The following is a 576,716-nucleotide window of genomic DNA, read 5'->3' on the forward strand; positions in this document are numbered from 1 at the left end:
ACATATCTATAGTTAATGTTGCTACCCTGGGAAATCGAAACCTCTTAGATTTGAACATGTATTGAGTAGAAAACGTGCAAGCCTAGAAGTTGATTTGTAAACAGAACATTTCTTTGTTATCTGAACTGTTTCTCAGTATGTGTCTACATGACATCTCTTTATACTGCCTTGCAGTATGTTAACTGCTTCACATTCTCTTGTCTCAGTTGGAAAGTGATTTATGAGTTTGTCTTGTGCCCATTGGTGTGTATTAGCCCTGCACTGAGGTGAGTCAGTTTTGCTTAGTTTTAGCAATTTCAAACATTTCATTCCTAGTGAATGCCCCATCTGAATGCAAGACCCTGTATATTTCACAGAGAGATACCATTGACTTCAGAGGGACATGTTGATGAGACCAATGTCTGAAGAAGCTTTGCAGAAAAAAAAATGGTTGTCCTGGTGGACACCAAGTTGAACATGAGCCATCACTGCACACTTGCAGCAAATAAGGTTGACAGTATCCTGGACTGCGTAGGGAAGAGTGCTGCCAGCAGGTCCAAGGAGGTGATCGTTCTTCTCTACTCAGCACTGGTGAGATATATCTGGAGTGCTTTGTCCAGTGCTGCGCTCCTCAGCAGAAATGAGACATGGACATACTGGAACAAGTGCAGCAAAGGACCACTAGGACGGTTAAAGGACTGGAGCATATGACACACAAAGGGAGGCTGAGAGAGCTGCTACTGTTCAACCTGAAGAAGAGAAGGCTCAAAGGCACCTTATTGATGGGAGTTAGTATCTGAAAGCAGGGACAAAGAAGGCAGAGCAAGGCTCTTTGCAGTGGTGCCCAGTGACAGGACCAGAGGCAGTGAGCACAAACAGAAACACAGGAGGTTTCCTCTGAATGTCAGGAAACCAAGCACTGTCACAGGTTGCCCAGAGAGGTGGTGTAGTCTCCCTTCTTGGAGATACTCAAAAGCTGCCTGAATGTGCTCCTGAGCAACCAGCTCTAGATGCCTCTGCTGGAGCGGCGGTGCGGTTGGACCAGATGGCCTCCAGAGGTCCCTGTCCACCTCAGCCATTCTAGGATTCTGTGATACGGCATAGTTCAATTTTCAGAAGCCATTCTGTCTTCAGTGACAGTTTCACGAGACCATATACAAATGTTATTTTTTTCACTGCAAAATGAACTAAGACTACCAACCCATTATGCATGACAAGAAACATCTGGCAGTAGGCTTCAGACACCACTGGCCTGGACTGGATTTAAACTGGCAACTTAGATGTAAAAGGCACAGTATCACGTTACCCATCCCCAGAGTGCCCGATGACTTTGCAGTGACCCAGTTTGATTTATATTTCAAGAACTCATTATTTACAGATGAGTGTTCAGCTGGAGAAAAAAAAACGAACTAAGAAGACCCAACATTTCTGTTAAAAGCAAAAGTAACTTTTTTTTTTTTAGTCAATAACTATAAGCCATATGAGGATATCAGTTTGCAGGAAGAAATACATTTCAGTTCTTAGCTGCGGTTTTTGTTTTATCAGGATTAAGTAATTTTGAAATATTCTGAATTTCCCCTCTGAGTTTCAATAAAAAATGCAATTATTTTTATCATTAGATTAAAATTGATTTATGACTGGTAAGTCATGTCTATGCCTCTGCTGCAGTTTTTCCTGTTATTTTGCTTAGGTTTTAAATTCGTTCCTACCCAGAGTAATTTTTAAATTGTTATATTGCTCTTTCTCTGTATGAATTAATGCATTTTTCAAGATGAGGTTTTTTTCTGGTAATTTCAGCACATCACTATATGAAGAAAAGGTTCTGGGTAAATTGTTGTCATATGTAATCTTCCAAATTCTTTACCAAAAAAAGAGGAGGAAATCTTTTTAAGGTATGTACAAATCCACGTTAAAGATGGAAGCACATTTTCTCTTTTACAGGATTCCCTTCCCAGTTAAACTTGACATACAAAGCACTTGAAATACCTTTTGGACAATACACAAATAAAAGCAAAATGCTACAATCCATGTTGACGGAAATTAACTCATTTCCTACCTTAGTTTCAGAAAATTGTAAAATTGGAAACGGTGTAGCTTGAGCACTGAGAAAGATAAGCAAGGTGAAGTAAATGGAGATTTTCTTGTTGCATCTGCTTCTCCTGGGAAGCAGGCAGCAGTGTTAAGTGGGCCAGATGAATAACTTTTAACAGCTCTTACACGTTTTAGATGCTATTAATACTCTATCTTTTCCCCTCACACACCTTCTGAAAGAAACAACGAAAATGCAAAACCTTTTACTCAGTAGTATAAATGGCTTCCTGATTAAATGTCTCTGGTGCTCAATGCAAAGTATTGCACTGGCTCTGTTTTCAGAACCAGCGGCGGGTTTGTTTTCCTTGTCATGTATACTGGTTTCGGAATAGAAGTGTCAGGGTGTTCCTCCCCACCTCCCCCCAGCCTCTCTGGCCCTGGAGGTGGGCTCTCCACTCACCCAGATCGTGAATAAAGCTGGAGATTCAGCGATTGTTGAGGCAGGGAGGCATGGCAGGGTGTGTCATGGCAAACACTGCCACAGCTTCTGTGCGCTGCAAGACAAAGGCACAGCTGATGCAGGAGTAAGCCTCAAAGTAGTGTGCAATTATTAAGCTGTTGGTACGTGCTCAGTCCTGTCAACTACCCAAGGAGGGCATTAATAGCGCTATCAATAATGCCATCTACTGTCCGTTTTTCTTTAAAAACACTTGGATAAAAGGGTTTACTGAACACGTCATCTAGTCTAGAAAACAGGTCACAACATACTAAAAACAAAATGAGAAGTTTTTATAAAGGGATTTTTAAACTAGTGTCTTACTGTCCCTCTGCTTATCCTCTTAAAAACCTCTGAAATGTTTTAAAATCCCTGAAAAAAATCTGTTCTCGATTTTCAATAGAGACTTGGAACTGTAAGCCGAATCATTGCCCTAAATCGAGTTCTGTAGGTTCACAAAAGGGGCTAGCAAGTGTAGTTCATATGTGTGTGTTGACCATAAGGAAGAAGAGGAAGTAGGTTCAGGGCAGGCAGAGAGAGGGATAATACACGATTTTGACTCCTTTGCAGTAGAATTGTACATTGTTCTAGGAGTCCTTCACTCCTGATCTCGCTGCACTGAACAAGGAATAGAAGGTAGATGAGACAGAAAATAAGCAGAGCATGTGGAACAAGTTACCAGTCGGCATTTACCTGATTCTGGTTTATTTAAACTGGACATCCCATTCAGTGAGGATAGAACTTTGTACTTTGGGACTGTGCAGTCACACATTTTAAGTGTTTAAACATCAAGGGCCATGTTTATGCTTGGGGTAACTTTGTTAATTAAAATGAAAACCAAAAATGCCCTGAAGGATTATCCAGATGCAGCCTGCTTATTCTCTGTGAGGAGAGTCATAAAGTCAGATTTTATCCAACAATTATTCAAACATGACCTGAAATAAAAGTTAACTGGAGGTTGCGGCACCACCATTTTATTTTCCCTTTGCAACCAAAAGCTCACACTCTCCTCCAATGAGAGGAGTTTGGTGCAGGAATACCTCTACTTCTATCTCATGTGGAGGTCATACCTGCTTTCCAGATACTACTTCCTGTCTCTCCGTTTGCTTTACTTGTGAGGGTTGTGAACATGGCAATGTCTACCATACCTCTGGCTCTACATTCACACAGAGAGACGGGTGTGCTGAGGAACACGTCAAACTCTGCCTGGATCCGATTGACAGTGTTATGCGGTACAGTATTTTTATTCCCCTGCCTCTATTATAAGGAACTTGTACTTCAATCTGCATGGTATTTCACTTGTCCCTTATTTTCATGACCACAGCAGACGTAGTAAGAACAAAATTCTTCTCCAATTAGATGATGAGAGTTTATGTTTTCTTCCCCTGGATGCAAAGTTGCTGTCAAAGGCTGAATAACAATAAATAACTGCAACATGAAGTTCTTGCATTTTTGAAGTGACCAGAAGACTTGCATTGGAATTATACGTGAGACAAGGACCATTTTCATGGCAACTTCCAGCTTGGGGAGCTGTTTCCTGTGTTTGTTCTTGGTATTCAGTGTCATATTTCCGTGCACAATCCATTGCTGTGGTGGCATATACTGATGCTTCATTACTTTTACCACTTATGATGCAGTCGATGGTTTTAAGCTATGTATTGTGTCATCTGCCACCTGTTAATACAACTGTTACGTAGGCTATTCTCACACCAGGAGACAGAGGTAAAAATAAAGAGAGGACACCCCAGTACTAAGACATGAATTCACTGCAAATGACAGAGAATTACCTATCTCCCAAACGCCGTTTTCTTTCTCTGAAACAGCCATAGTTTGTGGTGGAGGTGAATTTATAACTGCTTGTGTTTTTTGTGTTATGGTTTATATCCCATTTTACTGTAGTAGTCTCTATTATATGTATTCTCCCTTTAGGCTTCCGGCATAGTGGCTCCTCTGTCCATCTCCTTCCCTTGAAATCAATTTTATATGCACTTGAATGCCATGCAGACTTGAGGCAGTTACTGCCTCATTGTGCAGCATTACTTCCCATCTCCTTTGTCCTTCTAACACGAAATGAGAGAGAGGAGAAGGAGGATAACAGGCAGCATCTGACCGTTCACTTAGGGCTTCTCGTTTTCTGAGACCAAGACACCTTGTTGCTGTTAGTGCTGTTGTCTGCTGACACAAGCCTAGGGACGTGTCAGCACTCCAGCAGTTCTTGAAGTTTCTCTGAGCAGTTCTTAAGGTCAAGGAACAAAGCAGTGAAGCTGAGCATGGCTGACATCCTGCAGATGTACAAAAAACGGTAAGTATTCCGTGTCAGTGCACTTAAGCATTTAGAAGCAGTAATTAAAATAGGTATTTAAAACTTCACAATTCATTTAAACTATGTAAGGAACAATCTTATCAAAATAAGAGCATTTTACTTCTGCTTTGGAAACCCGTATTAGACCAACTTCCATTGCTGCACCACTGAATGTAACTTTTTGTGCCATTTCTTCACGCCATCCTTATATCCTGCTGTTTCTGTGTGACAGTCAAGATTTAAATCCTGATCATCTTGAGTGCTTATAGGAAAATCATTTACCCTGCGTCATTAATCAAATTTTTCACTACTTCTTGGGAATCTGGAAGATACAGAGATGCTGTGTAGCAGGGCCCAAACAAGAATCTAGGTACATATCAGTGGTGATTTCCCTGAGGAAACCTTTTTTTTAAAAAAAAAAAAAAGCTTGTCCTATATCTGACAAGTTGATTATATTTAGGGATAAATAAATTCAAAAGATATTACTGTCTCTTTCTCCTGTGTCACTCAGACTCACTTCAAAGCTTCTTCCTCATTCCCAGAGCGCAAATGCCAGGTTCAGCCCGCTTGAGACCCAGCCACCAAGCTGCAGGTTGAAGGGAGAAGCTTGAGTTTATTCTTCATGAGCACTCGAGTGATGCGTTTTTTTCTCAGGGTGTGCCAAGCAGTCATTCTGTCCTCTGACTATGTCTGGGGCTGGCGCTCTCTGCCTTTCCAGCTGTGTCAGGTCCCAGAGCACATTAGCACCTGAGAGACATTGCTGCCACAGTCCCGGGAGCAGAAACTAATTCAAAGCAGCTCTTCCAGGTGAACATGTTTCCTTGGACGGTGCACAGGGATTAATAAAGGAGGCAAAATTTTGGCAGGCCCAACTGTGTGAGTGGGCAGCTCATCACCTCTCAGAGCTCGGGTGAGTGCAGCCATTCATTCCTGCCCGCAATGTCCCTGCGGAATACAGCGAGCAGCCTCGCTGCCTGGTCTGCTGGTGTCACTGTGCCTCTTGTGGCAGAGCGCTGCTTGCCTCCTTGAGACTGCTTGTTTTAATGGCCTAACATCTGTCTGATAAGAGATTTCTGGCCTTGGGGAACAATCCCATTACCTCTCTGGTAGCAGGCAGTCACAGCTGGCTTTCTCACCACTTTCCAAGAGTTCATGGTGTTCTCCCTGGAGATGTCCATGTCAGCTGCTTTCCTTTCTGCTTGCCACTGTGGCCTCCTTTAATGTAACTATGAGATCAGCCAGAGTAACGTTAGGTAGGTAAAGTGAATCATGGACGCTAATCCTACAAAATAACAAAGGCATCATCTACACCTCCAGCCACCTCACCTGCCTGAGGCCCATCATCTGGTCTCGCTGGGGCTGTTAAGCCTTTGGAGTGGCTGAGCAGAAAGTGATTCTCTAGTTATTTTTAAACTAACTGAGCTTGCAGAGCCAAATATTTTTTAACTTATCACAGAATAGTTTCTGTGCAGACACAGGATGAACAAATACAGTGCCAGACAGTGACAGTTTCATGAAAAGATCATAATTTTAAACTCCAAAAGATATCTACTGTACAGAATTCACATAATTATCTTTTTTAAAAAAGAAATTCTTCATATGAGATGACTTCATGCTTTGCCGCTCAAAAAGAGAGCAAAAGTTCCCAAGGACTTGCCAGAAGACTGACTCCAACGCATCATGCCTCTGAACCTCCTGCCATCCTTTTCAGCCATCAGCCCCCACATCAGTCTTACCGTGTGCTTCAGTGATGAGCACTGAGACCCATCGAACGACCACGCTCTTTTGAGTAATGCCAGCCTTTATTCATCTGTCTGGGATAAACTGCAGCGCACGGCGCGTGCTCTTCAGCAAGCACAAGGATGACAGTACACCATGTGAGGTTACTATCTGACTTGACTACAGCATTCAGTCCTGAAAAATGGTGGAAAGATAAACGTGACATTTCAGTACATGGTTTTTAACCTTAGGAATACAGAGAGCTACGGAAAATATTCTTTTTTGAAGGCTGCACTCACTACAAGTGTAAACATTTTCAGGAAAGTCATACTCATACTGTCTTTTTGCATCTTCACTGGTGGGGCCTGTTCTCCACTCTAGTTTGGCCAGAAAATACTCTGTCTCACATAAATGTGTCAGCTGTCCTCTGATAGCCCTTACACTTGGTATTCAGTGTTAAAGTTTACACTGGACTCAATCATGTCAAAGGCAGTAACCCATCAACTGTGTGTTAAATGATCCTTCTTGGCAGAGGATTGTATTTTGCCTTTTAAGATTTTAGATAGCAAGGACAATTCGACTTTCCTAAGGGCAAATCCTCGGGGGCTTTTAAATGAAAATGAAACTCAGTAAGTGATGAATGAGCAGAAAGTTTAAAAAATACGTACTTCCATGATGGAGAAAGTAATTTTTGAGACTCAACTGAAGCATCTCTTGCTCTGTAACACATAAATTTCAGCCTGATGACAGGTCTTGCAGACTTGCCTTCAGAGGGCTATGAGGAACCCTGTTAGTCCGTGGAGTCTCTGAAGGCCATCTCTGGCCATGTGGTCTCTCCATTCCAGCAAGGAGCTTCTTCATTATGGGAGTGAAGAGAAGGGAGGAGAGGAGAGCCCAGGGAAATCTGTTTTCTCAAACAGCAGACCTCAAACAGGCAGGTCAAGCAGCCAGTGCCTGGGGGCCTCCAGGCTTGGAGACTGGCAGGCAGAATTAATACTAAATGAAATCCCTGGTCCTATTTATGTAAGTATTTGTGCTTGCAGAGATCATTACAAATTGGCAACAAAATGTTTGTTGTAGGAGATACACAGCTGAATTTTCATCTTTTGCTTGTAAATGATCAGGTACCCAGGAAAGTATTTCCAAGTCTGAATGGGAGACACCACTGTTTTAGGCTAAAGAGATACTTTGCTCTTTATGCCCTTCAGTTATGATTCTTTTTAGATGTCCAGTGCATCTCAGCCACTGCCAGGTTTGCACTGAGGATACCTGTCCAATAGGAATTTGAGTTATGCTGTCAATATTTCATGTAAACCAGCAAGCAATTGACAAGTAGTAGCACTCCTTGTCTGAATAAATTCAAGCCTTTTATTTCCTCCAACCTGAACTGAAATTAAGCAGGCAGGTTTCAGATCTTAATAGTGATGCTCTGAGCTACCTAGTAGCCTGTTTTTATTTTTAATGAGCAATACTTTCTTCTAGTTCACAGCTACATGACTGCTCCTTCTTTCATGTGAATACCAATGTAAGACAAGCAGAGTCCCGATTTCAGCACCACAACAGGAATTATTTTGTGAGTACCGGCAGTGATAGGATCTACCTGCAAGAGTACAGTGAGTGGAAAGCAGAGTGTTTTTAATGTTCTGGAGGAAAGACAGAAAAGTCAAGCTCAGAGAGATTTAGTCTGAAATTCGTGTTCTTCTTCTGTAAAGCCCATTGTGATAGGCTTCCATTATAAAGAATAATTAGAATAACGTACGAAAGGAACAGAAATATTCCTGTACCCCTCTGCATTTTTATCTTTATATCTCTGACTCTCACTTTTCTCTCAAACCTCTGAACCTGCAGATCAGGATTCACAGTGGTCATGGACAAACACCTCAGCAAAGCTGTCCCTCAACCTGGCACTCACTGAAATCCTGATTTTGAAGAGGGGTGAAGTACAGCTAACTTGAAGAGAAGCTCGTATTATGTATACCATTCTGCACTTTTGTCTTTCCTCTGTGTCGTTTGTGGACTCATACAACAGCTTTGGAAGGCAGCTGTCTATAGTGAGGGTTTAAGTTTGGTTTGGGCTTAGGACAGAGGCTGTCCCAAGACAAATGAGTGCTGGGCTCTTGCTAGAGCTCATTCTTCAGCAGAGTTCCTCTGGATCCCCAAAACTCCTGTCTGAAATATCCCAAGGTTTGAAAATTAGTATGTCAAAGATATACAAGAAAAGAGGAAAAAAAAACCCTGTCCATTTGAAAAATACTAGAAAAAGCAATCTCTTAGAATCTTTACTGAAGAACATGAAAAATATGTGTTGCTACAATTGGAAACAGCAATACTTACATGTGTTTATAAATCCCATTACAGAATCATCCTGCTCCCCCCTGGGTACCAGATTTACATCCTTTCCTTCCCTCTGTTTGTGTTTTTGCTAAATGCCATATGATTTCATTTCCCTTCTCAGGCTTTGATGAATTTTACAGACCTCAAAATCTTGACTGATCCTACACATTCACCTCCTTTCCTTCCAAAGCATCAGAAGGTAATCATAGCATGGTGCAGGTTCAATATGTCAGGCTTTCCTAAGTGGCCAGAAACCCTTTGCTGCTCCAGCAACAGACTCCGGATACTCAGACACAATACAGACTGTTGGGTTTTTCACTGAAGAAGAAATAAAGCTGTGGAGTTGACTTATTCTGTGATATACATGCTAGGGAAAACATCCAAAAAAACCTAAACCAAACACAAATCCCAACCAAACCAAACCAACAAAATCAAACAAATGAAAGAATTATAGCAGAGCTGCCAGAAACATGAAGCCAATGAACATGAGGATGTGCAAACTAAGAAACAGGTGGCATCACTAGATGCTGGAAAAGATACTTACCTTTTGCTTTAGAAGTACTTAGTTGAAAGTTTAAAAAAGTAGTTAAAAAGCTTATTTGCTCAGTTGTTATCTTCAATGTTTTGCTTATGTTTCATTGCTTTCCACTGTCTGGAATGGAATGGAATGGAATGGAATGGAATGGAATATTTCAGTTGGAAGGGACCTACAACCATCATCTAGTCCAACTGCCTGACCAATTCAGGGCTGACCAAAAGTTGAAGGAAATTACTAAGGCCATTGTCCAAATGCCTCTTAAACACTGGCAGGTTTGAGGCATTGACGACCTCTCTAGGAAGCCTGTTCCAGTGTTTGACTGCCCTCTTGGTAAAGAAATGCATCTATTTCTTCTCTAGGCTTTAATTGACCAAGGAAGAGGAAACATTTCTCGAAGAATCTCTGTACAGCACTGGTGTATCTCAAGCCTGATGGGAATCTTTGGTTTATATCAAAATGCAAACATTACCAAAGAAAACTGATTTAAGCAAACAAACAAACAAAAAATCTTTAGGGATGTAATTACTTAGCTTTCTTGTGTTTCAGTAGGAGAAATACACTTTGCAGTAATACTTCCTTAAGCAATCCATCAGCTTCTTGGTTTTGTGACAGGTGATCCTGAGTTTAACACATACGTAGCAATGGAGTATTTTTGTGCCGTCTCAGCATGTTGGAAACATAACCCAGGCTTTGGTATGTTGCAACAACTGGAAACATTAGCAAACTCAAAAGAAGGTTATATAAAACAATGACTACTGCATGACGAAAGCATTTGATTAATGACAATACACTTCAGGCTCTGTAACTATTTTTTTTCTCCTCGTAAATTAACGCAACTGTAACATATTACAGGTAGAATGTAAGGCATAATTTGAAGTCTCTGGGACAGACTGGAGCACAAGAATAGGCCTGCCAGGCAGGGGAAACAAAGAGCAGGGCAAGGTCGAGGAGCTGGAAGCTGCAGGTGCAGGCCCATGGCAATGACCAGGGCATAGCCATAGGGTCTAGGACATGGCCAAGATCATGCTCGGACATCAGCCCACAGGTTACCCTAGCTCAGTGGGGCCCATGGCCAGGCAGGGCCCCCTGGTGACACAGCTCAGGCAAGGACCAAAAGCAAGAGCCCAGCTTAAAAGCAGCTTCCAGGGCAGGTGTAGGGGGGATCTCCCATGCTGAGGATTCGACAGGTCAGAGTCTTTCAGTTTACCAGACCTTTGGGGTTTGTTTTCTTTTTCCCTTTGCAAATAGAAAAGAAGTAATTGCTCATGTTGTTTGACTTTGTCCAGAGGACCTGACAAGATGCCAGCAGAGCTTTGCTGTATGAAGAACAAACCATGAGAGACCACCGACCAGTCTCCTCTGCCTCCACAGTGCTGCCTCGCCACTGTCCTGGCACAGGCTGGGGTGGTCTGAGGGCATACATGATGCTCGAGCTCCTGGTTACTGTGAGACAAGGAGGGTGGCAAAAGTTTCCCAGGGCTCGGAGGGAACCCTGGCCGAGGGCGAAAGTTCGTGATTTGGTTCTAGCACCAGGTAGCAGAAGGGAGAAATAAACTCCAAGGTTGTCTTCTCTGACTTCACCTTCCATGCTTTGTCACTACTAAAATATTTTGCTGGTACAAAACTTTTCATAATGTCTCCTCTTGAACTCAGTCACAGTCTCATCCTGGTCTGCTTAGGATGATTGTTATTAGAAGCCTAAAGTGAAGGAGAATGACAGAGTTTAATAAATTAAACTGTACCACTGAAGCTGGGGGGGAATAATCTGAATTTCTGAAGAGCTCTATCCTGCAAACTCATGTGCTGACCAGTCAATGTCAATAGTTTATACTAATGCAATTGTGCATTCTCTGAACAAACACCCACTGGCTGGTCACACTTTGAGGTAGTACAATGTCCTTAACAGCCAACCAAGAATAGTCTTTTTGAAACAAACCGTTCTGTGGGTGGTAGATGTGTATAAAACCAAGCCAATTGCTGCAATCCATAATTTTACATCTCTGTGGGCAGATGGATCGTGTAGATGCAGTTTGCTGTTCAACTAGTACCTGTCTGCATAAACAAGTACAAAGAGGTGGGTTTTCTTTAAACTTCAGTTTATAGAACCTCCTTCCTTGTTTTCATGAACACTGTGTCTGTTTCCATGGGAATAAATCTTTAGCAGGCAGCAAAAGCCAAAAGTATCAAAAACCTAGTTCAGCAGGGAAGTACACAAGTCCCCAAGGTCAGTGTATGGCTAGAAGTCAAATTTAGGGGCTCTTATTTGCAAACTTTTCAGCTTGTGTTAGTCTTGGACTCTTCCTGGTTACTTTCGCTCCTCTCTGTTGTTTGTCCTCAGATCTGGAAGGGGAGGCTTTTTCTCCTTGTGTCTTCTTGTTCACCCTCAGGACAGCAACGGTAATGATAATGCAAAAGCCAGCCTATGAAATGTGCTCAATTCTTAACTAAGATAGTAACTTCAGATGACTGTGACATATCATTGGAGCAGATTTCTTTTTAACTCACAGCATACAGAATGTAAACCTCGACTTCATTTCCAAGAAACTCAAAGCCACTTCACTATATCAACCCAAAGAAATAAGAAGTAATTTATTTCCTTACTTGCAGGTCAAAACAATATTCCTTCCACGACAGAATCGCAGCTGGTGGTTGATCAAAGACTAGCACAGCAAAGCTGACCGTCATAACCTACAGAGCTTTTGAATCTTTTAGTGGTACAGAAATCTGAGATCTCGGACAAGAAAGAGAAAAGCAACCCTTTTCTGCTTCTGCTTTTTCTGCTTATATTCTCTACAGAATGTAAGAAGATACAATCCCCAAGGACATCCCTGCCCAGGACCAGCAGCCTGCACGTGGATGTGGGTCACCACCAGCCCTGGAGTCTCACCCCATGTGACTTGGTACAGTCTGTTGAATCCTATGATGGGATCCCGCTGCTTGAGGAAAGCTTCATTCTGCCTGTGTCTTAATTAGTTGGCATAACAAAGTTAGCTGACATTCAGTGTTGGAAGAGCCTGCTCAGGCTGAAAGAAGTTCCTTCCTGTCCAGTTGACCTCGAGTCTGGAAAGAAGTAGATCTGCTGTTTCCTTTTTCTTTTCTGGCTGCAGCAACTCACTGAAATAAAGTGCTTTGTCTGTGGCAGTGTTTTTGTCCCTTAGTGTCAGCTAAAGCTTTTCTGGGAGGTCCATAACTTTTCTCCTGTATGAAGTTGGCTTTCATGAATATTTATGTTTAGAGATGTACATATAAACTAATTAAGAAAATAAATTAAGCCCATAGAAACCAGTTCTGTTAGGAGCCACAATAGCCCTGAATTTTTATTATGTGTTTCTGCCCAAGCTTGGTCAGAGGGCTTGGTTTTCTTTTTTGTAAGGGTTCAGCTGTGTTGCTTAATCAGGCATTATAAGCAGGTGTCTTTCACTCTCCTTTTTTCCCTCTTATGCTTTATTTCAGCCTGCCATTTCTCCTACTCTGACCTCTTCTCCCAGTTTCCCATGAAGTGGCTTTGGGAATTAACTCATTTAGTTTGGCATCTTTGGTCAACACCATATCCTGGGGCCAAGCAGGCTTAGTGCTAAGTCCTTGGAGCATACACTAAACATCACCACCAGACTGTGACCCATTGAAAGGCATCGTTGCATACAGGCCCCTTGTTGGTCTTCCAAGAGGGAATATACCTCTAATGCAGCAAATTATCAGATAGACTTGCTTTTGCCATATCCCTGTGTTTAGACATTTTTGTTTGTAGCACAGATCTTACAATTTTCCTTCTTTGCTGTTCAGAGGAATTGGCAGTGCCTGAAAGTGTGTTTTTTAGCACTTGAAGAATGAAACGGCAGGAATATCCAGCCCATACTTCCTTCCTGGCACTTCACTCAGCTTTTCCATACCTATTCAATTCAGTTTAATGAAGAATTGCATTCCCACTAGAATTGCATATGATGGTTCAGTAACCTACAGCATCCTGTTGAGCTTCTGGTTTCTATGTCTGATAAGGCTTTCTCTTAGGAAGTGACAGCTCTTTTCACTGACGAAAGTGTGCAAGTTAGAGGAAGGACAACTGCTGAAGAAATTTTATCTTTAAGTAGCATTTCATCAGCTGAAAAAAGTAAAACTAAGGTTAACTCCTGTGTCAGAGTGTCCAACTGATCAGATGTCATGCTCTGTATGTGCATTCTAACAGTTAGTGTACACCTCTCATTACTGTTTCCACAAATCATGACACTGATTTCCAGACTTCAAAGCCATTACTATTTGCACTGAGTAGCACTGACTGAATTCGCTTTTCTCTCCATACGTCCTGGCTGTTTTAAAATTTCTTCTTAGTTTTGCTGACTACTTTGTTAAAGCTTGGTTTTGGGGTTTTTTTTTGGTAGGTGCCTCTGTCCTGGAGTCTAGTCCATATGCCATATGGATGTCTTAATTCTTCAGACTACTTTGTAATGCATTTTTGTATCAAATATATTGGTTCATCCAGTGCACAGCCAACCAGATTGAATGGAAAAGCAGAGTTTATTATGGAATGTGCTCTCAAGATAGCCCTACACTATCCCAATGGCAAAGTTAAGCCAAATAAATCCTAGAGTTGCTGTTTGCAACACGGATGACAAAGAGGTTCAAAATTGTAGCTGCCATGAGTGCTACAAGACTGGCACAAAGAGATTGACTTTTAAGGAAAGCAGATAACTGAATGTCATCCTACAGCTAATGAAGAGTTTGGATGATGACAAATGCAGCTAGCAGAGGGAACAGAGAGCAGCGATTTGTGCAGATGTCCTGGTTTCAGCTGGGACAGAGTTAGTTCTTCTAAGCAGCCAGAAGAGCTCTGTGTTTTGATTTCAGTCTGGGACTTGTTATGAGAAGAATATTGATAGTGCACTGATGTTTATAGTTGGCACTGAGGCCTCAAGGACTTTTCAGCTTCCCGTGTTTTGCCAGAGTGCAGGAGCACAACGGGATAGGGGGGAGCATGGCCAGGACAAAGGGTCCACACCTCCTCTTATGATTTGAACTTAGACTTAGGATTCAGGGACGAATTGGCCAATGTAATATTCCATATCATGCAGCATTATGACCAGTGTAAAAATGAGGGTCAGCCAGAAAGAAGGGCTTTTGCTCTTCCGGGGTTCTCACTCTTGGACTCTCAGAGTGCTCTCTCTCGCTCTCTCTGTTTTCGCACCTCTCACTCATCCGGGATTGCGGTGTCGGGACTTATCTGTTTCAGGATCGTTAGTCCGAGACAGGGTGGGCCTTGGTCAAGGGGTGGTGAGCAATTACACTGTGCGTCACTTGTTTGTATATATTATTATCATTAGACATACATATATATATTCATATATTAATTGTTCTTGTCTCAACCCACAGGTCTCCTTCCCTTTTGTCATTTAATTTCCTTCCTCATCCCCAGGGGGTGAGGGAGGGTGAGCGAGCAGCTGTGTGGCTCTTGTGCATAGCGGAAGAGTGCACAAGATGGTCCAAGAGTTTTTCTCAGAACAGCACAGCTGTGTCAGTACAACGGCAGGGACGCTGACATGAGCCTGCATCTCATAGATTTCATAGATTTCATAGATTTCATAGATTTCATAGATTTCATAGATTTCTAGGTTGGAAAAGACCTTAGAGATCATCCAGTCCAACCGTCCCTAATCCCCATTAAACCATATCCCTAAGTAGTTCATCCACCCTATTCTTAAACACATCCAGGAATGGGGACTCAACCACCTCCCTGGGCAGCCTATTCCAGTGGCTGACAACCCTTTCAGAGAAGAAATACTTTCTAACATCCAACCTGAATCTCCCCTGGCTAAGCTTATATCCATTTCCTCTTGTTCTATCACCCATCACTAATGTAAAGAGCCCTTTCCCTACCTCCCCACCATCCCTTCTCAAGTATTTGTAGACTGTAATCAGGTCTCCCCTCAGCTTCCTCTTCTCCAGGCTAAACAGCCCCAACTCCCTCAGCCGCTCCCCATAAGTTTTATTTTCCAGCCCCTTGACCAGTTTAGTCGCCCTTCTTTGGACCCGCTCCAGGAGCTCAATATCTCTCTTAAAGTGAGGGGCCCAAAACTGGACACAATATTCCAGGTGCGGCCTCACCAGTGCCGAGTACAGGGGCAGGATCACATCCTATTCCTGCTGGTCACACTAGTCTTGATACACGCCAATATCCCATTGGCCTTCTTGGCCACCTGGGCACACTGCTGGCTCATATCAAGCCGGTAGTCAACCAACACCCGCAGGTCGTTCTCCGCCAGGCAGCTCTCCAGCCACTCTTCCCCGAGCCTATAGCGATGCTTGGGGTTTTTATACCCCAAGTGAAGGACTCTGCACTTGGCCTTATTAAAGCTCATGCCATTGGCCTCAGGCCAACTATCCAGTCTGTTCACATCTCTCTGAAGTGCCTCCCTACTCTCAAGCAGATCGACACAGCCTCCCAGCTTGGTGTCATCCACAAACTTACTGAGGGTACATTCAATCCCCTCATCCAGGTCATTAATAAAGATGTTAAACAGAACCGGACCCAGCACTGAGCCCTGGGGAACCCTGTCATAGAAGGTGATCAGGTTTGATTGGCAAGACCTGCCTTTCATAAACCCATGTTGACTGGGCCTGATCACCCAGTTAACCTGTATGTGCTCATTAATAGCACTCAAGATGACCTGTTCCATGACTTTGCCCATCACCGAGATCAGACTGACAGGCCTGTAGTTCCCCGGATCCTCCTTCCGCCCTTTTTTGCAAATGGGGGTAACATCCGCCAGCCTCCAGTCCAGCGGAACTTCCCCAGTGAGCCAAGACCGCCCAAAGATAATGGACAGGGGTTTGGCAATGACATCCGCCAGCTCTCTCAGGACTCTCGGGTGGATACCATCAGGCCCCATAGACTTGTGGGCATCCAGCCGATGAAGCAGATCCTTGACCCGTTCCTCTTGGATCACTGGAGCTTCGATTTGCTCTCCCTCCCTGCTCTCAGACACCATAGGCCAGCTCACCTGGGAACTACTAACCTTATTATTAAAGACTGAGGCAAAGAAGACATTAAAGTTATCTATGAAGTTATCTATGAAGTTACAAGCTATTCTCTCCAAAAATAAGTGTTCTTTATCTACTGTGTTTTTGCAGCAATATGCTTGATATTCAAGACATTTCCAATGCAAGAATAAAGAACAACTTCCCAACATAGGTGATCAAGGATCCAAGGCGCAGAAGTGCTTTGCTGGACCTGATACTTACAAACAAGGAGGAACTGGGATATGAAGATCAGGGACAAGCATAGCTGCAGGGACCATGAGATGGTGGAGGTTAGGATTCTGAGAGGATGAAATGGGGTAAACAGCAGGACCATAACCCTGGCCTTGTGGAGAGCAGAATTTATCCTGTTCAGAGATCTGCTTAGAAGAATCCCATGGGATATAACCCTGGAGACAAGAAGAGTCCAGAAAAGCTGGTGGATATTCAAGGGTTGCCTCCTCCAAGCTCAAGAACGGTCCATCCCAACAGACCAAAGTGAAGCAAAGGGAGCAGCAGACCTGCATGAATGAGCAAGGAGCTCCCAACTAAACTCAAAAATAAAAAGGAGGTACAGGATGTGGAAGGAGGGACAGGTGGCCCAGAAGAAACATAGAGATGCTGTCTGACCATGGAGGGAAGGGCTTATGAAAGCCAAAGCTCACTTGGAGTTGAATCTGGCAAGAGATGTGAACTGCAACAAGAAAGATTTCCAGAGGAACATCAGCAGCAAGAGAAAGACTAGGGAAAACATGGCCCCACTGCTAAACTGGGCAGGAGGCCTTGTGACAAACAGCACAGAATTGGCTGAGCTATTCAATGTCTTCATCTCTGTGTTTACTGGTACGTTTTGTCCTCGGTACTCTCAGGCACCAGTGGGAAAGTCCAGGGCAAAGTGGATTTACTTTCAGTGGAGGACAATTAGGTTAAGGAAGATATAAAGTGGACCTGCAGACATCCATGGGCCTGATGCAATGCACCCACAAGTGCTGAGGGAGCTGGCTTGTGCCATTATGGGCTGCTTGCTATCATCTTTAAAGGGTGGAGGAGAGGGGTGTGATTGGGGAGAGATCTTGAGCACTGGAAGGAAGCAAGTGTCTCTCCCATCTCCAAGAAGGAGAAGGAGTATCAAGGAACTACGGGCTGCTCAGCCTCACCTTGATCCCTGGAAAGGTGGTGGAGCAGCTACTCCTGTAAAACATTTCCAGACATCGTGCAGGACAAGAAATTGACTGCAAGTAGTCGTCATGGACTTACAAAGGCGAAACCGTGCCTGACCACCCTGATCACCTTCCACAATGGAGGCGACTGGCTTTGTGTAGGTATGTAAAAGAGGAAAGAAAGACTGGGAAGTAATTACTCAGAGCAATGACCAAAGAAAAACTAGGTTCCTGCTGTATGTAATAGATTCAAGAAATGTTTACTTAGCATAAATTTGGATGCCTCCCTGTTGGGTAATTTTTATACTAGCGCTGACAGCTGCTTGCTGTAGTAGATGAAAGTACAGCGCTGTTGCCCTCTTTGTGTTTCTTTCTTATTCTGTTGCTGAGTCTCCATTAGCATTTCTGGAGGAGTAAATATGTTGATTGGGAAAAGATGGGTTTCTTTTAAATATTTGACACAGGAGCGTTACTGAGACATCAAGAGGGAAATGTGATGATGAAGGATGTGCTGTTTTGTCAGCATCTCCGTCTTCAAACGCCCACCACTACAAGAAAATCTGCTTTATTTTTAGGAAGAACCATAATGGAGCTGACTGCCACCAAGTGACATCTCTTTTATGAGTGGACTGTTTTCAGCAACTGAGGTGCTTTTTGCTGTAAGAGTTGACGAAATGTTCCTAACCTTTGACCACCTTCTTTTCCTCTTTGGTCACCGTCTCTGCCTAACAAAGAAAGGCAAAAACATGAGTAAAAACTATTAAACTAGCCACCAGCAGCCAGAGGGGGTTGGACCTGTCCTGCTTCTGTCTCTGTTTCTGACAGAATCTTGTATCAGATGTATTAGAAGAACATGCAAGAAAGGCTGTCACTAACTACTCAGTCCAAAAGGAAAGCCTTTTACTAATTTTATCATTCTCATGGTGATGGCACAAGGATTTTTTGGATAGTAATTAGTCTTCACTAGCCTCCTGTAGCAGGATGCCATGCTGCCAATATCTGTTAATTCAGTCCTTCTGTAATACTCCGAAATGATTGGTTTCACTTTTAATTTATGACAATGGATTCCATATGAGCTTGTTCTCTGTAAGAAATCATTTTCTGGTGTTGATCTGAAATGTTTTTCCTTTCAGTTTTTCCTTGTTCTACTATTACAAAGCCCAAATAAACAGGGAGCTTTACCCATGCCTACCATTAATATTTCACCTTTGTGCGGATGTCTTTTGTTCATCATGGGTGAAATCCTGCCTAGGGACAATTACTACAGTGACCTCTTTGGGCCAAATCCACATACATTTTTACCTTGATTCTTGAGCTACTGACTTTCTGCTTGGAAAGAAACTTTGCTTAACACCCCATTGTTCTTTCATTCCTTTTGTTCCTGTATTACTGCTATATCTGTCTTAAGCTACAGTGAACAAAATCAAATGGTTTTTATAGACTGTACCATCACCACAGTTAACAGTATTATTTGATTGGAACAGAAAAAGCTGAGTGTGCCTGAATGGGAAGAAAAAAAGATAGACTGGCAGGTGAGATATATTAGGAAATATCTAAAAAGACTAGTATTTTCAAGTTCAGCCTTTGATTTTCAGTGGATTTCTGAGGTTTTAAATTTACACGCACCTAACTGTGCAGAGGGGTGCTTTCTGTGATTCCTTTTGAAAGCTTAGTCTGTGCAGAAGCCCAGCAAGGTCAGATGTTTCTGACAAATCTCAGTAGGTATGGGACTTCACTGCAGATGCCCAGGTAACCTGTGGCATTTCTGACTTACTGGTGAGCAACACAACACTGGTAGTGCTCTAAGTGCTGCAGATGCCTCACACTTCGGAAAGTCACGCCAAAGCTCTTCCAAGTCAGGCCGTGGGAAACAGAGGCACTAGTGAACTAGCAGCCTTTGTCTGGAAATGTTCTGTTAAAAGATGTTCTCATGAATTGTTTTTCATTGCACGATGCTGTCTTTGTGAAACGGTAGAAGCATGTTCTTCGCTCGTACCAAACTCCTGGATGACTGTCACTCATCTTTCTCTCACCTGTGTTTTCACAGATGAAGGACACCTGTCACCAGAGAAAGATGATAACTTGAAATATTTTGCCTTTGTAGGAGGTTTTGGTCCAATTAACAAAGTAGGTTAATTCAGATTCTGCTGAATGCATTTGTCTTTGTGACACATCCAGGCAGCCTAAGTAGGACAAGGAAAGTAGTGTACTTCTCTGTTTCTCTACCCTGGTCGTGAGGTGACACTTCAGCCATTACATGCTTACCTACTGCTATCTAGTCAAGCAGTAACAACATGTTTGGCCTTAACTGAACACCAATAAAACACCGTTTCTGCTGTGACTAGCTTGAAGTCTTCAAAACAGACACAGGTAAAATTCACAGGATGACCCAGGGAAATCTTCCTGGGATTTTTCCATGTGGCTCTTTCTCTCCTCTTATGCAGTGCAGTGTAGAGTAGATATTTGGCAGACAGAGGACCACAGCTATGAAAGAAGTGAATTTCAGTAAGCACCTGAGGGCATGACTTTGCTATACATTATGGAGGACAACCATTTTTTACGACCTGGGTTTTTTTAATGAGGATGCGCTGCGTTCCTCAGGCTACAAGTTGAAGAAACAGGAGGCTACTGGGAAGGACCTCCTTTGTGTGTGCTGCTTGAGAAGTCCCTGACCTCTCTGACATGAGTGATGCTCTGTTTGCTCTGTCGATGATAACCTAACAAGGAGGAAACAGGAGCACAGTGTTCCAGGATTAGAAAGTTACCTGTTGTAGCGGGGACATTGAGGGAGGTGTGTGTGTATGGCTATCATTTTAAGTGTAAGGCAGAGATCACAGAGCAGTAAAAGAACAAAGAACTAGGCAGTGCAGGTAGTTCATGCAGTATCCTGATAAGAATTAGATTGACTTCTGACTGTAATACTGTCATACAAGCAGTAGGATAAAGGCCTACGTAGAACAAAATGAAAGATGTTGCCAAATGTGTACCTTTATTTACAGCTTTGTCTCCTAGGCTACTTCCTTTCTTGCAAATTTCCATCATACACTGTGTTTAAGTCACGATCATTTTAGACACAGATTCCCATTGGAATCTTTTGTTTTGTTGATCAGGTGCACAAAACAGTATTTAGTTTTAGGTTTTGAGGTTTTTTGGTTGCTTTTTTTTTTTTTTTTTAATTTAAGGGAGATGTCAGTCCAAAGCAATTTCATCCTATGCAGGGTAACACGGCTGGGTTTTGTTACCTGCTTTTAATAGATCTTAAGCTCAGAAGCCACTACTAGGTCACTTACAGTGAGTTCTTGATGCACACCATACAGTTCTGCCCAGCTACTCTGTGTGGGCAGAGTACTACTCTATAGACTACTTGCAATTTGTGTCTAACGAAAGCATCACCTACAGGAAAAAAAAAGAAATCCATTCTTGATCAGGAGAGAGCAAGAAATAAAGAACCCACCACTTCTTTATAGTTGATTCTAGTAGTTAACCTTTGCACTAATTGCAGCAGCTTTACTTTCACCTTCATAAAACAAGCAAAAACTAATCCCATGCCAATGAGCTTCTAAATTCCCTTTTGCGTTAAACTTCAAGCAAACACTATTCCAAGGTAAACGTCTATCATCTGAAAGCATTAGGCTGGATTCACTCTTAGAGCGCAGCTCTGCTGAACCCCGCTGAGCAATGCTGATAATAGCCTCACAGACACACACTGCCTCATCTTTTGCCAGAACAAGGTACACTCAAGGCTTTAATTCACGCTAACTCAGCTCAAGTTTGGCATCGCTGTGCATGAGTCCTTAGCTGTTGCCCAGTCAATCAGATGGTCACTTACTCTGTTTCTGCAGCGTAAACTTGTTGATTAAAACCCCGGTTTGTGTTAGCACATATCCAATGTAAACATTAGTGATTTTGCCTTTAGAAAATTGACCTGCTGATGTATCTGTACCAGTCGAAAACTTAAGTCGCTCCTTTTTGGCACATGGAGGCGGGCAGGAGAAGAAAAGGGTAATAGCACTAAAGTCACTCATAAAACCAATTAACATGTACAAATACAATTGTGGAGAAATAAAGTTAAGCAAAACATAGCATTATCACAGGCCTCATGTCTTGTGCATTGCAGATAAACATTATACCTTTCCTTTTGCCTCAATCTAACAAGGGGGAGACATTATTCAGTGCTAACAGCCTGTTGTGTTAACATTCTCTTCTGATTATGTCCACAGACACTCGTAACAACATGCTGAATACTGAAAAGACTTGTACGTACATGTTTTGACTTCACTTCAGCTGTTTAGTGTTAGACTCACTTTTCAAATTAAAGCAGGTAGATCAGTCCTGGTCTTAATAAGCTTAATGATAATTTAAACATTGATTTCAAAGGAAGCAACACTGGACTTCCATGGAACATGAAATCTAAGATAAAAAATGGTGATGAAGTAAGGCTCTCATTCTATCCTGTCAGTCTGTGCAGTGCATGTATGAATGGAAGGTAGGTTATAATAACGCCTGTCACTATGGAGAGAAAATGATGCACATCCACTTTCTGGTTTGATTTCATACGCATCCTTCATAACATTGTTTGATAATGCATGAAAAGATCCTGGACCACATCCTCTGCTTATGTAAAAGGTATTAAACCAATGACTTCCAAAGAACTGTTCTGGCACAATATTCTTCAGGTGAGGATACAGGCTGTGACATACATTGCATTACAGACAAATAAGCATTGGTGTCCTTACAAGTAAAAAGCTGTGTGCTTTCTTTTTTTCATATAGGGCTAATTTTGTTGAAAGCAATACAGCTTTTCACAGAGTCACAGAATGGCTGAGGTTGACAGGGACTTCTGGACATCAGCTGATCCTACCCCTCTGCTGAAGCAGGGCCATGTGGAATTGGCTGCCCAGGACCATGTTCAGACAGCTTTGCTAACTTCGAGTATTTATACACACTGATAAGATACCTGCTTTACGTGCCTGTGCTTCGATGAACAGTTTGCTATGTGGATGATGTGAGATGCTTTTGTGGTTTTTTTGTTTGGTTGTTTTTTTCTATTTCCTGGCAAGGCAGTGCTAACACCTACTGATATGGAATTTAATTAAATTAGAGAAACATTAAATAGGCTGTGGGTTGTAACTTTGACCATCATGCATGCCAATGTCTCAACACTGCAATCTGAGTAAAAAGACTGATTTACAGGATGTCTTCCACAGGCAAACTCTGAAGTGCTACTATCTTTTGTGAAGAATTCACTCTCAATTTTGGCCGTCTTACTGTAAGCCCAAAATCAGCAAACTGATCCATTCCTTGCTTTTCTTACAGCAGTACTGTTTAAGAAGCTAAATGCTCATATAAGAGCCAAGCTCTGATGTATGTCCTGACAGAGAGACGCATTATTTGAGGGTCCTGTCCTACCTTCCAACACATAAACGTAATTTTTTTTTGAAGTCAGGATACTACTTTTTGGATGCCGTCGATGAGCAGGCTCAGAGACATTGCCCTTTCCAAGGCATTCTCCAGAAGGAAAGACTCTGCAAATGACATGGGGACGTTGCAGTGGATTTCCTAAATGCCTAAAGCTGCTGCCTGTAGCTCTGTCCCACCCCTAAAACAGCCTCGCAAACAGATGCCTTGTACTTGGGTTCTGACAGCAGAGCAAATCAAGGCCAAGTGGTGTAAAGTGTTCCCAGGATTTCTTTCCAGCCCTCCATCTCTTCTGTCAGTCCCATTAGGCTAGATTGCCTGGAAATGTTAAAGTGAGGCAAGCTCGGCATGCACACCACTCCCACCGCACACTCCCCCCCTCCCCCCCTCTTGGCAAACAACCTTTCCAGTTGCTGTTGGAGCTCTCAGAGGTCCCCTTTCCAGGCACCAGTATTCGGTTAATTAATTGGAGGGATTTAAATACCCGGTCAGGCTACATGAACGGGGAAAACCCACAGGACAACTCGGGGGTGGGCACAGCTTGCAAAACGGAGCTCAGGTAATTCAGTTCTTCGGGGCAGCTGGTGCCGTGGTTTAACCCCTTGCTAGTACGGATGGACTGAGAACTGACCCCAAAGCTTTCACGTGAAAACGGTGAAACGTAACGCGAGCCTAAAACCGGCAGATACACCCTTTCTTTCTCGAGCTGGGCAGCTGCTCCCCTCGGCCAAGCCTCCGCTCGCTCTGCCCGCTCCGTCCGTCCGTCCGTCCGTGCCCCCGCCGGGTGTGTCCCGGGGCTCTGTGGCTCTCGGTCCCAAAGAGGGCACCAAAGAACGTCGCATTCGCGCAGCTCCCGGGGCTGCTCACCCGAGCCGGGAACGGAGCCGGATTTTAGCGGAACAGATAAGTGACGGGCGGGGGAGTGTTCCAAGGGCAGGCACAGGGACTCCGAAAGGAGAAACAAACCAAACCTTGAGTCCCTAAAGCCTGTGCAGCCTTTAGAGCCACGGTGTTCATCCCAGGAAACATCTAATTATCATAAGAAGAAATGGAGCGAGGGTGGGAGTGGGGACTGGGGGGGGTGGGGGGGTGGGGTGGTGTGTGTGTTCCTGAAGCAGCAGTGGGACAGAGAACACATCGACACGCAGGATGTGCCGCCTTTTAGACGAGAGTGAAAGCTGGATCCTGAAATCACCGCTTCTAACTCGTTTCCAGCACTTAGCAGTGTTAAGCCCAGTTTATCGTCCTGTCCCGGGCAGGATGTCGTCTGATACTCTCCTTCAGTTATTGTGCAGAAATACAGCATATTTCTGTCAACTGCTATCATGTTTCCTAAGGTGGTGAGTTATGATACAAAAAAATAATCTTCACCACAACTGTCTCATAAGGTACTGTTTTTGCTGGCTAACCAGGGCCAATGTATGATGTAATGTCCTTGGCATGGTAACACTCGTTGCTATCCCAGCTGAAAGCTGCCAGGAGGTCTTATTATATTACAAATCCTGTGCAGTCTACAATAAGCACAGCGTATATTAAAATCCAACAGTTTTCTTCATAAATTACTAGATACAGAGAGATTGAATGTAGGAAGTTGATGAGTACCTCAGATAATCAACTAATATTGATAGCAATAACTGCTGTTGTATGAGTTACTTTCTATGCCATTTTATGGATCTATGTCCATTTGTAGTATAAGCACCTGTATTTGGCTCTAAGCTCTTTACTGATGTTGTTGTGATAGTCAAGAAAGAAATTACAGCAATCTGTAGAGAATGTTTAAAATGCAGAGGGCCAGCAACTAAAGGGAGAAACTAATTATTTTGGATATGATCACAATTCTCTTACCACTAAGTTGTTTTTTTTTCAGAATAATTTGCATCAAAGACTAGAAGAATCCCTGTTTATAGGTACAAAAATCTCTGAATGTCTATGTGGAAAAAATGTCTTTTCTTTCCTTATCAAATGTTGTCTAAATTCCACTTGTACTGTAGTCTTGTGCTACTCCTAACTAACAAGTCTCTCTGCATTTCACTTTAAATCAAATGCAAAATAAATGTGGTGGACTCTAATGCACATCACAGAAGGAAACAGAGTTGCTTCAGTGAATATTTGATTCAATATAAGAATGGAGTCAATTTCAAGAACTTAGCTTATCCTAGGCCTGGTGCTTACACCTAGGGAAACTTTCTCTTTGCTTTTCACAGGGACCTGTAAACCTCCTATTCAATACCAAACCAACCCAGATTAATTTCTCCTGCTCTTGTTACAAAAAGAGAATAGCACAGCAGGAAGGTGTTACCGCTTGCTTTTTCAGGTGTGAGGACACTGATGGGGCTGCTGAGACCTGGTGACGTGATTGTAAAACACATTGCCACAGTTAGGTTTTGAAATCTCTATAGAAAATACTCTATCGCCTTCCTCTAGCAACTTATCTCTCATTGATGCCCAAGGACTGACCGCTGCAAGGCTGAGTGACCGCAGCGGTTCATGTGTGACTGCAGGCTCCCAGCCAGTGATGCCGGGAGCCCGTCTCTGTGTGTCCACTGCCTTCACGCTGGTGTAGCTCCGCTGCCAGGACTGCCCTCTCCCTTCTTTCTGCCAGCAGGAGCCAGTGAAAACTCAGTCCTGGCACACCTACTGCCTCACATACCAGGCAGAATAACGTTAATTACATTCATCAAAGAATCCTCTTGGAGCGTAAGATGATGTTTTGACATTGTGGAGATGATGAAGCTACTTAACATTCAGGCTGCCATCCCACAGTCCTTCCCTACCCACAGAAATCCTTCAGTGTGTGAGCTTTGGTTTGAGCACATACCGTGTTGCATGGCTTAGCTGTTCTGCGGTATAGACAATTAAGTTTATGTTTGAATAGGATGGGTATGTTTGATCTCCCCTGCTTACTCACGCCAGCCTCTGAAGTTGAAGACCTGGTTTATGCATGCAATCTGCAGGGAGTGAGGGGAGGCTGAGGTGCAGACAGCTCTTAGAGCCTGTTCCATGTGTTGGTAGTAGGGTAATTTTGGTACCTCCTCAGATGCAGATTTTTTAGACTCCTCTCTTGCACTCTGGTATCGTGACGGCCATGGTTTCCTGGTAAAAGCTACAGCACAGCAAAGCCTGATCTAGCTGTCTCTGCTTCTAGATATCACTGACCTAATTATTCCAGGTGTTTGTGCATCTTGAAGCTCTGCTGATCACAAGCGGTTAGGGACGTAGTGTGCAAATTAAACTGACTCTCCATCCCCTTATTGTTTTTGCAGGCAGCTCTTACTATGGCATCTCCAGTCTCTCACTCTCTTCCCTGGCACTCCCTAGTCTGTGGCTGCCGTGCTCCCTCTCCTGTATTTTAGTGCTTTCTTATTGCACAGCTACTTGTAAAATGCTTAGAAACACAGAGTAACTTCCCCTCTATTTTAGTTTCACAGCCTTCTTACTGTCTGTATTAAAATAACTGTGTTGTGAAAGGCCTTCTCCTGAGTTGTGGGATTTGAGGAAATGGTTTCTTCATTGAATAACGAAGTGAGAAACAGGCATGTCACTTGTGAAAGAGTTTCTCTTTTCAAGGACTGCACTTGCCTAGGGTGTGTGAGACCAAGGTTCAGCATTTTTCCTCCAATCCAGGAGATTGCTACAGAAATTCTGTGATAAAATCACTGAGATACGTGTGGAGCTGGGATGCGAACCCTCACGTTCTGTCTTTGTGACTAGTGTCCTAACCACGTGCATGCTGCAGCTTGATAAGTAACTAAAGGCACCACCCAAAGTGGGAGAACTCCCAGCAGCAGAGAACAGCCCCATGGACCCCGCAAGAGCCCTGCCTCAAAACCAGGAAAGTATGCAGAGGTGCGAGGAAGCAGGGCCCAGAAAGTGGATCCCTTGTCCTCAGCGGTTAGAAAGAAGGGAGATCTTGCTTCTCTGCTCTTCTGCTCACCCTTGAGCTTAGTGCTGCTTTCTTTACTTTTGTTGCAAAATCAAACATTTCGGTTTGGCTGAAATAAGTGATCAAGTGAAGAAAGATATGTTTGGACTGGCACCAAGTTAAGGATGAGCAATTGCAGGTCTCATTTCCTAACACCAGCAGTTGCCCCACCTTTTCTGCATCTGGCATGTTAAACATTCTTCTGGAAAAAAACTGGGAGCATCCACAGAAATGTTTAACCACATGCTTCATGGATTTCACCTTTCTTTTTTCTTTTGTAATTTATTTTACTGGTTTGGTTTTATCGTTCTAGCTTTTTTCTTTCCCAGCACCCATCACTCATGACCACCCTCCCACGCATCGAAGTTGTCAGCTCATCACCACACCGTGCCTTCAAGCTTTTGAGTTCTGAAAGTGGCATTACCCAGAACGGAGCAATGACAGGAGAATTTCGGGGTTTGGTTTGTTTATTTACGCAACTATTACGTTTCTGGCACTTATGCTGCAGGGAACGCACTGCAGTCCTCACCTGGGCTGAGACTCAAAACAAACAAAAAAAACCTTAACTTTAAAAAAATAGAATCTAGACATCTCTATTTTTTAAAAACCTAGTGAAAAATCTGTTTGTTTAGGTCCTGACTTAAGTTTCATACCTGGGTCTAACAGTAAACAACAGACAAACAACAATAAAACAAGCAGATCCTTTTTTCTTCCCCAGTTACTATACCATCCCTTTTTAAACATTTTGAACTGAAACTGAACTGAAGTAACCTGAAGATCTTGAGGTGAATCGGATATCATGAATAAATGCCATGGAGTCAGAATGTATATCTGAAAAGTTTCTGGATTCATTCTCTCCTTCCTCTTTTCCTTTCATTTCTTTCTTTGTGTCCCAGAGGCAGATAACTGCAAATTGAGATTTTTCAAAGAGGTGCAGAGGATTGATTTTAGCGGCAGATGCGTGGCTAATCCCGTGCAATGCTTTCAGATCTCAAACCCCTCGTTTTAATATCTGGCTGGAAAAGGCTGCAGAGTTAATCTGGGAGCTAATGCACACGTATGCTAAGCATTTCTTTTCAGCACAGACGTCTGGGCACTGTGTACTTTTGGCCCAGGGGGGCTGGGGATCTATTAGACACGGGGCTCCTGCATGTCTGGCTGCAACATCACGGCGTCCCTCTGCAAAGCCCTTTGGCTGGGACTGGGGAAAGCCCCTGTCTCCGGTCTCCCAGGCTTCGAGGCTGGCATGGTACGCATCCCCAGTCTATGCGTGTGTATTGATGCAGTCATGCTCCCTGGACAAAACCACAGTTGCTCTTAAAGGAGGGTCTGTAATGATCTCCATCGTGATCCCAAAGCACCTACAGCAATCTGAGTCCTCAAGAGCTCCTTTTTTTTCCCACTGTAGATCTCCACACTGGGAGATCTGGACTGCGCTGCTTGTCCACCACATGCTGCAGCAAGCCTCCTCAAGAAGCTCGTATCCCACTTCTGCCACGGTTTTGACAGCAGTGCCTTTAACGGGGACACGCAGGTCCCACCGTAGCCTGTCCCTCTCCCTGTTGCTGTGTCTGTCAGAGCTTAGGAGCCCCCAGGGTTCCAATTCCTCTAAAAATGAACCTTTGCTGCATGTTCCTTGGAGGGTGTTTGTGGCCCCATGGGGAGGGCTGGCGTCAAAGGGAGGGCTCCGAGTCCTTGCTCAGCTGCACGCCCTGGCACAGTGATTTAGAGCTGCAAGGGAAAGTCACTGTTAGTAGCTTAGCAGCAGGAGGGCAGTCTTGCAATGAATTAGGAGTTTATGTTGCCTTTTTTCAAGTATGACATTTAATTGTCACTAATAACGCCATGAATCATAATTATGCCTCTTGTAGAGAGGTTCGTCTCTGATAAAGGAAAGCAACAAATGGTGTGAGCTGTGAGGGTATCGCAGCGTGCATGAATCTTGCCGTTGCATCTGGCTGGTGCGCAGGTGACGAAGGATGCAAGGGTGACCCAGGTTCCAGGGAGGGCACCTGAGGCCCAAGGGAAGGGCCAGGAGAGACCCAAACAAGGGAAATGGCTGGGGAGGGTCCTGCCTTGTGCTGTCGGGGTGACCGCCTTGCCTACCTGCCCCTTCAGTGGCTGTGTACCACGCCTCCAGCTCCTAGGGCAGCCCCCAGAGCAGGGCCCTGTGGAGCCTGCTGAGATGGTGGGACAGCAGGCAGGGGGTGGGCATGGCAGCCTCTTCATGGGCGAGGCTTCCTAGGGAGCACGCAGGCTGCAGGAAGAGGTGGGTCAGGTGAAATGAAATGCTCTCAAGGGCCACTGCAACAGCAGTTGGACCCATGTCCTCCAGGGGCTTCTCCTCGCCACTGGCAGTGGGCTGGAGGAGACCCTAGACTTGAACTTGTGGGGCTCCCTGTGGGGCTGGAGGAGGCAGCCGGAGGGTCCTGGGGGTCAAATTGGGGCCACCATTTGGTGACCAGCTGGGATGCACGGGGCCATGGGACAGGGCACAGGTGGCAGGGGAAGGGGGAAAACCTGGTGTCTGTTTCCTACCCAGCTCCCAGTGCCCAGCACACTCATAAAGGCATCAGTGTCCTTGTGGTTCTCATCTCCTCATTCAGATACATTTGAATTCTGCCAGAAGGCTGAAAGCTACTGCAGGAGAGGGATTATTCACAGGCAGAAACAGACAGCTGGATCCCCCTTAGGACTTACTTCCTTAGGACCCAGGCTTAAAATATGCAATTTTCAGCATATGCACCCTTTTCAGATTAAAGGAAGCAGCTACAGAGCTGTGATTGATAGAGCGTAGTTGATTGCCTCAGCAACCTGCCTCCCTGTGAAATGAAATGCCAGCCACCTCAGAGGTGATCCTAAAACAGGTGTGAAGACTTGCTTGTGTCTTTTTTTGCACATTTTTTCACCACCGAGTGGCCACAAGTGATGCATGTTGTGGTGCAAGGACAAGCTCAGCTGCTACCACAGCTTTATCTTTTTTAAATTTTTTGATGGTTTGTTGGTTTTTTTTTTTCCCTTGCAGAGTTTTTTCAGCTGTATGGATTTGTGAGAGACATTTCACTTCCCTCATGTGCGCAGCTGGTGGGAGTTTTTGCGTGAACGGAGCACAGATACATAAGGTGCTACAGCCAGAATTACACAGACTGATTATCTGAGGAACAGATAACTTGCAAATGGCCTTTACCCCCTTAAAATATGTTTAAGAACAGGGAAATGACTGTGTGAGTGATTCCCAAACTGCACAACAAGCCTCAGTGTAATCTTGGAATGTTTTTTCCTCATAGTTGTCAGATGATAATTAGAGAGACAAACAGGCATTCACCAAAAGACGTCTGTATTTATTTCAAACTTAATTACACTAACCTAGAAATAGGAATGGACAATCATCCAGCAGCTACTCTTCAGCTTGTTCAGCTGGCAGCAGATAACCATACTGCAGTGCGTTATTTAGGATATAGGGATTCAAAACAATCAACTCAGGCTTTCTCTTTGGTTTATTTTTTTTTTTTCCTTCCTTATGGAGAGATTCTACCTCAGAGTTTGGAGGAGGCATGTAATCACTCACTGCGAGACGAGAAATTATTTTATGAGAACAAATGCTGGTTGCCATGGTTTCCGAGAGGCAGAAACTCCAAGGTCATTCCCTGAAAATTCTTCACAACCAGAGCCATCAGTGAGGATACTCCCTCACCTCACCCAGTTACCCTCCCTTGCCTGTAAATATGGTCCTTCCATATCCATTGGTATGCAGCTTCTTGCTTAAGCCACAGTAACACCGGTAAGAACATGATGTGAATAACCTGTAATGTGTCTGAAAACAAACAAACTCAAGCCTGGATTTACAAGCCTGTGGGTTTTCCTGGCTGATTGTTTGCTGGCTCCTCTGCGTGTCTGCTGGAAAACCTGACCCACCTGCCGTGTTTGCCAACCAGCGAGTTGCACATGCAACTGCGAAACTTCCGCCTGAAGGAATTGCCAGAGTAGCCCTGCATGGAAGGGCTTACACATGGGCAAGGAAAAGGAAAAAGCACCAAAGATGGGACCATGCATTTGCAGTTCTGTTAGAAAAAAAACAAATGTCTAAAGCTACATATCCTGGGTTTCTCATCTAGATCTGAAGTACAAGGAAGAATGTGTTTCTTTCTGTGACAGAAGCACATGGCATCATTACTGCTCCTGAATGCCTCAGTAATGACCTATGTGCTGGCGACCGTCAAAAAGACGTCTTCAAACACATATGCAAAACCCAGCTCTGTGACCCTTCAGCATTCCACCACAGCCTTTACACTGCTGAAATACTAACCTACCAACACTGTGATTAAATGAAATCTCCCCTTACAATGAAACTGCCAGGTTAAATTAATTAACATAAAATACTAATCAGCTGTTTGTTTCAAACTGTGAATTTTCATTCTGGCATGAATTTACAGGGGAAGGCACATGAGCCTTTTGCTGGTGTTTGCACAAACGCTCAAAACTCTATGTACATTATGCCATAACAAACTACAGTTCACTAAACTTAGCTCATGTTTAGGGATACTAAATGTATCCCTCTAAGATGAGTCCAAAGCCTTATTAGTGTAGCAAGCATATTTCTTTGCATGATGGGGCGTGTATATGGTGCCTCAGACACCAGTGCCATAAAATCAGTGACCCTTGAGTACTTGCTAATTTCCATTTCCGTCAATTTACAACCAGGAAAAATCTATTAAAGATTAAAAGTGACCCAGGAAACAGCTGCATTTAAGTGACAGAAATAACATTTTGCACTGGACCACTGGCTGCATCGTGTGCACAGCTACAAGTCTCAACCTGCTAGGCCACCGTCTCAGCGACTGAACATCTCATGCAGAGGGAAAAGTCTTTGTTATTAGAGCACTGGAGAGTGTATAGGCTGCAACACAACAAACTCCTTTCTGATGAGATTCCTGGAGCCTGATAGGCAAGAAGTCTGTGAGTGACTGGACCTTCTGCTGGCAGCTTGCTATTCAAATCGGAAGAGATCGATGCGCAAGTTTATTATAGAGAAAGAGAAGCACAGATGGAGCTTCAAGGGCTGAATTTCATGAAGGATTTAAGGACTTGAGCTCTGCTGAAGTCCTGGTTTCAGCATCTAAATTCCCAACACTTCAGCACAACTGCCACCCCTACTGGAAGCCTGTTACCTCCATGGCTCCCCAGCTTTGCCATAAAGCTACCTAAATGTGTGCTCTTGCATTTGTGTGCTCTTGCCTCAGAGTAAACAGCTCTTTAATTTACTAACACTTAACTCTGCTTGGGTATTGAGACGCCTGAGCCTGGCTCCAGGTCTTTGGAGGCTTTTATCGGAAGTGCGAAAAGAAATTTTGCAACTGGTAAATAATTATAAATGTTCATCATCTGGTAGTGGCAAGGGAGTCGGTGCACCCAATAGCTGTGACCCTGGCCTTGAAATCTGAACACCACTACTCTGTGTTGGTCCATCTCTGTCTCATTATCTGTCCTTGAAGGAATCATGTTGACCTCTCTATGCCCTGATTTTACAAGCTTTGAAATAACAGTGATATGTTCCCACACTGAAACTATGTGGTTGGAAAGTGTTAACAATTATTTCTCTGTGACCCCCTTGTGAAAGTCAGAGGGACCTCATCTATGGGAGTTTAGATGCTGACCCCTCTTAATTTTCTCTCAAAAGCGTCTTTTGGTCTGTCTTATCTTAATTTTCAGGCTCAGGACAAAATTGTTGAGTGAGCCAGATATATGAGTTTTGACCTGTTGTATCCCCCAAAACGAGTTTTGGTGGGGAAATCCACTTTATACAAGTATAGGTACTTTAATTGAATGTATGTATTCATAACATCTGTACAGGACTTAACTATTGAAAAAGAAAAGGAAAAAGAAAAAGAGAAAAAGGAAAAGAAAAAGAAAAAGAAAAAAAGAAAAAGAAAAAAAGAAAAAAAGAAAAAGAAAAAGAAAAAGAAAAAGAAAAAGAAAAAGAAAAAGAAAAAGAAAAAGAAAAAGAAAAAGAAAAAGAAAAAGAAAAAGAAAAAGAAAAAGAAAAGAAAAAGGAAAAAAAGAAAAAGAAAAAGAGTGAAATGATGAACATATTCAAAAGATGTTGCTGTGACATTTTTGGTTTTAATTATGTTACCTCTGTCTGTAGATGTGAAGTACTTCAAAATCTGCCCCTCCATCTAAAACCAAATAAATCAATATTGAAGACTAGGTTATATTGTTCAGCAATACCGTAGCATTCACACAATTTAGAAATCCTAACGAACAAAGAAGAGCACTGTCTCAGGCTGTCTGTGTAATAAACCAACACATTCTTGTGATCTAAGTATAGAGAAATGACTATTTTAGAATAAACTTTCCTTTCCAAACTTTAAAACAAATAAGTTTGATTTCCATAGAGAATCTGCAGGTAGTCTGTGTTAGGCATTGCAATGGTACCTGCTATGTTAGCAGGGCAAGTAGTTTCCCTCTCTCTCCGAGTCCAAGGTGAAATTCCTGCAGCTTTCCCTTTCTCCGTTTAAGATTTGTATGAGTTTTCTGCTGACTAAATCATAACTTTTCCTGCATAAGGCTGTCCCACAGTCTGACAAAAGCTGAGATGAGAAAGAGAGGGACACATACAGAGGCCATCATCACAATGTAATGTTGCCACTTAATATTTAAAATACCATTAGGCTGTCTCTGTCTTTCCCTTCACCTTGTTCCTATCCAAGTTCTCATTTCCAAAATCATTATTTTCCCTTTTTCCGTCACCTTTTGCCTCTCTCCCTTTTTTTCCTCCTTTAAAAAGCTATTTCGCAACTTAATCTTTCTGCTAGTTTCAGTCTCTCTGGTGGCATTTTCTCACTGCAATAGTCCCCCTTCCCAGGACATGCATTTGCACAACCCTTGGCACTCCTTATGCCTTTCTGCTGATTTTCTCTGTATCTTGGACTTTTCCCTCCCTTTGATCTCAAGGCAGCTCCACTCTCCCCTGCCTGCCCAGCAGCATCTCTCCTACTTCCTCCAGACCCTGACCCTCTCTGCTGTTGCTCGCTTGCTCGTGGGAAGAGGGCTGGTAGGAAGAAGACATTGAAGAAAAAAGATGTGCCCACAAGGCGCTCTCATCTTCTCTGACTCTGATATAACCCAGCCAGCTTTCTCCCACATCTCGCCTGAGCAGTAGCACAACAAATTGTTGGACAGTTTTTCATCACCAATTAACTTTTGTTGTAATCTGAAGTGATAAAGAGACATTTTTGGTTCATTTAAAATTAAGCTTTTAAGGGATTTACTGTTTCTAAATTTACTAACTGATGATGGCTCCAAGTCCAATACTCATCTGATACCCTGTTTGAGTATGTAACTGATTTTTGTCTGGGGAGGACAGGAAGAGAGCAGTGATACAAAAAACAAAACAAAAACAAACAAAAAAACCCACCAAAACCAACAAACCAAAAAACCTTTCCAAAGCAAAAATTAAACCCAGTCCAGCTAAGGGTTTAGGTGTGTATATAATACCAAAAATATATGCATATATACATACAAGTAAGTAAATTTTGCGAAGAGATATATATGTATATACATACTTCTAATATTTTCCATCTTACCTCTGCCAATCATCATTTGCTTACCATCTATACACACCAATTTTCTTGTACAGATTACAGCTGTTCGCTAAAATTACTCTACTATCCAGTAAACAACCATCAGTATGTCAGTTCTGTAATTAAAAAGAAAAAATCTCCCACAGTTTCACAGTATAATTAACAGACTACATCTCCCAGCACAGGTTATGGGCAAGAAACAAGATTCTCTCTGTCCAGCCACCCTCTCAGCATGCACTACAGAAACAAATGCAGTTTTCTCCACCCCACTAATTAACTCTTATTTTCCATGATGGAATAGAAGAGAATTCTCCAGATGCAAATACCTTGAGCTTAATTTCGGGAGGGTTTTATGATGCTGTCATTTGCATCCTTTAGGCTATGAGGTTTTATTAACGTAGATGCCCATGTAATTCATGCCTCTGACCCCAGTTTCCTCCCTTGGTGGTGGCTTTGCAGAGATGTTTGCACATTCACATACATAGTGTGCGTGCGGGGAAGATGGTTTTGAGAATTTACCTGTGTTACATCTGAGTCAAAATCAAAGGGCTTGAGAGACGAGCTGGTTCTGCCAATATGCCACCAATCGTTCACCTATTCTTGTGTGGGAAAGCTGGCAAAATGCCGTGGAACAGCCTTACAATAGTAAATCTCTTCTGATGTAATAAATAGGGAAATGTGTTTTCAGTTCCTGCTTCCTACATCAGAAAGACACATCATGTGGATCAAATCAAATTATATATAAAAAACAAGGGAAGAGGAAGGAGCCAAGTCTATCTGCTTTATGTCGTCCCATAACAAAGGAGAAATTCCCCCATTTCTGATCAATAAAAGTTAATTCAGATGAGTGTATTATATTAATAAAATCATAAATCTCCATAGTTGTTAGTTTAATATTTTCATCTTTTGTTTCCTAGCTACAGTTTTGTTCAAGCCAACTTGACAAAATACTTTTCTGTTTCACACAGAAGCATTTTGGGAGTATCGGTAAGGAAGTCAGTGGAGTTACCTTGAATGTAAAGCAAGAGCAAGAGAGAACCCATCTGTAGCCATCTCCTGTCACGTCTCATGTGGAGCTTAGTCTGGTAAAGAAGGGCTGCTTCTGTGATGCACACCCTGAGTGCTACTGCAGAGGTATGGAAACATCTGCTCTTGATTTGACTTGATGACCTCATGTCAGACCTTAAAAGCTTATGCTGCCATTTTATCCCAGATGGTGAATTTCTGGGATGTTGTCAAGATTCAGTCTTTCACTGGTGTTTCGGCCAGCCACCGTTGCTTCCTCTAGCAGCTGGGCTTTTAAAAATTATCCTTCCTGCCCTGTTGGCCATGGCTACACGTGATTCTGAGGGCAGGATCCAGGAAGGCAGCTGTCATGAGGAAAGAAGTGAATCTAAATCTCTGCTGTACAATGTATTCCAGCTGCCTGGGTAGGTTCGAGGGGATGTGAATGTCTGAAGGGGAGCTTGGCCGTGCCCGCCAATGTCGAGTTGATTACTGTCTATGAGGTGTGAAGAGTAGCTGTAAAAAGCTGGAGGGCCCAGACGCTGTTGCAGAGCGTTGGCAGGAGCAACAGGAGGAAGCTGTTGAGAGATTAGGAGCCTCTGGAAGATGAGGGAGGAGAAGGAAAAGACAGTAATTAAAACCTGTAGTCCTAGGGGTACAGGAGGCCATCTGGTGGTTGTGCAGGTCTGGGGAGCCCAGGAAGTCCCCAGGTTTTCCCAAGCAGGAGAGTGGGACCTCATTGTGAATGGTGGATGCACTGCCATCAGCAGCATGAGAACAGAAGGGGCCGGAGGCTGCACAGGAATTGTTCAGGGGTGGCTCGGGTGATGCTAGCGTTTGGATCACAGGCTGATCAGGGCTTTAGCAGTCCAGAAGTAGAAGTGAAGGTAGTAACGAGTGCCAGTCACCTCCCCAGCACGGGTGTTGTGAACAGCTGGGCATCCCCAAGGGTGCCTGGGCTGGCAGTTGTGTCTCTGGGCCAGGCAGCTGTGGGCAGCAGGGGCTCTGCAGAAGCCAGGTGAAGAGGTCGGCTGTCTGGTTCTCTTCTTTCCAGACGTGTCCTTTATGATGAATGTGCAAAGAAAGGCTGCTAAGAATGGCACTGATCTCTGGGTGCCTCCTGGGAATCCCACCCCACTGCCACATTTCGCTGCCCTGTGGCCTATTGACTCAGGGTACAAAGCAGAGCTCATGGCCCGGACAATCTCCTCTTGTCTTGCCCTTCTGCAGGCAGCTGTTCTCCTCTTGGCTTGCAGAGCACTTAAGCTGGCATTTATCCTCCATAACAAAACAAGAAATGTGTCCACCTTGGCATCTGTCCAGCATTTTGTCCAGCAGCAGTGAAGGGAACAGTGGTGGGCTTGGCTGGAGGTCAGGCAGTGGTGATGGGGAGAATGGTCGTTTTTAAAACACAAATTATACTGTATGGAGCTCCTTCAATGCCTCCGTCTTTCATGCCTGTATTTATGAAAGGCCATAACCATCTTATTGTTTCCATCTCTACAGCAATTCCATTCTCTTGCTCTTTAGCACTTTACTGATCCACCAGCTAGAGGCTATTTGGCCTTTAGTGCTCCCCTGGCAGCGTTATATGGTTAATGCTTCATCAGAATTAGAGGCACTGTACTTGATTTTGTATGATTTGGGTTTTTTCTCCATCTCACTTGTTTTCTTCTGGAAGAAAGCCTCAACCTGAAATGCCAGAACTGGAAGGACGCAAAGACCTGATGCAAAAGCAGATAGTATGAGACTGATGAAGATGAAACAAAACCAAACACCATCATGGTTGCCCTGGTGGTCACGCGTTCCTTCTTCTTGCAAATAACCAGTTTGCCTCCTGTAACTTTTCTGCTTTTCTGCTGTTTCTGTTCCTGCCAGTTCAAAAGACAATTGCCTGTCATTGGAGGAAACGATGTTTTGACATAACTGCTGGATATGCATCCCTTGCTGCCACTATATCAAACTTCTTGTCTCAGACAGAAATCAGAGAGTAGGTTTGTATCACATCTACCTTTCTGCTGTGTATACCTCCTCTGCTTTTTACCTGCAGTGTGCCATGGCTACCAGGCCCCTTTGCCAGCTTTACCTCACAACCACAAAGAGACGCTTCAGAATCTGAACACCAGTGCCTACAGTTCTCCACTAGACTGGTTTATGGCAAGCTGACTAAATGATGTTCATCATCTATCTTCCCTCAGACCACTAAGCTTTGAAATGACAAGAGGTTTTGTTAAGAAGACGTAGGATTCCTTAAGATGTTCCATCTTGGCTTAAAGCCAAAAGCAAAGGGAGTTGAATAACCATTGTTGGCTTGTAGATGCATGTGAGACTAGAGAGATGGGGCTGAGGATGGAAAATCATGTCATTCTGTATAAACATTAACAGTTCTGTCATATCTATTGGAACAAGTTCGCGGAGGTCATGGATTAACTCACAAGGTTTTCCTCTTCCACAGTGAATTTTTACTTAACAAGAATGTGTGTATGTGTGTGTTTCCAGGCAAAAAAAAATATGTACTGTCCAGATTAAGAAATTGGAAACTCAGGAAATTAGAGCCTTTTTTTGTTGACCTTTCTTACAGCATCAAGCAGGTGATTCCTTCTACTCTAACTTGCCAGAACTTGTGCAATTTTGACTGATCTACAGTGCAGTGCTTTGCTTTTAAATCTTTGTCTCACTGCTGTCTAGAAAACGAGCCAAATTTTCAGAAAAATTATGCATAACATCATGAACATCCTTGGGCAAATGATCCAGAAACTGAGACTTCCAAGGCTGAGCATTGGTCTGAGGCTGAGTGAAAGTACCAAACACTCCTGTGCATTCTTAATGGCCTGTGTAAACAAGGTTAGCACTTGCACCCATATTGCCATTCCAGGTAAGCTTTCAGTTAATATGGGTGCCCTTTTACGTTAAAATCCCGAACACAACTCTCCAGGAAAGGGTCTGTTCCTACAGTCAGGCTCCCTCCTGGTCACTGTAATGACTCTGGATTAAGATGTTATGAACCCAAAATGTCAGCAAAGTTGTCAAGCAGCCAGTTTGGGATACACTAGTGAATTTGGGTATGAATAAAACAAACTCAAAATCCCACATGCTGGGAAGAGGGGGAAAAAAAACAGGAAGCCTGCTGTGCAATAAATCCATTCCACTGTGTTACTGGAGAGAGAGAACTGGGTGCATGTTTACCAGTTTCCCCTTAAGTATTGCATCTGTTTAATTTAATATTTTCCTGTGGCCTAATCCCTTTTAGAAGACACCCCTTGGTTCTGTTCTATTACTATTGATGAAATATGACTGTTGCAGCTGTCTGGAACAAGGCATGAAGCTAGCAACATACCTGGAGGATGGGGACATGGTACCAGCAGCTGGAATGCGTGACCTGTTCCCATAGTGAATTTGCAAAAGAGGAGCTCTATTGCAGCCCTGTAAGGTGGACTGGAAAGGTTGTCATTCAAAAGGCCCTATCACAAAGTGTCTTGTGAATTTATACTGGCTTGTGTAAAGTATTTCACCTGCAACTGCAACACTGAAGTGAAGTGTGATGAAAGGCCTCGACAGAGTGCAGGAGGGACTCTACTGCCCCTGGGAGAGCGACTCAACGTGCAGTTGATATACAGCTCAGTTTCCCACACTAAACCACTTTTGCTCCAGCACCATGGGGAAATTGCCTTGGGAACTGAAGACAACTATTCTTTCAGGAATTCATCTCTGTGAGTCTCACATTGGGCTCATCTGATCAGTCTCAAAATCAGGGTTTGTTCAGAAGGAACATAACCTGAAAATGCAGCTATGCTGTACTGACCCCATCTGCTGATCTTTCATCTCTTGCAGTTTGAAGGAAGAAAGAGGTTTTATGATGTATAAATCTACAATTTAACCATTACTTCAACAGAAGTCAGGTGAGTATTTACTTTGTATGTAAACTGTATGCTTTTCTGTCACCTTTTTTCTCTTTAATAAAGGCTGAAGGGGAGGTTCTGACTTAGGCACTTAAAAATGTCAATTCAGATTTCAGCATCAAGTTCATCATTGACACAAGCACATCACACTGTGGTTTTAAGGTGCTGCTGCTGCTTTGGCATGTAGTTTGGTATGTTTCCGGTTCCAGATAGAGAATCATCCACCTCCCTGGCTGTTGGTGGAAGCTGAGTTGATATTAGTGAGTGTTTTTTAATGAATCTTACTAGACCCACGCCTGAGAACAGTTTTATCTGCATTGTGAGTAGAGGAGGAGGGGAAGATACAGCCTGCCAATTTGATGCAGCTGTGTCGTGTAGGAGACTGATTTGCCTTTGTGCAGATGAGTTATACAGCCAAGGAGTTTCCAGCTCTTGGCACAGGCTACTAAACAAGGATAAGCTTAGCATTTCTTTGCTCCCAGCAAGGACCAAGGGACAACTGTTCCATTTTCAGAAGCTGGAAAAATCTGATCTAGAGGGGAGGCCAAAGCCTGCCCAAGAGGCTAACTTACAAGTTGGAACTGATTCTAAATGAATGAAAAAGGAGATAAATCCTTTTAACACCAAGCAATTAGCTCTCCTCTGAGAATGACGCCCATTGCAGTTGACTAGTCTTTATGCCTTGGGCAGGAGACATGAAGTCTGCTTCACACTGATTCTCTAGTTCACCTGTGATTTGAACTAACATGAATCCTTTTAAGCACCTTGTATTTTGCTAAATATTTGAGGGCAATGGCTAGCTCAGTGAAGAAACTTCATTAAAATCTACCTGTCAAAGCCTACATATTTTGGCTGAAGTCAATGTTTCCCTGAGATTATACTGGCCATTTCTCCAATAAGCAATGCAGCCGTCGCGTTCTGTGTGTCATACAGTGGAGAGAAAAGGCAGCTCAGTCTTGCTTGTTGGGGTGTGTTCTGAGTAGCCTGCACCATGCTTCAGACAAAGGAAATACTACACTGTCACCTAAAACCTGAAGAGTTGTGGAAAAATACCCATGGACAAATCCAGAAGAATTCAGCAAGTCTCGGAATTTGTTATCCTCAATTTGATCTGTTATATCTGCTTCATAGATTTGAGCACTGTGCGTGAGATTAAATTGTGTGGCACCTGTGCTAATCTCTAGATTGCAAAGGAAAAATTAATTGCAGCATGCTCACAGAGAACAAAACCTCTCTGGCTCATCGATGTCAGAAGCATCTTGAATATTGCTTGTTCTGTCTGCAGCAATTTTTTTTTTTTTTCCCCTCTCTTAGAGGGGCCCCATGTTGAATAGCATCTCCTGCTGATGAAGCAGATAAAGAAAAGCATCTTGTATCTTTACACGGAGCCTGAATTCCCAGGAAGCTATTTAGGTCTTGGATGACTAGAATGTTTTGTTGAAAATGTCACTCTAACACACTAATGCATGCTAACAATCCAATGAGTTCATAAAGTTTGAAAAAGCACTAACAAAGGACAGATGATGCGAGACAAGGGGAAAAAAAGAGTATTTTGTTTTTCTCAACATAGCTGATAGATGCTTGGAAATTAAACATGGAATACTTACTAGAAGCCAAAATCTTTCATTGTCTTGCTGATCTCTCCCTGTTTGCTTTCTCTTCCTTATTATAAATGAAATGCTGGAGGAATTGGTATACTTAATAACTTACTGTTGTGTTACATTCTACTGAAATCTTACAAGATTTTCAAATTCCTTCTTTTGCCTGCTTAGAATCACACCATGACATTCATGTGGAAGAGGGAGCACAAGGCAGGCAGAAAAACATGTGCTCACCAGCATCACTGAGTGAGCATAGAGGCCGTGTCCAAGTCCTTCTCTTTCACCCAAGCCTACTGAAGCCTTCACAGGAGCACCCTTACAGGAGGAAAGAAACTTAACACCAGGCATGGGCTGGCTTTGCACTACATTGCTTTAGTATATGCCAAGATGAAAATGAATTTAGCAGTAGTGCTTGGGACAGCCGATTAACTTACAGATGCTTCCTCCCTCCACTCTATTTCTTAAGGCTGTAACTCTTTCTCTTTTGGAGGCCAAGTTGATAGAAAGTCAACAGGTGGAGTTCACTGAGCAAATTCCCTCTTCTAACAGAGGCTTTGATTGTGTGGAAATTGTGGGTTTCTTTCCCTCCCCCCCCCCCCCGAAATAGGGACGGGTTCAAATTAAACAGATTCAGGTTGAGACTTTATTTAACTAGATGGAAACAATGACTGAGTCAGAAACGTTACCTTAGAGCAACGCAGAATTATTTTTGTTCAAAATATCTAGCTGCTGGCTGGATTATGAAATAGAGAAAGAGTTGTCTCAGTCCACCTGAAGAGATGAAACACATGTACACTTAGACTAGTTTAGGGCCTCAGCCAGTTCTGACAGTCTAGGAAAAAACAGCATAATTTAAAACTCTTAACAAACACAAATGTCACAAGCAGCATGTCTACATTGTGTGGCTTTTAAATATTGCTCCGTGACTCTACACTGGTAAATAGAAATCTGCTCTGTTCTGGCGAAAGCCTTTATACTTGATACCTTAGTGCAAAACCTCCTAACCAAGCTGCATACTTCAGAGGCAGGACCCACGGGAGTTCATGGCTGCGTGACTGCAGGGCAGCATCATAGGAGGCAGCACTCTGCAGGTGACCTTCCATGGTGTAGAGTCTGTAACCACTTGCTGGTCTATATTCCCTTCTCTTAGGTAGCTGTATTAGGGGGATCAAACCTCTGTTTATTCCATGCTTTTTTCCTTTCTGCCTGATGATTAATATCCATGCACAGGACACAGCAGTGAAGAGTTAAACTAGACACCTGGCTGAGCTGCAGTCTAATCCCATCTGCCTTGCAGGAGGCTTCTAGTGCATCTGGGTGAGGTCAAGGAAGGGAGCCCAACAGTCTCCTATCCCAGTCGTATGACTCCACTGTCATGGATTGGAAGGACAATGCAGTCCTTCCTTTCTTCTGTCTGTACCTCTTTGGCTACCTACCTGGATCCAGGAGCTTTGACTTAAACATGCTAATTGTTTAGCAAGGGAACACTCTGAAAAGCTATTTAAATGACCATCGACTAAAACTTGGCAGCAGACTTTCTCTACAACACAATATACAAACCAGTGAGTCGAGATCTTTGAAGCTCTTCTCCTAGCCATGAGCCCTTCCATCTGTCTCCTCTTCCCTTTTCCCTCTTTGTAGGATTAACTCTTTGTTATAACTCAAGTGGTTACTTACTGGTGGGTTATAAATCCCCCCTGAGTATCCTTGCTTAAATATAAGAATATGGATGTTGATGTATACAGGCAGTAGATGCTAAACTTTTTTTTTTTTTTTTTAACTCTGTGAATCTCTGGCTGAAAATACAGTGCAATACATTCAGGGCAACAAAAATTGTGCGTCCTGTGCAGAGCAAAACCTGGTAAAATCAAACTTGAAGGAACTGTGCTTCTTCTGATACTGTTTTATTCTGCTGATTTATTCAGCTACTCACCTCAAGACAGGACTAGATTATTTATTTTAATGATGAACATTAACATGGAAGACAATTTTGCCTTCTCACAGAAGGGACTCACTGGTCATGGCCAGGTTTTTCACTGTTCCTCCCAATTACCAAAAATAATTATAACAGTAGTCTACCTATGACTCTAGTTATCAAGTGATTGATGAAGGACATACACTGTATATCTGACTTAAATGGATGCCCAGATCACAGTGTTGTATGGAAAGGTTTAGAGGATATGGAGGAAACGTTTACTGGAGTTAGTGGCATTATAGCAGAGTGTCTAAACTTGATCTCTGGAGCTGGAAACTATGGCAATAAGAGAATGGCTCTATCTTTAGCAGAGAGTAACATGCAACATAAATCCCATGCGTGCTACCAAGCTAAATATTTAGGGTTCATACATGAAGAGGACCAGCATATCAGGTTCTCGCTTTTTCTGGAAGAAAGCATTCAGTCCATGATAAACAATGTCTATGTCAGTGAAATAAGCACCATCATTTCACATAAAGCTATGTCTAAGATCCCACTCCAGTTCACTTAAGTAGTGGGGGTATTAAAGAGTACAGAGAAGCACAGTTAAAAGGTCAGTATGCTGCAGAAGCTGCTGTAGGGGCTGAACCTGTCAAGGTCTGTGTACACAGCCATGGTGCCCTTGGAGAGGGAGCTATCATGAGAAAGGTCTCTCAAGCCCTTTGGGTGACCCTTCTGATTTCTGTGGCTTTGTGTCTCAATATTACTTAGAGGAAACATGTTTTTACAGCTTATAAAGCCACTGTTCTGCTGCTTCTTGAACATGGCATAGAAGTATGTTTTCTGCTACCATTAGTTAATCATGAGAGTCATATAATCTTCATCAAATTCATCATGTGGAAATTGTCTATAATATACCTGTGCACGTTGTTACCTTTGACTGATTCTGTGGTTTACATCTCTCAGCATTTGTTCAGATCTTCTGGGTGTCTCCTGAAGATACTTACTGTCAGTAATAAGACTAAGATCTATGGCCTTGTTTAGAGGTTATAAGTTCTCCCTGGAGAGCTAAAGACATCTTGAAAATGGCACTGAGACACATACTAATAGACATGTGTGATTGGCAGTGCTGAGAACCACCAAAATAGTTTTTTAAAGGTGGACTTGCTGCTTGTTTCTAGCTAAGGATTTCACTAGAACATGTTTTTCCCATACTAGTCTACTGTTTTATTCTCAGGATTTTTTTACAAAGCAGAAAAACAATCTATATAAATTTTATTGTGAAGATGAATACAACTTTATCCAAAATGTCAAGATCAGACCTTTGTGTGGGACAAAACTGAAAAGATCAAAAGTAGAATTATGGATTAGGATTAAATTAAACTGGGTTTAATAGTATCTTTGAAATATTAAATAACTCTGCAAGTTAATGTTGTATTTCAAAGTAGTTAGGGGGCCCTAGAAAGAAGTCCAGGGCCTCTGATTTCTACACAAAAAGCTGAAAAGAGGTTGCTGAGGTGTATAATCCTCTTATTACATTGCCAAAATTATTTCAGGGATTGTTCTGTGGAAAAATTTGACCTGGATTTATCCATGTGAAGAGTCTTCCACTGCTGTACAGCTCTGTCCAATCGCAGATAGCGAGATATCAATTATGGAGAAAAGAATATAGTCTTGCATGAAATTACTACTAAACTGCAATCAGCCATTCGTTTTCCAACTTTTTCACTACCTCCAGAAAGGTTAATGTACCACAAACTCTGTAGAAACATGAACATTTAATAGGAAAGGAAAATATTGCAGGATATGTTAAACAATGAATCGTAATCAACCTGGACCTGATAACTTTCAGAGAAGTTGCAGCACATAGAGTTTGCTGATACAGGGACATCACGAGGACACCTGGGAACCATTTCAGTGCTTAGCCCTGGCAACCACAAGGTATCTATCAAATAATAAAGTGTGTAGTCGCTTAAAGTAAGGCTATAGTGAATAGGACTTTGGAGACTGTATTCTACCTTTACTAAATCATCTTTCAAGGGTACACACTATTGCTAAGCAACATGAATTTGGCTTTAAAGACTCTCCAAGTAAAGGCTAATTTAGAACTAACACATAGCTTGCTCTCCACACTTTATTGATGTATGTTAGTCGCTCTAAAGAAAACCTCCCTCTTTTTACCACGGTTGATGATTTTTCTTTTAAAGTAAAGTTGATAGAACTTATTATCTGCTGTCCTCTGAGTTCCAGTAGTACAGGGTGTAAGTCAAGGCACTCTACTCTGACCTACTCTGCATGATCTTTGTTTGCATTTGTACTGGTCTGAAAGGCATTCCCCTCCACTTCTTCACGTTACACAATCATCACAGATTACTTCTTTCTCTGCAGTCTCAACCATTCATTTTTAAAGATTGTCTGAACTTATTTTGCAGAACATACTTTTTCTGCACAGATGGGTTTTGTTCTTTTCTCTCCCCAGTGGTTCTGTACTTCTGTGGAATACCGAGCTGCAAACAACCTCCAGTGAACAGATAATTATACTGAATGGCTTACTTTAATCCTTATTTGTCATCTTTCGTTTGATGGTTACAGTGGTTCACTCAGGTTCTTCCTGAATAGCTTATTAAATTTTTTTTCTATCATGATCACAATGAACATAACTTCCCTTATGTTTTGAGGCAGAATATGCTTAGTTCTGCTCAAGCGGACAATTTCCTAGCATAAGGATGGAGCAGGCAGCCTTTTCATACTCCATGCAACAGAAAACCTGAATAATCAGTGCTAATTTCTCTGAGAAGCAATAACTGGCAAACAGAAAATGTCTATCCACAGACGTAGTGTTCTGACAGTTTTCCTTCCTCCAGGAGCAAGTATGTAGATCTATGTCTGGAGGTCACTCAGTCCATCCTTCTTGTTGAAGCATCTGTCGGGTCAGCTGTGGATTTGTCTGGCTGGGTCCTGAAAACATCCAAGGGTGGAAGAGGGCAAAGAGATCACTTGCGGAAACTTGGCAGAGCCTATTGGACTGGCATCCAAGAGTGATGAGAGAAGTGGCAACTGTCATTGCAAGGGCACTTGCTACCATCTTTAGTAGGTTTCTGAGCTCTAGGCTGCTGTTTCTTGAACGGCAAGGTTTAAAGTTGAGCTCCACAGCTTGAAGTGAGCTCAGTGGCAAGTCTGACACAAAAATGCAACAGATATTAGATGTAAGATCAGAGTATAGTAAAACATATTTTAAGGTAATCATCATGATGGCTTCATCTGTGATGGTTTTGTCAGGTGAATTGTGTGAAAGCTGACACAGCACACACAGCTGTTGGAGTGTGACCAGGAATGTCATCTGTTAGTAGTGATTGAAAAGTATGGTTTTCTGGCTTCGTGAATACAGGTGGTGGTAAAGATGGACTGGGAAACATACCAGCAACCTTCCTGCCTTGATTCTGCCTCTGTTGCACAACACAGCTGCCCAGTCTTAAGGTGAGTGGGTGTAGCTCAAGAAGTTGAAAGTACCCTAGGACTAGCTTAAAACTGCCTTTTAAAATGAAAGCATGGGACTTTGTTCACTCTCACTTCCACATATGTGTGCTGGGGAGGACTGTGTGTGAAAGCCAAAAGGATGGAAGAATATGCCCCTGAAATGTAAAGAGAAAGAAACAAGATATTTCAGACTAGACTAAGTGTTCTGGTTGATTTAATACTACAGGCATCAGGCATACCAGATACTTAGGCAATATGTCAATATGCTAACTAATACAATGACTGACAAACCCAACTGCGTACTGCGATCGCTTTTGTGCTAAAGTATGCAATAGTGAGCTTTATGCAACTGGTGGATATGCTACTGTGTAAATATGGATAAGCAAGTTGCTGGTTTTAGTAGTGCTACAGTAGTGCTTTTAGTACTTACACACTTAGCAAAGCAATCTGAAAATGGAGACGAGCATGTCTAAAGGGAGAACTGAAATTCACCCCAGAACTTCCATCAGTGCGAATGCTGGGTTGCCCCATCCTCTCTTCAAGGTGTCACAGTGGAACAACGTGCTGATAATTTTGCTTTATATTTGAAAGGTTCTGAATCATTTTCAAGAATAAGAATGCTAAAGTTGATTTCCTGGTCATGTCCCTTCATTTGGAATTACATAGAGTTAGTCTTCTCTTTTGTCATTTGAAATGGCTGGCAGGAGATGTGAAGTCTGAACCCTTCTGTGGGTCTACGTTTCTTCAGAATGACACAGAAACACCATCATTTCGTTTCAGTGTTTTCCTCACAGATATATTTGATAATGATAAAGTGTAACTGCTCTGTTACCTCTAATAGTTCAGTTACATCTAAAACAAAACAGTATTTTTATCTGAAGTTCTTAGAGCCTAGTAGAAAAAGTAGCTAAAGATCAGCATGTCCCAGTTTGGTGTGGACATGCAGCCTGAAGCATTACAAGTGTTGCCCTACCTGGACTATCTGGAACACAGCAAAAGGAAGACTAAATTGGACTTTAAAATGTTCAAAATTAGTTGGAAGAATAATGATTGACAAGACATAGTCTGGATAAGCTTTGTTAAAATGTGGTGAAGTTGTTAAAATGGGCTGGTAACATGAAGCTATGCAGTATGTGCTTGTGGTCAGACAGCAATGTTATGGGAAGATCCTATCTTCTATTTTACCTTACCATATTTACAAATGTTTCATCTACTTTTTATTACTACATCTGAAAACATTAGTACCAAAAGCATTAAAGGATCTCATGCTTCACTGGGAGTACAAATATGAATGTCACAAAATGCAAACAGGATTACTTGGATCAAGAACACCTTGGTAATTAGGACTACATGCACTATGCTCATATTTTTTGCTTTTTGTATTATTGATTAAAGGAACTTTGTTTGAAAAAAAAAAAAAAAAAAAAACCAAACCAAACCAAAACATAACTTTGGTCTCTGTCTCTCTCTTCTTAAAGATGGAATAACTGTACCTTTCTTCCCTAAAAATCTGACACAGTGGAGGTTATAATTAAAGACTAACCAGCAGAAATGGTCCATCTCAGTTGACTTGCACAACTCATCCACCTGACCTTGGCAGAAAGTGTGGACATCCTCTGCACTCATGGAAGGTAACACAAGGTGCGCAATGTGGCCAGACAAGTGGGTCAGAAATTTTTAATCCACAATGTATCTTCATTTGACTATGTTCTGCACTAACATCTCTAATTCACAAAAGTGCTTTGGTCAAGAAAGAAATAAGATCATCTGCTCAAGTTGATGTATCCCCAGGTGCAAACCCCTGGCTTTGCAAAAGTGAACTGAACAGTCTCAAACATCCCACACATTATTTGCATGTAAAGTTCAAGCTAAGAGTTATAAAACTCCCATTCCTTTCAGTTGAGTCATCTAGTTTGAAATAAATCTGGACAATGCAAAGCCAAAATACGAGTTCTTGTGTGCTGGCTTCCAGCTCTGCTGCACTCCAAGAGGAAACTCCATGTTCTAAAGAAAATATTTTCCAAAGGCTTGGACCAGAGATCCTCTAGAAACAAGCATAGAGCTGTTTAAAGTGTGAAACAAGGAAAGCAGCTATGCAAAATAATCTCTGCACTGTTTTTCATTTCCTGAATGCAGTTGTTCTACCACAAAATTTTCTTGCCTTGTTTTGAATGGAGAATCATAGAATATCTCAAGTTGGAAGGGACCCATAAGGATCATCAAGTGCAACTTGAGTCAAACTCCGTCTAGTCCAATTCCACTTTCCATGAACATCAAGTGAGCTTTATCTGTTAGGCCTCTATCAGTTCTTAGGCAGTTCTGCCTGCTGTTAAAATTGGATGTAAGTGCAAGTAAGTAATAAAACTCTTGAAATATTTCTGTTTGACTTTCATAGAGAAATAGGATACTTCTCCAGCTGCAAAACTTTGTACTAAAACTGTATTAGGACTCCTAGTTTTTAAAAACTGTCAGCTATTAAACTTCACTTCTGTCAACAAATATCTTCTAGAAACTGACACACCTGTCCTTATTCACGGAAGGCTAATTCTGCTCTCCTTGGTGTTACAAATTGCCTGATACCTGTTTTTACTGATGTAAAGATGTTCTCATCTGCTTGTCCAACCATGCTTGCTGCTTCCCCTGACCTTTAAACTCTTCTTGCAGAAATTAGTATAGCACTAAACTCATATTAAATGTAAATGGGCAGAAGCACTTGCACTGAAGCATTTAAGTTATCCATCTTCTAGAGAAAGAGATTATATGTATTTTATTGGAAATACTGTCATGCTCCATGACAGTGAGTCTCATTGCTATGGAGGAGGTACCAGTTAGGAGAGCTGGAGGACAGAGCTCCTGTCAGAGTATGGGGAAGGGTTTAGGGTAGTGACTGCAGCTACCTGGCTGTTTTCAGTGGCATTCTTGACTATAGAAGTGTCCTGGGCTTTAGTATGTTGGAGGAGAAGCCTAAGCCTGGATGGATCTTAAAGCTGGATAATGTGTTAAGAACTGCCTATATGAAATGTACCTTTTCCTCAACTGTGATGCCTCTGGTAAATCTGTAGCTCTGTGAAACCAAGTCATGAGGGACTCTACCAGCTTTATCATGGGATATCTCTGACCTGGAGAGGAAGACAACACAGATTTGATCCTTTACACAGCCCGCAACTAGCCAGCACCAAGCAGTATCTGTTTCTTGACTGTGTATATTGTAACCTGTAACTAGTTTTAATTTCTAGAAGTCCAGAAAAAAATGGTTCTGTGCTTTGATTTCTAGGCATTTCCCATCTCCAGACAAATTCTGTAACGCGTTCCAAAAGTTGACTGAAATCTTGATAAATAGGGAGAAAATGGATGCACTTCAGTGTGGTGGTGGCTGAATTATATTCCCATGAGATCTTACGTGTACAACCAACTTCTGAAGCATTTCCTACAGCTGACAGCTTCAGCCTCAACACTGCAGCAGGCAGCTAGTTAACACAGATAAACAAGCCACTCCTTAGTGTCCCAGGTTTTTCCAGGAACAGTGTCATTTTGTTTTATTTCCATACCAGCCTTGAATAGTAAAGACTTAACACAGAAGTCACCCTTACCTTCCATCTGTTCCTTTTTCACTGCCTTCCTCTTACTTTCTTCTGCATGAAAACATTACAACATCTATTTAAATAAACAAGATACTCATTCTAGATTCTTAACTTACTAACCAAAGAATTTATTAATAAAATAAAATTAGTTGCTAAAATTTTTTGTCAGGCTATCGCACAAGTTGAATGGATGTATCAGTACATACACTTTGCTCCAAGTTTGAATACATTGGATTTAACTGGAGCTGAAAAAATGGAAATTGTGATTATTTTTTCTACACTAAAGAACTTAATTGCTTGGAAAAGGGTTTAAATTTTGGACTCTTTTGTTGTGCATGTGTAGTAATATAGAAGCACTTCGTGGTCATACAGTTCTTTAAACTTAGCAAGTGTCACCTTCTGTGTAAAACAAGCACAGAATTGATTGTACTTTATAGCAGGAGCTGACAGTGCGCCAAAGGAGCAAGACTGGGAAGTCTGCTGAAAATGGAGAACAAAATACTTCTTGAAAGCTTACTGGGCAGCAAAAGCTGCATTGTCCTCTAGAGCCCTCATGATTCAGGGAGTTTCAGCCAACAGAATTAAAGATTTTTTTTGTAGGAAGACTGTGCTAGCAAGGACTGTTCCCCAAGCAGCTGTTCCTAGGGTCACAGGGCTGGATCTATTTTACAGCATTAAGACCACCCTCTAAGCCTACAGCAACAGCACTGTAAGTGTCGATTTCCCAGTGGCTTGTGGGATGCACTGGAGCATTCCTGTCTCCCCTTTTCTGCAATCCTGTTCCTTTCTCCTTTTCCTCTTCCAGCCAGGGCCTTGGAAGAGCCCTGGGGAACCCTTCAGTAAGTCAAGAGAGCAGAGCTAATGATGATAAAAGGGCAATGCCCCATCCCACATCGTGGTTCTGTACTCACTGAAATAAAAAGAAGACCTCATCCCCTATCCGAGATAAATTTTCTTATTAAATACAGATTGGCAGACAAAATATTTTTAGAATCCCTCTATTTTGGTTTACATATAAAACATGCACATCATCCCCCCTGCCTCTCCCAAAAAGCCCCAAACCAAATCCAAGAAAATCTCTTCAACTAGTAATTTAAGTTAAAAATTAAGTAGGGAGGGGAGCAGGAATTAGTTCCATTTCAGAGACTGTCACTGTATAAAAAGATCTTTCAAGGATGTGTGATGAAAGTCTTCCTCACAGCAGTTACTCGCACAAAAAGCAAACAAATCTAGTGCAAACAGCAAATTAAATGTAGTAAAATGAGATGATGAATTAATATAGAAAAATGTAAGTTCAAGTTCCATGTCATTGGACACAGATTCACAAATGTGTGCAGTAAACATCTTTCAGAAATGCAAAGCTGCATTTATGTTTTTCTGTAATTCACAGTCCGGCAGAATGTGTCTTGCTCCTAAAATAGACAACTTGCTGACAAACTGAACTGTCATTCTACTGCTTGATGGAGTGGAAGAACTGACATCTGTGCCAATTTCATTTGAGCAGTAAGTCACTGTAATCCTCAGCCCTATATCCAAGCCTACATAGTCCTGATTTGTGCAGTAAGCAAAAACTACAGCTGTGTGTTTCAAGTGTAGGACAGCATTTACCCAGTTAGCAAAAACCTACATCTATGAAGCTACAAGCTATTATCTCCAAAAGGAGGTGTTCTTTACTCACTTCTTTTTCAGCAACAGACCTGATATTCAAGACATTTCCAATACAAGAGTATACAACAACTTCTTGACACAGGTGATAAAGGAGCCAAGAGAAGAGGTGCTTCAAGCAATAAAATGTGTGTGATATCTACTTCCCTGGGAGCTTTCTCTTTGTCTCATGGAAAGGTGTCAATAGTGACATATTAAGAAACCTAGTGGAGGACAGTGGGTTGGGACAGATGTCCCAAACTCAGGCTTCTTATTTTCCAGCTCCCAGTGATTTTGACTAAAATCTTTCAAAGACTCACTTGAGTACTTAATGAAAAGCCATGTAAGCAGCTGCAGCCAATCGCAGTGGATAAAGTAAAAAAATTAAGTCTTTCAGAATCAAGTCTATGCAATATTACTTGGGCCTGCAATAAGCTATTTGTCTGCTTGCAAGATGGAAATTATTTTTAACCTGCCAAGGGTAGCCTGTACTCCACAGATGAAAAATTCTATATGAGCACAAAGTGATGCTGTGCGCTGGCATGTCTCCTATTTTTTTCCAAAAGTGTTATGGATATAATGTCAACAGAATTTCATACAGGCTCTCTTTCTGTTTTATCCATAGGAAAGGTCTTCCATCCTCCCCAGTTTTAATATTTCACCTTATTTTTCCGAGACCTTAGATTAAAAAGGCCTGTCTGATCTCTCCTTGAAGCCTGTGGCTTAGAGGACAAAGCACTTGTTTGTCAAAGCACACATAGTATTCACTTAATTTTGGCCATCAGCCTGCTGTGTGGCTTTGGGCAAGTTATTTCATCGTCTGAATTGCCTTTGTAAAATGGGGACAGAGACACCAGCATCCTTTTGAAAGGGCTTTCAGGTGTGCTTCATGTAGGACCTAGTGAGTAAAAACTAAACACGCTGTGCTTTAGTGCCAAAGATGCAGCTTCTCTGTGCCTGGGGAGATCAAAAACTCTCTGACACATGAATCAATTTCAGTAGAGATAAGAACATATTAATGTCATTATGCAAGGCATTAGCAACGTTTCCCCAGCACACTGTGCAAGTTTCTTGTTACCTGTGCTCAGGAAAGATTTACCTAAACTGAAAAACTATAGGACAGGATTGGCAAAATCATTAGGAAGAGGGGACATAAAAGACTTTGTCTCATTTAGTATAGTAAAACCCTTGTTTTCTTAGAGATTATGACTTCTCTAGAGAAATAGAAAGAAGGAGAAGATTTAAACAAAAAAAAAAAAAAGAGAGAGAAGAAATCAATTAACTGATGTTGGCATGGGAACAAATGGGCAGTGCCTGCAGAACTAAAACAGAAATAGAAAGGTTTCTCCCTTCCAGAAAAGTGAGGTTGTGTGCGCTTAGGCTAACAGCGTAACAAGATCACAGGGAAACACCTGGTCTCTTTACAAACAGTATTGCATGATGTGGTTACTGGTGATACCCAGGACAGGTCTCAGTGACAGGAGAAAATGTGTTATGGAGCTGTATTTTCTGTCCCTCTGCTTCTCCTGTTTGCTATTCCTCTCTCTCCATGTCCACACCAGCCTCCTACCTTCACTCGCTGGCAGTAACAACACTGACCTGAGCAAAGGTAAAACATGGGCATCCAGACCCACGTTGTATTAAAGACCATTGTGTGGTAACGTTGTTTAATAGCCTGCTCTAAAAATGTCTTGGGCAAGGGAGGCACAGAACTGAATGAAGCTTGTAAGCATTATAATGACTTGGAATGTATGGTGAAAGCTTTTAACGGTAATTAAATCCACCGGAAATGTAATTTTTAGATGTCTCACCCAGAAGGAAAAACATTTATGCATCTGTATTGTCAGTGCCGAATTATTTGCACTAATCCTTATAAAACAGTCTTGTATAATGACTAGGATTTTACTTTCTCAGTTGACAAAATAAAAAGCAGATGGGATACATGTAGCTGCCACAGATGTGGCTGCTATTTCTTCATAATCTGCCTGCCTTTGAGCAAACTGTAACATAGATGGCGAGATGCTGGATCCTGTCCAATAATGGAAAACTCTCCTCAAATCTACAGTACACTTTCAAGCAGCAAACTTAGTCTCAGCTCTGAAAAACCTGCTTTCACAATCTTGTTTAACTCTATCGTTGCTGGCTTTACACTACTTCAAGTCTGTGACTTTCATGGAAAGAAACATGTGTTTCCCTCTGCCTTCACCCCAAACAGCCGGGGCATTGGCCGTTACAAGCAGTTATGTGAGGCAGTGTCTGATGAGCTTGCTCATGTAACCCATGTGCTGTGGGAGACCCAGAAGCTCAAAATTTCATCCCTGGCCAAAGAGACAAGAAAGTGATCAGATGAGAGGCTGGAGAGTAAGTGGATAGAGCAACAGAAGCGTGTTGGACACATTTGTATAAATTCAACAATAAAATGGAAGGGACAATGAGCAGGGGGGACGGAGGAGGTGCATTTTCCTTTCCAAATTCATGCAAAAATTAGAAAACATAGGAAAACTTTGTAAACAGTTTCAAATTTGAAACAAGCTCAATTTAGACAGTTTTTTGTTTTGGTTTGGTTTGGTTTGTTTTCAGATGACACTTAAGAGCTTGCCTACAGAACAGTCTTTAAACCTAGATTAAAATTAACAAAGCTAATTTGATATTTCCTGCACTTTATACATTCACAGATTAGCATCTGAGCATCCTTTCCCTGGCTGAGTGCCAGCACCCAATTGTGGGGTGATTCAAAGCAAAGTGCAGAAGCCCCAGTAATTGGCAATTACGGAGTGAGCTGCCCAGTGGGGAAGTTTCTTCTTCACTCCTGTCATTTAGTAGTCATATTATGCTTCTAAGCACAGGTGCTTATACACAAAGAGCTTGATGTATTTGTGTTTCCGTGGGCTGTGCCAGAAATTCAGAAAATTTGTTTTCTTAAATTTATTTAATGCTCTTCATTGTCTTCTTCTTTACTAGATCTCCCTGGCTGTGGTCATGATGGAAATGGTATGGAAGAAGCCTAACTCGGCAGTCCTGCCTGAGGGAAACATGCTCCCTCCTATTAAGCCGGCTGTGGCAGGGCTGGAGCTCTGAGCAACTGGAACACTGTTTACTCTGTCTCTACAGGATCACAGAATGGTTGAAGATGGAAGGGACCTTGTCTAGAGGACATCTAGTGCACCCTTCCTGGTCAAAGCAGGGTCAGCTCAAGCAGGTTTCTGACATCTCAATCCAGCAGGATTTTGCATTCTTCCACTGGTGGAAGCTCCACAACCGGTGACATCTGACAGCTCCCTCAGCACTCAGTGCATTCCATCATATCCCATGGATTTGTGCAAGTTTGGTTTGTTTAATGCTTCCTGACCTGATGGTTCTCCACCAAGGGCAAGTCTACATCACCCTGGACGTTCCCCTTGGTCTCAGGGACCTAATATTCCTGAAGGCTGAGGCATAGAGTAACCTGGCCTTTTCTATATTTGCCATCAAATCCCCACTCTATGTAGTTACAGGGCCACATTTTATCTGCAATGCCCTTTACTCCTGGTGACCCTATAGAAACCTTTCTTTTTTACCTTCATGTCCCCTGCTAGATTAAAGTTGAGGTGAGCTTTGGCTTTCCTGAACCCATCCTTCATGGTCAGACAGCATCTCTATATTCCTCCTGGGTCACCTCTGAATGTGAGGCTTCTTCCAGTTGTTTGAAGATGTCCCTCACCTATTTCTTCCTTCTGAGCCCGTGGTCTCTGTAGCAGGCACCCACTGCAATATCACCCACATTGGTCTGCCCTCTAATCCATAAGCTCTCAGGTGGCTTTTTGCCTTCGCCACACACACCCACTGCTCACTCACATCTCACTGTGTAAGAGCTGAAAAACTCAGTTTTGATACAACAATGTTGCTTTCAAACTTGCAGATAAGCACAATGTAGGCTAAAAAGTCTATGTAGTTTTGATTATGGGTTCTCTGTATTTGGCAAGATGGCATCTTTGTGTTGCTCTTTGTGAAGGGCATACATTTCACTTTTCAATACCCAAATCTTAAATGAAATCCTGCTGCAGACATAAATTAAAGCTCATGTCTATAGTTCTATAAAGAAAATGCACAGTTAGCCTGGATTTTTTAACCATTGCTAGATAGCCTTAGAAAACAAACAGGAAGTCTAAACAAGGAAAATAAAAAGCAATACTGACACTATCTGAATATTTAAAATTTGGTTTCTGTGATTAAAGCAGCCATGCAATCCAGGAAGGCATCTTCCATTTTAATGTCTCCCAGAGGATGTGTTGTAAGAGGTATCAAGACAGCAGCTTAAAATTATTTTATGAACAACATGAGGACTTTGAGTGATTCTGAAATGAAACTGACCCTTCAACATGCATGTACACAGAATGGGGCATGGAATAAATGAATGAGTTCTGGCTCCTGTGCTACTGTGCCCTGCAGGCAAATGCAGCAAAGCTCCAGTTCCTTCGCTTGCTCTATTTGGACTGCAGCTTCTTGCCTTTGCTTTGCACAGACATTTCTAAGGCACACATCAAGACCTTCTCACCTTCAAATAGCTGCTCCAGGGTAACAACAATGAGTGAACACCTGCCTCACCTGTGATTCCACACATCCCTTTGCTAAAGGGAAGGGACAAACACTCATAGCAGGAGTCTTCACTCCCTGGGGTTTGCCCCTTTTACTGACCTAGTATCCAGTCGTCCGAAAGGCTCAGCCCTCAAATAAGTGCATATCTGTCTGGCTTCTTGTCACAAGCTGTGTCATCACATGCCTTTGCAGCTGGTCAGGTGAGATAGGAGAAGATGTATAGCTGCAAAAAAAACATATAATTCATCTCACTGCACTGATTTGTTTCTCTGTCCATCTGTGACGTGAATTAACAGCCACAGCAATCAAAATGCTTTGGGAAAACCTTCTGGATAGCAGAAGACTTTAAAAAGTCACTTCAGTTTTTGTGCTTTTGAAGGATGAGGGGGCATGAAGGAGTTCTCCCTATGTCAGCACTCTCCATCCTAATTTCACTGACTTTAGCATGTTGCCATGTCCTCTTTCAGGTGTCTTTGGGGTTAGTGCAATTAACACGCTGAGTGTAAAGAGGGAATTGCTGTTTCCAGTCTCAGCTACATTTCTGGGTGTCACTATCTACACATCGCTGACTTTGTGTGCTTTACTTGGACTACATCTCATCAGCCCTGGGCCTTCCCCTTCTCACAGTCAGGATGTACTGACGCTGTGGTACCGGCCAGCAGCTGGTTTAGTCCTGACTGCCACACTGCATCAGCACCAGTGATAAGCTTTCCGGACAGCAGTATTTCAGGTTACTCTAGATAAGTGTGTTTCTGTGTCACCAGCACTTATTCACGGTACTGTAGTTCAACAGCAGATAGCAACCTGAAGATAGACATCCTTTAGTTTATTACTGATTTTTTAAAGCTCAATCCCAAAATTCCTTTTTTCTTCTGGAAGTCTCAAAGCCACTGTAGATCTACCCAGAAACTGATTCAGGATAAAAACAGTGGAGCCAAATTCATGAAAACATTTTTTTTTTCCCCACGGGCAGTTGGTGCTGTTGACTCACTGTCAAAGTCAGAGGCACTGTCACCTTTGCACTCACACCCAAACAAGGCTACAGAGATAATCAAAGCACAACAAAACCTTGTCGGAAGGATGAATTACAAGGCCAGATATCAGTGAAAAGAAACTTTACTGGATAACGATTGTTACTCAGTGCTACCCAGTGGCATTCAAAAAATAAAATATTGAGGCTTCAAAGAATTTAAGAGTCTGCTGTAGACACAATGATCTCTCTACTAACACTCATATCTTTAGGAATAAAAAGAAGGAAGGACAACTTTGACGGCTTTTTCTTGTTGAGGAGTTACAGCAGAAGGTTAATGTTTAAAAATTCACTTTATCAGAAGTAGCTAGAAGACCAGGATGTTTGACTCCTCTGTGTCTCGTTGTCACGGCTCCGTGCAGTGTATTTCTGGTCACACACAGGAATCAGTGCTGTTGATTTGCAGACAGGTCCATGAGTAATAAATGGGCTCTGCAACAGCCAGCATGTGGTCAGCATGAGACTGCCGCCTCTTGGAAAGTCAGAGGCCCACCCCAAGCCCCATTGCTCTTTGGTGAAAGTTGTTTCAATGAAAGCAGCCAGAACCACTAGCCCCAACCTTTTTTTGAATTAAAGTATTTCTTGGTCTGCTGGGGATGTTAATACAACAGACAGCCAGAGCCAGCACTCAAATTAATCCCAGACAAGGTTGGTTTAACACGCCAGAGAAGTGATGGAAGCAAGGAGTTTTCTCTCCCTCTTTCACCATGATCCCATGGAGCCATGTGTTGCACACTAAAACATCATCTGCTGGACTATCTGATGAGTCCAGCCCTCTTTGCTCAGAAACAAAGATGCAGAGATGTTTGTATTTGTGTAATGGCAAAGCACTGTGTGTATTTAAATAACTGAGCTCTTTCTGTTTCTGCTGGTGTAGGGATGGGGTGAGTGGCAGATGTGTTAAATTCCATCTGGTTTTGCTCAGTGTTACTCACAGCACTCCAAGAGAGACTGGGTGAGGAAAGGAGTGTGAGGAGGCTTACTACTACTTGTCTTTTCTTGGAGACAGCTTTTGATCAGCATATATTAACATGGCTACACCCTTAAAGCTACATAGGGTAGATGTGTAAGGCTAAAATGAAATATTGCTTCTCCTGGAAACTCAGGATAAATTTAATCTTCTTAATGAAATAATGTATTTTTCGAAGTGTTCTACCATATAAGAACTGGATGCTTCCCACAAGTTTAAGACCCATATCCTTCCATTCACGTAAGAGATATATCCTCTCCCAAGTTTATGAAAGAAGGATGCTTCTTTATGGGAGTTTTCTGTGCGCTTTGAACCTGCTTTTACTGCTGCATCTTCCTTTACAGTAGATCCAGCTCTACAGGTACTGAAGCCATGATCAGTTTTGCTGCTGGCTTTGCTGGAAGCAGGGTTAAATTCAGTGTCCTGGAAAAGCTTCCCGAGAACCACTGGCCCACCCGAGCTGGCAAGATGCATGGGGTTGTAACTGAGTACAGAGGGCTCATTAATTCTTCTGAAAATCAGGGGTGGTCTTCCCTGCTGCACGGTGGTGTGGTTCCCCTAGTGCTACCAGGGTGGGGTGGTGTGGGGCTGCCCAAACTTCCCCAGAAGCAGATGAACATCCAGGGGTCACCACGTGGGACACGGCACTGCAGCCACCAGTGGGAAGCTGAACACAGAGAAGAACATCGCCACGGGGAACAGCATGTTGGTGGCGAATACAAAGTGACTAAGGATGTATGACAAAAGCCAGGCTGAATCAAACGGTGAAACTGCCCCAGACTTCCGCAGAACGGAGTCCCGGTGTAGGGGGATGCTCTTCACTGGTGTGGTGGTGACAAGGCACCAGTTGCAGCTGGGGCTGCGGGGAGGTTCTGAGCAGAGGGAGGGGGTCCAGCTGCAGCGGGAGCCTGGCTTTCAGCCTGCGACATGTGGGAGGGGTGCAGACACCAGGGCTTCATATCAGTCAGGCCTGCCAGAAATGATTAGAAAAAAAATTTTTGTAGAGGTCACTGGAGTGGCTTTTCCCTACCCCTTCCCCTGCCCCCTTTATGAAACGCTAACCACAGCATTCAGACATGAGCCTTATTGCAGGAGACGTTATTTGCCCTAAGCAGCTCCTAGGAACACTCTGACCTCCTCTGCCATAGGAGCACTTTCTAGGACTTCACAGTTTCAGAGCAAGATGCAACTGCCCTTTTACTGAACTATTCGGCCATCCCATCCTGAATGAAATTTTGTTCAGGGAAGAATAAATTAAGCATTGTGAACTGTGTATGTACAAACTTGTAGATAGCTCATGGAACAGAATGCAGAGAACACCCTGCATGTTTGGGAATTACGCAGACAACAAAATTTTATTCACAGCATACCAGAATATTTATCTCTAGCCTTTCAAATTTTCATTTTAAGGATTTTACAACAGAAGTAAAGCAGACAGAAAGATCTAAAGACACAAGTCAGAATGTATCTTGTAAGTATTTCATCTGGACAACCAGCAATACTTCGTCTCTTCTGGTGTTAGCAATGTTTTTGAGGAGTTTATTTAACTATACTGAAAAAGGTTTATATGAACATATAATGCATGATGTATTATTATGTGAAGATATAATGCATAATGCAGATACAATGCATCAGCAGAACATAAATGTATTCAGCTGTGATAGACAATTTAAAATGAGGAAACCTTTCTAAGAAAAGAAAGGAAACCGTGCAATTCCTGCTTATGGTTAAAGGAAAATTTCTTACTTCTTCCTCCATTCTCCAGTGATAAATTCAGAAGAACCTGCAACAGCTAACAGGAAGCTGTAAAAAAAAAGAAAGAGAAAAGTAAAATCTTCCCAGGACTGCAATGAATGAATATTTTTAGTATCTTTTCTGCCCACATTTGGTAATACAAATTGCTACATACCTAGTATGTGATATCTAATACCTGATTTCAGGCCTGGGGGTTTGCTTGGCTTCAGGGTAAGTGATCTCTCTCTTTACCTCTCACTCCCAATAGAAAAATAGTAAACACCCATGAAAAAATCTAGAAGTCACTGGAATTTCAGACACAGTATCCTACTTCACTTTGTGCTCTAAAGGGAAAGGTGGAATTAAAGAATGCAGATAAAATTGCACCAGGTGCGCATCTGCCCAGCAGTGCCATAAGGGGAGGGAGGTCAGCATGTATGCCAGGAGCAATATCCTGCTGGGCCCACGCTGCTGCTGCCTGGAGAAGCAGTAGCACTAACCTGTGCTTTTATCAAGCTTCTCTGATTTACTGTTTTTGTAAGTATAGTGCCTGGGCTTCAACACTACTAAAAATTTTACAGACTTTTATGTACTGAATGTTTATGTATAGCTAATGCATACATTTTGCAGTTGTGTAGATGAGCCATCCTGGACACGTACTTGAGGATGGAGTTAATACCTTCAGCTGTACCCTGACTGCTGTCTTGTCGTGCTGCCCACAAGGACCATACAGAATCACATCCTTCACAACTGATGATGTTTTAAAGCTGAAAGTTTGCGCGTGGTGCAGTAAATCCACTTTATTTTCCTATTTCTCTGGGTGGTGTGCTAGGAGGACTGACATTCCAGAACAGCTTCTCTCTGACCGTAATGATTGCAGTCGACAAGTATCAACAATCAAAAGTTCCCACGGAGGCTGTGGCCACCTGTCAACTATCTGCTGGGAGTGGTAGCTCTTTCCCTAGACTTCTAGAAATCTCCACAAAACTGGGTACAGCGAGCGTCTCTTCTGTGTTGTCTTAACAATTGCAAAATGAACAATGGCACTGCAGTATAAATAAAACCCATTCTAGCAACATTTTCAATGTCTTGATTTTGATGTGCTCATTTCTAATACAACTGATTTCATGGCAGGCAGTAACAAATTCACCTTCAAATTCCTCCCTAAAATCAGGAGATTCTTCTTGTTTCACAGGAAGAGTAGAGATTGAGCAATTTGAGAAGTCAGTCAGAAAACCAATGCAAAAGAAAGAGCCCAAACCTCTAGAATCTTAATGCAGATCATGAATCACAGACTCATCCTTCGTTTCCTCTTACAATTGACAATTGGTGAGATTCTCTGGATTATCATTGCATGCCTTTATTGTTTAGAGAAAGTAAATCTCTTAAGAAAGAGATGGATGCAGCAGGGTCTTGATTTTTAAAGAAACTTAGATGCCGACTGTTATGTCATCTGAAATTCTTTTAAGGACTCAGTAATATATTAACAAATTAAGCACCTAGTCTACCTTCATACTTTCCCTACTGCCACTGGGCACTGCATTTAAAACCTGATGATGTTTATTTTCTCTATCAGCCATAAATTCCCTGCAACTTGTGGATGTTAAAAGTCATGCATTATACGCTGCCAATAGTGGGTGCTATACCAGGCAGTCGCTCCACTAGACAAAGCTATGTCAGCCTTACATTTAATAGGATACGGAGAAAGCTTCATCTGCAATGGCTACACCGTGTGCTGCAATCTGCTGGACAATTAGACCACTCAGCACAGCTGACAGTACAAAACCAGCCTGTGCACAACCGCGCAAACTACAGCTGCACCTTTATCTATAGCATGCATGGACTTCACTGCTAACAGACTGAAGAGTGCAACCAATTTAAGGTTTGCTGCATCAGCAATCCCTTCCAGCTAGCAAACTTGTTCACTAGAATGATTTATCAAAAAGGTAAACAAAGAGAAAGAAATTACTGTTGACAACCATCCATTTAAAAATGTGAATAAATATTGCAGAACATTTTGCTGCTGTGTTTACCCAGTGCTGAGCAGGACCAGCAAATTAATTTGAAGATTAAACGTTCTGGAAAGCTTTGCCAATCAGGCATAATCCTCAATATAGCCACAGGGAATAGACCAGTTTCAGTGTTCTCCAGCTCTTCTGAGAAATGCATACTTATGTTTCATGGCCTGCCTAACCAAATTCTGACAGCAGAACACCAGCTTTAAGGCTCTGATTCAAAAGCTATTGAAAATGAATGGGACTCTTTCCATTGACCTCAATGGGTTTTGGATCACAGCCTGAATTGTTTCACTGCAACTTAATCCAGACTGAAGCACCCAAAGCTGTACTCTTTTCCAGCGATTTGTGTTATTCTAGGAGGACAGAGCATGACAGTGAAGATTAAGATACTTCTTGCTCTAGACTGGTCACGTCCCTCCTGGAGTGTTGCTGTAGAGACTGGCACGTCATCTAAGAAAGCTGTTTGATTTCCATCTTTATCAAAAATCTTAAAATTTCCAGTGGCCTTCCAGTCATCAGCCAGTTTGAGCACATCTCAAAACTAAATCACTAAAATATATTCCCTAAAGCTGCTGATAAATTGATAATGAAAGGATTATTTTTTTTTTTTTGAAAGAAAGTTAAACGGAAAGTTTATGATTACTTGTTTAATAAACATACATGTTTATTCCAAGACCAAAGTAAATGCTATGTTGCACTGTGCAGCAAGAGCAAGGAAACAGGCAGATATAGGAGAACTCAGTTGTAAATCATAGAATCATAGAATCATAGAATGGTTAGGGCTGGAAGGGACCTTCAAAGGTCATCTAGTCCAACCCCCCTGCAACAAACAGGGATATCTCCAACTAGATCAGGTTGCTCAGGGCCTCGTCCAACCGGGCCTTGAACGTCTCCAGGGATGGAGCATCCACCACCTCTCTGGGCAACCTGTTCCAGTATTCTACAACTCTCATGGTAAAAATTTTTTTCCTAATATCCAACCTGAATCTACCTCCCTCTATTTTAAAACCATTACCCCTTGTCCTATCACAACGGGCCCTCCTGAACAGCCTCTCCCCATCTTTCTTGTAGGCCCCCTTGAGGTACTGGAAGACCGCTATAAGGTCACCCCAGAGCCCCCTCTTCTCCAGGCTGAACAGTCCCAACTCTTTCAGCCTGTCCTCATAGGAAAGGTGCTCCAGCCCTCTTATCATCTTCATGGCCCTCCTCTGGACCCTCTCCAACTGGTCCATGTCCTTCTTATGTTGGGGGCTCCAGAACTGGACGCAGTACTCCAAGTGAGGTCTCACGAGGGCAGAGTAGAGGGGAAGAATCACCTCTCTCGACCTGCTGGCCACGCTCCTCTTGATGCAGCCCAGGACGCGGTTGGCCTTCTGGGCCGCAAGAGCACATTGCCGGCTCATATTGAGCTTCTCGTCCACCAGTACTCCCAAGTCCTTCTCCTCAGGGCTGCTCTCAATCCATTCACCACCCAGTCTGTATTTGTGCCTGGGATTGCCACGACCCAGATGTAGGACCTTGCACTTGGCCTGGTTGAAGTTCATGAGGTTGGTACGGGCCCACCTCTCCAGCCTGTCGAGGTCCCTCTGGATGGCATCCCTCCCTTCCAGCGTGTCGATCACATCCTTTCACATCCTGTCTCGTCACCTGGCGAACATCCTTTACACCACCACTTTGTAAAGCAAAAAGTGTTACTGCTGGGATCTGCCTTAAACTCTTAACAGCTTGTGTGTAGTTTTAGCGTAATTACAATTATTTTTTACAAATATCAAGGTCCTTTAGAATACAAGCAATTGGCACATGACAATGCTTGAAAGAAAATTGAATCATGTGGTCTAAAGGGTTTCCTTGGTGACTAAATAGCAATGGCAAATAAATATATAACCAGGAGCACTAGTTGGGACTGAGGATATTTGGATCATACATCCAAAGCAATGGAAAGATCAGGGAAAAGGCAAAAGGGAGATATCTACGTGGACTGAGGAAAAGACAAATAAAGTTTTGAACTGAATACTGGCTGAAAGACATTTATGGTTGGAAGAAAGAAAACGGTTCCCTTTAATTTCATGACTTGTGCTCCAAAATTGTGAATGGCATACACTTTTCACTGAGGTAAACATGGTATCAGATGCAGCTGATCACCACTCAGCATCGACTCCTCCTCTCACTCTAGGAAAAGATGTGGAGAGTCCTGAACTTTGAACTCATCAAATCAAAAATGGTACAGAGAAAAAAAACATTGTGTCCCTCTGGAGTTCTACAAAAAAAGACTCCAGGTCTTTCCATTTTCCAAACCTCTGTTTGGCACTAGTGTACCTTCAGAGTCTGGAATTCTTATTCACACCATATAAGCATCATCTTCAAAACTGATTTGAACAGTTCACAAAGCATGGTGTGTTTTGTTTTATAGTATCTAATAAAATCACAAGAATAGTTTTTGCATGCTATTTCATAAATTCTCAGAAATACATAGATACTAAGGTAAGTGAGATTCTAATGTGCTCTGTTTTTAAAAAGATCAACACTTTAGTTGCATGTTGGAGCTATTTTTCAAGTAAGAAACAGGGAAAATGGAGTTATTAAATATTCAGGGCTAGGAAAAAAACTTAAAGGTAACACACATTTTGACAGCATCCTTTTAAGTAATTTTTGTGGTTTTCCTTGAACTACTTCATCAGTTATTTATAAGCCATATCACAAAAATCATAAACCATATGAAGGAGCAATTTACAAGCAATGAAATCTGTATTAACATCTGAAAAAGTATGTTTTCTAAAATCAAGACAAAAAAAACGTGCAGTGCATTCTTTTCAGATTTCCTGCTCCTCCCTCTCCCTTCCCACTGCCCTCCTTGGAATAAGGGAAGAAACATTCACAGAAAATTTTCACTGCATGCCTAGTTCTTCAAAGTGTTGATCGTCCTCTGATTTTCAGATTGACTATCTATATGGGGTCCCTTACTACACAAAACAGCAGATGTTCCTTATGCATACAAAGAGATTTAGGAAACAGTGCCTGTGTTTTTGCCGATGTGTACCTCTTAGCTTTAAGGGACAAAGTCCTTGAGAATTCAGTGCCTGCAATCTCTTGCACCTGCTGGAGTCAATGCAGCCCCACAGCAGCACATAATTCTGTCTGCAGGATCAGACAGAAATTCATCTGCATTAAAAGAGACATGCAACAACAACTATGATTCCTCCACAGAATTAATCAGTGATAACATGGAGAGATTGTTTTTTGAGCTTGGAGGATGTTTCATGGTCCTTAACTACTCATTTACTAGTGTCCTTGTTGTTACTGTCAGAAGAGATGCTACTGGGTTTCAACCTATATTGCCACCTTGCTCTAACAAAGGTGCTAATTATTACTGCATTTTTCTTATATCAATGAATCAAAGTATTAGATGTTAATTTTTATAGTCCTTCATCCTTAATAAGGAAGTTTCCTGAGAAATATTTTACTGAGCCAATACTGGTCGTATAGCAGAGTAGTTCTTTACTAAAGTGAAATCTGTTTTCTTTGTCTTTCTTTTCTATTATTAAAAAAAAAAAAAAAAAAAAAAAGAGGAAGGCACTAGTCATTTGGCTTTCAGTGATACTGGCACTTGCAAAACCCTCAATCTTATTTGTGCCAGTTGGACGAAGTTATATGCCAGAAGACTGGTGCATAGATCTGTTATAAGCCTGTAAATCTTATGGTCAAGCACAAAGCTGACTGCACGAGTCAGAGGATAAAGCTTGGCTGGTTGAAGAAAACGTTTGAAGCAGAGAAGTGTCTTGGCAGGCTGAAAGACACGTAGAGACTACTGTTCCCTGTGACACAGCTAATAGAGTAACAAAAGCCGTAGGGAACAAGGCCTCTGGTTTAGCAATACAAATTATTTAGCATTGTGCTTTCTGCAGAGCTGCTGCTAATAGCAAACTCGTAGGAAAATGTTGTTTTATGCACGGAGAAATTCACTGAGGGATCTCCCACTCTCATATTTAGGAGCACAAAATACTTACATGAGTTGCCACACACAGAGCATTGATTGTATTTCATGGCTATCCAGTTTGAAAATATGAAATAGAAACAATCTTCACCCTTCTGGATTGCAGTAAGTAATATTTTTTCATTAGATGTCAAAGAGTTTCTGTCACCTCCCTAATGATTCAAGGCATAATTCAACCTGACAAAACGAAGATTTTTTTTCTGGACCTTTTCTCCTTAATTGTGATAGGGGTGGAGTATGATGAGGAGCAGCTGCTATGCTGAGAGCTATTGCTCCAACTCTGACGGCCTGTACCAACACTGTGATGTAGAGGGGGAAGGAAGCACCCAGTCTAGTCCACTCTCCAAGAATACTGGTATTTCGTTTAAGGGCACAAGTAAACCTTTAAAATACTATATTATATCACAATGAATTGCTTTGGTTTTGTATATGAAACTAGAATGACTGTCTTGACTTATTCATATTTCACTAAAGAACACACAGAACTAACTCGCATCTCTCAAAATACAAAACACAAAGCTAGAACAAGGGAAAACTGGTGTGAAAATAATCCTAGTCTTCTAGGAAAGTCCAAAGGCAAAGTTAGATAACAGAATCACAGAATGTTAGGGATTGGGAGGGACCTCAAATGATCATCTAGTTCAATACCCCTGCCTGAGCAAGACCACCTAGATCAGATCACACAAGAACGCATCCAGGTGGGTTTTGAACATCTCCAGAGAAGGAGACTCCACAACCTCTCTGGGCAGCCTGTTCCAGTGTTCTGTTACCTTTACTGGGAAGAAGTTCTTCCTCATGTTTAAGCGAAACCTCCTAAGTTTCAGCTTATATCCATTTCCCCTTGTCCTATCATTGGATGCCACTGGGAAGAGCCTGGCTCCATCCTCATGACAGTCACCCTTTACATATTTATAAACATTAATGAGGTCCCCCCTCAGTCTCCTCTTCTCCAAGATAAAGAGACCCAGCTCCCTCAGCCTTTCCTCATAAGGGAGATGCTCCACTCCCTTAATCATCTTTGTGGCCCTGCGCTGGACTCTCTCAAGCAGTTCCTTGTCCTTCTTGAACTGAGGGGCCCAGAACTGGACACAATATTCCAGATGCGGCCTCACCAGGGCAGAGTAGAGTGGGAGGAGATCCTCTCTCGACCTACTAACCACACCCCTTCTAATACACCCCAGGATGCCATTGGCCTTTTTGGCCACACAGGGCACATTGCTGGCTTATGGTCATCCTGCTGTCCACCAAGACCCCCAGGTCCCTTTCCTCTGTGCTGCACCCCAACAGTTCAGTCCCCAACTTGTACTGGTACATGGGGTTGTTCTTACCCAGAAGCAAGACTCTACACTTGCCCTTGTTGTATTTCATTAAATTTCTCCCCGCCCAACTCTCCAGCGTGTCCAGGTCTCTCTGAATGGCAGCACAGCCTTCAGGTGTGTCAGCCACTCCTCCCAGTTTAGTGTCATCAGCAAACTTGCTGACCATGCACTCTATTCCCTCATCCAAATCATCGATGAATATGTTGAACGATACAGGTCCCAGTACCAACCCTTGAGGGACTCCACTGGATACAGGCTTCCAACTGGACTCTGTCCCATTGACCAACACTGACAAAACCTTAAACTCCTTTTTTTCCTGTGTCCATTAATTTTATGTGGGTCAATCTGTGAGAATTCCCATGTTGAACAACCCGTAGAGTGTAGAAAATATATTTTCAATTAAGTATCTTCCTGACTGGTATGGAAGCATCTGACATCATAATCTAAAGGCTTGAGGCTACAATGCTACAAAAAATGCCTATTTGAAACCAGTGAAATTATTTCACTTGCCTGTTACATTCCAAACAGTCAGATGTATTTAAAAGATGAATTTTCCATTTGGCTGAATATGGCCAAAATATTGCTCTCAAAACTCTTTCTTTACATCTCAAATCTAATATGTACGGAAGCACAGCTCTAATGTAGCAATTATTCCTTTGGAACTATTCATGGACTTCTTGAATTCATGTAGCTTTATTACGATGGCTTACTTGCCATCAGGCAAAACATTGGGATAGGAGTGGATTTTATCCTTCACAGACACCTTGGGGCTGAGCAGTTGAGCACTATAGAAGCATTTCCAGTTCAAAGATCTGACAGACCAGCTCTTGACAGCTTAAAATATTTGGGAGAATATCTGTTCTCCAGGATTAGTTGTCTGACCTCATTTTACTCTGTCACTCTAATGAATGGTGAGAAAGGGAATATGATCCTACAAAAATTTGTACCTAATTTGATCTAATCCACACCTGAAGTAAAGTCCTGTAACACAAGGCCTGAACAGTGTAATACCTGCAAGGCACACACATTATGTCTACACTGACAAGAGCAAGTTCTTCTGCCAGGCGAGGGTTGTATCTTGCCCCTTTTGTATTCCTTTCACTTTTCTGTTTGTCTTGGATTCAGAAATTGTGCTTCAAAGTACATCAGGAGTTCATACCAGCTTCCATAAGTACCTTCCTCTTCCCATGGCACCGTATGTTACAACCATCTCTGTTTCCTCTTGCATGGCAAATCTCAGTAACAAGTCAGCTAGGTTAATTGCAAGTGTAACAGTAAGTTTCAGAGCATCTTTAAGGTACTGAAACTAAACTTAACTGATGTAGGTGTCACAGAAAAACAAAAAACACTGATATTTCAAGTAGATATTTAACAAAAAAGAGGGAACAGCTTATGACCTCATCTTCTTTGAAATCATCTTCAAATGGACTTGTTTTTCTACATTGTTCGATCTCATGTACAAGATAGTGTCCTAAGGGAACAAGCCACTTGGGAATGATGTAGCAAACTCAGCTACAATTACTGCAATTCAGGCGGGAGTCAGCTGAACAGTTTCTGTTAGCAACCATTATATAGCTTAAAAGAAAAGCAATAGTCCTCCTCCCTACCCAAAATTCTTCAGAAAACACAAGCTCATTTAGGGCCTCAAAGCAAAGCGGAAGAAACTATGTGAAGCCAATGTTTTAAATCATCAATGTTCTGGGGAACATCTTCTTCTCTAGTGGCAATAGATCTTTCTATTAAACTGTATGCTTGTAAAATTGAACATTGGTCCTTCAAGCAGCACTCACCAGGAGTGCTGGCCTATGTCAACAGTAAGCCACGTCACTTTTTCATATCATCTTGCTCAGATTGGTAACTCTCGGATAGAGGAGAGTATAAAAACAGTACTCCAAATGTCAGAGTAGACGCATAGGCAGAAATGCTCCTGTGTTTAGTGGAGAAACCAAAGTATCTCAACTGACTGTAAAATGGATTATAGGCTTTTAGTCCAGGACAATTTAACCGAATTCCATCCTTCATTCATAGACTTCAAGGAGTTTAACTAAAGGAAGGGGAATGACCTTTCATCACCATCTGTTCACATCAAGTGCAGTTAGGATCTACCAACCAGCATGACCAAGAGCCCTTCCAGCACACCAAATCCCAGAGAACAAAAAGAAAGGCCTTGTGACATCATGCTGTTATAAGGAGCTGTTCTTTGCTTCCGTTTAAGCTGATGGCAGGATTCCCACCCTCACCATTGTGAACAGGTTTAGATATCACCTGGGAAACTTCCCTGACTGCTGGGAGCCACTGGTGAGTGCTGAGCATCTCCTCTTCCCCGTGCCAGGACAGCACTGCTCACTATTTCATAAACCGAGAGTTGAAACCAATTCAGTGACTTACGCAGTTTCCAAATTTAAAGCTGTTTTAAAATATGGCTTGTACATCTGCCAAAAGTTCAGTTCACTAATCCAAACACCATGCTCTCTTTCAGCGTACTATCAGTGTCAGATAGTTGTGTGGATGAAATCACTGAAAAACACAGAAGGCACATGCCACATGCATGACTCTGTGCGACTCCTTGTCAGACAAGAGCGTCCAAAAGCAGAACTTCTGCACCAAAACTGCCTCGTGCAGATTCCTAACTTCTGTCACAGGAACACTGGCACATGGTTTTTCTCTGCACGCTATTCTGTGATGCCTGACATTGGTCCATCCTGCATCTTTGCCCGATGTTGTCTGGTCCCAGCAAAATGTGTACAGACAGACATCGACATCGACGGACAGGAGACTTTATCTCCAAGTCAGATTTATATGCCAGAGTCTTTCAGCATAATTCACTCTTCAGTGTGAAGTCTGTTTCTCTTTAAGGTTTAAATATAAGGAAGGTCTAGAGTATCTTTCCTCCCTCTAGGAGACATTAGCAAGAAGCATGGCATGTTACAGAGAATCTGTCCACGTAGTACAACCAATTTGCTTCGTTCCATCATAAGACCACTGACCTTTACACAAAAAAGTCCTTGGCTCCCTGTTCAACAGCACAAGTGCCATAGACGTAAAGGAGATTTTACTGAGACGGTGTATTGATGTCGTGTGCATTCCTGTGGCTCTACAATGCAGGGATTCAATCCAGAAACCTAATTGCTAGGCATAAGTTTCATTATCATAAGAGATGTTCCCAGGCAGTTCAAAGTTTCAGTTCTTGTTTGCTAGTTCCTGGTACAAGCTCACTCCATCTCAATAACAAACTTGTTATTCTTCATATATAGTCTGGGGAAAAAAGTGTTTGAACTTCTCAGCTTTTAACACCTTTTTTAGAAAGAGCATGCTCAGCTATTTAAAGACTGTTAGTAAATGTAGCTTGATTGCTAGGAAACCACTTATTACATTAACGTGCTAAACAACATCCACAGGCTGCTTTCAGTGTCTTAATCTGCAATTTCTATTATTTAATGTCTGTGTTAGTATACCCATCAGGCACTGATCTCATCCATTGTCAAAAACAGAGCAAAGCTTAGCTTGTTCCTGGATAGTGATTCTCCAGAAGAACAAAATACAAGACTTCACAAGACAGCAATGTCTCAGGAGATGGCATTCTATTATGAAAGGATATTCTATTATTACATGTAGTAAATCTATGGCTATTGAACCTCCTGGCATGAGAAAATATGAAAGGGTCCAATTTATGAACAAGCTAACACACTGCTAATTAAACACATGCTTAGAAAATAGACAAACACCTATGTGAGCAGGAACTGAGTAAGGCCTGTAGAACGAAAACTGATATGGTCCTAATACGTGGAGATTCAATATTTAAGGAAGAAATCCTCAAGGTTTGGGCTATGCAATAGTATTCTTTCCCAGGAGGTTGGTGCCAAGTGCACAGAAATCAGAAGCATTCTGCTGGCCAGCGTTTCTTCTGCCTCGTTATCACTCTCTTATTTCAGATTAGCTGAACTATAGCTTATCTGATCCAATCTTCCTCAGAGACTGAGACATCCAAGAGAAAACATCTTAACCAGGTCAGCGACTTAACAGCAAAAAACCCTGCTGCTTCCCTTGCTCTGTTTTCAGGTGTCGTGTCACAACCTTAGATCCAATCATTATCTGCTCTAGCTTGCTCTGAAACCAGGCCATTGGTGTATGCCACAGTAGAATGAAGCCCATATGGATAGGAAATGTAGACTTACTTATGTTGGGGGTTTGCATTTTGTATGTCAGAAAGGATTAGTCTTTTAATATGGGAATTCACACCTTACAGGGAATAGTACAAGTCCTGGTAAACAAGTTTTGATAAGGAAGAGTCACACTGTTTAGGTATGATCAGGACTATTATTAACATTTCTGAACACAGCTGAAGTTCAAAGTTCCTTATGAAGTTAAGTCCTAAAATCTTCTGCTTTCTTTACTGTCGCAGGCCTTCTTACCTCTTTCCCTTCAAACAGCACTCATCAAAGCAGTTCCTGATCTGGATATGAACCTTGCTTTGCATTGCATTTGCAGGGTGCATCCTTCTGGGTTTAATACACTAAGAAAATTATTTCTGCAAGCCTGAAGCAAAAGACAGCAGAGCACTGATTCAATTCTGTGCTCAGCTTCTTAGCAGTGCTCAGGGTCTGTGTCACATGTTTTCTTTTCAAGATGACTTTATCAGAACATTTCCAAAGTCTTAAGAAAGCAGTTAAGCTTTTGGTCTACAAAAGTCAGCTTTCTTCCAGGCCTTGGCGCTTTAAAAACATCATACAACAACCTAAGTGGAAAACAGAAGGTTTCAAAACTAAGCATGAATTCTGTAAATTCATGCTTAACATCAATTTAAAACATCGAAATTTAAAACATGAAATATTAACATCAATTTCATGACTGGACCTTAACATATTTACATAAAGCAGCAGCATGTCCTTGAGATGTTTTTGGACAGCAAGATAAGAGCTCCGTTGCCCACGTTACTCTTCAAGAGCAGAAGCATTACAGGTTTGATGTGTAATGTTAGGTTTTCTTCTGTAGGGAGATGACAGCAGGGCTAGAAGCCGTACGCGGAGTTAGCCCACTGTTGCTGTCGCTACGGTACAGTCCCTAGCAAGCAGTCTAACACAGAAGTGGAGGGAGCAACACATAGGTCCTGCTTTCTGTGTGCAAGGCAGAAACACGGCGGTTTGTCAAAACTCACAGTCAGTGCCAAAACTGTCCCCACACTCAAGCAGTCCTAGTCCAGTACATAGCCACAAGACTCCTTCCCATGAAAGAAAGAGCTCCTACCAAAATGCTTTCCTTTGGGTCAGGGTGTGCACAAGTGAAATCTTCATAGAAACATGATCTGTGCATTTACAGGCTGTGTGGTTTAAAGACAATCCAACTAAAACCAGAAAATTAGAAAGGCAATTTGCCCACCTGACTTGAAATACCTATTTTTTTCACTGCTTTCGTTTAAACGCTTACAGCCTTCTTATTAGTAACCAGCTCCACAGCTATTATTTGGACAGCAGTGAACTTGACATTGCTCATCTGCCCAGTGCTCTTGTAGCGAAGGTCATTCTGCAGCTCAGAGTACTGTGCAAGGACAGGCAAACAGTATGCTCATCCCCCTCCTTCACTCTCTGTAGGGAAGTTTATCACAGCTGGAGACATCAACAAGTCATCTAAGATACCAGTTGTTTGTGTTAGGGCAGACAAAGGGAAAGCAGTCTTCCTGATTCAGTGTCACAAAAAAAAAAGGTGGCTATCAAAGTCTATCAGAGCTAACTTGTTCTGATTCCCAATTGCAAATCACTGCATGAGAATGGCACAGTTCAAAATTGGTGATTAAATCCAAGCCAGACTCTTGCCACATCCCATACTTTGTTAATTCAAAACTTTCCAGTATGCCTGCTCTTCAGCCTGGCACCCTGAGAGTCATCTCTGCTCTGGATATAAAAGGCACAGCATGCCAAAACTTGACACCAGCAATCATCTGTACATTTAATGTTGCATGAGCTATCAAGCAGCACAGATGAGTTTAGTCCATGGAGGACTGAGTCCTGATGCAATTATTTTAACGGCATTAGAAGGGAGGGTTAAGTGTTTAAGGGAAAAGAGATAAGCCACTGAATTGTTCAGCATGTCCTCCCTCAGAGGTACCCTAAGACTATCGGTTGCTGACATATATAACGGGTAGGAACGCATATAACACAAGCTTAAATTAATTGTTACGAAATGAGATGTTTTAAAACCAGTAAGGTCTGCTCTGCAGGCAGATAACATGTTACACCTGCCGTGATTTTCAGCATGTTCAGAAACCACATTGTTCTGGACCATCATAGTTCCCTAGAAGAAATACATTTGAAAAACAAGTGATGAACTGAGGTATGCAGCCTGCAAAATTTAAATTGTGGTTAAAGTAAGTAGCTTTCCCAGATCAAGTACAAGTCTCATTGTCTATTTCCAGTCCTGATCTCAGAAGAGATCTTTTGAAATTGCTTGGTTACATTTAAGAACAGAGTGTAAGCATCATATAAAGGTAAATACTGTATTCTGTTCCTGCTGAGCAGTTAGATATGGATATACCAGCTATCAATGGACATCCATCTTCACTGCAGAGGAACACAACTGGTTTTAGGGCCGACTATAGTTCCATTAAAGATAAGCAATTTTTGCAGAACTTTTGGACACTTCACCTTCCAGTTTTCCCTTCCCATTACCTTTCTCCTTCCAGGCTTGTACACTATTGTACAAAATACATGTCAGGCTGGCAAAATATGTATCATGAAGAATACAGGACCTTATAAGATCTCTATCACTGCAGCAGAGTTTGGTGTGAAGGTTTTAAGCTTACTGCCTTTCACTACATCTATGTTGAGTCCAATCCAAAACAAGAGACTCCTTATAATCTCTGCAGACTTTCACTTTATTTTTTTTCTGGTTTTTTTGTGTGTGTCAGGGGAGGGGGAGGGGGTCTGTCAAACTGATGACCATGAACTGTCCTTTGACTCTTGTCATAGGAGGCTGCCCAGAGGACAGCTCTGTAAGATCAATCCTTGGTTCTGCCTAGAGCTGGGGCTTTTAGAGTTCAGAACCCAAGATGCTATTTTAAAAGCAAGAGAAGTGCTGCAGGACAAACAAGGCATTTGTATGCGACATAGTATTCTCCTTTTATCTTAAAAAAAAAAAACAAAAACCAAACAACAGACAAACTCTTGTGTGCTTTGCAGCAAAGCATGCAAGCTTCTCTCTTACTGTGGACATGTATAATCCTACAGACAGATCTGAAAAACTTAGGCTAAAATGATTTAATACAACAACCTATAATGAGAAGAGGGGGGAAGACTAATTCCAGTGAATTTAGTGTAGTTTCTAAGCAAGGGGAATACATTAACAATACTGCCTGGTTATAAAAGACTGCAGTTGATATATCTACAAACAAAGCCCATTTGGCCTATGGGGCTTTATTTTGAGCACCAGAAGAAAGTACTAAAGACTATCTTCTACAAAAAAATAAGAATTATCTCACCTAAAACAACCTATAAACCAGTGTGTGCACAATGCCATCCTAGAAATTAGCCCTGAACATAGTATTGTCCTGACAGCCAAGAGAAGGCATCTGGTTTTCTCCTGACAGCAGTCTTTTCAGGCCAGGACCATATAAGCACCACAGTTTTTCATAACAAGGTTAGACAAATTGCACCTTGACAGAAGTGAACACTATGAACTGGAGGGTAAGGACACATATCCTTCTGATACCACTAGTTTTTAACTCTGCACAGAGGTTTTCAAAGGGCCAGATTAAGCAGAAAAGCCTTATGCACTGTGCAACATTTCAACTGAGGCAGAGGCAATACTCTTGTTCAGAAACAGAAATCATCACTAGGAGATTAAATAACCAAAGGGAAGAGAGTGTATCAGAGACAAGATCTAATGATAAAGCCCTCACTCTAAGTCAAAGGCCTAGACCTCTCTCTTCTCAACATGAGGCATGCCATCTTGGGTGCTGCGCAGCAAGTGGTGGTGGGCAGTGGTAGGTCCTAAGCAACATCGGAAGGGAAGACTAAAGATACATCATGATCAGAGGCTTATTCATCTTTAATCACAAAACAGAAGTTTTAATCTGTGAGGGCACAGGGCAATGAGGAGAGCCCCTGGCACAGGACGGGTCTCCCCGCTGGATGATGACGCAGGACAAGGGCGTGTTTAGAAGAGAGAGAGATAGAACTCTGAGAGTCCAAGAGCATCCCCCAAAAAAACAGAGAGAGAGAGAGAGCAACTTCCCATCCAACCCTCGTCTATATACTGAGTATGAAATTGCATGATATGGAATACTCCATTGGCCAATTCGTCCCTCAATCGTAAGTCTAAGCTCAAATCGTAAGAGGAGTCATGGACCCTCTGTCCCGGCCATGCCTCCCCCAGCCTGTTGTGCTCCTGCACACTGGCAAGAACACAGCAGCTGAAAAGTCCTTGATGTCTCAGTACCAACCATAAACATCAGTGCGCTATCAACATTCTTCTCAGAACAAATCCCAGACTAAATCCAAAACACAGAGCTCTTCTAGCTGCTAAAAAGAAAAGCTAACTGTCCCGGCTGAAACCAGGACACATGGCTTTAACAGCAAAAGGTCTCCCAGCATGGTTTCAAATGGCAAAAATCACATCCTGTGCTGTTCAGTGCTAGGCTCTCAACATCCACTACCTACTCATTCAAGTTCAGTAGTTTCATTGTGTTTTGATGAGGCAGTGTACTTACACCTGCCCTCAGGTGCAAACAGGAAAGCAACATCACACAGCATAAGCGCAACACACATACGTTTTTCCTATTCTTTCTTTAGCTCAAGTTTTTACCCTGAGCCTTTTCAAGGTCTTGTTTTTCTTTCTCTAATGTTTTTGTTACTGTTAATGTAGCCAGCTTTTTCAAAGGAGGATCATAGAAAGGGATAAGTTTTAATATATTTTATAGTCAAGAGTTTGCTTATCAGATCCAGTTTCTGTTTTGTGGCAAATCTGCTCTGGCATGCCTTAGAGCATCTTTGAGCAGAGATAGTAAAGGGCACCAGATACAAAAGTCTAATGCCATCTTATTATCCAATAGTTTTGGCACTGATTTGTATAATCCACTTTATGGCTATTTTAGAGTAAGCGTAAAAAAGAAACTGAGGCTCCTCATTATACTTTGCCTTCCTGAAGATGATTTAATAAACCTACCCTTTCTATTAATTTACAGAAAAATAAGTGACATCCATTGGCTTGGTACCTAACCTGCATCCCTGTAAAATTTGGTGGTTGTATTAACTCCCTGAGACGTGAACCATCCTTGTCTTGCTACAGTAGTGATCTCATTAGTAAGTAAAGGCCTGGCCAAAGGGGTAAACTGCACAAGAAATCACTGGCAACTCCAGCTTCCTGGCAACCCTGATCATTTAGATGAGAAGACAGAACACGCCCTCATGCCAAAACCCAGCTTTAATATTCACTCTTCACTCCAGCACAACCTATGCTGTAGGGAGAACAGTGAGCACTGAACAGTGTAGCAAAATGATGGTCTGAAAGTTACTTTGATGATTTCCCTTCTCTCTTCCATCTTCCCATGAAATTCACAGCATTTTCTTTAAAAATCTATCTCCCTCTACTAAACTGTTTTGGGATCACTAAAAAATTGTGTTGTCACAATAGATTCATAGATTCATAGATTTCTAGGTTGGAAAAGACCTTAGAGATCATCCAGTCCAACCGTCCCTAATCCCCATTAAACCATATCGCTAAGTAGATCATCCACCCTATTCTTAAACACATCCAGGGATGGGGACTCAACCACCTCCTTGGGCAGCCTATTCCAGAGGCTGACAACCCTTTCAGAGAAGAAATACTTTCTAACATCCAACCTGAATCTCTCCTGACTAAGCTTATACCCATTTCCTCTTGTTCTATCACCCAACACTAACATAAAGAGCCCTTCCCCTACCTCCCCACCATCTTTTCTCAAGTATTTGTAGGCTGTAATCAGGTCTCCCCTCAGCCTCCTCTTCTCTAGGCTAAACAGCCCCAACTCCCTCAGCCGCTCCTCATAAGTTTTATTTTCCAGCCCCTTGACCAGTTTAGTCGCCCTTCTTTGGACTCGCTCCAGGAGCTCAATATGTCTCTTAAAGCGAGGGGCCCAAAACTGGACACAATATTCCAGGTGCGGCCTCACCAGTGCCGAGTACAGGGGCAGGATCACTTCCCTGTTCCTGCTGGTTACACTATTCTTGATACACGCCAGTATCCTATTGGCCTTCTTGGCCACCTGGGCACACTGCTGGCTCATATCAAGCCGGTAGTCAACCAACACCCCCAGGTCGTTCTCCGCCAGGCAGCTCTCCAGCCACTCTTCCCCAAGCCTATAGCGATGCTTGGGGTTTTTATACCCCAAGTGAAGGACTCTGCACTTGGCCTTATTAAAGCTCATGCCATTGGCCTCAGCCCAACGATCCAGCCTGTTCAAATCCCTCTGAAGGGCCTCCCTACGCTCAAGCAGATCGACACAGCCTCCCAACTTGGTGTCGTCCGCAAACTTACTGAGGGTACATTCAATCCCCTCATCCAGGTCATTGATAAAGATGTTAAACAGAACTGGACCCAGCACTGAGCCCTGGGGAACCCCACTGGTGACCGGCCTCCAGCTGGATTTAGCCCCATTTACCACCACTCTTTGGGCCCGGCCATCCAGCCAGTTTTTAACCCAAAGGAGGGTGTGCCTATCCAGACCATCAGTTATCAGTTTCTCAACCAGAACATTATGAGAAACTGTATCAAAGGCTTTACTGAGGTCAAGGAAAAATAGGGTGCATATTCTACTGAACGATTGTGTGTAAAAATCACATTTCTTTATCACAGCAGTGGAATGTAGTGGGGAATTAACAGAACACTTCTTGGTAGAATGGTACTTTCACTTAACTCCCCAGTAGTAGATTTTGGCTAGTGTTCCTAGACTTGAAGAACTGTCATTTGACAGTGCAAATACATCAGCACATAGAATCCTCTGTTCTGCACTATGCCAAAACTCATTCATTCCTTCCAACCCATTTTCTCTTAGCATTAGAATTCCCTTTCCTCTGGGCTTTCTAGCTTCTCTTAATTCACTCTCTTTGTTCCTATTCAATTTTCTACCCCAAGCTAACCTCTACAGACATACAGCTGATCACAATCTCCTTTTCTTTTCCCACCTCTTACTTACATCTGTTATTCTCCCTACACAAACTCCAGTCTCACCACTAGTCTCTTCTTCCATCAGCACATCAGCTTGTTTCACTCCTTTCATCTCCCTGCTGCTCCATCATGCCAGTATGTGGTGCCCAGAACAAGGATCCCACCCACCATTCACACTTGTCACCCTCAGGTTTCCTTTGCCCTCTTGTAGCATACCCAGAGGATGCACATGCAGCACAAAAAAAAATTAAGCAGCCACACACACAACCATAAATGGCCTCATTCCTAGGGGAGATATATTACAAAAGATAGAACAAGGTATGGAGAACATTCAGACTGCTTCAGAAACCTTCCTACTAGGATCCAGCAGGTATCTCCAGCTAAACCTGCAGAGAGACTCAAGAGAGTTTTTAATCAATGTATATATGAGAAACTGTGTGCAATAGAGTTGTAGGTGTGTAAGGTTCAGAACGCCATTAAAACAAGAAAAGAAAAAATCTCCCTAAACCTGTAGTTTCAAATTTCTTTTGGTTGGTATTCCATTACTTCAAAAGCCGACAAATCATGTTTGAGACCGTTCTAGTCAAACACCAGCCCATAAATGTACCAGTGTAATCAATTGAACATAAAGATCTATTTGAACTTCAAAAGAGTTTGCTGACTTTCAGTTATTGGTTACAATTTTCTGTTCTGTAGAAAGCCCAGTTTACTTTTGCGGGTCTCCTCAGAATGCAGATGTAGACATTTCTGAAATGCTGATGTCTGATTTATAAAATCAGCAAATGGTCCATTCACTCCTTTGATGTGGATTTCAATGCCTTATCAGTTTCTGCAGGGTCAGCCTGCAATGTCAGGTGTGAAAGTGTTATCTACTGAAACATCTAGTGCCATTAAAACCAACTAACTACTATCCTACACATTGCCTGCCTTCTAGGGTGGACTTTGATTTGCCATAACAGATCTCATTTAGATTTTTGATTCTTAGCGTGTCAGAAATTACAAAGTACCCTACATAGGCACAGGTTTGGAAGCAAATACTGCCAAATGGATTGCAAATTAAAAAAGAAATGCAAACCCAAGATACTTACCTATATAAGTACACTTCTCTCATGAGGACCTATAGATAAGGATGCAGCATGAAGCATGTGAGACCCAGCACCTGGTGTACATTTGCATTATAGGCTGGAAAATAAATGAAAAAACATGCACAGTTGATACTGGTATGCATTACATCTATCAATTCAGTGAGAGGGAAGGAAATAGAGAATGACAAAAGAAAAGACAGAAACAAAAGCAGTAAGTATCAAGAAATCTTGTTTGAAAAAATACATACTAAGAAACACACGTTGAATAGGAAGTAGCTCAAAATCTTTCAGAGTAACTCCCTAAGGCTGACCATAGTGGCTTAAGCATGGGTTTGCTACCAGAGAGAATGCAGAAAGATATCGTACCACTTGGAGATGCATTGCCTCTTACTATAGCATTTGCTATGTAAGTATAGCAGGGCTAAGAGCACAGTCCTTCTCCATACCAGTTCACAGTCCCATCTTCCAGCTGCCAGGAGAGAGCGCTAACAGGTTTGGTCTAGTATGAGTGAGGGAGAAGATACCCTCAACATTTTCTGTCGTAGCTAAATGTGCCAGCCAGTGTGTTATGAAAAAAAGGGAAAAGATCCTAGGACAAATGCATTGGCCCCTCATTTGCTGTGCAGGCTGTTAGGCCATCTAGCAAAGCCAGGTCCAACAGAGATGGACAGGATTCCAAGTACCCCTGCACACCATGTCCTACATGCTGTCTCTGCAGCTCCAAGCTGAGTATGCACTACTACTCATCAATATCCCATGTAGGGAGCACACACACCTCGCTTCTGGTCTCAGACTGCAGGATCTCAGACCAATGCCAAGGTCCCTAGGACCCCAGTAGAGGAGTTTAGATCTGGTTGCCCCAAAGACATAGATCTTCAAAGGAGGAATGAAATTTAGACAGCAATAAAGCATGTTCAGAGCCTGGCTGAACTCCACTATGGGGATGAGATGAAAAACCTCTGTCCTGTGACTCCTTTAAGAATGAGGCAGGGGAAAAAACTAACAATAAGAAGACATCAGAGGAAACAATCCTGCATAATGCTGGTGAATTTAACTGAAAGAAGTATCCATTCTTAATCTGCTATGTAGTATGTCATTCTAGACTTTTTATACCTGAGCAGGATTCCACCAGCGCAGGAGACTTACTCCTTTGGAACTACCTGAAAAAGTAGGATATCTTTTTCTTTCGGAAAAGCCCACTTACATTCCTGTAAGCCTTCCTCAAGTACCTCAAGAACCCTCAAGATCACTCTGACTGGAGGAATGAAAGGAACATTCAAGGTTTACAATAATCGTTATCCTCAAGAGTAGGAGAAAACATCAGATGTGGCTGCAGCTTTCGATGCATTATTAATACAAACCACGTGGCAGCATTTGTTTCTGTGAGATAAATTTGATCTGTGAACACAAAAGAAAGCGAAGGAAGACAGCTGGTCAGACTGGTCACAGGAATACCTGCTGAGCCCAATCAAAAGCCAATATTTTTGCACGGGGACCCGTGAAATGTGGACATAAAATAAAGCATAAAGAGTAGTAAATACTTGAAGAAAATGTATTCAGCTACCCATTTCAAAGAACAATTGTAATGCAAACTATAGCAGCAGTTCAGCAACAATGCAGACTAATTAAAGATATTAAACCATGTAAACAAACCTCTTATCAAATAAAGCAGGCACTAAAAAAGATCCTGGGGCATTTATTATGCCACTGGGTTTTCTGCAGGGGTTTTCAGTCTGTGAATGCCTAAATACTTCCCAGGGAAGCTGGACACCTTGCACAACAAGATTGATCCTCCTCCCAGAAGGCTCCCTTTACTTAGCTACCTTATGTGGACCACATGGATGTAATTTCTAGACTTACAGGACGGGGATACACAACGAAAAGAAAAAAAAAGAAAGGTGGGAAACCTCTGGTTTGGTTCAAGTCACCAAAATAGAGAATAATCACTCCTGCAAGAAGGGTGCAATTGCAGGCTTGCAATCTGCACACTGCCATAGCTACATTAATCTGCTGGGGGCTGGACTCAAGAGAATGGGAAATCTGTGACATGACATGTAACAGCAGCTAGGCAGAACAGTAAAATGAAGCAGATGAGAAGGTCACACAAAGCTCTTACATTGAAAATATATGTTTTTCTGTCAAAAATGCCCCTGTGCCAGCTCAGGACTGACTTACTCCCAGACTCCTGCAGAATGACTTCATGTGGAGACGGAGACTAAAGGTGAAAACTGAGATGCAACCATGTGCCCAATGCAGGCACCCAAATTAAGCAGATGACATAGGGTTCTTATTTGCCTTTTGAAAAAGCATTGCTACCAAAAGTAATAACCAAAAAATGCAAACAGACTTCTTTGTGGCATTTAGAATGGATTTGCCACACAAGGACAGGAGAATCAACTCAGAGTATAAATTAAGATCATTAACACTTCACCTTGTGTGAGGAGTTCTGTTCACTCCTTTACAGTTGTTCTTCGGTCACAGTAAATTATCCTTGCCTCGAGTAGGAGAAAGCTGCTGCAATCTAATAATGTTACACCTGAATGGGAGCTTCCACAGCAGTATAACACAGTTTAATTCAACGCTTCATCTTCGCACACTCAGTTGATTTGCCTTAGCTTTCCTGAAAAGCAATTACTGTAGGGACTGAATTGGTCAAAGCAGTAGCCTGCTTTACCAGATAAAACAGGCGAAGCCTATATCTGTAGAGGGAAGAAAGACGGCGACTAAGAAAAGAAGTGGATCACAGAGTCTGGAAGCAGGTGTACAGCTTTCCTCCAGCCTCTCGGAGAGGCCCCCAAAAAGATATGAATGCCTCAGGCTCCACTATCTCATGGCAGAGCACCCTGCCCATCCCCACGCAGGCTCAAGGAGCAGCACTGCTGGCACAGTGATAGGGGGTTCTGTTTGGCTCCCTAGGTCAGGGCGAACTGCATGAGGGCAACTAGAGTATCTTCAAAGCCTGGGGCAATTTGCAGCATGCTTTTTCAAAAAACAGCTGCATGACTTCACAGGGAAGTAGGGAGGGAGAAGTTACCCTAAAAACTCAATACACTAGGACTCCGTACTTTTCTTTCCCTTACAAAAGGGGGAAAATCCATGTCAGTCTACTCTACATCAAGCATCTTTTTTGGTAGCTGCAACTAAACTTAGGTCACTCAGTTTATATCCTTGGTCATCCAACTCTTCTTCAAGAGTAGCAATTTATTTTATGCAGCCGACATCCTCCTTTACTTTCTCCATCCTCCCATCCCAGATTTCTGGGAGAAAGCATCACTCTGATGTACCACCCTACTCACACAGAACTTCTGTAAGCAATATTTACATAATTATCATGTGGTCTATTAATCCCTGATAGACCTAAGCCTTTCTCTAATCAAGTCTATAGCTCCTCTGTCATGCCTTCCTTGCTAAGCAGGTCAGATTTATCTCAGAATGTCAAGAGTCATGTGACTAACTAATTATTATACCTTATCAGTCTTTTAAGAATGACTTCAAAAATCACTGACGATTCTGCTTTGAAATCATATTGTCATCCAAGAAAGAAAAAAATTAGCACGCAAAAGATTTGAAATAAGAAAACTTCATATTTAGTGCAGAAAGTTCATTCAGCCCAAGAAACGGCGTCCAGTAGCATATCATCAGCTTCACATACTTTACAGGGTTTTGCTCCCAAAGAATCTTGCTTCATTGTTTGTCATTTGCTATGTTCTACGTTGTCAAGCATAAATACACATATACATAAACACTCTGAACAGAGAACAACCTCATCAAGAACAACTGGCAGAGATTCTTTCTCTCTGAAAGGAGGAATCCTTTTCTACAACTTTTCAAATCTTTCCCAGTCCCATATGTTTTTTTTCCACCTCCCCCTTTCTGGTTTAGGAAGCATGCCATGTGCTTTGATCATCAGTCCAAAAACGCCTTTATAATCTCAGTCTAAGAGCAATCAGACTCTGAATGGGATAAAAATAACCAATGCATTTGCGCACTTCTTTCTTTTCAAACAAGTATAATTCATTGACACATTGGCTACATGCAAAAGCTCCATTCGTTCAACCATACTAAAGAAAGGCAATCTATTCCTTGAGCTGTAATGGTGAAAATGCCCATTTATGCCTGTCGCTGTCTCAAGGATTGAACAAATGCAAAGGCTGTCATGAATTAGGATTTTAGTTATGCTTACTAACGCTTATCAAAGATTTCCAACCAAAGAGCACCTTACAAAAGAATCAGTTGAAGAAAACGAACTGTCCCTTAACTGATTTCCACAGAGCTCCAGCCAGACCATGTTGTGGGTTGACACACATGTCCTAGAGGACAAACTCAGAGCTATTCAAGACACTTGAAACAAATACCATAGTCTTTAACAGGTGTTAGAGCATTTGCATTAACTTTTCTATTTCTTAATTATCCATACAACAGGTTCTTTTGTATTGATTATCTCCTGTTGACTGGGAAGAGAATTGCTGTGTTAGATATTATGGAGAATTAAAAGCTGACGGCCAGTCACCAGTGGTGTTCTGCAGGGCTCAGTGTTGGGGCCTGTTCTCTTTAACATCTTTATCAATGATCTGGATGAGGGGATCGAGTGCACCCTCAGCAAGTTTGCAGATGACACTAAATTGGGAGGTAGTGTTGATCTGCCTGAGGATCGGGAGGCTCTACAGAGGGACGTGGACAGACTGGATCGATGGGCTGAGGCCAACTGTATGAAATTCAACAAGACCAAGTGCCGGGTCCTGCACTTGGGCCACAACAACCCCCTGTAGTGTTACAGGCTTAGGGAAGTGTGGCTGGAAAGCTGCACAGCAGAGAAGGACCTGGGGGTTCTGGTCGACAGCTGATTGAACATGAGCCAGCAGTGTGCCCAAGCAGCCAAGAAAGCCAACGGAATCCTGGCATGTATCAGAAACGGTGTGGCCAGCAGGAGCAGGAAGTGATTGTCTCCCTATATTCAACACTGGTGAGGCCACACCTGGAGTACTGTGTCCAGTTTTGGGCCCCTCACTTCAAGAAGGATATTGAAGCGCTGGAGCGGGTTCAGAGAAGGGCAACAAAACTAGTGAAGGGTTTAGAGAACTTGTCCTATGAGGAGCGGCTGAGGGAGCTGGGACTGTTTAGTGTGGAGAAAAGGAGGCTCAGGGGGGACCTCTACAATTACCTGAAAGGAAGTTGTAGGGAGATGGAGGTTGGTCTCTTCTCCCACGTTATGAATGACAGGATGAGACGGAATGGCCTCAAGTGGCGTCAGGGGAAATTTAGGTTAGATATCAGGAAGAATTTCTTTACAGAGAGGGTTGTAAAGTATTGGAACGGGCTGCCTAGGGAGGTGGTGGAGTCCCCATCCCTGGAGGTGTTTAAAAACCGTGTGGATTTGGTGTTGAGCAACATGGTTTAGGGACTCTGACAGTGCAGGGTGAATGGCTGGACTCGATGATCTTGAAGGTCTCTTCCAGCCAGACGATTCTATGATTCTATGAAAAATAACTCCTCTCTTCTACAAAATAAAGCAAGTGGAACTAAAAGAAGAATGTGAAAAACCCAACAGATTGTTTATTTGTCATACATACTCATCTGTCATTCCAATTGCTTTGTGCTGACATTATTTTCCTAGTTCTTACAGAGCATACATTACCTTCTATACAGAGACATCCCATATAGTTTTGTGGAACTCAACTGGAAAGATGCTAAATAAAATATACATTGGCACCTGACTATAGCATCAAAGAGAATAGACTTTGTCTAATTTTCTCCTCTTCTCCTCCCATCACTTTTAAGGTGAGAATTGACCCTTGTTATTTTTTCCTGATTTGCAAAATGCAAAAGCCTGTTTTCAGAACCCTGAGAGATTTTCCTCCTGGAAAATCACACTGCTCACTTAAGATGTTTCTGATGCCTGCTATAGGGACCATCTGTATGCAGAATAAAACAATGCCTCTTTTCCCAGCTGGAAACTGGGAAAAGTTTTCCCAGTTCCCATACTGGAACTGCACAAATCAATACACTGTGTTAAAATAATCAGATTTCTTTCATATCTTTAGTTCACTGTTTGCAGCTAGAAGGTGAACAAATCCTGTGCTCTCAGCAAGAAAGACAGACAGCATTTCTTCAAAATACACTGACTGGTTTGTTAAATGTTTGAGAAAGGATTTGATGTATTTAATTGAAACGACATTCCCTTTACTATACCAGTTTGCTGCATGAGATTATGAGAAATGTTTTGTCCAAACCTTTAGCAACTCGATTTTGTTACAGAAATAGCTTAATTTCTATGGTTAACCCTGTGTGTACCACCCTCTTCTTTGTCCAGCTGCTAAGGCTGGCTAATAAAGCTGCTATTGCGCAGAAATGAGGTAAGCCACCTCGGCTCTACACTCCCCAACCCTCTATGGAAAAAGGGGAAGAGGTACATGACAGAGCTGCTATTTTCACTCCCAGGGCTTTGATTAAGGACAGAAAATGGTGCCTTTCAGAGCAAAGGAAATGGCTGTCCAGTACATACATGCTGAAAAACAACATAATGTGACAGAAGCCGATAGCAGTGAACAAAATACACATTGCAACAGTAGCACCGTAACAGTGGCCTGGGTATACACGGGACTCCCCTGGACGTCCACAGGCTGACCAAAGAGAGCAGCTATCAGGGGACTGAAAGATGAAGGGTGAGTGACAAGCACTTATGGAAGAAAATGCTTTAAAGGACCTGGGAGAGAGTCCACACACCCTTCATGGCATGGAAAATTATCTTACAGGCTGTAATACTGGATTTACTAGTGGTTTTCCAAAGCTGTGTCAGGGTAGGAATAGAGATGCTCAGCCCCTGGAGCAGCCGCAACAGGAGTGAGTCAGGCATTAATAGCCTTAGTTCTCCTCGTTTCCTCGGGGGAACATCAATTTGCCGCTGGCTGTGACTATCTTCTCAGCTCAGTGCAGATGACCAACAGCTTGCCTGGGAACATAATGCAGATTTTGAGCAGTGTAACTGTCATGTAGGCAGATACTGTCCTCATGCACAAAGACCAAAAGACAGGTCCCAGAGGGAGCACAGCTAGGATTGCTTCAGGACATTCAATAATGGAGCTCAACAGGACCCATGGCTACTGCCAGCAAACACCAGTCTGTTCACACTGGTGATGTCCCTCAGGGCATCGGCATGCCTCTGAGGCGTATCTCAAGAGGAGCCAGTATGGCTGAGTTAGCACTGATTAGGGAGCAGAAATCCTTTGAAGAACTAGCCAAACAAGGTGCATCAAGTTAAGCCCTCGGGATATTTGTACGAAGCCAGGAAGGCGGCCTTTTATCACCTCCAGCTAAGTGGGAGTCATCCTTTCTCCCCAGATAAGCAGTGGTCACAATGACCCAGGCACGATCACTTCTGAGCTGGATTACTCTAACTCACTCTGTCGAAGGCTGGATGCAGGCTGTGCCAAACTTCTGTTTCTCAGGCTGTGAAAAGCAAATGAAGGCCCTGCTCAGTTTTATCCACGGAATCTCAGTCATTTTCAGAAGATAGCTTACAGCTTTGCTCCTTGTACTCCACACAGCTAATGTGTGGACCAAACAGTTCATAAACAGCCAATACGCCTAAGAAACCAGTTTTCAAACCACCACCTGCTTAGAGGCTTCGCCGAGGCAATGCAGCTCCATGAAGGCATGGGACAGCCAAAATCAAGAGTTGCTCAAATGAGAAGACCCAGGTCTAGCATAAGGCTCTACAAAAATACAGTTAAATGCAAAGTCTCACAGTTTTTAGGAAATTTTCAGAAATCCAGAAAAAAAATTTCTCTGCTTTGGTGGTGCTGGGGATTTTTTGTGTAAACGAACAGCACCTTATCCTCAGAGATTTTATAGCCTTTTCCAAAGTTTGTATGGATTTGCTGACACAATGAAACTTGGAAAGGGAATTATTTTGCACTAGCGACACAATAAGAATTTTTTTCAAGAAAGAAAACCTTGTTTTTTGAAACTCCAGGACAGATTTTCACAGGTAGGAATGTAGCAGTCTGAAGCTCTTCTCTCACATAACCCAGTGCCAGTTGATGAGTGGTGTGATCTGTAAGGCAAGGGCACTCAGCGTCTGTCAGGACCTTCCCATGACTAGTCCTGAGCCGTTGGTCTCCATGCCATAGATTTGCTAGTTTTTTGGGAATGAGATCCAGGATCTCCATGAGCTGTGCAGTTTATAATGAGTCAGAAGTTTATCCATCAAAATCATCTCCCTTGACTAGAGAACATCTTCTTGCTTGCAAGTATTGAACACTGCATTATGAAAGCACAAAGCAGAATAATACACGAGATGAGAACATTATCTTTAAAGGTGTTGCGGATGGTTTCCAAGGAGACAATCACTCTCTCTCCAAGTCCAGAAGACCAATTTGGTTTCAAACCTCATCTTTTGCTTGAGATGAAATTAAGAAGTTTCAAAAGCATCTCTTGCTGTGTCAAGCCCTCATTTTTGGAAAAAGGTATCACTGACATAGCAAGGACTTAGATTAGCACTTCCAACAGTAGAGTGCTTGCTACCTGAATATATTACCTACCTTAATTTCTTTTCTTCTTTTTTTTTTTTTTTTTTTAATTTACTGGAGTATTTTCTCCTGCTGCCTTTAAAACTCCCATTTACATAACTATCCTATGGCCTTTTCAGGTTTTCCTCTTCTCTCTCCCCATTTCAACTATTTTAGACATCTGTCTTGTGAATGTTCTTTGCACATTTCAGAAGCAAGGTAAAAACCCTGCAGCAAGTCAGCAGCAGATATTACTAAACGGAGATACTTCTTCCACGCCATAACAATACGCCACAAACAAGCAACAAAGCTTTTTCTTGTACCCAGGCTCTTACTTGGTCTATGTGGGGGCCTCAGCTGAGGGACTTGAACTAAGACAAGCAATGCCCTGAGATTGTGAAGACTGGAGTTGTGCTGGTTTTGGGGAAAGAGAGGGATCAGAGAAGATTGTGGTTATATTTTAAGTCATTAGAGGGTGTTATAAGAATTGTGTTGCTGTGCTGTGACAAGAAAGCAAAATATGACAAGCACTGGAGATACTACTTCCTCCACCACAAGCTTTGGAGTTTAGTATCAATAATTAATATAAATTATATTAAACCTTCAGTTTAATTAAAGATGAAGTGGACTTTCAGGTACATTTCCTCCTGTACAGTCACAAATACCCAACAAACAATAGCTAATTTTGACAAATTGTCTGCCTAACAAATGAATTTAGCTAAACTAGAAGCAAAGCAGATCCTGCTAGATGTAGCTGAGTTGTAGTCCCTCCACAAGGACATTCAAACCTCAGACATGTTGTTATCCCATTCCCAAAGGAAATTAAGAACATTTACAGCTAACCAGTCCTATTACTTACACAATTAGGAAGCAACATAATGGGCTATAGCTTGAAGAGAATGAACTGCCCAGTTCCCTGAACAGCTTATATTCAAGTTGCTGGCACACAGGAGAGTGTGTGCCACTGAGTTTACCTTGCTTTTTTTATCTACGCTATCTTAAACTATCTGGCACAGATAAACCAGCACAACACTGTATCAGCACCTTCATTAAGCCACAGAGAGACACCCTTCAGTAAGTAGTGAGCACCACCTCTCTTCCTTTCCAAAAGTAAACAACTTAATAATAGCAAAGGCCACTCCTAGATTTCTGCTTATTTTGACACTCTCTCTGTCTATATTCCTTTCTGTCACTGAAAGCAGAATGGATCTTTCCTGTGGAGAATCAAAACCCTCTACACAGGCTACAATTTTTCTTAACAAAGTAGTTGTTACTACTGTTGTCACTACTGTTAAGCGAAGATGCCTCACGGGTCAGCTGCACTTTAAATCCCTGGGCCAAAGAGATCTAGCGTGGCTGGTGGTCTCAGTGGTATGAACTAGTGGGGTGAGGATCCTGGCTGCTTAAAGTGCTGGAAACACCACTTCCTTTTGCAGCATTAGAGGAAGAAAAAACAACTCTAAAGACTGAAGTATTCACTGAGTAGCATCTCTTATCAACATAGGCCTCAAAGCCTGTCTAACTCAGATCCAGAAAAAGTGCCATCTCCAAAATTCCCTGGATGCCTAAGGTCTGTAGCTAGAGAACAGAGCACAAAGCCCCTAAAAATGCAAGGAGCCAGTAAGGTTAGTCAATCATTCTCCACAGCATGCTCAGCTGCTTTTGGGTATCCATTGAAGATACCTAGCAGGAAAAGCTGCATAGTGTAGGCACTGAGCCACGCTCTGGTTGATTGGAATTGCCAGTACATAAGGCAAATGTAGACACTATGACTCGATCAGCATTAATTTGAGCCATATGTTTTGGGAATACCCGTATGTCCATTTGTTCTGGAGAGGTACTCAATTACTGAATCAATTTTTCCTATCAGTTAGAATTATATTACAAGCTATCTATGTAATGTAAACTTTACAAAATGGAAACTGAATAATGACATTCTGGATCACACTAGCACTAATCATTGTCTGTGACTGCTTTAATGGGCTGGCCATCACAAAATAGATTGTATATCAAAGTAGAAAAGCCCCAGATAAAAATCTGAAGATACAGGGTGTCTTTTCAAAGTATTTGAATAAACTTACTTGCTGTCTGATTCTCCTCTCAAGTACACTATTTGTTGCTCTGTAGCTCAGCCGTTGGAACACTTAAGCAGAAAAGCCCCAGATGCAGCTGTGGTGTCTTTGGTGTCCCCAGGAAGACAGCAGAGAAGCAGGATAAATTCCCTTCTCTGTTTTACTCCTTCTCCATCCAGACTGCTGGTGGAGTTGTTCTTAGATCTTGGCAAAGGTGAGAGAAGCCCTAATGCTTTTTCAGTTTCAGTAACATCATCTGCCAGCTCTGTACCATCCGCGTACGTCCTTGTTCAAGAGTCTCCTGACCTGATAGTGCTATTTCTTTCAAAATAGCTGAATCACAAAAGAAAGCACAAAAAGAGCGACATCTGAGAAATTTACCCAAAAGAGCTTGTTTGATAAACAGCGAGATAAAAGACACCTAAGAAACAAAGTTCTGCACAGGTCTCATGGCCTCTGGCTAGTGGCCTGTTTAAGCCCTATCTCAGCATTGTCCTTTTCCACCATATATTTTAAATAATTTTTCCAGAAGTTAATAATTTATAGCTCCTTATGCTGAAAGCTTGCAGTGCATCATCTAAGAAGATTAAAATTTTATAGCCAAAGGAGGAGGATAAAGGTACTTTCATAATCAGTTCCTGGTCAATTCCCTAAAACCATGGCTAATACTAGAACTGAGGAATCTGTGGTGGGTTTAATTAATTTAATATAGTGCCATAGACAAACTCCAATCTATACTTCAAAAATTTGGTGAAGGTTGTAATAAAGCCTAAGCTGTTTGTTTTACAGTGTTTTTAGACTCTGTTGTTAGCCCTTTGCTGTTCTTTGAGGGCTATTTGGATAGCGGGTCCTCACAGCTTATCAACAGCTGTTAGGCATGAAAGCAATGATTGCTCTCCTGATTGTGGAGTCTCCTCTCGCCTTACGTCAAGGAAGTCCAGGATCTGGTCTAAGAAGGTAAGAGTGAATAGGCTGGAGCTGGCTGTATTTTACATCACCTAACGCATAAGTCACATTTTCCTGAAGTTCTAAAAGGGATGTGTGTCATTAGCATAGGCTTCTGCTTGTCACACTCTCCAGTGCCAGTCCAGCTACCTCTCCTATAAACCACAGAGGTAGCTTTTGATTTTTGTTCTGCTACCATTAGCATGCCTAATGAGTGGTCCTCCAAAAAAGAACATTTGGCATAACAATTTGAGAGAAATGGAGTCTGCAGCACACCGCACCTAACATCTGTTTCAAAATCCTCAAGAAAATAGCCATAATAGCACATCTACATGATGGAGTTTTGTTTACAAGTGGTGATGATGATGGTGGCAGTAATAACAATAATAACAACAGTTGCTGTGAGATAGGAAGGTTTGAGCCAAGAGAGAGACTTTCCAAAAGTTCTGCCCTGGAAAGAAAGACTGTGAGGTCAACTCATCCTCTTTTTCAGCTGAGACTGGCAATAGTAGGCACAGTATTAAACGTTTATTGTAATGATGAATGTCTTGAGACTATGGGTTAAATAACATTTAAAAAATCTTGGCTTCTGCTTCCCTTTAAGATATCAGAGGCTATTAATTTGGTTATTGTGCCAAATTTTATCATATGTCACGAACAGGTTTCTGGAATTGCATGAGGCAATACTCACAGCAGTGGATGGATGAATAGTGTGCTCACTGGTGTCCTTTGTCTTGGACAAGAGCTCCTCCACAAAAAAAAACTGCAGAAAAAAAGCTTGCATATAGTTGGCTAATTAGTCCAGTTTGGTGGTCTCAAGTCGTCTAGTTCTCTATGAGTTATCTATAAGGGAAACTAGGATTTGAACTACCTGAGATCAGAATACAATCCCCAGGATCCTAAGGAAAAAGAATGGAGGCAACCTATAATTTGGACTGATTCACTGCAAACAAAATAATTTCATAACATCTAATACTATATTTGGCAATTTTAGCCAAAAGTCACCTTTTTAATATAAGGCATGTTCTCACACAAAATATTGGGACTGTAGTTGTAAAGTTTGTCAAAACATCTTGCAGGGAAGGGGATTCAAACCCTGCAATCACTCAGACTACAGTCTCATCAGAGACCCACATGAAAGGTTGCCTCACCCAGGTGTGTTCTCAGTCAGCAAAAGACTCCTCCAGGTAAGGAGCACAGCCTTTTCCTCAGGAGAGCAGTTAGAAGTCCATCCCCTCATTCCTGCCTCCAAGATCTCCAGTTCACTTGCCCCAAAAAAGGAAGATCCTTGTGGCTTCGCTTGATTCTGTCCTTGTACCTAAGGACCCACCTCTTCCTGCTATTGTTCCCTGAAGCTGCTCCTTAGCTCCTGGACTCACTCCAGCTTTTCTTGTAGAGCTGAGATTTTGACTTTGACTCAGCTTTCAAATATGCCGGGTGACAGGGGTACTTCTGGCCATAAGACGTTTAGGGACAGGAATGCACCCTCGCAGAAATGGGCAATATATCATCTTGAAACAGCAGCTTGAGCCGAAGAATGCCAGAATCACTGCCTATTTGAGATAAAGAGCTCTGCAGCAGCAGGCTTTAAAACCTGCCATGCATACACAGATCAGCATTTTGCATGTAGTGAACCATTTGGTGTGCACCAATGGGAGGGGTCTAAACTTTGCAGGCATTTCACAATTCATTCAAAACAGGACAGTGGGCATGTCTCTGAGTTTATGTAAAAACAGAATGAACAGGCTTATTTTGAGAGACATTATGTTTTCTAGCTCTTAATCCTCTCTATATAAGAAAGAGGAGCGTAATAAAAATAAAAATGACCCCAATATTAAATAAGATACAATATCCAGAAGCTTATTGCTACAATCAATTACACTGAAGGATGTAACCTCTCTTCTCTCTTTTTGCTGTCACCCTGCAGTCTAGTCATCCATCTGCAAAACCCAATATATCCAAGATTTTGAAGTTCGCAGAGCCAGAAACTCATTACAAGGCCATGCTGAGAAATAAAAGCAAAGGGTGGAGTTCCTTCGTTGCTGAAAGGGCTGCTGTGCAATCCAGTTTTATGCAGTAGAATCAGCTAGAAACGGAAGCTACAGATAGAGTAGTAATTTAAGGAGCTCAACATTAAGAAAACGAAGAAAGAAATAGCCATTAGACAGGGAACGAACATGGAGAGGAATGGAAACCTGAGAAGTGCTACCAGGAAGCACGTGTATTACTGGCAATTCAATCAAATGAGAATGTGTTGGAAATGGAGAAGGAGGAGCAAGCAACAGCATGCCCTGATAACCTAGGCAACTGATGTACCTTTCTCACTGATTTACTTTTGGCTCGTCCTCTTCTCCCATGCAGAACAGAGGATGAAGGACATTGTAAATAAGGGCTTACTGTACTGATAAACACTGCTTTTTCTTACCCTCCCAACTAATGTTGGGTTTCACAACCAGCATAAGCCAAAGCGATGTAGAATGCTCACTAATGTTGCAGAACATTTATCCCGCAAAAAAGAGAAAAGCTTCATTTTCACAGCACAGCCACGTAGCTGCTAATGCCAGCACAAAAGGGGTGGCAGGAATGTGTGGTCTGTGAGTTAAGACTATTGTGAACTTGCACACTGCTTATGGACAGGGCCATTGTACTGTCGCTCCAGGAATATTGTGTAAACAGAGAAATGCATGACTGGCTTTTGAGAAGCCATGATTTATCGTTTGCCAAACACTGCTTTGTTCTAGTGTAATCTTCCTCCTCGCTCCCCCAAGAACACATGAAAGTGGCATAAATCGTAAGAAAAGGAGATGGCATTTGTTTCTGCATTAATCATTATCGATTATGTAAATCTCTTCAGTGTTAGGATAGGACTCATACTATGGCTTTTGCACATTTCGTGAGTAAGGTGCTCTGCTCAGTTCTTTTCACATGAAAGAATAAGAAGGTACATGTGTTTGAACAACACTTATGTCAGCAGTACAAACACTACCTACAAAAATATTTTATTTAGTGGATACTCTACCAAAAAGCTGATTTTGATGCTCCTACAGTGTCAATATTTGAGGTTCTTAAACAGATCATATTGTCAGCAGAGAGGCATCTGAAAAACTAAGTTTCTGACTGTTTAAAGTCTGTGGCAGAGATGAATTTGATTAGATCATAGAATCATAGAATCATAGAATGGCATAGGCTGGAAGGGACCTTAGAGATCATCTAATCCAACCTCCCTGTCATGGGCAGGGACGCCTCTCAACTAGACCAGGCTACTCAAGGCTCTGTCCAATCTGGCCTTGAACACCTCCAGGGAGGGGGCATCCACAACTTCTCTGGGCAATTTATTCCAAAGTCTCACCACCCTCGTACTGAAGAATTTCTTCCTAAGATCTAATCTAAATCTGTTCTCCTTCAACTTAAATCCATTTCCCCTTGTCCTCTCAGTGGACACTCTTGTAAAAAGTCCCTCCCCAGCCTTCCTGTAAGTTCCCATCAGGTATTGCAAAAATGGACTATTTCGGGTGCTGTTTAATCGATTTTTACTAGAATGTTCCAAAAGTATCAGAACCCTTTCACAAACAAGGTTTAAGATATGAGCCTCACCTCAGTCAGCATTTTGGTTAACTGAAGATTTTTTACATGGAAATCATAAGCAAAGGTTGCAATGGAAGTTGTCTCATAACTTAGTTAAAAGACATACATGTGTATATATATATTTATATGTGTGTATAGGTACATATACACATATACACACATATATACAAATGGAGAAAGAGAGAAATTAATCCTGCGCTCAAATCTGTCATTATTACTGTAAAATTATTCTCTTAGGCAAATCCCAGAAATGAGATAGGAAGACTAAGGATTTGAGTTAAATTGTGTCGCTAAAATATCTTTGATGAAGACGAAAGCAGCTGATGAAGGTGTCATGTGCCATCCACTCGTACCATAGTATAGCTGATGTTTAAGATGCTGCATTTCCCTAAGTTTTGTCATCTCTATGCGACAAAATGTCCTTGGACCACCATAGCTGAAGCAACACCACAACTAAATAACTTTGGAGATCTGCCTCAGCATTCCTAATGGAGGATAAGCAGAAAAAAGGCACAGCTTCTTGGGCAACTCTGTTGCCTGACAGTTGTGTAGGAAGGTTCATTCATTCACAAGCTGTACTTACGTGCTGCCTAACCCTAGAGATAGTTGCAAATAGCTCCATTTGTAGATAAATTCTTAAATTGGAGGCCTTTAATCAGCGTGCAGCCTTCGGAGGTCTGGCTTAAGGCGCAGGCTGTGCGCCACATTTAAATTTTGAAAAACTGGTCTCCTTGAATCTTAGCATATCAAGGCAGTGTGATACTTACACCTGGATTTGGAGACGGTTATAGGCTGTGGCAGAAAGCATCTGTTAGGCCATGCTTTTAGGCAGAGCTTTCTGTCCTTTTGCATTTACAGCCTCAGGGGAAACAACTGCTAGCAACTGTTCTCAGTACTGTGTGAACTCCCAGTGTAAATAACAACTGGGGAGAAAGAAAACTTTTGAAATTGTATCTTAGACTTCAGCTCTTGATTTAAAAAAAAAACCACAATACAATCTCAGAAATATTTTAACCAGATCTAGAACCTGACCATTTTTTCTCAATATTTGTTAGGAAATGTCTCACTGATAAAAAACTGACACAGTACCTCTTGATCTGACTTCATAAAAAACTAACTTTGGCAGTTTTAATTTGGATTATTATTTTGGATTTTTTTTTCTTAAGTGATTTAAAGCTGTTGTTTTAAAGGTGATTGTTGATTTAAAGGTGTTGTTTGCACCCTAGCTACTAAATCATTGTGAAAGATAGCTCACAAGAACAAGAAAGTCTTGCTAGATAGAAACAAACCAGCTGTTTCCTTCTTTTCTTCTCTATTAAGGTTTTTTAAAAATTATTTTTGGCAACAGAAATAATGCTATCGCTAAAAGGAGAATTAATCTTGTAATAAAAACAACCCCTCAGTTGTTCCACTTATAAATTTTTTCCTTCTTAAAATGAAGTCTTCTCAGGGAGCTAATTAGAAATAGAAAGTTCTTTAACTGATGTGCGTCTGACCATTAGGGCATTTTCAATTTCTCACAGCATCCCAGATGACACTGCTACAGAAAGGAATAACTGAAAGAGAGACTAATTGGAACAATTAATTGAAACAACATACAGTTAATTTCAATTATAAGAATCCTGATGGCTCCCTCGTCCCTTGTTGTGTGGCCTGCTGTTCTGGGGTGATGTTGCTACAGACTCCTCAGCAAAAGCTGCATGAGGATCCCACGTGCTGCTGATTATTCCTGTATTTACTATTTGTATTATCATAGAATCATAGAGCCATAAAATCTCATAGAATCTCATAGAATCAGAGAATGGTTTAAATTGGAAGGGAAATTAGATTAGAAAGATCATATAGTCCCAGCCCTCCTGCCATCATAACACACATCAGCTCTACTTCTGCACATGGTTCCCAGAGTAAGGTGCTCTATAAAAGCTGAACAGGAAGATTCGTGACTGTAGACACGAGCACAGCTTCGCATTCAGCCAGGAAAAAAGTTAAGCCACTCACCTCAATGTTTTGGTTTTTAAATGTCCTTAACTCAAATTTCCTCAAGAAATGTCAAAGGATGCTTCTAAGCAAGAAGTCTGTTTCCAGCTCTGATGCTTACCAGACTCTGGGAAAAGCTCCAAAATGTGCTTTTTAGAGGCAAAGTTTTCATTATCCAATTTGGAGACTCACAAACCTTGAGGTACAAAATCTTACCACCTGCTCATTGTAAAGCAGGAGGTTGCTTGCTGTCATTTTTACAAGAAGCAACTGCACATCACTGTTTGTGGCACCCTGCAAAAGCTGGCTGGGTGTGTACTCACACCCTGTAAGTAACCTCAAAGTGATCGTACTCCCTTGCTCCACCAGTTTCTCCTAGCTGTAGTGATTAACAAAGTTATGATCCTGTTAAACCTATGGCAAGGCTTCCACTCATTTCTCTGGGGCTAGGATTTCATTCCGCATCTTTTGGTCAATTCAGTAGCTTTTTACAGGGTGCACTGATGTCATATTTACCAGCAGAAATTACTGGAGTTCTGGCTCGAAGAAGCACATGACTCTTGCATCTACATACTGCTGGTTTTGGCCTCAAGACTTTACCCGTGCTACAACTTCTTATGGGAGAAACTGTTTTATTTTTTACACCAGCATTAATTTCCTATTCCATGACTCCGAAGTCTGCTACAGGGATCTTATACAAACAGCCTATTCAGCAAGTCTGTGCTCAGTTTGGGACATGACTAATTATAATTTTATATAGTTGAGCGAATCGGGACTGTACTGTTCATGAAAGGGCTGTCTGGAGAGTTGCATTTATTCATAACATTCACCAATATTTTACTTTGCTTTGTCATGTATTGTGCTCCCTGCAACAAATGAAAGAAAATGTTCTTACTCATCTGAAATTAATTTTTCCTTCCATACCCTTCTGGGTCCCCCATACCCTTCTCGTGTGGACTTTCACAGTCCTCTACTTCTTATCCTTCACAGGAAATACAATCTGAAGCTGAGTTTCATATTGACATAGTCTCATCTGCTGGTAGCGGAGTGAGTAACCATCCTGATTATCAACTGTGTTAACAGCTCCTGGGCCTTCAAGTCACTGTGAAGACATGATCTGTGGAAAAGAAAAACGTAAAGCTTGAATAATGATACTGTCTTAAATGTATGTCAAATCCTTAATCTTTTATTTTGCAAACCATAGATCACCATTTGCTGAAAAAGTAGCATTTCTTTGTAAATGTGTTCTACGCAGATGGGCTTCACAATGAGACAATCCTAGTCCTGAACTATTGTCTGAGCGAATAAAAGCTATCCTAATGCCCAAGTATCTACATCAGGAGGACGAGATCTGAAATTTGTACAACTAAGTGTGCCAAATACACTCATTGAGATTGGTCAGGTTGGTCTCATCTGAAAATACAGTTTTGTGGAAGACAATTGTGATCAGTTGTCCTTGGCTGGCTGCCAGATGACCACCCAGTTGCTCTTTCACTCCTCATCCTCAACAGAAGAGAGGACAAAATTAAGATGGAAAAGCTCCTGGGTTGAGATAAAGGTTGAATAATAAAAGAAGCAAAAGCTGTGTGCAGAAGCAAAGCAAAAAGAGGAATTTATTCACTACTTCCCATCAGCAGGCAGATGTCCAGCCATTTCCTGGAAAGCAGGGCCTCAGCACCCATGATTGTTTGGGAAGACAAAAGCAGTAATAAGAAATGTCCCTGCATCTTCCTGTTTTTCCTCAGCTTTTATTGCTAAGCATAACATCATATGGTGTGGAATGTCCCTTTCGTCAGTTTGGATCAGCTGTCTCAGCTGTGTCCTCCCCCAACCCCTTGCTCACCCCCAACCTACTGGTTTTAGGGGTGAAGAGGTGGTTTGGAGAGAAAGCCTTGACACTGTGCAAGCACTGATCAACAATAGTGGAAACACTGTAATGTTATCACTGATGTGTTATCAACTCTGTCTAGCCACAAATACAAAGCACAGCACTGTATCACAGCACCTGATCCCTGGCTGCTCAGGCAATTTATCTATTTCTCCCAACCTACTTGCGCTCACTTCCAGGTAGGGGAGGAAGACAGAGAAATTGCCCAAGCAGCCAGGAATCCATTAGGAAAGCTAAAGTCCTGATAGAATTAAATCTTGCCGGGGACATCACAGGCAGTAAGAAAAGCTTCTATAGGTACGTCAGTGATAAAAGGAGGACTAGGGAAAATGTGAGCCTTCTCTGGAAAGAAATGGGAGACACGGTTACCTGAGATATGGAGGTACTCAATGACTTCTTTGCCTCAGTCTTCAGTGGCAAGTCCTCCAGCTGCACAGCCCAAGTCACAGAAGGCAAAGGCAGAGACTGGGAGAAAGAAGAACCGCCCACTGTAGGAAAAGATCAGGTGCAAAACCACCTAAGGAACCTGAAGGTGCAAAAGTCCATGGGACCTGATGAGATGCATCCACAAGTGCTGAAAGAACTGGTGCATTGAGATGCTAAGCCACCACCCATCATATTGGAGAAGTCATGCCAGTCCAGTGACGTTCCCACCAACTGGAAAAGAGAAAACATAGTCCCCATCTTTAAAAAGGGAAAAAAAGAAGCCCCGGGAAACTACAGGCCAGTCAGTCTCACCTCTGTGCCTGGCAAGATCATGGAGCAGATCCTCCTGGCAACTATGCTAAGGCACATGGGAAAAAAAGAGGTTATTGGTGACAGCCAATATGGCTTCACTAAGGCAAATTGTGCCTGACAAATTTGGTGGCTGCCTATGACAGAGTTACAGCATTGGTGGATAAGAAAAGAGCAATCGACATCATCTACCTCAACATGGGCAAAGCATTTGACACTGTCCTGCATGATATGCTTGTTTCTAAATTGCAGAGACATGGATTTGACAGATGGACCACTCAGTGGATGAGGAATTGGCTGGATGGTCGCACTTAGAGTTGTGGTCAACAGCTTGATGTCCAAGTGAAGACTAGTCATGAGTGGTGTTCCTCAGGGGTTGGTATTGGGGGCGGTGGTGTTTAACATCTTTGTCGGCAGCATGGACAGTGGGATCGAGTGCACCCTCAGCAAGTTTGCTGACGACACGAAACTGTCTGGTGCAGTTGACATGCTGGAGGGAAGGGATGCCATCCAGAGGGACCTTGACAGGCTTGAGAGGTGGGCCTGTGAGAACCTAATGAAGTTCGACAAGGCCAAATGCAAGGTCCGGCACGTGGGTCAGGGCAATCCCAAGCACAAGTACAGGCTGAGTGGAGAATGGACTGAGAGCAGTCTGGAGGAGAAGGACGAAAAGAGGTATTGCTTGATGAGAAGCTCAACATGAGCTGGCAATGTGCGCTTGTAGCCCAGAAAGCCAACCATATCCTGGGCTGCATCCAAAGAAGCGTGGCCAGCAGGTCAAGCTCTGGATGTGATTCTGCCCCTCTACTCTGCTCTCGTGAGACCCCACATGGACTACTGTGTTCAGCTCTGGGGCCCTCAACAGAAGAAGGACATGGAGCTGTTGGAGTAGGTCCAGAGGAGGGCCACGAAGATGATCCAAGGGCTGGAGCACCTCTGTTATGAAGACAGGCTGAGAGAGTTGGGGTTGTTTAGCCTGGAGAAGAGAAGGCACCAGGGAGATCTTCTAGGAGCCTTCCATTACCTAAAAGGTGCCTACAAGAAAGCTAGAGAGGGACTTTTTACAAGAGTGTGTAGTGATAGGACAGGGGCCAACGGATTTAAACTGAAAGAGATTTAGATCAGATATAAGGAAGAAATTCTTCACTCTGAGGGTGGTGAAACACTGGAACAGGTTGCCAAGAGAAGTTGTGGATGCCCCATCCCTGGAAGTGTCCAAGACCAGGTTGGATGAGGCTTTGAGCAACCTGGACGTGTTGTTCAACCTAGTGTGTTCCACCTAGTGGAAGGTGTCCCTGCTGATGACAGGGGAGTTGGAAGTAGATGTTCTTCAAGGTCCATTCCAACCCAAACCATTCTATGATTCTATATTGGCTGCCAGGAGCTCTATCCTGGCCAGAACCAGTACAACAGTACACTAAGTTATCAGCTACTGAAGCGACAATACACATGGATGTTGCCAGATCAGTAGAAATCATATGACTGCCACGAGAACACATCCTAGATCCTACAGTATAACAGAGAAGTCCCTCACTTTATGACAAATGGAATCCTGGGAAGCTTTTTTGTGGCTTTTGATGGGAATTTGAACCAGGAGGATAAACACTTTTCCCTCCTTTGAAACCCATGGGTTTTCTGGAGATTGTCATCACTTTGCATCTAGCATAGGAGTCATGTCAGACCCGGCCTCTGGAAGATCAAGTAGAAGGTTCTTCTCTGACACAGTGCACGGTGAGACAACAACAAACTTTGTGGGCAAAGCGACAATGAACTCTGCAAAATTGCATGTGTAAAAATCACAGAGAATTGAAATACGGGATATAGGAGATGGAAGCATTTCAGAGTTTAACTAGGCTAAGCCATCAAATAACAGGCTACACACTGCCAATCAGGTAAACATTGCATCTTTAAACGCAAAGGAGAGTCTTCTTTCCCTTGTTTCCATCATTACTTTTCCGTATTTTTTTCCTAGTCTACTACATTTCTGCGGTTAGAAGAACTACCTGGAATGTCCGGTACAACTGGCCTACAGATGAATTTTGCTAAAATACCCACACCTTCTGAGCCATGAAAAATCACTAGGAAATTGACTGCAGCATAGAAAACACAAGAGAATTGTGAACTGAAGGATCTAAATGAGAAAATACTTTATATTCTCATGTTCATGAGTGTTTACAGGGTTGGGGAGAGGTCAGGGTTCTGTTAATCTCGCTCCTCTGCTCAATACAGTCTAATTCTCAGGAGCCGTGCGGGAGATTTCACATACTGATGAAAAGTCTTCCAGTGGCATTAGATACAACTGAAGTAGGCCCCATAGACTTGTCAGGAGGTGTTTCTTGTCATATATAGATATTAAACAACAGCACTCAAGATAGGTTGGTTTACATTTAACTTATTTTTCTCCTACCAATGTGTTTCAGTCAGCATTTCTCTGCTATACAGAAGAGAGAAAAGAAAATTGAAAACTTCAAATTGTTCACAAAAGCAGCAACATAAAGATATTAAAATCTCATTTATTGGCATAAATGGATCAATCCCTCACGGAAAGGATTTTCTCTGTGATATACTCCTGTTGCACAATTGGTTACATGCAGACAACAGCAGCTGTCTTTTAAAACTAAAATATGGATTACAACTGTTAATGATAACTGGAATCAATTATCTGATCTGGAATGCCAAGCCATATGGTCTCAAATGTCCAAGGCAACACTACCTTTTAACGCACTCACATCTTTATGTTTACAATATTGTATCCTAGGTACTAACCCAGAAATAATGACTTTTCTGTGAAGCCTTTTAGTAACCTAGAATGTTAGGTATATATTACTTTAATTACAAATAGCCCTTTTCTACCAAGTAGTCACACCTGTATGTGATCACCAGAACTGTGCAAACTAAAAAAAATCTAGAGAAACTATTCTCAGATTTTATAATATGCTTTCATGACTTCTGATAGTCTTAAACAAAATTGAACATTCTTAGTTAGAGGACAATATGTTGTTGTTTCAGTCCTTAATCCATTTTATTTTGTTTGTAGGCTGTACAAGGAACAGAACCTGTGCTTCTAGATGTAACAGAAAATATTCATTGATGATTTATTGATCCAGCTGTAATGATAAAAAAATCACCTAAGCGAGCAGCAAAACCAGACTCTGTGCAGAACTGGGTATTGAGTTTTGCTATCTAAAAGATGCCTCTGCCAGAGTGTAGCACAGGGAAAATGCTGGAAGCCTGGCTCACTGTCAGATAGACGCCTGGATTTGATGCGTGTCAGCCTAGTATCTGGTTCTTTGTTTATTCAATATCTTAGTTAGTGGTCAGCTGCTAATCCTCTTCCTCCCGCACTATTGCAGGTGAAGGCATGAGTCCTCCATCTCTTCATGGCCCTTCTACACTGTGCTGTTATGATAAAGGACCTTGATACTCTAAAAACTGTAAATGGAATTTGAGAGGACATAAATGCATCTTTTGCCACCTTTACTATGCTGCAGTGAAATAAGGTAACCTTTTTGTCAGTGAGGGTTGGTTACTATGCAACTTCTATGCTTGTGGGTAAGACATAAATAATAAGATGAAAAAAGGTGCCCACAGAGACAAGTCAATATCCAGAACACAAGGTTAATCATGCCTCTTTTTGTTAAAATGTATTACAAATATGAACACTATTAGATCAAGAGTCACTGCAGGAACTCAAATCTATGTGGAAAAAGAACAGTACAAAACCTGATGGAGAATCTGGGGCATTGTGCTGGCACTGCCATGCATAAAATTTCATTATTTTTTTGAGTTTCTATGCAGACCTATGACCCACTTCTGTTCCCACTGAAATCCATGGCAGATTTAATAGGTGCTCTATTTTTTCATTTTAATAGGCACGCTATTTATAGAAAAACGTGTAACTTAAAACTATGTGAATTCTAGTCTTGCTTCACCTTCTGCTCCTCGAGGGATACTTCTTACTGAAGAACTAAATGCTACTCCACGGTAGTAACTGTAAAAGTAACCATACATTGTGCCTAAAATGCCTGTCGTAGCATGTTTAGCAGATTATCCTATATTACAGAACAGACTTTTTTTTCCTAGCTACTAAGATATCATAATCACAGTTCATCACTAAGGCTGTGCCTGGTTTTGACAGACCATCCACAAAATAAAATTGAATTATTTTATACTTCCTCATCTTTGACTTCCACCAATCAGTATTCATCAAAGTTTAAGGCTATCAGAAAAGGCACAGATCAGGCGTGAAAGCTGGAAAATGTGGAGCTGCTTCCCATTAGTCAGTATTCCATCCTCTTCTGCAATGTCATATGTTAAAAGTCAATTCTTTGATACACTCCACTTTTTTACTTTTTTAAGGTGATGTGAGAAAAAACCTTTCCTGCCAACACATCTGTGAAATATCAAGGCCATTTCCATTCAAAAGATTTCACTTTCTGATACCACGTTACTTGAGGTTCAGTTTTTATGATGGGCCTAATACAGCTTTCAGGACTTCAGCACAGGAAAAAATAACAAGGCAAGAAAAGTACACATCTGTTTCATAAAATTAAGTATATATACACAGAAAAAAAGTAACACAGAGATATTGTCAAGACAAACTGTGGTGGTACCTAAGCTTAGATTTCAGTTACTCCTATTTGTTGCAAATCAATGCCTCAATCCAGTGTGAGCCAGACTGGGACTCAGAGCAGTGCCCACAACACCTGAGCTATGATGTGGCACAGGAAGGGCTTAGCAATTTGACCTTGAGCCATACAGCCATACTCAAAGAGTGGCAGGCAGCGTGTGGGGACAGTTGTAGAGGCAGCACGGTGAAAAGTGGTGCTGCACTGGAAGGAGCGGTCTCATCCCCTTCTCCCTGCCCACCGCCACCCACACAGCTGCCCAGTGGGCTGGATCTGGGATGCTGCTCAGCTGAAGGCGAGCAACAGTGAAATGACTGGGTTTTAGCCAGGTTAGTCCACCAGCCCAGTTCTCCATGTGGCTAAGCAAAACTCATATTTGCAAAGGCAAGCAATGGGGATGAGCGGCCAGGCACGGTGGAAGGCACGGTGCCATCCTTTTCGGAGCCGCCTGGACTGCAGCTGATTGAGCAGCCGGAGAGCAGCAAGTGGGTAAAACTGTCCTGCAGGTCAGGCGTGCCTGCAAGCCCTACGCTGGACAAGGCAGGCTTAGCAGTATCTTAAGTATGTGTTAACCTACTTTTAAGTAAACGTTTTCCTTTTACTTCCTTCTCATGGCCCTTAAAAGTATTTGAAAGACTCAGTCCACAAGTAATTTACAAGCTTGCTTAATTAAAGCAATTTTGTTCAAAAGAACTCCAGAGCATGCTATTCCCTTTTCTTAACCTCAGTGTTACAATGGATGCTCATCTAGCCCTGGAACACTGGTAAACTCTTAGGGGATGCACATAAATGAGCTACGAAAAGCAGATATGAGCTCCCTTTGCCTGTGCACCAATCTAATTGGCTTCCAGCCAGCTTCAAACTGAAAACTCTTGTGACCTTGTTAGGGTGACACTGTGCCCAAGCTAATAAGCCGTGCTCAGAGGCAGAGCGATATGGGCTGGGCTTCACAAACATGCTTTTGAACTGCAGCTGACTTGTGTCCAGGCAGCTGAATGCACATGCAGAGGGAATTTGTGCATAAGGGCAACCAACCATGCAGACATATTCACAGTATCATCAGACTGAAAGCTACAGCGTCTCTCCGGGAGACCTAAATGTCTGCAAAGCCTCAATTCTAGATTTCAACGTATATGCACCGAGTTTCACTTAACCTTCCCTTCTGAGCCAATGGAAACCTTTTGCATTATACAAACTATCCAGTCATCTTCTGGCATTATTTATTCCTAATAAATCCTAGGATTGATTTGGTAGTCCCTTATTGCAGGAAATACCCATTTCCATATGGTTTGAGGAGTATTTCTCTAATCACCTGGGTTTTGCAAGGTACATGCACCACTATTATGTGTCTTCCAGTTTTGTAACTGCCATGTCTCACAAAGCTAAAGTTTGGCCATATTTCTTGTTCAAGAAACCTATGTGCTATGGAAGTCCTGTTCAGTTAAGCTTGTCTTTTTAAGACATCAATAAACCTATAAATATTTTGATTACATAGCATAATTAAAAAGTGTTTTGGTTCACATCATTACTTCAATCACAGTTCATCACAAATAAAGGCTAATATATTTTCTAACTTGGCCAGTTTTTACCCAGTTCTTACTAGGTACTTCAGCTGGGCTGCTGCAATTATTTACCACATCATCATTGACACGAAAGCAAGCACTTTTATTACTTGCATTGTTTTACATGCACAGCTGGAACTTAACTCCACACTTTCACTCTCTCTCTCTCTCCCTCTCTTTCTCTCCCCTCTAAGACTACTGACAAAGCTGAATGCCCTAATGCTCTGTATCTCTGAAAACACGTAAGGTTATGCAAACAGAAAGCGAAAAAAGTGTAGAAAAACAAATTGAAAAGCAAGACCATGCTCTGCCTACACATAAGAATAAAAGACTATACAAAGTGCAGAGCAGAAAATGACAGCTGTGATTGGATGCTAGAGAGTACTTACAGCAAGAAACAGAAATCTAAAAATGGGCACAGGAGAGGGAGGGACAATTAGGCCCACTGTTGTGTCAGACAGCCAGAAAAGGAAATGTGGTATTTCAAGTGGGGTATAGGCACACCATGCACGTTAGGCAGGTATTCTGACAACTTAAGCATGTCTGGCAACACGCTAGATGAATGTTGAGTTTTCTTTTGAGAAATGAGCGTATACAAATAACACATGTAATATATCAAAACGAAATTCGATACTTTTCTGACTAACTTATGAAATAATTCTGTGCCTTTACTGTGTAACATCTACCTAATGTTAGAAGAGGCCAGCTTTAATATACGATGCTAGGACCTATTTAACTGCGTACACACTTGGTCACAAGCAGTTGCTTCCTTCTTTTTGAAATTGCCTGTATTATTTGTCATTACATATCTTGCAGCCTTCTCAGTATTCATAATAGCTTATTCAAAATTGAATTAGGAAGTGTGATTCATAAGCTGGACACTGTTAAAGCAAAACTATTAAAAGGTACCAGTATTTATGTGTCTTTAAACTGCTGGAAAAACTCTACCGGCACAAAATATGTATTTAAGCACATCACAATGGCACAATGAAATTAGAAACTTTCAAATTCTTCAATTAATCAGCTGAAGTTAATGGCTGAATGCAGTTTGCCTGCAGTAAAGGAAACAGTTCAGTTACCCAAAATCCAATAGCAAAAAAGAAACAATCAATATCTTTCCCCTCTGGGAATGGAAGCAAGTACCAGCTGCCACACTGTATATAAAAGCAAGATCCGTCTCAAGGACCAGAATTTAGATATACATTAGAATTGGCAAGGAGTGTTTTTAAACTGCCTACATGACTCAGGAACTTAAGTGCTTGTAGTGAGAGCTAAACAAGCAACTCACTCGAATACGCCCATAGGAGATGTCTTCAACAGGAACAGAGTTTAATATGAGAACAATGAAGAGCCCGCTATTCAAACGGAGGGATTCCCACCACCTCCAAGGAGGGCGAGAGCTGGGCCTAAATGTACACATAAGCCACCTTTGTTGTTCTTGCAAGATTTGCAGTTTTGCTGCATTTTATGGTAAAAAATTCATGCTAATTTAACTTTGATTATATCACTGCAGTGTACTGCATTAGCAAAAAACAGCTTGTGGACGAGTTTTTAATACGCAGTACAGCTAATCTGGTCCATACGGGAATGTGCACCAGCTCTTTATAGGGCTCTAGTTGTATCACTTGGAGAGAAAGGATCTTCACGGCTGCATCCCAAACACTTTGCTCTGTTGCAGACGTCCTGTCATGACATTGGGAAGGTTATTTAATCTCTTGTGCCTTGAGATCCCCCAGCCTGTAAAGCTGAGGTAATAGAACATACCACCTCCCATCGCTGTCCTGATGGGAAACACAGTAGATACTGAGCTGCTCAGCTTGTGGTATAGGCCATGGCTGATAACTGCAGTTACACCATTATCCTTAATTTAGGCCATTATGAGTAAATTAAGGCTCTTCTGTGTCTTCAGTGTTTCAAGAAACAGGAGTGGGGACACTATTTCTCAATTAAGAAGCAGTTTTCAATATTGTACGCTTTTCAAACTTTCTAGCATTTAAATAACAACAACAAAAATCAAAATTAAAAAAAGCCTGGTTAAGCAGTACAGGTGAGAAATATTAACTCAACTGAAATGCTGTAGCAGTTTGAAATGACAATCTAAATAATAATGAAACACAATTTCTTTAAAAACTGTCATAGATCACTCTTTCTGTACTATGAAAACGCATTCAGCTATCCTACTGTGCTGGATGTTAATATGTAGGTCTTTTTTTAAACTCAAATTAGATTACAATGTTAGTAGGTCATAATGGAGCTATTGTTCCCTTACCATGTACCTTCCTGTGCAATTCTGCTGCTGATAACTATTCAAATCAAGGAATTTAGGTGGAAGGAGAATGCTATACCTTTATGTCAAGCTATCTAACAAACATGAGAGAAAAGAGATGATACACTTAAAACAGCAAGCGCTCAGACAGGTATTTCCTTCTTATGGTAACACTGAAGACAACAATCTCAGGCATCTTTCTGGTGTGGCAAACTATACAAAAACCTGCTCAGTCTGGCCTTTCAAATTGGAGGTATGAGGCTTATCACTGGAAAAGAGAACACCGAAGGCTTTTATGCAGAAGTGAATTCGGCCGTGAATGCAGTACTACCACACTGCCCCAGCATACACAGTTTGGGATGCTGACCTTTCAATGACAGAAATCTTGACTTCCCACATGAACTTGCTGGAACTACTACCTGGAAAAGGCGGGATTGAGAAGGAAGAATGGTGTCCATATACCGTGCCAGCTCTCTGCCCTGTGACCCAGCGCAGTTGGGAATTGCAGTACAGAACTGTATCTGCTACCACAGGGATCAATCCCTTGAAAACAATCATCTAGAACTCGCAGAGGTCCCTAGCACAGAAGTAGCTGTCACTTCACTTTGTTACTGCTCTGTAACCTGCAAGTGCAAAAGTATCATTTAATCGGAAACTCTGCCTTGGAAACAGACACAGGGCACAAGCAGGAACCTGGGAGGGGTCTGGCTGGTCCCCCTGCAGCAGGGTGGGAAGCTGGCATGGAGCAAGTGTGGAGACGGGCCTCACTGCTGAGCACACAGGAAAGGCAGCAAGCTGCTGGCTGCCATCCCGCTCTCTGCCTTCTGGCTAGCAGAGGGTAGATTTCATCACCCGTCTCTGCCATGACTTTTACATGCAAGGAACTCGGCTGGCAGTGTGTACCTTGGGCATTTTATTTGCAGTACTCAGATCCTTTGACTTCTGGTGTGACAGTTTTGCCTAGTCACACTCAGATCAATTCATAAGGTGAATTCGTGCATAATCTTAGGACTGCTTCTGCCTCACAGAACAGCTGTAACTGAAGTTTTCACCTCTGCCAAGCATCCCTGAAAATTTCTTCATATGTTAGGCAAGCACGCTCTAAGCATCTGGCTTGTTTAACCAAGAATAAAACTATGTCATTTAAATTTGCAAAAATACACCCACAGCCTTTCGTTCTTGTCCAAATCATAAGACAAAAGTAGCATCCTTAGCATACTGTTAACTTCCTCCCAATAAAGCTTAATGCATCTTAAATATCAGGAAGAAAACTGTAGAAGACACACTGAAGAGTCAACAATGTCTTGCTGTGGCAGAAAAAGGCCTGGAGTCTCCATCGTTGGAGGGCTTTAAAAACACATTAGACAAACATCTGTCAGGAGCAACATAGGAATATCTGAGCCTTCCCTAGAGGCAGGAGCTGGATCAGAAGACTCTGGAGGGGCTCTTGTAGCCCAGTTTTTCTGTTCTGCCTTAAACTACTTACCTCCAGCTGCGCTTAGCCAGATGCCAACTTACAAAGGCAAATCCTAACTCCAGTCTTTGCTCACTCTCAAGACTGATAAGATTCTTACTGGAAACAATAAAAAAAAAAAAATTTACTTACTGCTATCATCAGTATTAATGATTAATAATAATAATTATGAAAGCAGCTATAAAACAATAACAAATAATAAGAGTTAACTCTGTCACAGCGGTAAGACATTTCTCTGCCCATTTTCGTCATTACACTTTAGGTTTCTAAGAAGCAGTTACACTGTACCTCTACAAATACTTCTTTTTCGAAGCTTTCTCTTCGCTTGGGATGATTCGTCTCTGGATTGTACAACACATATAGAGTGTTGTATACCTCCCCTACACAGGCAGATGTATAGTTACTTACCAACATGTGTTTGCAACACTGACAGAATGTTTCAATTCACGGATATTACACATGCTTTTTGTTAAAGTAATGGACTGCAACATTAGTTAACTCTTCAAAAACAAGAGTGAAACTAATTAGCAAAGTGATCATATAAGTACTTCCCCCAGCTGCTAATGTAAAGCTAAATAATATAACATCCTTGGCCAAAATTGAAGTCTGAGAAGAAAGTCTGTTGCTTCATTTGTATCTGTACCAAAAGCAGAACCACAGCAGCTAGCTGTACCCAGGCAGCTGCCTGGTGTGCCTTTGGCAAGATGCTGCTCTGAGAATTGTTACTGCTCGCTGTTGCACAGGGGTGGAAAGCAAAACACAAGACACGTTTACTGAACCAGAGGCCTGCAGTTAGACACATAAAACTCCTTAACTTTCAGAGTGAGCAGCAAGATGCTTCTACTTAAGGTCCAAATATAGAATGTGGACCCTCGCATTAAGCACGGATGTATAAAAATATGGACTTTATTGAAGAATTTTGATTAAAATTGAACTAATGGGAAAAAGCACACCAGAAACCACATATAAAATACTCATATTGACACTTCCTTAAAAAGGTTGAAACTCAGATCCAGGTAAAGCTTAGATAGGAGCTCAGTTAGAAAGTGTCATTCCAGTTGGCACAGGAGAAATTCGCCACTCTTCCCTTCACCGCCCAGAGCAGGGGGTTGGTCCCTGAAACACAGAGATGCTCCAGTTTGGCAAGGTGTCTGGGAAGATTTGGGTTTTCAGCCCCAACGCTTTCTCCCTCAGACGCACAGCTCCTGGGGATCACTCATCCAGAACCACCTTCTGAGACAATAACTGCATTCAGAAGTGGAAAAAAATAAAACTAGGAACTCCATGGTGCAGTGAGGTAGCAAGAAGTGGGTAAACAACCAGGAGAGCTTAACTTGGCAATTGTCTTCCTGCTGAACCAGTCCTGTGGCTGTCCCTCAGGCTCATCTGCATGAGTTCTTTGACAGAACAGTCGCAAAGCTTGAATTATTGATGTCTGTGAGGCACAGCATGTTGGTAGGTACCAAAGGACACTCTCCCTGCAAAATAAATGAGAAACAGAGCAGATCGCACAGCCACTAACAGCCTGCTGACAAAGGGCTGAATCTTGCTCTGACCTTAACCCTGCAGATGGGCCTTCCAGCTCCAGCTGTAGAGCAGCACCAAAGCAGGTCACTTTCTCATCTGTAGTTAAACAGTCATGTTCCCAGGTTGTAGTTTTTCACTGAGGCTGCTTATTTGGAGCCTTACACTATCTCTGAGCTAACCTTCAGGTTAAAAGCAAGATGTTTCACTGCTTGTTACTCATTCAGAGCAGTGCAACAACCATGAAGAACATGTGCAAACTATCAAGTACCAGTCTCAGTGACACCCACAGATAGCACAGAGACCAGTGCCTGACATGCAAGACCCTGGGAACTCACACACATTGAAACATGCATTTCCTGTCTCTTCCCCATCACAGGAATAACTACCTAGCAAAACCATCAAAGATAAAACAGAGGTCGTTGTTCTTGGTTATTTGCATTAATGAGGACCCAGAAAAGTTGTTATATTTTTCTAATTCCTAACATGAGAGGAAAAAAGATACAGGAATTTTCCCATAGGATTTATTTTGTGTTTTTCCCTGTGTCATGGTTTGGCCCGGCTGGCAACGAAACACCATGAAGCTGCTTGCTCACCCTCCCCCACCCCCAGGGGACAGGGAAGAGAAATAAAGGGGAAAAGGGAAAGAGATCAGTGGGTTGAGATAAGAACAATTCAATAATAACAATAATAATAATAATAGAATATATATATATGATAATAACAATATAAACAAGCAAGAGATGCACAGTGTAATTGCTCAGCACCTGTTGACCAAGGCCTGGCCTGTCCTGGCAAATGATTCCAAAGCAGATTAAGTCCCAACACCACAATCCTGGATGAGCAAGAGGCCCCAAAAGAGACTGAGAGAGAAAGAGCACTCTGAAAGTCCAAAAGTGAAAGCCCCTGGAAGAGCAGAAGTCCTTCTTTCCAGTCAACCTCATCTATACACTGGGCATGACATTGGATGATATGGAATACTTCATTAGCCAATTTGGCCCTCAATCCTAAATCTAAGTACAAATCATAAGGGGAGTTGTGGACCCTTCGTGCCTGCTGTGCTCCCCCCTATCCTGTTGTGCTCCTGCACACTGGCAAGAACACGGCAATTTGAAAAGTCCTTGAGACCTCAGTGCCAACTATAAACATAAGTGCGCTATCAACACTTCTCAGAGCAAGTCTCAGACTAAAACCAAAACACAGAGCTCTTCTAGCTGCTAAAAAGAAAAACTCTTTCTGTCCTGGCCAAAACCAGGACACCCTTGAATGTTGTAACACCACAAGAGCTTCTGCCATATCAAGCCAAATGCAGGTAAGCCACGACCCTAATTTTTTTTTCTCCGAATAACCCAAGTATAGCCCAGATAAATCCCATATCTGTAAACACCTGCTGGAGTTAGCCAGAGAAAGATGGTGTCACTAATATAGCTACAAATGGAGTGACATACATAGGAAGAGGAAACAGGATAGGGTCATACTGGACCTTTTTTACATGCTGGCTTCAAGCACTGCCTATAGCTGAAATATCAGAACAATACATATCTTTTACTTCAACTCCTTCTTAACTGAAGGGGGCCTTTTGGCATCTTGCCACCAGCACCTGTGATGCTTACACATCAGATAAGCAGTGCACTTGAACATAACAATAAAGATGATAATGAGAGCCTACTCGCAAAGGGCTAAGTAAACAGCAGTTGAGAGAAATGGGATATGCTGGGAAAACCAGAGCAGAAAACACAATTTCAATGGAAAATGCAGCAAGATTGACCCTCATCTCACTGAAGCCACTGGGACTCAGGATATCCCATTGGAAGAATGTGATTGGCAGGTATAGAAGGATGTGGGATTTTATGAAAATGTTGTAGAGAAACAGACTGACTTTTGTAAGCTCTTGAAAGGACTAGCAGACGGAGCATCTCATCTACGTCACCTAATCCATCCAGCTCCACTTTGCAGGAACGCCCATGGCCTTGGTAGCCCATCTGCAGTGATGCTGCACTGCCCTCTTGTTCACCGCCCAATTACTCTCATCGTAAGAAACACTTTCTTAATGACTTGAGATTTTCCTGTTTCAGCTTCAGGCCATTGCACCTTGTCTTTCCTTCTTCTGAGAATGTGGATAATTCCCTTCTTTCATTTATACCATTATCTCTGCAATTATTTATAGTCTGCAACTGTAAATCTCCCGAGTCCTTCCTTTAATACAGTTCTTTCAGTGTCTTTTCTGCAGTATGTCTTACTTTTCTATCATCATCCATCACTGGCTTTGTATCTTCTCTATTCTTAAAATATTTTTTACATTATGAGGACTCGATTGCATTCACTCTTTCAAATGTAGCAAAATCACAGCTAAGTGAACCGGAGTCTCATTATTTTAATATTATCACCTGGGAAAAGATGGGAGTGTCTTACATGACAGTGAAAGATAGATTCAAAAGGCACAGGCAACCTCATTTTCAAATGGCAAATCACACATCCTAAACTTGGAAGTACAGAAGCAAAGCTCTGAGTATTCTCAGCATGTCCAAAATATCCCAGGTTTCTCCAACCATGTGCTAAGAAACACAAGAGCAAGCAATCCTTGTTAAATTAATAAATAACAATGAGAACATCAGTCTGAAAGCAGGATGTCATAATAGAAACTAACATAAACCTTTACTCTAGGTGACAGTGATTCCCTTTTACATAAATCAATATAAATTTTAAATTTAAATAATGGAGCACATTTCCCTGAAAAAAGGCCAAAAGCTCAAATAACAATAAGGAAGGGCGTAGACAGAGTCTATTGTACAAAATTGTTGGCATATTTTAAAATTTTTTCTAAATTTTCACTTTAAAAAGAATCTGACGATCTATTAACTGCTGCTCTGAAGATTCAACCATCCAGTCACTTGAGGATATATTGCAGGTCATAGACTGCCTCTATTTCCACAGTGTTTACCACTAAATTACTTCAGCATTTGTCAATCATCAGTAAGTATACCCCCTGAAAATGCCTTCTGACACAGGGAAACATTTTTATCTCTATGTTACCAGGAAAAGAGGCATAGAAAAACTGAGCTGCACAAGAACATTTTAAAAAATTTCAACAAAGGCAAGCCATAAATTGAACCTAGGTTTTCTGAGCTGCTGTTCAGTATCTTCACAGCAATATTCTTCAGAAAAAACAAACAAGGTAGCTGCAATTGAAAAGCCTAAAGAATCACTCATTATATGCTAACAAGATTTATCTTCTTGTATCAGGAGATGCTATGCTGTATCAGCGTTGAAATGACTAATGCTAACTATAGAGATCATGATAAAATGGATCTCCAAGGAATAATAGAGACATGATAGAATAGCAATCATGACAAAAAACACAGCTTTGAAAGGGTACTTGCCTCTATTTTAAAGCATTCAGGTAAAATGAAATAATGGTTATGACAGTGTAGTGGTTTTGCATATTAAAGATGTGATAGACTTCAGGAAAAAAAGAGATGAAAATCAGTCTGGAAAAGGAGGGCTCTAACAGGATAGAGTTGGAGTCTGCTATGAGCCACTAGATACGGCAACAGACAGGCATAGGTCTACAGTGTTCCAAGGTAGAAGGATGTGTCAGGACGGTGTACTACTAGAGAAGACTCGGACTTCCCATACACAGAGAACAAATAATACTGATAGCTGTCAGTTCTGGCTACTTCCAGACATGAGTGACAGGAGAATCTTCACCAAGAAACTAATGAGCCCATTCTGCTGCAGTTAAGTTTCAAGTTTTTCCATTAAGTTTGCCATATCAGATCCAGTAAGTTCTGAACTGAATGATCATGGGCCAACTCACTTTAAATCAAATGAAAAGATACACAGAATTGAGTTCTTTATTGTAAAAGATCAATTTTTTAAAAATTCAGAAAACTAGAATGTTTAAGAGTGTGGAATTCTTTCAAATGCTGTTCATCAAATGTATCAATAAAGAAAAAAGATAATGCATTGCATATGTATTGCATATGAGACTAAGACTAAAGATCCTCTAACTCCATAACTAAACTAATACTTGATTCACTTTTCAATGGAAACGATGACTACACAGTCAAGGGTAGGATGGTTAAAGGAAAAAAGGATATACAGAACAAGAATTACCAAAATGAAATAGAGGTGAAACTCCAAAGATCTTGCAGTGGAGTAGACAGTCTCTATCCTAGGACACATGCTATAGAAGAACAGAATGAGCATTGTATTTAAGGAAGAAAAGGGGAGGAGTTTCTCAAACTGCTCAGCCAGTCAGACCTCTAGTCTGACTTCAATAATGTACAAAGCTTCAAGACAAATATGGTAGACATCATAAACTTCAATTTGCTTGGAAAACGGGAGAAAACACAATGTGAATTTACCAGAATTAGATTGTGCCCAGCTAACTTGAGTCCTTCTTTCCGTAAGTCATCTGAATTTTTTGACAAACTATCTAGACCAAGTCCACATGGGACTCATTAAAGCATCTGACTGAGTCCAGCACAGGAAACCATTAGTTAAGCAGCAAACGCTGGCAATTTGTACAAGAGTTGTCAGATGCGTAACAGATACCTTAAAGGGAACATGAGGAATAATGCTGAAAACAAAACACTATGATGAAGGAAGTTACTAAGAGAGTTCACATGTGAGCAGCCACAGGAACAATCTTATGTAATATCATCACCAATCTTGTTTAATATCATCACCAACAATCCAGCCACAGAAATTAGGAAGGGGTTAACAAAATTAAGGACATGAAGTTGAACAGTAACTGATACATTGAACTAAATAATAAAAATTGCCTAAATGTCTGTGAATGGCCATGCAGAAATGTCCATCTCTCCCCTTTGATTATACAAGTAATCTTGCACCTCAAGTTAAATGCTTAGGGTAGCTGAACACTTACAAGAGAGACCACGGCACCACCTGATGCAGCTGGAAAAACGACACACAGGGTGTCAGTCAAGGCATTTCTAACAAGGAAAGTATTAGTGTCAGCTTAATGTCAGCATAGGAAGCTGGGATGAGACCTCCTGTGGAACTCCTTGCACCCTGGAGCACCTCCTGCCTTTTTGTTCAGTCAAGCCCAGGAAAGATGGATTCAATCTGGGAGAGGGGCTGATGATTCCAAGCACAATGGTTAAGGGGATAGTCTATCACCAGTGAAGTGCCCAAAAGAGTTTGGCTAGTTTAGCTTGGAAAAAAGAGGTCTAAGAGAAGACAGGAGAATGTCAGCCATAGTCACTGAAAGTGAATGTCAGTCTGAGAAGAAATAGAAACAAAATTAACAGAAATAAATTCCAAGTGGAAATTAGAAGATAACTAGGTATCTGAGGAACAAGACATCAGGATACTCTTGATAAGGTTTACAGTATGTGTCATTGCAAAAAGGAAAAAAAAAATATATATAATCAAGAAACCCTCCACAAACAACCTGCTAAAGGGTTGCAACCTGATGCATAACCAATTTATGGCTTACTTGACAGCTTTCCACAGCACAAAATTAGACTAGACTTAGCCTTCTTTCCAGACTTCTATTCATTATTATAAAAAGATACTTTTCCTTCTGAAAACAGTTGTAACGAGGAAATAATTGACCTTGCAAGAATAAAACATATTTATATCTATCTGATTCAGGTACGTCCTAAGACAGCCCAGGTCTCAGAAAGCTGATTTTCAATCAGCAGAATGAGAATTAGAGTCTATGTATTGCTATAGACAGACACATTTATATTATATTCTTGAAACAGATACAGAAACTGTATTTCATGGCGTCATTTCATTTCACAGAAGCAATTTCCTTGTAAGCAGAATCTAACAACATTTCAGCATGCACAATATTATCTTGCAAATAAATGCAAAGACATCAGTACTGATCAATTTCAATGTAATTTAAAATTGAAAGGAAGTGCTGTTATACTGCATTTCCTCAGATTGTAAATCTGTCTACCACTTCTTGACCATTTGCCTGTCAAATATTCCACCTCCTCCCAAATGACAGTATCCAAAAAAAGACTGTGAAACTCAAACACACGGGGAAGAGGAAGGGGTAGTTGATGAAAATGGCAAGAGTTTACAACACCCTTAGAGATGAAAAATAAAATTTACATTTACAATATGAGTAAGCAATGCAGAGTGTGACAACAGATCATTTTTGCAGCAACTATGGGACACAGAAAACACAACCCACTGTTACTCTAAATAGCTGATGAACCCTGGCAGCTCTCTCACTATGTCTTTAATTTATTCTTTTTTCGACCACCAAGCACCACAGCCTCTCTGCCTGGAATAGGAAGAACGCCCTCAGCATAGTTCTCTGCTGTTTACCCTTCTACACAGGTACACTTTTCTGTCAAGTTTGTTACCTTTTCACAGATCACGACCATATTCAGAAATTTCTATATTCAGCCTAATACACTGTATTCTGTTTCCTTATTATCTTCCAAATCTGAACATTCCCAAAATGTTCCAGATCATCTGCTCATACATTCCTGTGAAGGGAAAGTAACATTTCTTTTCACACACCTGCAGTGACAACCTCATCATTTCAGTATCTGATTAAAAACTTCTTTCTAGGATGCGAGAACATTATGGTGCACTCCAAGCTTTCCAGTAACATTTCTTTTGGTTCCCCATCCTATTTCCTATGCTTTACAGGCACAATACCACAATCTGAAGTTTTAATTCATTTAATTAATCATATTCCTTATTTTTAACACACATCATCATTTTCCATCCTTTGCAAATAAGAACACAAATTATTAATATGCTCCTCCACTTAATATAGAGGTTTTGGAACACAGATGTCAGATTTCCCAATATGCATGTGTACCTCCACAAAGGCGAATATATACACTGTTAATCATGAGTGTACACAAAAAAAAATGCAAATAAACTTCAAATTCCTCTTTTTCTACTGGAAAACTTTACAAACATGTACTTCTGGAGGAATTGTAATAAATGTTGGTATTAACAGATACAAATTTCACAGGAAAAACTTAGAATATACTCCAGCTTATGTATACTGAAAATAAATCTTGCAGTTTCAGCAAGATCAATTTATATTTGGTTTATTACTAAGCATATAGAATTGATGTCACATGAGGGTACGATATTTTAAAGAGTATCTCATTTCCAAAGATAAATATTAAAAGGTGGAGTGCAAAACAGTGCAAAATGGGCAAGGCTGTACTTGAAAGCCACATTCTGTCCCACATCTGACAGAAATAGAAGCTCTTTTCCACAATATCTAAAGCTGTATCATGTATTACTGGGAAAAAAAAAAAAAAAAAAAAGCATAGTGGAAGTTTTGGTTCCAATGCATGACTTACAACTCATTTGCAAGTTTATGTATTGCATGCACAGCACAGTACCTCCAATGAAACATGGAGTTGGGTTTTGAAAACAAATTAAATACCTTCAGATTCTGACCCTACCTAACACGACTTTAACTCATGTGATGTCTTCCAATACTGCAACACCGAATAAAATGTATTTCTGCTCATATCACACATGCTAGATCCTCACAAACAAGGGAATCCCATTAGTAAGTGACTATACAAAGAAGATTGACTAATTTGTAGCACAGAGTAGGAAATTCTGTCCTCACAAATATCAGCGGCAAATTCTAATTGATGTTGGCAGGTCAAGAATTGTATCCAATGTTTTTTCCACTGTGAAGAATACATCCAAAAAAGTACTTTCCAACGTCCTTCAGAGAGGTACCTCTTGTACCTTCTTGTGCCATTTATGATAAAAAACAATCATAAAAATTTGTATTAAAGTCACCAGTGAGACATCAGTTCTCTTTGCTTCATTTTTACAACTCAGATGATGATGACAGGAAGGGCAAGGGGGACTTTTTTGTGAGTCTTAACTTACTGTTTTTAGATATCCTGAGAACAACACAGGAAAGGTGCTTTATTAGTGCAAAGCTGTTTGTTTGTTTGTTTTTTTCTCCTTTTTTTCCTCAAAGCTGCAGACAAAACACAGAACATGCACGTGAGTAGCACTTTCAACAACAGTATAAACCTTCACATAGTTTGCAGAGAAGCCTTGCCAAAAAAAAAAAAAAAGGCCAATTTATCCCTTAGATACTTAGATACATCCATGCAATCACATGGATCAGAAGGATTCATGCGCATACCTATTAAATTATTCCCAAAGGATGCGTTCTGTCTGTCTCATGCTCTGTACAGCTCCTCTGAAGTCAGTAACAGAGATTCTGGCTCTGCATTTCCGAAATACAACCAGGAATACGCCTCCTTTGATTACTGTCACTTTAGGCATACAACGATCTTATGACCAGTTAATGTCTTTGATGGCAGCACACAACGAAGAAAATATTTTTACAAGTGACCATAAGGCAAGATGTTACCCCATGATATGTATGTAGCTGCTGCGTTTTCTACCCATGAGGCTTTCCTTTTCTTTATTAGATTAGGTCGCATACTGTAGACATATCCTCACTTCATGTCCTTCATCAGAAGAGCTGGAGGCAAAAGTCCCATTCATTTAAGACCTGAGGGTGAATTAGTAATCTCAGTGCTTCAGGAACTTACTCAGAACTGGATGCTATAGGGTCTTTAAGGCAAAAAGAGAGAGGAACACAAAACACATTGAATTTGTACTATGTGTACTCCAGATGGTCCTTTCTGTTCTTTATCTTCCCTTGTAAGTTGACTTTAGACTCTATAACCAACAAGGTAAATTAATTATCCCAAAGGATCCAAACGTATTATAAGTCCAAAAGCGTTCTCAGGTGAATTGATGATGGAAAGTCTCTGGGGCACCAATATCCACCAAAACTCCCAAAAGGAAAGGTAATACAATGTCATTTCTTGTTACTTGGGTCATTTTTTAAGGCTAAGAGAGTGCCTAACTGGTTCTCTTAGCTTCTTGGCAATCTTCTCTAGCTGTTTTCAAGGGAACATCACTAGACGTTCAAGAATATTCATTAACAGGATACAGGAAACAGGATAGAGACTTGCAGACTTCTCTAAAAAAAAATAAGCAGTAATAAAACTGTTAAGCATAGTACTTAATACCATATACCACTTGACATTTTACAGTTCTTTGTGCACACACGAACATTTTGTTCTGTAGAATAATCCCACGAGAATGGCATGTCCAATTGTCACAAAAAAGAAATTTGCAACAAACCTTCATATCCAGTGAAACTCCACTGAACCCGAGTGTCTGCTCAGTGCAATAGAAGAAGCCTCTATTAGAAAAATGGTTTAGGAATGCTTTTCTCTGGTGACTCAGCCAATCTGGTTAGTTAGAAATTTCTCCTGCATAATGCTTAAGTGGTTTCGGAAACATTAGCCCTGAGCTCTGCACATCACATATATTTATAGTGCGTACTTAATAACATTACTACAAATATATATTAATGAAAATAATAACAGAAGATGGACCTAGACTGCTTCCGGAAGCAGTACAGGAGCAAAGCACCCTTTCAGATTGATCTTGACCGTGGGAACTTTCTTAACTGAGGTGGCAAAGCCAGCTTTCCCTTCACGCTCCCTCTCTGAAGTTGCCCGCTTTCTCATCCATGTTCTGTCAGCAGCTTCCTAACTTCTGAACAGCTGAAGAAGTTCAACTCAGACATGGCAAAACCCAAAGGAGACTGAGAGTCACACATGGAAACAAAGCAAATGTTTAACTTATTTCCCAGACCGATGATGACAGGACTTAGAAAAGAAAGCTCACATTCCCTACCTTTCCTAAATTCAGCACATTTCCTAAACCTTAGACACTCTTAGGCACTTTGTTCCTATGTTATCCCTAGCATAGTAGGACTGCTGTTCTCCTAAGCATGATATTTCCAACAGGATCCCATGGTTTTATTCCAGTTCTCCTGTATAGATGTATTCTGGCTTGTATCCTTGTGCGTATGAACGAAGCGACACTACAATTCATTACACACGCTGCAGATCCCCCCAGACACCTTCCTGTTCCCACATGAAGCAAGCTTTTGCAAGACTATTGCTGCAAACCTCAGTGCAGATAGCTCTCAGCTCCCATAGATCTCATGGATCATCTCGTAGAGGCTGGCAGGCTACTTGCCCTTTTCTTAAAGAGAGTTCCTGTAAGGATGGTGCTAAGGAAAAGACCTTTTCTGTCCGAGATCCTTTCCTGGAGGTTTCACCAGAGCCTGCAAATGATCAGACTCACGCACTTACTTACATGTTTTAACTTAGTTGAAACATCAAAAACTATTTTACAGCAAGTTCTGCTTTGGAGTCCAAACCCTCAGGTGTGCAAAGAGCTAGGTACATCCAAGATAGAAAGTTTCTTCCCTATCACAAAGCCAGATGCAGGTGCTCACGGAGCAGCAATTATGCAGGGGAGAAAGACCACTTTTCCTCCCTCCAGTAAATCTGTATCTTCCATAGACAAACAAGGAAGACTATCAACTACTAGCATGGACTAAGTTATGTCCAGCCCCGTGTTCCTGCATGACGGGAGTCTTCTTGTGTACTGCTGCACACAGTAATGAAAATGTAATGAATTTATTTCTGTAATGAAAACAGGACATTTGTGAAAATGCTGTTCAGCCCAAAGCATAGCAGACCATGCAACAGTGAGCACCCGACTAAAGGCAGTATGTCCTGCTGAAGATCTGCAAGGAGAACGATGCTTTCAGTGTACCACTTACACTAAGCTGTCTTCCTGAGGACGCCGGTCAACCCCTTGTACACATTAGATTTTTCTTGCTTGAAGCAGCATATGTTTGCAAGAACGATGCTGTAGCATCTAATGCCACATACCAGGCAGACTGGGAAATCAGAGTTTTTCTCCTGCTGTCCCTGAGGCCATGACATAAAGAGGCTGTAGGGAGGCAAATGATAGGAACTGCTCTCTTCACGTTTACACACATACCAGAAATACCATTCCCAGATGTATTTCGGCTACATGAAATCAAATCTTGACTTCTTTAACAAGTCTCTGACACACCAACTACTTGCCCATTTGGATGACCTGGACACTCGTTCATTACATGAACTGCAAGACATAATCCACTATGAAGTTATTCATGCAGCAATACGAATTATCTTTGGTGGAGTCATGATACAACTGGATGTGATTCAAAAAGGGCTTCACTCTGCAAAAAAACATGTGAACAAATATGTCACAACATTTAGGAAATACGGAGTCTCAGAGATGCTTGCTTCATTGAAGGAATCATCCACGTTACTGAAAAAGACGTAAAATATTACTCTAATAATTCAAGACTTTATTTCAAACGAAAGAAACAGCAACCACCTTTTTCACCATTTTTGGATGGAGCAGCTTGCTGAGGTTTATGTGTCCACTACAATAGTTATAGCACAGCACACAACATTACCATAAAATAGCAAGTCTAGGAAAAGAAATGAAAAAAAGCAGAGGATCACTAAGCCTCAACGGCAAATTCTAAGAGTGCCGTGGACAAAACCAAATTTGCATTTTACCAACCTTTCTCTTCTTTCTTTATTTCACCAAGACACAATCGGATGCTCGAAACGCTACAAATGTGGAATAAACCTACCAATTGTCCCCCTTAAAATAGAAGGTTACGCTTGTAATTATACGACTTTGGAATGTTATTTTGTGCAATTACTAATTAACTATGATCCCTGATTGGAGGACGCAGAAGTAGTGATTTTCTTCCTCGAGAGCTGCGCCTGCTTCGTTGTAAGTCAAGTCCTGCTCCGAGGGGGGACGGGAAAACCCACAAGCACGCAACCGTGTGCGCGTGGGGCGGCGGGCGGGGCGGGGGGCACCAAATGGAAGAAACGCTTCTTTGAAGACAACCATCCCACAACGCGCGTTTCGGCACGCCTCGCCGTGCCGCCCCGGACGGGGGGCCCCGCGACGCCCCCATCCCCACGGCGGGGCGCGGACGGCGGCACCGGCGTTGCGGGCAATCAGGCGAGACAAAGCCGCCGCCGCACGCCACCCCGCACCCTCCTCCTCCTCCTCCGCCGCCACAGCTCCCTCCCGCCGGGGCTGCCCCACACCGCCGCCCCGGGGGCAGGGCCTGGCAGCGGGGTCGCACCGCCCCCCCGCCCCGCGGAAGGAAGGCCGGGAGAGGGGAGCGTGGGGGGGCTGCTCCGCGGCGCGGCACCGCACCGCACCGCACCGCAGCGCCACTCACCGCGCCGTGGCGAGCCGAGCCGAGCCGAGCCGAGCCGAGCCGAGCCGAGCCGAGCCGAGCCGAGCCGAGCCGTGCCGAGCCGGTGTGCGGGCGCGCCGCGGCGGCCGCAGGTGCCGCGGAGGAGGAAGCGGGGGCGGGCGGTGCTGGCGAGCCAACCGGGGCCCGGCGCGGCGCCGTGAGTCACCAGCGGCCGCGTAGGGCGGCCGGGCGGCGGGTATAAGAGCGCCGCGGGGACACGCTCCCCCCGTGCATGTCTTCGTCTCCCTCCCCGGCTCTCCGACCGCGGCGCCTCCCTGTCCGCCCGGCCTCTCCGCCCTCCCTCCTCCTCTCCGGCGCGGCGATGCGGTCGGACTGCCGGCGCGGAGACCCGAACGCCGCGAAGGCCGGCGGCGGCCCCGGCCCCGGGCGCGGTGCGGGGCGGCGGGCGGTCCCGTGCTGCTGGGCACTGCGCCTGCTTCTCGCCCTCAGCTGCCTGTGTGCTGCTGCCGACGGTGAGTGCGGGGCCTGGGAGGGCTGGGGTGCGCACCGCCGGGGCCGCTGCCGCCCCTCGCCATAATTTCTTCTCCTACCACCCCCCCCTTTTTTTTTTTTTTTTTAAATATCTTTTCCTCCGGTCTTTCAGGCCTGGCGGGAGGGGGGCTCCGCAGAGGGGCCGCCGGGGTGGGCCCGGGCTCCCAAGGGACGGGGAGGTTGGGGGCGCTGCCGCTGGAATGTGCCCCGCCGCCCCTTTTGTCGGGGGACGTGCCGCCTTCCCCGCCGGGCCCCCGGCGGCGCGCAGGGCCGGTGAGGGTGGGCCTGAGCCCTGCCTTGCCGGCCCCCCGCCCTGGGGAGCACCTCTCCCGGGAGCGGCCCGGGTGCCGCGGGAGGGTTCGATTTGCTGCGCGGTATTGAGGGAAGGATCTGCCCGCCTGGGGCTTACCGGGGGGTCGGGGAGGATTGGGGCTTTTTCGTAGAGGAAGGAAGAGGAGCCTTTGGGAAGCCTGCGGCGTCAAAGGTGCTGTCAAACTACTGTGCAAGTTTGGCTTTGTGGCATCCAGCGGCATTGGCAGGGCTCTAGCTCGGGGCCGGTGGTAGCCAACCGCCGTGAGGGGTCGCCACCTGGTGGCCAGGTTGGGTCTTGCCAGCGCCGCGTCCCTTCTTGCGGCCTGGGCTCTCGCTGGCCGCGCTGCTCGTGGCGAGCTCCCGGGGTGCCTCCCAGCGTAGAAACGCTGTCGAAGCCCCTATGGCGGAGGGACCTGTGCGTTAAGCCAACTGAATGGTCTGTTAAAAGCACTTCCCTGTTGAGTGGAGGTGGTAATCAATTCCCTGACTCCTGACTTCCTTCAGGAACTGAGGTCCAGGCTATGCTTCTAGGTGGGAGGTGGGCGATTGATGTCCGCATGGTTGCGTGGCTCTTTATCTCCTGACTAATGCCCTAAAGTAGGCCTAAGTGTCAGATGTTAGCTGTGTTGGCCAAGTAGGCTTAAAGGTAGTCGGACCTTGCAGTCCGAACTGTATGTGGTAGTTCGGCACTGGGTCTGTCGGGTAGAGACCAGGGGATTGTTGCATCTGGTCCTCATACAAGGAGAAGAGGGGAAATGTCTGCCTAGTCACTCTTGCAGTTCCCAGTCACGTAGATTGCTCTCATGTCCGGTCTGCAACAGACATGATTAAACATCTGTAGTATGAAGGGCCAAGCTGGCTGGCACTGAAGCTGCTGGTGCACTATAGTCAGAAATCATAACGAAAGGTACACGGTGAAGGCCAACTCTAGTCCACCAAGTTAGTCTGATTCTTCCCTCAATTTGAGTTAGTGGCCCCACCAGCTCGCTCCTACTATTAGTGGCAATTGCTGGGGTCTGGGGGGAGTCTGAGTTCCTGTATGAGCTCTCAAAAGATTTCCCAATCACTGTTGCAGGCTATTCTGGGACTTGGTGTCAGATGACAGCACACAAGTGTCACATGTTTGAGGCTGCCCAGACAAGTAATCTGACAACTTGCTTAAGGGACTAAGACAAACAGTGACAGCAGAGGTTTGGAGAAAGCTAGTTTAACATGGGTAGTCACTGTAACTGTGTGCCTTCACCCTACATGCATTGCTGCTGCTTGTGAGCCAATTTCTAGTAAAGAATGGTAAAATAGTGTGTTTGTAGTCACAGGCAGTCAGGTTACTGGTTCTCTGGTCTTTTGCCTAAGCTTTATTCCCAAGGAGGAGAAAAGGTGTGAACGTGCTTGTGGTGTATGAGTAACACATCAAGAGAAGCTTTGAATTAGTGGCTAATTGATGATGATCTAAAGATCATCAAACGTCTTAGTGACTGAAGCTGCAAGTGAGGTACGACTCTGTTGCTTCAAATAACAAGGTAGTGTCATGACTAAATGGTTATCTGGCATTGCACGACTGTGCTTGGTGTAAGACAGAGGCCTACAATTAGTTACTAGCTGAAACTAATGTTCATCTTAACTGGAGCTCACTCCAAGTGGCCTTTAAAGTTTGGCAGACATCTTCAGGAGTAGCAACAGGTTATGACTTTTACTTTTGTGCACCTGTGTGGGTGCTAGCTGTTCTTTAGCTGTTTGTGAGCCAACAAAAGTAGTTGTTTTGACATTTCACTTGGTATCAGCTGTAGAAGTGCTGAAACCTTTCTGGAATGGCTTGTTGCAAGGATTGTAGTTGTAAAATTACAGCTGTTACTCCAAGCTCAGTTACTGTTTCTTTAGCCTTTGGTGTAGCTTCCCTGTAGCATTTGGTCAAAGTGATGTTATGTTTGTAAGTTACAAGGTACTAGGCAGTCTTAGCAAGCCTTTTCTGGTTGTTCTAGCTTGAAATAGAGTAACTGAGGTCTGTGGAGTTATTTTGGAATCTCCTGAGTGGCAGGCTTAGTCTAATATCTCTAGTGTGCTATTTTGGGAAAGGTTGACTGTTCCCACTCTGAAGGCCTGGATGGAAAACCAGCAGGAGTCAGTGGTTGCGTATTTTAGGTGGTAGTACAGTAACAACTGGAATAATGTGTGACCAGGCCTTGCAAGCAGAAGGCTATTTCTGTTAGAGGTTCCTGGATAAGAAGGTGATGTCAGGCTTAGAGCAAGCTGATAGCCGTGGCTTCTGCACTTCCTCTAGGCTGGCTGGAGTGTGGCTTCTAGAGCAAGGCAAGCTACTTGTTTGACAGCTCTTGACCAAATAGTAGTAGCTTTACAAACCCATGCTACTAGAAAGTGCATGCTGGTGTAACTCTCATCCTGAAAAAGAAAGGAGAGGGGAAATGCAGAGCACGAGAGCTGATGTTCATTTTTTTTTTGGCACTCTGTGAATACAGTTCTCATGAAAAAGGTTGTTATGGCTTTACTCTGAGTTAGTGTTTTGCTCAACCAGTAAGACGGCTAAAAAGTTAGTAGAGCTCAGTAAGCTGCTGTTTCAAATCCTTTATTTCTAGAATGAATTTACATGAGACACTCAGCAGGTAAAACTGCACGTTGTCCTTGCTAACACTCTGTCCAGGGTTTGCCATTGTCTAGTGCCTGATGGCTGACCAATATAATGTGAAATGGCTGAATAGCTTCCTTCCACTTGGAAACTGTCTTGCATTTTGTGTGTCATACACAGAAGATAGAAAATAACAAGTAATGTTCTACTAAAATTTGATGCCTTTGTGAGCCCTGGAATGCCAAGACAAAGCACCTCTGCTAAATGATGCAATAAACCAAGGAGGAGCAGGAGTCTTGCATCATGCCATAGACATGTGCAGCCAATACTAGTGCATGAGTTTACACACTTGCCTGCATGCATTACATGGAACAGCTCTGGCTTAGCTAATGAAGAAGCAGGCTGCTGCTTTGAATGAGAGTTATAACACTACTTCAAGACAAAGTATGTTTGGGGTATGGGTCACACAGTTTGAACCAAAGATACTGGAAAAATGGAAAGTGGAAAATGCACTCTAACACTAAGCATCATGCAGAAAGCAGTACCTTATTCACACGTACAAAAAGTCAAGACTGTGATCGGTTGGGAGACAAAAGACTGGATTCCAGAAGGAAGTGATAAATTATCTTGCCCTCTTACCATCACATTTGATCTAGCTTTAATAAGCAAGATCCAGATGGGTAATCACTTTTTGTGTGTACTAAGGAATGTCTCTGAGTGCCCTTGTTTGAGGAGTAAATTAAATCACAAAAACATGTTCAACTACAGAGCAGATATCTAAGCTGTCTTTACAGACATCTTGGGGATTCTGCTGTAGTGTATTAGCAGCAGAGTACCGAAATGCTAATCCAGCCTGACATTAGTCAAGTTTAAACCCAGTTTGCTTAAAGTTTGAAGAGTTTTGAGAATGCAGTGCTAAGCACTAGATAGCAGAAGTCATTGTGTGCATGAATCCCTTTGCCTTGCAGACTTGACCCTGCCTTGAAAATGAAAACTCTGTAAGAACACTGAGGTTGGTTTACTGTTGTCTGGGAGGTGGGCTGTCGTAGTGCTTAAGCTCTGCACTTGTACTGTGAAGGAAAGCTTTTCTGGCGCTACTTTCATAATTGAGTAAGATGACAAAGATTTGGAGCTCAGACCTGGCTTCACAGTGCTGTTATGCAGTTTACTAAGCTGGGTAACTTCCCGATCAGCAGTGGAGGAAAGCAAGAAAGTGTTGCTGAACAGTATCAGGGCTTAGGTTCTTTTTTTCATTGAAGGTGCGAGAGCAAAATGTGAGGAATCCCAGTTCCCGTGTAGTAATGGACGCTGTATTCCTTTACTCTGGAAATGTGATGGTGATGAAGACTGTTCAGATGGCAGTGATGAGAATGCTTGTGGTAAGTAATCAAAATGAATAATACCTCTGTAGTAGTACTTGCTAGTTGGCAGTGGGGACTTAACGGTGAATAGCTGGTGAGATGCTCATCCCATCCAACACTTCTGACAGTCAATACAGAATAGAGGAAAAATTCCCTAGACTAACTGGTAGACTGTCTTGATGCCTTGTATCCATCTGAGGCAGCTGAATTTTTGAGTGCTATGAAAGTCTCCTGGAATTGGTGACTGAGAGGAAAGCTTGTGACCAGAACTCTTTATTTGCAAGCATGGTGACTGTCAAGAACAGAAGGCAAGCCTGTTCTCAGTTGCTACCTGAAGACATAGTAGAAACTGTTTGCTAATGCCACTTAGCTGTTGGCTATGCCATGGTTAAATGCCTTGTTTATGTGTGAAAGTTATTCTGCTGAGTCTCCTATTAACATTTGGCTGCCAAATCTTGCTTTAAGCATAGAGGCTGAGATGGATGACTACATGTACTTAAGAGACAAGGCAGAACAGACTCAATATCCAACACTGGTGTAGTAGAACTATTAGTCTGCTCAAGCAGTCCTAAACTGTTGCCTTAGGGTTATGTAGTACCATACTTCTGTAATGACAAATCAAATGCCTTGATAATAAACTCAAGAGTTCAAAATCTGAATATTAATATCAATAGACCTCGCTTTAACTGTCTTCAAGGCAGCAGCTATTCTAGCAGCATAGTCTCCATCAACAATAGCAGTCCATCAGTGCCTGCTTACAGGAAGATGAATGTTTTCCTCTGTGCACAGTATAAGTCTCTAGGAAGTGTTAAACAGTGCTATCATTAGACTGGTGGAGGATGACACCAGACATCCAAGAACTAATGGCATTGCATTACTTTCCCAGGGCAAGGGAGATTATCTTTAGCTCTAACAAAGAAGCTAAGCTCTGGTCTCTAAACAAGTGACTGTCCTTCTCCCTTGCAGTGAAGAAGACGTGTGCTGAATCTGATTTTGTGTGCATCAGTGGTCAGTGTGTGCCGAACAGATGGCAGTGTGATGGCGATGTGGACTGCGAGGATGGGTCTGACGAGAGTGCTGAACTGTGCCGTAAGTGAGCCTGGCTTGTCAGTGCAGACAAGCCTGCAGGGAGTAGTGTTTTGACTTCTTGCCTGCTTGCAGCCCGGCTCTCCTCCTAGAGGAAGGAGGAACTTGTTGTTTTGGAGAGCACTTTTCTAAGTGCTAGCTTGGCTTTGGCCACATTAGGATCTTGACAAGACTTTTTACTGCTTAAAAAGATGCAGGACTGAGTGGGGAGTCTGCACTGGTACCTGGTACCAGATAGAAAGTACAAGGTTTTACTGACAGTCTGTAGCAGCAAGTGCAACACAGCAGGCCTGACCATTGGTGTGGCTTACTCACTGAGTGATCGCTGTTCTCCAAGATAACCAGAACTATGTAGGAACTGACTGACTACATGTTTGGGGGTGGGAAGCAGAAGAGCAGAGGCTTGACTATGAGGTCTTGCAGATAGCAACTCCAGTCTTAAATGTGGTAACTAATCAAGGAATATAGATCTATGAAGCTTCATTTCTCTGTATCAATAGGATCCACACTAGAGGAATACTTCAGCCCCAAGTCCTACTGCACTTTGGCATTACTCCTGCTTACTACTACGTGTTATAGCTCAAGCTTCTACAGTCTAACTAGTGTGCAGTCACAAAACTACCACTACAAAGATACTCTTAAAATACTAATCTATTAGGAGCTGGAAGCATCTTTTTTTTACTGAATACTACACACTAGTGTAACATCTTCCAGGATGGAGCCATCAACTTAGATGGATGCTGGCATCTAGTTAACTGCAACTTTGTCCAGAGCTGAAGCCTTTCAGTCTCAACTTTCAGGACAACTGCTAAAACCCAAGATCAGTAGCTCTTAAATTTCAGAACTCTTAAATTGAACTTAAACTTTTTTCAATAGATATGAGAACATGCCGGGTAAATGAAATCCGCTGTGGTCCTCAGTCAACCCAGTGTATCCCAGTGTCCTGGAAATGTGATGGTGAAAAAGACTGTGACAGTGGAGAAGATGAAGAGAATTGTGGTAAGGGAAGAAACAGTGGCTGCATAACTCTACCTGAAATAGACTTGTCTGAGAAGGATCTAGCTGGGCAGTATACCTGGGAAGATAAAATTTCTCATAGTACCAATATCTCCTTAAGCCTACAAGCCATCTTGTATTGCAGCCTGCTTAAAGCGGACTTGTTCTAACACTCCTCTATCCTGCTAAGTTATGAACTACAGCAATATAAGCTATTCAACATCAGTCTTTGGTCTCTGGATAATTTTGGTAATAGCCATAGGCTTAGTCACATGTCAGGCAGACCATCAGAACTTGTTCTCTGAAGGGTTTCTGAACAGGTAACTCTAGTTGCTGCTTACACTAACAAATGGTCTGCTAAAAATACAGTAGTGACTTGTAGCCAAGGGCACAGCTTATCTGCTTTATAGCCCAATAGGGAGTATTCTGCGTGCTTGTCAGAGTGCAGACTGGGGAAGGTAGGTTTCAGGTGTTGGGGGGGCAACTTCAGTCCAGTCTGCAAGTGAAGCTGCCACTGCCACCATCAGAGAGCAGCATTTCTGGCTTTTTCTAATGAAATTGTGTGTGTATGAGTTGTCTGAGGTATCCTGAGACAAATTTGCTGTAAACAGAGCCACAGGGCTGGCTTCCATCAGAGCCACCTTCCCTGGATGGGCTAATGAGACACAGATCTTCAGACTTCTGCTATGTGTCTGTGGAGCTGCTGCCTTTCTCAGCAAGCAAATATCTTAATCTGGACAAATAAATCTACAAACAGCTACAAATCTACAATCATTTCTAATGAAGCTGATAAAACAATCAGCCTAGGCATACTGAGCTACTAGCTACACTGCTATTAAACCAGCATAATTTGTACTGAGATAAGTTGTCTGAGTGTGCTTAATACTACAGGATCAATTGGTGCAAGATCTTGATCTGTTATCCCCAGTGGTCCAGGTGAATGGGCCACTGCTGTCCTGGGGACCAGCACAAAACACTTCAGTTTCAAACTACAGTGCATGCTGACCATCTGGCTACCTTAATCTTAGTCTGTACTCTAGAGTTAGCAATTCACTTACCTTCTGTCTCTGGTTCACAGGGTTTGAGTCTGTTTTCCAAAAGGCTCACACTCTGAAGCAGAACAGCCTAGCTGCTTCAGGAGATTATTTTTCACTCAGTGGCTCAAAACTGATGCCTGTCACTCATAGCATCCAAAGGCAAGGAGGACAGTCTGTGTGGGGCCCAAATGTCCTGTAGGTGGTCAGTGAGGTTCCACTAGAGCCTTATGCAGGATGCTGATCTTCTGTCAGCTAACAGCTGATGAAGAACCTGCAACACCTTCATACAAAAGTCTGCCTTCTTGTGATAATCTGCTAATCTCTCTTACTCCTGTTACTCCAGGTAATGTGACTTGTAGTCCAGCAGAGTTCACATGCAGCAGTGGGCAGTGTATTTCAAAGAGCTTTGTTTGCAATGGTCAAGATGATTGCAGCGATGGCAGTGATGAGCTGGAGTGTGCACCACCTACCTGTGGAGTTCATGAGTTCCAGTGCAAAAGCACCACTTGCATCCCTATCAGCTGGGTGTGTGATGATGATGCTGACTGCTCTGACCACTCAGATGAATCTCTAGAGCAATGTGGCCGCCAGCCTGCACCTCCTTTGAAATGCTCTGCCAGTGAGATGCAATGTGGCTCAGGTGAATGTATCCACAAGAAGTGGCGCTGTGATGGAGATCCTGACTGCAAGGATGGAAGTGATGAAATCAACTGCCGTAAGTTAACTTCGTTCTTCTCTAAGAGGTGCTGGGTGGCTCCTGTTTAATTTTTTTTCCTTCAGCAGACCTCAGGAGTTTAAGTCTGTAATGGTTATGTCCTCAGCTTCTCGGACCTGCAGACCAGACCAGTTCAGATGTGAAGATGGGAACTGCATCCATGGGAGTAGGCAGTGCAATGGTGTGAGAGACTGTCTGGACGGCACTGATGAAGCAAGTTGCAACAATGGTAAGTGTGGAACTAAGCAGAATAAAGTCTTGACAGAATATCTGTTGAAGCTGGTTGTCACCCTCACAATCTTCATTATCTCAGTTATTCAGTGCTCTGGACCAGGCAAATTCAAGTGCAGAAGTGGAGAATGCATAGATGTCAATAAAGTGTGTAACCAGCAGAGAGACTGCAAGGACTGGAGTGATGAGCCCCTTAAGGAGTGTAGTAAGTGAACAAAGTCACTGCACAATGCTGACCACTAGACACAGATACAGCCTCTCAGATGTCAGTCTAGAATGCTTATCTGCACTTCCTTGGTGGCAAACAACCAACCAAGAGCAACCTAGTCAATAGGCTAGTTTTATCCTAGCCAAACTGGCTATTTGGATGACTTCTCCATGGCCAGAAGGCGCTTGAAGGCATTAGAAACTCTGAAACTTTTGGGAGCCTCAATCTTTGTCTGCTGCTGCCAACTCGTAACACAAGTAACATGCTGATGGCTGAGCAATTACGAATTTGAGGAACGTCTCTTTCATGTGACCTGAAGTACCAGAGTGGTATATCAGATGTGGCAGGCATCATTTGAAAATGGATGGGTGCCTGGTAAAGAACTCTGTGACTAAGACTGTGAGACTAAATATGTGTACTCTTTCAGAAGTGGCCAATTCTTCTCTTCCAGACATAAATGAATGTCTGCTGAACAATGGTGGATGCTCTCATATCTGCAGAGATCTCGTTATTGGCTATGAATGTGACTGTCCAGCTGGGTTTGAGCTTATAGACAGGAGAACCTGTGGAGGCAAGTATCAAGTAGGTTAACATGGACCCTACTGATGGTATTGGAGAGCAGAAAAAAATAAATTTTTGTCTTTACAGATATTGATGAATGCCAGAACCCTGGTATCTGTAGTCAAATCTGTATCAACCTGAAAGGGGGCTACAAATGTGAATGTAGCCGTGGCTATCAGATGGATCTTGCTACTGGAGTGTGCAAGGCAGTGGGTGAGTATTGTCATAAGACTTCTATATCCAGTCTTTAAAATGAGGTAGTAAGTGATGTACTGCTTATGCTTTGGCACTAGTAGTTGTGCAGTTACCAATATAACTGGTACAGACCTGAACACTCCTAACACTTTGATTGGTGCCATGATACAGTACTTAAAGCTGCCTGACATGAACTGCTTGTGTCTGCTCCCTGGGCAGGACTCCCCATCAAGTTGTGGAGGGAGAGAAGGATGAGGTATAGTACAGCCAAGACCTCTGGTCAGCATCCTCTCTCTAGCAAGTGTAGAATGGCAAATATTAAATACAATGACTCTTAAAACTTTTCTGAAAAGAATGGTATGTGAGCACACATCTAGAAGCACAGATAACACTTCCATTCTTTTCACAGGGAAAGAACCATGTCTAATTTTCACGAACCGCCGGGATATCAGGAAGATCGGTCTTGAGAGGAAAGAATACATTCAGCTAGTAGAGCAGCTAAGAAACACCGTAGCTCTAGATGCTGATATTGCAGAGCAAAAACTTTACTGGGCTGACTTCAGCCAAAAAGCAATCTTCAGGTAAATGGACTCAGCTTCTGAACCCTGTTGTGTTCCCTTAAACCATTGCACACTTTATCCAAAATGCTCTAGGCTCTGGTGATGAGAACTAGATTCCTAATGTTCTAAAGACAAAGTACAGTAGATGCAAGTTCCCACAACTAGCAATGTGTATGCCTATTACACTTCCTAGTAACTGCTGCTATAATTGCAGAAAAGGCACTCTGTGGAAAGTCACAAGTGCATCTTCTACATTGCCTGCCTGAGATCTTTGTGCAGTATTTGCTGAGGCATGCCAAGTGGTAGTATCTGTAGAGGAAGGGGTTGAAAGCAAGTAACTCTTGTCTTCCAGTGCCTCTATTGATACCCGTGATAAAGTTGGAAAACATGTCAGAATCCTGGACAACATACACAGCCCTGCAGGAATTGCTGTTGACTGGATTTATAAGAACATCTACTGGTCTGACTCAACTGCAAAGACCATTTCAGTGGCTAGCCTGGATGGCACGAAAAGAAAGGTTTTGTTTCTCTCTGAGCTGAGAGAGCCAGCTTCTATTGCTGTAGATCCTCTCTCTGGGTGAGTATTTGTTCTGGTTCTCTTCAAAGAGCAGACCTACCAGCTACTCCATGTCCTGATAACTGACTTAGGTAGCCTTTGTTAGTTATTGGTCATAATTAAGAGTGATACTACACAGTACTATAGTGCATCATACAACATAAATTCTGCTTCACAGCTTTATGTACTGGTCAGACTGGGGTGAGCCAGCAAAAATTGAAAAAGCAGGAATGAATGGATTTGACAGACAGCAGCTTGTGACAACAGAAATCCAGTGGCCTAATGGAATTGCTCTAGGTATGTTGAACTTGTCTCTGTGCCAGAGGTATTCTGGAGCTTTAGCAATTTGTTTGCTGCAAAAGCCAAGGTCGTCCTTCAGAGAACTATTTTCAGCTTCTGAGAATGGGAAGTTCTTTCATGCCTGGAGACACTAAAACAGGCACAGATCCCACTTCTCAGATACTGAAATGGTAACTTTTCTTGCACTGCTTTTTATTATAGTCAAGGCATAGGCCACTTAGGCAGCACTGCAGCAGCCTTTTGCATCCTGATATGGTAAGAAGCTAGGGCAACACTGCAACTATCCTTGAACCTATGGGTGTTTCAACTTTTGCAGGAGGCTTTAGTGGCTTTCTCCATGTAGGTAGTAAATATGCTTGGTTTTTTTCTGCCTAGATCTTGTAAAAAGCCGTCTATACTGGCTTGATTCTAAACTACATACACTGTCAAGTGTGGACTTGAATGGCCAGGATCGTAGAATTGTACTGAAGTCTCATATGTTCCTTCCTCATCCTCTTGCTCTAACAATATTTGAGGTAAGGATGACTTCCTTGTAGTAATTGTCAAAGATCCTCTTCTTGCTAGTACATGGCTGGCAGTTATGGTGCTGATAGCAACACAGAGGTAATGGGATGCGATGACTCTGTCTTCTAGGACCGTGTGTACTGGATTGATGGAGAGAATGAGGCGGTCTATGGTGCCAACAAATTTGCTGGATCTGAGCTGGTTACCCTAGTGAACAACCTTAATGATGCACAGGACATCATTGTGTATCATGAACTTGTTCAGCCTTCAGGTAACTCTAATACAGTTTATAGTTATGCCAATGTATACTTGTTAGAAGCCTGTCATGCTTGAGTGGTGGCAAATGGTATTCTTTCCCTGTATAGCTAGCTATTTCACTCCTACTTAGAGTGCTTGGAGATTCTAACGTAGGCACCCCCACTGGGGTTGAGAGAGGGTCTGGTTGCAGTTGCTCCTTCTTAGGCAGAACAGGTACAAATCTATAACCTGCAGAGGCAGGTAACTCTACTAGAGCAACTATTGAGCAAATCATTATGCTATACACCTGGAGTATGAAGGCTCACTCCTGCCAATTGCTGTACCAACAGGCAGGAACTGGTGTGAAGAGAACATGGCAAATGGAGGCTGTAGCTACCTGTGCCTGCCAGCTCCTCAGATAAATGAACACTCACCAAAGTATACCTGTGCTTGTCCTCTTGGATACTTCTTGCAGGATGATGGTCTGAGATGTACAGGTATGGTAACATGACTGAAATCTTTTCTGGGACGGGTGGGGAAGGAGTAAGGGTACTGAGCCTGTTGGAGGCAAATATGGCAGTATAGGCTGACAGCTCTGCATGAGTTAATCTGATGTAATTAATCTTGGAGGGGATGGTCTTCTAGCATGCACTAAGCTGGCCTTCAAAGTCTGCAGGTGCTCTTCAAAGTCCATGCTTGGCTTCTGCATCATCATCATTTGCAACAAGACCTTTACCTCCATCGCTTTCTGCAGACAGCAAGCACATGCACAAAACATACCAAGCCCTTTTCTTAATAAACAAGGAATATAAACTAACATGGCTCTACAGTGTATAAATAAACAGGGTTAAAAAGCTGATAAACAAAAAACTGATAGGCTAATCCTGCTGGCCAAGGAAGTTTGTTTGGACCTCCTTTTGTGTTCCAAGCAAACCTGCTTCTGCTACTATCCTGAGCACTGACTGTATGGCAGGCTTTTTTGTCCAGCAGAGTGGGACTAGAAACTCTAAGGTGCCTCTTAATACCTTGCATGTTGATTCTGACTGCCACAGTTATAGCAGTGAATGCAAGGTTGCTGTCCTCAGTTGGCTGCTCTAAAGGGTTGCTAATAGGTATCAAAGACTGCACCTAACCAGTAAACTTGTGGAACTACAATCTCACTCTGAAAACCTGAAATGAGGGATGGGGTAGCTTACTGTTGTCGTGATTCTAAATACCTGTAACTCATGCCTGATGAACTGTCTAAGCTTGTTCTTGGAATTATTTTTGATCAAAACCCCTCAGATGAGCGTGTGCTAGTGAAATAACTAATGTCAGTGTTTCCAATAAAGCTAATAAGCTGCATGATCATTCTGCCATCTGCTAAACATTCACTACCATGGCTCTCATAGCTAAGCCATTGCAGAACTTCAGGATTAACTGGGTTCTTGATCTATAATTAGTTTCAGGTACTGGAACAACTGTGGCTTACACTGAGGCTAAAGATGCCAGCACAACAGAAAAATCTCCAACTGTTGGACTAGTTCCTGGAGGTACTGGTCCAAATAACTCAGACTGCTAAACATTAGAGAAATTAAATGCAAACTGACCCACTAGCCTAATTGAAGTTTTCTCCTTTGCATGCAAGTAGAGAACACAGGCCAGGTCATGTGTGTAGTACAACAGCTGGAGCATGTGATAAACAATTAGTTCACTTATAACAGTATGGAACCTATAGGTTCCATGGAATCCCAGGAGTGTTCAGAGAAGGCAAGCTTTCTACTAATATAGGATGAAGCCTGTTAGGCTCTTCTTGCAGTGTATTACTGAGAAGCTAATACATAATAGCAACTTCTGGGCTTGGGAGGTGCTTACCTCTGACAGTATTTTCCAGCCTGTCAATAAGCAAGCTCACTACTTCAAATTCTCATACAGGATTCAGCATTAATGGTACAACATCTGAAGCAACTGCAGGTGGAGGAACATCAGCAGCTTGGACTGTTATTCCTGTCTGTGAGTACAGCATTCACTAGCCTTTGGGAACCCTCGTGGTGGGACAAGCCACTCATAGTCAGGAGCTTGACTGGACCCTTACTCCATACTTGCAATCTGTTTCTCTCCCTAAAGCATTGCTGGTGATGGCTGCAGTGACTGGCTACTTCATGTGGCGTAACTGGCAGCACAAGAACATGAAGAGCATGAATTTTGATAATCCTGTCTACCTGAAAACTACAGAAGAAGACATCACACTTGATATTGGAAGACACAGCAGTTCAGTGGGACACACCTACCCTGCAGTAAGTAAACCTATTGACATGTCTGAAGCTCCACGTTGATCCTCAGAGTAGATGTAAAGACTGGTGAGTGATATCTGACTTGAGTTTAAGAGAGGTCTCTGCTCTTGAAAGCTGCTGGCTGCAGGCAAACCACTGAGCTGGATCAGCTGAGAACTTACTCTTTTAATCAAGGTTATAGCTTTATTAGGCAACTAATATCCTGTAGCTGGGATAGAGTAATCAGTGCTGAATGTGGTCACTAGTCTGCAAAACCTAGCCCCTGTCTCACACTGCTGTATAGTGATTATATGCTTTGTTTTGTACCTTTTATTAGTATAATTGTAGCTGTTTTGTACCTTTTATTAGTATAATTGTAGCTAACTTGTACCTTTTATTAGTATAATTGTAGCTAACTTGTACTTATTTTTGTACAGATATCTGTTGTAAGCACAGATGATGATACGGTGTGAGCACTGGATCAGCAATCACTTCCGGTTTACTTGTGCTTTACACTCTTTGGGGATAGTAACCAGGTTTGTGGCTGAAAGACTTCCTCCATTCTTGGAAGAAAGAAGATACTTTCTGTATGTATGGAACACTTATGTAAATAGCTATTTTATACAGCTGAACAACAAACTCTGTAAATACCTGTCCACAACAATTCAGCTTTTGGTGGTTACTGTTTTATCAGTAACCCTTGGATTGGTCAGTCAGTAACACCACTGACCAAGTATAAAGCACTTTCCATAGAAAGCCATATTCCAGCCACAACTTGTAACATCTGTACATATGTGTATAGGCCACTTGTAAATGTTTTTCTTGGAAAATCACTATCAAGCACTTTGAAACACTTGAAATGTAAATTATTGTACACTGTCTTTTTAATGATTGGGTCAATGGCAATAGGAAAAAACGGGTTGCTATGATTGCCAAAAATTTGTAAACATAAGTAATTTTGTATCTGTGATTGAAACAATCTTGTCTGTTACCTCTTGGAGGTATACAGGTATGAAAGCTCTTTAAGAAACCACTGTAAATCCTAAACACAGAAGGGGAAAAAATAAAAATAAGAAGATAAAGCAGTTAAAACATTGGTCTCCATTATTACATTAGTTCTGAAGTAAAATAGAGCATCTTCTAAGTCGGGAGCTTTAGTGGACTACACTACATTAAGTTGTTTCAGCAGTACCCCAGACTGTGTAGACAATACTGGCCTGCCAGGTGACTGAGGCTGGTACTTCAGGCTAATACTCTGCTGGGTATTGTTCTGAATGGGTCTCCTTTCATAGGAGTCCTTGACAGTGGCTAAAAATACTCAACTACTATTGGAAGCTCTCAAGAGGTAGCATTGACAGAGATGCACTATGGAGACAGGTCAAAGCATTGTCTGCCAGGTAAGCGTAATGTCCTTGCAAAAGATACTGTGTATAAGCTCACAGTGGTGCCAAACTGTTAGCAGTTATTCCTCATGGCAATGTCAGTGCAAGTTGGATCTTGGTAGCTGATACACCTATACAAAGGAATAGCAGAGTTGTGACTTGACAGCTAATCACAGCAGCCTACTCCTGGAGTCTCAGTGCTGAAAAGCCTGTGTTGCTACGTGTGTAATGACAGAAGTCTCCTGCAATGATCATCAACGAGCTAGTGTCCCCTTCCCTGTGAGAACTCAAGTCATTGTAATGGATCACTTGAAGTGCTGGAGCGTTTCTCTTGGGTGACCATAGGAGTGAAAGATAAATTACACAACTATTCTATGTCTGGGAACATAGATACTCATCTCAATGCTAACTGCTTAGTACCATATTACTCAAGTGCTAATTCTAGTAGCACCAGCTATGTTCCTTATCTACTGTACATGTATAGCTCGTTCATGCAATAGATTAAGGATAAAAGGATTAAGACTGAATTAACTTGCAGGTTCTGTGGTCTTCAGGTATTTTGCTCTGTGATCAAGTTTGGAGTAAAGACAGAGGAATATTTTGATCTTTATGGCATAACTATTTGGTAGTTTCCATGTGGGTAAAAGGTAACTTCCCTAGCCATTAGTAGTTTTCTTAATAATAAATTATTTTTCTGGGATGAAGTTGTGGTTTCTTCCCTGACACTGCAGGATTTTGGCCTTGAATTGCCACACATAACTACTGTAGCAGAGGTGGTACTTCACTGTTGCTAATCCTTCCCCTTTCAAGGTGAAGAATGGATGCAGATTCAAAGCTAAGACATAATTTGGAAGAAGTGAAAACCTCCTGGCTATGTTTTAGTGATGACTCGTTACATCATTCTCAATCAATCGGGTCTCTAAAATAGTAACAATAAAAATCATCAAGTCGGAACTTGGATCAGTTCCTGGGCTTGTTTCTAATGTCTGTTCTTACTGTAGTTACAGCTGGGGTCTGTCCTCGTAATGGTCTTCTGCATATTGTGGACTCCTTTCTTGACAGATGAGGACAGCTGCCAACTGCTGCAGACTTGAAATAAGTTGTTTCTAGCAAGCTGACTACTCTTTAGAGAGTTGAAGCTTCTAGCCAGCTATCCCTGGCAACTCTTGTCTGTCTGTAGGGATTTTCAGTATCTGCAATGCATGTGGACCAATATGTCTTGTGAAGATTAGGATATAAGGAGATGTAAAATTTCTGGCTAAGAATACTGTATGTATTTTGTGGGGTACTTTCTGGGCTAGGGTGCCTTTCATATCAGTCTCATATGTAAGGATTACTGGTTACTGGATAGAATTCAACTTTTTCGGTTAGATGTCTAACTCAAGATACTACAAAGTATTTGTATTAAAGTGCAACATAACCTAAAACAATTCTCAGCCAGCTCGTAGGTTATAAATCTGCGTGGCAGCTGAATACAGGCAAAATGCTCTGCCTTTTTTGTCTTTGTACAGAAGATCAACAGCTCTACTTTTTTCTAAAGTTCACTGCTGTCAACAGTATCATACCAAATGGCATATGGAGTAGACCAATAAAGACACTTCTCTGAGGTTAACATTCAGTTGTAACAGCAACTTAAATCTATTTTGGGAACCTGAGTTAGTTCTTACAGAAACAGGGCTCTGGGAACTTGTTTTCTGACTTTAGTCCAATGTGCTGAACAAAGTGGGGTTTTTTGTTGTTTTGGCACACAAGTAGTTTCTGTAGTCTATGGGAGACTAAACACTTTACCAGATAAAACTTCTATGCCTTCAAATAGCAGGAGGGAAGAGGAGTGGCAGTAGCAGGAGGTAATAGAAGATGATCTGTACTTAGTTGCAGATGTTGCTTGGTTCTTAATCTCACTAGGTTTATTCTACCCTGCCCCTCTTCATTTTTGTATTATGAAATCATGTTTACTTCCACAGCAGGCTTGGAGAGCAGTCACGGATTCCTTCTGTAAAACAGATCCAACTTGCACTGGCAAATGCCTTACTATCTTTGAACAATTTTTTTCCTCTGCCATCTGCAAGTGTTTGACTCTGTTTCATTGTTCTGTCATGTGACTCTTTTGGCATCTAATGAAGGTGGTGTAGCTGTACTGAGCACTCCTGTAGCAGCAGCCTCTGGCTGTGCTGGTGGTCACTAAATGAATTCCCACAGATCATCCTTCTCACCTCCTCTCCTGAAGTCTTGTGCGCTCCCAAAGCAACAGGACATTAATAACCTGTTTGGTCAGGTTTCACTGTTAAGTTGACTTTGTATTCCTCTTGAACAATTTGCTGCTAATAGATACATAAATATGGCTTTAGTTGGTTGTTGAAGTAGTATTCAAGGTACTGGCACAATTTTTGCTTTCCAGCTGAATGCAAAGGCCTCTGGTTATAAATACTGCCTATTTCTGTTCAGTGTCTGCTAACCAGTGTGAGTGCAAAGCTAGCTTTAAAACTGTCTTTTTCTCTCCTTTACAAATATTCCAATTTCTCTACACTGTCCCTCTACTCCTATTTTTTTTTCTGCCTCTTATTTGATCTGCCTTTAAGCAATAATGTAAAATATCTACAATGCCTGCAAAAACAGAGGAAAATTAACATAAAGGGAATTGAAGTTGCTTATGTGATTCACTTCTTCCCCTTATTCCTCTGCAGCTAGCTGCAGAGTGCCTTTTTCTAACACAACTTGTGTTTGATTACATTTTCAATGCACATACCTCACCCCCCCCATCAAATCTCTGCTGAAACAATGAAGATCCATTTATCTGTTTTTATGTAAAAGGAACAGAGACAAGGTCTCAGGTGGGAAGAGATAGGATGGGAGACAGATAAAGGAGAAAAAGCCTACAGCTGCAGAAGCACTCTTCAGTCTATAACCTTGGATGCAAATGAAGGCCTGTCAGTGCTTTCTGTAGATAATGCCACAGTATGTCTGTGAAGAAACATGCTCCTGTTCCTCCTTTGAGCTGGCTCACAACAATGGTTGATACTGTCACTTATTGGAAGAAGGTGCTTGAAGAGGTCTACTCTGTTGAAGTGCAGAGGCCAACTTAATACATTCCTGGCTTGCTGGTTTTCACTTTTTTCCCTCCTGAAGAAGTGTCACAATTTGCCCATATCAAATGAAAAAGTCTTAGGAGGAGGGGAGGGACAGAGAGGCCGTGAAATCACACTTAGGCTGCTGAACATCTAGGCTGTTCAACATCTGAAATAAAGACTGCCTGTGGAAAGGATGATGGTCTTAATTCTCCCTTGCACACACCTGGTCAGGACACTTGCACATCTCTGTAAAGCAGTGGAAAATGCTTCATATCACACATGGGGAAAGAAACAAGCACCACAGCCTGAACAGACACTACTGAAGGCTAACTTAACTAAGACACCCTTTGGTCTATAATGAATTGCCTGAACATAGGGAAACACTAAGTACTAAATCATAGAATGGTTAGGGTTGGAAGGGACCTCAAAGATCATCTAATTCCAACCCCCCTGCCGTAGGCAGGGAAACCCTCCACTACACCAGCTTACCCAAAGCCTTATCCAACCTGGCCTTGAACACTTCCAGGGATGGGGCATCCACAACTTCTCTGGGCAACCTGTTCCACTGCCTCACCACCCTCTGAGTGAAAAATTTCTTCCTTATATCCAATCCAAATCTCCCTTCTTTCTGTTTAAATCCATTGCCCCTTGTCCTGTCACTACACGCCCTTGTAAAAAGTCCCTCTCCAGCTTTCCTGTAGGCCCCCTTTAAGTACTGGAAGGCTGCTATAAGATCATCCCGAAGCCTTCTCTTCTCCAGGCTGAACAGCCCTAACTCTCTCAGCCTGTCTTCATAGCAGAGGTGCTCCAGTCCTTGGATCATCTTCATGGCCCTCCTCTGGACCCGCTCCAGTAGCTCCATGTCCTTCTTGTGTTGAGGACTCCAGAGCTGAATGCAGTATTCTAGGTGGGGTCTCATGAGAGCAGAGTAGAGGGGCAGAATCACCTCCAGAGCTCGACCTGCTGGCCACGTTCCTTTTGATGCAGCCCAGGACACAGTTGGCTTTCTGGGCTGCCAGTGCACATTGCTGGCTCATGTTGAGCTTCTCATCCACCAGCACTCCCAAGCCCTTTTCCTCCGTGCTGCTCTCAATCCATTCTCCACCCAGTCTGTACTTGTGCTTGGGTTTGCCCTGACCCATGTGCAGGACCTTGCACTTGGCCTTGTTGAACTTCATGAGGTTCTCACAGGCCCACCTCTCCAGCCTGTCAAGATCCCTCTGGATGGTATCCCTTCCCTCCAGCTGTCCACAACACCAGACAACTTGGTGTCATCTGCAAACTTGCTGAGGGTGCACTTGATCCCACTGTCCAAGTCACCAACGAAGATGTTAAATAGCACTGGCCCCAGTACTGACCCCTGAGGAGCACCACTCGTCACTGGCCTCCACTTGGACTTTGAACCGTTGACCACAACTCTTTGAGTGCGACCATCCAGCCAATTCCTTATCCGTCGAGTGGTCCATCCATCAGAACCATCTCTTTCCATCCAGAGACAAGGATGTTGTGTGGGACAGTATCAAGACAAATGACTGGTTGGTAAACACCAAATATTTAGTAGAAATACTGTTTTGCTGTGGAGGTGTCCTTTGTAGGAAAACTAAACAATTTTCAGGCCCTTTTTCCTCACCTTCTCTTGATGTGGTCCGTTGGAGTGAAAGTACAGGGAAATGGAAATGTTACTGTACTGTCAGTGCATAGATTTAAAGCTCAAATAGTTGGATAGCAGCTTGAAAGTCTTAACTTAACATTCAGAACAATTATTTCCCTCCAGTGGAAAGTATTTGTTGTTGAAAGGTCTCTTGGAAAGGCTGATCACTGAATACAGCAAGCACTGTAACAATCCAGTGCTATCTGATACAGGGTTCTTTTTGTGGATTTGTGCAAGTAAGAAGTGGTGATTTTGTTTGGACAACTTATTGCTTATTTCTTTTTTTAGCCCTTAAGTATATGAAAACTCACCTGTCCATTTAAATTAAGACCTAGACTTTTCAATTCAAGAAAGTTAGCCTGTGATTTGGTAGTTGCATAATGTATTGTGGTTGCAGTTTTTAACTCATGAGCTCAGCAACAGAGTATGTGCCTTAAGAGGTGTCCTGGTTTCAGCTGAGACAGAGTTAGTTCTTTTTAGCAGACAGAAGAGCTCTGTATTTTGGTTTTAGTCTGGGACTCGTTATGAGAAGAATGTTGATTATGCACTGATGTTTTCAGTTGGCGCTGAGGCCTCAAGGACTTTTTCAGCTTCCCATGTTCTTGCCAGTGTGCAGGAGCACAACAGACTCGAGGGGAGCACAGCCAGGACAGAGGGTCCACGACTCTCCTTATGATTTGTGCTTAGATTTAGGATTGAGGGACAAATTGGCCAATTACTATTCCATATCATGCAATGTCATGTCCAGTATAGAGATGAGGGTTGACTGGAAAGAAGGACCTTTGCTCTTCCGGGACTCTCACTTTCAGACTCTCGGAGTGCTCACTCTCACTCTCTTTTGGGCCTCAAACTCGTCCGGGAATGCAGTGCCGGGACTTATCTGTTTCAGGATCATTAGTCTGGGACAGGACGGGCCTTGCTCACCAGGTGATGAACAATTACACTGTGCATCACTTGTTTGTGTATATTATTATCATTATACATATGTATATATTTGTGTATTAGTAGTAGTAGTATTAAATTGTTCTTATCTGAACCTACAAATCTCCTTCCCTTTTCCCCTCTAATTCTCTTCCCCATTTCCTGGGGATGGGGGACGTGAGCGAGCAGCTGTGTGGCGTTTAGCTGCCAGCCTAAACCATGACAACAGGTTGTTCATTCCCCTCAGGCCTGAATTGAAAAGGTGCTTAGAAGGCTGTGTCTCATGGGGACTTAGAAACATAAGTAACCTATTTGGTGAGGTACAGTTAAGGAGAAGTTCTGGTGTTCTTTATTTGGGCCTTAGCTACTCATTTCCCTATGCCAAGGTACTGATACCACTGTGGTAAAATTTGATGGATGTATTCCATCATAAGAAACAACTCTGCACGCACTGATGGACACATCAGAAACAGTATGCATAGAGTTACCAAGTATTGATCGTGCCCTACTAATCTGCTTGCCTTTAGGCTTTCAACACTGTCTTTCATGGTATTCTTCTGCTTACACTGGAACATTACAGTCTTTGTGGGAGGACAGCTAGGTGGGTAAAAACTGGTTGGATACATGGGGTCCGAGAGTTGTGCTCAAGGGGTTGTGCCCTACCTGGAGGTGAGTGACAAGTAGGGTACCACAGGATCTATCCTGGATGAGTTCTGTTCAACATCTTTGTCAGGAACCCTGAGAAGCACATGGAGGACACAGTCATCAGGTTTGTAGAGGACACCAAATAGGTGGTGGGGCCAGAACCAATGAATACACTCAGTGGCAGAGCTGCTGTCTTGGGGGAACTTGCACAGGTGGGAGGAAGGGGCTGTCAAGAATGCAGTGAAATTCAGCAAGGGCAAAGGCCAATCCCTGCCCTGGGAAGGCAGAGCCCTGCAGGGCTGCAGGCTGGGGCCAGGCAGCAACAAGGGCCAGGAGCACCCATAGTGGTGGCATGAGCAGGACATGGCCCTGAAGGCCAGGGGACGGCAGGGACTGTCACCTCTGAACAATGCTCATCGAACTCTCTCTGAGCACTGCGTCTCTCGTCCTGGGCCTCCAACAAAGGAAGGACATCAATAAATATGGCCAAGTTCAGCAAACAGCCAGTAAGATGGTCCTGGGCTGGAGCCTTTGGCTTGGGAGGAGAGGCTGTGAGACCAGACATGGTTCAGTTGTGTGCTGGGTTTATATGGTGCGGTTTTGGTAGCAGGAGAGGGGCTACAGGGATGGCCAGTGTAAGGGGCTGCTAGAAGCTTCCCCGGCTCCAAGTTGGACCTGCTTCTTGCCAGGGCCAAGTCAATTGGCACCTCTGTCAATAAATATATTTAAGAAGGAACAAAGAAAGCTGCACCATGTGGGACCTGCAGTGAAGAGAGGGAGAAGGCATGGGTGGCTGTCTGTGCTGGACTGTCCCCAGCCCCGACCTTGCCTGGCAGGGGGTTGGCAGCCATGGCTTAGAGCAGCTTGGAGAGCTCCAAATATCCCTCCTCCCATAGTGCCCGCTGGGTGAAATTTGTCCTGCCAGGGCCACCAGAGTCCTTTGGGCCAGTCGGGCCCAAAGCAGCTGCAGCAGAGAGAGGAGAAGACACCAAGGTCAATGAAGAAGGAGGAGGTGGAGGTGAGCCAGAGCTGAGATTCCCCTGCAGCCTGTGGTGAGACTGCAAGCTGCTCCCCTGCAGCCTATGAGAGAAACAGTGGAGCGGTCCATGCTGGAGCAGGTGGCTGTGCCCAAAGAATGCCCTGACTCAGAGAGAAGCTCACACTGGGGCTGGAGATTAACAGTAAGGCAGTCCATGAAGACCTGTGGCCATTGGCGAGGGACCCCACGTCAGAACAGGTGGTTGTGCCTCAAGAAGCCATGACTCCATGCTGGGACAGTTTGCTGCTGAAGGACTTCACCCTGTGGTAGAGACTCATGTAGGAGAAGCTCATGGAGAACTGTCTTCCGTGGGAAGGGACCCCACACTGGAGCAGGGGAAGAGTGTGACGAGTCTTCCTCCTGAGGAGGAAGGTGCAGCAGAAACAGCGTGGGAAGAACTTACTGCAACCTCCGTTCCCCATCCCCCCTGTGCCACTGTGGGAAGGAGGTAGAGCTGGGAAGAAGGGAGGGATGGGGGAAGGTGTTTTTAAGATGTGGATTTGTTTCTCATTATCCTCTCTGATGTGATTTGTAACAAATTAAATTGATTTTTTCCCTGAGTTGAGTCTATTTTGTCTGTGACCAGAATTGGTGAGTGATCTCTCCCTGTCCTTGTCTCAACCCTCGAGCCTTTTGTTATATTTTCTCTTCTCCATCCAACCAGCGGGGGAGGAGTGAGTGAGCGACTGCACAATGCTTAGTTGCTGGGGGAGCTAAAGCATGGCAAGCTGTGAGAAGAGACAGCTGTGGGGCACTCAGCAACATCCTTGCACCAACAGGAGGGAATGGAGGAGACTCGACCAGACTTTTCACAGTGGTGTGTGGTGAGAGGGTAAGAGGCAGCGGTACAAGCTGAAACACGAGAGACTCAGTCTGGAGATAAGGAGAAGCTCTTTCCCCATGATGACAGCCCAGCAGGGGGAATGAGGCCTAGGAAGTTTGGACCTTCTTTAGCCTGGGAAGTTTCATGCCCTGACTGGGTGAAGCCCTGAGCAGCCCAGTCTGAGCCCCCAATGTTGAGCCTGCTCTGGGCAGGGGCTGTGATTGAAGACCTCCCCAAAAAGGTCTTATTTATTTGAATATTGAGGAAACAAAGGAATTGATCAACCATGCAAAATGTTGCTTTTTTGACAATACACTTTTTTCCTAAAATGGAGATAAATATTATACTGGTTGATAAGAGTCCCTGTGGTGGATAAAATGGAGGGCAGGCAGTAGGAAACATTCATACGACCTTTGCAGAGAGTGGTCTAGGTCCAGTCATTTGAGTGCTCCAATTGTTGGCCGCAAGTTAAATAACTGCACATGATGCAATTTTCCACCTCTTGGTTGCCTGTGTTGGTTGGCACTAGTCCACTTGTGTCAGTGAGGTTTCTCCCATGATCCTTCAATCCTATTTTTGCAGCTCTAACTGGCCAGGTAAAGAAAACTTTACCAAGGCAGAAGCATGGCTTCTCAATGGCTAAAAGACCTGGTGCTCAAGGAATTTTGTTTGTCCTTCTAAGGTGGCAATGGTGTTTCTTGGTATAGTGGAAAGTATAATCTCTGCAGAGGATTAGAAAAATCAAGTGAATAACAAAACATTTTTCTCCAATTTGAGCTGAAATGAGTAGCTCAAGAACTTTATACTTCAGTATGTATTTCTGCTTCAGGCTCTTGCAGTCTGCAAGTTAAATGAAGCTTGAAACTTGTTTACTCCCTGGTGAAAGCATTCCCACTGTGTAAGTGACAAATACTGTGAGTTTCTAAATTTCAGCTTGTGCCTCTAGTGGTAAAAGAAGTTCACTCCACGAACCTTTTTCAAATAATGGTGCTTAATAAACTCTCAGTACAAAAATTCAAATTGAATGTGCAATTATTAGTGTAGAAGCAACTTGGTCATTCTGGTTTTCCAAGAAGAAACTTGGGTTATTCTTTAATTAAACAACACCCAACTTCCCCTGTGAATTTTTTTGGTTGAAGAAGAGGACAAAGTAATTGGGGGGAGGGGGGAGGGAAAGGTGGAGTGAAGTAGTGTCCATAGAATTTATATCCAAGTTGTTGGTTGTGATCCCTATACATTATAAAGTTCTTGCTACCAGGTAAAACCTGGCAATTTTGTAATTGTGGTATACCTATTATCTTGCCTTAGAAACAGAGTTTTTTGAACAATTGCTAGATGGAAGTGGATAAGTGGATAGCTGACAGACTGTAAAATGACCTACATATAGAGAAATAGCTAGCTCTTCCTAGCCCTTTTCTTTGGCAGCCTCCACTTCTAGTGTAATTTGTGTAAGTGATCGCAGAGAATGAAAAGCCGAAAAGCTGCTTATTTACAAAGATCATGATTGTGCTGGTTTTGCCTGAGATAGAGTTAATTTTCTTCACAGTAGCTAATATGGAGCTGTGTTTTGGATTTGTGATGAAAACAATGTTGGTAACACAGGGATGTTTCAGTTACTGCTGAGCAGTGCTTACACAGAGTCAAGGCCTTTTCTGCTTCTCACCCCACTGGCGAGGAGACAGGAGGTGCACAAGAAGCTGGGAGGAGACACAGGTGGGACAGCTGACCCCAACTGACCAAAGGGATATTCCATACCATATGACATCATACTCAACAACGAAAGCTGGAGGAAGAAGGAGGAAGTGGGGGACGTTCAGTGTGATGGCACTTGTCTTTCCGAGTAATCATTATGGGTGATGAAGCCCTGCTTTCCTGGAGATGGTTGAACACCTGCCGATAGGAATCATAGAATGGTTTGGGTTGGAAGGGACCTCAAGGATCATCTAGTTCCAAGCCCTCTGCCACAGGCAGAGACACCTTCCATTACACCAGGTTGCTTAAAGCCTCTTCCAACCTGTCCTTGAACACTTCCAGGGATGGGGCATCTACAACTTCTCTGGGCAACCTGTTCCAGTGCCTCACCAACCTCTTAGTGTTGTTGCAAATGGTGTAATGAGAACTGCCTTTCAGTATTCGATACAGTGCATCTACCTGAGAGAAAAAACATTCAAAAAAGCCATTTCTTTCTCCATCTTAAGTGCCAGATACAAATAGCCACCAGCTGCTGAAGACTAAAATTTTGTTAGCTGTCTTCATAATGCGAAGGTCATATGCGAGTAACAGGCTTTCCCTGTTACATGACACCACCTAAAGGTCCCTTGCTGACAAGCGAGAATCTCTAGTAGGAGACTGTTTAGTGCTCCATGTATAAAGATAGTTTACTCTGACGTGACTTTGACAGGAGCTACCCCGACACTTTCTTCTAGCATTCAGCACTTAAAAGGATCCACTTCAGCGTATGGCCTCTGCAAGTGGCTGTGAAATAAATCAACACCAATAATTATAACTGATATTTTGTTCTTCTCCTCATTGTTTGACACTTCAGTAGCAGTTAGTTAATTTAACAAATATTATGTGGCACTTTTTTATATGCTACTGTAGGGACAACAGTAGAGAAAATGAATCTGCCTTCAAATTATTTCAGAATGGAAGAAAGTCAAGCAGCCAGTCTGGTCATTTAGAGCTTAACAATCACACTAATGGATCAGTGAAGAATTGAAATAACTACAACATGTGTAAGTCAATTCATTCTTTTAGTGAGCCTGTTCTCCCCTGGTGGGGTGGAGAGGAGAAAAATGCAACAAAAGGCTTGAGGGTCAAGATAAGAACAGGGAGGGATTACCCATGAACCATGGCCCCAGGCAAAATAAACTCTGCTTGGGCACAAATCAATTTAATTCATTAACAGTTACTTCAGAAAGGATAATGAAAAAAAAACTCAAACAGATCTTAAAAACATCTTCCCCCTCCCCTCCCTTCTTCCTGGCTCTACCTCCTCCCCTCAGTGGCACAGGGTGACGTTGAATGGAGGTTGTGGTCTGTTTGTCACACTCTGTTTCTGCTGCTCCTTCCTCATCAGGGGGACAACTCCTCACACTCTTCCCCTGCTCCAGTGTGGAGCCCCTCCTCACTGGAAACAGTCCATGAGCTTCTCCGACATGAGCCCTTCCCGCAGGATGCAACTCTTATCCATCAGATTGCTCCAGCGTGGGCTTTACTCAGGAAGTCACAGCTTCTGAGGGTGCAGTCACCTACTCTGGTGCAGAGTCCCTTCTCTCAGGCTGCAGCAGGGTGGGATCCTTTCCCATGAGAGACAGTCCTCTACAAACTCCTTTAGGCACAGACATGTCTGCTCAAGCGTGGGGTTCTCCATGGGCTGCACCACTGTTAACCTCCATGTGCTGTGGAGGGGACTGCCTGCCATCTCACCACGGGCTGCAGGGGATTCTCAGCTCTGGCACACCTCCTCCTGTTCCATCTTCACTGACCTCAGTGTCCACGTAGTCATTTCTCTCACATCTCAGTCCTCTCTGCTGTGGCCATGCTGGGTTTGACTGGCCCGACGAACCTCAGCAGTCCCAGCAGATTGAACTCTGCCCAGCGGGCACCTCAGGAGCGGGGCGCTTTGGAGCTCTCCAAGCTGTGCCACTGTGTCCTTCTCCAGTCAAGTAGTGGCAGCCCACTGTGGGCAGCTGCCCATTCAGGATTTCTGGGCAGCCAGCGCCGTGTGTCCTCCCTCTCTTCACTGTAGCTCCAGCCTGTTTTGGATTCCTTTGTCCCCTTTTTAAATAGGGCACTCACAGAGGTGCTGATTGGCTTGGCCCTGGCCAGAGGCGGGTCTGACTGTCCAGAGGCGAGTCCAACTGGTTTCGGAGCAGGGGAAGCTTCTCGCAGCTCTTTACAGGGGCTAGCCCTGCAGCCCCTCCACTGCTACCAAAACCCCATCGCATAAATCCAGCACAACCCCATAGGAAGTGAAGCTTTGCACTCTGCCTCAGGAGATGGGGCTGAGCCATGGATCTGGCATGGGGAAGCTGGTCATCAGTAGCACATATTCCAGTGCCTCTGGTGCACCTAGACACATGGCACTTTCCCCTTTGCTTGCCCTTCCCCTTTTAGTTTTTTTGGAAGACTCTTGAAACTCTGAAATAAGGTCTGTAAGACAGAGGAGTACAAGGTAAGTAACCAAAGAGGCATGAGCAACTCTAAGTTCCCTGATGTCAAAGAGCCTGCCGTGGGCAGTAACTGCAGACTGATGAGTGCACTGTGAGGTGGTGGTCTGGGCTATCTCCCGGTTTTGTTTTTGTCATCCCATACCCTTAGATAAACTCTTAATCTCTTTTTGCGTTGACCTCAACACAAGATTACAGTAAGGAACCTGACCCAATTCCATAGCAATCAGAAGCAATTGCATGGCTAAATCCAAGAACACAAGCAAGACATGCAAAAACCCCAATGCTCGTGTTGCAAAAGGTAGGGCAACCAAAAAAAGCGCAAAAAGTCTGGGAAGCCTCCATAAGGCCTGCAGCAACATTCTTAGGTGCTCTTTGAAGGATGAGTCCCTGCCAGAGAGTCTGGGGCTTATGGAAAGGCTCCAGCCCTCTTCTGAGGGCAGCGCATGATGCCTCATCCATCTGTTAAAACAAAGGAACAAGGAGCAATAAGCAGGCAGAAAGACATTCTGTATTATTTTAGATTTTCAGAAATTAATATTAAAAATTGAGCAGTACATTACAGACTACAGCACAAAATCAGTTTAAGCCAAAGATGAAGCTGCCACATTAATTTGTCTTGCAGGGGATTCTTCTCAGTATAGGCTGTTACCTTATCAGCTGCATTAAGTACGTAGAGGAGAGGAAACAAAGATTGTCATTCTCTAGCTTGACTGTGAACGAAGGTCTGGAAGACCCGCTAGGCACAGCTCAGCTAGTAAAATGATGAGGATTAAGAAGGCCATAACCACTCAGTAGCAAGGAATATACATTACCAATGCTTTAATTCATTTTAGTGCTTTTTATTTGGTACAAATAGGAAGGAAATCAAATCAATATCTGTTTTCAGCTTGGCAAATTTATAGCTTGACTTGCTTGGAACTTACAGTTTGCTTTTGAAAGAAGTACACAGACAAGCGTACCAACAAACACTCCAAGTTTACTCTGTACAATGTTCTTGAGAGAGGAAACAAATGTGCAAAAGTCACAGAAATCCTCAGCCTGGCACAGAAGAAAATGCCTCGCTCAGCAATTTGTCTTCTTAAGCACACAGGCTGACACTGTTAGCTACAAAGAGGTATTGTCACAGGATCCCCTGGCACTCCAGAGTTTCTGTGCTCCAGTCCATCATGTTCAATTGTTTAAGCTTCATGGACCTTAGAGGTGTGACTAGACAATACAGTCCCGTGCTTCATAACGAGTCACAGCTGCCTTCAGATTAGGTACGTATGAAAGGCTATTAAATAGCTCTTGTGGTAAGCAAGTGGAAAAAGTATTCCACTAAGTATTCCACTCATTCTGCTATTTGTTTCCTGTTTCATTTAGGGCAAATCTCTTTTCTATGCCTCAGTTTTTCCACTTGTAACAAGTCACAAGGACATTGTGAATATTAACTAGAGCTTGTAATGCTCTAGAGGAGTATGGGTACATACACATATATGCACTCATACACACAAGCACACCTCTGTAAGCAGATCTCGCTTAAAGATGCCCAATGCCATCATGTAACTAACTTTTAGCAAAGTTTCGAAGTGAGTTCTTCTAATGTTCTGCTACGTTTTTTCCAGAACGCACTGTAGGTGATGTGCACCATAAGAAAATTTACTTCACTGTTAGTTGTAAGATTTTGCATTAAGCATGTTGCCCTTAAAGGGAGAGAAAACAGAAATTACATATATAGGATGTTTGATGCAACCACACAAATTTAGTGTGCATATGTTCATTCAGCAAGATATACTACACAAGTTTGAGATGCAAGCAGCAAGTTTAAAAGCAGCAAGAAGAGTAAACGGAAAATACTGTGTCATTAACTGGATTTCAAATAGAGAATCACAGAAAAATCCTTGAAGGTCATCTAGTATGGCCTCCTGCTCAGAACAGGGCTCATTTCGAAGCTAAATCAGGTTGCTCAGCGCCTTATCTGGGCAGCTTTTGAAAATCCAGGGGATGGAGTTGCCGTGATCTTGGGCCAGTCTGCTGCAGGGCTGTATCACTCACGCCCTTAAGAATTCTGAAGACTTTTTTCTATGTATCTAACAGTTTGCAGCTTAGATCAGACTTCATTACTCAGTTCTTGATCAACATATCATAAAGATGTTAATTTCTTTTAGCAATGAGTCAGTAAGTCTTTCTGCTAGAGGGCCAAAAAACAAGGCATTGTTCTTTGGAATCAGTAAAGGACCCAAATGCAGATATTAGCCACCAAAGTGAGTAAGAAAATGTTATTCTTCGGCACTACTAATATAATGCTTTTAATGAAAGTAAATATACTTCAGGACCTGGCTCAGTGAGACTATTGAATATATGTTTACATGCCTAAGATTTCAGTTTTCTGTTAACACACAGCCTCAGTCTGTAGCTCCGAGACTGATCTGTTCATCTGTTCATGTTCCATGGGAAATTCAAGAGTAATCTGGATTTGCTTTATGTTGTTTGGAAGTCTTATATACATCCCTACTGCATGCACAACATGTTGACACACTCAGCGTAAGTACACCTTCAAAAGCAGCAAGCTAATAGTATGAGCAAAGGCCTTAAGGATGTAGCGTTGCTGACCTTCAGATATTTCTGTTCAATTTTATAAGACTATGTCATTAAAAACATTTTTAAAAAACAGGATTCCTCTTAAATTTGACAAAATCATGACACATTGCTGTGTTTGTGATCTTTACATTTTCATAGTGCTAAACCATCTTTGTCCCAAAGGAGCGGAGATTTTATCAAAAGTGTAAGTTGAAGGAGAAAAAAAGAAACTGTCTTGGGCTGATTAGCTTATTCATTGCAAAGACAAAAAGTAAAAATCAAATTAATGCAACTTGTGTCACTATACTATTTTGTCTTAAGGACAAAGGACACCAGCATAGAAGCTGGTTATACTGTACCAGCTTGTCCATCTGTTGCTGTATTACAAGTGGACAATTGAATAAAATCTACTATTAGAAAATTATTCAATGGCATTAAAAAAAACCAAAACAACAAAAAAAACAGCAATTTGTTACCTCTTTGCTAAAGCTATGCTGACGTATAATGAGATCGGTATTTGCTATAGTGATAAAAGTGTCTGGTTTGTAAGACAAAATTAGTCACTGAGTGTTTAGGAGGCAGGATTTAACAATATGATTTTGTACTAGCAACGCATTCCTTACTAACCACATTAACCTTGGGAGGGAAAGCGAAAGACTGATAAAGGGAACATCCTGACAAAGAAGGCGCTGAAGGTTAGAAAACAACCAAAGGAGGCTTAAAATCAGCAGTTTTCTACACTAACTGGGTGAAGCATAATTCCAGCAGGGGGAGATCGCGACCACCGACTCATGGACCACCTGCCCTAAACATACCCCAGACCCAAAAGAAAGGGCTGGAGGCAAAGGACTGAGCATTCAAAGTAATTTACATGCTAGGCGAGAGAAAATTAACCAATTGCCTAAGAGAATAACACTGAATATGTAAACGTGCTAATACATACTGAATAAACGCACTCTGAGTTTTGAAAGAGGTGTGCTGTTTTGGGACAGGCACCCATCTTTGCGCAAAAATGTAACAAACACCTCGATTCAGTGTGCATTTTGGCGTTTTGCACACTGGGTAAACAAACCCCAGATTTGAGACAATACTACTGAACATGTGAACAGCTCCCTGACTAGGAAGATAATTATTTTCATTCTGCCTATCTTCATTCAAACCCTGCACTGCCTAATCCTTGAGAGCAGGCACATTTCCACCACAATTGGTCATTCTTAAAACAGTCACAATGAAGCGTTTTGCTTCTGTGCTAATATCGTCCTCATGATGCTTGCATTTGTAATTTCTCCAGTGCTACTCTGCCTCCTCAACAAGCTTCTTAGGTCATTAGCAAACATGAGCAGTGTGGGATAATCAGTAATGTAGGAAACGAAGAGATAGCATTCTGCTGGAGGCTAGGTCACCCTTGTACTGTCGATGATAGCAAAGCAGTCAAAGCCTTTTTTTTTTTCACTTTGGAAAACAGTGCTGAGCATTCAAGTTGTCATGAAGAAATAAAACTCACCAAGCCGGGAGTCTGCTCCTCACCTAACTTCTGCCCCTTTGCCTTGCTGCAGTAATGCAAAAAGATCACAGATCTGCCTACAGGAGAACTGAACAAATTCGGAGGGTGTTGTGGCAGGAGATGGCACTTGTCCAGCAGCTCTGCTGCAGCCTGGTGAACCCTGTGCTGAGTGGTACTTCTGTGGGACTGATCTGGATCATGCTGGGGGATTTGGCCAGCCATGAGGAAGCTGAGGAACACAAAGGTTGTATGGTTGCTCAGTTTCCTCCCCCACAGCTGGGACCTGTGCCAAGCACAGGCGAGCCCCAAGGATGCATGCCGCCTCCCTCCCTCCTCCCTGCAGCAGCTGTGCACTCCAGCACCCAAATAAATCTTAATCACTCCATGGTGGCTCTTTTGTTCAACTGTTTTTAAACTTGGAGACCCATTTATGCAGTCAAGTTAACACAGGACTTGGGGCTTGAATCTGCATTGTTGTCTGCTTTGTGCAGTAATTTAATGGGCATGCCAAATGGTTGTGAAACAGCACTAAACCCTGACCAACTTTTTCTATCTTTTGTGTGCAGACAAGTGATTGTACAAGAGACAAAATAGAATAGCTTGCTTGATGTAAAACAAGCTGCAGATTTTGCCATATTGATGTAATTTCCATCTGAGCTACAATTAATTAAAATTCATTTCATGCAACTAAAAAAGAAGAGGCACATACTAAGATATATGTCAGATTGAACCCAGGCTTAACAATCAACATTATGTGTAGCATTGTGCACATTTTAAGTAGAACAAAAATTTTTTTTCTGAATGTTCATGAAAGTTTGCCCTGTTTTCAACAAAATCAAAGCAAAGTTATTTGCTCTAGATAAAGGGAAAAATGGAATGTCACAGATTATAAAAAGAAATGTCATGTATTAGGAATATTTTTTTTTTAATGGATCCTACTTCAGAGTTAGAAGTCGTTTCCATCATACTGAAGTAACTGCGTAAGAATATCATTTTCCATGTCTGAGACTCTACACATGTGATAGGTTTGCCTGGAGTGCGGAGCACAGCTGTTCCTCAAACATCCATAGAAAACCAGGGGAAAGTAGCAGCTTTACAGCCACAGTAACAGCCTGAAAGTAAGAGTCAACTAAGTTCAGCAGAATACATTTTACAGAAGGCAAGTCTCCAGGATCGGAATAGCCTGAATGGTAATGGTAATGACGAGATTATGAAGATGAGTATGAATCAGTTAAATTTTACAGCAAAAGTCTTCCATCTTACTTAACTGCCAGATAGCTTGTTGACTACTCTGTGCAGGATACAACGCAGTCTTTGCACAAGTGGGAAAGATCTATGATGCTGTAAAAGTCTGGAGTGTATATTTTTTGCATAACAATTTAACCTTCTTGATTTGGTGAACTTTGCCACAATTATATCAGCTCAAGAAACCAGTGAAACTTTAAGGTCACACCCTGAGTTTAGCATATCCCTCAGCTTCATGCGAAATTTCCATGTGCTTTTAAGAAACGAAAAGTTTTCGTCTGTTTTTCAGGCTGAGCAATCTATCAGCACACTGTCAAATGCCAGAAAAGATTCTCTTAGAATCATAGAATCATAGAATGGTTAGGGTTGGAAGGGACCTCAAAGATCATCTAGTTCCAACCCCCCTGCCATGGGCAGGGAAATCCTCCACTACACCAGGTTGCCCAAAGCCTCATCCAACCTGGCCTTGAACACTGCCAGGGATGGGGCATCTACAACTTCTCTGGGCAACTTGTTCCTGTGCCTCACCACCCTCAATGTAAAGAATTTCCTTCTTATATCTAACCTAAATCTGCCCTCTTTCAGTTTAAATCCGTGCCCCTTGTCCTGTCACTACACACCCTTGTAAAAAGTCCCTCTCCAGCTTTCCTGTAGGCCCCCTTTAGGTACCGGAAAGCTGCTATAAGATCACCCTGGAGCCTTCTCTTCTCCAGGCTGAACAGCCCCAACTCTCTCAGCCTGTCTTCATAGCAGAGGTGCTCCAGCCCTCGGATCATCTTCGCGGCCCTCCTCTGAACTCGTTCCAGTAGCTCCATGTCCTTCTTGTGTTGGGGACTCCAGAGCTCAACACAGTATTCCAGGTGGGGTCTCACGAGAGCAGAGTAGAGGGGCAGAATCACTTCCCTCGACCTGCTGGCCACGCTCCTTTTGATACAGCCCAGGACACAGTTGGCTTTCTGGGCTGCCAGCGCACATTGCCGGCTCATGTTGAGCTTCTCATCCACCAGCACTCCCAAGTCCTTTTCCTCAGGGCTGCTCTCAATCCATTCTCCACCCAGTCTGTACTTGTGCATGGGATTGCTCCGACCCACATGCAGGACCTTGCACTTGGCCTTGTTGAACTTCATGAGGTTCTCACAGGCCCATCTCTCCAGCCTGTCAAGGTCCCTCTGGATGGCATCCCTTCCCTCCAGCATGTCCACAACACCACACAGCTTGGTGTCATCTGCAAACTTGCTGAGGGTGCACTCAATCCCACTGTCCATGTCTCCAATGAAGATGTTAAATAGCACTGGTCCCAGTACTGACCCCTGAGGAACACCACTCGTCACAGGCCTCCACGTGGACATTGAACCGTTGACCACTCTTTCTTAATTGAAATTATGCAATATATGACATGTTTAAATAGTGACATTCTAAAATTCAACCTGCCTTGAGTGAAAGAGGACATCTTCATATTTTTAAATACTTGGGTAGGATTATCCTTGTTACTTTTTTAAAAAAAAGAAAAGAATCAAAAAGTCATTGGAAGCAACATTTTCTCTTCTGACATATTCAGGCACACTGTTGTCCATCCAGTATCATTGTGAGACATGAGCTGATTTTGAGGATATGTCAGCTAAATAAGCAGAAAGAACCATGTTAGTTCAGGGATTCAAAAAAAAACCTCTATACCTGAATATCAAGACCCATGAAACAGAAAAGCATGTAATTGGTTTAAGGAAAGGAGTTTATTTAAATTTTGTTATTTAACAGAGTATAAACATTTAATGTAGGAAAATAAATATTATTTAATTTTTATTACGTAACAGAGTACAAACATCTAATGGAGGGAAAAAAAAATGTATAGGAAGATAAGCCACTAGCAGGAGCAAGGAGATTTGCACAAATAGCTGTTTTACAGATTTTATTTTCTGTGCTGTACATCCACCAGAGACTAAAACTATGAGATCATGGATGCTTTGCTTATGACACATCATTGTGTCCACCACAGAGGGCAACATGATAAAGCTCAATCAGGCAGTATGTCACCCAGCTGGCAGACAGTGAAATATAGTATTGTCAGAGTGCAAGCCAATAAAGAAGTAAAGACAGAGAGACAATGATTTTCTGGCCTATGACCAGCATTTTAGTTATGTTAATCCAACAAATTAAATGCAAGAAAATCTACTTAAAAGGCAATGTTATGTTCCAGCTGCCAAAAAAATCAAGAAATTGCAGTTTGATGCTGCTTCCAAAATGTTAACTATGTGCCCTCTCCATGCGTGCACGCGCGCACACACACACACAGACACAGACAGCTATGGTTATGTCACGCTCAGAAGTAACGCTGAGTTTTCTATTTAAGGGGAGCCAAATACACAAGTGAGTGAATTTGTGTTGCTAGACCAACTGGAACTAGATTTTTCTCAGTCTTACTCTTTTTAATTTGCTCTTTTACCTTGCTTTAATGTCCTCTTTTCCTCCTTAAGAAAGAGGGGAAAGAAAATCAGGAGATAGTAAGTTTCCAGTTTATCATTTCCATTGTCTTTCACGTTAATGACCTTTCTGAGGCTCACGGCTGCATCTTATGCTGTGGAGCAGCCTATAATAATTCCTCTGAACTTCTAGCTCTTATGCCTGGGTATTAAACTGTAGGCTTAATTCTGCATCAGAGGATAGATCCTTATTAGACTATTTTAACTACTTGTCCACCATAGATCATGTGTTCAAAATTTTTTTATCTATATAGAAATTAACATATAGGATTTCTTTCCCATGATTGAAAAAAAACATTTGATTCTATGTTTCCATGGCATGAGAATCCCCAACAGTTAATTGCAATAAGGAGGCAATCTTATTTCACTTTCTACTACTGTATTTATAGAATATGTATTAAAAGCATTAAATTATTGTTTTATCTAATTAGACTAGGACCATTGCTCCTATACCTGTAGATTTCTATCCAAGTGCTTGCTCGGTACCAGCATAATTTGTGATTTTAAGTCTTTCTTAGGCAAGCTGAAAGGCAGTCACATCGCTAAACTGAAATTTTACTTGTTTAACAGAAAGTTTTTGGGTCCTGTAACTGGTAGTGACTGAGGCCAAGCACTGTGCCACAAAGTTGAATAAAAACCAGCCTCTCCAGGCAGTTTCCTGCTCAAATAATTCAAAGATGGCATGTAAGACATAGAAGCAGGAAGTCTATGAGCTGCTTTACTACTGCAAAGCTGAATCGCTCAGGTAAGCTGTGGTTGTGCTCTTCTCTTCACAGAGCAGGGTGTGTGTCCCCTGTCAGGTGGAGAAGTGTGTGTGACAGGTTTCCATGCAGAAAAACATGCCAGTTCAGCTAAACTGGTGCAAAACTAATTGTGGTCCCTGGTGTTGCTATTTATTTTGGTTGTGTTTAAACCTGCCTTTAACTGGCTAAACTAATAAATATGTTTAACCAAAATAAACCTGATTTAAACCTGAAATACATATGTCCAGACTGATTTATACACCTAATTACACTACAGACAGAAAGAACCAAATAAGTCCATCACGAGGGAAAGGTTAGAGAAAACATGTAGATCTTTGGCTTATTACAGTATCACTACACACAACCTCAACTCAGAGGCCCTCAGCCCTTCAGCAGCAGCCTGGGAAATGTCTGAACCACTGATTTCAACTATTATCAATCTCATGAGCCATAAATCTTCCAGCATTAGTATTTTTTAATTACTAAGATACTTGGTGAAAAAGATTAATTCCTGAACAACCAGCCAAGCATGCTATTGTGCTGGTTTTGGCTGAGATAGAGTTAGTTTTCTTCACAGTAGCTAGTATGGGGCTGTGTTTTGGATTTATATTGAAAACAGTGTTGGTAACACAGGGATGTTTCAGCTGCTACTGAGCAGTGCTCACACAGAGTCAAGGCCTTTTCTGCTTCTCACCCCACCAGCGAGGAGGCTGGGGGTGCACAAGACGTTGGGAGGAGACACAGGTGGGACAGCTGACTCCAACCGATCAATACTCAAATACTCAAAGGGATATTCCATACCGTATGGCACCATGCTCAGCATATAAAACTGGAGGAAAAAGAAGGAAGTGGGGTACATTTAGAATGATGGCACTCGTCTTCCCAAGTAACCGTTCTGCATGACGGAGCCCTGCTTTCCTGGAGATGGCTGAACACCTGCCTGCCTATGGGAAGCAGTGAATGAATTTTTTGTTTTGCTTTGTTTGCATGCATGGCTTTTGCTTTACCCATTAAACTGTCTTTATCTCAACCCATGAGTTTTCTCATTTCTGCCTGTCCAATTCTCTCCCCGTCCCACCAGGGGATGCGAGTGAATGGCTGTGTGGGGCTCAGTTGCTGGCTGGGGTTAAACCATGACGTTGTTGTGTTAGCATGGCGTTGGTTGCGTTCGCATCACACTCAGTGATGTGGTGCCCAAGAGGGAATGAAACATCAATTCCTATCACTGACTCCACTCACCAAGTGTAATTTCAAGTGACTTCATTAGACTCCTTTAAAATAACCCTGGAAAGTCTCAGAGATGAGAGTGAAGAGCTTGGATCTTGGCACACCACTAGGCAGGGGCAGGAGATGCCACTCACCTTTGGGGCTTAGGGCTCTCCACATTGTTTCCACCTGCAGGCAGGGGAACCAGGAGAGGCCCTTCTGTTTCTCACAGATGCTCAGGGAAAACCAGTGGTTCCCAGGGGTTACCTGAGAAAGCACAGTGCAAGTGGCGAGATTTAAAAGCCCTTGCCTGGCTATTTCAGTTAGACCCAAGGGACACTACACTTAGCAGGCAGGGAAGTAAGAAACCTGCCCTTGGGGGCTGTTTGGTCTTCTGTCTTTCTGCCTGGCAGGTAGTCGACTGGGGAAAATTACACCGAGTCTGACATACTCGTACCCCCAGGACAGCTTTTAAGGTGTTCGTGTCTTAAAGAATTAAACCTCCTCAGGTTACTAAGAATGATGAGCCTCTGACTTTTTCGACCTATTGCTAAACCATGGCTTGTCCATGTAAGTCCAGGCCTTTCAGAAACCTTTACTACCATAAATTACTTCTACACTCCCCCAGCCTTTCAGCCATACTTTCCATATCCTCTCATTTCCAGTCTGACTGACACAACAGTTGCTTTCAGGGAATGCAGTCTTTAATTAATCAACTTACTAGCAGATGTTTTCTGCAGGCTATGATTTCTTGTCTAAAAAGACATTTTCTTTAGAAGAGAATTTAAGGCTGGTAAAAAAACCAAGCCAATAGCTATAAAAACTGGTCACTTCCCCTGTCGCAAAATTCATCACATTGCTCCAATGATGTGATTTGGCAGCTAGATCTTCAGGGTCTCTGCTGTGACTGCCCATTAGCGTGCCTTCTGGTGAACGCTGGAGTGTTGAAGCACATTCACAAACAAAAGAAAGGACCACTAACTTGTTTTTCACAGCAATAGCCAAACCACAATAGTAGCAGTAATATTTTTTCCTCCAGTATTGGCCATCATGAAAATTGGAGCAGAAAAAAGGAACAGAGATTTCCAAAGCTTATAACTAGTCCTCTAAACTGTTCATCCTCCTCTACGGATCATAGTTTTAGAGCTATTTGCATATAGAATTGAAATGTGTTCATGTATCCCTAGTTAAAGATTTATCAATGTTAAGAAAGTACAGTGAGCTCCCGTTCCTTAGCTGAGTTTCTTCTGGGTGCTACTATACTGTAAAAGCTGATGAATAATAACTCTTCTATCTTGAAACATAATTTTATGGATGCATCATCTGTAAGACTATCTGGGGTCTGAATGAATGTTGTGATTGACTCTTAGTATAAGGTTACATACAGCCTGTGACTGCAAAAGAAATACTATACAGCATTTGTATAGATCTATTTTTAAAGTTTTTGAGCAGTTTTGCTTACCGCATATTTATATAGCTACTAAAGTCAATACCTATCTTTCTTGCTAAAACTCACAAATCAATCCAACTTATCTGTATATCTATTGGACTTTGTGCGCAGCATTGCAAGGTCAGGCTTTTGCTGCTGTGTAAAAATAATAATAAATAATGATTGGAAATCTGTGCCACATCTCCAGCACACATAGCCTTGGAGAGGCAAGGCCCAGTGTCTTCACACACTGGTGGCTGTCTGCAAGGGCAGTAGAGCTGGAAACCAGGAGTGGTGGTTGGACTGCTGTGGTTCGAACTGGTGGAAACAGCAGTGAGAATCTGAGCACCAGTGACCACACAAAATCTTAGTGCTAATGTCATGAGCCTGGGCTAGATCTGCTTTAGCAATACAATCTAAACCAGAACTTTCAGGCTGTAAAATCTGTCTGTTTGGGGTACTGGCTAATCACTGAGCAGCTGGTGGCCATTTCCATTCCCATTAGCAGTTAACAGAGAACTGGAAAACACAGGATGTAGTTTTTCCTCTCTTTCATTTCCCTGTCTTGCTACTCCTTTAATGCTTTAATTAGGTTCAATACTGTGTGCAAACAGCCCCTGAATGGGAGATCTCACATAAGAAATTCACAATTGAGAAAGGCACGTAGGAGGCAATCCAGCAGGGAACTCCTGTCCCAGCAATCAGGGTCAGAATTCAACTTTTACACCCACAGCAAGTAGAGGGAATTTCGGTCCAAGCTGAGAAATCACACTGGAATTCCTGTTAATAGAAAATGAATTTATATCCCTGGGCACTTTGTAGCAGGGCACAGATGCTTTTCCTATGCAATTCAGAATTAACCACTACAACCGTTCTCAATAAAAACAATTGGTATTTAATTGGCTATAGTTACAACCTGTCACTTTAATGTTGCTGTGTGGTCTGTGTGGCCACTGTATGATTTTATTTGGGACACGTCTGAAGTCTGTAAATTTGAAGAGGCTTTCTCCAAGGCAGAAAACAACAATTAGGACAGGTTGACAACATAGTACCTATTGCACATTAGCAGAGAAAGTGAATACAAGAATGTCATCTTTATTTTGATGTTATTGATATTTTAGCATAGCCCAAAGCTGCCATAAATATAAAGGCTGCATTGTACTAAATAATAGATAAGAACAGGAAAAGTGATTCTACTCTAAGAAATTTCCAGTCTATTGGGAACAGAGTTTAATGCAATAAATAACATTTGGGCAAAATATACAATCATAAAACTCTTGAAGAAAATGCTTGTTTTACTGTCATAACAGCCATGCTCTCCATGCTCAGGACTAGATCTATTAACTGGACTACATATCAGTCCTTAGAGCCTTTGCCTTAGAAGCAAAACCTTCAGACATCATTCCAAAAAGCAGAGCCCTGAGCACTACTAAAAGACTTCCTCCCAAAACAGATGGAGAAGGAGAGAGCTGGGTGTGTCAGGATTTCCTAAACCTGCCTTCCTCCAACAAAAACATAATGATGGCTATACTGTCCTTGAAGTTTTGCAGACTTGTGGTAATTTTTAAGGAGTCTATAGGATTAAGTTAACATGTTTGGTCAAAATATAACAGGGAAAACGGAAATGAAAGCAGCCATGGAATGGAAGAAACATCAGAAACAAAAGTTGGAAAAATGTTATTCAGCTCCAGGCCAAATAAGTCCAGAGCACAATCATATAACGGATTTGCCATATTTGGATTGATGCAGCTGCATTTTAACAAGCAGAACTGGTAATAAGCTGATGGCTGGGTACTTGTTTGAGAATGTGTTTCACAATCATCTGCCGTTCACGCTGGGACTCATACCTGCAGGTGCAGCAAGATCTTCTCTTTCCTTTTGTGGTGGAGTCTCTGGAGCCTAGAATAGATTTGGCACTTGAAGACTGGCTGCCTAATGGTGTTACTTAGACTTAAGGACGTAAGATTTGTTGTTAAGCTTTCTGGGGATATACTAAGGTCACAGATGCTCTATGCCACATAGCATTTTCTTAATGGATTGGTTTTATTGCATTATCCCTTATACGTTTTCTGCCTCCGCTGCTGCTATTGTCTGTAAAGTTCTTTTAGACCTTCTTTTGACTTTGATTTTGTAGGTACCAACTGCTTCACCTCTTCATTCTTCGACCCGAGAACTGCCTAGTAGGAAACTCCACAAGTGGACATGTCTTATGCCCACCCCGCCACTATCTCAGGATTCATCTTCTTTTTCTGCTCAAAAATCTCAGCCTTCAAAACTCTTCCAACATTAGACATGTTTGTGGTTTTGTTTTTCTTAAACTGAGAGAAAAAAAAAAACCCAGTTCTTTCCTCCCCACAGCCCGAACCTCTCCTCATTCTCTTAACTAACTTCCCAATGGTTAGCTCGTATGTGTTCTGTGAAACCAAGGACAGGGCTGAGGAGGCTCAGTTTGCTCATTTTTGCCTACTTAGAGTGCCTACCATCCAGGTAGTGTCTTCCTGTTACCGCAGTTGTGCGAAGCAGTGAGGATCAGCTGTCCTGGAAAGGTGAGACTGGGCACAGAAGGGTCGATAGCTCTATTAGGATCTGGTTTCTGGAATCTATGCAGACTGAAATAAAAAGGCAAATTTCTAGTTGGCCAATGTTTATATTTGCATTTTTCACAGATGTTTAGATGATACCCTCAGTTGCTGTAATTCTGAATTCTATTATTTCTGAATTCTGAATTCTGAATTCTATTAAGGCTTTCTCTTTCAGGGTAGTGCTGCTGATCAAGAGTCCCACTATAGGGCTAGAAGTAGAAATATTTACTGTCTAAGGTAGAAATATCCTAATCAGTAGAAATAATTGCTATTTATATCAATTTTGTATTACTCCTTGTTTCTCTCCCAAGTATTACCAAATAACAGTCACCACTACGAAAACTGTGAAAAAGCTACAAGAGAACAAAAAACCCAGTGAGAAATGCCTGCCTCATTCAGCTGGAGTTTTCACATTGTGCTTCATTTCAGGTTTATAACTGTTAGAAAAGTTGCAATAACACATTTAAAAATCTCTTATATTCTATGCTAAGTTTCTGTCAAATTTCGAAGACTGCACAAATGGACTAACCCAGTACCTATATTGTCCTATAATTATGTTAAATATACCATTGCATTATGTAGAACTTAAGATCCTACAAAGATTTTAAACTGTTTTCCCCCGTCTCTAAGAGGAGCAGCAGCTGAATCACAAGCACCTTGGCCGAACTCCATACGATGTTCAGAAAACGTACATGCACCATACAGTCCCACAAGGGCCTCATGTTCTCATTCATTTCCTGCTTTACTTTGCTTTATTGTGCTGAATAGATGCTCTCTGCCAGCTGGAGACAGCTGTGATTCTGTGATGAATGAAGCAATCCATACACTGTGGGAGCCTGAGTTTACTGGATGATATCCTCAGTTGCTGTAAATTAACTTGAACCCATTAAACTTAACAAAGTAGTGCTGATTTACTCCCTGGAAAAACGGAGATGTTGGTTATTGTGGAGTGTGGCTCTCAGCAGTTTGTTAATGAGGTCTAATGGCATCATATTTTTATACCTCACAGAAACCAGACTGGGAAGACTCACAGTCATTTAGCTGCCCTGAGAGAAAACAGGCTGTAAAGTGTGCTGCAGTTCCTGTACCAACCTCTTGTCTATGAAACTGTTGATTCAAACTTGGATGCTGCAAATGAAGAAAGCCTGGTACCATCAAATTCTGCACATCCCTCTAGTTCTCAAGGGAGCTAAAAAAATGTACACATTCAAAGACCTTCCATCACACTATTCACAGCCAAAAAATTCCTTTCTCAGAGGACAGGAGAGTTGAGAGTTGATGTCAGCTGAGCTTCTCCAGCTGATACATAAACATTTACTGGAACTCTTGCTCTCTTCAACCAGTTTATTATTAATTTTTAATGATTTATACAAAGATTGCTCAGCACTATGCTAGCCATAAAAGTTTTCCAGGTTATCTTATGCCCTACACGTACTGTCAGTATTCAATCTCTTGATTCCAAACTACATTGAGGAATTTCACATTTTGGCCCAAGCAGACATGAGTTATGATTGGTAAACGTTTTACCTCAAGAGTTACTGCATTTGCAATCCAGTGCCAAGCAGGTAATTGTAGCAGGATATTGTGAGATGACTGCTAGGGTGAGTATTGCATTGTTCTCTTCTCTGAATCCTTCATGAATGCAAAACCAAACCCAGACATACTTCCACCGTCACAGTTTGAGTCCCTGAACAGATTGTTACTCTCAGAAGTGAAATCAAATACAGTAAATCGAAAGCACTTTTGATTCTCTCTTACCCTGAGGCACAGAAATGACAAGCGTGCACCTGTGACAAGAGGCACTGATCACTCTACTTTTTCCAGTTTTGCCTTTTGAAGTATTTTCTGCCTTTTCTCCCATGTCTCATCAGTCAAAAATTCTGCAGCTTATTTTTCTTTTTAAGCTATAATTTGAATAGTTATGTGGATAAAGACTTCATGCCAGGAGTGCGGGCTGATAAACCTGCTCTTTGCTCAAGAGCAAATTTTGTTCCTGGTCAATGGCCTCTGTTATTTTTCAGGTGTAGAGCAATGAAGGCACATCCTCCTTTGAGATATTTATTTTATACCATGAGGTGTGCTGAAATAAAACAGTTTTTTTTTTTTAAAGTCTGAAATTCAGAGGAGAACATTAAGCAAAAGTCCCCAAACTGTCTTTTGTTTTTCCAGCAGTTCATTTCATTGTGTCATTCTAGTAACAGATTCTCAGTGAGATGGTGAATGAGTTGTTACATATTTAGGTTACGTGCTGCAAGAAGGAGGAAGGGCCATCTGGAGTCTCATGATAACCAGCTCCTATGAGAGTACTTCATCTTGGCTGTTGAATCAACGGTACACATAGTAACTGACAAGATGGCATACTAGGATAATGCAAGACATTGTGCTTCATTTTTCCGGACTGTTGCATGGCTTAGGTTTTACACACCTGCAGATGTTTTCCCTAATCATGTACGTGTTTTAAAACCATTTGGGAGAAATGTGTTCTCAGTGCAACAAGTGAAAAATGCCGTAACAAGGACAAGGTGCATTCTCACAATTACATTCTGTAGTTCCTATTCCAGACACACCTGTAAAAGATCCCCTTTGACCCAGGGAGCAATCCTCAGGTGTAAATCAGCTTTACCAGGCAAAGGCAAAGGCAAAGGCAAAGGCAAAGGCAAAGGCAAAGGCAAAGGCAAAGGCAAAGGCAAAGGCAAAGGCAAAGGCAAAGGCAAAGGCAAAGGCAAAGGCAAAGGCAAACCTTACCTTCCCATTTCTCAACCAGTAGCAGCTGCAGGCTACCAGCCTTAGCAAAACTTTAAGTACTGCAGGCTATAAAATGTTTCCTTAGCAGAAGAATAGGCTCTGCTTTCTTTTTAAACTAACTCTTTATAACCCTTCATACGACACTGTGCTGAATGATACAGGATCGCAGCGTATATACATTTGAAAGTCATTGGGACAGAAATGGAGCTGGCCCCATTGCATGAGTACCAAATACGGCATAACACATGCGCTGCAACTCTCAGCTACTTATAATTTCTCTCAACGTTGTTTTTTACCTAGGAACCCAAAACATTTACTCAAATCCCCTTGATTTTGTAAACACAGAACAGCAAGACTATTTCTGTCCTCATAACTTCCTGTCAATGGGCAGATTACAGACAACAGATATAGCAGATGGACTAGGTCATCACACGAGGAGAAAATACCAGTTGTGCCAGGGCACATCAGAGATCCATCTAAAGCACTGTCTGGTCCCTGGCAGTGGCCATCTGTGGGTGCCTAGGGAGAATTTAAGGACATCATATAGTGATACTTTGCCAGAATACTCAACCAATTTTTACTGATTGCTAGTTCAAGGAATTTCTCACTTAAATGCAGTGTCTTCTTTTGTAACTTTCTGTTTTCTTTTAAGATTTCATCTAGTCCTATTTGTGAGCCATGAAATTTTAGCATCCACAGCATCTTTGAGTGAGGGGCATCACAGTCTCACAAGCTGTTGGGCAAAGGAGAACCTCTGCAGTTTCATTTGTTGCCCATTTTCTGGAAAAATCTCTGAGCATCCCACACTTACCATCATTGCACTATGCACAATCTTGTCATTGCCCCACCACTTCAGTCATTTCCTCTCCAGGCTGAGAGCTATTGCTACTTCAGCCACTCCTAAGGAACAAGAAATACAGAATTCCTTCATGCAGACAATATGGTCCACATGAGAGCACATCAGCATCAGCTGCCTCACCCCAAATTTACACTATCTGGGGAAATTCAGGCTGGTTTACTTCAGACCTGCACAGACCATCACTCAGTGAACCCTGACTGTGAACCCCCAGCTCTGCCTGTCCCCATCCATTACACACACACATGCAGTCGCACACACGGCAGGAAGAAACTGCTCCAGAGAGAGCAGCAGGCTGGATCTTACACTGAGGGCAGATTATCCCCCAAGGATAACATGCAGGGCTTAAGATCTGTCCTTAAGACAGACGCAAGACCATCCCCATCAAGCCCATCCATGATAACTGGCAGCACAACCCGGGGCTGCATTGGCACTCAATGGACAACACAGGTTTGGGTCAGATGTGAGCAGAGCTTTTAGTGGAGCCCAGCACTGAAGTTAATTTCTCTACAGAAGCTGAGAGAAGGGAATTAGCAACAGAGCAATTTGAATTTCTCAGCTCGATGTACCAGGACACCCTTAGCCTCACATGCAGCAACCTGACTCAGCCTTTGCTCAGCCACATCGCCAAGACGCAGACCTGCCCCACAACTCAGCCATGCCAAGTCATGTCCAAAGCTGGCTGTTTCCATCTATCCACATTCACACTTGTGTTTTCACATGCCGCTCACAGCTGGGGAAACTGCAAAGTCTTGCTTTTAACCATCTCTTTGAGTTCACTAAGGCAGGGAGTCAGACCTTGTCTGGTCTCATCAGTGTACTAAATATTACATTTATCACACAGAGTGCAGCAGTAACTCCAGGGTGATTAATTACCTAAGGTACTCCAGCTCTCAGAAACACAGTAAACAATTAATATAATTTAACTTTACAGCTAATACAACGAATTAAAATACAGAAACAAATCCATTTTTTTCAGTTCATTAGACAGGACATAAACTCTCCTGTGAACAGTCCTGATAAATGGAATTTCCCTTCCGGGCATTACTGATGAGAAATGACAAGTGTAATATTTCTATCTAGCACTTTGTTGAGATTCTGTCAGTAAATCCCCAAACCTTGCAGTTCCAAACTACTCTGAGGGAGATTTTCTCTTTCAGGGCTCTTATTAGGAGCTCCTTCGCTCCTAAAATATATTGGAGCTCTGACATTATAGGGTTGTCCCTGGAAATGCTCTAAAAACCACGAGGTATTGCTTGTCCTCAGGAGATCAAGTCTGGTTCATTAAAAAGAAAATTTTGATCTCACGGGTAGATAAATGTGCTGTGCAAGCATTATGCTGAAGTGCAGAGAATTCTTCAGCTGAACTGACATTTTATGCCATAAAGAGCCAACATTTCTATCCATCTAAACCATCTGCCTATTTGTACCTCCAATCACCATGGCATCCAGTCACAACAATAGGAAAAAAACCCACAAAACCACCTCTTGGTTTGTCAGTCATCATTATCAGCATGTATGAGCCATCAGATCCTGTTTGCATTGCTCATGCAAGTAACCTCTACAGCTCCCGGGGTGCTGTGTCTGCAATCTGAATGCGTAATACTCACTCCAAACTAGAGACAACATGTAATGTGGAACCCTTAAATCCTTCCTCCACTGAATTTTTCTGTTATCGTTGATTTTTAAGGTGGAACTCCACTGGGAGCTTGTATAGGCAAAAGGCTAAAAAGAGATTTGTCTGTCAGTGGCCTTGTCGTGGTTTTTTTTGGACTGAGGGTCGAGACAAGAACCGAAAAGGGAGCACCCACCAGCCATGGTCTCGGGCAAAACATGACTCAGGCTTTCTTCATAAAAAAACAAAACAATTTATTAACAGTTACTAAACAAAAGACAAAAGGGAACGAAACCGGTTACTTGAGAGGAGAAAGAGAAAACAAGGCCCGATCTTAAAACAACACCTCCCCACCCCCTATTTTCCTTTCGTTCCTGGCTCTGCCTTCCCCCCAGCGGCGCAGGGAGACAGGGAATGGGGGAGTACAGGTCAGTTCATCCATGTTGTTCACTGCCGCTCCTTTCTTAAAGGAGGAGGAGTCTTTACACCATTTTTCCCTTGCTTCGGTGGATCCCCTACTCACAAAGAAAAAGTCCCCAAACTTTTCCAAAGTAAGTCCTGCCCGCAGGATTGCAATCCTCCCCATGGATCGCACCAGTTCGGGCTTTACCAGTCTCGGCCTCTTAGGGAGCTGCTGCCACTCGCGTCGGCGTGGGTCGTCCCACGGTCTCCAGATGCCTCCACGACCTCGTCGTGCATTCCATGCCCCATTATCAACAGTACCTGGTCGCGCATCCCCTGCTCCACGACCTCTCCTGGGCTCAGGCATCTCCTTCCCGACGTGGGTTTCTCCACAGGCCACGAGTGGGTCGCTGCTCCGCCGAGTACACCCTGGCTGCAGGGGGGCCGCCTGCCATCTCACACCGATTTGCAAGGGAAGCCTCAGCTCCAGTACACCTCCTCCTGCTCCATCTTGGCTGACCCGGTCGTTGTGGTTGTCTTCTCTTAGATATTAATCCTCTCTGGGGAAGCTCGGCCCGGCGGGCACCCCGGGAGTGGGGCGCTTACCGAGTCCCCCATGCGGCTCCCCGGCGCCATCTTGAGCACATGGCGCCGGCCCGGGCCCAAGCGGCCGCTCGGCCGGGAGCCGGGAGCGAGGGCAGCGCCCTCCTGCTCTCTCCTCGCTCCTGAGCAAAAAGCCCCTTCCCGCCCCTTTGTCCCAACTTAAATAGGGCAATTCGCAGAGGCGCCGATTTGGCTCAACCTCCCCCGGGGGGGATGGGACTCAGATCTGGTGGCACAGGGAGCAAATCCCCTCCCCTGCCACCAGAACACCCCCCCCCACATCAAACTATCACAGGCCTATAAACATCTATTACTACATGTCTTTCACTGTCTAAGCATCCAGGCATTAATTAATCTGAAATGAACTAAAAATCCATCATCCCAGATTCTCCATCAGTATAACTTGTTACCCCTGCAGCTAAAGTTGAGTTCCCTTCTAATGTGCACAATATCATATCGATTTACACTGGTTTATCTGGACACAGGATCAAGCTTGCAGAAGACTTGCTTCTTCTACCACAGCTGAGGGTGAGGTAGGGGGGGCAGCTTTAGCTTCCCTAAATCCAGTCAAGGAATGACTCCCTGTGCTTAAAAATCAGCTGAGGCCCAGGGAGCAGTCTAATACACCTACTTTCCATTACTACCTAACACAGAACCTAAATTAGTTATTTTGTTCCCCCCTACTAACCACCTGAGAGCAGTGGTCCAGCCAGGGTGCAGGTTGAGGTCACAGCAGTGCTGCTCCCTGGGGAGCAGAAGGCTGCGGGTCCCGCGCTGTTGGTGCTGGAGGGAGAAGGTGGTGGTGCAGCTGAACAGGCAGGTTGCCCTCTGCTTGCGTAACAGGCCTTGGCACTCTAAATTCGGTCCCTAGTGCCTTGTAACTTGAACACTTAAATTAAGCGGACTGATTTGTGCCATCTGTTGTTAAATGTATTACGTGCGTGTGTATGTTTCTTTAAATTATAAATCAGGCTACAATCAAGAAAATGGTATTCTTTGTACGCTGCTTCACTTAACCAAATTGGCTATAACGTTTTTTCTGTGATCATTATAGTTTAGTCCCTCTGGACTTATGCCAGCCTAGGATGAGTATTGAATTGCTCATATTGGAGGAGAAAAAAGAAAATGCAAGGAATTGCTAAGCTAAAGATGTATTGCTGGGTTAATTTAAGATCACGATTTAGCTTAAAGCATAGCTCACAGCAAAGCAAAACAAACTGCAGCTCATAACTCTGAGCACAAGGAAAACGGTGAGCCGGGACACTGAAATGTACGCCCAGATGCCCTCTGGTTCTCCAGTGTAGCCAAGGGGTAGCGCATGTCCCCCCAAAGGTATGCAAGTCACTGTAATGGACCATCACAGGTTTGGGAGAGGCTGTGGCCACCAGTGACAGACAGGAGCAGGAAGATGAGCGTGTGGCAAAGTAGTGGGAGTGTGTGAGCTGCCAGAGCCTCAAACAACATTGCCAAACAGTGATCTAATTCTAAGAAAAATACTTTATTTGAAGTTGAGCATGGTACTCCAGTGTGTGTGCAACAGGTTTAGAGCTGCCCTGTGATGCTTTATGACTACCATGTGTTGTCCTGCCTCCAGCAGAGTCTGTGTGAATGCATTGGTTCGTCTCAATGTGGAGACATGGAGAAAGAGCCAGGATAGAGAGTAATAGCTCTCGAAGTCAACTCTATGAAGATTCGGGAAAAAAAAGACTAGGAAAACAATTCAGAGAGCAACTTTCTCTTTAAACATCTCCCATCCTTTTAAAATTAAGCTTTCTTCCCAAGACCTACAAAACCCTCCACAGCCCCAGCAAATGTGAGGTAACTGATGAGCTGTGGCTACTGCTTATTGTAGGGATCATAACCGTTTCACTCCCACTGTAAGCCTTGTCTCATATGTGCATTGCTTACCCCACCTCTAGCTGTATACTCCAATCTTAATTAATTTTGGATAAACCACATTGCTTTTTGTACTTCCTGAGGTTCTTCACTAAGGATGGGTTTTGGTGCTTCATCATCTTCCGTGTTCTTTGGTGTTCGTTCTTCAGTATCCCTTGGCTGCAAACTGTCACTCCTGAGCTGCCTGCTGCCTTCCATTACTGTGCCCTCTGTGCACAGAGTCTGAGCAGCCTCTTGTCATCAGGTCTAGGCTTCCTTACTGTTTTCAACCAGGAAACAGAACAATCCAAGAAGGCTTCTTCCCTGGTTTTGTTCTCTACTTCAAAGATATTAAAACTGCCATTCGTGGTGATGTATTTGTGCTAGTAGCGATACGCTTGGTTACACAGTCCCCAGGAGTAGCTAAAATCCTGTGTCCAAATTGTCTTTATACCATGGAGTAGTAAAAAATCACAAAATGGATCATTTCCTCCTTCAGTGAAAGTGTAAAGAAAAGAATGCTGTACTTAAACATCTCTTTTATTGCTCTCCTGAGTCTTAGAGCGATTCAGTATGATCTCCCCCTATTGCCCTGCCTGCCTGGCTCCCCACTAAATGATTAAGGACTAATATACCTGTGTATCAGTGTGTGTTGGCTTACCTCAGGTCTCCTTTCCCTGCTACTTCTGGTCTTTCTGATCTGCAGCCACTGCTCCCTATCACTTCTCCTCCACACTTAGCTCCCTCTACAACTAAAGCTTGACATCCTCCACTTTTCATAGCTAAATTATGCCTGGCAGATGACTGAATGCCTTGACCCCACGGAGTCAAGTTTTACAGTGATAAGCCATACATGCACACAGGAGCTACACTGACGAGTCAGTGGAGAATTGAGCTGGTAACAAGTAAATTGTTGGATGGAGAACAGTTAATGAAGCAAGACATGATGAAATACAGTTAGTGAAGCAAAATATTGACAGAGAACTGTTCTTCAGGACCCACTTGTCCTAGCAGAGGATTTTAGCAAGTTACTGAGAAAGCAAGCTGCTTGGTACATGTTATGGAAATCACTGAGTGACAGGACATGAACATGTCTATTGGACCATATGGTGTCTGAGGCAGGAAAATATCATACATGCATGTTCTGGAAAGTGCCTGACCCATCACAAGTGACTGAATAATCATAAGTCAAGAATTGCGCTGGAAGGGACCTCCTGGCCATGAACTCCAGCCCCTTGATCCTATAAGCATCACCAAAACCCACATCAAAAAATTCAACACACAGCACAACTACACTTTTCTTTGCTTTCCAGCTTCTAAAGTACATTTCAAGCAGGAGTGCTGACAACTTAAGCAAATCACTGTTTGCTACACTGCCAAGATCTTACATTATCTATTATCAGTTAGTTATGTCTAGATTGTTTCTTGCAAATCTTCCTCATTTGTGAATGAACTGTATACTTCCCCAGCTGCATTTCTCATTCTCCTTTTTGCTGCCTCAGGCCACCACATTTCAAACTCCGGTTTCAGCCAGTCCAGTTTGAGCTGCCATGAAGCCCGTCTAACGCAGGGAACCACATCTCACCACTCATGCCACTTGCTTGCCCTTGCAGCAGGGAAAAGCTCACTTATGCCTGTCTTTTCCTTCTGACTTTCTGAAGTCACTCGTGACCATATTGGTGTTACAGTGAATCACCTGTCTTTACTCTCTTTTACTCTTCTAAGGCTACTTACAGAGGTAAACTGCAAGTCTGCTGATGGTGCTTTTTAAGCTATCCAGATCCTTTATTTCTTCAATCCCTTGTCACAGTGAAGCAGTATATATCAGGCTAATGTGGTAGCTCTGAAGAACTCTCACAGAGTTCCACTTTCACAGGTAGCAGATGTATTTTTCAGATACTATGCCGTCCTGATGTTAGCATGGACTGATTTTCAGTAGAAACAAGAAAGACACAAAGTCACAGTGAAGAATAAAAAGTCCCAAGGATATCTTTTCTCTCCTCTGAACATTTTCCTGAACCTTGAAATCATGTCTGAGCTACTACACTGCCTTGTGGGAACAAGAAAAAGACTTTAGTGCTTCAAAAACATTACTTGTAGGCTGAAGTAAACTGCTGCAATGCCATTGCAATACCAGTATCTCACCTGACACAGTGTGTAGGGGTACGTAGGTAACCAAGTCCAGACAGGTCAGACAGGAGCAGGCTGAGACACTGTCATTCAGCAAGAGTCAGTTTTGATACAGCGAAGCACCACATGGCCTTTTGCATATAGCCATAAAATGCTGCCCAAGGAGGTAGTGGAGGGGAACCACTGCACCATAGTTCTTATTGAGGTTTCTGTCTCTAAACAGGTGCAAAGTACAACACAGACAAGCAACAGTCTTTGAGGAAAAAAGATAGAGACACTCTTCACAAGTGGCTACACCAATTTTTTTTCCCCTATCTGTGGATTCCGTGATCTAATCCATGGTTATCTGCAATGACATTGTGCTTCTGCAGAATATTTGCTAAATACCGTGTTCCAAGCAAATCTGAAAAGAATCATAGAATCATAGAATGGCATAGGCTGGAAGGGACCTCAGAGATCATCTAATCCAACCTCCCTGTCATGGGCAGGGACGCCTCTCAACTAGACCAGGCTACTCAAGGCTCCATCCAACCTGGCCTTGAACCCCTCCAGGGAGGGGGCATCCACAACCTCTCTGGGCAATTTATTCCAAAGTCTTACCACCCTCGTACTGACGAGTTTCTTCCTAAAATCTAATCTAAATCTGTTCTCCTTCAACTTAAACCCATTTCGACTTGTCCTATCAGTGGACACTCTCGTAAAAAGTCCCTCCCCAGCCTTCCTGTAGGTTCCCTTCAGGTATTGGAAGGCAGCTATTAGGTCCCCCCGAAGTCTTCTCTTTTCAAGGCTGAACAATCCCAGCTCCCACAACCTGTCCTCGTAGCAGAGGTGCTCCAGCACCTGGATCAAATTTGTGGCCCTCCTCTGAACATGCTCCAACAAATCTATGCCTCTCTTATGGTGGGGAAATCTTGCGTACGTATGTCTTAGATCACACAGCAACTCCAGTATGACATAAAGCATCATGCAATCAACCTGCCTTTATAGCAAAACTAGCATTCATAGTTGCTAAATAGAGATTCATGACCTGTTTTTAAAACAGCAGGGCACAGTGCATTTTCTAAAAGAACCAATTTTCAGGATGATTTTCTAAATAGTATTTGACGAAGGTAGTGATCAGGTTAAACAGGCACTTGGTACACATCCAAAAACCTTCCACAGCCATGCAGCTCTACTTGTTTATTTCTCTTGCCAGCATCTAAGAGCAGGAGAGCAGAAGGGAAGAATCTCATTTTTGGCAGAAGTTAAAATCAAAGGAAGATTTCCAAAAGTATATTCGTTATTTTGTCAGAGGCAACACCAGCAAAAGATCTTTTCTCTGTCTTATTTACTCTCCAAACAACGACAATTTCTGAGAACACCAAAGAAAAAGAAGTTTTGAGTATTGCATCGCATCGAGCAGAAGAGTACAGAGTTGGAAACCAAATTGTTCCCCTCTAGAAAAGTTTAGCCTGTAAATCAAGCCAGTACCATGCAGTGTGTGACGAGAGTGGAAGAATAAAAGATAACCTGTTAAAACCACTCAACTCTATATTAATGAAATGCCTGACAAACTCACTATATTAAAGTGATTTACAAATGGTACACGGTTGGGATAAGGATAGCAATCTTGCTAAAGATTTTCACACATATGCATAGATATGTGAGTGTAGAAACACACAAAAATACACACACACAATCTGGCTAAAATCCAGGCTGCAAATGCTTTCTCTGCCTCTGAACAAGAATGTGTTCTTTGGTATGCAACTTTGTAGATAGAAAGCTTTATTATAAACCTGTGATTGTTTTTGGAAAATATCTCCTGCAATTTAAAATCACAATTAGATGTGAATGAAGCAGCTCAGTAAGGAGTGAAATATTTTCTACCACTGCACAGTTATCTGATTTCCTCTGAATAGTCCCAGGAGTAGCTTGTTTGTCTTTAACCGATCTTTCTCGTGTGTAAGGAAACTCTAATAATTTTGCAGCTAAACCTTTCAACTTGTATGCTACAAGGAAAACACTATGAACTTCCCAGTGACAGAGCATATTAAACTCTCATAATGAAACTAAGAGATAGGAAAGTCTTCATGAGGTACCTATGCAACTGACTCAAAACGAAGAGTGCTGGTGTCACTGATTTTATGGAAAGACCTGCTGCTGTGAAGCAGATGGATAGACAGGACCAAGGGAGTACAATGCAGATACAATGTGGGCAGAGAAGGAAGCAAGAACGGGCTCTAGAAATAAACGTTAGAAAAACAGAGGTCATGCAGTTCCAGTCTCAAACTGACAGGGAGAGATGTGACATGCATTGCATGAAGCAAACAAAATTTCACAACAGCACAGCCTTAGAAAATCCACTATGGATTATGAATTTACAAGTACGGGGTCAGAAAATCTACTTTAAGGAGTGGCACCCATTCCTCCCCTCCTCAAAGGTAATACTCAGTCTCTGGTGTGACGCTGGAGATATACTTTTGAGTATACTGAGGTGGAGGATGTCCATCCTCTTCCCTATGGACGTGGCAAATGCCAGGCTGTTCCTTCAGATTTGGGATGTATCATAGCATGAGATCTGCATGTGAGGGTAATTCAGCTGCAAAGCAACAAGTAAAGGTTCAGAAGACAGATGATCCATGCGTATTTACTATCGCTTGGAGTACTGGGATAGGAAAGGCTCAGGAGGGGCAGTCATATGCAAGGAAACAAGAAAAAGGAACTATGGAAAAAGTTACTGAAATGGACGTGTTTATCAAAGAACAGAACTGGGAGAAGACTGTCAATGGTCTTGAAAAATATTCCTGGATAGATGCCTTGCATTAAGCGCTTTCCAAGTCTGTGTGGCCCTGTTGCATGCAATGTGCATGCGTGAGTTGTCTTTTTTTCATGTAGCTAGTTGGTTTCAATGAAGTCTACGTAAAGAATCAGCAGTTCTCAGCACAGTGTGTGACAGAATCCGTAAATCCGGAGGAATGGCTATCCAGAGGCCATGGCACATGCATCTATCAGATCACCCTGTAACTGAGTCCAATACAACTCAACAGGGAAATGCCAACAGGGAAAAGGGAGGAAGTGTTGACTGGAACAGCACCAGGATGATACTGCTTCCAGACTCAGGAGGCTCTTTGTGTTTCATGGGACAGGTGGGTGTCCAGCCCACCACAGGATCCTGCAGTCTGAAAACGGAATGCATGCCATGCTGCCCAGCAGGTCAGGAACGGCTGTGTGGACTGAGGAACTACTGTTCCTCAGGATAGACTTCCATCTATGGTTTCCACTTTGTGACTTTACCACCACTGAGTTTTAGATGCCTTTTGCTAGGTATAGTGGCACTATTGTTTGTGCAGGGTCCTTCCACACTGAAAAAAAGAGCACTGTACGCTGTCAGTCAAAAGTACCTTTCTCATACATAAGAAAACAGCAAAAGGAAAAAAACACAAGAGTAAATTCCTGGGAGAGAGTGGAAGTGCAAACACTTTGTATAAGCATGTCCATACTTTCTCCCTTTTGGTAGTGCAAAAATTTTCAAAGTAAAACTGGCAGCTGAACTCTGTCAGCAAGAAAAGTGCTTATTCCCATAAAGGTGTAATTCTCAGAAAACATAAAGCCTGTCAATTGTACAGGTCATCCCTCCTGTATCCTTAGAGGTGTGCTACTGTCAACTGTCACGGTTTGGTCTCTGCTTCCGGCATGTTTCTAGCTTCTCTACATAAAGCTGACATTCATTCCCACTCATTAAGTAAAATTTGTTCTTGCTGCTGCTGTTGTGTGCTTTTTAGTGTTTATTTGTGTTCACTGCAGGCTTGGGACCAGCTGCCCATGTCTGAACGGTTGCTTATGTTCATGAAGCAGCCACTGCGTACAGTAAGCAAGGCCCAGCGGAAATCCCAGCAATGTGCAATACAGAAAATACTGGTTGATTACTCTGCAGCTTGTTTCCAGTTTAAATAACTTTGTTCTTCAGCATCCCATGTGTAAAAAAAGGGTTATTAACTCATTAAGCTAGAGGAATACACTACTGTTCTTTTTTTGGGCATCTCTACTTTGTACATATTTGCTGCTGTAATGCATTGATTTGCAAAAGCGCGTGCTAGATGTATGTATTTCCTCACAGTTTTTCTACTCACGTGAGCCATCCGCCACTTAGCTATGTATGGATATGCAGCCTGCAGAACATCACAGGTACCACTGTTGAGCATGTTAAGACTCATGGGCAGATTCCCCCAGTTTAGCAAGTCATTCCACATAAGCAGAGCTGTGGTCTGTTTGTCCATACCTGTAGCATGTAGCAAACGCAATACACTGAATTTATCTAAGCTTGCAATGCAAGAGGGCTAAGTGAAGTCCAGAGCAAGTCCAGAGGAGGGCCACGAAGATGATCCGAGGGCTGGAGCATCTCTCCTATGAAAACAGGCTGAGAGAGTTGAGGCTGTTCAGCCTGGAGAAGAGATAGCTCCAGGGTCATCTTATTGCAGCCTTCCAGTACTTAAAGGGGACCTACAGGAAAGCTGGAGAGGGACTTTTTACAAGGGTGTGTAGTGATAGGACAAGGGGCAATGGCTTTAAATTGAAAGAGGGCAGATTTAGATCTAGATTTAGATTGGATAATCTAAAGAAGGTGGTGAGGCACTGGAACAGGTTGCCCAGAGAAGTTGTAGATGCCCCATCCCTGGAAGTGTTCAAGGCCAGGTTGGAAGAGACTTTGGGCAACCCGGTGTGTAGTGGAAGGTTTCCCTGCCCATGGCAGGGGGGTTGGAACTAGATGATCTTTGAGGTCCCTTCCAACCCTAACCATTCTATGATTCTATAATTCTATGGAAGTTGCATTATTTTATTATTTTGACACAGTCTCCCACAGCATCCTCACAGCTAAACTGAGGAAGTGTGGTCTGGATGATCGGATAGTGAGGTGGATTGTGAACTGGCTGAAGGATAGAAGCCAGAGAGTAGTGTTCAATGGGACAGAGTCCAGTGGGAGGCCTGTATCCAGTGGAGTCCCTCAAGGGTCGGTACTGGGACCTGAATTGTTCAACATATTCACCAATGATTTGCATGAGGGAATAGAGTGTGTGGTCAGCAAGTTTGCTGATGACACTAAACTGGGAGGAGTGGCTGACACACCTGAAGGCTGTGCTGCCATTCAGAGAGACCTGGACAGGCTGGAGAGTTGGGCGGGGAGAAATTTAATGAAATACAACAAGGGCAAGTGTAGAGTGTTGCATCTGGGTAAGAACAATCCCATGTACCAGTACAAGTTGGGGACTGTACTGTTGGGAGCAGCACAGAGGAAAGGGACCTGGGGGTCCCAGTGGACAGCAGGATGACCATGAGCCAGCAATGTGCCCTGTGTGGCCAAAAAGGCCAATGGCATCCTGGGGTGTATTAGAAGGGGTGTGGTTAGTAGGTCGAGAGAGGATCTCCTCCCACTCTACTCTGCCCTGGTGAGGCCGCATCTGGAATATTGTGTCCAGTTCTGGGCCCCTCAGTTCAAGAAGGACAAGGAACTGCTTGAGAGAGTCCAGCGCAGGGCCACAAAGATGATTAAGGGAGTGGAGCATCTCCCTTATGAGGAAAGGCCGAGGGAGCTGGGTCTCTTCAGCTTGGAGAAGAGGAGACTGAGGGGGGACCTCGTTAATGTTTATAAATATGTAAAGGGTGACTGTCATGAGGATGGAGCCAGGCTCTTCTCCATGGCATCCAATGATAGGACAAGGGGAAATGGATATAAGCTGGAACATAGGAGGTTCCACTTAAACATGAGGAAAAACTTCTTCCCAGTAAAGGTAACAGAACACTGGAACAGGCTGCCCAGAGAGGCTGTGGAGTCTCCTTCTCTGGAGATGTTCAAAACCCGCCTGGACACGTTCTTGTGTGATCTGACGTAGGTGGTCCTGCTCCAGCAGGGGTATTGGACTAGATGATCCTTTGAGGTCCCTTCCAATCCCTAACATTCTGTGATTCTGTGATTTTGCATTTGCTGTGGGTTCAGAGTGTGTGTATAGACAGCCTCCATGGCTCAGCAGGTGACTATCGATCTCATATACCTTGGTAACTTTGACTGTGTCTGCACCCTCATGTTGCTGTGCATTCAGATCACAAAAAATATACCCAAGACTATTTGGGGAGCCTCTCTGCAATACGGTTTCATCCTGTTTAATGCTTATGCTATTCTATTCTCCATATTAGCTCTGTCCTGCCAGCTCTTGCATGGATTGGGAGATACCTGGTATGCAGAGAGGCAATTCCTGTTTTCTTTCCTAAGTGTAAGAGCACTCTAAGTCCATATGTCCTGTCACTGGCAGCCTTTGATTCGCTATGGTATCTCTCTCCTCTTTATGTTGGTGGCTGTATATGTGAGTGAGGTGATTGATTGCCTGCACAGGTCATTAGCACTGCTCTCTTTCTGCTGTCCATGCCTATGCAAAGGCTGGCTTGCATCTTGCTGGGATTCCAGAGAAAAGCTAGATAATATGTGCACATCTTCTTCTGAAGATTCTTCTCTTTCTTCTTTCATGTGGCAATTGCTGTATAGCGATTGCCTGAAGCAGAGCCAAATGCAGACAAAACAATCCAGGACCTTGGATCTTGGTTCGTTTTTGCGTCTCAGGGACTGCATGGGCAAAACTCCTTGGATCGCACGTAGAGTCAAAACACAGGGAAAACTTGGGCTTGCTTTCTCTGTCTGATCCTCCACATGTCTCTTATGCCTCACTTCATCTCTTGTTACAGCATGGATTCTTCGAAATGGTGAATCAATATTTGCTGGCTTTCTCTTACACAGTTCATTGCAAGATCTTAGCCAAACCATACACCTCAAACAATACACAGTTGGGCTCAAGATTTAATAGAACAGGCACCAGTCCATGACAATCTCATTTTTGCTGCCCAGAGATTTGGCCTCTTCCTACCCCCTGGTAGTCATAATCCTTCCGTATTTACAAAAAAGAACTGTTTTATTCTGATATTCTTTAACACCACCTGTATAACAAAACTCCTTGCAATCTTCTGACAGTTTCAAACATGCAGTTCAGGGCAGAATTCAGAGTTTTCAGCTTTGCAGCCAGAATCGTACCTTGAATGTGCCTAGTGCCTAGTAAGAGCTGGTACATACACAGATGCCAATGCACTTCACATGATGCAGGTTTAAGAGCTGGGTTAAGTTGCTCTGGACTTTGGCTGACTAGCTCCCACTGTGTTCCTTGCAGGTAATTCTACCTAAGTATGCTTTTAGGTGACATCATGACAGAGATATTTCTCTGGAAAAGCATCTAGAGACCAGCTACAGTAAACATTATGGGTTTATCTGTTTAAAAAGCTGCAGTTTACAACAATCAGCAGAAGTTCACTGGAAGAGGGAAGAGATAGCATAGAGCGGCAGAGGTGGAAAGTGATACTGGTAAGAACACACTGATTCACAGTCAGTGATGGTACCTCATGTAGCTTGTCGTAGGTCCCTGGGCTCAGGTACATTGCTGCAGCCATCAGGTACACCCCTGCATTTGGTTTGCGTGACAACATTTTGGTAGCAGTGGGGCTACAGGGATGGCTTCTGTGAGAAGCTGCTAGAAGCTTTCCCCATGTTCAACAGAGCCAATGCTAGTTGGCTCCAAGAGGGACCTGCCCCTGGCCAAGGCCGAGCCCATCAGTGACGGTGGTAGTGCCTCTGGGATAACATATATAAGAAGGGAAAAAAAGCCCTGTGCAACAGCAATTGCAGATAGTGACAGGAGTGAGAATACATGAGAGAAACAACTCTGCAGACACCAAGGTCAGGGAAGAAAGAAGGGCAGGAGGTGCTCGAGACACCGGAGCAGAGATTTTCCTGCAGCCTGTGGTGAAAACAATGGTGAGGCAGGCTGTGCCTCTGCAGCCCATGGAGGTCCACAATGGAGCAAAGATCCACCTGCAGCCTGTGGAGGACTTCATGTGGATGCCTGAAGGAGACTGTGACCCCACGGGAAGCCCATGCTGAAACAGGCTCCTGGCAGGAACTGTGGACCCATGGAGAGAGGAGCCCACACTGGACCTGGTTTCCTGGCAGGACTTGTGACCCTGTGAGGGACCCACTCTGGAGCAGCCTGTTCCTGAAGGACTACATCCTGTGGAAGAGACCCACGCTGGACCAGTTCATATAGAACTGTAGCCTGTGAGCAGGACTCATGTTGGAGAAGTTCATGGAAGACTGTCTCCTGTGGAAATGATCCCCACGCTGGAGCAGGGGAAGAGTACGAGGAGTCCTCGTCCTGAGGAGGAAGAAGCAGCAGAGACAACATGTTATGGTCTGATTGCAACCCCCATTCCCTGTCCCCCTACTCCGCTGGAGTGGAGGAGGTAGAGGAAACAGCCATAAAGTTAAGCCCAGAAGAAGGGAGGGGTGAGGAGAAAGTGTTTTCAAGTTCTGGTTTTATTTTCTTACAGTCCTACTCTGATTTGATTGGTAACAAATTAAATTAATTTTTCCCCAAGTCATAGAATCATAGAATGGTTTGGGTTGGAAGGGATCTTAAAGATTGTGTAGTTCCAACTCCCCTGCCATGGACAGGGACACCTTCCACTAGATCAGGTTGCTCAAAGCCTCATCCAACCTGGCCTTGAACACCTCCAGGGATGGGGCATCCACAATTTCTCTGGGCAACCTGTTCCAGTGTTTCACCATCTTCATTGTAAAAAATTTCTTCCTTATATCTAATCTAAGTCAAGTCTGTTTTGCCCGTGACAGTAATTTCTGAGAGATCACCCTGTCCTCATCTCAACCCATGAGCCTTTCGATACATTTTCTCTCCCCTCTCCAGCTGAGGAAGGGGAGTGATTGAGCAGCTTTGGTGGGCACTTGGCATCCAGCAAGGGTCAACCCACCCCAACCCTTTGGACATATACTGTTGCTGTAGCCCTGGTTGACGCAGCCTAACTAATCAGGTTCAAAGCAGTCAACATAACCCCAGTCAGGTTTTGCTGTCTGTCCCTCTGCCTCTTGCCTATGTCTGGAGCTGGATCTCTCTCTGCATTCTCTTTCCTTGTAGCTGCAGACAACACTAATGCATGGAGGTAGGAGATTGCACAGGAACAGGAGCTCCCTCGTAACGTGAGCAGGAGGAGACATGAGCAGCTGGGTGACATTGATCAGTCCACACCTCAATCGTACTCTCTTCCCACTCAGTCTGCCCTTTCTAAGCACCCTCTGGGTGGCCGCAGCAGCAGAGTTGGCAAGGACAAAAAAGCAGAAATAGAGAAAGCAACAAGCAGGGAAGCATTTGTTCAGCAGCAGCATGGCACTCTGAGGGCTGAGAAAGTCTGCCGGGGTGGTAGGGTGCAAAGATGCCTGAAATTACAGAGCAGGAACGATCCTCTTGCTCACTGCTGCTTGCACTTAAGTCTAACTAAACTGAGCTGGGTAGAAATAAAAGGATAGAGTGAAGGTTGCTTCAGCTCTGAGCAGATCTAGTATTTTGGCAAAGCTCTAGTTCAGGGTTTGGGGTTTTTTTGTTTCTTATTTTTAACAATCATTCTTCGTACAGAACTGCTGTGTGGAGAGGCAGACAGAACAGAATCATAATTCGCCTGTTTCCTGAGTCATCCCCCATAGTTTTAGTAGACGCTGTAGCCAGTCAGTCTGCCTTCAGCCCTATTAGGCTTTTTGATAAACAGGACATTGATAATCTCACCTCTGTGCCCAGCAAGATCACGGACCAGATCCTTCTGGAAACTGTGCCAAGGCACATGGGAAAAAAAGAGGTGATTGGTAACAGCCAACATGGCTTCACTAAGGGCAAATCCTGCCTGACAAATTTGATAGCCTTCTATCATGGGGTCACAGTGTTAGTGGGTGAGGGAAAAGCAACTGACATCATCCACCTGGACATGGGCAAACTATTTGACACTGTCCCGCACGACATCCTTGTCTCTAAATTGGAGAAACACGGATTTGGTGGATGGACCACTCAGTGGATAAGGAATTGGCTGGATGGTTGAACTCAAAAGAGTTGTGGTCAATGGCTCGATGTCCAAGTGGAGACCAGTGACGAGTGGTGTTCCTCAGGGGTCGGTATTGGGACCAGCCCTGTTTAACATCTTTGTTGGTGATATGGACAGTGGGATAGAGAGCATCCTCAGTAAGTGTGCTGACAACACCAAGTTGTGTGATGCCTTTAACATGCTGGAGGGAAGGGATGCCATCCAGAGGGACTTTCATAGGTTTGTGAGGTGGGCCTGTGCTAACCTCATAAAGTTCAACAAGGCCAAGTGCAATATCCTGCACATGGGTTGAGGCAATCTCAACCACAAGTACAGACTAGGTGGGGAATGGATTTAGAGCAGTCTGTAGCAGAAGGACTTAGACGTGCTGGTTAATGAGAAGCTCAATATGAGCCAGTAATGTGCGCTGGCAGCCCAGAAAGCCAACCATATCCTGGGCTGCATCAAAAGAAGTGTGGCCAGCAGGTAGAGGGAGGTGATTCTGCCCCTCCGCTCTCATGAGACCCCACCTGCAGTACTGTGTTCAGCTCTGGGATCACGAACACAGACATGGAGCTGTTGGACCGAGTCCAGAGGAGGGCCACAAAGATGGTCCAAGGGCTGGAGCACCTCTCCTATGAAGACAGGCTGAGAGAGTTGGGGTTGTTCAGCCTGGAGAAGAGAAGGGTCTGAGGAGACCTTCTAGGAGCCCTCCAGTACCTAAAGGGGGCCTACAGGAAAGCTGGAGAGGGGTTTTTTACAAGGACGTATAGTGATAGGACAAGGGGCAATGGCTTTAAACTGAAAGAAGGCAGGTTTAAATTAGATGTAAGTAAGAAATTCGTCACTCTGAGAGTGGTGAGGCACTGGCATAGGTTGCCCAGAGAAGTTGTGGGTGCTCCATCCCTGGAAGTGTTCAAGGCCAGGTTGGATGGGGTTTTTAGCAACCTGATCTAGTGGAAGGTGTCCCTGCTGATGGCAGGGGGGTTGGAACTAGATAATCTTTGAGGTCCCTTCCAACCCAAACCATGATGAACTATGATGAATAATTATCATGTTATTAATAATCACCATCAGCAGTATTTTCCACATTGTCAACATAGCTTGAGAGATCACTGGAGATTAATGAAAGAGCCTGGCTGCCATGTAATTTTTCAGTGCAATTCCCTATGGATAGCTGAGCATATTATTTCAAATCTCCAAGATGTCAAAGTAGTTTGAGCCACAGTTTTTAGTATAAAGGCAGAATTACTGAGTAAAATTCTAGGGTCATTGTTCAAGCAAGTCAGAATAGATGATCTCACAGGTCTTTCCTGACCTTAAAAAACTACTAACCTATGAGCAGTTCCGCTAGTGAGGTGGGAACTAATCCACTGAGGCCTTAGAGAGCCATATAAATTCTATGATACAATTGCCATCACGGAGACATGGTCGGATGATACACACAACTGGAGTGTTGTGCTGGATGGCTACAAGCTCTTCAAGAGAGATAGGCCAGGAAGGAGAGGAGGGGGAGTGGTGCTGTACGTTAGGGAGGGTTTTGAATGCCTGGAGATCAGCAATGGTGATGAAAGGGTAGAATGCTTGTGGATCAAAATAAGGGGGAAGGCCAATAGGGCTGGCATCACAGTGGGAGTCTGCTATAGACCACCCACTCGGGAAGAAGATGTAGATGAAATATTCTACAAACAATCAGGGGAAGTCTCACAATCACAGCCACTAGTTCTTGTGGGTGACTTCAATCTACCAGATATTTGCTAGAATTTGAATACAGCAGTGAGGAAACAGTCTAGGAGGTTCCTAGAGTGTCTGGAAGACAACTTCCTGATACAGCTGGGGAGGGAACCAACCAGGGAAGGCTCCCTGCTGGACCTGCTGTTTACCAACAGAGAAGGACGCATTGATGGTGTCAAGGTTGGAGACTGTCTTGGACATAGTGACCATGAAATAATAGAATTTTCAGTCACAGAAGCAGTAGGGAGAGGGGTCAGCAGAACTGCTGCCTTGGACTTCCAGAGGGCAGACTTCAACCTTCTTAGGAGACTGGTTGGAAGGGTCCCTTGGGAGTTGGACCTGAAAGGCAAAGGGGTCCAGGAAGCCTGGACAATTCTCAAGAGGGAAATCTTAAGAACCCAGAAGCAGGCTGTCCCAGTGAACTGCAAGACAAGCTGGAAGGGCAGAAGACCAGCCTGGCTGAACAGAGAGCTCTGGCTAGAGCTCAAGCAGAAAAAGAAAGACTATGACCTATGGAAGAAGGGGCAAGTCACTCACAAAAACTACAAAGATTCTGTGAGATGATGCACGGAGAAAATTAGAAAGGCAAAAGCCCAGCTGGAGCTTAATTTGGCAGCTAGCATAAAAGACAATAAGAAAAGTTTCTACAAATACCTTAACAGTAAAAGGAGGGTTAGGAAGAATCTCCACCCCTTGCTAAATGCAATGGGACAAATAGTGACTGGAGATGAAGAAAAGGCTGAGGTACTCGATGCCTTCTTTGGTTCAGTCTTTAGTGGTCAGACTAACCAAATGGTGGAGATGGAGAGCGTTCTCAAGGTTTCTTTCAAGAGGAAATGGTAAGTGAACTGCTGCACAGCTTAAATGTGCAGAAGCCTATAGGGCCGGATGAGGTCCACCCAAGAGTTCTGAGGGACCTGGCAGAAGTGCTCACCAAGCCACTTTCCATCATTTACCAACAATCCTGGCTAACAGCGGAGGTACCAGCTGACTGGAGGTTGGCAAATGTGGCGCCGATCTACAAGAAAAGTAAGAGAGAAGACCCAGGGAATTACAGGTCTGTCGGTCTGACTTCAGTGCCAGGTAAACTCATGGAGCAGATCATCCTCAGTGTTATCATGCAACATGTACAGGACAGTCAGATGATGAGGCCCAGTCAACATGGATTTATGAAGTGCAGGTCTTGTTTGACCAACCTGATCTCCTTCTATGATAAAATGACCCATTTAGTGGATGAGGGAAGAACTGTGGATGTTGTTTACCTCGATTTTAGCAAAGCCTTTGACACTGTTTCCCATAACATTCTTCTGCAGAAGCTGGCTGCCTATGGCTTGGATGGGTGTACGCTTCGCTGGATCAAAAACTGGCTGGAAGGCCAGGCCCAGAGAGTGGTGGTGAATGGAGTTAAATCCAGCTGGCGGCCGGTCACCAGTGGTGTTCCGCAGGGCTCAGTGTTGGGGCCTGTTCTCTTTAACATCTTTATCAATGATCTGGATGAAGGGATCGAGTGCACCCTCAGCAAGTTTGCAGATGACACTAGATTGGGAGGTAGCTGTTGATCTGCCTGAGGGAGGCTCTACAGAGGGATCTGGACAGACTGGATCGATGGGCTGAGGCCAACTGTATGAAATTCAACAAGACCAAGTGCCGGGTCCTGCACTTGGGTCACAACAACCCCCTGTAGTGTTACAGGCTTGGGGAAGTGTGGTTGGAAAGCTGCACAGCAGAGAAGGACCTGGTCGACAGCCGATTGAACATGAGCCAGCAGTGTGCCCAAGCAGCCAAGAAAGCCATGTATCAGACATGTATCAGAAACGGTGTTGTCGTGGGTTAGGTTGAAAACTTCCTCCACCTCCACACACAGCCGGTCACTCCCCCTCCCCCACCCCCAGGAATGAGGGAGAGAATTAAAGGATAAACGGGAAACTCGTGGGTTGAGATAAGAATGATTTTAATGCAGATGATTTAATACACAGGATAGGTGCTCACCACCCCCTCGTATGCGAAGCCCGTCTCGTCCCAAAGCTGCAATCCCGGACGAATGCGAGGCCCCGAAATAGAGAGGGGCAGAGAGAGAGAGAGAGAGAAAAGAAAGAAAAAAACAGCAGAGCAACAGCGCAGCAAGCGCAAAAGAGCAAAAGTGCAAAAGAGCAAAAGCGCAAAAGCCCTTCTTCCCAGCTGACCCTCACTTTTATACTGGGCATGACGCTGCATGATATGGAATACTAATTGGCCAGTTTGGCCCTCAGTCTTAAGTTCCACACAAATCACAAGGGGAATCGTGTCCCCCTTGTCCCAGCTATGCTCCCCCCTTATCCCGCCGTGCTTCTGCACTCCGGCACACTGAAAAGTCCTTGGCAGCTTGCTGTCAGCGTTCTTCTCAGAGTGAGCCTCTGAGTAAAACCAAAACACGGAGCTCTTCTGGCTGTTAAAAAAAACTCTGTCTCAGCTAAAACTAGGACAGGTGTGGCCAGCAGGAGCAGGGAAGTGATTGTCCCCCTATATTCAGCACTGGTGAGGCCACACCTGGAGTACTGTGTCCAGTTTTGGGCCTCTCACTTCAAGAAGGATGCTGAGGTGCTGGAGCAGGTTCAGAGAAGAGCAACGAAACTAGTGAAGGGTTTAGAGAACTTGTCCTATGAGGAGCGGCTGAGGGAGCTGGGACTGTTTAGTCTGCAGAAGAGGAGGCTCAGGGGGGATCTTATCGCTCTCTACAATTACCTGAAAGGAAGTTGTAGGGAGATGGGGGTCGGTCTTTTCTCCCACGTTATGAATGACAAGACGAGAGGAAATGGCCTCAAGTTACGCCAGGGGAAATTTAGGTTAGATATCAGGAAAAATTTCTTTACAGAGAGGGTTGTGAAGTATTGGAACAGGCTGCCTAGGGAGGTGGTGGAGTCCCCATCCCTGGAGGTGTTTCAAAACCGTGTAGATTTGGTGTCGAGCAACATGGTTTAGGGACCCTGACAGTGCAGGGTGAATGGTTGGACTTGATGATCTTGAAGGTCTCTTCCAACCAGATGATTCTATGATTCTATGATTCTATGATTTTAAGATAATTTTAATAAAAAAGTTCTCATTTTTTTTTAACAAAGACAAAACAAGCATGCTTAACTCTGAAGCTGATTGGCTCCGTGAAAAAGCATTGCAGTTATATAATCTCCTATCCTGGGAAAAGTCAGCATTCCTTAAGATGAAAACTTGCAAAGACTCATCTTATGACTCTTTTCCCTTTTAATTATAGTATTCTCTTGTGAAAATAACTGTTCTCAGGAAGCTGATATCCAGAGCACTGGCTGGTTGATCTGAAGCATTCTCCACTATTACTGACTGTCAGGTTTTCACGTTTCTTCTTCTACCCATAGAATCATAGAATCATAAAATATCTCAAGTTGGAAGGGACCCATAAGGATCACTGAGTCCAACTCCCTGCTCCTTACAAAACCACCTAAAACCAAACCATCTGACTAAAGGCATCGTCCAGATACTCCTTGAACTCTTACAGGCTTGGTGCCATGACCACTTCCCTGGAGGCCCTGTTCCAGTGACGAACTATCCTCTCAGTGAAGAAACTTTTCTTAATGCCCTATCTGAACTTCCCCTGATGCAGCTTCATTCAATTTCCTCATGTCCTATCACTGGTTGCCAGAGGCAGGAGATCAGCACCTCCCCCTCTGCTGCCCTCCTTGAGGAAGTCAGGGACTATGATAAGGTGACCCCTCAGCCTTCTCTTCTCCAAGATGAACAAACCAAGTGACCTCAGCCATTCCTTGTAAGTCTTGCCCTTGAGGCCCTTCACCATCTTGGTCACCCGCCTCTGGACACATGCAAACAGTTTGATGTCCTTCTTATATTAAGACGTGCAAAACCACACACAGTACTCAAGGTGGGGTCACACCAGTGCAGTGTAGAGTGGGCAATCACCTCCCTCAACTGGCCAGCTATGCTGTGCTTGATGTACTCCAGGATACAACCAGCGCTTTTTGATGTCACGGCACACTGTTGACTCATATTCAACTTGCCATCAACCTAGACCCCCAGATCTCTTTCCACAGGGCTGGTCTCCAGCCTTTCATTCCGCAGTTTGTACGTATAACCAGGATTACCCTGTCCCAGGTGGAGAATCCTACACTCGCTCTTGTTAAATTGCATATAGTTGATGATTGCCCAGCTCTCTAGTCTATCCAGATTTCTCTGTAAGGTCTCTCTTCCCTCAAGGGAATTCACAGCTCCTCCTAGTTTAATATCAGCAAATGTACTTAATGTACATTTGATTCCTGCATCTAGATCAGCTGTAAAAACATTAAAGAACACTGGCCCTAAAATTGAGCCCTGAAGAACCCCAATGGTGACTGGCTGCCAGCCTGATACAAACCCATTTACTGTAACTCTTTGAGCCCAATCCATCAGCAATTGCTCATCCAATACATTATCAACTTGTGTAGCTGTGTGCTGGACATTTTGTTGAGAAGGATACTGTGAGAGATAGTATCAAAAGCTTTGCTAAAATCAAAAACCCCTACATCTCCTGGCTTCCCTTGGTCAACTAGATGGGTGACCTTGTTATAAAAGGAAATTAAGTTGGTTAAGCAGGACTTTCTCCTCGTAAACCTGTGTGTTGTCTTTCAAGCGTTTTTCAGTAACTCCCAGAATAACATTCTCCACAATTCTACTAGGCACTGAATTGACACTCAGTGGCCTGTAATTACCAGGGTCTTCCTTCTTACCCTTCTTGAATATTTGAACATTTTCCAGCTTCTGGCTGACTGGGACCTTTCCAGGCTTCCAGGACCATTGAAAAATAATGGAGAGAAATCCTGCCATAAGATTGGCCAGCTCTTTCAGGCCCTATTGGGCCTCATGGACTTAAGTGCATCCAGCAAGAGCAGCAAGTCTTGAACACGTTCAGAGTCAGCTGGGAGTTTATCATTTCCCCAGTTGTGGTCTTCCAATACAGGGCTCAGGGGGTCCCAGGGCCCATCATCAGTGTTGAAGACAGAGGCAAAGAAGGCATTAAATTTCTCTGCTTTGTCTATGTCCCTTTGTGAGGTGACCAAAATGATCAAGTAATGGACCAATGTTATCTCTGATCCTCCTTTTGCTTGACTTTTGACACTTTGGAATTGCCTGCTCCTGAGCGCTTAAGAGATGGCTCTTGAAAAGTGACCAGCATTCATGGATCCCAATAACTTCAAAAGCAGATTCCAAGGGGACCTTACTAACTAGCTCCTTCCACAGCCTGGAGTCTGCTCTTACCCATAAAGAAGATGTTATACAATTCTTATTAATGAGATATACGAAGATAAATCTGTGCCTGGCAAGATCATGGAGCAGATCCTCCTGGCGACTATGCTAAGGCACATAGAAAATAAGGAGGTGATTGGTGACAGCCAACATGGCTTCACTAAGGGCAAATCCTGCCTGACTAATTTGGTGGCCTTCTATGATGAGGTTACAGCATTGATGGATAGAGAAGAGTAACTGACATTGTCTACCTGGACTTGTCCAAAGCATTTGATACTGTCCCACATGACATCCTTATCTCTAAACTGGAAAGACATGGTTTTGATGGATGGACCACTCGGTGGATAAGGAATTGGCTGGATGGTTGCACTCAAAGAGTTGCGGTCAACAGTTCAATGTCCATGTGGAGGCCTGTGACGAGTGGTGTTCCTCAGGGGTCGGTACTGGGACCAGTGCTATTTAACATCTTTGTTGGAGACATGGACAGTGGGATTGAGTGCACCCTCAGCAAGTTTGCAGATGACACCAAGTTGTCTGGTGTTGTGGACACACTGGAGGGAAGGGATGCCATCCAGAGGGACCTTGACAGGCTGGAGAGATGGGCCTGTGAGAACCTCATGAAGTTCAACAAGGCCAAGTGCAAGGTCCTGCATGTGGGTCGGGGCAATCCCATGCACAAGTACAGGCTGGGCGGAGAATGGATTGAGAGCATCATGGAGGAAAAGGACTTGGGAGTGCTGGTGGATGAGAAGCTCAACATGAGCCAGCAATGTGCACTGGCAGCCCAGAAAGCCAACCATATCCTGGGTTGTATGAAAAGGAGCGTGGCCAGCAGGTCGAGGCAGGTGGTTCTGCCCCTCTACTCAACTCTCGTGAGACCCCACCTGGAATACTGTGTTGAGCTCTGGAGTCCCCAACACAAGAAGGACATAGAGCTACTGGAACGAGTCCAGAGGAGGGCCACAAAGATGATCCGAGGGCTGGAGCACCTCTGCTATGAAGATAGGCTGAGAGAGTTGGGGCTGTTCAGCCTGGAGAAGAGAAGGCTCCAGGGTGATCTTATATCAGCTTTCCAGTACCTGAAGGGGGCCTACAGGAAAGCTGGAGAGGGACTTTTTACAAGGGCGTGTAGTGATAGGACAAGGGGCAATCGATTTAAACTGAAAGAGGGGAGATTTTGGTTAGATATATGAAAGAAATTTTTCACTCAGAGGGTGGTGAGGCACTGAAACAAGTTGCCCAGAGAAGTTGTGGATGCCCCATCCTTGGCAGTGTTCAAGGCCAGGTTGGATGAGGCTTTGGGTAAGCTGGTGTAGTGGAGGGTTTCCCTGCCCATGGCAGGGGTATTGGAACTAGATGATCTTTAAGGTCCCTTCCAACCCTAACCATTCTATGATTCTACGATAAGCAACACACTGAATAAGGCAGCTAAAGAAAAAAAAGGTGGAGAAAAACGTCTTTTCTTGTCACTTCATTTTCTTATCTCTCTAGGCTGAGAGTCTAGCAGCTCAGAACCAAGTCTCACCCCAAAGTAAAGAACATAAATAAAGCAATTTTATTTTACCTACTTTGTCAGTTAGAGGCAAGTTTGAGAAGATTATACAAGGTGCGTGAAAGGTACATTCCCTAGAATATCTAGGTCAAAGCGATAAGTCTGAGCAGAAGTGAGGCCAGCGATTTTTCTTGCTTTGCTTAGTAGTGACGATCAAGGTCTTAGGCCAGGTGCATGGGTGTTGGCATCTGAGAGTCATGAAGTTCACTCTGTAGAAGCTCCTGCTACTGCCATACGGTATCAGAAATGATCTTTTGAGTAGTGAGCAGTAAACCTTACTGGATACTTCTCAGAAGTGAGACCAGGGAGCCGGATAAAAAGGAAAACAAAATGCTACAACAGAGACTGGCAAGAGAAATATGGTTATAGTCTACCCTCAATCCTGATTAAGAAACATTCAAAAATTTTAGATAATAAAATGATGGCGTTGCAAACTATGTTTTTTCTTATGTCTGAATCAGTTTGCTTAGGAGAAAGAAAGAGCCTTGAAATTGGACATTAATTTGCATTAAAGTTGCTAATAAGGAACTCATCATGGCATGGTTTAATGTTCAAAGCAAAATGCAAAGCAGATTCAGATCTGTAGTAAGGCACTAACAATCCCTATTAATAGGGGCCTCGTCTTTTTTGCATCAAGAAAACAAATGGGCAGTGGGGACAAATTCATGAAGCAAAACACTTTCAAGCACAGTTAAATATGAATTGCCAATAATCCAGGCCTTAAACAGCGTGACTTGAAGGAACCTTGAACTATCCAGTGTGGTGCACCTGTTAGGATGCAGCCTGTGAGCAAAAGTATTGAAAAATGCTTAGTAATGATGTCTTCCTGTTTGTCAAGAGCTAGTATCTACAAAAGCTACAACCAGGGGTAGGGAAAAGGGAAGAAAGAAGGGATGATTCTTATGGCAATAACAATGGTTTCACACGGGACAACACCAAAACAACAGTACTGGCATTTGCAGGTGCAAAACCATGAGATTAACGATACAAGAAGAGGAGCTTGAGGACAACCAAGGAAAAACACTGCTGCAGGGACTCTGGAATGCGCTGTCCCAGCAGCTTGTGTGAAAGAGTAGGGAGCTGCAAGTGGAATGCAGGCTACAGGATTGCAGACGGAAGGCCTTCCAGACCAGCGAGGGTGCTGCCAAACCCAGCAGTTTTCTTGTGCTTTGTGTCTTCCTTCATCAGCCTGGATACCGGTGGAATAACGAGCTGGTGTTAAGAAGCTGTAGCTCAGGGGCTGAGGGCATGCCGAAGGAGCCATCCCATTACTGTGCATATCCTCTGCTTTACAGCAGCTCCAGCTCAGTCGAAGTGCTCCCAGTGACAAGGGGCAGTAACCTGGCAGTCAGGATGCTTCTTATTACTGGAGGTGCTTGTGTCAACTCAACCAGAGCTGAGGATGAAAACTCCATCAAAACAAAGAGCAAGCATCTGTCCTGTCCTGCTAGGTACCTAGTATGGTTTTACACTATTAAACATGCCCTGCAAGAGAAACAAGAGTGGCTTTATTCTGTTTCTCAGCAGCTCATGAAGAATTTGAAGTGAAGCAGTGTGCTGGAAACCCCTTCACATCCCTGCCCTTCACTTACACTGTGACCAGAGGAGCACAAGACCCACGCTCCTATAGCACAGCCAAAGCTTCAGGCACAGACTGCGATTTTCCTCAGCCCATAAGCAGATGGAGGTGTTCTAACTGGGAAGAAAAAGGAATGATTTTTATTTACCAACCTTTGGAAAACATTTTAAGAGCTACTGTAGTGAATTCCTATCCATTATCTTATAGCAGCTTTCCAGTACTTAAAGGGGGCCCACAGGAAAGCTGGAGAGGGACTTTTTACAAGGGCATGTAGTGATAGGACAAGGGGCAACAGATTTAAACTGAAAGATGGCAGATTTAGATTAGATATAAAGAAGAAATTTTTCACTCAGAGGGTGGTGAGGCACTGGAAGAGGTTGCCCAGAGAAGCTGTAGATGCCGCATCCCTGGAAGTGTTCAAGGCCAGGTTGGATGAGGCTTTGGGCAACCTGGTGTAGTGGAGGGTTTCCCTGCCCATGGCAGGGGAGTTGGAACAAAATGATCTTTGAGGTCCCTTCCAACCCTAACCATTCTATGATTCTAAGATTATCTGCGTATCAACAATTCATTATTTTCATTCAGGAAGACTGACATGCTATACTCATGTACATGGCAGAAAACTGTAATGTTCTCTCTCTCTCCCTCTCTTTCCCCACCCTACCCCTCATACATTTTCGTTTTGAGATTATTCTTAATCTATATATACTTGAATTAGGAAAATGTACAGGGTTTATTAGCAACAAAATTTTAGGGTTTATTTTCCCCTACCAATTTTTCATAGATTTATGGATCCATAATCATTCGCGTCACAGCCTGAGGGAGATGAGGCTGGAACAGGATAATAGCCCTTAAATCCCCTTCTCTAAGCACTCAGATCTTCCCTGTCAGCAAGATTAAAACGGCCAACAGCAGTCTTCATGTGTCTATATCCCACACGGAGCTCTCACAACAACTGGAGTGGTGGCTGGCAGGGAGAAAAATGCAGAACCACTGCTGTGTGTGACACTACCGAGACAAAGAGAGAAGAAAACAGGATTGTCAGCCTTTGTAGTGTTGTAGAGGACTGGTGCTGATTCCTCGGTCAGGTGAACACAAAGAAGAGAGAAGAGTAAGAAAAAATAGTATGTTGCAGTTCAACATGCAGCGACAGTTTCCTTTCCTAACACATAAAGGCAGAGAGAGGGAAGCATCAAATGTCCTCCCGCAGCCCAACAAGGGAAAGGATAACGAAGGCATGCATGTAGACAAGCAGAGAAGCTTTTCTGCTACTGCTTCATTGAGCTCCCAGCCTCTACTGCTCCTTGGACCTGAGGGGAATTACAATTACTACGTGGACGATGAAGATGAAGAAGAGGAAGAGAAAGAACAAGGAAAATGGCCAAGCAGAGACACATTCGACGGAGAAAACAAGCCCTCGTCATCCATTCCTTGCTCCCCTGCCCTTTCCTCTGGAGGCCCAGCCAGGGCTTCCACTTCATCCGTGCTGAACATCAATGTCGGTGGCCAAAGCTACCGCCTCACCTACCAGGCAGTGTCCGTCTATCCCAAGACCCGCCTGGGCCGCCTGGCCACCTCCACGGACCGTCGCTGCCAGCTGGGGCTGTGCGATGACTACGCTGCCCAGGTAGATGAGTATTTCTTTGACCGGGACCCAGCTGTCTTCCAGCTGGTGTACAACTTCTACGCCTCGGGGGTGCTGCGCGTGCGAGATGAGCTGTGTCCCCGCAGCTTCCTGGAGGAGCTGAGCTACTGGGGCGTGCGGCTGAAATACACACCTCGCTGTTGCCGCATCTGCTTCGAGGAGCGCCGTGACGAGCTGAGCGAGCAGCTGAAGGTCCAGCGCGAGCTGCGCTCCCAGGCAGAGGCTCAGGAGAACGAGCAGCTCTTCCACCACATGCGTTACTATGGTCCGCAGCGCTGGCGCCTCTGGAACCTCATGGAGAAACCCTTCTCCTCTGTCACCGCCAAGGTGATGGCAGTGGCCTCCAGCTTCTTCGTGCTCATCTCTGTGGTGGCCTTGGCACTCAACACAGTGGAGGAGATGCAGCAGGTAGACTGGAAGAGCGGGGAGAGTCGGCCTGTCTTGGAGCACATTGAGACCCTGTGCATCGCGTTCTTCACTCTGGAGTACCTGCTGCGCTTGGTCTCTACCCCAGACCTGCGCCGCTTTGCCAGCAGCGCCCTCAATGCAGTAGACCTCATTGCAATCTTGCCCCTCTACCTGCAGCTGCTGCTCGAATGCTTTGCTGATGATGACCAGCCCCGAGGTCGAGGCTCTCAGCATGAGCACGATATCGAGAAGGTGGGACGGGTGGGCAAGGTGGGACAAGTGCTTCGCATCATGCGCCTCATGCGCATCTTCCGTATCCTCAAGCTGGCCCGTCACTCCACAGGGCTGCGTGCCTTTGGCTTTACCTTGCGCCAGTGCTACCAGCAGGTGGGCTGCCTTTTGCTCTTCATTGCCATGGGCATCTTCGCCTTCTCTGCCATGGTCTACACAGTGGAGCACGATGTCTCCAGTACCAACTTCACCAGCATCCCCCATGCTTGGTGGTGGGCTGCCGTAAGTAAACCTGCCTCACCTTACCGTGTAGCCAGAGACCCTCCCTCCCTCCCCCTCCCCTTCTTTGCCAGAGTCGCTGACAGTCTTGAAAACAGCAGGCTCGGATCAGTGAACATCTGCTCTGAATTCTGAGCTTACAGGACACATGCACTCACTCACGCACACACACACATGCACTCATTCACCTCTGTTGTAAGCTTAAATCGAGGCTTAATCAGGCAGACAGTGTTGAAATTCCCATCCGACTAAATGCAGACAGTACTTGCACTTTTAAAGAAGCAGGTAAAGAGACAGGAAAGAAAAGCATTTTCCCATTTAATCTCATCATTAGTGTTGCCAAAAAAAAGAACAACAAAAAGCAGGAAAAGAAAAAAAAGCTTGCATCAGGTTAGCTGGTTGCAGGAGGACACAGAATTTAATGCATGTGCTTTTTGCAGTTCTCCTGTGACCCATCATACAACTGCAAGATGATAAGACATAATTTATAAACCATAGTCTGATCACTCAAAACTTGCAAAGCCAAAGCTGTCCCAGAGCTCCAACTATTAAAAATGCATTAGGACCAACAGTTGTTTTACACACGAGATTGTCTTCTGTTCCGTAGGTGGCACACCTAAGGCGCATAACTGCACACACACAAAACATTGGCGGTTATGCTGTGGCAGACTTGCAGAGGAATAAATACCAAAAAAAAAGCAGAATGGCTCAAGGGGTTGATAATGGGATAAACTGCCTTCTACATCTAGGTCACTGGTTTGAATCCCACATCAGTCAGTACTGAGAGCTGGTTAATGTCACCTTGAATCTGTATTTGCAACCTCTGCCAGGAAGAGTGTGATTTTAGTCTCATCCCAAGCACTTGGAGTGAGGGTAACTGGCTGAGTTTCAGCTGACAAGCCTCAGAAATGAAGACAGAATGACCTCATTTCTAGAAAGTGCCACTGGGTTAGTGCTCTAAGGCATTTGGGCATGTCTTCTTGAGAGGTCTGAACTATCGCTGACCTGTACTACACTGTGTAATGTAGCGGGGTGTTTTTAAGGCAGCATTTCCTGGGCTGTTGGGTTCACATCTTTCAGGGCCATGAAGGTTTAACTGGGAACACAGAGCTGTGACAGTTTAAAGTCCTCCACCTTAGATAAATGTCTCCTGGCTCTCGCAATGTCCTGGTAGAACTGTTGCAGCACCCCAAACTTGGAATTCACCTCAAGGGTTTGAGAAGCAGGTCAGCTCCAGACTTGGATTGCATTAACATCCATGGGTGGACATACATTCACTTATAGAAGGCTAACCAATACTTCTCAAACCATTGTGAGACCAGAATGATAGTTATATCCTTCCAGGTGAGCTGTGAAGACAAAATAAACACTTCTGGGTTTATCAGGACTAGCAGACAATGGAGAGGGAGCTGCAGGCTGTAAGCAAATGCTTAACAATGTTCGTTCGCAAGTACGGCAGTTTCACAACTACCATTTTTACAGCAACTTTTTGGCAGGGAGGGTGGTGGTTTTATCAGTGGCACTGGGGAGAGGGGGAAGTTGATCCCTGCCTGTGCTGCTGCCTGCAGCATTTCAGAGCTGGAAAACAACGGCTCTGTTACGCAGCAGAAGATGTGTGTATCTACAGCGGCCCAGATCAGTTGCAGGTGCTAAGAGAAGGCAAAGAGCCTATATCTTGGCTGTCCATAACTCTAAGGCTTGTTCTAGCCTGTCATCATGTACATTTTGTTTTACAGCAGCTAATGCTGGCCTCCATAAATCCATGTTTATGGCAAAGGCCTCAGAGGCACTTCTGACCCCTAGGTCTGGCTATGGGTCTTCCCTGGGGAAGGAAGCCCATGCAAATGGACTGGAAAGGACTCATGCTGGTTAGTCAGCACAGGCAGCGGATGCACAAAGCTGTGTACAGGGCCCAGAGAACAGCAACCCCAACTCATCCAAGGTGACTTCTCCTGGCCAGCAGCCCTGGGAGCCCATGGCCTGGGCTTATGGTGTAGCGACAGCTGATGAGATGTGGTGGTTTCCCAAACACGTCTGTAGTGATTCAGTACATGGCAGAAAAACTAGCCCTACAGACACAGGTAGACATTCACGTATGCACGTGCATATGTACATGTGCTGAATATCCTTCAAGCTGGAGCATGGGAAAGAGGGGAAAAAATCAGTGAGTAAAGGAAAGGGTCCTGTAACCTTCACAGGTCATCTTTAAGTGATATACACAGATATAAAAAAAATTTGTGCTTCATATATCACTAGAATAAGGACATTGGCCTTATATTTTGTTTTCTGAATATGCAGGATATATGCAAAATCTTTACGACTCACTTCTGCAAGCTGGTGACACCGTCATCATTTAGATACTCCTAAGAAACCTATATGACTGACAACTTAAAAAATGCCTATTTAGCTGAACAAGTGTCTTCAAGAGAGGAGCTGTAGCATGCACATTGCAGTTCCAAGGCACAAAACTCTTTTTAAAGCCTATTCATTCTTTAAGAGTGAATGTTAAGATATCTGGATCACTCGAACTTCATTAAAATCCAACAGCATTCATGTTCTTACACACACGGAAGGAGAGGGATCCCTTCCAAACTCACAGGCAATGTAGAAGACTATGCCAGTGGAACAGAACCTTATCACAGGATAATGGTTTTGTCCTGGCTGGTAGAGATAAACATCTTGCCTTCATCTCCGTATTTATTTTTGGAGATATTTATCCTGTATTATCATTCAAATCCAGTGACTTAATTTCCATTAAACCAAGTGACTAATCCTTTTTATTCCACAGGAAGCACCAGGTGCATCCTACAAATGTGCTTACCCAGTGCTGTCTCATGTACCCTAATGCTTTCTTCATTTGAAATAACATTTTATTTAGCATGTTAGAGGATGGCAGGCTGCACACTGTGACCTTCCAAAGACTTATTTCAGTGCTAAAGCCACAAGGGTGGCTTACAGTGAAGTTCTACTGCCTACAGTTTATTTCTGCCAAAGTTTTAGATTACCATTTCACAAATACACAGAGTGTTGATACACTGGGAAAAAATTAAATCAAATTTATTGGCTGAAAAACATCCCTTGAACAGACTAGGAAGTGCCAGATGGCAGAAGCCTGCAAGTTTTACAGAGAAAAACAAGTTATATTTCTGAAATGTAAAAATTATAAACAATTAAGATGTGTGCAGTGGAAGTATATAAATTAGGAGTTATTTTATGCAGACTGTTTGGGAGTACATAATTCATATGTTACATCTCCACAAGAAAACATTCACGAATTTTTGAAGCTCAGTTTTACAAAGAAAGTATTGTAGGGCATGGTATAGTACTGCACCCGTATAAAACACAGTTTCTTCATACATACGCGGGCTAAAAAAGGGAAAATGCTGACAGCAGAGAAGAAAAAAGTCTGTGAAATTATGTAGACAATGTGATGGCAAGATGTAGAGATTTGTGTAAAGTGGAAATACTAAATTACATCACTCCCACCAAAAAAAAAAAAAAAAAACCCAAACCAAACCAAGCCAAACAACACAACATTTGAAACAACTTCCAAACCCTTATTCAAAGGGGAATTCAGCAAAAATTTCCCACCTGTGTACCTCTCAACTTAAACAAACAAAAAATATTCCCTACTGAAGGCGCACATACATCATGGTTTTGTAACCTCTGACATACCGCTGAGCAGGAAGATCAAACAATTCATCACTATAAATATATATGTTGCGAGCATACACTACGAACAAAAACTTCCAAGCAACAGAGAAACATATTTGTTTTTTCCGCAACTCCTTGTAGGTGTGTAACCATTAAAGGGAAATTTTGTCTAGAAACTCCAAAGTCCTGGTCACTTCTTACTATAGTGCAAACATTATAAAAATTTGTTTCACAATTAGCTGAAGCTTTTCACATGTTTTTCAATAGTTCCTAAAACATATATGACAAACAAAGGTAATACTCAAAGTACAACCCACAGAATAAGTCCCAAAACACCAGTGTTTATAAGCACTCTGGATTTAGACACAGGGCATCTGTTCCAAGTGACATGATGAGGGAGCAGGGCTGCAGTCACCACTGGATTTGCACAGTCAGGGAGCTATCTCTATCTGCTCACTGCAGCTGAGCAAACCCACCTTATGGACAGTCTGATGTGGAAATTGTTTGGAAATTCCCTCTGCAGGACAAAGCTTTTAAAAATCCTCCTGAATGCTGTCGAACTGCACTGTTATCTTTCTTTACTGCATGAGAGGGATTTTTTTTTAATTAGGGATTTTTGCGTAAGATGGATGGTACAGAGAAAAAGGCAGCAGAGAGTATTTTAGATTTATGATGCAAAGTGCAAAAAGGGTAACTTTAAAATTGTCTCTGATCCCTGAACATATCTGTTGGTATGCTTCTCAGTTAATAAGCTGCATGTTGGTTTGCCTGTAGGTCAGCATTTCTACAGTGGGATACGGAGACATGTGCCCAGAAACTCACCTCGGCCGCCTGTTTGCTTTCCTCTGCATTGCGTTTGGAATAATCCTGAACGGCATGCCCATCTCCATTCTCTACAACAAGTTCTCAGACTATTACAGCAAGCTGAAGGCCTACGAGTACACGGCTCTCAAGAAAGAAAGGGGGAAAGTGGACTTCACACGGAGAGCCATGAAGAAAATATCTGAATGCTGCGGAGAAGGTGCAACACACTCCTTGTCACAGCACTGAAACCATTTGTGGGTATCGGGAGGAAACAGAGAAGCCGAAGAAGAAAGAAGAAAAACAGATCAGCAAAGCTAACTGAAGATAAACTGAAAAAAAGTGGATGGTGAAACGTGTTGTGATGAGGTTTGTTTTCAAAAGAAAAAAGGCTGAGACTACAACAGATTTTTTTTTTTTTTTTGCTTTGCTAGGCTGTGAGCCGCACTTAAATGCTTATCAATTATCCAGAATTATATTCTTCACATTAACCACCCAGAAAATCTGAATTAGACTCACATGAAGATGTAAACCCCTGCTACTGATTAGACTCACAATAAAGACCCACCACAGTCAAAACAAAGGAAAACAAATTGCTGCAATAAGGGTCAGTCACCTCACTGCTGTCAAGGCAGTCTCAAAAATTATACAAATATAATACCTAATATACTGACTGCATTGCTGAAATTGGTTTTGCACCAGCTTTCAAAACCAGGAAAACAGCCTAGAGTGTTTACCTGAATATTAGCAGCATCTATACTCCTTAAGCTTTCAGCTTCTGTTTCCACTGTCAGATAGCTATGCTTCACTGTTCCAATTTTATTTTTCAAATGCAGCCCTGCAAATGATTCCCATTTTCATACCCAGGCAAGCAAGACACTGCTTTTTGTATTTCCCTCACCACCACCTCCATAATCGTCTTTCATTATCCTAAGAACTAGTAAGAAGTCTGGTGTGTAAGTTGATAAATATAATTGATCAATTTTGAAAACATTTCCAAACAAAACCTTCTTTAGGTATAGGATTAAGTAATAAACTAAATTGATTTTACAGCATTTAACATCTCTACTTATTGAATTGTTAGAATAATAATAGGCCCGTTGCAGGGCATAAGTGTTAAAGCAGCTTTTAGAAAAACAATAATCAAATGAAACATGTCATGGATAATATCTCATATAGACTTTTCATACAAAGGAATTTATCAAGCACTTATCCATAACCAATTCTAAATATAATTTAAAGTCAAGATACTTTGTCTGGTACATACAGCCACTAAGGACACAACTCTGACACCTTCGCTCACTCCTAGTAGTACCTCACTTCCTAAGATTACTGAGCCTTCTTGCACAGCTGGATGCAATTTCTCTTGTATCAGAAACTCACTCCCAAACCTATGCAACAAATAACAATGACAGCAATTAAATGGAATCAGTTTCAAGTACTGGTTCGCAGCAAATCAGGAGTATTCTTTTTATGTAAAAGTAGTCGTACCAGTTTAGAAATAGTAATCTGAATAACAAATCTGAAAGAATAGTTATTTTATTGATACTCAAATAGCATTAAAAAAGGATAATAAAGAGCAGCAATGGTAGCAGTCACTGATATGACCACGGCTGTTATTCAGTAGCACTCTTGCTGCAAAACAGCCCGATGGCAGAGACAGATTTTAGAGTTCTTGAACTCTCACATTGTGTCTGTGCTGCCCTGCTGAATGCAGATGGCTGCATTCAAAGCTCAGAGCCACACTGGAGTGAGGCTCATTCTTGGGACAGCTGAGGGTGAGAAAGTTCATTAATTTTACCACATTCATGCAAATTGTGTCAAGCTAGGGACATTTCTCCTTTCAACTGTGAGAAGATAATTAGTAACCAAGTTGCTCTTCTCATTCTCTACCTCCAGACAAACATATCATAAGCCCATCTGTCATTTTGTTCTTTAGGAACGACAGTCAGAACATTGTGTGCTGATCAGCTCTGTTAAAAGCTAAACCATGTCTTTAAGGCACAGCTGAGCCCTGGGAGTTGAATGTGATAGATGTTTGCTGTTCTGGACTGCACACAATACAGCAGGCACAATCCTGGCACTCACTGAGAAGAATAGCTTCTTTACTTTGGCTCTAGGGATGGTATGAATTTGCATTGCCTTTCTGCACAGCAACAACAGGACGAAGAACTTCTTGAAATCATGGGATGCCTCTCTCTTAGACCCCCCACTGCAGTGCAGTGAAGTGGCAGATTACAAACATGCAAAAACACAACTGTGCTTTATTTTCAACATGCAGCTTGGGTTAGATTCATTAAGAGGACTTAAATGTTGGTGATTACCCAACTTTTCAAGATACAGAACATCCCACATGAACTTCCCTGTCTGAAGGAACCACTACTTGCATGTACCATGCAGATGCTCAGCCTTGCCTGGCAAGCTCAGCAGCTTTTTGCCACCTAGAGAAATTCAGGCCCTGAGGACTTACTCTGCTGAGGCTGGACTTCCTTGTAGCCTCAGACTTGACACAAATCACCAGCCTCATTTTCCACCTGGCTTGTCTCGCGTGCAGGATCCATTCAAGCAGATGTTCTTCAAGACACGTAAGGTAATAGGCTTTCCACACAAAACACGCAGGAGGAAAAGGATTGTTCTCTCTTTTAATCAGGAGTCAGAACTGAATGTCCTTAGCGAACGCTTTCCTATCGGTTCGACGAGATTTTAATGCACAAGTCCCATAGTACTGCTCTAACGGTTCAAATACAGTTTGGAGTGGGTCTTTCCCACCCCTCTAGCTGAAGTTGTTCCACTTCGTGCGAAGTAAATAATGACCCACCAGGTGGCAGAAAGACAGTTTGCAGCACTCGACTGGGTGGAAAGGTGTGTGGCACAGGCTCTTCTTCAATAAAGAGTTATTAAAGTACCCTGACCAAGCAGTGGTCTTCCCAAACACTCACTCTCCTTTGGCCCAAGCAATCTTTGGTTGAAGGATTTAGTCTGGAAGAACTCCAGACTCACTGCAGCCACATGAAGACAAAACTCTCATAGTACTCTACTGGCTGCTGGTCATGGGTTGAAATACTTCCTGACAGAGAGAAGACCAATTTCTGTCCCGTCAGGAGAAGATAACATTGTAACCAGTACCATCAGGTCCCATCTGGGTGCTCTGAACGCCGAGCCCATCACACCTTGGGCACCTTGGATACCTAGCAGCTGCCTCACTCTTCTTTCTCGGCGCGCTTTTCCCCCTCATCCCTCCACCATTCAGTCCCACCATCTCGCTGATGGCAGCTTTGGTATCTTTTTGAGTCCTGTGTGCACTGACTCCACACGTAAGTGTGACAGTCTGAGGGAGCAGGGTTAGACACTCGATGGACCTAGCTGAACTTAGAGAGCTCTGACTAACGCTAGAACTGACACAAGATACATGGTCAAAGCGTGCAGTCTGGAGGACAGCCCTCTGGCAACTGCCACACAAAATATTAAGCAGAAGACGACACAAAGTTGCTGTTTTTCTGTTTTGTAATGCCAGGCTCGCCTGCCCTGCTGCATTCAGCAGGTGAATATATCCTTAGCGGAGGAAGGCATTTTTCAGCAAACTGGAAGTTAGTGTTTGGGGTTTTTTTTCCTCAATCAGAGATTCATCATTTTCTTCTCTGGATTTGCTTATGCAGATTTCTACATTGTGGTTTAACTAATCTTATTTTAGGCGTGACAAGTGTAAGTAAGTTTGTGTGTTTCAATAGGAAGACTATGCATAAAGTTGAGGTACCACTATACTGGCCAGATGTTTCCCTGAATGCCCAAAGCTCTGACAGTACTAGCATTTTCTGCGGATGGCTGCTAGCAAGATCTTCCCATAAGGTCCTCTCCTCCTGTGAAAGCCTGTCTGAGGCTCATAACGTACAAAGAGAACCTCCAGCCAGCTCAGAGGAAGGAAGGAATTCGTATTCCTACAGAAGAAACTTCTGACAACCTGCAGAAGGCTGTGCAAACCTGTATTGGTTGGTTTTGAAATAGTATGCTGTGGCTTTGCTATTTTTTCCTTGACACAATGGTTTGTTCTGAGATGAACCCTCGGTTAATTTATTCTGCCACATCCACTAAGGCTTTCAGGGGCATCATCACTGTCCCTAGATTACTCAAATGAAACAGTCAAATCGTACACGATAACATCAAAAAATAACACGAGAGCCATGATTGTCTTGGTTACTTGAATGCCACAGGGCTTCAACAATCAGAAAATTTCAGAATAACCACATCAACGGAAAATATGCTTAAACACAACAAAGATGGGCAATACTATCAAAGCCATAGTAGGTAGGGCATAGCTAAGGTTTTGGGGAAACAGAGTGGAGGATTCTCAAACCACTGAGAAATTAGAAACCTCTCCGAATGTGGCCATGCTAAAGTCTTCTACTTTAACTAATTGCAGACATTAATGAGCCCCAGAGGGAGAAGGAAAATATGTTCTATCATTATATTTCACTACAGACTTAGCAAACGTATTGTCTCTGGTAGACAAAGAAACAGTCAGTTTATCTGGATGGCGTGGCTTCATTTTAGGACAACTAAGTGTTGTTCCTTGCACTATGTAGGTGTGCAAATTATTGAAAAAAAAGAAAGAAAAAAGAAAGAAAGAAAGAAAAAAGAAAGAGAAAATTAAGGGGAAAAGAGAGAAAATTAAGGAAAAAAGAAGGGGGCAAAGAAGGGGGCAAAGAAGGGGAAAAAGAAGGGGAAAAAGAAGGGGAAAAAGAAGGGGAAAAAGAAGGGGAAAGAAAAAAGAGAAAAGAAAAAGAGAAAAATAGGGTGGGGTGATAGAAATCTAAAGAGTCAGAGACACAAGACAGTGGAAAGAATTCCAATTAGAATATGCTTTAGCACAAATCCTTGTCTTAGAAGAACATCACTTTTTCAATTCTATTCAGCAGCTGTTTGCTTTTCTCATTCAGAAAGATAGCACTTAAAGGGGTAGCTACAGCAAGCCACAGATTAATAGGCATCTGGTGCTATTCCCAGGCTTCTAAGGCAAATTGTAATATTCCATCTTCAAATATGTATAATTTTAAAAATTACAAACTAGGTATACTTCAAAGTTTTGGGGATTATCAAAAAGCCTAGGAAGGAAAAACTACCTCCATGCTTAAAAAATTAGCTTAAACTGTTTAGAACATTCCGTTTTTATGTTATGTAAAAATATTTGATTCATGCTTATCTGCTATTTACAAAACCTTTATTAACCTCTTTATTCAGTGGTGGAGAAATTACACGGCATTTGACTGTAATCCAGCTCTTTTACTTGTATTGAAACAGGGAAAGGTCAGAGGTACTAGCTTTTTATGTGCTTAGGTAATTTAATGGAAATATGCTGAGAAAAATTAAAGCATTCTACAGGTAGTTCCTGAGATAGAGAATATCAAGGTTTTTAAATAAAACTTGTCACAGTCTAATTCTACTCTATAAAATGACTCCTTACTGTTATTCTAACTTCCAAAGCAGATTTGCTCCTTTTATAAGGAAAAGCATTTGCCCCCTATTAATAACCAGATAAACAAGTACCATACTTGCAAGTCAGTCTTTTGCTTCTGCTAATAACTGTCTTCGGGCCACCACGTACCCGTGCAACATGATTTCCTTTGCTGGTTCTGGTGGAGGAAACTGCCCAAAAAGCATTTCTACCACCAGCTGGCAAAGAGAAAGCAGAACCTGCTTTGGCCGCATGGCTAAAACCAGCTGGCACCGTTGCTGAAAATGTCTGTCTGCAGAGGAACTTTTCAATACCCACCTAAGAACAGCCTTGCTCAGTAGGACACTTAGACTTTTTTTTTTTTTTGTTACCAAAAACTCCATATGGAGCCGAAGGAATGGACTACAGATGAATGCAACAGCCCACCCGTAACAGAAAGGCTGGGCTCTGAGGTGGAGTCTTTGTGACGGAGCCCTGGCATAAGCCGGATCCACACTGACATCAAAGGGACTCCATTCTGCTCAAGTCTGCTCCAGCCAAGTCTTGTGGGTCAGGCTGGTCTGACTTCCAAATATCTTAACATCCAAACATTTCGTTTGGGTAAACAAACAGAAAAAAAAAACAACAGCGAAACTCAAATTAAACCAAAACAACTAATGAAAAAACAAAACAACCACCAAGAAACCACCAAATTCCAGAAATCAAATTCAGGAAATCTCACACAGATTGCTGTGATAGCGGGCAGCAACGCCCCGTAAGAAAGGGCAAGGCAGCTGGATCTGCTTCGGGAAAATGCAGTCCCTTGCATGAAAAATTGTTCACTGCTGCCGCCCAGAGGTTACAGGATGCCAGATTCCCCTTTTCCTTAAAAATATGAGTGCCTGCTACCTGCTACGTTAAGTAGCTCTGCTGCATCTTCTTCAGCTACAGAGCCTGGAGTCCTGTAAGAGTGTTACAATAACGTAAAATTTAATCTGTACTGCAAAATCTGTATTACGATCACTATAGACGAAATGAATGTTCAATCTAATGCTGCATTAATTACACTGAAGATTAATTTCCCCATTCCTTTTGTTTCTTAAAGTCAGCTCCAATGCCTAAAATGTTGCCCAAAAGTCACTACTACAAAAAGAGTAGTGATTCTAGGCAGATCTGGACAATGTCATGATACGTTTAATACTCAGTCTGCACGTTTCTACAACAGTTTAAGCAAACAAAAACGTCATCACTGAACACCAGAAAGTAAGTCAGGGAACATGAAAGTTCAAGATAAAGTTACTTTAACTGTACATTGAATGGATTGTTCTAGGTGAATAGGGAGTATTGTCTAGGCTTTTACTGACAGGATTTAACATAAGCAATCAAAACATAGGTCTCAACCAATTGCCATTCCTCTTTGAGGCACGGCAGGCTTAAAATAACACTCATTTTCTGGGTGTTATTTTTCCACACAGTATAACGCACATTCCTCTAAATCTCCATGCACTGAAGAGCAAACGGTGCTATTTTATACACAAATTTGAAATACAAGTTTGATCATGCAGCTCAGCCAACCTAAAAGATCAATTTTATCCCTGCAAAGGGAAGGTCTGCTCCTGACTAATATCAGAATTCTCACTGCCTCGCCATGCAACGCTGCTGCTTAGCTTGTGCTCTGGTGTTCAGGCAGGTCCCCCTTTGTTTAGTGAATCTTACTAGCTCACTAATAGAAATTAATTCAACACCACCACACACAAATCTCTAACTGGTTTGTAAACTGAATCAGCTCAGTGGACAGCCTGACAAAAGCCAGAGCTGCCATAAGGAAAGCGATGCAGCACCTTCTGTTCAGAAGACACTACTCACTCACGTTGCAGCAGACAAGCTGCTGGATTCAAAATCCTATTTACTAGATCAGCTGAGGGACTGGAGGAGAAGAAAGACATGCAAGGTTTTAAGCCCACTGTTCCTGCTTTACCTCTTTCCAAAGGCCTCCACTACTCTCACGCAGCTGTAATATCACTACGACACTTGCATCGTTCCACTGCACTTTGCTTTGGCATTGCTTTCCAAAGGCATCTTTCCTTCTGCAACAAGTTCTTTTCCCCCAATCCCTCCCCTTTTGGAAATCTGCAGATACCTGCTTGGTTGCAGCTTTAGTTTATCCGTATGGCACGGGAGGCCACTTCCTTTTAGGCCTGCCTTCTCCCTGTGTTTCTCTGCACAGATTCGTCACCTCCACTCTTCATTCAAATTCTACCACAAAATTCACCTTTTGAACAAGTCGGATCCACTTTCTGTGACACAGCTCACCCTTGCAGATGCAGATGCAAGTAAGTGCGGTTTAATGAAAATTAATTGCTTACCTTGTTTCATTTGCACAAAAAAAACCCAACCAACTTTAAACAGGAAACCAGTCAAAACCAACAGCAACAAAAGAAAGCTTCCCAGGTGTTGTGACCCGGTGCAAGTTACTTGTTGGAAAGCAAAGCCCTCACATTACAGCACTTGCAGTCTGAGCAGCATCACACGGCCTGTGAGCAGACACATTTTCCACCTTTCATGCACCATGCCAAGATTAAAGGACAAAGCATGCCCAACAGCAGACAACAGGCGATTTGAGATGCCCTGTTACGGTGCTTATTCCATTTGCTCTGTCAGTAACTCCGTTCATCTCAAGGGCTGCTTCCAACATGCACTTCCTAACACCCAAGCAGCAAACTAAAGAGGCAAATGCTCAGAAGCTGAATCATCTCCTGTGAAAGCAAAGGTCCTCCAACTTGGGTGTGATGCTGGAAATACAATGTTATGCTTGGCATCTGTCACTGATGAAGACATTTTAAGCGGAAATCACTGGAGTTGCATGGAGGCTGTTGAGAAGCACCAACTCTGGAAGGCAGACCCCAGTACCTCTCTCGTGCCTGGGCCTTGGCTAATAAAATACCATGAAATTTGACATGTAAAATTGCCAGTTCAACCATTTTTAATTCTTTTGAAGAGAAATCATTCAGACAATTCTCAAACATCTCTTTAAATTGATACTGCCTGTTCTTTTCACTGCCTACTATCAAAAGACTTCGAATTTGCAACAGGTTTTAAATATTTTACCTCTTCAGATAAATAGAGAAAAAACAGAAAAAAATGCTTAAGCGGAAAAATCGGTGGCACCAATTTGTGAAACAGCCTCTGAAAGCATTTCAACCATAAGAATGATTTTGACGGCCATGAAAACTGGTGCTATCACCATGCCACAAAGATGACTTAATAGCAGGCATTGTGACAACTGATCTTTTTCATCTAAACACTCACTGGGAGCAGAAACTTCAACATATTGAACCAGTTTTCATATTCACTTATTACCTTTTAAAAAAAAAAAAGTTTTATCAGGAATGCTTATAAATCAGTACATCTTTAAAATGAAAAGCCTTAGTATTTTTTTTTTTGCCCCACAAGTATCTTATTTACAGAGAAAAACCTGATGACTTCTTAGTTCAACGCTTCTAGCACCTGTTCGTATATGCCTGTATACCCAGAGCTCCTGTCAGCTCCCTCCCATATGCTTTTTATGACTGTCCCACTATTCTAATAAATCTAGTTAGCACAGGCTGACAAGATACAGCAATTGCAGGCAGAAGCAGCTGTAGAGAAGACAGGGCAAATTACAGAATCTGTAAGGTTTTTGTAAAGCGACTTGTAAGGCACATTCTGACTGAAAGAGCATAAAAATCCAACAATTATACCATCTTCCATGACAGCAGATGACAAGATGACTAAACCTACTGCAACTAGTATGGCCCTCGACAAAACTTTAAATACATGCCTATTGCATGAGAAAAATGACAAAGATATATAATGTTAAATTTGGCATATGTAAGGAATTACTGCAGCTTATAACTAAGATTGAGTTTACCTAGCATATTTTTCCAGTTTTCCAGCCATCAGTGGCTTTCCCTTTCCTCAGTCCCTCTCCATAGTACAGCTTGTAAATGATACTGTATTTGCTTGCTACTTTGGATGCTAAAGCAAACTGGGTGAGGGCCTTTGCATTTTAAAAGTAAAAACCATGTCAAGGAAAGTATGCACTGCTGAAATATGCAGTTTCAGGGATTGGAGAAAAGGTGGAGAAAACAGTATGATACATTCATACTTCTTAAATAGCAATCCTTCCCAGTAATGCTTGTTTCTCTTTACTAGATGGTTAGTACAATGGCATCTACCATTAGCAAATCTGGAAAAAGGTTACATATTGCAAAGTCCAGGGTGTCAAGGCAAGACATAGGAAAAAAAAAACAAAAGGCTTTGAACAAAAAAAAAAAGTTAACAGCGAAAGAAAGTGCCACTTACAGAATGGAGCATGTAAGGGAGCAACTCGATACAAGAGCTTTAAACCCCAAGCAGAAAACAGGGGAAAAGCGCTGCAAGAATAACATTAGTTAGTGTAAATGAACTGTTGCGTTTTCATAAAGCAGCTGAGGAATGCTATGCACACTAGTGAGGAAAAGGGGATGGGTTTTGACAATGATCTTGAACTTGATTAAGCAAACTCTCTAATTGACACTAAAGATTTCTTCCAAGAAGTCAGAAGGAAATGTGTCTTGATTAACGCAATGTAGCCTTACATTAATCTGTTTTAAAGATGCAAGAAAATAAAAAAACTTACTTTTAATATTTGATTAGTACCATTTTAAATTTTTTTAGACATACCACAGGAACAGTGAGAACACTTATGCAGAAACTCTTATGTACCAAGTGGTGTGCATACGTGGACATGGCCTTGTGTCCACTCTGACAAGTCTACAACCCAACTAGACAAGAGATGGACAGGATTTAAGAAAGAAAATCTCACAGCTAATGGGTCACAGTCTGCCTACAATGTGTATATTGTCCCAAAACATTCCTCCTTTTTTCCCAGCTACTTCAATCATTCTGTATTTTAGGCGGACCACACTTTGCCCTCAGTTCTGCACTCAGAAACAGGAACCTCAGAGCCACTGTATACATTTCTGCTTTGAAGAAAAGGTAAGTTGGTGGAGTCAGTGGCAAAGCAAAACACTGCTTGTTCTTGGTAGCTCCTGCTGTCAACAGCAAAGGAGAAAGCTGGTCCTTTTGTACCTTAAACCAAGAGGATACAAGTTTCAACGGTAACCTTCCAAGGTAACGGGAAATACACTACTGCACACTAATACACACCATTACGAAGGTAATGGGTCCCCTGTTTTCTAAGAACCAAAAATAAAATAATCACCACCTTTTCTGTCTTAGACTGTCCTAACATTCACAGTCATTAAACGTTGGCTGTTCACCCTCCAGCTTCTGCTAGGTAAAGTCAGAGGTGTTGGCTCCGGATGGCCAAGGGGTCACTTCACCTCTGGATGACAGCTTTAGAACAGAAGCCCAAGAATTCCTGAGACAGCCTCTCTTCTAAGCGAGTGGCACAGACACAGATACTTACTTGCTGCACTTGCATTTCCATTGTTTCCTTGGCAATAAAAAAAAAAAATACTGCTAGCTATATTTGAGCAGTTTGGATAATGTAAAGTAGGCTGAAGTCCTTGCCAAGCACATTTCAAACAAAAGAAAAATGACACACTGAAAAAAATACTTTTGCTTAAGAGTCATTCAAATTATTTCTCTCTCAGCTTTCACAGTCACAGACAGACTGGCAGCAGACTGGGACAGAAATGGCACTGCATCCAACCAACTTCTTCAGTGGGAAAAATGAGTCCACTCTGTGGAGTACCTTAATCCACTGAAACAGTCTTGAGTACGACTTGAGAACCCCCCATTACCTCCTTTCCCTCTCCTTCCATTACATTATTTCAGAATTTGGTTTCAAATAACATTAAGGACATACCTTGACAGTAAAATTTATGTTCTATCCCTGACAGGAAAATAGTGGCATCTTTAGCATAACCTTAACTAATGTCTACTTAATCAAGAGTGGCGTTTATCAAACTGTGGTAAGGAAAATTAGAAGTCAAATTACTACACGTAATTTGAAATAAATCACATACGCAGTCCCAAAAATGCAAATGAACTGCCTGACAGACATCCAGTTTAGGAAACCGGAGTTAGAGCACATAACCAAAGCATCAGATCGATCCACGTAAGCAGGCGTTCTTACACAGCTTTTTGTTATTTGGTTTATTAGCATCTATCTTTAGCTACGACTTACTTTCACTGCCTCCTTTAATTCTCTTTATTGGAAATACATCTGTCCCAGGTTCTACGCATTATTTTATTCCCCTCAAGAACCTGAAAATTGAGAAGGGCTGTATCAGATATTTTTTCTCTCACTGTTTCACTAATTCAGTCACAGATCTGTTGCATGTTTCATTCAGGTCGAGGTTTTTTGGCAGAAATAGACTGCTGTATGAACAGTTCACTACAGTTTAAATTCATTATCTGTTGCTAATTAAAATGATCTGTTTTACTGTCGCAAAAGAAAATCCTGTTACAGAATCTAATGAGCTGCAACCTTCAGTAACTGAGAGGATATGTTTACAAGCATGAACACTTGTTCAGTGCCAATTAGGTCTAATTGGGATTAACCTTTAAGTATTTATTACTATTCACAAGCTTACGTGGAATTAGAGGGAAGCACAGTCAGCAAAGTATCAGTAAATCAACAGATACAAACAATGTTAGAAACACTTCTAACTATACCATTCACATACTGCCTTAATTAAGCTTAGTAAACTATGAATTAGACTTATGATTTTTTAAAAAAACTGCCTATTCAGGTATCGTAATATTTTTATACTAAAAAAATGTTCCTCCTAGACAGGACCTGTGAGAAGCATGGGACTGTTACATCTAAATAAATAATGTATTTCATTGCTTTGGATAAACAATTTGTACTTAAACATGCACATCTAGAAAAGATACTTAACAATTCCTGCACCTGTATCCATAAAAGTGCTCCCTAAGAATCAGAGCATTTTAACTCATGCTAAGCATGCAAGTCTGAGCCTCAAACTGGGTAATCTGATTTTCATGGGTGCTCCCGATGGACTATAGGAGTTGTAGATCATCATGACCTCTGACAATAAAGTCGGTCATTTAGGAGACTGATTTGAAGCACGTAACATACAGAAACTTAAGCCAGTTTACTTAACCACTGGTACTTCCAACTAGTTGCGTTGTACTTTATGCTGAGGAAGCTGATGGCTGTCTGCTACTAAAAACGGAGCCATATCGTATCAGACTAAGAAAACAGTAGAGTGACTTCTACAGCTGGAGATAGAATTCATTTGGTCCTTTGGATCAGTCTATCATCATGGCATTAACAACCATCAGGGTATTTTATGAATGCCTTACCAAGAAAGTTTTGGGGGTTTTTTTTGGTTTGTTTTTTTTTTTCCTTCCCTTTGCTTAAAGTGAGAAAATAAAATATTGGCTTGATTTTTATAGATCAAAATAGAGTACAGTAGAAATCAATAGGATATCTGTTTGATATCATGCAGAAGTAAATTAATCTCTCCCTTATTACAAGGAAGACATCAAAAAAAACCCCAAATCCCTCTGGTTTATTAGGGCTTAAAAAATCTTTACTTTCAGAAGACTTGAACACAAAACATAACTGTGGTCCATTGAAATAGCCAGCCTCTCCTTCAGGAACTTCTTTGAAACAAGTCAGAGACATCATTTTCATTCTATTGTTAGTTCCTAAAGGACGAGACCCTCCATCACTCCTTCATTGGTTAAGAATAGGATTTGAGTTGTTTTTCTGCTTTGTTTTTTGAGGAAACCAGGAGGGAAGGGGATTAGGAACAAGTGTGTTTGCCCAGTACATAAGACTATCTCCAGAATAGATGCTCATGTTTCTACGGTAACTACAACAACATATATGCAAATTTTAACAAGACTCGAAACATTTTTGTGCAAGTTATCAGCAAAGATTTAACTTCTTGATTACATGTTCAGAAGCTTCCACTAGCTCTTAAATCTTCATGAGATTTCAACCTCTGAGAACAACCATTTACCTCACAACAGAATGACTACAACAGACAAGTTGTTTTAGAAATTATTTAATTTACAAATGCATACACTGCTTCTTAAAACAATCGTGGTGCAAAATCTTACCAACTCTCCGTTGGATGCATTGATATAAATTGTCATTTTAGTTCATGTACACTAGGAAGTCAATTTCTCCAATAATGCTTCTATTCCTTTTACATTTTTATTCAGCTTCAACTTTGGGACAAGTTTTTTCAGTCCTTTTTTGACTGTATTTGCCACTTTTTGATCGGCATTCCGGAGAAGGCTACAACGAAGGAAAAAAAACAAAGAAGAACGTCAAAGGTCAGCACATAGGTCATAGGAAAAGAAGTTGTCTGTGTAAGGAAACAATAACTATTTAGGACGAATATACTCCAGGGCAGATTCTATCCTCTCCTACTGGAAAAAAAATTAAAACTTCCCAGAAACCATGAAACACCAAATTAGAACACAACTAACACAGGACAAATCAGACTGGAAGGAACTGCAGATCCCTACTTAAAGCAGGTTCAAACATTGGGACAGACCAGGCTGCTCAGGCTTCACCCAGTCTGGGCTTGAAACCCCCCAAAGCAGTAGACAGCCCAACCTCCCTGGGCCCTTTCCCCACCACTGGGCTGCCCTCATGGGGAAAAGGCTTCTCCTTATCTCCTGCCTAAGTCTCTCTTGTGTTTCAGCTTGTGCAGTTGCCTCTCACCCTCCAGCCATGCACACACTACTCTGAAGAGTCCATCTCTTCTCCATCCCCTCCAGTGTCAGGGATGCTGCTGAATGCCCCAAAGCCATTCCTTCTCCCAGCTGAAACAGGCCAGGTCCCACAGCCTCTTCTCCCAGGCCAAGTGGTCCAGCCCACGACCATGTTACTCACCCTCCACTAAACCCAATTCAGTTGTTGATACCTTTCTCGTAATGGGGGTCCTAAAACTGGATGCAGTGAAGTACATCTACTATGTATCAAGTACTTTCACTACTGTACTTCTGTGCTTTGCTTACCACAGGACTACAGAGCTGTCATGGTTTGATGTGGAGGGGGGGTGGTTCTGGTGGCAGGAGAGGGGTTTTTCTCCCTGCGAGCTCCCCGGTTTTGGAACCGGGTTAGGCTTAGTTCTGGCCACCAGATCAGACTGCCATCCCCCTCGGGGTTGAGCCAATAGGGCACCTCTGCAAATTGCCCTATTTAAGTCAGGACAAAGGAACTGGAAAAGGTGCTTTGCCCAGGATCGACCAGAGAAGGGAGGAGGGCACTGCCCCTGCTCCCTGGCTCCCGGCCGGGCAGCTGCCTGCGTCGGGCCGGCGCTGCCCACGGAGAATGGCGGCGGTGGAGCCAGCTGGGGAACTCGGGGGCACCCCACTCCCGGGGTGCCCACTGGGCTGAGTTCACCTGGAGAGGACTGAGATCTGAGAGAAACAGCTGCATCGACACTGGGTCAGTGAGGATGGAGCGGGAGGAGGTGTGCCGGAGCCGAGTTTCCCCTGCGGCTGATGGTGAGATAGCAGGCGGCCCCCCTGCAACCAGGACGGCCTCGGTGGAGCAGAGACCCACTCGCAGCCCGTGGGGAGAAGATGCCTGAGCCTGAGGATGGTCGTGTTGGGGTGCACGACAAGGCAGAGAGGCATCTGGAGTCTGCGTGACGACCCACGCCAAAGCGAGTGGCTACACGCTCCCTAAGTACCCGAGACTGTGGTAAAGCCCACACCAGAGCAATCTGTGGGGAAGGATTGTTTCCAGTAGGCTGGACTCACGCTGGAGAAGTTTGTGGATTTTTCCTCGTGGGTAGGGGATCCATTGGAGCAGGGGAAAAGGGTGTAAGGACTCCTCCTCCTTTAAGGAAGAAGCAGCAGTAACAGCACGGAATGAACTGACCTGCACCCCCCCCAGTCCCTGCCCCCTGTGCTGCTGGGGGGAGGAGGTAGAGCCAGGAGGAAAAGGAAAGGGGGAGGGGAAGGTGTCGGTTTTAAGATCTGGTTTTGTTTCTTTCTGTCCTCTCGAGTAATCGGTTTTTGTTTCCCTTTGTCCTTCTAAGTAATCATTAATAAACTGTTTTGCTTTGAGAAAAGCCCCGTCTGTTTTGCCCGGGACCATGGTTGGTGGGTGCTCCCTCTGTTCTTGTCTCAACCCTCAGCCCCTTTGGTTTTTTTTTCTCTCCTCTCCACTTTACTGGAGAAGGAGAGACTGTGTGAGTTTTAGTTGCTGGATCAGCGTAAAACCACGACAAGAGCCTTACCAGTTCTGTTCTTTTTTAGATACTACTTTTGGCAAAGAAACCAGCTTTCCCAGATAACTTTTCTTCCCCCGAAACAAGGAAATTCATCGTAAGCTGTAAAATACTATTAGGAAAAAACAAGGTTCTGCACAATCCAGATCAGCCTAGCCAGTGATTGTTGTTCTCCCCTTCTCCTCTTTGGGTAGTAGTGTAATGTTCTTGGATTATAATAAAAAAATCAGTAGGGGTAATGGTACACCTAATTTGCTACTTCGAAACCATGAGTGAACACTGCCTAAAAAACTTAATGTGTTCTACGTACAATGTGTGCAATCCAGAACAGAATTACAAGTTGCACTGTCATATAAATAAACTAAGATTGGAAACAAACTGTAACACCCAAGTAATAGTACTGAGCAGGCTGCGTGATACTACAAGTCTTCACAATCCCTAGGGCTCTTCCTTATGGCTCCCAAATTTGCAGCTGCCTAAAAGCTTGTTTCTTGCCTACTTTTTAAAAAAGGATTAGACATGGCAAACTGAACTAAGTAAGACTTTAGAAAGGAATTAATGTGGCTTAAGGTGAGATTTCAATTTTGCCTCCTTATGATTCCAAATCCTGTGTAGGGTGGCAACACTACAGAGAGTAAAGCACGGGATGCCCATCTGACAATACCACTATTTTCAGCTACTTTATTCCTACATTTATTTCTAAGGCTGTGACTTAACTACTTCCAGTAGCAGCTTATGTTACACTTTCAGCTATGACAGTACTATTTATCAAGAGGCCTTCTTTAAAACTGAATTCGACACAGGTGAGGGTGATGTTTTTTCAGCTTTTCTGTGAGTCATGTACCACAGCAAGAAAGTCAAGCGAACTGACAAAGGATGTGCTGAAACACTGGTAATTAACAGGGGGAAATTCACATGGTTATTCACTAGGGACACAGAGCATACACAGCAGCAAGCCACTCTGGACTGCATTTTATGTATTTCTAAAAATGAATTGCATTTGCCAACAGCTACACATGTAAAGCTGCTTTCAAAATCTTGGTATCCATGGATACTTCAAGACACTGTATTATTAATACAGAACGTCTACATGTCTGATAATACAGCCAAAAGATCAACATTTTTTTTTTTTTAGTTAATATTCTGAAAGTTATTCCAATATCTGGTAAGCAGGCAACTCTGTATTTTGCAGATACAAAATGTAACTTTCACAGGTTACATAAATAACATGAAAACCAGTAAGTCATTTGGTGAAGTTTGTTTTTATATTTATTTACACTAAGATGGATTATAATGTCTGCAAACAACCCTCTTATTACCTTAGAACTCTTCACGCTTGTACTAGGTCAGAGTCAGGCCCCAGTTTTTTTTTTTATAAAAAGCAAATTAATTGCAAGTAGGGCAATGAAAGGAGAGGGGCCAGAGGATACCAAGTAATTAAGAAATCAAGCACATACAATGAATTGCTCAAAACTGGTGAATAAGCGTAAGAGACTAGAAAGCCAAAAATCTTCAAATGGACTGACTGGGTCATTCCGAGTTTCAGATATCCACTGAAGTGACAGATGGCTTCTGAAAGCCAACAACAAAACAAAAATCAATCACAGCTTCAGGGAGAACTGGTAGCATCTGAAAATTACCTCTGTCTGGGGGATCTGAGCTCCTTTAGGACAAAAGGAAGATTCTGAATATTTTTTTTAAATGAGAAGGGTTTTTTAAAACTCAACCATCATTTTACGTAAAAAAAAATTGCAGTTATTATCTATACCAGAATAAATTAAATTTATCATTGCTGTATGATTTAGGTAACCTCATCTTCAATGCACGCAGTTAAACGACGAGATTTTTTACTACATGCTAGCAAGGTAAGCAAGTGCCATATGAAATGGAATAAAAGCAGCTGGTTAAGTTTGTGTGTTATCAGCTGCCGAAACAAAACGGCGTCATGCCCAAAGGGCCATCAAGAGAAGTTCAAACTACAAAGGATTTAGACTTAATTAAAATGAAAAGAAAGCATAAAACCAAAAACCCAGCAAACAAATAAATAATTCTCCCTGATATGTCTATCTCTCTTTCCCGGTCAGTTAATTTCAGTATTGGTGAAAAAAACGTTCATCTGACAATCTGGGAAATACGCTCCCCTGCCTGGTAAGGAAGTACATTTGTCAAAGCCCCACCCTGTAGTGCCATGAATAATAGCAGAGAGAGGGAAGGACTGACATTCCTCACAGACTTTTCCATAAAATACACCATTCCTGTGCTGTTTTTTCGCTAAGAAGCAATTACTAGTTTCCTCTTTTTTTCTGTAAGTTTTCAAAATCTATGAAGAGACTGTTGTCATGGTGACAGCCAAACAGTTATTCAAGTGTTATACATGGAAAAAATTCCACTAGTTTACTTTGCAACTTTATTTGGACAATCAAAATAGCTGAGTAACTAAAGCAGCAACACTACATTTTAAAGGAACCTCCTCAGTCTCAAGTTAGGGGAAAAAAATTCGAGCATTAATACACTTCTCAGTGAACATCTACGTGCAGGATCAGATAAAGGCATTAGATGTATTCATTGAATTCTAAAGGCCTGCTATGAGAGGCAAAGAAAAAGCATGTTCATCTGCTAAAATGATAAATCTTAACAGCCAGATCCATATGACTAATATGATGTTGCGTAAACTAGTTTTGTATCTAGATTGCCACTACTCTTCCACCACCAATTCTTCTCACTAGTGTTCTGAACAATAATGACTAAACCAAAGTTAGAATCAAACTCAGATTAACTAACAGAAGTCCTATTAGTGAAAACAAGCTTTTGATTCACCTTGCTAAAGAGCATGGACATCAAAGTAGTCTCACTGTAAAGTCATAAAGAGAAGAGATGGAAAGTAAACAGCAACGACTCTAAGGTAACTTCAGGAGAGGAAGAAGTCAGGTAGGAAAAAGGGAGAAGATATTTTTATTTTTCAAAATTATATTGGCTGTTTGAATTGTTTGCCAGTTTTGGCTCAGTGCAAACCTTTATGAGGAGCCAGCAGTGCAACGCTGACCCAGCAGTTCCAGAACACAGATCACACACTTCAGGCTAAAGACAAAACCTTGGGTTTCTATGACCTGACACTGACAAGTAGTAACAAAGTGAAAACAGCATTGATTAACACAGCTGTTCACATTTGATAAAACAAATTATTAATATTAGTCTGAATCCTGTGGGGTCCTTCTGATCTCACTGGTTCCATGGTTCATTGCTTTGAAGTTCTGAGCCAGTTACCCCAGCACAAGCCTTTGCACGGTCTATTCTTTTGTATGGTCTATTTGAAACACTCTTCTGCTTCAGTATGAGACATACTTAGGCTCCATAATCAAGGTATCAACACAAAGCAATAAGATACAGAAAAAAAAAAAAAGACTTTTTATAAAAAAAATAAAATATATATTCTTGTATGCTGCTGCCAGTCACAGGTATTTCAGAGTTATTAACGTAGCTGTTTGTGGAGTGCTCTTTTGAGACCTTTGTGCTTGTAAAACAAGACATAGTAGGCAAAATTTAAAAATAAACCTGATTTTCAATTTTAAGATTTTCCAACATTAAGCTACTTCTTAGTACTGCAAAAGTCTGAGCTCAAAGAACAACCTGTAGAAACTCTGGTTTGAATTGGTCCAGTACCCTGTTCCATTGCAGACCTACCAGTGGCATGACAGTGCACACTGAGCAAAAACCAGCATTTTGGTGGTAGAAATTTCAACTGATGACTTTTTAGCTGTTCAAGAAATTAACACCGGAATCTAATCAGAAACAGCCATATGCCTTACATACCAACAAAGAATAATGGCACCTCGGTTTACTTCTGCCCAGGTCTTCATATTCTCAATACCAACACGTTCCACCAGTGTTCTTCCAAAGCAAACTGTAAAATGTGAGAAAGGGGTAGAGAGAAGAAAAAAAATTAAGACAGTATCTTTAAACAAAGAAGCCTGTTAAAAGTTCTCTGTGATCTAATCAAATAGTTTTTAGCCACCAAGTATTCACAAAGTTTTGCGCTCTCAAAATAATTGACTATTCAATGCAATGAATACCTTCATGCATGTTTGACTACTTTCAAGTATTGCTTAAAATTAGTTAGACAATAAATAGCAGCACTGTGTGACAGTTTACTAGCATAAAGCAGGCAAACTCGCTGGTTCTTTTTCAAAAGGGCATCAAAGGCTATTCGTGCCTTAAAGAAGGCATCCACTCCAAAGAAACAACTCTAAGAACAACACCAACAGAAGAAATAATTATAAGCAATGTACCAATACATACACAACTCTGCTGAAAAATGCCACATTTTTAAGCATCTGACTCTGCAACTTCAGAAGTAATCCTTTACTGATGCATGAAAACCACTAGGAGCCTTGTTTCTTTCAGCAGTACGGATGCTACCGGGCTCTGTTCCTTCGGTAGTTTTGAAAGCTCAAGTTGACTTGCAGACTCACTACACTAACAGCATATGCAAAAGAAAGAACCTAGGCTGACCTCAAGTCTCCAGCTGAATTTGAAGAAATGAACTTCAGGAGAGCTGCTCTTACAACTTGTATACTGAGCAAACTTATCACTAAGCACCCCAAAAAAACTCCACCAAACTCCAGCCTCCAAACAAAACACTGAAGCTGTATTTCACTGTCATTTTAGATCAGAATTTCATCTGAAGGACAGGTCAGTTTTTATACAACTTGTTCCCTATGTGGTAACAATCTGGTTGTTTTCTAATGCCAAATCCATAAACTCAGACCAACAATTCTGAATGGCACACTCTGTGGAGGAAAAGAAAGAAATCAAAGGGAACAGCTTGTGTTTAATATGTAAATTGCGCAATGTTAGCAGAAATAAATCCAGATTAACTGTCATCATTTCAGTTAGGCTAGTCTCTGAAAAACACTCACATAAAACTTCCCCTCTGCACATTTTTAATCATTCACTTGAGAAGTAGCAAAACAGCCTCCTTTCAGAAACATTTAACATAAGCCCAACAAACTCTTAATTTTAAAGGAAACTGAGGATATCTGACTGTAGTAAGAAGAAGAAAAAAATAAAAAATTTGTCTTTGTAGAATTATCAGACTTTGTTAAGTCCCCTACACACAGGGAAGTTACCTCCAGATTATACTATGCCACTCCTATTTCCTTCCATTTTTTGAGGTTTTTGTATGAGAAAAAGTAATCTCTGTTAGGATATGGTGATTCACACAACAAGATTTTACAGTTATGTAATAAAATAAGTTTTAAAGCTAAATAAAGATGAGAACATCTGTGCCCAATATCTGCCTTCTGGGATATAAAATAGCAAAGATGTCCTATTTTTGTGCATGAGTTATTGTAGTAACAGTTACAAAGCATTAACCCAACAGCACTAATGAACACAGTAAAGATTACAGTTTGGCTCAGAAGCACTAATGAAACGAGTCTTCCTGTTAGAAAGACTTCAATTTTTCTATTATTATCCTTTAAATTGCTGTGTAATTTAGCAAAGCTATCAAGACGTTTTAAGCATAGAAATGAGCCCTGTCCCAAATACACAGTAAACCCCCGAGAAAAAAATCCAGGCCAGTACTTGCTTTGCAGAAAAAGCAAACATATCCTTGGCATTCCATTCATACAACAGCTCACAACAGCAAAAAGAGCAACAATCTTACATGATTAATTTTAAATTTTAATAATGAATTTTAAATTTTCCATATATTAGTATATTCAAAGAAACAAATGCGGCAATCTTATTTTAAGTCAAATAAATTACTCTGGAAATTCAGCTTTATTTGATGAAATGATGACTTCAACACACCTTCTTTTCCACTCTCTTTCAGTTTTTCATCTTGCTCTAGTAACCATTTCAAAACTAGATGGCCTGCTGGATGCTCTGCAATGTGAAGCTTTAAGGGGAAGAAACAAACCAAAACAAAATCAAATTATTTAATGGTGATGTTTCAAAATGCAGTTACCTGTCTGTCCATAAATACTCCTGCTTGCTTTATCTACTCTGCCCTTGGACACCACATCACCTATGCATACATCAACAAGATTAAATAAGTGTTCAGATACCTGCATCAAACTGACCACTTTATTTTCTACCACCTTCCCTGTAACATCCAACTTTCAGTAATATAAATCAAATCAACCAATGTTTCATCCATCCCTCCAAGAACTTCATGCTTACTAAGCAGAACCTCTTGGTCTAGCTGCCTCTACGAACTTCCAGGCTTCCCACGTTTTTCAGACCTGAAAATTCATGACAGCATGGTTCACAGAAAAACCACAGACAATATGAGTAGTTCATGTCAAATTTTGTAAAATGTGTATCTTAAAGAAGTGGAAAGACAAAAAATTCAGCACACTGTGAAAATCTGGAGGGCATCTATCTTAAATATAATGTACACAGCTACACAGCATTTTTCCTTTTCTAGTCTGCAGACACATATCTGAGGAGGGGCACCCTTTGAAGAGAAGGTCATACTGTAAAGACAAACAGCTATTACTGTAAAGACAAACAGCTATTATCTAAGATCTTTCCTTGCAAGGAGATACGCATACCTGAAAGCAAAGAGACCCTATCATTCTCAGTATAAACGGTCAAATGAACTATATAATAAATTACTAACTGCTTGATTGCATAGTGATAACATTAAAAGACAGACCGCGTAACGTGACTGCCAGTTATCTTTCCACAAAGTGTTTAAAGCAGTTAAAGATCACGAAGTACCTTGATCTACAAATCAGATGAAATGCTCGTTCAAGCCTTCATCCAGATTCAATAATAATAAACTATGAAAGGAAAACGTCAGAAAACAAAGAGACCCTGACTAATGCACGAGTGCTATCAGGGCAGTATGCTGACGTCTTACGCAAAGGAAAAAGTGACAATAATTCATTTTAGTAATATAAAATGAGCAAATGCTCTTCAAGATCTCACCACCTTGTCCTCTGTTACATTACCTGCCCGTCGCGACCACCTGGAACCAGCTCTTCTGCTGCTAAATTAGCAATTGCATCTAGTGCAGGCTGGATGTCACCAAGAGCGGTTCTTAAGATGTCAGCAACCAAGACAAAGGTAGCTTTATCTATCACTACTTCTTGGGTGTGTTCTTGCAAATATTCTAGCAAAGGTGAGGAAATGGCTTCCAGGAGTTCACGACGGCGGAGTTCAGTGTTCTTCTTACTGATGAAAGAGACAGCACATTACTGTAGAAGATTTGCTCTGTCTGCACATCAAGCAACAAGAAATTCAGCGCACAGACGCTATTTGAGACAGCTGTAAATTACTGGAACATGAAAATTAAGCATTATTCTTCCTTCTGTTTCACATACAATCAAACACGTGTTGCACACACATTTTAAGAACACATGGAGTGAGAAAGTATACAGTGTTTAAAGTTGACTACTTCAAAGCTCAGAGTTCGTTAACAACAGTAATTTAACCTGTTTATTTTCAATTCATTGTTATCTCAACTACTGAGATATATTTCTTAAACAGCTTACTAATCATCTAAAATTGCTTCTTCAAAAGCTGATAAGCATCAATGTCAACAGCAGACTGAATTCGAATTAACAATATCCATGTTTATTGCTATATTTTGAGATATACTTTTACGCAGCTCAAAACAACAATAACGCATATTAAAAATTTTCTGCTACACCAAATTTGATATGAGTTTAAACAAAGAACACAACAAAATTTTTGCCCTTTACAAAGAGGGTAAACTGCTGATCACCAATACATTGCTGGCCACCAATCATAATACACAAATTTTAAACCAAAAAAGCAAAATAAGAACTACAGATTAACATATCTAATAATACTTATGTTTTATTTATATATATTTACATTACTTAGATATATTATGAAAAAAAGCTGAAATTAAATTAATCATGACAGAAAGTTGCATGATCTCTTCTGGACTCTAGGGAAAACAATTTAACCTTCATATCTGAGTTACCTATAGGCATTTCCATCTCCCTGTTGCAGAAGCGTGATGATTTCTGGAACAAAGTGTGCAGGGTCTCTAGGACTTAGCAAATACAACAAGACCTTCTTTCCATATTTGTTGTTTATTATATTGGGCAAAGAAGCATTTATTTCCTGTAAAAGTAAACAAACAGCAACAAAACATTAATGAAATGATAGTTTTGAGCCATCAGTAGTTACTGATTACCTTTCAAATGCAAACTTAGGAAAGAAAAACTACGTAAGATTCATATCTGCTGTGATATTAAACTAAAAACTCTAATCATAGAATCATAGAATGGCATAGGCTGGAAGGGACCTCAGAGACCATCTAATCCAACCTCCCTGATCAGAATGAAAGTTTGGAGGAGTGTAAGAAATAAAAAACTATTAAGGTTTAAAATGTGCTCATCAGTTGCATCGATGTCACTGGTTAGAAAATACTACGAAAGGACAGGATTTGTTTTCACTGATACATACAAGTACAAGAACAACACATGTTCTGGTATGTCAAACACTATACAGATAAAACCTCAGTAAAAGTTATAACCTCAGCAAACCAGACATACAAAGGATCAACTATCACATCACCTAAGAATAAGCACTGATATCATGCTGACTTTGAAGGGAGTGTACATAGGTACCTAGAGAGCACTACAGTTCATGGGAAGGAAAAGTCCATCTTAAACTGACCACAGAACACTCACCAAGAAAAATTAAGTTTCAATACTAGAATAAAGCTGACTTCTGCTGGGAGTAATATTTGCAGTTTATTTGAGCATCAACAGAAAACACAGGGCATTTCCAGAAGTTAGTCCTCGGCTAGGAGAAACCACTTTGTAAACTGCAGAGTGGGCACCTCACAACACTTGTGTACTAACAGAGCTGAGGAAGAAACGCATTAATATGCAGGGGAGGAGTTTTCTTGCTTATAAAAGCATGCTGCTATGTTCTGATGGAAGCACCTATATTAGCCCATCTGTTTGTACTCAAATTTTTCTCAGCATCTCAACAAACGCCCTTTCATACAGCAACATGCATTTTATGCAAGTTTCAAGTACCACAGGAGAATCCCGAATACCATCCAGATACTCTTGAACTACTCTGAACATTATAATAAACCCTCTGGAAAACAGAGTGCTTGTAACATAGTACAGGAAGGCCTCAATGACCTCATACCAAGACAGTGCTGATCTGTCTCAGCTAATTTGCTTGGAGCTTGTCCAGAAGTTATCACATTGCAGACTGGACTCTGGAAACAAAACCCAGCTGTGATTACAGCTAATATACTCGAGAAACAAAAGCTCTCTCCATACTGGGATGCTTTCATCTCTCCACAGTCATCAGAGAGGCACAGACTTCAGGCTCAATCTCCACACTAGTGTACAAAATTCCAATTTCCCCCAATACGAAGTTGCTCAACGGAAGAACTGCTCGTATTTTTTAAAGCAAGCCTCATCATAACCACTTTCCCCTCATATTCCTCCTTGACATGCAGAGTATTCACCTTATCTTTACTCCTTGCCAATGCCTCTCAACCTGTCAGTCTCAAGGGCTACAGCATGAGTACTACTATAAGCACATTGCAACCTATACATCAATGTTAATTATCCTGCTTGCATGAAAATTAATTGTGCACTACCAAGTCTCTTATCAGAGTGAAAACATAACTTTATGGTAATTCATAAACTAAAACATCTTAGAAGTGATAAGATTTGCGTGTAAACATAATCTTAAGTGTAAACACTTTATGAAACCCTATTAAATAATTTTTGGAAGGAAGGTGAGAAAATGAGGCATTCCAAAAGGACGTAGATACAGACTAGATCATACTATTCTTATTGCTTATTCTGTAATTCCATGTAGGTGAAGCAAAACAGCGAGAGTACTCTCATGGTTCAAACATCTATCTGTATCCATTTTGGAAGCAGGATAAAAATATTACACGGATTTTATCCAGAATGTTATTTGTCACTTATTTATCAACATATTAAGCAAAAATGTCAAGTTTTGAGAATTAATGTGAGTTAATAGTTGCAGTATGCAATCAAAAGCCTCCAAGTATTTTTTCTTGTTTGAAGCCATGGTTTACTATATTCGGGCCTGTTGCCAAGTTCCCTATACCTGAAGTATCATTTTCCAAGATGCTACTTCTGCAAAAGAAAAGAGCTAAATGTGCTAAACAACCTTTTTTACAATATTAAGCTTGCACAATAAGGACATTCTATGCATAGATATTCTTGACATTTTAGGTTTGCCTGTAAAATGGATAAGGTGACATCCTCATTCTAAAGTTTTCCACCAATTTCATCTCTTGAAATACTATCAGAGTTCAAACTTCTATGACAAAGACATTGACTTTAAAGAGATTCTAGTTATCCATTAGCCAGAATAAACATGTACAATAAGGGTAATTCTCAGCAAGCACTGAATCTATCTTAAAAACTAATTCAAATAACTAACTAAAGAGAACACAGGAAAGTGCTGAGGTCTTCTATGAAAATAAGACCTCATATATAATAAGACCTCAAATAATCATGATACACAAATACAATGAAAAGGTGGAAAGGAATTAAATGGTTTGAAAAAAGCAATGGATTCCTACTCTTATCCTCCTATACACTGACACTATTTAGTATACTAGGAAAAATTCAATTACTTACTGATATAATTAACTGTTTCACAAGTTTAGTATCATCGATGCAATCAAATGCTGCCAGCAAGACCAGATGAGAAAATTCACCCTGCAAAGATGAGACATCAGAAACCACATGCAGTCAAGTTCTATGAACACACTTAGTGAATTAGAATCAACACTTCTGAGAGGTTCTCTCAACCATGATACAATGTGAACCACAAGCAAATTCTCTCTACTGTCAGAGAATGAGATAAGCCCCACATATAGGCTCTCTCTGAAATAAAAGCTTGTTAAGCGAAGCATGTTGTGAAAACAAAGTTAACTTAAGTCGATCTGCCATTATAGGTTGATACACTCTTTTATTACGTCCAAGTTAGTAACCTAATCTTATTGTAGAATCCTAATTTGAAATCATAGGATTTGCCCTGCAGGAACACTACATGCAAGTTTTACTTCTATGGTGGATTTGCTTAAAACTGAGATAAATCACACACCGTATTTTTGGAGATCATGTCTTTGCAATGAGCCATACAGTCTCTACTGCACTGCTGGAGAGCAAGCCTCTAGCATACTCAAAAGGGCACAAACCCAATTCACTTGTATGCCAGTGAGACCACATGTCAAAGCGAAGCCAGACCTTCAGTGTTCCAATGTTGGTTTAGCTATTCTTTACTCACTGTCTCATAACTCCAGATAAAATATATTTTATAAAACATAAAAACTTATTTATTCTGATACTACAAAAACACAGAGAGAAACATTACTGAGACTAGTGGCCTTCAAAGTGGGATGCACAAAACAATTAATTGTGGTGCAGGAAGAAAATAGGGTTTTTTTAATATCACTAATAAATATATCAAAAAAACCCTGGTTAACTTTTTCTCACCCTTTTTAAATTTCTACTTCTGTGTATGTTTTATAATTTATGTACATATACTACTGTACTAGTATACTTTATACATAAGTATACATATATTGGGGATGCATGCTCACGATTGTGTGATCAAAAAAGTTTGGAGAACATTGATTGACACCACGTCAACTATTAGGAAACAGAAAAGCACAGCAATCAGGAAGGGAAAAAGTTTAAAAAGCTTTTCTTCACAGCTGCAGTTTTGCTTAGCACTATGAAATCTGGTTGCAACTGTTACACTATTGGTGCTGCCGTATGTTTCCAAACAAACATGTTACTCAGAAAAAAAATTCAATATAGATTTCTTCTATGTCTATAGATTGTATGTCACTAAAGCATTAATTCATTTTGAAGCTTCCTGACTTGAAAAAATTCAGCATCTTGTAAGAAATTTGCATATTCAAATGGCCTTTCCAATGACATCCCCAACACATCTTAATTTTGTTCCTCTTCTGTATATACGTTATTTTACTCCCAACCAAGGAGAATTAACCAATGAGCAATATGAAGATGCAACATCAAGTTGGGCACAAAAAAAAAGTAGAAAAAAGTTGACGACTTACAATTAACTCAGCTACTTTAAAGGATAGTACTATACGTAGTGCCCACAATGAAGCTTCTCAGTATTTCTCTAAATATTCCATAAAGTTCAATGTATTTCATATTATCTAATACATCACCACTATTTTAAACTTAGTTTTATTAAGTTCTCATAGTTGTTTCCAGTATCAAAGCACATTCAAATTAACCTTCATCAAATCACTTGTGTTTCAGAGACTATGAAATAAATGGTTCATGAACACTCACCGTTGCTATTTTTTCAATATATGTCTTCATAGTTTTCACAATGACTTTTCTGTCCTATCCAAAAGGAAACAAGAAACTCAAATGAGCCTATAATGCCAGTGATTCTGAATAATTAAATTATTTACACCTTCAAAGATAACCTTCCATTTGCTTACTAAAGCAAAGGCTATTTACCGTAAGTCTTACATTTGTACTTTTAGTCCACATCTAGAAACTGTGAAAAGTTAAACCTGAACTGTGAAAGGCTCAGACCCAGGGAGGTTCTCTGATACGTTTACAAGTCCAGCCCACCAATGGGAGATGCCAAAAAGGGCAACTTGAAAAGAAAAAAACAAACAAACCAAACTACCACATACATTCACCTACATCTTGTTCATTACTTACAGAAGAAGAATGCAATTCATATCTTCATCTGGGAAGAAACTCACTCAACTGGACCTGAAACTTTGAAGTAGCAAGGACTCTAGCCTATTGTAAGACTCCTTTACTAGAATGATTTTTTTGGCAGAAACTTTCCTCAGTGCTTGTATTTTTGGCTCTTGCAATCACTGTTCAGTCTTCTTTAGATTCATTACCACCCCTAGATACTAGCAACTTTTTTTCGTAAGTCAAAGACAGAAGACTTTACAGTATTTCCAAGAGATATGTCATACATTAACACCTAAACTATTTCAGGATACTGTATCAGCAGAAGAAACTAACACTGAGTTCCTGTAACATTTTTTTAAGTCTCAGCATTCCAAAGTCAAACATCATTCCACATTATGACTTCTTTACTGTGTTCTCCCTACCGCCAATTTCATCTGCATTAAGAAATCTATGGGATGAACGAATGGCCAATAATCCTAAAACGGAAAAGCTTTATGTATCACCTCCAAGAACTCTGTTAAAAAGAAAAGGAGGTTCTTTCATAGTGAAAGTTCTAATGAAAGCATTTGATTCATGAAAAACTACTGCTTATATTTGCCAATAGGTAAAGAGCGGCCACTTTTTAACCTTGCTCTCAAATACTTAACTGCATCAAAGTGTGTGCTGGCAGAAGGACCCATGTGAGCAACCATGCTCATAGCCTCAGACTAGACTATTATTAAAGAGGACCAGGTACACAGAAACCAAACAATACCTTGGGAGTGCCATGCCATAAGCAGTGCATGGCTACTCGGGCTCCATCATGAGTGTGTGCCAAGTAGATGACAGCCTCTCTGATAGCTTCTATCATTTCCTGGGGAAGAAAACATGACAAAGCAAAGAGGTAAAAGAAAAGGCCTGAGAAATCTCAAGTCAGGTAGGCAAGGGCATGAAAGGATTTTTCGTCTGCCTGTAACACTAGAGAGAGCATCACTGGCTCTACTGAACCATTCTCATTGCCTTGAACTATGAAAAACAGCCTCAAAAGGAGTCTAAAAGACTGTAAATGACATAAGCTTTCTATCTTCAAAACTACACTGTTCATCATATTCATCCTATGAAATCAGAACTGTAGTGAAGCTTGTCAGTCATCCTATTAAAGAAAATTCAAGAGAGGGTGCTCAGAACTGAGACAGAAATTACAGAAGACAAGGACAATCATTCATTAAGGAAGAAAATCCTTGAAAGTGATGCAATTTATTCCCACATACAGGGTATTAGCCAGAAAGCAAGAAAAACTAAAAAGTCATTTAATCACCAGGTAATGTTATAAATCAGATATGACAAGATTCAGCCAAAAGTTAGTCTTCATATCAAAGGAATGAGGTTCTGAAGCCATCTGACAAACAATATCATCAGCCAAAAAAGAAAAACCAAACCAAACCAAACAACCCCCTCCCAGGTTACCAGACATTACTTCCGTTATTATCTCATAGACTTCTTTGACATGAAGCTCCCACCTGTCTCTCTTTCTATCCCTAGCTGCTTCTCGCTCCCTAGACAAAGGGTCCAAGTGTTTTACTATTGATTTACAAATTGCTCGGTCATAACATGATCAGTATCACTAGCTATATGCACAGGCAGGAACAGATCTACAAAAGGGGCTTCCAAAGCCCAGTCAGAATATCCATATGATACTATTTCTGCACAAAATGCCAAGAAGAGATAGGCCCTTACTCCCCTGATTCACGTACAACTCTGAATCCAGAAGCATTTTCGGACAAAACATGACATGAAACCATACACACAAACATTTAATTAGGTAAGATCTGGACTCAGAACAGGCCATGAATAATCCACCTCACTTCCCATAGCTTTGGGTTTGTTAACAGCAACAAAGAAGAGTTCGGGAGCCCGGTCCAGCAGAAGTAAGCAAGAGACAGCAAGACTAGAAAGCTCCACCTGGCCTGGAGGGAGATGGTGCTGAACTGCAGAACCAGGGCAAGGCTGATGGACACAGCTTGAAGGCAGGTGAAGTGAAGCAGGATAGCAGCTTATACAACATCACATGACACAGATTTAAGCTCAGTTTTCACAAGAATGTCTGGGGTAAGCTTAAAGCTGGAATTTAATACAGACATAGTGACACAAGCCATATGGTTGCTTCAGAAGGAGGCAGAAGACAAAGTTTTGGCTGCTGACAGAAAGGCCCAATCTGACTGTACTTTGATCAGGTGTTTTTTGGACAATGGCTAGAAGTGGTTAAGAAATTCCACAATGGAAAGCTAAACTATTGGAAGCAAAGTCCCTGGCTTTAATTATTTCCCAGCTATTGAGAAGGACCATTTAGCGTGGAGAGAGAAAACATTAGTCATTCCACTGGATTTTTTTTTTTTTTAATTCAAATATCACAAACACTATGGCTTTAGTGTGAAAGCTCACTGTAACTGTAAATCTCCATACAACACTCCTCCCCAATCATCCCTCAGGAATCACCAGATGTGCACGATGTGTATTTTCATCTAGTTACCTTACAATGCTTTCACGACAAGATTAAGAACATTCCACTGAAAGGCAAAAGACAACAAAACCCAAACAAAACCTACTTACAGATCTTTGTTTCGGAAGAGCATAAGTGAAAAAGTCCAAAAATACTTTATGTACCAGTGAGTGCTTTATCACAGCCTCTCTGTATTTGGGAAGAGAAAAACAGGCAGTAAGTCCCCCACGAGTAATGGTTTTAATGTAAGCTAGCAATATTTCATTTGTATTTAAAAAATAAAAAGTTAGGCAGTGTGGTGTGCAGGAAGCACACAAGCCATTCTGGATTACAGGTTTGGCATTTACAGTATGGGGAAGATTCTACCAAAACTCACAAAATCTAAAACCTAGCAAAATATTTCCTCCTAAAGACGACTGGAGGAGCTTACCCAATAACACATTATAAAAGCACACCACACTGCGAGACTTCTACTGATTGTTTGACTGGGGCAGGGATACTTTAGTTTACAGAAGTGGAGCTCAAAATTAAGATAAGAGGTTCGTTATAACACTTTGGACAAAACCATAGTTACTTGCCATACAATACAGCAATGTTACAGCTTAAAAGAGTATCAATATCACTGTCTGTTTGTACGTCAGAAACAAGCCAGTTCATGCTAGCTTGTCACACCTCAAACCAATTTTTGTCCTTACTTTTGTGCCATTGGTGTAAGAATCTGTTTCATTTCATCCAAGATGGCCTCTCTCTTTTCAGGCTGAGCTTCTAACACTTTATCCAGTGTTGGGACAACTGGTGTCTGAAATGAATGCACAATCGGAGGCTTAATTGTTCCCAGTGAGCATCAGAGTTGACAGAAAATTACAACCTTTAGTCCTTTTTCAATCAAAATTCATGAACAATACCACAAGCAAAATGAATTTTCTGCAAAACTTTTTACAATTTTAAAAATAAAAAGCTTAGCTACTTTGAGTACATTAGAAGTTGTATACAAACTGAATATTCATCATTAGCAAACAAAAGCTGCTTCTGTGGTCTGAATCGTGTTTTCCCAATTATGGTCAGCTCTTCATGAGACTATCAGATACAAGGTGAAATACACAAAGTCGGCATTGTGTCAAGGGACTTCTGAGCAAAGCAGAAATCCTGCATGACAGTATGCATATGTCAGAGGGCAACACAGCAACAAGTCAACGAACTGAGAAGTTAACCAAGGACCACGAAATTCCAGTCCAAGAACAGAAGAGGAATATATATCATTCATCTTAAATACAGAAAGACTTCCTGGTACCTCATCTAAACAATTATGCTGGTAACTCTTGTAAAAAAAATCTGTTAGAAGAACAGCCTGTCTAGATAGAAAATTAGAAGAAATATATTGCTAAACGTCCCTGCTGTGGGAGGGAACGGTGGAGAGTTGGAGGCAGGAGGGAGAAAAGCAAACCACACATTTCAAAACAAGGAATTCCAGGTCTTGTTACAGAATAATTTCTTATAAACCCACATACTGTTGAGTCTTAGGTTTGCACCGCAACATGAAGACTACTTGAAGCATTCATGCCAAGAATGCTAGAATGATGGAAACTAACACTGCACTTGATTTCAGAGGCCGTTTTACTCCCAGTAAAAATTACAGCCCACAAACACAGCAAACATGCCTTTCTATTACAGTCCTGAAAAACACTTTAATAAAATTTACAATAACCTGCAAATTAAAAAACAGCAAACAGGTTCTGAAATGAGCTGTTCATTTCTTTTACAATTTTAACAGAAATCTTGGGTAAAAGCGTGCTATGTCATACATCAATGTGCAAAAGTCTCTAGTGTAGTCAATAATTGTGTAAAACAGTTTTGTACTTCCTAGCAAATAAAACCATTTGTGCCTATAATGGAAACCAACTTCCAAAGTCTGCAAGAAAGAAGGAAAAACAGAAGTCAAAAGCAGATTAAGCCTAAATCTTATCTCAGTAAGGATGACCACTTCAGGCTAAACACTATGATACTAAGATAACTGCAACTATATGGTATTAGACTGGTTTTGATGAGCAGAGCAAGCTCATACATGAACATAATATATTTTACATAGTTCAAACTGAGAAAACACAGCAATTCAATCTAGAATAGAAACATGAGAGTAATCATAACATTTAAATGTGCTAAACTAGACTACATTTGGACAGCTCAAAGAAATAAATTTTATCTAAAGAAACAGTAGGTAAAAATAGTTAAGGTAATACTAACACAATGCCCAAGATGCAAAAACACCTTAGACCAGAAAGGACTGAAACGTCACCTTGTAAACCTGGAAAGTGTTCCCATACAGTTCTTCTGTCAGCATATTCCTCTGCTCCAGAATGGCTTTGTCATTATACGCATATTCCACTACAGCAGATGCTTCCGCATGACGGAGCATTTTTTTCACATGGCCTTTAAAACTTTTTATTATTTCTGCAATTTGTGGCTTTGTCCTGTTTCACAAGGAAGGACAGGTAGCAAGAGTTAAAACTTTAGGGATAGGCTGACCTATCCATAGTTTTACTTCTGGAAGCACATTTAGGTGATAAGTTTTAGGAGAGAAACCAGGAAACATATGCATCCAGATGAGTGTTATGGCATTATGAACATACGGTGAGAAAGCCAGGAATCTGGAGAAATCAGAAGGTATTTTCAGGGAAAGAAAAGAAACCAGTGGATAAATTCTACAGAATAAAGGATGCCTTCCTGAAACATGAAGCGGAGAAAATTGTTAAAAGCCAGTTTTTGTACAATGCAAAGATCAACACTGAGCATATATTTGAGCTTTTTTTGGCATACGTTTTCCTCAATGTGTACAGCTTTAGCTTCATTTTTTGCAAAAGGAAAACTGCTGTTAGTTCTCCTGTCTCATCACTATTATAAAGATGTTTCCAGAGACACGTTTTTTTAATCTATGTGCATTGATCATGAATAAGAGCAGCATTCACACTGGAAATGAAACAATGCAACACGGCTAAGCTAATTCACCTCATACTCACCCATACATGAGAAACTTCTTCACAATATTTCTGGAATATTTTGACTTGCTCAACTCTACTAGGCTATCTAGAAGAAGGGAAAAACATTCGGTTGGTTTGACTTTTCACTACATCAACTCTACAAAAAAGAAAGCCATTATTTAAATAAGTTTTAAGAGCTCACTATGAACCATGCATCATTTCAGCAGAAAGTTATAAATATGGAAGAGAAAATAACATGGCTTGTTTTAATGCCTCCTAACAACAATACAGATGCATACAGGGAAAACATAAATGGGAACAAAGTACCTTTCAGTTCTTCAAATGTTTCTTGCCTTTGCTTCTCATTACCATACTGGATAAAGCACTGGATCACTCGAGTTGAATCATGGGCAAACGCCAGCTACAGGACAGAGATGTTTCATTATCTCAGGCCATTCAAAGGGCATTACACACCAAATTTACACACCAAATTTACACACCAAATTTACACACCAAATTTACACACCAAATTTACTTTTAAGGCACTTGCGCTCTGATACAGTTTTATGCCACAGGTAGCATGTCATGCCAATTGTATAACGTAGTCGCCTGTTCATAACAAGTTAAGTTTTAAGATTTTTTACTGCTTTCTAAGCACTCTCTCGAACAAAATATAGACAATACTTGAAGCTGCTGACAATTAAGGACGTTCATCAAGGTTTTAATACTAAAAGAGAACCAGGAAATGGTATCCTGTTTCCTCTCAGGTTCTTTGTAATTTCAGAGTGAGTGTGATGATACACTTCCACTTCAGCATGGAATACCAAGAATCACTTTAAAATCCAACATGTACTACACTGCAAACTTACACAACTTCAAGAATTAAGTGGAAAGACTGTTTAGTACAGTTAAGTATCAAGACATTAACTTCTCTAACAGAAAGTTGCAAAGAAACCATTGCAATTAATCAAAACTCTGAGTGGCTGTTTTTGAACTTCAGTTAACACAGAATTTCACTGGACAAAGCTGCTTGGCAAAACAGTCAGTCTTATGATAGCCAGCTGATAGACAAAGCATTCTAGGACTACTGTCCTGAAATCCAGGTGCCAAACGCAGACTTTCAATCCTGCTTTTGTTCTTTTTCACTCATGGTTTAAAAAAAATTCCCTGTAGCTTTTGGAAGTACAGGTTAGTACTATATTGTTAAAAGTTCATTTATATTTCATCATTCTTTAAAGAAGCTTTTGTGAATGTGTGCGTCATGGCATTAGTCTTTCTTACACTTTTAATTTTTCCATGAAGAAGCTTCTGTAGTTCATTCATTAGTTTTTCTCGCTTCTCCTTATCACATTTCTTCCTACAAGCAAAAAAAGTAAAACAATCTTAACTGTGGAAGCAGTTTTTCTGTAGTAGGATTCACTTATATCTACAAATTAAGAAGCAAGACAACATAAAATACAATTACATTAGCTCCTGCTAATCCAAATTTACATTGCCATTCGTTGAACTTATTGATAGATGTAATTAATTAGTTTCAGTTCCTAGAAACTAAACCATATTTCCACACTTTAAAATTATTCTCTTCTGAATAACAGTATCACTAAAAATAACATAAACTTAAATTTGCAGCCAGCCCAGAGTTGCTTATGGATGCAAAGACCTGTAAGCATCTTACAGCCAAATCTGCAAAGCACAGATGCTTAAAGCAAGAAAAATTAACTCCTCCTTCTCATGTGGCGCCTCAGTTCTAGAATTACACTTGTCCAGAGAGAGTATACAAACCTCCACAAAAAACCCTCACACAGTGATCTCACTGCAAGATCAGGCTGAATCAGAACATTCCCTGTGTTTCAGGATTCAAAAAGTAGAGACAAGTCACAAATTTTAGCCTAGAATACAAGTGAGCTCAATCCAGACATTTCTAGCACCACAGATCATAGAATCCTAGAATGGTTCGGGTTGGACAGGACCTTAAGGATCATCTAGTTTCAATCCCCCTGCCACGGTCACCACACTCTGCTTGAACCACCTACAGAATTGCATTTAATATTATCATTTACTGATGGAATTTCACTGTGGAAATATAATTTCACATAATTACAAAAGGATAAAGAGAGTCTTCTTGCAACTTATGACTAAACCCCAACCAAATGAAAGACAAAAGAAAAAAAAAATTATTATTACCTTCTCACATTTTCCCATATTTGCTTTGATTTTACAATTATGTCATAATTACTTTTATCATTAAGCTGTCTGGTTAGCTTTAACTCCTTCCTTTTCTTTTTGAAGTCATTCCACTTAGGCTTCTTCGAATCTGACCCTGAAGACAAAAATAAGCACATTTTCTATAGTCAACAAAAGAGGAGCAGTGGACTCCTTTATCAGTATAAACTGTGGCAGTTCTGTGACTTGAATTGCTAACAATTCAGGAGCTTTGCCTGCAGTTACCCAGTTAACTAATATGAAAGCATAAATATTTAATAAGTACGCTAAGCTAGTAATTTCTACTTCTAGAACAGTGGAAGAACAGGGCAATCAACGATTTTTCCTCAAAGTTCTGTCGAAAGATGCATTGCAAACCACTTAATAGCTTGAAAATTGACTCAAGATGCACCTAGCAGCCTATGACTACCCCAGGCAATTAATTCTCCCTTTTTAGTTCATCCTATACTCACACATACCTTTCCCTCTCTCAAAAGAAGAGCCTTAACTCAAAGATACATATCTGAAATCTCAGAGAAAGGGAAAAATTAAAGCCTTCTGTAAAGCTTAATCTTTCTATTCAGTCAAATTTCTTAAGCATGGGACTTTACTATACGACAGCTATGCAGTGCCACACAACAAACTCAGTTAAGAGAATTTTATAGAAAGTGCCACAAATGAGTTACAGAAAAACTTCAAGGATTTGATTTTAGTTTTATTCATACCGTGACAAAATCCATCATCTTATATTATGCAGTTTCACAAAAACAAGTCATGCTAACTATTACTTCTATACGGAGCATTAAAGATCCAGCTTTCAATTTTTAGACCTTAAAGCACCGCTTGTTGGTATTCAGCAGCATGCACTTAACTGTCTCATCCATCCAAAAATCATGCTCTTTTTACCAAGTGTTATTGTTTTTTTCTATTACTCTCCTAAAGTAGTAGCGACAAGCAAAACCAGAAAGACTTTGCTTTGAGAGCAGTGCCACTACACAACACACAGCAGCTTTCAGTTTTTCTTATAAACAACATTTAAAGGTTTGTTTGTGGTCGTGTTTTGTTTTTTTTTTAAAGCAGCTCAATAACCAACATTCTGTTGCTACTAAATCTCCAGACACATAGTACACATTCCACATGAAGCCATTCTGCAGACATGCAACAACAGCAAGAACAAAATATTCAACACCTTCTGCTGTCCTTCAAACAACTAACATTTTTCTGCACATAATATTTCACTTCTTATTTTACAGTGCTGTTTAATTGTCATGGTAGATCTTTGCTTCACAGCAGAGGAAGGAACAATATGAAGCTCTCATGTATCAGAAAAAAAGTTTAAAAAGAAATCCATTTACACAGCAATAAAACCATATGTTTATTTAGCTTCTCTGTATAAACACAAAAATTAGCTCCAAAATGTAAAAACCAGTGATAACACCAACCATATATATATTTTTTTTTTTAAAGAGAGGTGACTAGGTAGTTTGGACCACAGAAAAAAACAATATAAAGGATAATCAACTTTGTTGCATGAATTTCTGTGTTCCAAATTTTCTAGTCAGTACTTTGAGAACAGAGGATTAAATTTATAAAACAGTCTCTAAAAAACCCTGTATTTTCCAAATTTGTGTGAAAACAGCCACTTTCCAGCTAGCCGCTTTATACTGTCATTAAAATAATCATAGCTTTATGATGGCATATCAACTACTTAAATTTGCTACTGCATCTTTACCTTTGACTTCTGAGAAAACTCACAACTGTTGATTCTCATGAATTTGGCCTCAAGCTTAGTCAGGTGACATAAGTTTTTCCACAGCAAAGACTAAACATGAAGTAAACCTGGAGTCATTCGGTCAATTTGGAAAGGTGATAACATGGCAAGGGAGCAAGAGGAAGACCTAGAAGGACATGTTTCCTGAAACCTAGTTTCCATTGATATCCAGGCTTAAAAAGCTGCTCACCTCCCTCTTCGCCATCCTGGAGCTTCCTCTTCTTTGCAAACTTTTCTGATTGCTGTTTATTCTTGAATTGTTTGACACTAGCTCTTCCAGGACTCAACTGTCCTTTCACAAACTTCTTGGAAACGGATTTAGGCTTTCCCTCCTCATCTCCTTTGTTAGTAAGTTTCTTTGGTGGACCTGAATCTATTCACCAACAAAACAGCAATTAAAATTTTATGCTAGAGCTAACGTTGCTTCAAAATTACAAATTATTATTCTAACAAGAATTAAACTACTTTTTAGTAGCAATTATATACATAACAATAACTCATATATGCTTCTCAAAACTGGTGTTTTCATGGCAGTCCCTGTGTGTCCCAGTTTTCCCTAAGGAAGTTTTGCCGAGGCATTATTTTCCAGGCAGTGCTACAACAGTCCAGCCATAAAATAATTCTAAAATAAGATTTTCACCACTCAACATCAAAGCCATCAATCCTCAAACGATCTCTTCACAGTTTATGGTCAGAGTTGTTTTGACATCATCTTTTTTAAGCAGAAGAGGGCAAACACTGAAAGGTGTCTTCTCAATCCAAACCCACAGCACTTAGCACATCCTAGCTTCAACTCTCAAATAAACTTCCTAATGTGGGAAAGCAAAGTCTAGAATCAAAACAGTTATCAAGTTCAAATTTTTAATTTAAAAGAGTATTTTAGGTAAATCAAATAGAGCTGAAGGGCTTGCAATGCAATCTATTCAAAGCATTTCAGCCTTACCTTTTTCTCAGTATAGTTCTGAACACAACATAGAATCATAGAACCACTGAGACTGGTAGGGACCTCTGGAGGTCATCTGGTCCAACCCTCCTGCTCAGGGCGCAGGACCACCCACAAAGCTGGTTGCCCAGGACAATGTTTGGGAGGCTTTTGACTGTGTCCAAGGTGGGAGACTCCCTGGGTAACCTGTGCCAGTGCTCCATCACTCTAACAGAAAAAAGAAGTCTTTCCTGATGTTCAGGGGGCACCTCCTGTGTTTCACTCTGTGCCCATTGCCTCTGGTCCTGTCACTGGGCACCACTGAGAAGAGCCCGGCTCTGTCTTTGCATCCTCCCTTCAGGTATTTGTACACATTGACAAGATCCCCGCTCAGCCTTCTCTCTTGTCTATCACTCTCTGGGCCCAGCCATTTAGCTAGTTTTCCATCCACATCACCGGCTGCTCATCCAGCCCGTAATTCATCAACACCTTTGCAAGGATCTTACGCGAGATCTGACAAAAAAGCCTTACTAAAGCCCAGGCAGCCAACATCCACTTTTCTTCACTCATATACCAAGCTAGTCTTTTCATGACACAAGTTTACCAAGATCAAAAATGAAGTTTGCGCATGCCCATGCACAACAAAAATCCCGTAGCCGGGTCTCCTATCGGGAAGGCTTTACTTTCATACCATTATCTTTCTTAAATCTCCTTTTCCCGCGCGGCACTTTTCCACGAGGTGCTTTTCCACTCCTCCCCACGAACTTCTTTTTGCCCTTGGTTTCCATCGTGGCAACACTGCAAACGGAGCAAGAGACAGCATTACCGGAACACCGCGGTTCCCTGGCTAACGACGTGAGGAAAAGAGAGCCCGCGCTTCCCGGAACGCCAGTTAGGCAGCTTGATGGAGCTAAACCCTTAACAGTGGCGGCCGCCTGCCCTTCGGCGGGTGGTGCAGGGCCAGAGAAGGTCGCCCACAGGCCGGTCGGCACAGAACCTCAGCTGAGGGAGACCACGGTTCGCCGGGCCTCGGCGGCCGCGGCCCCACTCCCCACCCCCCGACCAGGCCCGGTAGGACACAGCACGCCGCCGGCCCGCAGCTGGACGCGGAATCCGCGAGGGAGCGGGGCTCCGCGGGAAAGCCGCCCCGCCGCCGCCCCGATACCCCCGCCGCGCACCTCCGGCCCCGCCGCTCTCCCCACACGTGCCGCCCTGCCCGCGCTTTACGGCCCCCTCTGGCGGGCACGGCTCCCCATTGGCCCGCCTGGCCGCTGCGGCGCGACAGTGCCGCAGCAGTGTGCCGTACAGCGCCGCGCGGAAACCGGAGCGGCGCCGCCTCCAACCGCTCCGGGCTGCTCCATAGCAGTTCCCGTTCGCGCAGACTCGCCTTGGCGCTCTGGAAATGGCAGGCTGCTGCGAGGAAGGGCCCCGTTCCCCTTCCCCGTGCTCCTGTCTGTGCCTTCCGCCTGCCTCTCCGCCGGCCCCGCAGCTCGCCGCAGGCCTGTCGCCACCTCCGGCGGCGCAGCGTGCCCGCTGCCCAACGGGAATAAAATCCCGGTTTAAAAACAGCGTAGTGTACTGTACCACGGTACGGATTAAGTCGCGATGACGCTGGAGAACACCAGGTGGAGCTGCTCCTTGTAAGCGATGCAGATGTGACTAGTCGCGTGAAACGTCGGTGTCACGTGTTTTTCCGTACTCGGTTGCTCCATAAGGTCACCTCTTCCACACGGAAAGGGGATCCGTATTTATAAATGCGGTAATTAATACGCTTGTGTGATTACAGTAGCTATGTCAGAGCACAGCAAGTACTCATGTAATACCACCCATTGTATATTTGGCCAAGTAAAGCTTTTTCTTCCGTGCAGCTGGCGGTAGTACTATTTTTCATTTGTCTCCTGGGAAGCAGTGGGAAGCGACTTGCAAAATAGAACAGGCAAAGGCAGAATTATGGTATCTAGTTTTCCCACTCCTTAAAATCTTAACATCACGCCTGTCAAAATTACGTGAATTTGTGTGTTTTAAAGGGGCAAGGAGGGAAACTCTGTAGTGTTTTGAAGCTTGGTTTAGGTCAAGGGGCATAATACCACAAGTTTGCATGCTCCCACAGCCCAAGTGCTTTGTTTGCTTCAGTGTTTGAAACAACCTTGTTACCCAACAATGGGGGTATCAACTCTGCAGGTATTTGAGATAAGTATATTCTCCACGCTAATTACATTTTCCAAGTTTTGGTGGTTTTTTTTTTTTTGTGGTTTCTATGCAAGAATTAAGACCATGACCAATTAAGACATTAGGAAATTTACTGCTGTGTTCAGCTTGGTTGCTGTAATACAAACATCTCCCAGAGAATAAACCAATGAATTTCTGAATGTCAACCAGAGATTTCAAGTCAACTGTCTTACAGGCTCAAACATCTGTCTTTCATAAAAAATAATTAAGGGTTCCTTAAAGATCTTCAGGTACCTTAACACAGGCTTTAATTACAGAAGATAGTTCTTGACCTAATCACATGTCCAGGCCATTCCCAGGTGTGTTCAGAATCACGTATCACCACAGATGTTTCAATGTCTATTTTTCTGTCTGTTTTATCTCTCTTCTGGGTGCTGCTTTGATTCCATGGAGATGAAAATTATTAAAGAAACTAAAAGATAAAAATTCAGAAAAGTGAATTTGTAATTCATGAACAAGACATGTAACGTTGCAATTCACTATTACCAGGCTCTCTAGCGAAAGCCTCATCTCAAGATCCAGATTTACATTCAGATTCTTCGAAAATTGTGTCTTAGTCACATAATTGTGTATTGCTCCTTCAGCGTGAGGTTTCCAACTTGGTATCCTGAGCATGTTTTCGGATACCTTTGAAAATGTGGTTCTGACAAGGTGGTGTGTTTTTTTTTTTTTTAAACAAAAAGAAGGATGATGCTTCTTGGACAGCAAAAACGAGCAGTAAGAATTCCAAGAGCTAGCAGCATGTTTCACTCAGTAGTCATAGGCTGGATAAGATCATCATGAAGTGTCTATGGCTTTTTCTTCTTTCACACAGTGCATCCACATCCATTCGGATTAGTCTGCGTAACAAATTTGTTACAGCAAAAGCAGTGCTAGCGTGCTTGCACTTCAGGCCAGTCCTTGATGGATGTGGCACTCTTCCGGCATTGGCTTCCAGCTCAAGGAGAGCTCAAGGTAGTGCTGAATGCCATACTGCTTTATTTCTGAGCAGACTTTGAAGAAGAGCTGTGGTAAGTATAATGGGAAGTTTAAAAATGGCACGTCTCACATTTTACATAAAAATTCACAAAAATGTGACAATGTCTGCTTATCTGTCCTAGTCAAAACAGGAATTGTGTCATGTCTGTAGTAAAGTCAATAAATTTTATTTTTTTTAAAAAAAAAGGTATTTATTAATGCGTTTGTTAATAGCACATTTATCTGATCATTTTCACATCTAAAAAAATATTTTGGCTCTGTGACGCTATAGATCTGGGCTTTGTATTAAGGCAATTGCAGTGAAGACTGCAACAATGGAGTGCTGCCTGCTGCCTTGGTTAGGACTGCTCTGCGCACTTCAGGGAGCCGCCTTCCACAAGACATCTGACGGTGCAAAGCTGCAGGAAAAATGGAGTGTAACCACAGCCGTAACCTGACTGTTCCTACTACCAAGGCAGCAGGAGAACGTGTACCACAGAACTCAGGTAAAACTGCATCATTTCATTTTCATTTGTGAACGGGACTTTCTCAGTTTCTGAAGGCAGCTACATGCACCTTGTCTAAGACCATTATTTTGTAGCTTACGTTATTTGCAGAGAAGCAGACAGTTCCGCTGTCCTTGTAAATGGATTGATCACCATGCCTTTCGGCTGCTGATCCTCCCTGGAGAGAGCACCACTGTTGCACAGCCTTTCAATTCATTATCTCTCTACACTTCCTACAGAACAGAAAACTTTTTATTTTTTTAATCTTCATGGTCATGACAATGCAGACGTCTGACCTATAGACACACCAGTCATTTGTGTCTCTGCTGCTTCAGTTACAGTGTGCCGAAGACCTCTTCTCTGTATTGCTTCTTAAGCACTGCAGGAAAGATGGTCATTAAGTTAGTCAGCAACACTGGGTATAATTTGCTCTGACTAATTATATCCAACCCTTTCGTAATGGGAATTTTTTTTATTTTTTTTTTTAACATCACTTCATGTGTAGGCATAACTGAATTTTCCTGCCCAAAAGGATCCCCAGAGATCCAGATCTAAAGACAACCTGAACTGGTCGCTCCCGAGTGACGAGCAGTGGAGAGAGGCCAGTTACATCTGCCATGCTGGAGTTGGAAAGGGTGGTGACAGCATATAATGTTTTTATGAGTGACCATCCATCCCCTGCACTACACCATAGCCGAAGAGGCAGCAGAGCCACAGGTATTTCACTGCCCCCACTGCCTACTCCCTATTTTGCTTCTGCCTATAGCTGCCTGCAAGCTTCTTGCATCACGATTTTTAGCTTTCTGAGTGACTTACAATTCAGTGCAATGTTTGTTAAAAGGCCACTATGTTGGAAAAGATGATGAGATGCAATTGTAAAGGAATGACATTCTCAGTAGGAATTACAGCATGTTACTCTGGGATATCTGATCATACTGAGAACCACAAGCTAATTTGCAGTTACGCTGTTTCATTTCCTCACTTAGAACGAGTGAGAGAGAACTCAACTTCCAGTCATTTCCCAAAGTATAGAGACCTAACAGAAGTGACAAAGTGAAAGTAATTTAGCCATCTCTTCAGAAAAATAGAGGGCAGGCTTCCTGTGCATCTTGATATTGCTCACTTGATGTTGTTTCTCGTTAAATAAACCTGCTAAGAGTTTCATCCACATGACAATTTAAGTGAATTACATTTCCCTTTTTCCAGAGTTTGCTCAAAGCACTCGGCTGCAGAGTCATTTATTCTCGCTTCTCAGCCCACTATTTCAAGGGTGGATGGAATGCAGCAAAGAACAAGATTCTTAATGTGCATGTCCGTGCATCAGTATTCCTGAGAGAATTTCTGAGATCCTCTGAAATCCAGCATTATAGTTGAACATTGTGAGTGAAGGCTGCCCTTTTATGTCTTGTATTGTTTTCCATTAAAAGACTATGAGTGCTCTTTGATCTACAGATTTGCCAGACCAAGCCCTGCATTCTTAGCAGATCTTCGGAAGGCACTATTCACTTCAGTCTTCGGAAATTCCACCTGAATTCTAGCAAAACTGGATCCATGTTCCTGCTCTAAGTATGCACTTATCAATTATCTCATATATTAGCAAAGGAAGGCTTGCTCTGTTGGGATTTTGGGTGGTAGCAATTTATTTTAAAGCAAGTTCCACATTCAGTTCTGTGCTACTTCCTGAACTCAAGCATGTTTCATATTCTGTGGTCCAATCCTCTTTTATTACTGCTTATGAGTGTTACTAGATTAATGCACATTTGAGGATTTCTCAAATCCTACGTTACTGTGGCATCTAAGCATTGAAAACCACCCACAAAACTAAAACCAAGTTTCTGCTTCCACCACTGAAGAAGTGTTTGTTAGTTAGTGAAGAAGTGTTAGACTAAAGATTGCTTAGGATTTCTTCGTAGATACTCAAAAATGTTCATGTAGACCAAATTCAAATGAAATGGCAGTGATTTTAAGTGAAAACTGAACACCGATTGTTGTTCAGAGGACATTAAACATTACTAATTATCCTAAGTTCCAGTGCTATTGAGTAATGCTTTATTCACAGTAGTTTTGAATTGTGATCCACAATATACCAGACTAGTGACTGACCAGTTAGCTAAGGGACATCTAAAGCTTCTTGTAAATTAGTCTGAAGTCCCAGCAAAATCAGGCTGAAGTCTCAGCTCAATGTTGCAAGATGACATGCTTGACAACTGGCCAACCCTGGGAGGGGCAGCCACTTCGAGAAAGACATTTTTCTCACTCCTTTGTCTTTGTTTTTCTTCACTTTACACTAGTTTCTTCTTCTTCTTCTGTAAATATATGCATCTGAACATCACTAAAATCAGGGTGGGTCAAACATGGTGAGCTGAACCTGAACAGTTAATTTCAGGTATTTGATACTCTCTTGGGTGCTTCCCAGAAGAAATTAAATTTTCAGCCTGCACTTCCCTGTTGAACTGCTCCTGAATCTCCAGCTGCATCTTGACAGTGTATCTTTCCCCTGTTTTAGCTCTGCACTTGGATCAGTGCAGAATTGGAACTAAGTGTGTTACATAACCAGGAAGAGCGAAAGCCTGTGTACCACATGCCAAGGCTTAAGGAACAATACAATGCATACTGTCTGGAGGCTTGTTTTCCAACCTCTAAAAGCCTTCCCCCCCACCCCAGCCTTTTTTGTTTCATCTTGAGAAATAGCACAACTCATAGAAACTTAGCTAAGCAAATTAACACCAATTCCATTGTGTTTCACTGCACTTAGATCCAGATGCATCAAGACTGCTTTTGGCTGTCATAGTTGTCATAAGTATTATAAAGATTTCTATGGGTCTAGTGCACACAATATGCAGTAAATCACTGCTTCTCTTAGCAACCACTATAATAATAGTAACCACATTGAATTCCTATACTATTCCTAAGGACAGAATATTCTAATCATCAGTTCAGATGGGAGAACCCATACAGACAGACGTTCAAAATGAAAGTCATTACTACTGAAAATGCAATTTAACATGAATTGCTATGAATATATGAGTGCTTACAAAACTTTAAATGCATCTCTCTGGGGTGAAGGTAAAAGAAAATAACCATACACAATTGTTGAAAAATAAGTTGTTAAAAGCATTTCTTACTGCTGTAATTTCTTGAAGATGAACCTTCTAAATGACCATGGATCCAACAAAGCGTGAAAATTTGTAGCTCCTTAATATGATATGCAGTGTCGCTCCTATTGTGCCTTTTGAGTCTATGGGATGCAATACAACATGTCATTTTTCAACAGGATTAATATAGCCTCTTTAAATAAGGAAACACTACTATTTCATACTGTGGTCAAATCTGTTAAAGAGTCTTACACTGTAAAACTACATCATTGTTGTTTGCTCCAGCATCCCCACAGTTCTGCTTTAGCTTCTCTACATTCTCTAGAATTCATTAATGCTGCCTTTATAAAAAATTGAAACAAAACTCCAGCACTTGTATCAATAAATTGTCTTCATTGACATGTTGTTTCAAAAAAACTTTACAAATATATTCTCATATTTATACCCAGAAAGTCCTGTAAGGTGAAAAGAGTATACTGCAGTTCTTGAAGGTAGACTCCTGTATACTTCAAAATCACCAACGCTTCAAAGCAGGAAAGAAGAAAATGTTAAATGATAAGGAAGTTTGAACAGTCACCGAACCTTATTTCAAACTGCAAGTGCTACAGTATTTGATGTCAGTCTTCTCTTCGGTTTTAGCATACAATTGGGAATAAAGTCAATTCCTGAAGTATAGAGAAATGCAAGTGCCAGTCCTGGATCATCCAAATCACTTCAAAGTAGCAATCACTGTGAAATATTCTTTGTACTCATTAGTGGGTAAGGAAACAATCTTTTCTATACGCGTTGAAGGTGCAGTTATAAGTTACGTATACAACCTGACACTGCTGTCTACTGCTGTTGGTTTTCCTTCCCTTTATTTACTTTCTTCCTTAACAAGAATTGAAGTTTCACAATGTAATGTTTTTGCCTATAGAAAATAGAAGTCTTAGATATATAGATACTTTTAGAAGATGTTTGAGACTGAAATAGGTGATCCAGACAGACATGCAGGTCAATAGGAGACATTACAAATCTATAAGCTGAATTCAGATCCAGATTTCATATACTCCATTCATAATTGCTGAGAAAAACTTGCCAAACTAGAAAACTCTCAACTACAGCTGCCTGGTATTTGGATTTGGACATTCCTGGATTTGTTTCCTTCTCTAATATAAGCAGAAAACCACCACCGTACGATAGGAACAGGAACGACAGATACCCAAACATCAGACGTTGCATCAGAAATCTAGTTACACTGCTTGTACAGGTTCAAATTATAATTTCTGTTACCATTCTAAGGCAGCAACCCAAATTAAATACTATTTTTTAATATGTACTATATATTTGTGTAACAAAACGGACTTTTTTGTGCAAAGTATATTTTTATACTAGAAGTCTCTCACCTGCTATAATAAATGCTACTGGAAATAACAAGGCAATCACTTTCTGACACTAACTTCAATGGTTTCTTGGCCTCAGCCACAAAGTTCATGTTACTTTTACAAGTTTCACAGTTTTAGGGGCTGCCTTCCATGATCTCATAAACCACCTTTAAATAGCTGCAAATGGCTGTTGACTTGGAGAAAAACCTCTGAAACTACAGCTGTTTCTTAATGACTCCCAGGATGGGTCAGTTTTCATGGGGTTTTTCGTTCAAACTAGCCTTTCAACAGTGTGTGGAAGGCTAAAGGCTGATTATATCTTGCTAAAAATACTACTACAGTTATTTTTTTGGTAGTAAAATGACATATACATTTCTGATTTGACTCCATTAATTCAGTATAAGGCATATACTTTGAACAACAAACACATTATATAGAAGTCACTATGTGCTCTTTATGCATAACATTCTCTAGATATCTCATTAAAGTCTCTACTATTATAGTCTTCCTCGTTTGCTAGGTACACAAGCCAAAAATACATCTTTATATGCCTTGGACTATCAATACTTCTCACAGAGCTACAGAAAAAGTGAAAGTCACACATATCCTGTCATACAGTTTTATATGCTCTATGTATAGTGCTGGGAGTAATTTACAAGTGTCTCCTGTTGCACTTCTATAGGCACAGAGAAATCTCGAAAAATTTACAAAGTATGTGCCAAATGCCTTTAGGTTCATATCTCAAAATCAACCAAATTCATGAGTCTATTGAGAGAAAATTGAAGTATTTAACACACTGCCCTGGTGAGGTAGAAGATTTAACACCAAACATTGAAATATCTGGAAATAAGTGCTGACTTTTTAAAGCGTGGATACTACATACAGTTCAAAGATTTGTTGTATTGCATATGTAAATATGAGGTAGGTTTTGTTCCATAACCTAGAATATTGGTAAGACTATTAAAAAAAAAAGGACCAATGAACCAATGTGAACCTACTGTAAAACAGAAATAAAAACAAACACAGAGAAACAGTTGCTGTTTTATACCAAATGAACTTTCTAGAATAAAGTTGAGTCTGCTGTGATTCAAGTCCATAAATGTGAGTGCAGGCTAAATTTCAATTAAAATAAAAAAGGGACAGAGCCACAATATTCCCTTCTCATATGACTCGCATACAATTACAAGTATGTACAGTTACAAATTGATTTTACACACAGACCAGTAGGCCTACTAAGAACTGAACTGATTTCGGTCTCACTGGTTACTCAGCGTGGTGAGAATCACTTCAGTTTTCAGATGCCATATTACAATATATTCTAGGCATACCTGAAAATGGATGAAAGAATAAAACAGTTAACTATAAAATACAGAATTCTTTGATAGCTTACAGCACTAGCTGAGCTAAGCAAACTTATTTGCTAGTTTGCTTAGCTAGTTCTAGTAATTGCTATGGGAGGGCAAGGGCAGAATGGAGAAGGATCAATAAACAAAAAACCATAATGGAGCCTCACAGGGGAAGCCTGTTAAATAAGGTTAGTGTGTTGTAGCAGGATTTCACAACCAAGCACTCTAAGAGTGAATGTATAAAAGAATAGCAGTCTTAAATTATTGACTTCAATATGGTTACTTGGCTAACAACCATGAAATCACACAGACATTTTTACATTCAATTTTCAAACAAGAATACAGCTTCATATAAACTGCTTTCTTGGAAATGATTGATAGCATTCTGTACATTTTATGTAAGTTAAAAACTCTTAACAAAAGCTTTTTTTGCTTCTAAATTAGTAGACTTGTATCACCTTTGAAAAGTCACTCACACTTATTTAATGAGTGCTGAAAGTATGGAGATTTTAGAGGACCAGTAAATTTATTTGTAATCATTCTCACAAAAAGCTTTTAGATTTGAAACCTGTATTAGCCAAACCAGAAACATAAGCAAGCTAGACACTGTCCATGCCACAGGTCAAATCTGAGGAAATTCATCTCTTCCAGTGCATGATTTTATTTATAATTATTGAAAATCATCCATGAACAGTCTTTATTACAAAGGATTACTGTGGAATTTCCATGTATGTCTGAGTCAAAAAAGTTGGAAATAGGAAACACATAATGAACAAGGGAAGTGTTTTCATTGTGTACCTCGGGGGGGGGGGGGGGGGGGGGGGGAAGTCAATTCCACCAGCTCTATTTGCCTATTTTTATGCCAAATACAGCATAGGAATGAGAACAGAACACAGCTGTATCTCTCAAAAATCTTTTTTTCTTTTGGAACAATTGATGGCTTCTTCTTCCTGCTTGTTTTGATCTGTAATTGACAGCTTTTCCCAAAATACAGTGCTGTAGCAACACCTAATGAAGGTCCCTGCTCAGTTGGAAAGGATTGCAGCAGGTAGATTTTTTTCCTCCCCTCATGTTTAATACAGAAAGGACAGATCCTTCATGTCAAATAGTAATATCAATTTATGTACTTAGCAGAGGGGATTTTGGCATATTGCCAGTTCCTCAAGAGTCACAATAACACATATCACAGAACAGGAAATAGCAGAAGATTTTAAGTACACATTAGTTCAAGTAAGTAAATGTCTACTATTTTGTCACAGCACTAAATCGTTACAGATAGTCAATAAAGCTTTTTTCCCTTCCTCTTTGTCACATAGCCTAAATAGAATACTGGCTTATATAAGTAACTACTCCTAATACAAAACAACGTGGCCCTCATACCTGTAGAAATAAAATAAACTGTAAGAGGTCAAAAACTTATTCTTCCTGTCATACAAGATGTTATCTCCTACAATGGTATATTTTAGTCAAAAGCATTTCTTACCTAAAAAACGGATTCTTTAAATCAAGAATGTTACCAGATTTAAATCCTGTCTGGTCCACCATAGCCACAATCTGAATATCATAACTTTGTCTGCATCGGAAAGAAAAGTATAAAAAAGGAGGTAGTGAAACAAAAAGAACTATAACATCTTGTGAGAAAAAATACCAGTGTAGTTACTGTCAGAATAATAACTTAGTGTAACAAGCAAAGGAAATTTATTTGCAGAGGTATCAGTGCAAGGGTATGATTATTTAATCATCTCTGAAGCAGTAAAATTTACAAGATGCATAAGAGATGTTAAGAGTGTGCATCTGAAAAACATAATTTCGCACTAATTATGTTCAATAGTGAAAGGTCTTTTTCCCCTCTCTCTGACAGAAATACTAGAAATTTCAATATTAGCAAGTACAATCAGAGTATTATTTCATGACCAAAAATATCTAACAGCATCAGGTTCACTCTTGCCATAATCCTGGATTTCACCAGAAAGGGTATTTTCCACCGGACTTCTTGCAGCGAACTGAGTTTACACAGAAAAGTAAAGAGGACCAACTGAGGGCATACCAAAACCCTGAAGCTGACCCAAGCTGTTCCTCCTGTACAGCACCGCAACTGCAGTTATGCAGAAGTGCCATGTTGATGCCGAAAGCAGATTAGCTTTGTGACAGGACTTGTCACCTCAGTGCTAACACATTGCTAAAGTGCTTCTCATTCCCAGTCTGGCGTGGTCGCTAGCTCAGGTGTCTCTGAGCCATGCTCCATTGTAGACATGCCTTATGCATTGCAATGTATACAGCAGTGGCTGCGTGATCACTTTGCGGTATACAGTGTTCCTCTCATATATTAAAATACAAATACATTTTATGTTTGAAGGAGATGTATCAAGTTCTGTATTATTTATTTTCTCCATGAGGAGTTTCTAAGCAGAAGATCTGGAAATTTGACAAGTCCCAAATCAAGTATTCATTGCTGATGTGATGAAAGAGCCCTGGAAATATTGCTGACAGCTTTGATGTCACTGGAATCACCTGACTAGTCAGCATGCTTCCCAACCGGGAAAAAAAAAAAAAGTGATTCACCATCTTACACCGAGGATGCTTTGTTTTGTGATAAAACTATGCATACACTAAGCAAGTAAGACTGCAACCTGTGTGACCCAGCACTTGAGGATTGTTTTCAAAGCAAAGCATAGGAGTGGAGTTTCCAAACATTTGATTGACAGCAGGAACTGCAGAGAAGTCTGGTGAGGAAACACCCTTCCAAAAGCAGCCATGTGTATTAGCCTCAGTGAAAGGACAAAAAACACATGAAAAGCACTATTCTTAAACAGAGGAGCCCATTGATAAGGAATTCTTTCACAATTGAAAACGTAATGGATTTGGGCTCAACCCTGCTTCTCCTCGTCTCTGCACAAGACTTGCTGAGAGACAAAGGATGTTGGGGCTGCAGGCAAACAACCAGGCTGCTGACGAGGACTTGGCCAGAGCTTCCACTACCTGAAGAAGGTGTGGAAAATGACTGGACTTGACCTAAGAAAACTGTTGTGTGTGAAAGATAGTGGAGTGGAAAGCTGACAAAAACTGCAAGTAGCACTGTGAGGGAAGGCAGGATGTGACAGGTGCCTAAGGAGAAGGTATGTGAGGATGAACATCACAGGTGAATGAAGTGGAACATGGGGAGCTTTTGGTGAGCAGAGTCTCACAAGGTCAACAGTGCCTACGTAACTATCAGTGATACCATATAAATTGTACTAGAAATAACAAATGTGGGTACAAGCATACCCAAAATGAACTGGTGTCTTTTGGGTACCTCTAACAAGAGCAGCCACACTACAAAATCTGCTTGGGAAACTTTTACACTTACCGCTTATTGGCAACAAGCAAGACTTTCCCTGAGAGAGTCTCCCCCTCTTTAGCAAAGAGGGGTGTCTGAAGAAGGCAGCGTGCTTGATACCAGTGAGTGAGAGGTTCTGTCGGTGCAGTGGAAAACCAAACAGTAACCCTAAAACAAATGGGAAAAAACTATCTAGACTTTCTCTCCTGTCTTCCCCTTTCAGATACAATTTTAAGTTGTTAGACCTTTATGTATGTGGGGCCTCAATTGCTTATAATAAGCTTCAAACTGCCTTCAAGTAAACTGGGAGAGTGATTCTACGCTATGTTGGGAAATCAATACGTTATGCCTTGTTTTCTTTCTTTATCTGTACTGTGCCTGTCAGCACCAGATCTGTATGCCTAAGCCAATTATGAAGATTCAAAAAAAAGAGTCTTCAGACTCCTGTTTTCTCTTCTTTCCACACTGCCAGGTCAGAATAGTAATTTCTCTTTCCTCTTACCACTTAATTTCAACAAATTAGTTGAAATAAATAACACATGTAACACCGTGAGCCCAGTCCACTGAGATTTCAAGTGCTAAGACAACGAAACTTCCAGAGTTAAAGAAACATGAAAGAGCAGCTGACTACACAATTGCCTACTCCAAAAATGGAGGCCACCTCTGCAGAGGATTTCAGTCAGTTCCTACAAGTCTGCAATTTTCTCTACCGTTTTAACTGATGTGGAGTTACTGGTTCCTCTTTTAAGCTTAAAGATTTTACTATCAGCTGTTAAACTAAATACAAATGAACATATATCCATTTTCTTTTAATGGATATACTATTCTGAATTCTTGACAATCCTCATTACAAAGGCTAATAAAAGACACTTACAAACACAAATATATAGAACTACATTTTTCAATTTATTGAAAAAATCACCTCATCTAAAACTAGATCAATTGAACTGGGAAATCAACAAATCTTATCTGAGGGCTAAATACAGATAGCTAAAATCTGTGTATTGACTAGCTGAGCAAGTTTATTTAATTTTTACCTGCTTACTATACCAGATGAATGTTCCCATTTTGAAATAAAACCTGGTACTACAGTGAAAAATTTTCAAAAGCCTGGTGAAATTTTCTCCATTCCATTTTGTTACCTGGAACTTGCATCCTGCTCTCCTTTTTTCCTCACAAACAAGACCCGCCCAAATGGGAAAATTCAACTTGTGTTCAAATGTTTCTGCTTTACTTACAAAGTAAAACAGAAAGGTACAAATATTACAATTACCACTGTGTGGAACAGTGTGTTTTGAACTTCAACAATTCCTGGATGTGGTCTACCATAGGTAAAGTGCACCCCAATCAATGGGAAGCAAGATCACCACTGTCTAGTCACACTGCTAGCACTAGGTTATCACACTTCTTGTGGTCTCTAGAAGGCATAATTTCTTTAATATGAAGAAATTGCATTACAAACAAGGTCAGCACCAGATAAAGGTCTATTTGGGCACAGTTTGCATGAAAGACAGGATTTTTCCCCCTGTAGTTAGTATTTCATAGGAAGAGGGAAGAAGTACTTACAGTGATCCTACAAATGCCACATCAAACCAGAAGGCCAGGCCATGGATTAGTCCAGACTGCATCATTTGGAAAACAAAAGGGATTTCCACTCTGTGGGAGAAAAAACAATATGTTGCCAAAGTAATTTCCAAAAAGTACTGGAAATTCCACCAGAAACCTACCCTGTACTTATTAATGTTTTTCCATTCTTATTTATCAGTTTACGTCTGAATTTTCCATATATTTAAAATTATACACTCTCTGTGTCAATACAATTAACCAATGACACTGATTCATGTGGGTTTTGTGTGCCTTATTTGATGGTAGAATCAAATATGGCACTACACGTGTTACTGCGTCATTTGTGGCAACATTGCTGACTATTGTAAGTACAGTGGTTCAGTCTTTCCAGTGGAAAATATTCCATTCCCAGTGAAAGACTTGGATTTAGCTTAAATACTATTTTGAACAGGAAAACCTTCCACTACAAATTTGACAAACAGAACTACAACTGGAACCAGAAGAAAAAATTGAGCTGCTTGAGCCAAGACCGGGAATATTTTCCCTTCCAAAAGAATTATTACTGGCTATGTAGTTGAATCCAAAGCTCACCCACTCTTGCAGAAACATATCATAAAATTAGCATCCAGGTATGAACATTAGTTCTGACAATTACTTGAAGGAAGCCAGTGCTAGACAGCTGAAACTGGAAAGCAATTCTCCAGCAGTTTCCTCCCTCTTAGCGCAATTCTCCTCTCTCACTAGACCATGTCATTTATACAATTTTTTGTGAGTCATGTTGAAACAACATGGGTTCAGAGTTTCAAAGACAGTCTGTGATATTTTCCCCTTATAACAGTGTCTCGCAAGGACATGAAGTACTCTCTCAAGTTGTCCCACATGGTAAATTTTACTTCACTGATGTACTGAGAAGGAGGCTTCTCTGCAGTCATTCTGGGACACAGAGGCTAAAGGTTGGTTTATATAAAAGACTTTCCAACTAAAGATGTGAAGGAGCTCTGGAGGGAAGTAAACAGGTACAGCTGACTCCTGTTAGACTGGGAAACATTTTTAAAAACAAAAGATACATGAGTTCAGCAAGGCAGCTTGCGATGATTTGACAAGGTCTTTTTGGATGTCTACACAGAAAAATACAAGTTGCCTTGCCACTAGATTTAAATGTGTCTCAACATACAATGCTAAGAAGTAAACACTGTCCTCCAGAGACCATTTGATGCCTTTCAGAGGGAAAATTTTTGGAACCAATGTCTGGTGTTTCACAGGCTCGCAAACAGGCTTCTCTAATACTGGACAAACCGTCATGCAGGTGAACACTCCAGTCCTTTATGAGTGGTGTGCTAATCATTCGGGTGTACCACCTTCCCTCTTCCACATCCACCACCAAAGCTTCCTCTGAGCATCAAAGATCAACAGACAGTTACAAAAATGAAAGAAAGAGTACATTGCTGGTGTCTGCTGACCTATGCAAATCTTCCTCAGCAGCCTCCATGAAGTTCACGGTGTACTTTACTGTCCGGGCCATCAGAATACTCACATCAAAAGTGTCCTATGGGTGTGGGGGGGGGGGGAGAAAAAAAAAAAAAAAAAAAGAGTTGCAAGTGTTATTCTGTCTTGTCAGCATATAAACTTATTTCCTGCTAAAAAAATGGGAAAAAAAGACGAAAATCAACCTGCACTCTAATAAACTTATATGTTTCATTTTTTTAGCATCCCTTAGAACAGGTAGATTTTGCAGTATTATCAGGATTTAATATATTTCATAGCTTGAATACCTATCAATGACTATTTTACTCAACCTAGAAACAACAAAATTTGTCCAGAAATTGATAACTTGTTAAAAAAAAAAATAGGTTTATTTGGCTGGTTTGTTTGGGGTTGTATTTTTTTTCTAAATTACACACATTTTAATGTGCTCTTTTGCACTGCATAGTTGGGTAAGTCAAACTATGGAAATATTTGAAAATTAAATTATGAAGTATAGGAATCAAAATTACTTAATATTGACTGCCCTCTAGAAAAAAATTAAGAGTAACTAGTCAGTAAGTGAAAGTTTTCCCTTCTTAAATCACATGTACTAATCCTAATCTATCATTTTTCACAAACTCTGCCGTAAGTAAAGCAAACTCTTACCATAAAGGCTTGTATCACATCCCTCCCAGGGAAACCATCTAAGAACTAAAAATCTGTCTACACAGTAAGAGGAAGCCAAGGAGATATGTGATTTTTTTAAAAGAAATAATAATTTAATGTGGCTTTAATTGAATTGGCAATGTACTTCCAACCTTCAAGGGAGGAAGATTCTAAGCTGAGAAATTAAAGCCAAACATATACTTCATACAGGATGCAACTATATATGTCACAGTCCTACAGATTACTCCATTCTCTAACTGAAAGCCAAAGAGCCAGCACTGAGAATGACGACAATACAGTCAAGGATAAGGCTGAAATTTATGAACACAAATCAGAGTTTTATCTTATTCAAGTACTAAAAGCAGTTGACTGCAGAAGGTCACATCAGTAGTCTGATATGTCTGGATGGTCTTTCCAGAATTCTGGGCAGGTTGCGCAGGATCTCTATGCAACAGCAGCTACACTGCTATTGTTGATTAAACTAGTTAGCCCTAAGCTAGCCAAGATTTGTTGCAGTCAAATTTCTGAGAGCAAACCTTTTAATTGCACATATGCTGAAGCATTATATTGAGGAAGGGAATACGGGGTGGAGATTGTTTTCCCCAGAGAGGTGAGAAGCATTTCTCCCACATTCATTCTAACTAGGTACCACTTAGACTCTTACTGAAAAGAAAGGAGTAGAATGGCAGGTGCTAGATCCAAGTTACCAATAAAATAAGGATATTTATATATTAAAAAAAAGTTTTTTTCATAATACAGAAACCTGTTTGCTTGGCTGCTTTCTCTTTTGCTTTAATTTGTGGATCGGAGATGGGAAGGGAAGAATCAAGGTCAAGTCACTTGTTTAAGAGACTAGGAACGAACACTGAGGGAAGCATGTTAGGAAGTCAGTTGTTCACACGCTGTGGCTTCCTAATGTCTGCGTATCTCTAGACATCAGTTACTCATAGCAAAAAGAGGAATATAACATACAGTAGTTAACCTTTGACAGCACCTCCGTTCACACTCATGGAGTTAGTTCCTGGCTCTATTAAACAGGCTACTGTACCTGTAGAATTTTGTGGAGAGGACAAGATAGGGAGAGGGAAAAACACAAAAAATAACTCCTGGACACACAAACCTACCACAATAGGTTGTCGGAAGTACTCATCCACAGCTGCACTGTGCAGACTGGACAAGTTGACCCCACAAAAGCATTCATGGTACCTAGAAACAGTAACACATAACATGTTTAAGGAAAAATGTTTTTTCTGGGCTCCAGCCAGACCCAGGCAAAATACCTATAAATGGCATAAGGAGTGTGGCTAAGCACCTCTTTCCCTTTCTCCTGTCTGCCAAGAGGCCAAATTGCAGCCCTCCTTAGCTTGCTTTCCCTTCCTCACAGACATCCTATAAAGCACTGAGGTGACATGATCCCCGCAATGGACATACAGAGACATTTCACACCATGCTTGTGAAAGAATCCACACAGCAAGCAGAGAATAGGGAGTAGGGCTGAGGCACTTTTAAGCTACTTTTGTAATCTAGGCTATACCAGAATTGCAAGTGGACTTTGTATAACAATCAAAATAGTGATGAGGACACCTGTATTACAGGTGACATCAATGAGGAAAATAAAGTCATCCTATACCAACTAAATGGGGAAAAAAAGTATTTGTATATTACCAATTTATGCAAACATCCATTTAATGTACATTCAGACTATTTCCTATGTGAAAATTGAAATAAAAATATACAGGCCTGCAGTAATCTTCTTCATGGGTACAACCTTCTTAACTCATAGAAAAGTTTAATAGGTGTCTTCACTTCCAGATAATGTAAACAAAAGGGGATAAAAAGGGGAAACAGCAAAGATGATCAACACCTTGTGATGGAAGTGTCATCTAGATACAAAAACATGGTCAAGACTTCTGAGTCTCCAGAAGGACTTTAAAAGGGAAACTTTAAAATGTTTGTCCTCTTTTCAAAGTCGATGAGTTAGTCTAAACCAATCTGACAATATCCCTCTAATACTGATAAATTCTGGATTACTACTGCTGTGTTAATGGCATAAAGGGAAGACGCCCAGATGACTATCCGAGGAGATATGTTTAAGGGAAGAACACAAATAAGCACAACAGAGTAAATCAGCTGACACTAGTAACTGCAAGTGATCTTTTACCCCTTTGCATATGTTTGCTGTACTGTATAATTGAGTTGCTTATTTATCACTGACGAGAAACAGACAAAATGCACGCTATTTTTAACCATTTGCTGTATATTTATCCTTTGTATCTTTCTATCTTTGCAAGGTTTTCACCAATAAAGAGAGCAGTCTGCTCTTCTATGGTAGACTATACATTATCACATTTTAGGAATGATGACTGGTAAATATAAATTAATATTCATTCAACTCTGAAGCACAACAGTAAGCCAATCTGTAGGCCTGAAAAGAAAATATACTTATACAGTCTCATAATTATTATTACCGTACAGATCCAAGACAATAATTTTAAGTGTACGAGTAATGTGTAGCCTTTCCTTTGTGTAGTAAACAGGCTATGCTAACCGCTGCATCTAATCTCAAAACATATAGCATGATTTTTGCGTAGGATTTTGAAAGTTTTTTAAAGTCCTAGTGTGTTTACCAGATCGAAGTTCAAATTGCAAATCTAGATATTTCTTTCAGTCTTTTGCTCTATTACTATCATCCAACTGGATGCAAAACCATGTCCAGTCTCTAGGACACAGGATATAGATTTAGCTAAATAGGAAAGAATGTATTACACACAAAATACATCTTCTGTTCCGAGTAACAAAGCTGGACAATGAATGAAAGCTGTTTCTTGAGACCTCAAATTTGAAGCTTAGCAAATCATAGGCTGTCACCAACTAGTTCCTGACGGTTTACTTCAAACGTTCAATAAAGCACTGAGAAGATGCTTTGTCTGAAATAGGACTTGCATAGCTCTGGATCTATCAAGGATATTCAGACCTTTTAATATTAAGAACATGAATGTATTAGAATGGTGCAGAAGCAGAACTACTGCACTCTCACTCTGAATATTTTGATCCCACATCTGGTTGAAGACATTAGCAGAACTAATTTGTTGGTCTTCAGAGCACTCAGTAACCTTAAGAGTATACAATCAACGTCCTGAGCATACATCCATATAAACTACAATTATGTGGACTGACAGGAGGACTCATACAATAGTCCTCTGCTCAGGGAACGTCTCAAGACTGCAATAAATTATATTGTAAGCTCACAAACTATTTTGTCTAAGAATATGTAAAACAGAACCTGATATACAACAGGTATCATCACAGGTAAATGGTGACATTTCTATGGCTAGTTTGGTTGAAACACTCATAAAAATTAAAAGTATAGTTAACACGAATACACCATCTGCATTTTAAAAAAATTATTATATAATTATAAAATGAGAACTTAATCTGTATGTAGCTGGTATGATTTGGTTCCAGATATAAAAAGATCTGTTCAAAAAGGGGAAACATCCTTTTGCAAAGATGGGTGGAGGAAAGACAGCAGTATGTTGCGATTTAGACACCAACCTGACCGCTATCACAATTACAAAGTATTACTACAGTCTGTAATAATCATGTCAATGACAAAAACATTCCTGGTGCAAAGAGAAATTAGTTACTAAAGCAAACTTGAAAAATCTCATTTTCCTCTTTATACAATTCTTTGAAAGCCTTGCAGTGATTGACAGATAGCTCAGCTTAGTAAATGTATGCATGTAGAATATCTGGAACCGAATCATACCAGCTACATATAGATTAAGTTCTCATTTTATAATTATATAATAATTTTTTTTTTTAAATGCAGACGGTGTATTTGTGTTAACTATAAGAAACTAATCTAGCTGGACTATTCAGTCCCAACTGTACAATTCTTAAACAATAACAGACAGCAGATTTTTTCCCCACTACCACCATCACTACCCTATAGGCCAGTGTTCATGGAGGTACATACATATACACTGTATCTACCTTGCAGGTACTCCACAGAGGTCTTACATTTATTACAAATGAATATGAAGCATCCCAAGCAGTTTGAAATGAAATGCTTTCATATTGACAGTAACATTCGCTCTTGTATAGACCTGGGGAAAAAATCCGTATTTCTGCTTCAAACTCAAACTACTAGGAATGTATCTATTTTCTTTATTAAGTGATGAAGAATCTGCATTGTAGTCCAACACTGTGCTTCAGTCTTGTAATTTACAGTCTAATATATATAATTGACATGCCATGTATATAAGCAAAAATAACAGGATCTTTGGGAAGAGAGACCAGAATGACAGTTAAGATGTGAAAACTTAACAGAAGTTACTTCTATCTTCTTTTTTCAGTCTTTTGACATAGAAAAATGCTGTTGCAGTTTTTGTGACTGTAAACATACTATGCAAACATTTCATAAGTGGCTCAACTTACAGTGAGATAGAAGAGCACAAACTGGCAGTATAAAGTAACATTGCCAGCAAAGGATTCAGCATGTAAATCACTCAGATTTCTCACTGCTTTAATCTCTATAGAAATAGTAGGATTTTGTCATACGTCTACTTCAGACGCATCCAGAAGAAACCTTCTGAAGTACGAGCAGTTATACTGTAACCTGGGCTTTGAAGAAAACTTTTTTGATCTAAGAAACCAACCAATAGGTTTGATGAAGACCACTTAATGTTCCCATTCCACACTGTAGGCTGAAAGACAGTTGAAAGACTGCATTTATAATCTTCCAGAAGATTTAAAAATAATTAACTCTGGAGTTCCACAGTACTTTTTATCCATAACCTTTAAATAATAATCTATAAATGGCTAATTTGTACATTAACTGATCTGTATCACATGAAAGACTGGAGATTTTTGAAAATAAACCTGCCCTTTGCTGAAATAGAATAATCTCAATTTCTCATTAGAATATCGCTGTAAATGTTTCCTCCTACATAGAGCGCAGCATCAGCTCAACAGCTCCAAGGCAAAAGGAATACAACTTCTAGTTAAACCCGTATGAAAAGTTTAGTTGGACAGAAAGTAACTACCAAATTGGGAACTGTTCAGGACAGGGGAATTAATACTTATTATCTGTGAAGACTACCAAGGAATCTTTCCTGTGCTCATGCATCTGAGATTTCGGGCAATAAAATGATCACCACCTGCAGCATACTGCGCTTCGGTGTGGCAAAGGAAACACTAGCACCTGATTCACAGTCAACTCTTTCTCACCAAGGATGCTCGATGGAGCCAATTTCTCGTTGAAAAAAGAGACCCAGCCAGCTCTAGCACTCCCTGAGAGATCCTTCAGACTTATACAGTAAACAGTATGACTATAGGCCAGAGCAGAAGTGAACATGGAAAACATAAAAGCATCCTCTTTCAATGCTGACAGATAGTTTACACTGAATCAAAAAACTAATTTAATTCTTAACTTCTACTGAATCTTTGATAAAAATAACACAAATAATTATTACCAAAAATTGGCTCTGGAGTAGTGTTCCAGGTACAGCTGCTCATCGGAAAAAGGAGCCAAATGAACGTCACTGTACGTTGGGAACATCATTCCTAGTAAACAAAAGACAATATAAAGTAGAAAGGCACGCGTTCAAGAAGTGTTTGGACAATGCTCTTAAATACATAGTTTACTGTTAAGGTTGCCCTGTGTGGAGCAAGGAGTTGAACTTGATGATACTCATGAGTCCCTTCCAAATCAGGATATTCTATGATTCTGTAGTCCCACAGACATCTCTACAGGAATGTCTTCACTAGTGAGAAACCACCCACTAGTGAGAAACCACCAGTTCAGAAGCAGCAATTGTCATACGATTCAGATATTTTAATATTTAGTTTCATTAATACATGGGTTACGGAAATGTGAATGCTAAAGCAGTTAGTAAAAAAACTCAACCCAGAACAACTTATAGAACAGACTTGAATACGTCTGGGGGAGTTGGAACTAGATGATCTCTAAGGTCCCTTCCAACCTAAACCATTCTATGATATTTCATAAAGTCCTAATAATTTTATGGTCCTATATAAAATACTTGAATTATTTAGCTTCCTTCAAATGAAGTGAAAGGCTAGCTATTAAATACCTCTCAACACTCTCCAGTGGAATTATAGCACCTTCTTTGCTTGTAGCTAACCTAATAAATATAACATCTGTGTGAAGGCTTTGCATTAAAGCTCTGAGTTTTAAACTGCTGGGTATGGTTTTGGTCAAATTTGGAAGAACTGCTATTAATGAGCAAAGGAGTTTTAGGCACTTCACTCTAAAGACTTTTATCCAGGAAATTCATAGCACTTCAGAGCAAATATAGAAAATTTTGCAAACGGAGTCTGATGGAGTTGAGAAACAGAATTTTATTTGCATGAAGTGGCAAATTAGTGACAGAGCAGGGAATGAAATCCTGATCTAATCGTCTGCAAGAATGCATTTGCATTAGGAACTTACACTCTAATGGCTCAGGAAACCAAAGGAATTGCCTTCCATCGTTTTCTGTGGACAGTGCATCAAATTGCCTAGCAGCTTAAATGCAAGCCCCTGTATTCTATTTCGCATGAGTCAATGCAAGCAGGAAACAAAGCGTAGTCATTTTCAACTACACTTGAGCACACTTCTTCACCCTTTTTTGATCTGGTATAAAATATAATGAAGAGGAGAACAGGTAAAGAAGGGGAGGGAAAAGGAAACATCTTTCCTTTTGTAAGTACATTACGTAGGAAGAGCCTACAGGAAATTTAAATAAACAATACCCACTCACAAAATAGACACAGTTTTTAAAGACTGTGGGGAGAATATTAACAAGTTTGCAGAGAATTTGAGACAAAAGTTTCCAAACTTGTACTAAATATTAGGAGCTTACTCAAATTGTTACAATTTTAGCTCACTTCTTAGACAATCATTAAGTTTAATGATCACTACATAAGGTGGTGACATCCCAACTGTACAAGTGAGCAATCAGAAAGTTAGGCACATATCTTTAAAAGCATTCTCTCCTTGAAAATTGAAAAATCTGCCAACTCATCAGTTTTCAGAAGCTCTCCTCTGAAAAAGGGCCCTAAGAATCTAAATGGGAGACTTCATATCAATGGCTGACTTGAAAAATACTGCCAAATGTGCTTTGCAAGTTTGAAACAACTCAACAGCAAAGTCATTAGCTCCCTGCATTGAGGCAGATTCAGCCCATGCCAACTTCCAGAAACTTCCATGCTGCAGTAATTTTGCTTGTGAAAGGTCTCTTTTAAGAGAGACTTCAGTTCATGTTCAGCAGTTCATGTATAAAGATTTATCATTCAGCTATTGGATGCTCAGATTTGCCTCTCAAAGAGGATTCTCATGAGGCCCTGGAATTTAGAGATTCCCTTCAGAACTCCTCCAAATAGAGCAGGGATGAAATACAGAGTACTGTGAATCTCTCACATGTCACTCAAAAGGCAACATTCCAGAACTAGAATAAGGTATTTGGGAGAAGCCCAATGAAAGGACGACAAAACAATTTGAACATCACAGTTTTCCCAAAGACGATATATTAGGGGTTTTCCAGAAAAAAAAAGCTCATCCTATTTGACCATTCTGCTTTTATCTACATTCTACTATCTGGCAGTTGAGGCTAGTGTGCCATCATCTACTGTGATATGTTCAAACAGAGATGCAATCATAGTGTATATAGCAGTAGCTTAAGATTAAAACACAGGCAGAACTCAGCGGTGCAACAGCAGCATACTCAAAAGCTATTTCCACCATGATAAGCAAAAAGTCACAGGACAGTACAATAGCAATGGTGGCTGCATCATTGTATTAATTCCCCTGGGCCTCCTAAATGTTGATGGTAGAGCTAGAACAAGGTATAAAACCAGAGAGTTCCAGACTACTAATTGTAGTCTTTTTTATTTCTTTCAGAAGCTTTTTATCTTCCTTTCTCTGTGTAGGGGCTAACTGTGGTGACGCACTCACCATTTGACTTCAACCATTTTTTGGAATGGAGGTAACTTTCCAACATCCTTTCATTGAACAGCATACAACCCATAGGTTCAGAAATTACCACATCAACACTCTCGGGCAGGGAGACCTCCTCAATCTTTCCATACAGAACTGTGATCTTGTCAGAAAGGTTGTTGCTTCTCACCAACAGCTGGAAGAAAAACAAAAGAACACTGAAAGTGTTGACTCCTTTGATTAGCAGAATTTATATCAGAGATCTTTAATTAGTATTAAACCCCTTACAGTGTAAACTACCTACCTCAGTCTGTTAAACAGAATAAAATAGAAAAGTAACATATCTTTCCTTGCTACATCTAAATTTCTAAAGACTAGGGATCACTAGAGTAAACTCAAAGAATTGCACTGTGTGGAATCAGCAAGAGACAGTACAAGTACTGTTGTCCTGTGAGAAATAATTTTAATCAATATCTACAAGAAAAAATATCTACCATGAAAAGGTGGCTATTTTAATTCAGTGCAGAAGACTACAAAGAAAGAGTCTTCATAATTCTCCAAATTTTTAAAATTACTATTCTTGAGTGAATTACATAATCATGAAAAGATGAAGAAACTCAAGACCTGAAGAGTTCACAGTGAGTAGTTTCTAAGCATAAATGGAGCATAGCAGTATATTCACATAAACACATTCAAATGAGCCAGTACTTAGAGCCAGGATACTGGAGATTTATCCGATTCTATGTACATAGTGAACCTCAGAGCAAAACGTTTAAAGAACAGAAGAAATGAACCTAAAATTATACATTTGATACAGCAAGTTATTCAGCAAAAGAACATTTTCAAAGCCTCTATATATCTGCATACAGATGTGTATGCTACTTAGCTGTGCTGTACTCAGACATACGGGGAAGTATCTAAACTTCTTATGTTTAAATAACAAGTAGAATCTGGGTTCTTCTGGCACAAACTCATAAAGAAGCAATTATTTCACACTAATCTGAGGTGTCTCTTGGGAGATTCTACAAAATTTGCATCATCACAGTAGGAGATTTGTATTAATGTCCAGAGATACCACGAAAAGCAAGTATACACAATCCAGTAAGTAACAGAAAACACTTCCTCATAGAGGTACTTGCACTGGTATAGTTTTAATATCGATAGAAGTGCATAATCACTTCAGTAAACCTTTTCCAAAACAGACTGGGCCTTAGGTAACACCAGTTAAACTTAGACTCATTGTAACTAGAGAAAGATATACTAATATTGCTACTAGCTAGTTAGTTCACTGAAATGCGAATATACTAAAGCAATTAATAAAAATCCCAACCCAGAACAACTTACGGAACAGACCAGAATAATTCATGAAGCCCTAATAATTTTATAGTCCTATATCAAATATTTGAATTATTTATCTTCCTTCAAATGAAGTGAAATGCTAGCTATTAAATACCTCTCAACACTCCCCAGTGGAACTATAGCACCTTCTTTGCGTATAGCTAACCTAATAAATATAACATCTGTGTGAAGGATTTGCATTAAAGCTTGAATGAGAGATATAATTAATGATTTTTCAGCCATAACCTGCCAATATAAACTACATGCTAACATGATAATAAAACTACTAAACAAAACAAAAACCATTGTACACTAACATGCTATCAATTAAGTAATAACATTGCTGCTTCTTATGACAAGTGTTTGTATCCATTTCTAAGAACAGGTTGACAGATCTTGTTTTAGAAATTCTTCAGATCAGAGACTATGCGAGCAGACACGTGATGTGATTTCATTTGGGAAGTGAAATTAACATTTTCCTCGCAGGTGAATTCTGAATCTAAAAATAACTGTCAAAAAACAGCTCAGCAGCAGCATGATGTACAAAAGCAAGAAGCCTAAACCATTTGAGATCCCCACAGACTGCGACGGATAACTCAGGTAGTTGGCTAGAGGGCAGCAGAATATTATATCATCTCTATCACATGCAGTGGAGATTTATGAAAATTTTTACTTTTACTAGAAATAATAGCATGGAGATAAATAGAAAAGGTTTTTCACTGGTATTCTGTATTATTATTATGACACAACTTTAAAAAAAAAAATGCATGTTTATTTGCTACTTAGATACAGCAAAACCAAACAAAATTCAAGGAAACACTGTCAGCACCAAGCCTCTCCTTCAGAGTGTAGCTATGACTTGGGAAAGCTAAAGTTCCCTATGCTTCCTTCCAAAGCTTAAAACAGATAGAAACAGCATTTTTGAAAGGAATTTAGTTGATGTCAGTTTTGGCCACAGAGTCTCAGGAAACAGACACCTCTGCTTATTCACACAAGATTCTTCTCAGTATCTCACCAATATGCTCTGACAGTGGTCTGAAGAATCAAGGCAATTCTGCATCTGCCAAAATCTCAGCTTGTGTACCAAGGTTGTCAGGAAGTCAATGAATCTCAGTTCAAGCAAGTATTTTTACATGCATATCGGAGACAAAACAGGTTAAGACATTCATTTATTTCAGGGAGAAGATCACTTGTCTTATGGTAGCTATTTTTTTTGTGATTTTTACAGCTGTTTAATTAGAGTTAATTAACAGTTCATATCTAGCTGGATTGGTGACAATGAAAAGCTAGTTTTGAAAATTTTAAACATTTAACTTTTTAAAAATTATTTTTTAAACAGACAGATGATTTTTCTGAAACCGAAATTTACCATGCATTTACGAACTGTGATTAGCGGGTCATTATCACATGAACAGAAGCAGAAATCAATTAATTGACATTAAATATCGGAGAGCTACAGTCTCCCACAAATTCCATGCATCTCTTTTGTACAAGAGGAAGATTCTACAGAACTAATAGAAATAATTTACAACAGACACAGAACACAAGTGTATTATACCAAATGCACAGAAAATACTACTAACTTTTACTCCCAGGCAATATTAATCCGAAACTGAGATTTAAAAATCAATCAATCACTTTGAGAAGGCTGTAGGCTAACAGCTATAAACAAGCTCTTTGTCCCATCTAACTCCATCATCTTTGAACTGACCTTATTTTTGACAGGATTATTAAGTTAATTCACCCTCTGCAGCATATTCATGAATTGAATGTTTTAAATATAGAAAAATTGAAGCTTCTTTTTAAAATATTATCAGGTTTTGTGCCTTTTTAAAAAAAAGTCTTACCGGCAAATGAAGAACAAGCAGCTAAGGGTGATAGCAATAGAGCTTTTTGACTCAGTGTCTTTGGGAATCAATAGCAAATCTGCAGCAAAAGGAGATGAGCTATATCTGAGTGGGTATGTTGACAGTGTTTTCACCTCCCACACAGTACTTCATAAATTCCTGCAATCACCAAGTTATGGTCAACACAGTGTGTTTGAACGAAAGGAGTGAAGTAGTTTCAATATTTCATAGCTTTAGTGAAGGAAAAAAAATCCAGTGAAAAATATATATTTCACTTAGTATCTTACTATTTTGTTGATGACTGAAAGGTGTTACATATTGTTTTCAACAGCCACACTCTCTTGTGATTGTCCTGGATTTCAGAAGACTTTGAAAGCAGGACAAGATTACAGTGATGGAGGATAAAATAGATACCTTAAAACAAAATAGAAACAGTTCAATTTGTATCTAGTACATGCACTCACTTCAAATGAGTTGCATTAGTCTGCCACCAAACGTGGCCATGTTGCTGTTCTGGCTAATTTTTCCTTTACCTTTTTTCATGCAGCATTCATGAATATTAAATGCTTGAAAATCTTTGGTAAAATATTAAGGGCTTGTTTGAAAAAAGACAGATCAAAACTGATCTCTGTAATACATACAGGTAAGCAGAAACTTCTCACATATCTCTCTTTGTGAAAGGTCCAGTTTTATATCCAGTCACAGCAGATATCTCACCCAATAAAACAAAGACACAAAGAGGCCCAACTGTTTTGTGAGCCCAAACATCGATGTCACGGATCACATAAAGCTATGAATAATTCAAGCCTTTTCCATATGACTTCCCCCAGAAATACCATGAAACACTATAAAATATCATAAAATGTTTTACATTTTGACACCAGGATCCACCTTTAATGAAAATCAAGAGGCTGTTTTCTCTGGAGTCCATACAAAACTCTGCAAAATTCCTCATGGAACAAAACCAAAACTCTCAAGACTGCACTCCCAAAGGACTCCCAAAGCTTGCAAACAGATCAAAGTATTTTATATAGATTTAAAAGATAATCTGTGCAAGCACTGCTATAAGAATCCTGCCAAAACAGTAAACAGCATGACGGTATCCTTAATACTGAAATACAGATAGTCCAATGGCTTTCTATCTAATTGTGCAACCACGTACTTTTTAGAGATTCTTAAGAACTATGCGTGTTAAAGTTCTGCTGTAATTAAACTTATTAACATATGGAACGCTGGGGGATAGAGAAAACAGAGTAACTATTTTCCACTATATAGAAGACTACGAGAACTGATGTAGGTGAAAACATACATGTGTTAACAGCATGCCTTTGTGCAATACTTAAAAAAACCCATATAGAATTACAAAGTTAATTTGACATACACATTCTCTGTGTATTTTTCAAAAGTAAACAGCAAGACTGACTGACAGCCCACTGAAGACCCTGAGCAAAAATCTGACAGAGCCTTTAATTGGCTGTAACCATCAATTGTCATAGACAAGAGTACAGTTATGTAGCTGCAAAAGAAGGTCAAATTCGTAGAGTCAGTCTACACAGAAGCTTTATACGACTCCACCTGCTCAGATTTTGCATCTCAGCAGCAGCTGCATTTATCCAAGATCCTAAGTCACTTTTCTGACCTCACCTGACAGGAGCTTTCAGGAGTAATTATGCTTACATCAGAACTTAAAATAAAAGGCTTGGTCAACACTTTGGAACTGCCAAGCTTTTTAAATATAGAGGTAAACTAAGAGTGTACGAATGAGATGTTTACACTAGTTCCAACGAATACAAAGAATCATAGAACCATAGAACAAACTGGGTTGGAAAAGCCCTGTAAAGGTCAGCTAATCCAACTCCCTGCTGTAGGCTTACACACCTTCTACTAGATCAGGTTGCTCAAAGCCCCATTCAAATCAACCTTGAACACTTCCAGGAATGGGGCAGCCACAACTTCTCTGGGCAACCTGTTCCAGTGCCTCTGCCTTGAAAACAAAATCTGGTTTAATTTTTTTTTCCATTCTGAAAGTAAAAAATTTAATCACACTTATGACTGTTCACTGTTTTTCACAGAAAAAAACAATACTATGGTTTATTTATTTGACACATTAGAACATTTAGAACATCTTCCAAAAATTACTTTCCAGAAAGCGCTGCCTGTTAGAGACCTGACAACTTAGAAAAAAATCACACTGAAGCTTTCAGCATTAGTCTTTTTAAGGCATATTTCTAGATCCCTTAACATTTTCCACTCTACACCATTCTAACACTTAGCTCAGCTCAAAAAGACTTACCTCCGCATATTTTGCCATTGAACTGGCTTCAACTGCATAGACTTTTCTAGCTCCAGCCTGCACTGCAAAAAATGAAAGAATTCCTGATCCGCAGCCAACATCTAGGACCACCTTGAAAACAAAACGCAGACCAAAAGAAACAAAATAAAAGAGGTGTCAGGAAATGACTTTTTAAGTAACTAAATTTTCATAGCCATACCCTGTGTTTAGTAAGCCTGGCATTATGCAAAAATATTACTAATTTCACTTGGAAAACTGAAAAGGCTTGTTAATCAAGAGTTTTAATGTCCTTAATCTTTATTTTAGGAGCAACAGTGTATTTTTAAAAGACTGGATTATTTTCATGTGTAAATACGTGGTTATAGTTTGGAGGAAACAGATTTTTGCAAACTTTCTTTAGGAGAAAAAACTGAAAACCAAGCATAGTTTGGATACACTGGGAAGGAAGGGAAGGCATGACAATAATCATCCTTTGAAGGACTACAGAATCTTGGATAAAATCAAACTATGTATTTTTGTTTAAATATTGGTTCTTCTTGCTGACTTTGGTATTAGACCTTTAATTGCACTGCTTGATGCAGTGTATCTCAAAGGCCATCAGTTAAACATAAATCCCAAAACCTCATTTTCTCCATCAGCCAGGTGGCTCACTTGTTGCAAGCCAAAATACTGACCGAAATGTTTGAAAGGATCAAAATTTTTGTTTCAATATATAGTGTAACGCAAAGCCAGCAACTGCTATGATGGTCCAGACAAGCCTCTAGTTCCTAGGTTCGTTCTGGTATACAGGTCACTGAACACTGCTGCAGAGGCTTACGTACATGGAGAGAGAGGTTAACTGCTGGAGAAATGGTTAAGATGATGTGTCTGATGTGCTCTTTGATGCAAAGTCCACTTTTATATTGCACAACAGAATTAGGCTAATACCAGTACCTTGCTTCCCCAAAATTTTAATACCAGCTTTGAGAAAAATCTTCCAGAACAGTTCACCATTTGGGTTCCTCCTATGGGTTTGTGCTTGACTGAAAACAAGGAGCAACAGTTTTCCTGTCCCTGTGGCTGAAATTCTCATTAAATTTTTATCCAAGATACAAAATTCACAAGCCCTTTAGGTGATTTAAGCCACCTGGAACTGGAACCTCCTAAGATTTCAAAGCACTTCAACCATAAAACAGAGCTACAGCCCTGATCCAATCTCAAGAATCAAAAGCAAAGAAGCTTAAACGTAATACAGATTTAGAGTAATAATGCAGCTTAGTATACTACCAGCTACCCCTATTCATTATTGCATCTTTGCCCCAACTTCCTATATGATGCATATTGCTTGCTGGCCTTTAAAAACATGAAGAAAAAATTTTGTGTATTCAAACAGAATAGTTCTGACAGAAAAATTATCTTTTAGAATGAAGGACACATTCCACTTCCCAAAAGCTACTACAGAGTAACTATGACATTTAGGTTATGTATTAAAGAATGCAGTCTAACACACATGGTTTGAATCTGTTGCAGATAATACGATTATGTGTTCCAGAAATACTCCCCTGTAAAATAAATTAACATTGCTCTGATATTACACATAGTCTCGAGTTTGGTGTAGAAGCCAGAATCTTGCCTTTAATAAGATGAAAGATTTTATTAAACTCATTTTTTATATCATAGAAGACAGGCTACTACAGAATCGGTTTTCTTTCTATGCTTTGGCAGGTGTTAGAACACACTCCCATGCCCAGAGGAACTAGATCTTCAGAACAATAAGCGACAGTATTGGTTACTTAAGTAGGGAGGGAGACAATAAAAAGTCAAGGTCAATTTAATTGAACCATAGATCTGACAGAGGTTTAGTAGACTATTCCTCAATACCCAACAGGAAACACAAATATAATCATGCTTTCTCTCTACATATGTGGAAAGTATAAGGAAGAGTCAACTGCTCAAGTTCAACATAAAAAAATCCAATGGAGAAGTATGGCTTTTTGCACCAGACCTAATTCTAATGTCATTTCTTAGACTACACCTACGTCTACATCAGCAGGTGGTACAGTTGTATTACAACATTTTTTTCTGGATTATTTACTAAGACTAACTCTAGTCTGATTCTCTTCTAGCTTAGACCAATTTCATCGAAAATTAATCCAGCTTGCTTACTCTGAGACCACTCCACAACGTGAACTGAAGCACCCTGAGTGACCATGATAGAAATCCACTTCAGAACCTCATTCTTGACCCATATTAACACTCTAATGAAGACAGAAATGAGCATAGCAAACTGAAGCAGCTGACACAGAGGTAGCATTTGTCCAGTAAATTAGTGAATCAAGGGGAAAAGGGGCTCAGAAATCATGTGTGACACTGTGGGAATTGCTGGAAGCTGCATGAGAAGGCACAGGCATGCCCTGCAAGACTTGCTAGATCAACAGCTCTTGGCACACTGGAGACCTTGATGCAGGACAGAACTTGCAAGGGAGGACGATGCTGTGTGGCTGCTGGGCTGCATGGAATGGCTGATGTCTCTCCCTGGGGCTGGGATTCATGGCTTCACCAAAGGCAGATCGTGCCTGACCAACTTGGTGGCCTTTTATGATGGGGTGACAGCATCGGTGGACAAGGGTCGACCAATGGATATCATCTACCTGGACTTGTGCAAAGCTTTTGACACTGTCCCGCATGACATTCTTCTCTCTAAACTAGAGAGGCATGGGTTTGATGGATGGACCACTCGGTGGATAAGGAATTGGCTCAATGGCTGCACTCAGAGAGTAGTGGTCAACGGCTCGATGTCCAAGTAGAGACCGGTCACGAGTGGCGTCCCTCAGGGGTCCGTGTTGGGCCCGGCCCTCTTCAACATCTTTGTCAGTGATGTGGACAGTGGCATGGAGTGCACCCTCAGCAAGTTCGCCGATGACACCAAGCTGTGTGGTGCCGTCGACATGCTGGAAGGGAGGGATGCCATCCAGAGGGACCTCGACAGGCTGGAGAGGTGGGCCCGTACCAACCTCATGAAGTTCAACCAGGCCAAATGCAAGGTCCTACATCTGGGTCGTGGCAATCCCAGGCACAAATACAGACTGGGCGGAGAATGGATCGAGAGCAGCCCTGAGGAGAAGGACTTGGGAGTACTGGTGGACGAGAAGCTCAATATGAGCCGGCAATGTGCTCTTGCGGCCCAGAAGGCCAACCGCGTCCTGGGCTGCATCAAGAGGAGCGTGGCCAGCAGGTCGAGAGAGGTGATTCTTCCCCTCTACTCTGCCCTCGTGAGACCTCACCTGGAGTACTGCGTCCAGTTCTGGAGTCCCCAACATAAGAAGGACATGGGCCAGTTGGAGACGGTCCAGAGGAGGGCCACGAAGATGATAAGAGGGCTGGAGCACCTTTCCTATGAGGACAGGCTGAAAGAGTTGGGGCTGTTCAGCCTGGAGAAGAGGAGGCTCCGGGGTGACCTTATAGCAGTCTTCCAGTACCTCAAGGGGGCCTACAGGAAAGATGGGGAGAGGCTATTCAGGAGGGCCAGTTGTGATAGGACAAGGGGTAATGGTTTTAAAATAGAGGGAGGTAGATTCAGATTGGATATTAGGAAAAAATTTTTTACCATGAGAGTTGTAGAACACTGGAACAGGTTGCCCAGAGAGGTGGTGGATGCTCCATCCCTGGAGACGTTCAAGGCCAGGTTGGACGAGGCCCTGAGCAACCTGATCTAGTTGGAGATATCCCTGTTCCTTGCAGGGGGGTTGGACTAGATGACCTTTGAAGGTCCCTTCCAGCCCTAACGATTCTATGATTCTATGATTGATGGTGACCTACAGGAGAGGTGGGCTCTGGCTGAGGAGAGCCACCAGGCAACAGGTGAAGAGGAGCAGACTGTGAACCATGGGGGAGGCTGAACAAGAGATAGTCAGGATCTTCACAACCACTTTTTAGAGGCAAAAGCCCTGAGCATCAACACCTGGCTGTGCAGCTGGTATCACAGAGAGAAATTCAGCTTTTACGAGCACAGTATCCTCTTGAGCAATGAGGAGTGCTGCGGAGAGACAGGACTATCCAAAAAAGAGGGGTGAGAGAATCTTTGCCATCAGTTTTCCAAGCTAAGAAGAAAGACTGAAAAACTAGGTACATGTTGGGGGTCATCATAGTCTGAAGAGAAGGGAAGGCATGAGGGGAACTGTTCAGGACATAGTGGGATGAAGGGACCCCATGCACCCTTTGTAAAAACAGCATGACAGAGGAGCTGAGATGCATGTACACAAGCACAAATAGCATGGGAAACAAATGTAAGGAATCTAAAGTCCATGCACAGATGCATGGCTTTCATTTCACAGGGATTACAGAGACACAGTGATGGGATAGCTTGCACATCTAATGCTGCAGGGGATGGCTACAGGCTGTCAGAAAGGATAGGCTGGAAAGGTCAGGATGAGTGGTTGTACTCTATGCAAAGAATGACTCAAGCGCATGGAGCTTTGGAAATAGGCAATGAACTAGCTGAGAGCTTACGGGTAGGGATGAGAAGACACAGGGTAGGGATATAAATATTATTGAGGTAGGCATCTGTTACAGACCACTTGATCAAGAAGAGGAGGGAAATTCTGCCTTCTGGAGGAAGCCTCATGATCATAGGCCCTGTTATTCATCAGGAAATTCAACCACCCCAATTCCTACTGGAAGGGGTGGTATGGTGAGGCACAACCAATCCAAGGGATTTCTGGAGTGTTTTGATGATAATTTCCCCGATAGCAGTGATCAATAAGCTGAGCAGGGTGGCCATTCCACTGAATCTGCTGCTCTCAAACATTCCCAGCCTCTGGTGAGGGGATGAGTGCGAGAAAGCAGCTTTGTGAAAGCACAGAGACCTAAGGGTTCTCCTGCTGAATGACAAGCTGCATACAAGTCAGCCCTTGCAGCCAAGATGACCAGCTGCATACTGGACAGCTGCTGGAGTGAGTCCAGAGGAGGGCCATGAAGATGATCCAAGGGCTGGAGCACCTCTCCTATGAAAACAGGCTGAGAGAGTTGGGGCTGTTCAGCCTGAAGAACAGAAGGCTCTGGGGTGATCTTATAGCAGCTTTCCAGTACTTAAAGGGGGCCTACAGGAAAGCTGGAGAGGGACTTTTTACAAGGGCATGTAGTGATAGGACAAGGGGCAATGGATTTAAACTGAAAGAGAGTAGATTTAGATTAGATCTAAGGAAGAAATTCTCGGAGGGCGGTGAGGCACTGGAGTAGGTTGCCTAGAGAAGTTGTGGATGCCCCATCCCTGGAAGTGTTCAAGGCCAGGCTGGATGAGGCTTTGGGCAGCCTGGTGTAGTGGAGGGTGTCCCTGCCCATGGCAAGGGAGTTGGAACTAGATGGTCTTTGAGGTCCCTTCCAACCCTAACCATTCTATGATTCTTGAAGGAGAAACATGGTGATAGGACAAGAGGCAACAGATACAAGTCGTTACACAAGAAATTCCAACAGATATAGTGAAGCTTTTTCACCGTGAGCATTGTCAGACACTGGAACAGGTTGCCTACAGAGCCTGTGGCATCTCCATCTTTGGATCCATTCAAAATATAACTGGATACACCTTAAGCAACCTGGTCGAGTTGGCCCTGCTTTCAGTAGAGTTTTGGACTCTAGAGATGTGCATAGGTTCTTTCTAACTTAAACTACTTTAAATCCAATGAACTTGTAAAAGTACACCTTGATTGCCAAGTGGCATTGCTGTTATCGCTGGCGTCTCCTACAGAAAGCTTTGCTCCTTCTAGATAGGAAGAGCATCCCAACAGAGTTCTAAGAGCAATCATTAAGACAAAGTGCTGTGAAATAACAATACATGGTACTAATATGCTTCTTCCTGAAAAGCGGAATTTTAAATAAGTAATAGTCAGATAGTTAGGTGATCATCACGTCATGCATATTGAGAGGAAAGGTGGTAGACTATATGTGCTTCAGTATTTATTTCAAAATGTGAATGCAGCTACTTCAACATTTATCAGAAATAACCTATACCCTACTGTCCTGACCACAGTGCAGTACTGCTCCTGCTTTCACCTACACAGATAATAGCTTTCATAATGTGAATTTAATGGGAATTACTCACATGTGCAAATATGCTTGTATGCTTGAGTACTTGCACAATTAGGGTCCTAAAAAACACTTTTGAATAAAAGCGGTGAGGGGCAGATTAAAAACAAGGACAAGGAACAACAGGGTGAACACATAAAACTAAAAGCAAATATGTCATATCTACAATGACATTTATTATTCAAAATTACTATATATCAGGAAGATTATATACAGAAAATATTTTTTTTTAGCATGTGCCTTTCACTGTATAATGCAAATAGTTAATTTGTGTGGTCTTTCATCCAGGATCATTGGAGATATTCTAATTCTAGTTGCTTTGAAGTAAACTATTCACAAATTGCCTACAAATTAAAAAATTCAAAAGGCTCAGAACTTGAGACTTATTTTCAAAGGAAGTAGAAAAGAGTCAGGCTTTACTCAGTTTGAAGCAGCATTATACATTGCCACTGTAAAATTTAGTTATGAGCCCTTTTTTTTTTAGTATAACCAATTAAAACACTTTTAACTCTCTCTTTTGGCTTGATAACAATTCAAAATCTAAGAAAAAGTTTTACAAAAAAAAAACAGTGAAAGCTCTAAGGTGACTCCTTGTGAGAGTGAGTATAAAGAAGTACATGCCAGTAAGAATTACCATAATAATGTGAATAATCCAGCCTCAGATTCTTTAGCTTCTGAATGAGTTCTTATTGTCTTAAACTTCAATAGACAGACATAAACGGTCAATCCAAGCACTACTCCCAGTTTGTCCTACAGTAGTTTACCTATGTGTTTGAATTTATCACAAAGGACGCTGTCAAAGGGTCCAGAATTAATTTTGTGCAGCACAACCCAGATATCTGTATGATAAAGTGCAACAGGTTAAGTTTTCAAAAACAAACAAAGCCTAGAATGAGAAAAAAAATACACTTTTTCACTAGATATCCCTTCACTATAGGCAAAATTGTTTGTATAAAATCACTACAGAATTTAGAGAAGGAGGCAGCAAAGGTAAAGAAATACGTTGAGGAGTGCAGTATAGGCAGGAAACAATAAGACAAACAGCAATTGAACAAAACTTTTTCCAATAATGGAGGTATTAAAATAATTATGTCTTTTTTGCCTTTATCTCCTCACTGCTGTAAAATGTTTCTGCCTACCTTACAGTTTCTGGATGTAGGATAAATATAGTTGCTGTATTTCCAACAGATCAAGTCTCAGCACAATGGGTTTCTCAGGTTCTGATGGGAAAGCATTTTGCCACAATGTAGGTAGTTCCATTTTTTCAGCTACATTTATTCTGAAAATTGCCATTTTTCAACAGGTTCAGGAAGAAGAGAGACCACTTTCTAGGTGGGTGGCCAACAACAACCAGCTTGTAATAGCCTTACTATTAGGTATGCTGAAGACAAGGAACCTCCAACAGCTGGGAAAATAAATAAACCAAGCGCAAAAGCAAGCAAGCTGTACAGCTGCACAGCAGCAATATTTCACACAGAGGCAAAGAGTGCAAAACCTGAATTCCTTACTGCAGGCACAAAAACGGAATGGATATGTTACCTACAAAGATAAATCTGCCTTTTGCATTATAACATGGAAGCATCCTATTTGGCAAGAAGCCAATGGCAAATAAAATCCTCTCTCCTGTTTCCTTCACCATATACTCAAGTTACACATTCCAATACAAATTTCACCAATTAATGACACAGTAGCTCCACTAACCCATCTGGTATCATCTAATACCAGATGCTCTGGGGTTTGATTCCGATGCCTATAAGAAATTGGACCTGCTCTGTGCACACCACTGGTTTATTAACCTGATTGAATTAAAGAGGAGAGGATGATTGTCTTAGGCCTGAAAGAAATTACAGAGACTGAAACCTATTTGTTTCATTTCTATAAAGGTTTGTTTCATTTCTACGAAAGTAAATAGGTAAGTGTAGTTTTTTAAAGAAACACAGTTTACCTACATTGCATGGCAAAGAAAAATTATCAGCTGCACTTGAATTTATTAAACTTAATTATCAGTTAAAATGTAATCATTTAAAAACAATTCAGATAAATTTCACACTTACAACTCTCCTCATTTTGGCCACAAATATGCTACACGTTTAAAGGGAAATGTTTTGTTCGGTATTTGCTTATATGTTACTGAAGACTCTTCTCTGTGATGTAGTAAAGCCATTTGTGCTCGTATTGAGTTGAAGTCAGAGGCTCCTTTTAAAAGAAAGCGCACACAGAAAGATGAGAGAAAGGAAGCCAAAAGGAGAGAAGACAAAAAAAATGACAACAAAGTAAAAAAAAATAGTCATTGCTGCTTCATTTTCTTCATTGTTTTTGTTTGCAGTCTGCTGCCCAAACATCATAAACAGAGCTCACGTGTTCTCAGCTGGCATTCTGAGATCTAGAAAACATTTCTGCTAGGCTGCTGCTTACAGACTGCCTGTTTGCTTACAGAAGGTGGTTTTTATTATTTTATTAAGAGAGGTGAGCAGTTTCATAGCAATATATGCAGATGACAACGTCCAGCGACTAAAGAGCAGAGAGAGCTAGTGAAAGAAGGCCACTGGATAATGCACAGATAAATTAAACTTGGTGCTGATTAATATAACTTTGTGGAAAATCTGAACTGTTCATGCACTGTTCTAAATTAATCACTATCAACAAAAACTAAGAGCCTAGGCACCATCATGAATTGCTTGGTAAAGATCACTGCTCAAAGGACAGATGCAGTCCCAGGAAAAAAGTCAAGATTTATGAGAAGTACAGTAAAGAATATCTAGGAAGTTCGAATTCTGCAATCAATTCTATGGCATTGCCTACATTACCACGCATAGCTCCTGCCAATCCTTCTCAAAAGAGGTGCTGCAGAATTAATGGTGACACTGAGAAAGAGGGCAAGAATGACAACAGGGCATGTGCAATTTCTTCATATAGAGAAAGACAGAGAGGACTGAGAACACTGACCTCAGAAGCAAGACTACTTAAAAAGAGACAACAAAAATTGACACAACGGAGGAACAAAGTAAAGAAAATTAGGAGTTCAATACTCCTTTACCTCACAACACAAAAGCAAAATGACAGAATCAGAAAGCTGATAAATCAAAAATATTACTAAAGGAGATATTTTTCTGCATAACATATGATTATATTATGGAATTCATTGCTGTATTAAGGGTGGAATTAGAGAAAAGTGTGCACAAGGACTGGTCCTACAGAGGGGCAGAAAGTCTCTAGTTAGTGTGACTCATTGCAATAGGAAAAAAAAGTTAAAAAAATTATAAAATATACTAATCTTATGCTTTATGTTTCAAGGAGTCTAAAACAATGAAATTAGAAAACTACATCTGTGACTGAGATACAGATTATCCTACTTCTCTCCAATGTAAATTTTCTTTTGTCTTTGGCTGAAGTATCTGGCTTTGACAATGTGAGAGGCAGAGGACTAGATAAAGTAGTAATAATCATTGTTGTACTAATTACTGTAATCTTCAAGATCTATATACATATTTTAGAGATGAATTTGACATCTGAAGTTTTAAATCATTGTTTCCAAATCTTTGCCTTGTACAAATGGAGTCACAGCAGCCACTTATGTACTTCCTCAGTTTGCAATGACTGTGGGGTGCAAAAACACTCAGTGTAGACCTCCATAAAAGACACAAACTCGAACACCTTTGCAGACATTTGCAAGAGACTGTACGACACAATAGCAAATACACAGTTAACAATTAATATAAGGAAACTAATATTGTGTATGTGCTCCAAGATGCCAAATGGAATGATGACAGCCCACAATATCAAGAAACATATACATGTAGGTTCTCAGAATGTCCACAGAAGACAGTAGAGGAATTTGTAGCTCGTGTTTGGATCTATGTTTGGCGCCATTCACCATCAGGATGTACCATCACCATCATGCATTATCATTCATGTGCTTAACAATAACATTAATAATTTAAAGCACATATGAATTAGTATATTCATGCACAAAGTCTCAGGTGAGAAAAGGCTCCAGTGTTGCTCTACAGGGCAAGTTGAAGTTTAGAGCCTAGGCAGCATATGGGAACATTTAAGACTCTTAATAGAGCTTACCTTGTCTGCAAAATCTATGTGGTTCTGTAGGATAGCTCTGTGATAAGTGGCTGTTCTCACAAAATCCTGCATCATACTCTGTTGTTGAGACAGACAACCATAAAACTAAAAGGAAAGGAGCAGAAGAAAAATAGAAGATGAGCTGTATCTTTTTTCTATCAATCTGACCCTAAATTATTTGGTATTTAAATTACCAAGGTCCTGACCACCTTCTGAATAAACCTAAGCTATCTTTCTAACTGACCTGGTGACTAAAGTCAAGCAAACAACAGTAACTTAGATTTCACAAACTGGCACTGAAGTTTCATTACCTGAAAATATTGAGCAGCATATGCTTCATCTGTTCGCTCACTGAACACAGAGTTCTTTTGGCTACGGCATCTCTTCAATGCATTTGAAAATGTGTTGTATTCTGGAAAAGAAAAAAGACACAAACGTAGCAAAAAACACAAGGATAGTAAATTAAGATAAACATCCAATGACAAGAACACATTCAGTCACACTTGAGAGGAATGCTTCATTTGGCTTATGGTGTTCATAAACACACAGTAAACAGTTTCAAATCTCATTAAACAGACAAGAGCTGTTGCAAAGATCTGGCCTGCATCAAGAGATTTTAAAAAGCACCTGGATGCATTCAACAGTGTTGCCAAGGATTCTCTGTTCAGGTTGGTGAACTCTAACAGGAGTGAGTAAACATAAGTCTCAACCTACTACTTCAGGTTAATCTACACTAATCCAAGCCGCACACAGAGAATCACCTAGGGTTATTATGAAACACAGATTTGAGTGAGAATCCAATTATTTTGAGAATAAACCACTCAAATTTAATTGGCCTAAAACACCAGGCTGAGGACCATGTATCTTCCTTTAGAAGCAGTCTAGCTGAAAAGCTCAGAGTTATAGCCCTTTGGCTTCTGTGGACAATATCACTTCTGACATTAGATGAGTAACAGAAAAAAAATCATGTGGACCTAAAACCCAACCAACCAGTCGACACAAGGGCTTTTGTCTCCATCTTTTAAGATCAAACTAACTCCCCAAGCATAAAGAAATTCCTTGATGTCCAAATGAAAGTCAAATGCCAGTAAATGAAGAAAGTATCTAGAAAAGGCACTATAAGGAAAAACCATCAGGAAGGAAGCATAGATGACAATAATAAAATCGGGATGGAAGTCTTACATCTTCTGTTCATACAAAGACAAGAGAAGATAGAGAAATCAGACCACACTAAATCCATAATTTGCTAAACCAGAGAGAGACAGGAAACTCCTACAACAGTTCACAGATTTTCAAATAAAAACAGCAATTGCCTGAGGCTTGTAACTGTGCACTGGGAAGTACATGCTAGTGCTCTAACCATTTGGAGACAATTTGATAATTCAATATTTTGAATAGCCTTTGAAACAAAGGGTCTGAAAATAAAAGAAACAAATAATTAATAAAATCATCAATACACTAACCAAGGAGAATTTCCCTCATCATTTCAGGAAATTTTGAAATCCTCAAAACAGAGATTTGATTGCACTGATTCCTTTTCCACTGCAGAAAGCTGGCATATCCAAGAGGGAAGAGATGTAAAAGATAGCAAGTGACTTTTCTTTTAGCTTTGGAAATCAGGACGAGCTCAATGTCAGGCTGTTTGGGAATGAAAACAAAGATCCATGTTTACACAACCCAACATAAGTATGGTTGCTGCAAAGTTATCTTTAATGGACCAAAAAAGTATTTTTGAGTAGGGTCTTGAGACAGAGATCCTTAATAGAAAATTTTAAATTCTTGGAAAAAGTGTATAATAAAGACAGCATAGAATTCAGCAAATTCATCACATATTGCTATTATTGTTATACAAGCTGTCCAGTCTTTATACAGCTAGATATCACTAAAACTGGATGGTAAAAGCTCCATCTTTGAGGCAGTCATATATTGTTTCATCGTAAGAATTTCACAACAAAAATGTGATAGACATACTTCCTCAGAGAAGTCCAAATCAATTGAGAGCACAGCTCCTTGAACTTCTGGACTATCACTCATAACATAGTCCACTTATAAGTGTCCAGAGTTCAAGCCATTTCTCCCAGTTGAAATTATGAGAAGTCTAATGTACGCAATGAAATAATTTTGTTGAAAATCTGGAACAATAGCTCTAAGAAGCATCACAGCATTAGTTTGCTGTGAATGAACAGGTCAGTTTGACCTTACTCTAGTAGAAGACTGTTAAGGGTGGAAGAAATCGTAAAATACAACTCACCATCTTATTTAAACTCACTTCAACTGGTGAGGAAATCTGTTAGAGAGCTGATCTGTTGCCACTCTGTAGAATATTCCCATTTAATTTCCAGGTGGGAGAAAGTCCCACTTTGTAACTTCTGGCCTGTCAGCTCTGGGAAGAAGATGCCACACTCAACACCTGAATTTGGGGTGATATGGAGGTCTCAAAATAATTAAATCATTCCAGAAGTAATTGTAAATTACCATGAAAATGTACAAATGCCATCGACATGCCCTTTTCACTCCCACACAGGGATGATGGTAAGAATAAAACAATGAGTGACTGGATCATGACAATGAAGAGTGGCCCAAATTACAGATAATGTCAATTTTCTGCTAGAAGATGCAGAAACCAGCTTCAAACAGATCAGTCCCTCTTCTTTCTCTGCATGAAGAAACAATACCAGAAAAAATTCTGACACTGGATAGTGGAGATTTTTTACCAGGCATCATTCATTGTCTTAAGCTTCTCTCACTTTTTTTTTTTTTAATCCAAAGGTAAGAGATCAGATCCAGTGACATGCTTGACTCCTTTCATTTCTAGCCACTCTTCACACGTTATTTTCATACCTCTGCAGAGACGTTTTGGTAGCTCAGAACCACATATTTGGCAACTTTGGCATCCAGGACTGAGAATGGATTTTGAAACCACAACACTAAGAAAAACTGGAAAAGCTTGCCTAGAGAGGTTATGCCATAGAAGTTTTTATCCTTGGAAGTTTTCAAAACATAACTGTACAAAGCCCTGAGCAACCTGTGGCTGAACCAGCTTTGCAAAGAAGGCTTCACCAGATGACCACAGGAATTCTCTTCCAATTGAATTATTCTTTGATTCTATGAAAAAAAAAGTATTATTTCCTTGTGATACAGTACTTCTTCATATACAAATAAGACGTTTGTTTCTGGAGCTCTTCAGAGCGCTTACAAATTACAAAACTAGTACTCACTGAGTTGAAGGGAACATCAAAAATTGTGGAGATCAGGGGACCTCCCAGAAGATTGGAAGATGGCTAATGTCACCCCCACCTACAAGAAGGGCTTAAAGGAGGAATCCAGAAAATTATAGGCTTATGAGTCTTACTTGAATCCCTGGGAAAGTTATGGAACAGATCCTCCTGGGGGCTATCACAAGTCAAACGAAGCACATGATTGGGAAAAGCCAGCACGGATTCACCAAGGGCAAATCATGCTTGACAAACCTGATCATCTTTTACAACAGAGTAATCTGCTCGGTTGATGCGGGGTGAATGGAGGACATTGTCTACCTGGATTTCTCCAGGGTTTTTGATCGATTTCCCACAGCCTCCTCCGAGAGAAACTGATGTGTTATGGTCTAGACAAATGGTCTGTGTGGTGGGTGGGGAACTGGCTGACAAGCTGCACCCAGAGAGTAGTGGTAAATAGCTCCTTTTCAAACTGGCAACCTGTCACAAATCGGGGGTCCCCCAGGGATCAATACTGGGCCCAACACTGTTTAACATCTTCACAAGTGATCTGTGATCTGGATGATGGGATCAAATGTGCCCTGATGAAGTCTGATGATGATATCGAACTGAGTTGGGAAATAGACACTTTGGAAGGGAGAGCCATCCTGCAGGAAGACCTGGATAGGTTGGAAGAGTGGGCTAACAAGAACCTTAATGAAGTTCAACAAGGAGAGCTTAAGGTCTTGCACCTGGGAAAACATAATCCAGGAGTGCAGCACAGGCTGGGAGCTACCCGGCTGGGTAGCAGCTCTGTGGAAAAGGACCTGGGGGGTCCTGGTGAACACCAAGCTCAGTATGAGCAAACTGTGCTGCTGCAGCAAAGAAAGCCAACAGGTTGCTGAGTTGCATCAACAAGGGCATCACCAGCAGAGATAAAGAAGTCATTATTCCACTCCACACCTGGCACATTGTGTCCAGTTTTGCTTCCCACTATACAAAAAAGAAGTAGAAAAGCTGGAGAGGGTCCAGAGAAGGGCCACAAAGATGATGAAAGGACTGGGAAGCCTGTCACATGAGGAAAGGCTGAGAGAACTGGGTTCGTTCAGCCTTGAGACACGAAGGCTTAGGGGACACATTCTGACCGAAGAGTGAGGGAGCTGCTGCGTGGTAGGTTAGCTGCTGGCTAGGCTAAACCACGACACTAACACTGTGAGAGAAAACATCTGAGCATAAAAATACAGATAGACATTTAGCTGCTGTTGTTGGACAGGAAGTGAAAAATACACTCTAATGAAAAAAGCAACAGCAACCAAGAGCACTGGTTTACAACATATCCACAAAAACTTAATGATTCCACTTTTGAGAAATCCTCATAGCCATGATCCTGTACTGACTGAATAAATATAATGCAAAAAATCCCCTTACAGCATGAATTTGCTCCTTTTTCCTATCTGTTCAGTGGATGTTCATTTATCCTCAACATTTACAAATAAAACATTCGCAAAAATCTTTTAGTTGCTTCTACTTCCTATTTGAGGACAATTACAGCTAAATAGCTACAAACTACAGATCAGGCTGTAAAGACGGAATTACTGTTGCAGATGTGAGTTTGGGATTTTGTTTTTCTTTCGAATGCAAACAGTCAAAGGTTCCTAAAGGGAAACCTCTTACAAAATGCAAATTGCCTAGGAATTATTCGTAACAATTACTACCAGTTTCAAATATTGTTTGAGAGTTCAGATACGCATTCGTTTCTGTGACAGGGCAGTGTCAAAAAAAAAATCCTTAGCATCTAATATAGAAAAATGGAATTATTGTGAACACTCTGCACATGACACAGACACAAGAAACAAATTCAAAAATAAGATATATTGAAGCTTTAAGAAATTATCCCAGATAAAAACCCCCGCTACAGAGAAGAGAAACAAGTTCGTCTGTCTTTAGCATGGACAAGGAACACCATGTTTCTTCCTTTTTTAGACTGTCCCAGAAGAAAGAAAATAAATTCTCTCAAGTCTGTTTTCTATATCTAGCAAGTCTACTTTTTATATACAGCATAAATTTACAATAGCCTCTCTTCTCTCCATTTGCTTCTGCATGCAAATACACTAAGCTATTTCATTTTATATTTTCTGTAAAGAAATTTATTAGCCAATACCTGATCCTGCTTGTGATACGAAACATGGCTTCATCTGCATATTGATCAAGGTCCTTAAAATTAAATTAAATGTTGATCTTCCTAAGGATCTGAGAGTCTAATGTGTCATATATAGAAATATATCCAGAACTGATCTTGGCTTTCATGAAAATCTGATTTTCTTCTTTATTTAAAGTAAGGGGACCAGAAAAGGATCTACACCAAAACCAGCATGGCTCACTGAAAGGCTTGAATACTGGTGGTTAACATACTTTAGAACTCGGTATTTCGCAGCCAGCAGTCAACCATACAGAAGTGAAACTCAGTAAAATATTTCTCAAGGACAGCCAAAGAATATTTTTTGCTAATCCCCAGTATTACATTCTTCATCAAGGTTGCAGCACTGTATGTATCCTTTCCTTTGTTGCTGTAAGGAATTGATTTTCTTATTTCACAGAACAATCAGGCTCTTCAGATCTTCTATCATCTTTTCAAAAGCAAATTCAAGCATAATACTTTTTTACTGAAGAGTGTTGCTTAGTAATCTGAGTGTGGTGTTTCAAACGTCACCCCTTCAAGAGTCTTCTATCCAGTCCCAAGAGATTCCACTACCTTGAACAAATCGTGCAGGCTTTTTGCCTGTTCTCTCATCTATACTGAGAAAGGTCCTGCTTGATTACAAAATTTTCTGGGCTATCAGGGTTCTACTCAAACAAAGATTAATCTGTCCTTAAAATCCAAAATTAATGTGCTTGAGGGGGTAGGGAGAGCACAAGTGCTTCTTGATGAAGTGCTTCTTTATGCTATGCACAGCCATCTTCCTTTACTCTCAAAACTCTTTCTTTTGCTTTATTCTTTGAAAGAACTGCAAATTGGAAAGATGGCCATGACTCTTCTTGAATGGTTTTGGCTGTCTTCAGAGAAATAGCTTACAATTTCCACTGACTGAAAAACAAATCCTTGTGCCCTCACCACCCTAACCACTTAAATCAATCTAAAGTTTTCCACTAGCAAGTTCAAAAACCCTTAAAACTTTACAAGTGTTACAGCTGTGTTCCAAGATTGGCAAATTAATGAAACAAGGCTTTAAAATGTGTTTTACAGTGTATTTACTCTTTTTCATCTATTCTAAGACCTCCAGCAACTACTCTAACAAGAATGACCAAATGTACTTGAGGATACAAGTGAGCAGATATATTTATTGCCTTTTTATCCATACCTTTACAGTACCTGTCTAACTCAAAACTGCTCAAAAAGCCACAGATGCTTCTCTTGCAAGAAGCCTCATCTGAAAATTGCTCTGAAAATAATGGAAAATATTGGAATGAAGACCACTATGAGTATGCAGTCTAATCTAGTTTGTATTAGCTAATGCTGACACTAGTTTATTTCCAGCACAGTGGAATAGGCTGCAAAATTTGCCCAAGTGCTGGGTGCATCTGAAAGACCTGCAGTCACTACAGTAAGTACAACACAGCACTTATATCTGTGCATTTTACCTGCTGAAATAAACTGTTTTAAAACATCTGTATTTTTAACTGGATCAAAAACCTCCTTAAACTCTTTGATGTGAATTGAAGCTAGTGTTCTATAGTTCATAACACAGAAAAAAACTATATCCAGCAAGTCAAACTGACTCCATTTTAAACATAAGAAAAAAAAAATAGAATATGATTTAAATTCATTAGGCAGTCTTCAATAACTGCCTATGAGCAATTTCTTACTTCACAACAACTAAATCTCACAAATTTTCATAGATTTCATAGATTTCTAGGTTGGAAAAGACCTTAGAGATAATCGAGTCCAACCATCCCTAATCCCCATTAAACCATATCCCTAAGCAGTTCATCCACCCTATTCCCTGGGCAGCCTATTCCAGTGGCTGACAACCCTTTCAGAGAAGAAATACTTTCTAACATCCAACCTGAATCTCCCCTGACTAAGCTTATACCCATTTCCTCTTGTTCTATCACCCAACACTAATGTAAAGAGCCCTTCCCCTACCTTCCCACCATCTTTTCTCAAGTATTTGTAGGCTGTAATCAGGTCTCCCCTCAGCCTCCTCTTCTCCAGGCTAAACAGCCCCAACTCCCTCAGCCGCTCCTCATAAGTTTTATTTTCCAGCCCCTTGACCAGTTTAGTCGCCCTTCTTTGGACTCGCTCCAGGAGCTCAATATCTCTCTTAAAGCGAGGGGCCCAAAACTGGACACAATATTCCAGGTGCGGCCTCACCAGTGCCGAGTACAGGGGCAGGATCACTTCCCTGCTCCTGCTGGTCACACTATTCTTGATACACGCCAGTATCCCATTGGCCTTTTTGGCCACCTGGGCACACTGCTGGCTCATATCAAGCTGGTAGTCAACCAACACCCCCAGGTCCTTCTCCGCCAGGCAGCTCTCCAGCCACTCTTCTCCGAGCCTATAGCGATGCTTGGGGTTTTTATAGCCCAAGTGAAGGACTCTGCACTTGGCCTTATTAAAGCTCATGCCATTGGCCTCAGCCCAATTATCCAGTCTGTTCAAATCCCTCTGAAGGGCCTCCCTACCCTCGAGCAGATCGACACAGCCTCCCAACTTGGTGTCGTCCGCAAATTTACTGAGGGTACATTCAATCCCCTCATCCAGGTCATTGATAAAGATGTTAAACAGAACTGGACCCAGCACTGAGCCCTGCGGAACCCCACTGGTGACCGGCCTCCAGCCGGATTTAGCCCCATTTACCACCACTCTTTGGGCCCGGCCATCCAGCCAGTTTTTAACCCAAAGGAGGGCGTGCCTATGAGGGGTATGCTTCCTCACATTTATTGTACACCATGTAATAAAAACATTCGTGCAGGCAGCTACCAGGAAACAACAAAAAGCCTAGTTCATATTCTAGTGTACCCCATAATAAATGCTTCTTCAGAACAAACCTCGTCTTACAGAATGAATTAGTAGCTTTCAGAAGAAAAGTGTCAGTTTCTCCTTTTTCCTTAGCCATTCAGAAGGCAAGGAAAACTCCTCCTCTGTGGGCTGAAGTGCTTTCACAAGGAACTTGTTAAGGAAATTAAAAAAAAGATTGCCTTGCAAACAATTTGGAAGAACATACAAAAATTTAACTCTCAGACATTTTTTGAAAGACAAGGTTGCTAGGATTTTTATTTATTTTTCATTTCCCCACATTTTTTTTCCCCCAATTAAAATCCAAAACCAGAAAGTAATTTGAAAACTTTTACCTTGACAGAGAGCTGTATCATGCTGAAAAACTAAGGCATTTGACTGTAAAGTTTTGACTAGCTAAACAACTCAGCTAACTAACATTTGCTGTTGGACATTAAACTCAAGCAAATCAATTATAAAGTTTGATAACTTTTCAAGAGATATTCTGCAGATACTACTGCACTGATAGCCTGAAAACTAAACTGTGCAGTTCAGTTCCGAAAAAGGAGGGCAGAAGCCCTAGACCTCTGGAGCACTTCCCGCAGGTACATACATTCATACACCATTCCTGGTAACTGCTGTACTGATTTCTCTTTAGAAGATGGTTGTCTTCACAGCAGAAGACACAGACACACAAACAGAAGCTATTAACATACTTCACCTCACCCATCTGCTCAAAACAGGAAGTCTCTCACTACTCCAAAGGGGAAGAGGGTGGAGAATGAACAAGAAAAACAACAAAAAAGGCTCCAGTAATAATCCTGGATGGCTGTTCAGGAAGAAAGGGAAAAAACCCCAATCCAACGTACAAAGGATAAGGGAAAGAAAACTCAATGGGGAATAAAACCCCACAAACTCCACCCAGCAGCAATCTAAAACAATGCTACTTCCAATAAATCAGTAAATAAATATATTTTATCAATTGTTAGATTTTCTGATCTAAGGAGATTAGCATAACATTCATGGAGCTGCGCTACGTCCCACTTGCTGCAGCCTACTATTAAAACACAGCACCTGCATTAAGCAGTAAATCTGGCCTGTAACTGATGAGAGGTGAAGTCATAACTTTGACCACATTTGAAAAAATGAATGGAATTCCAAAACTTATCACAAGACCATATCAAATGACAGATAGGTCAGTCTGTCTCCTGCTAAAGAGCGGCACACAGTCTTCCATTTGGAATAACAGAATTGCAAAATACCCAAATAATAAAATGCCTGTTTTGCAAAAAAGTGAAACATGCAGTAAAAATATAGCAAGTTTACCAAGGCCAGATTACTATCTGAGATCTCTGAGGTTGGACTATTATTTCCAAATGAGGAACAAAATCTTTTTGCTTTTATTTAGTTGTAAGCCTTAGACTTCAGAAATCCACAGTGACACCTATTATAAGCACCCTAGTAAAATTCCAACAGCATTCACCACAGACTCAAAAGAAAATACTCCCAGAAATCCTTGGGTTTAATGCATTTGACAGTATTTATAAAAAAATATTTTTCTCTTTATGTTACACATTTCAACCAATTATACAACTTTTCATTGCCATAAACAGATTAGACTAACAGGATTATGTTCATTTTAACAACTCATTTACTAATATTTCAATCAGCGTCAGATCATTTTGTTGTGAACATTGCTGAATATTAAATCACAATTTGCAGACTAGGTCACTTGCCACAATACTACTTCATAATTGAATTTCTGCAGCCTTCTTTCAAAATTTTTTTAATGAGTCTGGATTTGTGGAATAGGAATTATTTTTTCCCAAACACATTAGCGGGTGAATCATTTCAAACGTCAGCACAAGACAACTAAATGCTTAGAAATTCACTCAGTAAGCACTTCATCAGCACCGAGGGTACTCAATCAGTTGTGCGTTTTTACAGGAAACATGACTGATGGCCTTGTGTCATTCCACATCAGGAACTGGATGTGCCACATATTCTAAATCTCATTATTAAGTTTCCTAAATCATACTTTTCCCAAAGCAAAAACATTTTCTATATGCAGCACCAGTAACATTTGCTTTCTTTGGTAAGCACAAAGCAAAATACTGTATCACCTCCAAGCTAAACATCTTAACTAAAGCAGATTTTCTAACAGAACATTCCACCCATTAGTAAGTGATACACCTTGATATAAACCAGAAATTAAGCCAAATTCACAAAACAGTTATTATCAAGAAGAGTATTAAAGGAGTACCTTTAATTTCAAGCTGCAACCACACTCCAAAGAAAGCAATGTGAACTAGCAGATGCGAAAGCTTCCCCCACTGTGTCAATCTCACACTAAAAACGTTACCAAAAGAAGAGTCATGATTTGTAAAATGGCATTATAAAGTATCTAAATATAAATTTTCACTTTCTTTAGAACAGCCATTAGAGTTGTATTAGACAGAACAGAAATGGGGTTTTAAGTTGTAGTCAAATTTACATAAAGGTTGTATAAATTATTGTGATATTGCAAAACTGTTTAAGTTAAGCTATACTTTGGGAACTATTAAACTAAGCAGCATTAGATCCTTTCTTTTATTCTTTCTCAAAAGAATGGATGATTTTTATGTAAACAAGCTTCCTCAGAATACAAATTACACTTTAGTAAAGGATGATTATTTGGCTCAGTACAGTATAATTGGATGAAACGGAAATACTGAGATGGATATGCTTGATGCATGTGGTTCGCTTTTGTTTTCTAGTTTTAAATAGCCAGAATGCTGAATGTCCTGATACACTGATAATCCAGCAGTGCTTAGCGAGATCCTCTTCTGAACTGGTGGCCACATGCCTCACATAAAAACACTACCTGGTACCTCTGAATCAGCTGCTATTAATTTTCAAAATACTGCCAATGTTTTCTAAGACATACCCTTGCCTCACCGGAATGAAGTACTGTCAGTTTTAAGTAATTATCAACCCACCCACCCCAAATCTCTTCCACTCTTACCAGAACACAAGACATTAGAACTAAATGGATTTTTAAACAAATTCCCAATACAAGCATGTTGCCACCTTGAACACAGAACTGGAACTGCAATATTGTAATTTACAGGCAGGCAGATCTAGCAGTATTCAGATCTAGCAGAAAGGAGTAAAAAAAAGTCTAGAAATTTAAAATCCTTCATATAGTAATTTTTTCTAAAACTGTGAGAAAATTATGCTAAATTACTTGCCTATAGAAGAACAGAAAAATTATCACATCATATGTGGAAAGCCAAACAATAACATTAACTAACAAGAAAATAGCCCAGAATAATTACAATGAAAATACTAGAACATTAACAGTTACTGAAAAAACAGGGAGAAGTGACTGACCTTTTTCCAATCCCCTTTATTTTGTCCTCCCAGAAATCCAGATCAATCAATACTTGAAAATGCTAATGCTAAAATCATTCCCACAGAAATGTTCAGGGGAAGTCTGGAGGAACAAAAGGTATTGAAAACAGTGCCATTAAGCAATTAGGTCTCTACATTCCCTATATCCTACTGTTACTGATACTTAGAATTTTAGTAATTAGAATTTAATCAATAGTTTGTGATTAATATAGGTTGCAATTGATTTTAATAATATAAAGCTATAAGAAATATTTCAATGAAAAGTATGCTTGTACAGTAACCAGATGCTGCTATGAAAGCCTTTGTATAATCCTGTACCAAGACCAAAGGGATAAGTTAGAATCATGTAGAAAGTAGATAACGAGTACAAGTTGACCTACCAATTGATTTATGATACTTACATAGAACTAGAAGAATGCATGTAGCTATCAAGGTTTGGGTTAATGAGAATGAAGAAGGCCAGCCTTAACGAGTTATGGGTACTTGCCAAGAAACCATGAGGTAATTACCAGAAACTGTGAACTTAAGCAAAATGTAATTCCAGCAGGGGGAGATCACGACCACCGACTCATAGACCACCTACCCATATTATACCCCAGACTCATTTCCAGATGATTCTAAATTTTATTGCGCAGAATCGGAAATAGGAGAAGAATATGCTAATGATTTTCGGGAAATAATTTGTTTATGCATGTGTAAGCTCTATATAAGAAGTTTAATTTTGGTGCAAGGTGCGCACGCTAGGAGGAGATATCCCCCGTGCACCCGGCGCCGCAATAAAGAAGTGTCTGCTTATCTACATCCCATTGGTGTTGATAAGTTTCTTATTCCGGATTTTCGGTAACACTACCACCTCGAATACACTACATGAGTCGGTTCAAAACACTGCAAAGCTTCTGAATGGCTGCCTCTAACCAGATCAAGAAAAGTAACGGCATAGAAAACCCAGAGTGAGACAACAGCAAACCCAGAGGTTTGAACAGTGAGACTAATGGATACAGACACAGCAGAAGGCATGGTCGGTGGCAGCCTTCTCTGTTAACATTTGCAAATAGACCAGCAGTCTCCAAAAATCACACCATGGGAATTTTTTCTGCATGCCACAGTCTCCAGAGATTATCAGAGACTTAATTCCATTGAAGATAAACAGGTCAAACCAATTGCTGCATACCCACCCAGTGTTTGGGACAGTCACATAAATTAATCAACTCAGGCAAAGCACCTACAAATCTTTGAGCCACTTTGTGACAGTGGAGTAATTTAGAAACTGGAGCATGACACAGAATCGAAGTGTCTGCCTCAGAGGTGAGAGGTTAGGGATGACAATTGTGCACATAATATGGCTCAAAAGTCAAAACCTTTTTGGTTTTTTTTAAGTAATTCCAGCAGTAGAAACTCCTACCGCTCTTTTGAGATTAGCAAATGCTGGACTTCAGTCATTGAGAATTGCAGAGGTACAACGACAGTCACTGCACTGAGTAAGTTACCCTCTCAACAAATTGCACCTCTTTGTTTATGCAATAAAACTCTGCAAGAGTTTCAAGCTGCAAGATTAAAGACATTTGTGAATTTAACTGATTTCTAAATTAAGTCAAATAAAACAAGATTCAGGCAACCAAACTCTTCTTTTTTTCCTTTTCTGAAACACAGAATCATTACTTTAAACAAAAACTAGCAAGTAACCACAGAGTCATTTGGTCTTTTACTTCACAGAATTTATTATTTGACACAAATTCTTAGATTTAAACTGCCAAACAGCTTCCTTGCAATCTATGGGTCTCAAGGTATATCATTTAGTTGTCTTCATTTACAGTGCTTTGGTTTGCATGACTGAGTGGACTCAGTACACACTAACTGGAATCCTTCTGGATGAAATTAAACCATACTATGAACTTCAAGAATAAACTTCCATAGTCAATGGTCATTCAGTCTGTATGACCAGACTAGATCTAGTTCAAAGTAAAACACATCCTCCATTCTTGCCTCCTTCCCAAATGAGTATAGTTTGCATATCACGGCCCCAGCACCAATTGTTCTGGGCTACAAACTTGTTCCTTCTGGACTGTGTCATTTGCTAACAGAATCATAGCTCATTAGATGCAGACACCATTACACAAAATAATAATTTGGGGGGGGAAAAACCCACCATAACACATACCATGTTACTTTGCTTGAATTATACTGCAGTAACAGCATGTACATTTACAAATACAAAATTCAATGCATGCCTTTAATATATTTCACATCTCTCTCTCTCCAGACACACACACACACTCATATGTCTCTAGCTCAGTTCTGTATGTGGAAATCCATAAGCACTATATGCTATAAGTAACTGAAAACTGTAAAATAACACTTTTTTTTTCTGTCTGTATTGTGTTTCTATTAAGCGGCACAGCTATTAGAGCTGGCAGACAAGTTCCAAGTTGTGCTTGTAAAACAACATCTACAGACCTCAACTACTGGAATGCCCAATGCCTGGGTGCATTGTGAAAGTGGCTAGAGACCAGGATTATCAGGTTTGAAAGAGAAGAAAGGAACCTGCATTCTACCAAAACCCTGAAAGAACAATTCATCCTGTGCTCATGAACGAATTCCGTGCTCAATTAAGCAGGCCATTCCCACCAAGGAGCAGAGAGCTACATGCGAAGTCTGCCACAGATGAGTTACAGACTGGTTGGTTGGTCTGTTACAGATAAATGATCTTTGGTTTTGAAATAAAAAGCCTTTTAGTAGGCTACTACCTTTCGTTTTCATTGCCTCCTGATCCTACTCAGATGTTGAATATATGTTCAGCAGGAAATGAAAGATACAGTCTATGATTTATGACTGTATAAATGCTGAAACCAGAACAGCAATTCTCTGTGTGGGCACAAGCAGGGCATGAATTTCCCTCTCTCCTCGTTCCTTGCTCCTTATCTTCCTCTACCTCCCTAAAAGACAGAGGACTTGAAAAACTGAAGACTTTTACAACGCGTTTTCGTAACTAACACTTCTAACATACAAAAAAGAGTTTTCAGTCCATTTTTTAATAACAGCATTATTTTATTATACACACATACACATTTGCAAGTACATAAAACTGAGAGCAACACCTACACTTGTGTCGTGGTTTAGGCCGATCCAGCAACTAAACTCCACACAGCCATTCTCTCACTCTTTCTCCAGTAAAGTGGAGAGGAGAAAAATATAATAAAAGGACTGAGGGTCGAGACAAGAACAGAGGAAGCACCCACCAACCATGGTCCCGGGCAAAACAGACTCGGCTTTCTTAAAGCAAACCAATTTATTAACAGTTACTTAAAAGAATAAAGACAAGCAAAACCAGTTACTTAAGAGGATAAAAAGAAAACAAGGCCAGATCTTAAAACAACAACTCTCCACCCCCCTTTCCTTTTCTTCCCGGCTCTACCTCCTCCCCCCAGCAGCGCATGGGGACAGGGAATGGGGGAGTGCAAGTCAGTTCATCCCATGTTGTTACTGCTCCTCCTTTCTTAAAGGAGAAGGAGTCCTTACACCATTTTCCCTTGCTCCAGTGGATCCCCTACTCACAAGGAAAATGCACAAACTTCTCCAGCGTGAGTCCTACCCGCAGGATGCAATCCTTCCCCATTGGATTGCTCCGTGCGGGCTTTACCACAGTCTCGGATTCTTCGGGAGTTGTTGCCACTCGCTCTGGCGTGGGTCGTCACACAGACTCTAAAGGTGTCTCATGCTCTACCAACTGAGCTATCTGGGCATCTCTTCTCCAGCGTAGGCTTCTCCACGGGCCACGAGTGGGTCTCTGCTCCACCAAGACTGTCCTGGCTGCAGGGGGGCCACCTGCAATCTCGCCACCAGTTGCAGGGGTAAACTCAGCTCCAGCACACCTCGTCCCGTTCCATCTTCACTGACCTGGTGTCTGTGTAGCCGTTTCTCTCAGATCTCAGTCCTCTCTGGGTGAACTCAGCCCAGTGGGCACCTCGGGAGCAGGGTGCTCCCTGAGTTCCCCTGGCAGCTCTGCCACTGCCATACTCAGCAGGTGGCACCGGCCCAGCGCGGGCAGCTGCCTGGCCGGGAGCGGGGGCAGCGCCCTCCTCCCCTCTCCTCGGCAAAGGCACACCTTTCCGGTTCCTTTGTCCCAATGTAAATAGGGCAATTCGCAGAGGCGCCAACTGGCTCAAACCCTGAGGGGGATGGGAGTTCGATCTGGTGGCCAGCACCTGCCACCAGACAACACCCCCACCCCCCCCTCCCCCCGCCAAATCAAACCATCACAACTTGTATACAGCAAACAACAAAAGTTTAGCTTCTGCTTTATAGCCTTGACTTCTTTGTAAGATCATTTAACTTTCTCAAGACCATGTGCTATTTGATACACTCAACATGTAGAAGAAGGTACCAGCAAGCTATTCTTATGACGTGGGGAAACAATATCCTACAAGTAACTTCCAGTTTAACACAGCACTCAACACATTCCATTTGATATTAACAGGTTTGTTGTTTATACTGAACAGACTTTGACCAATCCATTACTTTCACATCATTTTATCAATGAGTTGGTGCATGGACTAACAGGCTATTTCAATTTCTTTTCCCCTGAGTTTTAAAGACGGAACAAATCTAGAAAACACTCAATTTTGTCATGTTAACAAGCAATCAGCAATGGTAAGTCTCTTATTTTATCTATACTGTTATCTATTTCACAATATGTAGCTATATAAATAAACTAAACACAAATCACCAAGGAATACAGCGAAGAGAAAACTGAATTTACTACTTAACCTTCAAGGTACTCCTCAGGAAAAATATGGAACTGTAGAGAAATCAGCTGCATTTTTTCCAAATACTTGTTTGTAAAGGTGAGGAAAAGCACTAAGAGAAACTTCTTTTTCCTTGAGATCTCAAACTATCAGTGCCTTTTGGAATCAGAACTTTCCTAGGTAGGCAAGATATGGTAGATTGCAGATCGAAGAGTACTGAAAACTTGCCTGACTCCTTAACTATTAGTTATTAATAATCTCAGCAGTGAGCTAGAGAAATAACTTAATGGAAGCACAATACTGAATTTTTAACACTCAGATACATAGATTAAAAAAACAATGGACACTCGCAGTCATTCTTAGCTTATATTCATCTTGTTTTAAGTAATGTAAGAGATTGAAAATGTGAATAGTTTTTTCTTGATGAATACAGATGAAACGCTGTAACCTGGTAAGACTTCAAAGGCCACCAAGGTTTAGCACCCAACTGAAAAAAAATCAGGATAGGATAGTCTAAAAACTATTTTCTAGTAGGGTAGGACTCAAGAGTTCATGTATTGTGTCTACATGACATAGAACTAGCAACTCAGTGCACAAACCAACTCATCTACTTCTGCAGTCTCAGCCCTTGATGCTTTGAAACAGGTATGTGTCTTTAAATAAGCTGCCAAAAATCAAAACTAATTGACCTGTGCCTCAGTTTCCACATATAAAATAGAAATAATTATAATGACCTCCTGGAAATCACCAGACATACTGAGGCAGGCCATTATGTAATAACTTCTGGTTATTGCAAGAGAGGAAGCTCTGTGTTACCTATACTTACACAATTCAAAATAAGTTGTGGCCATGTTGCACACTACTCAAAATAAATAGCCAGCCTTCTGAATTTCCTTCCATAAAAACTAAGAATGCTTTTCCAAAAGCCAATATGAGGACATGAGGATAGCACATACTAAAAAACTCCCAGCTGTTGAATTTACAAAAACACAAGCCAGGCGGAACTATAAAAATACAGATCTCAACATTCTACTAGAATACAATCACGTTTCCACAAGAGTGAGTTTTCTTTTTCAGCTTCACTATGCACAAAATATCTATCCTAAGAACTGCAGGTATTCTCAATTAACTATACAGACAAAACAGATCTGCAGACAACTTCTGAATGGAGAGCAACAAGTGGCAGATTGAGCACAGAAAGCATTTCATTTACCAGTTATCAGAGTTTATGAAGTTAAGTCACATGAATGCGTTATTTGCATTTGCTTTCTTCAGAAAATGAATCTGCAGTTGTTTTGCAAAAGCGTTACGTGCACTGTGTGAATGGTCTACACTCCACAAAAGGCAACTGGAGTGGGTTAGGCAAATAAAGTTACAAAAATCATCATAACAAAATGTAATATTTAAATAGTCAACATGAAACAGAGGTAGAAGACAACACATTTTAAAGCAAACTTTACGAATACAGTAGCATGGCAGGAAGGAGAAGATACTCACAAATGCAAGATGTACTTACCAGCTTGTGATCTGAACTGCAGCAAGGCACTGCTGTATTCCAGCATAATTAACACAGACTGTTTTCCCACACGACAGTATTCAGTGTCTCTGTTAACCAGGCATTTAAACACACAGAGTCCATCAGCTGCAGGGAAAAAAATACTTCAGAAAACTTTTAGCAGTTAAAACCAAAACCATATAAAGAACTGGATGCCTCTTTTGATTAACAATATACATAAGTATGTATCTGAACTACACAACTCCATGAAAACATGCTTTTTCCAACATGCTGTTGTAGTGACCTACATTTTCCATCCCACTTACCATCCATACTTTCTTGAAGTTGCCCTGTCCTCAGAAGAAAGAAAGAGAGCTGACTAATTTTTACCTAGATCCTAATAAGGTCTTAAAATAACATTTTTTTCTACTTCCTTTGCTTCCGTAATCCTATGTGCTAATATCCCGATAACCTCTAGAGATGCTGCTCCGGCAAATGAAATGGCAGGGTAATGAGTCAGGGAACAATTACATTGACTAAATGAGGAGAAGTAAACTAGCTTTTTCCAGTAAACACACACTATGTACCACACCATGAATGACAACAATCAATAAATCTACCACGTGAGAAAAAATAATGCCATTTTTCAGACAATGAAGAACACATAAGTACTTCAGAGCTAGGAAGAGACGCAGCAGAGGGCAAGCCTGTATACTGCTCCTTGGGGAGGGGGATCCAATATCAGAGGCTTAAGTGGTGCAATACATTAGCATAAACTGTCTCATTATCAGCCTTGCAGCTGTCAGGCGGCAACTTCGTGAGCACATCAAGCAAGATGCACGTTATCACTTTCAGAAACCTGACAGAGATCTGAAAGGGAACTTGATGGAAATGGCAGCTACGGACATGGGCTACAATAGGTAAAGCTTTTAAATTATGAGAGGTTTGTGCTATATATATCTTCATCACTCAAGCAACAAAGCTGCAGGACTTAATATCCCTGGACCATTCTTTCATGCATTTTAGGCACTTTGCTGACAACAAGTATTTATAATGCTTCTCCCATGCACATTTTATCCTTCTGGAAATTAATGAAAAAAACAAAATTTAAAAAAACACCATCAAAACTAGAAAAAGTAAAACATTTAAGGCAAAACAGAACAAAAAGAACTAAAAGCAAAAGTTCACAAATTGACAGTAACACAGAAAAGTGATACACTGCAATATACTAAAAATTGAGCAAGAGAAAAGAAGGAAAGCCAGAACGAAGAGGAAAAAAATACACATCTTGAAAAGCAAGACACATAATAAATAAATTATTAAAAGCTCAGTAGAAAGCTAATGATACTGAGCTATGCTATTCTGCTAGCAACATTTAAAGGACCAGAGTGAGAAGGCATACATAGACACACACCATACAGTCACCCAGTGCATGTTTTCTAAGCCTTACACTTCACAGGATCTGCTGTGATGAGAAGTGAACAGAACAGATGATGTTCCACATGTCAAGCAAAGTTTAATCAGGCAAAAAACGTTGCCAGGAAAGGGTCTATGTCCCACCTGGGCTGGCACACTTTTACATCTGCACACTCCTTTGTAGCCTCTTCCATAATTTAGGCTTGTGAACAAACTGAAGGCAGACAACTAACTGGGCTTGCTACTATCTGTCACCATTGTTTCTTTACCAGAAGGCACGCTCAGCCTTCCATTCCCTGGGCTGAACAGAGCCAGATCCTCTGGTGTACTCTTTTTGTACACCACGTGCTGCAGTTCCCTAACTATCTGGGCTTACTACAGCTTACCAAAGCATTTAATAGTTTTGCAAAGTCGTCAGCACATGGACTTCTAGTGTTCCAGAAGTCCCAGCTGAAGCACATGTCTTCTTACATTTCCCAAAATGCAAGCTTTTCTTCCACTCATAACCATCAATGCCATCTTCCATGTGAACTTTTAAAAACATGTATATGCTGCATCAGCTATTTAGAATAATCAGTACTAAGAAAACACTTCAGCTAGTTAAAGCAAAATACTCTCAGAGATAAAGAAGTAAATCAACCCATTTCTAGCTCACACTGTCTCTTAGCACACACGTGAAATTGTCTTTTTACCTGTGTCTCAGTTCATTCATATTGATCTGTGCCTGGATTGGAGCAATCCCAAACACAGATATAGATTGGGCAATGAGTAGATTAAGAGCAGCCCTGCAGAGAAGGACTTGGACCACATTGGTGGAGACCTTACAATTGCCTTCCCATACTTAAAGGGGACCTAAACAAAAGATGGGGAGGGACTGTATCAGGCAGTGGAGCAACAGGACGGAGGGTAACAGCAGGGAAATTAATGGCCCTGTCCTCCTTTGGACCCACTCTAACAGGTCCATGTCTTTCTTGTGCTGTACTTAAACATGGAACTGCTGTCTACTTATGGCAGCCCATTCCCCTTGGAGGTGTCACAGGAAGGGCTCATTGAAAAGTTCTAATACGTTTTTGTTACAACTTGTAAGGTCATTTTCCATTTGAAAAGCTGGCTCTTCACTTAAAAAGTATGTGGCTGCTGTTTCTTGGTGGTTTTTTGTGTTGTTCTTTTTGTTGTTGTTGTGGGGGGGTTTTGTTGTGTTTTTGTTTGGTTGGTTTTTTTTTTTTTTACTGTGAGCTGTAATTCAGCAATCATCATATAGCAAACATTTTGTTTGTTCTAAAGTCTCTCACTCAACATGTCTTCTGCCATGTACCAGTTGCCAATTACAATCAATATATCACAGTTAAGTCTTAAGCATAGTGAAATCAATTGCCTGCTAACTTGGAATATTCTACATGTTCACTGGAGCTCCTGAGGATGTTCCCCACATGTCTTCTGACCTGTAGGAGACAGATGGCAAACACCCAGATGCTGAGATCTTTCCTCCTGCCAGCCTGTAAACTATATAGTATAGCAGCATCAGTAAAAACGGATTTACCAGGTATAGATCTGTACAGATCTTTCTTCACCTTGACAGACAAGCAGCATAATGCTGTGTTATTTCAGCACAACAACAAAAGAAAGAAAAGCACCAGCCTCTGTATTTTGGTGTCAAGATTTAAGGCAATAAAGACCGTGGCCAACATCATACCCCGAAGAAGTATTTGAAAGGTTAAGAAATACTTCCACTCCCTTCCCCCTAGCTAAAATGGAAAAAGAAAATAACACACTTCAAACTCAGTACACAGAATCAATACCATATCAATTTGTTGCTTTTGCGTTGCACTGAATATGACAGCTCACTGCATGGCAGCTTGCTGCATGGCTGCAGCAGCCAACAACTACAGAAGACTTCAATAGGACTAGCAAGTTGTTATTGCACACGGACGTTGCTGACAGCACTTCTTTCCCCACTCGCACATGCCAGAGATTATCTGTGATAACCTCCACTTCCTCAGCCTGGCTTTTAAAATAATTTCATAGCCATTTTGGGTGGAGCACACCCCCAACATCTATGCACCACTGAAAAAAACTAGACCTATTTCCTCTGTGGGCCCTACGTTCACTCTCTCATTAGGATACGTTTCAGGATACTTTAAGGACACATTTCACTATATTTAAAAAAAAAAAACCACACAAAAAAATCCAACAGTTTGTAAAAGAGTTTATAATTTTATTGTAAATAATTATATTGTACTGTAATTAAACAGGAGAAACAAAATTGTTCAAGGAAACTTCTCACTTCCCAGCTACTGGAACATCTACAGAACAGCAAAGTAACTGTATATTAAGCTTTGGGAGGAAATTCAGCATTTCAGAATGGCATGTCTTTTTCTCTTAAAGGACACACAAAACTTACACGGTCTAAGGCAACATAAGCAGGACTCTCTCAAATCCTAAACAAAGCTCCAAAGAACAAGAAGAAATTCCCCGCACAGAGCCCACTACTCCTACCCAGCCTTAAAAGAGTTGGCTTCTCTTTGCTTTTCCCTCTCACTTTTTTCCTCTTACATACCCACTCATTTTTGGGTTTTGTGCTGTTTTCATTTTAAGTCATTTGATGCCATCATGCACCACTGCATGGCTTTGAGCCGGTCAGGATGCTGCCCTCCACCAAGACAGGTGCATCACGGATGCAGAGAGGAAGCCCAAGCAAGAAGGCTGTGTGAACACTGCCTTGGAAGTTGGCTAGCTGCAGGAGCCCAGATGCCAGAATGACTTGTTTTCACTCAGACTATTCCCACTTTGTTTACAGAGAGAGAAAACAGTCTAGCAGGGAAAAAGGTGTAAGAATTTTTTATTAGGTCACATTTCAATTACAAGAGTTTTCTCCATTCCAGTGGCATCCTTCCCTTCCAAGGCATCTCTCTTCTTACTAGTTTAGACTTTATAGTGGAAAACAAATATGAGGCACCTAGATTTCCAAGCAAGCTCATTGATGATATGGTAAAGCAGAGACAGACGGCACTATTGTACTATCTAGTCTCACCAAAGTGTGTGAAGTTTCTTCTCTCCTTTACATAGAAACTCCTTTTCGATTTGTTATTTATAGTATTTACTACATAAACTTTGTAATACTATACTTCTAATTAAAAGTGTTAAAGTTTAAGAAGTCATTGGGTGAAAAAAAAACAAACTACCACACTCTGGAATTTCTTTTTCTTAGACTACTATTATTTCAGTGGCAAAAATCCTTCAAGACTCACACATGTGCTTGTTTAAACCAAATTACAACAGTTGTTGTAACAGAAAGAATGTTTCACACAACTCACAACTAATTTCTTAAATGTATGCAATATAGTGAGTAAACGTAACAAAGGCTCGGGAATAAAAAGACATTAAATTAGGAAGAAAGAGGAACAAAGATTCATATAGTAATGTTACATACTCATTTGAAACTAACTCTTAACTTCACAACTTTTCCTGATGTTGCCAGATGACTGTACCCAATGGCTGCAGTGTAGTAACGTGGTGGTGTGGCACAACGTGGCTACTCACGGGCAGTTTAAAATACAAGTATTAAACTATACCTGCTCTTCTAATACAAAGAGAGAAAAAAGTGTTCTACCTCTTTTCTATATCAAGAGCCACCATACTCAAAATGTCTAAAAAATTTGCTCTTTCACTTAAAGCAAGTAAGGAAAAAGACAAAGGTCTTCTGATATTTAAGCCTTGGAGTATTGCCCAGTTAGCCATTATATTACCTTAACACTTCAGTTGTTCAGAGCTTTAACATTACTATAACTGTAGGTAAAAAGTCCTAAGATACTGTTTTGATGACAACAGCGTAAAACTGTTGTCAGTTTTATGCATGTGAACTGGCTGCAATCTCAATGAGGAGTACAAGCCTGAATTCTGTGTAATTTAAGCACAGGTGTGTTACTACATGGAGGCCTAGATTCTTTCAAGCTCAGAATGAACAGTTGCCCTCTTAGGTAACTAATGAGTACCATTTTCTTGCAACAGGAAGGAAAAAAATCCACAATCACAATCAACTAAAAAAAAAACACTAGTAAAGGCAAATTTCACGAGGAACTACGTATTTCGTAGCATTATCTCCTACCTACTTCACAAACAACAAACAAGCCTAATCAGTATAGTAAGCTGATCTAACTAAATATATTCCTCTAAAATCAATACTTGCTAAATGATTTCTAGACAGAAAAATAACACCTGATTAATTTATTGAAAATATTTTCCTTATTCAGCATATTAATAACAAAAAAGAATGAGTAGTAATCTTTTTACAAGCTTACTGCGATTAAGATGTTAAATGAACTACCGAGAATTATTTAAAACCCATCAAACTGTTTTTTAAATACTTCCTAGATACACACTTCTTGAAACTAACTGTTATTTAGCTAAAACATTTAATCATCAGAAAAGGCATTTGTCTTACAGAATGGCTTTTCCTAAACATAAGAATGCTTTCAGGAAATGCAAGACTTAACATTTGCTGATGTTTCCCTGTCAGTTCTCCTGTACTTTATGATAAAATATTTTTTTCTTTAAGATTTTCCCAACCTTTGTGGTTAAGAGGAAGAAGAGGTTTACATTAATTTAATAATTACTGCTATTGACTTCAGAGCAAAGATAACCTGAAAATTACCTACTCCTGTATGCCTTTCAGTTGGGTTTTTTGTTCCCTACACCTGTATCCCATTTTGAAAACAGATCAGCACATACCACGTGCAGAAGACTAATGCCAAAAGCAAATTTCCAAGCACATCATCAACATTTCAACATCATCTTGTCTTTTGCCATTTATGCGAATACAAAATGAAAGAAACACATCCCCATCAATAGCAGGCTTCAAATACACCTGCTTACTAATTACTTACACTACACTGCCTATTCCTTCAGCTGATTCACAACACCCTTTAAAACACCAAACACAACAAAGAACTTCTACCCCACACAACTAAGTGCAATGTAAACATCCCTCTAACAGTTAACTGAAGCCGGCACGCTCACACAGCAAAAGACATCTTCCAAAGACAGTGAATCAAGTCTGGAAGTTATCTACAGGCAACAGTCTTGAGTTAATATGTAACCTGACCTTTGAAGGCATAGCTGGTTTTTTACAGTGCACCTGTCAGGGTGCTGGTCTGTCAGCCTCAAAACGGAGCTCTGCCTTTATCTGCAGTCATGCAGCTTAATGAATAGAACATGTAACCACAGGCAATTCAAGAATCACTGACTGCAAGGAGTGTAAAAAAAATACTGTGGTTCAGAAGAATTTGTGCCAATTAAAAGAGTATTCATATTTATTTGGTCAGCCTCAAGAAGATTACGAGTCATGTTGCAGTAACAACAAGAGACTAGAATAAGTTACCTCTTCTAATTACTGGTGTATCTGACACATCCAAGTTTCAAAAGCGTATCTCTCTTTATAAAAAAAACTTGAGACAGGAGGAAAAGTTGGTATTTACAATCACGGGCTCTAACATTTTTCTGATACGCAAGCACCAAACACCCACCTCCGCCTGTAATCTCACTAGCGATACCTCCCCTAAGTATGAACTGCACCATTTAAAGCCTCACACGTGACTAAAACTGGCACCAAGAAGGTGTAAACAATCTCTGTGACATGGATTGACCATGGTGACAATTTAGGACAACTGCCCTCTTGGTATCCTAACTGTCTTCAATGTAATTTATAAGGCAGTCAGAGCTCAAGCAAATATTCTGAAATAACCACCATGAAGTATGATTTAAGGCACAGAATAAGAGATGCACTTTTAATTGTACTACAGCAACCTTTGGTGAGATCAGATACTTTAAAAAATAATATCAGTATCTCTTCAGATAGATATTAAACTAGAAGTGGTTTGAGTCTTAGAAATTTATTTCTCAATTATACACTTTATATATATATAAAATATATATATTATATACTTTATATACTATACTTTAAAAGTGTTAAAGAATTTCTTTTCTACTATAAACAGGCGTGGTTTTGTTAACTTCAAATCAGCACGTATTAATCTCAGACTACCGTGGTGAATCGCTGCAGCTTAGAGACACTGCAGCAATAAAGCACTGGGCTTTCAAGTAAGACAGGACACAAAGACTATACAATGGCAGCGTACAAACTACTTCCTTGTACTTTTAAAGGACTTAGAGTAAGAAAAATCAAGAACAGCATATCATAACACCTCGCACTTCTGGCTGTAAATTGATTTCGCACTATTCAGCTTGACATTTAATGAGTCAGTGCATCTCCTTCTTTATACAAGGAGATCTTGGAGGAGATAGGGCCTCGTGTAAAGTTACCAGATTTGCAGAAAGAGAAGGCCACGCTTGTTTTCTTACTTTGCATCTCCTTTTCTTTTCTAATAGCAATATAAATTTACTTTTACCTTATTTTTGCTAATTTTATGTCCACACATTTCTGAGAGCATCATTACATTTCAACTATAGTTTTACATAAATAAGACTTAAAAAGAATAAGTTACCATAAAACTATCAAGGAAAAGTTGTGATACAGGACTTTTGACCACTTGTATTTAAATTGTAACCAAAAGAAAACAGATTGAAACATACAATAAAACATTGAAAAATACAATATTGTCTGGATTTAAAAGCCCAATATACTCAGCAGCAGTATTATTTAAAGAATTGGTGGGTGCAGCACAGCAAAAAATTCCAGCAGCAATTAATCTGTATCACTTTGAAATAGAAGCTTCTTTTATTTTGCACTGAGGACTAAACTAACATGTTAAATCTAATGTCTAAATATTTAGTGTCTAATGCAAAGCATCATCAAATGTAAATTTAAAAAATCAAGTTTGTCTTCAAAACTTCATCATTTAATACTGAAAAAGAAAAGGAGAGCAGTAAATTAAGAATCTCTTATCCACGGATATCTAATGGAACTAGCCTTCTGTTCATAAGTGACAATTTTAAAATAGGGACATTAAGAAAGTGTCGTCACTGACCAATACACATACAGGTTTTGTGACATTTTAATCAACAAGTCAGATGTATTCTATCTTTTTAAGCAATGGTGAGAGAGAGCAGGGAAGAAGCAAAAGACACAAACAATCTTAAGTCATCACTAATCACTACTGCCTTACCTCAGTACCCTATAGGTACCCACGTATCCTGTAATTTTCAGCCATCTCCTTCTGCTGCTTCCAAAACAGCAGAAATACTTTATTTTGTTACTTTTTTATATTCTAATTATACCCGATATATTTGAAGTAGTTTTCCCATTTCATGAATGCTTTTTTTGCTTCGCAATTATTTTTTTTTTTTTAACATATTATTTGCCAAACATTTATCCAGAGTCTTACTTAACATTCTACTCAGAAATCAACAGCCATTGTGCATGGCCGAGTGCCAAAGCACTAAAACCAGAATCTAGTAACTCATAATAAAGACTGATGAATTCTAGATTTGGACAAAAAAATTGGAATGTCTTTCCATTAAATAGTCACTGCATATGTTTGAACCTGTTACCACTCTGTCTGCACCAACACTACCTTGCACTCATTTTATATTGTGCCACTTTGGAAATCAAATAAGCAGACCTGCCTTTAGGAAAACTGAGTTCCTAAAATAGCATTTCTGCTACAATTTTGGAAGCCACAGCAGAGTCCAGGGCATATTTGGAACATTCCATACGTGTGACAGTGTGAAATGAATGGAAAGCCTCTCTCTAGTGTACACTCTTTAGCTGCCAGAAAAACCTGGCATACAAGCAGCTGGCACTGAGATAGATGATCAGGCCATCATGACCTCAGCGCAAATGGTTTGCTTTCCAGATGTCTATTATTAAACAGTTGCAATTTGTTTTCTGGATAAAGAGAACCTGATTCTATGAACACATGCAGACATAGTGCCACCCATGCTACTTCCAGGAATACTGCCAACTGAAGTCAACAGCGATAAACTGCAGAGGCAAAACTACTAGTACCCATTTTTGCAGGATAAGATTTGTGCCTGGCTCACTCATAATTATATCGCTAAACACAAACGGATGCAAGTTTTTCAAGCTGCACTTTCAGATGCAGAGATAATAATTTATAATAATTAGTTTATAAGTCTATAAATTAATTAAGATTACTGAAAGAAGAAAATAATTTACGTTTAGATTTGTTTACTTCAAGATCCTAATATATTTGTACACAGCTTCAGTTTTCCTTGCAGATTAAATAACTTAAAATTCACCCACAGAAAATTCAAGACAGAAAAGATCATAAAACCAAGAGCTACAGTGCAACTCTTAGTATGCTAAAACGAAGATGTGCAAGGGTCCTTTGAGAGCAGGATTATGACACTACTACTATACAGAAATACTTCCATGTATTAAAAAACTAATTGAGTCATCTGCAGCACACAGAACAAAACAGTACTTGCTTTTGGGGTACAAGAGTCAGAAGTGCCAGTCCATTGCACTAAATGCATTGCTGAGTACAACTCTGTCAGCTATGGAAACATCTCAAGTGATCTCAGTTTTCAGATTTCATGTTGTTGCCTTTACGATATAAACCGATTCCTTTAATTGGCGCTGGTTGGAGAAAAGGGACAGGCAGGAGCTGATCCAGGCTCCCTTTAAATCAGTAAGAACCTTTCCACTAATATCAGCAGCCTTTAAATAAAACTCTTTTGACATTTATCCGCTCATTTTCTCTGTGCATGCAATTTAGGTAATTTGGCCATGTCCCTACAAAACTGAATAACCTCTCCCCTGAACAAACCCAGAAAAGTAAACCTATTTCAGTACTTTCTCCTTCAATAAAAAACATATCCTAAACTCAATCTAAATATTTACTGCAACACTTACTGGCTGAGTCCAAAATTTGAAAAACTTTCTGGTAAAGTGTCTTTTTGCTTAGCTTAGTGATCTAAAAACTAAAGGTGATTCTTCTTTCGTTCTTCTCTCATTAATTTCTACATTCTAGTTTGGCTGGGAACTCCTTAAGAAACTATTGCTTTTAATAAAAATATCCAAGCAGCACTTCAAAACATTTAAAAGCAAACACATACAAGCTTAAATGGGTATTTTCACTGATGTATGTTGCCTACCTATAAAGTAAGGAGAAAAAAAAAAAAAAAGAAAAGCATACAAAAATGGAAAATCATGCATAGTTTTCCAGGATATCGATTTCCACCCACACTATCTCTTCTTTACATAAGCACTGGATATTTAAAGTTCTAACTTACTTCAGATCAAGCTGCAGCAGAAGCAACAAAATCCAAAAGTATCATTATTCAGCAAGGCATTTAATGTATTTGGGTTCATTTCAGATTGTTAATTTATCGCTGTGAAAAGAAAATGTCAGTTTCATTTAGGCTCGAGATACTTTAAAACTCTTTCTTCAAGGCCGTTATTCAAAGTTTCTGTTCAGAAAGATCTACACTTATCTTATAAACTTACTCAAGAAGTCTTTAAACCTTTGCAAACCAGCCAAAGAGAATTAAGTCTCAAATTCTTCCTAGAACGCTCTATTACCAGTAATTGGATAAGGGCTATCAAACTGGAAGAAGGAATTGGTTCACTGAACAAACACAGGGAAAGGACGATAAGCCCAGACAAATCATAGAACGGTTTGGGTTGGAAAGGACCTTTAAAGATGAACTAGTCCACCCTTCCCGCAATGGGCAGGGACATCTTCAACCAGATAGGTTGCTCAGAGCTCTGTCTAGCCTGACCTTGCATGTTTCCAGGGATGCGGCATCTACCACCTCTCAGGGCAACCTGTTCCAGTGTTTCACCACCCTTGTCATTAAAAATTTGTTCCTTATATCTAGTCTGAATCTACTCTCCTTTTCGTTTACAACATTAACCCTTGTCCTATTGCTACAGGACCTACTAAAAAGTTTGTCCACATCTTTCTTGCAAGCCCCCTTTAAAGTAATGAAAGGCTGCAATAACATCTGTCCGGAGCCTTCTCTTGTCCAGACTGAACAATCCCAACTCTCTCTAGTAACTGACTTTTCCCCACTAGGAAAATGAAGATTTTTCACAGTGGAAAGGAAATAGCAAATTACAACAAGTTCTGCTGTTTAGAACTATTGGCAGTGATTGCCCTCTGCCACCACATTGAGGCTGCTGATGCTAGTAGCATGTGTGCAATGCATCTGAATGTATAGTATTAGAACATAAACATTCATACTATTAATACATTTTACACCACATCCAAACCTGATACTTTTGAATTTCAGCTAGTAAGTGATTTATTTCTTATTCTCCTAACATTTTAGTATTTAAAACTGGTCTCAGTATTGGATAGGAAAAAAGGTATGCAATACATTCGATTGAAAGGTACTGACTGCATGGAGTGAACTAAACACAGGCCAAGTAAAAGAATGTGAAGTTTATCCCTTGTGGTTAATGGTTTGCATCCAGTCCAGCTCAATAGTGTCTGAAGCTCACCATGAATGTTTTGTTACCACTGAGTTGGTGGAATTGGACCGGCAGTGATGAAACTTCCAAGCTGTAAAGTTTTAATTAACACCCTTGTTCTGAAGCACAAACAGAACACAATTCTCCTTGAGTCCAACAGTGCTGCATACTTTCCCTTTTATGTAATTTTAAAAAAGCTAAATATATGGCCTATAATACCAGTACTTAATAAGACAAAAAGCAGCAGGGTTTCTCTGTAACTACCATATCCTGTGAGAGTCAATATTCCCTACTGCCCATCTGGCTTGTCTGCAGTTTGTATTCTGCCACAGCTGGGACATGACCAGCATATTTGAAGTCAATATGAATTTTCCATATGCTTCTGGGGCACAGGACTATGTCCCGAAGAGTAGGGGGACATCTCTAAACAAAAAATGCAACATTATGAATAACTCAGTCAAAAATCAGGTATCATTTCTCCCAGAGTTCAAAAGTTGGAACTTTTTTTAAGACAGGCAACTTTTAAAGATGATGTGAAAGATCTTAAACAAATGTAAGTAAAAATGTGGTAAAACACAACAGACTTTCCTCGGGGCTTTCAGTTAGTGTACTAATTCTTCCAAAATCCATAGAAGCTCATACTTTGTGAATAGCAATAAACTGCATTTAAAAAAATAATTAAGCATAACTGAAGACACTGTAACAACAATCTAAAAGGACAGCATTTAGCCAGTAGTCTTTCCTGTATATGCAATGCCCAAGTTTTTTCTTCTTTTTTTGACTTCACCTAACACATATAAAGAACAAAACACAAATTTGTTACAGACTTTCTAATCCTCTTTCAACTGTAAACAGATAGAGAGAAAACAATCTGCCACCCTCACAATTCTTATGTCTGTCATTTACAACTAATAGGCTTATTGCAGATACTGGAATATGGAAGGTAAGGGGCAAAAAAAAAAAAAAATCAGAATTTAAAAAAATAGACTGCTCATTTTTTCAAAACAAAAATGCATTACTCTTCCAGTTTCATCTAGCTCCTAACCAGGTCCTCCAAATAAAAAGACAGTTTGCAAAGCAGCAAAGCTATTTAGGTATCGCTGTGTTTATTCTGAATGTAGGTAGAGGGAAAAATCACATATTTTGTTGTTGAATTTTGTCAAAGTACAAAGTATCTGCTGAATCAGAAAAAAATACTCCTCTCTTCCCCTCCTTCTTCCCCCTGCCTCACTCTAACCTATGAGGTACAGCCAATAACCCTTTCCTAAAAAGATAGCGGGAATTTTGTTTTTCCAAGTAAACTCAGGCAAAACAAATTAGTAAGTGAAGAGCTGTTACAACACGCTCTTTTGCAGAACTTGCACTTTAATGCAGAAATACATGTATGCTGCAGCTGCTAGCTGCCAGGTTCCTGTTCTCAGCTCCAACAGCTCTCAACCTTTTTTCGTATTCAAAGCACCATGACCAAACACAATGTGATCTACTTCTGTTAGGTAAGGGAGAGTTAGATGTGTTTTGTTCTTTGGAAGCCTAAATCCTGCCTATGTTTATATCTTTGACACTTGTGAGGGGCAAAAAAGCACAGTAATACACCAACAGAAGGAACCAAAAATCAATACAAGATCCCAAGGATTTTACAGTATGTTTTTAAAAGTATTCAGGAGCTGTCAGATAAAATGGGGGAAAAAAACTTCAGAGAAACTAGCTAATGGTCTGTCAGAGGAACTAAACAAGAATATTACAGAATTAAAGTTGAGCTGCTGTGGCTACGAGAAACCTCCAGACTTTGCCAACTTTTGAAGCCTTCAATTAGAACTTCATTGGCCTCAGCTTAGAGCACCACCTGTTTACATAGCAATTAGCACAGGAAAGGGAATTTAAAAGGTCTCCCAGCTCTGGGGAAGCCATCACACAGCATGCTACATTTGCATCTTCCGACATTCGGCCACCTGCTCTTAAACTTCCCTTGGTCCAAGCAAGTTGCAGCCCTGGATTTTCTTTTGGTCTCACAGGAATGCTTCCTGGACACCAATTTTCCACTTTCTTCCCAGAAATTCCCACTGTTCATACCAGAACCTTTGCAATTCTATTATGATCATTCCGTAAACCAGCTATAAATTAGATTTTTAATATCCCATCCTCCCAAAGCAATGTAATATGTCAGTCAACAGGATTTCTTCTTCTGTTCAGCACCCTCAAAAATATTTTGACTCAGGGTCAGAGTTCTCTCAGGAGCAGCAAGCTACCTTTCAAGAGTAGTTTTGCAGACTACATTTTCCTTTCCAAATCAGTGATGAAGAACTGTCACAGAAAATCAGTAGGAACAGGTGATCATCTATCTTATTGATGACACCTTTGCTCCACAATAGGCTTCAGTCTCCAGCTCTCCTTGGTTTCGCAGCTCAGCAGAAACCTCCCAGAAGGACACTTCTCTCAAATGGTTTTGGCTGCAGCTCAGCACTGGCCCCACCGCACAGCACTTCAAGCACACTCACCTGCTGCCTTTGGCACCTGTACCTTAGGAAGTCCAGTACTTCTTCCCACTCTACGTATATTAATACTACATTGTGGAGATTCTTGCTTTCTCCTGTCCTACAGCTGAAACAGATCCATTGTCTGATAAGGCATCCTCCTTCATTTTTCCTTGTTTTAACATCCTGTATTTATTTGTCAGTTTCTGCATCTCTCAGGATCATAACCAGTTGTTGCAGAGAAATTCTACTGCTTCAGGCTCCTTCCTGGGCACCACAGTGGGTGTATAGATTTCCCTTGAGTTTAGACACTGTACTGCCCCGGTGTGTACCCACATGAGAGGGAAAGATTAAGGCTTGAGCTGCTGGAATTCTTACTGATGCTGCCAGTAAGGAGCACGAACTCCAGCAGCTGATCAACCACAGCAGAATTCACTCACACATGTGCCTTTAAAAAAAATCACTGAGTACCAGTGACACACCATATACTATACACTATACCATACAATGTATAAGTCTACATTCTTACTTAGCTCTATACTCAATTACCATTATTACATTACAGACAATAACAGAACACGTTCAGGCAAACAGAGAAGTGATAGATAAAGTGTAAAAACTACAGATAAACTGAATGCTTTAACAAGGGTAAGAGTGCAGTCCTGATGGACAGTCTAATCACAGATCTGCAGTCACAGTCATTTTGACCAGGGGTATTTTATCACTTTAAAATACACATAAAAAGTGTATGCTTCATTCTCAACAAAAACATTTCCTGACAAATATTCCCTTATCAGTGAAGAAAGCAGAAGGTATCCTAAATGATAATTTTTTTCATTGTTGTTGTTTTTTTTTCTTTTCTGAGTAATCAGAAAAGAAACAGCAACCCTCCTTCAAGATGTATTTAAAGAATCACAATGACAATAACCAAGTTATTTTTTCCAAACATACTCCAATACATGGCTTTGAGAGACATACTCACTTAGTTTGAAAAGAAAGTAACTTTCACCACTTCAATGTGAAGCATGGAGAGAAAAAAAAAGTCAACAATTCAAATTACACCGATTTCTTTTACTGCTTAAATAACCTTTATCTTACCAACAACCACAGTATGATCAATTCTATTCAAGATTTGTAAGAAAATTGTTTTTTCTTCTCACAGCAAAGTTATCCATCCTAGGTGAGACAACATAAATAATAGTTAAGATCATTCTAATGAACAAATATTGCTAGAAAAGCACAGTACATTGGTAGTACTAATAATATGGTATGTTATCTGTTTGCAGACTTTTTCTCTCAGCTAATACACAAAATATTCAAGCATTAAGTTACCGAACTCCCAGATACCACTAAAAAGATGTGTTACACATACGGTCTGATAGGGCACAGCTTGACCATCTTCATACGAAAGGAAAAAGATGAAAGGAGACAGCTTACACCTCAAAACAGTTCGCAAAGTTCCCCTCTTGGCAACAACAATACACTGATACCTCATCCAAGACTTATCAAACCAGTCTTTAGTAAAGAACACTCTAGTGTTGTCAGGCATAACAAAAGAAAAAAAATCCTCTCTACATGTCGAAGTTTGCAGTTGTGTCCCACATGAGCCCTTCCAATATATAAAACAACCAAACTGAAGATTTTGAATTTCACTCTGCTTCCAGCAGATCTTTCATTCACATGTATGCAAGAACAAGTGTGTATGAAAGGAAAGACCAAGAGAACAGTAACTACAGACCAATCTTCAGATTGGTACAATGCCACAGAAGCACGTCTGAACTGTGACTAGTGGCCAGTTCTTGTCACTCATGCTTTCTTAAATGACATGTTAAATGACTGATAGCCCAAGCAAATATCCAGTATCAACTGGCATATGAACTGATTTACTTACATTGCTGACGAAAAAACAAACACAACTGTAATCCATCTATTCCAGCAACCCTTTCAGAAGTTACTGAGATCACATCTGAAAAATCAAAGTCACAATAGGTACCGTATGTCTAGACCTGCTCAGGATTGGTCTCACGTTCACCCATCTCACTACGAGCATTTATAACTACTTCCTATACATACTGCAATTTCAGTTTTTCCCCAGTCTTCTCGCCACCCAGATTCAAGAAATTTTATTTTAAAACATCAGCTCTGCTACTACCCTCTAAAGACCCAAATGCAAAAGAATGAATGCTTTGGAGAAAGTCAGTAAAGCGTGTGCATGCAGACATCACCTGTGCGTCTTAAGACAGCCCACCTGGAAGTAGCAGAGACAGAGAGAATTCCTTCAGGGCTACACGCTGCCCTTCTGGAGCGGTCTGGATTTTTGCAGCAGCGCAGTGCATCCCGACACGCTGCTGTGCTCCGCTGCCCTCTCAGCACAGCAGCGAAGCTGGCAGCAGCAGAATTAAAACAAACGTAGTTGTGTTCACACAACTACGGAACGCCTCCTCTACCTCCTCCCCTTTCCAGTCCTGTCATTTTGTCTCTCATTTGGCTCCGTAGGAAGAAATCAAGATTTCCCCCTACATAAGGGGGAAAGACCTCTTCTGACCATCCCTGGCTAAAGTCACAAACTCGACAATGCTCGAGAACAGCGAGGAAGAACGACCTTGACGTGCCAGCCCGTGCCGTTCCCGACAAAGCAGCTGCTTCTCGCCGGCAGGCAGCTCCACGCCGATAGGATTTAACCGCAGCAGGGAAAGCTGTACACGGGGACGTGCACACGAGACCAGCTCCCGCTCGCTGCGTTCCTGACACTCGCCTGGAGTTCAAGCTGGCTCCTCACCATGACTTTACCGCTACTTCATTCCCACGTCCACCCCAGAACCCGGCAAGCCCAGAACAGCCACCTGCTCCAAGAACTGAACCGACCCCGACGGGGCCAGGGCAGGTGCCGAGCCCCCGGCCGACCCACACCGGAAGAAACGCGGCCCCGCCGCCCCCAGCCCGCACTGCCACGGCGCCGGCAGCGCTGAGGGAAGGCGGCGGCAGTCCCCCGCGCCGCGCCGGGGTTACTTTCGGCGCTGACGGGCTGGCGGGCCACGGGGGCTCTTCCCTGACCCCCCCATCCTTCAACGAGAAGTGCTCAGCCCCCTCCAGGAGGGGGTGGGAAGCGGAGAACGCCCGGGGCGGCGAAGCCGGCGTCCCCCCGCGAGCAGGAGCGAGGCGGCCGGCAGCGGCCCGGCTCGGTACTTAACCATCTGTCACGGTCACGTCCGCGTCCTCCTCTCCCGGCTCCACCTCCAGCTGCAGGGCTTTCTGGCTCGGGGTGGCGAGCTGCAGCCCCGCCGGCAGCTCCTCCCTGGCGAGAAACAGCCTCACGCTGCACCGCAGCAGCTGCTGTACGTGCGGAGACGGACCGGCCATGATCCCGCCGCCTCCTTCTGCCAACCCCGGCAAGTCTGGCTCTGGCTCCGGCGCAGCTGCTGCCGCCGCTCCCGCCTCCTCCTGCCAGCCGGGGGTAAAACGGCTGTGGCGGAGAGAAACCCGCTGAGAAGGCTTCGTCGACAGGCCACCTCCCCAGCATGTGCACCACAGCCTTACCCCCGCCCCTGAAGAACTCCTCAGCCACTTAACCGCTCCCGAGCGCGTTAGGCGGGGCGGGGGGCGGCGCTGGCGGCGGCAGGCAGGGCCGGGCCGGGCCGGGCCGGGCCACCTCCGGACCGCAGCGGCCGTGGGCCGGGCCCTGGCCCTGTCGCTGCCGCGCTGGGAAGGCAGCGGGGACGCCTGGCAGGGAGGCGGTGACACCGGAGCAGCCTCCGTTCCGCCACCCCGCAGCGGCCGGCTCGGGCGGGCGGCGGCCGCTGCGCACCGCCCCTCCGGGGGGCTGGCGGAGCCGCCGCGGCGCCGGTGGCGGGGGGAGGCTGCGGGCAGCTCTCGTGTCGGCATCAGGACTGGAAGTCTGTGGCAGTGATTTAAGGAGAAGGTTCACTAAACCCCAGATAATTTGGCTTTTCCCTCCCTGGTGTTTCCCCCTCTGCTTTATTTCCGAAGAGCATAAGGGCGCGACTGGAACATTACGCAGTAGGTGTCGCTCTTTTGCTGGAACAGTTTTCCCTGGTGGTTTGGTTGGTTTGTGGGGTAGGTTTTTTTTTGTTTTGGTTTGTTGTTTTTTGGGGGGGGGGGTTAGGTTTGTGGTTTTTTTTTTTTTTGTAGCTAATCAACTACAAATTAGCTACTTGATCACCTTTTTATTTTTTTAAAAAGTCCATCCAAACTTTGAGGAATGTTAAAACAAATTCATTTTAATAGGAAAAGGATGCTTAACTGTGGTACATTATTCAGCACAGATATTGTAAGATATTTTGGCAATTTTGTCAGCAGAAACATCCTACAACAAGACACTGTCTTGTCTACCTGTAATGCAGAGGTGTAGTACAAACATGAATTTGATTTGCATTTGCCAAAATAAATTGATGAAGGTAAAGTGTACAGACAGAAGGAGCATGCTTTCCAAAGACACACAAAATGGACCCTCTACCAGAAATCCACAGGGAGGAAATGATATCTTTAATGTAGTGATGATGAGCCATATTTATGGATAAAACGTTTTTGTATTTCACACACAGAGCCAAAGTAACTTCAGAACCATTGTGTGTTTCCTTCCTGTGGAAAAAAAATGCACCTTTGAAAGCTTTGAGGGTAAGTATGGTTGCAAAAGACATTGTGTGTCACATCTGTGACCACAATACTCACACGCTCTCAGAAGTCCTTTCAGAGAAGTCTGCCTTGACCCCTGAGCAAGGAGACAGCTGTGCCTAACCATTGTGAGAGAAAGCATCAGGCAGCTCTGTCTGAGCTCTAAAACAAGCAGGCTTTGGGGGCATCTCTTTCATGCAGAGATGAGATCCATGAGTTAGGTTGGAGCATTATCCCAACAGCTGAGCAACATCAAAGTGACATCTTTCCTGCTTGCTATGTCATGCTATCGACCCTAAATGACTTTGATATCATGCTGGTCACTGGTGGATCCCAGATAGAAGTCTGTCTTCTGTGACTCTGAAGCCAGTAAAAAAAAAAGATCCATCAAGAGCCTGAGGAGCATGCCATGCTACTTTAGCTCCAAGCCTCTCTTTGCTGGTGAAAGTGGGCTTTCCAGTCTAGGGCTGCGCCACTTCCTTGCTATGTCACTTACTGCATGTCATGGTTTGATGTGGAGGGGGTGGGGGTTCTGGTGGCAGGAGAGGGGCTTTGCTCCCTGTGACCTCCCCGGTTTTGGAAGCGGGTTAGACTTGGTTCTGGCCACCAGATCAGACTGCCATCCCCCTCGGGGTTGAGCCAATAGGGCGCCTCTGCGAATTGCCCTATTTAAGTTGGGACAAAGGAACCGAAAAAGGTGCTTTGCCCAGGAGCCAGGAGAGAAAGGAGGAGGGCACTGCCCCCACTCCCTGGCTCCCGGACGGGCAGCTGCCTGCATTGGGCCGGCGCCGCCCACTGAGAATGGTGGTGGCAGAGCCGGCTGGGGAACTCGGGGGCACTCCACTCCCGGGGTGCCCTCTGGGCTGAGTTCATCCAGAGAGGACTGAGATCTGAGAGAAACAGCTGCATCGACACCAGGTCAGTGAGGATGGAGCGGGAGGAGGTGTGCCAGAGCTGAGTTTCCCCTGCGGCTGGTGGCAAGATGGCAGGTGGCCCCCCTGCAACCAGGACAGCCTTGGTGGAGTAGAGACCCACTCGCAGCCTGTGGAGAGGAGATGCCTGAGCCTGAGGATGGTCGTGTTGGGACGCACGACAAGGCAGAGAGGCATCTGGAGTCTGCGTGACGACCCATGCCGGAGCGAGTGGCTACAACTCCCTAAGTACCCGAGACTGTGGTAAAGCCCACACTGGGGCAAATCCGATGGGGAAGGATTGCTTCCTGTGGGCTGGACTCACACTGAAGAAGTTTGTGGATTTTTCCTCGTGAGTAGGGGATCCACTGGAGCAGGGGAAAAGGGTGTAAGGACTCCTCCTCCTTTAAGAGAGAAGCAGCAGTAACAGCACGGAATGAACTGACCTGCACTCCCCCAGTCCCTGCTCCCTGCGCTGCTGGGGGGGGAGGAGGGTGTCCGTTTTTAAGATCTGGCTTTGTTTCTTTTTATCCTCTCACGTAACTGGTTTTGTTTCCCTTTGTCCTTTTAAGTAACCATTAATAAATCGTTTTGCTTTTAAGAAAAGCCAAGTCTGTTTTGCCCGGGACCATGGTTGGTGGGTGCTCCCTGTGTTCTTGTCTCAACCCTCAGTCCCTTTATTTTTTTTTTTTTTTTTCTCTCCACTTTACTAGAGAAGGAGAGACTGTGTGAGTTTTAGTTGCTGGATCAGACTAAAACCACGACACTGCACCTTTTGATTTTGGCTGTTTGGCTTTCTTGGGTGAAAGCGGAGGAAGTAGGGGAGTCTTAGGCATCAGAAACTGTTGAAAACCAGGGAAATAAAAGGATAAAGAGATTGCTGCCATTCTGAGCAAAAGGCACCTTGCCACTGACGTGGGCCGTTAAATTCAATGCCTGTGTTGCAACTACTAACAAAAGCTGCTTTACAGACAATCCTTTGTGACCCTAACTTCAAGAAATGTGTTTTTATAGCAGCTTCTTCAGCTGGTTTTGCAGTCTTTCAAGATTGGTGGAAGACAACACAACCTCCAATTACAGCTTCTGCAAAGGACCAGTTCACGAACCCTTCTTCTAAAGTGCACACTAAAGGGTATTCAGATATTCCTGTTCACAGTAATACTACTGGTAGCTCCCTTAAACTGTGCTTTAACAACTGAGGTATTGTAAATACGCTTCCACCAGTAATACTTCATGAAAGAAGACAAAGAATCGAAGCACTCTTGTGCCTTCAGCAAGTTGTCAGGACTTTTTAACCAACACATGTCTCCAGCGGCGGCGATGTCAGTCCTGACCACTTTTAGCAGCAGTTTGAGCAAAGGTGGCGAAACCAGAACTGTGCCAGGACACCATCTATTGTTGTGGCTTCATTGTGGGGAAAGGAAATATCCAGCTGCAAAGAGAGAACAGCTTGAGGCAGCAATTTTTTATATACTACTTCCAGCTAGATGTCCAAAAGTGTGTCCGATTTAGTAACTACCCAGTTACTAAATAAGTACTGACCTAGTGTGTCTGCCCTAAACTCTGATAATGAAAGCAGCGGCAGATTTTGTGCACAGTGGAAAACGTCTATATGCAGAGTGATTCTTACTAGAACAGTTCTGCTTTTAAAATTGCTTAGAATAAACTGTAATCAGCAACACATTGTGGTCAAAGAGGGGTGGTTTTGTTTTTTGAATAGAAAAGTCCTACTGGATAGGTTAATTCAGGTATTGGGGAAGAGCATATACAATGGGATTCAGCAAAATTTAGAATGACATCAGCAGAATCAAGTGAATAAAAACTCTCTCTAGCATACTGTTAACAGTACCAAAAATGGACCAAGGTTTCTTCCTTGCCTGGGTCAGATGCCTTTGTGGAAAAATAACTGGCTTATATTTCAGGTGGCTTTTGGCATAGACCTTGATATGGAACTAAACAACTGATGCATATTAGATTGTTGCAGGCTGTATGGCATTTTACATAACTGAAGTAACTGCTTTAGATAAGTCTAATTAAATGCACTTAAAATAACTCCATATAGAATGTATCTTATTTATTTGCTATCATTAACACTGTGCAGAAAAATACCATAGAGAAGTAATAAAAATAAGCTTCACTTATAACCCTTCTTACACTTGTGTTTTCTTTCAGTACCCAGTATTTCCAAATTTCTCCTACATTTCAGTTATGCTTCATGCTTTCAGGTCTGGATCGTAGCACTCTGGGATGCTGAACTGAACTTCCATTGGTTAACTAATTAAACAACTTTAATTAGTATCAACAGCAGCAGACATTTAATTCTGCAGGGTCTTCCTGTTAACACTGTCAGTAACGTAGCCTGTTGGTTTTATTAACTGTTAGTTGTGAGATCCCTCCACAGGGAGATGTCCTACAGACTGTTTTCTAGTGCATATGTGCTAGAAAGGAGCAAGACCTTTGTAGTCTCAGCAAGGGACCAGCTAGGAAACGAAGTCTTAGTCTTGATTAGCAAACCAATTAGGAGTATTCTGTAAACAGGTGTGGCTGGTCACTGGTGTAGAAAATTTATAGTCCTGTTTGGTTGGAGGTATGGCTGCAACCAGTACTGTACTTACTAAGCTTTTGGTATTGATTCGAAAATAAAGGACAGGCAATGAATGGACCATAACTTAAAGCTGAACTTTCTGAAAAAATAAACTTTAGGGTGCAGGTTTTCTATCTTTACCACAGTTTTGTGTGAAATACCTGTTTCAGTCTTGGTATCCAATAGCCATTTTGAGATTCTGGTATCTATTACTTGGTGGGTCCTCCCCAGTTAAAACAACATTCTGCATTTCTTTATATGAAACAGTGCCTGCAACACCTACTAGAGACCCGTAAGATTCATGACTTGATAAGATCAGGCCTTTGTTTATGTTTTGTGAAACTGCCAAAGCATCCAATGCATCAGCATACTGCAGAATACAGAGAGCAAAACTGCAGAAGTAGGTTCTGCTGGTAATGAACTGACACCACTAATTCCTGGAGGCCAAAGTCTGCAAGCTCCCTCACTGACAGCTGTTAACTAGTTAAATCTGTAATGGGAAATTATAGTTAGTATTTAAATTAATAAGTATATTATTATCTGTATTTACTGGGAATGTGACAGCTACTTAATTGGACTGATACTTCAAAGTATGAGTTTCTTTTGCACTGTGGGACACACTCATTACTTAGTTCTGTTGCTAAATAAGACATTGTGCTCTTATTTAAAAGGTCTAAGTTGAAATAACTTTTCTCTCAAAATAAATAGTACCACAGTCCAAAATATCTGGCTATATAAAAACTGAAGCAATTCGGATGTGTTTGTAACAAGAAAACAAATTTATTGATTTTAAAAGACAAGACACAATTTCGTTTTGAAAAACACAAGAAAGCTAGCCTGAGTTCAAGTCTGAAATATTCAGAAAAATCCTACTGTCTTTAGTATGTTCCAGTCATTTTTTTAAACAACACACTAAAAGTTAATATATATTTTTATAATTATAAAAGTTCCCCAGTTATTGTACAGTACACAATACAAATTGCCCACAAACTATTATTTAGCTCCTGCCAGTTTTGAGAGGACATGATATACTAAAAGATTTAGCATTTCTCACAAAAATCACATCAGGAAATACGTATTTACAAAATCAAATACATTATACAAAAAAAAACCATCACGTTATTCTGTAAAGATGTCTTCTTTAAATAATTAAAAAGTATATTCAACTGTAGTCCAAAAACTGGAAAAGAACATTACATTATCTCACACATACAATCTACAAAAAGTTGCTTACCTCATTTACATAATATATTCAGTCAACTGGAAAATAAAAGTTTGACTATGTCCTAGTGTTAGGATGTTTCTGTGCTGTGGGACTGAATAATGTAATCTGCCACTTACTAAGTGAAATTTAAATGATGGCACTTAAAAAAAAATACAGTGTAAAGTAAATGCAACAAAGGAAGTTTCCTAGAAGGTAAGAAAGCCCTGAGTGATGATAAAATTACTGATTGGTAGCTCTAGAATTAATCTAATTAAAGTTTACCACCTCAGGCACAATTTTCCAAGTTTTTGAAAGGCACTCAAAGTTTCTTTAACAGCCTCATTGGTTATTAACTGTAAATCCAAATTTTCAGTGAAGATGAGTGGCGATGGGCAACTTGCTTTGGTACAAAGTGGTATTTTCCTAGCATATTTTAAATTGCTTAATTGGGTTACTTTAAGATGGATATTTAATGTTTAAATACAAGGCAATACCTTTGATATTGTATGGAAGGAAACTTTACTTGGGGAACACAACACAAAAGTATTCTTTGTGTAAAAAGCTCTTGCTGGTAGCAGTGAGTCAAAATTAACTGAACTGAGTTCCTGGTAAATACCAATCCATGCGAGGTTGTTCCTCCGAAGTCTGAATTCCTCTAACAAAAACATTTATTATTTCAGAGTAAAATTCATCCAGAACTGAAAAATCCTGTAAGATGTTTGCACCATAATGAAGAAAGTGCTTAAGAACATACAAAGAACATTTTCCTGATTTAGATTTAAGTGAGGCTCATTTGATGCTCATAGGCTTGTTCTGGGCCTTCTTTTCTGCAGAGAATTTCAGCCTTAATGAGCAATCTACAAGAACAATTTTACCAAATATTTAACAACTCAGGGCTTCCAATTCCAAAACACCAATTTATTTTTTCAATAGCAAAAGGAAAAAAAAAAATCAGAATAAAATAAGAGTTAAAATGATCATTTTCAAACTAAGGCATATTTTACTTCAAACAAACACCAGGCAGTCACTTTGTAAGTGGCTTTTACTATTTCTTAGTTAAACTGGTAAATTAAACTCAGGTCTACTGGCACATAAAATCACTAGCAGCAATGATCAAGGCATGCAAACTCAGAAGCATTTACAGTAAATTATGAATAAAAAAAGTTGTTGAATTAAAACCCTTTGAGTATTGCATTTATGTTAATTATGCATTAATTTGCATTAACTGACTAAAAATGTTTACAGCTTACTTGCACTATACTACTGACATAATTCCATTAAATAAAATGAGACCCTTTCTTTTTTCCCCTCAGCTAGACTTAAATTTAAGCACAGCTGCACTTAGTGTTTGCTGACTGATTGATATTGCAAGAAACCAGTAGAAAATGTATTGTACTCTCACTTAGTAAGGTGGCCTTCCTATCTGTAAGTTCGAAGAATATCTACTTGCTACTACACTTGTTCCCTTGTTCTTGTAAGCAGTATTTGTAAGAACAAAGGGGCTTTTTAAAATGGCAAAAGGCTTGTGCAATTTCTAGGTTGCTTTTAAAATTTTGATAGTCAATAAGGGCCATCCAAACTGTACCCATGTAAATGAATAAAATACCTTCCTCTTTTAGCTAGTCATTATTGCAGTGACTGAGTTTTAAAAGGACTATCAATATAATCATGCGCTTTTTGTTGTTATTTATCAAAAACACTGCCGAAGATTTCAATGCAAACATACCAAATATTCTGTAAAATTTATTTTTCTTCACAGAAAGCGTTCTTTTAATCCTAAAGATTCTCTTTTACAGTACCAGAGTATGTCAATACTAACCTACCTCAGGAGATTTTCAAAATAGCCCGAATTTATTTCCTAAACCTTTATCTTCTAAAGGCATCTCAAAGCAGACAACTTCATATCTGTAGAAAAACGTTTGATTTTCTTTATATATTTATGCAATTACGAAAACAAGGGAGCTGAAGTGCTGTTTTCTATTATACACATCAATGGCAGTATCTTCCCTACCTCTATTGAGCCTCCTATAACAAAACCATTCCCGTATAGTATGCAAGTATTTGCTTTAGAAATAATTTAAAAAAATTCTACAACACTGTCAGCTATTTCAAAGTATATGCTCAATGGACTAATTACATTATCTAAAAAGCTTTGTTCCCATCATGTTACTTACAATGCTCAAAGGGTTAATGCAAGGCATTATATCAAATTAATTTTCTAATACTAGAAATAAGCACTGTTTATGCTTCTATTCCAGTTTTTATTGTTTGTTTGTCTTAAATCACCAAAGAAATTAGCAGAGATACTAGAATTCCATTTATTGATTTGTTTTAAACCATACACAAAGAGGATGTCCTGTTAGAGAGAAAAGGGCCCAATTTTCAGAAATTCATACTGCTCCCTCAAATGAATGTTTTACACTGTTGTTGCATGTAAGTACCAAATTATACTTACATTACTAATAAATCTATTTTTTTGTCAGCACTTTCATGGCTATCAATGGTTGTTTTTATTTTCTAAAAACATTCTGAATGAAATTGGAATGCAGTGCATCTCTAATATAAAATTATTTCTAAACAGTGCAGATGTCAATTGGTCAGAATGACAAAGATATCAGATCATTTCTCCTAGGGAAAACAAGGTGAACAAAATAAGTATTTTAGATATTTTAAAATACCTCCCTTAAAATTAAATTTGTATAAAGGCCTATACATTCCTGAATGACAGAACGTTATCTGTTTTCTTATTCTTGAACTAAAGGTAGTAATGCTGTAAATTATCATTTTATAGGTAAATAATTTAAAATTTATTTTCAAAATTTTTTATGGAACTTTTTTTAGTAGATGATGCTTAAAGCATGCTACAATACAAAAGCAAAACAGAAATAATAATTGAAAACAGAAAAAAAAAAGCTTTAAAACTGATTTACTATGAGAAAGATGAAAGTGTACCAACAAATTTTAATAAATATAAAACTTTTGAAAATTGGGCCCTGTGTTTTGAAAAGGTAGTTTAACAACACCCATTCCCCCACGCTGTTCACTGTGCTATATTTGCTAATGGGGGAAATGCCTCTAAAGTAATTATTTTGGATTCCATGTCAAGATTAGATAAAACACATGAACCATGTCAACTCTCGTAATGTCTACCCTGTGGAGACATGCTACACCTCCCCAGTGCACTAACAACAGGCTTCAGAGCTGGTGTGGCAATGCAACCACATGCCACGCATTACAGAGTACAGACTGAGGTATTCGTATCTCTGTAGTTTAATGATTACTAAAACCCAACTATTAAATAGCAAGAGTGTGCAAAATGTTTTATCTAAGTGTTTGATTAAAATTTCAGTAAATGTAAAAAGAAAACAGAAGACCCCAAAACCTGTAAGTACACAATGCAGCTTACAGCAACATAGTTCTTCTAAAAAAGTCAGGTAAAATCTTTAGAATTTAAGCATAGAAATACAGACTCCATTCAGTTTTCTGAACCTGGGATAGTTCCAATTTGTTTTGATAACTCATTGTTTTTAGAAGCTATGAAATACATTCCATTTTTGTATTCAGATTTTTGTTCAGTTCTGTTTTGCACTTTGTGAACAGTGAAAAACTGAGTGGAGTGGGGAGCTAAATTATGAAAGATACTCAGGTCCCACCTTTTTCAGCAATCTAGATTTACCTATTACAATCGTACTCTTTTCTCAGCAACAACAAATCCAACATTAAACCAAGAAAGGACAATAATAAGAAAACATTATATGCCTGTCAACACAAAAATTGAAACAAGTACTACAGTATTAAAAAAAGCTGAAAATGAAAAAAAAAATGTTGAATTATTTTGCTTTATTTTTCTTGTAAACATCTTATAATGCACAATGAAGGGGAGTAAATATTTATCACAGCTTAGTTTTAGCATTTTTGGTGAAGGGTACACATGTGCTGATTTCCAAGGAAAAATCAGGACACACTGAGCGATATATGTGAGAACAAAATATATAATGAGATTCAGTGCATTTATGAGTTTAGAAATAATGAATATAAACCTCACTTTCACTTTTTACTGAGGCAAAAGCCATCTACTGACATTAGTAGGAATTATGCCTATATAGAATGAGAATGATGGGTTCACCTCCCAATTCTGCAAAAGAATTAATTTTGTACACCAATGTTAGGATGTTTTAGTTGATGTGCAGCTGTATTTGGAGCATATGTAAACTCTAGCAACAAACTTGTTTGCTATAAATATGCTGTTTATTTTACATGCTCTTCTCCCATTTGGTATATATGACTTTAAAGTGATTTTCAGACACACTGGATAAACCAAAATAAAAGAATCTCTAGTTTTCTTACACAGTCTTTTCTGTAAAGTTGATCTTTTTGTGCTCTACTTCACTTTTTGGCTTTTTTTGCTTATTTAATTCCACTATTTTAGTGTAGCAAATTCATGTGTCTGCATAATGAAATGTTTAAGAGAAAAATTTGAGTTGTTTAATGTCAATTAATATGGTCTCTATAAACTGTCATTATTTAACCATTAAAATGTAATATCTGGCTGATACCCCACAAAATATAGAAATCGAAAACATGCACTGCATTATGTACCTGCTCATTTATTTCTTTTTAGTTTTTAAAATTAAAACTAGGCAAGGGTTTAGAAAATATATAATCATGCTTGGGACTATGGTGAATCTATTTTGACATTTGAAGTTGGTATTAAAGCTAGTTTTGCTTTGCAAATTCCCAAGCAAATTTTATTTGTAATAAAGTGAAATCCAGCTAGAAATGAGAAAAAAATAGGTTTATCGTCATTCTAAGAGGGATATTAAAATCATTTAATAATAAAAAAATCCTTTTATTCTTTTGAAGGCTATGTAACCTGCCCTTACTTCTTAGGGAATTTGAAAATGACAGGCACACCTTGTTGAATTATTTTAAGAGTTAAGAACAACAAAAAGTACTAAGTCTTAGCTTCAGTTCTGTTTAAGGCACCATGTAATAGCCGAGGTACAATGATCCCTGATGTACATTCTTAAATGGCAATGGTCCATCTAGCCACCTATTCAAATTCTACACAATTGGGAATAAGTACAAGTGAGGTGTGCCAGTTACACTGCCTTATCTAATTTTGTAAAAATTTAAACCCACTTTAACAACAAGGAAATATTTTTGAACGGAGAATTATGCATGTTGCTACATTCCTTGCATTCTATAAATTATCTTTTCTAAGAGCAGCAGACTGAACCATTAGTAGGAAAAGACCTGGAACAGAAGAAAGTCATCCAAATGGAATGTTTTCCTGTATGTCCAGTTCAGCATAAGTAGCACGTACACATAAAATTAGTAATAATAATCAAGTCACTTCTTTTTTAGCTTTAGTTTCTAATAACTACAGTACCACTCAACAGCCAGAAACACCTGTTCAGTGGCCCCACATACAGAATCAGTAGTCTTCAAAACAGAGGAACTAGTATGCAAATAATATCTGGAACAGTTGATTTTAAAGGAAGCTTGCATTGTTTACATGATGGTCAGATAAGAAGGTACGTTTATTACGTACACGTTACCACATTCTGTTACAATTCTGTCACTTAAACTTGCTTCTTTCTCACAAAAAGAAACTAGGAGAAGAAGAAGAAGAAGAAACTTCCCAACTCTCCAGCATTATTATTACAAAAAATCCCCTTGAATGCTCACAATTTTATGAAAATAGTGTCTTCTCGTTGTCCAATGAAAAGCACCTTTTATAACAAATTTGATACATCTGCTGTCAAATAAGTATGCCTCCAGTGTAAATCAAAGAAAATAGTTCGTTTGATATTTCACAGAAGTGCATCTAATTAAAAACTTATCTATATGAAATCATAATAATAACAACTAATAATTAACATTAAAATATTTTTTAAAAAACTATGAAAAAAATTTAAATTATAAGAGGACAAAACTATTAACATTAAGCTTTGCAAAAATCTTCCTTGCATTTGATACTAAGAAAATTCTTCATATTGAGCGGCCAATGAAAAATGATTCTGTTTACAAAAAAATCTCTTTTTTTTTTTTTTTAACAGATCTGTCAAAATACATACACCCATTCCATTTAACAACTCCAATAAAAGAAAGTTCAGCACAGCTAAAATTTGACAACAGTCGACTTTTGGACTTATTATCTTTATTTATTTTTTCATATTAAACCCGAAGGGCTAATGTAATGGGGTGTGTGTTGAGGAGGGAGGTTTCACATTAGACTGCAGTGTATGTATTTCCAGTAGCACTGCATTGTCTGATAGTCTGAGTAGTTGCAACAATGTGCTCATTATGAATCGGGTTCAGGAGGTTCTGCTGTACTCCGCTCTCAAGCACTGGCTGCATGCAGCCCACCTGGAATGCCTGGTTTAGCTCTGTTTTCTCTCTCTTGGCTTGTGGCTCTCCATTTTCATCCAGCTCTTCATCTATTTCACTTTCAACTTCGCTGCCCTCATCTGCACAAACAAACCACCATGAAACTAGCACAAAGGGAAAAAATTCTAATACAAGATTCGTTATTTTGCAAATAATAGTAGAAATACAAAAAAATACAGGGAATACTAGCGAGTTGATAAAGCACAAACTGAAAATTTTAAATTTTAATGGAAAAAGTCAATTATTATCTTAAAATAGGTTAAAAGACTCGCAGCTTTGATCACTTGAGTTACACGTTGTTGATACAGTATGAGGAAAAAACAATTGCAATCTCAAAACCAATCTCTATCAATGTTAACTTCATATTGCAAAATGCCTCTCAACTCTAAGACATGATGAACAAAAGAGGCGTTACTCTTAATTACAGATAGGCAAACTGAGGTGAAGAGATTGGGGTGATTTTGTCACCCTAAATCACTCAACTAGTCAGTATAAGAACGTATGTCAAAATATGGCATTAAGAGGTTATAAGGAACTAATTTCTTTCCATCCTTTTCACTGACGAGTTATCTGACAACTACTTGCATGCAATTCTGCCTTCTTCACTTAGCAAAACATTTACTACAGATAAACATACATAACCATACTCCTGTCTTTATTCCCACAGCTGTTACACTCCTTTGTCCTATCAGATACAACTAAATCTGAGTAAAAATTGGAATAATTCTTGTGTCAATAATAAACATCTTTAAAATACATTCTTATTTTAAACCAAACCTACAATATTCTAGTCATTATTATATGCTGCATATTACATAGATAGCTTATTGTATCTATATATTAATGTACCCATATAACATATACATGCACTTTAAAGCATGATACAGCTCTAAATTATGTTTTACTGCATTTTTAAATCATAAGGACGTATTTTGCTCAAAGAGACACATTAGCTCTATACAGAGTTATACACTGGAGAGATTAAAATGCTTACCTTTATCCATATTTCCAGGGGACACAGCATTTAAATCACCAAACTGCAAAATAAATAATAAAAAATCTGGACACAGTCTTAAGCAAATGTGAACTTAAGAGTATCTGTGATGGAGCAGATCTGTGCTCCACTGGTTTAAGGCTAGCATTCAAATGCATGAACTTGGCTGCAGCCACATCCACAGTACAGCAATTCATTTTCCATTCCATCCTAGTCTTGTGCTTATTAAGACAATTATCACTAAGTAAACCCTCAAAAATTAAAATGGGAAAGTATAAACTTTTTTAAGATGACTTTGTCCAGGTCTTTGATGCTTGAAGTGAGCTATTTCTGTGTTGTATAAAGCCAGAAATGATGATGGATATCCATTCTGAACTGTCAGTATTTTAACAAAAAACTTTTTAAAATTTCCCAGAGATAACTTTAATTGTGCTGGAACAAAAATGAAGGTGTGTCGCAGTCTAGCAAATCTACCTGTAAGGCAGCTGAAAGGCACTGCTGAGAAAGGGTATACAATCTGATAACTGATTTACTGACATCAAAAAAAGACCTTTTTAAAAAAAAGTTGCTCACAAGCTAGATGTATAACCTTCCTCCCTTTCCTTCCCCAAATTCTCTAAGTTTCTCTTAAACAAGAATCAGGGCAAAATGCCATCAATGAATCTCAAATGAAAGGAGTGCATTATTTAGGTAAATGAATTTTATAATCATAAATGATGATACCAGTCTTTTTCAGAAGAATTTTGCCAATACCTGTGTCCCAAGCCGGGAGAAAAGGAAGGGAGAAAAATGAGAATGCTTTTCTCAGCTGCAACACCAGTTTCTACTGTCTTACAGTGTTTGTCAGACCATAGTCTTAGACTTCCTCATTTTATTTCAGTCATGGTCAGTGAATACACAGAAACATAAAAAGACACTAATGAGTATTTACTACTTCTATTCTGCCCCTCACCTCCAGAAGTTTCAGGTTGCTTACTTCCTACTAATATCTCCATCTTCAGTTTGGATAAACGTTTTAGAAGACCCTACACTACATATATGTCTAACATACACAATGTCTGTTAAGAAGACAAGAATGTAGTAACCGTGTAATTGTGCAGTACCTTACTGCAAATATAAGGTGACGCTTAAGCAAATATACTATTGGTGGGTCACTAAGCAGAAACAATGTTATTTAGTTTTTCTGAAACAGGTCATGATACATGATATAAAATCATTTGGCAAATAAAGCTGAGACATTTCCAATTTCTCTTGAAAGTATAGGATCTATTTATAGTATTTAATAAGCCTATCAGTACATCTTGAGGGAAGAATGCTACCTGATGCCAAATCAACTTGTGAAATGACTTGCAATTTCTCAGTAACATGGAATAGGATACAATCATTCCCAAGTGTAAAAATGTAACAAGTCTGTCCCATTAACTATCTAGCATATTTTCAAACATGAATTTTCCAGCACTTTTGTAGTGTAATTCTCTGATGAAAATTCTTGCACTCCTCACTATCTCCTTCAAATTAAAAGGTTAGATGAACTACTGGGAAAAACAGAGAAGAGATAAATGTTGCCTTGTAGATGCCATAGATGAGTATAAAAAAGTGGTTATGAATCGAGACTCTTGTTCTGGTTTTCAAACCAAGGATCTTTGAAACGCATGTATGAAAATCAACTACGTTGTAAATCTCTGTGTATGTCTGTGCTGGTTTTACCACATGCATGTGAACAAGCCAAAATTCTACATGCAAACCATTCTTCTCAAGCCAGTGGAGGTACTCAGCTCACTTGTGTTAACATCCATGTGGGAATTCAAAGTGTGCACAAATCCATGCAAAAAGATCCATGTAAAGGAACGTTCTCCTATTACTCTGTTCTTTTTTTTTTTTATTCTCACATAAAATATTCTGTTCTCAAAAACTAGAAAGAGGTTTTATCTTGATCAACATTTTTCAAACTGTGCATATGAATGAATCTGTAAACAGACTTGGAAAGGAGCAAGCTCATTTGGAAATAATTGGTTGTTCGAATTCATTGTGATTTTAGTACTCTAACAATCGAACAAGTTTGAAACTGTTGTATGTATTTGTAACCCAATCTATTGTTACATTGCAGAACATTTTACAGCTCCACATCAATTTAAAAAAATTTGCAAAGACACATACCCAAATTCATCACTAAATCTATCAATCTAGTCTCTTATATATTATCTTACCTCTCCCATAACTGCAATAGGTGTCTCTCCTGTTGCCTGAGCAACACGATGTTCTACTAAGTAAAACATGTATTCATCGTAAAGCAAGCGGATCAGATGAAAAGAGCCAAAGCTAGCAGCACTGCGCAAGGTTAAATCTCGAATCACCATTGAGCTATTCGAAAATAGAAAAATATATATATTTATGTATTACATGTCATAGTCATTTTAACACTCATCCATGTAGACATTTCACCTCAAAACTAATATTCTCAAAAGCAACATTACCCACAAATGTCTGATTTATGGTGTCTTCAGAAAGAGATGTCCAGGAAGGGCAATCATTTGCTTCTCTCCTTTCTCTGAAGGTATTGTTGAACACCGGATTACATAACAAATAACCAGATTGTTTTGTTTTCCATTTTTCTTTGGGTTTATATATGCATAACTACCAGTACTTGAGCATGTGTAAAACCTAACTTGAAAGAAAACTTTGTTGAAAAAGAAAACTTTGTTGAAAACAGAAGTAACTAAATTGGTATGAAAACTATTCGATTTTAAACAAACTAATGCTTAAATAGTGTCTGTTGTGTCCACCTTCACAGTACAAAGGTTTCAGTTGCCATGATTTTAAAACTTTGAAACTTAAAATTACAAAAAGATAGGCTTCTGTGTACATATTATATTGACAAATTCTTGTATGTTCAGCAAGTAGTTGCTACAGTAATTTTCAAAGAACAAGGTTTACTCTGATAACTGTTTCAATAAGCAGCTAACATGGAATGCTTGTCTTAATGTTCTTTCATACATTAAAAACAGGTTTTGTCTTCCATATCTAATGAACATAGATACCACAGTGTTTTAATAAACAATATTAAAAATAGTGGCTTAATAATTGTGTAGTTATTCAACCCAAGTATTTCATATTATATTTCTAACTCAGGACAAAATTCCACCTGCATTCATTCACACATGGCCTTTAAAACAATAAACCAGGATCGTTTAATTCCCTGCTGATTTGCAAGCAGACCTGAGTTCAAGGTTAACAACAATAATTTTCTCAAAAAAACCCCACGTTTTTCTTGACTTAGTGAGCCAGCCACTGTTTGATACTACATCTGTCAATTTTACTAGAGTGAACAATTCAGCAAATAACAGAATAGTTAGAATGTTTTGGAAGTCTATTAAATACTACCTGTAGAAAGACCATTTTAAGAGAAATTGCCGTGCTGCTTTAGGAAAGCTGGGTCTTCCTTCATATGGTTTCAATGCTTGCATCATTACATTATCAAGCCAGGCAGCCCACTGCTCCAGAGTGCTCTGCTGTTGAAGAGTCATCTTGAAATCTGTTTCTAGTCTCTGAACCATGTTGTCATCACACTGGCACACCCAGGAAGCCTGCTCCTGTTACAGCATATGGCAACTCTTGAATTAAGGATATATAAGCCAAAGCACAGAACGTAATTCTTTCTCAAAGATTAAGCAATTCAATGGATGTAAAGGAAAAAAAACCCCACTTACTAGGCAAACTAAGAAGCAGTTTTTATTTTTATGTCTATCATAATTTTGTTGAAAGCAAATGGGTGAGAAAAGCATAATATATGAGAGAAGACCAAATAAAGAAATGAGGACAAACAATAGAAACGTCACAAGCATGTAGTAGTTTTCCATATTCATTTTGAAAAAAGAGTTTTATTTTCCTCATTCATTATTCTTCTACTGAAATATTTGGGACTTGTCAGTTTTTTCTGGAACTGCAGGCAGAGCAAGCAGGAAGAACAGCTAAATGGGGGGCTGAAGTAATAAAAGAAGTAGCAAGAAACAAGTGAAAGGTTCCTTTCACTCTGAAGAAGTTAAGCTTAAAGACAATTTCTGTAGTATCATCTTATAAAAGAAAGCTGTGTATGTAAAGAAGGATTATTTTGTTTGCTGACTATAGTCAGCAACAGAGTATACATTAAAGTACAACATAAACTGCATAGAATTGGAGAAACACACTCTGCATACAATAATAAGCAATTTAGTCAATGTTATCAAATTTAAATAAGGCTAGCTGGTCAATTCAGAAACTAAGAGACAAAAACGAAGACTCACTAACTGCAAGCCATGTCCTTAAACTCCCGCTATCATGTGCCAAGTTAACACCTCAACATTCACAGACTCTGTACCCATGTTAACATATTACAATACTTAATATGTTAACATATTGCAATACTTAATATTCTGTCTCTTTGGTCAAGTACTCTTGACTGACTTTTGTTAACGTTATTAATAAGTACATAAACAAGGATAAGAGAAAAACATGCAACCACCAGTAGTCTGGAAAATTTCAATTTGCTGGGCAAAAGGAAGAAAAATACTTTTCCTCAGAGGAGCAGAAACGTGTGGAGAAATTAAGCTCAATGAAAATATAAACTTACATTTTGTAGCTAATTGGAAATTAGTTCTAGTCTGTAGTAATCTAATCAATTACTCACGAGATCTTGTAAATTTAAGCACAGGCACTTAGGTACAGTATACTAATGATATTGTCTTTGAAATAATGAAACAGTCTCTACCAAAAACAATGTTGTGCATTTAATAGCTTTCAGAGACATTCAAAAGCTACGCTGCTATCTGAGATCTAATTCTAAGATATAATTCATGCTATTACTAAGACATCGTTCATGGTACCCATTCTAAGAATGCATTCGCTCTACACTTGCATAGAAATTGGAAGAATATGTACATTTCAAGGCACTAAATGGAAACAGATAATGGTTCTGAGCTGTCACTATCTTGAAGTGTAAGTTGTCACATTTGGACTGAATCATTGCATATCTAAATCAGTAAAATGTTCACATTTCTCTTTCTGGATAGAATAATGATAACTAACACTAAACTTCAAAATCATAGAGGAAATAACACCTTTTTTGTTAAAAAAAAAAAAGTCTGTTATTTAAAGCACTGTTTTACCTGAACATTGGCAAAATCAACACGGTTAAGATCATTGAGCATCTGGTTGATCTGAGAAGTATTCTGAAGCACAGCACGAGCTGCTTGAGCCAGGTGATTAAGAGATGTGTATCTTCGCAGAGTCTGGGCAAAGGCACTTACAGCGGCAACCTATGAAGAAATTAATTTATTTTTAAATATTGTACTCTTTATCTGTAGATTAATTCTACAGATCAAGTGTTTACCTTCATTTTAATATTCTATATTAATAAGCCCTCATATGTGGCTTATGTCCATGTGGCAGATCAAATAATGTTTTCTTCATAATTTTTTTGATAAAACTAAGTTATTTCCTCTTCCATTATTTGATGCTTAATGCTAAACATGAAATTTAGCATTAAAGTTAAAATGCTGCTGCTTTTAGATGCTACTGCCCACTTGGTTTGCCATTGCAAGAATAATACTGCAACAGTTTTGTCTACCTTGGTTTGTATCATCCTCTGTGGAATATTGTTCATGGCATTTGAAAGCCAACCTTCAAGGCTTTTTGCAAAATTGCGAATGGCTTGGGTCAAGGCACCTGTGCATTAAAGAATAAAAACAGAATGAAAAGAAAGCAAAATACCTGTCTTGAAATGTTTTGCATCCTCAGTACTTATGTACCCAATGTTCAGGTCCACTGCATTTACTTACTGAAAGACAAATTCACTCTAAGTTCAAAATGTCTCATTCAGATATAGACTATGCAATTACTATTTTAGTTTTGGTTTAATACGCAGTTCTGACTTTCTCACCTAACAATATTTCAAGAAGTTTGTGACCAGCCGTATTGTTTTTGGCCTTCCTATAGAAGAATGTCAGTAACTGCCGCAGTTGTTGTGATGGAAATTTCCATCACAAACTTCCAGCTTTCCACTTCATCTAGGCACCTCTTTTAAAGAGCAAAACTCTGGGAAAAAAATTCCAGTTATCAGAATACTGCAGTTTCATCAAATAAGTCCAAAGCAACCTTTAGCCAAGTCATGGTGCTGCTCACTCCAGTTTTAAAGAACAAAATCCAACATGCAGTGCTTAAGGATATCACCAAAAACAAGACGTAGGAGTGTATTTCACTGACAGAAAGTGAGATTATTCAAATGGCTGTGGAATCCCTGTGCGTTTTTTTCTCTACTATAGCACCCACGGAACTGCTGAGTGGCTGACAGAGATTAGAGAGAAATCGAAGAAGCCATTATAGCAATCTCCACTACTCAGAATTTAAGTTTTAATTTTTCAAAGGAGGAGGACAGGAAGTATTTTCCCAAGGAACTGTGACTGGAAAAAAGAAAATCATATCTCCTGAGTAGTAGAAACCTCACTTTCCTATACCTATCATTTGCTCATTGACACAATAGCATCCACAGTTGCAAAACGGAGCAGACAAAAAGAAAAAACTACACGTTTCTAAAGACTAGTAGAGAATGAATGCAATTACAAAAGTGAAGAGGAAAAAATTAGAAAGAGGAAATCATATTTCTTTTTGAACTCTCTTAGCTACATGTGAGAAGATGCAGTCCAACTAAAGATGACTGGATTCTGTTTATAAGGCTGAATACTCTGGTAAGTAAGAAATAATACTGATAGAACTTGTCTTTAAGAAATCCTCTTTTACTGTTTGTATGATTGATGATTGCTTTTTTAATAAAGCTTTCTACTAGCAGTGCAAATTTACTAAAAGAAAAAACGTATTCTTCATGACATCTTTTTTATGTCTTCAAATTTGCAGTTATAAGCAGTAGAATCCATATCGGCAATTTATATAACTGACCACACATTTGGATGCTTAGCTGAACACAATTTAATTCTTACCAAGTATCTGTATTAGCTGAACACTCTATGGAAAAAAGTTTTTTTCCCCCTTGAGGTTTCCTCATGGAGAACAAGCTTTTTTCTTCAACCCTGTCAATCACCTAGCTCATTTGTGCTGCTTTATAAATAATTTCTGTGCACTTACTAATTAACTATGTATTCACTCACGTTTTCTTACCTATAGAACAAGAAAATGCAAAGTGGAAGGAATAATGTAAATACTGTATGAATGATACTTAGACATTTAAAGAAAATATTACTGCTTTTTCACTTCTAATTTGCTTTTTACTCTTTTTCACCCAACTATATATTACAGAATTATTTGCATCACTGTAACGTTGATTTCCTTTAAAAATAAACATGGAAAAGCAGCTCAGGTCTTAAGAAAGGCTGGGAAAACTAGGAAGAAAGAGGAGCAAATGAAAGGAATTCTAAGTTCCAAAGAAATAAAACAGCTAAAGTAGATAATCGGCATCAGTATTGTATAGAACAACCATGAATTTCTAATAAGCTTTGGAGATACCATATTAAATACAGAATTTTTCTCATACTCCACCCTTAAGTACACATCCAGCCATTAACAAAACCTTAAGTACCTACATCCTCAAAGCCTTCTTCTAAGTTCCTCTGGCTACCATAGAAAAAGAAGAAAACCCTTTCAAAGAATCACATGGTGAGTGTAGTGCATAATAATTGGCCTGAGTTAGTTAAACATCACTAGATACACATTAAATGATGTAGCAATGGCAGTTACAGATAGGAAGTTTGATTTGGATAAGCACCTAAAAAGCTGGAGTTCTCAGCTGAAAACACTGACATGCAAATCTCATAATAACAAGGCTTTACAATCTTTCCAGTACTTTAAATTTTTGTCTGCCTGGAATTGTGCAATACAGTGTAGAAATACGTTTAGCATAAATTGTCCACGTCTGATATAAACTAACTCACAAGCAAGTTTGTTACTGCCCATTCTGTTACTTGTGAAGATGCAAAAAGTCCATTCTAAAACATAATAGCTCTGGTCCATTGCCAAAGACATTAGATAATTATGGTCTTTACTCCTGACTCAATGGATAGCGTTTCACTTTTCTTAGCAAAAGGAAGTTTGCTGTTTTAGGCACAGCAATTCTTCCTTCATTCTGTGGGTACTAAATATTTCAGCTGACAAATTTAACATAGAGGTTAAAAATAAAACATTTTTTTCCTCAGTGGTAATTTTTTTTCTATTCCAGTAATATGTATCATGCAGCTGAGTAGCACAGTTAGACTCTTCTAAAAGAAAAACACTGAAAATCTAGACATGAAGAAAGATAAAGCCTAAAAAATCATATGCTTACTTCAAGCACTTTCCAAATTATTTATTTTGTCTATTTTGAGCAGCTGCTGTCAATATCTTACCACTTATTCAGGAAAAAAAGTCATAATATGCTTTTCATGAAGCATTTACAGTACTCTTCCATCTACAGAGTCCAAATTTCCTATAAACTGCTATTTTCCCACAGAAGACCATGAATTTGTCTACTTCACCCAGCTCCATTATTGTCATAGTCAACCAGTAAGCACAATCTTAAGCCTTCCTCTTGCTGTCTTGTAATGGCTGGAGATATTTTAATTAAAAAGCAGGAGTTAAAACACTAATAATATTTTAAATATTTAACAGTGAAGAGAGAACTTGTATGGACCATCATTGAAGCAAGGCTGACTAGAAAAAGCATTAGCTTGTCCTAAACATAAAAATAAGAAAATATAATATCTGCCTTCCACAGGTAGCTCAGTGGCTGGACTTCTGACCAGAAAACCACTCGACTGTTCACAAAATAAGAGGCAGATGAATTTATCCTTGGATTAGATCATGTGTTTGCATCGAGAATTCTGATAGTCATCCTAAAAACAGGAATGTCAAACACAGTAGGTATGAATTATTCAAATATGACTGGTAATTCTGTAAAGAATGAAATAGCATGAAAAGGACCTGATGCCTGTAGTTATTGATATGAAATGATAGTGTCCCATTTTCTTGAAACTCTGTACTGGCAATGCCCAATGTATCTCATGAAACAAGGCAAGAAGACACCATAAGCTGAGGAGCTATCATATAGAAACTTCTTTAGAAACTGCCAGGCTGTGTAGGACAAGCAAGTGAAAAGAAAGGTGAAAGGCAGGTTTGATGAAAAACTGTGTTTGCACCACCTTCTTATTCAGAAAATAATGTGCTTTTGGAAGAGAGAGATTTAATTCAACCTATTAAATGTTATAATTAAATTATGAGGGTTTTTATCATTGCCTATTCACTTGTTATAGACTATATTACTCTGAAAATAACATCCTGCCTACTTACATTGTCATTACATAGAAAAGGAGAACAACAAATATAAACTAATGCAAAATAATCTATACAAGTATCGGCTGGCTGTCAATAATTGCACGTATTTGAGAAAACATTTTTCCTTTATTCTTCTACATTGGTTAAAATAAAAAATACGTCAATCTCTTACTTACTCTGTCCTTACAAAAAAGGTAAAACTGCCTTTGCAAATGGTCAACTTCAGATTTTATATATTTTCAGTTCCAAAAAATTTTTTTGTATCATGCATAATTTAATAAAACCTAATTTTATTTCACTGATAAGGAAAAAGTCAATAAAACTTTTCTGCAAATATTCTCATAGAATGCTTACTACTGCTGGAGTCACTATAGCAGAAGAGGTGTTCACAGCATGAAAAAAGCTTTGTTAACTGCAAAGTGACTTAAGGCCCTGATTTTTAAAAAAATATTAATCCTACTTTATAAAGTGAATACTGTTTTTTCAGAGAAAGGGTATAATATATAGGAGTTACAAAGTTAATAGTGGGTTGCTAACATGATTTCTTTATAATATTTAGCACAACATATGCGAGGAGTTCATAAAGGAGTTAAACTTTTTTCACATACATTCATTTTCTACCAAAAATAGCTGTAACAATACACCGCTGGAGAAACGATGGATTCTAGTAAAATTAACTTTGAAAAGAAAGATGTACTCCTGGTAATGGTTGAATGGCTGGATAGTTACTGACTCTTTCATGCAGGATGTATGACAGAAAGAACAGTAGATTGGAATAATAAATTGAACTACAAATTTCAGAGTTAATTTTTCATTGTCTTAACAGTCATTAAAATTGATTTCAGCAGCCATTGATGAGGAATAAAAGACTAATTGTCCAAAAATAGTATTACAAAGATTTTTTTTTTTTTCAGACTAATCAAAGCTTAATAGGTAATGTTTAAACTAAAAACTACTGAATTTAGTGGAAAGACTAAGTGACATTAATACACATTGGCTCAGGGTCTAAGTCTATCAGGTAGTCTAGAGCCAGGGTAAAAGGAAAACATTTTTATCTGAAAATACAACACATAGAGAAAGAAGTACCTTTAATATGAAACTATGTCTTGAAAACTAGATCTTCCAACTGCACTGAAATCCTCAGTTACTTTTAAAATACAAAGGATACATCAACTCTCAGCACAACTTCCTACACAACAAAATTAAGGATAAATGATACCCAATACATCCTAACTTTCAAACTTATTCCTAAAGCTGCCCTGTGACACATAAGACCACCACCACAATACACATGCATGCACAAAAATCCTTACAAAATGTTTGAGGTGTGCTACTTACTAGGAATAGGTCTAAGGACATCAGGAATGAGAATCTCCACCAAAGCCTGGTACATCACATGGTCACAGTTACACATCCATTTCAGAATAGACTCATTCTTGCACAGAGTAATCAGCTTTGCTTTTGGAAGTCGACTTTCTATTTCACTCAGATTGCTGGTGTGAAAAAATGTAACAAACAAATAAATGACAATACACTTATAGCAGAAAAAAAACCTGTAATGGGTGTTAAAATGTATTCTTTTATGAAGATGTCATAGATGTCTCAACTACACCCAACATAACTTCTTTCTGCAATGGATTTCTTTACACATATTTTACACATGGAAATGGATTTTTAAAGTGCCTCTATAGCTCTGCTAAGGCCCATAAATTATGCAGAGGTACGAATGATCCTTTTGGCTTAAAAGAACTGGACAGAATACTAGGAAAAGACACCTCTACTGCACTTGCTCAAACAAATTAAAAAATGGACGACACAATTGTTTCAAGACTGCACTTTGGCATACACTCAGCCTATACAAAAATGCCAGACAACATGAATTTAATCTGAAAAATTAGCATTTTAAAAAAAATATTTATCTTCAGGTAAAACCAGTAAGATTTTTTTTTACTTGATGCCTGTATCATATTATCATGAGAGGCAGTAAGCAAAAATAAACATTTACTGACCTTGGTTCAGTAACAGTAGTGCCATCAGATGGAGCAGAGGGAGAATAGCGCCAGAAAGTTTGCCACAATTTTTCTATCAGGCTGAATTGAAGATTCACAACCACATCCAGTATTGCCTGAGAAAATAAAACACGAGTACAGATTGTCTTCTACCCAGCTTGCCCCTACTCCCAACTCCAACTAGATCTATAGCTTTTTTTCCTTCATCATGTAGTGGAGCAAATGTAAACTGTACATTTCTCAAGTTACAAATAATATCTGTTTTAACACTTTTGATAGCCATAAATTATCCAGCACTATAAACTGGAGCGCACAAGGATTTGAGTAAGGCCCAGTGCACACATGTGGCAGCCTCCAGAAATGAGCATGGCCTATGTAAACATAGCAGAGGAATTCACCAAAACAACGTATTTAATGCTACTGCAAACACAAAGGAAAGCTGCCATTTTGATCATTTTCATAGTTCAACAAAGGTAAGAAAGCACCTTAAAAAATAATTTTCAAAGACATATTATTCAATATCAAATGTGGCTTAAGCACCTCAATCTTTCTTTAAAATGAGAAAAAAGTTACTGCTTTTAATGTAAAAAATTATAAATTAACCTGATTTACATTTCCTGTTGACTAAACCAAAGAACTGCACGTACAATCTGACGTCTAGTTTCTCTAACATTGTGAAAACATACACATAACTACATTTCATTCTCAGTGTCTATTCTATATTATTTATTTCCCCTGTAAAGGGCACCCTCCAGAAAACCCTTTTTACTAATGTCCTTTCCAATTAAATAAGCAAAATATCCTGGGGGAGGGAAAGTCACACACCACTAAAATGGCTGCAATATATTTTGCATTACTGTCTTGTACTGACCTTCACCAGAAATCGTGAACTTCAAAAAATAAATGGTTTATAGGAAATACCTCACAATGCTCCCGATAAAGAGTCTGCAGTGATTTGATGTCCTCAAAGGTAGTACCATCTGGTAGAGAAGATATTTCAACTTCTCCAAACTCTGGAAGTACTCGAGATGCATCTGTTTCCAAGAAACATAATGAAAGAGGGCTATTATGAACACTGCCAGTTACAGTATGATTAAGAAAAAATTTAAAGATGATACAAAGATATGAATTCCAAAGGGTCATAACGTTCAAAGAGAAAAGTCTTTCATACCTGTTGTATGTTGAAACTGTGAACAAATTAAGCCAGAAGTTGATGAAGTTCATCTTACTTGTTTACACAGCAGTATAAAACCTGCTTTCTTACCTAAAAACTGTTGGTGATGTTGACTTTGGGCAATTACAGTTTGCTCAACAGATGTGCCTGTCTGTTGACCACTTCCTGTGAAGCCATCTCCAACTCCATCCACTTTCTGCATAGGCTTATACCTACAAAAATATCAAGTATAAAATTATCCTTTCTCTTCACTTCTTCATAAATAAGATCATACAATCCATATTCACTCTGGTTTCTCCATCTCAAAATAAAATTTTGAGGAAAAGTAACAAAACAATTTACACATTTTTATTTATTTTGTAAGTAACAAAAGAAATAAGTATTAAGGGAAGCTAGAGCATTAACTATGCATTACAGAATTCATAAAGGTGATGTTACAGCACCACTACCAATTTCTTGTGGAATTTAGCTTAGGGATAGCATACCATAAGACCAGTTAATTTACACCAAAAGGAATCAAATCTTTCCCTTTCCAAATAGCTCGACTTCCCACTAATTATGTAATTTAAAAATAATGCTTCATTACCTTAAGAAAAAACAACACTACTGTCTGAGGATAGTGAAAGACTTTTCAAATCAAACAAACCTCTCTCATAGGCATAGAAGGCCTGAGAAAGCTACTTGGAAACCTAAACTCTTCACTAGTCAATTCTCAGAATCTTTTGCAAAGGACAAAAATCACAATGATACAAATGAGTATGCTGGTTCGGATGGTCAAATGTTCTCTTGACAATTAGTCTGACAGGCTGAAGATCACGCCTCTCACTTCCAACGCAACTGAGAATTTCCTCTGTCCCAGGACTTAATGGAAACATCTTGGATGCCTTGTACTTTTGAAAAAGAATTGTAGACATTGAAAAAGAAAAGAAGAGAAACCCCAAAGCTAAATAAAGTGTGTTTTAATGATCACTCAAATTGGAATCGTGCAGACTGTAAAACTCCATGCTAACTTGAGAAATGGGACAAGAAATTCCACTCTTGATGCATCACTTTGAGAAGCAGTTTAGTCAGTTGGGAACATTTCATTTTGTTTCCAGTAAACATAAACCAGTATTGTCTTGTGTAATTACTGTGATTTTACTTCAAAAGGAAGTTCCCACGAAAAACATCAGTTCAATATTCTGGGTGTTCCTGATATCAATCTAAATAGAAAATAACAAAAGACAGACAGAAAGGTCACTTCTCAACAGAAAGACTCCTGGCCTGATTAACAAATGGTTTTACAACTTTAGGAATTTCAATGTGTCAAGGTTTAACACAGCTGGCAACTAAACGATATGAAGCTGCTCAGTCACCCTCCCCCACCCCTGGAGTACAGGGAAGAGAATTAAAGAGGAAAAGGGAAGACTCGTGGGTTGAGACAAGAAAAAAAAAAAAAAGCTATAATAATAAATGGAGAGAGATATATTAAAATAGCAATAATATACACAAACAAGTGATGCATAGTGTAATTGCTCACCACTTGGGGACCAACAACTGTCTTGTCCCGGCAGGTGACTTACCCCAAAACAGATAAGTCCCAACACTGCAATCCCAGATGAGTGAGAAACCCAACAAGAGAGCGAGAGAGAGGGAAGCAAGAGAGAGAGACAGAACTCCCAGAGACCGAGAGAGAGTCCCACAGAAGAGAATGCCATCAGAGGAGCAATACCCAACTTCCCAGTCAATCCTCATCTATGTATTGGGCATGACGTTGCATGATATGAAATACCTCATTGGCCAATTTAGCCCTCAATCCTAAGTCTACATTCAAATTATGAGGGGATTTGTGGATCCTTCTCCCACCTCCTCCAGCCTGTTGTGCTCCTGCACACTGGCAAAACACAGGAAGCTGAAAGGTCCTTGACGTCTCAGTACCAACTATAAACATCAGTGCGCTATCAACATTCTTCACATAGTGAATCCCAGACTAAATCCAAAACACAGAACTCCTCTAACTGCTAAAAAGAAAAACTAACTCTGTCCCAGTCAAAATCAGGACACAATGCTTGAGAAAAAAGAATACATCTATACCTATCCTATCAAAAGGAAATTGATATCAATTTTTGATTTCTGTAATGGTGCAGTGTAAAATCCTATGCCTGTTGAAGACAAGTGAAACTCTAATCAACTTTAACAAAAAATAAAATTTCATCTATGGTATCATGGTAGCACTGAATTCTTCTGGATGAGCCTGTTATTATTTGATAAATCTACCTGCAATCCAAGCAGTTCATCTGGGAAGAATTGTTAAGTTCTCTCTCATTATACAGTATAATTACAAATACCAGGCAGCGGATCAACTTCTAGAAATATTTGTAATCTAAACTATACTTTAAGATAGTCCCATTACTTTACGCAAAATGTATTATTTTACTGACCCTTCAGCTCCTGAAACAGGATTCAAAATGTTTTGAATACATAAAAATAACACTCCTCTAAGAGTTTTTCAGTTATGCAAAAAACCCTTTTAATTAAAGTATAAAAGCCAACTTAATCCTTTGTTGCTAGGAATCAGGATTATCCACCTACTGACTCCACTGTGCTTTCCTTAAAATATGCCAGGCAAAATTCTTAATTCTGGCCATATAACAGGTAACTGGAGTTAACCAGTTTCGATAGCATGAGAAAATCACTGGCAAAACAATATCAAAGAATCAAAAAAAAGAAAAAAAATTCTTCTTCAGAAGCTTCAGATGAAACATAAGCAGACCATGGTTCATTATTTTAGATGTGCTATCTTTAATATACAAGTAGAACTTTGGCAGTTTGGACATCAAACAGCTCTCCAGAATTCTTTAGTTAAATATGGGCCATTTTTGGTGAATAGAAAAAGCTACAATTTCCTAACTGCTAAGAGTTACATTTTCTAAAATTATCCAGACTTCTACTCTATTTCCCTATTTTACACTCTGCTCACCTATACCTTACCTAATCTTTCACTCTTTTCTTTTAAATTACTAGGTGCTAGGAGATTGGGAGCAGAAAATAATAACTGACCTTACATGAATATTACAGCTTTCTAATGATATGTGACCCAGAAAGGACACCATCTTAATTTTACATAGGTTAGCATAAACACAGTAAAAGTTTGCAAAGACTTCAGTGAAAAACAGACATTTTCGCAATTTATGCAAAGTTATGAAAATAAAAAAAAAAACCTAAACCACTGAAATCAGAACATGCAATTGTTACTGATACTTAGAATTTTAGTAATTAGAATTTAATCAATAGTTTGTAATTAATATAGGTTGCAATTGATTTCAATAATATAAAGCTATAAGAAATATTTCAATGAAAAGTATGCTCGTACAGTAACCAGATGCTGCTATGAAAGTCTTTGTATAATCCTGTACCAAGACCAAAGGGATAAGTTAGAATCATGTAGAAATTAGATAACAAGTACAAGTTGACCTACCCATTGATTTATGCTACTTACATACAACTAGAAGAATGCATGTAGCTATCAAGGTTTGGGTCAATGAGAATGAAGAAGGCCAGCCTTAACGAGTTATGGGTACTTGCCAAGAAACCATGAGGTAATTACCAGAAACTGTGAACTTAAGCAAAATGTAATTCCGGCAGGGGGAGATCACGACCACCGACTCATAGACCACCTACCCATATTATACCCCAGACTCATTTCCAGATGATTCTAAATTTTATTGCGCAGAATCGGAAATAGGGGAAGAATATGCTAATGATATTCGAGAAATAATTTGTTTATGCATGTGTAAGCTCTATATAAGAAGTTTAATTTTGGTGCAAGGTGCGCACGCTAGGAGGAGATATCCCCCGTGCACCCGGCGCCGCAATAAAGAAGTGTCTGCTTATCTACATCCCATTGGTGTTGATAAGTTTCTTATTCCGGATTTTCGGTAACACAATCAGGTAATTCAGAAGTTACACTGAATGATATGCTGGTCTCAATTCACAGTTAATTTAGAATACAGATTCACTGACTTCTATAGTCTGTGACATAATTTCATTAACAGAAACTTCCTCTCTCACTGTAGAACAGATTAACAACTTCCTGACTAAAATTCATGTGCAGCAAACTATCCATAGGCATTAATAAAGTAAAGCAGAAAGGGGAAGTATAATAAAATGGCTGCTTGATTTGAAACACACATATGAAATCGGTAGGGAAAAGAAACAACCTGAAAACTTTCAAACTTATGAGAAGCCAAAATGGATCAGCTAAGTCAAAAAAACAGACAAAAAACAGAAAGCAGCTTTTTCAGATAAATTTTCTGCAGATTTTGTTGTTTGCGTGTACTGTTGTCATGCTGCCACTATTTGGATTTTTCTCTAAGCCTTAGAATCTAGTATTTTTCTGAATATTTCCAACTCATTCTGTTAAGCAATTTATAATATTCTCTCTTTTTCTTTTAAAGCTAAGGTTTCCATCCTTCTAGCTTGCTAAAAAACAAATTGTAGGGTTCTAGAAAGAAATAGAACTAAGCTCTAAGTATTCGCTTCTATTTTATTTTTATTTTGAATCTATTATTGTGATTTATCACTAGGAGTTCACTGAAGTCTGTGAGAAGTGAGTTAATGTACCAAACTATGGTACCAAAATGGCACCAAAAATGGTGACTTATGCATAACAATGTGTGAAGTAGTTAAAGCATTTTACTACTGTATGCAAATAAAATGTTACCATTGATGCTACCAGGGAAAAAAAAAAAATCAGCTTTTTAAATTAGCAGAAAACAAAAGCTGACTCAAACAGCTTGCATCACCACAGGCAACACATACTAAAGCTGTTAACTACAGGAAAACTGAAGAAACTCAAAAGCTTAAAAAAATTATTGAAGATGCAAAACCTGTAAATAAAAAAGAAATACCTGAAAAGCATTCGGATGCTATCAGAAAGTTTTGGTGTGTAGACCAAGTTTGTATTAGTTTCTTTCTAGTGTTGAAGAAAATAAAAACACTTCAGAGTATACTGTTGTGCATACATCACAATGTCTCAAAAATAATGTGGAGGCTATATTGCAATAAAAGCATGATTACCTAAAATCAAGTAAGGTGAAATTGTCAAGAAATTTGAGGAATGAAAATTTCATATGTATGCTTTTAAAACATCTCTCCTTGGTCCAACAAGCATTGTTGAGATACTTCTAATCTAAAAGCCTGAGCAGAACTTCCTAGATTTTAAGGCACCATCACCTCAGCATCATAACCACACTGTACACAAAATACCTGTGGTTGTTTGAGAAAGACTGTGATTTTTTTCTGAACTACTCCATTAGGAAGTTGTTTAGTAGTTTATCATATGAGTTCTCTTATTATCGTTTTAGGACATTGTGTCTTAACAAACTGGTAGCTCAGTTTTAGAGATGACAGTATTTGTTGCACTATGATACCTTGCTCTCTGTCTTCAAAAATAGTACCACTATAAAAATGCATAATTTCTCTGTTGTCCATAAATTCAAGCCCGTTTTTAAAAACATCTATTAATACTTCATGATTTGGACTCACAGTGGCTTGGTTTGAATGAACAGTATATCCAGGAAACATGAGAATACAAGAAAGAGAACAGTAGAAAAATACATATTATTTTCTACATAAAATAAATACATAGGGTAAACAACATCTATAGAAAGTAGTGATTAATGATTTCTGGTTAGAACAATAATATATGTGTTAGCTGAATATTATAATGTACAGTAGATAACAATGCAGCTATTGTATTTATTAAAAAAAAATCTTAGCTGAATGTTCAGCTCTCATAAATGAAAGCAAAAAGGTATAATCATTGTGTTCTAGAACTGAAAGATATATTTGAAATTAACTTGGAAAGCTAGAGGTTTAATTCCGGAAATAGAATTTAAAATATACATTGCTATGAATGCCCTAAAGAAAAGACAAGTATTCCTGTATCAGTTTCCCTAGACTAAGTCATAAAAATAATTCAGCTTCTGAGGCACAAGCTTCCAGTCACGGAGAGCTAAATAAAAACAGGCTAAAAATGGAAATTAACTTGAGGAATTGTATCTCTGATACATTTCCCTTGAACGGTCTGACAAGGAATGCTTATGGAAAAGAGATTTCATAGTAAGATTGTACTAATTTAAAGTGGCAAGTGTTTAGTGCCAGACTTAAAACTGTGCAAATATATTTGGCATAATATTTGGGTTGGATATTATTTCTTCCTAGCAATCTTTGTCTGATGTCCATTCGCTTTTAGACAGGACTGTGTTTGATCCAGAACTGATGAATAATATAACCGTTCAAATATCCTGTTTTTTCCTACCCTGGAAAATATCTAGGAGCAGGATGACAGAGGCAAGCAAGGCCTTCCCTTCCAAGTCTGAGCCCTACAGCCGGTCCAGTTGAAAGGCAGGCTGTTAGCTATTATCTTCTACCTAAGACTAGTCATCAGTTGTGCACTTCTTCACTCCAGTTCAAAGGTACTTAAAGTGTCTTGATATGTGGTTGTTGATGCCAAATCACTGTCTCAGCTGGAAGATAGGACTGTTGGCATCTGTGATCTGTAGTTACTCTGTGTTTTTTCCTTATTGGAACAAAGAAAGAGTACTCCCACAGCTTACCCTGATCACAGCCAAGACTAAGCAACTAACAGCGTTACTTTCTATCTGAAATTTACGTCTGATAAATCTCAGACCTTTGAATTCAAGCCCAGAAGAAACTCTGAACATGAACATACAAGAGCACTTTGGGATATTCAAGTTATTAAAATAGAAAAGGTGCATGACTCTCAAATTAAGAAAAGGAACAAATCAAAAGTGATCTGTAGCATACATTCAGTCTACAGTCTTTGTCAAAATGGACTAGAAGTGTTTATCCAATTAGATGCGTCTGACAGAAGTGGTAGAATTGGTTTTACTACACAGAAAAAGCATATTGACTGGAATTTACCCCTGATTTAAAGGACAAAAGAAATATTAGAAATATTAATAAAGCTGGAGAAAAAGCCATGTTGCCCTAATCATGCAAATTATAATATTCAGTCCTTTAATTATCTCTTAATAAATACTGCTAGGATTTTTCAATACAGTAGGATAACTATGATTAAAAATACATACAGATCTATATCAAACATTGAAATTAGATACTAAATATGTTCTGTAAATGTGGGGAAAAATCTAATTTCAAAAACACAAGTTCACTTTTTAAATTATGCATTGGAAGTTTTAAGTCAAACCGTTTTTACATTTAGCTTTCCTTTTTTTCCCCAAAACCCTAGCTTCTGAGGGCTACAAAACACAAGCATGTCTCAGTTTCCATTAAGATTTACCAAGCAAAATATACAGACATTTTTTTTTCAAGAATGTGGAATAAAGCTTAACATTGTGTGATCCAAGACTACCCTAAAATTAAAAAGTAAGGCTACAATGAGAGAAGAATGAACTAAAGCTCAAGATTGCTGCGTGGTAGAGAGTGGCTGTAATGAAGTAAACAGGCTAGACTGTGGAATCATTTAATACATTTGTTAAATCTTTTTCTAAAATTACTATTATAATCAGCACATTCCAATGAGACAAAACTGGAATCATCACACTTGGTTTTAAAAATGTCTGTTTCTATTAGAAATTTTTGTAGTTTTCAGGTTTAGATAAGCATGAATAAGAAAGTTAAAGTAATAGTGGCTCATGATTTTCCATTTTTCAATTAAAATCTCCTATATCTTTTTGGATAAACATTTTCATTCTGAAAATTTCTATATCCTATTCAGTATCGCTAGTATGTTTGAAAGTATGCAAAGCAGGGACATTTTTCACAGTGCAATTGTCAAAGTCTGACTAGCCCCTTGATCTCTGAATTTTACGTATTCCATGTAACAGCTACCTATTCAGCAGAATTATCCAATGTCTTGTAGTTCCCATCCTTATCAATATCTTTACAGATTCTCACAGCAGAGCTTAAGATTGGTATGAATTGAGTATGAATAGGAGCTTGTGCATGTATGTGTGTGCATGTGCAAAACATGGGTTAAAAGAAAAGTAAAGTATGCATTAATCACTACACAATGCCCTATGTGTGATTTCTTTTAAATACAATCACAAACTGACATAAAAGAGAATGTTAAGAAAACGTCAACAAACGTACCTAGGTAAGGAAAATAAGGGAACTACATAAGGCATATAGTGGTATTAAACAAAATAATAAAGCAAATAATAAAGAAAAGTAGTATCCACTCCTACAAGTTACCTAATGCAAGTTCAAGATCACTTTGTCATTGTGAATCAAGAAGAAGACAAGAGAGGCAATGATGATTACGTAACTGGCATAATTTCTCCAGAAACAATTTCACAGAAACAATTCTAGTTAGAAGATCGTGGCATACATCTTGGTGCATACATGTGATTTTGAGTGTGAGTGAACAAAATCTGTAAGTGAATGAGTTTGAGTGAGTGAAAAAATCTTGCTTGGATATTTTGTAAATATCTAACACCATTTCTTACCATATAATTCTGTGGTGATTTTTGTAACAAGAATTTCCTGCCTTATTATATTGGGAGACATCTCATGCTTCCATATAATGCCCAGCAGATAGTTAAGATCACATGAATTACCATGAATATGTATTTAGTGCTGTAACTACTTCTGGAAGCGATAGTAAAATTATTCCAGATTAAAGTGATATCTGTGTTTGAAGTTAAAGGTGTTTTCCATATCCCAAGTGTGTGCAAGGCAACAAAATATGCTTAGTACACTATAGTAAGCTGTTCATTTAATTGGATTTGGCAAGGGCAATAGCTCTAAAGATGTTTTGCTTGGTATGCTGCTGTTCTACCTATGAGTTTCAGGAAACCATACAACTTGGATATTTAACTTAAGGGTAATATGGGAGGCTTGTGACATCAATCAAATAAAAATTAATTTCCAAGAAGTCTACTGATTTCCACTTCTTTCCTAAAATTTTCTGTTCAAGATAGTTTTTCATATGCATATTCACACATTCTGGCACCACCAGCATAGCCCTTTGTGGTCACTGTGTCACTGCTTTCAAATACTCCTGAGCTTTCACAGGATTCTCAAGAACAACAGATGTTGAGGGAAAATACTTAAATCAGCTTACAGGTAAACCATTATGGTCACATTAATTCTTCACAAGGAGAAGAAATAAACACCAAACTGAAAACCATATGCTCTCTTAAAAGCAGCTTATATGAAAAATGTTACAGTAATGAAAACAAACAGGAAAATTTCAAATTCAAGCTCTTACTGCTTTTCTTCAGCTTTGGGATAAGAACTCAGGATGGTTAAGAATAGTCTGTTCATATCATATCTCACTTTATGATTATTACTTCTGCAAATTTATGGCAATTTCTAGGTAAGTATTCTTTCATGTTGTCTGATATCTAACTTCAGCAACCTCAACTGACTATCCAGCAAACCTTGATTTTTCACAGCAGAGAAGCTGAATAAAAGTTCCTTTAGAATTTCAACTCAAAGTAAGGCTTTATGAACTAAAAATACTAATAAGTACTCATGTTCATTTCACAATTTACCTCTGCTTCTGCTGCATGGGCTGTTGTCTCATAGCCATATATTGCATGTCTTCTTGCAGTCGATTAAGAGGAGAGTCTGGCTTGACACGAATCCCATAGTAATGATATTTGGAGTTCCCTCTTTATGAAAGAGAAAGAAGTAAAAGAACAGGAACGCCAGTTTTATGCATCTACATTACATTTACTTTACAATTTACATTGACTGGAAAATAATACCCACAAATCAGGTCTGATTCTCCTTTCATACTGTTTCACATCAGTGTAATTTTACTACCTTTAGGAAATTAATTCACTCTCTTAAACAATTAATTCACTCTCTTATCCGGTATTTTAACTTGTAATCCTCTTCAGTAAGAAAAATAAAATGCAAATAAATATAACTTATCTGGTCATGGAGAAATACAATTCTTAGTAATTTCCAAACAAGCTACATTTTATTAGTACTGATAAAAATCTGCAGTGTATTTATCAAAATGTAAACACATAAAAAGACAAAAACAGGAGATGTGAAAGTACAGTAACATCTGGAAAAGCACAAATCTGTTTAAGAGACAGAACTGACAGAAAACCACTGCAATATTTAAATACAGGTATTATTTATTTTTTGACTAGCAGCCAAGTTTCCTATTCATAATTATTACTTGTATTTTCTATAGTTCAGGATTTCAGTAACACAAACCTAGTTCCAAGTCTTCTGGTTCGTAATCCCATGAAGATTGACCGTATGAGTTTTCCAAAGGAGGCAGCATTGACTGGATCCAACTTGTGTTCCTGACAATGTCGTAAGTAATGGTTGTAAAGAGTACTTCTTGGAAGGCTCACTCCTTCTGCAGTTTCATAGTTGTCTAAAAGCCATTGAAGCTATATCACATACAAAACAGAAAAAAAAAATCATTATTACTTTAATAAAAATAGTTTAGCCATACAACATCAACTTACAACGGTTTTGAAACCACTCTTCAGGTATATTAAATAATTACTTCCTTCTTCAGAGATTGGTTAAATGCTAGCTATACTGTAGTGCTTTAGGATCTTCAGAATTACCAGGCAAAGGCAGAACTCATTGCACTTGTGACCTCAGGCAAGTGCCTACTTCTTATAATATTTTTGATTCAGTACCACACACCAATACTTGATAAAGGTATCTAAAGCTTGGAGACAAACTTAGTGCTGCAAAGAAATTAAGCAATCATGAACACAATTCACATAAATTGCAGAATACAAACTCCTTGGACTAGGAATAGTTAGGTAATATATTTGTAAACCTGAATATTACACTGTTTTTCTTTGTCAGTCTCACCTCTGTGCCCGGCAAGATCATGGAGCAGATCCTCCTGGCAACTATGCTAAGGCACATAGAAAATAAGGAGGCGATTGGTGACAGGCAACATGGCTTCACTAAGGGCAAAGCCTGCCTGACTAATTTGGTGTCCTTCTATGATGAGGTTACGGCATTGATGGATAGGGGAAGAGCAACTGACATCATCTACCTGGACTTATCCAAAGCATTTGATACTGTCCCACACGACATCCTTGTCTCTAAACTGGAAAGACATGGTTCTGATGGATGGACCACTCGGTGGATAAGGAATTGGCTGGATGGTCGCACTCAAAGAGTTGTGGTCAACGGTTCAATGCTCAAGTGAAGGCCAGTGACGAGTGGTGTTCCTCAGGCATCAGTACTGGGGCCAGTGCTATTTAACATCTTTGTTGGTGACATGGACAGTGGGATCGAGTGGAACCTCAGCAAGTTTGCAGATGACACCAAGTTGTGTGGTGTTGTGGACACGCTGGAGGGAAGGGATGCCATCCAGAGGGATCTTGACAGGCTGGAGAGGTGGGCCTGTGAGAACCTCACGAAGTTCAACAAGGCCAAGTGCAGCGTCCTGCATGTAGGTCAGGGCAGTCCCAAGCACAAGTACAGGCTGGGCGGAGAAAGGATTGAGAGCAGCCCTGACGAAAAGGACATGGGAGTGCTGGTGGATGAGAAGCTCAACATGAGCTGGCAATGTGCGCTTGCAGCCCAGAAAGCCAACCGTATCCTGGGCTGCATCCAAAGAAGTGTGGCCAGCAGGTCAAGGGAGGTGATTCTGCCCCTCTACTCAGCTCTTGTGAGACCCCACCTGGAATACTGTATTCAGCTCTGGAGTCCCCACCACAAGAAGGAAATGGAGCTACTGGAGCGGGTCCAGAGGAGGGCCATGAAGACGATCTGAGGGCTGGAACATATCTCCTATGAAGACAGGCTGAGAGAGTTGGGGTTGTTCAGCCTGGAGAAGAGAAGGCTCCAGGGTGATCTTATTGTAGCCTTCCAGTACTTAAAGGGGGCCTACAGGAAAGCTGGAGAGGGACTTTTTCCAAGGGCATGTAGTGATAGAACAAGGGGCAATGGCTTTAAACTGAAAGAGGGGAGATTTCGATTAGATATAAGGAAGAAATTTTTTACATTGAGGGTGGTGAGGCACTGGAACAGGTTGCCCAGAGAAGCTCTAGCTGCCCGCTCCATCCCTGGAAATGTTCAAGGCGAGGTTGGATGAGGCTTTGGGCAACCTGGTGTAGTGGAGGGTTTCCCTGCCCATGGCAGGGGGTTGGAACTAGATGATTTTTGAGGTCCCTTCCAACTCTAACTATTCTATGATTCTATGATATTAAAAAACAGTATGACACTTAAGTGAATAGGATATTTTTTACTCTCAGATACAAAAGAAAAAAGCTATTGCACATAGGTCAAAGAGCAATCTAGATAACGTTGAAAATAACTGATACATCTATAAAGTATTAGGGGTACAATCCCTTTCAGTTGTAGCCTGTTTTCCTTTGACTTCCAGGACAGACAGAATGAGATTCTTCAAAAAATATTAATCTTCTCATGTAATTGTTTTGTGTAATTTTAGACCCATGCAATAAAAGACTTTTAATATATCATTGGACTTTCTAAGAAGTGCACACTCATGAAACACCTCTAGCTGTCACAAATATACAAAAAAGTAAAAAGGACAGTTTAATACTCCTAGCTTTAACATTACAGGAGAATGACAAAACAGATAAAAAAATAGTATAGGTCGAGGATGCATTTAAATTCCACTTTTTAAGTTTTTTGATATGCTAATATTTTCATTATCTTTCCCCAGTACTTGCCATGGTTTCAGTTCCCTGGAACTTTCCTTTAGATATAGCTTGAATTATTAAAAAATCATATTTTCTGTTTGATTTTTATTTTCCTCTGCTTTCCTAAGTATTTATACCAAAATAGTACAATGGGAATATTCAAGCTTGCTGGGATCAGAGATCTTACCAAAACTGGATTTAATTTGATTATCTAGTGAAAATGCAAACTGAGGTTGTTGTGTCTTCAAGACTTGCTACAAACTTTCACTCTGAAAAGCCAGATATTCACACAAATATGTAATAATTTTCAATTCAGTCCAGCAAAGCAATAACTAATATAACCAAAATACAAATTATTAATTAACAATAAAAGATAAAAATGGTCTATGTGTTATTTATTTCTTTGCAGAATTATTTTCTGTTAGAGCAGTGCACAAATTCTGTTCCATCAATGTTCAGTGTAACTTATCATGCAAAGAACATGAATAGTTTAGTGTACAATAGACATGAAATGTTTCAGTCCCGACCTCTTCTTTATCACAAAACTGTCATGTACTAAAGTACAGATAACAAATACATTGAATTTATAACTTATTTAGTCAAAGTGAGAAATTCTCCAATACAAATGCAAAAACATTACTACAAAATTTACTCTAGACCATTCAAACACCATTTCCATATTTGCTTTTTATTGAAAACATGTCCATAACTTTTCCATGGTTCTTGACATAAGGTCTAGAAAAATATACAGAAGAAAGATGTAAATGTTTCCAAGACATAAAATTTTTAGCTCAGTTTGCAGGTGATTTTGCACTTTATATACACAAAACTAGAAATTGTAGATGCCCCATCCCTGGAAGTGTTCAAGGCCAGGTTGGATGAGGCTTTGAGCAACATGGTGTAGTGGAGGGTTTCCCTGCCCATGGCAGGGGGGTTGGAACTAGATGATCTTTGAGGTCCCTTCCAACCCTAATCATTCTATGATTCTATGATAAAACGAAAAAGAACAGTCATCATCTTTGTATCAGTCATCATATCATTATTTTAGAAGTCTTAACATTGCCAAGTGTTCCCAAATCAAGCATCTGTCATTTTGAAATAAAGCTGAAGGAAAAGTATAATCATAAATATCAGATTTTATCTGAATGTATTAAACTTATTTCACTAATGACATGACACAAGCATGTCTGGGCTTAGAAACAAAGGTAATTTCATCTTTCAACTGTTGCCTTTTAGCTATATTTAAAATCTATTATTACATCTATATTTATACTATATAGATTTATATAGCATTTGTTATATATCATTAAATCTATAATTTAATCTGAACAGATCTGGAATGTGAAGTATTTCTCTTTTCCCCAAAGGGAAAAACTTTGTCAATCTCAAAAGACTGACAAACAAAAAATAATTATTTTCCAATTAAGTTCTACATGTAGCATTAAAGATATTTTCTTCCAGATGGCTTCTAACCTATTATGAATCACTTTAAGTGCACTTCATTAATTATACGAATTTCTAACAGATATTATGTCAACTGTGACTTGCATTATTCAACACCAAAAAACCTAAATCAAAAGATAAAAGCAATATAAGAATTTTTCCTCCCGGGTGGAGTTACTTAGTAGCAAAGGCTTGAAGTCATTACTTGCTAGATTATAGCCTGGAAGAAAAAGTACAGTTAATATATGATTTTAAAAGGTAAATTATCTCTAAACATTATAAAACTATTGCAAACAACTTTAAAAAAACCCACATTTTTCTACCAAGATGAAATGTAATTCTGAAACTGTGCAGTTCAGGTTTGAATCTTGGCTTTTTAATTTGTAGTACTGACCATACCATATGAGTAAAATGGGTAAAGGTACAAAATATTTACAGAGTCAGACCTATTAAACTGACTGTGACTCCAATTAAGTTGCAATGTTTATAAAACATTCAACAATCAACTAATTAAGTCGATCTCATGCAGAAATAAAACAGGAAAGACAAGAAAACAGAGGAGAAATGATGAACTCCTTAAAATGAGCACACGTGAATTTAAGGGGAAAAAAAAATCGTGGAAAACCTCATTGAGGTATGATAGAGTGAAAAACCCAATCCCCAAACTACTATTTTCCCAGAAATTAATATATCATCTGCAAAATAACTTAATTAAACACACAATTTAGAATTCTATTTTAAAATGTATTACACCAAATGATTTTAATAACTGCCAAACCAAACCATAAGAAGACAAAATCAACAACAGTTTAAAGAGCCAAAGACTAAACCTATACTTACACTTCCTACATACTGTCCTCACTTAAGTTTAAAGACAATAAGTATTGCTTTAAAAACAGGCAAAACATTCATTTCATCTAGACTGTTAACTTCCTCCATAATGACTAAGGCTAGGAAACACTGATTGCCATGAAAATATGTACAGCAATTTTTGTTTGTTTGTTTTCCACAAAAACACATCCCTATCAGAATAATTTTGAAAAATCCTTCACTGTCAAGAAAGAAATATCATGATAAGACTTATCAGTTGAATCCAATTTTCATTATGAGGAACACATTGTGAACAATGCATAGCACCAGGAATGAGTGGAACAGAGTTTACTGGGGCACAGTAGCTTATCTTGTAATTCTTCTTGGTTTTATACCAAGATTTTGGACTTCATAATAGGATTAAACACAAACTTATCAACAGTTCAAGCGTTCCAAGTCTTAAAACAAATTTCTGACACTCTGCCAAAAAAAGTTATGGTCTCTTTAAAAATAATATTTAAATAGTAACTTTTATATTATCTGTCTAATACTATCTATTTCTAAAGGGAAAAAAAAAAAAACCAAAACAAACCAAAAAGTTTGCTCAAAATTTCCAGAAGACAATTCTATTTTTGACTTTGACATAACCAGACCCATACTAAAACATACATTTTTAATTTGATTTCTGAGGGATAGCCTCTACCACCATATTCTTACATTAAGACCATAAACCAAATTTAAATTTATTCTTTAAAACAATAAAGGAATTTGAATTTCTGGTATTAGTAAAGCTGAGAAGGCAAAAAGAAGTAAGATGAATACAAACCAATCGACATGGCAAAAAATACAAAATACAAAAACACAAATACCAACAGGAAAAAAAAAATTCAGGAAAGACTAGCAACTTATGAAGCTGTATAATTATTTATATAATAAGTTTAAAACTATCTTTGGGCTTTTTTTCTGTTATTTTAAAGGTACATATAATGGATTTATCACTATATTTGGAGATCATGTTTTCACTCAAATATCTTTTAGCTTTGTATATGGAAAGTTCTTGACTGTAAGATTTGCAGAATAAGAACAACATAAAAGGCAGCTGAATAAGACATTTTTGTGTACTTCAAATTAAGATAATTATTTTTTTTTCCAGGTCATCATAAGGATCTTTAGATTCTTAAGTAAATAATTTCATAATAAACTCTCTATTCAGAATAAATGAAGAAACATCTAAAAATAATCTAAAGATATTATTTAGGCATGCATGCTGTTTGTTTCTTCTCTTCTTCTTTATATGCCCCAAAACTAATATAGGGTACACAGACTTGGCTTTGTAGACAACTTTATTTAAAACGTCAAACACCAACTAATTGAGAATTATTTCAACTTTATCTTGACATTTACACTATAAACAGCAAAACAGTCAAATGTCTTAACTTGTCTTAACACGTGTGTAGAGCATAGTAAACAGGTAACACTCCGCAATATACCATAAAGACATTTCATCTGATAAAGTAAAGCCATGGGAGATGTAGTAGAAGATTACAAGCAACTAAGATGAGAAGATTAAGCGCAAAAAGTCGTAAAAAAATAAAACAAACATGTAGAGGCAGGCTAAGCATGCAGAACAAGCAAGAGAGAGCGTATGTGAAGAAGAGACAACTTACATGGCTGTTGAGAAGAGAGCTTCTGTGAGTGGACAGACCATCAGACTTTTGCAGTGTCTCAATCGCCATTTCAATCTGATAATAGATGTCATTAAAAAAAGGACTCAAGACGAGATAGTAAAAAAGCCTGATCAGAGAAGTTTTGACAGATTGCTTACAGATCAATAGAAATGCCTGCTTTATTCCTGGCTAGGGCATATGTTGCACTAAAAGGCCTCATTCCAGAGTCCCAGTGAACACGAAACTCCCCAATGAGGTCAGAGAGGCATTTTGCTCGCATGCATATAAACTGCAGGATCACAGCCTCAAAGCCCAACCTGCCAGCCTGCTCAGGAAATCAAATGACTGGATTTACTAGTGAGCTACACTGAAACAAAAATAACTCTGAGTGAACAAAAATATAATTAATAAAATAAAATAAAAAAAGAAATGCCTAAAAAGAACTTTACGAAAGGCCTCTCCGTATGTTTTCCCTCCAACTATATCAGAAAGAGATGCCCACAGCTTCCAATAACAATTGAGTTAGAAACAAAACTTCAGCTCTCTGGAATCACAGAATCAAATCCCAAACCCAAACAATTCAATAGGTTTTCCACCATTAGCTTCACTCAGACAGGACATCATCCTTACTGCCGCCAACACCCTTTGAACATCCCCAGCTGTCAAAGTAAACGGAAAGTCAGGAGTTACACAGATTGCAGGATCCAGCCTTTGGAAAAGCAGATTTGTTCACAATAATTTTCCCTTTCAAAAGGAAAATGCATCGCTAACAACATACAAAGTAGTATTTCTTCACATGCAAATGTACGAATACTGTCATCCATTCCAATTCTTTTCTTTTTTAGTATCAATGGATATTTTGATTAGTTTGACAATGACAGCATTAAAGAAAAAAACTTAGAACCTACATGTAATTTATCTGAGGAGCCAAAAGAGCAAAAACGACAATGAAAATGACAGAGACAACAGGATGTGCAGTAAGAAAAGGCATGTGGTTAATTACGTACATTAAATGGCCAAAATGACAGCAATGGAAACCACTACCTATACTTTTAAAAACATTTATCATTCTCCATGTAGACATTTTTTAATGAGCCCTCCCTATCCTACTTCAAATATTACAGTACTATCCACAATTTTAGTGGTATAATTTATCAATATTGGCTGAATTCACTCTGTATAGCACTGCAGTTGATATTTGAATTTACTGTACATATAAAATTAGCTTCTCCCTTTCTTACAAGGCAACTGACAAGTATTTTATTGTGGTAACTGTGAGGAATTACTTCTTGTTTCTCTCCTACAACTGTTTAATATTAGCTATAGGAGCCTTTTTACAAATACGCAATTACTATGTAAGAAAACAGATTCTTAGATCACAATAATGTGGGGTTTTTTTTAATATTCTGATTTCTTCTTGTTTCAGTGGAAAATACTATAAGGTCAAAATATTCAATCACAGAGGAAAGATGAAATTTTAAAAGCATGCTGCATGTAAACATCACAAGCTTAAAACATCATCATAGTAAAGTCAATTTGCTATATACTGTAGCCACAGAATTTCCCTTCCTACCATCATGCTACAATCAAACAGTGAAGGCTGTATACACATTAAAATCCTAATTCTGAATCTCAGGTTACTTGTTCTACAACGCTTAATGCAAGCAGTACTACAGCACTGAAGTTACATCTCCTGCTGCTCATTCCCACTACTGGACTACTCTCATTTTGTCAGTGCAACCTGTGGCCTTGTTTGTTCAGAGAACAGTCTGTTAAAATGTAGTTCTAATTGCACTTATAAAAGAAAAGTCATATTACAGATGACACTCGTTCCTCACTGCCATACTGATCCAATGCCTTTTGGTGCTATGCAATGTGCCAAATAAAAAATTGTTTCTTTTTCGTCGTTTAAGGGACTTTTTTGCTGGAGTTTCTTCTAGAAATAAGTTTAACCAGTATGGCCATTGAAGACAATGAATCCATGTTTACTTTTACTGAACAGCATAAGCCAAGCAGTGTTGGTCACCACTATGCTAATTACTAAATGCTAAAACATGCTAATTACTTCATCAAGCTCAGAAAGATATGTGATCTATATTTAAAATGAGTCTTCATCATATTCTACTAGGATAAGCTTCTCAAAATAAATTGTCCTCACTACTAATTATTTTGTTCATTATTTCTAGCCTAAACTTTCATAAAATGAACTTTCAGCTTTATCTGACAGATACATATCTCTTTAATGACAGAAACCTTCCTATGTAGCCTATACATTTTAACTATTTTTGAGCATAAAACATGTTTGAAGACAGGTTTTCCAGACACTAAATCATTCATCTTGCCCATTCTGAAAATTTCCAGCTACTTCTTGTTCTCCTCTATTAGTGTTCCTCAGGGCTCAATTCTAGGACAGTTCTGTTCAATATTTTTAGGAATGATGTGGATGCAGGAGTTGAATGCACCATTAGCAAGTTTGCTGATGATACTGGACTGGGAGGTACTGTTGACTCTCAAGGGACAAGAGGCCTTGCAGAGGGATCCAGATAGACTGGAGCATTGGGTAATCATCGATAGCATGAAATTTAACAAAAACAAATACTGAATTCTCCTCTTGAAACAGAGAAATGCCAGGCATAAGTCTACATTGAGGGAGGAGTGGCTGGAGAGCAGTCCTGAGGAATGGGATCTGGGGTGCTGGTCAACGGCAGGCTCTACATGAGCCAGCAGTGTGCCCTGGCAGCCAAGAGGGCAAAATGCATCCTGGGGTGCATCAAACACAGCATAACCAGCTGGTCACACAGCTTGTGGCAACTCTGCTTACCTAAATAAGGTGTATACGCATCATGAACTAACGTGAAGCTACAGGATAAACGGACTCAGGGCTTTTGAAAATGTGACACTTTCACTCTTCAAGGTGCCACAAACATGCATCATTTATGACAGTTTTCAATTCTGTTTCGGGACAGAGTGTTCATGTATGTTGTACTGGTATCTGAAACTTTTCCTAGAGGGTCATGTTAGGCAGACAAGCTTGCCTAGCTGGAAAATCAAATAGTATTGACAACACTAAGACAATTCAGGTCTAGCCTTTACAGATGGAAGAATTAAACTTCAAAGATTTATCTCACAATAGACGAAGCATGGCAGCACAGCTAAAAATTTCTTTTGAGAAGCTTATCCTAGTAGAATATGAAGACGACTCATTTTAAATATAGATCATGTATCTTTCTGAGCTTGATGAAGTAATTAGCATGTTTTAGTGGTGATCAACACTGCTTGGCTTATGCTGTTCAGTAAAAGTAAACACCGATTCATTGTCTTCAAAGGCCATACTGGTTAAACTTATTTCTAAAAGAAACTCCAGCAAGTTCTTGTAAACAAGTTCTATGAAATGTTGCTCAAGAGAATAAAACAGTACTATGAAGACAGAAAGATACTTTTTTGTGTCTGTTGGAATGAAAGAAATGTAAATACGCAGAAAGACAAGAACACAAAAAGATGGAAAATAAGTGTGGTATTTTTCATATTGTGACCTTAAAAGAATGCTGACAAACCTTAGGAACTGTGAAAAAAGCTTTCCCCCCCCCCCCTAAAATTAATTTGTAAATGTAAAATTCAAGTTTAATGTATATAACAGATATTGGTCAAAATACCTGCTGCAAATGCACACCTCCAGTAGTCTGCACATACCCAGGGCATGCATACTGACTAATAAATATAAAATATTCTCTAGTGATTACCAAAGAATATATGGAGTCAATATAGGGGGAAAAAGCACACCTAAGAGCCATAGGTTAGAAACATAAAAAATATTTGGAGTTTAGGTCAGATTACTTTCTCTTTCCAAATTTTCAAATGAAACATTGCTGCTTGTGTTCATGTTCCTTGATGGTAGTTCTCAAACATATGGTCAAATTGATCAATTCACCATCTCTCCCCTGGATCATCCAGTTATTTGTGTACCTAATCTTTATTATATACATCTTCAAACAGATTCTAAACTTTTTTTCTTTGTGGGTGTTTCCCCATATTTGGTACAAACATTTAAAGGAAAACAAAAGAAAAAAATCCCTTGTCAAGCTGATTGTAGGAACTTCTAGAACATACACACTCTACCTAACACTGAAAAACACATGGAAACACATCAGAGTTACTCACACCAGAAAACTGGAATTGAGAAACTAAAAGGAAGTTTAGTTCAGATTATTATTAAAACGAAATCTGAAAACATTTATGGCAAGACAGCCTTAAAGAAAGGTAGAGTGGCCATTTTAGAACAAATGTTTATTTAATCAGAAACAAAACCATCCAATCCTTTACAAAGGTTGTACCTCCATGCCATTGACAATAGGACTTATGAGAACACCAGCGGCAAGTCATCTTGAATCCAGCTTATCTACTTTCAAATAAAAGGAATTAATAGAAATTCTTCTCACAGATTCAAAGACACCTACTTTTAGTATCTTATGATATAAAAATAATTGTGTTTCTCACAATATTTTTTAATCAGTAGTTGGAATGCTACATTGGAATAAACTGAATTTCCAACAACACTACATCTTGATTTTTGACATGCAAATACCAGAATATATATTCAATTGCCAAAACTGGAAAGAACCTACGAGGTGGTAGAAGGCTTTTTATGCAGAAAACACACCAAAAGCCAAATGACTGAAAGCTGAAGCCAGACAGTATCAGAAGGGAAACAAGGAGCATAGGCGTGGCTGACCTTAGTAGGGTCATTCTCCCTTTTCCCCACATTACTTTTCTTGTGAAAAGGGCAGAGTCTCAACTCAAGACATTACAGTGGAGCAGCAAGGCACTCAAAAGCGCAGAGAAAGACATTAAGTTATTCTGGCCACACTGCTACACTGAAATCTCTCTCTTCTGGGAGAGAGAGGGAGAAGGCATGATGCTCCAGAGCTCTGAAGGAGAAACCAAAGCAGGAGGAAAAGTCTTAGAGGCAGAGGTTTATAAAGGCAAGATCCACAAATGCTCTAAAATTCTCACCCCCTCCCCCAGTTAATTCGTACCACATAAATGGGTTTTTAGCAATAGTAATTATTAACTATTCTTATGACTCATTTAATAGCAGAAAAAAAAATTATCTGCTTTCTTGTATCTGGAAATGGATGCTTTTTTTCCACAAAAGATGTCACTGTGCTTAGTTGAAGAAGTCATAAGTAAATGTCTTGCCAGTATAAGAGGTCAGACCAAATGATCTAACAATCTTTTCAAGCATAAAAATCTGTGCCTCTTAAATTTGATCATAAATGGTTTGTTTTATGCTAAGACGGTTCCAGCTAAATAAAAATTACTGAGAAAATTTGGAATAGAGGAAGAAAATTTCCTCTACCAAGAAAGAGATTAATAAATGAAACATCACCTCAAACTATTTTCTGAATGATAACCCCTCCACTTTTAATGGACCATTTAAACATTTGTTACTTTTTGTTCCTAAAATAATCATAATACTTCCACTAAAATTATATTATCAGGATATGATATTTACAATGGGCATTCTTCTTGTTGTTGCTGTTCTTCCTCCATTACTTACAAGGCATTTTCGGTAGGTACCATTCTTCCTCTAAAGTTCAGAGCAAATTCTGCACACTGTGCTTACTAACAGAAATAATAATTTGTGGTGATACATTATATACATCTTGCTTTTGCTTTTATTTTCATGTTCATTTAGATTTGCACTGAAATAGGATAAATTTCTCCAACAGCATGAGTGGAAACTGCCTATGGTTGGTGATGACTGATGAATGACAACTGTAATTGTAGATCAGTCATAAAGCTTGTTAGAAAATGAGAATAATAGATGGGAGCCTCTCAGTGGCTGGCAAGCATAAGAACACGTTTATCACTAGAAACTATATGATTTTTTTATCCTTGTGATATTATGAAATATATTGATTAGATCATCCTGGTTTATCACAAAAACAGTCCTTAAGACATTTACATATGAAAAAAAAATTGGAAGGTGATTTAGATTTTATTATTAACATGGCAATCCGGTTTTCTAGTTAGTTTCTTAAATACAGCTGCCCCATCTTTAATGGTAGCTGCCAATAAACCAAATAGACGACTCTCTCATACAGGTTTCAACATGTAAATTCATTTCAAATAGACATCCAGCTAGGTTAAATCACTTCTTGTTCAATGCAATCACAATTTATTCTTGACCAATCCACATATATTCATATGAAAATGGTCATTTTGGAAAGCTGTGTATCTACCTAATATCTTATATAAAAGCTCTTGTAATCTGAATGCCTTTCTGTTTTAGTGAAAAAAATCCTTTTTAGTAGGTAGAGTAGTAGTTTAGCAAAGGACATAATGGGAAGAAGCAATGAAATCAATGGAAATGAAGCCAGTAAAGAAAATGCTAACAAATGTTCTTCATGCATGCTGACATAAACCACTAGTGCACATATGTTGAAATAGTTTTGATAGTTCTCAATTCTTAATATTTTGGCTATAAAAACACTGCTATTGCCTGCTATAGCTTAAGCAGGACAGCTTTCTTGTACGAATGTTACAAAGAAAACACTAGCTCTTTATTAAAACCAAAGCAGAACTCAGAATTACATTAAACCATAAAGAAAACAGTGAATATAGAATTAAAGTAAAAAGTCTGAATCTCTTTTAATGAATTCTGTCTAAACAAAATAGCATATCTGATGAAAAGTAAATTAGATTTTTAACATTAATCTAAGACACAGTTAATTAAATGGACTTTTTTTATACATCTGACTTTTAACCTGCAACTGGTTTGTTTGTTTCTTTTAACTTAAGCTAGATATATCAGAAATAGATAATATCAATAATAGAATTCATTTCCTTGTTACAGAAGGCAATGATTTGTTCAGTGAAAGTGAACAACAACAAAATAAATGAAGTTATCAGTTGAAAAGAGGAAACAGAACTAGTACCTCTATGGCAAAAGCAAAGAAAGCTTGTGATGACCATGTGTTAGTAAGTAAATTCTAACTTCTTTCTGCATCCTTTGTCTCCATATAAGAATTATTCAAACTAATCCAAAATTTGGAAATATTTTCTGGGTATTACACTAGCAAACCATCCTGAAAACATGTTATTTGGATGACTCCAACAAATTCTCTATACAGGAATGAAAAAAGTTATGATGGTAAAGATCAAATGAGGATCACAAGTGAAACAAGCTCTACCTATCTAAGGTGTAACCCAAATAAAATATTACTTTGGTCTATTTTGCACAGTTTAATTATGCCCTCTAGTAAAAAAAAAAAAAAAAAAAAGAAAAAATAGTGCTTTAAATTTACAGTTTAAACTGAACTTTTTGTGTTTCAGTTGACTCTTGAGTATTTCAGCTGAACTATACATACCGAGCCTAGAATTATAAAATCTATAATCATGTAGTATCCCACTTCCTTAGCAAGAAATGCACTTCTAATATATTCAAAAGTGTCATCCTTACAGAAATATACTATAGTATAGAAAATAAATAGCATTTTAAAAAACAGAGGAAACTATTTTAGTGTTTCAAGTGCAATTTAATAGTTGCAATTTAATTAACACTATTTTTTTTCTATTCTTAAGGCAAGTTGATACAGCAGTATAGAGCAACTAAACTAGAGCAACTAACTACCTAGCGCAACTAAAACAGGCCGTTTTGTTGACATATGAAGTAATCAAAAGATGTTGCTGAAGATGTGAACCTTAGATTTTTGTTAAATTTTTGCAAATATGACTTCTAATTTTGGCAAAAATCAAAAAATCAAAACCATTTTTAATTTGCAAAATATAGCATGGAGTTTGGATATCATTACAGTAATTCTAGCACATCCAGCTTCAAAGTACATCTACTATTCTTCATTTGTGTTTACTGGATGCATTTAAGCCTCACTTGATTTCACATTCTGTTAAGCTTTTCCACTGACTGAATTCTGTTGTTGGTGAATAAAACAAAACCTATAGCATGATATGCAAAACACAAATTCATTTGTTCTTATTTGATTAAGGAGAAAATTGGCATGATCTCTGAAAGAGGCAGTATTTGTATTCAACTGTAGAACAATTTTTTAAAAAAACTAAGAAATCATAGAATTATTACCATTCAAGTATTTAAAGAAACATCATTTTTCAAATTTCATTCCATCTATAAGACTTATTCCTTAGTGATGCCTATAGAAAACTTTGTTTTGTCTGTGCTTGGCAATCATAAAGTCATGTGAAAAATTCCACGAAATATCTTCCAAATAAGTAAAATGAGATAGTACTTTAAAGGAAAACAGAAAACAGTCAAGTTAAAGTCTTGATTTTAACTGAATGAATCTGAAAGAGGAATGCTGATCTTTTCAGAAACTCTGTTTTCCATTAACGTCATGTAAAATACAGGGAAATGTTAATAGACACTTTTCCTCTTTTTTTTTTTTGTAATTCAAATATAAAATTCTTTGTTGCTAGCTGAAAGCTCCCATTACATTACTGATATCTATGCTATTCATTAATTATGACTCTTTACAATTTTTATTCTTAGAAAATAATACTAGTTTATAGATGAAATCACAATTTTTAACATTGTACAAAAATTTTGTATTTATCTATACCACCTAGATTAAGAATCAAAATTAAGAGATTTTATCAGATCATCTAAATTATCCAATGCTATTGTAAGCATTCATCATAATTCCAAACAGAAGAATATTAGATTTGTACTCATTACATTGGTTCCTAAAAATAAAGTCCCCTAATTTCATTGACCTTTTGAGCACTGATGAATCTATATTATTAATGATGCTTTATCTCCTTTACTATATTTTTCAACTCTTCCTACTCTATGTTCCACAATTCTCTTTCCCATTACTTCCAAATGTCTATGTTCAGATCAGAACACCCAGAAGAATTAGTATTCATTAGTGCTATGCAGCAAAGCTAGACTAGGCATAAACCCATTTTCCTCATTGAAATAAGGGTTGATTGAATAAGCTGTTATGGCAAAGTTCTGTGTTTAAGTGTCCACAATATTATCTATCACAGCTGTGAAAGAATGTGTTACCCCATAGCGTTGTAAGACACTTCCACAATGATCTTTTAATTCGGGACAGACTTTGGAGACATACCATAGATGAGTAAGAACAAAGTATTAAAAGGTAGTACCTCAGTATTCTGAACAATTGGAAATATTTTGAATTAAGCTACAAAACCTACACTAAAATCAAACAAACAAACCACAACAAATACAGGCAAGTTACAAATACCCATCTGTAACTTACATTATTTAACATTTATATCTAACATAGTTATACTCGACAACACTATGTTTTCCTTATGTTTTTAGAAAAAATACAAAATGCTAGAGGAGGCTAGTTTAGTTCCCAACCTGACAAATATCTAGCTCAGACAAACTATAATGTGAGCATTCCCAAAGCATTTCACTTGAATGCAAAAATTTAACCTGTGAAATGTAAATATTTGTGAGCTATCAAGGTAAAGGTCTGCCTTCATGTTTAAGATTTCACAGTATTTTTACTACTGTATCTTATTTTACAAAAAGTACTATGTAGTACTTATTCTGAAAACATAATATTGCTATATATTCTGTCACAAAAACCATGCCAGTCTGCAAGGACATCTAAGTTACTAAGAAACTAGTCCCAAAGATTTTGCATCAGTCTGATATACTTACTGTCGCTGGGGAGGCCCGCGTTGTATGAGTCACTGAATGGCCAGAATTTTCCATTGAATTGCCAATCAGATAGGTCCCTCCTGAGCTGCTAATGAGTTGTCCTCCTGTGACACCCATCTGAATCCCTCCAGTGCCCACCATGCTATGAGATGAGACCACTGTTGTCACCTGTGCAGAACTTCCTTGAGTATCAAAATAATTTCCTCCAGTGTTTTGGCTGTACATCTGGGTTTCTGTGTAAGGATAAGTTGTTGATCGGCTTCAAGAAAAAAAAACAAAAGGAATTATTCATATTGTTCATTTAGCTGAGGGAAACGTTATAATTCTAGAAATGTATGTACAATAGCTATAACCAAATTAAGTAAGATTGGCGAACAATCCGTGCCTCCTCAGGGAATAACATTTAAACAAGTTAAAGCTCTAAATAAATAATTCAGTCACAATGTTAAACCAATCATCCACCAAACCTTGCATAAAAACTCGTCAGTTTTACCTGAAGATGAGGAGAGAAGGGAAGTATGGCAAAAATTGAGGAGAGAGGCAGAAAGAGCTCATCCAATTATTAATACATTGCAAAACAATTTATACAGCTCCATCTATTTTAACTTCTTTAATCTGACAACAAAATTTTGAATTTTAGTCAGCTATAATATATTTTGCATACTGTGCATGTTGCAAAATTGCAAACAATTAATACAAATGTCAGCCAAAAAAGTCCAATGTTCAAGCATCCTGTTATCTTGTTTTTAATTCATTAAAGCTCTTGGCTGAAGCTTGAAATTCTGAGTTCACTGATATTTTGGGAAATGCGGTTATTTTTACAGCATGAATTCAAAATTCAACATGAATTCATGTTATGATAAAAAACCACATTTAAGAAATAAAATCAAAACAGAACTATGACTTGTAAAAAGGTCACAAAGATTGAAGAAGTTAAATGTATGCAACAATAACATTTTTAACATCACTTTCAACTACGAAACATTCATGCCTCATTAACCACTATACCCTACAAAATTATTCAGTTACTGAAACCTTCTATCATATGTTTCACGTTGGTAATTACTTATCTTGAATCATTACTCTTCATAGATTACTATCTGTTTATAGTTTTGGAATGTGTATTTGTTCCCAAGTACTAAACTTGATCTTCAAATCAATGTCTTTCAAAATTGCTAAGTAAATACTATTCAATATTTCAAAGGCCAGATTCCTCATTTTGGAAAAGTCTATTTGGAAGTTTTACCCTTTTTCATGACTGCTAAGTTTTGTATCTTAGCAAGCATGATAACAGAAAGGTCAAAAAGCAAAAACCAGTCAGTTTACCCAATCATTAATTTTCTATTTAAGCACAAAAATATGTAATACTGCTTTCAATCACCAGGCAACACCATTTTGAAATTCAAGGCTCTCCATTAACTTGGAGTTGCATATGCTGAAATGCACTTAGTCCAAGTAAATAAATTTTAAAAGTGCTATGATTCAGAGAAAACAGAGAGCTGCCCAATCTCTGCATAAGTCTTCAACTCATTTAATAAAATCAAATAAAACAGGAAATCATGCAACATCATGAAACTAAATGAGTTCAACAAACAAAATCAGACACTTTTGTCCAAAAACACAACAACAGGAGGAAGTAGTGTCCACTTTTTGATGCAGTAAACTGGTGTTTATCACACCTATCCAGAACTTGAAGTCAGCCTTTTTTTCCCTTTGCCTAGACAGGGATTAGCTTCTTACCAATATGTAGAAAAAGTCATGGGAATTTACTGTTTGTTTTTGTGTTTTTTCAATAATGAAAACTTACAGAAAATTAATTAATTAGTAAACAATAGACTCAGAGAAAATTATTCCTTCTTTGGCTTCAGACAATCATTGCTTTTAAATAACTGAAGAACTTATGACTCCTTATCAACAATCTGTCATGGTTTGGCCCAGCCGGCAACTAAACGCCACACAGCTCCTCACTGACCCTCTCCCAAGCCCAGGGAATGGGGAAGAGAATTAGAGGGGGAAAGGGGAAGGAGATTCGTGGGTTGAGATAAGAACAATTTAATAGTAGTAGTAGTAGTAATAATAATAAAAATAATATAATAATAAAATTAATATAATAAAAATAAAATTAATATATTAATACCTTCCTAAATATGTACAATAATAATAATATATACAAACAAGTGATGCAGTGTAATTGCTCACCACTCGGGGACCAATGCCTGTCCCATCACGGTAAATGATTGTGGAACAGGTAAGTCCAGACACTGCAATCCTGGATGAGTGAGAGGCCCGAAAAGAGAGCGAGAGAGAGAGAGCTCTCCGAGAGACCGAGAGACCCTGGAAGAGCAAAAGCCCTTCTTTCCAGTCAACCCTCATTCTTGAGTTCTTGAGGCCTCAGTGCCAACTATAAACACCAGTGTGCCATCAGCATTCTTCTCATAGTGAATCCCAGACTAACACCAAAACACAGAGCTCTTCTGGCTGCTGAAAAGAAAAACTAACTCTGTCCCAGCTGAAACCAGGACACAACCAAAATCAGAACTTCTGTTGTATTAATTACGGCCACAACAGCTTCTCCCTTCCTCTTCAGAGACTTCAGAAACTCCAAAACTTTAGTTTTAAAATCCTAAATGTTTTATAAGCCTGAAACGACATTATTTGTTCTCACCTCTCCTTAAGCCACTTAAACACTTTCCTTTTTAAGGATTTCAAAGGCCTCAAGATCAGCTACTAGAAACTTGTAAAAGTTAATCTGAAAGAAATGCCTTGCAGTCTACTGGAAACAAAGCAAAATAGTTATTTTAGGGACAAGGCTCAAGTAGATAGTTTATTAACATTTCTTCTAGAGAGTTAAAATCAATCTTTGCATCGTAATAACCTATGTATGTGTTCAGGTACTGTTCAGGTCCCAATTAATCATTTTATCAAGCCAAGGTGTCAGTGTGATACCTTGTGATACAACTGTGATATTGTTTATCTTGTGATAAGCAAGATAACTGCTAGCAGAGCTGGTGTTGCATCTGTCTTAGAATCACACAATTTACAAAATGTGAACAGTGCTATGCAGCAGAGGACAATTTTGGGAAATATAGATGTGGAAGCTGAGGGGAAACAGTTCATGCAAATGATCCTCAAGGGACCGGACACTGTAATTTCTCCCAAAAGAGAAAATAAAAACTTGTTATCAGTATCAGGTATCAGTAAGGAAAGGAACAAAAGGACAGGCCATTGTTGACAGTAAAAATATACATGGCTAGAGGAAAAAGACTGTTCAAAAGACGTGAGGAGAACAAATCTCACTTGCAGAAGTGGAATTCAAGATGCAGTTCTTTGAAGCAATGCAAACCCTTGAGAAGGCTCAAAATTTCACAAGAAAATTAAGTCACAGACTTAGGGTGGAATAGGGAGAGAAAAGGAAATGCTTGTTTGCCTTTACCTTGTTTAGATCTCCATATCATGTATAGTCTCTAAATAAGGACTGACTGTATCACAACACCTACATCTGCTTGTAACAGTTCTTCATATCAATGAAATCATTCAATGGATCAAGAGCAATCATTGGGGTATACCAATGGGTCACACTCCAAGTTAAACACATTCTTCCCTTTGTTCCAACAACCAGCAGGTTCTTCTAGAACACCTGATTATTGGAGATGAGTAAGCAAATCTTTAGCAATAGAGACCAACAGAGATAAAACCATTATTATTACAGGCAATAATAATTGCAACTTAGCAAATAGTCTTTTAACTTAACCAAAATACAGACTAATTCATCTGAAAATTAAAAATGCAGCTGGATGAGCTGATGTTTTGGAAAGCAATGACTCAAAGGTTTTAAGGTCATTGCATACAATAACATGACCCCTCAACATAAAACTGCAGCAAAGAGGAAAATACGATGTTACATCCTTTAGACACACACAAGGAATAACTTGAAATAAGGAAGTGATCATAGAATCACAGAATAGCATAGGCTGGAAGGGACCTCAGAGATCATCTAATCCAACCTCCCTGTCATGGGCAGGGACGCCTCTCAACTAGACCAGGCTGCTCAAGACTCCATCCAACCTGGCCTTGAACACCTCCAGGGAGGGGGCATCCACAACTTCTCTGGGCAATCTATTCCAAAGTTTCACCACCCTCGTACTGAAGAATTTCTTCCTAAAATCTAATCTAAATCTGTTCTCCTTCAACTTAAACCCATTTCCCCTTGTCCTATCAGTGGACACTCTTGTAAAAAGTCCTTCCCCAGCCTTCCTGTAGGTTCCCTTCAGGTATTGGAAGGCAGTTATTAGGTCCCCCCGAAGTCTTCTCTTTTCAAGGCTAAACAATCCCAGCTCCCGCAACCTGTCCTCATAGCAGAGGTGCTCCAGCCCCTGGATCATCTTTGTGGCCCTCCTCTGAACACGCTCCAACAAATCTATGTCTCTCTTATGGTGGGGGCACCAGAACTGAACGCAGTATTCGAGGTGGGGTCTCACAAGAGCAGTGTAAAGGGGGAGAATCACCTCTTTTGACCTGCTGACCATGCTTCTCTTGATACATCCCAGGATGTGGTTGGCCTTCTGGGCCGCATGAGCGCACTGCCGGCTCATGTTGAGCTTCTCATCTATAAACACCCCCAAATCCTTCTCTTCAGAGCTACTCTCAACCCACTCTGTGCCCAGTTTGTATTTGTGCCTAGCATTGGCTCGACCCAGGTGAAGGACCTTGCATTTTGACTTGTTGAAGCTCATGCAGTTAGCACTGGCCCATTTCTCAAGCCTATCAAGGTCCCTCTGGATGGCATCTCTTCCCTCAAGTGAGTCCAAGGCATCACACAGCTTGGTGTCATCGGCAAACTTACTGAGGGTGCACTCAATGCCATCATCCATGTTGCTGACACAGATGTTGAACAGCACAGGACCCAGGACAGACCCCTGAGGGACACCGCTTGACACTGGTCTCCATGTAGACATCGCACCATTGACTACAACTCTTTGAGTGCAACCAGCCAGCCAGTTCTTTATCCACCGAGTGGTCCACCTGTCAAATCCATGTCTCTCCATTTTAGAGACAAGGATGTCATGTGGGACAGTGTCAAACGTCTTGCACAAGTCCAGGAAAATTACATCCGTTGCTTTACCCACGTCAACTAGCGCTATAGCTTTGTCATAGAAGGCCACTAAACTAGTGATCTTCTAATTAGTGATCTACTTCTCCACAGGACTCAAAGCACAAACACACAATACTTTCTCAAATGATGACATACATCATATGGGCAGTTCTTTCCCATTGCGAAGGTTGCAAAAGTACTGCTAGCTCTTCTTTTCTTCAAAAGCTACATATACAGATCCTCTAGGTACTAACCTCAGTGTATCACAGAATCATAGAACCATAGAATGGTTTGGGTTGGAAGCGACCTCAAAGATCATCTAGTTCCAAACCCCCTGCCATGGGCAGGGACACCCTCCACTACACCAGGCTGCCCAAAGCCTCATCCAACCTGGCCTTGAACACTTCCAGGGATGCGGCATCTACAGCTTCTCTGGGCAACCTGTTCCAGTGCCTCACCACCCTCTGAGTGAAAAATTTCTTCCTTATATCTAATCGAAATCTGCCCTCTTTCAATTTAAAGCCATTAAACTAAAACCTTCTGGCTCTTTATGAGAAGACACTGGTGATACACTGTGGCTTGAGATGCAAAGTAAGCAACAGAATCTAATAGTTCCTCCCATAAAAACGCTGTGAATTCAGTGTTTACTAGAACACCGCATTAGAAAGTTCAGAGTTACTAATAAGTTTGAAGACTAAGTAGTTAGGCTGCAGAATCCTAGTTTCCAGAAGGCTGTGCAAACGAGTTGATCATAGAATCACAGAATGGCTAGTGTTGGAAGGGACCTTAAAGATCATCTAGTTCCAACCCCCCTGCCATGGGCAGAGAAATCCTCCACTACACCAGGTTGCCCAAAGCCTCATCCAATCTGGCCTTGAACACTGCCAGGGATGGAGCATCCACAACTTCTCTGGGCAACCTGTTCCAGTGCCTCACCACCCTCAATGTAAAAAATTTCTTCCTTATATCTAATCGAAATCTCCCCTCTTTCAGTTTGAATCCATTGCCCCTTGTCCTATCACTACACGCCCTTGTAAAAAGTCCCTCTCCAGCTTTCCTGTAGGCCCCCTTTAGGTACTGGAAAGCTGATATAAGATCACCCCGGAGCCTTCTCTTCTCCAGGCTGAACAGTCCCAACTCTCTCAGCCTGTCTTCATAGGAGAGGTGCTTCAGCCCTCGGATCATCTTCGTGGCCCTCCTCTGGACCCGCTCCAGTAGCTCCATGTCCTTCTTATGTTGGGGACTCCAGAGCTGAACACAGTATTCCAGGTGGGGTCTCACGAGAGCTGAGTAGAGGGGCAGAATCACTTCCCTCGACCTGCTGGCCACACTTCTTTTGATACAGCCCAGGATACGATTTGCTTTCTGGGCTGCCAGCGCACATTGTGGCTCATGTTGAGCTTCTCATCCACCAGCACTCCCAAGTCCTTTTCCTCAGGGCTGCTCTCAATCCATTCTCCGCCCAGCCTGTACTTGTGCTTGGGATTGCCCCGACCCACATGTAGGACCTTGCACTTGGCCTTGTTGAACTTCATGAGGTTCTCACAGGCCCACCTCTCCAGCCTGTCAAGGTCCCTCTGGATGGCATCCCTTCCCTCCAGCGTGTCCACAACACCACACAACTTGGTGTCATCTGCAAACTTTCTGAGGGTCCACTCGATCCCACTGTCCATGTCACCAACAAAGATGATAAATAGCACTGGCCCCAGTACTGATGCCTGAGGAACACCACTTGTCACACTGGCCTCCACTTGGACATTTAACCGTTGACCACAACTCTTTAAGTGCAACCATCCAGCCAATTCCTTATCCACCAAGTGGTCCATCCATCAAAACCATGTCTTTCCAGTTTAGAGACAAGGATGTCGTGTGGGACAGTATCAAATGCTTTGGATAAGTCCAGGTAGATGATGTCAGTTGCTCTTCCCCTATCCATCAATGCTGTAACCTCATCATAGAAGGCCACCAAATTAGTCAGGCAGGATTTGCCCTTAGTGAAGCCATGTTGGCTGTCACCAATCACCTCCTTATTTTCCATGTGCCTTAGCATAGTCGCCAGGAAGATCTGCTCCATGATCTTGCCAGACACAGAGGTGAGACTGACTGGCCTGTAGTTCCCTGGGTCTTCTTTTTTCCCCTTTTTAAAGATGGGGGCTATGTTTCCCCTCTTTCAGTCATTGGGAACTTCACCAGATTGCCACAACTTCTGAAATATAATGGATAGTGGCTTAGCAACTTCATCTGCCAGTTCCCTCAGGACCCGCGGATGCGCCTCGTCTGGTCCCATGGACTTGTCCACCTTCAAGTTCTTAAGATGGTCTCGGACCTGATCTTCTCCTACAGTGGGCGGTTCTTCATTCTCACAGTCCCTGCCTTTGCCTTCTGTGACTTGAGCTGTGCTGCTGGAGCTCTTGCCAGTGAAGACTGAGGCAAAGAAGTCGTTGAGAACCTCAGCGTTCTCCATATCCCGGGTAGCCAGGTCCACCGTTTCCCTCCAGAGAGGGCCTACATTTTCCCTAGATCTCTTTTTATCACTAACATATCTATAGACGTTTTCTGTGTTGCCCTTGATGTCCCTGGCCAGATTTAACTCTATCAGGGCTTTAGCTTTCCTAACCTGATCTCTGGTTGCTCGGACAATCGCTCTATATTCTTCCCAGGCTACCTGTCCTTGCTTCCACCCCATATAGGCCTTCTTTTTGTGTCCGAGTTGGTCCAGGAGCTCCTTGTTCTTCCATGCAGGCCTCCTGGTGTTCCTACCTGACTTTCTCTTTGTTGGGATGCACCGCTCCTGAGCTTGGAGGAGGTGATCCTCCAAGGAGGAGGAGGTGATGTTCACCCCTGAGAGTAAGTCACACAAAGTCGGACACTGTGAATTCAGTTTAGATTAAGCAAGCCCAGAGCATGTGTCCAATGTTGAGATTCCACACTGGAAATTAATGAAACAAGCATGAGTTGGACTAGGACAGCAAGGTACAGTTCAAGCCATCACCTATTATGCCTTATTGCTTACATACTTTATAACTATTTGCAAAATATAATGCTAGAAATAAACCACACGGAGTTGTGGTAAATAATATTTTTTGGCACATGAAAACAGAAAATAACTAATTTCTAAGTTCAGTAAGCCCCAGCACTGTCACACAAATTAAGTGCAATGTGTTGCACTATATTAGAGACACTGACATAACGTTAGTGAGCTTAACTTCTGGAGACATTTTTGTCTCTTCAAAGACATGGCACTTTGAAGAAAGAAGAGAAATAAAAACAATGGCATAGAAAGAGTAAACCTTGTTGTCCTCCCTTAGTTTTCACTAGGCACATGCATACATTTAGTCACTGTCTTGGAAAATTCAAATCTTGGGTAAAATGCAAATAAATCTACCTTTTTATTTGGAGATGTATATCTTTTATACTGTAACTTGAAATACCAGCATCCCTTCACCCTGGCTGTACAAGAAGAGCATCTTAATTCAAACAAGAAAACCATTCAGTGTAAATTTTTTTCTTTTTCTGTAATTCTAATTCAAACAAACAAGTAACATAATAATTATTATCTTATTTATCAAGTAATAACCTCAGAATTACTCTCGTCAGTTTTAGTATGGATTACCCACATAGCTTAGCTGGCAGCAGTAAGCAGTAAGCTTTTTTCATCTCTGTAATGAAAGTTAGCCTATTATGGTACTTAATTAACTAAGGTATTTCCTGGGATATAAATATGATAAACATTAGATGAAAATAAACATTACAAGATACTCTATTATTTATATGCAGAGTAGCTAATGCTCACGATTAATGCTATGGTATTGCAATTTGGTAGAAAACCTCCACACATGAAAGTCAAAGAAGTCTTTCATGCTAGAACAATATCCTCAAACTCCTTTAAAATTTTAGTATAATCCTGTGGTCCTAACGCTGATAGTGAGCTTCACCGAAACTAGAGAGAACAGGCTCCTTCGTCCAACACTGAGAGAAGACTTTATCACAGCCAATGCACTGCTGCAGCCTCTGTAGGTGGTGCATCATAAGCAATGGGAAGCAGAGGAAGCACCACACATGGTACCACTGACACAACAGAACACGATACAGCAGCCAAATGATAATGGAGAGGGTTAAATCATCTGTCTCACCCTGTCTCATACAACCTCCTGCCTCCCCACAAAGAAACCTACTCCTGTAACCAGAATATTGACTCAAGACTTCTTAATAACAGAACAAATCCCAGTAAAGCAATAACTTTCTTCCACGAAAGCCTTCTCAATTATCTAAAGACAGAGATGGAAGAACTGATAAGACAGTAAGCCATCGTTTTCTTTCACCAATTCCCTTTCATCAAACAAATTGATAAAACCAAAGATCAAAACCCTACAGTATGAAAGGGCAATTAATGCATCTATAACCAGAGAACAAAAATTCAAAGCAAGCAATTTCCTCTGTAATAGTTCACCTGCTTTATGCATACACTTTTTCTTTACATGGACAACTTAAAATATATAAGCCAGAGAAAGCTTTACAAAATTTACCTGAAATAGAATTGCGTTACTCCATATAAAGAAATTCTTACTTGTCACATTGAAAAAACTAAAGTGAATATGTTACCAACAGGCATTCATTATCAATAAAAAAAGAACTGAGATCTTCAACACTCAGTCCAAGGTCTTTTTCCACATGGAAATAAAGCAATAAAAGCACACACAATGCACAACTGCAGTAAAACTCTGTAAAACCAAGGAATGAAGTAAATGAAAACAGAGGAGAAATCTTATAAATTATATTCTCAGGTCCTATAAATTAGAAAGTTAAGGGAACATGAGTTACAGAACTCATGAATTCTCATGGAGTACTGCAGACATATAGTCCAAAAAATACATTATTGCCACTGTTAGGACATGTCACATCTGCAAGACTTCAACACTTGGGCTGCTCAGGCTTCCTTTGTCTACACTTGTCTGCGCTAGCCTAGAGCTTTGTTCTAGCTTAGCCATAACAGTAATTGTAAAACAATTAGATTAATGTTACTTAATCTCTTTCTGGTTTAGCTTAGCTTTCTACGATTGTGTGGTATAAAACCTATTGTTAAAATGCTGATGCATTGCTGTAACAGACAGTAATATCAAATAGCTATTTCGCATACAATAGACAATCCATGACCCTAGACTAAAAATGTTGCAAAGAGGATCACGAGTGTGGGAGAACAGTATTCAAGGAGCATACAGCAAACGTAAACACCATCATATGTTGTAAATTCAGATGTAACACATAAATGGAAACCAAAGAAGGATGAATAATGTCTAGACAGTGCTAGAAAACACATTAAAAATAGCTGCAAGGGGACTCAGTGTGAGAAGAGAGCCCCCACCATCCATTATACTTCTCCAGACGAAACGCCTCTGATGGCGGTAACTTGTTGTAATCCTTTTCAGATGGAAGCCACCGACCTTAGTATACAGAGGGGTAGTTAAAAGGGTCAGCATAATGTCAGAGAAAATGGGATGGATACTAGGAAGTACTAGGAAGGTAAATTCAACAATTCTTTGATCTGACAGTTAAGATTTCAATTAGAGTAATACTAAATTATTGGGTTTGGATATAAGGTGTGCTTTGCCCACATAAAGCACACAAATTGTAGTACAACAAATTGGTGAAGAATGCAGTTCTTGCACGATCCCAGCAATTGCAACACCAATTCTTGGACAAGACCAGTAATTTAAATCCTCTTTGCCATACCAGAATTACCAGGTAAATAGCTGCATTTGATTAATACATTACAATTCATGTAAGAAGAAATTTCATGTCTACAATAGGGGACTCACTCAGCTTCTTAATATAGGTGCAGCCATAATATTCTTTATCTATTCCAAACTGTGAGGTAAGCCTGTACATGTCATCGCAACAATAATGCATTTTTGTTTCAGGATAGAGTGACATGCTTGACAAGCAAAATTGTTACTAACCAGACACAAATGTAGACAATATAATTCAAATATTCTCATATTATACAACGTATGTGACAAGTTGTAGGTTACACCCCTTGTATTATCATTATGACTACAATTATAATAAAACCAAGTAACTTTTAAGTGTAGACATATCATGATATAAAATGCGTGGGAAGAATTGTGTTATAAAAATACAACAGTTACACTTGACAAAGACTGTGAAACTCAACAAACTTCTTACCTTTACAATCAAAAGAATTAGGTAACTCTTTCCTCCTATATATTCTAACTGCATCCTTTGTTACTATCCTATATTGACTTAAATCATTGCTAGTTTGCAAATGCTTTATTTTGAAATAAAGAATAATTCTTTCATCAGACGTGCTGTAACATTTATTCCAGAGATGCCTGTACACTGAATTAAATGTCTTCACCCTAACTGTGGGTTGCAGACTTTATTACATGGTGAGAATAGTACTGTCATTTGATAAGATTATGGAAGCATCTTATATCTGATTTTGAGTTAGAATTAAGATTTTGATTTGCTATGGTCATAAAATAAATCAAACATACAATCATAGGAAGACAACCCAAAAGACAAACCAGTGATTACTCTAGTCCATCACATAATTTACAAACCTAATCCTACTTTCTGAACTGTCTGTAACACACTTCTGTGAATCTGTCAGGATCCACAAGGCTCAGCTTTCACAGATTTCAGTATGAAGAACAGAAGATGAACTACAATCTGAACATTTGCATAAATATTGTAGCACAAGAGAGGATGGCCTCTGTGTTTTCTGTCACAGCAGAACGCGACACAGTCTATGCCAGCTTTGTTTAGGGACATACTAAGCTTTTTGTTCACTTCCAAAAATTCTGAAATGTCAATCCCACAATGATACAGCTCTGAACAAGCTAATCCAGTGGCAAAACAAGAAGAGGAGAAACAAATATATATTTTTTTAAACCACGGAACTTAGGTAAGGATAAAAACAGCACACCGAAAAACAATTCTTTAATCTCTGAAGGAAGCTAGCTGTCAGCAACCTAGAGCCCTGTTCTCCTTCATCTATTAAATAAATGTCATTATAACATGTAATACATATATTCAGTAACTTTAATTTAGATAAATTACATTCTTCCAGTCTTAATCTGGAGTATAAAAGTATATGGGAAATGTGTTTGACACATAGTCTTTAAAAATTCTGAGTAGAAATACAGATTGGTGTCATCCTCCATGGAAGAAACCAAAATCTTTAGAAAGGTTAATATTTCTAAAAGTATTGAACAAGAAATTGGCTGTTCACAATGTTGTTATTCACAACAACATGGGTAAACTACTCTTCCACAGGAGGGAAAGATACCTGGCTTAGGCTCACCTGCTAAGAAGGGCTTTCTTATTGTGTTAAGGAAGTCTTTTATATTCTATCGACTGATTTTGCAGATACTGACAAAGAGATTCAGATATAGAAACATAACAAAATCATGGAAACCTGAAAGTTCATACTAAGTAGTCTGTAACATCTGGTTCTGTTTTTTTCCAAGGGCTGTAAGCAGTCATGTAGTACACACCTCATACACTGCCAAAAATATATGTGCCAACGGCTCACATAAGAACTTACAAGTGATAAATACAACGGAAATTTGAATAATATCCTATATAAGAATGACCTCTTTTGAAGGCTAACAGTGGACTATAGTGGTTGCATTGAAGTCATGCCTCCACTGAGCGCTGCTGTACAGGACATGACAGAACTCCACTATGAAGTAGAGTCAAAGGCAGCCAAGTGGTATGCTACAATTGATATGCCTAATGCGTTCCTCCTAATTCCTTTAACAGCAGAGTGGAGGCCACGGTTTGCTTTCATTTGGGAGGGGTATCCAGTATACCTGGAATCAACTGTACCCAGAGGTCGACACACAACTCTAAGATCTGCCATGCTCCCTGTTTTGCTGTACATGTTAGAGACTGGTTTTGTTTTGCAGTTACAAAAATCAAGTAGTGATTATTCTGACCAAGAATAAAGGAGTCCTGTCTCCAGCCAAGTGGAGAAAAGAGACCACAGAGTTTACTGGACTGTGTGGGTTCAATGGCCGGGCACATCAGCCCCATGGGAGATATCTTGTGCATGGAACTTGGGCTGGTCTGAAGAGGACGAGAGGCAAAAAAATATGCTTTATACCACAGCCAGGGACCATGGTCCCATGCTGGATGACAAAAAGGACTGCCATGTTTTAACCTCATGTCATGGGTTAGGCCGCTCCACCAACCGAACCCCACACACAGCTGGTCACTCACCCTCCCCCACCCCCAGGAATGAGGGAGACAATTGAAGGAGAAACGGGAAACCCGTGGGTTGAGATAAGAACAATTTAATACAGATAAGTAATACACAGTGTAGATGCTCACCACCCCCTTGTATGTGAAGCCCGTCTCGTCCCGAAGCTGCAATCCCGGACGAACACGAGGCTCCGAAATAGAGAGGGGCAGAGAGAGAGAGAGTACTCTGAGAGTGGGAGTACTGGGAGAGAGAGAAAGAAAAACCAATAGAGCAAAAGCGCAGCAAGCGCAAAAGAGCAGAAGCGGCGAAAGAGCCAAAGCGCAAAAGCCCTTCTGTCCGGCTGCCCCTCACTTTTATACTGGGCATGACGCTGCATGATATGGAATACTAATTGGCCAGTTTGGCCCTCAATCTTAAGTTCCACCACAAATCACAAGGGGAATCGTGTCCCCCTTGTCCCAACTATGCTCCCCCCTTATCCCGCCGTGTTTCTGCACTCTGGCACAGTGAAAAGTCCTTGGAGTCTCACGTCCAACCACAAATATCAGCTTGCTATCAGCATTCTTCTCAGAGCGAGCCTCTGAGTAAAACCAAAACATGGAGCTCTTCTAGCTGCTCAAAAGAGGAGCTAACACTGTCCCAGCTAAAACCAGGACACGCCAGCTGGCAACTAAGCATCACACAGCCGCTTACTGGGCCTCTCTGCCCCGCAGCAGGATGGGAGGAACAATCAGAAGGGTAAAAGTGAGAAAACTCGTAGGTGGGATAAAGACAGTTTAATAGGTAAAGCAAAAGCCACGTGTGCAAGCAATCAAAACAAGGAATTCATTCACTACTTCCCATCAGCAGGCAGGTGTTCAGCCACCTCCAGTAAAGCAGGTCTCCACTGTGCGTAACGGTTACTTGGGAAGACAAACATCATCACTCTGAATGTCCCCCCCATTCCTTCTTCTTCCCCCAGCTTTCTTTGCTGAGTATGACGTCATATGGTATGGGCTATCCCTGTGGTCAGCTGGGGTCACCTGTCCCACCTATGTCCCCTCCCAACTTCCTGTGCACCTCTAGCCTCCTTGCTGGTGGGGTGGGGTGAGAAGCAGAAAAGGCCTTGACTCTCTGTAAGCACCGCTCAGTGGTAACTGAAACATTCCTCTGTTATCAACACTGCAGCACAAGTCCAAAGCATAGTACCAGACCAGGTACTATGAAGAAAATTAACTCTATCGCAGCCAAGACAAGTACAATAAGGAAGTCTAATGCATATTCAAGATACATTGTATAGGACTTACAAGCAGGAATAAAACAGACAAGACAGTATGTGAAAAATTAATTAACTAAAATATGCTAGTAGAGATGACTAAAGAAGGCTGCCAGTGTTAACATCAGAAGTCTCTGATCCAAATAATACTGCTATTTGGAATTGCTTTTGGATTACCAGCAATAAATAAGTAGCTGCAAACAATAAAGAAGCTTTCTAAATGGTATTTCTTTTTAAAGCCCGTAACACAGCAAAAATGGCAGAAGGTAGTAAATGAAAAAGTGAGGCAGAGAAAGAACTTCCCAAGCAACATGATCCTAGTTTGAGCTGAAGTCAAAGCTGCTGCTGCTCCAAGTCAGGGATTAGATTAGGTAACCTTCAGAGGTTCCATCAAACCTAGATTATTCTTTCTATGTTTCTAAGCTTGCCTATTGGAGCAGGGAACTTGATGGAAAAGCATGTTCAGGAAATCAGGAAATGCACAATAACATGCAGAAAAGAGGCTAAAGAAGCAGCAAAAGCAGATAATGTTACTCTTCTTCCTCTGCTGCTCCTCGTTCCTCTAGAAAAAATTCTTGTTTCATTTTATTAAACACAGGAATGAAACTACATTATTACTTTCTTTAAATAATAATACAGGTAATGCACTTTCCTATGCATTTGCTACTAGGATTGCAGACAGGTAGACTTGAAGGCCCTGCCTTCTGTCTTAAGCATAGAAGTTATACAGTACGTCCTACGGACAGAAGTTGCTCATAAACTGAAAGGTACTTTTTCAAGCGACCCTATGCTGCGTATGTAATTTAATGTAAGTCTAACTAAAACAATCACAAGAATTCCTTTTACACAAAAACTCTGCCTTAGTAAAACTAACAGGTGAATTCAGCTTTTCGTTCAAAAAACTATTCTGATAGTAACAGAGGTTTGATTGAATTGTTTTTCTTTCGAACTTAAAATACACCAGTTGGTAGAATCTAACTGAAAATATCTGTTTACTTCACATTTTAATAAACATTCAAATTCCGATGATTTGCCAACTTACATAGCTCCATTAGTGTAGACTGTGTCACTCCCCTCCACATACTGAACCTGGGCTGGGTAGACATGCTGTACCTGTTGCACAGTCTGCACTTGCTGTACCTGAAAACAAGAACACCAGAAATTTGGGGTATTGTAAAGAAGGCTTCAATGCACCTAATGGCTTCTAAACAATATTGGATATCTCTGTTACCATAATTATTAAACGTATGTCATAGCAATAGCAAAGAAAGTTACTGTTCTTACACAAGATTTGTGCTAGAAGTGGTAAATGGAGGCCTAACATTGAAGATGCATGCTCATGGAGCGTACGTATCATCAGTGCCTAAGACAGAACTAACTGGAAGGCATAATAAGAATGAAACGAAGTCTAACTATGCTTTTCACCAGGCTGAAGAATTACATTTACTACAGAAGAAAGTACCATTTGGCCACATGTATGCCTTTACTTATTCCATTTCAGCCCTGAAAATTATAAGCCTTAAAATCACAGCTCAAATGTGTTGCAGGAAGTTTAGAAATACAGGTTCACATTAAGATAGTTCAGCGCTTGTTTAACTGGAGTTTAACTCCAGTGATACAAGCTTTTTTCTCAGTAATGCTTTCCCCAAGTGTACAATCATGGATCAAAACCCGCAATCTGAGTAACCCTTTTCCCAGGATATCATCAGCTGTAACAAACTCCGACAAAACCTGGTTTTACATCAATGAGATAAACAACAAAAGGCAGTAAGGCATGGATTATCTGCAGATATACTGCTGAGATGGCACGCCTGTTTTGTAAAAGCATATCACTAGTCACAAATCAATTCCTTGGATTCATATACTATGTAGGGAAGCTCCAGCTTATGCAAATTTCCTCTCCAGTCTTAATTTTTCGTCTTCTGCCATGGTAAAGATTAAGAATTCCATATTTTACACCTGCCATCATTTAGAGAAGCCATAAATTGGTTTAAGAGCAGTCCAGAACCTAAAAGATGTAAAAGGACTTAGAGATTTCACAGACTGGCGCAATTTTATCTAACAAACTGAATCAAGAAATTGACAATGCACACATTTAACATAAACGAACTTTAAGTGACTGTTACTTTTCTATTTTGTTATGAGACAACTTCAGCCTGATCCAGTTGGTCCTAAAAATTGCAAACATCGTAATACCAGATTAATCCGTTTCATGCACTTGATGGATCATCTTCAAGAGCTCTTTGAGGATACCCTAGTTTAATACCTTCAACTCTGCTGTATTTTAAAAAGTTCTATAAATAAGCACCTTTTTCCTAGTCTTTTATAGTATTGACTCAGACTCTGAAAGGAAAACCGAGATTTTCACAGAAATCTTCCCTTAGGTTGACATTAAAACCTGAATTCTGGAAAAAAAACCCAAAATCACCTATGGTTCTGAATGCAGCTATACTGGCATGATAGAAAATCAAATGTTTCTGTCTATTAAGAGCAATGACACACAACATGATGGTTAAAATATATATGAAAATGCAAAGTTTTCTGATTTCTCAAATGAATCATTACATAAATTGACAAATATATCTGAAATACAGTTTCTCAACTTCTAAAAATATGAAGATCTTTTCTAATTATTAAGGTAAGGTACAGCTATGTGCACTTCCTCTCCTAATAATATTTAGTTATTTAGCAGAAAGATTCAGTTCTAAAGTCAACACAAAAAACTTTCATCCAAATTATGCATGTTACTAGGCTTTAATTTTTTGAATTAAAAAACATAAATAGCTGCATTCTGCAAACATAGTTTCAAAGGATTAAACTAATTCTATTTCCATCAACTTTGACTTCACAACTTGAATAAATTCAAATCATAATTTCATAGAATGAGCTTGATCCAAATCCACTATAAGACAGTTACACCTATAAGCTTGCTAGCAATTAGTATCTCCTGATATCCAAATTTGCCAATCTGTAACACAAACATCTACTCATGCAATAATTGGCTAAAATGCGTAGGTGCTTTACTGTGAAACACGCATGCAACGTATTATGATAGTTTTTAAGTATGACTCTAAAAATATTTCTTCCTCTTGGGTGACTCAAGTTCTACGAACTTTAATCAACGGGAGAAGGGGAGTCATTGTTGATCAGTCTATTACAGAGCACCAAACTGGTCTACTTAACCTGTACAGTGAGAAAACATCTTGAAAGCAGGCTTTGCTCTTCAAACCAATAATTTGTCACCTGCCATCTAATGGACATGCTCTGTTTTCTGTCCCAGTAGTACAGCTGGGGAAACACTGGAATAATGCTGTTGTCAGTATGAATTCCATGTTCGTGGCCAAGCTCTCCCAAAATGCACTTCTTTGCCTATTCACACACACTGGATATGGCTTACTTCCTCTTGAAAAAAACCCACACTATTTTTCTATCAGTAAAGGAAACGTGATTTCTCCCTGCAACCTGCATACCGATAAAACGGAACTCTACCATGCATACAAACACAACACGAAAATCTTCCTATCAGTAAATGTAGGTCACATTCCCATTCTAGATGGGGTATTATATTCTCCCATTATTCTTGGATACAAGCTGCTACCATTTCAAAACCAACAGATTCAGCACAGCGCCAGACCTTTACCACAGAACTGAGAAGATGCTGCAGGGATGAAGGAGTATAGTGTGTATCAAAGCTCAGTGTCTATTGGATAGGAATCTGAAAAATTCCAAAATGTGTTCATTTTCTGATTTGGAACAACAACAACAAATTAATTGACCATAAACCAAAACATAAAAAAAGTTACAATTAAACTTTTGTTGATTAATTTCAAATTTTCACCAATTTTTATATAAATTCTTTATTAGCCTAATATCCAGTAGTACTAGAAACGTCATGACTGTTTATGCAAATAAAGTAACTTAATTTTTCATATCAGCATTTAAGAATGGCTACACTATAGTGCTATTAAAACATCTAATCTACTTTTGCAGATCAAATGTTTTTCCTTAAAATTTTAACAATGAAGTTCAATACAAAAGGGCTACCAAATTAGGTTAATTGTTTTCCAATACAGTAATTAAAAAAGTTAATAAAAAAAAGTTATTTCGCTTCAGCTTCTCTGAAACTCAGTACTGCTACAGCTACATTGATTATGGTGCCCAAGGAAGCTTTAGTCACTACATTGTATTGCAATGTACGTAACAACCTTAAGGTAGAGAAAGTCAGAAGTAAATATTTTTCCTGTCAAGCAATGACAAATAAATAAGTAAGCAGCCTTTAGGATGGCCTTGTATATGAAAACTCTGCCATGCTGAAAATCTTTGTTTTATGACATCTCCAATACTAATTTTATTTTCTGTTTTACTTCAATTTGGAAAAAATGTTTTCAGGAGAATCAAATCTAGTGCCTCTGGAATTTCTTTTTAATCTTACAATGACAGGAAGAAATGAAATGCATATATCTACTCTCCATGAGCAAAAAATTATTCGAGAAGTTGGTTATGAGGAAACAAAACACCAACAAAAACCCCACCATTTTTTGTGGAAATAATGAAAAAATGTATTTCTTTCTTCTCTTCTGTTTTATTTATTCTTCTCCTTGCACCTTTTAATAAGCTGTTAAAGGAATTGTATCAGCTATGTTCTTTAGTTTTTGGGGCAGAGCAGAAATTGGAGATTTCACCATTCAACAGAGAGAATATTCAACAGAGATCTAAATATAAACACTTCAAGAATTAAATTATTTGAATTCTTGAAACAGAAAACAACAAAATATTTATTAAAAAGTGACAGTATGCAAGTTCACAAATTGTATGTTCTGTGGTGACTGCTGAGCTAGTTGTGGTAATTGCTGTTATTGTCTGGCTGGAAAACAGAAAATTAGAAAATAATGAGTTAAGTAGGGTCAGACAGAAGATCTTTCATTCCTCTTGTTTCAGTGATTCTAGCCTGAAATAAATAACTGGAATAGGATTAGGAGTAAGCAGTTGAAATGTTCCAGGAGAACAAGAGGTGATTGAAAACTTATTTCAATATACACATGAAATTATAATTGCCATTTGATGGAAAAATAAAAAGGAAAATAAATTATAATCTTAATTATACTACCTCAGAGGAACAAATGAGGGACTAAGTTCTATTGTATCTATGAGAGTTTGTCAACAAAGATAAGGTGCATGAAAGCCTATCGTAATGCCAAAATTACATTGAAGCATAAAAACAAAATTTAAGACAATTTTGATTTCCAATAAAAAGTGCTTATGTTCAAAGTACTGCTAAGCAAAGAGTTGAAAAATAGGGCAAAATACATCTGGATTTTTAAACCCCATTTAAAAAAGAACATATAATTACCCACAGTGCCTATGCAAACGACCTGGATGTGCATATTTTTCTGTTCTCAGAGATAAAAATAATTTTTGTACCTTCATTAGTCTGGATTACTTTTGGCAAACAACATATAAATAGCACATGCTGTAATATTCTAAGCACATTCGTATTTATATAATGGCTAATGTCAGTTCATGATTATGGTTTTCATACGCTAAACATGATTTTCATTAAGAACAATTTTGATTAGCTAAAGTCTGCATCTCCAGCTAATGAAACAATGCTTTGTGAACACAATTGCCCTCATGTATGGTGAATATGAAGAAATGTTTTCCTCAACTTCTGATGCACGGATATACTTTTATAAAATAGATTATATGACTATTTTTAGGTTTATTTCTCCAATCTTTCTACATTGCATGCAATAAATACAGAACGAGATTAATTTTGAATCTTTAGAAGTTTATGCACTGTGATAAAGACTGCCTGTTGAAAAATCGGTGATACATTAGTCAAAAATCCCCATATCTGAGGAAACAAAAGACTAAGAAAATTCCTCAGAATTCCTTAAAACAGAATTTAATTACACTCCCACCTTTTTGGTCTTACTCTTGTTGCTTTTTGCTTACATATGGTCATGTTTGTTCCCTCACCATTACCCTCTATCCCATCTCAACAGTGACAGCTGCTGTGCTGCATGAAACCAGCTGCCACTAGTGCCACTTTTACCAGAGGCAAAGCCCAGATTTTCATTAATGGTAGCTTTCTATTCCTACTTTTGCAGCATCACAGCAGACTTTTATGAGATTCATATTTTTACTAGCTATATGCAAATTAGGGATTTGTTTTAGCTGAAAATGTTAAAAGCTACTCTTCCACTATTCACTCAAAAGACAGGATGCTTCAGTATAAACACAGCTGCAGGAAAAAGGCTCTTAGTCCACCTTTTTGCTTATTCAGCTTGCCCTTCTTCAGGGCAAAAATGCTTCATTTTGGAAAAGTTGTCATACATTTTGTAAGTATAAATAAAACACTGATGCCATGAAAACAAACCCCAAATTAATACATGCATGAGATGTCATTTAAGTATGGTGTATATGCAGGAATGGAAACATGGGAAACAAAGATCTCACTTGGAAAAATGAAATACTGTACACCGCTTTAATATGAATTAAAAGAATTAATCTAAAATGGCATTATTCACTAAAAAGTCCTAATAAATTACTGTAAACATGATAATACAGAAGTTTCAGCTGATGAGAAATTGTTGCATATACACAGACATTTATGTTCCTGTATCTTTAAATTTAACAAAATTCAAGAAGTGCCCTATTGTTTCAGTAAATTATATTCACAAGAGAATATAATCCAAATGTGAATATTTACACATAGTTTGGATACAGCTTAAACTATTAAGTATGTCTCATAAACCATAGAAAAAAATGAAAGCATATCTTACATACTATGCACCTAAAACCTTCCCTCCAAGTTTCAGCATTGGTAATGGTGAACATGCAGAAGTAATAATCCTTCCCTCTGCCATCAGACTAATGACTTCATGAAATTAGAATTCTTTCTCCTGATTTTCTTTAGATGAATTGGCCCATTCCTATCAAATGTACGTAAAGCCGATACTAACTTCAGGCAAAAGCGACCTATACACAGGTAATTCCTCAGAGCAGATCACTCCTACAATTTCCTCAACACAGTGATGGTTTCAGTGTTTGATATTCCTTTTTCTATTTTTTTTTAACCCTGCAACTGAAATTACCTAGCCCACCAACATTCTTCATCACATTTCTTGCTGGCACACCACATGCACATCTTCACTCTTTCTTTTCTCCTCATCACACATCCACTTCTGTAATCCATTCTGTCTCTCTACACAGACCTCCAACACATATCGTGCTTTAATCACTGCAATACTGTCTGCATTGGATTTCCCAACATTCTTGTATTTTCAGCCTCTGCAAAATTTTGAAGAAACTCCTTTTCCTTGGCCGAGTTGATTCCTTAGCTTTCGTTTCTGAAACATTGTGCTGATTCCTATGGTCAGTGTTAAGAGTCAACAGGAAAAATATAAACGAATATTCCCATAGGGAAAATAATCCAAAATAATGATGGGGTATTCAAAGAAAGGGAACACTCAGAAGCAGCAGTACTAAAGGAGATGTATGTAAGGTTGACCAGGGACAGTTTTACACACTCAGGTAGTGCATTAAAAAAAAAATGCGCTTCCTGTTCTCATTCAGCTATAATCAAGAAAGAAAAAAACAATCTGCTCCCGGGCTTCTGTGTTTTGATGAGTCTTACATTAATAAAGGGCAAGTGAAATAACTTCAGAAAAGATACAGACAAAGATTACTGCATTATTTATGTAGGAAAGTAAGGAGTCAATTCTATCCTACAAGTTTTCAGAAAGTTAGAAATTTTGCACAAGAAAAGTTTTTAAAACACAAAGCCCTGCTCATTCTCCATTTGCTTATGACAAAAGCAGAATAGAAATGCATACAAGGTCCTATCCTTACAGTTCAATCAATCCAATGATTAGAACTACAGTACTATAAAATATCCTACATGTGACTAACTTGTTACCAGTCTGCAATCCCTCACACTGATCAGTACTTAACATAAAATTCAGTATGTAATACTAGACTATCATTACATGCCTATTTAGCCTATTTGATTAAAACAAGCAACTGTGTAGCACTACCAAACCGCCATCTCTTATCTGAAAAGTTGAAATACAGGAATGACAAAGAACAAATCACATTAAACACATGTCATCATGAAAGAACATAAAAATCTGACAAATTATCCAGATCATATTTCATAGAGAAAAAAAGTCTTGCACTTCACAAACCTTACAAAAAAGAGTTAACCAGACAAAATCTCCTACAAAGGTTAGCTAAGTTCAAGCGTCATCGAAGCCTCAATTAAAACCAAACATAGTATTCAAAAGCTTCTATCCTAACCAACATTCAAGTAAAGAGAGAGCGAGCTATTTCACAGTCTGATCTCAGGAGAAAACATTTCAAACAATTCTTGATTCACTAGTGGTGAATTCTGAGCAAATACACAAAGAAAAATATTTCAATAAAATTTTAGAAGTCCAACTTCAATTCTTTTTTAAATTAGTTTCTTTAAAAATAAGCTTGCATCCTAAAACATACATGAACTTAAGAAAAGTTAGCAGAAATTATAATAATGGAACTATGACCATTATAAACTGGGTCTGTATGAGACTATGGAACACATACATAAAAATGCACCTCGTGGAATTTTAGGACTAAATTTAACAAATGCTGAAGAATTTAACTTAGGGAAAAGCGCTCCGCTGGCACAGAAACAAATTACGTCATTTAATAAACTAGGTCCAGTTCTCATATTACTGATTCTGAAACTGGGAAGTCAGTTTTTGATGAAAAACAACATCAAATGTCACCCAGAGTATCCGTCACATGGACAGCTAATTTCTGTGTATTCCAGAAAAGTCTTGGACAGCTGTCGTGGCTTTCACATTCAGCCCCTGTTTTCCACCTCCATACTTTTCCTTTTTTCCTCCCCATTTTCTTCGGCCACCGCTCCTTCCAAAGCTTGTGGGTGTTGCATAGGTGAGTGACCGTCTCATGTAACAGAGGTGTGGACTGTGCTGGCTGCTACAAAAGTCTTCTTGTTTCCCTGGCAAGTGCACATCATGAATTATCTGTTGTCATATCACAAATACTTTCATGACATTGTGCAAAAATCTGCAGTAAGTCAATCCCAGAGATGCAAAGGACAGTGCTTTTTTGTTTTTACATTTGTATTGCACTTAACTTGGAAGTCCAAATAAAAGGAGGAATGATATGGCAAATAATATCAGAAACATTCATTATTCGTGATTTACAAGGAAAAAATGTAAATATTCAGTAACACAAATTAAAGTAAATTTCTATGAGCTATTAGAGGAATTCTGTAATAACCTACAGTCAGAATCACCAATGTGTACTGCTGGTGTTTGGCAGATGCTCTAGTTAAGGAACAGATCCTGAAAACAGCTTGCTTTTCTCTGGCTATTTTAATTCCAGCAAAATAAAATCGATAAAAGCAGAGCAAGAGAGTTCATTTAGCAGCCTTCTACAAAATCAAGTTCTTCACTATGTTGTGAAGAACTATGCTTCCTGATGTTTTTTTTTGATCTTGCCAAAACTAACAGCCACCTACCTGTTGCTGAACTGGTACTTGCTGTACTACCTGTGTGGGCACTGCTGCCTGGCCAGCCACAGACGTCTGTAAAGTCACAGTTGAACCTGTATCCGACCCAGTCTCTGATGTCTGCATCGTGATCTCTGAATAAAATCAAGAAGTAAAATTAAAAGGTTAGTGCATTAATTTTTTTTATTTTGTTACATTAGCACACAAATTTGTCACTTATCTGTATTTGGATCTTAAAATAAGTGAATATCAATCTTGGCAACAGCCAAAAAGTTTTTCCCCTTACTAGTATATGAGTCAGCACAAATGGGTTTTTATTTTACTTTTATCTTATATTCAAAATATCTTTTATTTACATGCGCAGAAACATGTATCACTTCTCTGAGTTTTGTCACTTTAGGATTACAAAAAATCAGCCGCAACTCTTCTCTCAGCTTATAATAACTGATCAGCATTCAAAATGCTTTTTTCTCTCGCTTACTGAATTACACTAAAACCTCTATACATTCAATTCAGAGTTAAACTTCTAGCAGGCCACAGAATGAAGGGTTATACTCTGAAAAGCATTTAATGAGTCACAGTAAAAAAGCAACTCAAATAACCTTCTTCAGTAGAAAGCATTAAAGAAACCACTGCAGTCAAAATCTAAGAAGAAACTTTTTGACACTACAATTGTACAGAAATACACAGGTGGTAGAAAAGTTCCTAAGATCGTGGCCCTGACATTGAAAAGGAACAATGGAAATTTGGATAGAATACAGAAATGGTTTGAGAATGAAAGAAAACGCCTTACAAAGAAAACTTCTCAGACAAACAACCAAGGACGACTTATGCCTTCACAGGAAAAATACACTGGGAACTACGGGATCCCCCAATTTTGCACAGCAGAAATGGCAATACAATTAGCGGGGTGACAAACCAAAATTAATTCAAAATCAGGAATTAGACTTTTTTTTTTTTAAGCAGTGGATAACTAGCAGGTGAAAATAATAACCTGATGAGACAGGTTCTTCACCTGGTACTCTCAAAACAGAAGACTGTAGGGTTCTGTGAAGAATTATAGTAAACAAATATAAATCACTAGCCTTTAAACCGAACATTCTGTGAACTATAAGTTTTACTGCTCTTAACTCTATTAATCTATATTAGCTACAGAATACCTTGGCAACCTGAGGACCAATGTCACTAAAAATGAGTAGCATTATCATGCATAATAAAAGAGGTTTCTATGCAAAAAATCTACAAATACTTAGAATGCCCTATCCTGGTGATTTTTTAGTTTAACTGAACAGACCCAGATGGCTGACAGGGAAGAAATTAGACTTTAATCTCCTCCTGCACCCCACTCCTCCCCAAACAAATAACAGCCTCCCCACCAAAAAACTCAATATTTTTTGAGACAAAACCATAATAAAAAATGTGTCCATTTAGGGACATACCAATATATAGTAGGAGGAATTCATTACTCTACCAAAAAACTTCAGAGCCTCTCAGAAAATTCAGTATTCTCCTTGCTTGACAACTGAACCAGCTGCAACAATAGACCTTCCTTTTGATGCTGGGTTCCACAGCAGTTGCTGATTTGAAGTTGGTTTTCTGCAGTCCTTCTCTCCAACTACCTCTGGCTCACTTTGCATTCAAATATAGTCAGTGCAAAGCAGGAAACCGCTATATAGATTTTGGATGTGGGTGAGGGATAGAGGCAGGACCTTGCCAACTGGGACCATCATTGGTTTAAACTCCACGGAACCATGCCTGTGGTACCCGAGAGATTTAATTGCTTCTTCAGAAATACTCAGACTGACAAATTGTTGATCGAACCTATTTGAGATTAATCAGCAGACTCTCAGAGTTATCATGTTGACTGAACCCTCTGTTTCTTTCTATCATTCCTTGTCGGGGAAGTTTCCTGGCTGCTACATGGGAAGCACCTGTGCCTTGTTGAGACAGGTGCTGTGAGTCACGTTGGCCAGCCGGAGACCACGTGACCTATGGGAGGCTTAAAGGCGGGGCACTCCCCTCAGGGAGTGGGGCATTTCCCTCCTGGAGATTGGAGAGGTAGGAGCCCTTGGAGAGTGGTGAGTTGGAGCTCTCTGTTGGAAGCCTGTGGTTGTGATAAGGACCTTTGGAGTGTGATAGAGCCTTCTGATATATGAGGGGAATCACAACAGCCTTTTGGGTTGTGATTCCTGAAGACGGGATACCAGCGGTCCGCGACAATTCCTGACAAAAATGAGGATACAAAATGAAATAAAAAGGGAATAGAACTTCACAAATTACTAATGAAATGCTAACCATCCTAAAAATGAAAATGGTTGTCCACAGGATAAACATGGAGGAGGAGTTGGAAGTTGGTGTTTACTACAGGCCGACCAGCCAAGAGAAGCCTATTCATGAAGCCTTCTAACTCCAGCTACAGGAGGCATCGCACTCACAGGCTTTCGTCCTGCTAGAGAACTTCAACTACCCCAACATCTGCTGAAGAAGTAGCAAGGCAGGAATAGGGAAGTGATCCTGCCCCTGTACTCGGCACTGGTGAGGCCGCACCTGGAATATTGTGTCCAGTTTTGGGCCCCTCGCTTTAAGAGAGATATTGAGCTCCTGGAACGAGTCCAAAGAAGGGCGACTAAACTGGTCAAGGGGCTGGAAAATAAAACTTATGAGGAGCAGCTAAGGGAGTTGGGGCTGTTTAGCCTGGAGAAGAGGAGGCTGAGGGGAGACCTGATTACAGCCTACAAATACTTGAGAAGGGATGGTGGGGAGGTAGGGGAGGGGCTCTTTACATTAGTGATGGGTGATAGGACAAGAGGAAATGGGTATAAGCTTAGTCAGGGGAGATTCAGGTTGGATGTTAGAAAGTATTTCTTCTCTGAAAGGGTTGTCAGCCACTGGAATAGGCTGCCCAGGGAGGTGGTTGAGTCCCCATCCCTGGATGTGTTTACGAATAGGGTGGATGATCTACTTAGCGATATGGTTTAATGGGGATTAGGGATGGTTGGACTGGATGATCTCTAAGGTCTTTTCCAACCTAGAAATCTATAATATGAATCTATGAATAAAACCAAGAGCAATTGGTTGTGACAGCTGAGCCCTTCCCAAGGATATGTCCCTGCTGAGATATGCACATTCTGTCCTGTCTCTTATTCCATGGCGGCCAAAAATCTTCCCAGAGATATGGAATGAACAAAGTATAGATTCAGCGAAGATCTATCTGAACTCCTGTAAGGCTGTTGACAAGGTCCTCCACAACATTCTTCTCTCTAAATCAGAGAGGTATAGATCTGGTGGATGGGCTGTTCAGTGGACAGGGAACTGGTTGGACGGTCACATCCAGAGAGTAGTGGTCAATGGCTCAATGTCCAAATGGAGATCAGTGACAAGTGGTATCCTTCAGGGGTCCATATTGAGACTGTTATCCAACAATGAAGGGGTTAAATTTTCATGTACAAATTTCATGAAGGGTTTAGTAGGCTGTTTGCACATACCTAAAGATTATAATAAGATGACCATCCTTGAAGCTGCCAGAAGTGATTAGGAGGGAGACTCTTCATCAAGGACTGTCTGCCCTTGAAGGGAACATCCCAGAAATGTATAAACTTTGTTCTCATGTTTTTCTGAATTGTGAGTATGCACAGTAGTAACTTAGGAAAAAAGGTAATTCTGGCAGGGGGAAATCGCAACCACAGACTCCTAGACCATCTACCCTAAACATAACCCAGATGCAAAAGAAAGAGGCGGGGGACTGAGCCTGAAAAGTAATTTACCTGTAAAGTGAAAGAAAATTAACCAATTGTTTAAGAGAATGACTATGTAAACAAGTTATGAATATGCATGACTGTAGCTCATAACTAAGGTTCTGTCCAGGGGCCGGGGGTGCAGCCAGGAGGAGATATCCCCCGTGCACCTGGCGCCGCAATAAAGCAATGCTGCTTCCTAACAGTGCAATTGTGTTAGACAGTTTCTGTCTCGATTTTCAGTGACAGGACCAGTATTGTTTAATATCTTCATCAATGACACAGACAGTGGGATCAAGTGCACCCTCAGCAAGTCTGCAGATGACACCAAGCTGAGTGGTGCAGTTGACACACCTGAGGGACCTGGACAATTTCAAGAAGTGGGCCCATGTGAAATTCATGAGGTTCAACAAGTCCAAGTGCAAGGTCCTGCACCTCGGTTGGGGCAATCCCCAGTATCGATACAGGCTGGGGGATGAAGGGATTAGAGCAGCCCTGTGGAGAAGGACTTGGGGGTATTAGTGGATGAAAAACTGGATGCGAGCTGGCAACGTGCGCTGGCAGCCCAGAAAGCCAATCATGTCCTGGGCTACATTAAAAGAAGCATGGCCAGCATGTTGAGGCAGGTGATTCTCCCCCTCTACTCTGCTCTAATAAGACCACACCCTGGACTATTGTGTCCAGCTCTGGAGTCCTCAGTACAGAAAAGACACAAACCTGTTGGACTGGGTCCAGAGGAGGGCCACAATAATGATGAGAGGGATGGAACACCTTTCCTATGAGGAAAGGCTGAGAGAGGGGCACTTGTTCAGCTTGGAGAAGCGAAGACTCTGGGAAGACCTTACTGCGGCCTGAGCAAAGGGGCTCTGAGCAACCTGATCTAGTTGAAGATGTCCCTGCTCATTGCAGGGGGCGTTGGACTAGATGATCTCTAAAGCTCCCTTCCAATCCAAACCATTTAATGATTCTATAATTCTATGATAAATTAACAAGACATTGTGCCATATAAGACATCCTTAAGGGCACCAGATCAAACTCATCCACAACAGAAATGTAAAATAAACTGAGTCAGAGATTTAGAAAATTATTTTTTGTAAACAAGGAAAAAAGGGAATTTATGCTTTATATACACATGCCTAAACATGTATATGGAAATAATAACCAGAGCAGTGATTATTACACCTTTTGAAGAGAGCTGCAGCACAGCACAATGGGATATCAAATACTTTCTGGGGTTTCCAAAACATAACAAATGACAGAGACAGTGGCAATATTCCTAATGGAATACTAATGAGTTGAGTATTTTAGTTTTGTAGTTAAACACTGCAACTGTTTTCTAAATTCGAGTAATTCACGTTTTACTCAAGTCCTTGCACAGCACAGTCACTGCTAACAAAAATGAACCTAAGTTGTAAAAAGATCAACATTCTTAAAGCAAGAAACACAAAGAAACTGGCTTTTAAGGGAAACTATGAACGTCAAGCTACATTTAACTGACTTGTAAATGATCTTTCACTTAATGAAGTCAGAGATTTTAATAAATAAATATTCTTTCTATTTAGAAAGCAAAGCCAACTGTTATTTAACAAAAGCTAATTTCTTTATACTGAAATTATTTAGAAAACAGTATCTTTTTGTAATTGCTGTTTTCCACAATCATACAGCAAAGTCATTGGTCAATGTTTTATGCATAAATATTGAAAAATAAAGAGAAGAAAAAAAATGTGGAGTGTAGACACAGTGCTGTTTGGTTAAAACAACAGTTCTGCCAATTAAGAATTTAAAATTTTTCAAAAGCATCAGAATAATTCTATGGATATGTCTACTCAGTTAGGGATCTACCTTCACCTCAACTCACTAATCATCAGTACTTTTTTCTCAGACCATTACTTTTGACTTGGAAAATTCCTTCAAAATTGAAGCAAAAAAAAAGTCAGCTTGTCTGAGCAAGCCTGGACTCACCTTTATATATGCAACCCAGACAAAAACATCGGCAAGCTGGAAGAATGGTGGAAATCAAAAGCTAAACACTGAGTAACTTCCTAAACCACCTCTCTGCTATAAAAGCACTTCTAGTCTGCTTCAGAGCACAATTAAATGGGTCAGTTTAAGCCATCAGTTGCAACAAATGATCATTTAAGTTACTGCAGCCCCAATGGGAAGCAAAAGTGAACAGCTGAAAAGAATTAAAAGGCCTTATTTTATACCAGCCCTTAGCTTTACTTGACTGTATGTTGTTTTTGTGGTTACAGTGTACAAACATGTCAATCACTGGAAGTGAGAAGCAATGCTACTACAGTCAAATACAGTTTTGACTGGCAAGAGACTGTTCTGTATTGCCATATATCTGTAATCGCTACGTCACATCTCAGGCAGTACTTGATCATTACAGCTGCAATTCAAGATGCTCAAGAAACCAGAGCCATGTACTCTCATCTAAGTAAGGAACATAATGTGTTCATTTCCTTCTGGCAGTTGTCATGGACTGTGCCTGGCTGACACTAGCGTTAGCCCTTTAGCAAAAGGAGCAGCTTCATTACAAGACCAGAGGATACCTTGGTTGTAAACCAGCTGTCAGTCACTGCAGAGAAGCTTTGAGATGGGCAGGCTGCAAGTCCCAGTGCCAGCTGACAGTCTGCTGTTAGGTGCTCAGGGACGCTGAACAACGATAGTCAAGAAATGGGTATTTCCTACCCAGTCTTGGAAATGACAATGCCCAGAGATATATTAGGACACATGACAGAGAATCCAGGTTTAGGTGGGAGAGAACCACCAGAGAGAATTGGAAAGACCTGAGAAGACCCCATGGCCCAGCCTTGGACTACCCACTGTATAGCTGGTGCTGCTACACAGGCCTACCAAACTTCACATTATGTCATCCCGTCCACAGGACAGGGAAGCCATGTAATTTGTAAATTTCACATATATTTTTGATTGAAGCGTTTTGGTGACTAAGACCACTTTATCTGCACACTGTCAATTTGGTGACAGCCCCATATTTAAGCATACAATCTGATGTGCTTCTCTACCTCAGAACTGTAATACACTTTTATTAATAATCTTACAGACAGGTTAACTGGTTGCTCTACAGACTTGATTTATCAGTAGGTAAACTAGAATAGCTAAAGCACAATTGTGGAATGTAAACTTTGCCATCAGTTTTGCCTAAACAGAAATAAACCTAATGACTTAATACCAATTTATTCAAAAGTCTTCAGGTTGCTTCCATTATTCTCATCTAAGTCTCTATCCTCAATGCAACTATTACTATAGCTCACTACACAGTACAGATTTTTCTTTGTAGATGCCATACCATGTGTTTTGACGGTCAGACTTTATCATCTTCCTGTTTTTCTAGCATCACCTTAGTGAGGCAGACAGTGTAATTCTTTTACATTGCATCGACATTCAGCAGTTATACGAACACATTTTTATAATCTAAATGAAGTCTCTCCCTTTTTCACTGACACTGCATGTAAGTAAAGGAACTGTATATGACAGTAGAAAAGATGTCATCCTTGCCTAATGGGATTGTCAGGTGTATTACAAGCAACAGATGAATGTTTGACAAAGATCCTTTTTATTCCGGCTCATTAAGCAGTTGGACACATGCGCTTGTTAATGGTTTTGCTTTGTATAGCCAGTGCTTGTCGCATCACGTGAACGCAAGCTAAACAGGCCATATTCTGAAAGAAGGCTAATTAACCCCGCCAAGTGGGAAAAAGATACTGCCCAAGCCCAGCTGCTGAATGTGACAGGATTAGTATTTCTTCAGTCTAATGGGCAGAAGCCAGGCAAAACTACTATGCTGAAAATTACCCCTTTCCGGTATATTCTGTGCCATCTCATGTTGTCTGTTAAGTTCCCTGAAGATTTTTTAATACACTGAAATTCTCAGTTGTAATCTCCTGTTTTCTAGACTTCAAATATCAAGACTGAATGGTTTAAGAGTCTAACTTGATCAATTACTTATCAAATGAGATTGTTCAAATGTGTCAGATTAATGATTACTGTTTATTTTGTTCCTGGACTACTTCATTCTGAACTAATTTACTTTTTTAAGCTATCAGAGTTTGTGAAGTTTTGTTCTGCTAGATATGCTTTATTGTCTAGATCAAATAATGTAGCAGGCTTTAATTCAATGCAGAAAATGAAAGCCTGTAATTTACTTTCAAGTGCAGCAGGAAATTTCTTTTTTCTCCTCTAGAAGGCTAAATAAAACATCACAGAAGGTAAAGCAATCTCTTAATCACATGCAGTAATGGCAGGCTTTTAATGGTCAGAATAAAAGGCTAATCTTAAGATCTATCTATTTGTAATGATGAATCACCGATACACTCATTAAGATTTCTGACAACATGTTTCACAATAAAGGAAAAATTCTCAAGAACATCCAAGTTTCAACAAGCAATACAGAATGCTTGGTTCCTGAACAATAGTATAAATAGAAACAAGTTTCAATAATATACGAGTTTAGATAAGCATTCCTTTTCAATTTTTGTGTAACCAAAAATTTAATGAATAATTACCTTCAAACAAGTGATGTTATGAATTCAAAGGTATCATACATATGTGTTAGCAGTAAAGCAGAAAGCAGTTTACATATGCTATTCACAGGGGAAAAAAAGAGAATATTATAAACATTTTTTAGATATTCATGTATTTTCACGTTAGAAGACCAGTTTCTTATTACCGTTATTTAATTCTTTGTCTTCTCTTAAGGTTCTTAGAGATACCAAAGTAGGCGGCTGGACTCTGCTGATATAAGGACTAATTGCTAAATATTTCAGCTAGCAACATGAATGTCCTTCTTTTTTCAGCTTTTCACGGATTTATGGGAGGAATAATAGTTAACTGAATGGCACAGAATGAAGTATATAAACTGATTATCTGGATTCACACACAATTTCCCGTAGCAAAACCCTACAATAGCAGAGTAACAGAAGGGGGAAGGACAGATAAATACACACTGGAAAGGACCAAAGGAAGCGGTAACTTTTGGTAACTCCTTCAAAGAAAGTTCCTAAGATCAAAAAGCAATGTCTTCACAATCAGATTATTAAGTACCTAATAACAGTACTAGTCAACAATCGTCATAATGAAATTCCATCTTTCCAGCAGATCACAGACAGTACATGGATGCTTAGGCTGAATGACGGCTCCATGACTCTCTCACTTTGATCTACGTACTAATTTTACATGCAAAACTTCAAAATTGTATTTACTCTTGGTGGACAATATGTCAATATTACACATCAGCCCTACTCATCAATACTCATCAGCAACAAGATTACATTCACAAACGACCAGGACCAACCAAAACTTCAGAGAGTTTTTGTTGTGACAAGACTAGCAAGTACAACCGTCACAAGTACAACTGTTACAAAACTAGCAAATCATCAAACAATTGTATTTATGCTATTCTAAGGCATTAGTTTGTCCACTGGAAATTCTGTGAATGGAAAAGCCCAGGTGATGTTCTTCTTTATCCTGGGTGAAAGGGGTGTGAAGGAGGAAGGCACTGATACTGCGTGTCAACAATTGGTTGTGGAACTGGCACTGGTAACAGTGTTTTGGTTTTTATGACCATAGGACCCTCTGAGGATAATGTCTGCTTAAGAGAGATGGGATCCACCTCACTAAGTGGGGCAATGGTATCTTTGCCAGGAGGATGGCTGACCTGGTAAGAAAGGATTTAAACCAGGAACAATGTGGGGAGGGGAAAGAGCTGTCAGCAGCCCTGTGAAGGAGTGGTGGACAGCATTGACAAGCAAAGGGCCCAGGGTGATGTGAATGAAAGGAAACCTATAATTCACAAAATGGGGCTTAAGCAGGGTCACCTCAAGCATTTGTATGGGAGCAAGGAAGTGGCTACAAGGCATCTTTATGATGAAACCACCCAAGATCCTATCTGGGAAATGAGTATGCTGAGGTGTCTCTCTGAAGTGCTCATATGCCACGGGGTACACAAAGGCCTCACACACGGCATGATGAATTAGAGGAATTAGAGACCTGTGTCCAATTTGTCTGTATTTGCAAGGCTATAATCTTGCAGGGATCACAGAGACGTGGTGCGATGGCTCAAATGACTGGAGCGTTGCAATGGAGAGACACAAGCTATCTGACTTTATAGTTTGTTTCTTCTAGAAATGAAAATGTCTCTAGGACACAATCTTCACTAGGATGAAGTTCATGGGAACTTCCTTGCTGGGATAGGTTATTTCGTTGTGTTTAACCAAAAACAAGTTTTGATAAAAGACCTAAATAAATTACAGGACGTTTCTGTAAGTTGACTGTGCTTTCTAAGTTAATGTTTACACTGCTAAGTCAAAGGTACTAGGGCTTTTAAGTCACAGTTAGTCAAGTGTTATCTACCTTAAACAGTATTCAGGTACTTCTCCTACACTGAGGCGCCTGTCTTTAACATTATTAACATAACTTTCATGGGCTGGGATAAGCATGTCCACGATCTCCCAAAAATACCTCTACGCAGAATGATAGTTACAATATCAAATGGAATTTCTAGCTTGAGCCAAAGTCCTACTCTGCTGCAGCACTAATATTAGCAGAGTTAATCATGAAGTCTAACATGTATAATGCTGCTACTTCATACCTTTCAAAATACTTCAAAACAAAACGCAGTTTTATGAAATTTTGTCATTGTTTTAACCTCCTGGTCCATGGCAGAGTGGGAACAAGACATAATGTAATGCTGGAAGCACTGACCATCACCGCTTAAGGCACTTCGCCTAATAGCCAGTGCTTTCAGAGGTACAATGTGAAAGCAGGAGCACCACCTGTATAAAACAGTTTCTGTCAATTCTGCATCAATTAGATTGTTCTGAAAGCAGATATATATTTTGCTTGGCAAGTGAGTTCTGGGTTGGTTTTTTTTTTCTCCAATATGACATTGTGCTGCAGTTCTTTCATCAAAAGAGTGAGTGTGAACTTGATACTAAGAAAACAAAGGTAGAAAATCGATGTGAAAATGGAGGTGATATTTCTTTCATCACTCAATAGATCAAAACATAAAATGAGAAAGTCAAAACATTATAGCTGGAGCCATATACTTTATTGACAGAATGAGCAATATTTACAGGAAACAGTTTCTGTTCTCTGTGTGTTACCTCTGTGTTACAAATTTTCTGTTTGTGATGCTTCCTGTGTTCTTCCACTGAATCACAGTGTGGTGCCAGAGGTTGGAAGGGACCTGCTCATGCAGGTCCACCTATGGTCTTATGTCCAGGACCATGTGGTAGAGTGGTTCTTGTAATGGTGGAGTTCAAGATTCTTAGGGAAGCAAGAAGGGTGCACAGCAAGCTCACTACCCTGGATTTCAGGAGAGAAGAATTCAGCCTCTTCAGGGATCTCCTTGGTAGAGTGCAATGAGATGAAGCCCTGGGGGAAAGAGGGGCCCAAGAAAGATGGTTAATATTCAAGGATCACCTCCTCCAAGATCAGGAGTGGTGCATCCCAACAAAGAGAAAGTCGGGTAGGAACACCAGGAGACCTGCAGGGATGAACAAGGAGCTCCTGGACCAACTCGGACACAAAAAGAAGGCCTGTAGGGGGTGGAAGCAAGGACAGGTAGCCTGGGAAGAATACAGAACGATTGTCCGAGCAACCAGAGATCAGGTTAGGAAAGCTAAAGCCCTGATAGAGTTAAATCTGGCCAGGGACATCAAGGGCAACAAGGAAAACATCTATAGATATGTCAGTGATAAAAAGAGATCTAGGGAAATGTAGGCCCTCTCCGGAAGGAAACAGGGACCTGGCTACCCGGGATGTGGAGAAGGTTGAGGTTCTCAATGACTTCTTTGCCTCAGTCTTCACTGGCAAGAGCTCCAGCGGCACAGCCCAAGTCACAGAAGGCAAAGGCAGGGACTGTGAGAATGAAGAACCGCCCACTGTAGGAGAAGATCAGGTCCGAGACCATCTTAAGAACCTGAAGGTGGACAAGTCCATGGGACCAGACGAGGTGCATCCGCGGGTCCTGAGGGAACTGGCAGATGAAGTTGCTAAGCCACTATCCATCATATTTCAGAAGTTGTGGCAATCTGGAGAAGTTCCTAATGACTGGAAAAGGGGGAAACACAGACCCCATCTTTAAAAAGGGGAAAAAGAAGACCCAGGGAACTACAGGCCAGTCAGTCTCACCTCTGTGCCCGGCAAGATCATGGAGCAGATCCTCCTGGCAACTATGCTACAGCACATGGAAAATAAGGAGGTGATTGGTGACAGCCAACATGGCTTCACTAAGGGCAAATCCTGCCTGACTAATTTGGTGGCCTTCTATGATGAGGTTACAGCATTGATGGATAGGGGAAGAGCAACTGACATCATCTACCTGGACTTATCCAAAGCATTTGATACTGTCCCACACGACATCCTTGTCTCTAAACTGGAAAGACATGGTTTTGATGGATGGACCACTTGGTGGATAAGGAATTGGCTGGATGGTCGCACTCAAAGAGTTGTGGTCAACGGTTAAATGTCCAAGTGGAGGCCAGTGTGACAAGTGGTGTTCCTCAGGCATCAGTACTGGGGCCAGTGCTATTTAACATCTTTGTTGGTGACATGGACAGTGGGATCGAGTGGACCCTCAGAAAGTTTGCAGATGACACCAAGTTGTGTGGTGTTGTGGACACGCTGCAGGGAAGGGATGCCATCCAGAGGGACCTTGACGGGATGGACAGATGGGCCTGTGAGAACCTCATGAAGTTCAACAAGGCCAAGTGCAAGGTCCTGCACGTGGGTTGGGGCAATCCCAAGCACAAGTGCAGGCTGGGCGGAGAATGGATTGAGAGCAGCCCTGAGGAAAAGGACTTGGGAGTGCTGGTGGATAAGAAGCTGAACATGAGCCACAATGTGTGCTGGCAGCCCAGAAAGCCAACCGTGTCCTGGGCTGCATCCAAAGAAGTGTAGCCAGCAGGTCGAGGGAAGTGATTCTGCCCGTCTACTCTGCTCTGCTGAGACCCTGCCTGGAGAACTGTGTTCAGCTCTGGAGTTCCCAATAAAGAAGGACACGGAGCTGTTGAAGCGAGTCCAAAGGAGGGCCATGAAGATGATCCGAGGGCTGGAGCATCTCTGCTATGAAGACAGGCTGAGAGAGTTGGGGCTGTTCAGCCTGGAGAAGACTCCGGGGGTGATCTTATAGCAGCCTTCCAGTATTTACAGGGGGCCTACAAGAAAGCTGGAAAGGGACATTTTTACAAGGGCATGTAGTGATAGGACAAGGGGCAATGAATTTAAACTGAAAGAGGGTAGATTTAGACTAGATATAAGGAAGAAATTTTTCACTCTGAAGGTGGTGAGGCAGTAGAACAGGTTGCCTAGAGAAGCTGTGGATGCTCCATCCTTGGAAGTGTTCAAGGCCAGGTTGGATGAGGCTTTGAGCAAGCTGGTGTAGTGAAAGGTGACCCTGCCCATGGCAGGGAGGTTAGAGCTAGATGATCTTTAAGGTTCCTTCCAATCCTAACCATTCTATGATTCTATGATTCTATCGTGTGAAGGCCTATTTGTGAAACATATCCTTTTCTTCTTGCTCCCAGATGTAACACAGCTTTCATTGAAACAGGAAATGAAAAAAAAATTGTTTGTCTTAAATCCAGACACCTAAAAGATTGTTTGAATTAGAATAAGTACAGTATTTCGTCATTATTTGCTTGCTTGGCATAGTCTGTAACTATTTGAAGGTAACAGGTGACTGGAAAGTAGTCTGCAAATAGTGAATACTCCTCTGAAGAAACCAAATAGACCAACACCTATGAGAATGCCTTTGGACCAGACTGGTCTCAGCCCACAGAGAAGTTTTCAAATGCCAGCAACACCCAGTGGAGCCTGGGGAAAGAGAAAAAATGCCCAGTTTCAGGCCAGGTTTCCATGTCAGAGAGCTCATAAGCCTGGTCATCTTGACCTCAGAGACTAAGAACCGTCAAAGACAATAGCCATCAGAGCCAACAATAACCATCAGAGCCAACAATAACCATCAGACTTATGGTGCTGTAAACTTATGGCTTAGCTAATGTATTTGATTAATCCTCAGTTCTTCACTTTTCACAGACTAATTGGCTAGTAGTTGAGCATAAGCAAGCACTTGCCTGAAATGTGGAGATTTGACTGGTGTCTCTCAGAACATTCCACTAAAGCAGTCCCCAATTACCCAGCAATAATAGCTCCAAAAATTCACACTATAGCGGCACCTAGAAATCGGCTTGGTATGGTGCCAACTCACTGCAAAATGGAGAGAAAAGCACAGGGAATGCAAGATATTTTTGAACTGCAATACAACCTAAAACAGACTTAGGATATCAACAAGCAGGGAGTGTGGAAGGGGACAAGGACACATAGTTGTATCCAGATGGAACTTCATCATACTCAATCTACATCTTTTGTCATTCTGCACCTGGCAGGTGCCTAGCCAAACAAGCCTTGCTATCCTTATACTTTCCTCCTAATCTACCCTTATATCCTAACTGAATTTCTGCTGAAAGAGCATATGAAAAAAAAGACAAGAACGTTAAAGTTACGTAATACTTAAAATTAAAAAAATATTGCCAAGGGTAGAAGTGCATTCTCTTCAGAAACAGTGACTAAAAGAATAAAAACCACCAGAAACAAGGTAGAAATTACATTGGACGAGCCAGAGTTTTGTGAATTGAATCACTTCGGTGCAAAGCTTCTTGATCACAATGAGATGTGAATATCTGGAATGCTCTGGTCAGGGCCCATGAACTCCTCCTTGGCACCAGAGTAATTATCTCAGCCTTGGAGCTTCAGTCAATCCTGAACACTGGCATAGTTTGCTCATCTCTGCTGTATCATGCAGATGTATCCCTCTGAATTACCAGCATTGAAAAGCATTTTTTTTAACTATTTCAAGGGAACAAAACCTTTCTGGTGTAAAGAGCTGACCAAATAATTCACATGAAGATCTGGAACCCAAAAGCATGGAGGTTACAACAGAAGAATTTTTAAAAATTAGTATTTTGAATAACTTCAGGTCCTAAACCAAGAGCAAACTGGTGGCTTAGGACTTGTTATCAGGAGGCTTGTATGTTTTTAAGCCATTGTCCTGGTTTTATCTGGGACAGAGTTAGCTCTTTCTTTTTAGCAGCTAGAAGAGCTCCATGTTTTGGTTTTACTCAGAGGATCGCTCTGAGAAGAATGTTGATAGCAAGCTGATGTTTGTGGTTGGCCAAGGAATTTTCAGTGTGCCATGTCTGGCCTGAGTGCAGAAGCACAGCGGGATAAGGGGGGAGCATAGCCAGGACAAGAAGGCCACGATTCCCCTTGTGATTTGTGGCGGAACTTAAGATTGAGGGCCAAACTGGCCAATTAGTATTCCATATCATGCAACATCATGCCCAGTATAAAAGTGAGGATCAGCCGGGAAGAAGGGGCTTTTTGCACTTTGGCTCTTTCGCCGCTTCTGCTCTTTTTGCGCTTGCTGCGCTTTTGCTCTATTGCCTTTTTTTTTCTCTCTCTCCCAGTACTCCCACTCTCGGAGTACTCTCTCCTGTCTCTCTGCCCCTCTCTATCTCGGGGCCTTGCGTTCGTCTCGGATTGCAGCTTCGGGACGAGACGGGCTTCGCATAAGAGGGGGTGGTGAGCATCTACACTGTGTATTAAACCATCTGTATTAAATTGTTCTTATCTCAACCCACAGGTTTCCCGTTTATCCTTTACTTCTCTCCCCCATCTCTGGGGCTGGGGGAGGGTGAGTGAACGACTGCGGGGGGAGCGGTTTGGTTGCCAGAGCGGCCTAACCCACGACAGCCATAGTCTGATATACTTTAGTATCAATGGACAGTGTCCCTCTCTCTTCTTAGAGGACTATTTATGACTGTCCCTGGCTTGACAACATTTGCTATAGTAGAACATTTGTCCCTGGCTTGACAGCATTTACTATAGTAGAACGTTCATCTCTCAAGATACTCTGAAAGCTTTATTTTATATTGCAAAGAGAATTTGCAAGGACTGAACTGTTTAGTGGAATCACGGTGGAATAGCTATTAATTTATTTCTGTGAAATTTGAAAGGTACATAGCTCAGCATATTATGTGAGTCTAGTCTAACGAAACCATATAAAAAAAAGATTCTCATATGCTTATTTGTGGTGGTAGTGTAATTATGCATGACATTAATTTGTTCCATTGAAACACATACACACTGAAGTCTTTCTGATCTCCCTAAACAACCTCAATGGAGTATGTATTAAGTGCTGACATATTTAAAACTACAACGTATTTAGACACAACTGGCACTCTGTAAAGAAAATGGGAAGTTCAAAGATAGATATATCCTTGCAGCAAAGATGACCTACAGTAGCATTGATTAGGAAGGATGTAGTCAGCAAGTGCCTCAGTTCCACACTTGAGACTTCATCGGGAATGCTCTGTATGTTTTCAACTCTCCAGTAAAAGCAAAAATATATGCAATTAAGTTTATCTGAGGGTCACCAAGATGCTCAGGGGCCAAAAATATTTGATACGGGACGAAAGGTTGACCAAACTGGACTTGCGCAGCCTTGAGAAAAGAAAGCTACATACACACAATTTCCTGAAGAAAAGATGCCCAGGTAAATTGCTTGCCTCCTAAATTTCATGACATACCTTTATAGCTTCAGAAAAGGTGCATCAAAGTACTTTTAGTGGTAAATACAATTATTTTGGTTACCAGAGCTTTTCTGAGACAGACTGCCCACATACTCAGCCTTAAAAGGTATCAATTTCCAGGTGACACGTACTCTAAACGCTAAAGATGACGCTTATGTAGCACGGTGGCTCTAATTCTCAAATACATCAGTAATCCCGCAGTTTTGCTAAAACGACCTAGACCTTGACTGAAAAAAGGTGAAAAAGCTTCAGCAGAATGCTTAGATTTCTTAATCCAACCTAAGAAATGCTAACAGCATTCTTCCCATAACTCATTCAACTCTTCTTAACTCATATAACCTCTTTGGGAAAAAACAAGTAAATCAGTAGCTACTGAATAATACATTAACCTATATTCAGGTTAGCTAGCCATTCTGAGGCTTAGCCATCGTATTTTCTTAGCATCAAAAGAGTGGATATTGTATCAGAAAATCTGGAATGTTTTAGTTTCTTATAGATAGCTTCACTTACATTTACACGAAAAGTGAAAAAACATACCAATGGCTGCAGCAGCTGACAAGGTTGGTTAAGGAGAGAAGGCACTCAAAATCAAACTAAGAGAAGTTACTGACAGTTTGGTTCTAGATTATACTGGGCTTTAACAGTGAAAACAGTTTGTCTGCATCTGATGCACTGTGGTTGTACACAAAAGAATGGCAGGACACAAAAATTACGCAAGTAAACTGGAAGGGTAAGTTTGAAGCACTACACATAAGAAAAAAAGATGTAAGTTTTTGAGGTAAGAAAATTTGGATCTGTACATCATCTTCACAAATAAAAGATGAAAAGAAAGCTCTTGGATAAAAACGCAAAGATGTCTCAAATTCTCCACCATTGGACAGGTGGAAATCATAAGAGCTAGTTCAAAAACAGCTGGTAAGGTGTAAGAAATAACTTCACATACTTCCTAGTTCATGTAACTTTGCCTTATTAACAAAGAAGTTCACCATCCACTACGTTTTCATTCACCTTGTTTGCATTATAGCATGATACCTTCTGTCTCCAGCTAAAAAATACATGAGAATTATTTGTTCTTTCACTGCTCAGAACCTTACCGCACTACAGCAGCAGGCCTGTTGTCCTTGGTAAAAAAAAACTGGTTTATTTCTACTGTAATTTTTCACACAACTTTTGTTCCATAAGAAGGCTTAATCTCTTATTTTGAGTCTCCCTTACTTTCCAAAACCAACACTGATTTCTTTTCACACAGAAAGAGAGCAAACAGCCTGACGCCAACATTTGGAACTCGTACCGTAAAAACGAATGCATATGGACTTTCAGTACAAAAAATAGTTTTATTGTTATAGAGCTAATATTCCAAGTCTCCAATTTCACCCCTATTTCAGAGAATGAACTACTTTTCCTTCCTAGAAAGAGCAAACAGTTCTTACTTTACCTGCAGCATGTATCAGTATAGAATTTTTGTCGTAACATTAGGAAGACAAGTGTAACATGAAGAGCTAAAAGCCCCAACTGCTCTCAACTGTTCGTTCATTTAGCGCATCAAGAGAGAAGCTAAGATTCAGCGAAGCACGAAAAAAATGTCCATCATTACACAGGGAGTTCCTAGACTGCAAAATAAAACTGGCTCAGCTGTCAGACCCCACATAAAAACCGATGTGTTTTAAACAAGTTTTCTGAAGTGCTACTGCTCGATGCATATACGCCAATGCAGCTATTAGATTTACAGTTTAATATCTGAGATTAATTGGCAGGTAGCACACCGATTACATCATGTCAGAAAAGTGCTATTTCTGGTGAAGAGCAGCTTTCTTTTAATTCTGTGGAATGTGATTCAAGCTTCTGCTACAAAGTAGAATAAAGGGTTGAGCTACTGCAAGATTTATTTCCAGCTTAAGCAAATCAAAATTTATTTGATATGTTGCATTTGTTATTCCAAAGTAAACAACACTTCCTCCGTATCAAATACTTATTTGTCTCATTCTAATTTTCCACATGAAAAACTAAACAGTTCCCTGTATTATGATCATAGAATCATAGAATGGTTTGGGTTGGAAGAGACCTCAAAAGCATCTAGTTTCAACCCCCTGCCACGGGCAGGGACACCTTTCACTACATCAGGTTGCTCAAAGCCTCATCCAACTTGGCCTTGAACACTTCAGGGATGGGGCAGCCACAACTTCTCTAGGCAACCTATTCCAGTGTTTCACCACATTCATTATAAAAAATTCCTTCCTTATATCTAATCAAAATCTCCCCTCTTTCAGTTCAAAGCCATTGCCTCTTGTCCTATCAGTACATGCCCTTGTAAAAAGTCCCTCTCCAGCCTTCATGTAGGATTTGTTTGATAACGTCAAGCATCATAATGACATGACAATGTCAAGCAAACAAAATTCCCTTTTCTATTCCAAGAAAAAAAAAAATCACAGAACTCAATCCAAGTGAGTCTTGATTTTTGGTGAATGAAGATAATGAGAAAACTACCTCAATTACTTCGAAAAGCAGGAGAAAGATATTTAGTTCAACTGACACTAATATAAATAAGCTCAGTGACAATGCTTACAGGAGTTTAAAAACAGAAGGATTCATGCTCTGGTTCCTATTATATTCATTTATTTTAATAATGAATATGTTTGCAAATAAGCCAAATTTAAATGGTTATTCACATCTAAAATGTCAGGGCTGCTTATTAATGAAAGAAGCAGCCGCCAGCCATATTCGCTACGTTTTCAATTACTCAGTTAAGCACTTCAGGCAAAACAGAAATTTCCTTATGAAGTGCAAAGTACACAAATCTAGAACATCAGGACGAATTGCCACTTATCACACACTGCAAGAAAACACACTAGCAAATACTAATGAAATTTTCTTCCCTTTTATTTACTAGGAGTAACACAGTGCATCTCCTAGAACAAGACGAAGCCACATTAATACCTTGATCAGAGTGTGATATTTGCAAGAACAGGTGTTTTGCTCTTCTTACTCTTCCCCTCTCTCCTCACACCTTCCCAAGATTCTCAAGTTCTGGAAACAACGTTCTCTACCCTGCAGAAGACTACCTGCACGTTACTCCTATCTAAATCAAACCTTTAAAAATACAGGAGTTTTGAACTTTGAAAAAAATTCCATTGCATATTTTCCCTCTTGGTATCTCAAATGTCTCTGAAATGTGCCACATCTTCTACCAATACAGACAATTCAGCGTTGGTGAGGTCTTCATTTACAGATGATGCACACAAAGAAACTATTACGCAGTTATCACTTGACCAGATACAGCACATTAAGATGTAAGAAGGTGTCTCAAGTATTCAGTGCAAGGTGTATGTGATAAAGTTAAAATATTCTCACAGGTTTTAGTGGAGGACCAGAAATTTCCTTTAAAAGATAATAAATTGCATCTATTCTACACAGTATAAACATAATTGGTTGTTACACAGAATAAAATATTAAAAAACAACATGGAGTTCTGTGCAGAAATAAAAAAATACGTTCCTGAACTACAGAACAGAAAAAATCAACAAGAACAGTTATGTACATTACTATATAACCTAAAAATAAATAAATAATAAATAAAGTTATGAGCTTGAGGTTAACTGCTGCCCAAAAGGCCACCGAAATAAGGCTGATATCCATCCTGTGGAGCAAGGGCATTCCCTCTCCAGGGCGTTTGCCGTCGTTGTCGTCCCTGGGCAGCGGCTGGGGCACGGACCCAGAGGCCTCTGTGCTGCCACCAGGGGCATCTGTGGCAGCCCCAACCCCACTGTGGCTGAGGAGCCCCAGGCGCTGCTTTCCGTCCGGGCCTTCTGCCAGTGCCCACGCACAGCGGGCAGCCTCCGGCGGGGCTGCGGACGTCCCTTGCAGTGCCGCCCTCGAGCAGAGGCTTGGCTGGCGGGAGTGCTGCGGATCACGTGTGGCAGCTGTCCCAGGGCCGTGGGCTCTTGGCACCTCTGAAGGCTCCCAGCCAGCTCCATCAACTTCCCCGACTGCCTCCTGCAGGTACCCTCTGCCAGCTCAAGGTGCGCTGGTCTGGGGGAGAGCACGGGACGTGGGGGATCCTGGATGAGGGTTGGCATGCTCGGGAGGAGCGAGGGGGGCAGACAGGTGCGGAAAGCAGCCAGGGGGCTGGCTGGACACTTTCCAGCCTGCGAGGAGACCCTTCTGGGAGGCCCTGACGTCCCTCTCATCCACCACTTTCTGGGGCTTTCTTTGCTCCTCTGTTCCCAGCGTCAAAAGCTCAGGCACTTGCACGTCTCTCAGCAGGTCATGGCGTCAGATGCTGAGGCTCAGCAGGACAGCAGCTCTGTCCTGTGGCTGGCACGAGCCAGCGGTGGCAGGAGGCAGCGGCCAACATCGGTGCCTCCTCTGCCTGCGCGACGTGGACAACGCAGCCTCCCTTGACCCTGCTCGCACACCTTCTGCTTTGACTGCATCCAGTGGTGGGCTGCCACAACAGCTGCGTGTCCACTCTGCAGGCAGCGTTTCCAGCGCATCCTGCACACGGCAAGGGCAGATGACAACTACCAGGAATACATGGCTGGCTCATCCACCCGCCGGCAGAGGACCGTGCCGGGCAGAGGGCGCGCAGCAGATCCCACAGCATCCAAGGCCCAACAACAACGAGCCCACCGCTGGGAGATGGAGGCCTGTGAAGGGGGACCCAGCAGCACAGTGGAACACAGCTCCAAGGACCTCTGATGCCACTGCTCAGCAGGCTGCAGGGCAGCACTGGCACTGGGCCAAACCTGCCCACGAAGCTGTTGTCCACTTCAACGTGCAGGAAGTTCTGATGTTTAGTGTATTTCTTCATATATTTTATTCTATATTTATATATATTTATATATTTATTCAGATACTTTGAATACAAAGTTCCAGAATCTTCTCATAACATGTGTCTTTCAAAATTACTTGGTATCCTGTATGTGAACACAGAAACTGGTTGCAAGGGGGAGGTACAGTTTTATCTCCTCCTCTAAAGATAACAGTTGGATGTGCGCTATGGAATCCATTACGTAAGCAAACACTGTCATTTACCATGCCGAGAGAGAGAGACTGTAAAAAGGTCATTACATGGTGTAACTCTAAACCTTATAAAATGAGTCTTAAAGAGCAGAATCAACTCATAACCATTCCTATGCTTGTAACGCAGCAACTTGCTGAGATGCAGGACACTACGTAAACTCCATATACTGTATTGCTTACATTTGTCTATTCTGAACAGGAAGTTGACAACAAAGCAGATATTTAAATTAAATGAGGTTTACAAATACACTCATATATCAGTGAAATTAGTTACTGTAATGACCCATGAAAGCAATTTTGTTTCAATCAGAGTGGCAGTGTGCACTGAACTACCTCTGAGTCAATAAACATCCCACCTTCAGCCTGCCTCCTGCACAGAGCACACAGAGGCCATGTGGACAGGAAAGGCAAGACAACAAACTCTCCTTCAGGGGGTCACTGAAGTGCTGAAGCACAACTCCAGAACATGACACCCAAAGAACTAGCACAGCGGACAGCACCATGTAGTGTTCTGAAAGGTCAGGAAAGAAAAAGGATGAAGATGGATTGCAGAGCCATATACGAGGGGTACAAGGACAGCACCCATCCTGGACCGGATGCACTGCTCCTCAGCACCCAAAGAGAGATCTGCCCCTTCCACCTGTCACCACCACCACTTGCCTCAAACTCCCACATCCTCTGTCCATGTCACTGACTTGCCGCCCTCCTTTTAGGTCCCTTGGAGCCACGATTTTGCCATCACTGTCTCCCTGCATGTGCACAGAGCGCTCTGGGACCAGCTGAAGTAGCTGCCCCCAAAAGTTTGCCCAAAGCCCCTTCAAACCTGAGAATATCTAAAGATTGGAACATTTTTATCAACACCCCGACTGTGCTGAACGTCCCATCTTCTGTCACAGGTAACACAGCAAACCAGGATCTCTTACAACAATTAAAGGTGAACGAAGAAAACTGAGAAGCACTGTACACAACACGTTAGAAAAGAAAGCTACCTAAAAAGCCCAATGCCTCACTCTGTAGTATTTAGTGTAATAAGTCATCATAAAAGCTTTTAACATTGTTGTCTATCTTGTCCATTTAAAAAGAAAAATAATCAGAGGAATAGTCAAAGACAAACTTTCAGTTGGGTTCTAAGTTTTAGTGACACAATACATTTATGAATAGCATTACAAGAGATAAAGGTAAGGATTTTCATTCATTTTATGCTGTTTTCTTTATAACAGGATCACAGGGCAGGGCAACAGCTGAAAAGTTGATGACTGAAGCTCTGTTCTGAGGGTTAGCAAGATGGTTCATACATTCCATTAACATTGTAAGGGATGGTAATAATGGTATAATAGGACCTCTGCAGTGTATACTGCCACACCCTGCTGTTTCAAAGGTGCTGTCTTCTCTGGGATTACTCCTTCTGTGCAGGTATTGTATTTCTGCCAGTCTCACCTCCTACTTGCCCAAAAGCTTCAGGGGCCTCATCAAGCCTACGGTTAAATCAGAGATGTTTTGCAGGAAAATTCTGGTGCTGGGATTGCTGGCTAGTATAAGGCAGAAACCGCCATCTGACATCCTTATTTTACCCCACTCAAACACTAGTCACTACATGTCCCAGACTTGGGCTGCTGTTTCTTTCTTATTTAACTTTTGCAGCAATGATTTTGTCAGTTTTGTAGATTCTGTCCTCACTGGGATTCACTTTTTGAAATTCTTCAGGGTAAAATGCCACCTCTATTGATTCATGACCACAGTCTATGGAACTGCATGGGTGGGTACCCGTCCCTTCCCACAGTTCCAGCTATTAAGATTTCGCCCATGAACATCTGATGATAACCTTTCTCAAATCTCTTTTGTTACAAACACTGTGATGTGGTCTGCCTTTTTGAGCAAAGGCACATATTCTTTAATTTTAAATCAATCCTTGGATTTGATTTTCCAAACACTCACAGAGTTTAAAGGGATCACATCGACAGGCCTGGCTTTGATAGCTCTGTGGAAGCTATGATTATATCCTTTACACAACCTGGTAACACATCAGTGTAACAAAAGCCTTGCACTCTAAATATCTCCACATGTTAGTTTTAAGCAATCTCTTAAAACATCCTGCAGTGGAGGCTTTTGCTTTGTTGCTAGTAACAAGATGGTGAACATTAAACAAGCTGTTAAAGCACTATAAAGGCTGGTTTAAAAAATCTTTCCCCTATCAGCCTGTAATTTCTGACACAGGCACTCTCTGCTAAAAACAGCTTTAAAAGCTCCAGCTACATCAGAATCCATTTTGCCTTTTAGACCAATGGCAGAGATATGCTTGTGTAATATCTCTAGCACCGTACTTAAGCTGTACTTAACAGCAGTGTCATGTTTGGAAAACTACTGCACGTTCTCCAAGTCTGCTGATGTCGAGCATACACCTCTGCCACGACCACCTTGTTTCTCCTGAAGTGCTTTCTTGGTGTCTTGCATAAGATCCAGGTATCCTGGTTTGGAAGCCCAGTAGCCACTTGGCTCCAGTTCATATCAACAGCCAGGCTTTTAGCAGCTTCTGAGAAGGTATTATATTCCACAAGCTTCCCATCCCCAGGAGCACAGCAAATGCATCGAAAGAGAAGCGGCAGCATGGACATCTCTATTGAAATACCATCACTACACACATACAAGAATAAAACACTTTACCACAATTTAATTCATGCACAGAAATACTTTATTAACTGGTTATGATGGGTGTCAGCCGTTCTTCAGGCCTTTCCAAGTTTTTGTTGGGGTTTTTTCTGCTCCTCCGTCAAAGCCATTGTCCTTCCTGTGCTCATTCTCTAACTGCTGTAGGCCCAGACAGGAACTTTCTGTCTTCTGCCTCCTCAGCCAGTCAGCTGGAGCTTTTTAAAATATAAGGACATCAGCCTATGGATAAGGAAAGAAATATAACACAAGCCTGTACTTCACAGTGATTAAAAGGAACTGCACAGTTCCCCCAAAGCAGTGGGAAAAGGCAGCTCACACCAGCACTTGCCCTTTCTCTGTGACACTTACCTGGAAGTTGTTTCACAGGCCTGTCAGGTTGCTCATCTGCTTCATGTGGTCTTTTTCTGGGAGTCCTGCTGGGGCTCCTCCTTATTGTCTCCACACCTATTTTTTTCTTAAGTTGGCCTTTTTTCTGGATTTCCACTTCTGCAGACAGCGATGCCTGTGTCTTGCAACACAGTCCAAAGCCTCAAAGCTGCCCCAGTAATAGACAGTGCATGGCCATCCTGGCAGGCAGTTTGGTTCCAGACGTGGGGCTCCAAGACTGGTATCCCTTTGCACATGGCAGGGGATGCACAGGGGCCCCTGGGTGCGACACCTCTGAGGACAGGCAGGCAGCCCCTGGGCGTGTTCCCACTTGGTCAAACCCCTCTCCCAACCCTGCCCTACTCATACCTCCTCCTCGTCCTTTTGTACCACCCCGCCTCCAAACACGTCAGGATTTATTCAGGGGACTTGTGAAGTGTGGGGCCCCAACCTACTTTATGCTGTTATTTAATTACACTTTCCATTCACATTTAACCTTTAATTAATTAATTTAATAACATCTTTCTAACAAATGTCTTTACATGTTATGCATACAGTTTTATGTAGAGAGAGAGATATAATTATGTATCTTTATAATATATAAAGCATATATGTGTCTATACTGTATATAGTATTTCTATAAAGCTATATAAGGTACATCAAAGTACAAGTAAAAGATGTATTTTTATATCTCTGTAAAGCATTTTATATCTAGAGTTACTATGAATATACGTACCTATAAATGGACATATTTTTATTTGTGAACTTTCTGGTCCACAGGAAATAAGCAACCAGGAAGTGTGCTGAGGTGACATGCCTTTGATGCCGTCAGTGCTGGCAGCCAGTTGCACGGCAATGTGTAATCACGTGGGTTACAAAGCGGTCGGGCAGGATGGCTTCCTGCCATGAGATGGTGGCTGAAGCAAAGTGGTGGCCCCTCTGTAGCAGGAGGGGACCTCCAGTTTCACCTTGCTTTGGGCAAATCGCTGGGAGTGGCTGCTCCAGTCGGTCTCAGGGTGCTCTGTGCACATGAGGAGACAGCGATGACAAAATGGTGGCTCCCAGGGGAAACAAGGATAGGTAGAATAAAACACTGTGATAATTTTTAAAGGGCATATTAGTCTTTGGTAAGAGTTTCAGTCTGTCTTCTGAAAAGAACCTTCCATGAACTCCAGATACTGAAACAAATTGCATTTAAATGTTGATTTTTTTCTTTTTAACACAAATGTTCCTTGCCTTCTATTAGATTACTGTACGCAGATAAATTGCACAATTTAAAAAGCAGGCTGATTTCGTTGTTTTCTGTTTTAATAGTTTTCCAACAAATGCTACAAGTTTCTAGGTATATCTAAGCAAGGAGAAAAAAATAAGAGAAATCAGTGAGGAAGTGAGTGATTTTAAGCAGGAAGTACACAAGTAGTATACAAAATGCAAAAGTAGAATCTGACCTCAAGCAAATAGGGGTACGCTTCCTTTAGCAAGCTACGGTAAATTAAATGGTTACTGTTACCACACTCTGCAACAAATGTCAGATAAAAATATATTCAGGAATTAAATATTAATTATTAAGACTCGGTGTCTGAGTGCAGGGAGGGAGAGCAGATCGAAGCTCCTGTGATCCAAGAGGAACGGGTCAAGGATCTGCTCCTTCGGCTGGATGCCCACAAGTCTATGGGGCCTGATGGTATCCACCCGAGAGTCCTGAGAGAGCTGGCGGATGTCATTGCCAAACCCCTGTCCATTATCTTTGGGCAGTCTTGGCTCACTGGGAAGTTCCGCTGGACTGGAGGCTGGCGGATGTTACCCCCATTTACAAAAAGGGCGGAGGAGGAGGATCCGGGGAACTACAGGCCTGTCAGTCTGACCTCGGTGACGGGCAAAGTCATGGAACAGGTTATCTTGAGTGCTATTAATGAGCACATACAGGTTAACCGGGTGATCAGGCCCAGTCAACATGGGTTTATGAAAGGCAGGTCTTGCCAATCAAACCTGATCACCTTCTATGACAGGGTAACCCGCCTGGTTGACGAGGGAAGGGCTGTGGATGTAGTTTTCCTGGACCTCAGTAAAGCCTTTGATACAGTTTCTCATAGTGTTCTGGTGGAGAAACTGATAACTGCTGGCCTGGATAGGCACACCCTCCTTTGGGTTAAAAACTGGCTGGATGGCCTGGCCCAAAGAGTGGTGGTAAATGGGGCTAAATCCGGCTGGAGGCCGGTCACCAGTGGGATTCCCCAGGGCTCAGTGCTGGGTCCGGTTCTGTTTAACATCTTTATCAATGACCTGGATGAGGGGATTGAATGTACCCTCAGTAAATTTGCGGACGACACCAAGCTGGAAGGCTGTGTCGATCTGCTCGAGGGTAGGGAGGCTCTTCAGAGGGATTTGAACAGACTGGAACGTTGGGCTGAGGCCAATGGCATGAGCTTTAATAAGGCCAAGTGCAGAGTCCTTCACTTGGGGTATAAAAACCCAAGCATCGCTATAGGCTCGGGGAAGAGTGGCTGGAGAGCTGCCTGGAGGAGAAGGACCTGGGGGTGTTGGTTGACTACCGGCTTGATATGAGCCAGCAGTGTGCCCAGGTGGCTAAAAAGGCCAATGGGATACTGGCATGTATCAAGAATAGTGTGACCAGCAGGAGCAGGGAAGTGATCCTGCCCCTGTACTCGGCACTGGTGAGGCCGCACCTGGAATATTGTGTCCAGTTTTGGGCCCTCGCTTTAAGAGAGATTGAGCTCCTGGAGCGAGTCCAAAGAAGGGCGACTAAACTGGTCAAGGGGCTGGAAAATAAAACTTATGAGGAGCGGCTGAGGGAGTTGGGGCTGTTTAGCCTGGAAAAGAGGAGGCTGAGGGGAGACCTGATTACGGCCTATAAATACTTGAGAAAAGATGGTGGGGAGTTAGGGGAAGGGCTCTTTACATTAGTGATGGGTGATAGAACAAGAGGAAATGGGCATAAGCTTAGTCAGGGGAGATTCAGGTTGGATGTTAGGAAGTATTTCTTCTCTGAAAGGGTTGTCAGCCACTGGAATAGGCTGCCCAGGGAGGTGGTTGAGTCCCCATCCCTGGATGTGTTTAAGAATAGGGTGGATGAGCTACTTGAGGATATGGTTTAATGGGGATTAGGGATGGTTGGACTCGATGATCTCTAAGGTCTTTTCCAACCTAGAAATCTATGAAAATCTATGAAATATTACATGAAAGTCACAATATAGTAACATTTCATCATTTCAATTTTTGAGAGTTACTGTCCAACTTCTGTATGAAGATTGATCTATCTTTACGATAACCAAATTATTAAAAACTTCTGTTGTATATTAGTTTATGATAAGCAGCACACTAATTGAAGCAGTACTGTATCAGAGTCAAAAGCAGACAGAGAGAATAGAAGGAGAAGGCAAATAACAATGAACACAGACTATGAAACTGGCAAGGAGCAACTGAATCCTCTGCAGTGCATCTCATGTACTAGAGAAAATGAAATGAACTTTATTCATATCCTTCCATCTTGTACAGGAAAAATAAAAGGATAAAAAATATAATAGCTTAAGAGCTGATTCTGTCATCAAGTTTCTAGGCTGTTCAGTCACTACCAGCAATTCATTGAGACTGGCCTCTTACCAAAGCTTAGATCCCATATGAATTTGTGACTCACTCCAACATGATGTAGTGAGAGCTTCAAGACAAGAAATAAGGAAAAAAAGGCTGAGAAAGATTTATATAATACCACTCATGATTTTTAACTAAATCAGAAACTTAGTTAATGAATTAATAAAACAATAAAAAGCAAAAGGAAAAATACTGCTATTGATGACAGCATAAGCAAGGAAAGTGAAAGTTAATTAAAGGATTGCATCTAATCTGATTAGGAAATGGATTTGGATAATTACAATCTTGTGTGTCAAAAAAATCAAAGATTTAGGACCCTCCTCTCCTTTCCTGTCCAAAAAGGAAATCAAGTTACTTTGGCAAAACACCTAAAACTTGGTACCACCATGGCATCAGAACCACACTAGCATAGCCATCATTAGGGGGAAGGGTGGGGGAGGCGGGGGAAAAGTGCTAAAATATGAGATCTGTGAAAAGAGAGCAATGAAGATTACAAAGTTGTTTCAACAACTGTTGCACAGACAAAGAAAATGGTTTTGGATCAAAAGAATGACAGGTTAAGACCTGGTACGATTAAACAAATCTGTGGCATTTAACAGAGACAAAAATTACTGGAGAAGTTTATGATAAAAGGAGATTAAATTTTGAATTGTAGCTCAGAAACTTTTGTTATACATTATAGGGAAGGTTCAGGTCTTCATGGATATCATAACTGCCACCTTTCTTTACTAAGTAGTCCTAAATCTGCTTGTTAGCATCTTGCTAATTGTGCCATATACTGTTGCATGCCACTAGAGGCTAAAAGGATTTCGTTAGCAGAATCAGCCTAACACGTGTTGTATGAATTTGATACAGATGCCTGTCACACAATCATAGAATCATAGAATGGTTTGGGTTGGAAGCGACCTCAAAGATCATCTAGTTCCAACCCCCCTGCCATGGCGGGGGACACCTTCCACTACACCAGGTTGCTCAAAGCCTCATCCACCTGGCCTTGAACACTTCCAAGGATGGGGCAGCCACAGCTTCTCTGGGCCACCTGTCCCAGTGCCTCATCACCCTCAATGTAAAGAATTTCTTCCTTATATCTAATCAAAATCTCCCCTCTTTCAGTTTAAAGCCATTGCCCCTGTCACTGAAACAAGTTATACACACCTTCAAGTACCTCCTGTGAGTGGCAGATATTCTGTATAAGGGTACAGATGCAACAGTAAGACCCAGAGAGAATCCTGCTCTAATGACCTCTTACAACTATAAAATGTGCATCTTCAAGTATGCAAAGTTCTGAAAGATGTATCTAGTGGTATACATATTTCAAAATAAGAGCTCCAAATGGATTTTAACAACAAGATGGAGTTGTCAGCAGTGGCACAAAGTCCAGCTGCAGGCCAGTCATTAATTGAGTACCCACAAGGATTGACAACCGGGGTACGGCACTGTTTAACATCTTCATTAACGACCTAGATGGGGAACAGAGCACACCTCAGCAGCTTGTGGGTGATACGAAACTGCAAAGACTGGTTTATAGCTAGTGGCTGATAGTGACTAAAAGCCATGATACAATCATCTGCTTTTGAATGACCTCTATACTTTACATTCTGGCATTGACAAACACTAATAAGAATCAATCTTTGTGAAATAAATGGATAAGATTAAAAAACCACTGATACGAGTTTCAAATATTTTTGGAGACTGATGTATGCTAAACAATTTTAGCCCTCACTTAGCCTTATTTTGTCTCTGATGATTAGACTACTATCAATTTTGTACCAATATATTATTTTCCTCAAATGGAAGCTCTTCAATCTGATTGGTAAAAGCCCCGGGAGTAAGTACTGATGAAAAAAAAGACTGTGAGCCAAGACTCTTACCTCCTAAATCCTAGCCATTTCCTTCTAAATTCAGCAACATGTGTGAGATGCTAAATCACAATATAAAAAATTGTCATGTGTGTTGACAAACTTAAAAAAATACACTTTAAAAAAAAATAATAATATAAATTAGTACTTAAAAACTCTGAACAAAGATTATCTAAGAGGAATTAGATTCCTAAATACCCAAAGGTATTTAGGCCTTAACAACTTGTTCTGGACAACAGATAGAGAATCGGCGACACAGGGAACAGACTGCAAGTTTCTAGACTAACATTCTTATTTCTGGATCTTCTTTTGTGTTCAACTAGACATGAGACATGCTAGATCTAAGCTTACAATTTAAAAAAATACATTAATGTACATCATAACCACCTCTCAATAAAAACACTAGTCTTAAATTACTTCATATCAAACAGTATGTTTTAATATATACATTTATACTCCTGTGCCTTTCCAAGTACATACCTGGATTAGTTTGACATTGTTATTTGGTTTCTTTCAAATGGAGTAAAAAAATGTTATTTCAGAGTATACAATACATATTCTTTTCTCTGTAATTTCCATTATTGGTAGTGCTTACAAAGCTCTGAAAAGAATTCATTTGCAAAGTAATATTTAACCATTGTTGTTTCCATATAAAAGCAACTGAAGTGGTAAACACTTCAAAATTACATTCTGAAGTTTTAAGGATTATACATTAAAGGACAGTTTTTAGGCTCTACAACACAGCTTTTTCTTGTAGAGAGGAATGTACCTGTCAATCATTCCTTCTCTTGCAGCACAAATATGCTTTGCAGCTTTTACTTGTCACTCCCATTACACGTAACGTAGGCAGCTTAGCACTAAAACAATTTAATAAACTGAAGAAGGTAAACACATGAATTATTATGATGATGACAGAAAAAGCAATGAATGTCTTGCAGCTCCATTTGCTTTCTCTGTTAAGGAAGAAAAAGCTAATTATCTGCAGCTGTCAACCATGAAGACCTAGACCTATTTAAGTCAACGTAAGCCTTGGACAAGCTAAAATATTTTTCACATATAAACTCCATATTTCTTCTCCTTTTCTGGAAAGCAGGATTTTATTATAAAACAGTAAGTATTTATACAAGAGTGAACAAAGACACAACAGGCATAAAAACTATAAGGATTTCATTTTTCATAAACAATTCCCTGTATTATTTTAAAGATTAATATGCCATATAGAATGAAAATATTCCTTTTTTCATTATTGCATCTAGAATTTTGACAGTTGTAAAGAATCTCTATGGATATTAAAAAAAAAATAAATTGAAAAATCACAGAAAGAATTGTGGTTGCAAATTTAAACTTTATGCGGCACTGTTCAATTTTTAGACTAGAAAGATTGGGTATCCCACAAAAAATGGAAAATATTGCAATTTATATTTCAATTCAAACTTCAAAGAGAAACCTAAAGTCTTGTTAAACTATGAAATATATGTATAATCTTTCCTTTACAAGGTTTTAAGAACACTCACCCAAGGTGTGAGCTTTTAAAACTCTCCTTTTACTGTCGTCTTCTATCACAATTCTCATCGAAAAAAGTATAGGAAAGGGGAGAGAAAGGGAAGGCAGAAAGGGGAGAAGGAGGAAGGAAGGAAGGAAAGGAAAGGAAGGAAGGAAAGGAAAGGAGGGAGGGAGGGAAGGAAGGAGGGAGGGAGGGAGGGAGGGAGGGAGGGAGGGAGGGAGGGAGGGAGGGAGGGAGGGAGGGAGGGAGGGAGGGAGGGAGGGAGGGAGGGAAGGAAGGAAGGAAGGAAGGAAGGAAGGAAGGAAGGAAGGAAGGAAGGAAGGAAGGAAGGAAGGAAGGAAGGAAGGAAGGAAGGAAGGACGGAAGGAAGGAAGGAAGGAAGGAAGGAAGGAAGGACGGAAGAAGGAAGGAAGGAAGGAAGGAAGGAAGGAAGGAAGGAAGGAAGGAAGGAAGGAAGGAAGGAAGGAAGGAAGGAAGGAAGGAAGGAAGGAAGGAAGGAAGGAAGGAGGAAAGAGGAAGGAAGGAAGGAAGGAAGGAAGGAAGGAAGGAAGGAAGGAAGAAGGAAGGAAGGAAGGAAGGAAGGAAGGAAGGAAGGAGGAGAAAAGAAGAAAAAGTATACCTTCTGTCTTCACCTTTGTATCTGGTTAAACTACAAACGTTGTTGCTCTAGAGCTTTCAGAAAACCTATTTATTTTTCCTACATATTTGTCAAAAACCAAAGAATTACTACATTTTGTAAGAATCCATCTATGCTACAACAGTTGCCAAATTTTTCCTTCCCTATGCTTGTACTGAACGTCCCAATCCTTGCCAACTTTCATCTATAGCACATACTTAACAAACGTGCTTTCTCTATTCACTATGCTGTATTCAAAGTCGGACCGATCAGTCTCGCCTTCCCTATGTCTGTTTCCACAAACTCATTGATTCCCCTGAACAAAACCTGATTTTCCAACGAGATCTTCTCTTTTAAACCACTGTCATGATCGGTCAACTATCCATAGAGAAAGTTGTCCAAGTACAGGACAACAAATGAACAGACCACTTTGTCAGGTAATCTTCTGAAAATTCAAGCACTCGGCCACTTTTAAACCTTTGTTCTTCAATTGACACCATTTACTACTAAGTTAGCTGAAGAAAAACATGTTGCTAGAATCCTCTGAAATTCCAGCCATTGATACTTTCATATTATTTCAGATGCAGGCAAACATGACATGAACAAAAAAATACAGCAAACTTACTCAATTCCATCTTTAAAATTACCCCTTCTGGCAATCACATGTCTTACCACTGTCAAGAAATGTTGACTAAGGTCTTTTGCTTGACACTTTTGTGCTAAAATATTCATCACTTACTTCTATACTTTTTCCAGCCAGCTCATCAGCAACACAGCTCAGAAACCTCATAGTTAGATTAGTGACTGTCCTTCCAATGGCATACACATGTAGACATCAAATTCAAAGCTTAATTCTAAACACCAAGTATTTGAGGAATTTTTAAACTTCTGAATTCCATAAATAGAGAAAGTTAATTAAAATCTTGATGTATCCAGAGGGGAAAAGAAAAAAAAAAGATTATGAGGAAGATGTAAAATTAACAACTAGATGATTATCAAACGTATTCGCTAATGACACCAAGCTGTGTGGTGGACACGCTGGAGAGAACGGATGCCATCCAGAGGGACCTAGACAGGTATGACAGGTGGGCCTGTGAGAACCCTCGTGAAGTTCAACAAGGTCAAGTGCAAGGTCCTTAACGTGGGTCGGGGCAATCCCAAGCACAAGTACAGGCTGGGCGGAGAATGGATTGAGAGCAGCCCTGAGGAAAAGGACTTGGGAGTGCTGGTGGATGAGAAGCTCAACATGAGTCAGCAATGTGCGCTGGCAGCCCAGAAAGCCAACCGTGTCCTGGGCTGCATCAAAAGAAGTGTGGGCAGCAGGTCGAGGGAGGTGATTCTGCCCCTCTACTCTGCTCTGCTGAGACCCTGCCTGGAGAACTGTGTTCAGCTCTGGAGTTCCCAATAAAAGAAGGACACGGAGCTGCTGGAGCGAGTCCAAAGAAGGGCCACGAAGATGATCCAAGGGCTGGAGCATCTCTGCTATGAAGACAGGCTGAGAGAGTTGGGGTTGTTCAGCCTGGAGAAGAGAAGGCTCTGGGGTGATCTTATAGAAGTCTTCCAGTACCTGAAGGGGGCCTACAGAAAGCTGGAGAGGGACTTTTTACAAGGGCATATAGCGATAGGGCAGGGGCAATGGATTTAAACTGAAAGAGGGCAGATTTTGATTAGATATAAGGAAGAAATTTTTCACTCTGAGGGTGATGAGGCACTGGAACAGGTTGCCTAGAGAAGCTATGGATGCTCCATCCCTGGAAGTGTTCAAGGCCAGGTTGGATGAGGCTTTGAGCAACCTGGTGTAGTGGAAGGTGTCCCTGCCCATGGCAGGGAGGTTGGAACTAGATGATCTTTTGAGGTCTCTTCCACCCTAACCATTCTATGATTCTATGATTAGTTTAAGTCAGTAGATAGAGAGCAGGTTAGCTTGCATCAAATGCAAATGTAATAGAGTCGACAGCCCCACTGGAACATAGAGTGAAACAAAAATTCAATGCTTTTGCAGGACAATAACTCGATTCCAGAACAGACACCTGAAAATAAACACCCCTGCTTTTTCACCTTCTCAAATTACATACATACTTCAAACTGACTGGATTAATTCCTGCTGGAACACTCAGTCTTCATGGGAATCAAGGAGAACACATCCTTAAATGTTTAATTCTACAGGAAATGAAAGTGAGGCAAATGGTATAAGCAAAGTGTAACATTTTCTCTTATCCAAGAATTTTATGACTACAGAGTATTTCCAGCCGAAGTCAAAATTCATTCCTGTATTATGTCTACATATGCTTCTGGTAAAACTTGTTTACTTTAAGAGTACTGCTTGGTTTGATTTGTGAGAATAAGTTAAAGTAACTTTATTATTATAAATGAATTGAACTACATACATTCTGCTGTCTTGAAATGTGTATTGTAAGAATAGCAATTAAAATTATGTCTTTTCATCTTGTTGATCTGCTTACAAAAATTCAATAAAAAAAGGGGATAGAGATGAGGCCATTAACAGAAATTTAATTGATTAGCACCCCAAGACAACTAAAGCAAGATTTAAAATACCAGGAGGAGTTTTATTCTTTTCCAGGAAATGGATGAAGAATCCATTTTAGAAATAAAACAAATTGGCCACAGGGTGGCAGAAAAGAGACACACACACACACCCCCCAAAAATAATCCAAGAAAAATTCCTGAATTATACTTGAAGAAAAATTAGTAGCTTTAGTAGAACTTCATCTATCAGTCCAACAAAAAAAAAGATCATTAGAGATGAAAATGAGGTAAGGTAACATTTATTCATATGGCTTGCTTACATGTTCACTTACAGCGTGGAAAACTAGTTAGGTAGTATATTATACCATAGTAACCACGCAATTTAAGAAGATCTCTATACAGTTTCTATATAGAGAAGTATCTAGACATGCAGTTTAGTAAGCACAGCTCTTTCCAGAAGCATGTTCTGTGTTACCTTTAAAATAAAAATACTCATTCCTAAACTCTAGAGTTTCTGACAAATCATCATTATAGCAATGCTGTACAGTTTTAGTTTTAGCATCGGTATAGTGGTACTCCAGTTCAACCTAAAAAATTGCAGAGCTGGGGTCTAAATGTTTCCAAGAAAAGCAAAAAAAAAACCACCCCAAAAATAACATAGGACTTAACATTTCCTAACTAAAACGCCATCAGTGCTATCTGTATGGTATCTAAATGATGTCCTACAGAAGCAACACAAAGAAAGCAAACCAGTTATTCAGAAAGTATCCTAAATAGTTTATGGCACAAAGCTCGAAAGAAATCTTTAAATTCCGTGAAACCTTAAACACACAAGTGCACAAAAATGTAATAGGCTAGTGGGGAGATATTTCACTTGAGAATACACTGACATACCAATTCTTATTCTAAGACTAGCACCTGTTAGAAATACTACACACACTTAGTAGTTTTTAATTCCAATACATGCCTGTAAGAAGTCTACAAACACCTCATTTTTTTCCCGCCTTTGTATAATTATGATAGAGACAGATTGATATCTATACTGAATTTGAAGCCATATGTCAAATATTTACATAAATTGGATTGTTTCATTGATTTTTCCTGTGGCAGCATGCCGAAATTTTTTAAAACATGAAATATTTTATATTAATGAAATATGACGGAAGATTAATTAAAACAAAATCATAACTGTTATGTTCTTTCTTACTTACATATCATTTTAAATGCCTTTGAGTAGATATCTCTCAGACTAGATCACACTGATAAATCAGTTATCTGGCCATCAAGAAAACTACTACATTAACGTTCCCCTACAGTGATTGAGCACATGCAACTTACTTCTTAAATTCAGTTAATGAAGATATTAATAGGTCAAACCCCAATAGTATCACTGAAGACAGCTGATAAACTGATTTAGCTCTTCCTATAATATGTTATGATCATAGACAAAGATAAATTTAAAAATTCCTTAATTATGTTAGCTTCTGAAATTTAATTATGAACATGTGAATTACACAGACCCTAATACGCCAAGAATGTAGCTAAGCTGCAGCTAATCCTGCAAGTTCTAGTCCACAGAAACTGTATTCTGGCTGCTTACTGACTTCATTTTAGGATAAGCTGTGGTGGCTTATTTTGCTGTTTCAGTAGATCTGCTGATTTAAACAACTGCAAGATCATTACAGAAGAAATGCACTGTGCAACGTGATAGAAATAATACCTAACTGATTAATAAGATTTAGATTATTTTAACCAATTATTTCGAATGCAACAAGCGTACTAACCCACTTGCTTTTCTCATCACTTTTTAGAAAGTTTACAATTCCAACCCTCTAACGGATGATACAAAAGAGATTACACTCATCTTAGCGGGTCAAATTCTGATCTAACAGAAGGTAGTCCCTTCAGGTCGACACTCTAATAATATACACAACAATGACCAACTATCTCCATAAATCATTTAATGGTTTCCAGAATGTTATATATTTCACTGACTTAAGGGTAGAAAAAGAATTCTAATATATCCAGTAGACAACGTATTTCATTCCATATGTAATCTCTAGGCTAGAAAGACCAAAGTAACTGTCAGGAGAGTCCTGGTGCACGCAGTGAAGATCCTTTCCTAACAGCTGGAATCTTTAACATTCACTACCCTGCTTTCCCACATCCTTTTCAAGATCTTTGGTATGCACGGTACCTGCCTGAGTTTCAACCTTCCCACCTTGAAATGGAGAGGGCTGTATTTCTCTGTCTTATAGACATGTCAGAGAAGAAATACACTGACATGTATCTGATCCACTGAGATCCAGTAGTAAAGAAACGGCAGCATACAGCATTCGCAGATTTCTAGGACTGAAACTGTTGACTGGAACAATTGAGTTCTGATACATATTTCCTATCAAAATATGCTCTGGTTCATGCTTATGACTGATAAATCAACTCCCAAATATCTTGTCATTGAAATTCAAATAGCCCCAGATGGACACAAGACACTGATAGCAATTATATGATCTGTAAAACTTATATTTCCAATTTAAAAGCAAATCAGCAAGAAGAATAAGCTCAGTGCTGAACAGCAGATCACTTAGCAAGATAAGCAGTGACAAAGCCTCAAGTATGTTGACAAGTTCAGTAACCTTCTTTGTCAAACAGCACAAATGAAAAGCAAGGAATTGTTCTACACAACTTACTTTTATCTAGACTATCACTGTGCTCTGCTTTGACTCTGCCGTTTAACCAGATTTAGCTCAATAGGTTTTAAAATTAAGTTACTTAACTGACTAAACTCATGAAATCCAACCTGCTGTGGACTATTCTATTGCTTTGGTTTACTTTCTTGTATCAGTCTTTTACTAGCAGAGTCTCAACTATCATAATGCATCTTTAATAAACCAAACCAAATAGCACAACAGCCTTGAAAGCATCTAACTAAATGATATCATGTTGTATTCAAAATTAACCTCGATTTTCTGAAACTCTGATAACCACATAACTCAATTATCCAATCCTAGAACAGCCACAGAAGAAATGAAACAGAGAAATAGTCAAGATTACCAGTACCTCTCTTCAATCAGCATGGTACCAGAAAAGTAAATATGATGCTAAGCAAAGGTGAATACTAGATATATATCTATTAATCAGAAAAAAAAGTTTAATGAAATAGAGTAAGACGGGAAGAAGATATAGTTATTTTTAATGAGAATAAAAACAATTCTGTCTCTGTGATAATTGATACAAACTGCAGCATGGATCAAAAATGCAGCTAAAACACATATCTCCATCCCCATCCTGCGTGTTTTTTGAACTGATCAACCTGAACATGCAGACAAAATGGTAAGTTAGTGTTCCATTCCAGCTGCAGCCATTTGACATTATATGCCTAAATTAACCACTAGGGAGGACACAGATTCACTAGAGAACAGGCTCCAAAACTATAGTTTTCTTTTATCTTCTAGTTTCAACATTATGAAGCTGATTTTGCAGTGTGAAAAACTGTAAATTAATCAGAGACTACGCTCAGAGTTTGGCACAGATTTGAAATGTTAGCATCCAGTTCAACAGTTTTCCAGATGAATTTATCATTTTGCTGTCACTGTATGCTTGTCTTCAGTCTTCACCCCACTCTCCAGTCTCAAGGCTATGCCAAGATTTCTTCCAAATGCCTCATGCTTTTCCACCGGATGATAATGGGATGTTCTGTGTTGTGCTACTGTCCAGACATCAGGGAAGTCTGGACTGCTACAAAACCAGTATATTCAAACTTACTGTCAGGAAGCACGTGAACAAAAAGCAAGATAATTTTGTTAATCTTGACTGATTCAAGAATCAGTTAAAACAGGCAATGAAATTGTCTAGAAATTCTCATTTTCCCTTGTATACAAAAAGAAGAACATACTGAGAAAGCTGCACCACCACACCCAATGAGGAAGCTATCAGGGGAACACCTAGGAAGGAAACAGTATCCAAAATAGATTACTAAAAAAACCCCAAAGATTAATGCTCTGTTACTATATATTTTCACCAATGAGCCAGAGCTGGAGATCTGCAAAGTGGTAGAAATGGAAGAACAATATTACACCTGCATCTCAAAGAACCAGTCTCCAAAACCTAGTGTTGACTTACACGGAACTGATGGGCAAATTATGCCTTTTGATCGCTGTGAAGGCCCTCATGCGCAACCTCGTGCATCTCACATAATGCACCAATTTCACCTTCGGTCCTTTCGCCAACTGCAATGCAAGCACTTCAAGACCGAAATGGAGACTGATAAGATTATGGAATGATATAAACAACACATCTCCAAGGACAAACTACTGTAAAATAAACAGGTTTTTTCTTCAGATTACTGTATTATTTACTCATTCAGGAGCTTCAAAAGTTCTCCTACTGAAAGAGATCAATATGAAGTCTCAAATCACTGGAAATTCAAAGGACAGAAATCCGTTCCCGAATTTTGTCTATAGAGCAATGTTATGGCAAAAGCCTGAAAGTTAAGCAGCAGATCTAAATATCTCCCAGACTGTTACATTTGTAACAGGCCTCCAAGGCTTCTGGAACTGCAGCCTGACAAGATTCAACCAAGTCTAACACAATCAGAAAGCCATATTGGTAACATTTGAAGGTGCACTGTTTCCCCTTTAACTCTTTCTTATACAACACATACATCTTCAAAACTGCCTGAAAGACCAATTACCTCTGAAAAAAAATACAGTGTTATCCTCACATCTGAACACCAGGTCCTGTCCAATGAAGAAGTCAGAGCTACAAACGCAAAAGTAAGAAACTAAGATTTTCTGTTTCACGTTGCTAAAAACCCACTAAAAACCTTCAAAGTATAAGTAAAAACACTAAACATTATGACACTGCTAAAAGATCCTGACAAGTACAAAATGCTAAAAACTGATACAAGATTCCATCGCTAAAGAACATTCTGGTTTGGAATTAACTGAAGACACAAGTCTCTCTGAGCCAAGTAACTCAACGCTGACTTTGCTGGTAACGACAGGCTGTACTGATGAAGACAATACAAATTTTGAAGTGTGTACCACAGTCTAGTTATTACAAAGGGTTCATTCACGAGAATATTATATGTATTATCTTCAGGAACTTTATTAGAAAACTCAAGACGGTTCCAAGAAAAGAATTATTCTATTCTCCATTTATCACCCAAAAAAAAAAAAAAAGGCAAGAAAAGAAAAAGAAAAGGTTTTCATTCTCTTCTCTTTGGTGGAGTAGTATAGTCGTTTACCCTGTTTGCAGGTCGAGGAATCAGTACTGTCTGCCAAATGACAGTGGATCTGTAACGCCTAGTACACCTCCAGCGGAAACAAATTGAGGAAATGGAACATTTTAAAGACAAATATACTTTGCATATACATACTTATGTATTACAAATGCACATAGACATAATAGCTTTCTGCATAATGAGGCATAAAATTCCTCAAAGCTTATAATTTAAAATAGAAAAAAGTTCATTTATCCTTATACAACAATGAACTATTGGTAATTAACTGCAGGAAAGATCTATTTGAAAGAACAGTCACATCTGGCTTAAAGTTATATATGTTCTTCATTTCTGTCTAGAGTGAAATTTAAGAAGAATAGGGACAACTGGCTGTCCTATTCTAAGTAATTCTTTCTTCCTCTCTCCTCTCTCCCCCCCTTTCTTTCACCCTCTCCATCTCGTCCCACCCCTTGTCAGATACAGAAAGAGGAAAAAACAAGCTACCCACTGTGAAGACAACAGTCCGAGAGAAAATGGCTGACACATATATCAACTCTGGATCTGTTCTGTGAAGAACATCAGAAAAAGGAAAGATACATCACAGGAGCAAATACAAGAGCTACTAGCAGACTTCAATCTCCATGTACTCTTTCTCTTCAAAAGAGCAACTCAGAGAATCACAAACCTCTGGAGTTCATCCAGTCCAACTCCTCCACAAACAGTAGAGGCAACTAGAGCAGACTGCCTGTGGCCACAGACAGGCAGGTTTTGAATATATATTCAAGGAAAGAGTCTACACAATCTCTGCACATCTGTTCCAGGGTTCTATCACCTTTGCAGTAAGAAAAGTGTTTCCTTATGTTCAGATGGAGTATTCATCAGCTCTTGTATTTCAAATTTTCATGGCCAATTCTGTGTCACTGGACACAACTGAAAAGAATCTGGCTCCCTCTTCTCCACACATCCCCATCAGGTATCCATGTACACTACTGAGCCTTCACTTCTCCTGGCTGAGCAGTCCCAGCTCTCTCAGCGTTTCAATAGGGGAGATGCTCCAGTGCCTTCAATCATCTTCCTGGCCCTTTGCTGGACTCAGTCCTGTATATCCATGTGTCCCTTGTACTGGGGAGCCAAAGGTTGCATTCAGCACTATGTATGTCTCTCATCAGAGCTAAAGTGAAAGGAAGGATCACCTCCCTCCACCCACTGGCAATGTTTTCATAATGCAGCCCAGAAGGCTTCTGGTCTTCTCTGTTACAGAAGCACACCAGTGGCTTGTGGTCAACTCATTGTCCTCCAGGACACCTTTCAGCAAAGCTGCTTTCCAGTCAGTCAGTCAGTCAGTCAGTCACCTCCTGCTGTGTAAGGTTATTCCTTTCCAGGTGCTGGACTTGGCATTTCTTTTTATTGAACTTCATGACATCCCTGTCAGTCCATTTCTCCAGTCTGTTGAGGTCCCTGTGAGTCCTCGCAGTTTTGTATTGCCCAAAAACTTGCTGAGTGTGCATTCTGTCCCACCATCTCTAGGTCATTAATGAAGATGTTCAAAGAGTACTGGACCCAGTATCAATACCTGTGGCACACTGCTGGTGACTGGTTTCAAAGCTGGCCTTTGTGCCTCTGATCACAACCCTGTGAGCCTGGCAGTTCAGTCAGTTTCCAATTCTTCTCTGTGTCCCCTTGTTGAACTCATACTTCCCAGCTTGTCCATGACAATGTTACAGGACAGTGTCAAAAGTCTTGCTAAAGTCAAAACAAACAAGATCCTCTGCTCTCCCCTAATCCAGCAAGTCAGTAGTCCCATTGTAGAAGGCTACTGAGTTGGTCAGATGTGATGACTTCCTAGTGACCTTCTTTTCCTTGTACAGTTTGGAGATTGTTTCCAGGATTATCTGCTGCAGTTAAGGTGAGGACGCTCTGTGACTCGGTGAAGTGACTAACGGTACAATTTGAGAGTCAAATACTAAACATTTAGGGCATCATTACCTGGTAAATGTATTTTTTCAACACTACAATGGTTTTTATTTCAGATATAAAACAGTAGTAACAAAGAAAGCTAAATAGTATTAGAACGTACATGGAAAAAAAGAAACAAAGCTCAAACATATGGCAAAAATGACATATTAATAAATTTTGATACAATAAGTTAGCCAAACAATTTAAGGAAGTAGAAGTTGTTTAAAAGGACTGATGTATATCTGAACTTATAACACTGATTTTTTTTACTGAGCATTACCGCAGTTATAAAATAATATTATTTTAAAATAACAGCGGCAGATACTTCCTATGTTCGCCACCTTGCATAACAGCACTGGCATGCCAACTTACTATTCAAAGGAACTACACTGATTTTAATGTCATATTTGTCATGTCAACGCAACTTTCAAGTTCAAAAGAGATTGTGTCTTCTGTAGAAAAGGAAAAAACAGCCCCAGCTACTGACATTTCAATTAACTACAATATTATTTATCTAATTATTGCAGGTTTAATTTTTTTAATTTCAATCATGTAAATGAGTGTAAGGTGGTATCACGGCTATTCTCATACACATACAAGAACTGAATGCCATATTTTCTCAAGGTAAGAATAATCTTGTGTTACTGACTGTGATTTTGGTTTGGTAGCTACATTCCATGATCCACTAAGAGAAAATTTGAAAAAAGTTTGCCTTATAGGTCAGCATCTTCAATCACTGTAACAGGAAATACCTGTGCTTCTAAAAAGATCTACAAATTACCCAAGTTCCAAACACAGGACTTTTTGGTTTAGCATGCTTCAAAATCAATCCTGAGAGACAGCAATTCACACCACTATTATCCAGAAATTCTTGAAAGAGAACTCCTTACCGACAACGTTCTCATCAACAAACTAATACAAAATAGTAGCAAAAATTATTTTGCCCCAAGAGATACATTTAACGTTGTATCATCATGGTAAGCATTTTCAGAGTAGTCAAAAATTCTATTAAAATATCAACAAAATGAAATGCAATTAATTGCATCATAAGTGCAATACCCTCTGAAGAGGGTCCAGAGGAGGGCCACGAAGATGCTAAGAGGGCTGGAGCACCTTTCCTATGAGGACAGGCTGAAAGAGTTGGGGCTGTTCAGCCTGGAGAAGAGGAGGCTCCGGGGTGACCTTATAGCGGTCTTCCAGTACCTCAAGGGGGCCTACAGAAAGATGGGGAGAGGCTGTTCAGGAGGGCTGTTGTGATAGGACAAGGGGTAATGGTTTTAAAATAGAGGGAGGTAGATTCAGATTGGATATTAGGAAAAAATTTTATACCATGAGAGTTGTAGAACACTGGAACAGGTTGCCCAGAGAGGTGGTGGATGCTCCATCCCTGGAGACGTTCAAGGCCAGGTTGGACGAGGCCCTGAGCAACCTGATCTAGTTGAGATATCCCTGTTCCTTGCAGGGGGGTTTGGACTAGATGACCTTCGAAGGTCCCTTCCAGCCCTAACCATTCTATGATTCTATGATTCTATGAATTAGTACGTGAAAGTATGAATGTGAAGCTATACGAAATATTCAGTGATATTATTTAGATATCCTCCTAATTATTACACTTTTTTTGCCATTCTGCTTCCAAATGTCTTTAACATTTTCCTTCTTTGAAGCCTAAAGAAATCTGAGAGTCTCAACTGCCAGAAATCCAAGAAAACACCAAAGCAAATCAGTAAGCTTGGGCACTCAGAATTTTCCAGTACTGAAAACCCCTGTTAACAAAAGCAAAACATGCACATTGTGAAGAGTTACTTTCACAGAAATCCCATCGTGTCTCCTTTCAAAACAAATGAATTTAAGGGAAAGGAATCTAACAACGACAATTTAATATGAGCAGTAGATCATACACTAGCTCACTGGGGAGCACTGCCGAAAGCACCTAAGCAATAAGTGAGCAGAGGAACAGGAAAGAACGAGCACAAGCACATGTGCACATAAACGCAGATAGCCCTCCTCAGCACAAAACTGCAAGAAAACAGTTGGAGTAAGATGGCAATGGACTCCTTTAAAGCAGCTCCCTCCCTGTCTACTTTATATTTACACTGCCAAAGGCCTAAACAAGGACTATTCATCTGACAGAAGCCACAACTTCTTCCTGTGACTGCAATGCACACCAAGGAAGCTAGTACATCCAATAAGGCACTGCACGATGGACCATACAATTTTTGGTGTCCAAAAGAAACTTAATCAAGTTAAGTTTTTTGTTGGTTTCCAGTAGAACATACACACCTAACACCATTTTCAAAAAGAGTTTAAATATCTGAATAAATACCATTCACAATTAAATTTTGCAACACTCACTCCAAGTTGAACACAGGTTCCTCAACCTAAAGGAAAGTCAAAGGAAAGCCTACAACTTATGGGTTTTAGCATTGACCCAACTCTGATTTCTATTTGTCCACACAGTCAAATCCTTGTGAGGCCACTGTTGTAATTACTGTTTCTCTTTCAGATAACATGAGCGACATACAAAACTGCCAGATCCCCTTCCAAGGTCAATACTATAAATACACAAAGCTTAAAAATCAACCCACGTTACACTTGAAGATTCTTTATAGTCTTTTATGAATACCATAATCCAACAAAACTTTATGGCTTCATTAGTCTTTGAAATATGTGGTCACTTCTTAGCAATTGAGAAGCTAGAAACATTAAAAAGATTGTTTTCCAGACAATTGGAAAGCAGGTACACAAACCCATTTACGCGTTCTTGCAATTAAATACCAGTTACTTTTCTAATCAGAAAGTGCTGTCCTGGACTTGAACCTAACAATGACCTGGCTTCACCCACAGTAGAGAAAACTTAAGTGCTCACATAATGCTCCCACCTTATTAAGTCAAGAGAGAGACACCTATACAATGGAAAGAGTCATCTTCTTTTAAGTTAAAAGTAAAACTAAAATAATTTCACAATAATTTTTTGATTAGTTCTCTAGTTGCACAAATGTCCAACGGTGTTCTGAAAATTCTGCATTCCTTCTGTACTTGTCCCAGGTCCAGAAGCAAATTCATTTTGTTTAGCTCATTTCCTGAAATGTAATCTATAATTTTTTAAACTAACAGACATGAATCTACCAACTTGAAAATTCCAACTACCTCTTCAAAAGATCAGCAGCAAGATTATTTTTTGTACACCTTTGACCTCTTTAGATAAAAGCAGGGCTGATTCACAAGAGTACTGCATTGTAGCTTCCTACACTTACCTTTCCCATACAAGTCACTTTAAAACCTTCAAGGACGTATCAAGAAGAGATACTGACATACACAAAAAGAGCTTCAACGCACAAGCAGCATTCTGTACTTATACATGATTAATGCTATGTTTATGTGATGCAAGGCCATTAAGTTGGGTATTCAGTATTTAATTAAGCAGAAAAACAGCTCATTTACGTTCCTCACTTCTTGGCAGATAATTGTGCCATAAATACAGTATATGATCCCACCGTGAATATTGTATATTGATTAGTAAATTCATTCAAGAAGAATATCATACATACTCTAGTAGCATATAATGGCAGCTAGGTCCCAGAAAATTAATTACATCTTGTAGTCATTCACACGACAAGTACATTTAATGTCAGTATAGGTTTTTGCTTGAAAACATTCCCTACTTAAAACTCTTTCGTCATTAAACACTTGTATTTTTAAACACCTTGCAATTTTACACAGCCTTTCACTAACACTACATAAACTAACATCGTTGTTTGTATTTGTTATTTTAGTCATGATTAGAGTATTGAGGAAAGGAAGACATCACTACAAAAACTAAACAGAAAGCAGATGAAAAGTTTGTTTCAGAATTTGTGTCTGTCCAATTATTTCAAGGTATGCTTTTTAACATACATTAAGTAAAAAGAAGACAAAAAATCATTTCAGCTTCAACACAACTGTTCTTACACTAAATCAATATGAGAATAAAACATGTTAACATGAAACAAAATTCAGGAAATAAATTTGCATATCAACAGCAGTAATTAAAAAAGAAACTAGGAGTAAGCTTAAAATGCGATGCCACAACACATGAAATTGCATGGAAATTCAGCTGGAGCAATAGATGCACAGGCAATTGAAGCACACAGATTTTTTTGCCAAAATTCTTGTTTTCTATTGTCCTTCAAACTTTAGTGACTTACTTCCTCCCAGCCTATTATTCTACATTTCCAAATACTTAAATGAATTTCCCAAACTTACACATTGTTGTATTTAAAAATAAATAAAAATTACAAAAAAAGGAATAAGCTAATTTTATTTTCTCTTTTGCTTACCTTCCTTTTTGTTCCTCAGTCTCCAAGATTTTCCATTGTTAAATGCTACAACACTCTACACACAAGTGTTTTCTGACCTCTCACTTTTTAGTTATTACCTTAAATACTGATATTTTTTATTTCACTTTTAGAAAAATGGTGAAGTTCTAAGAAACTCCAAGTATCTTTTCACATGCAATTTTCACTCGAGCTCCTCTGAAAACATAGGAAGCAATGTAACAATCATTACTATCATATTTGGCAGAGTGCATTAACTAACCTCTGCTTTTTTGTTTTAAATGGGAAGGTAGTTTTGGTGGGTTTGTTTCAAATCATGAAGTAAGAAGCCCAGTAGGTTAGGTCTGGATGCAATGGAAGCATTAACCTGCAGTTATCCAGGTAAGTCCAATCAGAAAAATACTAGGAAGTAACCATTACTAGGAAGCAACATCTTCTGGTCTAGAAATAAAGATAAGCACCAATACAATATACAGAAATTCAGCTATTTGGGAGAAGGGTCATGGGGAGTTGAACAAAGAAGATGATTGCAGTGCTAGAAAGTAAGTTATATCCTTAGAGAAATTCTGAAAGTAATCTACACAACTTGGGAACGTGTATTTGCCATAATAAATACTGGATACTATTTCTTATAATGTAAGGTTTAAATGCTTCAGGTTCCTCTGAAAATGTCACAACTGTACTGTTGTACAAAGCAACTCTTAGTAAAAACACCTCTAAAAGAGTATAATCTATAAATCTGAACACTGTAAAAAGTATGTTCTTGGGGTTTGTTTCTTTTTTTAATTTCTGCTTTCTATATACTAGCTAAAACTTCTTTATTATATTTTAATCTCTTTCTAAACTATAAGCATCTAGTTTTCCTAAATCTTTCAAGCTCTCCTAGCTTTTCAGCTGTGGCAGGAGTAGTTAACCTTACCACATAAATACCTCTGTAATGCACAAAATTAGCTAGCAATCCACAAATGCTACTCCAACGCTTTTGAGCAGGTGTACTCAGACTAGATCACAGTGCTAAATCAGCTTTTTAAAATTTTAAAATTCCAGAGTTTAAATGAGTTAATACTCTAAACTATGATAGAAATTCACAATGTTTTTTCAGACTAGGACTTGACTCCCATTTAAACTAACAGAACTCACATACCTGAAACTTAGCACCAGCTGAGCAGTTTGCCTAAAGACTGCTCAGATGAACCAAACTACCTTTATAAAAGACATTTTTCTAGATTTGGATCTATATATGCAAATTTTAATATAATTTTAAAATACAATCATATAAAACCATCTTATTTCACTGAATATATCTGAAGTATCTCTCTGCCACCATATTAATACCCTCTGCAGTGAGGATTCCAATATTAAACTATGCAGAGGAAAACCATTCTGAGGTGAACAGCAAAGCTGGAGGATACTATCTACACAGTCAGACCTAAGAGGTCCATTTAAAACAAAAGCTTTTTTCAGAACTCAGTTTTTAAAATTCCTGTGATAAAAGAAAGCACTACTGATCAACATCTGAATCTACTGAAACAGTGGAATCCAGTGAAACATCCCAAGTCAAGTCTGTAACATCTAGGTATTTACATTTCCTAATTTTCTTCTACACTCTGTAGCGCCTAGAGTTGCCGCTTTTATCAACAACTAAAGATGTAAATTTTATACTCTTTGAACAGCTTTCACCTATTCAGATAAAAAACAGTGCCATCTTAATGTTACAAATAACTAACTCGGGCTTTCTGTTAAAGTAACTGGCCTCTACCACAGTGATGCTTCAACCACCATTCCCAAAAGTAGACATGGGAACTGAAGATGGGTGTTTATCTAGTGCAGATCTACATCTTTACTCAACAACCAGTGTTTCAATTTTCAACTTAGTTAGCCAGGCCAAAAAAAATAGCTCAAATTTAATCATCCAGAATTACATCTATTACTATTTTGCAAGACAATTTCTGTCTCTCATCCCAAATCACCTGCTGCCCACATATTTGTACCTTTCACAAAAAACAGGTCTTGAACACCAGGAATACTGACAGATTAGCACGATGTAAACTTGTCTGGTAGTTTTGTTCACTACCCTTTTTTACAGTATCTTCACAAGACATATTCAAACTTTTCTAAATAACATGTTAGAATTCTAATGATTTAAGAGAACCTATTTTATTGTGCATCTTGCAACACAAGATCTTTGTATATGGGTTTTTATATCAACATGTGCCTCCAAAAAATGGAAACTGCTGCATAGTATCTGATAGCTGAATCAAGAGAAGATACCAGAGCAAATACTAACATCAGAAAATCCTGACTATGACTAGCAACCACTCTCCAGCAATAGCTGATACCACATGCTCCAAAGATAGATGCTGTGAATCCAAACACCAGGCAGCTGCAGAATAACCTCCCTTGGGGAAGCCTCTTTTCAACTTTGTTAATTCGAGTGTAACTGATCACATTCCTTCCATAATATGCATCTACTTGTATAGCCAGGCACTTCCACAAAGTTTCAGTACAGATCAATTTATAAAAGAAGCTGAGATTTTCAAGTAATTTAAATTGGGTATTAAATACCCTCTTTTCTTGATAACTCAATCAATGTTTCTTTGTTTTCTCCTATGTTTCAAACTACTAGACTTCAAAGTCATGAATTCTAAGCAGCTTTGCCAGGGTTTTGATACCACAACTTTTCAAAAGTACTTTCATTTTGTGAAGAGGTTCGCCACTTTGAGAAACAGAATCTCCCTAATTTCAGATGAGTTTATTATGAAAAGAAAACCATGACAACTGTTTGTACTCTTGCTTTAGTATTACATCCGGCCTGGTCACTATTGGAAATTCAATCTATTATTGTTGCTAGGAGCCTGTTGCTATGCAACCTAAAAGGGTTATGCAGTGCTTTCAGGCTGAGAAGCATTGAAAACACTGAAGGCCTCCCCCTATGGCTCTAACCAGTTTATTTAAACAGATCAACACTCTCCTCAGTCAACCCCTAAACTCCAGACATATCCATAAAAAAAAAGTTACAATGACAGATTTCAACAATGCAAACAAATACGAAACCAGAAAAACTACACAAAATCAACACATCTGATCTGTACTGCATGCTACAGCAAAGTAAACAGCAATATTTCCTCTAATTCATCATTTAAGAAAGTTAAAATCCATAATGTCGAAATGTTTCAAAGTTTAACTTTCAACAACTAGTGTAATGGAGTTACACAACATGCCCTGCACAAATATTTCATAGTAAGCTTTGACAGAACAATACATTATGTTTCATACTCTGGATCACGCAGTGGCATTTATTTAAAAAAAAAAAAATAAAGCCCTAACAATAACTTCTAAATGGCAGAATAATACTTAGTATTTATTCTCTATATCAAAAGATGTCCAACAGGCCCGTAAGTTGGTTTTAAGACTCTGCAGTCAAACTGAATTCTGCCTTCACGTGTCTGCCACCTTTACAGATTACGCAAACCAAGTTAGACATCTACGTACACCTCTGCAGGTTCATTTCTTTTGGCAATAATTTTGCAAATCTGCTGGAGAATGGCTAAGAAATGACATGCAGAAGAGTTGAATATTATGTTTTTTCTCCACTCTTCCTAATAATCTGAGTCTGCTCTAGCCTGCACCAAAGAACAAGTTGTTCTACAGCACCAGAATAAAGAAAGCCGTGTTTCCTCCAGCTTATCTTTTAAATGGATCCGTACTACAACACACTAGAACAGGTTGTGAGTGTTTGCTGACTGACTCAACAGAATGCTGGGAGTGTAAATGAGTTGTAACTGCCTTTTCTTCAGTGGTAGAATATAATTTTTCTTACATTCCCAAACTAATTATTTTGTTGGTATCCACTCTTCTGAAACTTTATTCCTCTTTCAAATAAGATAGCCACATCAGAAAAAAACTGTTTCCTTAAGAGTACAGCTAAGGACAGAAAGTACAGTACAGCTAAGACAGAAATACACTGTCCCAAAAGTTATTATGCTAAGATCAACTGCCTATGCAATAGCCATAACAGCCAGCAACACAAAATGGATTTCAGAAGTCAAATGCGGAAATCCTAGGGTTTGTCCTTCCTAAAACGCTTTACAGTACTTGGTGGTTGGGGTTTTCTAGAGGAACCTAGAAAACAGTAACAAATATGAAGACTATTCTGAAGACAAAAATGGTAAGATGGCAAACATCACCAGAATGCATTCATGAATACGAACTCTTCTAACCAGAAAATCGCTGCTTCTCTAGAATTTGTAAGCTTGCAGAATCTTTTTCTAAAGCAAAGTCAAACTTCTCATCTCTTTTAAGACAAGACTTAGACCACAAAGACGTTGCCCTATCCCCATACTTCGGGGATTTAGCTTAGTAAAGTTGACAGTCACTACCCTAGTAGAGTCCACAACCAAATATCACAATCACTTTCCATCTACTTCCACAGTAAAAACCATAAATCTAAACACTTATTGAGTTTGATCACCATTGCTAGTTTACTTTTTATAATTTTACAAAGAAAAGATCACTGTAATGTTAAGTTATTCTAGTGGTTGCGACCTCAAAGATGACAGGCAGCTTGGAAAACATCAACAGAAGCATAGATAGAACAATCTAAGCACGTTATGCTGTAAAAGTAACTACTGGTTTGTAATTAAAAACTAGATAATCAATATCTGAACTAAGTTTTACAGTCAACATTTTGTTACAGCTTGTTAAGGGCTTCCGTGTTGCCCAAGGATTTATTAGAGACAGGAAGGACTTCGACAAAGAGAGCAGAGATCCAAAGCTATGTCCATCTACCATTTTCCTTAAATAACCTTTCTTAAGTATGATATTCCCTTCAAAGTCACCGAAGCAAATAAAGCTTGCAGATACCAAGGGTTTGTTTACACAAAACAGAATAGACCTTGATTTATTAAATCTGTTGAGACACCTGGTTGTCTTCATTGACAGCTCAATAAAAGAAATTTGACCAGAATCTGGCCATAATAAACTTAAGGCCTAGCCTAGCATTCCTCCATCCTTTGTTATAGAAGATACCTCACCTGTAGGACTGGCCATTCAAGGAAGCTGTGCAAGCTGAATATTCCCTCAGCAAGCAGCAAATTAGCTCTAGGAGACAGTTCCACATTACCAAGCTGATTTAAGAAGTTAATGTCGTCTTCCATAACTCTATAACCCCTATTCTTAGGATACAATTGACTACCACCATAATTATACTAGAGAAAATGCACACAGAACCACTCCCCTATGTTTCCTGTTCAGAACAAAAAAATTTTAATGAATGACACAAAGTTTGTAAGCTGCGGCTACTGCTACAAGCAAAAAACCCTGCATCATTTAAGGTGGTAAGAAAGGTTGCTTCAGCCTTCAGACACAGTGCATGGGGGTAAGGGATCCTGCAGAAAGTCTTTTCCACTAGTTTCTTCTAGATGTCGAATCACTTAATGTAGATGGACTAAATTTGGTTCTATGTACTCCCTATATACATAAACAAGAGATACATACATACACACTGTCACTCTGCTTACATACATACTTTATGTGCAAATGTATATACATAAACATACACATATATATGCACAAAACAGCTGCTTCATGTGTATATAATACACATACATTCAGCCATCCAAACTCAGTTGCATATAAGCTGTTACCCATTCTTCACATTTTGAACGTTTTCCATTATACTACTGTTTTCATTTCATTGTATCTATAAAAAAAAATTTAAAAAATCATACATAGTTCCTGTAACCCTTAAGTGGGTTTAAAAGATTGATGTTCTCAGCAATGCTGAGAATAAGGTACAGAAAAATACGTTGTTTCCTGTGTGTACTTAAATATGTGCATATTTTATGATATTTAAAACCCAACTACTTCAATAGTAAGTTTTAGTAAACACACAAATTCCAAAAGTAATTTATATGTGGCATAGCCATGAAACCTCATTATCAGAAACTGGCAATACCATGCTTTTAGCTGTGACTCAACTAAACTGCTAAATTTCTCTGGAGATAGTGTTAACAATGCACAAATTGCTCACATAATCATCTTCTGCATACAGACTACTGACACCATACCCTCAGATCGGTAAACAAGCCACTAGCTGATGCTAAGATTTTCTCCCAAACTCCTTTCCTACAAATTTATTAAGGTGTTTAGCCCTAAAGTCAATCATTGCAAAATTTTAGTTCCTGTATCCCCAACACTCCCACAGCTAATATGGAAGCAGCGTGAAGGAGAAGTGGAAGACAAAGAAAAGAACAAAGGCAGGATGAGTAATTGAAAAAGACCGAGCACATAAGAGTGATCAGGAGAAGAGATGTAAAGTAGAGGAACAGCCATCAGCTGAGAGCAAGTGAAAGCTAGCAGTGAAAAGCAGGGAAGATAGTTGGAATTAGTGCATATAAATTAATGGTTCTCGGCTTTCTGAAAATTTCACCTTTCCTTCTTTAGAGCTAAAAAGAAGCAAAAATATTTTTAAAGATATTGTCCATATATCCTCAAAATGCTTATGAAATTTATGCACTGTACACAAGGAAAAAAGCAGACAGATTGCAGGCACAAGTTTGTATTCTCTATATTTGGAATAATCAATGACAACACAGAGAGGTCATAAGTGTACAAAATTTACAGTAATGAAGCTGTATTTCACTTAAAAACAAACAAGACTAGAAATGTTTCAGCAAATTGTTTATAGTTCTGACTGAAATGTAATACAGTCTTAATATCTTCATTTATTAGAACTATATCATTGTGTTCAATCACATCACTTACCATTTGCAATAGGTATTACATTTTCAAGACAGCGAGAGCTAAAAATTTCATATTCAGAAATAACAGACTTATGAGGACATAAGACCAAGTGCTACAGGAACAGTGACCGCAGTGAAATAAAAACTATGCCCTTTTCACTTCATACATACACAGTGCTGTAAAAATAATGTATTTGTGTCTGTTACTAAAAATTCAGAAAAATTTAAAATTATAAAGGTTTTTCAATATTATAATCAACCATATGAAAGGATAAGGTATTCTTTTCATATCTCCATACATAAAAGGATGGCCTTAAACAAGGCTTGTGTATTCTATAAATGATCAATAACAAAAGAAAGCAAATTTTAGTTTGTTACGGTTCCACCGAAAACTAGAATTTGTTGTTACAATGACAAAAGTCTTAGTCTAAATTATGAACATAACACCAAAATAATATACTCTGACATGAAATGAAAATTATGATTGTAAATTATAAAAAAAATAAAATCTTTATACCTCTGTGTATGGATAATGCACTCAAATATGAAAACATACATTAAAATTTATTACATATAAAGGATTATGAATATGTATATGACTACAAAGGATTGGGAGAATCCAGAACAACTCTTAAAGAAATCTGGATCTCTAAACACACATAACTTCTCATCCCATCATAATAGAGTTCCAAACTGAAACAGAATCACCCAATCTCAACATTTCAAATCCTAAAGCTCCGTTTTTCCTGAACTAAGCAACACTGAGCTAGTACCTTGAAGCTGATCAATATGATTACACTTGCTTAAATAATTAAAAACTACTGTGGATGAACTGTTCAAAACTTTGACCAAGAAACATCTATGTGTGGAAAGAAGTGTAAAAAATTATGGTTGTAAAGAGTATAATAAACCATGATACCTTGGGATTAGTCACAAAAATTTTTCAAAAATTAGCCTCTAATTGCCTTGGAGGATTGTACATCTGTTTTCCAGGACAGATTCTGACAAACCCAAGCAAGCAGTAGCAACAGCTTGCTTCCTCGGTCAGCCCTATCAAGGATGGGAGCTTGGCTTTGCCATTCCACAAAGGTGGCAGGTTTCAACAAGCTCTGCAGAAAATCTTCATAGGTGTCAAGTGAGCACACTTTTGTAAGTTCAAAGTGATAAAAAAAAAACCAAAAAAAAACCAAAAAACACAACCCAAAAAAAAAAAAAAAAAAAACCAAAACAAACTCAACACCCAAATAACTCAAGATCTTATTTTAAGATTTCCTTGGACCTTCCCATACCTTAACATGATTTCTTCCTGAAGTCTAGACATTTACCTAGCCTCAGGTCGCTGGTAAAAGAAATAGATTCTGAACTTCTTAATACATGTTCTTTCCAATTATATAAAATTGACTAAAAGAGTGTTCCTCAGAATATATTTTTTTAAGTGTCAATTTTGTGTATATTGACATGAAGCAGGCTAAAGCACCCTGAGAGAAAGCTAGAGATCAGCAAACCAGAAAGTACAGTGGCTGTTGGCAAAGAAAGAATCACGCAGCCCTTGGAAGCAGCGCTCAGTAGTAGGCTGTCCCTACAACCCAGACGGATGTATGTCACCGATGTGTGATGCTTAGCAGCTTTGTCACACACCACTTATCTCAGGTAAACTGTTAAACATTAAACCACATGAAAGCCAGGCATCCAACAAGGAACAGGAAAAAACAGTGGATAATGAACTGCAGAGCTTGATAACTAAAAACAGTGCCAAAAAATACTGAAAATGTAACTGTAATTACAAACTATACACAGATATCACCATCATCAATGATAATATAATAAGCCAGCAGAAAAGGACTAGATCACAAACTGCAAAGGAAGAAAAAATGTTGACATAGAGGAATATTTAAAGAGTGATATGTACTTTAATTTCCTGTCCAGGAAAAGAGAAAGAAAAAGGAAGAAAAGAAAATGAACAATCAATCTTTAAATATATATATAAAGAAAACTTTTAAACAAGTATTCACAGAGAAATTACAAAATCTGGTACACATGTAGAAAAAGCTACTTATTTTAAAACACTGCTTTATGTACTAAAGACATCTTTCACCCTGCCCCATCATCTGAATTTTTAGTATCACTTTTAAAATACACTGCTTTGCTTTGTACACATATGTTTAAAATACAATAATTGTAAAATTAAACTATCATTTTCTTAATACTGTATTAAAGTTGGCTCAAAAGGAAATCAAACAATCTCATCCTGCTTTGGTAAAAGAATATGAATAAAAAACAAAGACAGATGGTAACTGATGATAAAAGTATCCGTGTCCTTTGCCATCTGAGTATAGTTGTATGAGGTGACTAATATGTCACCGTGTTTACAAGGTTCTTTATTTTTTAAAGAAATATATATTCAAGTTAAGAGCAATTCTACAGGAAATACACAAGAAATGTATTATGTTGGAAGCAATGGCAAAGAAATACTCCCATGGTAAGAATATTATTTTATCAAACATGCTTGAAATTGAGTATCACACAGGACAACAACATTTAAGATACTCATTTTAACCTTGTTTGCTTTCTCATGTGACTTTTCCCAATATGTTAGCTTTCACAAGCACATATTTATTCACAAGACACTGTTATTACCAGAAATGTTTCAAAAATTGACTTTGGTGTCTCATGAAACGTTGAAATATTTTTAATGTAAAAATATACACAAATTCACACACCCAGAAATAAATCAAAAAAAAGCCATAAGTCAAACATGCCAAAAAACTTCCACATGGCTTTTTGACCACCTTGCAGTAAAACACACTCACTTCCAAACAATACATTCTGTTCTGTTTTTCCAACCTAACAGTACTCGGCACCTTAAAACATATTGATTTCAACAAATCTCAGCTTTTAATTCCCAGATAGATATGAATATTTTACTTTTTTTTCCGTGTAGGACCCAAAACCAACCACTTCTATGTTTGTTTTTAGATTGCAGGCATATATTTATAAATAATATTCTAGAATTGTTAAAAACTCCTTACTTATCTCCGCACTTCTCCCAGCGAATCAGTTCTCCAAGTTCTTAGCTAAGATTGACCCTAGAAAGCATGTGAAAACAAGAAATTGTGGGAAAAAAACATGTATAATGGTTCTTATTGGCTAGGATCATCTACCATGGCTTTTTTTCTTCAAAAGAAAAACCACTGAGATAGAAAAAATACAGTGTAAAGCTCAAATGAAGTAATGAATACTAAACAACATATCAGCCCACAGAAATGGAAAAAAAAATTATTAGGGGGAATCCATTAATTATAACAAAGAAAAGAATGTCATTAATCAAACTAGTACTGCACAATGTGAATAGTTAACAAATCTCTATGTTTACAGTAACTGTACTTGCAGTGCAAATGGAATATCGAGAATGGCACAATTGGATCCAAAGCATGTTTGTTTGTTTTTCTAGCTTCTAAGGTCACAGAACATTTCTAACAGACACTTTCATATTATCTGACAAAAAGCTTGATGCTCAGGTAATGGAAATACTATTACTTTCAAAAGATCATTTAACAAAAAGTAATTTTAACTGATTTTTATAATTGTTTAGTAAGATTTGTTTTAATAAGCTCCATCCTACCACACATAGAGAGAATCAGAAAACAATTCAAATATAATAAAGAACATTTGATGGCAATATTTATTAAAGGCATATGCCATGAACAGCAGAAACTGAATTTGATTTGTAAGCCTTAAAGTAAAGGTATAAGACAATGTAACTTGCATAATTTCATTGTTTTGCATAATCTCCAGGTAACAGTAAAATAACATTATCAAATAGTTACTATTAGCTATCTTATATATACTACAGGAACATAAAAATATAAACTGTTACTGTGTTAGATCTTTTAGGACGTTTCAAGTTTCACTGTGCAGTCAGTTATTTAGTTCAATCAGAAAAAGGATTTTTCCCAGGGAAAAAAATGCACTGCAAACACTTTATTGAAATCTTATGTCCCTATTCCACTGAAATTCTGAAATCTGATGGAGGTAAGTTTAACAACTTATGAAAAAAAAATCAAAATGCAGGTTCTGAATAATGTATTTATTTGTTTATGCCTTTATCATTGAATTCAATTCAGCTAAGAATGAAACATCTGCACTTAAATAAAGGGATTATCTTCTAATACTGCCTTGATTATGAAGGCTATATTTCTCACAATTAGTAATATGTACATATGTCTTTTCTTATCCCTTTTACTCTTGTTCAACACAAGCAGTGTTGAACAAGAGTAAAAGATACATTAATTTTGCTATAGACCTTGGCATCTAAATGCCCCAAAAAGATCAAATCCCAGCCAAAAGAAACAAACACACACCCAAACAGAAACACTTCAATCAATGGAAGCATTGATTCCAAAATTTGTCTGATTTCACCAATAGTAGTTACTGCTATACACACTTCCTTAGACCATTGCTCTTCATTTCCATCATTGCTATTCATTTTATATTTGCAGCTATATGATAAAGTAAACATTTTTTCTAAACAAACATCTCTTCACACACACTCAGAAATGACCATCCTCGCTTCTCAAATCCTTTTTTTGGATACAATCCGGTTCTTAATGAAATTAACAGGAATAGCAGCAAGTTATACGAAAATAATTTTGATATTCTCATTGCAAAAAAAACACCCTCCTCAGATTCCTGGTCATTACATTTGTTGAATACCACTTACAAACCACCAGGCAACTAGCCAAATACAGAACGTTTCTTCAATGCCCCTGAACCGGTCTCAACAAACCACAGAAACTATTCAATTTATTTCAAAATTTTAAATAATTTCCAACAAAAATTATAAGTTTGCTGCTTTTTCTCTTTTTATTTTCCTCTTTTTCTTTATTTTCCTCTTTTGCTGCACCAAAAGAATTAAGAACTGCAAATTAAGACCCTAATAAACACACGCAAATAAAAGTCCACGGAAATCAACAACTGGGGTTTGGTTTTGCCAGGTATTCAACCAAGGTCTTGTTGTCCTCTTGTTTTTTAAATCCCTTGTTCATAGTTGCCTTCTCCTGGAGAGACCTAACAAATTTGTTTTCCTTCTCTCGCAGTTTTCTCTACTGCTATTATTTTTGCAGGGCTCCAGTGAAAATTCTCAAGGTTTCATTGTAAAATATTTTATAATTAAATGCATGGAATCCAGTCTATGTCCAGTTCTGAGTTTGTGAAATCCAGAGAACAAGTATTGGACCAAAATAACGTAACTGTAGAAATGTACTAAAGGAAAAAGGAACACAACAGTTCTGTGTTGTTGGGGAGATCATCTCTTGGGCACCCAAACTATGTCTTTATGATGTAACTCAAGACAATTATTTTGTGATTTTAGCTCCAGACACTATCTCTCCCCTTTCACCTCCAGAGGTGAAGATTCCATTGCAGTTCTAAGAAATGGAACTGGACAGCAAGAAAAAGAAGACAAAGTAGATCACAGTCTAGGAACTTCTTCTGTAGAGCAAGAATCACAAGTAGACCCATAGTACAGTTCAGGCTGCCAAGGCATTTCAGGAGCTCCCAACTCCAACTTTCATCTCAAAGCAGGCTCAGAGTTGGCATCAGACCAGCTCCTCAGGACTTTATCCAACGAAGTCTCAAAAATTTCCAAGGGCAGAGATGGCAAAACCTTGCTTGGCCCCAGCTGCATTGCTGGGCTGTCCTCAGGGGGGAAAAGATTTTCCTTATCTTCAGTTTAAACCTCTCTTGTTTTGATTCATGAATGTTGTCTCTCATCGTTCCACCATGCACTGCTGTGAAAAGCCTGGCTCCACCTTCTTGATGACCTCCTTGCAGATATTAGGGAAGGCTGCTGTTAAGATCCCTGAAACTATCTCTTCTCCAGACTGAACAAGCTGAGGTCTCTCAGTGTCTCCTCACAGATGTGTGTGCTTCAGCTCCTGACTGTCTTGGTGGGCCTCTGCTCAACTTACTCTAGTTCACCAACATCTTTCCCATGATGGCAGGAGGGTGAGGGCAAAACTAGATGTGGGTGCAAATGTTGCCTAAAAAGTACAGAGAGGGATGTGATAGCCATTTCCTTCAATTTTCTGCCTATACTCTTGTTCATACTGCCCAAGAGATACTGCTCGTCTTTCCTACCATCAAGGCACGCTGCTGGCTCATGTTCAGCTCACTAACAACCAGGGACCCCAGGTCCTCCTCCACAGAGCTGCTTCCTAGTCACTCTGTCCCCAGCCCATAGTCTACAGACTATTTATTGGCTGAGGGTCTGTGAAGACTGAGACGGCTGCACAGGACTGGTATTCCTCTCCCTTTTGGCCAGTATATTACTGTAGAAGTAGGTTGAAAGAGAGTCGTTTTTTCAGTGACCACTTTTGTACTGGATTTCACTAAACACAAAAACACCACGTTTGTAACAGATAATCTATACATTTGTTGTAAGAAAAGATGCACTCTTTAACACTCTGTGAGGACGGTTAACAGACTATCTTAGAAAATATACTTAATACAGAAACAGCATGATAACAGTCAGTAGTGTGAAAACCCTGTTTTACCCACGGCCGTAACGCAAGTAACTCTGACAACGCTGGACTGCCTAGATTAAAAAGCGATGTTCTGCAAGACAATTTTCACTCTTACAAAATTACCTGCCACATTTCTTTCTCTGAGAAAAAAAAAAACAACACACACCAAAAAAAAAAAAAAAAAAAACCAACAAACAAACAGGACACCACACAGCACTGAGTGCCCTAAGCATCTTTTGTTCCTTTTGTTTTATGGCAAAACTAACCATTTCCATACTAGCAGGTTAAATGCTGCAACTACAGTATATAAAAAGCTTCTGAATCAGTACATGAAAGACAGAAGTACTTTATGTAGAATAAATATATTTTAAAAAACAAAGCAGAAACATTAGCCAATGAGAGCATATCATCGGGAGTTCAGAAGCACAGCTATAAAACAAAGTGACGCTTGTGACCAGGCAGCTTGGTTTATGGAGCTGGCACAGCTAATTTATTAGACGACTTAACATATTATCAATCAACATCTCAATCCCCACTAATTACACCCAATTGCACTTTCAAGATATTTTCAATGGCCAAACCCTGCTATGTTGCCCTTCCTATACAACAGACTTTGGAAAAAGTACTTTAGCATTTCTGATCAAAGCTTCCCCCCCACACCCCACACCCCCTTTGTCATAGATGACCGAAACATAACTTTCTATTTCCTATCTGCCAGATACATCTGTTTTTCTGCCTTGGACATCACACCTTTTCCCATATTATAAAATGTGGGAAGAAAATCTTATACTTTATCAAAACATAAGTTATTTTCAGCATACAAAACAAAATGAACTGCTGGCTCCAGCTTAACCTTGTTTCAGTAGGCTACAGATGGTCAGCCTGTTGATGTTGAGCTTTCAAGAAATTCAGCTGTGTTTGAAGAGTAACCATCCTTAGATCCTAACATGTAACCAACAACAGAACTATGCTGACATAGGAACTTTTGAATATCCCAAACTTACGACTGTGCTGAGGACACAAGCCATTAACGGCTGCTGAGATTTACAGCACTGAGTTTTTCCAGGTCTCAACCATATAACCTAGTATGTCATCCCAAAATCAAGCAGTGGGAATCCTTAAAACACAGTCTTCCACATGCAAAGTAATCCTAAAACTCCTGTTATTCTCAGTTGCCTGAAATATGTTTATGACACACAACTTCTGACTCGAGGCCACAAGAAGAATATATCTTCATTAGTTTACGAAAGCTGGTTACTGCGCTGAAGTCATGATCCTGTGTCTACCTTCTTCCTTAAGTCAAGAAATAGCACTTTCCTCAGAATTCAATCAGGAGATACTAAAGTAAGGACAAGCAGTGAAGATACTCAACACCTTCAAGCCCTGTTAAAGGCAGGCAACGGGACTCAGTAGCTTGTATCAGGATGGCGGCAGGTAATTTTAGTACCTGAAATTTAAATCTTTGTAAGACCTGCCTCCCCAGCCAACCATTGATATAAGACAGTAACTGAAATCTGAATAACCTAGACTGCACAAATTCATGAGGTTACACTGTTTGACTACTGACCATCTGGATGACTTGAAACAACAGCATTAAAAAAAACAACACACCAAACAGCTGCAACTGAACCAGCATAAAAACACAACCTCTAAAATACTAGGAGAAGTTCTGTTTCATAAAGCAGAATCACTACTTCCACGATAAAGTATGTTATTGCTTTGTAGGACCAACTCTAATGCTCAGTCTATTGCAAATAAATCTTCCCTTGGTTGGACATAAGTTTGCTAGTGAAGAGTACTTGAGCCAGAAAACCCAAATTCTGTGAACCAGTCTGAGGTCTGGAAAACCCTAAGCCTCTCTCATCTCCACATAACTACAGACCCAGTGCACTAAAATTTCTACAAATTTACCTGCCCACTATTGTTCCTTGAAATAACCTGTCAGAACTGTCCTCCTTACAGTAAAAAGGAGTTTCAGAGAGTTGGAAAAAAAACAGAGCAACAACCTTCAGTCTGAAAGCACCTGGAAAGCTGGGAAGAGACAATATCATCAAGAGTTGTGCTTTCATCTTAGCTCACTCACACTTGTTTCACTTCAAAACTCAGAATCTGAGCACAAAAGAATTTCCACAAAATAAGGGAATGGATCTGTATTTCTGTGCTACATACCTCCATCCTAAAGCTAAGCACATTTTACTCCCTAAAACAACCGTTAGGATGGTATAGCTCACAGAATAGCATTCATGCCTTTCAGAAAGTCCAAAGAATGATCTTCCTAGAAGTTACAGGGAATTGCTATTACTATTACACAGAATCAAGTCTGAGGAGTCAAAAAATGTACTGGATTCTACATTTCCTCATTTACTAAACCTGACAGAAAACAGTACCATGAACATGGAAGAGTTATTTACCAACTGTTTCACAAACTACCACTCAAATGAAGTGGTTTAACACACAGTGGACCAAATAAAAAAGGAGTGAACTAAATACTAAACAGAAACCTGCATGTTGACTTGACCTTAGCTACCACATGCTCTATAAACTGGCATGTCAATTTCACTTCATGGCTAACAGTTCATTTGATAAGTCAGCTACCATGCAGGTAGTTCAACTGCTCCTCACTAGCTACGGCTAACGTAACTTTGAATACAGCCAGACTTTTCTGCAGAAGCAACCCAAACAGTTTTCATACACCACATCTTGATTTTATAAATGGGTGTAATGGTCTGTAGAGCTATAGAAGATTAATGTTTAACTAAACATCTATAACTGTAAAATGTCTGTGATCTGATCATGAAGTTATTTTACATTTTTTAATCAGAAATTTTGAGTAAATTTATTTTAAAAATGGTGATTATAGAACAACTCTTTCCCTAAAAAACACTTTGAAAAGCAAGCATGGGGTTTTAAGGCAAGAAGTTTTAAGGAAAGTTTTTTTTCTTTACTGTATCTTTCCTAATTCTCCAAGAGACCCAAAGCAATGAACACAGAACCCCAACAATAAACAAAGTATATAGAAACTTAACTAGAAATACAAGTTAACAACCCTTTGTGTACAGCCACACATCCTTCCTCATGGAAGAACTACAAAGTACATCCCATCAACAAGAATGTGGAGTAGGAAACATTCTTGCTTCACTAAATCTGTAACTCTGTTGTCTCTCCTGCTTATGCCAAGCTACGGAACTATAAAGAGGTATGAATACAGCATACATCTTATTGGAAAAAAAAAGCAGTTAGGGCTCTAGACAGGGAATTCTGGAAACTTCTTCCAGCAGTTAAATAGAAGGTACCCCACCTGGAATAATGCATTCAGCTCTGGAGTCCCCAACACAAGAAGGACATGGAGGAGCTGGAGCAAGTCTGGACCACGAAGACGATCCGAGGGCTGGAACACCTCTGCTATGAAGACAGGCTGAGAGAGTTGGGGTTGTTCAGCCTGGAGAAGAGAAGGCTCCGGGGTGATCTTATTGCAGCCTTCCAGTACTTAAAGGGGGCCTACAGGAAAGGTGGAGAGGGACTTTTTACAAGGGTGTGTAGTGATAGGACAAGGGGCAATGGATTTCAACTGAAAGAGGGGAGATTTAGATTGGATATAAGAAAAAAAATTTTCACTCTGAAGGTGGTGAGGCAGTAGAACAGGTTGCCTAGAGAAGTTGTAGATGCTCCATCCCTGGAAGTGTTCAAGGCCAGGTTGGATGAGACTTTGAGCAACCTGGCGTAGTGGAGGGTGTCCCTGCCCATGGCAGGGGAGTTGGAACTAGATGATCTTTGAGGTCCCTTCCAACCCTAACCATTCTATGATTCTAAGGTGAATCTTCAAATTTGTAAGACCTTTAACATAAGACAGAAATCCTGACATCCACCAGTCCTTTCAATGGCAAGAGAACTACAATTATTTTTAAAGGCAGGTGAAAGCAAAAATAATTAGTAGACTTAGTACTCCTTAGTAAATACTAATTACTTTTTGTAGTTCAACTCATCTATGATTTGTACTGTCAAAGTGCACTGTCAGCTGTTTGCAGTGCAGAACGATACCAAGAGATAAGGAAGAAACACTCAGGTGATAGTATCTCATTTTGTTTAGATGAGGCTACATAGGCCAACAGCAACTTTTTTAAGTGGATAATGTGCAACAGGTCATACTCAAAGACATAAGCTCAAACTCACAATCCTGGTCATCTAATCCACTAGCAAGTACACCCTTCAGACAGCCTATAAACATCCAGCATCATTGTCAGATTAATGGAGCCATGTAAGCAAGACTGTTCTCCCTTCTCCCCCTCAGATTTAGGTACATTTTGGGGGAGAAAAGAAAATCAGATCAAAGGTACTCCAGAAACAATGCATCACTTGAAAATTCAGCAAACATGAACTAACTCATTGGAGCTAAAAATGTATCTTCAAATCTTAGCTCCACAGAATTTACTATTTCCATAGTAAACAGCTATCTATAAACTTCATAAATATGTTGTAAGTGGTTCTGGCTCCGAATCCTATTACTGCTTTTCCAATTCTTTGTAAAAGAAGTATTGTTAACAACACAGAAAAAGAAGTAACCAGACAAGAAGACAGAATAGCTTAACTGAAGTAAAAGAAAACTGAATCAATGGCACCTGCAAAGTGACATACTGCACCTTTTAACAGATTTGCTTGTTTCTATTTATACTTTGCAACATTACATGATTTAACTACACTGAGTTTAAGTGTTTAGAAAACACCCCTGAGGTGGTGTGTAAGAGGAAAACTCAGATTAATTATTATGAGGTAATAAAACAGAAGAGAGAAGCCATTTGTTTGGCAGATAAACAGTAAACATGACTTTGAGTCATTAGTCGTAGCAGCAGCATCCAAAGCCTGAACTAAATCAAAAGACATGGTTCTTGTCTTAAAGACCTTATAAACTTATTTCAAATAAGACTTCAACAAGAAAAAAATGAAAGCATTAAAGAAATTGTTTAGTCAGAGAAGGTCTAAGAAACTGAGATATACTCGATGTACTGGGTCCATGGGGGGATGAAATGACCTTTAAAAATAGCAATAGATTTTTTTTTCCTCTCGTTAATGAATGAATAAAACTCACAAATGTTACAAGCACACTCAAATTTAGTGATTAATATACGATCTTTGGTGTTGCCATAGCAGTGTTACGGGTGCCATGTAAGAATTTAAACAAGTAAGATAGGTTAGAAATAAGTGAGGAATTTACAGAGGAAGTCTGAATTGCTGGAATTTAAACTGCCCAGTCCCATTAAAATTTATATTGTAAACCAGGAAATTCCTTTATTAAATACAACTTACAACATAGTCCATCCATCACCTCTTGATTTTGGGCCATTAAAGCTGAAGTTAGCAGACTAAAGACAAAAAACTTACCATGGTGGAACAGGACAGACAACTAAAAGTAGTGTGCAAAACCAAGCAACGCAAGGTGTATTATCCCAGCTCTGGCCTGCACCTTTTCATGTGCTTTCAAGGGGAAGTTACACTGAATGAGACACCATTATCCATCCACAAGCACAAAAAACTCTCCCTTATTAATCTTACAGTGTATGGAAAAACAACAGATATTATAAAACAATAGAAGTTACAACAATGAAATTCTAATCTGTTGTGTTCATATATCCATAGAGAAATTTCTGAAATTAAACACAATGAAACTCATAAATATGTAGAGGACACTGTTTTGGAGGGTTTGGGGTTTTTTTTTGGGGGGGTGGGGTTTTTATCTTTCCCAGAATTAATGATTGATGGAAAAAGATACCTATCCCAATCAACTAAAGCTCCTGTCTGTTTTGCAGTTCAGAAGTAAACAAGCAAGCTTCAACCTCCATTTCGTCCAGGAAGAGTTTCAGCGAGAAAGCAAAAAAAATCTTATATACAGCAATGGATTTTTCAAAAACGATTCAGCTATAAATGGATGATTTACATAAAACGTGAATACAGACTTAAAAATGAAAAATATTACATACAATAATAAATGTCACTCCAAAATGCATGCATGTCTCAGGTAAGTTCATGTAGCTTTTCAGATGAGCAATAATTTATTTCAGTAAATATAAACTGTTTCAGCTATATGCTATATAGACATTATATCTATTTGTTCTCTTTCAATAAACAGAGAATGTATTTTAACTGTGTGTGTATATATACACTCTGTGTGTATATACACACACACATAGACATAGTCAGATATGGAACAGCCAATTTCTTCCACGATTTTTAGGATGATATTGCCAAAATAGCAAGTTTGCTATACCGCAATGCACAGAAAAATGTCGAAAACTTTCAGTAAGATTTATTCAAATCCCATACACATTATCAGTATATTTCAATGAAAGAATTTGAAGAATTTTCTTTGCTTTTTGTATTTCAAATAGCATAGCACCCTCTGGTGCATCTACTAGAAAGAAAATAACTAAGAATACACACCAGTCATTGTTTTTAAAAAGACAACATTAAAAAAAAGGAACTCTTAGAAACAAATAATACCTAAGAATTGTTAAAAATCAAATTTCAATTTCATTCTTTCCTATTAAAATATTTTATAACTGAGAAAATTTTAACTATTGAAGAATAAAATTAAAAAAAAAAAGAAAAAAAAAGAAAAAAAAAAGAAAAAAAAAAAAGAAAAAAAAAGAAGGAAAATCTGCACGTCTGCTATTATAGAAAGCTACCAGACAAAAGGACGGAAGTTTGAAACTAATCCTGTGTTCTTAATAACAGATCATTTTTAGTAAAAATATCCTCAAATGAAATATTACGTAGGAAAAATCGTAAAGATAAGTAATTTAGCAAAACAAAATGTTACACCAAGCAATAGATCTGCTCTTGGTCTTGCAAGAATGAAAATTATTAGGACTACAGCTAGCCACACAGCCATAAACCGCTGAATTTCACACTCAAATTGTCACATCTCCTTTAAAAGTCCAATGAAAAAAGAATTTAAAAATAATATGATTGTACTATATGGAACACTTCAAACTCTGATACGACATGTTACCTATTAAAACACACCTAGTCACTGGGAACATATTTTCCTACAAAAGTACATTTTGCTAATCACAAAAGCAGAGATCACCACCTGCTTTAGGCAGCTCTTTTGTAAACCTCTGGAAGTCTCAACACAATGCACAAGAAATGAAAGTGACACCTGTTTAAACCAGCCATCTGTCCCTAACGAAATAGATTTAGACAAATCAGTATATGTACTGCTCCTTAAATTTCCAAAATACGGGTATACATAGCATCTGTGAGAAAAGAGAAGGATTGTTATGACTGAAAGCCAACTTTACCAGAAATACGTAAATAATAAACTTGTGGCTAACAGAAAGACATCATCTTAAACATCAGCCTATTCATTTTAAAAGCCTCATTAATTTTTCAGTCCTCAGTTAAAAAACAAGTAGTTTCATTCATAATTTAAAGACATTCTGCTTTTAGTTTTCTAACACATTCATTTGACAAAGAGTTTGATTTTGAAATGGAACTCCAACTACAAGGATACTACAGTTCCACTGAAAGCTTACTTTTTTATTCTGTCTGTATTTGTGATGCACTCACAACATGTTGTTCCAACTGCAAATAATTTTTAGAAAGTACTTTAAGAGTCACAGATCTTATGTTTTTAAAAGCCTGTTCATTTTTCAGGTATTCCACCTGACAATACCTGTAGCTGGTAAGCTTTGGGAGACTGCAAGTAAAACCACAACTAATACGGAATATTTTAAGAGGGAAGGAAGCTTTTCATAAGAGGACAAAGTAAAGCCTGGAAACCAGAAACACTAGCTAGAACACCAAAAGGAACTGCAATGATAAAAGATTATTGCGTTTTAGATACTTGCTTATGTTTCAAGTAAGAAGAGAGGAAAAGAGTAACGGCCTTCCCTCTCAATTTAAAGACCAGTAAATGAAAAGAAATGGCAACATTTATTTCTGTAGACAGTTTTGTGATTAACAAACTACCGTAACAGGCGGGAACAAGAAATGGGAGAGAGCTAGCAAATCCCAACCTAATTATAAAATAAAGGACCCTGACTTTAAACTCTGTAACAGCATTGTACCTTTGACTCTCACTTCGTTTGCCTACGCTACATTACTGAAAGGGTTTCTCCACAGCAGCACAATGTAGGTTAGCTCACCAACAACACAACAGAGCATAGGATCCAGAAAGCCTCATTAGGATATGCTGAAACACGATTAGATAGTTACACAGCCTAAGTCATGAAAACCTATGAATAAAAAAACAAACAAACAAAAAAAAACCACGAGCCACCCTTTTCAAACACTAGTTAGCACCACAAACACTAACTATTTTGATAGCTGTGGGCATTAGGGAGTCAGAATGCATAATGCAGATCTCATCTGTGATTATTAGTATTTCCAAGAGAATAAAAAGTCAATACTTTTCTCAGTAAAGTCCATAATATTAAGAGAAGTGATTACGGCTGCACTGTTATTTTCCAAATTGCAGTCACCGCCTAAAGAAAATGTGGCTAAATGGTACTAAAAAGGCCTTTGTTTTTAGATAAAGTCATGTACTTTTAATCTAATTTTTAAGAAACATCTGTACGTCTCCTCACACGGTTAAACCAGAACGTTTGTCTCAGAGCCCAGGCACACACTTTTCTTGGCTACCAGGGGTCTGGATACATGTTCTCAAAGACAGAGTTTAACACCCAGAAAGGACTCCATCCTGAGAAGTACTCTGTCCTCTATACGATGGTTACTCAAGAAAAGCATGGTGCAAAACTGACATCCTCCCTTTTCAACAACAGTAAATGCCAGGAATGATTTCACAACCAATGAATCACATAAACTACCCGATAAAACTAAAAACAAACACATTAAGACTTAAATGTGTCATGTAACTGATACAGTACTATAACTGACACCAAAAACTCTCAATGTCTTTAGAACCTACTTGACAGCAGGACACAAAAAATGAGCACTCACTGGTTTCGTCTTGGTAAAATCATAAAAAGAGGACCACATGGAGACCTTTGGTTATTACTGAAAACAATGTATTTTCTAAGTTCTTGTTGGCCCATGAAATATACATTAAAAAAAAAAAAAATACATCCAATATGCCTTAGCTCAAGGAATACTAATATCAGCAATGCACTAACTACTTTGCATATTTTGTTGTTGATAGTTGCTAGCAAAAATTGCCCATCACATTCGTTGGAAATTCCAATGTGAGAGAAATGAATACATTGTTGTTGAAATTGTAAAGAAAAACCTTCCATATTACACAGGGTTCTACAGATATAAAAATTAAAAAAAGTGTATATACAATTAAAATGTAGGGTTTAGATTAAAAACAAGAGCATCCTTTTTCCTAACTATTTTACTAAACAAAGCAATAAGGAAATAATTAACTTATCACTTAAAAATCTTGCCAAAACTACACATGATTTCACAAGTCAAAGAGGAGAGTGCAACTGGACATGGAGATGTTAAAAGAGAATTTAATTGCCAGAACAGATGTCAAAAATTCACTTTCTCCAAAAGAATTTTGAAAGTATATAAAAAAAGTACGATTTGATGCCACTGACAACACAAATCTTCAGATCCTAAGCAGCAATCACAAAAAGGACGAAGAAAACAAGCATTTTGGATTGAGAAAAAAAAAAAAAGCAAAACATCTTCACTAATAACAGTTTCTACTACTGCTCCTTGAGAGGTAAAAAGCTGTCTCTGCCCCCTTTCCCAAATGTACTCTCGAAATACAGTAGTAATAACGAAAATCATGGAGACTTTTTTTTAATACTATTTCTTGCTTTCTCCTTTCTTTGCCGCTCCGCACACAAACTTGCAGTCAATATCTTGGATTTCCTTCATTGTGGAGAGTTTAAGGAAACTGAAATGGATTCTCTCCACTGTGCATAATGAACTAGATCTACACATGCACAGTTCCATACTACACTGACAGTCTGGAAGCATCATTTAGAAAATAATCCCCTGCAGAAGGAGTGCAAGAAGAAAAAACCCTGCTACTCTGTGTGTGTATGGGAGGGGGTATTGAATAAACAAGAAAACACTTCACAATGCAAAGAAAACACAGCTTGCACTAAAATAAGCAGCAACATTAATTATGAATAAAAGAAAATATTCCATGCCTACATAAAGCACAGAAAAGTGATTGATACGATTGATACCGCCAGAGCATCATTACAAGACACAGCAAGTCCACAAAAATCTGCAACACTCAGCAGTCGCATCAAATCAGAACAAGGCCCCTGTAAGTGCTAGGGGAAAAAACAGCCCCCGCTCCTCGGTGTGCTACAGGATCCGTCTCCAGCTGCATCCTTCCTCCCATCCCCACGTTTTTTTTCGGGTTTAAAGTAACCTTAGACGGCGGCTGGCATCTCGTTCCTCGATTTCTACATTCCCCTATCCGTGCAAAAGAGAGACGAGGGAAGGTGCATACCCACCGCATCCACGCAATTGTCCTGGCGGTCCCAGAAGCGTGCCTGCGTCCCCACCATCGCCAAGCCTCTCTTCCTCCTCATGTCGCACCGCGGCCAGCTGCCCTGCCCGCCCAACAGCCACCCCCATCCCAACCGCTCCGCCGACGAACGCGCTCCCTGCCCAACCGCAAAGCACGCCCCGGGGCAGCGGGGCCGTCGAGCGCGGCGGGGCGAAGGACGGGGCAGAGGGACAGCGAGGGGGAGGCAGCGGGGGAAAGCGGGGGAGCCGGGAGGGCGACCCACGTCCCCCTCGCTGCACCGCCACCGACGGCGCAGCCCGAAGGAGCAGCCTCGGCCCGGATGCCGCGAGGAGGCGGGGGGAGACCGCGGCTGGGGGAGGGAGAGCGGAGGGAGGGCCGGCGTGCGCCCGACGAGCGTATTCATTCACCTGGGCTGAGGCGGGCTGCCGTGGCGTTCCCGCTGTCGTTGCTGCTGGAGGTGGCTGTTGTTGTTGTTGTTGTTGTTGTGGGTGACGATGAGGAAGGGGGTGAGGAGCAGCGGCAGGAGGAGGAGGAGGAGGAGCAGGAGAGGAGCGGTTGTTGTTGATGGGTAACAGTCGCCAGGACTACGGTGACTATGGCGCTTGATTCACAAGGCAACGGTTGCTATAACTCACAAAAGGGAGAGCGAGCGAGGGAGGAGGAGGCGGCGGCCCAGCCGGAGAAGCCCGGAAGAGGCGGGGCCTGCCCTAACGCGCAGCGGCGGGGCGGGCGTGGGCGCCTTCCTCAGCCAGACCCCTCACCACCGGGGCCGCCGGCGCGGCCGGCCGGCCGGGCGGACAGGCGCAGGGGCGGCGCTGGGGCTGCCGGCGGCGACGGCGACGGCGGCCGGTGGCGGCGCGGGGCCCGCGGCGAGGGGCGTGGCCGCGCCGGTGCTGCCAGGGCCGGGCCCGCGGCCGCCTGACGCCACTTCCGGCAGGCGGGGAGGAGGGGGCCGGGCTGCGGCGCGCCGCCCGCCGCGGGGGTCGCCCGGCGCCCGCCGGGAGCCGGGAAGCGCCGCCAGGCGGGACGGGCAGGGAGTTCGGCCCGGCGGCGGCTGCGCTTCCCCCTCCCAACGCCGCCTGTCACCAGCGCCCCACGCCTCCTTCCCTCGGGAAATGGCAGCGAGAGGCTGCTGGCGATGGCGGGGCTGCCCGGATGCCGCCATTTTAAGGCAGGCAGGGTGACGGCGGCGGTCGGGCTCGCAGCCCTGTGGCGCCGCGATTGCCCTGCCCGCCCGGGGTCTTCTGCGGCGAGGAGGCGCAAGGCCAGGCAACGGCCGAGCTGAGGCCCTGGGGCGCCCGGTGGCCGCCCTAGGCCCGCCTGGCCTTTCCGCGCCGACGGGCCTCGACCCCGTGCGGGCAGTGGGGCCGTGGAGGCCGTGGGTGCGGTGCGGTGCGGTGCGGACACAGCTGTGAAAACCTCTCCAGCTCTCCTCCTGCCGGCGCGGTGTCGCCGTTCGCTCTGGGTGTGTACTGAGGGACAGGTGACGTGGAGGAGTTCGGCGGTTTTCGGGCTCTGTACAGTGCCCGCGCATCTAATGGCCGCTGCAGCGTGCGTGTGTCGTGCCAGTGCATCCTCGTCGGCGGCTCTTCGCTGCGTTACAGAGTATCTACAGAGGCAGCTCTACGCACGGCTGGTGCTGTCTGTGCAGAGCGTAATGCTGACCTGGGGTTTTCATATATTACATAATTCCCTCAAGACTGTTCCCTGGCTACTGGTGTGTATCCTCGCTTGTTCCGTTACGAAGACATGCTTTAACAACCCTTTCTCATAACCTGTTGCTGTAAGCACCTCACCTTTTACTCACGTACCCTACAACCACTCTGCCACACCTGTCCCTACAGGAACAGATGGAAATTGCTCTTCTGTACCACAGAAGCGTTTTCAAAACATTAACGGATGCACTGTGATTTTCAAGGTCCCGTGTAACTATCATAGCCATGACAACTACTTTACAAATAACACTGAAAAATCTGCAGGTGTATGTATATAAGAAACACCCTTAACTGATGGCATTTTAAGTCTGTAACAGCACAATCTTGGGTTAATAAAACTGCGTTTCTACAGCTGAAGCCTTAGTGCTTCCTACTGTGAAGCTGAATCTTCCTGAGATGCTAAACTAGTAACTGCGCTGGTGGGATCTTCAACCTCAGTGGATGCTTGCGTGTTTTAAGAGCTCACGTTCATTCACTTGCAACAGTAGCCTTGTCAATCAGAAACTCTTAAGATGAGACACAGCCATAAGCAATCTAATTTAATAACAATACATAGCAAGGCATTTAAGCAGTCAATTTATTTGAAGGTAAAAGTATTAAGCATCTTTCATTTGACCTATCCAGCAAATATAGGTAGTTTTGTTTAGCTGCTAGTACATTAAATGGTTTGAGGATTTGTGTTTTCATTGAATTCTACATTTAATGTAAACAATATAAAGGACAAAAAGGGGTATTGGACACTGAGTAGTCTACCAGAAAATTGTTGCCAGAGCCATGTGACTCAATTCCATGGTAAAGCTTTAACAATGTTCATCTCATCCATGTTGCTAAAGAAAGTGATCTTAGTTTTTTTTTTCTTCTTGATACTGTACTGTCTTTTCTGTCATGTCAATTATCACTTGCGTGCTTATTTGCTTGGCAAGATGAACAGGGTGAGATGTGGTAAATGTCATAATGTTGAAGGATAAAAGCACTGGGCTGTTGGTTTACATTCTCAAATCATGGAACTTCATGTGTTGTCTGTGTGGAAAGAAATATAAAACATACACATATAAATATCACTATAGTTCTTTCCTTGAGCCACTGTATTTGCCAGAATATTTTAGTGCATACCAGAGTTTCAGTCTGTAAATACATGACCACTTGCTGTGTCAGAAAGAGGGTAGTAAGGGAAATTGCTTAATCATTTCCATGTTTTGGTGCTTCCATCTATGAAATTAACTTGAAGTTACCCACTTAGATCAGTCAGGGCCTAATGGAAACTGAAGTTATGTTTCAAATAATTTCAAAAACATTTCTACGATTTTTTCGTAGACATTTTCAAAACTGAACAAGTTTATCAATTGGTTCTTTATCAAAGAACGCATGTCAATTTTTGAAGAGACAATCTCTTTTTTTTTAACGTGTCAAAAGTTACTCATTGCAAGATAATTAATAAAACCGTTCCATCACTTCATAGAACTTCTATAGCTAATGACAGTATTAAACAACCTCCCAAATTGAAATATGAAAGAGCTATTGATTAAAAGTGATTGTACTGTTTAAAGCCTTGTATTTTATATTTAGATGCAAAATATGCTGTATATCTCAAAATAATTTTATGCCTTCTTATGTGGATGAAGAATAATTAGAATATAAACAAAGTTTTTCACCAGTGAACTAAATCAGGATTGGACAGAAATTTTTCATGTACTTTGAAAAGTGTCCCTTTTTATTGTCAGAATCAAAACTTTAGCACTTCTGAAAAAAGAATGGGTTTCATATGCAGAAATTTATACCTCAATTTCTTATGTTGAAAATGATAATGGAAGAACAGCTATTCTTATGAACTACTTTTTTTCCGATACTAGATACGTAATGCTTTCAGTTTTTGGTCTTCAACAGAATTACATTTCCATCCCTTAGGACTTTTCCAAAATACAGAATCTTATAGAGCTTGGATATTTCTTATACTGTCATAATTAGCCTGTCTAGTAAGCTCATACAACATAGCCCATTTTTTTTTGCTAAATCTATTTCATAGATTGTTTGCATTTCCAAATGGTTTTCAGATACATTCTGTCATTTGTAGCATATCTGAAACATACCATAAGGCATTCCTATCAGCCATGTTGTGCAAAACGCAATATCTATATGTCTTATGAAACAGTATAAAGACAATACAAAATACTAAAGTGAAGTGTATAAGAGCAATGAAACTGATTCAGACCACGGATACATCTAATCCAATATTCTTATTGGCCCAGTTCATGCAAGTTAATACCAAGAGAAGTGCAAAAACAAGCACATACGTGCATTTCACGTGTTAACTTTGCCCCCCTATGACCATTTTCAGCTCAGAGATTTTCTGAACCCTGCATGATTCGTCTTTTTTAGAACCTTCAGAAAATCTTTTCCTAGAATTTGTCGAGTCTCCCCTTAAGTTCAAGTATAAGCTTTGCATTTGCAATGTCTTTTGTCAAGAAGAGCCAACTGTCTGGCAACTGCTATGTGAAGAAACAAGCCCTTTTGATTTCTCTGAAGTCTAGTTTCTGTCTTTACCATTCTTGTGAGTGCCAATGATGAGGAAGAGAAAGCAAAGGAGATATGTACAGACATTGGTGTTAAGGGATAGGCAACTTAGTGCAGATCTTAGTGCAATAAGGTCACCCCAGAACCTTCTTTTCTCCAGGCTGAACAACTCCAACTTTCTCAGCCTTTCGTTATCAGAGAGATGTTCATTCCCCTGATCATTTTTGTGACTCTCCTCTGGACCCACTCCAACAGGTCTTTCCTTTGCTGAGGACTCCAGAGCTGGACGCAGTACTCCAGGTTGGGTCTTACCAGTGCAGGGTAGAGGGGGAGAATCACCTCCCTCGGCCTGCTGGCCATGTGTCCTTGCCATTCAGGAACACCAGGGTTCCTCTATCAGTCTGTACCAGACAGTTGAGGAACCGGGACTTCTTTTTCACTACTGACTCAGCTACTACTGCATCCTGCATGTTTGACTTTGGAGATGGGAACAGATGGCCACACTGCTTTGCTGGGCAGGAGGCTCAGTAGTGTGCCCACCTCGTGGCTGCCTAGGGCCTCTGTTGTGTGGACAGTACTGCCATGCTACTCTGGAAGTCTTGGGTTCTGATGCAGATAAATTTATATCTTTTCCACACAGAAATTACTTCATCTTCTTAAATTATATTTTACCCTAGCTGCTGGTCCCACATCAGTGATTGATGAGATGATCACTGGCAAACCATCAGTTTGTTATCCTCTTGATACTGCGAGCTGTCTGTCCACACAGTTTTACAAGAAGTGCACTTTCCTGCATTCCCTGTAGTTGCCCATGTGACACCCGGTTGACAATTCCAAGACATAGAAGACTTGGACAATATCATCATTTGCAGGGATGAGGAAGGAACAAGATGGCAAGAACTGACCGTAAAGGCTGACCATAAAGAGCACAGGTAAAACTGGTGACTCCTGACCTTTTATGTGCATGAAAAGCAGTCCAGGATGAGAGATTGCTGCTGCTATCTCTGTGCTTGCCATACACTGGAGGACTTAAGGGGTGCAGCCCACTCACTGAGTTGATTCTACTGCATCCACATCAGCAATTGGAACATATTATGTGCATTCGTGAAATGCATCTTCCAGTTTGGTTGCATTGGAAAGGTGCCTTGAAAAGGCGTGTGAAGTTTGCATACACCAAGATGGCATCATGAAGAGAATCAAAGCACGTTAAGTGGGGATGATAAAGAGATTTGCCTTGACGATGTGCTGTTGATATGAACTAAAATGCTGTAGTAGCCATATCCATAGTTAATTTAAAAGCCTGACATAACCAGTATTTAAATTCTCTTACAGTTTGGTTACACTGAGTTCGTAATAAACAAGAATCATATACACAAGTATCATTAAAGGTTTGTTAAAATAATGTTGAGATGTATTCCTAGAGCAGCTTTACCTATATAATCAGTAAAAATAGTCCAGTATAAAAGAAATTCAGTATTCATTCTTCAGTATCTGATATAACAAATGTAAAACACACCAAATAGGCGTATGTTAAAATACATTGTATTTTAAATAAACAAATACAGATTTGTTTGGTTGCCGTGAAAAATCTGAGATTATACCAGCCACCGAGAATCCACTTTTCTTTAGGAAAATTACTGAACTATCCAGCCCGAATTCTGGAAGAAATTCTTTTGATTACTGAATTCAGGATATGCAGTTGTTTAACTAGAATTAGGATAGTCATTTAAACAATTTGTACAAAAATAATTTTGCTCCAAATTTCTGATGTCAGGGAATGGTGCTAAATTGTTGTGGCAATGCAGAGGTTCCTGAGTCTAAGCACTGGCTTTTGTACAGACACCAGAGAAAGTGTTCAGCGGTCTGGCCACACAGGAAGCTTTAAAATTTCTCCCTTATGCTCAAAGACCATAGTGGAGAAGTCTGTGTGTTGGATGGAATTATCCCCTTGATGGATGGAATTATCCCCTTGATCTGTTGTGATTAAATCAATCCACTCCAGACAGTGACAAAGGATAAAGTAATTAATTGTCACTTTCTGCACTTTGGTGTCCTGCAGAGTTAGTGCAAGTCCTTGCCTTCACCAGATTGTGGCTGAACTTCATAACTGCTCTGAAGACCAAGTGACCATTGCCCTTTCTGGAAGAAACAGTTCAGACAGCTGAAGTAGTCAATGGATGTTTTTTTGATAATGCAACACACAGTACCCTTAGTGAGAACTGTACTACCTACTCCATGAGTGGGTAATTTTGCAGATGAATTTTTAAAATCTAATAGCTCCTCTAATACAACTTATCTACCCCCAAGAACATATGCCTAGTAGATCTTAATTTATATTCAGCATACAATTATAAACCAAATCATCCACTTGTTTACATAGATTTGGCTTCTTTGTTGAAGTCAAATGAGGATACTTCATCACTAGGCTGGGCTAGAGTAGACCAATCTAGGGTCTTTTTGTGGGCTTGGCATTTGTAAACAACAGCCTTTGTTTGTGATGCAGCACTTCGCATATTGAGTCAGTTAGCTAAACATATACAATGTTATGAAAAAACAAATTTGCAGTGGGAGTTGTGGTATATGCTCAAGGGCGTTGTGGCCTGCTTTTGGCATAAATATGTACAGTTTTGCATGACACTTCTTTCCCCCATTGCAGTGAGCCTAGAGAAAACATTTACTTGAGCCTCTTTATGTGTATTTTTATTTCTTTCCCAATTTGTACAATCAAATCTGTCAAACTCAGAACCTCTTATATACCAAAGCTTAAAATCTGTTGCTATTTTGGCATTGATTTTTACTTTTTAGTGTCATCTAAAATTACAAGCAAGTAAAAAGACTCAAAAGTGCATGGCCCCTTCTGCACAGGCCAAGTCCCATTTATTTCACTGAAGCTCTGTGGGGTTCCTCAGCTCATTTTCGCTGTCCTGTGATACCTTTCCTGGAGTCTGATCCTACACGGTACTCAGAGCTGGCACAACTGCTTTGTGTCCAAACCACGGGTTTGTAGTCTGACTTGCAGACCCTTGGGTTACAACACTCTGCCTGACACAGGGGTGGCTTTGGGCTCATCAGTCTTTGTGAGAACCCTTGCAGCTCCTTGCTGGCTCTGAGCTGCATCCCAGCAAGCCAGGCATGGATTTGTTTGTGGAGGTGGGGAGCAGGTGAAGATACAGGGGGTGCCCACTGGTGGTGGCTACAGGGCTGTGAAACAAAGGCGGATGTGTCTGTCCTGGCAGCAGTGGTCAAGCAAGGTGGGCTGTGACTGCCCAAATGGCTGTCACGAGGCTTGTTGGGAGACTTGGGCTGCCAGACTGTGACAAACCTGGTACTTGTTTAAAGCAGGAGGAGGCAGAAAGAGCAGAAGTAATATTTCCAGGAGTTTGGTAATCAGGGCATGTGTAAGTGCTCTTTAGCAGCCTGCTCCATAACCTTGGTTCATCACCCTAGGGATGAAGCAGGCTCCAGTGCTTTGACAAACGTGGGTGTGAACTCCCTCCCTGCTGAGAGCATGGCATGAGCTTCCTCAGCAAGGGCCCTCAGAAGCACGGGACCGGCTGTGTGGGCCAGGCTAAGCAGGGGCATCCCAGGCGTGCAGAGCCCCTCACCCAGCTTCTGGCGTGGGGTGGCAGTGCAGCAGGGGAGCCAGCACAAGCCCCCTTGCCACAGCAACTAGGAAAGGCAAAGGCCAAAAGTAAAAGGTCAAGAAAGATGAGTCAGACTACTGTCAGAAGACAGAGGCAGAAAGAAATTTTGGTCTTGTCCCTCTTCAAGCTAAACCCTTTTTTTTTCTTCCACAAGTGCTATCTGAGTTTGCTCAAAGTGCATGATGTATAAAATGAAAGACTACAGATCTCTATTCCATGTGCTCCTGTATCAAAATATCATGTTATTTTACAAGTTTATATTATTTTGCATTACATTCTGTCAAAAACACTTTAGTATATTTCTAAATCATATTTTTTTTTTCACGTTTTCCTAGGATTTAATGAAGTACTGTACCTAAAGAAGAGTGTAAACAAGAGTTTTTTTCTGAAAATTGAGAAATTTGAAAATATTAAGTGTTACTGATTTCTGGTGTAAGCATTATTTTATTTTATTCTTTCTTTATGTAGATTATTTGTCAAAAAGATATCTCTCTGTCTTAAAAAAATGAGCTTTGAACACTAGAGTCATGGAAAAGATAATGAAAAACCACAGAGAGTTTTTAAAAAAAGACCATTTAAAGGCCTTTGAACTGAACTCATTATGCTGAGCAATTAAATGAAATAATTAAATTACTGAAATAAGGAAATAATATGCTTAGAAATAAGTTAAAACAATTGATTTCTCATGTAGGATTTTTTTGTTTAGATGAAGATATGCAGTATTAATTACAGGCTTCTTACTGTGATGTAAATTTATTTTCCACCTAAAGGAAATGACTTTTTAAGAAAGAACTCTCATTTGACCTAAGAATTGATGAAAGAGGTGGTGCTGATGTGAATAATAAAGACTGTAAATAAACTACATATTCTTGGCAAAAGATTTCGCACAATGTTAATGATTATGTGTGTCTGCCTTCTGAAGAATAATAAAGCATATCTGCATTTATCACTTCATGCTATCAAACATAGACCAGTGGAAAAAAATCGAAGTGCGGTAATTCAGCACATAACTCCCAGAAACCCTACATTTTATATGTTCTTAGATACGTTGTTTTCTAAATGCAAATTTCAGATCCTATTCCTCCTTGCTGAGACCATATTGTCAGCAGCACAGTGTGGCCAATTCTTGTTCGTGTGACTGCACTGTGCTACCTTCAGGTCTCACTGAGGTTCCAGCCACAGAACTGCAGAAGCCTTGATGCTGACTGGCACCTCTGGAGAGTGCTCAATCCCACCTCTGCCCAGAACAGGTCAGCCACAGCACGTTGCTCAGGGCTCTGTCCAGTCAAGTTTGAGTATTTCCAGGGAGGGATGGAGACTCCACAGCTTCTCTCAGCAACCTATTTCAGTGTTCAACAACCCTCACAGTCAAAAAAGTTTCTTATGTTTAAATGGAATTTTGCGTACTTAGATTTGTGCCCGTTGCTGCCTCTTCTATCACTGAGGAGAGTCTCGATCCGTCTTCTTTACGCACCCCATTGGGTATTTATATGCAGGGATAAAATCTCTCTGAATCTTCCCTTCTCTAGCCTGAAGACTCCCAGCCGTCTCGGCCTTTCCTTGTATGAGAGATGCTTCAGGCTCTCCATCGTCTTTGTGGCCTTTTGCTGGACTCACTCCAGGATGTTCATGTCTCTCTTGTGCTGGAGAACCCAGGACTGCACACACTGCTCCAGATGTCTCTCACCAGGGCTGAGCAGGGAGGAAGGATGACATTCTCTCACTTGCTGGCAACATTCTTCCTAATGCAGCCCAGGAGGCTGTTGGCCTTTACTGCAAGGCCACGTTGCTGGCTCCCAGCCTACCCATCCTCCAGGACCTCCAGGCCCTTTTTGTCAAAGCTGTTTTCCAGCCAGTCGGCCCTCAGCCTGAGCTGGTGCGAGAGGTTATTTCTCCCCGAGTGCAGGACTTGGTATTTTATTTTCTTCAATGCCATGGTGTTCCTGTTAGCCCTTTTCTCCAGCCTGTCCAGGTCCCTCTGAATAGCAGCACTCGGTTTTGCATCACCTGCAAATTTGCTAAGACTGCACTCTTGTCCCACCATCTCTACGCCATTAGTGAAATTGTTAAACAGAACTGGATTCAGTCTCAATCCCCGTAGTGTACCTGTAGTGACCACTTTGCAGCAGCTGGACTTTGTGCCAGTGACCACAACCCTTTGGGGCTGGCAGTTCAACCAGTTTTCAATCCACCTCTATTTCTGTAGCCCACGCTTCATCAGTTTGTCTGAGGATGTTACAGATGACAGCATCAAAACCCTTGCTGAAGTTGAGATAAGCAACAGCCACTACTTTCCACCCATTAGAGTCTGCCCCCTAGTCCTTACCCATCAGTTCCCAGCCACCTCATCATCCATCCCAAGGCAGAGATCCATGCATCCCCACTGCTCTCTCACGTAAGAGATGATCTCCTCTCCTCACCTTCCCAGTCTGTCCTTCTACAGACCCTGCATCTGCCCATTGCAGCACTCCAGCTGGTGTGAGCCATCCCAACATTTTCTCTGCTCACCACTTCTTGTTTCAGGCCTTATATTTTTATATTGCATGCTAGTGCTTCTGAGCATTAAGTAACTGGCACTCTCACGATGGCTGAGGTATTGTCTTGATCCTTGTGAATCACAGAGATCCTATTGCACTTCAGTACTTGGACCGTATTTCACAAGATATTAAATGTAATATATCAGGTAAGAACGCAGTCTGGCTTTCTATCCCTTTTAGGAGAAACAAGGGTATAATTTCTGAGTTTAGACTTCTCTTCTACAGAATTTCATGTAAGATTTTAGATTAATGCATTTTAAAATGACCGTGATTAAGTGGATGTATCACAAATTAGAAGTTATTTCAAGAAACTGTAGCATGTTTTATCTTTTATTTTTGGCAAGATGTAGGGGGAAGAGTAAGATCTAGATTGTGCAAGTTGCTTACTGCCAGCTTCAGTGTCTATTCAAATACAATGTTACCATCCAAAGGAGAAGAAACACAGTTTTTGAAGACAAGAGAACAGAAGCATGAAGAAGTGTAAAGATTTTCCAGGATCACACACTGAGCCAACAGAAGATGGAGAAATTTAGACCCTCATACTCTGCACCTTGGTAAGATTATTTAACTTCACCTGTAACTGGATAACTATTACACAAGTTTATAAGGCACTACTTAAAAGCAGACGTTTCATGGCAAAGTTCTTCTCTGAGCTTCATGATATTGAGGATTGGACACTGTTATTATCTCTATGACCATTCACCGAGTACAACCTGCAAACTGTGTTCACTGGCTGCAGAGAGACAAGAAGCGATTCTAGCATGCAGTCCAAAAGCCCGCAACTACTTTTACAAGTGTCTCAAGTCATGGTCTCACAGTGGACAGAAGGGAAGGAATTCGGCTGAAATTGTGGGTAGCTCTTGTCCAGACAATAGAAAGGGAATGATGGTGGAAGGAAAGACACTTTCAGTTAGATCCACACAGAAACATAAATGTTGCAAAAGTGAGTATGTAATGCCCACCAAAAGCTGAAGCTAGGGTTCTGGCTTGCATGTTGAGGGGTGCCCATGGAGAACAGAGGAAGATTTAGGTACCACACTGTCCCTGCTGAAGGCTGAAACCTGTGCAGCTCTCTGCTGCATGCAGTTCACAGTGTTGTGCACTTGAGGCTTACCTCCTGGTAAAGCCACAACATAGACCCACAGAGCCATGAGACACTTGACTGATTCCCCCTGCTCAACATTCACTGGGTATTTGAGAACAAAATCCTGGGAAGGGGAGAAAAAGCAGCATGAAGATACCAGTTTCTGCAAATAAGAATGAAGAGGTCTGTAGGAGGAGGGAGAGAGAATATGTCCTAAAGCAAAGCCTAAAAGCAGACAAGAAGAAATAAATTATCTCCAGGGAGACCTTCTAGCTGCCTTCCAGTATTTAAAAGGGGCCTACAGAAAGGTGGGGAAGGACTCTTTATCAGGGAGTGTAGTGATGGGACAAGGGGTAATGGTTTTAAACTGAAAGAGGGGAGATTTAGATTAGATCTAAGGAAAAAATTCCTTACTGTAAGAGTGGTGAGGCATTGGAACTGGTTGCCCAGAGAAGCTGTGGCTGCCCCATCCCTGGAAGTGTTCAAGGCCAGGTTGGATGAGGCTTTGAGCAACCTGATTTAGTGCAAGGTGTCCCTGCCCATGGCAGCAGGGTTGGAACTAAATGATCTTCAAGATTCATTCCAACCCAAACCATTCTATGATTCTGTGATTCTATGATTCTACAAAAATTAAACTTTGATTCCGGCATTTCTGGAATTCTAAGCATAACTTCACAAATTCAATATTCTTTCAACCTGTTTATTTGTAGGGAATGTCAGAAGAGTAAGCATTAGAGATAATTCTATTGTCATGTATATTCATAGAATATGAAACCAGGACAATAGACAATTAGGGTCTCTTTTGACTTTTAAAATACTCATATATGATTATGTGTACTTTTCTGTTTGTCTGCAAACCTAAAGAGCCAGGAGGATGCTTTCAGAAAAATTTAGTTTACATATTTGTATACTTTCTCAGTAGTTGAGGGAAATGCTTAATAAAGGGATTCTAGAAAGTAAACAGTGTCAAAATATACATTAATTCTGTTATGTACTTTCTTATAAATATAAGGTATCATGTTTTCAATACTAGAATGTTTTCTTTTTACAAGTTCTCACACAATAATGCTTCTTTTATAATTACTTTGCGTTTTTTCCCTCTCACTCTTCTTTTTTTGGGGAGAGTATGGGGGAAGATTAATTCCCTGGAGATCTCAGGATTATTCCTCTTCAGCCAATTTCAGCTGAAAATAATTTTTTCCACATTTTCTTTTTTTTTTTTTAATTTTAATATATGATGCAAAATCAATGTTATTCTATTGAATTTTTTCTTCAATATATATTGCGTTTTCCTTGTCTGGATTCAAACAGAGTTAATCAAAATGTAAGAAGTAATTTCTCTGGTGTTGGCCCTCTTGATTAAGTCTCTAGGCTTCCTTCTTAGGAAATCTATGAAGTTATTAGTTTACTTAGCACCATAGTTAATTTCAAAGTATGATCTTTTCACTGTACACCAAATAAAATTCCAGTTTATACTAATAATTAAAGTACAACCCTATTTGAAAAGTGACTATATAATATGGCACCTTTTTTATTAGACAAGGACTCTGTGTACAGATGAGACACAGATGCAGTGTGAACCCTGGAGATCTCATAAGCACATAGAGACAGAGGAAGAACTACAGGAGAGAGAAGGAAAAACTAGCCTTCACAGGTGCCTGTAGACACTGTAGGAGGTCCCATCCTCTTCTTGAGAGAAGAGCCCAGTGATTGTTGCTGCAAAAGAGAAAAGGATTAAAGGAAGAGCCTGAGGTTTTGCAGTGTTTCCTTGTTTTTATGCTTCAAGAGGAAGCAAATGGCTTAGGGCCAGCTCCGGATGCGTTTAGGCATCACAGAAGGTAGTGTGCCAGGCATTGACTTTCTCCAGTGCTGCTTGGCTTTCTGTCCTTACTGGCATGTGTTTCTACCTTCTTAGGAAACATTTTGACAATGGCGACTAAAGCATGAGTGACTGCAGTGGTAGGAAGGCAGAGGCTGAGTAGCGTTTAAGAGCTATCAGAAATAAGTAAAAGCAGTAGAGGAAAGCACTTCTGTGATTCTGCCGGGCTCAGCAGCTGCATTGTGGATGGTAGCATGCTGCTACCAATGCAGACTGCTTTTTCAGGGAAGGCCCTCCCTCCCTCGCCCTAGTAAGTCTGCCTGGCAGTGCCTGAGAATAAAAAAGTTGCACCGAAATTTTGAATGCATAAGGCTACAAGTAGCCTGAATATTCTTTTTTGGTAAGGTGTGTTTGTGTGAGTAAATCTCTCCAGACAGCGGCTGCAACATGGCCCACAAGTTCTTTTCTAATCAGTAGTTGCTGGAATAATAAAGGGAGAATAGGGAAGCCAGCTCAGCACTTCCATGAAACCTCCCCAGAAGACTCTAATATTGTCTCAAAGTCATTCTGAAATCTGAGAAAATTGGAGTTCTTAGATCAGTCCAAAGCAAAGTAAGCATAAAACTGTCAAGCCTTCTGCACCAAGCTTCCACAGGATGTGAAGCTCTAATCATGGAAAACTGCCCTTAAGGCAGAGGTGATTTCTGCCAGTCCTGCCCCAGCTGTTTCTAAAACATGGAAAAGCCTTTTTTTTCACCCTGAAAACTTCTCTGTTGTAACTTGTCTGTGCAGGTTAAGAACGAAATAATGCATGTCATTTTCTGGTATTTTAAAATACCTATATGTATATCTGTTTCTGTGTAACTGAGAAGTATCAATACTGTACAGGCATTAAGGAAATTGTAGTGCTGAAAACCAGCTAGTGCTGAAAATGTAGAGATGGTGTAAGGAAGCATTTTGAGTTATCATAGTTGCAATTTTGTCAAAGTGTCCGTTTCATGCAAAAAGCCACTGGGAACATCTATGATATGTAATCAACATCTGTTTTACAGCTAGACAAAAAAATAGTGCCTCAGTATCCAGGATCAGCACCACCAAATGACAGAGCAGGGAGCAAATCAAAATGAGTACGTTGATAATGGCTCTTTTATCTTCGGAAAATGGATGTATAGATTCTGCTGCGTCTCTGCTAGGAGAAACTGGGGTAAACTCAGTCCTGACCCTTCCCATTCGGCAAGGCCAACAACCATGAGGCACCAGCTGCCTGGTGGGTCAGTGTCTGTACAGCCTGTCAGCCCCTGGTTTGCCCCTAATAGCAGCACTTATAGGAGTCAGAGTGAAAAATTTATATGCCAGTCTTGGGTGGTGAAAAGAACTAGTGGCAGAGTATTTAAGACACTTCCAGCAAAACTATGTGGAAAACTAAACTTCAGTAGTCCTGATGCTGCTAGCACAATTTTATCTGTTTTTACTTTCAGAAGGCTAATGTAGGAAGAAATATTTAGCAGCAGGACGGTGTATCATCATGTTTTTCTTAACAGGTTAATCAGCCAGAAAGTGTCTGCTACAGGAGAACATTAGTTTAGTAGTAATATTTCGACTTTCACAGGAGTAACAGCATGTCACAAAGTCCAGAGAAAAAGTGGAATAAATTAAACAGATGATAAGAAAATGCTTTTTCAGATCTTTTACGTGCCTCTTATCCCTATGATGGCATTTGTGGATACTGATTTAAAAAAATAATATTGCAAACATAGCGAAGTGAAAATAACTAGTCAGAACCCCTGAAAAAGACTGGGTTTGAAATCTTTAAGACATTTAAAGAGTCTATGCTTGTGCAGCTTCAGTTTACCTTTGCAAATATTCTTCCTCAGCCACATGCTTCCTAAAGTGAAGTAACTTTTAAAGTCAAAATAGAGCCTTAAATACAGTGAGATATTTCCTATTGTTGCTGAAGGATAACTCTTTTAATCCCCAGGCTTCTCAAGACAAAGGAGCTGCTTTTCCATCCTCCTAAATATGATTAGTCTCTTGCAACATTTTACTTGGTCTTGCCTCTAATAACGTTGCAGTCTTTTCTTCTTCATGCTCCTCTATCTCACTTACTCACCTCTTCTTTTCGCTTTAGGCTCCCAGTGTATATTTTCCAAAATGTCTTTTACTCCTTACACTCCCTGTCTCTTAGCAGCATTTCACAGTGCCCCTGTTCATATCCCCTTGTCCTCTCCCATGCACAGAATAACAACCAGTGCTGGTAATTGAGGTCCTCATTTCATTAAAAACAAAAACCTGTAGCAAGCATCTTAGGATCAACTTAACTTCTAAGTATGCCTGTTTACTGCAGATCCAACTCTGCACTAATTTAGCACATGTAAGCATCCGTATGGAAAATCTCTGGCTCAGGGCAAGCAATGCTTTGCTTTTGATCTAGCAGAGCAATATCAGGACATCATAGTTCAGAGGCTGCTGCTGTAATGCAGCAACTGGACTTGGGATAGCTTTTCATTCAATTTGTGTGTGTAACCTGCATGCCTTTTTGTAGTCTGAATTTTCAGCTGAACTTACTAGCGTACATGGCTTAAGCAGAAAACAAGCACCAGTTTGAGAGAGATGTGTAGAAAGCGTGTCCATCTAGTTGACTTCAGCCCTACAGACGGTAATGGAAATGTGTGGATGTTTGGGGGGAAAAAAGGAGTCTGCTGAGCATTACCTGTTACATTCCAAAACACACACATCAGGGTTTGCCATTAGTGTCAAGAATAAATGGAAGTAAAGAGCTAGGATGCCATAGAAAAAGCTGGAGCCTGTCCACTTGCAAACGTTGTGCATTGTCATAATAATAAAAGAACTTCAAATTCAAGCCAAGGTGGAACTAAGAAGCTTTTAACCATTTCTCTTCCAAGAGGATTCTGTGAATTGACTGAGGGATGAGACAAATAAGAGCATTTATGTAGGCTTAAGAACCGCACTGAAATAGTTAAAATAGTTCAGAACAGAAAAAAAAATGCAAAGGGTTTTCCGTGTAGTAGAAGACTGTATAAATTTACATTGGAGGAAACCCTGCTAGGGCTCGCTGAGGTTTAAGTGGTTACCTTAGCAGTTGATCTATGTCATCCATTACCAGCTGTACTGCGTAAAGGGAATGGCTCATCAACTGAGCCTGACTTGAGGCCGGACAGGCTGCTTGCGAACCTGCTGTTCACTCCTAACTAGTTTAAATGCCATTAGCTCCCAATAAATTAATAAGAATATTCGGAGTCACTGGAACAAAACCTACTGCTATGATTATTACTGTTACTGCAGTAATAATCAACAGTTCTTTCATAGCGCTTAAAATTTTGAGTCCCTTTGGCAGAAGGGTCCAAAAAAGCCAATTCATGATCAAAAGGTGAGAGGAGAGGCAGACATAGCAAAATCAGCTAAAAGCAGGAATACTGTCATTCTGTTACCCTTCTGATATACAAATTTAATTAGATATTTGTTTCCCTTGAGTTTTAATTTAAGCACATTTATTTTTCTCGTTCTGTGGCAATAGAGGAGATGTTGATATGAAATGACTGAAGGAGTGAAAAAGAGTGGAAAATGTAGAAGAGATCTTAGTAAAACCTGCAAAAACTCAACCTGTTGGAGTTAAGTAAATGATGAGGTTTCTCACTGGTCTTTCAGTTTTTCATAGCAAGGGACTCAGGTGGAGGCCTGGGAGAACAGGGAGGAGGAGGCAGATAGAGCTGTGATTTACAGTCTTCTTCATGGTCTGGCCCTGAGTGTGCAGAAAGAGCTGAGAAGCTTCCAAGGTGCAGCTCCTTCAAGCAGCTCCCGCTGTTTCCCATGGGGGCTGTGAAACAGGAGGCCTCGAGCCCTGGTGCTCTTGGCTAGTCCCTGCAGTCTGATCTTTTCCAATTCCTTCTGTGTTACACTTAAGATTGAATTTATTGTGCTAAGAAACTGGCCACGGATGTGAAATTAATAACGAAATAATTAGCAGAGACATGATTTCATTTCCTTCACAATATTAAAATGAATGTTAGTTTAGTATTTGAGAGTAAAGGCCACGATTTTAAATTAAAATGGAGAGTGGCAAACTAGTTGAATCAAGCACTAGCTGTCACCAGGGACCTGTGAACTAGGTGGCATCACACCTGATGAGCTCATATGGCAGAAGAGCTTCATGACAAAACCGTCATTAATCCTGCAAAAACTCAGACATGCGTATTTTAAAAACCAGGAATAGTTTAACTAAACCCAGTGGAATGATCATTGTGTTTAAAGTCAAAAATAAAATGAAATGAAATAAAATAAAATCACAGCTGCAGAATAACATCTGCAAATATTTTCAGTTATATGACTAAGTCCTTTTTTAATGAAAGTTAGAAAAATGTTTAGTAAGGACTGATCCAAAACTTAATTGATTTTTCTTCCATACTTGTAGAATCATAGAATCATAGAATGGTTTGGGTTGGAATTAATCTTGAAGATCATCTAGTTCCCACCTTGCTGCCATGGGCAGGGACATCTTCCACTACACCAGGTTGCTCAAAGCCTCATCCAACCTGGCCTTGAACACTTCCAGGGATGGGGCAGCCACAACTTCTCTGGGCAACCAGTTCCAGTGCCTCACCACTCTTACAGTAAAGATTTTTTTCCTTAGATCTAATCTAAATCTCCCCTCTTTCAATTTAAAACCATTGTCCCTTTTCCCATCACTACATTCCCTGATAAAGAGTCCCTCCCCACCTTTCTGTAGGCCCCTTTTAAATACTGGAAGGCTGCTAGAAGGTCTCCCCAGAGCCTTCTCCAGACTGAACAGCCCAACTCTCTCAGCTTGTTCTCATAGGGCAGGTGTTCCACCCCTCTGATCATCTTCATGGCCCTCCTCTGGACCCACTCAATCAGATCCATCTCTTTCTTATGTTGGGGGCCCCAGATCTGGATGCAGTACTCCAGGTGGGATCTCACCATAGCAGAGTAAAGGGATAGAATCACCTCCCTCAACCTTCTGGCCACGCTTCCTTTGATGCGGTTGGCTTTATGGCTGCAAGCACACATTGCCGGCTTGTGTTGTTTTTCATCCACCACTACCCTCAAGTCCTTCTCCTCAGGGCTGCTCTCAATCCAGAAATCACCCATCCTGTATCCATGTTTGGGATTTCCCTGACCTGTGTGCAGGACCTTGCACTTGGCCTTGTTGAACTTCATTAGGTTCAATTGGATCCACCTCTCAAGACTGTCAAGGTCCCTCTGGGTAGCAGCCCTTCCCTCTAGAGTATCAACCCCACCATTCAGCTCGGTGTCATTCATAAACTTGTTGAGGCTACACTCAATCCCACTGTCCATGTCTCTGACAAAGATGTTAAATAATACTGGTCCCAGTATGGACTCTTGAGGGACCTCACTCACCACCGGTCTTTACCCAGACATCGAGCCGTTGACTGCAACTCTCGGAGTGTGACCATCCAGCCAATTCCATATCCACTAAGTGGTCCAGCTATCAAATCTGTGTCTCTCCAATTTAGAGACAAGGATGTCGTGCAGGACAGTGTCAAATGCTTTGCCCATTTCCGGGTACATGATGTCAGTTGCTCTTCCCTTATCCACCAATGCTGTAACTTCATCGCAGGCGGCCACCAAATTTGTCAGGCATGATTTGCCCTTAGTGAAGCCATGCTGGCTGTCATCAATCACCTCCCTTTTTCCCATGTGCCTTAGCGTAGTCGCCAGGAGGATCTGCTCCATGATCTTGCCGGGCACAGAGGTGAGACTGACTGGCCTGTAGTTCCCTGGGTCTTCCTTTTTTCTCCTTTTTAAAAATGAGGGTTATGTTTCCCCTTTTCTAGTCACTAGGAACTTCACCAGTTTAAATGAAAGAATATCTCCTTTAACCTTTACTAACTTTCTTGTTTGGCCTGATAGCAACTTCACCTTCTCTTGGGATTGCTGGTTTATTTGTAACAGAGCAAGATTCGTCCCTCCAGTGTAACAAAGCTAAATTAGATTGTATTATAGTCTCATTAGTCATTATTATAGTCTCTATAGTCATTAAGCGTACCTAGCACAACTCCTTTCATTGCTGGACATTTGTAATTGATTATAGAATTGTCCTCAAAGTATTTATAGTTATCTTCAGTTCTACTCTAAATATGTGGTGTCATATTTATCAAAATGTTCACAGCACTGCACACTGTTACAGCTGTTACTCCTACTTTATGTAACCATCCCCAAACAAGACTAAACATAGGAAAGTTACTTGTTAGAGTTAGCTACTTGTTAGACGCAGTCGTGTCCAAAAGAAGATAGTGGGTATTATAAAGTGTAAAAACCCTCAGCAGATATCTAGACAATTAGTCTTTAAACCCAATCAAATTCATGTGGATTAGGTTCGCATGTAAGACATTATAACACTCTGAGCTTTGTTACAAAGGACCTAAAGGTAAAGTGATAGTCTGTTGTGCATTTAATATACTGAGACAGGTATAATTTCTAAAATATAGTCTATATTCTATAGAACAAGGAATAATTAAATCCGATTCTACTTGGAATCTGGCTATTTAATTAAAATCTGTTCTGTCATTTGTGTTTATCATGCTTTATTATTACCTCTTTGAAGAGTGCTGATGAGGGTATTGGACCATTTTACACTTTTCTATTGTTAAAGTTGTCAAAGATACTGTGCAGTAAATAAAGAAGCCATCTTAGAACATATTCATAGATAATAGGACTTTAAGGAATTTCCTTGCCATTTTGGAGGATGTATGTATTCCAAACTACAGTCTAAAACAGTTTTGAGAAATTAACTAGTAGCTTTGTCATTAATGCAAATTATTCCTTAACTACACAAAAGGGTTAGATGAAATCTTACCTTAGGCCTTCATGAAAATTACTGTATCACACATACCAACTAAAATCATTCAAACGTGTAAGAGATCATGCTCACGCTGTAGGAAATGCACATTTTTATCTACCTTTTGCATGGGACATTAAGATTTAGAAAATAAAGGTGAAAACACATTGGAATAAAGTAAATTCCTGGCGCAAGTTAATGAATTAATTGGGAATAAAAGAGAAAAAAAGGAAAGTATGGCTAAGGTTGGAATATACAATGCTTTCTAGGACTTCAAGCTAAAGGATTTTTCATTAAGAGTAAACATTATTTTTCCAATCTGCTGTATCTCTATTTTTTCTTTTCATTTTATGTCATGACATCCACTCAGGACAATGTTAAAGAAAAAGTAAAAAACCCTGGTGGATAGGTTCAGAATAAAAGCATTCAATACAGCTGGAAACTCTGTTCCCTCTACCTTAAGAACAAGTAGCGTAGTAGAGTTTTTGTTATAAAGTGGGATATAAACAGATAACAACAGTAAGTTAAGAAATTAGGCTTCTATATTAATGCTGTTAACCTAACCAACTAAAATAGAAACCTTGTGGGACTATTGCCTTCTGCCCATTCGTGCTGCTCAAAATATATTATTTCAACATGAAAGTGCTTCAAAGTTTTTATTATGATATTTGATCTTACATTCCTATCATACCTAAAACTCTCACAAAAGAAAGGCAAATCAATTATGATGTTAAGGAATATCACCCTTGTTCAGCTATTTATCATTACGATACTGAAGCATGTCACTTACATGTTTAAAATTGACTTCTGACAAGGCAGCAGTCCTACAAATGAGACTTGGCTATTGAACACTAATGAATAAAGAGCTCCACAAGTTTCCCCATCTGCTTTTCCAATTGTTAAAATACAAATAACAAATCTGAATGGGAATGAAAATGTTACTTTATATAATGTTGTTCCTTGCAACAAACGTTTTTGGAATTGTTGAGTTAGAATTTCTTCATCTGAAGTCTCTCTCAGTGCTGATCTCATCATGCAAACTTTATTCTATTGAGATTGGTCTTGAATAATAGGGGTGCTATTTGACAGAAGCTTAAATAAGGCCTGTGCCTTATCACTGAGTAACAGAGGTGATTACGTCACATGCCCCAAAGATCCTGATGTCAGCTGATGAGCTGTGGTGCCAGGTCCAGCTTCTTCCTGGCAGAAGAAGAAACAGAGAGAGAGGCAGAAAAATATCCTCTGTGGTTTTCCCCTAAATTGCTGCCAATGTTTGGATTCATAGCTGCCAGGACATTTACTGCAGGATACTCAGTTCACAGGGATACACTGAACCAATAGCCAAGCAACATCTGGAACTGAAAAGAAGTATTACTTACAGGTTATCCATGTAAATTAAGTAACCAACTAAACAAAGTGAAGGTGGTAAACTGGTAGCCTGAAAGAGTAGCCTTGACCAGTAACCTCAGCCTCTTGATACTTTTCTAGTAATTACTAATTGGATCAAGGTTAAATGTGGAACAGAAGTTACTTCTCAAAAACGTGCAAATATTGGTGTATCCACCAAAACAAAAATAAAGTTTTATCTCCTGGGCTGGAAGGAACATCAGCTGAATACCTACTGATTTCCTTGATGTTTAGTGAAATCAGTGCTGGCTAGAGATTCTTTGCTGGAAGAAGCACGAGCCCCGGCTCTGAAGCATTCATAAGAGAAGCCAAAACCTAGTATGATTAGAAGAAACAGCAAAGACAATCTGAAAACGTTGCTCAGTAGCTGTGACAATGTAGATGGAATTGTAGCTCAGGAGCATAAATTTTCCTTTCACTGAGGCTAGCTATAGGAAAATAATAACAAAACTGTATAGTTTACATTGTTGTCCCCACCTTCTGATTGTAACAAGGCCACAGCTTGTGGATGGGGTGTGTATTACCTGAAGGTCTTGCAGTCACGCACTGCATCACTGGCACGATGGGCTCTGACTGTCTCTGTTGTGCTTTTCGTTTTTTTCCTGCAGCAACTGGCACAGGCAGCTCCTGTCTCCTGTCCTCTGAGGAGGGTTGAACATTGATGGTCATTGCAGCAAAACAAGTGGAAGGTGGCTTACAGCGTTTCCCAAGCCCAAGCAGAGGAATGGCACTCTGAGGATAGATGTATCAACCCTGCACCTCCATAGTCTATTGAACGCTGCAGTGCCTTACTGCTCGGAGCTGCTTTCAAGCACCACCTGTTGTCACATGGATATGTATGCCAGGTCCTCATTAGAAGTGTCTGTCTTGGTTATTTTAGAAATCATAGCATGAGAAAGGTATCAGAAGACTTGAGCCCAAAGGAACTGCACGTGTAACCAGCATAGAGAAATCAAGTAGCGTTCTGTGCGTAGTTTTGCTCACCATAGCCACAAATTAAACTCTTCTTTGCATTTTGCCCTTTCCAAGGAACAATAAAAAAATCTTCAAAGATTTTGACTGGCTAACTTTGTACAGCTTATCAAATAGAAATATATGTGGTAATCAGCCTCTCTGAGTTTTTTAGGCATATTGGAGAAAAGATTAGAAATTAGGATGCTGGAGAAGGCTGTATGGAGATATGTAAAATCAGAAGATGATGTATGTTCTATGTGCCCTGTAAACAAATCAGAGTTGCTGATTTTACTGTGATATCCGTGACTCTCAGGGCAGGACTGGCTCGTTACTCATAGCCAAAATTATTCATTTTTTGTTAAAGATTTGGTGTGTGGCCTGCCATGTGAAAAAAACTGAACGGTAGTCACTCAGCCAGAGTCAAACTTGAAGATGGCAGCCAGAGAAACTTCCTTGGGTTACTTATTCAAGGCCTCAGAAATAAAGCAGACATGAAATTCTTCATATGAAACAAACTACAGTTCAGACGTGTCATAAATTCTTGCCATGACTATTCTTCACCTTATATGAGTGATTCTCAGATTTTTTCATACCGCATGCGTTCTGTCAGTTAATCAGATTAATCTCCCTTTTAAAATAAAGACAATAGATTGATCACAGCTGTCTGTACAACTTCAAGCTGAGAGACGAAGCTGAAGTACTCTCTAGTAATAATTAGATGATCTGCATATTTATTTCACCAGAACAACAATGAAAGAAAAAAAGTCAGCCTGATTGTCATCTGCAAAGATGTACTTCACATAGCTCAGCACTGAAGATGATGAAAATAGACATATTTACGTTACCACCACCTTCAGTCCAAGGGTGCTTTACTGTTGCGTACAAGATGCTCTGGAGCTAAGTGTGTCACTTTAAAATGATACCATTCCTCACGACCTGGGTGGGGGAGGGGGGGGAACAAAAAACGACAAACCAATAATAAGAAGAAATAGACAGCTTGTGCTGACAAACACTGTCAGTTCTGTGTTCTGTCTTCTCCTGCCTTGTGCACTTCGGTAACATGATGTAAAAGCCGCATTCTTGCATGTTCATGTTTTGTTCGAGGACCATCTGCCAGGGACGGGGAAGAGCTGAGTGAGTGTCTGTGAATGCAACTTCCTTCTGCGCAGAAACTTCTCTATCGGCTGCGGGAAAGGCAGCTCCACCTGCTGACATCTCTGTCTGTCTGCTCTTTAAAGGGCGGAGGCATTACTCAGAAGTGGCATATATAGTCTCTCTGGAAATGCTGTTCTCCAGAAACGTTGAGCAAGAGGTCCACATTAGGGTGGGTTTTCTGCCTTAGGATGTCTCGGTCATTCTGTACTTAAAACATGACTTTGTGATAGTAGAAGATCTGCCAAAAGCCGTATCTCAGTACATCTAAAATGAGCTATTGCCTGAAATAACATAAGTGTATCTGTTTACTTTTGATCAGGTCATATTTTTCTGTGTTGCAGGTGCCCAGATGTTTCTCTTTGTAACCTAGAGCATACTGTGTCTTTCAAAGAATTTTTCCAGAAACTGCAAAATTTGTCATGTTGGTTTCCAATGCAACATTACTGCACTTGGTCCATCAGGGTTTTTTTTGAGACAATACTTAATGCATGCTCAACCCCATTGAGGCGAATAACACTCTACTTGGGTGGAATCAGGATCTGGATGTGGATAACTGACAACTTCTGAGCAAAACTTGGTCCTTGACCTCACAGGGACTGCTTCTGTCCGCTGTAGTGCCAGTCAGAGGAACTGAAAGCACACCTTTCAAGTGGCCAAATATGGAAAGGATGAGAAAATCTGTTGTGCCATGAAGAGCTTAGACTGACTGCTCTAATAAAATGTTTGGCTGGGAATGCGAGTTAACTGAGCTTGATCTGAATGCTGATGTAGCCCTAAGTAGGGTTGACCTGATTTCTGCTGACTGAGTGGACAGGAAATGCACTTTAAGCAACCTTTATTCTGCTTTTTCAGGGGGAGTGTAGGGAAGAGGGATACTGATATTGATATCAAACACACACACATACCTGATTCTTGGGGAAAAAAAAGAAATACACTTTTTAAATTCTGTATGACACATTCACCATGCCCGCAGATGTCACAGAATTTTGAATAGTTTGGCTTAAATCACTCATTTTGAAACTTCTAAGTCAAAACAACCTTACCTTGCTGATTTTTGTTCCCTGTGCACTCCCTTTCATTAATTCAGTCTTTTTTTCAGAGTCTGATTCACACTTACAGAGGTGAAAATTACCCAGCATTAGTGATAAAGTCTACCCTCCTCAGCCCCACAAAATACCTAGTAGATAGCTGTTTAGCTAAAAGAGGCAATTAGTAGTGACATATTGATCACAACTTGTGAGAGTTAGAACCTTGCTTGCTACAGAGAAGAGCTGCAAAGGCAGAAACGAGAGAGTATCCTAGTGCCAAATATGGTGGTGTAAGTATTAGCTGGAAAAATAATAGTGCCTGACAGACCGTAAAAAATCATCTGGAGCCCTGTGTGAATTCTCCAATAGGATAATGCCCAGTTCCATGCACAAAGTTCTCAGGCTGAAGCTGTATACAGAGGTCAGAGACTGTCCTGTAGTTTGAGGGCAGGTGCCTGAGAGCTTCACTAGCAGCGGGAAGTCTTACTGCAGAAGTGCCTTCAGCCAATAGCTGAGAAATGACAGACTCCCACCTCTCTGGCTGGGGATATCTGCAGTTTGCAGCTCCTGAAAGCTGCAACATTTTCAGACGGAGAAAAAAAAAAATAGTGTTGCCAGTCAGAGGTGAGGAAAGGTTGGGCAAAAAGAAGGGATAAAAAGAAACAAAATAGTGAGAGGCTAGATTTAGGGAATCTTCTCAGATTTAGAGCTACTGTGAGTGAGTCCAGGGAAACAGGTTAAAGGTAATAACTCCCTAAACAGAAATAAAACTGTTTAAGAGAGCAAATTAGAGCAGACAATCAGTAATCCAGTGGAGACTCTGCGCTGAGTACAAACCCACTGGAGAGGGAGGAAGGGGCTCTTCCTTCATTTTAACTGAAAATGCTCCTGAAGATCCAAACTGGTGAGCAGAGGGAATGCCACCTGACAGAGCTGGCACAAGACTGGCACCACCACCAGCACAATTGAATCTTGTCATCTTGAGGATGGGATGACAAGGCCCTGGCTGCTCCCACTGTGGGAGAGAGAGAGAGGAGGAGAAGGGCAACAGTGGGAGCGCAAGGCAGATGCTGGGTGAGCAGGCAGGATCTCAGAGGCTGTTTCTGCCTGCCTCACCCTCCTGGTGACAGTCATAGGGACCCAGCTCTGCCAGGGTAGCACTACAGTATGACTGGCTATGCACAGCTCTTGCATGAGACAGGCCACTGCCACTGCCTGTTTTGGCTACATTTAGTGTTTCAGTGGCAGTTGAGAAGTCCCACTTTTAACACTGAAGAGGTAAACGTGCCAGCACTTTTACTAGGGAAATATCACAACTGTTGTCAGTTTAGTGTGCAAATGGGTGTGCAAATGGTCCAACCATGCTGCTGTTGAAAGCAAAGTTTGGAAGAGACCTCCTGTTTCTGTGCCTCAGAGACACAGGACTCCCATCCACCAAGGCTGTGCTTGTTTGCTGAGTAGCTTTGTGTGCATTAGTTCATCATCGTGCTGGAATGGAACTTAAAGAGTGCGCAGCGCAAGAGGAACTCATTATGGTCCAAGTCTGGAAGTGTTACAACAGAATAAAGTTAACACTTAGTACTTCTCTATTACTATTTGTTAGGCAGATGTGGTACCATCGGTTTTCTAGGACACAGATTACGCATGTGAGTGTAAAGCTTTGGGAGATACATATGGCACCTCTGAAAGGCAAAACAATTTTTCCACTGTTTGTCAGGTGATTAAGCACAACCATTTTGAAACTCGTCTGTAACGAAGTTGTGTCACTGTACAATTAGAATATTCATTGATTAACTGAGTTAATAAAGCCTTCATTTTCAGAGAAATAAGGCAGCACTGTCTTTTTTCCATTTGTTTTTAAGCAGTTTCACAGAAGCAAGGCTGATGTTCAGAATAATTTCAGTACGGATCCAAGTCAAGAAAGAAGGGATTAAATGCAGGTGCTAGAAAGGAAGGCAAGAGCTTGATGATAGACAGGCAAATTATGCAAAATGATATAAAAACATAAAAGCTAGAGTTAAAAAAAATAATTTCACTCCTCCCCATAAGATTCATCTGTGTAAAGTCTACTAACACCACTGCTCAATGAAATAAGATTTTAAAATATTTTATTAATATTTTTCACCAAGGCTTACCAAATTATGTCACTAGTTTTTTATCAAAACTGAAAACTCTCCTGCAGATCTCTAAAAATGTTCTGTTATGTGAATAAAGGACATGAATATTAGCAAATGCTTTCTAAGACACACTAATTTTATAAAATCAAATATAATGAATGCCCTCATATTTCTTTCTCATACAGTTCCTGCCTCTTGTATCTCTTCCAGTTCTTTATCCCCTTCCCTTCACATGCAATGTTACTATTTCCTCTTCTGTCTTAGTAAGAGAGTTAGGAACTTGAATTTTGCTGTTGGCTTATGTTGGGTTATTATTAAGTCACAGTGTGAGATAGCTTAAGTTACTGCAGATCCACCGACCTCCAGAAGACACTGCTCCAGAAGAAAGTGTGGATCCATTGCTAGGGACTGTAATGAAAACGAGGACAGTAGTACATTGTCCACAGCAGTTGGATTCAATAGCTTCAGAAAGGCTCAGGAAAATATACCATTACATCATCAGCTGTTGAAGAGTTCCTGAAGTTGGTGAGAATTTGGTGCAGAGAAATGATGAAGACTAAAACTCTTAAGTAAGTTTACCTTCTACGAGTTATTGTTATGACACGTCAAGAAAATGAAGGTGTGAAAATTCTGCATAGGTTTGTAAAAATCTGTTTTTTTCTATTCTCTCCTCCTCTCAAGCCCCAAAAAGATAAAAGATTTTGTGATTTTTATACTCCTACTTTGCTAGCCTTCAGTTTCTTGAGAATCTTTAAACTACCAACAACAAGAAAATAGTTTGTTTAATCTGAAATCCTATTTGAAATAGATGACAGAGAATCACATTGTAAAGTGTGTACACACTCTAAAGCGTATACTCTGTCATGGTGTAAATTCTCATTTGATTTTCTGTCTTATTTCCCCATTCTATTTTTTTTCCATTTTTGCACATGAGAGTGTTGGTTGTTGCCATGGTAATTCTAATTGGTTTCTTTTTACTGTTTTTGCAGCCTTTCAGAAGAGAAGCCCTTTTTAATAACCATTTTAATTACTGTTGGACAAATGATCATAGCATTTTCTATTCAGGTCTATAGTGTGGCAGCATCTTCAACATCATCTTTTGTCTAGACCCTCAAATTCTTCTTACAACTAACTCTTGCATATACTTTCTGAATAGTGTCTGAGGTAACGCCTTTCTTGCCTTTCCACACAGGTAAGAAATGTCTTTTGGGGCTCAGAGCCACCCTCTTTTTCAACTGTAATTATGTCAACACTCTTTTCTCTCTGAGCAGAGCATATGTTGTTTCCACTAACATCTCTCATGCTACTGCAAACATAGTTTTACTAACTTGCAATTTTAATCACCTGCGCCCTGCCACACTGGAGATTTCTCTTTCACCAACTGTAAGATACTGATTTTAATTTTTATAGCTCCTTCCAGTCTTACCCCCATGTTATACTTCTTCACTCTCAGGAATTCAGCTCCTTCCTCTAATCTGTGCATAGTAGTAGCCTTTGTTGTCTGTTATTTGTACATACTAATAGACATTTTCACATAGTTTCTCCTTATGCTTGGAGAGACCTTTCAGTAACCATCTAAGGCAATTCTCCATTGCAAATGTAATTATAGAATTAAGGACATCTTCAAAAACTTCTGTAGAATTGTCCTTTGTCATTCTTTGTTTTAAAAATGCAATTAAACATGAATATCTTTATTTTGGTATTATTTCAGGCATGAAATCACAGAAGCGAAACAGAACATCTCATGTATTGTGCTGCTATCCATACTTTGCAATCTATCGTGGTTAGTCAAGCACAAGCATTCTAGCTTTGTGTAATGTATACACGCACACATATATAGAATTATAGCTACTAATGTGTGTGTATATAAGTATACATTGAAAATATATCTCTATACATCTATTTTATTTTTTTTAAGTTCTAATTTAAGTATACATTTAATTGCTTGCAACCTGTTGGGGGAAGTGTGGTTATCTTCCTTGTGTGTGTTAGCTCATTGAGAAAATTCAAGACTCCCTTGTCACTTCCCACACTGAAAGCACAGAGCATGACAAATTTCTTTCTGAGGTTTTGCAGCACTACGACCACTCTAGTCTTGTCATCTTCTATGTGTGCTGCAGAAACACTCTGTGGCCAGTTACTGTATAGACTGGTTTAGAATAGGGAATGATGAAGCTTTAACACCATTAGTCACATTATGGTTCAATATGTGAGGATAATTCTTTTCAGATTCACCAAAGTTACCAAAAGGGCTTGTCTAAATAGAGCTCGAATGTCTCAAAAATAAATCTAAGGCTTTAATGCTCTGTAATGATCTTGTCTAGCGTCTCATCTGCCACTTAATCTTTCATGCTTTCTCCTGATCTTTTCACTGTAGGGGGCGGTTTTACTGTTTTTAAAACACATATCTCTTCAAACAAATTCTGGGCATTTTTGAAGTTTTTTTTTCTTCTGAAGCATCAAAAAATTCACTTGAAGGAAATTAGTTTTGAATCTTCACATAGAGAATATCGCTGGATATTTTAAACTTGAAAATAGTACTTACGTTATTGCATAGGAGTTCCTGAATTTAAGGCAAAAGCAGTTTTCAGCTTGCTTAAAGCACAAAACGGTAGTTCTATTACTTTCCTCTGTTGTTGTATACATAGTTTTGCTGCCAAGATACAGCAGCATTAAACTGGCTTTGGAAGGTGATTTTGTGGAGACGGGTTTCTAGATTTATCTAAGACATGAAGTGGTGCTGAGTCCCACACAGAATGAGATGCATTGGTTCAGCAATGTTGCCTTAGAGCCAACACACCATCTAAGAACCATGATTTGGCTTCATTCTATGTTTGAGTGAACTTTTCACTCCCATTTTATAATAAGTAATCTGTAATCAGTGATAACTTCATCAAAGCTGTTGTTAGAAGTGAAACACTTGGCCTAGTACTTGGTTCCTGGCTTGTTTTGACAGAGTAACTCTTCTCAACCACATACCTAGTGGGGTGGTAGAGGGAATATGGTCCAGCAAGATGGGGAGGAGTGGGAAGCAGCACGTATCAGCCTGTGGCACAAATGTGCTTGGTTTGGACGGCAGTGTGCTTCTGGATTGCCCCTGAAATCCCAAAATGCTTGAGGTTTGGAGCTTTGCTGTCCCTGCAGAGACCAAGCCAAGGCGTGCAGATGAACAGGTGGGCCTCCTTCCCCTGCAATGGCTTTTGCAAAGAAGGCAGCCTGTCCTCAGAAGAGGATAGCAACCCCTTCTGCCTCCCAGCCAAAGCCACAGGGTTCGGAGCTGTGGGAGTCGGGCTACTGTTGTAGAGGTGTCAGAAAGGCTCAGAGGGCTGTGACTGGAGAACGATAATGGCCATTTTGGTGTGGAGGCGCCTTGGACAGCTTTGCTCCATTGCTTGGAAGGGGGAGGCTGGGAGAGTGTAAGTGAAAGAGGCTTTGTTGCAGCATTTACACTAAAGAAGTTTACAGAACACTCCAAGACATTCTTCCCTTTTGTTTTCGTATGCTGTTGAGTCGCTGCTAGAAAGCATTACCTGCAGTGTCTTGTGCTTTGATTTTGAAAGAAACACTTTGAATAAAATTCCAGAAGCTTTTCTAAGTGTATCTGAATAAATATATAAATATAGAATAAAGTATATAAAGAAATACACTAAACATCAGAACTTCCTGCATGTTGAAGTGGACAACAGCTTCATGGGCAGGTCTGGCCCAGTGCCAGTGCTGCCCTGCAGCCTGCTGAGCAGCAGCATCAGAGGTCCTTGGAGCTGCGTTCCGCCGTGCTGCTGGGTCCCCCTTCACAGGCCTCCGTCTCCCAGCGGTGGGCTCGTTGTTGTTGGGCCTTGGGTGCTGTGGGGATCTGCTGTGCGCCCTCTGCCCGGCGCGGTCCTCTGCCAGCGCGTGGACGAGCCAACCACGTATTCCTGGTAGTCGTCATCCGCCCTTGCTGTGCGCAGAATGCTTTGGAAACGCTGCCCGCAGAGTGGACATGCAGCTGTCGTGGCAGCCCACCGCTGGATGCGGTCAAAGCAGAAGGTGTGCAAGCAGGGGTCAAGGGAGGCTGCGTTGTCCACATCGCACAGGCAGAGGAGGCACCGATGGTTGGCCGCTGCCTCCTGCCGCCGCTGGCTCGTGCCGGCCACAGGGGCAGAGCCGCTGTCCTGCTGAGCCTCCTCAGCACCTGACGCCATGACCTGCTGAGAGACGTGCAAAGTGGTAAGGGCCTCCCAGAAGGGTCTCCTCGCAGGCTGGAAAGTGTCCAGCCAGCCCCCTGGGCTGCTTTCCGCACCTGTCTGCCCCCCTCGGCTCCTCCCGAGCATGCCAACCCCTCATCCAGGATCCCCCACATCCCGTGCTCTCCCCCAGACCAGCGCACCTTGAGCTGGCAGAGGGTACCTGCAGGAGGCAGTCGGGGAAGGTGACAGAGCTGGCTGGGGGCCTTCAGAGGTGCCAAGGGCCCCGGCACCCTCCTCAAGCCCACAGCCCTGGGACAGCTGCCGCACGTGATCCACAGCACTCCCGCCAGCCAAGCCTCTGCTCGAGGGCGGCACTGCAAGGGGACGTCCACAGCCCCGCCGGAGGCTGCCCGCTGTGCGTGGGCACTGGCAGAAGGCTCGGACGGAAAGCAGCGGCACAGCGCCTGGGGCTCCTCAGCCACAGTGGGGTTGGGGCTGCCACAGATGCCCCTGGTAGCAGCACAGAGGCCTCTGGGCCCATGCCCCAGCCGCTGCCCAGGGACGACAACGACAGCAAGCCCAGAAACAAGGCCAACGGTACCAGCACATGATGAGAAGTTACTGCCAAAAAATAGACGATGGATGCACGAGAAGCGTGGCTTCAAGAGTCAAAAACATAAGGATGCAGGCAAGAAGTCCGAGTCCTTGAAATGGACAGTAAGACATCAGAGCTGCTGACACAGTCTGGAATAACGATGCTAGAGAGGACCGACCGGGAACTTCTGAGACGCAAGACTGATTCGCGCTTTAAGCTTGTCACGCCAGAGAAGACATGACTGACTGGTGCTCTGACAATGAGTATGGGCATTCAAAACCCCAGAGATGGCACTCAAGACACTGCTGCGCTCCGAGTGCAAGGAGCACATCGAGACCTGAGCAAGGTCTGAGACACAGAAGACAGATGACACAAACTACACAACACCAGACACAAGCTGGAACTGCCCTGTCCAGCACACGAGTGTTGTGCTGAAAAGCTCCCTTTACCTAGACAACCCTCTCTCCTACACTGACTTGAAAACCTCTCCCTGCAACTCCCCACATTGTTCCCTCCTCCCAACCCCTCCCCAGCCCTGGTCCCTCAACTTATCTTACTTAAGGATCAAAGATCAGAATCCATCTGTGACAAAAGCCACATCATCTGACCAGGATATTCCTCCAGTCACCAGGTTCCTCTTCATCATCTGCAAAGACTGTCAGCTGAAAGCATCCTGTTGGTCGACACCGACCTCTTCCACAACAACTCCTTCCTCAAAAGCACTGTGACATTCCACTCACCTGCTCCGTGCTGATTCCACAGTCAGACACTGTGGTCATCGTTGCTTCTGGCACCTAAAATACCAAGAGACAAAATTACTTCTGTGCTTGTGAGAAATCACCAGCCCCATGCTTCTCCTTTCTCCTACCCAGCTCACCTCAAATGCTCATCCAATTCCAGAGGTGACCCACACAGCACCAGCAAAACCAAAAAGAATCGCTTCACTGAGTTGCCACAGGATACTTTGCTCTGAGACACCAGTCCAGCCAACACTTATCTCACCTTCTTGGACTGCTTGTTGATGTGTAGCTCCACCCCTCCGAGCCAGCTTGCAGCACCTGAAAACAAGCAGACCAAGAGGCACATGCTGAGATACTGCCCAAAAACGCAGCCTGCCCGCACCACTTTGTCTCCTGCCCCTTTACCTTGGCTGCTCGCTGGCCAGGCCTCTGCCATTTACAGGTTGCCACATGGAGGCACAGGTACCACCTGCAGACCACAAACAAAAAGGCATGCTTAGAACTTCACCAACAATACCACACCTGAAAAGCCACTGCTACTTCAGCCCACTGGTTATTGTTCACCTTGCCCAAGACACTTCTGCTGCTGTTATCCTGCTTCGCTCACTGCTTCTGCCTTCAAAGTAATAAAAAAAAAAACCACAAACCAGAAGCTGCTCTTATAGCCACCAGTCACATCTTCCCTTTGACACCACATCCAAACCCACCTTTTTACGGTGACCACTCATCGCCTCTGTAACCCTTTGGTGTACGGCTCGTCCCTCTGCATCTTAAAAAACAATATTGAACAAGTCACCCAGATGCTGAGCAAGAGGCGAAAGACTCCAGAGGTCTCGTTTCCATTTAGGAGAACCATCTGGATTCCAATAACAGCTGGCCGTAAAAGTAAATCAAATATTAATCCCCACAGATACAAGCCTTAACACCTTTGAGATTCAGTCTCTTCAGCTTCCACTCGAGCAGCCTCTCCCAGATGGCTCCGAACATCCCTTCAACAACCTCCACCTGCTGCAGAGAGCTGCTTGTTTTCGGGAGTCCCCGCCCACCACTTTTCCCACAATGTCCTGGGAAAGGGGAGGGGACGACCACCAGGAGGCACGAATGGGGCCGGAGGAGCGGTTTCTCCTGATACCTGAAAAGGAAACTGAACTTTCCAAGACTCATTTTGGAGTTTTAGAAAGCAGGTATTCTTTATTGCAGCGCTGGGTGCACGGGGGATTTCTCCTCCTAGCGTGCACACCCAGCTTCTGGACAGAAAATTAGTTATGCACTACAGTCATGCATAATTCATAACATATTTACATATTCTTAAACTATTGGTTAATTTTCTCTCACTTTACATGTAAATTACTTCGCATGCTCAGTTTTCCTCCTCCACCCCTTTCTTTTGGGTCTGGGGTGCATTTAGGGTAGGTGGTCCGTGAGTCGGTGGTTGCGATCTCCCCCTGCCGGAATTACCTTTTCCCCAAGTCACTGCATGTTCACAGTTTAGAAAAACATGAGAACAAAGTTTCTGCAGTTTCTGGGACGTTCCCTCCGAGGGCAGACAGTTCTTGATAAAGAGTCTCTGTTTTAATCACTGCTGACAGCTTCAAGGATGGACATCTTGTTAGTTTCTTTAGGTGTGTGTAAATCACCTGCTGCCGACTGAACCCTTCATGAAACTGTTACACAAAAACTTTAACCCCTTTATTGTTGGGTAACACTCCTCTGCCCTCGGCTCGTGCAGTGTGGGTGGGTGGCTGAAGGGAGAGAGGGAGAAGCCCACAGAGAACCTGCCTAGCAGCGATGCTACCGGCTCCTTTACTGGCGCTACAGCTATGGCGTAAGTGACATGGCCGGGCAGGTAACTGCGCTCAAGTTTGCGGATGTCACGGTCAGTAATGAAAGAAAATGGCTCCCTGAAGGCTAAGGCAACGTTAATATAAGAATTATATGATTCAACTTGCGGAAAGCAAGCAACAACGTTATGGGGTTACACTTACAGAATGACGGGGAGGGGATGCACGTGCTGGGAGTTCTGCCGGGAGGGGTTGGAGGATTTCCGGGAGCACAGGGAAAGGTCTCTGGACGCACGAACAGACTGCCGGATCATAGAGTTCCGCCGGGAGAGGTTGGAGGAGTTCTGGAATCAGAGACAGTCCTCCTCGTCACAGACAGTCTTCCCGAGCCTAGAGTTCTGCTGGGAGGGTTGGAGGACTTCCGGGAATCACGGAGACAGATCTCCGGAGCCACAAACAAGCTTTCAGATTATAGAATTCCGTCGGGAGCGGTTGGAGGAGTTCCGGAATCATAGAGACAGTCCTCCGGAGGCACAAACAAGCTTTTGGATCATAGAGTTCCGTGGGAAGCGGTCGGAAGATTTCAGGAATCAAAGAGACAGTCCTCCTGTGTCAAAGACAAGCTTCCGGATCATAGAGTGCTGCTGGGCGGGGTTGGAGAACTTCTGAAATTATAGAGAGAGGCAGACCTCCGGATGCACAGACGGGCTTCTGGGTCGTAGAGGTCCATCAGGAGCCGTTACTGGGAACTCTCGGAGCGCTTACTGGGAGTTTTTACTGAGCATACTGGGAGCCATTACCAGGGTTCCACACCCATCTCTTCCCCTCCAGCCCCCTCATTCACAAGCTGTTCCTCTCACCTGCTCTGCACGATTCTGCCGTTTTTGTTTGTGGCACCGGAGACACCAAGAAACGAGATTTTACCGTTGTGCCTCAAACAGGGAGAGAGTGTGGGGCAAAAAGGGAGGAATTAAATATTGCGGAAAGAGAGCCAGGTAACAGAATGGTGACAGAGAAATTAAATAGCAACGGGGTACAAGAAATACAGGGAAGAAATAAAAAAATCCAGAAAGGGAGGTTGATGGAGGGCAAAGTGGAAAGAAAATGTAACAGCCATCTGGCACCAGAAACGGGAATATTGAAAAAACAGGGAAGTGGGTAGAAAGAACCATAAAAAGGTAATTTGTAAAGCAGCAAGGTCCAAGTAACACAGGAAGTAATGAAAAATTAGGGACAGGGAAGTGAATAGAAGGAAACAGAAAGAAAATTTTAAAAGTGAAATTTAAAATTTCAAATTTTTTAAAAAATGAAAGATAAGAAAACATAGGGAGTAAGGAAAAGGAGATGGATGGAGGATACACAGAGAAAGCAGTGGAGAACAGGAAATTAAAGACAAGACAGGGAGAAAGATAGAGGGAGAATGGGGGGGTCAAAAAGAGGGTAAAATTCACACAGGTGAGAATTAAAAAATAGGGCCAGGGAGCCAGAGAGACACACATATAGATAAAGAAAACTTTAAAACCACTGAGGTAAAGGAAAGAGCAAGAAGAAAAAAAAAAAAAACACAGGAAAAGGGAGGTATTAAAAATTAGGGTCAGGGAACTAGTTACTGAGAGACATGGAAAACAATTTAAAAAGCAGCATTTTAAAATTTAAAATGTTCCTCATCCACAAGGCTTCCTCTATATGCAGTGGCTCACGGACATAGCCAACAGAGGCTCCGAGCTCCCGGTGCCATGTGCTGGTGTCTGCTGTGTCAGGGATCCTTCCTCACTGCAGAGACTGGCTGTTCCTTGCTGGATGCACCTGCTTGTAGAAGAAGCCCCTGGATTCACTCCTCAACCAGTCCCCCTCCCTCAGGCAGATGTGCCCAAGCAGTCCCTTTTATAGCCAGAGTCCTATCCTTAGCCTCACTGGCCACACCTGGAGCTGTCCCAGCCCCAGATGGAGCCCGTTGGAAAGTGGGGCCATTGCCAAAGCCCCACAGCACATTGACCCCTCCCCTGGACCCAGCAACAGCCATGAGCTCTGCACCCAGGGGCTGCAAACACATCCAGGGGCACAGAGGAAGCAGGAAAAGTTTATTCATTAATGCACATCAGAAATCCTGGCAATGAGTTGGCTACAAGGCTCAGTGTGCAAACGCAAGAGGACAGAGGAAGAAAAGAAGAGAAAATCAGGAGGAAGGACAGGGGGACATAGTGAAGAAGTGTGGGACAGAGAGCCAGAAAATGGGGTGCTGCGAACATGAGAGGGATGGGGAGCAGGTCAGTGGTGTAGACAGAAGAGAGCAGAAAGACTGTGGAGAAAAACAGGTACAGAGACAAGGAGGAATGTAGCGTACAAACCACACGGACTCTGCAAATGCTAGGGACAGAATAGAAGTTTATTTTCCGTTTACCATATTTATAGCATACAGAGCCCCTTCCCAGGCTCCAATCAACAGTGGAATCGTGTATTTCTGTATTTTTAAGTTTCACGCAGCAGTCCAAGCATGTACACAGCTCCCTGTTTATTCCAGATGTTCTTGTCACGGGATGTGCATGGCCTTGATGCTGACCTTGCTGCTTGTTCCTTAGTCTCTAGAACATCTTCACATTATTGCAGGGCTCAGAGATGAGCAACAGTCATGACAACCCTGTCTTTTCACAGAGCTCAGAATCCTTTCCTCTATCCACAATTCCCCCTTTTTTGTTTATAGGAACTCCGTTGATTACTAAAGCCACCGTGATGCATGCTTCTACCTTTTGTGCTCATCATGTATTGCAGTCCAAGGAAACTGAAATAACATTAGAAATAAAATTAACAACAACCTCCAACAGCAATAAGAATCTACGTGTGTAAGTTAAGGCCAGAGAATAATTTTTTTTGATTAATCCAGGGTAAATCTTAGCTAGTGTAATACAACTTGAAAAGATAGGATTTTCTGAAAACCCTGTAATACTATTCATTACTTAGCAATATATTTAAAACAGAGATTAATGCCAACACATAAGGATAAGAAGTACATATCATTACAGAGATATTATGTAATAATGTTAGATTCGCTTGAGTGCTACTTTTCGCCATGTGTACTTGAAACACCTGTCTGTCAAAAATGGCAAGGTTAATCTCCAAGCTTGCTCATGAGCGGAGGACCCATGATATATCATTTTCAAAAGAGACCTGGAAGACCACCCACCATGTCATGCTGACGAATGACAGCCATGGTGGAGCAGTAAAACAGTCTCATTACCATCCCAAAACATTCCAGATGGGCCCCAATCTATAATAGAATCATAGAATCATAGAATGGTTAGAGTTGGAAGGGACCTCAAAGATCATCTAGTTCCAACCCCCCTGCCGTGGGCAGGGAATAATCCAGTTCGTTTTATCATTTCATGTCCTTAGTTGTTTGATTGGTTGTTGGTTTTGGTTTTGTTATTTTTTTTCCCAGCTGAATTGATCTATGCTCTTCAGTTTAGTGAAGGCACAAGAAGACACATTGGGAATATGTTTACTCACTTGATGGCTACTGTTATTAAGCATAACCTCTTTCTCTCTTAAACTGCCTTAATTTTTTTTAAAATTATTTGTTTATTCATTTATTTTAATTTTAATGGAAAAGCACAGCAATATATATATTGTTCTGTCATAGCTTTGTGAGAAGCGGTTACTACCAAAAGCGCAACGGTATTTAGTGCTCTATTATAGCCTTGCAGAAACAGTTACTAGCATATTGTTCTCCTTTCTGGGAGTCTTACCATCCCGACTACGACCAATATTCCACCGAGCAAGACGGTGTCAATTTGTAGGGTCATCGCGGAGAAGTGAGGCAGGCACAGCACCTTCAGGGTGTCCCCTGTCTGTCCATGGAGTGTGCTCTGTAGCCTCCCCAGATCCATTCGGAGCCACCTCTTTCATACCCTCAACAGAGTCTATGGAAAGGTACTGACGCCTGGCCAGTGCGTGCCACCAGGCCTGCCAGGTATGTGCTATGCTGGCTAACAGCGGCTTTTGCGGATCGCAACGTGTTGTTCAATAACAACCCGCCCAGCTCCCTTTTTCAAAGTTACGTACTCACAGCTGAGTCCAGTTTGTAATTTTTCGTCATTAATTTGGTACCAGTCAATTATTTCCCTTCCAGTTGCTGTGGGAGGAATCCATACACCTTCCGACCGGGAAAAAACCCACAAAGCATACATACAAACAATTTTCGCAAGCGTAATGTACCAAACAATAAGAAACATAAAAGCAATTTATATATTAGCATGAAAGCTTCTATTATGAGTCTATCCATTTGAACCATTCTCCTCGTTCGACGTTTCTGTGATCCGTTTGCTCTGCTAGTTCTTGAATCTCCCTTTTTCTACCTGTAGTTTCAAAAGTCCTGGCTGGCTTTACGTTTCTCACCGGTAACCAGTATGGACCTGTGGGAAGAAGAACACAAGCATATCCTTTTCCCCACGTGAGCAGAGGCACAGGGCCGTCCCAATGAGTTGAGCCAAGTTCCTTATAATATACCTTTGGGTTTTCTACAAAAATCACGCTGGTTTTAAAATGACGATCCACAGCCGTAGTATGTTGCCCAGAAGCAGACAAATTAAGAAAATTTAAAACATACATAGCTTTGTCTAAGGATTCCTGTGGGAAAGTATACGGAAGGCTCCCCCTTTTCTGTTTATCAAGCATTTATTTTAACGTTAAATGAGTTTGTTCAACAATAGCTTGTCCCGTAGGTGAATGGGGGATACCAGTAGTGTGGGTCTTTGTTTGGTCTCCGGAGCATCTTGATATTATTGCAGGGCTCAGAGATGAACAACAGCCGTGAGAATCCTGTCTTTTCCCACAGCTCAGAATCCTTTTCTCCGTCCACAGAGGAATAAATAAGAGAGGTGGGGAGAAGAAGAGAGAGATGGAAGGAACCAGCCAGACAAGAAGACAGAGACAAGGCAAAGGACAGGGAAAAATTCTCAAGTGATAGGGAAAAAGAAACATAGGCAAGAAATACAAAGCAGAAACAGGGAGCTGGACAGAGGTAGACTTAGAAATAAAATTTTGAAAAGCAACAGGATACAAGAAACATGGGCAAGAGCTAACAAACGGGCAGGGAGATAGAACAAGGAAGATGTAGACAGAAAATGTAAAAAGTGATGGGGAACAGGACAGAGAGGGAAGAATTAAGAATTAGAGACAAGGAGATTAATAGAGGGAGACATAGAAAGGAAATTTTGAAAGTGACAGGATACAACAATCATAGACAAGAATTAAAAATTTGGTACATGGAGCTACATAGAGGGAGACGTAGGAAGAAAATCTGATGAGTGACGGGGTGCAAGAAACACAGGCAATAAATTAAAATTAAGTCAGAGAAACAGAGAGAGAGAAAGGTAGCAAGAAAATTTAAAACACAACTGGGTTCAAGAAACATGTGCAAGACTTTAAAACATAGAGGTGAAGAGGTAGAAAGAAAGTTTCAAAAGTGATGGTGAACAAGATACATAGGGAGAATTAAAAAATAGGGACAGGGAGCCTGATAGAAGGAAACTGCGGTGGGTTGTCCTTGGCTGGCTGGTGTGTGCTGACCACACCACTCTGTTGCTCCCCCTGGTCAACAAGACGGGGAGAATTTACAACAAAGCAGCTTGTAGGTCGAAATAAGGACAAAGAGATCTCTCACCAACTGCTATCACAGGCAAAACAGACTCAGCTTGGGGAAATTAATTTATTGTCAAGTCAAAATCACGGTAGGGTAATGACAAATAAGCACAAATCTAAAAAACACCTTTCCCTTGCTTTTGTTTCCTGGGCTTGTCTTCACTCCTGACTTCTCTACCTCCTCCCTCTGAGAAGTGCAGGGGGTCAGGGAGCAGGGGTTGTGGTCAGTTCATCACATGTTGTTTCTACTGCTCTTTCCTCCTCACACTCTTCCTCTGCTCCAGCGTGGAGTCCCTCCCATGGGGCCATAGACACTGATAGGAACCTGTTCCAGTGCAGGCCCTCCACAGGGTCACAGCTTCCTTCAGGCTCATCCAGCTGCTCTGGCATGGGGTCCTCCACAGGCTGCAGGTGAATGTCTTCTCCACCATGGACCTCCACGGGCTGCACGGGAACAACCTGCCTCACCATAGTCTCCATGACAGGCTGCAGAGGAATCTCTGCTCTGTCCTGCAGCACCTCCTCCTCCTTCATCTTCACTGACCTTGGCATCTGCAAGGCTGTTTCACACTCATGTTTTCTCTGTCACAGCTTCTGTGCAGTATTTTTTAGCCCTTCGTAAATACATCGTCACAGAGGTGCCACCAGGATTGCTGGTGGGCTCAGCTTTGAACAGCAGCAGATCCATCCTGGAACTGGCTGTGCCCAACATGGAGGCAACTCCTGGTGTCTTCTCTTAGAACACACCCCTGCAACCCCTGCCTCCACCCCCAGTTAACAAAACCTTGCCATGTAAACCTGATACAACCGTTTTCAGCTGCAGAGCAGAGGGGCTGAGGGGACTGAAGAGTAGGCAAAAGAAGTCACAGAGAGAGAGAGGCAGAGCGGATTAAAAATAGTGATGGTCTACAGGCCGCAGAGGAGGAAGTGACAGTGTCTTCTGGAGACATTGCTCTTTCAAGAGTGAGACCTGCATTTATGGAGTATAAATCTATTCAAGGGCCAGCTCGCTGCCACGAGGACAGGGTTTGGGAGCAGTCTGTAGCTACGGGACAGGCTTCAGGGGAGGTCCTGGAGCTGAGTGAAGCTGCATAGAGGGGGTAGGGCTGGAGTAGTTTAGGAGTTAGGGAGGCACCCAGAGCATTTTCCAGGGGGTGGGAAAGCCTCCAGGTATGCAGAGGGGTGGGGGCAGCCATCGTCCTGTCTTCCTGCTTCTTCTCCACCAGCTCTCAAAAAACCCCTGTGAGCTGCCCTGATGGGGTCCGACTCTAGCTGATCATCAGCTTGTCAGTTGGAAACATCCCTGCAGCTCATCCGCACTCTCAGGCAGGTGTGCCCCAGCAGCACCATCCGCTTGGGCTGCAGCCCTTTTACACAGAGGAGCCATCACCATCAGCCTCGCTGGCACCACCTGCAGCCCCTCCAGCTCCAACCCACAGCTGCAGCCATGGCCCCTTACACCCACTATGTAACCTGCTCCCCTGGACTCTCTGACAGCCACTCATCGCCTGCAAAGGACTACAAACACAGCTATGAGTGCAAAGGAGAAGACAAGTGTTTATTTGTTAATGCTTGTAAGTTGCAGGAGCAATTCCATTCTGGGGCTCAGTGCCTGTAGACTCACTCTTTCCCTGGGACAACTCAGCAGTCCTTACTGGAGCAGCAGATACAGAGAACAAAAATAAAACGATGGGGAGCAGGGCAGAAGAACAGGACGATAAAAACAAAGTGAGGAAGAAGGACTGAGAAGCAGAGAAAGATGGTACAGGGAAAAGGACAGTGAGATGGAGAAATCGGTAAAAGCAATGAGGAGCCCTGCAGGGATGTGGCAGAAAAAAACATGGTCAGGGAGCAGGACAGAGGGAAAGAGACAAAAAAAATATGAGCAGGGAGCAGAACAGATAGACTGAGACAGAAATTGAATGTGAGGAATAAATAAGGAGGGTGAGAGACAAAAAAAAGGGAACATGCAGAGAGTTTAAGGGGGGGGAGGAGAGAGAGAGAGGCAGATCAGGACAAAGAAAGGAAGAAAGAAAGACCAGAGCTGGGCTGCAGGATGAGAAGAAAGGCCAGGGGAAAAGGACAGGCGGGAATAACGGCGAGCTGGGCAGGGGGATATAGCGAGAAACAAGGGCACAGGCAGCAGTGTGGAGATATACAGAAAAAACATTAGGGGGAGGATGGAGTAAAGAGTAAGGGAAAAGGGACAGGGAGCAGGGCGGAGATGGGGAAAGAAACATTGGAGACCAAGGGAGGAGGAGAGTGCCAGTACTGAGGCAGAGAGATGGAGAAAGACAACAGTGATATGGGTAGCAGGCAGAGCAGTATAGAAAACGTGAGGGACAGGGAGACAGGAAGTGGGATACTATGAAAAAGAGAGGGACAGGGAAGAGGATGCTGAGATAGCGAACAAGAGGACAGAGGGAATGACAGACAGTTGGAGTGCAAGAAAAAACAAGGACAGACAATGGGACAGGTGAAACAATAAATAATAGGGATAGGGAGCAGCACAAAGGGTCAGAGAGAGTAAGAGATGAACAGGAAGGAGGACGGGGACAGTGAGATACAGAATGAAAAACAACAGTGACAGTGAGCAACATAAAGAGATAGAGACAGAAAAGGAAGGAAAAAATAGAGACAGGAAGGCAGGGGCACAGAGCAGCACATACAGGCACAGAGAGGAAAAGACCACCAGGAACAGGCCAGTGAAATTGTGAGGGAAGAGACAGATGCAGATCACGACAAATAGATGGAAAAGAAAAAAACAGCAGTGGGCTACAGGACAGAGACAGGATGAATAAAAGGAGGGAGAGGGAGCAGGAAAAAAGGACAGAGAAAAAATAAAAGGGAGCGGGGCGGGGGGACAGGGGACAGAAAGAGGGAGCAGGACATTAAAATGGAGAGAGGTATAGGGAAGGAGAAGGGAATAAAAATCACAGTAGCATAGGAAAGAGGGGGGCCAAGGGAAGGGCAGGGATGCACAAGAGCAGCGACAGGGCCCTAAAGGCCAGGTCTCACTCTTAGTGGTGCTGGGAGAATTTGACAGGTAAGATGCCTCTTTCTCTCCTCCCTTCCTCTTCTGTAACTCCAGTCACTTGGCTGTCCTCCACCTATGAGAATACACGGGAATCTCACAGCTCTGATGAGACAAGGCTTCCTAGACACTGGCCTTGCTCGCCCGTGCATTACACGGCCACACTGCACTTTGGGTTGTGCATACAGACCCTGCGGTGCATGCTGGTGATCTGGCCTGCTGCAGATAACAAAGAGGGATCTTTCCACACCTGGAGAGGCAAGCTCTCTCTTGCCTGCAGCAGGAGACAGCTGCCAGCCAGATGACTTCTGATGTCTTCTTTACCTTTCTCTGGCCTCTCCAGTTTCAGCCATGGCAGCTCCTGTCTGCAGCCAGCAAGTGCTCCGTATGGCCCGTTTTCCCTCAGCATTGCGAGGACAGTGAGGCCGGGCAGAGACAACCCAAATAAGGCTGAGGGGGATGCAGTCGACGGCAACCCCATGGGCAGAACAGACAACTGCATCCTCAGTGCAGCCTCTGGGAGAGGGAAAGAAGCAGCAGCAATTGTTATTATTGTAGCTTGTCCCTGTCTGAATCCTGTCCTTCTACAGGAGTGCAAGAGCGAGTCTCTAAGCAGCCTCTCAGACACGGAGCCTTCGTCACTCCAAGACTGCCTGTCAATCAGGTCTTTAAATAGATTGACTATCTACTCCTAATATAAGGTTAACAATAAAGATATATATTAAAGTGTGTTTTACAGGCTGCAGGCAGAGTTAGAAAGGTCTAGATTCTTGAAATGTTACCTTTAACTGTTTTCCTGTACCATCCTGTCATAGTTTAGCCCAGCCGGTGACTAAGCTATCACGAGGCTGCTCTCTCACTCCTCCTCTCAGTGAGGTGGAGAGGAGAAAAATGTAATAAAAGGACTGAGGGTTGAGACAAGAACAGAGAAGGAGCACCCACCGACCATGGTCCCAGGCAAAACAGACTCGGCCTGGGGACAAAATCAATTCCATTTATTAATAGTTCCTTAAGAAGATAACAAGAAACAAAGCCAGATCTTAAAAACAACACCTCCCCCTCCCACCTTTCCTTTCTTCCTGGCTCTACCTCCTCCCCACAATGGCACAGGGGGACAGGGAATGGGGAGTGCAGGTCAGTTCATCCCATGTTGTTACTGCCGCTCCTTTCTTAAAGGAGGAGGACTCTCCTTACACTCTTTTCCCTTGCTCCAGTGGATCCCCTACTCACAAGGCAGTCCACAGACTTCTCCAGCATGAGTCCTACCCACAAGATGCAATCCTTACCCATCAGAGTGCTCCAGTGCGGGCTTTTACCACAGTCCCAGATTCTGAGGGAGTTGCCACTTGCTCTGGTGTAGGTCGTCCCATGGACTTTAGATGAGTCTCTACTTTGTTGTGAGTCCCATTCTCCACAACCTCTCTCAGGCTCAGACATCTCTGCTCCAGCGTGGGCTTCTCACAGGCTGCGAGTGGGTCTCTGTCGCGGACTGCCTGTGTCTTCTTCCGATGGGTCGCAACCAACCGACTGTTGCGACCACAAGGTATTCTACAATCAGAAGGCTCTTCTAAACTCACTGCTACCTTAATCCAACAGAGAGCTCCAATTCACGCTCTCCCGAGGGCTCCTACCTCTCCAAACTCCAGGAGGGAAATGCCCCACTCCCTCTTGGGAGTGCCCCACCTTTAAACTTCCCATAGGTCACGTGGTCTCCGGCCAACCAACGTGACTCACAGCACCTGTCTTGATGAGGCACAGGTGCTTCTCATGTAGCAGCCGGGAAACTTCCCCGACAATTCCCCCTTTTCTTTAAAAAAAAAAAAAAATTGCCTCGCAGCCTTTAGGGGTTTCCAACGTTTCAATTCCATTTTCCGTCGCCGTTTGTTAAACACCTTGGGACCGGGTCATGGGGAAGTCGTTCTCATATTTTTTTATCATACCACGTTGGCGGTGGATATATCCATTGTTCTGACGACGATGGATACATCCACCCTGGCTGCTCTGGCTGCTTTAGCATTCCCTCTGCGGTCTTTTCCGGACTGTTCTGCGGCTGTTGCAGCGTTCCCGCAAAGGGCTTGCCTGGGCCATAAGACGTCTGTACACGCTTTCTCTTTCTGCTGTTTCCCGGCCGGCCGTTTGATTTGCAGTTTTGGCGAGATGACCTATTCTCCCACAAATATAACATCTTTGTTTAGTTAGAGCAGTGGCCAATGTGGTCATCTCGCTTTCTACGGGCCCAACTTTGGCACATGCAATCACCATTTCTTCTAGAGAGGGGTCCCCCGGCAATACTTCAATGACTCTCCGACAATCAGGGTTGGCATTGTCCTTTGCCAGCTGTTTTGTCAACAGTGCCCGTAGTCTACTGTCAAATATCTGCTTTTCTATTGCCCCCTGCAATCTCTCAACGAACCGTAGAAAAGGTTCGTTGGCCCCCTGTTTAATTGTTGAATATTTTGCTTTAGGCTCAGCCATTTCTGCTGTACGTAATAGTGCCTGCATCCCTATTTGTTTAACCTGTTCGAGGATCTGGGGATGCCATTGAGCCTGTATTGCCGGGTTACTAAATACTTGACCCGTTCCCATCAATACATCGGTACCTATAGCATAGCATGGGTCGCTTTGGGGTAATTGGATATTCTGTAATGCCTGCTGGTCGGCCAATTGTCTCCAAACATTTGTGAAAACGGAGCGCTGCACCGGTTGGAACATGACCTGGGCTAGATGTTGAAAATCGTACGGCACCAAAATTTCTAAGTTTAATAATCGTAATAGTTGTGTTACCGCCGGTGAGTTTGGTCCGTATCGCGCTACCGCTTTCTGCATGTCCTGGATCACTTTCCATGACCAGCCCAAATGTTTATTGGGCTGGTTGGCACCCGGGAGGGCCAGTTCTACGGGAAACGCACTCGGCTCTCCTTCCATTTTCATTACCGATAGTTTTTTATTACTAACTGGTAACCCCAAAGCTTGTATCAAGTTCCAGTCCCCGGCCTCTATTGCCTCTTTCTTAACTTCGTTCCAGAAAAGTACTGGATCACGATGGGCTGTCATGGCAGGCGGGGTAATTTCTGTTATTTCTAACTGTGGAGCGGGGGATAAGCATGTCTCTAGAGGGGCCGGCGGGGCGGATTTTGGCGACTTTTTCATTGGTGGAGAAACCGGTGGAAACTTTCTAGCTGAACTGTCGCTTGCTTTAGGGGTTTCTTCTGAAATTTCTTTCACTGCAGGGGGGTCATGGCCTGCTGCAACATGTTCACTACGGTTGCTAACTGCTGGGATATACCTTGCAGCATTGTCATGGCCTGTCGTACTAATAACGGCTGCATTGCTCGTACTTGTGCCATGTATGTCGCCGGATATGAATTTGCCAGGGGTGGGGTTATTAAATCAAACGGCGGAGCTGTAGGCTCGATACCTCCTGAGGAGGAAGGGGGGGTTGCTGGGGCAAAGGGTGGGGGACGCTCCACTATCTCCTGGAGGGTGGGGCAAAGTTCCTGCATAGTCCCCGCCACTTTGTTGACCTCTGTGAATAGTGAGGACACGTCTAGTTCATTGTCCACACTGTTTCCCTCAGACAGTTCGTTGCCCCCTTCGTATCCTTCGCTTGCGGATACATAATCTGTAAATTCCTCTTCCTCCTCTTCCTCCTCTTCTGCTGACCCCTTTTGAATTATATTATCTAGGGCCTCCCATGTACGCAGAAGGTCGGTCCGGCCTCTTTGATTAACCACGGCTTCATAGAGCAACTTATCCCCCAGCTTTTCCAAAGTTCTAGGTTAAAGGTGCAGGTAAGGCTGAATAGATCTTCGTGCCCCGCTGCCCAGTTAAGTAAACTATATAGGTCTTCATTACCTATGTTGAGCCCCGCAGCCATCCCTGCAGATTTGAGAAAGGTGAAGGTCTGATTCTCCTTGACAAAATTCTGGCCCATTTTAGCTCCCAGCAGCTCACCTTGTTTCAGGCGTCTAGGTTGAAACAGATCAATTCACAGCTCTCCTGCTGCTCTCGAGCTTCACTGGGTTTTATCTCCACCGCAGCTCACCCTGCAGTCCAGGCAGTTCGCGTTTCGACGAATCACGTCGGGGTCACCAGATGTCACGGACTGCCTGTGTCTTCTTCCGATGGGTCGCAACCAACCGACTGTTGCGACCACAAGGTATTCTACAATCAGAAGGCTCTTCTAAACTCACTGCTACCTTAATCCAACAGAGAGCTCCAATTCACGCTCTCCCGAGGGCTCCTACCTCTCCAAACTCCAGGAGGGAAATGCCCCACTCCCTCTTGGGAGTGCCCCACCTTTAAACTTCCCATAGGTCACGTGGTCTCCGGCCAACCAACGTGACTCAGCACCTGTCTTGATGAGGCACAGGTGCTTCTCATGTAGCAGCCGGGAAACTTCCCCGACAGGTCTCCACTCCACCAAGTCTGTCCTGGCTGCAGGGGGGCCACCTGCTGTCTCGCCACCGGTTGCAGGGGAAACTCAGCTCCGGCACACCTCGTCCCATTCCATCTTCACTGACCTGGTGTCTGTGTGGCCGTTTCTCTCAGATCTCAGTGCTCTCTGGGTGAACTCGGCTCAGCGGGCACCCTGGGAGCGGGGCGCTTCCAAGTTCTCCAAGCAGCACCAGCCCGGCACAGGCAGCCCCCGGCCAGGAGCTGGGGAGCGGGGCAGCCCCCTCCTCTGCTCTCTTCTCACTGCACATCAGCAGTTTGTACATTACTGTACATCAGCATTTGCCATAGGAGAGTATTTCGGTTGGCGTGCTGAGATTTCCCATTTTGTTTACCCTGTGGATGAAGGAGAATCTTCTCCCTTCACGTAGCGCTCCTGCTGCAGGTGGACGTTCTTCCCTCTCACGGTGACAGTTACCAGGGGATAACCTTTCTGCAGTGTCCAAGTGTCCATCATCGCCCTCACATCAAGTGTCTCTCCTTTAGTCCAGTGCTGGTTTTTAGCAAGGGAAAAAGAAGACACATAAGAAGAGGAGGAAGATGGGAGTGAACTGTCAGTGAAACAGAAACGGGTACGTAAGAAGTCTCAAAGCTGCTGGGTATTTGTAAGCTCTACATAGGTATGTTTAGACTGGATGTGATGACATCTGCAGCTGGTTTTCTTGTGGACACTTTCATATAGTTCAAGACATCTCTTTAAGTACTGCTGTATCTCAGTCAGCCATCGGCAGAGGAGTAGGATTTCTGTCCAATCTCAGGAAAAAAATATTTCCAGTGGAACAGAAGAAACTTACTCTCTCTCTAGAACCATGCTCAAATGGCAACAAATGCTTTTGGAAGGTGCACGTGTCAATGCCACGGCCCAGAATGGTAACATGAGAGGGCACAGATCCATGTCAAACGCCTAAATACTGACGGGTGAAAAACCAGATGCTTACTGCAGTTGAGGATGACTGTTGGCTGCTTCTGCAAAAACCATCACCCTGTAGTTCGCTTTTGTCACTCCCTACTGTAGGGCAAATCTGAGAAAGAAAAAGTTTTGGTCATCTCTCTTTGATGTCATAATCATAAGTACTGGTCACAGTCTTCAGTAATTATTAAAGAGACACATTATTCATGAGAAGTTATGAAATCTGGAAAAAAAGAAGAGAATAAGGAATACTTGCATTTGTCATGCTGTTCCACAAATCCTCATTTTTTGTATTCTGATAGCTGTATTTCTGCAGGTACTGGACAAGTCCAGCTTTAAACACATCAGCAGTCAGGTAGTCCCTCAGCATATTTAATATACAAGACCCCTGATAAAAAGAAGGACAAGGTATTTAAAAAGCTACTCCTTAGGTGGCAAGACGCTTGTTGCAGGAAAATTTCCACATGCCACTAATCTACATAATAGTTCACTTTTGTATGTCTCTCTAAGTAAAAATAAATAGGGTTTTATGTATATTGAAACAGTACTTTGGATTTTGTGATCACTACTCTTAAAACTATCACTGAATAAGTCATGTTATTTTTTTAATTACTATGAAAGGCAGCACCATACAACGCTCTAGTGAAAAACACTACTTGAGTTAAGCAATGATTTAATTTAATTGATACAGAACAGAGAGAAGAAGTAAAGGCTTCCTCATTTTAAAAGTGGAAAAGGCAACTGCCATTTGAATCCCCCAGCTGTTTTGGACAAGGAATTATTCAAGTCATGAAACCATTCACACCATGTGTCAGGGATATCTTATATGTAGGGGTGAAATCAGTAAAATACAGTTGTACAGTACAAGCAGTACAACTGAAACCAACAGCAGTTATGTATTTTACCTTCTCATAAGAAACATTATCAAACATTTCTAAAATTTGAGCAGGGTCTTCCACAGGAGTAGATATAGGATGTGATGAATTTAATGCATCCACTGCCATGGCATCAAAACATCTCCTTAAGAAATAATCTTCCTAATAGGAGGTAAAAATGAATATTACTACTAAATTTTGCTCAGTGACCACTGAATCCCTATTAGTTCACATCTCAGTCCATTCCCCATGATCTTTACACCATACAAAGAAAGCAAAACACATCTTTTTATTCCAGAGCATAAAGACCCCCCCAAAACAGTTAATACAGAGAGCCAAACGAATTCTAGTGTTCTAAACTAACTTAAATATTTGAGCTACTGAGACTTAAAAATAACTGCAAAAAGACACCCGCACATTCCAACAGTTTGATGACAGAGTGGTCAGTAACCATAAACCGATTTTTTTTAAAAAATGGTGAATTTCCCGATTATCATGACACTGTAGTGCAATGGCAAAATTCTGCCCAGATGCATGTTTCATCTCACTTTGAGAGAAAATTTCACTTATCAGACTTCTGCTAAAGCTAGTGGGAAGATTTTAGTGTTTTCAAGCCTGACCCTATTTATTGAAACAAGGTAATTTCTTGACATTTTTGGAAGTCTAAGTGTCTTTAAAAAAAGAACATGCTTTCACTGCAATCACTAACTTCCATCGTAAATTCCTGAAAATATTTACATATAGTTAAATCAACATTCCTACCCATCAGAGGTAACATCAGACAACCCTCTCAAAAGAGAAATTTAAAAGTGGTTCACAGCACAAATCTGCTTGATCTTTATCCTTACTAATTAGTGGCTTTAGAAGGCAGTTATAAAATAAAAATGCAGTAATTGCTGCTTACGACTCTCAGTTCTGGATGGGTAACACTGACTGACACGATCTCCATGAACTTTGCGAACCCTTCATTTAACCATAGATCATTCCACCACTCCATGGTAACAAGGTTGCCAAACCACTGTGAGGAAAAAAAAAAAAAAAGCGCGAGCTTCTGAAATTAAATACACAATTTATCACAAAAGCTGCTACTGAGCTGCATGAAACTGCATTTATAGTGTGTTGTTGTCCTCTACGGAACCTTTTTTTTAGTGACACAGTTTGCTCTGGCCTCTTCCCATTTCATTTCTCATTTTAATGGTAATACACTAAAACATTGGCTCCCACTCACATTCCATGAAACCTCATAAAGAAACCACGTTTGGTGGGAGTGCCACATAGGAAATAGCCAACCTTTCCAAACTTTTATGTTTGGCGGCCTGCGATTAATTTCAAGGGCTGACAATGGTGCAAAGGCCCCTCAGCGCTGGAGCTGCCGAACCAAGTCATTTATATTTACAGCCCTCCACGTCTATGCAGCCCTGGCAGGGTTGCACGTGGCCCTCTGGAGCCATGCTGTTTCCCAGGCAGCTGGAGCAGCTGTGCTGGGCCTCAGGGGAGTTCGAGAGGTTGGCCAGATTTTGACTTGCATCTGCTCGGGCACAGTTGTACCTGGGTGTGGGGGCCGGTTCTTGCCTCTTGTCTTCGCATCACTTGCTTTTGGTTTTCTTTTTTCTTTTCCTTTCTTTTCTCTTTTCCTTTCTTTCCTATTTTCTCTTTGCTTTGGCTTTCCTTTTCTTTTGCTTTCCTTTCTTTTCTGTTTCTTTTCTGTGGCTTTCCTGTTTCTCTCTTCTTCCACGTGTCCTGTGCTTATGAAAGGACTTTCATGTCACCAGCTCCCTGACTTCTACTCCCTTTCCTCTTCCCCAGCCCAAGCGAGCAGCTGTGTGGGGCTTTGCAGCCCACCAGGGTTAACCCTCAGCACCGAGGCATCCCGCCTGCTTTCAGTCAGTCACTCTTGGTGATGAGCTACACTCACCTTGATACCCAAAAAGTTGGTGCAATTGAAATTGAACTTCCCAAGACTCATTTTGGAGTTTTAGAAAGCGGCATTGCACTGGGTGCACGGGGCATATCTCCTCCTGGCATGCGCACTTGGCCCCTGCACAGAAACTTAGTTATTCACTACAGTCATACGTATTCATAACGTATTTACATAGTCATTGTTATTCTCTTAAACAATGGGTTGGTTTTCTCTGGATTTACATGTAAATTACTTCACACGCTCAGTTCTCTCCTCCAACCCTTTCTCTTGGGTCTGGGCTGTGTATAGGGCAGGTGGTCGGTGAGTCGGTGGTCGCCATCTCCCCCGGCCAGAATTACCTTTTCCCTACGTCACTGCTGCGCATGTTCACAGCTCAGAAAAACACAAGAACAAACGTTATACAGTCTCTGGGATGTTCCTTTCAAGGGCAGACAGTTCTGGATAAAGGAGTCTCTCTTTTAATCACTTCTGACAGCTTCAAGGACGGTCATCTTGTTGTATGCTTTAGGTGTGCGTAGATCACTTATTACCTACTAAACCCTTCATGAAATTCTTACACAAAAACTTTAACCCTTTAACTTTGCATTAATCGGGAGAGAATTGTACTCTACTCTCAGAATGGCAGGTCCTTGGAGGAAAGACGTAATCTCTCTGGGAGGATTCCAGAGCTGAGACAGTTCGCAGAAATAAGAGGTTCCCCCACTCTTATTTTTTTCGTTTCCCTGCGACTTTAAGCCGAGACGTCTGGTGGGCAGAACGGTAAAATGTAAATATGTTATGAATTATGCATGACTGTAGTGCATAACTAATTTTCTGTCCAGAAGCTGGGTGTGCACACTAGGAGGAGAAATCCCCCGTGCACCCAGTGCTGCAATAAAGAATACCTGCTTTCTAAAACTCCAAAACGAGTCTTGGAAATTTCAGTTTCCTTTTCAGGTATGAGTACAGATGCACTTCTACTGGGCTATCAACCATGTCACCTTTCTAGAGGAACACGCTCGAATTGCTCAGAGACATTTCACCGGTGTTTCCCTCCTGGCTTCTAATACGTCAGGAAGCCCTGTCTCTTCTCTGTTGCTCAAACCTCCATCCCCTTCCCCTGCTCAATCTAGTTTAAAGCTCTCCCTGTCAGCCTGACCAATATTGTTGGCGAAGGCCCTCTTGCCCCACTCGGTCAGGTGAATCTCATCAGCTCCCGACAGACCCAGCTTCTCCAAGGTAGAGCCATTAGCATAGAAGCCAAAACCTTGTGTATGGCGTCAGCCATGCAGCCAGGCATTCACCTTTTCAGTTCATCTCCTCCATGCTAAACCTCTTCCTTTGACTGGGAGGATAGATGAAAACACCACCTGTGCTCAAGTTCACGTTAACATTGCTCCAAGGACCATGCAGTCTTTTTTCATTCTAAGTCACCTCGTTGCAGTATCGTTGGAGCCTACGTGAAACAGGAGTGGATAATCCGTTGACTTTGCCAGGCTCAGCAGCCTCTCGGTAACATCACGAATGTGAGCTCCTGGTAGGCAGCAAACCCCCCGAGACAAACTGCCTGGATGGCAGATGGGTGCCATCTCAGCAAGGAATCTCCAGTTACAAATATGTCATGTGCTTTTCTGGTGACGCTGGTTCTAATGCAGGTGGGTGGTTGGATCGACTTCACACGGTCGGCTTCTCCTGGATCCTGTCTGATACTCAGGTGCTCTTTGTCCTTGTCGTGGTTTTAGGCTGATCCAGCAACTAAAACTCACATAGTCTCTCCTTCTCCAGTAAAGTAGAGAGGAGAGAAAAAAAAACAAAGGGACTGAGGGTTGAGACAAGAACAGAGGGAGCACCCACCAACCATGGTCCTGGGCAAAACAGGCAGAGCTTTTCTCAAAGCAAAACAGTTTATTAATGATTACTTAGAAGGACAAAGGGAAACAAAAACTGATTACTTGAGAGGACAGAAAGAAACAAAACCAGATCTTAAAACCGACACCTTCCCCCCCCCACCACCCTTTCCTTTTCCTCCCGGCTCTACCTCCTCCCCCCAGCAGCACAGGGGGCAGGGACTGGCGGAGTGCAGGTCAGTTCATTCCGTGCTGTTACTGCTGCTTCTTTCTTAAAGGAGAAGGAGTCCTTACACCCTTTTCCCCGCTCCAATGGATCCCCTACCCACGAGGAAAAATCCACAAACTTCTCCAGCGTGAGTCCAGCCCACTGGAAACAATCCTTCCCCACAGATTGCTCTGGTGTGGGCTTTACCACAGTCTCGGGTACTTAGGGAGCTGTAGCCACTCGCTTCGGCGTGGGTCGTCACGCAGACTCCAGATGCCTCTCTGCCTTATCGTGCACCCCAACACGACCATCCTCAGGCTCAGGCATCTTCTCCCCACGGGCTGCGAGTGGGTCTCTGCTCCACCGAGGCCGTCCTGGTTGCAGGGGGGCCGCCTGCTATCTCACCATCAGCCGCAGGGGAAACTCGGCTCCGGCACACCTCCTCCCGCTCCATCCTCACTGACCTGCTGTCGATGCAGCTGTTTCTCTCAGATCTCAGTCCTCTCCAGGTGAACTCAGCCCAGTGGGCACCCTGGGAGTGGGGTGCCCCCAAGTTCCCCAGCTGGCTCCGCCGCCGCCATTCTCCGTGGGCGGCGCTGGCCCGACGCAGGCAGCTGCCCGGCCGGGAGCCAGGGAGCGGGGGCAGTGCCCTCCTCCCTTCTCTGCTCGATCCTGGGCGAAGTACCTTTTCCGGTTCCTTTGTCCTGACTTAAATAGGGCAATTCGCAGAGGTGCCCTATTGGCTCAACCCCGAGGGGGATGGCAGTCTGATCTGGTGGCCAGAACTAAGCCTAACCCGGTTCCAAAACTCGGGAGGTCACAGGGACCAAAACCCCTCTCCTGCCACCAGAACCACCCCCCCCTCCACATCAAACCATGACAGTCCTCCAACCCAAGAGCATCGTCTATGTTATGTAGGGGCACATTAGGGGGATGGGGGACGGTTCCTCCTTCTACCCGCAGCAGAGCCGAGGGTCCAGTCTCCTTCATCTGGTGAGTTCCTCACGTCAGTCAGCTCGACGTTGAGTTCCAGCTGACCTTCCCCTTGCGCAGCTGCAAGGCAGGGCTGTCACTCAGCCTGGGACAGACGCAGTGCCACGTACCAATTGCCCGCTCACGTTCCTGGACACTGCGCTGCCTGTGGAGCCCCTGTTGTAGCACAGCTACTTGTCTGAGGCGTTCTTCTGGCTGGGTAGGCTTGCAGCCGTGAGATCCACCGCTGCCTTCAGAGGCTCCGTGGCAGTGCTGGGAGCACTCCAATGGACTCTGTCCACAGAGCAGAGGAGTGTTACAAAACTTTGACAAAATAATCAAGATTTAATCAAGTAGAAAAGTTAGGTAGAAAACTGAAAAGTAAAATGCGCAAGTTAGGATTGTTAAGTTTAATCAGTAACTATAGAGACCTCACGAGGAAATTACAGGATCTTTCTATGCATTGTTTTAAACCGAGGAACCATGTTTTAAACCTCATCACCCAGCTCCTGCGTTTTTCTGTGTTTTGTTTCAAGAAGTTAAGGAGACCATCACGGACGCCAGCTATGTTGCTTGGAAACCCCCTTGTCCCTTCCCATCTTAATTCGAATATCAAGGATTCTAATTAGTAAAATTAAGTAGAATAACCAATGATTGTTATAGAATAAGAATATTGATACGGTAACATAGCTCGCAAAACCCATCGCTTTAAAGGTCAAAATTAAGAGCGAGAATAATATACAATTTTATGTAAAAGAACTTATGTAATGATGATTCAACAAAATAAGTGTATAAAAACCTATGGATTTTGATGCCAGGGTGGACAGGAATAAAGGAGTGCCTGTTTATCTGCTTTGTGTAGATTAATTTTCCTCCTGGCTGCTAACAGTTTTGCTGGTAACTGGAGGAAGGAGCTGTGGAAGAGCACAGCGAGGAGCAAGGAGCGGCCGAGAGAGACCACGGCAGCCCGACCCCAGCTGGCAGTGCCACCAGCCGCTGGCAAGGGGACAGAGTGAGCTGCAGCCATAGCGAGGGGAGCCCGCGCCCCGAGGGACCTGCAGTGAAGAGAGGCGGGTGGCAGGAAGCGGGAGGCGGGAGGCGGGAAGCGCGAGACGCTGGACTCTCGCCCCGGGGTGGGCGGCTGCCCACTCCGGGCCGGCGCCACCTGACCGGAGATGGCCACCGCGGCGGGGCTTGGAGAGCTCCAAAGTGCCCCGCTGCCCGGGCACCCGCCAGGCGTAGTTCATCCTGCCAAGGCTGCCAGGGCTTGTGGGGCCGGTCGGGCCCGGCGCGGCTGCAGCACAGAGAGGACTGAGAGCTGAGAGAAGTGGCCAGGTGTCAGAGTGCAGATCCTTGAAGAGACTGCACGAAGGACTGGAGCTCTAAAGTTAGGCCTCAAGGGCAGAATGTCCCTGAAGTTAAGGATAAGAAAACTATGCAGTATGATAAGGGAGTAGTGTTTGCTTAGAGCAGAGCTTCGCTAGGCGGGTGTCTGTTTGAAATAAGCTGTTAAATATGACAAGCATATGTATCATCCAATAATGGTGTAGAAAAGGTGTGGTCTCAGGATTATTGGCAAATACTGTCTATATAAGCAATAAGAACTGCGCAATAAACGAGACTTCCTGCAGCTAACTCATATTGAGTCGTCTCAGTACTTCTCCAAATCCCTTCTCTGCAGCCAGGCAGTCAGCAAGATCAGTGATGATGTTGTCCCAAAACCGGGGGTTCATTCTCCTGATGTGCGGGTGATGTGCGGAAACAGACTCCACAACTCAGAAAGTTGTAAAGTAGGTATGTTTATTGCAGCGCTGGGTGCACGGGGGATCGCTCCACCACAAACGTGCATGCCCGCCATAGCAGTTTTTCTTGTATTTATACAGACACACTCATCACACCCCCCCCAAAAGGGCAGTCTCTCCCAGGAGATCATTTCCATAGCCTCCGCCTCAGGATCCGCCTCAGGCTCCTCCTTGACACGCCTCCTGGTGGTCGTGGGCAGGGGTCTTTGGGATGAAGGCTGCAGGTCTTCCTCGCTGTGTGTTTTCACTTCTTCCCTAAAATTCTTGTCTTGGCTGGGCTTGCAGAGCCAAACCGTTTCCCAGCCTGGCCTGGCCTTGAGTGGACACCTGGTCGTCTCCTACTTGTTAATTGTTTGAAGACAAATGTTAGTTCTTGTTAGTCCTTATCTCTCCTCTTTCTCTGTTTTTCCCCCTATGGGTCATGAGTTACAACCTTGCCATCATTTATTTTGTCTCTCTTACCGGCCTTCTTTTCGGGTAGTTAGTGTTTCAAAGCAGGGATTAGTATTTGATAACTTCTAACAATTCACAGAGCTATTTCACAGAGCTATGTATTTCCCAGAGTCTTATGCCATCTTATGCCTATTCTTATACCTATCCATAGAAATAATAGCTAATATAGTCTTATGTAGTCTTATGCCTACTCCTATACCTATCCCCGTATCACGGGAGCGGGTGCAGGATTTGATTTCAGTGTAACAAAGATGGAGCAGGAGGAGGTGTGCTGGAACTGAGATTCTCCTGCAACCCGTGGTGAGACAGCAGGTGGCCCCCCTGCCGCCTGTGGAGATTAACGGAGGAGCAGAGATCCACCCACAGCCCATGGAGAACCCCACGCTGGAGCAGACATGCCTGCACCCGAAGCATTTCATAGTCTCTGTGGGAAGGACCCCTGGGTCAGCTCCCCTGGGAGAGCTGAGACCCCAGTGGGGGCAGAGAGCCCTGCCCCTCCCCCAGCCGGGGTGGCGGGTAACAATAGAGACCTTTGTGACCTAGCCACCTGGCAGCTGGTGATGCCCAGCACTGGCACGGCAGCCCCTCAGTGTCCAGGACACTTTCATGAGAAGAGGACATGAGTGATACAGCTCGTGCAGGAGCCCCTAGGGGCAGAGCTCGTGCAGGAGCCCCTAGGGGCAGAGCTCGTGCAGAAGCCCCTAGGGGCATTGCTCGTCCAGAAGCCCATGGGGGCAGAGCTCATGCAGAAGCCCCTAGGGGCATTGCTCGTGCAGAAGCCCCTAGAGGCAGAGCTCGTGCAGGAGCCCCTAGAGGCAGAGCTCGTGCAGGAGCCCCTAGGGGCAGAGCTCATGCAGAAGCCCCTAGGGGCATTGCTCCTGCAGAAGCCCCTAGGGGCAGAGCTCGTGCAGAAGCCCCTAGGGGCATTGCTCGTGCAGGAGCCCATGGGGGCAGAGCTCTTGCTGGAGCCCGTGGGGGCAGAGCTCATGTTTCCCTGCAACCCTTGGCACGTGTTCTCTCCAGGAACAGGGTGTTTCCGCAAGGCTCCACCATCCCCACCAGGTAAGAATGCGGGGCTGGGGCTGGGCCAGCATCACAGGGACCCCAGGGGACCCGAGGCTGGCAGATGGGCCCTTCCAGAAGGGGCCGGGGGCAAGAGAAGCTGGTGCCAGCGCCAGCCTAGGTAGGTGGGGACTGCCTGCAGGAAAACAGCATCCGGCAGCAGCTGCCCCCGTCGCTGCCCAGCTCCTCTGCCCCACCCTGCTCCCTGCTCCAGCCAGGCAGCACCAGGATGGGGCCACTTGCCGTGGGCCACCTGCCCCCCACCCTTATCCCTCTTCTCTGTCCTGCAGGATGGTGAGCGATTCCCCCGACACGAGACGTGCACCCAGGGCAGCAGAGGCTGAAAGGGCTGGGGTGGCCACTGAGAACCATCAGCGGCCGGACAGCTCCAGGCAACGCCAACTGCCCAGGCAGGACTTGGGCCCCGACAGGGGTGCGTATCGACAGGACCCCAGCGGCCGCCTCCAGCCGCGGGGCACAGAGCAAGGCGGGGAGAGGCAGCTGGGCTGTCAGGAGGCAGCGGTGCTGCAGGGCTGCGACCTTTCCCGCCTTGCTGCCAGCGGCATCCCAGGCAGACGGGGCATCAGCACCACGACCCAGGGCTTGATGGGTGCAGAGCAACAGGCGCACGGCTGGAGAGAGGGCCCCGCTCTTCCCTCTGCACCTCCTACCTCTGTCTACAGCTTTCCCTGCCCTTGTTCCTAATCAGGTGCAGATGCAGCTGCCTCCAGCGGCCAGTCAGAGAGTGAGAAGGAAACCCGCAAGTACTTCTTGGCTTTCATCGAGGGCACCAAAAGCGTAAGTGCAGATGTTGTCAGCAAGGGGCTGCCTGTCGCTTCCAGCCGGGTGCTGCTGCGCCCGCTGCCTGCACACGCGGGCTCTCGGAGGGCTGCTGGCTGTGCGGAGCTGCTCCCCTCCCGGCCCCCTGCACCATTCCCGCAGCCCCTCGAGCCCCTGCTGGCCGTGCCTCTGCCCCCTGACCCTCCCTCTCTGTCTCTCTTCTCCCTGACCATCAGGACAAGGACTCCAAGCTGAGGTTTCTGGCCTCCGTGCGCATGCTCTGCAGAGCCTGGCTGCAGGGCAGCTCCCTGCCTCTTTTGGAATCAGCAGACAAGCTGCTGGAGAACATGAAGGTGAGGGGACCCGCGTGGGGCTGAGGGAGAGGGGCAAAACTGGCCAAGCACCGGCCCAGCAGTAAGGACGGCACTCGGGCGTCTGGGGACAGCAGGAGGCTGAGACAGGCCTCCGTGGGAACAGCCCTGCTTGCCATGGGGCCGCGGCAGAGCCAGGGGATCCTCTGGGTGCCAGTGCTGGCCTGGGGGCAGTGGGGCTCTGCCCGCCCTGCAGACTGGTGCTAGGTGCTGGCAGCTCCCATGCCCGGTCCCAGCCCTGCTCTCCCTCTCCAGGCACGACAGAAAGAGACGGAATCGCTCAGCTTGGACACAGTGATGTGGCAGCAAGCCATACTCGCCATCAGTGCAATGAGGTACCTGCCCCAGATGCTGGCTGGCCAGGGCCTCCCTACAGCGTGGGCCTGACAGCACCAGGCATCTCCCAGCCTGGCAGAAGCCTGGCAGCACTCTCTTCGGGCCTCTGCTCTCCCTTGCGCTTGGCCCGTCACCTTCCCAGACGTGGAAACCCCAGCATCCCACTGGCATCTTAGAGAATCGTAGAATGGTTTGGCTTGGAAGGGACCTTCCCCTAGACCAGGTTGCTCAAAGCCTCATCCAGCCTGGCCTCGAACACCTGCAGGGAGAAGGCAGCCACAGCTTCTCTGGGCAACCTGTTCCAGTGCCTCACCACCCTCAGAGGGAAGAACTTCTTCCTTGAATCTAATCTGAATCTCCCCTCTTTCAGCGTAAAGCCATTGCCCCTTGTCCTATCACTCCGTGCCCTTGCAAAAAGCCCCTCTCCAGCTTTCTCCTAGGCCCCTTTAGGTACGGGAAGGCTGTTAGGCAGTCTCCCCGGAGCCTTCTCTTCTCCAGGCTGAACAAGCCCAACACTCTCCTTGCAGGAAAATGACGCCAAACCTGCTGAACCAGCACCTCTGCTTCTGCATCCGCAACATCTTCTCGCTTGTGCAAATGGACAGCCCGCACGATTCACTCGATGCTCAGGTAAGTGCGGGCTGAGCTACGGAGAGCCTGCCAGTCGGTCCCTGGGCATGTTTTCCTAGTTAGCTTTGGCTGCTGGAAGACGGTGGGAGGAGAAGGAAGACCAGGGAGACCCTGAGGCCTCTCCCAGGACCAGAGGGCAGCTGAGGCATGCTTCAGGTGGAAGGCATTTGAGCCAGCTTCCGTCAAGGAAGAAGGGCCGGGGCAAGCGTGTCACCTGCTCTATCCTCTTACAGATCCTGGAGACGCTGGACAGCCTGCTGGAGGTGGTGATGCACGATATTCCACCGAAGCCCTCCATCAAGCTGGTGGATGGAATCTTGGAGGTCAGGCATTTGCCCAGAGCAGAGCTCACGGGCTCTCTTCCTTGCCTTACTCCAAAGAGATGCGACCCTCTGGAGCACGCGTGCCCCAGCTGGAGCCAAAGCAGTGGAAGGAGCCCAAGCATCCTTCCCAGGCCACTGCTCTGGCAGCTGGCGCTGCTGAGCCACTGCCCTTGCTGCCCGTCCCGTTCATGCCCTCCTTCCGAGGTGGCAGTGGGGTGGAGATCTGCTGGGACGTGGCCACGGTGCCAGGGGAGCTCAGCCCTGAAGCTCTCTGCTTCTGGCCTTCCCATGGGCCGTAGCCCGGCCTCCCTGGTGCAGGCCCGCCTGGCGGTTCCTTGTCCCCTAGAGAGGGGAGATGTGGCCATTTTAGGAGGAGTGCGTGGAAGGGGGCAGAGGTGGGGGGAGAGGGCGGGATCCAGCTTCCTCCCTGACTGCCACAGTCCCTGAGCTCGTGAGACGGCCGGGCCTCGTTCCAGGCCTTCCTCCTGTTCGGGGGGAGCCTTAGTGGCACGTCGTGTAAACCCCACCAGGCGCTGGGCAGAGCCACTGCTCCGGGAGCCGCTGTCACGTCCCAGGGCACAGGAGCAGCTTTTTCCCTTCTCAGGTCCTGCTGCCCTCCACGGCATCCCACAAAGTGGCTAGGCGCCGGAGGGCTGTGGAGAGGATCGTCAGCCTGAGTCGGTGCTTGAAGCCCGCTTCGATGTTGGAGGTGAGGGGCTGCGGCTCAGGGCAGAGCCCTGCGGAGCTCTGGCTCACTTGGCCCAGGGCTGCTCTCAGAGGGTCGGGCTGTCGTCCCATCGGCCGCAGCTCGGCCCTGACTGCTCCTTCCTCTCTCCCACAGGCCCTGCCCTTCTTAGGAGACCACCCTCTTCTCTGCGAACAGAAGCCTCTGCCATTCCTGGGGCCGGCGATGGCGTACCTCACCCTGTCCTGTGCTGAGGAAGACCACCAGATCAGCTGCGGGGCTCTGGCGGCGCTGCGTGTCTTCCACAGGTTCATCCTGCAGCGATACGGTGAGAGACGCTGGGGCGGGCTGGGACCTTCCAGCCACGAGGGCCCGGGCAAGGCGCCGCACCGCCTCGGTCCCCTGCTCTGCTACAGGAAGGAGCGGCCAGCTCCTCTGAGGCTGGAGCAGGGGAGCAGCCATGCCACGCCAACGCCAGGGCCCAGGCAGACCGCCTTGGAGTGGCCCTTGGGCTGGAGAGCCCGTGGCAGCAGCGTCCCGGGGCTTCTCTCCTCCCCTCGAGCACAAAGCCAGTCAAACTCTCCTGCCCTTCTGCAGCCTAAGAGGCGGTTTCCCCTCCTCCCCCTGGCAGTGGGCCCACTGCCACCCTGGCACATCTCCAGCTCCCCACCCGACGGAGCACCAGGCACAGAGCTCTCCTTGCTGCCCTCGCCTGCTGTCTCCAGCTCTCCGGCGTTCCTGCCGCTCACTGTCTCTTTTCCCTTCTGCCCAGACTTCGAGTTAGCACGTCTGGAGGGACAACTGGAGTGGGAAACGCCTAGCACCTTGCAGCCCAAGGAGCCCGCTGACGACACGACGGTAACAAGCTCCTCCTTTGCTGGGGGTCTTGGCCGTGGGGCTGGCGGGAGACTCGAAGGAACCAGCGTATAAGCCGTCGGGGGCAACGGCACAGCTTCCCGCCGATGGGCCTGCAGGATCCCACCACTTCTCTGCAGGGCGTAGCCAAAGGCTTTAACCCAGCGTGAGCGCAGCAGCTCCAGCCATCCTGGCCACCGGCAGGCTCTGGTTGCCAGCAGAGCCAGCGCACAGGGACCCTGCCCTCTCACCCCCTCCTTCAGCTCGCTCTCCACCCCCGCTATGGCTGCAGGCACCCCAGACCAGCCCCTGCTGCCAGCACTTGTCCTGGGGCAGGGGGCCAGCGCTGCCCGGCCTTCTCACTCCAGAGGCACCCCCGCTGCTCGGCTGTGCCCTGCCACCAGGGCACTCAGTGCGACCCCTCTTTCCTCCCTCTCTCCCTCAGATATTTGGGAGGTTCTTCCTCCCGGAAGAGAGGACCGACTTCATCCTCACGCTCTTGAAAAACATGGCGCACCTGAGGGTCTCTGACACCCGGCCAGTCGCCAACATGCTGGACGTTATCTTGAGAGAGCCCCTCTTGGAGTCGAGCGGGGTAGGCAGCGTGCAGCCGGATTGCCCTTATGCGCCTGTGCTCCGGGGGCTCTTCCCTCCGCCCTGCCCCGAGTGCAGGGCTTGGGAGCACCCGATAGGCGGCCTCTGAGGCCAGCGAAGAGCAATGGGAGGGAGGCGGTTCCTGGTGGCAGCTGGGGCCATGGCTGTGCCTCACCCCGCTCCACCCCCTGCCTCTGCCAGGTGGACGACATCGTGCAGACCATCTATCAACAGCTGGCATCTGACAGGCAGAAGCCGCTCCAGGACATCCTGAAGAGGACCCTTCTCCAAGTGGCCCACTTGCACTCTCAGAATGTGACAACCAGCCTGCTGCAGGTTTCGCCACACTGTGACAGGTACGTGGCACATCAGCCTCGGGCACGGCGCAGGACCTCAGGGGCCTGCCCAGGCAGAATGGGTGGTGGCTGAGGTGGCCCAACTGACAGTGTGCTCTGGCTCTGCAGCACTTCCAGGTCCATGTGGAGCACGTTGGCCTCCGAGCCTGCTGTTGCGTACAACACGCTCCAGGCGCTGCTGCTGGTCCAGAAGCAAGGCGCCGGGGATCACGCCCTCAAGGGAAGATGCGGCTGCTGCTGTTTCCTGGCTGTGAGTGTCTGGACGAGGCCTGCTGCTGCTCCGCCCGGAGCTGCAAGCCCCTCTCCAGCCCCTCTTGCCCTCTCCACCTGCCCCAAACCCAGACCTCCCCAGGGACGCCAGGGCCAGGGGCCTCGGGGCCATGACCAGGCAGGGCTCTGCCTGGGCATCTCCCTCAGCTCAGCGCAGCACCTCAGCCCCCGCGCCCCCAGCCCCTGGCAGGACCGCGCCGCAGGGACATCTCCGCAGTGAGAGCGGTATCTGGGTGTTTTCTGCAGGTACCCGGTGCCATGAGCGAGATCTTCCTGCTGCCCACCAGCCAATGCAGCGTGCTGTCGCTTTTCAACAAGCTCTTCATGGCAGCGCTCTTCCTGATCTCCCTCAACTTGTGGAGCTCAGAGCAGGGCTGCCACAACTGTGGCAGTCAGGGCAGGGAGGCCGAGCATGAGCCAGTCTCCCCCCTCAGGTGCTCCGTCCCGGTCCCCTGGTGTCTGCCCCAGGCCCAGAGCCAGGGCCAGGGCTCCACGTGTGACCGTGCTTTGCTCTGCATGCAGGAGCTCGGTGAGCGCCATCAAAGCTCTCTTCGAGTGGCTGGGCGGTGCCTCCCTGGTTAAAGGCATGGAGAAGAAGCGTATCTGGGACTTGCTCCTGAGCCCTGACAGCTACCACGACGGTGTCACCAAGCTGACGAGGTGAGAGCCTCATCAGTTGTCCTTGTCTCCCCCAGCATCCCTTCCCCTGGAGAGCAAGGGCCCCCACACGATCCCCTTCCCTGAGGGCAGTGGGGCGCAAGCAGCCCAGGCGAGGCACTAGTGCAGCCGTCCCCGTGTGGCCTGGCCTGCGGGGTGATGGCTGGAGCTGGCAGTGCCGTCCCAGAGAGGTTTGCCTGCCCAGCTCGGTGCCGCCAATGCCTTCTTCCTCTGGCCAGGGTGCTGCAGCGTGCAGGACCGCAGCTCTGCTACTGCGTGTCTGAAGAGGCAGTCATAGGCCTCCTCCAGAGACAGGCCTACCAGAACATCGGCGCCATGACCGTCTTCGTCGAGGTGGGCCCTGCTGCCTCCCTCCTGGGCTGGGACCAGCCCTGGTGCCCTGCCCGAGCCGTCTGGGAGTTCTGCTGGGTGTGCTGGCTCTAACTCCGCTGCTGGCTGCGTTTCAGCTCCTCGACTGCACCAACTTGGAGCATGTCAATGACCAAGTCCTGCACATCCTCCGGCTCCACCTGCAGAGCGAGGACGAGCTGCTGCGCCGGATGGCGGTCACAGGCCTCATGAAGCTGTCTGGGAGACTCGAGGTGAGCAGGGGCAGCCGGCCCAGGCAGGGCGTCCGCCTGGGGCTCGGCTGCAGGCTGTGGTGCACGCAGCGGCTTGCTCGGCGTTCGCCAGGAATCGGGAGTGGCGGGAACGGTGCCCACTGCCCCTGGTGCCCCGTTCAGCAGGCCCTGAGCACTCCAGGCCAGGAGCTGGGCCACATTGCACGTGGAAAGACCTCTGCCCGACGGGCGCTGCGCCCTCTACGTGCAGAGCGGATTTGCCGGTGCGGTCCTCGATTGCGTCACAAAACGAAATTGTGTTTTTCACGTAGGCAGCGACTCTGCAAGGCCTGCTGCCAGCGGTCATGCAGAAACTGCAGGACGAGGACTGCGCCACCAGGATAGGGGCCCTGGCTTTCCTCAGCAACATGCTCCACCGGGCAGACAGACAGACAGCTGTCCCCCTTGCTGTGCAGCTGCTCAAGATGCTCCTGCCGCTCTTTGAAGACGTAAGGCGGCGGGATAGCACAGGCTTGGGTGGCATGCCGGGAAGGGACGCGTGCGCGTGGCCTGGGAGTGGGGCGTCCCGATCCGCGTGTGCCCACTGGCCCGTGAGTTCTCCTCACTGCAGAGGGAGAGCCACAAGGGTTCATCACCTCACCAGGAGCCAGGACCGACATCCTCCCCTCTTCCTTCTCTCCTCCTAGGGCTCCAGTTGCATTCGAGAACGCTCCATCATCCTCTACAGAGAAGCCAGGGAGGTCGCAGTCACCACCCACAAGAGGCACATGAGGAAGGACGTGCAGAGGAGCCTGATACCCCTGTTCTTCCACCTGTTCGACGAGGACGACAGCGTGGCTCAGGTAGGGATTTCTAAGCCTTCTGAACATGCCTCCATTGGGATGCAACCTCCGGAGTCCCTGAGGAGAGCTCAGAGCCCCTCCCTGCCTGCAGCTGCAGAGCTGGCGGCACCTGAGAAGGCAGGCAGGGACGTTTCCTACACCTGCCCTGCCTGATCCAGCAGAGCTCAGTAGTGGCGCGCAGCCACAAAAGACCTAAGTGCTGGAGCCCCCGCAGGCTTCCCAGCGGTGCCTGCACATGTCCGAGGCCCGGGTTTGGACCCCCAACCCTTGCCACCTCCCTGCTCTGCCCAGGGATCCCCATGTCATGTTCCCTGGGCAACAGTGCCATCTCCCAGTCTCTGCTGCTCTGCAGGCCTCCAGGAAAACCCTGCTTGGAGCTGCCAAGTTACTGAAGGAGAGGCAGCTCTGGAAGCTGGTGGAGACGAAGCAGGAGTGGATGGTTGGCGAGTGCCTGGTAAGGATGGCCGCGGAGCCTCCCCACCCAGCCTGGAGAAGCCCCTCTCCCCCAGTGCCCAGCGCATGGGGCTAGCCGCTGTGCCCCTGCCCGCTGCGGCAGCCCAGCGCCACCTGCACTGCACGTGGCCTCCCTTTCCCTGCTGGAGCCCCAGCCTAGCTGGGCCTTGGCGGCAGAGTGGCACCACTGCACCCCAGGGAGCACCCTGGCCTCCGCTCCCTCCAAACCCCAGCACCAGCCAGCCGCTGGCTGGGCGTCGTGGGTGCCCAGGCAGGGGAGGCCACAGTCCTGGTTGTCGTGGGAGGGTCTGTGCCAACCCTGTCCCCTTGTGCTCTCTCCAGCTGGCACAGGGCAGCAGCAGAGCGAATGAGTATGTGCAGCAGAGCCTGCCGTACCTGCGGAGCCCACAGGAGTCCTTGCGCAGGGAGGCCGTCAGGTTCATCGGTGAGCCACCACCTCGCCGGGGGTCCCTCCCTGCCCCACTGCTGCCGAACCCGTCGTGCGGCTGCAGGGCCCTGACTGCCAGATGCGGGTCGGGTGCCCGCAGGGCTCCCTGCCGCCTTCTGCCATCCCTGCCCACGCACAGCAAGGGCTGCTGGGAGCCTCGTTGCGTCCCTCGCAGCCTTCCTGGGCATGCTGCTCAGGGACTGCCCTGGGCTCAGCCTTGCTAAGGGAAGGAGGTCGCGGGGCCACCCACGGGGTCCGGGGTAGGGGAGCGGGGCTGCTGGGGTGTGCACCAGCGGGATCTGTGACGGACTGTGTGTGCCTAGGGCTCGCCGGGCGACAGCTGAGGAACGGGCGCCTGGAGGAGCTCCACGTCATCTACAACAGTGAGTGAGGGCAGTGGGCTGTCTGCGGGGGCTGGGCGGGGGAGGAAAGGCCCCTGGGTAGGGAGCTCCAGTCGCTTTCCTGCCCGGGGAGAGGGCTCTGCTCCCTGTGCGGGTAAGGGGCGCTGCGGGCAGTGCACAGGGAGATTTTCGGGCACGTGGGGCATTGGCAGCCGGCAGCTTCCAGCTGACCCCGGTGCCTCCGCCTGCCTCCTGGCCATGGGAAGTGCTGGGGGGCAGGCATGGCCCTGGCCCAAGGGGCTCCCGAGGTCCCGCAGATGCAGGCTCTGACCACAGCTCCGTCCCTTTCTGTCCCAGGCCTTCGAGGCATGCAGAATGACAGCAGCCCCTCGGTCTTTTCCCTGGCCATGCAAAACCTGCAGATCCTGTCGGCCAAGCCTCCCTCCAGATCCCGCCTGTCAGCACTGTGGGACCGACTCTGGAGGGCGTGGAGGAGAAGGACGCCGGCTCGAGATGACAGCGGGCTGCGCTGACGTTGCTGTGTGTGGAGCTGATCCCGGGGTGCTCTGTGTGCTGGCACCACCGGCGCAGCTGCACCTGCTCCCTCGCCAGCAGCCAGGGGCCGTGCAGGACACGCCACGCCCTACGTCATGGCCCCGAGGCTCCAGCTCCTCTGCCAGGCTGCACAAAACACAGAGGAAAGCTGGAAGAAAGACTTTGCCTGCCCTGCCCTGCCCTGCCCTGGAGGACCCCGACCTGCATGCCTGCCTGCTCAGCGTAGCGATCCCGTTTTGTGGGGATGGGGACGCATGGGCTCGGCCTGCGGCTCCAGTGGCTGTGCTGGCCCTGGAGCCTGAAGAAGCAGCCAAACACCGAGGCAGAGCAGCAAGAGAAAGGAACACTTTGGATGGCGGCCCAGGAAGGAAATGGGCATCCCACAAGCTGGAAGCAGAGGCCATGGCACAGCGGGCCTGCCTGTGTCTCCCGGTCATTGATTAAAGACTGTGGAACTTCACGTGCTGTTTGAGCTGTTCTCCCCTGTCCCCCACCCTGCTGTTCCCCAGGCCCCCAAAGGCCCCTGGCAGGGCTGCACGTGGCCCTCTGGAGCCATGCTGTTTCCCAGGCAACTGGAGCGGCTGTGCAGGGCCTCAAGGGAGTTCGGGAGGTTGGCCAGATTTTGACTTGCATCTGCTTGGGTACAGTTGTACCTGGGTGTGGGGGCCAGTTCTTGCCGCTTGTCTTCGCATCACTTGCTTTTGGTTTTCTTTTTTTCTTTTCCTTTCTTTTCTATTTTCTCTTTGCTTTGGCTTTCCTTTTCTTTTGCTTTCCCTTCTTTTCTGTTTCTTTTCTGTGGCTTTCCTGTTTCTCTCTTCTTCCACGTGTCCTGTGCTTATGAAAGGACTTTCATGTCACCAGCTCCCTGACTTCTACTCCCTTTCCTCTTCCCCAGCCCAAGCGAGCAGCTGTGTGGAGCTTTGCAGCCCACCAGGGTTAACCCTCAGCACCGCGGCATCCCGCCTGCTTTCAGTCAGTCACTCTCGGTGATGAGCTACACTCACCTTGATACCCAAAAAGTCGGTGCAATTGAAATTGAACTTTCCAAGACTCATTTTGGAGTTTTAGAAAGCGGCATTGCACCGGGTGCACGGGGCATATCTCCTCCTGGCATGCGCACTTGGCCCCTGCACAGAAACTTAGTTATTCACTACAGTCATACATATTCATAACATATTTACATAGTCATTGTTATTCTCTTAAACAATGGGTTGGTTTTCTCTGGATTTACATGTAAATTACTTCACACGCTCAGTTCTCTCCTCCGACCCTTTCTCTTGGGTCTGGGCTGTGTATAGGGCAGGTGGTCGGTGAGTCGGTGGTCGCCATCTCCCCCGGCCAGAATTACCTTTTCCCCACGTCACTGCTGCGCGTGTTCACAGCTCAGAAAAACACGAGAACAAACTTTATACAGTCTCTGGGATGTTCCTTTCAAGGGCAGACAGTTCTGGATAAAGGAGTCTCTCTTTTAATCACTTCTGACAGCTTCAAGGACGGTCATCTTGTTGTATGCTTTAGGTGTGCGTAGATCACTTATTACCTACTAAACCCTTCATTAAATTCTTACACAAAAACTTTAACCCCTTTATTGCTGGGTAACAACCTCTCGCATTTCGTGTCCTTACTCTGTGATAGTCTCGTCAGGAACAACAACGGTGGAGGGAAATCGATCACTGGGTTTCATATCAGGGGACACCTTCCACTAGATCAGGTTGCTCGAAGCCTCGTCCAGCCCTTGAGCCCTTTCAGGGATGGGGCAGTCACTGCTGCTCTGAGGAGCTGCAAACTGGCTGAGGCAGAACGGAGGAAGACGCCCCATCTAGAAGAGACACTTCCAAGAAAGCCAAACACTGTTTGTCTTGCCCAAAAGGAATGGCCCCTTCTCTCTCTGCAAAACGTCCTTCTTCCTTTGCGTTACTCGGCAGAGAATTGAACTCTACTCTCAGAATTCCAGGTCCTTGGAGGAAAGACGTAATCTCTCTGGGAGGATTCCAGAGGTGAGACAGTTCACAGAAATAAGAGGTTCCCCCACTCTTACTTTTTTTGTTTCCCTGCGACTTTAAGCCGAGACGTCTGGTGGGCAGAACGGTAAAAGGCCTGTCAAGGCCGGTAAAAGGCCGGCAGCAGCAAAGGCCGCTCTTCGGCCCCGGCCTGAACAGAGCACAGCCGGCCTTCCCCTTGGCTTCCTTCGCCTGCTCCAGGCGGAGCCCCTGGCGGCGTCGGGGCCGGGAGAGAGGCGGCGGCGCGGCGGGAAGGGCGGGCGCGCGGAGCGTGCTGGGAGGCGTAGTCTGCCCGCGCCTGAAGGCCGGGCGGCCATCTTGTGCGTAGCGGCGGGCCCGGCGGAGCGGCTCCCGCGCCGGTCTCCATCGGCTGTCGGGGCGGCAGGCTCCTCTGAAGGGGGCAAGAGAGCTGCTTCTCGCCTCTGCCTGGGCCGGGCGCGGCCGAGCCCGTCCCCAGCGGCAGCGGCAGGATGGCTGCGGAGACCCTGCCGCCTGGCCACGGCCCATTCCCCGGCTCCTTCTCGACCGCCCTCCCCTGGTGCTCGGCGCGTGCCCGCCCGTTCCGGTCGAGCGCTGCGCGGTGATTGGCCCCTCGGCCGTCCGGACCGGAAGCGGGCGCCGCGGCCGGGAGATTAGAACGGCAACGGCTGCGCCGGGAGGCGGCTGCTGAGGAGGTGAGCGCTGCCGCTCGGTGCCCGCCCCGCCTCTCCTTCCCCCGCAGCCCCCGGTGCCGGTTACTGCTAGAGGCCAGGTGGCAGCCGCCGGCCCCCGGGCGGCAGGGGCCTGCGGAGCCCCGGGGCCGCGTTCGGCGCCTCTCGCCGGGCGGGCCCGGCCCCGGCTGCCGGCCGGGCGCGCCGCAGAGCTGAGCTCCGCTGAGCTGCGGTCGGCGTGAGAGCAGCGCCGAGAGCCGCCGCTCGTCCGGGCTGCCGCCCGGGCTGGCGCCGCGCCGTCCGCTTGGTTCTCTCTGCCGCTTCTGCAGAGCAGCCGCCCCGTCGTCGCCGCGGAGCCGCAGCGAGGAGCCCGGGCGAGACGGCAGCGCCTGCGGGCGTCGGGGCTCGGCCGGCCGGCCCGCTGCGGGGTGCGCAGCCCTCGCTAACGAAAGCGCGTCGCTCCTGCGCTCGTTTGGGCTGGGGCAGGATTAACTTTCTTCCCAGGAGCTGGCACGGGGCTGCGCTCTGGATCGGCGCTGGAATCAGCGTTGGTAACGCCGAGATGTTTTCGTTATTGCGGAGCGGCGCTTCCGCAGCGTCACGGCCTGTTCTGCTTCTCGTCCTGCCCCACCAGCGAGGGGGCCGGGGGTGCCCAGGGAGTCGGGAGGGGACACGGCTGGGACAGCTGACCCCGGCTGACCCAAGGGGTATTCTAGACCGTGGGACGTCACGCTCAGCACTACAACGGAGTTGGGGAGCGAGGTTGGCCAGGGGGTGACTGCTCAGGTACTGGTTGGGCACGTGTTGGTTGGCGGTGAGCGATTGTCTACAGTTGCATCACTTGTCTTTCTTGGCTTTTATTTCCTCCAGAGACGAAGAGTTTGTTTCCTGCTGCTGCTCCCTGGAGTCATTCAGGACCACATTCTTGGGAACAATCAAAAGTAGAGTCAACACCACATGTGCCCGGTGAACACAAACTGCTGGTTCGAGTCTTGCCTTCCGCGCTGCTGGTGTGAGCTGTCGCCAGACGGGTGCCCGAGCTCCACAGGCATGGGCTGCTTTTCCTCCCTCCCTTCTGCTGCAGCAGCAGGTATCTTGGCATGGCAAACAGAAGCGGTCCGTGAAATGCCCAGCACCACACGGATGGCGGTCCATGAAATGCCCAGCACTGCACGGATGGCACAGGGGCTTCGTGGGAAGATTCTTGGGCTATGCTGTGTTGTGGTTTAGGCCGATCCGGCAACTAAACTCCACGCAGCTGGTTTCTCACTCCAGTAAAGTGGAGAGGAGAAAAATGTAATAAAGGGACTGAGGATTGAGACAAGAACAGAGGGAGCACCCACCAACCATGGTCCCGGGCAAAAGAGACTCGGTTTTCTTAAAGCAAAACAATTTATTAATGGCTACTTAAAAGGACAAAGGGAAACAAAACCACTTACTTGAGAGGGTAAAAAGAAACAAAGCCAGATCTTAAAACTGACACCTTCCTTCCCCCTGCCCCCTTTCCTTTTCCTCCCGGCTCTACCTCCTCGCCCCAGCGGCGCAGGGGGGCAGGGACTGGGGAAGTGCAGGTCAGTTCATTCCGTGCTGTTACTGCCACTTCTCTCTTAAAGGAGGAGGAGTCCTTACACCCTTTTCCCTTGCTCCAGTGGATCCCGTACTCACAAAGAAAAATCCACAAACTTCTCCAGCGTGAGTCCTACCCGCAGGATGCAATCCTTCCCCATCGGATTGCTCCAGTGCGGGCTTTACCACAGTCTCGGATTCTTAGGGAGTTGTTGCCACTCACTTCGGCGTGGGTTGTCACGCAGACTCCAGATGCCTCTCTACCTTGTCGTGCGTCCCAACACGACTGTCCTCAGGCTCAGGCATGTCATCTCCACGGGCTGCGAGTGGGTCTCTACTCCACCAAGGCTGTCCTGGTTGCAGGGGGGCCGCCTGCCTCCTCCCCACTGGCTGCAGGGGAAGCTCAGCTCTGGCACACCTCCTCCCGCTCCATCCTCACTGACCTGGTGTTGATGCGGCTGTTTCTCTCACATCTCAGTCCTCTCCGGATGAACTCAGCCCAGTGGGCACCCCGGGAGTGGGGTGCTCCCTGACTTCCCCAGCTGGCTCTGCCACTGCCATTCTCAGTGGGTGGTGGCAGCCTGACACAGGCAGCTGCCCAGCTGGGAGCCAAGGAGCCGGGGCAGTGCCCTCCTCCCTTCTCTCCTTGCTCCTGGCCAAAGCACCTTTTCTGGTTCCTTTGTCCCGACTTAAATAGGGCAATTCGCAGAGGTGCTGATTGGCTCAACCCCGAGGGGGATGGGAGTTCCAATCTGGTGGCCAGAACCAGGTCTGCCCCGGTTCCAAAACCAGGGAGGTCACGGGGAGCAAAGCCTGTCTCCTGCCACCAGAACCCCCAACCCAAATCAAACCATGGCATGCTGATACCTTCAGACTGAAGCAGCTTTTCTGTTACGTTGCTTGGCACTGGAGAGGAGGGGGGTAATGGGAATGTTGGCTGCCAGTCCTGTTCCTGGAGCCATTCAGCCCTCCCGGTGGGACTGATGTGCTGGGCTCTGGGTAGGGGCAAGGTCTGCAAATTGTCAGAGCTCACCTGCGGTTACATGAGGCTGCAAGTCTGCTGGTGTGGTTCATTGTACAGTTAAAGCAAATCTCAATCCAATTGGATCATTAGCTCCATAAGAACTTTTCCTCGCTGCGGTCTCCTGAATAATCAATAAGGTATCCTCAAGCTCTCCAAAGCCTTCTATAAGCCAGCAGCTACTGGAGACAGTAGTTTCTGCAGCAGTCTCTGTGCTCTGCTTCTGGGGCTCCTGGACCTTCTGGAGAGAAGGTCCAGCATCTCTGGTAAACACCTGGGAGCTGCCTGAGGAACTTGAGGGTGCGTGCTGCTGCCAGGCAAGGAGAGGGCCAGGGGGGACCCAGCTGTGGGCCTGGGGAAGTTCTGGTAGCCTCTAACGGACTGCCCTTCACCCAGGGTGCCTGGAGCTCCTGCTGCAGCTGCCCCCTGATTAGGGAGGGTCCATCACGCTTCAGCCATTTACATGATAGAGTGACTCCAATCTGGTGGCTGCCACGGTGGGGAGCAAGCCTGTATCATAAGGGTGCCATGCTCATTGTCTTGCTAGCGCAGATCCGGTCCCTTTGTCACCCCTGGGACAGTATGCAGTGCCTGGCGCTGGGGCAGGGTGGACACTGTGCTCCTGAGCTGGCAGATAACGAACAAAGACGGGTGGAGAGAGTTGGGGTTGTTCAGCCTGGAGAAGAGAAGGCTCCAGCGAGACCTTCCAGCAGCCTTCCAGTACCTAAAGGGGCTACAAGAAAGCTGGAGAGGGGCTTTCGACAAGAGTGTGTAGTGACAGGACACAGGGCAATGGCTTTAAACTGAAAGAGGGGAGATTTTGATTAGATCTAAGGAAGAAATTCCTCCCTCTGGGGCTGGTGAGGCACTGGAACAGGTTGCTCTGGGAAGCTGTGGCTGCCCCATCCCTGGAAGTGTTCAAGGCCAGGTTGGATGAGACTGAGAAAAGATGGTGGGGAGTTAGGGGAAGGGCTCTTTACATTAGTGATGGGAGATAGAACAAGAGGAAATGGGCATAAGCTTAGTCAGGGGAGATTCAGGTTGGATGTTAGGAAGTATTTCTTCTCTGAAAGGGTTGTCAGCCACTGGAATAGGCTGCCCAGGGAAGTGGTTGAGTCCCCATCCCTGGATGTGTTTAAGAATAGGGTGGATGAGCTACTTGAGGATATGGTTTAATGGGGATTAGGGATGGTTGGACTCGATGATCTCTAAGGTCTTTTCCAACCTAGAAATCTATGAATCTATGAAGGTGCGGAGGGCATCTGTAAATCTCTCCCAGAGCATGGAGGGATGCAGCACTGGGAATGTGTCAGTGTTGGTTTTTGTCTCTCCTCCCCAGGCTCTCTCAGTGGTCAGATCATCCTTCGGCCAGGCGGGGACCTCAAAATCCACGGATGTCACGGTTTGCCTTTTGTAAGCCAGGCCCTTGGTCAGGAAGGGGTGCTCCTGCAAAGAGTCAGATACCCAAATAACAAGAGAAACGGAGCACCGCAGCTGTGTTTACCATTAGCTGCTGGCTCCAGAGCGGGCACAGGGCAGTCGGGGCTGATCCTCCGCTCCCTGTGCCCAGTGCCCCCCGTGCTCTGCCCCCTTCTCCGGGTTCATACTGTGATGGTCCATCCCTGCCCATCCAGCAGCAGGGTCGCTGGAGCCCTGTTCCTCCTTGGCGCCCTTCGTTGGGCAAGGCTGGGCAGCTGGAGCTGGGGAGCTGCAGGGATTCCCTGTGGGGCCAGCAGCGGTGTCAGGGCACCTCTTAGGTGCTTCCTCAGGAGGAGCCTCCACCCCAGCCCAGGCACTGCCCAGCACTTTACACAAGGCTGTTCCGCTGCATGCACATGCACACATTCTCCATGTGCACTCCTACCCAATGCCTGTGCAACACAACCCCAACGGCATGTGGGAGCTGAGCCCTCCCACCCCACCAAGGGATGCTCGCAGCTGTGGGCGCAGGCAATGCCAGCAGCACGTGTCCTGTGGGAAGCCCTGTGCGACTGACATGCCTTGAAAGGGTAACTTGGGCTGTGACGGACAAACAGACGCCAGCTGACGTGAGATGGTCACCATGCCTCCTGAGCAGGACACGCGAGAGGAGGAAATGCCAAAATACAGTGCCTGAACTGAGCATGAGGCTGTTGGGGTCTGGAGCTGGAGTGCTTAGTGTGTGGATATGGTGACTGGTCAAATTGAAATGCATGCTAAGGAATGATGACTGATAGGAAATGCCTGGTGCTGTCCTGGTTTTAGCTGGGACAGGGTTAGCTCTTCTTTTTAGCAGCTAGAAGAGCTCCGTGTTTTGGTTTTACTCAGAGGCTCGCTCTGAGAAGAACGCTGACAGCGCACTGATGTTTGTAGTTGGCACTGAGGTCTCAAGGACTTTTCAGCTGCCGTGTTCTTGCCAGCGTGCAGGAGCACAACAGGATAAGAGGGGAGCATAGCCGGGACAAGAGGTCCATGACTCTCCTTACAGTTTGTACCTGGACTTAGGATTGAGGCCAAACTGGCCAATTACTATTCCATATCATGCAGCGTCATGCCCAGTATAAAAGTGAGGGTCAGCCAGAAAGAAGGGCTTTTTGCCCTTCCAGGACTCTCACTTTCGGACTCTCAGAGTGCTTTCTCTCTCTCTCGCTATTTTGGGCCTCCTGTTCATCCAGAATTGTGGTATCAGGATTTATCTGTTTCAGTATCATTAGTTCGGGACGAGATGGGCCTCGGTCAAGGGGTGGGGAGCAATTACACTGTACATCACTCGTTTGTATATATTTATCCTTGTACATATCCGCACATATATATATTGGTAGCGGTAGTAGTAAATTGTTCTCAATCTCAACCCACGGGTCTCTTTTCATTTTCTTCTTTGATTCTCTCCCTCATCCCTGGGGGTGGGGGAGTGAGCGACTGTGTAGGGTTTGGTTGCCGGAGTGGCCTAACCCATGGCAAGCACCAAGGAAAACAAAATGAGAAAAGCAACCCCAGGAGACCCAAGAAACTACAATATCTCCAGAAATTTAAAACAAACAAACAAACAAACAAACAAAAAAACCCAAAAACCCAAAACAAAACCCAAAACCAAGAACAACTTAAAATAACCCACAAGAAAATAATGAAAAAAAAAAGAAAAAAAAATGAAAAAACATTCCAAGAAATAAAAAACCACCTCCTGTTGCAAATGACAATTTAGACTGCTTAAGTAACCACTGTCAAAGGCACTAGCAAAAGTGGTTTTATTAAAATACAATGTTGTAAAAGCGCGACTTCACAGAAGTTCGATGGCAAGTTTCACAAATTATTGTATTGCACCATCATTTGAATGATGATTCAAAACTACCAAAGCAGAGTCAAAGTTACCAAGACAAAATATTAGTGCACTATAACACAAGGTTACCACGATTTGTTACCAAGACACAAATCAAAGTTACCATACTACAAGGTTAGGTGCAATATGACCAAAGATCTCCTGTTGGTGAATGAGGAGCAACCTTGAGAGGTGTCCCAGCTCAAAGGGAGATCCCTGCCATGCAGTCAGGCTGCTTAGCAGGGAGAACTCAAAGGCAGCTCACTTAGGCTATCATATTTATGGAATAAAGTGGTTGGCTTGCAGTCAAATTACATTAAACGGAAAAGGTATGCATGAGAGTCCTTGTACTCACAACTTTCTTTGTTCTTTGATAAAAGTTTTGGAAAAGCCACATGCTATTTATGTGTTAATCACATGATCAGTGTTCCAAGCTCATATGCATCAATGCTTACTGTGTCACTCTGCTACTTTGCAGGTTTTATTGGAAATAGACAAGTTCTTGGTCCGTTTAGAGCTTAGGCCTTTACCTCCTTTGGAGCCCGTACCAAACTACTGCTAGTTTGGTTAAAGAGTTGAGCGCACCTGTCACACCCCTCCAAGAAATAAATTCAAAAAACCCAACACATTAAAAAAAAAAAAAAAAAAAAGAAAAAAATGAACGGAAAAACAAAAACCACCCCCAAGAAGTCAAAAACCACAAACTTAAGCAACAAAAATCTCAAAATCACTTTCAAGAGATTTAAGAATAAAATATACGGAAAACCAACACCAAGAACTTAAGGAAAGAAAAACCCAAACCACCAAAGAGACGCGAGGGAGGGTGAGGGGCGGGCCAGACAGAGGGAGAAGGTGGAAACAAGGCATGAGCGAGCAGCAGGTGGGAAGAGGGAGCGGACCGTCCGGTCCGATCCTCACCCACAACTCCCCAGCAGCCACCTCCACCACACTGCATCCATGCACTGTATCCGCACTCCGCCGCACTGCATCTGCACACTGCATCCTCACCCCGCCGCACTGTATCCACACTCCGCTGCACTGCATCCGCGCACTGCATCCGCACTCCCACGCACTGCATCCACACTCCGCCACACTGCATCCGTGCACTGCATCCGCACTCCCATGCACTGCATCCACACTCCGCCACACTGCATCCGCGCACTGTATCCGCACTCCACCACACTGCATTCGCACTCCGCCACACTGCATCCGCGCACTGCATCCGCACTCCGCCACACTGCATCCGCGCACTGCATCCGCACTCCGCCACACTGTACCCACGCACTGTGCCCGCACTCCGCCACACTGCACCCGCGCATGCGTCGGGACGGGCGGAGCGCGTCAGCGTGCCACTGGCTCCGGGCGGAACCCGGGGCCCTGCATTGCCGTTCCGGGAGGGGGGCTGTGGGGGGTCGCTGTGAGGAAGGAGGCTGCTACGGGGCGGGGGGTTGCCGTAGGGCTGGTATGGGGGTTCTGAGGGGTTCACATGGGTATGCTATGCGCAGGGCATTGCTATGACGTCGCTACGGCGTTGCCATGAGGCAGGGAGCTCCGTGTGGGGCCCCGGGTGCCTGGGGCGCCCTCACGTGACCCTCCCACGTGCGTTCCCTCCGCCTGTTCCGGTGCTCGCAAAATGGCGGCGGCGATTCGGGGGCGGCGTTTCAAGTGGTCGTTGGAGCTGGCGGCGGCGCCGGGTGGGCGGTGAGACTCGGAGGATGGGCTTTGGGGGGGATTTGGGGATTCCGGGGGGGTCTCCTCGGCCTCACCTGTCCCCCTTCTACCCCCACCAGGCCCCGTGGAGCCGCCGAGTGCCGCGGTCCGCTGGGGTTCGCGGAGCGGCAGCTGGGGGAGGGCGGCGTCCACGAGAGCGACAAAATCCTCATGGAGAAGGTGAGCGGGGCGGACTCGGGAGGCACTGGGGGGAGGAGGGACACTCCCTGGACGCCTGGGTTCCCCATGGGGGGATGGTCTTTGTCCCAGATGCTTGGGCCCTGTAGGAGGGCAGTGCCCCCCCCCCCCCCGCCATCCCGGTTGCTTGAGTCCCTTCTTTCTTTGCAGCGCTGCTGGGACGTGGCACTGGCGCCGCTGAAGCAGATCCCCATGAACCTGTTCATCATGTACATGGCCGGCAACACCATCTCCATCTTTCCTGCCATGATGGTCTGCATGATGGGCTGGCGTCCACTGCAGGCCCTCATGTCCCTCTCTGCCAGTGAGTACAGCTCTACACGGGTGACAGCTCCCCGGGTGTCCCTGCATAGCCATCCCCTGCCACGTGACAGTTGCCCCATAGACCTGCAGCAGTTCCCTGCCCTGCATCTCACTCTGCAACGCCATCCCCACGTATTCCCCAGCAGTCATCCCTACAACAGCCATGCATGTCCCCTGCAATAGTTGCCCCTCTGTCAGTTGTTCCACTGTGTCCACCAGCAGTCACCGCCATGTCACTCGTCTGCATGCATCCCCCTACGGTTGTCCCTATGACAGTCAGTCTCATGTCAGTCATCCACACACACCCCCCAAAAGTCACCCCAGTGATAGTCACCCCCATGTCAGTTAGTCCCATGTGTCCCCCAGCAGTTGCCCAAAAGCCGCTCCTGTGCCATCCACCTCGCATCTCCCCACCACTCTCCCCGTGATGGTCCCTTGCCAATTGCCACCCGTCATTTCCCACTGTCCCCCATCATGCCCGGTGTGTGGCACGTGGGTGACAGTGACAGGTCTCCCCATCCCACTGTCTCCCCTGCAGCACTGAAGGCACTGGAGAGCTCAAGCCGGCGGGCACTGCAGGGGCTGGTGTTCCTGGTGGGCAATGGGCTGGGGCTGGCACTGGCCCTCTACAAGTGCCAGGCCATGGGACTGCTGCCCACCCGCCCTTCTGACTGGCTGGCCTTCGTGGCCCCCCCACAGGTGCGCCCAGACACTGGGGTCTCCTGCCCCTGTTCCCTCAGATGCCAGGGTTCTCCCTGGCCTGGACACCAGGGTCCCTTCTCTAACCCTCTTTCTCTCTCTTCCCTTGGCAGCGAATGGAGTTCACTGGTGGAGGACTGATCCTGTGACACAGTGCGCCCATCCACCAGTAAAAGCAATGGCATGCTGGTGACATGATTCTGGGGGGAAATGCTGAGGTTTTGGGAGCTCAGCCCAAGGAGGTACTGGGATGGGTCAGAATGAAAACCCTTTACTGGTGGCATGTGCTGGGAGCACTGGGGCCTGTACTGTTAGTGCTGTGGCCCATACTGGGAGTGCGCTGAAGCCTGTGCTGGGAGTGCCCTGGGAGCCCTGCAGCCTGTACGGAGAGCCACACTGGGAGTGCACTGGGGCTGCACTCAGAGCCTCAGGGCCCATAGTGGGAGCCTTAGGGTGCATACCAAGAACACTGGGAGTGCACTGGGATCCTTGGGGCTCATACTGGGATTGTACTCAGCTGCATCCCAGACTGGCACTGTACTGGGAACACTGGGTCCATACTGGGAACATGGGGGCTCATACTAGGATCTTGCTTTACTTGCAGCTCATGCTGGCATCATGCTGGAAGCACTGGGGTCCATCCTGATCATGTGACTTACAGCTGTGGCTCAGGGTAGCGTTGTACTGGGAGTGCTGGACCCATACTGGGATTGTGGTGGGTGGGCAGCCATGGCATGTGTGTGGTACTGGGATGCACTGGACCATACTGGTTTACTTAGGGGCTGGGGTTGGGGTCCCTGTTCCCCACACCAGCAGCCACAACCCCTGCATCAGCAACTCCAGGTCTGACCCACATGAAGGGCCTGACCCATAGCTGCCCCCCACTGTCCTGTGACTGCCCCTGGTTCCCCCCAGCTGTGCCACATCTGCCCAAAACTGCCCTCAAATTGTCCCATTTTCCACTTGCCCCAAAACTGCCCCTCAGCTGTTGAAGTTCTTCATAACTGCCTTAGATTCCCCCCAAGTGCACCATAAGTGTCTCCCAGTTTGCCCATTGCTGCCCCCCCACCCAATAACCACTGCCAGACACCCCCCCCACTGCCTCATTTTTGCTTTTTTGCCCCATTTTGGCCCTCTTTTGCCTCAGTTTTCTATGAGTTTGCCCCCAGTTTTATTCTTTTGCAGTATTTTTGCACCATTTTGCCCATTTTCATCCCATTTCCTCCTATTTCTTCTGGGTGTTGCCCCACGTTTTCCTGTTTTTCCCTGCTTTTATCTCATTTGCCATATTCTGGCCTGTTCTCCCCCATTCTTGCCCTGACCCCCATAACTCTCTGGTTTTGCACCGTTTTGCCTTTTTTCCCCTGGTTTTGACCTGTTTTGCCTCATTTGTGCCCCATTTCTTCCCTCCTGTTTCCCCAGTTTTCCCCATTTCTCCAATTCTTCTCTGTTTACCACAATTTCTCTCTCTCCCTGTTTCCCATTTTTTCCCTGGTTTTGCTCCATTTACACCATTTCTTTACCTTCCCCCCATTCCCAACCCATTTCCTCAGATTTTTCCCCATTTTCCCACAATTTTCCCCCTAAGTTTTCTTCTCTCCTGTTTTCCCCTGGCTTTTGCCTGTTTCTGCCCCATTTCCTGATTTTACCCTGCTTTTTCACCAATTTCCCTAATTTTCTCCTGGTTTTCTCCACTCTTTTCCCCCACTCGTGCCCCATTTTTCCCTGTTTTATTTTTTCTCATTTTTCCCCTTTCCCTTGTTTATTTTTCCTCATTTTTGCCCCTATTTCTTCCCCCATTGCCTCCCATTTTCTCCTGCTTACCCCCTTTTCTCATTTTTTCCATGTTATTTCACATTTTCCCCCATTTCCTCTTTTTTTCTCTGCTTTTTCCCTACTTTCTCCGATTTTCCCTGCGTCTTCCCCCATTTCCCCCTGGTTCCCTCTCTGTTTTCCCCTATTCCCCCCATGTCTGCCCATTCCTCCTGTTTCTCCTCCCATTCCAGTTGCAAGCAGCAACAGCCAGCCCCCCCACCTTGTTCAGCCACTCTGCTGCCTGCATGAAGTGCACATTCCCCTTACCCAGCACCCACCTGTATGCACCACTGCCCATTGGTGTCCCCCCAGCATTGCCCCCCAGAGCAAGGCCAGAGCCTCCTCCTGCCTCCCAGCGCAGTCTACAGCCCCAGAATCCTTCTACCCAGTATGCACCAGTGCCTTCTCATGCCCCTCTGGATGGCCCAGAGCCCCAGATCTGTAACTCCCAATATGGACCAGTGGGTCCTGGTGTGGTCCAGCACCTCTTTCCCACTATGGCCCAGTGACTCCCAGTACAGCTCAGACCGCTCATACCCCTGCCTTGCAGTAGGGACTGGTGCCTCCTAGCAAATCCTGGTATGGTCCAGTGCTCTCCCTAGGACTCTCAGTATGATCCAACCAGTAGTGATTCCCAGTATGGCCCATTGCCCCATCCCAGCATATCCCACTGCCTCCCAGTGCACCCTGCTGCCCTCCCACTGCTTCCCAGCACACCCCAACACCTCCCAGTGCTCTCCCATACCACCTCAGTGCCCCTATTTGCGCTCACTGGGGCTGGAGCCCAAGCAGATGGACCCCCCTCCTCCTCCTGCCCCACACTGGGGACCTGCAATGGGGCTGGACCTCCCTCTGACATCATCAGTGTGGTCACACATGATGTCACACCTCATTGCATCACCCCTGCTGTGGCATGTCATGGTATGTCACTGTGTTTTGTGGCCCACCTCCCCTCTTGCAGGGGGCTGACACAGCAGCCCTGAGTCCCCACCCCCTCCCCAAGTGTGGTATCATGCGATATGATGCCCATGGCATGTTATCATGTGTCACCACGTGTCGTGTGTGTGTGTCCCCAGATCTGGGAGCAGGGGCAGCCCTGGGCCTCTACCTCTCCAGGTCCATCATCAGTGTACTCTTGTAGGTGTACACTGAGATGTCGCTGTCGTGCTGTGGGAGGGTACTCCCAGTGTGGAAGCACCCACCAGCACTATAACGTGGGTCTGGGCAGGCAGCCCCTTCAGCAGGTGATGGCCTCCAGCAGCTCCACCAGCCCTCCCCTGTAGCTCTGCCCATTGTTCAGACAGCCCCCGAAGTCTACAGTCCACCCCTGCAGAACAGCTGCCTGGGGCCATATACACCTGCCATGAGAGCTGCAGGCTTTGCTGCCTCTGCCTTCGCTGCGCCCACCAATTCATACCCTCTCCCAAGGCAGCTGCTGCCCCTCAGAGTCCCTCTTCCTAGTTGCCCTGGCCTGGGAGGCTCAGCAGCTCCAAGATGGGCACGGCGCCCAGGGCTCCTTCCTCCTCCCTCCTCCTCCCTCCTCCTCCCTCCTCCTCCCTCCTCCTCCCTCCTCCTCCCTCCTCCTCCCTCCTCCTCCCTCCTCCTCCCTCCCAGGGTAGCCTTAATTGAGGAACCCCTGCTCTCAGTCAGGTGGCCAGGGCCCAGCCCCTTTCACGATGGCCACATCTCCGCACAGCCTGTCTTGCCTCTCCAGTTTCCTTGGCGAAGGAAGCCCTCCATTGCCCCCATGGGCCTTTCCCCTTCCACAAAGTGCCCCAGAGCCCCGCCTCTCTCACGAGGCCCTGCAGGCCATGCCATGTTCATGGGCAGCCTCTCCCCTAGAGCCGTCACCACATGCACTCTTCTCCCCGAGGTGCTGCCCACTCAAACATTCCCGGCTCCCCTTCCACCACTTTGCCACCCCTGTCCTCTGGTCACACCTGTCCCCACAGCCAGGCCCGTTCCCGTTCCCCCTCCAGCCTTCCCTCCTGCAGCTTCCCACAGTCCCAGGTCCAGTCCCACCCTGTCCCTGGTGGGCCCCACCCCTTATAGCACCCTGACTTCCCAGGAGGTCAGAGCAGTAGCAGTGGTGAAGACAACACTGAGAAAGGAACATGTACAGCCCCAATGGCTCTCCCTGCCTCAGGGCCTGGCACCCCTGACAGCAGCCGCAGGGGGCAGCCCTCTGCCCCACCCACCCATGATGGCAGCAGGAGGTGGGGCAGGGGATCCCATCCCCACCCCTGTTGCCTCAGACACTGGGGTACCCCTGCACTCACCATGGTGAAGACCGTTGTGGCAATGTCACGCAGAGATGTGATGGTCAGCACAGTCTGGAGGGGATGTGACCTCTGACTCTGCTGTGACCCCTGGTCCCCTATTACCCCTTACCCCCCTCTTGTACCACGGAGTGTGACCCTGGCTCGAGCTCAGGCCAACCTGCACCTCCCTCTCAGGGTCATGCTGGTTCAAAGCAGATGACACCAAATAAAAGTCATTATAGAATCAGTTTTGACAGCTGGCACAGTGTGTTTCTCTGATGTTTTATAAGTAAGGGAAAAGCGTGATAGAGGTTGGTGCTTGCATACCTGTTTGTATTGGGTTCATGTGGCAGGGTACTACCAAAAGGTAGTGGAGAAGGGGCTACAGAGGAGGTTTGTGGGAAACTGCTAAAATCTGCAGCTTCAAGGTGGAACCACCGCTGGCCAAGGCCAAGGCAATCAGTGATGGTCATAGTGCCTCTGTAATAACATATTTAAGAGGAGGGGAAAAAAAACAAACTGTAGGAATCTGCAGTGGAGAGAGGAGGTAGACACGGGCAGCTGCCTGTGCTGGACTGCCACCCCTCACCTGGTGACAGGGCAGTGGCTGCAGCAGCCTGGCTTTGCAGGCTCACACATGGCCTCAGGCCATGGAATGGTTCCCCACAGCCCAGCAATGTCAGCTAAGGATCTTCCATCCTGGGTTTATGTGGTGGGGTTTTGGTAGCAGGGGAGGGGCTGCAGAAATAGGCCCTGTGAGGAGTTGTGAGAAGCTTCCCTGCTCCAAAACCGGTCAGACCTCTGCCTCTAGCCAGGTCAGACTCCATCTCCCCTTTGGCCAGGGCCAAACTGCTCAGCGCCTCTGTGAATACCATATTTAAGAAGCAAATGAAGGAGCCTGAATGAATCCAGACCTGCAGTGAAGTTGGAGGGCAGGCAGGGCACTGGCACCTTGAGCATCCCACGTGGACAGCTGCTCATGCTGGACAACCACCACTTGAGTGGAGATGACCGAAGCAGTGCAGCTTGGAAAGCTCCAAAGCAGGACGCCTACTGGGCGGAGTTCATTCCTGCCGGGACTGCTGCGGTCTGGGCCCAGTGTGGCTGCAAAAAAGAGAGGACTAAGACCTGAGAGAAATGACTACATAAACACCAAGGTCAGGGAAGACGGAGCAAGGGGAGGTGTGCCAGAGCTGAGATTCCCCTGCAGCCCATGGTGAGACAACAAGCTGTCCCCCTGCAACACATGAGAGAAACCATGAAGAAGAGATCCATCCGCAGCCCATGAGAGGACCCTGCGCTGGAGCAGGGATGCCCATGCCCAAGCAAATTCTTAAGAGGATTGTCTACGTGGGAAAGACCCTCCATGCTGCTGCAGACTGCCGGTGAAGAGAGCTGTATCTGCAGTCTGTGGAGGAGTCCACACCAAAGCAGGTGGCTGCACCCTAAGAAGCAGTGACTCTGTGGGAAAAGCCCATGCTGGAGCAATCTAATGGGTATGGATTGCATCCTGTGGGAAGGACTCACAGATAAGTTTGTGGACTATTTTCCTGTGAGAAGAAGCCCCATGTTGGAGCAGGGAAAGAAGTAAGAAGTCCTCCCTCTTTAAAGAAGGAGCAGCAGAAACAACATGGGATGAACTGACCTGCAACCCCCATTCACCATCCTCCTACATGGCTACAGGTAGGAAGTAAAGCTGTAAAGAAGGGAGGGGTGGAGGGAAGGTGGTGTTAAGATCTGGCTTTTTTCCTTGTTATCCCCTCTGAAGTAACTGTTAATGAATTAAATTGATTTGACCGAAAGCTGAGTCTGTTCTTCCCCCTGGGGCCATGGTTGGCCTGTTCTTCCCTGGACCCTTAAGCCTTTTGTCACATTTTGTCTCCTCTCCATCCCACCTGATTGGCAAGAGTGAGCAAGCAAGGGGCCAGGTGGTAGCTCAGCTGCTAGCTGGGCTAAACCACAATAGCTTCCTACCCCTAAATCAAGACTCAAGGAGAGTGAGAGGCAAGAAACAACTATGCAGACACCAAGACTAGTGAAGAAGGAGGGGGAGGAAGTGTGCTGGAGCTGAGATTCCCCTGCAGCCCCTGCTGAGACAGCAGGCTGTCCCCCTGCTGCCCATAGAGGTTAACAGTGGAGCAGAGATCCACCTGCAGCTTGTGGAGGACCCCATGCTGAAGCAGGTGGCTGCACCTGAAGAAGGCCATGGCTCCATGAGAAGCCTGCACTGGAGCAGTCTGTTCCTGAAGGACTGCATCCCATGGGAGGGACCCACACTGAAGCAGTTCATGAAGAGCTGCAGCGTGTGGGAAGGACTCGTGCTGGAGAAGTTTGTGGAGGACTATCTCCCATGGAATTGATGTCAAAATACTATGGGTTAGAACTTAACTCTACCAGACTTAAAGAAATTGTGGAACTAGGATCTTAAAACAATGCCTTTGTATATATTTGTCTAAAGCAGAAGTTTGAAGTGATGATTACTGGCTTAATCAGCAATCCATGATGAACTGTTTAGATTTGCCAAAAGAAATAAGGAACTAGGGGAAAGGTAATTCTGGCAGGGAGAGATCAGGACCACCGACTCACAGACCACATACCCCAGTTATACCACCGACTCAAAAGAAAAGGATGGAGAAGGACTAAGCATGAGTACTAATTTACATGCTAGGCAACGGGATTTTAGACAATAATTTAATAGAATAATAATGTATATGTATCAGGAAGTTGACTACATTAATGCTTTGCGCATAAATAACCGTCAATTTGGAGTCTTGGTCTGCTGTCTTGGGGTGGGCACCCGTAAACGCACATCTGTGTAATAAAAGAAAATACCTCCACTCTGTGCGTGGATTGGCTCTTTGCACACTGGGTGACGAACCCAAGTTTTGGGACAACAGGAGGAACCCCGTGCTGGAGCAAGGGAAGAGTGTGAGGAGTCCTCCCCTCGAGGAGGAAGGAACAGTAGCAACAATGTAAGACGAACTCACCGCAACCACGGTTCCCTGTCCCCCTGTGCCACTGGGAGTGCAGGTAGAGTAATTCAGGAGCAAAGTTGAGACTGGGAAGAAGGGAGAGGTGGGAGGAAGGTGTTTTTAAGATTTGTTTTTATTTCTCATTATCCTATTCTAATTTGGTTGGTAACAAACCAAACTGTTTGGTTTTTCCCTAAGTAACTTTTTTTTTCCCTAAGTCAAGTCTGTTTTGCCCATGACCATAATTGGTAAGTGATCCCTCCCTGTCCTTGTCTAAACTCTTCATTGTATTTTCTCCACCCCATCCCACTATGGGGTGTTGAGCGAGTGGCCCTATGGTGCTTCGTTGCCGTCTGGGCCTGAACCACGACATTGTTGCGGTAGGCATTTCTTTGCTGAAACAGCTGGTGATACCTCATTTTCAAAACAAGTGATAACTCTGTTAGTGATGGAAGCCCTGCTGTTGCTATCTCTTTGCTTGCTCAAGTTGTTTTGCTGACTCTTATTTTATAGCCTGTTCTTATTCTTCTATATTTGCCTGTTGCCTCTCCTGAGTATTGTTACCTGCATTCTTGCACAGCTATCCATCTATTCTTTTCAACTCTTGTACCTTTTTTCTTACAAAAGTGTTTGTCTTCTGCTGTGCATCCTTCCAGTGATGTACAGACCCTTCTCCCGCATCTACTGGATTGTGTTCAGGCATGAGCTTTTTCTCTCCTTCACTGCTCTTCTCCGCTATTTCCAATCTCTGTGTCAGAAACTGTGTCCCAACAGCTTTTGTAGTTGCCAGCTATCCCTGCCAGGTACTAAATCATAGAATCATAGAATCATAGAATGGTTAGGGTTGGAAGGGACCTCAAAGATCATCTAGTTCCAACCCCCTGGCCATGGGCAGGGAAATCCTCCACTACACCAGGTTGCCCAAAGCCTCATCCAACCTGGCCTTGAACACTTCCAGGGATGGGGCATCCACAACTTCTCTGGGCAACCTGTTCCAGTACCTCACCAACCTCAATGTAAAGAATTTCTTTCTTATTAAAATAATTTCTTTCTTATAAATCTCTCTTACTTGTTATAAACTTCTCCACAGCTGTCTCCTCCGTATGTCATCTTCATTTTACCTTGCAACTCTGAGTCAAAGAAAACAGATTCTAGTATAGCTGCTTCTCAGATGTGCGTTTCTTTTTGCCTTGGAAATCCCTCTGTCTATGAGTTGCAAGTTGTATATGTTTTAAATTTTCGTGATAGAGCACAAGGAGGCTGTTTTATCTGGATTAGACTTAGGCAATAAGGTGGGAGCAGAAGGCCCATTGCCAAAATCAAAATCTTCCTCCTCATTATCAGTTTTCAGTGTATGGATCTTTTCAACAAGCTCGCTTTCTAAGACTGGGTGCGTATGCTCTTGCTCTAGCTGTCATAAAGCCAAGGTCTAAAGATCATTTTTAATTGTTGAAATAATTGGCTATTAACATGGCTGTGAGATTCAAAGGCAGCTGCTCATGCTTCTGCATTCTCCGCTCACTGCAAAGTATCTTGTAATGCGTCTTAAACTTTCTGCCTGGAAGACTTCAGTAAAGCACCTGACAATGCCTTTGCAAAAAGCCCAGTGAAGGCTCCCTTGCTTTCCTTTGCATTATATGCACAAATTTTCTGCACTCCTGAAATTCTGCTCACACTGTTTCCCAATCAGAACGATTTTCAACCACTCGGTTTCTGTCCCACCCAAGTGTTTCGCATCACTTATCCTCTTGCCATTTTTGCTATTCTGCTGCTGCCTCATCCTAAGCATCCTAGGCTGTGTATTTTACAGAATCCCACTTCTGACACCAACTATTGTCATGACCTAAAGTATTACCTGGCCCTTATGATCTTTACATAGCCACAGGCTGGGTAACTCTTTAGGTCATGGCATTAATGCTTCTTTGTTCTTTGCTCTCTTCTTTCCTGGATTGTGGCCTCAGATGGGACCGGTGGAGCAGTTTCTGGCAAAGAGGGAACAGACAGCTAAGCTGCCCTGCAAGACCAATGGAAAGCACAAGAGAATGTGTTCAAGTGAGCACAAAGCCGTCACAGAAACGGTGCTTGTGCCTTTGTCACTACATGGCAACGGACAATACTGCAAGAGCCTTTTTTTACTGTCTTCTGGAGGGGCCTCCAACAGCAACATGGTGAGTTGCCCTGCTTGCCAGCACCCACTGTACATGGAGTCCTTTCAGCTGCCTGGCTCTGGACAGGACAGAGTTTTGCCTTTGTGCAGCCTTGGAAGGGAAATGCTGGAGTCAGACCCCAACTTTTTCCTCTGGTTTGCCTCCTCCACATCAAGGGACATGGAGCACTGAAGCAGGCCCTTAGAACAAGGGCCATTAGCAAGGAGATGGTCTGAAGGACCACTGGACCATGTTCTCGGAGCCAGTGTGACTGTGTTAAAGTGGGCATCACCAAGGGGAAAACAGGCTCTCCTAAGACAGATGCTGGAAGTAATGGGGAAGGGCAGCACTGGCCATGGGCTCTGCGTCCATGCTCATGTGCTCTCTGCATGCTTCCTCAAAGGCCCTTCTAAAACTGAATGAAGTGGAGGGCCCAAGGAAAAACATGGAGAAGAAAGCAAATTTGATCGCCTGCTTTGAAGAGGCTACCTTCTTCAGCCTCAAAGGGGAGGTAAAGAGACAGGGAGGTGTGGAGAGATCTCCTAGGGGATGGAGCTGGATGCCTTCCCTAGTTGCAAGGGACGTCCCTGGCAAATCCAGCTACTGTCTGATTTCTGCAAGTCTCTGTAGGAAGCCAGTCTTGGGTAACCAGTTCCTGTCAGGCTGTTTCCCTTCTCCTGTGCAGATTTACTGTAATATGGGATGCACAAACTTTAGGTAAAGAAAATGATCAGTGAGGCTCTGAGCTTGCCAAAAACACAGCTCCCCTGGACTTCGAGCCTTTGTCAAATCTCTGCTGGAAGAGCTGCTGGGGGCTGGTTTTGTCACAAACCTCCACAGGAGGTTCAGCAAGAAGCAGAATAGAGAACACAGAGGTGGAAGAGCCATTTCGTACCTGGTCCCAGGCATTCGGGTTGAGACTTTCCTAGGCTTGATGCCATACCAAACCTGACACATAGGCCTTAATGGGACCGAGGCACTAACGAGTAATGCGTGGGTAGAATGGGGAACGGCAGAGCCCCACACTCGTCCTGTGCAGTCACTAGAACAAAGCACGCCCTTCAGTAAAAGGCAGCTTGTTAGTGAGAGATGCATCTGTGCCAGCATGTATTGGCTGCGGTGGGGACTTGGTGTTGGCTGGGAACAGACAGCTGTAAACAGGGAGTATAGGCTAAAGAGGGGCAGGGAGCCCGGAATTAGGACCAGGATGTTGGGAGAAAGTGGTAGCTGGAGGTGAGGCATGAGAATGAGGAACCTCAGAGAGGATGCCCCTTTTCCTGCTGGTGCCTGGCTTTGCTTGCCCCTCCCAGCACTGTAGTGTCAATGTGCCCTCTCAATTGGTCAGCTTCCCCCAGCAGCACTTCCTCATTTGGTCCCTTCCACTCCAGCAGCCTTCCTTGCATCAGCTCCTTTCCTCCTGCCCATGGCAGGGGGGTTGGAACTAGATAATCTTTGAGGTCCAATCCTAACCATTCTATGATTCTATGTAACTGTCTCATCTGCTGCACTGCTTTCCCCTCCACCCTATCTGATTTACAGCTAGTGCCTCTGGGTCCAGCAGTTTCTCTTGTGTGGCAGGAGGAAGAGGCCAGCCTCGCTGCTGCCTTTCCTTACCAGAGCACCTCTTCAGCCTGGAAAGCACTTCCAGCACACAGATGCTCTCCCACCTGGCAGCACTCATGAAGGCCAACATTGGCAATGCAGCCATATGCCTTATGACTAGATTGAGCAGAACTCACTTCATGCTGAAGCATAATCTAAATAATTAGTCGAGTCTGCTTGTAACATCATGGGACTTTTTCATAATGAGTCTATTAAGTCAGAAACCACTGCCTTCGAATGCTTCAGGAAGACATTTTCTAACACAATAGAAGAGCCGTTCAAGCATTTGCTGGACCCTTCATGGTCTTCCTAGATCCCATTCAGAGAGGACAATCACAACCCTCTTCACAAACCAAGCTGCTTCTCTAAGGAAATAACCCTTATTTTGGTATCAGCATCAAGCAGTACAAGGTAAGAATATGGCGGGCCGCTTCCGAGTAAAGTAACACTGGTGAACTACCAGAACACAGCGATCTGTAATGGTAAAGAGTTCAATTCAAGATACGAAAAAACATTACAAGCACCCGCATGAGGCAGCAACGGGCACTGTAAAAAGTCTGGTATGACGAAAATTCAGTTACTAGCTCACAGAAGAAATAGGCATTGTTCCTGCTTTACTCTGCAGAAGTTGAAGATCCAGGAGATTTTAATTGAAGGGGAAACTGGCACAGGCCTGCTGGATAAAGCTGAGCCACCCTTCCTGCTTTTATTTCCGAGTCTTGACCACGTGTTCATGTTTCACAGCTGAGTTGCTACACATTTAGCAACCTGAAAAACACAGGATTGCCTTGTCTTTTTCACTCTCCTTTGCTTTTCCTCAATACAAGTTGATTTTAAAGGTGAAGGAGAGAGTGAGTTTAAGACAAGAGCCGGGAAATACCAGATGACCTCTAGTTTAAGTGATTATTAAAATAAATCACTACCAGAATTAAGTGACACAACTGCTCTTCCATTTATTTAAAATCAAACCGCTTGTGAACTGAATTAATTAAAACCTTCCTTTTTCATACAGACAGGTTCAGTAAAGTTGATAGCCATAGCATGTGGCAGTTTAGAGGTAGCTGCATAACAAAGCAACTTGCTAGCACTTAACACTGCATACAAATCGGAGATGGATGACTCTTTTCCAAGCAGCACAAGAAATATTCCATCAGAAGTCATTGCTTGATGATACTAGGGAGTATTGTGTGACCAGAATTCACCTGCAGGGACAAAAGACATCTTCCCCATACTCCCAACTCGGCTATCATTCTCAGGTTAGATATGCATAAGTGAAACATTTGAGAACCATTTAGTACTGGATGTCTGCCTCTGGAACAATGTTTAATGAAAAATCAGGGGAAAGCAGCTACAGTCCATTTTATATTTTTATATACTGGGTCTTCTTAAGTGTTCATATACTGTCCAGCTTCTTCAGGATGAAAGGAGCTGAAAAGAGAAAATAAAGCAGCATGAACTTAACTCAGCTGAAGATAACAAGAAGTCTGCAGTGAGCCTGCGATGAAACTGCAGCACATTCATACGGCGTCTGAATTCAGACTCCAGGTGAGATACCACCCTCACCCTCTGCTTCCCACATTGTCCCTTCTCCCTCTGTGTGGTTACTTTAATAGGTGAGGCGGCATGCTTCACAGGGGGGAATCAGGTATGCATGCTCGTGCTGCAGGTTAGAGCCTTGGGCCGGCTCTCCGAACCACTAGGTGGGCAGGGGAGTGAGAGAAGAACGATTCAAACATGACCCTTTGTTTGCTGAACTGAAGGGCATCCTGAAAGGGAAGCTGCAAGCTTCTGATGCAACACACTAAAACACTGCCTACAAGACACTCAGCACGGCCCTGTTCTTTCACGCTCCAGAAAAGCACAGAAGCACTGCTGTTCGTCCAAGCCCAGCACTCCAGCGGCCTCCGGCCCTCGCCAGCGTTCTGGAAACGCTGCTGGGATGCCGAGCCTCTCCCACTCCCCTGGGGCCGCGCCAAACCCCCGGGACACGGAGCCCTGCGCCGGGCAGCAGAGCCTCTCCCCTACAGCCTCCACGGGCAGAGGCCGTCACGAGGCTTCCCCACGCAAAGACGCCCCTGCGGGACTGGAACAGACGGATGGGCCGGGCCGATTCCCACCGGGCGCGCAGGCTCCCGGCCAGCCCCAGCCGCCACACCGCCGTCACCGGCGGCCCGCGCCGGCCCGCTCCAAGCACTTACTGATCCGCAGCAGCGCGACGTAGATGAGGAAGTTGCGGACGGAGGTGAGGACGTCGCGGCGCATCTTTCGCTTCAGCTCCTCCGGGTCCATCTTAGGCCCCAGGCCCTCGATGCGGAACATGCCGGCAGCTCCCGGCGCCCCGGCACGGCTACGGCTCGCGAGGAGGGACACGCACGGCCGCGGGCTGCGAGGCCGCCTCACGTGACCGGGCGGCCCTGGCGGCGGCGCAAGCGCAAGGGGCGCGGTGAAGCCGCGGCCGTCAGTGGGGCGGCTCTGCCTTGCCTTGCCCTGCCCGGCGGCCTCGGCACAAGCGGGTGGATCGGACGCTGCTCTCGCCCCGCAGGGTCGGCTTGCCCGGCGGCCTTCCGGAGTGGAGCGTAATGTCGCCGCTAGGCCGGGAGGGCTCCGCCCGCCCGCCCGCCCGCAGTCGCAGGAGGTGCGCTGCAAACGCACTCGCGGCGTCCTCCCGCCAGGGCTGCGGAGGGGCGTCCCGGAAACGCGGCCCGCGCCTGGGCTATGGCCTGCCCCGCGATGCCTTCCGCTGGCGGGAGGGGGCGCGGCGGCCGCCTTACCCCGCGGTAGCAGGGCTGGCTTGTCCCCGGCCCGGGCAGAGCTGGGGCGGGGGAGAGGCCTGGGGTTCGCAGTCTGCCTCTTCTGAGGGGTGCTGGCAGAGGTGCTGGCTGTGGTTAGACCTGCTTCAAAAGCACAGACGCGGGGTCTGGCTGGAGGATGGAAGGCTCAGAGAGTCCCTGCAGACAGAGTTTCTCTGGTCCTGCCACCAGCAGCGTGCGCTCTTTTTGCTCCTGCCAGGTTGCAGACAGTAGTGTGCTGTTTCTTACGGTGAAGAGGGCAGAGAGGCGTCTGATGGGGAGCTGTGCTGCTTGAGTTGCCACTCCTCCGGGGCTAGAAGGCAGCTTTCTCCACCCTGGGGCTAGGACTACAGCAGAGCAGCCTAGAAGCTGCCTGGTCTGGTTGCCCTGTGGGTGTAAACTCAAGGAGCCTTTGTGCAGGCAGCACACTGGCACGAGCGCATGGAACAGGAGTTCTTGTTAAGTGTAGCTGTCATTGAGGGTAATCATGCAGACCACCAGGAACCTCTCTTTTCAGCCCAGTGCCTTCCCTTAGAAGGTGGAGAGCAGGGAGCAGACATAGAAGAGCCCTGCATAGTAAGGCACAGAGAAACTGTACAATGCTACAACCAGCTACAGCGCTGGTTGACGTGGGTAAAGCAACGGATGTCATTTTCCTGGACTTGTGCAAGGCGTTTGACACTGTCCCACATGACATCCTTGTCTCTGAAATGGAGAGACACGGATTTGACAGATGGACCACTTGGTGGATAAAGAACTGGCTGGATGGTCGCACTCAAAGGGTTGTTGTCAATGGTGCAATGTCTACATGAAGACCAGTGTCTAGCAGTGTTCCTCAGGGGTCTGTTCTGGGTCCAGTGCTGTTCAACATCTTTGTGAACAACATGGATGACGGCATTGAGTGCACCCTCAGTAAGTCTGCTGATGACAGCAAGCTGTGTGGTGCTGTGGACTCACTTGAGGGAAGAGATGCCATCCAGAGGGACCTTGATAGGCTTGAGAAATGGGCCAGCGCAAACTGCATGAGCTTCAACAAGTCAAAATGCAAGGTCCTTCACCTGGGTCGGGCCAGTCCTAGGCACAAATACAAACTGGGCACAGAGTGGGTTGAGAGTAGCCCTGAAGAGAAGGATTTGGGGGTGTTTATAGATGAGAAGCTCAACATGAGCCAGCAGTGCGCTCATGCGGCCCAGAAGGCCAACCGCATCCTGGGATGTATCAAGAGAAGCATGGTCAGCAGGTCAAGAGAGGTGATTCTCCCCCTTTACTCTGCTCTTGTGAGACCCCACCTCGAATACTGCATCCAGTTCTGGTGTCCCCACCATAAGAGAGACATAGATCTATTGGAGTGTGTTCAGAGGAGGGCCACAAAGATGATCCAGGGGCTGGAGCACCTCTGCTACGAGGACAAGATGCGGGAGCTGGGATTGTTCAGCCTTGAAAAGAGAAGACTTCGGGGAGACCTAATAGCTGCTTTCCAATACCTGAAGGGAACCTACAGGAAGGCTGGGGAGGGACTTTTTACAAGAGTGTCCACTGATAGGACAAGGGGAAATGGGTTTAAGTTGAAGAAGAAGAGATTTAGATTAGATTTTAGGAAGAAATTCTTCAGTACGAGGGCGGTAAGACTTTGGAATAAATTTCCCAGAGAAGTTGTGGATGCCCCCTCCCTGGAGGTGTTCAAGGCCAGGTTGGATGGAGTCTTGAGTAGCCTGATCTAGTTGAGAGGCGTCCCTGCCCATGACAGGGAGGTTGGATTAGATGATCTCTGAGGTCCCTTCCAGCCTACGCCATTCTATGATTCTATGAATGCCTGTCGACTGTGTTGCAAGTAATAGCACTTGGAGTGTCTGTTATTGACAAGGTCTCTGACTAATGGTGGTCCCAAGGAGCATCAAGGTCCCAAGGAGCATTAAGGTCTGAGCAGTGAGTACCAGGTGCTTCTCTTGAGGATGGGAATGCATCCTACAGCTCTGTCTGGGAGAGGTGGACATAGGTGGAGCAGAGCCTCCTTTTAAAGCATGTCACAGCATAACAGCCTCAAACTCAGCAGATCTGGCCATGTTGTCACATTCCCTTCTGCAAACCCCACTGGCTTGCCAGACTCTGTGATACTACTATGTAAGATGTGCATGAGAACAGTCCTCGAGAGCAAACTAGTCTCAATGTGCTTGATCACTAGAGAGAGAGGGTTATAATATAACTGCACCAGGCAGGAGCAGAGGTTGCCTTGCTGGCCCCTCTGAACTCGGTTCTGAGCTCCTTCATTCTGGGTAATCTATTTACAATAGGACTTAATTGATACCTGTTTGTCTCTAATTGCAGTAAAGAAGTCATGTGACTGTGAGTCAACATGCGTCTGGCTCTGCCAGCTTTCGTGAATCTTGCACTGTCTCCTGAATTATGCATCACTATCTTCCGTACTGTCGTGGTTTAACCCCAGCTGGCAACTAAAATCAGAAGAGTAAAAGTGAGAAAACTTGTGGGTTGAGATAAAGACAGTTTAATAGCTTGTGCTGGGTTTATGTGATGGGGTTTTGGTAGCAGGGGAGGGGCTACAGGGATAGCCCCTGTAAGGAGCTGCTAGAAGCTTCCCTGGCTCCAAGTCAGACCTGCCTCTGGCCAGGGCTGAGCCAGTTGGTGCCTCTGTGAATAACGTAGTTAAGAAGAGACAAAGAAACTTGCACCGTGTGACTCCTGAAGTGAAGAGAGGGGGGAGGCAGGGGGCATTGCCCCCAGCCTCGTGTGTGGGCTGCTGCCTGCGCTGGGTCACTGCCACTCAACTGGTGGCAGCCGTGGCGGTGCAGCTTTGAGTGCTCCAAGGTGCCCTGCTCCTGGGGCATGTGCTGGGGAGAGGTCGTCGTGTTGGGACTGCCAAGGTTCATTGGGGCAGTCGGCCTGGTGCGGCTGCAACAGAGAGAGGAGAGGGATGTGAGGGAAACAAGTATGCAGTTAACCAAGGCCAGTGAGGATGGAGGAGGAGGTGGAGGTGTGCCAGAGGTGAGATTCCCCTGCAGCTTATGGTGAGACAGCAGGCTGCCCCCCTGTAGCCCATGGAGATTAAGAGTGGAGCAGAGATCTGTCTGCAGCCTGTGGACAACTCCATGCTGGAGCAGGTGGCTGTGCCCAGAGGAGTTTGTAGAGGACTGTCTCCCATGGGAAAGGACCTCTTGCTGACGGAGATTTAGGGTGGAGGAGAGATGCATCTGCAGTCTGTGGAGGACCCCATACCGATGTGGGTGGCTGCACCCTAAGAAGCCATGACTCTATGGGAAAAAACACATGCTGGAGCAATCTGGTGGGTAAAGATTGCATCCTGCGGGAAGGACTCACACTGGAGAAGTTCATGGAGAACTGTCTCTCATGGAAGGGACCCCATGGTGGAGCAAGGGAGGAGTGTAAGGAGTCCTTCCCCTTTAAGGAAGGAGCGGCAGAGAACACGTGTGATGAACTGACCACAACCTCGATTCCCTGTCCCCCTGTGACGCTGAGGACAGGAGGTAGAGCTGGGAAGAAGGGAGGTATGGGAGGAAGGTATTTTTTGTTTCTCATTATCCTCTCTGATGTGATTGATAAGAAATTAAATTGCTTTGTCCCCAAGTTGAGTCTGTTTTGCCTGTGACCATGGTTGGTGGGCAATTCCTCCCTGTCCTTATCTCGACCCTTTTGTTAAATTTTCTTGCCTTCATCCCACCAGTGGGGGAAGGAGTGAGTGAGCGGCTGTGTGGTGCTTAGTTGCTGCCTGGGGCTAAACCACAGCATAGGTAAAGCAAAAGCCATGCACGCAAGCAAAGCAAAACAAGGAATTCATTTGCCACTTCCAATCAGCAGGCAGGTGTTCAGCCATCTCCAGGAAAGCAGGGCTCCATCATGCGTGATGGTTACTTGGGAAGACAAATGCCATCACTCCAAACATCCCTCCCTTCTTCTTCCCCCGGAATTATACACTAAGCATGACATTATATGGTATGGAATATTCCTTTGGTCAGTTGGGATCAGCTGTTCCAGCTATGTCCTGTCCCAGCTTCTTGTGCACATCCAGCCTAGTTACTGGTGGGACGGTGTGAGAAGCAGAAAAGACTCTAGACTCTGTGTAAGCACCGCTCAGCAAAAACTAAAACATCCCTGTATTGTCAACACTCTTCTCAGCACAAATCCAAAACATAGCCCCATACCAGCTCTTTTGAGAAAATTAGCTGTATTCCAGCCGAACCAGCACAGGTACCACCGCTCATGTGCAGAGTTTGTTACTGCTTCAGCTAGTAACTGACTTACCTGTGCTGCTTTGTGTAGTACTCAGGAGCCTTTGCCCCAACACAGAAGTACATTGTGCAAGGTCTTGTACAGCGGCAACCCCTGCTCCCAGACAAGTCCAGGGACACCATTGGAGGCTAGTAATATGTAACAGGTACAAAGAAACTCAGAGTGCCAGGGATCTTGGCTTTGAGAGGCCCTTTGCCAACCACAAAACCTCCCCTTCAGGAGATGGAGGTCACAGGGAGCTGGGCTGTGGATGGGTTTCAGTCAGGATAATGGATGACCATGAATGCTGACTTGAATTGTGCCCTTTTTTAGAGATAGGAGCTTGTTCAGGCCTGAGACCAGACTTACCCAGAGAACTGTGTACGCAGCTCTCAGTTCTCACTCTTGAGCTCTGTCTGCGTCATACAGGCTTCAGCCAGCCGAGCCCTACATTTCCTGCCCATGGCAGGCAGCCACAGTGCTTTCAGAAGCGCTTGTCAAATGCCAGGAATATTGTCAGAGATGGGCACAGGTGCTCGTGATGCCTGAAGAGGATCAAGCAAGCAGACAGTGTCTTGTGGTCTCCCCACCACCTCCACAAGACATCTGGGTTCTGAAGCCCACCCTGCTCTGTCTGTGCACCTTGGGATCAGCCAATGCACAGTAGGCAGATGATTAAAAACCCCCAGGTTTCTCTCAGCTAAGCTGCCTATGACCTCAGGCAAAGCCAATTACAGAGCAGCTGCTTTCATTATGCCAGTGATTAACAGGGCTAATTGCATCTTCCACTGGCTGGGGAAGCTTTCCTGCTTTTCTGCACTACCTCAGGGGCCCTCCCTGACTTTGCAAAGGATGGCTAAGGAGGAGTGTTCCCAAACCAACCCATTCCCAGCACATTTGTAGAACATCCAATCCCCAGTGCAAATGCGGGGCAACCTTTCCTGGTCACAAAAATTGTAAGACAGCCCTTGAGAGCTTTACAGCAAGGCCCTGGAGGAAAATACAATAGGGCTGCTCAGATGTGCAGCTGACATAAACTAGCCTTGTTCCCCTGGCTTCCAGGAAATCTTCTTGACTTACTAGAGGTTTCATTCTGAATGATGGATTTCTGTGGTGTTTGCTAGCAGAAACAGATTAGCAGGTCCCAAGCCCATCTTGGCAGAAAAGCAAGGAGTCTCATCCTACATTTCCAGACTGTTGGTCCTCTCAGTCTTGGTTTGGGTTTGAAAAGCAACATTGAAAAGTGACAAACATTGCTCTGGAGAAGATAAAGGACAAAGATAACTTGAGCAAATTTGGGCAAAGCTAACTCAAACATGACACAGTACTGAAAAGAGAGTGGAGTAAGGAAAAGACAAAAAGATGCTGTTAAGGAGCAATGTGAGTGAGGACTTTGCCAGGACATTGACTGGGAAGTTGTTGCCACAAGTTTTTTGACTGGAACCACCCCATTCTCCTTGCCTTTTGTGAGATGAGGGGATGAGAAAAATATCCTTTGGGAAACATCCACATTGGATAGGCAGAAGACTTCAGGTGTGGAGTGACTGGCAAGGAGCAGAAGGCATTGGCTTCGGGTTTTGACAGCAGCATGAACAACCTCCTGAGCTGTCCTTGAAATTTTTGTGGCATTTTTCCAGAATTCCCTTAAACCTCCAAACTCTGTAGTTTTGATAGCTCATGCCGTGTCCTTAGTTTTACTCAGTCCCGTAATTGCATGAGAATTTTACCTTTCATTTCCTGGGGCTATGGGCAGATTACTAGCCACTGACTGGGCACTGGCTTGAGGTTAAGGTCTCTGAACAGAACATGAATGACTGCATCACATTGTATATGAGATGGCTGCATGTGGCGGGTAACCATGTGAAAAGCTGACAAAAGTTGCAGATAATACCACAAGGGACAGCGGGATCTCCCAAGGGCTTATGGAGCAGTGATGTGAGGAAAGGCCAAACTTCACAGATAACTGGAGAGAAGCACTGGGGTCCTTCTGGGACAAGACCAGCAGTTCCTCAGTAACTGTGTCAGTAATAGCACATAATGCCAAGATTAGCTAGGTATCAGAAATACCAAACTGGACACAGATGTTTAAAAAAAAAACACGATACCAATGGGGGGAAAATAGAAGCCACAGGTTCCTTTGGGAGGAGACTGGGATAGACAAAGGAAGTACAAAGACTGCAAAAAAGAGGGTCAAAAAACAGCACAAGAGAGTACCAAGGTACACAAATGTTGTGACCAGTGCTGCGTGGAGGAAGGAGCCAAGCAGCTCTGCATGCAATCACCATTGCTAGAGCAGGATCTTAAACCAAACCTGTTATTTTCATCATAGCATACATATCAAACCTACGCTCCTGGTCAGGAGGACGATGGGGAAGGCACGCTGCTTTCCCTAACAGACTCGAGAACATCCAGGTGAATGGAGTGCACGTCCGGGTATTACCATGTAGATGCATCTTCTAGGTGTGATGGCTTTGGCAGCTACCTATCACTTCCTAACATTGTTTAAAAACAGGTTCAGCTTTTTCTAGCCTTGCTGAGAAAATATTGACAATAATATGAATTTGCATTGGTTTACGTACCAGCCTGGCCAGGAAACCAGTCCGCCTGTCAACCTGTTAAGGCCCACATAAGCCAAGGTGCATTTTGTGTATTGAGGATAGGCATAGTTTGGCTGCTTCTTTACCCCAGTGGCAAAATCACCAAGAAGCAGGCCCAGGTCCTGGCATGCCCCTGCACGCATAGTAAATAAAGAAACATTCCCTTGTGCCCGTAATTCAGATGACTTCTTTGTGCCTGAGTGAGGAGCTTTTGTTCTGGCTGCTTCTAGCCATTGCTGTAGGTGGACAGAAGCTATCTGAAAAACTGCACGATCCAGGTACAACGAAGCTCTACAGGCCAAGGAACAGAGAGTCCAGGTCAAAGTGGCAGGGTTGCATGCTGGGTGGGAATGCAGAGAAGAGGGGCTGGCTGGGCAGGGCTGCCTGGGGACCTCAGCTAGGACACACTAGTGAAAACTTGGACTTCTTGCCCCAAGGGTTCTCTCCCTCCCATGAGGTGCTGGCACTGGCACTGGGGTAATAACAGCTAGTGCAGATGGCAGGCAAGAAATAGTGCTCAGAAATTAAATCTGCCCTGATCACTGTTTTTGAGACCTCAGGCAGGTTTGTGGGGGAAAGAAATGCACCAAGATGGCTTGATCCTCATCAGTGAAGATGTTTTCGAAACGTGGCCTCCATACAGTGTTCTGGGGTGCTTCTCCAGGGCTGCTGCCGTGTCCTGGAAATGGCTCATCAGCTAGCTGAAAGGACAGTATGCGTTTCGCTTACGCAAGGCAGCATTAGCCTGCCCTGGCCCCTTGAGCATCTACTGGTAAGACTGAGAGAAGTGCCAGAAACCTGCACTTCTGGAGTTGGATAAGGATGTTTTATCACTGATGAATATTAAAGGCGTTTTAGAGGCCCAGGGGAAGCCTTGCGGAAGCACTAGGGGGAGACAAAGTAGATAGTGCTGGAGCCGTGGTGCTACCTGCCATCAAAAGAATGATACATATACTGATGGCAGCATTTGCCTTTGTGCAAACAAGAAGACTTTATCTGACCAATAAATTTCAGCTTGACATTCTGTAGTCTCTCTGTAAGGGCTCCACACAGTCGGTCAGACTGTGCAAAGATATTTTTTCTGGGCTTCATCAAACCAGCCCGAAAAGCAAGTTAATGTGTCAAGTCAAGCTGAAGGGACAGATCTCACCCACCCCACTCATGGCCAAAGACCCAAACGGGGAAGAAGATCTTTGCTCATGAGCTGGCGAGGCTCATTGTCAGAGCTTTAAACTAGACTTGAAGGGGGAAAGGCTTGCATGTGACAAGCTAAAAGCACCTGAAGAGCAGCAGGAAGGAATTCCAGCCACTCCAGCCAGGAAGTCAGATTCATCAGGATCTCAACTTAAATGCGCCTATGCAAACACACGTAGCACAGGGAATAAACAAGAGGAGTTAGAGGTGTGTGCGCCTGCAGGGCTGTGATCTTGTTGGCATCATGGAGAGGTGGTGGGACGAATCCTATGACTAGAGTGTTGGAATGGAAGGATACAGCTCTTTAGGGGGGACAGGCAGGGGAGACGAGGAGGAGGTGTCTCCCTCTATGTCAAAGACCAGCTGGAGTGCATGGAGCTGCACCTGGGGATGGATGAGGAGCTGACTGAGAGCTTATGGGTCAGGATTAAAGGGAGGGCAGGGACAGGTGATGTTATAGTGGGGGTCTGCTACAGGCCACCCGACCAGGAAGACCAAGTAAATGAGGCCGTCTATAGACAGATAGGAGCAGCCTCACGTTCACAAGCCCTGGTCCTCATGGGCACTTGAACCACCCCAATATCTGTTGGAGGAACAGCACAGCAGGGCATAAGCAAGCCAGGAGGTTCCCAGAGTGCACTGATAAGTTCTTTCTTCAAGTCACAGACGAACCAACAAGGAGAAGTGCTTTGCTGGACCTTGTTCTCGCCAACAAGGAGGGGCTGGCGGGGAATGTGAAGCTCGAGAGCAGCCTTGGCTGTAGCAACCATGAAATGGTGAAGTTCAAGATCCTTTAGGGTGGCGAGGAGGGTGCACAGCAAGCTCACTACCCTAGACTTCAGGAGAGTAGACTTTGGCCTCTTCAGGGATCTGCTGGGTAGAGTACCATGGGATAAAGCCCTGGAGGGAGGAGAGGCCCAAGAAAGCTGGAATATTAAAGAATCACCTCCTCCAAGCTCAGGAGTGATGCATCTCAGCAAAGATGTCAGACAAAAATGGCAGGAAGCCTGCATGGATGAACAAGGAGCTCCTGGACAAACTCAAACACAAAAGGGAAGCCTTACAGAAGATGGAAGCAAGGACAGGTAGCCTGGGAAGAATACAGAGAAATTGTCTGAGCAGCCAGGGATCAGGTCAGGAAAGCTAAAGCCCTGATACACTTAAATCTGTAGGAGATGATCAGGTTCGAGAACATCTAAGGAACCTGAAGGTACACAAGTCCATGGAACCTGATGAGGTGCATCCGCAGGTCCTGAGGGAACTGGCAGATGAAGTTGCTAAGCCACTATCCATCATATTTGAGAAGGGGGGCAGTCTGGTGAAGTTGTGCCAACTGGAAAGTGGAAACATAGTCCCCATTTTTAGAAAGGGAAAAAAGGAAGACCCAGGGAACTACAGGCCAGTCAGTCTCACCTCTGTGCTTGGCAAGATCATGGAGCAGATGCTCCTGAAAATACGCTAAGGTACAGGGAAAATAAGGAGGTGATTGGTGACAACCAATACAGCTTCACTAAGAGTAAATCATGCCTGACAAATCTGGTGGCCTTCTATGATGGGGTTACAGCATTGGTGGATAAGGGAAGAGCAACTGACATCATCTACCTGGACTTGTCCAAAGCATTTGACACTGTCCCACACAATATGCTTGTCTCTCGATTGTAGAGACATGGATTTAATGGATTGACAACTCTGTGGATAAGGAATTGGCTGGATGATTGCACTCAAAGAGCTGCAGTCCATGGCTTGGTGTCTGAGTGGACACCAGTGATGAGTGGCGTTCCTCAGAGGTTGGTATTGGGGCCAGTACAGTTTAACGACTTTGTTAGCAATATGGACAGTGGGATTGAGTGCACCCTCAGCAAGTTTGCAGATAACACCAAGCTGTGTGGTGTGGTGGACATGCTGGAGGGAAGGGATGCCATCCAGAGGGACCTTGACAGGCTGGAGAGGTGGGCCTGTGAGAACCTAATGAAGTTCAACAAGGCCAAGTGCAAGGTCCTGTACATGTGTTGGGGCAATCCCAAGCACAAGTACAGGCTGGGCAGAGAATGGATTGAGAGCAGCCCTGAGGAGAAGGGAGAAGGACTTGGGGGTGTTGATCAATGAGAAGCTCAACACAAGCCGGCAATGTGCACTTGCAGCCCAGGAAGCCAACTGTATCCTGGAGTGCATCCAAAGAAGTGTAGCCGGCAGGTCAAGGGAGGTGATTATCCCCCTCTACTCTGCTCTCATGAGACCCCACCTGCAGTACTGTGTTCAACTCTGGGGCCCCCAAACGTAAGGACATGGACCTGTTGGAGAAAGTCCACAGGGAGGCCACAAAGATGATGAGAAGGCAGAGCACCTCTCTTATGAAGAAAGGCTGAGAGAGTTGGGGTTGTTCAGCCTGAAGAAGAGAAGGCTCTGGGGAGACCTTCTAACAGTCTTCCAGTACTTAAAAGGGCCCTATAAGAAAGCTGGAGGGGGAGTTTTTACAAGGGCATGTAGTGATAGGACAAGGGGTAATGGCTTTAAACTGAAAAAAGCTAGATTTAGATTAAATCTAAGGAAGAAGTTCTTCGCTCTGAGGGTGGTGAGGCAGTGGAACAGGTTGCTCAGAGAAGTTGTGGATGCCACATCCCTGGAAGTGTTCAAGGCCAGGTTGGATGAGGTTTTGGGTAACCTGATCTAGTGGAAGGTGTCCCTGCCCATGGCAGGGGGGTTGGAACTAAATGATCTCTAATGTCCCTTCCAACCAAAGCCATGCTATGATTCAATGCCTCCCAGCTTCTCAGGCCTGGTGTACAGGGCCGTGCCATCTCTCCTAATGCACAGATGAACAAATAGTGTGCATGGCCCTTGCTGCTGTAGTCTGATGCTCAGTGCATTGGCTCTCCAGCACCTTACAGCTAAAGTATCTATACTCAACTGCCTTCAGTTCAGCTGTTTTAAAACCAGATGTGGCTAAACCCCAGATGTACATTGAGTCTAGTACTGATGCATCTACTACTGGCAGTGCTGCACAGGCACAGGAGAAGATACGGGTATCTAACCTAGGCTTAACCTGGGCAAAGAGTGTCTGAGTTAGGCTGGTTCCTTTAATGCAAAGCCTCTGACTATAGACAGTCAGAGCTTTGACTCTGACTCAACTAATTCCAGCCAGAAGCTCTGGCAGGCATGAATTGCAGCTAATGGCAGATGCTTCTGGCCACAAAAGTCAGAAGTGCCAATCACACCTTTCCAGCAGGACTCTTGGTGACTGTACAAGGGGGAAGACTCTCTGGCACAGATAAGTTCATTGAATGACAGAGTCCAAAATGGAAACTGCATCTACTTCTTCTAACACTGTGCTGTAGCAGAGCTGTCAACTGGATGGCTAATCCAAAAGGGAAGCAAAATGGCAAGGAGCTTAAGCAGAGAAAGATTTTTTAAAATACATCTCTGTGATCTCTTCTAGGAACAAGGTAGGAGATTGCATAGATTCTTGTGCAGGGGTACATTCAGCATAGTACTGCTGGGGAGAGAGACATCCTTAGCTGACGCTAGGACTGTGGGAGAGGTGTTATTTTTCTTCAGAGCAAGTAACAAGAGATAAGGCAGCATTCAGGCCCACAGGGTATCCTGGTGCTTATGTAAACTGTGTGATAAAAAGCAGCAAACCCTTATGAGGAACGGCTGAGGGAGCTGGGTCTCTTTAGCTTGGAGAAGAGGAGACTGAGAGGGGACCTCATTAATGTTTATAAGTATGGAAAGGGTGACTGTCATGAGGATGGAGCCAGGCTCTTCTCACTGGCATCCAATGATAGGACAAGGGGAAATGGATATAAGCTGGAACATAGGAGGTTCTGCTTAAATGTGAGGAAGAACTTCTTCCCAGTAAGGGTAACAGAACACTGGAACAGGCTGCCCAGAGAGGCTGTGGAGTCTCCTTCTCTGGAGATGTTCAAAACCCTCCTGGACGCGTTCTTGTGTGATCTGATCTAAGTGGTCCTGCTCCGGCAGGGGGATTGGACTAGATGATCCTTTGAGGTCCCTTCCAATCCCTAACATTCTGTGAGATTCTGTGTGAAACCCACACAAGAGCAGACACTCCAGCAATGTAAATCCATATCATGTTGTTAAAACATAGCAGAATGACTCCAGAGCAGGTACATTCTCCAGAGCAAGTATATTAATGCCCTTACATCACCTCTGCATTGCTGTGGGCACCGTGAAAAGGCGCAATGGGGCCCAGAGAGAATGGGTGTGAAGAGAGCGTGCCAGCCACATGAACGACTGAGTCTGTAGGGCACCTTGGGCTGGCAGTTTCCAGCTTCACAGCAGTGTTACAGTTCTACCCTGCTCTCTGATCCCCTTTGCTGTGGGTTCTGTCTCCCCAGCAGCATCACCAGCTACATCCTGCTTGGTGGGGACCTGGGGCAGGAGAACAGTCCCTGATGTGTAGCAGGAAGAGAAGGAGCAGCAGGACAGTGCTCACTCAGAGCACTGGTCTGGCCTCTGCCCTGGAACCCTTACATGCTTGCCACGTGTCTGGGCACCTGGGGCTCAGCACCTCAGGGGCCAGACTGTGACACAGAAATCCACAGGCTGATTTTGTCTGTCGTAGGATTTCCTTTACCATCAGAGGTCACCATCCCACCATGCATCCCCAGGCCAGCAGTCTGCCAGCCCTGCCCCAGTGATGGCAGCTGTGTGTATGATAACACTGGAAGACAGATTGGCTCTCAGGCAGCAGAGCTGAGTTTGCTCCTCTCAGAGGGAGCGCACCTCTGACAAGGGGTTCTTCTGCTTCTTCTGTCATCTCCACATGCAATACTCAGGCCACCTCTGGCTCTTCTGTGAAGGCCTGAAGCTGTACCTGTGGTGGTTGCTCTGCAGAGCTGGAAGGAGACCAGCACAGCCTCAAGCCACAGGATGGAGGGGGCTAGTGGCGATGCTCCAGCCTCCTCTGCCTGCTTCTGCCAGGCTGCTGGAACTGTCTCACCAGCAAAGAAATCATCTGTGACTGCTCCCTATCAGGGAAAGCTGGATCTGGCAGCCCAAGAGAGGTAAGCCTGCTGCACCCCGACCAGCCAGCAGCAAGACTGAGTGGGTATTACTGGAAAGCACATGCACACGCATGCAAACCCTTACAACACACAGTTACGTATATATACATGTGTTTTAGTTAGGTTCGGGGATTCAGCAAGAAGACACACACACGCAGCAAAGCTCAACACCAGCGCTATTTATTGATTGCTAAAATAGCTCATTCACTCTCATTTTTCAGTCGCTTCGTCTGTCTCCAGCTGTTTCCCTCGCGGGAGATCAGAACCGCGGATCAAGACTCCGCACTCGCTTCGTGCTGTAAGTACATCTCAGTCTCTCACACACAAACAGGACAAAACACAAGGGTTATATTGATTATGTGTGTACCTAGAAATGTACACATGTACCTACAAATCCTACAAGCAGTTTGCCTATATGCTGTTTTTGCTCAAATCTACTTACAAACTTGCCAGCACTACTGCTCCTGATGTGATGACCATGGTTGACCCTTGGATATTGTTGTGCTTCGGGGTGGAGGCTGACAGGCACTTCCCTCAGCAGACGTCCCTGAGGAGACTTCGATGATGGAGTGTGTCTCAACCTGTTACCCCTGTGTGGGCTATGTTATACCCTTCGTCCTTCCACGAAGGGCCAGCACGCGGCAGGAGGAATGGCATTCCGCTTCACCTTTTTTGTTGTATAAAATTCCTGCTGTCGCGCCTGCATCGTAGCTGGGGGGTCATTCCGGTGGTCCGCCTTCCTCACTAGAGTCTTCCTCTCCTCAAGTTTTGCATATTCACTTCTTGCTTTTTGCCAAAAGCCCCGAGTTTCTGCTTACTCAGTTCTGGAAAGTCTCAGGTTTGCTTAATTGGTTCTGAAACATTGTGTACAGCTGCCCACAAGGCGCCATTGTGCCATTGCATCCAGCTGTCCACAAGGTCTTCCTCTTCTCACGTTCAATGTTACAACTTGTGAGCCGCCAGTTGCATACTCGCTGGAAGGTCCTGAGTTCCTCCCAATCAGCACAGCATTATTTAATCAATGGAAATTAACTCAATCAGTAGAAAGTCCCCAAACGACATTTGTGCGTCAACTCCTTACACCCCCTTACAAGGCTGGGCAAACACATCAATGGAGACAGACACCTCAGGCACTCATTCAAACACAGATAGCACAAGCAGCCTCAACTGCACCCCTTTCCAGGCTGAGACCACCATGAAAACACATGCACACTGTAGAGAGTACCTCAGGAAAACTACTAGAAGTGGAGTTGAAGGCAGCAGGACAAGCTGCGGTGACCTGGCACAAGGCATGGCTGGACAAACATCCTGACCAGAATACTGGTTATATGGTGCCAGCCCTTTTTATCCCCTTATCCCTCTGTTTTCCCACATTTGTTCTTCCCAGACCATGTTGATGCATGCCCCACATTTGGTTCCTTGCCTGGGCATCCTGTAATAAGCCTTATGCTATCTGAGAATGCTCTTCCTCTGCACCCTGTTGTGTGTCCTGTACCCCTGGCAGTGGCCCCTGGGTCTGTGAGGTGCTCGGGAGAGGGTGGATGTCCCCCAGCCCATAAGACTGAGGTCCTCTGGGACTGGGAGGTGCTAGACAGGGGCTCATGGCTCTGAGGGTGTCACTGTTCGTCTTCTGCAACTTGGGGGTCTTCTTGTGTGTGCAGATGAGCTTTTGATGATGAATGTTAGTATTCCTGAGCTGTGAACTTTCTTCTCTGAGAGAGACAGTACTGGAAACAGTGTTATTTGTCCAGTCATATTGGAATCCGCCTCAGTCAGCCCATGTGAGGCCAAATAGTTTGAAATCGCCCATCAGTTCTCAATTCAGACATGCCAGGCATGTCCCCAACACTCCAGGTCTTTTTTGCCACCCTTCAGCCAGTCCTATCGTTCTGTTGTGATCTGAGACTGTAGCACAAAGGGCTAAGGGTACCCTGGCTCTCCTGGCACTCCAAGGCAAGATTTCTTTTCCTGCTGTTTCCTCTTAACTTTGGGAGGAGCAGAATGTGGCCCTACCAACAAGTGGCCCTACCACTCATGGAACTGCACAAGCTGCTGCCCAACACCCTGTGCTGCTTTATACAGTCAGGTGGTGAAACCAGCCCTAAAAGCTACAGTTGGAAGCCAAAAAAAAAAAAGCTAAAAAGCAATGTCAGAGCCTCCAGGCAAATATTTCAAACTTGCCATCCATTTACTTGTGATCTGGGACCGGGAGAGGCAGAGCTAGCAGGAAATGTGATCCCCTAAAAAACTGTGACATGTAACCACAGCATCTTCTGCCTGTCCACCAGGTGGTTGAACACGATTTCTGATGTCTTAAAAAGGTTTAATGCACTGACCTTATGCTGAAGGGAACCAGAAAGGGGACATCATTGGTATCATTTGTCTGTATTGCTTTAAGAAGCAGTTGCTACTCTAAGTAGAATTAGAGCATGTAGTAGACTATTACTCTACCTGTCTGCACAGTTTGAGTGAGTTCAGACTACTTTAAAGAGAAACATTTCTCTGATCTCTTACATCATTAACAGAAGTTTTTGTCTTCTAGCACAGACAAAAGATTGTGGTTTTTTTTTTTTTTTTTGAGCTCTGTGTCATTGAAACACATTTTCGAAGATGCAAGAAGGAGGACAGAAGATTCAAGGGCAAATTGTGGGCTGTATAGTTTGGCTATCATGTATTTGACCATTTTTGCTTCATGAGTTCATTTGTCCATTCCTTGCTAAGGGATCTGAAACTGTTTCCTTAAAAAGAGCTTGGTGAGGGGTGCCTGCACAGCAGGCTTTGGAGCTTCTCAGAAGCCAGCTATTAGCAAGAGCATTAGCTTGAGCTGCAAACAGGCAGGACATGCCATTCTTAGGCACACAGAGGCAGGCACTCTACAGGAGAGATTCAGAGAGATGCTCTGGGTCAACCTGCAGCCTGGCCTGCCAGACAGGGCTTCCCACTGGGGAGAGAGAGCTGGTGCACACAGAAAGGCTTGGACAGACGCATGCCCTCGTCACGGTGCCATTTCTCTGAAGGGACTCCAGTGCAACCACCTCTGCAAAATGTCCTTCTCACCTCGTTTGCCTTCTGAGCTGTTTTGTCTTCCTCTGATCACACGTGAAGGTTGTATTTTAAGAAGGTATCCTGGGTGTCTGTCATGGTTTAGCCCAGCTGACAGCTAAGCTACCTACCCCACTGCCCTTCTCCCCAGGTGGGGTGGGGAGAGGAGGAGAGAAAATGTAACAAAAGGCTTGAGGGTAGAGGTAAGAAAAGGGAGGGATCAACCACCAACCATGGCCTGGGGAGCAAAACAGACTTGGCTTGGGGACAAATCAATTTAAATCATTAACAGTTACTTCAGAGAGGGTAACGAGAAAAAAAGCCAGATCTTAAAAACACATTCTCCCCACCCCTCCCTTCTTCCCAGCTCTACCTCATACCCCTAGCTGTGTAGGAGGATGGTGAATGGAAATTGCAGGTCAGTTCATTACATGTTGTTTCTGCTGCTCCTTCTTTAAAGAGGGAGGACTCCTTACTTCTTCCCCTGTTCCGGTGTGGGGCCTCTTCTCACAGGAAAATAGCCCAGGAACTTATCCGTGAGTCCTTCCTGCAGGATGCAATCCTTACCCATCAAATTGCTCCAGCACGGGCTTTTCCCATGGAGTTACAGATTCTTAGGGTGCAGCCACCTGCTCTGGCGTGGAGTCCTCCACAGGCTGCAGATGCATCTCTGCTCCATTGCCTCCAGCAGCATGAGGGTCCTTCCCACAGAGACAATCCTCTAAGAACTCCTTTAGGCACAGGCATCTCTGCTCCAGAGTGGGGTCCTCTCTCATAGGTTGTGGATGGATCTGTGCTCCACCGTTAACCTCCATGGGCAGCAAGGGAATCTCAGCTCCGGCACACCTCCTCCTGCTCCATCTTCACTGACCTTGGTGTCTGTGTGGCTTTTTCTCTCAGGTCTCAGTCCTCTCTCTGCTGCAGCCATGCCAGGCCTGACCTGCCCAACGAACTTTGGCAGTCTCAGCAGGACAAACTCCATCCAGCAGACATCCTGGGAGCAGGGCACTTTGGAGCTTTCCATGCCACTGTGGACATCTCCAGTTGAGTGGTGGTGGCCCAGCATGGGCAGCTGTCCCTATGGGAGGCTGGGGGCAGGACCAGCCCCTCCACCTCCCCCCTTTCTTGACTGCAGGTTCTGCCTGGCAAGGGTTCCTTTGTCCGCTTCTTAAATATTGAATTCACAGAGACACTGATGGGCTCATCCCTGGACAGAGGTGGGTCTGACCTGGCCAGAGACAGGTCTGACTGGTTTTGGAACCGAGAAGGCTTCTCTCATCTCTTTACAGGGGCTATCTCTGCAGCCCCTCTCCTGCTACCAAAACCCCACCATACAAACCCAGCACATTGGCATAAAAAGAAGTGTGGCCAGCACATTGAGGGAGGTGATTCTACCCTTCTGCTCTGCTCTGATGAGATTTTGCCTGGAGCACTGCATTTGGCTCTGGAGTCCTCAGTACAAGAAAGACATGGACCTGTTGGAGCAGGTCCTAAGAAGGGCCACAAAAATTAGTAGAGGGATGGAAAACCTCTCCTATGATGAAAGGGTGAGAGCTGGGGTTGTTGAGCTTGGAGAAGAGAAGGCTCCAGGGAGATCTTATTTTGACCTTTCAGTACTTAAAGGAGGCTTATACGAAAGATGGGGAGAGACTTTTTAGTAGGGCCTGTAGTGATAGGACAAGGGGTAACTGTTTTAAACTAAAAGAGGGTAGACTCAGACTAAACATAAGGGAAAAATTATTTTCAATGAGCATGCTGAAACATTGGAACAGGTTGCACAGAGAGGTGATGGATGCCCATCCCTGGAAACACTCAAGGTCCAGTTGGGCTGGGCTCTGAGCAACCTGATGTCTCTGCTTATTGTCAGAGGGTGGGACTAGATGACCTATAAATACCCCTTCCAACCCAAACCATTCTATGATTCTAAGGTAGTTTGGTTCACTCAGATAACACTAAGTGACCTTTGGTGGGTCAAACATCATCAGACAACTGGGCTGGTCAGGACCAGCAGAATGGCATGGCCAACCACACAGAGAGGGCTGAAGCATAAAGATGTGCCTTGTCTGCAGCTTTATCCTGCAGAAGAGCAGGTAGAATGTCAGGTAACTTAAGCTGTTTCTGCATGGCTCATGGAACCAAAAACCTGCAGCACACAGGCACTTGAACATGGTTTGGCAGCCCTGCCACATCCAGACTAAGGAACTCTGAGAGAAGGGCTGACTGATCTACTAAGTTCAGTTTTTTGGATATGTGAAATGTGAAGTTTTTTTCTCCTGCAGGAGATCTTAGTCATTCTTCTTGATCATGCTGGATCCTTAAGCCCAGCAATTATCTGGATCATGGGACATAGAGATGGGTTCACAGGTTCAGCTCATGGCCAGGATGAACTCCCGGAGGTTCGATATTCTTGCATTCTTCATAGAAACAGCTTGGCAGGCAAGCAGCAATGAGTTGGAAGTTCTCAAATAGTTTTGAAATGTTTCTTCAGACAGAAGGCTTTTGTAGGTCAGCCGTGACATGAACAAAACATGGGCAATGAAGAACACTGTTTAGAGACAAAATGTCTCATAACTTTCTGGAGAAATGGTCCCGAGGCTTCTGAAACTTAGAATAATCAGAAAGAAGAAAACCATATGCTCAGTTCCACCACACACAGGTACAAATGTAATACACTTGGCAGCTTGGCATGAAGCTCTGATTTCTCTTATTAGTGGATACCACTTTTAATCCCTAGCAAAGAGAACTATGGCTGAATTTCTTTTTAAATTATACTTCTGCTTCCTGTGTGGATTGCTTGGAAAACACCATACAAGGGGCACTGGTAGGAAGGGAAATGCAGATTGTCCAGGAAAGCTGCATGAATCAGCAGTTGATGCAAAACCTTTTCCTGGGCACTGTTTAATATTGCATTAATTACAGATGTCAAGTCCCAACCTCATTTTTGGTTAAGTTCAGTGACCACAAAGTTGTACTGATCATGAAAGGTGCCAGAAAACATCTGATGCTTTTACATCAGCAGAAAAGAAAAATAACCTTATTTTGTGTGGGTGAGTGAATTTGGGAGAAGAGCAGTTCCTGAAAAAGGAGCAGAAAGAGCAGCAAAGGTAAAGGCAGAAGGACCCGCAGTGCAGAAATACTCTGGCTAATTAAGGAGTATGAAAAAGCAAAACCAGAAAGGCACAAAACAGAAAAAATCAATACTTTTCAGTAGGTGAGTCTTTGTTTCCTGACCAGCCCTGTGCTAAATAAAGAGCTGCAGACAGTTGCAGAGGAGTTTAAATGCAGACCAGGGCATTTTTACAGCAAAGGCTGGTGTCAGAGAAGGAAAGGAAGAGCTGACACAGTGGATGTGGCTTCCTGTGTACCCATTTGTGCAGTGCCTAATGAAAGTCACACAGTGCCAGGCAATCTCCAAGCAGCCTTGCTCCCACTTTCTTTGTCCTTAGCACCAAGCCCTTTATGCCGAGTAACAGGAGCAAGAGCACTGCACACTGTGTTTTGTGATAAGAGCGGCTCTGCACACCCACAGAAGAGCACAGAGAGGCAATGGCAGGGTGGGAAACCCAAATAATACCCTGCCCTGCCTACTCCCAGGCCCATACAGGAGTCATCAGTCCATCAGAAGCCCACCTCCACAAGCCCAGAGGAGCGCAGGGGCACAAAGGCCATTGGGAACACAAATTAGGGACTGAAAGGAAAGGAAATCCTGTCCAGGGCTCTCCTAGGACTGTCCCAGGAAGGGCTGAGCCTCACAGTCCAGGCATGAAACCTATCAAAAGGAGTCAACGTCTGAGCACCGTTGGGACCAAGGGAGATCCCTGCCATCAACATGGGACATGCTATGGGGTGCAGGAGGAAGAACATTCTGGGAAGCACAAGGCTTATTACAGGATGCCCAGGCAAGGAACCAAATGTGGGGAAACACAGGCATCAACATGGTTTGGGAAGAATAAATGTGGGAAAACAGAGAGAGAAGGGGTAAAAAGGGCTGGCACCATATAAACTGTTATCTGGTCAGGATGCTTGTCTGGCCATGCCTTGTACCGGGTCACCGCAGTATGTCCTGCTGCCTTATTCAACTCCACTGCTAGCACTTTTCCTGAATGAGGGACTTTCAGTCTGGTGGGGGTGTGTGTGTCAGAGCTGCCCATGTGTCAGCGGTGCAGCACGTGAAGCAGTGTGGGTGTGCAAGCAAGTGTGTGAGTGCTGCTGACAGATCGGCCAGATGAGTGCTGAGGAGGTGATGTGACCGGGCAGTCAGGGAGGGTGGGTCTCTAGGGGTGTTGTGATTTAGGCCAGCCAGCAACTAAATGCCACGCAGACACTCGCTCACTCTCCCCCACCTCCAGTGGATGGGGAAGAGAATTAAAGGGGAAAAGGGAAAGAGACTTGTGGGTTGAGCAATTTAATACTACTAGTAATAATACATGAATATATTTATATGTACAATGATAATAATATGTACAAACAAGTGATGCACATGTAATTGCTCGCTACCTGGTGACCAAGGCCTGTCCTGTCCCAGACTAATGATCCTGAAACAGATAAGTCCTGACACTGCAATCTGGGATGAGCGAGAGGCCCAAAAACAGAGCGAGAGTGAGCACTCTGAGAGTCTAAGAGGGAGAGCCCTTGGAAGAGCAAAAAGCCCTTCTTCCCTGTCAACCCTCATTTTTATACTGGGCATGACATGCGCCAGTTCGTTGGCCATTCATTGGCCAGTTTGGCCCTCAATCCTAAGTCTAAGTTCAAATCATAAGGGGAGTTGTGAACCCTTTGTGCCAGCTGTGCTCCCCCCTATCCTGTTGTTCTCCTGCACACTGGCAAGAACACGGGAAGCTGAAAAGTCCTTGAGGCTTCAGTGCCAACTATAAGCATCAGTGCGCTGTCAGCATTCTTCTCAGATTCGTCTCAGATTAAAACCAAAACACAAGAGCTCTTCTAGCCGCTAAAGAGAAGAACTCTGTCCCAGCTGAAACCAGGACAAGGGGCAAGACTGCAGGACAATCTGGCTATTGAGGGGACCGAGGCAGCCCCCCTAGCCCACCCACCCCTCCACCCCACTAATGAACCAGAGAGGAAAACAAGTTGAGGCTTCTGGTGCTGTTTCTGTTCGTGTGTTTGCTGTGTGTGCGTATGGATGGCCATGAAGGTAGGTACCGTAGGTGTGTGTTTTCATATGTGCCTTTGGGAATACATTCTCAGTCTTGCTGCTGGTTGGACCTGGGGGCAAGGAGGTGCAGCAGCTTCGCCTCTATCAGGCTGCTGGATTTGGCCTCTCCAAAACATTGCAGACGATGGGAAAACCCCGGACTTCTTTGGAAACGTGGTGTAGAGTCAAAAAGAGCCGCTCGAAGCCAGTGCAGGTGCAGCAGATGGTGTAAGGTCGCCTGCGGGAGACATGCGTGGCAAGAGGAAGCAGGCCGGCTGCAGCTATAGGCACGGGCGGCATCGCCCGACTGCCCAGTTTTCTGTGGGAACCGGACCGCCTTAGTTGTCGTTATCAGCTCGGCTGTGGCGGGTCAAAACGCGGGTTCTCTTTGGGGACGCGCCGCTCACCGCAACGGGGCCTCGAAACGGGGGCGAGGAGGGACGCGCAGCGCAGAGCCAGAAGCGGGCCCTGAGGCGTTCGCCCGGGTGGCCAGCGAGCGGGCGGGCGGGGCGGGGCGGGGCGTGGGCGCGGCCCCGGGGAGGCGGTTGCGCCGCGCCCCGCCGCCCCGGCCCCGCCTTCCCGGGCAGAGGCCGCACCTGCCCCGCCGTCGCTGCGGGCTATCGCGCCGCTCCCGGCAGGAGGTAATGGGGGAGCCTTTCTTCGCAGCGGCGGTGGGGTTGGGCGTGGGTTATCTCCTGTCCCGGGAGCATCGGGCCTGCGGGACCCTCAGCCCCGGGTAGAGGCGGCGCAGTGAGCCCCCGACAGCGCGTCGGCTTCGGGCTCCGGGGCCCTCGGCCAGGCGGGCTGCCCCCCCGCCGGCCCGCTCCCGGCGGCAGCGCCAGGCTCGGTCCCGGCCGGGCTCCGCCCTGCGCGCCTTGCAGGGGCCGCGCCGCGCGAGTGCCCCTCGGGGCTGCCCGGGCGGGTCTCTCCGCGCCCGCGGTCCTGCCCTGCCCCGCGCCAGGCGGCGGGGCGAGTCCTTCCCGCTGGAGCCCCCGCCGAGGAGCGGGCTGGGAGGCGCAGGGGCCGCGGGGCGCGGGACGGCTGGAGGCGGCCGTGGAGGTTCTCCCGCCGCGGGAGCGGGCGGCTCGGGCCGGCCGTCGGGCCGCGGCGCTGCGCTGCGCTCCGTGCGCCTCGTCCGGCGCTGCCGCCGCTCTCCTCACCGGCGTTCCCCGGCGAGGCGGCGGCAGCGGCGGGCGGGGCCGGGCGGGTCGGGTCCCGCTGCCGGCGGAGGTGCGAGGCAGCGCGCGTCCACCGAGACGGTCAAAACCGGCGGTTACGGCTGAAAGAGACGTTGCAGTGAGTAATAGTGCTGGTTTTGCTCCGCATCGACAGTTTCTCCGAAGCCGTGTGGAAAATTGCCTTGCTACTGGAGTTTGTAGCCAGAGCCAGAGGCGTCTGCCCCAAAACTGGCTCTCGTCAAAGAAATGAGTGTTGCCACGCTAGCTTAGCTAGCCGTGGCCGGGCTGGTACAGTGGGAGAGATTGTGCCATACTAACCCAGGGGTCTAGCAGAAAGCTGGTGGCTCTGAGGTTTGGTTTGGTGTCCTGCTGTCATCTTTTATCCAGAAATACCTGCCTCGCTAGGTGGCAGCTGCTTCTGCTGTGTCTGTGTGAATGAAATGTTCATGACCTTGAATTTTTGTGTGCCTCTGTTTTCATTTAGGTGACTTGTTTAATGGTTTGTGGCCTGATCGTGCACGAAATGCTGGGAGCTAATTTGCTTTTTCATGGAAGGAAGCTATACGTGCTATCTACCCCTCTAACAACAGAACAAGCAAACAAACAAAAAAAAACCCAACACCTCTCTCTTGTGGAATTCACAATCGATGATTTGGCTTTTTAACCACAATGGGAAAATATAGTGAGAGAAATTTCACCTGAGCTTGAGAGAGCAGAAGTCAGAGTGGCTTTAACATGCAAGCATCAGGTGCAGCACTCTGTGCAGACCTTCTTTGTCAGCCAGAGTTGTGGTCTCACTGGGCAAAAGCAGGATCTCTGTGGGGCAGCTGGAGCACAGAGATCAGAACTCTGTGTAGGACAGTGGGTAACGTCAGGGTGGCAGTGTGTGTTTGCCCGGTAGGTGTCTGGCAGAAGTGATTGGATTTGCTCCATTACTATGTGCTCATGGTGGCTATTTAACTGCTGGAAACACACCTGCCAGCTTCTGCCTGGGTAACCTGTTCTGGATGTTCATGCTGATCTTCACCTCTTGAGCATTTTTGTGATTTTGCTAACTGTCTTCAGCAGCTTGTCCGTGGCTCCCTTGTTGAAGGCAAGTTTACTACAATAGTGGGAAGCAAAATGAAGTTTCTCATTCCTGGCAGATTTGGCTGATGCTTAACCTGCCAA

General features: G+C 42.2%; 9 protein-coding genes across 11 annotated transcripts; 4 read left to right on the top strand and 5 right to left on the bottom strand.

The window, feature by feature from the left end:
• Nucleotides 1-123,100: 123,100 nt before the first annotated feature.
• VLDLR (very low density lipoprotein receptor) lies at nt 123,101-137,438 on the top strand. Of its 2 annotated transcripts, XM_086630089.1 has the most exons (19): nt 123,101-123,254; nt 127,426-127,545; nt 128,494-128,616; nt 129,490-129,612; nt 130,990-131,361; nt 131,468-131,590; nt 131,675-131,797; nt 132,252-132,371; nt 132,449-132,574; nt 132,966-133,137; nt 133,469-133,693; nt 133,851-133,969; nt 134,348-134,487; nt 134,606-134,747; nt 135,064-135,210; nt 136,156-136,245; nt 136,628-136,705; nt 136,820-136,989; nt 137,403-137,438. In XM_086630089.1, exons 1-19 carry the CDS (start codon nt 123,104-123,106, stop codon nt 137,436-137,438), a joined length of 2,700 nt encoding a protein of 899 aa, XP_086486215.1. In that variant the 5' UTR covers nt 123,101-123,103. The 2 variants fall into 2 exon arrangements, with proteins under 2 accessions (XP_086486215.1, XP_086486214.1); XM_086630088.1 differs by lacking the exon at nt 136,156-136,245 and having other exon boundaries at nt 123,104-123,254.
• Nucleotides 137,439-195,805: 58,367 nt separating this feature from the next.
• KCNV2 (potassium voltage-gated channel modifier subfamily V member 2) lies at nt 195,806-201,946 on the top strand. Its single transcript, XM_086629748.1, has 2 exons — nt 195,806-197,245; nt 201,671-201,946. The coding sequence occupies exons 1-2, from the start codon at nt 195,806-195,808 to the stop codon at nt 201,944-201,946; spliced, it is 1,716 nt and encodes a 571-aa protein (XP_086485874.1).
• Nucleotides 201,947-215,181: 13,235 nt separating this feature from the next.
• Nucleotides 215,182-241,183, bottom strand: PUM3 (pumilio RNA binding family member 3). 2 transcript variants are annotated; one of them, XM_086629336.1, is made up of 17 exons: nt 241,078-241,183; nt 239,655-239,831; nt 237,676-237,811; nt 236,773-236,848; nt 235,819-235,912; nt 235,531-235,597; nt 234,810-234,984; nt 233,212-233,315; nt 232,627-232,705; nt 230,792-230,890; nt 229,669-229,722; nt 227,974-228,054; nt 225,303-225,445; nt 224,302-224,524; nt 223,154-223,241; nt 221,153-221,243; nt 215,182-215,391 (listed from the first exon to the last, which is right to left on the bottom strand). In XM_086629336.1, exons 1-17 carry the CDS (start codon nt 241,172-241,174, stop codon nt 215,262-215,264), a joined length of 1,914 nt encoding a protein of 637 aa, XP_086485462.1. In that variant the 5' UTR covers nt 241,175-241,183; the 3' UTR covers nt 215,182-215,261. The 2 variants fall into 2 exon arrangements, with proteins under 2 accessions (XP_086485462.1, XP_086485460.1); XM_086629334.1 differs by having other exon boundaries at nt 239,655-239,837.
• Nucleotides 241,184-241,609: 426 nt separating this feature from the next.
• Nucleotides 241,610-315,915, bottom strand: LOC104381590 (histone-arginine methyltransferase CARM1). Its single transcript, XM_086629324.1, has 13 exons — nt 315,747-315,915; nt 298,294-298,419; nt 280,761-280,861; nt 280,450-280,554; nt 270,316-270,426; nt 264,856-265,033; nt 262,373-262,463; nt 258,020-258,101; nt 256,226-256,311; nt 254,766-254,855; nt 253,230-253,367; nt 251,367-251,456; nt 241,610-241,919 (listed from the first exon to the last, which is right to left on the bottom strand). Exons 1-13 carry the CDS (start codon nt 315,913-315,915, stop codon nt 241,610-241,612), a joined length of 1,677 nt encoding a protein of 558 aa, XP_086485450.1.
• Nucleotides 315,916-328,048: 12,133 nt separating this feature from the next.
• On the bottom strand, nt 328,049-461,867 carry RFX3 (regulatory factor X3). Its single transcript, XM_086629214.1, has 17 exons — nt 461,744-461,867; nt 392,079-392,203; nt 383,589-383,686; nt 367,973-368,231; nt 358,300-358,374; nt 351,951-352,132; nt 351,272-351,391; nt 341,838-341,959; nt 341,495-341,607; nt 340,574-340,689; nt 339,903-340,057; nt 334,876-334,973; nt 334,415-334,564; nt 332,655-332,863; nt 331,481-331,634; nt 329,274-329,316; nt 328,049-328,359 (listed from the first exon to the last, which is right to left on the bottom strand). The coding sequence occupies exons 1-17, from the start codon at nt 461,865-461,867 to the stop codon at nt 328,121-328,123; spliced, it is 2,382 nt and encodes a 793-aa protein (XP_086485340.1). The 3' UTR covers nt 328,049-328,120.
• Nucleotides 461,868-509,260: 47,393 nt separating this feature from the next.
• Nucleotides 509,261-511,852, bottom strand: LOC104375618 (endoplasmic reticulum aminopeptidase 1). Its single transcript, XM_086629599.1, has 5 exons — nt 511,670-511,852; nt 510,796-510,927; nt 510,147-510,278; nt 509,919-510,002; nt 509,261-509,473 (listed from the first exon to the last, which is right to left on the bottom strand). The coding sequence occupies exons 1-5, from the start codon at nt 511,760-511,762 to the stop codon at nt 509,312-509,314; spliced, it is 603 nt and encodes a 200-aa protein (XP_086485725.1). The 5' UTR covers nt 511,763-511,852; the 3' UTR covers nt 509,261-509,311.
• A 6,823-nt stretch (nt 511,853-518,675) lies between these two features.
• LOC147526362 (maestro heat-like repeat-containing protein family member 7) lies at nt 518,676-528,064 on the top strand. The gene is made up of 22 exons (XM_086629838.1): nt 518,676-519,009; nt 519,719-519,807; nt 520,026-520,142; nt 520,416-520,495; nt 521,024-521,126; nt 521,360-521,449; nt 522,054-522,158; nt 522,291-522,462; nt 522,907-522,992; nt 523,435-523,584; nt 523,785-523,939; nt 524,048-524,189; nt 524,456-524,643; nt 524,732-524,869; nt 525,106-525,220; nt 525,334-525,468; nt 525,759-525,935; nt 526,134-526,289; nt 526,642-526,743; nt 527,085-527,187; nt 527,514-527,573; nt 527,889-528,064. Exons 1-22 carry the CDS (start codon nt 518,676-518,678, stop codon nt 528,062-528,064), a joined length of 2,973 nt encoding a protein of 990 aa, XP_086485964.1.
• Nucleotides 528,065-538,251: 10,187 nt separating this feature from the next.
• EMC4 (ER membrane protein complex subunit 4) lies at nt 538,252-539,721 on the top strand. Its single transcript, XM_086629114.1, has 5 exons — nt 538,252-538,319; nt 538,409-538,508; nt 538,677-538,830; nt 539,368-539,528; nt 539,642-539,721. Exons 1-5 carry the CDS (start codon nt 538,252-538,254, stop codon nt 539,675-539,677), a joined length of 519 nt encoding a protein of 172 aa, XP_086485240.1. The 3' UTR covers nt 539,678-539,721.
• Nucleotides 539,722-551,267: 11,546 nt separating this feature from the next.
• Nucleotides 551,268-552,690, bottom strand: TOMM5 (translocase of outer mitochondrial membrane 5). Its single transcript, XM_086629724.1, has 2 exons — nt 552,524-552,690; nt 551,268-551,753 (listed from the first exon to the last, which is right to left on the bottom strand). Exons 1-2 carry the CDS (start codon nt 552,642-552,644, stop codon nt 551,719-551,721), a joined length of 156 nt encoding a protein of 51 aa, XP_086485850.1. The 5' UTR covers nt 552,645-552,690; the 3' UTR covers nt 551,268-551,718.
• Between the last annotated feature and the right edge of the window lie 24,026 nt (nt 552,691-576,716).

Source organism: Tauraco erythrolophus, chromosome Z (assembly GCF_009769465.1).
Source record: "Tauraco erythrolophus isolate bTauEry1 chromosome Z, bTauEry1.pri, whole genome shotgun sequence".
Lineage (NCBI taxonomy): Eukaryota > Metazoa > Chordata > Aves > Musophagiformes > Musophagidae > Tauraco > Tauraco erythrolophus.

Excerpts from the sequence above, each read along its gene's own strand:
- VLDLR (XM_086630089.1), top strand. The coding sequence starts at position 123,104 with ATGCGGTCGGACTGCCGGCGCGGAGACCCGAACGCCGCGAAGGCCGGC. Across the intron at positions 123,255-127,425 it reads CCTGTGTGCTGCTGCCGACG|GTGCGAGAGCAAAATGTGAG; the intron begins GTGAGTGCGGGG and ends TTTTCATTGAAG. Across the intron at positions 131,591-131,674 it reads TGAAGCAAGTTGCAACAATG|TTATTCAGTGCTCTGGACCA; the intron begins GTAAGTGTGGAA and ends TCATTATCTCAG.
- KCNV2 (XM_086629748.1), top strand. The coding sequence starts at position 195,806 with ATGTTGCAGTTCAACATGCAGCGACAGTTTCCTTTCCTAACACATAAA. Across the intron at positions 197,246-201,670 it reads ATGCTTGGTGGTGGGCTGCC|GTCAGCATTTCTACAGTGGG; the intron begins GTAAGTAAACCT and ends GTTTGCCTGTAG.
- PUM3 (XM_086629334.1), bottom strand. The coding sequence starts at position 241,174 with ATGGAAACCAAGGGCAAAAAGAAGTTCGTGGGGAGGAGTGGAAAAGCA. Across the intron at positions 228,055-229,668 it reads ATATTGAAAAAATAGCAACG|GGTGAATTTTCTCATCTGGT; the intron begins GTGAGTGTTCAT and ends TCATCTTTGCAG. Across the intron at positions 221,244-223,153 it reads GAAAGAGAGTGGAAAAGAAG|TTTGCTTTGGAAGAACACTG; the intron begins GTGTGTTGAAGT and ends CACATTTTACAG.
- LOC104381590 (XM_086629324.1), bottom strand. The coding sequence starts at position 315,915 with ATGGCCGGTCCGTCTCCGCACGTACAGCAGCTGCTGCGGTGCAGCGTG. Across the intron at positions 280,862-298,293 it reads GCAGTTCAGATCACAAGCTG|AATACAACACATTTTCAAAT; the intron begins GTAAGTACATCT and ends TTTCTTTTCCAG. Across the intron at positions 280,555-280,760 it reads ATGCTGCTCAATATTTTCAG|TTTTATGGTTGTCTGTCTCA; the intron begins GTAATGAAACTT and ends CTTTCCTTTTAG.
- RFX3 (XM_086629214.1), bottom strand. The coding sequence starts at position 461,867 with ATGGGGGTGGCTGTTGGGCGGGCAGGGCAGCTGGCCGCGGTGCGACAT. Across the intron at positions 341,608-341,837 it reads ACATCACCAACAGTTTTTAG|ATGCATCTCGAGTACTTCCA; the intron begins GTAAGAAAGCAG and ends TCTTGGAAACAG. Across the intron at positions 334,565-334,875 it reads AGAGGATGATACAAACCAAG|GTTGCCGCTGTAAGTGCCTT; the intron begins GTAGACAAAACT and ends ATTTCTTCATAG.
- LOC104375618 (XM_086629599.1), bottom strand. The coding sequence starts at position 511,762 with ATGGAGTGGTGGAATGATCTATGGTTAAATGAAGGGTTCGCAAAGTTC. Across the intron at positions 510,003-510,146 it reads TGTGGAACAGCATGACAAAT|ATTTGCCCTACAGTAGGGAG; the intron begins GCAAGTATTCCT and ends TTTCTTTCTCAG. Across the intron at positions 509,474-509,918 it reads AACAGTCATCCTCAACTGCA|CACTGGACTAAAGGAGAGAC; the intron begins GTAAGCATCTGG and ends GCTAAAAACCAG.
- LOC147526362 (XM_086629838.1), top strand. The coding sequence starts at position 518,676 with ATGGGGGCAGAGCTCATGCAGAAGCCCCTAGGGGCATTGCTCGTGCAG. Across the intron at positions 519,808-520,025 it reads TCATCGAGGGCACCAAAAGC|GACAAGGACTCCAAGCTGAG; the intron begins GTAAGTGCAGAT and ends CCTGACCATCAG. Across the intron at positions 526,744-527,084 it reads GGATGGTTGGCGAGTGCCTG|CTGGCACAGGGCAGCAGCAG; the intron begins GTAAGGATGGCC and ends TGCTCTCTCCAG.
- EMC4 (XM_086629114.1), top strand. The coding sequence starts at position 538,252 with ATGGCGGCGGCGATTCGGGGGCGGCGTTTCAAGTGGTCGTTGGAGCTG. Across the intron at positions 538,831-539,367 it reads CCTCATGTCCCTCTCTGCCA|CACTGAAGGCACTGGAGAGC; the intron begins GTGAGTACAGCT and ends TCTCCCCTGCAG. Across the intron at positions 539,529-539,641 it reads CCTTCGTGGCCCCCCCACAG|CGAATGGAGTTCACTGGTGG; the intron begins GTGCGCCCAGAC and ends TTCCCTTGGCAG.
- TOMM5 (XM_086629724.1), bottom strand. The coding sequence starts at position 552,644 with ATGTTCCGCATCGAGGGCCTGGGGCCTAAGATGGACCCGGAGGAGCTG. Across the intron at positions 551,754-552,523 it reads CGTCGCGCTGCTGCGGATCA|CTCCTTTCATCCTGAAGAAG; the intron begins GTAAGTGCTTGG and ends TTCTCTTTTCAG.